This window comes from Balaenoptera musculus, chromosome 6 (genome assembly GCF_009873245.2).
Source record: "Balaenoptera musculus isolate JJ_BM4_2016_0621 chromosome 6, mBalMus1.pri.v3, whole genome shotgun sequence".
Classification (NCBI taxonomy): domain Eukaryota; kingdom Metazoa; phylum Chordata; class Mammalia; order Artiodactyla; family Balaenopteridae; genus Balaenoptera; species Balaenoptera musculus.
The window spans coordinates 115,649,112-116,138,887 of NC_045790.1; the positions used below are offsets into that span (position 1 = coordinate 115,649,112).

General features: G+C 59.9%; 38 protein-coding genes and 1 long non-coding RNA gene across 121 annotated transcripts in view; 16 read left to right on the forward strand and 23 right to left on the reverse strand.

Moving 5' to 3' along the window:
- Positions 1 to 20,331, reverse strand: part of ABCA2 (ATP binding cassette subfamily A member 2) — a 21,020-nt gene extending 689 nt beyond the window's left edge. Inside the window, exons 1-49 of one of the 2 annotated variants that reach the window (XM_036854454.1) lie at positions 20,219 to 20,331; positions 16,482 to 16,575; positions 16,159 to 16,161; positions 15,322 to 15,433; positions 15,078 to 15,241; positions 14,656 to 14,783; positions 14,415 to 14,525; positions 13,875 to 14,093; positions 13,131 to 13,501; positions 12,746 to 12,905; positions 11,764 to 11,892; positions 11,507 to 11,674; positions 11,338 to 11,434; positions 11,017 to 11,190; positions 10,843 to 10,945; positions 10,648 to 10,762; positions 10,007 to 10,197; positions 9,757 to 9,907; positions 9,476 to 9,680; positions 9,198 to 9,362; positions 8,928 to 9,108; positions 8,617 to 8,829; positions 8,333 to 8,529; positions 8,063 to 8,245; positions 7,723 to 7,907; positions 7,077 to 7,197; positions 6,564 to 6,800; positions 6,279 to 6,485; positions 5,924 to 6,026; positions 5,503 to 5,822; positions 5,217 to 5,430; positions 5,021 to 5,126; positions 4,811 to 4,922; positions 4,673 to 4,733; positions 4,417 to 4,591; positions 4,166 to 4,281; positions 3,934 to 4,081; positions 3,645 to 3,768; positions 3,389 to 3,521; positions 3,132 to 3,249; positions 2,838 to 3,016; positions 2,625 to 2,766; positions 2,421 to 2,555; positions 1,743 to 1,846; positions 1,573 to 1,665; positions 1,370 to 1,472; positions 758 to 895; positions 477 to 683; positions 1 to 56 (exon numbers count right to left, since the gene is read on the reverse strand). The exon at positions 1 to 56 is cut by the window's left edge and continues 689 nt beyond it. In XM_036854454.1, the coding sequence (XP_036710349.1) occupies positions 21 to 56; positions 477 to 683; positions 758 to 895; positions 1,370 to 1,472; positions 1,573 to 1,665; positions 1,743 to 1,846; positions 2,421 to 2,555; positions 2,625 to 2,766; positions 2,838 to 3,016; positions 3,132 to 3,249; positions 3,389 to 3,521; positions 3,645 to 3,768; positions 3,934 to 4,081; positions 4,166 to 4,281; positions 4,417 to 4,591; positions 4,673 to 4,733; positions 4,811 to 4,922; positions 5,021 to 5,126; positions 5,217 to 5,430; positions 5,503 to 5,822; positions 5,924 to 6,026; positions 6,279 to 6,485; positions 6,564 to 6,800; positions 7,077 to 7,197; positions 7,723 to 7,907; positions 8,063 to 8,245; positions 8,333 to 8,529; positions 8,617 to 8,829; positions 8,928 to 9,108; positions 9,198 to 9,362; positions 9,476 to 9,680; positions 9,757 to 9,907; positions 10,007 to 10,197; positions 10,648 to 10,762; positions 10,843 to 10,945; positions 11,017 to 11,190; positions 11,338 to 11,434; positions 11,507 to 11,674; positions 11,764 to 11,892; positions 12,746 to 12,905; positions 13,131 to 13,501; positions 13,875 to 14,093; positions 14,415 to 14,525; positions 14,656 to 14,783; positions 15,078 to 15,241; positions 15,322 to 15,433; positions 16,159 to 16,161; positions 16,482 to 16,575; positions 20,219 to 20,284 (7,317 nt within the window). In that variant the 5' untranslated portion in view covers positions 20,285 to 20,331 and the 3' untranslated portion in view covers positions 1 to 20. The remainder of the gene's footprint in view (positions 57 to 476; positions 684 to 757; positions 896 to 1,369; positions 1,473 to 1,572; positions 1,666 to 1,742; positions 1,847 to 2,420; positions 2,556 to 2,624; positions 2,767 to 2,837; positions 3,017 to 3,131; positions 3,250 to 3,388; positions 3,522 to 3,644; positions 3,769 to 3,933; positions 4,082 to 4,165; positions 4,282 to 4,416; positions 4,592 to 4,672; positions 4,734 to 4,810; positions 4,923 to 5,020; positions 5,127 to 5,216; positions 5,431 to 5,502; positions 5,823 to 5,923; positions 6,027 to 6,278; positions 6,486 to 6,563; positions 6,801 to 7,076; positions 7,198 to 7,722; positions 7,908 to 8,062; positions 8,246 to 8,332; positions 8,530 to 8,616; positions 8,830 to 8,927; positions 9,109 to 9,197; positions 9,363 to 9,475; positions 9,681 to 9,756; positions 9,908 to 10,006; positions 10,198 to 10,647; positions 10,763 to 10,842; positions 10,946 to 11,016; positions 11,191 to 11,337; positions 11,435 to 11,506; positions 11,675 to 11,763; positions 11,893 to 12,745; positions 12,906 to 13,130; positions 13,502 to 13,874; positions 14,094 to 14,414; positions 14,526 to 14,655; positions 14,784 to 15,077; positions 15,242 to 15,321; positions 15,434 to 16,158; positions 16,162 to 16,481; positions 16,576 to 20,218) is intronic. The other variant, XM_036854455.1, reaches the window with a different exon arrangement.
- Positions 20,332 to 22,359: 2,028 nt separating this feature from the next.
- FUT7 (fucosyltransferase 7) lies at positions 22,360 to 24,194 on the reverse strand. The gene is made up of 2 exons (XM_036856012.1): positions 23,980 to 24,194; positions 22,360 to 23,887 (listed from the first exon to the last, which is right to left on the reverse strand). The coding sequence occupies exons 1-2, from the start codon at positions 23,990 to 23,992 to the stop codon at positions 22,872 to 22,874; spliced, it is 1,029 nt and encodes a 342-aa protein (XP_036711907.1). The 5' UTR covers positions 23,993 to 24,194; the 3' UTR covers positions 22,360 to 22,871.
- A 4,964-nt stretch (positions 24,195 to 29,158) lies between these two features.
- Positions 29,159 to 35,230, reverse strand: NPDC1 (neural proliferation, differentiation and control 1). 2 transcript variants are annotated; one of them, XM_036856343.1, is made up of 9 exons: positions 34,874 to 35,230; positions 31,873 to 32,019; positions 30,574 to 30,708; positions 30,315 to 30,485; positions 30,178 to 30,244; positions 30,000 to 30,084; positions 29,815 to 29,894; positions 29,598 to 29,694; positions 29,159 to 29,529 (listed from the first exon to the last, which is right to left on the reverse strand). In XM_036856343.1, exons 1-9 carry the CDS (start codon positions 34,983 to 34,985, stop codon positions 29,461 to 29,463), a joined length of 963 nt encoding a protein of 320 aa, XP_036712238.1. In that variant the 5' UTR covers positions 34,986 to 35,230; the 3' UTR covers positions 29,159 to 29,460. The 2 variants fall into 2 exon arrangements, with proteins under 2 accessions (XP_036712238.1, XP_036712237.1); XM_036856342.1 differs by having other exon boundaries at positions 29,815 to 29,897; positions 34,874 to 35,229.
- A 1,877-nt stretch (positions 35,231 to 37,107) lies between these two features.
- On the reverse strand, positions 37,108 to 42,952 carry ENTPD2 (ectonucleoside triphosphate diphosphohydrolase 2). Of its 7 annotated transcripts, none has more exons than XM_036856338.1 (9): positions 42,739 to 42,952; positions 41,188 to 41,251; positions 40,450 to 40,600; positions 40,109 to 40,298; positions 39,803 to 40,030; positions 39,091 to 39,345; positions 38,881 to 39,000; positions 37,816 to 37,998; positions 37,108 to 37,714 (listed from the first exon to the last, which is right to left on the reverse strand). In XM_036856338.1, the coding sequence occupies exons 1-9, from the start codon at positions 42,853 to 42,855 to the stop codon at positions 37,511 to 37,513; spliced, it is 1,512 nt and encodes a 503-aa protein (XP_036712233.1). In that variant the 5' UTR covers positions 42,856 to 42,952; the 3' UTR covers positions 37,108 to 37,510. The 7 variants fall into 7 exon arrangements, with proteins under 7 accessions (XP_036712233.1, XP_036712236.1, XP_036712235.1 ...); XM_036856341.1 differs by lacking the exon at positions 40,109 to 40,298 and having other exon boundaries at positions 39,091 to 39,139; positions 39,226 to 39,345; positions 39,803 to 39,952; positions 41,188 to 41,305; XM_036856340.1 differs by lacking the exon at positions 40,109 to 40,298 and having other exon boundaries at positions 39,091 to 39,139; positions 39,226 to 39,345; positions 41,188 to 41,305.
- Positions 42,953 to 51,935: 8,983 nt separating this feature from the next.
- On the reverse strand, positions 51,936 to 59,898 carry SAPCD2 (suppressor APC domain containing 2). 2 transcript variants are annotated; one of them, XM_036854096.1, is made up of 6 exons: positions 58,933 to 59,898; positions 56,424 to 56,536; positions 55,681 to 55,827; positions 55,265 to 55,372; positions 55,047 to 55,169; positions 51,936 to 54,974 (listed from the first exon to the last, which is right to left on the reverse strand). In XM_036854096.1, the coding sequence occupies exons 1-6, from the start codon at positions 59,516 to 59,518 to the stop codon at positions 54,846 to 54,848; spliced, it is 1,206 nt and encodes a 401-aa protein (XP_036709991.1). In that variant the 5' UTR covers positions 59,519 to 59,898; the 3' UTR covers positions 51,936 to 54,845. The 2 variants fall into 2 exon arrangements, with proteins under 2 accessions (XP_036709991.1, XP_036709992.1); XM_036854097.1 differs by having other exon boundaries at positions 54,835 to 54,974; positions 55,047 to 55,147.
- A 3,756-nt stretch (positions 59,899 to 63,654) lies between these two features.
- On the forward strand, positions 63,655 to 76,515 carry UAP1L1 (UDP-N-acetylglucosamine pyrophosphorylase 1 like 1). 8 transcript variants are annotated; one of them, XR_005020255.1, is made up of 10 exons: positions 63,659 to 64,120; positions 64,787 to 64,991; positions 65,220 to 65,395; positions 65,713 to 65,885; positions 66,183 to 66,376; positions 66,833 to 66,973; positions 67,555 to 67,740; positions 68,321 to 68,387; positions 68,841 to 69,042; positions 69,457 to 69,587. XR_005020255.1 is itself a non-coding variant. In XM_036854897.1 (9 exons), the coding sequence occupies exons 1-9, from the start codon at positions 63,832 to 63,834 to the stop codon at positions 69,924 to 69,926; spliced, it is 2,010 nt and encodes a 669-aa protein (XP_036710792.1). In that variant the 5' UTR covers positions 63,655 to 63,831; the 3' UTR covers positions 69,927 to 72,099. The 8 variants fall into 8 exon arrangements, 6 of the variants coding, with proteins under 6 accessions (XP_036710792.1, XP_036710791.1, XP_036710793.1 ...); XR_005020254.1 differs by having other exon boundaries at positions 69,417 to 69,549; XM_036854897.1 differs by lacking the exon at positions 68,321 to 68,387 and having other exon boundaries at positions 63,655 to 64,120; positions 66,249 to 66,376; positions 69,417 to 72,099.
- On the reverse strand, positions 70,366 to 75,416 carry LOC118896703. The gene is made up of 2 exons (XR_005020256.1): positions 73,953 to 75,416; positions 70,366 to 71,222 (listed from the first exon to the last, which is right to left on the reverse strand). It is a non-coding gene; the product is annotated as an uncharacterized LOC118896703 (long non-coding RNA).
- Positions 76,516 to 76,546: 31 nt separating the features above from the next.
- Positions 76,547 to 88,803, forward strand: MAN1B1 (mannosidase alpha class 1B member 1). 2 transcript variants are annotated; one of them, XM_036854902.1, is made up of 13 exons: positions 76,547 to 77,144; positions 77,547 to 77,655; positions 78,361 to 78,476; positions 79,549 to 79,703; positions 79,989 to 80,098; positions 81,101 to 81,286; positions 82,009 to 82,157; positions 82,530 to 82,718; positions 84,860 to 85,050; positions 85,805 to 85,925; positions 86,394 to 86,591; positions 86,676 to 86,807; positions 87,569 to 88,803. In XM_036854902.1, exons 1-13 carry the CDS (start codon positions 77,034 to 77,036, stop codon positions 87,770 to 87,772), a joined length of 1,971 nt encoding a protein of 656 aa, XP_036710797.1. In that variant the 5' UTR covers positions 76,547 to 77,033; the 3' UTR covers positions 87,773 to 88,803. The 2 variants fall into 2 exon arrangements, with proteins under 2 accessions (XP_036710797.1, XP_036710798.1); XM_036854903.1 differs by having other exon boundaries at positions 76,899 to 77,144; positions 82,578 to 82,718.
- Positions 88,804 to 89,845: 1,042 nt separating this feature from the next.
- Positions 89,846 to 93,603, reverse strand: DPP7 (dipeptidyl peptidase 7). 3 transcript variants are annotated; one of them, XM_036855997.1, is made up of 13 exons: positions 93,466 to 93,603; positions 93,282 to 93,395; positions 93,057 to 93,196; positions 92,811 to 92,974; positions 92,450 to 92,585; positions 92,290 to 92,371; positions 92,028 to 92,194; positions 91,781 to 91,841; positions 91,244 to 91,392; positions 90,992 to 91,148; positions 90,765 to 90,829; positions 90,365 to 90,435; positions 89,846 to 90,240 (listed from the first exon to the last, which is right to left on the reverse strand). In XM_036855997.1, the coding sequence occupies exons 1-13, from the start codon at positions 93,545 to 93,547 to the stop codon at positions 90,060 to 90,062; spliced, it is 1,569 nt and encodes a 522-aa protein (XP_036711892.1). In that variant the 5' UTR covers positions 93,548 to 93,603; the 3' UTR covers positions 89,846 to 90,059. The 3 variants fall into 3 exon arrangements, with proteins under 3 accessions (XP_036711892.1, XP_036711894.1, XP_036711895.1); XM_036855999.1 differs by having other exon boundaries at positions 91,244 to 91,362; positions 93,466 to 93,582; XM_036856000.1 differs by lacking the exon at positions 90,765 to 90,829.
- A 3,332-nt stretch (positions 93,604 to 96,935) lies between these two features.
- Positions 96,936 to 105,194, reverse strand: LOC118897125 (endoplasmic reticulum mannosyl-oligosaccharide 1,2-alpha-mannosidase-like). Its single transcript, XM_036856001.1, has 7 exons — positions 105,093 to 105,194; positions 103,498 to 103,688; positions 102,623 to 102,743; positions 101,967 to 102,164; positions 101,751 to 101,882; positions 100,850 to 101,003; positions 96,936 to 97,532 (listed from the first exon to the last, which is right to left on the reverse strand). The coding sequence occupies exons 2-7, from the start codon at positions 103,620 to 103,622 to the stop codon at positions 97,477 to 97,479; spliced, it is 786 nt and encodes a 261-aa protein (XP_036711896.1). The 5' UTR covers positions 103,623 to 103,688; positions 105,093 to 105,194; the 3' UTR covers positions 96,936 to 97,476.
- Positions 105,195 to 123,959: 18,765 nt separating this feature from the next.
- GRIN1 (glutamate ionotropic receptor NMDA type subunit 1) lies at positions 123,960 to 146,701 on the forward strand. Of its 9 annotated transcripts, none has more exons than XR_005020393.1 (22): positions 123,960 to 124,625; positions 126,798 to 126,932; positions 129,483 to 129,611; positions 131,817 to 131,879; positions 132,633 to 132,733; positions 135,715 to 135,836; positions 135,907 to 136,081; positions 137,487 to 137,631; positions 137,729 to 137,812; positions 140,227 to 140,368; positions 140,461 to 140,588; positions 140,832 to 140,996; positions 141,072 to 141,190; positions 141,314 to 141,426; positions 141,510 to 141,658; positions 141,764 to 141,921; positions 142,144 to 142,305; positions 142,493 to 142,602; positions 142,709 to 142,854; positions 144,066 to 144,176; positions 146,244 to 146,460; positions 146,610 to 146,701. XR_005020393.1 is itself a non-coding variant. In XM_036856325.1 (21 exons), exons 1-21 carry the CDS (start codon positions 124,368 to 124,370, stop codon positions 146,676 to 146,678), a joined length of 2,832 nt encoding a protein of 943 aa, XP_036712220.1. In that variant the 5' UTR covers positions 123,962 to 124,367; the 3' UTR covers positions 146,679 to 146,696. The 9 variants fall into 9 exon arrangements, 4 of the variants coding, with proteins under 4 accessions (XP_036712220.1, XP_036712221.1, XP_036712223.1 ...); XR_005020392.1 differs by having other exon boundaries at positions 123,961 to 124,625; positions 129,435 to 129,611; XR_005020395.1 differs by lacking the exon at positions 144,066 to 144,176 and having other exon boundaries at positions 123,962 to 124,625; positions 129,435 to 129,611.
- Positions 146,702 to 147,542: 841 nt separating this feature from the next.
- Positions 147,543 to 148,954, reverse strand: LRRC26 (leucine rich repeat containing 26). The gene is made up of 2 exons (XM_036854207.1): positions 147,988 to 148,954; positions 147,543 to 147,913 (listed from the first exon to the last, which is right to left on the reverse strand). Exons 1-2 carry the CDS (start codon positions 148,952 to 148,954, stop codon positions 147,612 to 147,614), a joined length of 1,269 nt encoding a protein of 422 aa, XP_036710102.1. The 3' UTR covers positions 147,543 to 147,611.
- A 589-nt stretch (positions 148,955 to 149,543) lies between these two features.
- TMEM210 (transmembrane protein 210) lies at positions 149,544 to 151,374 on the reverse strand. The gene is made up of 4 exons (XM_036856330.1): positions 150,552 to 151,374; positions 150,253 to 150,388; positions 150,021 to 150,050; positions 149,544 to 149,854 (listed from the first exon to the last, which is right to left on the reverse strand). Exons 1-4 carry the CDS (start codon positions 150,637 to 150,639, stop codon positions 149,668 to 149,670), a joined length of 441 nt encoding a protein of 146 aa, XP_036712225.1. The 5' UTR covers positions 150,640 to 151,374; the 3' UTR covers positions 149,544 to 149,667.
- A 649-nt stretch (positions 151,375 to 152,023) lies between these two features.
- Positions 152,024 to 164,045, reverse strand: ANAPC2 (anaphase promoting complex subunit 2). 3 transcript variants are annotated; one of them, XM_036855513.1, is made up of 13 exons: positions 163,891 to 164,022; positions 162,978 to 163,615; positions 161,885 to 162,011; positions 160,717 to 160,891; positions 160,428 to 160,547; positions 159,983 to 160,100; positions 159,123 to 159,304; positions 158,631 to 158,772; positions 158,192 to 158,267; positions 157,906 to 158,109; positions 154,298 to 154,427; positions 153,793 to 154,028; positions 152,024 to 153,704 (listed from the first exon to the last, which is right to left on the reverse strand). In XM_036855513.1, the coding sequence occupies exons 1-13, from the start codon at positions 163,999 to 164,001 to the stop codon at positions 153,492 to 153,494; spliced, it is 2,472 nt and encodes an 823-aa protein (XP_036711408.1). In that variant the 5' UTR covers positions 164,002 to 164,022; the 3' UTR covers positions 152,024 to 153,491. The 3 variants fall into 3 exon arrangements, with proteins under 3 accessions (XP_036711408.1, XP_036711409.1, XP_036711410.1); XM_036855514.1 differs by having other exon boundaries at positions 152,026 to 153,704; positions 161,885 to 162,017; positions 162,978 to 163,600; positions 163,891 to 164,045; XM_036855515.1 differs by lacking the exons at positions 152,024 to 153,704; positions 153,793 to 154,028 and adding an exon at positions 154,049 to 154,153 and having other exon boundaries at positions 161,885 to 162,017.
- Positions 164,046 to 164,075: 30 nt separating this feature from the next.
- SSNA1 (SS nuclear autoantigen 1) lies at positions 164,076 to 165,790 on the forward strand. The gene is made up of 3 exons (XM_036855529.1): positions 164,076 to 164,221; positions 164,698 to 164,897; positions 165,241 to 165,790. The coding sequence occupies exons 1-3, from the start codon at positions 164,170 to 164,172 to the stop codon at positions 165,346 to 165,348; spliced, it is 360 nt and encodes a 119-aa protein (XP_036711424.1). The 5' UTR covers positions 164,076 to 164,169; the 3' UTR covers positions 165,349 to 165,790.
- Positions 165,791 to 167,081: 1,291 nt separating this feature from the next.
- Positions 167,082 to 175,456, reverse strand: TPRN (taperin). The gene is made up of 4 exons (XM_036855516.1): positions 173,586 to 175,456; positions 167,842 to 168,100; positions 167,639 to 167,745; positions 167,082 to 167,531 (listed from the first exon to the last, which is right to left on the reverse strand). The coding sequence occupies exons 1-4, from the start codon at positions 175,401 to 175,403 to the stop codon at positions 167,469 to 167,471; spliced, it is 2,247 nt and encodes a 748-aa protein (XP_036711411.1). The 5' UTR covers positions 175,404 to 175,456; the 3' UTR covers positions 167,082 to 167,468.
- Positions 175,457 to 177,766: 2,310 nt separating this feature from the next.
- TMEM203 (transmembrane protein 203) lies at positions 177,767 to 179,316 on the reverse strand. Its single transcript, XM_036855528.1, has one exon. It carries the CDS (start codon positions 179,059 to 179,061, stop codon positions 178,651 to 178,653), a length of 411 nt encoding a protein of 136 aa, XP_036711423.1. The 5' UTR covers positions 179,062 to 179,316; the 3' UTR covers positions 177,767 to 178,650.
- A 21-nt stretch (positions 179,317 to 179,337) lies between these two features.
- On the forward strand, positions 179,338 to 187,581 carry NDOR1 (NADPH dependent diflavin oxidoreductase 1). 9 transcript variants are annotated; one of them, XM_036855519.1, is made up of 14 exons: positions 179,338 to 179,569; positions 179,907 to 179,984; positions 183,620 to 183,717; positions 184,760 to 184,858; positions 184,938 to 185,039; positions 185,158 to 185,367; positions 185,586 to 185,707; positions 185,827 to 186,047; positions 186,124 to 186,231; positions 186,399 to 186,513; positions 186,640 to 186,786; positions 186,872 to 186,990; positions 187,056 to 187,150; positions 187,235 to 187,581. In XM_036855519.1, the coding sequence occupies exons 1-14, from the start codon at positions 179,408 to 179,410 to the stop codon at positions 187,377 to 187,379; spliced, it is 1,821 nt and encodes a 606-aa protein (XP_036711414.1). In that variant the 5' UTR covers positions 179,338 to 179,407; the 3' UTR covers positions 187,380 to 187,581. The 9 variants fall into 9 exon arrangements, with proteins under 9 accessions (XP_036711414.1, XP_036711413.1, XP_036711417.1 ...); XM_036855518.1 differs by having other exon boundaries at positions 179,342 to 179,569; positions 185,565 to 185,707; XM_036855522.1 differs by having other exon boundaries at positions 179,369 to 179,569; positions 179,956 to 179,984; positions 185,556 to 185,707.
- On the forward strand, positions 187,532 to 190,060 carry LOC118896895. The gene is made up of 2 exons (XM_036855527.1): positions 187,532 to 188,173; positions 188,358 to 190,060. Exons 1-2 carry the CDS (start codon positions 187,557 to 187,559, stop codon positions 189,085 to 189,087), a joined length of 1,347 nt encoding a protein of 448 aa, XP_036711422.1. The 5' UTR covers positions 187,532 to 187,556; the 3' UTR covers positions 189,088 to 190,060.
- A 379-nt stretch (positions 190,061 to 190,439) lies between these two features.
- RNF208 (ring finger protein 208) lies at positions 190,440 to 191,656 on the reverse strand. Its single transcript, XM_036855953.1, has one exon. The coding sequence runs from the start codon at positions 191,609 to 191,611 to the stop codon at positions 190,808 to 190,810; it is 804 nt and encodes a 267-aa protein (XP_036711848.1). The 5' UTR covers positions 191,612 to 191,656; the 3' UTR covers positions 190,440 to 190,807.
- A 247-nt stretch (positions 191,657 to 191,903) lies between these two features.
- LOC118896441 (wiskott-Aldrich syndrome protein-like) lies at positions 191,904 to 194,531 on the reverse strand. The gene is made up of 3 exons (XM_036854208.1): positions 194,492 to 194,531; positions 192,406 to 192,632; positions 191,904 to 192,158 (listed from the first exon to the last, which is right to left on the reverse strand). Exons 1-3 carry the CDS (start codon positions 194,529 to 194,531, stop codon positions 191,904 to 191,906), a joined length of 522 nt encoding a protein of 173 aa, XP_036710103.1.
- On the forward strand, positions 192,081 to 196,215 carry CYSRT1 (cysteine rich tail 1). 10 transcript variants are annotated; one of them, XM_036855962.1, is made up of 6 exons: positions 192,081 to 192,164; positions 193,112 to 193,169; positions 193,470 to 193,524; positions 194,878 to 194,939; positions 195,392 to 195,483; positions 195,772 to 196,215. In XM_036855962.1, exon 6 carries the CDS (start codon positions 195,780 to 195,782, stop codon positions 196,179 to 196,181), a length of 402 nt encoding a protein of 133 aa, XP_036711857.1. In that variant the 5' UTR covers positions 192,081 to 192,164; positions 193,112 to 193,169; positions 193,470 to 193,524; positions 194,878 to 194,939; positions 195,392 to 195,483; positions 195,772 to 195,779; the 3' UTR covers positions 196,182 to 196,215. The 10 variants fall into 10 exon arrangements, with proteins under 10 accessions (XP_036711857.1, XP_036711856.1, XP_036711859.1 ...); XM_036855963.1 differs by lacking the exon at positions 192,081 to 192,164 and adding an exon at positions 192,588 to 192,609; XM_036855961.1 differs by having other exon boundaries at positions 193,470 to 194,939.
- A 1,092-nt stretch (positions 196,216 to 197,307) lies between these two features.
- RNF224 (ring finger protein 224) lies at positions 197,308 to 199,095 on the forward strand. 3 transcript variants are annotated; one of them, XM_036855954.1, is made up of 2 exons: positions 197,308 to 197,435; positions 198,611 to 199,095. In XM_036855954.1, exons 1-2 carry the CDS (start codon positions 197,341 to 197,343, stop codon positions 199,080 to 199,082), a joined length of 567 nt encoding a protein of 188 aa, XP_036711849.1. In that variant the 5' UTR covers positions 197,308 to 197,340; the 3' UTR covers positions 199,083 to 199,095. The 3 variants fall into 3 exon arrangements, with proteins under 3 accessions (XP_036711849.1, XP_036711851.1, XP_036711850.1); XM_036855956.1 differs by lacking the exon at positions 197,308 to 197,435 and adding an exon at positions 197,740 to 197,869; XM_036855955.1 differs by lacking the exon at positions 197,308 to 197,435 and adding an exon at positions 198,185 to 198,323.
- An 892-nt stretch (positions 199,096 to 199,987) lies between these two features.
- SLC34A3 (solute carrier family 34 member 3) lies at positions 199,988 to 206,069 on the forward strand. Of its 3 annotated transcripts, none has more exons than XM_036855949.1 (14): positions 199,988 to 200,122; positions 200,671 to 200,740; positions 201,430 to 201,553; positions 201,830 to 201,919; positions 202,309 to 202,437; positions 202,519 to 202,662; positions 202,736 to 202,847; positions 202,919 to 203,114; positions 203,312 to 203,401; positions 203,498 to 203,585; positions 203,670 to 203,837; positions 203,910 to 204,026; positions 204,100 to 204,224; positions 205,492 to 206,069. In XM_036855949.1, the coding sequence occupies exons 3-14, from the start codon at positions 201,469 to 201,471 to the stop codon at positions 205,954 to 205,956; spliced, it is 1,809 nt and encodes a 602-aa protein (XP_036711844.1). In that variant the 5' UTR covers positions 199,988 to 200,122; positions 200,671 to 200,740; positions 201,430 to 201,468; the 3' UTR covers positions 205,957 to 206,069. The 3 variants fall into 3 exon arrangements, with proteins under 3 accessions (XP_036711844.1, XP_036711846.1, XP_036711847.1); XM_036855951.1 differs by having other exon boundaries at positions 200,004 to 200,122; positions 200,719 to 200,740; XM_036855952.1 differs by lacking the exons at positions 199,988 to 200,122; positions 200,671 to 200,740 and adding an exon at positions 200,817 to 200,841.
- Positions 206,070 to 210,196: 4,127 nt separating this feature from the next.
- TUBB4B (tubulin beta 4B class IVb) lies at positions 210,197 to 212,697 on the forward strand. The gene is made up of 4 exons (XM_036855718.1): positions 210,197 to 210,360; positions 210,652 to 210,760; positions 210,837 to 210,947; positions 211,480 to 212,697. Exons 1-4 carry the CDS (start codon positions 210,304 to 210,306, stop codon positions 212,538 to 212,540), a joined length of 1,338 nt encoding a protein of 445 aa, XP_036711613.1. The 5' UTR covers positions 210,197 to 210,303; the 3' UTR covers positions 212,541 to 212,697.
- FAM166A (family with sequence similarity 166 member A) lies at positions 212,690 to 216,235 on the reverse strand. The gene is made up of 7 exons (XM_036855719.1): positions 216,180 to 216,235; positions 214,542 to 214,756; positions 214,179 to 214,441; positions 213,956 to 214,082; positions 213,604 to 213,698; positions 213,193 to 213,310; positions 212,690 to 212,778 (listed from the first exon to the last, which is right to left on the reverse strand). The coding sequence occupies exons 1-7, from the start codon at positions 216,233 to 216,235 to the stop codon at positions 212,690 to 212,692; spliced, it is 963 nt and encodes a 320-aa protein (XP_036711614.1).
- A 2,001-nt stretch (positions 216,236 to 218,236) lies between these two features.
- On the forward strand, positions 218,237 to 219,561 carry STPG3 (sperm-tail PG-rich repeat containing 3). The gene is given in 8 exon segments (XM_036854209.1): positions 218,237 to 218,468; positions 218,471 to 218,515; positions 218,620 to 218,736; positions 218,823 to 218,935; positions 219,013 to 219,091; positions 219,142 to 219,306; positions 219,394 to 219,458; positions 219,460 to 219,561. Coding segments are annotated over 8 exon segments (918 nt in total).
- A 1,257-nt stretch (positions 219,562 to 220,818) lies between these two features.
- On the forward strand, positions 220,819 to 231,239 carry NELFB (negative elongation factor complex member B). The gene is made up of 14 exons (XM_036854210.1): positions 220,819 to 220,891; positions 222,117 to 222,514; positions 222,850 to 223,013; positions 223,196 to 223,295; positions 223,644 to 223,874; positions 225,463 to 225,648; positions 226,281 to 226,393; positions 226,973 to 227,075; positions 227,274 to 227,369; positions 227,500 to 227,642; positions 227,716 to 227,822; positions 229,978 to 230,119; positions 230,228 to 230,336; positions 230,467 to 231,239. The coding sequence occupies exons 1-14, from the start codon at positions 220,819 to 220,821 to the stop codon at positions 230,611 to 230,613; spliced, it is 2,112 nt and encodes a 703-aa protein (XP_036710105.1). The 3' UTR covers positions 230,614 to 231,239.
- On the forward strand, positions 230,527 to 237,207 carry TOR4A (torsin family 4 member A). Of its 6 annotated transcripts, XM_036855720.1 has the most exons (3): positions 231,364 to 231,631; positions 232,610 to 233,094; positions 235,026 to 237,207. In XM_036855720.1, exon 3 carries the CDS (start codon positions 235,063 to 235,065, stop codon positions 236,311 to 236,313), a length of 1,251 nt encoding a protein of 416 aa, XP_036711615.1. In that variant the 5' UTR covers positions 231,364 to 231,631; positions 232,610 to 233,094; positions 235,026 to 235,062; the 3' UTR covers positions 236,314 to 237,207. The 6 variants fall into 6 exon arrangements, with proteins under 6 accessions (XP_036711617.1, XP_036711615.1, XP_036711620.1 ...); XM_036855722.1 differs by lacking the exons at positions 231,364 to 231,631; positions 232,610 to 233,094 and adding an exon at positions 230,527 to 230,657; XM_036855725.1 differs by lacking the exon at positions 232,610 to 233,094.
- A 13,087-nt stretch (positions 237,208 to 250,294) lies between these two features.
- On the reverse strand, positions 250,295 to 250,642 carry LOC118897230 (60S ribosomal protein L30-like). The gene has a single exon (XM_036856231.1). The coding sequence runs from the start codon at positions 250,640 to 250,642 to the stop codon at positions 250,295 to 250,297; it is 348 nt and encodes a 115-aa protein (XP_036712126.1).
- A 10,645-nt stretch (positions 250,643 to 261,287) lies between these two features.
- On the reverse strand, positions 261,288 to 263,546 carry LOC118896314 (NOTCH regulated ankyrin repeat protein). The gene has a single exon (XM_036854091.1). The coding sequence runs from the start codon at positions 263,403 to 263,405 to the stop codon at positions 263,061 to 263,063; it is 345 nt and encodes a 114-aa protein (XP_036709986.1). The 5' UTR covers positions 263,406 to 263,546; the 3' UTR covers positions 261,288 to 263,060.
- A 2,453-nt stretch (positions 263,547 to 265,999) lies between these two features.
- Positions 266,000 to 345,768, reverse strand: EXD3 (exonuclease 3'-5' domain containing 3). Of its 8 annotated transcripts, none has more exons than XM_036854734.1 (23): positions 345,062 to 345,768; positions 329,510 to 329,623; positions 320,596 to 320,660; positions 317,103 to 317,276; positions 316,598 to 316,765; positions 311,647 to 311,700; positions 310,440 to 310,579; positions 304,798 to 304,895; positions 299,059 to 299,132; positions 298,915 to 298,953; positions 297,127 to 297,284; positions 296,603 to 296,726; positions 296,110 to 296,320; positions 295,887 to 295,996; positions 295,567 to 295,716; positions 295,219 to 295,381; positions 294,973 to 295,139; positions 294,291 to 294,446; positions 285,039 to 285,092; positions 284,692 to 284,823; positions 271,217 to 271,310; positions 269,449 to 269,487; positions 266,000 to 267,427 (listed from the first exon to the last, which is right to left on the reverse strand). In XM_036854734.1, the coding sequence occupies exons 1-23, from the start codon at positions 345,738 to 345,740 to the stop codon at positions 267,039 to 267,041; spliced, it is 3,552 nt and encodes a 1,183-aa protein (XP_036710629.1). In that variant the 5' UTR covers positions 345,741 to 345,768; the 3' UTR covers positions 266,000 to 267,038. The 8 variants fall into 8 exon arrangements, 6 of the variants coding, with proteins under 6 accessions (XP_036710629.1, XP_036710631.1, XP_036710634.1 ...); XM_036854735.1 differs by lacking the exon at positions 266,000 to 267,427 and adding an exon at positions 268,784 to 269,171; XR_005020228.1 differs by lacking the exons at positions 266,000 to 267,427; positions 269,449 to 269,487 and adding exons at positions 270,446 to 270,515; positions 270,716 to 270,949.
- On the forward strand, positions 345,724 to 355,654 carry NOXA1 (NADPH oxidase activator 1). Of its 4 annotated transcripts, none has more exons than XM_036854747.1 (15): positions 345,724 to 345,915; positions 347,791 to 347,873; positions 348,138 to 348,200; positions 348,736 to 348,844; positions 349,963 to 350,097; positions 350,937 to 351,044; positions 351,992 to 352,051; positions 352,297 to 352,340; positions 352,845 to 352,977; positions 354,258 to 354,297; positions 354,521 to 354,579; positions 354,821 to 354,960; positions 355,085 to 355,210; positions 355,301 to 355,415; positions 355,513 to 355,654. In XM_036854747.1, exons 1-15 carry the CDS (start codon positions 345,739 to 345,741, stop codon positions 355,639 to 355,641), a joined length of 1,521 nt encoding a protein of 506 aa, XP_036710642.1. In that variant the 5' UTR covers positions 345,724 to 345,738; the 3' UTR covers positions 355,642 to 355,654. The 4 variants fall into 4 exon arrangements, with proteins under 4 accessions (XP_036710642.1, XP_036710643.1, XP_036710644.1 ...); XM_036854748.1 differs by having other exon boundaries at positions 355,099 to 355,210; XM_036854749.1 differs by lacking the exon at positions 351,992 to 352,051.
- A 232-nt stretch (positions 355,655 to 355,886) lies between these two features.
- On the reverse strand, positions 355,887 to 360,634 carry ENTPD8 (ectonucleoside triphosphate diphosphohydrolase 8). 6 transcript variants are annotated; one of them, XM_036854743.1, is made up of 10 exons: positions 360,396 to 360,634; positions 358,934 to 359,076; positions 358,733 to 358,850; positions 357,995 to 358,145; positions 357,709 to 357,868; positions 357,390 to 357,447; positions 357,051 to 357,314; positions 356,754 to 356,864; positions 356,411 to 356,545; positions 355,887 to 356,336 (listed from the first exon to the last, which is right to left on the reverse strand). In XM_036854743.1, exons 2-10 carry the CDS (start codon positions 359,057 to 359,059, stop codon positions 355,894 to 355,896), a joined length of 1,566 nt encoding a protein of 521 aa, XP_036710638.1. In that variant the 5' UTR covers positions 359,060 to 359,076; positions 360,396 to 360,634; the 3' UTR covers positions 355,887 to 355,893. The 6 variants fall into 6 exon arrangements, with proteins under 6 accessions (XP_036710638.1, XP_036710636.1, XP_036710635.1 ...); XM_036854741.1 differs by having other exon boundaries at positions 356,754 to 356,814; positions 357,390 to 357,620; XM_036854744.1 differs by having other exon boundaries at positions 356,057 to 356,336; positions 357,390 to 357,620.
- A 14,360-nt stretch (positions 360,635 to 374,994) lies between these two features.
- On the reverse strand, positions 374,995 to 386,653 carry NSMF (NMDA receptor synaptonuclear signaling and neuronal migration factor). 9 transcript variants are annotated; one of them, XM_036856461.1, is made up of 16 exons: positions 386,116 to 386,218; positions 385,921 to 385,982; positions 384,789 to 385,289; positions 383,502 to 383,577; positions 382,673 to 382,678; positions 382,292 to 382,360; positions 381,363 to 381,415; positions 380,899 to 380,988; positions 380,215 to 380,339; positions 380,010 to 380,093; positions 379,885 to 379,918; positions 379,742 to 379,812; positions 379,515 to 379,594; positions 379,271 to 379,373; positions 378,975 to 379,050; positions 374,995 to 375,183 (listed from the first exon to the last, which is right to left on the reverse strand). In XM_036856461.1, exons 1-16 carry the CDS (start codon positions 386,211 to 386,213, stop codon positions 375,137 to 375,139), a joined length of 1,575 nt encoding a protein of 524 aa, XP_036712356.1. In that variant the 5' UTR covers positions 386,214 to 386,218; the 3' UTR covers positions 374,995 to 375,136. The 9 variants fall into 9 exon arrangements, with proteins under 9 accessions (XP_036712356.1, XP_036712354.1, XP_036712357.1 ...); XM_036856459.1 differs by lacking the exons at positions 374,995 to 375,183; positions 386,116 to 386,218 and adding exons at positions 377,736 to 378,888; positions 386,397 to 386,653; XM_036856462.1 differs by lacking the exon at positions 374,995 to 375,183 and adding an exon at positions 377,736 to 378,489.
- A 55,784-nt stretch (positions 386,654 to 442,437) lies between these two features.
- Positions 442,438 to 443,106, forward strand: MRPL41 (mitochondrial ribosomal protein L41). The gene has a single exon (XM_036855627.1). The coding sequence runs from the start codon at positions 442,556 to 442,558 to the stop codon at positions 442,961 to 442,963; it is 408 nt and encodes a 135-aa protein (XP_036711522.1). The 5' UTR covers positions 442,438 to 442,555; the 3' UTR covers positions 442,964 to 443,106.
- A 1,260-nt stretch (positions 443,107 to 444,366) lies between these two features.
- DPH7 (diphthamide biosynthesis 7) lies at positions 444,367 to 458,357 on the reverse strand. 5 transcript variants are annotated; one of them, XM_036855688.1, is made up of 10 exons: positions 457,400 to 458,029; positions 457,159 to 457,292; positions 456,526 to 456,613; positions 455,003 to 455,094; positions 454,452 to 454,651; positions 451,614 to 451,667; positions 450,770 to 450,839; positions 450,585 to 450,650; positions 450,180 to 450,352; positions 444,367 to 444,906 (listed from the first exon to the last, which is right to left on the reverse strand). In XM_036855688.1, exons 2-10 carry the CDS (start codon positions 457,164 to 457,166, stop codon positions 444,455 to 444,457), a joined length of 1,203 nt encoding a protein of 400 aa, XP_036711583.1. In that variant the 5' UTR covers positions 457,167 to 457,292; positions 457,400 to 458,029; the 3' UTR covers positions 444,367 to 444,454. The 5 variants fall into 5 exon arrangements, with proteins under 5 accessions (XP_036711583.1, XP_036711584.1, XP_036711586.1 ...); XM_036855689.1 differs by having other exon boundaries at positions 444,370 to 444,906; positions 454,452 to 454,624; positions 455,003 to 455,097; positions 457,400 to 458,027; XM_036855690.1 differs by having other exon boundaries at positions 444,372 to 444,906; positions 454,452 to 454,624; positions 457,400 to 458,026.
- Positions 458,358 to 461,378: 3,021 nt separating this feature from the next.
- ZMYND19 (zinc finger MYND-type containing 19) lies at positions 461,379 to 469,832 on the reverse strand. Its single transcript, XM_036855694.1, has 6 exons — positions 469,613 to 469,832; positions 468,189 to 468,248; positions 467,388 to 467,494; positions 466,646 to 466,786; positions 462,078 to 462,258; positions 461,379 to 461,868 (listed from the first exon to the last, which is right to left on the reverse strand). Exons 1-6 carry the CDS (start codon positions 469,661 to 469,663, stop codon positions 461,725 to 461,727), a joined length of 684 nt encoding a protein of 227 aa, XP_036711589.1. The 5' UTR covers positions 469,664 to 469,832; the 3' UTR covers positions 461,379 to 461,724.
- Positions 469,833 to 479,598: 9,766 nt separating this feature from the next.
- Positions 479,599 to 486,805, forward strand: ARRDC1 (arrestin domain containing 1). The gene is made up of 8 exons (XM_036854515.1): positions 479,599 to 479,784; positions 484,453 to 484,563; positions 485,002 to 485,052; positions 485,154 to 485,308; positions 485,481 to 485,663; positions 485,759 to 485,935; positions 486,008 to 486,425; positions 486,499 to 486,805. The coding sequence occupies exons 1-8, from the start codon at positions 479,667 to 479,669 to the stop codon at positions 486,561 to 486,563; spliced, it is 1,278 nt and encodes a 425-aa protein (XP_036710410.1). The 5' UTR covers positions 479,599 to 479,666; the 3' UTR covers positions 486,564 to 486,805.
- The last annotated feature ends 2,971 nt before the right edge of the window (positions 486,806 to 489,776 follow it).

A 489,776-nucleotide genomic window follows, 5' to 3' on the forward strand; every position in this document is an offset into this window, starting at 1 on the left:
CCTCGACCCAGCTCCGGCGGTCAGCAGAGCGTGTCCGTGTTGAAGGAGAGCTGGGCCTGGGGGACGGGGACAGGCCTGGCTCGGGCGTCTGGCCCCACACCTGCCCCAGGCCGGCCCGCACGCAGGCTCTCCCACCTCTGCCTGCCCTGAGCTTCCTCTCGGTGGTCAGCTCCCCGTGCGGCCTGTCTCTGCCAGGCCGGTGGCTACTGCCCCCAGGCTCTGCTCCCCCCACCTCCGCTCTGCCTGTCTCTGAAATGCCCTCCGTTTCCAAGCTGTTCTGGGGTCTGTGTGGGTCTGTCTCCTCTTCCTGTGCCCAGGCCTCCTGCGTCCGCTATAGTCCTGAGCATCAGGCGGGTCCCTCTGTTCCCGTGAGCTCAGGACAGCAGGGGTCCCGGGGCCACCCCCCGGCCCCACCCGCATCCAGAGCCTGGGCTCTCTGGCCGGCTTGGCTGCCCTGACGCTAGGACCCCGCTCACCCTCTCCTCCTCGAAGCTGATGAGGCCCTCGTCCTCCGTGTCCAGGTCCTCGGGCTCGTCGGCCACAAGTGCCCGCAGCTCAGTGGTGGGGGGCCGAGGCCGGAACAGGCTGAGCAGGCGGCCCAGCGGGGACTGCAGCGCCGAGGGCGGCTCCGTCTCCTGCTGTTCCAGGTTGTCGCTCTGCTTCTTGGCGAAGTTCACGAACACCTGGTGGGCAGGGACGAGAGGGTGGGTGGGGGCCAGCCCAGGTGGGCCCGGCGGCCCCGGCCCAGAGCACTCACGTTGTCCAGGGTGGTCTGGCTGACCGAGTAGTCCTCGAGGCCCAGCACGCCCACCACCTGCTCCATCTTGCTGAACACCTGCGCCAGCGAGATGTGCTCCGACTTGAGCTGGTACTGCACCTTCGTGTGGTGCCGCTCCTGGGGGGGGGCAGAGGTCAGAGGCTGCTCAGGCAGTGCCGCGCCGCGCTGCGCCGCCCCGCCCCGCCCCGCCCCTGCCCCTGCCCCTGCCCCTAACCCCTGCCCCGCCCCTGCCCCTGCCCCTGCCCCGGGGCCCCGCCCCTCCCCTGCCCCTCGCCCCGGGGCCCCGCCCCTCCCCTGCCCCTCGCCCCGGGGCCCCGCCCTGCCCCTGCCCCTCGCCCCCGGGGCCCCGCCCCTCCCCTGCCCCTCGCCCCGGGGCCCCGCCCTGCCCCTGCCCCTCGCCCCCGGGGCCCCGCCCCTCCCCTGCCCCTCGCCCCGGGGCCCCGCCCCTCCCCTGCCCCGCGCCCCGGGGCCCCGCCCTGCCCCTGCCCCTGCCCCGGGGCCCCGCCCCTCCCCTGCCCCCCGCCCCGGGGCCCCGCCCTGCCCCTGCCCCTCGCCCCCGGGGCCCCGCCCCAGCCCCTCGGCCCCGCCCACCTTGAGCACAGCCTCCGGGAAGTTCCTGTTGAAGAACCGCACCACGTCCTTCACGTTCTGGCTGCTCTTGGTCCGCACCGTGATCATGTAGCCATCCCCGAACCTGTGGGACAGGCCCTTGGCCCCAGCCCGGCCGCCAGGGGAGCCCAGCCTCCGCCTGCCGCGGCCCACAGCCCACCGTCCCTGCCGCCCCCGCTGCTCACCGGTTCTTCAGGTGCTGGATGCTGCCCAGACAGCGCAGGCGCCCGTTCACCATGATGGCCAGCCGCGTGCACAGCGCCTCGCACTCCTCCATGCTGAGGGCGAGACGCGCAGGCTGGCACGGGAAGGGGGAGGGCCCGATGTGCGGGGGCGGGGGCGGGGGGGGGCGGACCTGTGCGAAGTCAGCACCACCGAGCGCCCTGTCTTGATGAGGTCCAAAATGAGGTTCCAGAGGAAGCGCCGAGCCTTAGGGTCCATGCCTGTGGTAGGCTCGTCCTGGGGGTGGTGCCAGGCTCAGCTGCTGTACCCGTTCACCCCAGCCTGCCCCACCAGCTGCTTCCTGCCCGGCCCCCCAGGAAAACAAAAGGGGGGGGCACCTGACCCCCATCCCACCCCCGGATGCCCCAGAAAGACAAAGGCAGGGCACTTGACCCCCATCCCACCCCCGGGCTCACCAGGAAGACGTAGGCAGGGCCCTGACCCCCATCCCACCCCCGGACGCCCCAGAAAGACAAAGGCAGGGCACTTGACCCCCATCCCACCCCCGGGCTCACCAGGAAGACGTAGGCGGGGCCCTGACCCCCATCCCACCCCCGGACGCCCCAGAAAGACAAAGGCAGGGCACTTGACCCCCATCCCACCCCCGGGCTCACCAGGAAGACGAAGGCGGAGCCCTGACCCCCATCCCGCCCCGGGGCTCACCAGGAAGATGAAGGCGGGGCCCTGACCCCCATCCCATCCCGCGGCTCACCAAGAAGATGAAGGCGGGGCCCTGACCCCCAATCCCACCCCCGGGCTCACCAGGAAGATGAAGGCGGGGCCCTGACCCCCATCCCACCCCAGGGCTCACCAGGAAGATGAAGGCGGGGTACCCGATGAGGGCGATGGCTGTCGACAGCTTCCGCTTGTTGCCTCCGCTGTAGGTGCCGGCGGGCTTGTCAGCGTACTTGGTCAGCTCCAGCTTCTCCAGGGCCCACCTCACCACCTGGGAGGGAGAGCGATGTCAGGGGCCCACGCTACACACCAGCCCCCTCCCCCGCCGGGCGACCCTCACCCGGGCCTCATCCTTCCAGGGGATGCCGCGGAGCCGCGTGTACAGCTGCAGGTGCTCCCGGGCCGTGAGCTCATCGAACAGGGCGTCGAACTGTGGGCAGTAGCCCAGGCTCTGCTGCACCTGGAGCAGCTCCTTGAGCACGCTGGGGACACAGCGCCGTCAGCACCGGTCACTGCCGTCGCCCCACCCACCCAGACACCCGCCCGCCCACACCTGTGCCCGTTGACAAAGGCCTCGCCCCCCGTCGTGCTCTCGTCGCCCGTCAGCATCTTGAAGGTGCTGGTCTTGCCCGCGCCATTGACGCCCAGGAGGCCAAAGCACTCGCCAGGACGCACGCCCAGGCACAGGCGGTCCACGGCCAGGATGCGTCCGATCTTCCGCGACTTGTACACCTGGCAGAGGTGAGGGGGCGGCCCACTCAGCGGGGCAGGCGGGCCGGCCACCAGGCCGGACTCCACCTGGGCCCCACCCTACCCCGAGCCCCGCCCCCACCCGCCCACGGCCCACCTTGGTCAGGTTCTCGATTTTGACCATGTCGTTGTCAGCGTCCCCCCGCAGCACCCGCTGCCGCTCACTGGCCACGTCCACGTCGTCCTCCACGGGCTTTGTCGACACGGGTATGCGCCTGGGAGGACAGGGAGGGCAGTGCCCGGCCGGGACCCCCGCCAGCACCCAGCGCTCCCCCACACCGCAGCCACGGCGGGAAAGAGGGTAGCGCCCAGCCCGGCCCCCCACCGTGCGTTGCCCGGCGCACCCCCACTCACTGCGGCTGCCGCAGGAAGTTGTACTGGCACATGATGGTGAGAAGGAAGCCCACGAAGCCCTCAACCGTCATGGCCACCAGGCCCCTGGTGACAATGTCCCACTCGAACGGGGACTTCATCTTGTCAAACTGGCCTGTGGGGCAGCTGGTTCAGGGCTGGGCCTGGGGCCTCAGGAGCCCCCGTTCTCAGGAGCCTGGAAGCCCCCTCAGCCTCCCCGCCCAGGGGCGCACGCTGTCCCCCCCCCGGCCGGCCTCACCGATCTTGGCGTAGTACTCGTTGATGTACTCGTTGTAGGCCATCTCCATGAGTCCGTGGCCCAGGTTGTAGTTGGGGAAGATGAGGAAGCAGCTTTTCAGGTAACTGTTGACAACCTTCAGGTCCTGGAGGGTCACGGGGGTCAGGGCACAGCCTCAGCCCCGCCGCCCCGCCATCCCAGCACCCCACCATCCCATCACCCCGCCGCCCCGCCATCCCATCACCCCGCCGCCCCGCCATCCCCTCACCCCGCCGCCCCGCCATCCCCTCACCCCGCCGCCCCGCCCCACCTTGTCACGCTCAAAGAGCTGCAGTAGGAAGGTGGCCACGGTGGCCGTGATGCCGATGAAAAGGTTGATGACGATGAGAAACACGTAGGCCGAGCTGGGCACCTCGAACCAGAAGGAGGCCGGGTACATGATGGGGGTGATGGACCACCTGCGGGTGGCAGGCGGGCGGAGGTCACTGGGCGGCCCGAGCCTGCCCTGCGCCCACTCCCCCCGCCCGCCCACTCCCCCTTACCCGTAGAGCAGGAAGAGGGAGAGCACGGCGGGGAAGTTGGTGGGTGACGTGTAGGCCGGCAAGTCAAACACAAATAGGATGATGACACAGCAGGTGGCTGGGACCAGGTAGTTGAGCTACCAGAGCAGGGGTGGCAAGTGAGGGGCCAGGGAGGGGGTGAGGCCCCGGGGCGGGGGTGGGGGGCCCGGGGGCAGAACCGGGGGCCCAGCAGGGGACGGGGGGACGGGACAGCCAGGGGTCTGGGGGCACACCATGTCCCACACGTAGTTAGCCAGCCAGTAGATGACAGGGTTGCAGCCGCTGACAAACTGCAGGTGCTTGGCCTTGGTGGACTTCTCGGCCACCAGAAAGACCACGAAGCTGGCCGGCACGAAGGACATGGCCACGATGATGAAGATGGCGATGACCACATCCGTGCCCTGCAGCCTGGGGGCGAGGCGGCCCTCAGCCCTGCCCGGCACGCAGTCCCGCAGCGGCGCCCCCGCCCCCGCCCACCCCCGCACCTACAGGTAATCCAGGGAGAGGCTAGCACTCGTCTTGTTCATGGGGTGGTTGGTGACGGTGATGCCTGTGGCACAGGGGAGGGCAGCCTCAGGGGCCTGCTCTGCGCCCAGCCCGGCCCGCCCCCCGCCCCGGCTCACCCACCATAGGCCGCAGGGCTGCCCTTGCTCTTGGGCAGGTTGGCACGCAGGATGGCATTGTTGAGGCTGTTGAGGTAGGTGGGCATGCTGTGGTAGCCCTTGTTGTTGTAGAAAACCTGCGGGGAGTACAGAGAGACCCCGAGAGCCACGTCGGCCCCTGCAGACCTCGGGCGAGGGCCGGAAGGGGCGGGGCCCGGGGCCGAGCGGCGCTCACCTGGGCTGCCCGCCGCACCGCGATCCTCCGCACCATGGCCGGGGCCCGGGCGCCGAACGAGGCTGGGATGGACTTCTGGACGTTGCCGAAGGTGATGGCCCCGTACCTGGGCGGCAAGCCGAGGACCGGTGAGCCAGGCGGGAGACAGGTGTCTCCTCCTCGCCCACGGCCGGCGCGCCCCTCCCGCCTGGCTCACCGGTGCAGCCGGAAGCGGTCGGAGGTGAAGAGCAGGTACTCAGAGACATTGTGGCCGGTGATGTCGGTCAGGATGTCACCCGTGACCACCCGCATCTGGGGCGGGTGCCCACCCACACTGCCGGGGCAGGAGAAGCCGGTGCCCTGCCCAGAGCAGGTGCAGCGGACGGGCTCCCGCACCAGGCGTGGCAGGGAGGGTGCCGACGTCCAGTTCTCTGTGGGCGCAGCGGGCAGAGTCAGCCCAGCCCGTGCTGCCCCGAGCCCCAGGCGTCCCCACCAGCCAGTACCTGGCGAGTAGGTGGGCGGCAGGGAGGTGTTCCAGGCCTGCGGCGGGTCCTCGTCCAGGGACACGGGGGAGTCAGACGGGGCAGGCGAGGGTGGGGGCGGCACGAAGTTGGACAGCGGCAGCCCCTGCGTGAAGGACTCTAGGCACATGCTGTCGAAGAACCGCGTGGCCAGCAGGCGCGACTCACCGCTGCTCAGGTTCAGCGTGGGCCCCAGTGAGCCGTTAGCCGGAGACTTGAGCACACATGTGGCGCCCACGCCTGATGGCAGCCGGAAAGTGCTCACCAGCTGCTGGGGGCCGGCGTCGGGGGACAGCCGCAATCTGGGAAAGCACAGAGCCAGTCTGGGTTCAGGGACGGGACCACCCCTCCCAGCTCTCGCACCGGCCCCCGCCCTGCAGGGCGGCCCGTCCCACGGCCTCACCGGTACTCCCGGCGCTCCTCGTTGGCGTAGGGGATGAAGTTGCCGCGGGGCTGGGTGTAGTTGTGGTACTGGGAGGGGGACAGGACCAGCGGGGGCAGGTCGCCTGGCGGGGTGCATGGGGAAGCCTGAGCAGGTTCCTATGGCCTGCCAGCATCCCCCAGGCCCGGGTCCCCTCTTCCCAGTACCCACAGGGCCCAAGCTTGGGGCCTGGACCCCAAGGAGGCAGGAATCCCAGATGAGCCTAGGTGCATGCCCGCCAGCCTCAGGCGCAGTGCCCAGGCCCAGAGCAAGTGTGGGTTCCCCACGTGGCTCCCGAGCAGGGCGGACATCCTGATGCCTGGCCGGGCGGCCATACCGATCTCTGGGACGGAGAGTGCCACCGTCATAGCCACGCAGACAAAGAAGGCAGGGAGCAGGATCTGCGAGGACAGCGCCTTGGAGTTGCGTCGAGCACAGTGGAAGCGCTTCACCAAGAGTCCGTGGAACTGGCGCACCTTCAGCCACCAGCCCTCCAGCTTGCGGCTGCCCTGGCCGACCCGCAAGAGGGTCTCCGCCTCGGCCTCTGCACGGGAGGGGTTGCTGAGCAGGGGGCCCTCACCACCCTCCAGGGACCCTGCAGCCCCACCCGGACGCCTCCCACCTTGCAAGCTGACGTTGTCAGGGTCCTGCAAGTTGTCGCAGAGGGAGCGGTAGTCGCCGTAGACGTCGGTGTAGCCGGCCCCCTCGTCACCACGGGCAGAGCCCACCGAGGACGCAGACTGCAGCGACGCCTGGGACTGTGCCAGCTCTGCGCACCGGGCCAGGTTGCCAGCGTGACGCTCCCCCGACAACGAGTCCACGGCCCCAGGCAGCACATCTTTCCTGGACTCTTTCACGTCTGCAGCAGCAGAGAAGCCAGGGAAGGGGATATGGGGCTCAAGGCTGCCTGCCACCTGCAGGCCTGTCCGGGACCCCAGCCTCCACACTCACCCACCCACCCACGGCCCCAGACCCAGTCTGACCCTGGGGAGATCTGGATCCTTATTCCCACCTAAGACCCTTGGCCCCCACAGACAGAGGAAACGTGAGCAGCCCCAGGCCCAAGTTCGGACCTGGTGGAGTAGGGTGGTGGGGGCAGGGGCAGAGCTGGGTCAGTAGCTGTGGAGCCTCTCACCTGCCTCGCTGTTCTCCAGCGACTGGTCCTCCTCCGATACCTTAAGGAACACCTCCTCCAGTGTCGTGTCCATCAGCCCAAAGCTGCTCAGGTGCAGTGCATCCAGACTGCGCTCCAGGTGCTGTGAAAGAGCTGGGTGAGGCCCACCTCAGGGTGGGAGGGGGGACCCCACAGGGAGGGTTGGGCCCACCTCCCCTTCAGCCCCGCCTCCTCCACTGGCCCCACCCCTGAGCCCAGCCCCGCCTCCTCCAGCAGTCCCACCTCCCCTTCAGCCCCGCCTCCTCCACTGGCCCCACCCCTGAGCCCAGCCCCGCCTCCTCCAGCAGTCCCACCTCCCCTTCAGCCACACCTCCTCCACTGGCCCCACCCCTGAGCCCAGCCCCACCTCCTCCAGCAGTCCCACCTCCCCTTCAGCCCCGCCTCCTCCACTGGCCCCACCCCTGAGCCCAGCCCCGCCTCCTCCAGCAGTCCCACCTCACCCTGTAGCCCCACCTCTGCTGGCCCTGCCCCCGAGCCCTAACCCGGCTCCGCCTCCTCTACCAGCCCCACCTCCTCTGCTGAACACACCTCCTGGGCAGCTCCACCTCCTACACTGACCTCTCCCCTGAGCCCCACCCCCTCCACCAGCCCAGCCCCACCCCCACACCTGAAAGAGGCGCTCAAAGGCTCCCTTCTTGGCGGCCTCGCTGGGCAGGATGTAAGAGAGCTCGGTGCTGGTGTCCGAGACCAGCAGGCAGGAGGCCACATGTTTGCGGATGAACTGGGAAACCTGGGGCTCAGAGCAGCTGCTCAGCTGGGCCCGACCTGGGGGGCTGGCTGTCAGCCCTGGCTCTGGGAGGGTAGGGAGGGCTTCACTCAGCGGCTGGCGGAGAGTGTGAGCCAGGCCCAACCAGCACCCTGGGCCCACTGGGGCAATGGTGAGGGCCCAGCCCCTCAACCTCATTGGTCTTGGGAAGGGGTCCAGGGCAGGCAGCCTCAGCACAGACCTTGGGGGTCCCCGGGCTCGGCAGGCCGCTTGACCAGCGTGAGGCGGTAGCCATCCCCGTAAGCACCCTTGAGAAAGAGCGGGGAGCCACAGCACTTGAGCTTCCCGTGGGAGATGATGGCAATGCGATCCCCAAGCAGGTCGGCCTCATCCATGTGGTGGGTGGAGAGGAGGATGGTGCGGCCTGCGGGAGGTCAAGATGGGGGTCGGGGGGGGGCGGCCGGGCAGGGCTGGGCAGGGGCTGCTCACAACCACCCCGCGCCCCGCGCACCTGGCTTGTACTTCAGGATGAGGTCCCAGATGGCGCGGCGTGCGTAGGGGTCCACGCCGGCCGTGGGCTCATCCAGGATGATGGCGCGGGAGCCGCCCACGAAGGCGATGGCCACGGAGAGCTTGCGTTTCATGCCGCCGGACAGCGTCTGCACCAGCGAGTGCCGCTTGTTGGAGAGCTCCAGGTCCTCGATCATCCTGAGGGCAGGACGGGAGGGTGGGACCAGCCCTCGGGGAGCCGGTGCCTCTGCCTGCAGCCTCGCCTCCCACCCGAGCCCCACCCACTTGTCCATCTCCTTGCGGATCTCCTCCTGGGCCATGCTCTTGAGCCTCGAGTAGAACCAGAGGTGCTCCTCCACCGTAAGCCGGTCGAAGAGCACGTTGTGCTGGGGGCACATGCCCAGGTTCTTGCGGATCTCGTCCATCTCCGTGCGGATGTCGTGCCCGTAGATGGTGGCCGAACCCGATGTCGGCGGGAACAGGCCGGTGAGGATAGACCTGGGCGGGGAGGCGGGGTCACGGCCCCCACCTCCTGCAGGGAGCCCTCCCTGCCGCCCGCTCCGCCAGGAGCTCCGGGCCGACCCCCACACGCTCACATGGTAGTGGTCTTGCCGGCCCCGTTGTGGCCCAGGAAGGACACCACCTGGTTCTCGTAGAGGTTCAGGCTCAGCCTGTTCAAGGCCGGCTTCCTGTCGCTCTTGTAGACCTTGGTGAGCTTGTCCACGCGGAGCACCAGCGGCAGGTGGGTGGGCTCCTCTTCCATGCCCCGCATCTCCTCTGCACCAGGGCCGAGGGTCAGCGCCAGGGGTGCCTCCGGCCCCTGAAGCTCAGCCACTGCCCCTGTCCCCGCCTTGGTGCCCGCTCACCCAAGCGCCGGCTCTCCATGGCGCAGGCCTGGTCCTCCTCCATGACGCTGAGGCGGGGGGCGCGAGCCCACGGCCAGCTCCACTCCCACGCTTCCGTCCGCCCGCTGCCCAGCCAGTAGGACTTCTGCAGTGGGAAGTACCAGGGCCGGGGCAGCCCGTACATGCCTACGGGGTAGAGGGGAGGCTGACCCAGGGTCTGGGGTCACTGTCTGCCCCAGGCCACGGGTCCCCCTGGACACAGCCTCCTCCCCTCCCCCACCCCGCCAAAGGGCTGGTACCTGGATGCACGGCCTCGATGTACCACGTGAGCACACCGTAGACGACCGCGTCTACCATCAGCATGGTGACAGCCAGGAGCAGGTTGAAGTCGTCCCCTTCCACGGGCGACTGGCTGAACGTGTGCCACTGGATGCCCACGCCCGCCACCTCGTACAGGGCGAAGTACTTGGAGCCCAGGCCAAAGGCTGTCGTGGACATCAGGGACTGAGGAGACGGCGGTGTCAGTGGGGGAGAGGAGGCTGGACACCCCCAAGCCTGGCCCACCCCCCGTGACCCTCACCGCGATGCACTTCTCGAAGGCGGTGATCTTGTCGTGGGCCACCTCCTCACGGATCGCCACGTACATGTAGGGCACGTAGCTCAGGAAGTAGATGATGCCGCCGCAGGCCGAGGCCAGCTTGGCCTTGGAGTACAGCACGGACACCAGGAAACTGGGGGCACGCAGGGCCACGGGCTGTCAGCCACGCCTGAACCGCGGAGCCACACTCGAGGCCCGCCCTCCAGCCCGCTGCCTGCCACACAGCGCTCACCAGAACATGATGGTGGCCACGGCGTAGACGGCCAGGAAGAGCCAGATGATGACCACGTGGCTGTGTGTGAGGACCTGGCCGTACTTGAGGATGGCAGTCAGTGCCGTCACCGAGATGGAGAGCTGCACGAAGCCCGTGATGAACCAGGCCACCCAGTGTACGGCGTTGTTCAGGCCCATGGTCTTCATCACCTGGTGGGACCAGGTGGGGGGCCACGAGGCCTTGGGCAGGGCACCCGGAAGGAACAACCTGCCCTGCTTGCAAGCCAGGTCCGGGGATCGGAGGGAGGGCTCTGCCCACAGCTACCCCCTCACCTGTAGTCCTCCCCCTTCTCTAACCTCTATCTTTACGCCCCCATTCCCACCTACCTCCCCCCTCTTCTCCCTCCCCATCCCCCCTCCATCCCCCCCTCCTCCCCTCCCCCCTCCATCCCCCCTCATCCCCCCCCCCCCCTCCCCATCTCCCCCCCATCCCCCGACCCCCCTCCATCCCTCCCCCTTATTCTCCCCTCCCCCATTTTCTCCCCCTCCTTCCCTCCCACATCTCCCATCCAGTCCCTCCCCTCTCTCCCCTCCCCCATCTCCCCCTCCTTCCATTCCTCTCTTCTCCCTCTCTTCATCTCTTCCGCTCCAGCCCCCCACCTCCTTCAGCCGATGCTCCTTCTCCGCCACAATGTGCTGGATGGTCATGGCCACAGAGTAGACCCAGGAAATCACCATGCAGAGCGGCATCATGTGCTCGATGACAAACAGAAAGCTGGGGGGGGAGGGGAGGGGAGGGGCGTGAGGGTGGGGCTCCGCGCTGGCCCCGGGCACCCAGCACGCGTCCACACTCACTCGTCCCGTGTGTAGCAGGGGTAGGGGAACATCTGCACGTAGTTGCCCGGCTCCACCACGTCGTGGCCCACGAAGGTGTCGATGATGGCGCGCTCCATCATGTCTGCGGTGGGGGGCAGCGGTCAGTGGAGGAGGCCGCGTCCCGCCCCCCGTGGACCCAGGGCCGGCCCTCACCCTGGATCCAGACGAAGCCATACAGGAAGTAGAAGCGGCCGCCGGTGTTGGGCCCCGGCCGCCAGTAGGCCCGGCGGATCTCATTGGTTTTCTCGGTGAAGCTGGAGTTCTGACGGATCTTGTAGTGCACGTGGGGCGGCAGGGAGCCGTCCTTGCGGGTCTGGAAGATCACGCCTGGGACGGGACGAGGGGCGGGGCCGAGGAGGGGGACGGGTGAGGGGCTGGCCGAGGACCGGCGTCAAGGGGTGTGGGGCGGGGAGGGACTAGGGGAGGGAGAGGCGGAGGAGCAGGGGCCGGGACCTGCCCAGGGGACTGGCTCACTGGCGAACACGGTGACGTTGTCCTGGTAAGCCTGGTTGAGGGTGTAGTTGACGATGCTCTCCTCGTCAGGAAAACCCTTGAAGATGTCCACACTCACCTGCGGGGTGGGGGGGGGGGTGTCCTCAGAGCCGACCCCAGGCACCAGCGGACCCGGGGCTCGCCCACCCACCTTGGACATGAACTGGATCCAGCCACAGGCCGCGTTGTCGATGGTGTCCAGCTGCCGCAGGAGGACCGAGCCATTGGGCAGGGAGAAGTTGTCCTGGCGCAGGGCAGGCGGCAGCTCCTCTGGTGACAGGCTCAGTGCCTCCGGGTGCAGCCGCAGCTCTGCCACATACTGGGGGGTGAGGGAGGCCAGCTCAGAGGGTGGCCTGAGGACAGAGCGGGCTCCGTGCCACCCCCACCCCAGCCCAGCACCCCCAGCACCTGCTGCAGCCAGCGCAGGTGTTGCTGCAGCCGGCCCTGCTCCAGGTAGCTGCGGATCTCAGCTGAGATGTTGAGCCAGACCTGGGCGTAGTGAGTCACGTTGCCTACAAGGGCGAAGGTCTCGTTGGCCTGCAGAGTGAGGGCAGAACATGGGGCTCATAAAAGGACCCCGGCCAGCAAGGGGGTTCTCACTCCTTGCCTCCCCCCATGGCTGGGGGCCAGCCACTGGCCAGTCCCCACCAACCACTAATCTTGGTCTGGCCAGATTCTACCTGGAAGCTCCAAGCCCTCCCCCTCCAGGCCTCTCTTCAGCACCTCCCCTGAAAGCCCCTCTGCCCAGCTACCAGGAAAGCACGGCCTCCGGTTCCCCCCACACACACCTTCCCTGCTCCTTTGGGGGACCCCCTCCACGCATCTCTTGGGTAGCCCTGACACTTGGTCCTCATCTTCCCCCATGGTCATCCTAGGGACCCCCCTCCACAGCCTCTCCCTTTCCTGAGCCATTTCCAGCCCTGGTTTCTACTTCTTCCAGACAGGACTTCTACCCTGGGATGGCCACAGACATCGTGCCCTCAGCTGGCCCCAAACCACCCAGCTGCGCCGCCCAGATCTCACCCACTGGCTGCTGCTCTGGACGGGTTCTGCACGCGGCCCCTCCTCTGTCCTCACCAGCACTGCCTGGCCCCAGCCGTGTCCAGCCAGGCCCGGACCCTGCACCACACCAGCCATCCAGTGTCTCCCCAAGGCAGCCTCCAAAACGTCCCTGCACCTTGAACCTGCCTCCAGGTCCCCTCAACCCACAGAGCCAAGCCGGAGCTGGAGAGCCAGGGCTGCACCCCTCCCATGCCAATTCTACGAACCACACCACCTGCCCCCGTCTGCTCAGGGGTCCCCGGCCTGCAGAACCCTCTGCCCAACTCCTCCGGTTCCTGTTGCAGACGACACGTGCAGGCCGAGCACACCACACGGCGGACGCGCGCACCTTGAGGATGACGCGGTCTGCCTCGGAGCCCGCCGGCGCGTACAAGATCTTGGGGTTGCTGCTCACGAGGTGCACGAGGAGGCCCAGGTTCCGCTGCTCCTTGCTCGTGAAGCCCAGGGAGCTCATGTTGCCCCTCCGCAGCGCCTCGGGCTCGATGGTGCTGGGGCGGCAGCGGGCGAGACCTCAGGGTGGCGTGGGGCGTTGGCGGGGAGGGGCGTGGGGCGGGGTGTGGGGCGGGGCTTCAGGGCAGGTGCCAGTGTCAATTGATGGAGGTGGAGTGGGGGCAGTGGACCGAGCCCAGGGAGGAGGCGTCAGAAGCAGGCCTGGGGTCGGGCCCTGCCCCCACCTGTCTTCCTCACCCCCCCTTCTCCTGCCACCCACCTACCGGTTGTTGCCACACAGGATGGGCTGCAGGCCCGCCCAGAGCTGCACAAAGGCTGAGCACTGGCCCTGCAGCACGTCCGAGGAGGAGGCCGGGGCTGCAGCGGATGGGGCACCCTCCTCGGACGTGGTGTTGGAGCCCAGGCCTGCCCCAGCCCCGGTGCCGTTGGCTGCCCCGCCAGGGCCGCTGGCTGGGGGCCCAGGAGGCCGGCCCGTGCAGGCACCCTGAGGCAGCAGCAGGGCCAGGGCCGAGAGGAGGTCCACATCCTGCAGAACCTTCTGGGCGTCTAACAGGTCTTCCAGCAGCGCCTGCAGCCGCTGGGGAGGGGCTGGCTGCGGCTGGGGGGCGGAGCCGTTGGGGGCATCCAGGCCCAGCTGAGGGGAAACGGGGCAAGTGGGGAAACGCAGGCCCAGGGAAGGGAACAGCGTCTGGGGGCTGATCTGCAGGTGGGTGACTGAGGTCAGGGTAGACTGAGGAGGACACCCTCAGGGGACACGAGCTGGGAGGAGGGGAGCAGCCTGGGGGTCAGGGGAGCACTGGCCAGGGGCCAGGAGACAGACCAGGGCGAAGGCCTGGAGCAGGGCAGGGGGCACAAGGCACAGCATTCGTAGGGCCACAGGACACCCAACCGCAGGCACACCCAAGCACAGCCTCAGGCCCAGGAGTGCCCTGTGACGCTGAGGGGCCCTGGCACCTCCTCCAGCCCAGGCAGCAGATCTGTGGGCCAGCTGGCAGGCAGGGCCTCACCTGCTGGGCGATCTTGGCCACATCCAGTTGGTTCCGGAGCTCAGCGGCCAGCCCAGAAAAGCGCTGGGCACGCACTGCATCCTGACCTCTGCAGATGGCGTCCCGGTAGCCCTGCAGCGCTGTCTCCTGACCCTGGGGCACCGTGAGGATCCGGCCCAACTCCCTGGAGCCTGGCGTGCACGTGAGCTGCTCCAGGAGGGCAGGGGTCAACAGCAGCTCCTGGGGCAGGGTGCAGGGGAACAGCTGAGAAGGAGCCCCAACCAAGAGAAAACCAAGGGCCTGGCCCAAGATGGGGACCTTGCCCCACCCACTGTGCCAGGTCTGAGACCACCCAGGTTTTGCAACAACAGGCTGGGGGGGAGGGGGGGCGGGTGGGTAGGGATGGAGACACATCACCATCCTGCCCCCTCCCTGTGCCAACCACAAACTCCTGGGGACTCTCCCTCACCCCCAAGGGGGCCCCTATCTTACCCACCCAAGCAGAGACACCCACCCAGAAGCAGGCAACATGTCTCCCATCCCACTAAAAGCCCCCCTCACCTCCATCCGGAAGAGGGGATTGCTGCCCCGGCGGCTCCAGGGCTCCTGATCCCTGGGGATGCCTGACCCCGCATCCAGGGCAGGTGAAGAGCCAAAAAGCAGACGATACACCTAGAGCGTGCGGGGGTCATGGCTCAGGCTGGGGGCTCAGGCTGGGGGCCCTGCATTCCCCACCAGAAACCAGGAGAGGGCAGAGTGGAGCGACCAGGGCTGGGAGCTTCCCCAGGAGCAGACACCTCACCTCGGGCAGGTCCACCTGGGCGGCCAGGAGAGCCTGGGCTGTGCCATCAGGCAGCGACAGGTTCTGTGTCAGGAAACGCCAGAGCTCCCGTGGGTCCCTGACCACCGAGTCCAGAGAGAAGGAGGACACTGGACAGGTAGAAGGATGGGGCTGAAGGCCAGCCCTGCCCGGGGCCGAGGTGCCCCAGACAGCCTCAGAGCTGAGCTCCCGGCATCACAGCTTGGGCACAGTGGCGGGCGGCTCGCCAGGCCCCAAGCACGTGCACCCGGAGAACTCAGAGCCAGGGTGTAGGTAGCAGGGCCCGAGGCACACGCAGGCCCAGGGCAGGAAGTGAACGAGCTGGGCTTCAAACCCAGCTGACACTAGAGCTCGGGGCTTGGCCACCCCCAGCACACGCACTGCTCCACCCACCCTGGGCGCACCTGCAGGTCGGTCCAGGTGGCTCTCCCAGGTGTCCAGGCCGGATCTGAGGGCCTCCAGGTGCTGGCGCAGCACCTCGAGCTCCAAGCCCAGGCTGGGCCTCGCGGGGTCAAACAGGTTGCCCTCCTCCACCACGCGGTTGAGACGCTCCAGCAGCTGCGTGACCCTGCACCACCACCACTGGACGTCATCCGCAGGTCACCAGGCCTGGGACGGGGGACAGCTGGGGTCCGAGGGGGCACTCACGTGGAGTTGGCGTACTGAAGGAAGCCGAACTCGTCCCGCTGGCCATCCGGGCACAGCGACTGCATGACGGGCAGGATGCCGGCAGAGGTGAGGGGTGCTGCTGTGTAGAAGGCTGGGGGGGCCGGGCAGGTGAGAGGGCCCAGGACGGGGCGGGGAGGGGGAGAGAGGGAGGAATCAAGAAGGGGGAGGAAGACAGAGGCCGAGAAAAGAGATTTAGAGAAAGTCAGAAAGGAAAAGCAGCTTCAGGCAGCAGACAAGAAACAGAGGGCCAAGAGTTCTAGTGCAAATGACCCAGCAGGTCAGAGGTCAAAGGGCATCTCACCGTCCCTTCCGGACAACTCCCAGAGCGCCCCCCTTCCCTCAGCCAGTCAAGGCCAAAACGCTCTGACACCTTCCCCGAGAATTTGGATGCGGCACTGCCCACAGGGCCCAGGGGAGCACGGGGGCCCCTACTGGGCAGCGACCTCTGACCTCTCTGGCCAGCTGGTTAGCAGAGTGAATGCAGGAGCCCGCAAGGGTCTGAGTGGAGAGTGGCCAGGCGCCCCGGCCCAGCGAGGCGGGGCCAGGCAACCCCACAGACAGAGGGTTGACCCCGAGGAGCTTGACCTGGGAGCCACTGTGGTCCCGGTGCCTCCACCCTTGACCTCCCCCCACCCCCACCCACCGAGCGCCGGCTGCTCCTGACAGCGGGCAGGGGGCCCTGCAGGACCCAGCTGGCCAGGAGGGGCTGTTAATGCAAGCGAGCGGGTGGGGAGGGCTCAAGCCGCACCAGGAGGCCCCGCAGGGCTCCCGTGGCTGCTGCCCGGGCCGGCCGGGAGGCAGCGGCCACGCACTTACAGACTGCATGCAGGCCCGGGAGGAGGACACAGACCGTGCGGGGGAGGGGCGGAACAGAACAGAGGAGAACAGTGAGAACTGGGCGCCTCGGCCACTCACAGCCGCGTGGCCAGCCACGTCCTCCCGCCCGGCCAGGAGGCAGGGCCAGGGCCCGCGCGGGGGGACGGGCACTCAGACTGCACCGGGACGAGCTGCGGGAGCCGGCTGACGCGCGTGTGGTCGCGTGCACACGGGACATGCGTGTGTGCTGCAGTGAGGGCCTGCCCTCCCCGCCCACCCGGCTGTGCCCCGGACCCCCGCCCCGCCCCCCCGAGGACCCTCACCTTCCTTCACAGAGATGGTTGGCTTCTTCTGCCGAAGCCCCAGCAGGATGAAGAAGAGGACCAGAGGGATGAAAATCTCGAAGGCCAAGACCCACTGGAAAGGGCAGGCGGAGTGAGGCCACCTGCCCAGAGCTGGACAGGACAAAGCCAAACCCTCCTCTCCCTACCAGACAGACACCACCCTCCCCGCAGGGCCAGCCCAGCCCAGCCCCGACCCTCCATGCTCCCCCAGGGGCCACAGAAGGTCAAGCCAGGCCCCCCAGGGCCACAGAGATCACAGCCCCTTCTTCCCAGGACCTCTTTGAAGAGTGAGAGGGTCAGTGTCATCCGGCTCAAGCAAATCAGGTCTCCCACCCCCAGCCTAGATTCTGCTTGTCACACTGAAGACCAGCAGACACAAATCAGCCAGCTTGTGGTCCACTCTGACCCATGTGTCTGCCCAGCTCATCTTCTCCCCCATCTGCAGGGGCGCCTGGGCAAGATCTCGGAAACAGTCTCTGGACTGGCCTGCAGCTCCCACACTCCCCCAGGGTCAGCCCTCCTTCCCGCCACTGTGGTGCCATCACACCCCCACGCAAGGGCCTAGGGGCGTGAGGCCTGGCGGCAGGGGAGGCCTGGCTGTAGCCCAGGACCCTGAGCCTCCCGGAGGACCTGGTCAGGGGTCTGACAGCCCCCAGTCCCTGAGACACAGGTCCCTCCTTCTGCCCTGGCCCCTCTCCCTCACCCCAGGTGGCTCAGGAGGGCGCGGCGGCCCTGCCTGCCGGGGGCATCAGCTCAGGGTTCGCAGGGCAGCTCTTGCCGCTCCGGGCTGGGTACCAAGGTGAGCCCTGCCGGGATCTGCTCGGAGTGGGAAAGAAGTACCAGGGGCCCAGGGGCCCAGACTTCTCTCTGTCTCACCTGGAAAACGGAAGGACTTCGCCATTCTCACCTCCACCTCTCCTGGCTCGGGCAGGGAGGAGTGCAAGGGGGAGGAGGACCTCGGGCCGGCTGCTCTTTGGGGGACCACCCCCCCGACCCAACCCTTCCCAGAGGCACTAGGGTTGCTTCACCCTCACCCCCCACCCCAAACAGACTTCAGAGCCCCCAGTCAGTGGCGCTCCCTCTGGCCCAGGGCCCGAGCCCCAGTGCCCCGGGGTGGGGGCAGCTGCTGCCCTGTTTACTGGGCTTTGACAATAGAGCTCTGTGGTCTGGAACACCCCGCTGTGTGTCTGCGCCCCACGCCCGCGCCAGCCCGCGCCAGCCTCCACCCCCACCCGGAGTCAGGATCCAGCCCAGGGCCAGCCAAGGAGGCACTGTGGACTGGGACGGGCGCCTGCCACACGCACACAGCGCGAGGGTGGCTGTGTGCAAGCGGCACACGGGAGGCCAGGGTCATGGCCGCGGGACCGGCCCCAGCCGCACCCGCCCGGCCACCGGCCACCCGGCACCTCCACCAGTAACTGCAGCAACGGGCCTCGCTGCCTCCTCGTTGCTATAGCAACGGCCGCTCATGCGCTGCTGGGAGGAGGGAGGCCTGCTGGGCGGGCGGGAGGCCAGAAGGGCGTCTGGTTACGGCAGGCGGTACAGGTTCAGCCCCACCTGGGCGCCCCACCCAGCGGCCTGCAAGGTGGTCAAACCTCTGTTCCTGGAGACCAGCCTGCTACCCCATGCTGTCCCACTCTGGGCCCCCTCCTCCTGCGTCAAGGGGAGAATAGGTGAGGCCTGAGAATGGAGATGCTGCCCCCCACTCCAGGGACTTGGTGACAGTGACCTGGTCCCCCCACCAGGAGTAGCCTATGGCCCCAGGGTAGAACGATGTCCAGCTAAGAGGGCACAGGCCACACTGACAGATGGAGAAACCGAGGCACAGAGCTTAGGAAGAGGGAGCAAGCAGGGCACAGAGATCCTTGGTTCCTACTCTCCAGACCAAGTTTTCCACAGAATACACCCCCCCCCAAGCAAGGCACACAGCACACAGGGTAAAACCTCTGCCAGCCAAGCCCAGAGGTCCAAGTGTGAAGCCCAAGACCCTCCCAGAAAAGTGGAGGACTGTGCCCGACATCTAGCCAGCCCCAGCCCATGGCGTGGGCCCAGCAAGGCCTCAGCCACCCTGGAGGAGGAATTTCTGGTTTGCTGTGGCCACAAACCGAGAACCTCCAGACGCCTAACCATGCCCTGGGAGTGCTGCGGGGCAGGGGCAAGGAAGGTTCTGGGGGAGGTCCAACCTGGCATGCGGGGGCTACTCCTACTCCTGTAGGTCAGTGGGCACCTCCCACCTGCTTGCCAGGTACCCAACGAGCCACTGCTCCCTTCCCTGAGCCTTGGGGTCCCCAATGGATGCTGGGGCCATCATTGGAGCCTCTGCTCCCAGCCCCTGGGGGTCCTTCCTGCCAAGAACTCTGGGGCTGATACTAATGCATGCCCATGTCCCAATTCCCCTTCATCCCCGGCTCCCCGCCCTGCTGTCCCCAGTGACCCAAAACCTGAGGTGAAGGAAGCTGCGCCAGAGGCTGCCCGAGGCTGCAGGTCTGATCCATGGAACCCAGTGCCAGCCAGCCCCAGGCGCCCTGGGCAGGGAGTGTACACAACCCTGGCTCCCTGCCAGGGCCAGGTGCCCAGGGGAATCCTGCCAGGCCATGGTGATGATGGCCACTCTACCCATCTGCAGGCCTGGGTTTCCCACGGTGCACTTTGAAACCCCTCTCGAGGAGGGACCCAGGCAGGAGCTGGTCAGCCCAAGGGGTCCCGGGGCCAGGAGCCTCCCAGACCCCAGACGGGCAAGAGGATGCCTCCGCCCCAGGCTCCATCTCCAGACCCTGACCTGCTCTGGGCCCCATCCTGGAAAATCCCCGGGGCCCAGCCAGGAACCCGAGCTGCCCAGGCCTCTCTGGTGTGTGGCTGCTGCCAGTTGGGCAGGCCAGCAGGAGACGCCCCTGTCCTTCCCAGGGCCAGAGCAGTGACGGTCAGCATGATGACATCCATACCACCCCAGCGCCGCTCCTCACCAGGGCTTCTGCCCGACAGCTGCTGTGCCCTGCAACCTCAGGCACAGGGCAGAGAGCTGGCGTGGTCACAGCTCCAAACAGCAGGACCCAGTCCCCAGAGGAGGTTGGGTGGGGGAGATCAGAGAGTGGATCAGCTTCAGGGAGGATGGCCCCAAAGGACAAAAGGATGCAGGGACTCGGGCTGGCTGAGGCTGGCACAGCAAGGACACTGCCGGTGGTGAGAAAGCAGGAGCAAGGGCTAGTGGATGTGGGCGGGGGGGGGGGGGGGGGAGGAGAGGTGCCTGCCCAAGGACACAGGGCTGCTGCACGGAGGGGAGGGACAGGGTCCCTGCAGGGGCGCCAGGGGCTGGGCCCAGAGACCACAGAGCCTCTGAGCTGGATCCATACCCCCAGCCAGCCTTCTGCCCCGGGAAGCGGGGCCTCTCAAGACCCCAGGGTCCCAGGGCCACCTCCCACCCCCGAAGCTGGCCCCGGAGAGCGCGTTGTGGAGGGCGCCCGCCCCGTGACTCAGCCGAGCACCACGAATGTCAGTGGACGCGGGCGGCGGGCCGGGCACTGCCGAGCCCCCTCCCCGGAGACCGGAGCGCGGGCAGGGGCGGGGGCGGGTGAGGGGTCTCCGGCCCTCCGCCCCGCCTGCCTGGGGTCTGCGCGTGCCCGGCCGGGCCGCCGCACGTGCTCGCGGGGAGCGCGCCGCTGGCCCCGGTGCGCGCAGCCTCCCGCTCCCGCAGGCCCGCGGCGCGCGGGGTCGCTCACCGGGCTCCGGCGCTTCAGCGTCACGTTCTTCCAGAGCAGCAGCTGCAGCTGGTGCAGGAAGCCCATGGCGGGGCCGCGCTCCGGCCGCCTCCGCGCCGCGGCCCGCTCCTCTGCGCGCCCCGCCGCCCGCCACCCGCCGCGCCGCTCGGCATCGCCCGCGCGGGGCGGCGTCTCGGGCGTCCGGGACCGGCTCGGCGCTGGCTCCGCCCCGGCGGCCGCGGCGACAGCCGCTCGCGCCCGCCCCCCCCGCCCGCGCCGCCCCCGCTTAAAGGGGCCGCCCGGTGCCCGCCGCTCGGGCCCCCCCCGCCCGCCCCCGTCCGGGCCGTTCCTGGAGCTCTGACCCGTCAAGAGTGGCTTTCTGGTCGCCCCCCATCTCTCTAGGCGTTGAAGTGACGCGCCCAAGAGCCCACATCTAAACCGAGACCCCCGACTCACTCCCTTCCAGGGCGCTCTTCTCCCAGGGGCGCCAGGCCTGCGCGCAGCGCCCCACCCCCTTGAAATCCTCCTCCCACAGAGGCACCCCAAGGTCATCACTGGCCCTGGCCGAGGGCGCCCTGAGGGGATGCTGAGAGCGGTCGTCCCCCACCAGGTCCCCACCTCCGCCTTGTCCTCGCCGCAGAAGGGCTGATGGCAGGAATTTCATCTGGACCTAAAAGACAGGTCCCAGTGCCCAGGGCACCTGGGGCCTGGAGGGAGGCAGCCGCCCACACTTGGGGAGGGGAGCTCAGCCTTGCATGCAGATCCCACCTATGCACAGGGCGGCCCCTGCTCTCACCGCTTCAAGACTCAGCTTTCCTGCCCCACTGGGTGCAGCCCCGACCTGCACCCCTTACGAGAGGGTGGGGCTGGTGAGAGGGGCTGCAGGTGGGCTGCCCTTCCCCTGTAAGAGTTTCCTGCGTTCCTTGTGAATGAGCCGCTTGGTGACCAGGTGGCAGGACTGACCTGGCTGGGCTCGGCCAGGGCTGCAGCTCCCTGGGCCCAGCGAGGAAGGGAAGGGACCCAGAGAGAGAACTGCTCCCTGCAGGCGGGGTAGGCCGGAGCTCGGGGAGACTGAGGCTGCTCCCTCTGTGAGTGGCTCATTTTTCTCCCTATATGAGAGGGTGAGTCTGACCTCTGCACAGGGAGTCTGGGGTCCAGTGAATTCCGCAGAGGTGGTTTGGTGCCTGCCGGAGCCAAGCGGCTGGACAGACGGAGGCCGGGTCTGAGCCGGGTGGGGCGGTCCATTCCCGGGGAGGCCAGCAGAGGGCAGTGGAGGACAGGCCGGCCCCTGCGGGGAACGGAGGCCTGGTGGTTGGTTCTGATGGCTCCTCCCAGCCTCAGTTTCCCAACTTGTGAACGGGAGGGGCAAACGGAGTGGCGTCCAGTGTCTGGGCTGCACAAAGAAGACGCACCCTAAACTGAGTGGCAGATCTGGGGGAACGCACCTCCCCACCCCCTCCCAGCTCCTTCCGTACGGTGCGAGGCGAAGCAGTCCCGGGAGGAGGGGCAGAGCACAAGCCCCCAACCACCCCACGCTGCAGCCTGAGGACACTTCCTTCTCCTCGGCCAGTACCGGGGCTAGGGCAGGGCAGGAAGTCACCGGTGGGCCTTTCCCACAAGCCACTGCCAAGGGGGCGGGCAGCTTCCTGCCTCCACCTGCTGCCCACCCCACCTGGGGCAGGGGCGAATGAGCTCCTGGGGCCCTGTCAGCACCACCCAGAGGCTCACCGTCAGCCTCCCCTCCCCCCGCACAACCTGCCACAAGGGCTCCCTTGGCTGCCGCAGTAACCTTGGTGCCTCCTCGATGCCCGTGCTGCCACCAGCCACCAGTCAGAGGGAACCCCACATCAAAAACCAGACCTCGTCACACCCCGGACACCCTGCAGCCTGAGAATGAAATCCCAAGGCCTTCGAGATGGGGCACCTTCCCCTGCCCCAGCCGCGTTTCTGTCCTTGGCCGCTGCTCTCCGCCCCTCGGCCTTTGGGGGGTCAGGGAAGGCTCTCTGCTGCGGTGCCATTCAGTGTGGCTGAAGGAAGCTGGGAGGACAGAGGCCTGGGATGGAGAGGGCGGGATCTGGCCAGGACAAAGGCCCGTGTGGCCAGGGTGGCAAGGGGAAGCAGACTCGACACGTGCCATTCTTGTCCTTTGTTTCTTTATTGATTGGTGTCCCCCGAGGGGACTGACTGCAGGCTGCCAAAAGCCCAAGAAGCTGGCTGGCTGTCTCGGGTCCGGGCCACACAGGTCTGTACGCGGGGCTCCAGCCTGCACATCCCGGACGAGGGGACCGCGGCTACAGAGGTCTGGGGCCCAGGTTTTGCCCCCACAGACCTCAGGAGGACAGGCTTGACCGGCTCAAGGTATGATCAAGGTGGGGAGGGAGGGCCTCTGTAGCCTCTTATCTCTGATGGGCCCCAGCAACATGCACCCGCATTGCTCCCTCCCTGCTCACACCTCTGCCCCCAAATAGTGGCTCCAGTGCCCACCCGCCTCCACCTCCGGGCAGCCTGCCAAGGCTACCCCTGCTTCCTGGCCTCCGTCCCCAGCCCCCAAGTCAGCCTGTGGGTTGCCCATGGGGGTTGGTCGGATGCCGGAGGGTTGGATTTCAACACCCAGGCCTCCACCCACACCTCCGGCTCCCAGCCACCCTCCCCTGCCTCCTCCAGCCGGCGGAGTTCAGGCCTGGAACCAGCCCTCGAGGTCCTGGTAGACCTGGCCACGGGGCAGGTGGGGGTAGCGGGCGCAGATGGCGCAGAAGCGTTCCCGCCAGTCGCCGAACAGCCGCACTCGGAACCGGTCTCGCCAGGCGAAGTAGCGCTGATAGCGGCTCTCGTTCATGCCAGCGAGGAAGGCGGCCAGCTCGTGGGCCGAGCCGAAGTCGTCCACGTGCACAAAGGCATCAGGTGGGGCGAAGGCCTCGTAGGTGACCCTCGAGGGGCCCAGGACCACGGGCACCGCGCCGGCCAGCAGCGCGTTGCGCCAGAACTTCTCGGTGATGTAGTCTCGGTGCTGGGAGTTCTCGAAGGACAGGTAGAAGAGGTACCGGGCCACGGTGGGCAGCAGGCAGTCGGCGCACAGGGGCTGCTTGCTGGCGCGGCCGAACACGTCCACCTGCAGGTGGGGCGCCAGCTGCCGGTACAGCTGCACGCGCCGCTGCCTCTCCTGGAAGTTGCTGACCACCCAGGCGGCCACCCCGCTCTTGGCTGGCAGCGGCGGCGCAGGCCCCTCACGGGGCTCCAGGCGGCCGTAGGGCACAAAGATGTCTGAGTCACGCCGGTAGCTCAGCACCCAGTTGAAGACCCCACGGAGGCGGCCGAGGCCGCGGGTGTGGCTGGGCGACTCCATGGAGGCCCACACCCAGGGCTGCCCTTGCGGCCGCTCGGCCAGGGGCAGGCGGGCCTGCCGGGTCTGCAGCTCTCGGTGGTGGAAGACCACGGCGTTGGCGCTGGCCAGCAGGCTGCGGTCGGTGGTCAGGCGGCAGTGGGCCACACCGTAGCTGGTGCAGGTATTGCTGGGCAGCTCTGGGGGCTGGCTGGCGAAGGGCCAGTGCCAGATGAGGATGGTGATCGTGGGCTGGGGTGCCGGAGCTCCCCCAGGGGCCGACCTGAGAAGCCACAGGAGCCAGAGGGCCGAGAGAAGAGCCGCTACCGCCAGGGCCCCCAAAGCCCGAAGCCTCGGAGCGGGGCTGACCCCTGCACAGGACACAGGAAGAGAGGCTGTCTCCTCGGGCTCGCCCCAGGCCCCATCCTCCCAGCCCAAGCTTCCCCGAAGACCAGACACTCACCGGCATTATGCATTGGCGGCTCCCAGATTAATTACTCGAGAAGCCGGAGGTTCTCAAATCACAGCCGCGGCTGCACGGGGATGCCCCGAAATCACGGCTGCGCCCCTGCACCCAGCGCCACCTGGAAACGCTGTCCTTTCATCTGCTCAGGAGGAGGCAACCAGGGTACCTTCCCGCTCCTGTCCCGCCCTCGCCCCCGCCCTGAGGTGACCTTTGGCATCACCGCCATCCTCACCCCGTCTCCCCCTCTAGTCCTCTAGCTGCTGAGGGGAGGCGGCTACAGGAAGGGTGCCCAGCCAGGGTCCAGGACCGTGTCCCCCACCCCTGCTGGCCTCTGGAAAGGCCTGGAGGTGACGCACGGGGCAGGCACGGGAGGCAGGAGGAGGAGAGGGCCCGCGTGACCTCAGGGAAAGGGAGGCCATCCTGAGAGGAGGTGGCCCCCGCCCCAGAAGGGTGGCCCAGCCATTGAGCACCCAGCTATTGCCTGCTGCCCAGGCCTGGGGTGCCCGTGGAAAGCAGGCATGCTTCCCTCGGAGGCCACCCGAGCCCAGACCAGCACCGCCTCCCCCAGTGCTGTGTCATCACCCACTTCCCCTGCTCACCGCCCGCTCAACTCCGCCGTGGGCTCCCAGACCCTCTCGCTGCAGATGTGCTGCACTCAGCTGTTTGCCAGGAGGCTGAGGTCTTTCCTATTCTTTGCTTCTAATTGGGCCACTCCACCCCACCCCACCCCACCCCTGCTGCCTCTAGGACACCTTTGTCCTGGAACCCAGATTCCCAGAGAGGGGTTCCGTCCAGGGGTCCTAGGAGAGTCTGCCCACACAAGGCCCCAGCACATGCCCACGGTGGGCAGGTGCCAGGCTGGGCCTGGCCCCGGGGTGGGCTGTGAGGCTGCCACACCTTCTTTCCCCTCCCAAGGACCCGTGTCTGTGGAAGCCCCGGCTGCGGGGCCCCAGGTTCTGGCCAGGCTGGGAAGAGCTGCAGGAACCTGGGGTGGGAGGCCTGCCCTTGGGGGCTCCAGGTCTCTTCTTCCAGGTCCCACAGCCCAGGGTGGGAGTGGGGGCAGGGAGGGGGCTTTCCAGGCTGGAAAAGGAAGGAGTCGCTGTGTCCCTGACGTGGGCAGGGGGCTGGCACCCGCTCCAGGAAAAGGAAGGCTGAAGTCCAGAGTCCCTCTCCTCCCCCGCCGTCCGGCCAGCCCTGGAGGCCCAGGCATGGAGGTCCAGTTCCTTCCCCTTTTGCCCTGGTTCCTCGGAGCTGGACAGCCCTGGCTCCGGCCTGCACCCCACGCTCAGCCATCAGCTTCCTTCAACCTGCCTGGACATGGCTGGGCAAGGCCCAGCCCTCACGCTAGTGTCCTAAAGGCCTCAGGCCAGTCCGGTTCTTGGAGGCTGCGGGCTGGGTGTCGTGGAGGGAACAGCAACCAGGAACCGTTGGTCGGATCTGCCACCCACGCCATCCTGGGGGCCTCCCATCACCCCGAAGTCCCTGTCCTGCTCCACTCTTGGGCTCCCAGGGCTGCTGGCCTCCCCCAACTCCTGCCCTCCAGTGAGGACCAGTCTGCCCTCAGGGCAGGAACTGGGGAGCTGGCAGCAGACCCATGGAGGGGGACAGAAGGGGGGCAGTTTGGCCCCTCTGCGGCTCCCCACCCCCTGCATAACCTCTGAGCTGCGGTGGGGCCTTGTGCAACATCGGCGGGGGGGCGGGGCGGGGGCTGCAGGATCTGTCGGAAACCATCTGGTGGCCCAAGGTGTGGATGCAGCCGCCAGGCCTGGCTCCCATGGGCCAGCGTCAGGCCCTGACCGGAGCGGACAGCTGCTGTCACCCCTGCCCTTCCGGCACCCAGCATTTAGGGAGAGGACCACAGTGGCACTGGGCCTTTGGTCCCACCCGGGCGTCTCTTCCCTGGCACGGGGGCCCCGGAGGAGACCACCCCCTCTCCCTGTGGCAGGCGCCCCTCGGGCAGTGGGGGAGAGCAGGAAGGAGCTGATCCCGCCACAGCCTGCCAGTGACCTGGCTCCTGGCTGCCAGAGCCTCTGCCCTTCCTGTTTGCACTGCCAGGCTGGCTGGGGCCCTGCCACCGGCCTCACCCACACCCGCAGCCCGCTCCCTTCCTGGGTGGACTTGAAGGAACCTCCCCCACCCTTACACGAGGTCTGCTGCTCCTAGGGGCCCCTGGCACGCCTGCCAGCTCAGGGTGGCCGCCGGGGCGCCCCCGTCCGTGAGAACCTGCTGGCGGGGAAATGGGACTCCAAGGTTGGCCCAGAGATGGGTCAGAACGAGAGGTTCTCAGAGGAAGAAGAAAAAGATGAGAGAGTCTGAGTCAAAGGGAAAGTGGGGCCTCCTCCTGCCAGCTCAGCCCTGGGCCTCGGAGTCACTGGGATGCAGGTGGGCACCCACCTCCAGCTTGGCAGCCCGTGAGCATCTGGGACCCGGGAACACAGGGTCACTCCCACAGCCGGGCACAGGGCTGCTCCAGGGCCAACCTCCTGGAGGGCACCGATCGGAGGGCCCCCAACCTGTCCCCAGGGTCCCTGCTTCCCACTGCCCAGGGCCCAAGGGAAGAGGATCCCCCTTCCGGTGGCCTCCGCAATGAGAGAGGGGCCAGCGGACTGGGTCAGGGAAGGGAGGGCAGGGGCTTGGGGTCCCCCAGGGAGGAGGGCCTCCCTCAGCCCACTCACCAGGCGCAAGGCCCCGAGCAGTTCCATGCCCGCTCCCCATCTGGCTTTTTTGACTTCCACTGGCCCCAGGCGAGCTCACACAGAGCCGGCCCCTGCTCTTGGTCAAATCCTCGACCACCCTTCCTTTCACAGGCCCTGGGGTGCAGGGGGCTGCCCTGGGGCTGGAGCTGCCGTCCCCAGCCCAGGTGCCCCGTCCACGAGCACTTTTCCTGGTCACCCCACCAGGAGCCCTGAGCCCACCTGGGACTCTCACAGGCCCCGCCTCTGGCAGCCCTCACCCACCCCCACCCGGTTCTCACTAGAGGGCGTGGGGGGGGCGGGGCCGGTAATGCATGTGTGCCTCCGCTCGTCAGGAAGCTTCCCCGGCCTGGTGTCCTCCCGAGTGTAGGTGCCAGAGGGTGACACCGCCACAGCCCAGCAAAGACTCTGGGGCTAAGACGGTGCTTGGCACAGACCGCGGGGTGGGGTGGCCCCCTAGCCAAGAGCCTAGGCAGTGGGAACCTCCCCAGCTGCAGACCCCAGGAGGAGATGTCCTCCTGCCAGCCTGGGTGGCTGGGCTGCTCCGGGGTTCCGAGTCCCCATCCTGCACCCCCCCCGGGGCCCTGGAGGAGCCCCCCAGCAGGTCCTGGAGCTCCCCCTGGACAGGAGGTAGCCGTGCTCCCCAGCCTGGGCAGGGAGGGAAGGAGGGCTTGGGGGGCTGGGGGCCTCCAGGTGGTCCACCGGGAGGCCGAAGGCTGCCGCCTGCTGTGACCGCCCTCCGGCACTGCCCTCGTGCTGCTCCCTCAGCTGCACCCCCAACCTGGGGCGCCCTTGGCCACCTGCCAGCCTGGGCACCCACCTTCCCAAAGGCACCCCCTGAGCCCCTGCCTCACCCTCTCCCTGGCAGTAAAGGGCGCGCGGGCTCCCTCTGCTGCCTTCAGCCCGCTCCTGCAAGAGCCGGCGGCTGGGAGCATGGCCACCAGGGGGCGTTCTGGGCACGTGTCCGGACTTGGCTCTGCTCAGGCCCACCCTTGGGGCAGACAGCTGGGCAGCCAGGCTCTGGCCCTCTCTCCCTGAGGCGTCCCTCGGGCTGGGGCTGCGTGCGCCCCACTCCTGCTGCCTAGGTGCTGTTGTCTGGAAAGCGACAGTGGTCAGCACATGGGGTGGCCGCTCTCTGCCCAGGTCAGGCCAGCACGAGGTGGGAAAGGCAAGTGCCAGGAGCCCAGGGACTGACCCCAGGGCTCCAGGGGAACCTCCGGCCCTGGGTCTGCAGGGTCCAGCTGGCGAGACAGACTGGCCTGGGCCAGAGCAGCCTGGGTGCCTTGCCCTTGAGTGAGAACTTAATCTCTCTGCCCCCCGTTTTCTTCGTGGCTATTTCCCCTCATGATACAGATTAAATGACAGTGGACAGCAGTCCTCGTCGCCCTGCCTGCATCCCACCCTACCCTCATTCCCAGCTCCCTGTACCCGGCCCCTTTCATCTCCCACACCAGTGCGTCAAAGGAAAACTGAGGCTTCCTGCTAAGGGCCAGCCCAAGGCCACGGCCCAGGAGTCAAGGGGTGGGCTCTAGCCCCAGAAACATACCGCTTTAGGACAAGCCATTAGCTCTAAGCAGAGCCAACCCCATTTCCCCGGCCCAGCCCCACCTCAGGGACCTGACTGTCCCAAATTGGCTTTGTCCTCCCCATTCACGGCTGCCCCCGTCCATCTAGGAGCCAGAGGTCCAGCATTCTCTGGACGCCCCACCCTAGGAATCACTAAGGGACTTCTGAACCCAACCCATCCCTCATCCCCAGCCTTGGTGAGGCAGACAGGTCTGATACCCCCACACTGTCTGCACCAGGCCCCCGCTGCTCCTGGACCCCAGAAACCCCTCTGCCAGGCCCAGTCTTGGCACTTTTGACCACGAAGTTCGGCCACCACTCTGGGCCTTCAGCTGGAGGTCACCCTCCCCCTCCACTGGCCTCCTTGCTCCTTGGTGGGGGACTGGGGTGGACCAAGACCCAGCTCCTGACACTCAGGGCCCCTGCCACCTCTGTCCCCTAACCTGGCCCACCCACCTGTGTGCAGCCTGTGTCCCTCTGCCTGGCATGCCCCTCCACATAGGCTGCAGGGGCCCATCGTCAAGTCCTGCATGCCGTCCCTCCCCGCCCTCCAGACCACGTGGACACGAGGCAGGAAGCGGAGGCCTGGGGTGCCCGCTCCCAGCCCTTTTTATCACACAGAGAACGGGGTCTTGAAGGAGGGGCACCAACTTCAGACTGGCCTGGCCCTGCGCCGCACTCCTCCCCTCCCCGGCTCTGGGGCACAAGTGTTGGTGGGGGGAGGCCTGGAGGAGAAAGAGGTTAGGGTGGTCCTCTGCCTAGGAAAAATAAAGCCTCTCTTCCCCAGCGGGCGGTGACAGGGTCTTCCCACGAAGGGCACAGAGATCCCGCCTCTCTAGGGGCGTGGAAGGAAGCCTGAGGCCCCGCTCCCGGGGTTTGGGGGGGAGGAGGGAGGTCAGTCTCCAGCACACCCAGCCGAAGTTTTGAAATGTACTTTAATTGGCTTGTCTCCGGGATTCCCAATCCATGCCTTGCCTCTCGGGCTGTCTTCCTCCCCTCGACTGGGGGGGTCCAGATGTGAGGGGCAGGTGCAAGGAGCAGAGAAGGCCCCTGGCAGCAGGGGGAGTCTCCCCGGCAAGGCGTTCCCGGCCGCCCCGGGGCCCCAGCCACAAGCACACGAGCGCGTCAGGACACAGTCTCTGTAATGGGAAAGGCTGGGCCCTGCCCCTCCCCACCCGTGGGCAGCGCGTCCACGAGAGGGTGGGCACCAGCCTTCGGGTCACTGCAGCGGGGGCGCGGACAGCGAGGCGTGGTCGAACAGTGGGTTCCGCACCTCCATCTCTCCAGTCTGCGAACGCTGGCGTTAGGTGGGTCCAGGGCAGGGGAGGGACACCCACCGCCCACCCCCGCACTCACCGGGGCCAGGCCGGGGCACTCGTACACCGTGAAGTCGCCGTCTTCGTTCTCCTCGTCAGAGGAGGCAGAGTCCAACTCCTTGGGGGGCTCCTTATGCCTGGGTGGGGGCAGGATCGTCGGGTCCTCCCTCACCCTCCAGGTGCCAGTGGCTGGGAGCAGCGGGCCGGGGTAGGGGTGGCTGGGCCCGGGGTGGGGCGGGTCCGGTGGGGCTTCTCACCGCTCCAAGCACCGCATCTGCTGCCTCTGGTGCTGGTAGTGGTACATCTCCGCGCTGTGCGCCAGCCGCTGGTCCCCGGGCTGCTGCGGGAGTGGGGAGACAGGGTCAGGCCGAGGCAGAGGGGCGGAGCGGGACGGGGCGAGCGGGGCAGGGCGAGCGGGGCAGGGCCGGGCGCGGCCACGCACCGAGATCCTGGGCGTGGCTGGGGAGCTGGGCGCCTGCGGGGCCGCGTAGTCGGCCTTCTGGGTCAGGCGAACGTCTCGCTGCAGCCTGCGGGGAGTGGAGACACCCAGCACACCTGAGACCGGCGGGGTCACCGCCTGCCCGCCCGCCCACCCGCCCCCAGCCCGGCCCCATGCTCACCGACACCAGCAGAGAACGGCCACGGCAAGGATGGCCGCGCCGGCCACGGAGCACGCCACGATCAGCACTGCAGGGAGGGGGCGCAGTGAGGGCAGCCTTTCGGGCAGGACCCGGCCTCCCCGCCCGGCCAGACTTACGGAGGGCAAGGCTGTCACCGCGCCCGCCCCGCGGCTCCAGCGGGGACATGTGCACAGGCCCAGATGACACAGTGGAGCGCAGGGAGAAGGTGCGGGGCGTGGGCGCCCCCCGCGTGGAGGGGAGGCCCAGGTTGGGGCCCCGGCCACGCTCTGAGAGCCCCAGGGTGGATGCTGCAAAGGGAAGGCAAGTTAAACGGCAAGACCAGGCTGGGGTCAAGGGGGGCGCGGAGTTGGACAGGGGAAGGGGGCGGGGTCTCACCAGCCTCCAGGAGCCGCTGTCGCCCCTCAGGCTGGGGTGGGGCCGTGAGCCTGGAGTGCCCCGCCTCCTGCCGGGCTAGCTCCTGGGCCAGGAAGTCGATCTCATCTTCCAGTCTGGGCTGGGGCAAGCCCTCCCCTGGGGAGGGTGAAGGGCCATCAGGTGGAGAGGCCCCCAGCCCCTCCCTGGCAACACCAGCTACAGGTGGCCTTCCCAGAGGGGGACAGGGAGAGGCCCATCTGGGAGCCAGTCCCCAGGCCAAGGCCTCTTTCTCCCTACAGGCTCCTCCCCGCCACCTGTAGCCAGGGGACCAGGTACCAGCCTGCCTGCTCCTGGCCATCCCGGTTGCCATGGTGAGAACTGAGGGAGCTCTGTGTGAGCACCAGCGTTCCCAGGAAAGCGGGCAGGGGGTGGAGGTGCTATGGGAACGTGCAGAGGCCAGGAGGAGAAGGGCAGGGGTGCTGCCCCACACCCCACCCATTACCCACAAAGCGGTGGGAGGAGCGCGGGGACAATGCGTCACCCGGCCCACTGCCTCCGCTGCCAAGACGAGCAGGACCCCCCAAGGAATGCGGAGAAGCCCCATTCTGTACCCCCGCCCCCACCAGGTCATCAGGAGGAAGGGAGGGCAGCTGCTGGGGCGGGGCCGTGGCTGGGTCCCCCTCGTCCCTGCTGTGGGCACCAGAGTCCGGACAGAGGCTCCAAGTAGACACCGCGGCTGAGCGCGCAGAGCACGCGCCTTCTGCAGCAGGCCCCCGCCCCACTCACTGCCAGGAGCATGCTCCTTCGGGAAGCCCCTCCCAGCCCACCCGACTCTTCAGCCCCCAGAGCACCCTCCGCAATGCCCCGTCACACCTGGAGTCACTCTGGCTGCCACCATCCCGACAGACTCTGGGCTCAGGCCGGCGGGCAGGGCACCGCCAGCGCAATCAAGCAGACAGGACGGGTGAGTGACGGAGAGAGAGGGGTCGCTGGGCAAGGAGCAGGGGCGGCCCAGCGGGTGGAGGAGTGGGTGCCTGAGGGGTTTGGGACCAACCCTGCAGAGACCCAAGCCTGGGGAACTGTGACCCTGCCTCTCCCAGGATCACCCCAGCACTTCACACTGGATACCTCTTGCCCTGGGAGGGGCTAGCTGCCCCAGGCCTCAGCCCACCACCCAGCTCTGGGCTGGTGCCATCTGGAAAGGATCACCAGGCCACTTGGAGGGTGACTTGAGAGTCCCTGGCACCCCACAAAGCGCAGGAGACCTGAGAGCTGAGGCTGGGGTCAAATGCACCAGGTGGGGTTGGGAGGAAGCCATACCCAGAGGCTGGCGCATCCTGGGCACACAGAGCCCCTGCTGGTCCTCCTGGAAGGGCTGAAGGCAGGGCCCACAGACACGTGCACCCGGGGGGCACCGGGCCCGCCTCTTCAGGGCACAGTCCAGACTCCCAGGACAGACGGCTGCATCTGAGAAGGAAGCAGAGACAGAACGGGGTCACGGCCAGCCTGACTCAGGCCCTGCACAGTAAGCAGGACGGTCCTGGCCACCCCAACTCCTCCCTACAGAGCTGGCCAAGCCTGGCTCCGGCCATTGTTCCGGGCAGGCCCTTCCCCCCCAGCACCAGGGCTCAGAACCAGGAAGACAAACAGTCCTAACACTTATCGGAACTCTCTTGCCTCACCCACTCCCCAGAGTCCACTTCCCAGGCCTGAGCCAGCTCTCCGCACAGGAACTGTCCCCTACCGTCCAGAGAACACCGAGCTCTCCGGGTTAGGGCCGTGCAGCGCTCCAAGTCCCACCTCCAGTCTCAACCTGTCCTAGAGCGAGTCTCTCAGCCCTGCCCAACCTGGGAGCCCCAGAGGGCGGGGCCCAGGTCGCTCCCTCCCACCACCTCGGGGCTGTCTCCTATTTCAGGGCTGCCTCCCCCCCACCCCACCGCAAACCTCATCATGACATCCTACAGCCCTAGAGGGCCAAGCTGGGAGACCGCACGGGTCGGGTCACTGCCCCCACATCTAACCTCTGGCTTGTCGCCAGGGCACAGCCAGCCGCTGGGGCTGGGGATACTTGGGATGGAGTCTGCCAGTCTCACTTGCTTCGGAAACAGAAACCAGGCCGGGGTCACTCCTGCAGCCACCACTGCCAGGGACTGGGGAGGGCCTGGGACTACAGGCCAGGCCATTTCTAATTTGGGGCCCAGACCTCAGTGTCCTGTACACGTGACCAAGGCTCCCAGCCTGATGCTGGGGGGTGGAGGGCGATGGCCCTCTCTGCCTCAGTTTCCTCTCTGGATGCAGAAGGTGAGTTGCCTCAAAGCTGGGGAATGTCTCAAGACCTGGGACACTAGCCCCAGTCACGGGACAGCAGAGCCAGTGGAGCCAGGGGGAGACCCAGCAGAACCGTCAGTGGTGTCTGGGGAGGTGGGGGTGAGCGCATCTCGGAGAACCAGGACCAGTCCCCGCTGCAGGAGGGTGACATGGGGCATCCGGGAATGCCGGCTCTGTCCTTCTCCAGACTTCGGCTGGCCTGGCTTGGTTTCCTTGGTAACCTGACACCCACAGCCTCTTGCCTGTATGCATCCCTTCAAGGAAGTTCCAGCAGCTCCTACAGCAGGTGGGCAAGTGGGCTGAGGTTCCCATCCCAGGGATCCCCCCTCCAGCACAACCCGGGTCGGCAGGCGCCCGTATCAGCGAGCTGGGCCCAGGGCTTGGGCTAGTTAAACATTAAGCCTGTGCCAGCTGGGCCGTCTGGACCCCACCCACCAGCTGGGCACCTGGGGAGCCAGGCAGTCCCGGCCCCTAGTGCAGAGAACCCAGAGTGTGCCAGAGCAAGGGTAGGGGCCTGAGTTCCAGAGCTGGCTCTGGGTTCTGGGTCCCAGGGGCCTCCCTCCACTCCCAGCCCCCCACCCCAGGAGGATGTGGCTGCTGCCCATTTAGCCCTGGGAAGGCCCCTGCTCCAGACTCACGGTGAGGGAGGAGGGCCCAGGAACAACAGCAGCTGGAGAGTGGCTGGCACCCTGCCCCGCATCTGGGCGCGCACCAAGCCGATGAGCAGCTGGGGCGGCACCTGCTCACCCCAGAGGCCCAGTACTGGCACTACAACCCATCTCCTCAGGAGGCCCCGCCCTGTATGCCCTGGAGCCGGGCCATCAGCAGGCAGCCTCCAACATCCCTGGCCAGCCATGCTCTGGCCCTCAGGCCTCCTTGGGAGCCTCCCCTGGTGGTGCCAGGCCTCTGTCCAGGGGTGCTGTGCCCAGGAGGAAGCCTGCCCTGCTCTGGCCTCTTGAGACCACACATGCAGACCACACGCACTGCCCAGGTTAGCATCCTAGCAGCATCATATAGTGGTCACTTCTCTGTACCTCAGTTTCCTCATCTGTAAAATGGGCTAAGAACAACACTTCTCCTATGGGGCCGCCAGAAAAAATGAGTGAAGTCATGGGTACGAAGTCTCCCAATTCTGCCACCTGGCAGAGTGCATTTGGGGTTCTGGGTTCCTGCAGACCTTTGGAACCTCAGTGCCCATCTGGGGAGCCAGGAGTGTCTGCCAGGACCCTGGGCTCATCCCTCTCTGCCTCAGTCTACCTTGGGGGGTGCCCTCCAACCCCAAGCACAGAAGACAAAATGGAGGGACCCTGCAGGGCAGAGGGTGAGTGTGGAAGCAGAGACTGTAAGCTCCTTCTGTCCCCACTGAAGCCAGAGCAAAATGCTAAACCTGGGACAAGCTGTTAGATGCCCAAGGAAACTTCAGACCCCACCATGGCAGCAAAGCAAGGGGCATGTCCACCACCCGAGGCATAGGGACCGACCAGCACTGCAACTCCGACTCCAGGACGGACACCGGCAGTAAGGCCGGCAGGCACCCAGGGCCGGGCCGCACCCGCGGTGCCCAAAACGCGCACAGACAGAAACGCCCACGGGACAGACTCCAGGCCGCGGGGCCACGCAGAGAGAGCCCTCCTGAGACACCAACCGACCAGGCTCACGGACCCAGACAAAGACAAGAAGCGAATCAACTTCAGGTTCGCCTCCAAGAAGCCGGGAGAAGCCCCATCCAGAGGAGCCCCTCGGCGGTCCGGTGCCGCGCCCTCCCCGCCAGGCCTGTTTACCCGACTCGGGAAAGGCGGGGCCGGCGCGGTGGCTCGCGGGCTGGGCCTGTGGGGCCCGCGGGGCCTGCGAGGCCTGCGGGCCCTGGCGAGGGCGGCGGCGGGGAGGATGACTGCGGCGCCGCGCGGCCCGACCCCCGCCCGGCGACCCCCGCCCGGCGATCCCCGGCCCCGGGGCGCCCCGCGCGCGGCCTGCGCCCAGTGCATTCGCTCACCCGGGCGGCGGGCGGCCGCACCGCGCAAGGCCGCGCCGAGGACGAGGCCAGACAGCAGCAGCCGCAGCAGCCGCAGGTGCCGCGGGGAGGGCGGAGGGACAGGCGTCGCCATCCTTCAGCGCCGCCGCCGGGGCAGCATGGCACCGCGCGGCCCGGGGCTGGGCACGGGCTCCGGGCGCCGCGTCGGCGGGGGAGGCGGCGGCGGCGGCGGCGGCGGAGGAGGAGGGGGCGGAGGAGGAAGAGGAGGCAGAGGCCGAGGAGGCGGAGGATGAGGAAAAGAGGCGGCGGCGGCGGCGGCGCTGACGTTGCGGCAAAGGATCCGGGACAGAGGCTAGGCAGCGAGAGGCGCGCGTGCCGGGAGTGCGCCTGCGCGCTCCACTTGCGGGGGCGGGACGGCGCCGTGAGGCTGCGCCCCCTCCCCCTCCCACCAATTCTGCTCCCCCTTCCACCCAGCCAGCCAGCCAATCCTCCGGGTGCCTCAACCTCTGCAGCCTGTGCTGCCGGGGATCTTCTCTAGGCTAGGGACTGGTTGGGGATGGGTTTCCCCGGGATGCGCTTCCCCGGGGCCCCGTCCCTCTCGGGCTGCTAACTCCCACCCCACCCCCACCCTCCTGGAGCGGAGGACCTGCCTGGACCCGGAAGGACACCAGGCGCACACAGCTGGACAGGTGCACAGAGATGCCCAGGTGTGCGCAAAGACCCACCGGGCATTCAGACACACTGTGAAGGCAAACACACACGCACAGAACTAGGTCGGTGCCGGTGGCCACTGTGGTTGCAGTGGGACGGCCGCTCTCAGGGAGGCCACCAGGGGGCAAGAGTGACCTGGAGCTACTGACGATAGCCAGCTGAGAGCTGTCCGCGGTGCCCAGGTGACAGCCTTTTAGCTCCGGGGTGCCCCACGACAGCAAGCACTGTGATGCGCCCTCTCACCCCCCACCGGCTGCCTCCTGCGAGCACCCGCACCCCATCCCACCTGGAAACCTCCCAGGCTCACGTTACTGAGAGAACAAGTGCGGGCCCCCCAGCGCGGTGCTTCCTTTCAGCCCTTTGTGTTTCAGAACTTCGAAGATGGGGCTGGCTGCCCTCGTGTTTGTGAAGTGGCTGAGAAACCAGCAGAAGTGGACGTGGTGCGTGCGCTGGGCAGGGGGGTGACGAGCAGGACAAGGACCGCCACCCTCCCACACAAGGCACTGACCAGACAGAAATAGTGTCTGAGCTCACTTCCCAGAACAGGGGAGGCGGCGGGGAGATGCAGCCAAGACCACGCGTTCCCACGCTGGAGAAAACAGTGCTTAGGGCAGGGGGGCTGCAGGAGCGGCAGGTGGGGGTGGCTGATGTCTCTTGAGGATGCGGAAAACAGCACCTGGGCAGCAGGGACGCGACGTCTGGTGTGATTGCACGGCTTGGCGCCAGAGCCAGGCTCTTGGCAAGGGTCATCCTTCTTAGCAATGGGCCCTTCGTCCCTCTTGGCCCTGATCTCCACATCCCCCGACACCACCTCCTGTTGAGGGTTTGCCCCCTCACCCCAGCTCGTGAGCACTGCCTGCACCCAAGGCAGCTGCCTTGCCCACTCACTCTCCTGCCTGCCATCCGCACCCACACCCCAGGCCAGCTCGAGGCCGGGGCCCAGACTCCAGTCTGGCCTAGGTCACTGCTGCAGATCTGCCATTGCTGGAGGGGCTCTGCTGGCCAGAGAAGACTCAAGGGACTCAGGGACTCTTTTAGGCCAGCCAACTGGCAGCTACTCCAGGCCACAACCGTGGAGCAAGAGACCAGGGTCAGTCAACACCACCCCAGGTCTGGGCCCAGAGAGGAAGGAAGTAGAAACAACCGGGGTCCTCCCTCGGGACCAGGAGGGGGCCTGTGCAGCCAACACAACTGTGGAGAGGGCTTCCCTGGTGGCGCAGTGGTTAAGAATCTGCCTGCCAGTGCAGGGGACACGGGTTTGAGCCCTGGTCCGGGAAGATCCCACATGCCACGGAGCAACTAAGCCCGCGTGCCACAACTACTGAACCCCGCGCACCTAGAGCCCGTGCTCCGCAACAAGAGAAGCCACCACAGTGAGAAGCCCACGCACCGCAACGAAGAGTAGCCCCCGCTCACCGCAACTAGAGAAAGCCCGTGCGCAGCAACGAAGACCCAACGCAGCCAAACAATTTTTTTAGAAACTGTGGAGAGGCAGGGCAGGCAACGGCAGAGACGCCCCACCCCACGAACACTCTCTCCACTGCTCTGTGAAAAACTTTTTACTACAAAATTTTTACAAGTAGGCGCTGGGCTGGCTCCCAGCTTGTGGGCTCTGACCCTCCCCCTACAACCCAAGACTGGGGGTGGGAGGGGACTCTCAGGACTCCATTCCCTGGAGACCCAACCCTGGATTCACAGGCTGAGGGCTGCGGGGTGTCTGAATCCCCACCCCCAGGAAGAGGAGGAGGCGCGCTAGGCCTTGAGATGAAGCCGAGGCTGGAGTGGGCAGGAGGGGGCTGGATTCGGTTCCCTTCACCTCTCCGGGCCAAACGTGGGCGTGGGCGCTAGAGTCTTGCTCCCGGGCTTCATTAGGGACAGAGATGTGGAAAGTAGGGTGGGGTGAGGCATGGGGGACTTGGGGCTGGGGCAGCTGCCCCCAACCCGCCCCTAGATGGCGCTCGGCGACTTGGCAGAGCGCGCCCGGTGCAGCAGAAGGACGAACGCAGCCAGGGGCATGGCGGCGAAGAGCAGGAGGAGGACGACCCAAGAGCTGAAGTCTGTGCCCTTGCGCAGCCCGGGCGGGTCGGCGGGGATCAGGTTGGTCAGGTTCAGCATGTAGCCAAGCGCCCAGCCGACCGCGGTGTCCCCGGCCTACGGGCGGGAGGCGCGGCCTCAGCCTCGGCGCAGCCTGGGAGGACCCGCCCCTCCGCGCTCGGCCCCGCCCCGCTGCGCGCGGGCCCACCGGCTCCCACCTTCTTCTGGAAGGTCACGCCTCCGAAGGCGCGCTCGTCGAAGCCGTAGCCGCGGCGCAGCAGCTGCTGCACGAATGTGGCCCCAGCGCAGTAGTCGGGCAGGCGGGCCCGCTCCCCCGGCGCCCGAGCCTGCAGCTGGAATGCAGGTGGGAGACTGTAGGGCCAGCGGCCACCGGGAGGTCTCTGCCCCACCAGACACAGAAAGGCAATGCAGGGCTGGAGACCCCACCGCAGGTCCCAGAAAGAACGAGGCTGAGGGGGCCACCCCCAGGCAGAGCTCTTTCCTCAGGGAAGAACAGCGTGACCTCTGGATGGCAGCAAGCACCTGTGCCTGGGAGGGGGACCTCCAGGGGACAGCGGTGATGGCCGGGCAGAGGGCCGCAGCAAACTTGGCGATGGTCGGGGGAGCAGGAGAAGCGCTAGGCTTGACCCCAGGCCCCTGGGCTTGCCTCCCGATCCCCACTTTCCCAGCACCCCCAAGTCTGTCTGAGACTAGCCACAAAGAGGACAGGATGGGGCCTCTGTCACCACTGAGCCCCACAGACACTCCAGTGCCTCTCCCGGAGTCACCTCTTCCTCTGCATGCCCGAACCCCTCCATCCTTCACCTGGAGCCAGTGTCCGGTCCATGGTGGCAGCCAGAAACCTGGGAGTTTCTCGCTCCCCCACCCCCAGTTCTATCTGCTAAGTCTCCCCTGAGTCCTCTGCTTCTCCCCTGTTTGGCTGTTCTCCCCTACACTCTCCCAGCTACACTCCTCCCCACCCTGTCCACTCCATGCTCCCTGCTGCCCCAGGGCCTTTGCACTGGCTGTTCCCTCTGCCCTCCTGATCTTGGTTCTAGGGTCAGGCCTCAGGGAGGCTTCTGCAACCTCATCTGGCTCCCGGCCTCCTTGCCGTAGCCTGGCCACTTTTCAAGTCTGATTAACAGTGTACCCCCCACTGCAGTGGGCACTCTGAGAGGCCTAAGACCCCCTCTACTGGTAGAGCAAATGCATGATCGGGACGCGTGACGCTGGCTGGCTGAGCCCCCTGCACAGCCCTGGAGGAGGGGGGGAGCAGGCCTCACCTCACTCCACGTCTGGTTGCAGATGGTGACCACGGCCGCCTCTAGTTGCTGCAGGGTTGCCACGGGCAACCCCATCACAGTTCTCAGGAAGTCCACCGTGTAGAAGAAAGCAGAGAAGGCCTGCGAGGGGGGGACAGTCACACCGTGACCAGACCCCAAGCACTTCAGGGCACACCCCCGTCCCCCCCACCCCCAGTCCTCTGGACTCACAATGAACTTTCCAGCCAGAGGGGGCTGGAAGATGCCGTTGAAGGAGCATCTAGAGAAGCGGCAGGAGGAGAAGTTAAAGAGCTCAGAGATGAGGCCACGGCACAGGGCAGGGTCGCTGCTCCCCGACAGGCTGACCTTGGTGCTTCTGTTGAAGGTCTGGGGCCGCTGGGCTGCAGTGCACGGCGACTCATACACATCCTGGAGCAGCACGTGAGTGGAGTAGCCCTTCGGCCAGCAGGGGTGGAAGCCGTGGGTCTGGGCAGATGTCAAGGGTGTGTGTGGCAACACCGCCACTCCAAGCACTGCCCACCATCCCCACCCTAAGACCGTAGGAGGGCCTCCCCAGAGGACCAGCTGATAAATCTCCCACAAGTTCCACTTTGGCAACATCACTTCTGAGCTCAGGAGCAATCCATGGCTCCGCCTTCTTGCTGGACAAAAAGCAACCCCCTTAGTCAGGCAGCCCAGGTCCTCTGAGATCTGGCCCTGGCCTTCCTTCCTCCCCAGCCAGCCACTCACCAGGCTCACCTCCAGCCCCTGGGCCTTTGCCCGTGCTGGATCCCTGCCCACCTGTCCTTACAGCTGATGAAAGCCCGACTTTGGTTCCTGGAGGAGCCCCCCCTCAGTATGGCTGCTGTGCAGGCTCTGCTCTGGGCCCTTGGCCCCCACTCCCCCTGGCTCCCTACCTCCAGAAGGACTCAGTGGAGGGTACCTGGAGTGCACTGGCCAGCAGCCTCCGGAGGACCTGGTCACGGCCATAGCAGAGGAAGCTGTGGGTGTAGACGCGGTAGTGCTGGCCGTAGAGCCGCAGCTGGACCTCACTGGCCGGATCCTCAGCTGGGCTGGCCGTCTCGAAGGTGATCTGTGTGGAGGCGCCCCCCAGGTCCATGGCCCCCAGCGTCCCCTTCTTTGGCCGGAACCACTGGCCCACCCAGCCGTACTGTGGGAAGTGGAGGTTGAGGTCAGGCGGTGGGTGGGTGCCCACGCCCCCGGCTCATCGGGCGGCCACCGGGCCCACCTTGATAAAGTTCTCCAGCAGGTAGTTTGCGGTCACCCAGCCAAACACCCCCTCATCCTGGGCCGAGAGGATGTGGGCACCACGGAAGTCAAAGGGATACTGGGTCAGCGTCTGCGTCGCGGCCGCGAGCACGTTGGCCGAAGCCTCTGGACTGGTTAGGCTGTGACACAGGGAGGACCCTGAGGGGCATCTTCCCCAGGTGGCCGTGATACTGCTGCTGGGGTGCACAGCCAGCTGAGGGGGCCCCAGCCCAGGGCTACTGCTGGGGACATGCGGGGCCCCCCCTGTGCTGAGGCTGTTGCGGTCCCCGGGGCCAGGAGGTCAGGGGATGGCGCACTCACTTGAGCAGGCGCATGCCCGCCGTGGCTCCCAGGTAGAGGGGCGTGCCCGCGTGTCGCTCCTTGGGCACATCCCGAAGCGCCTGGTTCAGGCATTCCACAAGACTCTGCCCAGCCCTGGAAGGGCTGTCAGCATAGCTAGAGATGCCCCCACCTAGAGGGAGGCAGCAAGATGGGCCTAAGCCTGGTGGGCAGCCTCTAGGTGGACCATAGGCCAGCAGGGCGGGGGCGGGGGAGGAGGGGCTTGTGCTCCTAAACCACGTGGCAGCTTAGACCAGTTCAGAGACCAAAGGGCCCGCCCGTGTGCCACCCACAGTCTCTGAGCTGCCACCTGCCCAGTGGATGTGCACACAGGTGCCAGGACAAAGCACTGGCTATTGTCAACCCAGCCTAGCCTGCCCAGGGGCCTGCCTGGGTGTGCCCACTAGCTCCTCGGAACCCCTCCTGCCCCACCTGGGATGTAGAGGCCAGTCTTGGGCCAGGGAGGGCCCAAACCTTCCAACTGTTTCCTGGGGCTTCTTTTCTAGGAAGAGAAGGGGACCCAACCTTTTCTAAGAAAAGAAGGGGACCCAGCCTTTTCTAGGAAAAGAAGGGACCCAGCCTGTCTTTGGGGGAGCTCCTGCAGCTCCTGCCTGGATTGGGCCCCACCTGGCATAAAGCACAGGGTTCTGATGGCTGGTGTCTGCAAAGGCTAAGTGGGTATCCAGGCCAGGGGGCACCTAGTGCTCAGGGGACCCTTACCACGCACGTCACAGGAGCTGTGCTGGCCCACGATGCCTGTGTCGTTCTCTTTGTCTGCTGGCCACTTGTAGATGAACATGGATGTGTGGGAAGAGCCAGCGTCCAGGACGATGCCATACTGGGGGTGGGGGGAAGGTCAGCCTCAGGAGGGGGGCGGGGGCCTGAAGCCATGCCCTTTGACTCTCTCAGCTCTCCAGCCCACCCCACCCCACCCTGTGTCAAGGGTGGAAGCTTCAGAATGAAGTTCTGAGGCTCAGAGAAGGCCAGGGACAATCGCTGTGACACAGCTTGGTTGGGGGGAGAATGGGAGTGGAGGTGGATGGCCCTCTGACACAGGAGCCTTCCTGGCAAGGGCAAACTGAGGGGCGGGGTCAGAGTCAGGGGTCCCGGGACCAGCCTTGGAACCTTGCCCGGGGGGGCATGAGGTCCCCAGGCTGCAGGAGAAAAGCTAGCTTCAGGAAGCGCCCTTTCGGGCCTGCTCTTCCTTCCTCCCCTCTGTGCCTATCTCTCTGACCTCAGCCCAACCTGAGGATGTGGAAGTGAGGGCCTCAGGGGGAAGGCTGGACTGAGGCTGAGCTTGGGCCTGCGATAAGCAGACACCCCCTCCCTGGGCCTCAAAGGCAGGGCCAGAGAGAGCTGCCCCGGCACGGCACGGGCCTTCCAGGCAGGTCGGGCGGGTGACCGTCAGCACCCAGATTGCAAGAGCCACTTTCCAGCACCTGCCCCCAGGGGCCTGGATTCCAATAGGAGGAGCCGGGCTGGAGAGCATGTCCTCCTGAGCCGGGAAAGGGGCCGCTCTGGTCCTCCCCCTGACACAGGGAACTCCAGCAGCAGCAGGCCAAGTGGCCCGCCCCACCGCACCCCTACCGGGTGGTCGCCCTTGGCTACAGGGCACCCACCCCAGCGATCTCCATCCTGGGCTCCTGGGCCTTAGAGCACCCACCATCCACCCACGCACCAAGCCGGCCCACAAGCCCAATAGAGGGTTAGGGAGGGCGGGCTCCTGGAGGCTGAGTCTGGCGGGGATGCGTGGGGGGGATGAGGCCTAGCCCGCTCCGACCCCTTCAGGACCAGCCAGGGCTGCCCCCGCACTGTGGGAGCCACCGGAGAGGCTGGGGACGAGTCCCTGGGCCCCAGCGCCTGTCGCACCCCATCTGGGCCAAACCCCGAGGCGATGCCTCCCTGGACGCCCAACGTGTTGGGGGCGCGGGCGGGGCCGCGGCCTGGGGCGCCCCGGGGGTGCGGAGAGACGCCCCTCGGCCGCGCCGCGAAAGGCTCCGCGGCGGGTGCGGCGAGCGGAGAGCTCCCGGGACTTCGGCCTCCCGCACCGCGTCCCCCGGAAGCGCCGCTGCCGCGCCCTGGACCGGGACCCGGAGCGCTGGTGAGGGGCCTGGGACCTCATCCCGCCGGGCCGGGAGCGGAGCGCGCGGGGTCCCGGCTGCCACGCGGGCGCAGCCTGGCCCTGCTCGGTCAGAGCCTCCCCGCCCGGCGCCCCGGCCCAGCCAGCAGCTCCCGGACTGCGCCGGGTTGCCAGGGCGCTCCAGCGTGCACCTTGAGGGCGGGCGGCTCCCGGATGTCGCGGGTGGGGACACACAGCAGCAGGAGGCCGGCGAGGCCCGCCGCGGCCAGCAGCAGCGGCGGCAGCAGCGACAGCGCCTTCCCGGCCATGGGGGCGCGGGGCGGACCAGGCGTTGACGGCGCGGCGGCGGGGAGCCGGGAAGCGGAGGTCCCGGGACCGCGGGGTAGGCGCCTGGGGCGGGGCGCGGACCGGTCCACGGCTGCCACGCCCACTGGCGGGCCGCCCCGCCCACCTCCCGCTTGGCTCCGGAGCACAGGTGAGAGACGCGGCGGCTGAGTCACTCGCGCTGCCCCTCCCGGCGCCCTGGTCTCAGCCCAGGCGCTCTGAGGCTATGTCCCACCTTCCTCCTTCCTGTCCGCTCAGCCCCAAAGATTCATCCCTTCTGACCTGTCCCCCTGACCTGTAAGTGCCTGCCGACGACGCTCTGCCTCTGGGCACTCCTCTCCAGCAGGACCTAGAGAACCCCCAGCCCCTCCGGCCTTAGGGCACGGCGGCAGAAGGCCTGGCCTGGGGATGGGCTGGGCTGCCTCCCAGGCCGGCACGTTCCAAGGGTCATGCCGCTGCAGAGCCGGCTTTCCCCCGGCCGGGTCCTGAAGGAAGGAGACACCGCCAGCCACAGGAACCACGTGGGCTCCTGGCTGGGTCCCTGCCATGCCCTCCCCGCAAGAAAGGGCTGGCCAGCCTGCGATGCTGACCCAGTCCTGGGCTGCATGGCAGGGCACCGCCCTGGTCACCCCCCAGGACACTGAGCTGACCCAGGCTGAGCCTGCCCTGGCGGTGCTGGGACCTCAGAGCTGAGTGCCAAGCAGGGTGAAGCCAGACCTACCCCACACAGTTCCAAGGTGACAGATGAGGGCACAGGCAGAGACGGAGAGGATGGCCACAGCACACCATGCCCAGAAACGAGGGAACCCACGCTCAGGCTGGCCCACCCCCTATCCCGGTGGCCCCCTCTGCCTGGGGGGCCCAGAAGCCTGGACTGGGGAGGCCAGAGGCTTCCCAAGGGGGGAGGCGGAGCCTCTGCACACAAAGCCTCATCCTGCGGACCAGGGAGAGGGTCCCCCAGGCCGGGCTTGTCAGCACCCAGGTCCCTGCACACTGGGGTGAGCAAGTGCTCAGCTGGTCGCAGGACCCAGCTCTGCCCTTCCACCCCATGAAATGCCTGGCCGCTATGCTTGGAATCCCCATGGGCCCTGTGTGCCACCCTGGCCAAGCATCACCCCTTTCTCTGGCCAGGGGCCACCCTCATTTCGTGCAAAATGGGAATTCCAGCAGCAGGGAGCCACGGCAAGACCACCCAGGAGAGCCAGCAAATGGGGGCGGGGGCGGGGGTGGGGTTAGGGGACCAAAAGGAGAGCCTTTGATGCGCACAGGGTCTGGGCAATGGCCCGGCCGGCTGGAACCGGCAGGGACAATTGGGATCGCTGGGACGGCTGCCCAGGCTGAGGGTCTGGTGTCTCAGGCCCAGCAAAGGAGCCTTTCTTCCAGCTCAGGACCCCAGTGGGAAGGGTGGGAGACCCGGGACGTTGCTGGGCCTCCCCAGCCCCGCCGGGCTGGGCCCCAGCAGAGAGTCACTGGGTGCGGCAGGCCAGCACAGGGCTCCAGGCCCCGTTTTCCTGCCAGCTCTCCTCCCCCTCCCACAGGCCCTTTCTTCCACCCCAGAAAGTTCAGAGGAGCCAGAGGCCTGCAGTTTAGGCTGAAACGTAAGAGACAAAGGCGGCCCAGAGAGAGGCCAGCACATGAAAGGGCAGCAGACACTGGTGCTGCTGGCCGGCCCCTGCCCCCTCCTCACCCCTCCAGGCCCAAGGGAGCCCCGCCAGGCCTGAGAGGAGGGGCCCTGGGGAACAGAGAACTGGACCCTGCCCTGGTGCTCATGGCGGGGGCCCAGACTAGCCTGGGGAGAGAAGAAGGGAAGAAGGCAGGGGACGTGGGACAGCCACGGCGAAGACTGGGAGTCAGTTCTCAGCCAGGGAGACCAGGGCGGGAATGCCCCTCTTGGCCCAGAGACTTCCTTCGACCGGACCCTGGAAAGTGGGCTGGGGGACAGGCGACAGGGAGACCCTGGCAGGAGCCCACCAGCAGGAGGGGGCTCTGGCGGGGCAGCCCCAGGCCTCGGGCCTCCGGGAACCTCAGCAGGGGTGGGGCTCCAGATGCGCTGCACATGGCTTGGCCCTGGCTCCAAGCAGAGGCATGTGGCTGCAGAGAGGTGCCAGGAGAGGGGTCCTCAGAACCGTCCTCCCCCCGACAGGATCCAGACCTCCCAGGGAGGCCGGTTAAGGTCTTGGCTGCCCCTGGCTCAGTCTCTCCATCGGAAGCCACAGTGTCTTGTGGCTGAAACATCTCCTTCACTCACTGCGCCCTTTCTACACGTGCTCATCAAGTCATTCAACAGACGTTTGCCGAGCACCTCCTCTGGGGCCAGAGGCATACCAGGCTCCGTGCACGCACAGTGAGCGAGGGATGCTCACGGCCTCCATGGTATGTGGGGGGACCCACCACCGGTCCAGGGGAGAGTAGGCTTGTCAAAGGCTCCCTGGGTCAGGGGAGGCCCGTGCTGCCTCGTGAGATGCAGCAGACAGACAGGAGAGCAAGTGCGGCACACACGTCCTGTGGAAAGAATCACAGTCCAGGAACAGGCATATCAGAGAGCCTTCAGTGGTCCTGACCAGAGGTGTCTACTCTCTTGACTTTTGTACTTGCTACTCTCTTGCTTTTCTTTATAGTTTTCCATCTCTCTAAATAATATATTGTGCTGTTTCTCCTGGGTTTTTTTTTTTTTAGAATTTTATCTTTTATTTATTTTTGGCTGCGTTGGATCTTCGTTGCTGCGCGCGGGCTTTTCTCTAGTTGCGGAGAGCGGGGGCTACTCTTTGTTGTGGTGTGCGAGCTTCTCATTGCGGTGGCTTCTCTTGTTGCGGAGCACGGGCTCTAGGCACGGGCTTCAGTAGTTGCGGCACACGGGCTCAGTAGTTGTGGCGTGCAGGCTCAGTAGCTTTGCGGCATGTGGGATCCTCCCGGACCAGGGCTCGAACCTGTGTCCCCTGCATTGGCATGCGGATTCTTAACCACTGCGCCACCAGGGAAGTGCCTTTTCTTCTTCTTTTTTTTTTTTTTTTTAATACTGGAATACTGTTCTGGAATTTGCTTCTTTCACTCCCATTGTATTTTTGAGATTCAGCACGCTGACTTGTGAAGCTGTAGATGGTCCACCCTGTTGCTGCATTGTCCTCTGCTGTGAGTGTTGCAAAGCTCACATCTCAGCTGTGAGTGTGTCGGGGGTCCTGGCTTCAGGCTGTTTTCACTAAGATTGCTCCTGTGCACATTTGCACACGGGCAAGCCTTTCCCTGGATAATAGCCTAGGAGCTGGTGACCAGAGCAGACGTGTGTGTTCAGGTTCACCTGCAAATAACTGTATTGTTTTCAGGATGGTGGCGCCACCTGGCGATCTCAAGAGCACACACCACCATTTTGGTTGGTATTGTGCAACTCTTGGATTTTGGAGAAGCTGGTGAAAAAGAAATCTCTTTGAGCTTTTTTTTTTTTTTTGGCTGCGTTGGGTCTTTGATGCTGCACGCGGGCTTTCTCTAGTTTCGATGAGCAGGGGCTACTCTTCGTTGTGGTGCACAGGCTTCTCATTGCAGTGGCTTCTCTTTTTGCAGAGCACGGTCTTTAGGGCATGTGGGCTTCAGTAGTTGTGGTCTGCGGGCTTCAGTAGTTGTGGCTCACGGGCCCTGGAGCACAGGCTCAGTAGTTGTGGCGCACGGGCTTAGTTGCTCCGCGGCATGTGGGATCTTCCCGGACCAGGGCTTAAACCCGTGTCCCCTGCACTGGCAGGTGGATTCTTAACCACTGTGCCACCAGGGAAATCCTCTCTTTGAGCTTTTAATGTCATTTCCTTGATTACTAAAGAAATGGAGTCTTTCCTGTCTTCCATGAGGCATCTTTTCAAATCTTTGTTCATTCTCTAGGGATTGTTTATCTTTTCCTTATAGATTTGCAGGAATTCTTTATGTATACTGGGGACATGAGTCCTTTGCAGTGAAATCATGGAAGTGCTTGTTTAGTCCAGATGTATCCGTTTTCTGCTCTATCATTTGCTCCTTTTCAGTCCTGCGTAATCTACATAATCTATGCGTAATCTACCATGAGGTATTTATCCACCGCTAATGGATTGGCATAATCTTGTTTAAAATATCCTGTTAGTGGGAATTCCCCAGTGGTCCAGTGGTTAGGACTCCATGCTTCCACTGCAGGGGGCACGGGTTCAGTCTCTGGTCGGGGAACCAAGATACCGCATACTGTGCAGCAGGGCAAAAAAAAAAAAAAAAAATCCTATTAGCATCTGCGTAATTTCTGCAGCATATGTTGTTATTTTTTTTAATTGCTAACATCATTTTATTTCTGCCTTATCTCTTTTATTCTTCACTAATCCAGGCAGATGTTTCTGCACTTTGTTAGTTTTCTCAATCAAGTTTTTGCCTTTATGGATGTTTTCTATAGCATGTTTGTTTTCTATTTCACTAATTTCTGCTCTAACCTTTATTATTCTTACTCAAATATAACTTTATGTGAGCAGGAGTTTTCGTGTCTCTTTTGTTCGGATGTTCCCCAGCATCAAGAAAAGTGTCAGGGAATTCCCTGGTGGCCCAGTGGTTAGGACTCCACACTTTCACTGCCAAGGGCCCGCATTCGATCCCTGGTGGGGAAACTAGGATCCCAAAGCCACGTGGCATGGCCAAAAAAAAAAAAAAATTTTAAGGCTTCCCTGGTGGCGCAGTGGTTGGGAATCTGCCTGCCAATGCAGGGGACACGGGTTTGAGCCCTGGTCTGGGAGGATCCCACATGCCGCAGAGCAACTAGACCCGTGAGCCACAACTGCTGAGCCTGCGCGTCTGGAGCCTGTGCTCCACAACAAGAGAGGCCACAACAGTGAGAGGCCCGCGCACCACGATGAAGAGTGGCCCCCGCTTGCCTCAACTAGAGAAAGCCCTCGCACAGAAACGAAGACCCAACACAGCCATAAATAAATAAATATTTAAAAAAAAAAAGTTTTAAATAAAGTGTCAGGTACATATATATACTCAATAAAAATATTTTAATATAATGTGTTATAATTTCTTTCTTCTATATTCTTTGTATTTATTTCTGCTATTTCTTTTTCCAACTTCTGAAGTTCAATGCTTAATTCATTATTTACAAGGCTTTCTTCTTTCCTAATGTATCTAAGTGTCTATATAAATTTCCCTCTGGTCTCTGCTTTTGATGCACACTCTTTTTATTTTCATTTAGATAATTTTTTTTCATTTTCATTGTGATTTTTATTTGACATATGAATTGTTTAGATGTGGGTGTGGGTTTTTTCCTTTTTTTTAATTTATTTTTTCCTGTTTTTTGTTTTTTATTTTTTGTGCGTTTTTTCTTTTTTTCCCCCTTTTGTTTTTTGTTGTTTCTTTTTGCTTTTGTTTCTTTTGGTTTTGGTTTTTGGTTTTTGGTTTTTGGGGGGAGGTGTGTGTGCTTTAATATCCAAAAGTCTGGGCTTTTTTCTAAGGTACCTGCATCGTGGTTACATCATGTAGTCTGCATGAGAGCAATCTTCTGATATTTGTTGGGTTGCCTTTTGGGCCCAGCATGTGGTCATAAATAGTTATAGATGCTCCCCGTGTGCTTGAGGAGAATGTGTATTCTCCAATTAGTGAGTGTCTTGGTCTGGATTTGTCCATTAGATCAACATTACCAATAATGTTCAAATCTACTATATCCTATGAATTATCAAGAGATATATGTTAAAATTTCTCATTGTGATGGTGAGTTTGTCAATTTTTCTTTATAGTTCTGATAAGTCTTGCCGTATATATATATATATATATTTTTTTTTTAACATATCGTACAATAGCAAAACCAAGAAATTGACATTGGTACAACCTAAGGGGCTTACTTCTATTTCACTGGTTTTACTTGCACTCATTTGTGTGTGTAGCTCTCTGCAATTTTACCACACATGTAGCCTTATGGAACCACCACGACAACCAAGAAATTCAATTGAACTAGCCCCACGAGACCCCTCGCACCACCCCTTTAGCCAACCCACACCCTCCATCTCCATAATCATGTTATTTCCCAGTTGGTACGTGAATGGGTCACACATAATGTATCCTTTTGAGATTGGCTCTCACCACCCAGCATAATTTCCCTGAGGTACATCCATGTTGTTGTGTTATCAATAGATCCTTCCTTTTCATTGCTGATTTGCATCCCGTGGTGTGGATGGACCATAGTTTGTTCAAACAGTCAGCCATAGAAGGAAGGACATTTGAGCAGTGTCTAGTTGGGAGCTACTACCAGTGAAGCTGCTATGAACAATCATGTACACGTTCCTGTGTGAAAATAAGTCTTCGTTTCTCTGGGATAAATGCCTAAGAATGCAATCGCTGTGTGTATGATGTGTTAGGGTACTCCAGAGAAAGGAAAGAGAACCAACAGGAATATATATATGGGGGTGGCAGGGAGGAGAGAGGGAGAGAAACAGATTTATTTTAAGGAATTGGCTCATGCGGTTGTAGGAGCTGGCAAGTCTGAAGTCTGCAAAGCAGGTCAGCAGGTTGGAACTCAGGAAAGAGTGAATGTAGCAGTCTTGAGCGCAAAAGCAGTCTGCAGGCCGACTACCTTCCTCTTGGGGGATCTTAGTCTTTTCTCTTAAGGCCTTCAACTGATTGGATGAGGCCCACCCACACTATGGAGAACAATCTGCTTTACCCAAAGCCCACTGATGTAAACGTCAATCATATCTAAAACATACCTTCACAGCAACTTCTGTGTTTGACCAAAGGATTGGGCACCATATCCTAGCCAAGCTGACATATGAAGTTAACCATCACATGTGGTAAGTCAATTTTATTTTATTTTATTGGTTTTTTAAAATAAATTTATTTTTGGCTGCATTGGGTCTTCATTGCTGCGTGCAGGCTTTCTCTAGTTGTGGCGCGTGGGGGCTCCTCTTTGTTGCGGTGTGCTTCTCGTTGCGGTGGCTTCTCTTGCTGCAGAGCACAGGCTCTAGGTGGGCGGGCTTCAGTAGTTGCAGCATGCAGGCTCAGTAGTTGTGGCTTGTGGGCTCTAGAGCTCAGGCTCAGCAGTTGTGGCGCACGGGCTTAGTTGTTCCGCGGCATGTGGGATCCTCCCAGACCAGGGCTTGAACCCGTGTCCCCTGCATTGCAGGCGGATTCTTAACCACTGTGCCACCAGGGAAGTCCCTTATGTGTTTTCTGATTTTTTTCTTTTTTATTGTAGAGTTGAACTTCTTTTCCCTTTTCTCCCCCATTTCGCTGTCCCTCCCTTCTTTGGAAGGTATACACCAAATAGCTGTTATTTTATCTGGTTCTCCCAGTTATTGTAACCTACATATTTAATGAAATAAAATATAAAGTTAATATCTTTTCCCTCCTTATGATCAATTATACTTTATTTTTTTAACACTTGATGAATTTTTAAAATTTACTAATTAATTAATTAATTTGGTTGCACTGGGTCTTAGTTGTGGCGGGTGGGCTCCTTAGTTGCGGCATGCATGTGGGATCTAGTTCTCTGATCAGGAATCAAACCTGGGCCCCCTGCATTGGGAGCGCAGGGTCTTAGCCACTAGACCACCAGGCAAGTCCCTGAACAATTATACTTTAGAATTGTTTATCTCCGATCAGTCCTCCCTATTTTTATGCCATTATTGACGTTATTTGGGTCCTGTCCTGCTCTCCTACAAATCATCATCATCATAATTATTGTTACAACGGAGACAAGAAACGGCGGTGTTTTGCCGACAGCCGTGTGGATGTGCTGTCTTGGAAGTGGGTCCTCCCTGTCAGTCAGCATCAGGGGAGACTGCAGCCCCGGCAGATAATCTTCACCGCAGCCTCACATGATTCCAGGCCAGAGCCACCCAGCTCCTAACCCACAGAAACGGCAAGAAAATATGTTGCCTTAAGCCACTAAGTTTTAAGTTGCCTCGTTCTGCAGCCACAGATAACTAACTCATCCCGGTCTACAATTCCTTCTTGAATTTTACCTTCTCTCTGAAATCCTTCTCTGGAATTTCCTTTAGTCAAGTGCTGTTGGTGGTAAACTCTCAACTTTGTTTGAACATGTTTTTATTTTGCCCTCACCCTCAAAAGACAGTTTCTCGGGACGTGGGCTTCTAGGTTAATTATTATGTATATAATCTCAGCCATTGAAGGCATTTCACTCTCTCTGGCCTCTGATGTCACTGTGGCAGCTCTTTTGTAGGAAATTGTTTTTCTGTTTCTGGATTCTTTAACAATTTTTTTTTCTGCTTATTTTTATTTTCTATGTTTTCTATAACAAACATCTATAAGCTACATAAAACACACATATGCAACCCAACTAAAATCCTTCCATAGCTCTCTCTAACAGAGCTCAGGAAAAAGTACAAACTCCATCCATAGGCCATCATGCCCTAGCTCTACGCCTACTGAACTCTTCCTCTTCCAAACCTCTCCATTCCTGGAATGGCCCATGTGCTCCCTTGCCTCTATCTTACTCATCATCTGAGGCTTGGTTCAGGTATCCATTCACTTTTCAACTTGTCCAGAAGAGGTTTTCCCTGAACTGTCTCTTCACCCCTCCCCCAATAACCACACCTGCCCCCAACCCCACAGTAAAGGTTAGAGGTGTCTCCCTCAATGTCTTTAACAATCTTTTAAGAGAAAATGTCACTTATTTTTATTCATCCTGGCTGGGATCCACTGGGATTCCTGGATCTGAGAATTGATATTTTTAGCCAATTCTGGAAAAATTTAAGCCAGTTTAACTTCATATATTGTCCCTCCTTCCCTAGCCTTTCAGGAAATCCAATCAGACAAGCAGCCCTCTCCCCCTTATCTTTCAAGATCCTCCTCTCATCCATATTTCCCAACTCTGTCTCTATGGGCCGTGTTCTGGACCATTTCCTAAGCTCTATCTTTCAATTCACTAAGTCTCCCTTCAGCTATGCTGAAATTTTCCATCTGAGTTTTAAATTTTTATATATATTTTAAATTCCTGGTTCTATTAGATTCTTTTTCATGTTATCAGTCACCTTTATAGAATAAAAGATTACACTTTTTTTTAAACAGAATAAGAAACTGTAAAGACTATTTCTTGTTCATATTTTCAAGGATCTCTTTTATTTCTTCAGGCATACAAAACATAGCCATTTTATGTTCTCTGATTACTGAATATCTGAAATGGCTACAGAATCTGCTGTTTCTGCTGGCTCTCGTGGTAGATTCTTTCCTTGTGGTGTTTGTGAAAAGTGTTTTAAGTTGGAGACGCTCATTTTCCTTGGAACTTGGTCCATAGGAAATCCTTGAGGCCTGGTGGAGTTCCATTGCTGTAGAGCAGAGATGCTCAGCTAAGGGCAACTTTGCCCCCTGGGCACTGGCAATGTCCAGAGACATTTTGGTCATCACAACTGAGTGTGTGTGTGTGTTGCTGGCATCTAGTGGGTAGAGGCCAGGGATGGTGCTAAACATCCTACGGTGCACGGACGGCTCCCCCAAGACTTAGTGCGGCCCCAAACATCCCCCGTGCATGGCTAAGAAACACTCACTGCTCTAGCGAGAATGTTTTGCTTCCGCCAGCCGCCTGGGCCCCGCCAACCGGGGGCCACTTACAATTCTCCCCTTGGGGTCTCTAGGGCCACACAGGCAGCCTGATTTCAGACTGCAAATGAAGAGGATGCACTTTGCGCCCTGTGTGTAAAGCCAGCGCCACGAGGCCTCTCCCTGAGTCGCGGGTTTCTTCCACACTCACCCTGCGGCTGAAGGGTCCGCCTTCTGTGGGCAGTACCCCTGGGGCAGACACTGGGTTCTGGTCCTGCCTCCCAAGTTCCGTGAAGACCCCAGGGGGAAAGCAGACACCCTCAGGGCAAAGGCTACCTCCTTTGCCATTTCAGCCTCTGCAGGTTCGTTCCCTCTGTATCCAAGGTGCAGGGCTGGGCAGGAGCCAGTCAGGTGAAGCAGGAAGTGGGTGTTCCCAGGGATGGAACAGCATTTGCAAAGCCCAGAGACGGGAGAGCCCGGCGGCCGGCAGGGCTGGGGGCGGGGGATGTGGAGGCTGAATCCCGCTCGGGGCCTGGGTCTGCCCTGCGTCATGAGGAGGTGCAGGAAGGGCTAGGAGCAGGGGAGGCGCAGTTTTCCGTTCTGGAATTGTCCAGGGCTGTTTGGAGGGTCTGCGAGCAGAGGGGCTCCTAGTGAGGGTGGGCTCAGGGCCTGGCCAGGTAGGGGGGACTGGTCACGGGATTGCAGTGGGCAACGGGAGGGGGACCAGGAAAGGGGCGGCTTGGGGAGGTCCTGGTGGGCGGGCCCCTGCCTGATGGCCGGAAGGATGCCTCCTCGGCGGGCGCTGGTCCAGTCACCACACCACAGGTAGGCTTCGGTGCTGGAGGCCCGATCTGGCCCTTCAGGACCAGCTCCCCTTCCATCTCAGGGAACCTGCCCAGGAGGTCTAAGTCCAGGGGCGCTTGGGCCCGCAGGAGAACCCACCCCCATCCTCTGAGGGCAGCTTGTGTGCTGGGCGGATTGGGGTCTGACCTGGGACAACCGCGCACCCAGAGCCCCGCGCCCACTGGCCCCGAGTGTGGTGTGGGGAGGGGCTCCGGCCAGGTCGCTGCCGGTGTAGCGGAGCTGGGCCCGGCGGGGAGTGGCCGCCTGCACCTTGGACCCCTCCTCTGTGGTCAGGCCATGCCCCAACCCCGGGGCTGTGGGAAGCTGTGCACACAAGCCCTCCAGGCCGCAGGTCCCATGCTCCATACATACACGCGTACACCGTGTCCAGGGCCCCTGACCGCTCAGCCTGCCTGTAATGCCCGTGTACGCTCAGCTGGGGGTCGGTGGGGGACGGCAGCGGGGAGCATGGAGCCCGTCTCGGGGTGATCACAGGCCCAGCTGAGCAGGAGGTCTCCCTTAGAGCAGGAAAGGACCCCTGATGGGACCCACTGCCGGCCTCTTCCTAAGTCCTGTGGGACCCCCTTCCTGTGATCCAGACCCAGGGCCAAGCTGGGGTGGGGGGATAGAGGGTGTGCAGGTCCCCATACCGGGGGAAACTTGAATCTGGTGAAGGGCCTGGCAAGGCTGCTGGACCTACAAGGCCCCTTGGGGCATGTCTGGGAGGCCCAGGCTGACCCCCTTCCTGGGGACAGGGCCCTCCCCAGGGAGGGGCACACTTAAGCCACCCTGGTGACCACAGCCCTGGCCAGGTCACCTGGCAGGCCCAAGGCTCTGGGCCTGGGTCACAGGTTGCTTGGTGGAGTCTGGGCAAGGAGGGATGAAGGCCAACCCGTTTGTTTAGCATCTAAGGTCTGTGGGGAGGACCAAGCAGGCCAGCTTTGGCCCAGGCATGAATGCAGTGAATCCCCAACACCATGCCCTCGGGGCTCCCCTGGAACTGGACACAAGCAGACCCCCCTTCTTAGAGGCCACCCTCCATCTGCTCCTGGCTGACAGACAGCCGCCTAACCTTGGGGGGGGGAAGACGCCCTTGGACCCCCGGGGCCAATCACCCACTGGACCTGCAGGTGTCCCAGCCCGCCCGAGGTTCCCCTACTCCAGGCCCCATGTGAGACACCACAGTGGGGCCTCCAAGGCCGCAGTCATCAGTGCATGTGGCGCCCTCTGCTGGCCACTCTTGGGAACGCAGCCTTGTGTGATCAGTGCCTTCCACTGGAGACCCCAGGTGAGAGGGGAGACACACCAGCTGCAAACACAGGGGCAGGCCTGCCCAGGGCTGCCCAGATCTGGTGAACACGAGGGGGTGTCCCCCGCTGTCCACTGACAGTGGCAGGAGCAGCTTCAGGTTGTGTGTTGGCATGATGGAGTCCCACCCCAGGTCAGGCTCCCGAGACCAAGATGGAGTCAACGTCTGGGGTCTCAGAACATCCTGGGGTTAGGGGAGCCCGGACTGGAAGGGAGGAAGGAGGGCAGTGCTCGGGTTGGCCAGGGTGCCTTCAGCCTCCGAGGTGGGGCTCAAGGAAGTGCCCGCCCGCCCAGGGCTGACTGCCAGGCCGCGAGGCCCCATGGCAGTGCCTGGGGCTGGCTAGATGAAGGTGGAGTCCAGGGGCCCAGCGTCCTGCTGGCTGAGGGCACGGGCCTCAAACAGCTGCTTGATGAGGGCGGACTTCTCCTGCTCCAGCTGTGTGATACGCTCGCTCTTGTCGGTCACCTCCTGGGCGGCAGGAGGGCAGTCAGGGCCTGCCCAGCCTCCAGCCCCCGGCCACGCACCCGACCCGCAGCTCACCTGGGTAAGGAGCCGGTTCTGCTCCTTCAGCATGAGAATGGTCTGCCGCTGCCAGCCGGGGACCGAGGGCGAGGCGGGGGCCAGGGCGGGGCCCAGGGGCCCTGAGGAGGACGAGGGCAGAGCCTACAGGAGGGCACGGTCAGGCAGGCCTGGCAGCCCTGCCACAGCCTCTAGGACAAGGGTGAGGGTGGCACCGAGCTGGTCTGGGGAGCACTCACCCTCCCGGCGCAGGCCGCGGCCAGCAGTTCCCCCAGGCACCGGGCCACCTCCTGCACCTTGGGCAGCAGCTGCCCCAGCAGGCGGGGGCTCCCCTCAGCCCCGAAGCCCTGGGAGGAGAGTGGGGGTGGTGGTCAGAGAGCAGGGCCGGCCGGGGCCAGCCCCAATGCCTCGAGGGGGGTCCCCACGGGTGGGGGGAAGTCACTGCTCAGAACTGAGGGAGCCCAGGGGTGTCGCAGGTGGGGAATATCACGGGGGGGGGGGGCGGCGGGGGCCTGGCCCAGCACTCTGGGTGGAGGGTCAGCCGCTGTGCCCAGCTGGGGGTGCCCGGGTTTGGGTGGGCGATCACTGTGTGTGTTGGGGGAGGGCCACTCTGCCTGGGGTGGGGGGCAGCCTAGCCCTGGGCAACATCACTCACGGCACTGGCCCTGCTCTGGCCCAGGCGGCGCTGGCGCTCCTGCACGCGCTGCAGCTGCTGCTGGTACCACTCCCGGCCCCGTGCCATCATCTCCAGGCCCTGCAGCAGCACCTCCTGCTCCTGTTCCAGCTCCTTCATCTGCTTCAGCTGCGACACACGGGCACGCACCATGCCAACGGTGTGACACCGGGTGCCGCCTGCACCTGCCCCCGTCCGCAACTCACAACCAGCCCGCACAGGAACGGACCCACCGGCCCGTGTGCACGCGCCCGTACTCGCATGAGCCCTCCTGCGCTGGGAAGCACAGCCCCCCTCCTCCTCCGGGGGGCTCCTCCTCCGGGGGGCTCCTCCTCCGGGGGGGCCTGGCCTTCCTCAGGCCCTCCACGCAGCCCTCCCCAGGGGAACCTTCCCCTCTCTTTACGGCGAGTGGTAGGCCCCCGGCTGGTGGGCCGGCCTACCATAGCAGGGAAGCGGGCAGGGGCCAGCGCAGTGCTGGGGAGGGGGCCAAACGTTCCCCCTAAAGGACTTGCTGACCTGGCCGTGGGCCGTCCCGCAAGGGGATTCAAAGCAGGATGGGGAGAGAGGTTTAGAACTGCTGACGTTCCTGCCACAGAATCCCCCAGAACCCGAAACCAGGTGCTCCCTCCTGGGCAGCGGGGTGGTCCAGGAGGCCACATCTGGGGGCCAAGGCCAAACCCAGGCAAGACGGAGAGCCCCCCCGAGCCCCCCGGGCCCTTACTCACCAGGTCGCAGTCCACACCGTTGGTGATGGTGTGTCTCCGACGTTCCCCTCGGGCACGGGGACCCCACCGGGCGTCCCCCACGCCCAGCTCCCGGGCCCTGTAGGCCACTGCATCTGCAGCAGAGGCGAGGGCCTGGCTCACTTCCAGGCCTGCCAAGTCAAGCTCGAGTCCCCCAGCCCCGCAAAGACCCATCCCGGACCCCCTGCCAACCAACTCCAGCCATGCAGAGCCAGGTGTGCCGGCCTGCATGCGTTGGGATTCCTCCCCCCGCCGGTGCCAGGCTGGGGTCTGGTCCTCACTCGACCTCCACGAGCTCCCCTCACACCTGCCTTGGGGACAGCCGTGTGGCCGCTGAGGCTGCATGTTTGCACACACACCACGCACGCCTCAGGCGTGAGCTCCCTGAGGGCAGGGGCTCCATCTGGCGCATCTGTGCACACCCAGGACCCACACCTCCCAGGCTCAAAGGCTGCTAGGTGCGGAGCCAGCGAGGCCGCCTCTGGATTCCACTCCTCTCTCCTTGCCCGCCCGGGCCCTTTAAGGGTGGCTGGAGTTCACGCAGGAGAAACGTGGGGCGCGGGTGGTGGAGACCTGACTTCTCCCGGGAAGGTGACTGCAGCATAAAGTTAGTTCCCTGCATGTGTGCACCAGCCGTGCCCTCAGCAGGCAACTCCTACAGCAAACGTGGCCAGCTGCAGTCGGCTTGGGGCCGGAAGGCCAGGTACTTCCCTGGGAGAGCCTCCTGGAGGGCCAGCAGGCTTTCCTGGGGGATGGGGGAGTATGTGCAGGGCTGCCCAGGAGGGGAGGAGTGGGGTGCAGGTGAGGAGGGCACCCTCCACTGGCTCCCTAGCCCTATGCCCCACCCGGCACAGGGGTAGGTGGGTGGTGCAAGAAGGGGGCACAGGTATGCCTGCTAGGGACACGTCCAGAGGGCTGGCACCAGGTGGCCACGCAGGCCACCAGCCAGCCCTGGCAGACAGGCTCCAAGCAGGCCGAGTTCACGTTCTAACCTGCCGGGCTGCCCGGCAAGCAGAGAAGGCACAGCGGGGGGAGGGGGACAGGACCCCCCGGAACACCTGGGCTGGTCTGCAGAGCAGCCCCGGGACCCCCAGATGACGGCACGCTGGACGCCCAGCGGCTGACCAGCAGGCAGAGACATCACCACCCGTGTCTGGGCCTGATAGAGCAGCTTGTACTTAGGGAGCTCAGGCCGGCCTGCACTCTGAGCCCCAAGAGGGAACGGCAAGCAGGACCTGGACCTCTGAGAGGGCTTGGGAAGCTGTGAACACGGAGGGCTTTCTCTTCCTGGGGTGCTAGGGGGCTCTTGGAGCTCAAGGTTTGGCACCCAAAGAGTATGTCACACGCCCTGGCTGGGCCTCTGCCTGTAAAAGGTGACAGCGAGAGCCCTGGCCTGAAGCCTAGAGAGGGACTGGTGTGAACACTGCCCCGTGGTGGGCAACAGCCATGTGCCCGACTCCGGACCTGGACCTCAGAGGGCTGCAGTAAGGGACCCCATGTCACACAGGGCACCAGGGCAAAGCCGGGTGGGACGACAGGCCTGAGGCCTCCAAACCCCAACCCCACGGCTGACTTCCAACTGTGTGCAGCCGCGTGGATTGCACCAGCCCTGAACTCAGGCCAACCACACCCAGAAGCCCACTCCCCCTGCACACACCTTGGGCACAGGGAGGAACCTGCGTGCGGGAACCCGCAGCCTCGGGGGGGGGGCCGCTGGATTAGCTCACCAGGGAGGCTAGGGGGTCACCGCAGCTCCCACTGGCAGTCTTGGGCTGGGGAATATGTCCGAGCCTGGGCGGGGGGGTCCAGCGAAGCTGGCAGAGCGGTGGGCAGCACAGAAAGGGCTGGCAGCTGCCCGGGTGGAAGGCCTGCACCTGCACGGGCTGAATGGGCCGAGGGGCCCAGCCCCCGCCCACAGCCATAAAGCAGGTCTTGTTCCCAGGGCAGACTCTGGGGGACAAACAGGGGACCATTCAGCCATCTCCTGTCCCTGCCAAGTGGACCGGACGCCAGGCCATCCCCAGGGGCTGTGGTCGGTCCCTCCCAGGTGTCAGAGGTGCCACGGCTCCAGGCCTGGAAAACTGGGCTGGAGACCACCCACCCCTCTGCCTTTCCTGGCAGCTACGCCAGGTCCTCCTGCACCACCCGTCTGCTCGCAAAGGCCCAGGTGTCCCCAGGTGTGGGCAGTTACTGGAGGTGGAGAGCCCCCTCATACTGGACAGGTTCCCTGGTGCCCCGCTAGGATTTGGTACAGAGTGGGTTCCTGGTGGGGTTTGCTGAGTCACCCACCAGCCCCTTGGCCAGGGTCCCTGAGCACACCGGGATGGGGACGAAGCTTCTTCCCCTCCAGGCCGCCAGGTGTGTTCCAGGCTCAGAAGCCGACGAAGAGCTGCCCGCTCTCGTCCCCCGCTGGGAGATGCTCAGGCAGCACCTCTCCGGTGCGCCGGCGAAGGGAGCTACGAGGCGGGGCCGGGCGCCGCCCCGCACTCACCAGCGTCCGTGTTCGGGCTCCGCTCCAGCGCCGCGCCCTGGGGCCGTTCGGGCTCCTGCGGGCCGGGCGCCGCCTCCGCCGGGCTGCACAGCTTCTCTAGGCTCCGGGCCGCGCCGCCCGGGCCGGCCGGCGGGGGGCGCGCGCCCAGGGGCAGGGGCTTCCTCTCCAGGACCGTCCGTGGCTCGTCGGCCGGCGCGAACACCAGGCGCTGCGGCGGCGGCGGCTGCCCCCCGGGCCGCGCCGGGCAGCCTCCCCGGGCCGGGGCGCGCGCCGGGGCCCGCGTGCCGCCGTCGGCGCTCAGCAGTGAGGTGCGCAGGCCGGCCACGAAGCGCTCGAAGGTCAGGTAGCCGCTGGCCGGGGCCACCTGGCGCAGGCCCTCGAGCACGCCGCGGGGCAGCTCGCGCGCGTCGGCGCCCTGCCAGCGGGACTCGATCTCGCGCAGGTGCACGATGCCGCGCCGCCGGTCGTCCAGGATGTCGAAGAGGGTGCGCAGGCTCTGCAGGAAGGCGCGCGGCAGACCCTCCGTGCCGGGCGCGGGCGCGAAAGGCGGCCCGCGGCCGGGCTCGGCCATTGCGGCTCCGGCCATGGGCGCCCGCCGGCAGGCCTCGGTCCTCGGCCCGCCCCGGGCTGGTCCCCGCGTGGCCCAGGGTCCGTCCCCGGGCGGCCCGACGGCGGGCCCGGCGGCACGCAACCCGCCGCGACAATAGCTGCGACTTTTTGAATGGGCTTCTTCGCGGCGTCAGCGCTCATTAGCATTCGCGGCGGCCATTGGCCGAGGCTGGCCCATCTCCTCTCCGATTGGCTGAGAGGCCGGCAGCCCGGTTTGATTTTCGAGCGGAGGGGTCGGCGACTCGCGCGCTCCCGCCTTGCCGGGAGGGACCGGGGGCGCGCGGAGGCCCCCGGCTAGTAGAGGGAGGGGTCCCCGAACTCTGCCTCCCTCCCGACCTCGCGGGTTGGGGAGGGACCCCTGAGCGGCCCCTTTATACTTCCCAACCCCCACCACACCAGCCCTCCCGCCGCGGTTCCGCCCTTGCCGGGTTTGGCCGCCCAACCCACCTCTCCGAAGGGCGGGGCCAGGCGCCCTGCAGAAAACCTGTCCCCAGGTGGCCTCCTGGGATAAGGATGGGGAGCACAGCCCTCCAGACACCCACCTTCCCCCTCTAGCTCCCCTGGGCGCTCTTCGCTGAGGGTCCCCCGTCGCAACCCTGGGGCTCCTTTCTCTTGCGCCAGGCGGGCCCCAAGAGGACTGTGGGCTCCAGCCAGCTGGGCGCTTCCCCTCACAGAGGCCTCTCTGTCCCCACGGCTGCTAGCTTCTCCTCTGGCCCCTGGGGATAGCCTGGCCTTTCCTGTCGGCTGCAGGACAAAGCCACGTTTCCCGTGTCCCCAGATTCCCGTCTGCTCGCAAGACCCTCTGCTCTGGCCCCTTACTCTGGCTGGTCACTTCCTCCAGCTGCTCCTAGGGCTCTCATGGCCTCCTCAGGCCAGCTAGGCAGCCGTGTGTACCGCCGCCACCACCGCCCCTGCTTCATTTCCAGCTGGGATGTGGTCACTCCGTCTGGTCAGTCTGGGAGGGGCCAGGGCTTAGCCTGCAGTCCAGCTCTGGGAGGCCATCTCAGGACCAACCGGTGGAACCCCTCCCCCAAACCAGGGAAGTACCCAAGATGCTGTCTGCCTGGGACCCCTGCCTTCGCCACAGCCTGTCCTCAGACCCTGCCCTGCTCCCTCCCCTCCCCTGACAGTTTTCTACACGCAGCTGGCACCTTGCCACTGAACACTGCACAGGTGTTACTTGCTGCTTTAGAAGCAGACTGTCCACCTTCAGGGGTAAAACAGCAAAGAGTCGCCAAACACCTCCTCCAGACAGGCTGCTGGCACAGGGCTCGGCTCCACCCTCTGGCTGGCTGCCTACCTGGGTCTCTGTGTCCTTGGGCCCCAGGCACTGGTCTGTGTCTCAGGCTGTAAGGGCAGCTGCCCTGACCAGGGAGTGTCCTGGGTCCATTTCTCCCCTGGGGTTACCCCTCAAAGTGAGGACTCTTGTGGTAAGGAATCTGGGGGGTACCTAGAAAGCTGTGAGCCTGGAGTCACCCCATGGAGACTGGTCCGTCCCTGCCTTCCCAAAGTGGACCAGCCAAAGTCCCAGGGGGCATTCAAGCCATTTGTCCTGCAGTTCATCTCCCCGCTCCTTCTCTGCTTCCAGCAACACCCACCCCCCACCCCAATCCCCTATCCTTAGGGTACCGGCATTCCCTCACCTCTGGGCCTTTGCACTTGGTGGCTTTCCTACCAGGAACACCCTTCCTGTTTGCTCCTGGCTGAGCCCTGTGCTCTTTGGAAGCAGGGCCTGGTCCACAGTGGTGCTCAGTGGAAACCGTCCTGGAGGTTGCAGCAGAAAGAGCATCTTTGTGTGGGATGCCAAGCCAGGGGGAGGCCTGTGTGAGGGGGAGGCCTGGGGACAGCTCTGTGGGGATCAGTGTGGGTGTGGAGGCCGGCGGCCTGCGAGCGGTGCTGCTGCCTCTCAGGGCCACGTGACCAGCGGGACCCAGGCTAGACTGGGGCCCTTGTGAGCCTGCGCCCGCTGTGTCGCGGAAGCAAAGGCCTCTCAGGGCACCTAGGGCTGTGGGGAAGGTGGCCCCCGCTGGCCCTTGGTCTGTGGGCTTTCCGTGGCCCCTGGCTAGGCGCTGGAGGAAGGCAGGGAAGCAAGTGGAGTCAGTGCCAGCTCTGGGCGTGGGACTAAGGCGTGGCCCCTGTGTCCTTCTTATCCTGAAGTCTGATCATTTCCTCCTTCCAAGCTGCTTTCCAGCCTGGCCCACTTTCCCACCGGCAGCTTTCCGATTTGCTGTCACCTGGGGCGGTTTCCCAGAGCCCCGGGCGAGGCAGGTCCTCTGCGGCCCTTAAACTTTCTGAGGTAGCCACCTTAGTTGTACCTTTCACCGTGCCAGCCTGGAGCTCCTTGGAGTGGGCAGGGGCCCTGGGGCCCTCTGTCCCCACCCAGCGCGGGGTGTGGGAGGAGGGACGGGCACCTGCCTCCAGTCCGGAGCGGACCCCAGGGCTCTCTGGCCTCCACTCCCACAATGACAACCAGGAACCTTGTTGGCCTTGGGGTCCTGCTCCCCCGAACCCTTTGGACTAGGCCCTAGGACAAAGGGAAGGTGGCTTCACGGCCACAAGCGTGCCCCTGGCAGGGGTCCGGGAAGTCGCCGCCGGCCTCTCCCTCCTTGCTACTCCCGCGTGTCTGCGCCCCCGGCTGCCCGGGTGGGTCAGCTCCCGTGCTCTTGGCCCTGCAGGTGCCTCTGGCTCCCCAGTGCCGATCGCCCCAACCCTGCTGATCTCAGTTTCACCCACGCCTTGAGGTGGGATTTAGGGGCTACCCTGACCAACATGGACCCCAAGTTGATGTTCTGACACCTGCCTTCCAGGGCACGTGTGCAGGGGCAGTGAGAGCTGGGTGGACTCTGGCCTGGGCTGTAGAGCCTGCTCTGCTCCCTGCTTCCCTGCCTTCCACGTCCAGCTCCAGCCTCTGCCCCGGGCTGCCCTTCACTGCCACAGGCTACAGGAGCAGACCATCCACTCATTCAGCACGTGCTCCCGAACAGTTGTGTGGCCCAGTCGCTGCGCTAGGCTTGGGGTCCAACACGTTCGTTCCGTTAACAAACACTGACTGAGTGTCCACTGTGTGCCGGGCGTGGATCTAAAGTGAGGGACAGAGCAGTGAACCAGACAGCATCCGGCTCTCATGGGGTTTACTTCTCATGGGGAAGTCAGGCAGGGGAGAATGTAGAAAGGCACGAAGGAACAGAAAAGGATGGGAAGGTCTCCCCAGCTGTGACTTGTGAGGAGAGATCTGGCAAAGTGGGGCAGGAAGTCACGTGACTTTCTGAGGAAGAGCCATTCAGGTGCAAAAGCCCTGAGGCAGGCTGAGTTCTTTCAGGTCCAGGAGAAGGTACAGAGGGCCCCAGGAGGCTGTGAAGCGCCACCTCCTAACTCAGGAAGGGTAGTGGAAGGGGTGGGGCTCTATGGACAGAACCTGCCTGCCAGGACAGGCAACGGCCTTAACAGAGGTTCCCTGGGACAGGCTGGGGGAGATCTTACTTTTCATTTTGAGTCCTAAAGCACCATTTGAACTTGTTTTAACCATGGGCATGTATTACTTTCAGACTTAATAAAACTAGTTTCTAAAAGAAAGTTTTGTCTTCAAGTGGCTGAAGCTACTCTTTCATATTTTTCACAAGGGAGTTTGTAAACAGCAAGATGTTTAAAACCAGATAGTTAAGTAACAAGGCAGGGCGAGGGGCAGCTCCTGCGCGGTTCCGGTCACATGGCAAGGGGAAGGAGGAGGGATGTGAAGAAGGGAGCCCCCAAGGAGGCAGGGTGGCCTTCTGGGGGGCCTTGGTGACATCCAGACACCCGGCCCCTCTGGTGATCTGGCTCTGTCCTCCCCAGCCCAGCCGTGAGTCGGCTGGCCTCTTCACTGAGCCCCGGACTGTTGTCCCCAGCGCCAGGCGTCTTGGTAAATGCAAACAGGTCCACGGGCAGGGACAGACCCTAGCCTCTCCCTCAGGTGCCCCCCCCCCCCCAAGGCTGTGGGCAGGGAGATGAATTAGAACTGAAGTCAGTCCTCCTGAGCCTGAGTGGGCAGGGGCGGGGCTCGGCGTGGCTTCCGGGGCCGAAGAGAGGCGGGGCGGATCGGGGGCGGGACCGGGTCGGGATCGGGGCCGAAGAGAGGCGGGGCGGGCGGGGGTCCGCGACCCGGCCGGGCTGGGCCTGGGCGGGGTCAAGGCGGGGCACCTCGGGCCCGCCCAGCTGGGGTCGGCACCGCCCGCCGAGTCCCGTGACGCTGGTCCGAGAGCGCGGGTCACGAGTGCCAGCGTGGCCGACGGCGGTGGCGGCGGCGGCGACGACATGGCTTCGGAGCTGGACGTGCGCGCCCGGCTGCAGCGCGCCGGCCAGGAGCACCTCCTGCGCTTCTGCGCCGAGCTGGCGCCGGGGCCGCGTGCCGCGCTGCTGGCCCAATTGGAGCCCCTGGAGCCCGAGGCGCTGCGCGAGCACTGCCGGCGCGCGGCCGCCGCCTGCGCGCGCCCCCCGGCCCCCGCGCCTGACCTGGCCGCGCGCCTGCGGCCCCTGCCTCCCGAGCGCGTGGGCAGCGCGAGCGGGGTCGCCCCCCAGACGCGGCGGCTCTGGGAGGAGGAAGGTAGGCGGGGCGGGGGTCCAGGCGGCGGGTGCTCCCGGCCTCCGGAAGGCGGCCTCGCCCGCAGAGCGGGGCGACAGGGGAGGGGGTACTTGGAGTTAAGTTTGCCTTCTTCGTGAAATCGACGCTCTCACACGCACCAGCTCGGGGCTGGGGTTTGGAGCCCCCGAACGCTGCCGTGCTGGCAGCCGCCCCTAGGCCTCACTCCCCGCGGAGAGTGCTTTGTTCTGGGCACGCCTGGATGGCCAGCTGCCCAGCCCACGTATTGACAGCAAGGGCCCCCTTAGACACTTGCACACGCTCCTTTTCACACCAGCGCCGGCGCAGCTGCGCTCTTTGCCTCTTGGCCTGGAGGTGAGGCAATCGCTCCTGCAGGGGAGGCTGCCCAAGGCCCCTGCTGGACAACTCCGGCCGGGCCCACCCGGTGTTTCCTCTGAAGGACCTAGGTTGGGAATGAACCCAGGAGGATATCGTCAGTACCTTGGCGGGGTCGGGGCAAGGTTAGGTTTGGGTGAGGCCCAGGCCCAAATCAGAATGTTATCTGGATAGTTCTGTTCTGCGGCTATCAGATGGCTCACCGTCCCAGGCACAAGTTTGGTTTGCTCTAAAATGAAAGGGTGGTTGTGTGACGGGTTCCAGGCATCCCCTCATGGCGCCCCATGCCCCCAGGTTTCCACCAGATCGCCCTGAACAAGGTGGCCGTGCTGCTGCTGGCTGGTGGGCAGGGCACTCGCCTGGGCGTGACCTACCCCAAGGGCATGTATCAGGTGGGGCTGCCCAGCCAGAAGACCCTGTATCAGCTGCAGGCAGAACGGATTCGGCGGGTGGAGCAGCTGGCTGGCGAGCGCTATGGGACCCGCTGCACCGTGCCCTGGTGTGCCCTCCTGCGTTACCTTGGCCCCAGAGTGATCCCCCCCGTGTGGCCCTAGTCCTGCTCCACACCAAGACTTGAACCCCAACCCCAGCACAGCCCCGGACAGAGCCCAGCACCCACCCAGGCGGAGGCCTGACCACTGCCCTAAGGCTGCACCCTGATGTCAGCCCATCTACCAGAGGGGCCAGGCCCTCCGAAAGCCTGGCTCAGGCTTGCCTCCCCTTGCAGGTACATCATGACCAGTGAGTTCACGCTGGGGCCCACAGCCAAGTTCTTCAAGGAGCATGACTTCTTTCACTTGGACCCCAACAACGTGGTCATGTTTGAACAGCGCATGCTGCCTGCTGTGACCTTCGATGGCAGGGCCATCCTGGAGCGGAAAGACAAGGTTGCCATGGCGCCAGGTACACCCCATCCCTGAGGCAGGGAGGGTCCGCCTGGCCTAGAATGTGGAGCTAGCTAGGGGTCAGGATGCCTGGGACAGACGCCAAAATATGCTGCCCAGAGGCCGCATGGTCCTGAGCCAGTGGCCTTCCCTCTCTGGGCCTTGATTCCCATGTGTCATGTGGAACAGCCACAGGGCTATTTGGATGGCGACAGAGATTGGCCTCAGGCACAAGGTCCAGCCCCGGGGGATCTCGCCTGCCTCTAGCGCGCCCTCAACTAGCTGGCTGAGGCCGGCAGGAGCCCTTCCAAGACCCTTTGCTTTCTCCCTCTGCAGATGGCAACGGGGGCCTGTACTGCGCGCTGGCGGACCACCAGGTCTTAGAGGACATGGAGCGGCGCGGAGTAGAGTTTGTGCACGTGTACTGTGTGGACAACATCCTGGTGCGACTGGCCGACCCGGTCTTCATCGGATTCTGCGTGCTGCGGGGTGCCGACTGTGGAGCCAAGGTGAGCCTGCCGCCCCCTCGCGTCGCCCCGCCCCTCGCGTCGCCCCCGCTCCCTCGCATCGCCCCGCCCCGCCCCTCGCGTCGCCCCCGCTCCTCGCATCGCCCCGCCCCGCCCCTCGCGTCGCCCCCGCTCCTGGCATCGCCCCGCCCCGCCCCGCCCCTCGCGTCGCCCTCGCCTCTCCTTTCGGCCTGCCCTCCACGCCCCGCCCTCCTCCCAGCCCCTGGCCCCGCCTCCTCCTTCCCTCACGCCGGGCCCCGCCCCAGTCAGCCGTCCCCGCCCGTCCGGTCGTGGCCGCAGGTGGTGGAAAAGGCGTCCCCCGAGGAGCCGGTGGGCGTGGTGTGCCAGGTAGACGGCGTCCCGCAGGTGGTGGAGTACAGCGAGATCAGCCCCGAGACGGCCCGGCTGCGTGCGCCCGGAGGGGGCCTGCTCTACAACGCGGGCAACATCTGCAACCACTTCTTCACGCGAGACTTTCTCCAGATGGTCACCAGGTGTGCAGGGCGACCAGCCGGGCCACAGGGACTGGGGGCAGACCTGAGCTGGGTGGGGCTGTGGGGTGCGGTACGGAAAGGGTCTTGCGCTCAAACAAGCTGGAAGCAGCAGAGCGCTCCAGTATCTGGTACAAGGCTCTGCGGCCGAGTGGGCGTGGCCCTGCTCCGGGGGCGGGGGGCCGTTGCCCGCAGGCACCACGTCCACCCCGTGGCTTGCCAGTCGCCACGGGGCTTGGGCAGGGATGTGGCCGATGGGGCCCAGCTCTCAGGCTGGGGTGCATGAGGATGCCTGGCCCTCCAGAGACAGGGCTCAGCCCCCACCGCCCTGTGCCTGCTGTGTCCATCTGTCCATCTGCCCACCTGCCCCGGCTGGCCGGGCATGGGGGAGGTGGGCTGGGGCTCCAAGATGTCCTGTCTGAACTGTGTCTTTCCTCTCTTTGGCCTCCTGTCCTCCAGGGAGTTCGAGCCCTTGCTGAAGCCACACGTGGCTGTGAAGAAGGTCCCCTACGTGGACGAGGAGGGGAATCCAGTAAAGCCACTCGAGCCCAACGGGATAAAGATGGAGAAGTTCGTGTTTGATGTGCTCCCGTTTGCCAAGTTAGTGGAGAAGTCATTCGTTTTTTCCTCTTTCCCTTCCCTGACTTGGTGGTGGTTCTGAGGCCCAGCCAGGCAGGGAAGTGGAGGCTGGGGGCTTCCCAGTGGGAGTGCCCTTTCGCAGGGGGGAGCTGGGGGGCTGCAGGCGGGTCTCAGGGCAAGAAGGCCAGAGGAAGCAGCCCCTGGGGTGGGAGCACAGGGAGCGTCTGGGGCAGTTGGAGCCCTTGGGGTTGTGGACTTTGGGGGACACCCATGTTCTCTCCTGAGCCCTCCATCTGCCCCTGGCTGGGAGCTAGGAAGCTGTTTCCAGGCGAGGTTGCTGGGGACTCCCAGGGTATGTGGCGCTCACCCTGGGGGGTGGGGTTGGTGGGAAGGGGAGGGAAGGGAGGACTAAGGGCAGCTCCGGGATCTCAGAAACAATCAGAAACAAAGACTCACGTGGTGCCCGGGGGGCCCTCCGCAGCCTGCGGCCTGCAGACCAGACCCCCATGTAGTCCTGTCACCCGGCCTGGCCTTCACCTGCCCAGGACCAGGGCGTCTGGGCTGGGAGGTTGGGTCCCCAGCTGTCGTCCCCGCCTCCCCAGGAACTTCGTGGCCTTCCAAGTGCTGCGGGGGGAGGAGTTCTCCCCTCTAAAGAACGCTGACTCGGCTGAGAGAGACAACCCCTCCACGGCGCGGCGGGCCCTGCTCGCTCAGCACCACCGGTGGGCCCTGCAGGCGGGAGCCCACTTCCTGGACGCACATGGGGCCCGGCTCCCCGAGCAGCCCAGGTGAGTGTGGGCTGCAGGGTGCGACCCGAAGGACAGGATGTCAGGGTGTCGCGGCCCAAGTGCCAGCCCCAGGGCCCTGCTGGCTGTGCTGTGGTCTGAGCTGGGGTGGGCGCTTCCGCTCTGGCCCCACACCGAAGGCAGGTGGCTGTGTGCCCAGCCCTCAAGCTCTGCTTAGAGCCCCACGGGACATGGGGGTCACACCTTCCCTGCTCATCAGAAGCTCTGAAGCCAAGACCCAGGCGTGACATCCAGAAAGCGGCAGGCAGGTCATTTTTCGGGGTGTGGAAAGAATAAGACTTTAGGTGTCTCCTTCTGTGATTGTCAACGGCCGCCCCCTAAGCCTGGTTGCCTGGGCTCTGTGTGAGATGCCTGCGAGGGGCGAGGAGGGTTTTCCAGCCCAAGTCAGAGCCTGCCGCTCGGGTGGGGCGGTGCCCGGGGCCTAGCTGTCCGCGAGGAGGGTGGCGGGTGTGGTGGACAGCCTGGCCGGGCGGGGACTGGGCCAGCCAGCGTGGTGGGTGGTGCAGGGGAGGGCCCCGGGGTACGCACCCCCCGAGCAGATGGTGACAAGTGCACCCCCCAGCCCACCCGGCAGTGGAGAGCCTCCGGCCATCTGCGAGATCTCGCCCTTGGTGTCATACTCCGGAGAGGTGAGAGCCGCCAGGCCCATCTGGGGCTCTTCTGGGGTCGGGCTTGTGTGGTTGGAGGACGGGGGCGAGGTGGGAGCTTCGTGGGAAGTCACAGCTCTGCCTCAGTCGACCAGCGGGGTAAATGGTCCCTTAGTTGCAGAGGACTTTCCGAGACGTGGGCTGCGGTGAGGTGTCGAGAGGCCTCGGGGGGTCAGGGAGGACAAGCCAGGTTCATCGGAGCCTGGGGTTTGGGCCAGTGGGAGCTTCGCTGGGGCAGGAGACCTGGCTCTCCTTTCTCTGGAGAGTTCTGGCCTGCACTGTGGGAGGGCTTGCCCTGACCTGAGGTCTCAGGACATCCAAGCCTTGTTCCTAGAAGCCTCTCTATCCTGCCCCTCGCTGATTCCAGGCTGACTTGGCATCTCACCTGGAGCCCAGGGGCTGGATACCTGGTCATCATGACCTGCTTGTTTCCAGGGACTGGAGGTGTACCTGCAAGGCCGGGAGTTCGAGTCCCCGCTCATCCTGGACGTGGACACGGCCAGGACACTGCAGGCCTGACTCCCTCCTAGACCTGCCAGCTCCGGGGTCCCCAAGGCTGAGGATGCAGCCCCGGCCTGGGCTCCAAGGAGGAAAGCAGGCTGCTCTGAGTTCTGGCTGCAGAACATGGACCACAGAAGTAAGCATGCTGGTTCACTCCACGAGGGTGGGAACTGTCCTGCCACCCGGTCCCCTGGACCCAAGTGACCCCAGGCCTGCTGTGGGCCCACTCAGCCTCTCTGGCTTTGCTCCTGCTGTGGGGTCCGGACCGCAGGCAGAGGGACTCAGGACCTTGCGCAGCGGGGCTCAGAGGAGGCTGATGGGGGGCCCGAGGGAGGTGTGGCGGCATCGGCTGAGAGCCGCACCGGCCTGTCTGAGCTGAGACCTGACGGGGCAGGACGGGGCAGGACGGCGTGGTGGCTCCTCGGCCCCAGGCGAACCCGCGTGGTGAGGAGGAGCAGCAGCCGCCCCGCGCTTTTCTGCGGAGATGAGGACGGTGTCCTCCCCTCACAGGGCGGCAGGTGTGCAGCGTCTGCCCCTCCCTCCCTGGCAGCTGAACCTGGGGGCCGCAGCCCAGCCCCCTTCCGCGCCCGGCTGAGACCGACAGCAGGTCGGGATGGCTCTCCGGAAGCTTGGCCTGCACGCCTGGCACTGAGTTCTCTGGAGTTCCGCCCGAGGCCTCAGCCTTCAGGAGCCAGTGGGACCGGTGCCGATGCTGGAGGCTCCCGTGGTGGTCGATTAGTCTGGAGTTTAACCAGGAGGGGCGCGCCGTCCCCGCCCAGCCTGCCGGTGGCTTCTGACAGATCCCGGGGCTCACGCTCCGCCCCTGCTCTGTGGGGAGGGGTGGGGGGCGCAGCCTCCGTATTTGGGGCCATGGCCCCCTTGCTGCACCCCCGCAGCCTGGCCGAGGCAGGGAGAAACCAGCTGGCTCTGGTCTCTTGCCCCTGGCGTGGCTGCTCGGGGCCCCAGTGCCCACTTCCCCGTCTGGAGGGCAGCACAGCGGCACCTGCCTCTTCCTGCTGATGTGAAGAGCATCCTGAAACGCGGCCCGCTGCTTAGCCGAGGCCGCCTGCCCCCTTGCCGCCCCGCAGTCCGCGCGCGGCCATGCTTTCCCCGGGAAGGCTGCTGTCCGGCGGCGGGTCCAGAGGCGGTGATCCCTCCAGCGACTTGGAGTGGACGGGGGCTGCGTCCACGCCTCCCGGCCTGGGTGTGATGGCGGGGTCAGGGCCACGCCCAAGGCCCGCAGGACGACTTTGCATCCATCCAGGCTCTGCCGCGCTTTTAAAGCCTCAGAATCGAACCTTGTGCCTTAGTTTCCTTCTCCCCGCTGCTCCACAGGCAAGCAGAGGGCCTGGGGCAGAGGAGGGTCGCCAAGGGGGAGGCCGAGGTTGAGGCTCCCGCCACGGCCCAGGGGCTCCTCACTGCCACACCAGGACACCCAGCAACCTTTTTTCTACACAAGTAGAGCTAGTTGGGTAAACTGTTGAAGCAGCTCGCTTTCGAAAAACCTTTTTTTTTTCACGTGAAGTTTCACACATGGCACAGAGGGGTCCGGGGTACCCTGCACCGAGTTTCCTGCAATGCTTGCATCTTCCGTGATGCTAGGACACTGTGACCAGGAGACCCTGCTTGTGCTGAGTCCTTTCTCACAGGTGAGGCTCCCTGTGCCCGCTTTGCACTCAGGGGGCAGCCCGGTCGGTGGGTCCCTTCGCCACAAGGGCCTCCCTCCTGCTCCCTTGAGGGCCACACGCCCCCACCATCTCTAACCCAGACGGCCGCTAGCGAAGCAATTGAGTTGGAAGACGGCAAACCCTCGATTTTCCACGGAATGTGGGGATTTCCAATAAACACGAGGTGCTGTGATGCAGCCCGGCCTGGTGACCGCGGTTTCTGACCAACACGTGTGGGAGCAGCACCGGCTGTTCTGAGGGCTGCGTCCACCCAGGGGCTGCAGCCCGCTGGGCCCTGTGGGAACAAGAGCCCACAGGCTGTGCTGACCCCGCTCTGGACTAGCCAGGAATCTCCCCCATGCTCCGTCTAGCTCTTTCCCAGGGTCTCAGGGGAGCCCGAGGTGACCTGGTGGGTCTGGCACCCTGGGGGCGGGCCCAGAACATGCCATTTGAACCAGGCCTCGGGGGTGGGGGGCTCCTGTGCCCTCAGGTTTGACAGCCTGTGACTCACCTTCCTGCACATGCATCCTCCAGATACCACCGTTTCCCTGGTAACTCATTGCGCAGGGTGGGGTGCATGAGGACGTCGCTGGAACTGCCAGCAGAGCTGTGTGTGGGAGAAGACCCGAAGAGACCCCAGGGATGACCCCTAGAAGGGAAGGGGCAGGATGGGAGGAAGATCTTTCTGGAGCAGGTTCAGACAAGCCTAGGTGCTGAGCAGTAGGTGCGCGTGCGGGGGAGCCTCCTGAGGCCCAGAACTGTCACAGCTGAGAAGGCAGGAAGCAGTGGGCTCCCCACGGAGGGAGTGGGCAGCCAGGCCTGCAAAGCACCAGGGAGGGGCCCTGAGCTGAGGGAGGCCTGAAGGGGGAGCTTGCTTGACCCTGGGCCCCCCACTCATCCCTGAACAGGAGGAAGGCGACAGCCCAGCCAAGGAGACTTGTCACCACCCTGAACTCTGTTTCCTCCCATGGACTTTCCCACAAGTGAAACGTCCCATTTTCTTCCGCAAAGTAATGGTCCTGTGCTTCTCTGCACTTGGCTGTGGTTAGCCATAGTTTGCACGTCCTGAATTCTAATTCCTCTGCTATTCCCAGATAAACTCATTTTGCTGGTAAAATAACTAGCTGCTTTACTTGTAAAGTGGACATTACTTGGTGTCCAAAGGTGGGGTCTGAAGGAGGCAAACCCTGGGGGCTGACAGCCCTGCCGCCACATGCCCTTGGCCAGTCTCCTCTGGTATTCAGGCCCTCCTTCTCGTTGAGCTCTCTGGCTTTATTTGGGATCTATCTGTTCTGTTTTTTTGCATTTGGGGAAGGCTCTGTCCTTTTGCTGAATACTTGTTCGTTCTCCTTATTGGAAATGTGCTGGAATTTTCCTAAAACTCCTTTGGGGTCGTGTTATTTAGGATCTTCTCTTTTGCTCTCGAGAAAACCTCTGAGAAATGCGGTCCCAGTCATCTCAATGCCGTAAGTGCAGCCCCTCTTCAGGAACCTCCGCTGGTTTCATGTTTAAAAACTATGGCCCCTTAACCAGAAATAATTCAGAATACTAGTGGCCATTGTGGGGAACTTTGGTTTTCCCCAAACTTGTTTGTCTCAGAAATCAACTCAAAGCCATGGCTCTGAAACTAAACAGACTGAGTGGGATGGTTTTTTTTTTTTTTTTCCCCAGCCTGTGGGATCTTAGTTCCTCAGCCCAGGGATTGAACCCATGCTCCCTGCAGTGGAAGCACAGAGCCCTGACCACTGGACTGCCAGGGAATTTCTGGGATGCTTATTTTAATTTGTACCTTGAGGCTTCCAAACATATCCAGGACTCTAAAATTGCCTCTTTACAAAATAGCACTTCTAAACTAACTAATGGAGGCGAGCAAACACTTGAAAGAACACGAAATGGCTTCTGAGGCCTTTCCCCTCCCCTCCTTGTGCCCCCAGCCCCGGCTTCCCTTCACCCTCTGCCATCCTCGCCTCCTCTGGGCCTCCCACCCCCTCCTCTTAACCCTCTTGCTGAACTCCCCTTTTTCTCAAAACCTCTCCCCACTTCCCCCTCCCCTGAACTTTATTAAAGTTAAACCTTCTGGGGGTCCAAATGCTAAATCCCTCGTTTTTTATGTTCCCCGAACTAAGTAAAGTTGAATTGTTAGCCATCCATAGTCAAAGATTTTCTGAAAGTAACTGAGAACACCCATAGGTTTGCTGAAGAATTTAACATTAGTGATTCAAACTTGTCAACCTGGCTTCTCAGATATGTATCAATTAGTCCACAGGCTTATTAGTGAAGGTCAGGCCCCATACTGAATGAAACCAAATGGGAATCTGGAAGGGATTTGGAAAAACAGACCCTGACTGTTGACAGGCCTGAGGACTTGCTGGAGATCTTTACTGAACATTTCAAAAGCTTTTCCTAAGCTTGTTGATGGGAACAAAATTCAAGCTGGCAGGCAACGACCTGATAAACGTGTTCACAACTATTATAGCTGACTTCAGGTTGTCCTTAAAGAAAATTCTGGTCTTCCTCTGGAGACTGAATCTGTAACCGAGCAGGACTCTGGGGTCTTCCCAGAACAGCCCCTCTCCCCCACCATGTCCTCTACCTGCCTCTTGTCTGTAGAAAACCTTTAGTCTCCCAGGCCTTCCCCGAGTTCCAAGAGTACATTTAATCAGAGAAGTGAGAAAATGCAGAAGAAAGGAAAACAAGCAATACCAAAAAACAATAGTTTAGCCATTAAACAAAGCCAAGGACCTTTAGTTCCTCCTCAAGGGCTACAGATAATATTCTGAGCCATGTTCGTGAGCTGTGTTGAAGATACTGAAAAGCCCACCAGGTGGAAGAAGTTAACTGTATGCTGTCGCTCCAGCATGCAGACCCCAGACTGGTTGGAACCAGAAGGTTGATGATGCTGACTCCCAATAACCTCACCACCAACCGATCAGAAGAATGTCCAAACCTCCCTCGTGGCGCAGTGGTTAAGAATCCGCCTGCTGATGCAGCGGACATAGGTTTGAGCCCTGGTCTGGGAAGATCCCATGTGCCACGGAGCAACTAAGCCCGTGTGCCACAACTACTGAGCCCGCGTACCACAACTACTGAGCCCGCGTGCCACAACTACTGAGCCCGCGTGCCACAACTACTGAGCCCGCGTGCCTAGAGCCCATGCTCTGCAACAAAGATGAGCCACTGCAATGAGAAGCCCGAGCACTGCATCGAAGAGTAGCCCCCGCTCGCCGCAACTAGAGGAAGACCGCACGCAGCAATGAAGACCCAATGTGGCCAAAAACATTTTTTTTAAAATCAGTAAAGTTATTTAAAAAAAAATGTCCACGAGCTGGTCACACACCCCACAACCCTCCTCCCTCACCCTGTCTTTAAAAACCTTTACCTGAAAGACTTCAGGGAGTTCGGGCCTTTTGAGCACCAGCTGCGTGGACTCCTTGCTTGGCGCCTGCAATAAACGCCGCCCTTTCCTTCATCACACACTGGTGTCAGGAGATCGGCTTTACTCCATGGACGATCAGACCCAAGTTTGCTTTGGTAACAAATCCACTCAGGTAGCCTTTAACTCTGTGTTCATTAGCAGGCGTAACTGGGATCCTTCCCTTCTAGATGAAAGGACCAGGGTTGAACCGGAAACCGCGTCCACTCCAGATTTAGCTAATTTAGCCACCAACTCATCTGCACTCTATTCAACTGAAAGGAAGTCCACTCAAACCCTTAACCTTCAACTCCAGCAAATGAAGGTCCCTAAACAAAACCCAAATCCTCCTAATTCCTGCTATTATTGCAAAAAGCCAGGACTTTGGGAAAAAGATTGTCACAAGTATAAGTGCCTCAAGTGCCTTCAGCCCTCTAACCAGCCTTTCCAACGCCCTCCTGACCACCACCAACGGGCCTCTGAGGAACCACAGGGGTTCTTCCCAACCCTCCCTCTTCATCAGCTCAGAAAAACAACTCTCCAGATTGGGAATGAATCTCTTTTGGCACCAGAGCCACACTCTCAGTTCAACTGTGGTAAAGCAGCCCCTGCCTCGGAGCACGAAAGTGATCCAAATAGTGGGGGTCTCTGAGGAACCTCAACAGGGTCCTGTCTCTGAACCTGTTCCTTTTCGTTTAGGCCCCTGAGAGATACCCACACTTCCCTCCTTAGTCTCTCCGCCCCTATTCATTTATTGGGCCAAGACGGCTCAGCAAATATGCTGGAATTTCTTTCTCCTAAAATGGGAAATAATTCTAGAATTTCACAGTAACAGTCAAAATAGCCAACCAGGTGAATTAAGTGACCCTTCGCTGTCTTTGCTTTGCTTTGTCTCTGACGGTCCTGGAGCTGATTCGGGAGACGTTGATCATTTGTCCCTACTGAGTCAGCTACCATCCTCCTTATGGGCAAAATCTCCAACTGATATTGGCAAAATTCACAGTACTCTTCCCATTAAGACTCAAATAGGCCCCTCGAAACCTCTCCCCAGAACTAATCAATAACCTATGAGTAAAGAAGCCCTTCAAGGTATAAAGCCCATAAGAGGATTCCAAGGCTCAGAGCCTCACTAGCCCTTGTGCTAGTCTCTGTAATACTATTAAATATAACCTGTGAGAAAGCCCAATGGCTGAGGATGGAGGTCTGTCCAGGACCTGCAGGCAATAATCAACGTTGCTGCCCCTCGACACCCTGTTGTTCTTAACCCCCATACTCTACTAGCATCCATTCCTACTGAAAGCAAATTTTTTCACTGTAATTAATCTATGCTGTGCATGCTTTGGACAGGCACACCTCAGAGAGATTGCGGGTTTGGTTCTAGACCATTACAAAAAAGCGAGTATCACAATAAAGCAAGTCACATGAATATTTTGGTCCCAGTGCATATAAAAGTTATGTTCATACTCTTCTGCAGTTTATTAAATGTGCAATAGCATTGTGTCTAAAAAACAATATACATACCTTAATCTAAAAATACTTTATTCCAAAAAATGCTAACCATCATCTGAGCCTTCAGCAAGTTTTAATATTTTGCAATAGTAACATCAAAGATCACTGACCACAGATCACCATAACAAATATAATAGTAATGAAAATGTTTGAAAAATTCCAAGAATTACCAAAATGTGACACAGAGACAGGAAGTGAACAAATGCTGTTGGAAAAATGGCGCCCACAGACTTGCTGGATGTAGGGTTGCCACAAACCTTAAATTTGAAAAAAACACAATATCTGCAAAGTGCAATAAACCAAAGTACAATAAAACGAGGTGTGCCTGAATTCCAGCTGATAAGGCTAGCTGAGACCTTTTCAGCCTTCACTTGGGAAGGACAATACATCTGGACATTAATGCCCCAAGGTTTCACTGAAATTCCTTCTTACTTTTCACAAGGCTAAAAGGCTGATTTGGATGATATGTTTCCTGCAGGCTCTACTTTATTACAACATGTGGATGATTAGCTGCTCTGCTCGCCTCCTCAAACCTCTTCACAGGAAGACATCATCCAACTGCTAAAACTTTTAGTTTCAAAGGAGCATTAAAGCCTCCAAGGAAAAACTGCAGTTGCTCAAACTCAGGATCGCTATTTAGGGCACCAGATCTCGGAACAAGGACGCATTAGGATCCAGGTAGGCTTCATGGCATTCTTAACTTCCCCAAACCTAACACTAAGCCCCACCTAAAATGGACTTTCATACACAGCAGCCCTTCCCAACTTACCTTTTTTCTCTGCAAAGTACTATTCCTTTCCCTGGTCTCGACATGGCTATTACAGGCTATATTTGCACACCCTTAACTGCAATTCCTCTGCCATTCCTGAATAAACTCATTTTGCTGATAAAATAGCCAGCTATTTTTAAGGTTGATAGGTCAATGGATGAAAACTCCCAGAGCCTCTGACTCTGCAACGGGCCCCCCCGTCCTCTCGCTGACCCCGGCCCCCCCAGGCCCCAGCCCCTCCGGGTCAAATCCACCTGGTGGGGGAGGGCGGGGTCGAGACCTGGGGTCCGGGGCGCAGAGGCACCCCGCTGACATGGCGGAGCGGTGGCACACCTGCCCGGTGTCAGCGCCAGCCCGAGAAGGCCCGGCCCATCCCACGGCCCACAGGCCCTGCGGAAGCCGCGCGGGGCCGCAATGACGGGGAAATCCCAGGGGAATCGGCTCCAGCAAAAACCCCTCCGGCTGCGCAGCCACACCAGCGGGATGGGAGCAGGAGGGAGCAGTGTGGGCGTGACGTCAACGCGAACGCACGGAGGCGCGCCGTGGGACGTAAGCCCGCACGCAGGAGCAGCGACGGCGGGCGCAGGCGCAGTGGGACTCCGAGGGCGCGGCAAAGGCGCATTGGCTCAGAGCGATGGGCGGGGAGTCGCCGGCGCCGCGATGGCCGCCTACCGGCGTCGGACCTGTCGGCCTCACGGCCCAGCTCGGAGCCGGGCCTCCTGACGACGCCGGAGGGCGAGGCTCCCCGGCCCGCTGCCGCTGCCGCTGTCATGTATCCGCCGCCGCCGCTGCCGCCGCGTCGGGACTTCATCTCGGTGACGCTGAGCCCCGGCCGGAGCTACGACGGCGTCCAGGGCCTGAGGCGGCGCTCGTTCTGGCGGGTGAGGGACGGCCTGGGGGCCTCCCCAGGGCGAGCACACGAACGGGGCCGGCCCCGCGGCTCCCGGGGTCCCCGGCTGCAGGGCCGAGGCGAGGCTGGCGGAGCCTGAGCCAGCACACGCGGGCTGCCGGTCTTTCCCCGCTGCCCACCTGTGAGCCAGAAACGGTCTCCGCGTGGGTTTGCCTTCTCCTCGATCGCGGGCCCGTGCGGTGTGTCGTCTGCAGCAGTATCATCCCAGCCTGCGGCCCCTGCCGAGAGGCAACTTCCTCCAGTTCAAAAGCAGCAGATCCCAGGCTGGGCCTCCGGAATTCCTCGTCGTCCCCACGGAGTGTGTCACAGTGGGAGAGATTTCCAGCTGTGCTCTTTTCAGTAAACAGTGTCACTGTCTGTCTGTCTGTCTCAGAAATGGAAGCAGCTGTCGAGGTTACAGCGGAACGTGGTCCTCTTCCTGCTGGCGTTCCTGATGCTCTGCGGCCTCCTGTCCTACATCAGTGTGGCCGACGAGTGGAAAGGTACCAGCTCCACGATTCCGCAGTGATCCGTGGGGGTCCCTGAGGGCGGGCTAAGCGGCAGCAGCGCGATCTCGCAGCTGCAGGAGGCGTAGACGTCAACACATTGGCAGGAAGTGGAAATACAGAGAAGCCTAGAGTGTTCCAACGCCCCGGCTGGGAGGTGGCTGTTGATTTGAGGTTGTGTGACTGTTTCCCAAATGTCTGCTGTGAGGACCGGCATCTCACCCTCTCTGTCTCACAGTGAGATTCAGGTCCTGAGGCTGAATGCTGAGTCTGAACGCGTTGCGTGAATTTCTTAACACGCGCTACCGGGGGCTGGGCAGGGCCAGGCAGGGTGCCAGCGAGGAGGTGCGGGGTCCCTTCTGAATTGCTCTAGGATGGCTTCTTTGAGGAGGAAAGTTAAAGAGTCGCTGTAGGTTTGCTCCAGTAAATGGCCCGTGTGCCACCTTGCGCCCTTCCCGAAACGGAAAACATAAAGGCAGAGTAACGGGCACGTGGGTGGGGATAAGGGCAGAAACTGCCAGGTGCTTTGGAAAAGGTGTGATTCCCTGTGGCCGTTCTGGAACTGCTTGAACTGCCCTCTTCGGAGGTCCCACCGCGTCCTTTTACACGGAGTCAAAGCTGTGTGCATGCTGTCTCGAGTGCACGTTGAATGTCCTCCAGGCCTTGTGGCGAATTTGAGATAAAGTAGATTCTCTTGTTTAGCCGTGGGCAGCAGGTCGGCAGAAGGGCCGAAGATGAGACCCGCAAATCCACCCGTCTTGCCAGCTCCTCGGAGAGCAGCTGAGAACCCGGAAACCTTCGCGGGGGCGTCCCCTCAGGTACTTTGAATAAACTCTCCGTGGAGTTGTAACCCGGGCCCGTGCCAGAAGCACTTCGGAACAGTATGTGCTGTTTCAGACAGACTGGGAAGGGTCCTGTTTCTTCCCATTTGTTTGAGGTTCTAACCTCACACTCCTTACTCTGGGCTGGTTGGATGAAGGAGACGGGGGAAAGGAGGAGGGCCATTCTGTCCTTCATCTTCTTTGCGCATCTGCTGTGCCGGATCCTTGGTAGGTGTGAACGAGACCCATCCCTTTCCTGTGGGAGCTACTGACGGGGGACGCTCAGGCGGGCGCTCCGCTTTGGACCTGCCCAGACCGAGTTGCTGGGGGCCTGAGCGTCAGTCGGGGCCTGGGGGAGAGGGTTGGGAGTACGCAGGGGGGGGGGGAGGGGCGAGGCCTCGTCCTGGGGCGCTTCCGGGGGCGGGGAGAGGACGTGGAAACTAGAGGGCAGTCTGGGCAGCCAGAGAGCCAGGGAAAGTCCCCTGCAAAGGGCGGTGGCTCCAGGGGGCACGGCCTTGGAGAACCCGGGGCGCGTGCCGCGAGTCAGCGTCCTCACGTCCTGGAGGAGTTGCCAGCCACGCGCACTGTTGAGGGCTGGCTGGGAGCCAGGAGGGGCGCCGCCCTGCCCGCAGCGCTCTGTCACTGACCGGCCACCTCTGCCACACCCTTCCGAGGAGGGAGCTGGGGAGTCCGGGCGCGGGCCTGCGACAGTGCCGTCTGCGGCTCCGTCCGTGGGGCCGTGCTGGCTCTCACCCTGCCGGCCCTGCTACCCTTAGGGTCTGACAGCCGGAAACGTCCCTGCCAGGGGCTTAACCTGCTGTCCAGGGCGACACTCGCCCGTTGGCAGAGCCTCCATCCGGGTGGTCAGGGCCAGGAGCTGGCGAGTAAGGGGCTCCTCCCAGAGCTGCCTGTCGTAGGAAAAATGAAAATAATTTCCTGTGGGAATTGCAGCCGCTCCGCGAGTCCACAGCGCTCCCTGCGCGGGGCCGCGTCAGACGGGGGGCAGCGTCCCAGATGGACGATGGAATCATTTCACAAGTGACTCTTGTCTCTTCTTGTCTCTGCCCAGAAGCCTCCAAGGCATTTCCGACGGGGACCCCCCAACCTGCAGATTAGAGCCCCCGATGGAGACGCCAAGGACAGGAGGCAGGAAGAGGCCCAGAGGAGGGCAGAGGCGGTGGGCGAGGCTCCCCGGGAAGACGAGGCGCAGGGAAGCCGCGTCAGGTACCGGCAGCAGCAGAGGCGGGCTGAATGGGGGCGCAGAGGCCGCCAGGGGGTCTCTGTGGTGTTTCTTTCCCTGAACAACAAAGAGAACCAGCCTGACGCCTAATGGCCTTCTCGTTCCTGTTCCTCGCAGACAGCGTGTGCCCCGTCGGGGGTGGGAGGGCGGGGCAGGGCCCCCCGCGTGGAGGCCGAGTCTGAGCCCAGCTCGGCTGTGACCTCGACCTCGACCTCGGGGCGTCAGCACCTCTGCCCGGGGTCTGAGCGCTCTCCCTCCTCCCGCTCCAGCCGGAGGGGCACAGGGCCCGAACCGGAGCGGGGCACCCAGCTGCCTCTGAGAAAGGCAGAGGCCCCCGCCAGGCCTTCCCCGCAGGCCCTCAGGACGAGGAACAGTCCAGGTGAGGTCCCGCCTGCGCCCTCTCGGGCCTGCCCCGGGCACTCTGAGGAGGGGGCGTGTGGACACGCACAGGAGCGGCGGGGCGGTGGGGGGTTCCTGCCGTCCCTCCGAGCGCCGCTCAGCCTTGGACACCCAGGTGCAGGGCGCGCGGGTCTCGGGGTCAGGCACCCCTTGGAGCTCTGGTGAGGACGTGGGGCTCCTTGGCGGCTGTCGTCCCGTGTCCGGCGCTGCAGCCGCACAGGAACGTGTGTGCGGGAGGCTCGTTTCCCGCCTGTGTCCGGGCAGCCAGGGGCCTCGGGGCTGTGGTCCTCATGTTGCCCCTTGAGGGGTCAGTCTGTCCTGTTCCCATTCCACGGACAGGAGAACTGAGTCTGGGTCGCCGCCGGGACCCTCTGCTCTCGGTGCTGGAGCCCCCAGGGAAGCCAAGAGAGCCCGGAGTGGGGACACGGGGTGACCGTGTGGGGTTAGAAATGGACGGCAGAGCCATGGGTGTCGACACTGACGGGACGTGTGGTGAAGCCGTGGACACACGTGTTCCCCTGCGCGGTAGCCCCGTGTGTGCGCATGGTCCCCCCGCATGTGGCGGGAAGCTGTCTCTGGACGCGCCCCGAGGGCGCCCTGGGGAGTGTCTGAGCGGCCTTGGCGGTGTCTGCTCCCCGTTTTGTCCCCTTTGGAAGTGCCCGCAGCTGATCGGGCAGGACGCGGCACCGCCAGACGAGGTATTCTTGTCCGGGTCACCAGCGCCTGTCACGTTTGATGTCCCCAAACCAGACTGCACGTCGCAGCCGTAGTGGTCCTGCGACCTCTGATCTTTTGCGAGTGGCCACTGCCCCCCGGAGGGTGGTCCCCACTGGGCCCTGGTGGAGGCGGATGGGCCCGGGCCAGGCAGCGGGTCCTGCGCAGACCTTCACTACAGCCCACGGTACCCCACGTCAGCCTCACTCGCCGTGGGGCCGCAGGACGGCTCTGTCCGGGCGCCCACGCCCCGCTTCCCTCCTCGCAGCCTCGCAGAATGAGCGCCAGAAGGCCGTGGTCGCCGCCTTCCGCCACGCGTGGGCCGGATACCGCAAGTTCGCCTGGGGCCACGACGAGCTGAAGCCCGTGTCCAAGTCCTTCAGCGAGTGGTTCGGCCTCGGCCTCACGCTGATCGACGCCCTGGACACCATGTGGATTTTGGGTCTGAAGAAAGGTATCTGCTCATCCCTAGCACGGGGGCCGAGCTCTCGTGTGTTACCCTCGGGCCCGAGCAGGCCTGGCCCGGGAGGTGTCCACGCGCCATGTCCCGCTGGGCTGCGCCTCCCCTCGTCCTGGGTGCCAGGGTGGCCGTGCTGGCCGTGGGCAGTTCCTTTGTCCCCTCGTCCAGGCGCCCAGGGGATGCTCAGGACAGGCGTCCCCTGCGCCCCCTGCCGAGAGCTGAGTGAGGCTGTAGGTGGGCTTCCAGGGGCGTTCCCAGCCCGTGTTTCTGTTGCAGTCAGGCGGGGCCCGGTGGTGGGAGGTGACACGTGATCCGACGGAGCCGCCAGCGCCCCAAATCTCTCTCTAATGTCCTCCTGTGCCGCGCAGATGGGGCTAAGTTGGGATGGTGTGTCTCTAGGTGTTTCTAAACTGGCATTTTAAACATCTGCTTTAAGTCTTCTGATTGGGCTGAAGACTGCCTGCCACTCACTCACCCTCGTGGTCCTCTGTAGCGTGGCTGTGATTGTCGAGCACTTGACCTCGTGCTGCATGGCCTTCCCCCAGCTGCACACTGGCTCGATTTTTTTTGCGGGATTGGAAGCCTTCAGGGTCCCCTCTTGCACTAGGAAGTGACGTTGAAACCCTGCAGGGGATGCATGTGGCCCCAGAGGGAGCAGTCAGGGAAATGCTTGGACTGTTCATTTGTTCCTGTATCTCTACTGTTTCACATGATAGAATTTGAAGAAGCCAGGAAGTGGGTGTCCCAGAGGTTATTGTTTCAGAAAAATGTGGACGTCAACCTGTTTGAGAGCACCATCCGGATCCTGGGGGGTCTTCTGAGCGCCTTCCACTTGTCCGGGGATGTCCTCTTTCTGAAAAAGGCTGTGAGTGTCCCGGCACCAGGTCGGCTCACGTCCTGGGGGTACTGGGGTCTTGAGTGCTGCATGGTCGGTCCTTTACTCGTGGGATCGGGGTGGGGAGGCGTTTGTTTGCAGTCTGCTCTCCCCTCCACGCACTCGAGTCTGTTTCCGTGCACGTGCGTGGCTGAAGCGGCCCTGCCGCCTGCAGGCATCGTCATTCAGAGCTGGTTGAGTCCAGCTCGGCTTTTGCAGCTCTTCAAGGGTGGGGCCACGTGAAGCCAGCAAACTCATCTCTCCACTGGATTAGATGGAAACGGGTGACGGGTTAGTGTCATGCCATGGAGACAGGCCGCTCTGGGACAGGAATCATTGACTCATCGCTGTGTTGTGTATCAGGAGGATTTTGGAAATCGGTTAATGCCTGCGTTCCAAACACCCTCTAAGATTCCGTACTCCGACGTAAACATCGGCACTGGAGTTGCCCACCCACCGCGTTGGACCTCTGACAGCACGGTGGCCGAGGTGACAAGCATTCAGCTGGAGTTCCGAGAGCTCTCTCGTCTCACAGGAGTTAAGAAATTTCAGGTACGGGGGGGCTGTGCTTCCAGCTGGAGCGGGTGTGCAGCGGGCTGTCTCTGGTTCAGTGGGGCAGGTGCAGGTCTGTGCGGTCATTGATCCTGGGCCATGAGACCAGTGTCTTTTTCGGTTTTGTCCCATGTTTTTCCTGGTGAATCCCGTTATCTCGTGATATCAGAGGTGCAGGCATGAAAGGCACTGACTGGAGGGTGAGTCCTCTGCCCGGCCCCACCCCCGTGCAGTCCCGTGTCCTTAGGGTCCTGGCAGTGGACGTCTTGTCGTGCGGCGCTCTGTGTGGCCCCGGGTCCACCTGCTGTTGTCCGGGGCTCTCCTGAGCCAGTGAGGGCGGCCGGCTCCATCGTGGCTGCTGCCGTGGGATGTGTGGAGTCACCGGCTTGTGTAGCCAGTTCAGTGCAGATGACATTGGGGTCACCCCAGCTGTGGCACCTGGACTGTGCCCATGCACGTGTCTGTCCTGGGTGGGCGGCTGGAGCGGTGTTGCTGGCGTGGCTGCTGCTGTGTGGCGGGACCAGCTGGTGCACGTGGAACGGAGGGCTGACGCTGACGCGTGTTTTTTGTTCTTGGCTCTCCATACGTTATTGCCTCCAGCAGTGTCTGCTCGCCCGCCTTAGGCAGGGCCCCGCCTGTGCACGATGTCTCTGCTTGTGGGCCTTCCTCTCAGGTTGATTCTATTTCTTCAGCTTTTTTTCTCCCTCTCCTTTTTTTTTTTTTTTTTAAAGATTTATTTATTGATTGATTGCTATGTTGGGTCTTCGTTTCTGTGCGAGGGCTTTCTCTAGTTGCGGCGAGTGGGGGCCACTCTTCATCGCAGTGCGCGGGCCTCTCACTATCGCGGCCTCTCTTGTTGCGGAGCACAGGCTCCAGACGCGCAGGCTCAGTAGTTGTGGCTCACGGGTCCAGTTGCTCTGCGGCATGTGGGATCTTCCCAGACCAGGGCTCGAAGCCGTGTCCCCTGCATTAGCAGGCAGATTCTCAACCACTGCGCCACCAGGGAAGCCCCCTTTTTTTTTAAAGATGGCATTTTATTTTTATTTATTTTTAAATTAATTAATTATTTTTGGCTGCATTGGGTCTTCGTAGCAGTGCGTGGGCTTCTCATTGTGGTGGCTTCTCTTGTTGCAGAGCACGGGCTCTAGGTGTGCAGGCTTCAGTAGTTGTGGCACACGGGCTCAGTAGTTGTGGCTCGCGGGCTCTAGAGCCCAGACTCAGTAGGTGTGGCGCACGGGCTCAGTTGCTCCGCGGCATGTGGGATCTTCCCAGACCAGGGCTCAAACCCGTGTCCCCTGCATTGGTAGGTGGATTCTTAACCACTGTGCCACCAGAGATGCCCTCCCTTTTGTTTTTAATTGAGATTTAGTTTATATATCGAGAAATCCTGTCTTCTTCCGTGTACATTGCATGTACTCACATGTTTGTGACCGTCATCATTATGTAATTCCAGAACAATTCCCTCACCCAGATTGAACCCAGCACTGTTTGCCGACCCCCCTTGGCAGCCTCACAGGGCTGGGCTCTGGCACGGGCCCCATTCTGGACAGTTCTTGTCCTTCCTGCAGTGGCTGCAGTCTGGGCGTTGAGTGAGCGTTCAGTCCTCAAGGTTGCAGGACTGGTCAGAATCCTTCCTTTCCGAGTGCAGACAGGCTTTATCGTGTGGGTTGACCGCGTGTCTAGACGGTCACCTGCTGAGCTTTGGCCTGTGTCCCACTGGGGATCTTGACAACACGGCTCCTGTCGGGTCCCATCCTACACAGACGTCCTCGTGTGTTGTCCAGCCATACTTGTACCTCTTAGTGGGTGTGTGATTGTGTCTTGCTCGATTGATTTTTCTGACAGTCAGTGGTTCGTCTTCTGAGTTTGCGTGTTGGGGTGCTGTGTATCTTCTGTGTATAAGTGCGTCGTCAGGTCCTTTGCCCATCAGTGGACTGAAGGGGTTGTGTGCACGTTGTCAGGACGCATACATGCGCTATGGTGGCCACTTGCTCCTAAGATGTCCCCCAAGGGTGGGGGCTGAGAACCGTGGCGAGGGCGGGTTCAGCCCTGTGGTCGGGCCCGTCGGGGCGGCAGCGTCCAAGGAGCGCAGCCCTCTGTGCAGCCCGCCCTGCTCACTGCCCTGCCCTCCTCTGCCCCAGGAGGCCGTGGAGGAGGTGACCAGGCGCGTGCACTCCCTGCGCGGGAAGAAGGACGGGCTGGTGCCCATGTTCATCAACACCAACAGCGGGCTCTTCACCCACCTGGGCGTGTTCACCCTGGGCGCCAGGGCCGACAGCTACTACGAGTACCTGCTGAAGCAGTGGATCCAGGGTGGGAAGAAGGAGACACAGTGAGGCCCGTTTCTCTGCCCTCGGGGCGGGCCCCAGCTCTCGGGGTGGGGGGAACAGGCAGCCTCACCAGCCAGGGCTGGGCCCCTCCGCGGGGCGGGTTTCTCCTCATAGCCTGTGTGCAGAGCCAGGGCCCGGCTGGCCGCCGGGGTCCACGGCTCGCCAGTGCCGGGCAGCCGGGGTCTTCCTCGGGCCTGTGGCCGCCCCTCTGCCCGTCCGCTCCCGCAGCCGGCAGCCAGGGCCGCCTGGGCCTCCTCGAGCTCAGTGCCCTGACCCTGAAAACGCACGCTTTCCCGGGGAGCGGCGCTAGCTCCTCGTCCAGCTTAGAAAATAGAGATGAACCCTCACGAGGGTGCTGGGATCGCCTCAAGTCTCAGGCCAGGGGTGACGGTGACCCAGAATCAGGGGCAGGGGCAGCTCCAGGCCATCACCCATGGGTGAGACGAGGGTGTCACCAACTGGGGAGCCCGCGGGCTGGTTCAGAGAACCGGGGTGGGCGCGTCGGGGCCAGGGGCTCGGCAGAGACTGGTCTCTGGTGGCCCCTTGGGGCTGGTGGGGAGGCACGGGCCCTGGTGAGGGGCGGGGGCAGAAGCCCACGGGGCTGGCACGGGCCTCCACGCGGAGACTGGCGGGGCGCCACCCCAGACAGGGCAGCCGCGAGAATGGGGACGGGAGCTCAGGGTCGTGCCCTTTCCCGGAACACGGGGGCTGTGCACCCGCCTGGCCCGAGCACATGGGCCCCGCTGGTCTGCACAGGCTGCTGGAAGACTACCTCGAAGCCGTGGAGGGAATCAAAAAGCACCTGCTGCACAGATCTGAACCCGGCAAGCTGACCTTCGTGGGGGAACTCGCGCACGGCCGCTTCAGCGCCAAGATGGTGAGCACGAGCGTGGTCTGACGCGGCCTAGCGTCAGACGCGGAGTCTTGGGGCTCCACCCTTTGTCCTTGACATCTGATGGCTCGTGACGGGGGGAGCTGAGGTCTCTGTGGTGCCGGGGCCCCTCCCCTGCTCCAAGCCCCGCCTTCCATGCTCAGGGGGAGCCCCGCCCCCAGCTCCCCCTCCCCCTGTCCTCCTGCAGCTGGTGCTCCGTCGGCCGTCTGGGGCAGGAGGTGAGGGAGACCCGAGTCAGCATGTGCTCCCCGGGAGGTGGCGGTCCTTCTAGCAGCTTCTGCCCCGCGCGCGTGGGGCCCCCGGCATGTGGCCTGCAGTTCAGTCCCCTGTTGGAGCCCTGCCGGCACTCAGGCCTGTTGGCTCCTGGGAACATGGGAGGCCTGATAACGCTGGACCCGTGTGGAACCCGTGAGGCCGCAGGTCCACGGTGGTGAGGTGACCCTCTGATTCCAGGACCACCTGGTGTGCTTCCTGCCAGGGACGCTAGCTCTGGGCGCCCACCACGGCCTGCCTGCCGACCACATGGAGCTGGCCCGGGCGCTCATGGACACCTGCTACCAGATGAACCGTCAGATGGAGACGGGGCTGAGCCCCGAAATCGTGCACTTCAACCTGCACCCCCAGAAGTCCCGTAAGGACGTGCAGGTCAAGGTGAGCCATGCTGGGGCCTTGGGGCCCGGCGGCGCCAGGGCAGGGGCGTGGCAAGGCTAATCCTGAGCCCGCGTTCCTCCCCAGGCGGCCGACAGACACAACCTGCTGCGGCCCGAGACGGTGGAGAGCTTGTTCTATCTGTACCGCCTCACGGGCGACCGCAAGTACCAGGACTGGGGCTGGGAGCTCCTGCGAAGCTTCAACACGTACACGAGGGTGAGGGCCCGCCCGCCGCCTGGTCCTTGTCCCCAGCTCCTCACCGTCACCTGCCAAGTGGCTGGATGGGGGAGGCCCCACCCTGGCCGCGAGCGCCCAGCTACCCAGCACTGCCCTCGAGGTGTATATGACCCGGGGGCCAGAGCATCCCTCCTTCCTCTCTCAGGGGGGCCAGCCTGTGTGGGGAGGGTCCCTGCCGTGGCCCGAGGTGCACAGAGCGTGTCCCTCCTGGGTTGTCCATGTGGCCTGGGCAGCACTTTCCCACCCGGAGGTGACTTCTGGGCCGCTACTCCCCAGGACGGGTGCCGTGACCACCACCACCCCCGCTGTGCTCAGGCCCAGCCGCCCATCGTACAGCCGGGGCCATGGCTCAGAGAAGGTCCTGCCCTGCCCAGGGCCCACTGCCCACCCCAGCAGAGCGGAGACTTGATCTTTGCCCTGTGGCACGTGAGGTGCTGGGTTGTACACCCCTCGGGTGACCTCAGGGCTTTTGCAAGACCTGTACAGGTTCTGGAGGTCGCACTTTCCATCTGGTCACTTGCAGGCTGCTGGCATCGCCCAGGGGGTCCCTGGAGGAACCACGGCTGACCTCCAGGGCGGCCAGTCCTCTTGTGGGCCTTGGGGTCCTCACCGCCCCAGACCCTGCCCTGGGGGTCCGTGTGTGCTGCGGTGGGGCAGGGTCTCGGGAGGGTGCCTCTAGCCTGCAGCCCTTGAAAGGGCTGAGCCTGCATCGTGACGCTGTGGCCTTGGCTCTCGTGCAGGTCCCCTCTGGCGGCTATTCTTCCATCAGCAACGTCCAGGACCCCCGCAATCCCCAGCCCAGGGACAAGATGGAGAGCTTCTTTCTGGGGGAGACGCTCAAGTACCTGTATCTGCTCTTCTCCGATGACCCAGACCTGCTCAGCTTGGACACTTACGTGTTCAACACGGAGGCTCACCCCCTGCCCATCTGGGCCCCCTCCTAGGGCGGGACGGCTCCCAAGTGGGTGCTGCCCGGGGGACTGATGAGTCCTGTCATCGAGGGTGCCTGTCAGCAAGACCCTGGCCCTGACCTTGGCTGTGTGGTGTCCACCCAGCCGGCTGGACGTGCTCCAGGCCGGGCTGATGACAGACGCAGTGGCAACTGGGCCAGGACGTTTCAGGGCCTCATAGCTGCTTGGGGTGGCCGCTGGGCTTCTGGTGCTCTGCCACTGGTTCTGGGCTCCTTGCCTGGTTCTCATCAGGGCACCGTTAGGAACAAGTAGGAATAAATCAGCGCTGTGATTCAGGGAGGTCCCGTCCACCCGGGGAGCCTCTTCCTTCTTCCTGAGAAAATCAAATCGTGACTACATTCCTGAAACCTAAATGCCCTCCTGCTGGCCGTGCAGGGCTTCCTAGGGGTCCTGGGCCCTCTGGTCACCCTGGGCCACACTGGGTCCCCAGAGCCCATGATGAGATCAGAGACAGGTGCTGCGGGGACAGCCTGGGTACAGCTCAGCCTCGGGGCCTCACAGCCTGTGAACACACCCCAACCCGGGGGTCTCGGCATCTGTGGCCTCATGGGGATCCGGGCCCCTGGCTGGCTGTGGTGGTTACACGTTGGATTCAGGGATCCTCCCCTTGCCCTTGCCGGGGCTGGATGGGCAAGTTCACCGGCTCCCAGGCCAGCCCTGATTGATGGACTTTTCAGTGGCGATAAAAGTACATTTGTTCTAACTGGCACCCGCTGTGTCTTTGTTTCCGGAGTCACAACTGTGAAACGGGGAGGGTCGGCGGGGGCAGTGTTTGTTTGGGTCAGGTCTGACATGTGTCCAGAGGTCAGCTTTGCCCCTGCCCCTGGGGGGGAGATTTGGGAGTGTCAGCTCCACCGGGCAGGTGCTGGCCACAGTGGCGCCCAGGGTGAGAGTATGCCTGTGACGGTTGCTGGTGCCAGTGAGCATGGTGGGCCCCACCTGCTCTGCCCGCTTCTCTGGTGTGTGGGGTGTCCGCACCTGGGGTTCCTTCTCAGGGTGCCTGCTCACCCTATCTCATTCCTTTTTTAAAAAATAAATTTATTTTATTTAATTTTGGTTGCATTGGGTCTTCGTTGCGGTGCGCGGGCTTCTCACCGCGGTGGTTTCTCTTGTTGCAGAGCAGGGGCTCTAGGTGCACGGGCTCAGTAGTTGTGGCTCATGGGCTCTAGAGCACAGGCTCAGTAGTTGTGGCGCAAGGGCTTAGTTGCTCCGCAGCATGTGGGATCTTCCCGGACCAGGGCTCGAACCCATGTCCCCTGCCTTGGCAGGCGAATTCCTAACCACCACACCACCAGGGAAGCCCTCATTCCTTGTCTTTAGCCGGCAGCGCCCATGCCTTAGGGCTGACCCCCAGGGTGGTTTTCCAGAGAGGAGCCAGGATCCTGGGCCTCAGCTGGGCCTAGCTCCCAGGCCCTGGTGACCTTGTAGAACAGGCCAGCCCTTTCTCCGTGTTAAATGTGAGGAGACATCGTTACTCCTAGAAGCCTCTACACAGGCGCTGGACCCGGGGTCAGGCAGGGCCTGGCCTGCTGCCGTGGCCCCGCCTCCACTCGCACCTTCTGTGCTCACCCTCAGGGCTGCCGCCCTCCACTTGCCCACGGGCCCTGCAGGTTCCGTGCCCGGCAGGTGTGCGGGGCCTGTGTCTCAGCCGGCCTCTTGCCCTGCCTCTCACGGTCGGTCTGCCTGCCCGGCAGGACCTCCCCAGCTAGAGGGCGCGCTGTGCTCCATCGCTGCCCCGCCCCCCGCCCCCCGCCCCCCACACCCCAGTGCAGGAGCCTCTTGGGCGGCAGGGCTCCCACACAGTGGGGCCTGAGTCTGCTGAGTGACGCAGACCGTCCCCCCGCCCCCGCCCAGGCCTGGCCCCAAGCAGGGGGACTTGGGGGCCGCAGGGCTCCCCAGACAGACACTGCAGTAGTTGGGGACGAAGAGGATGAAGAGGACAGCTGAGAAGGGAGGGGGAGACTCACTGGGGTGGCCTCTCGTGGTGTGTGTGGACTGGCCAGCCGCAGGCAAGGCTGGCATCCCCCGTCACCCAAAACACAGACGGGAACTGAGGGCTGCTTTATTTATCAGCAGAGTTTAGAAGGTGGTGTAAGCGTGTTCACTGCGTCCAGGGCCTCAAGACAGGACAGGACATGGGACAGGACATGGGACAGGACACCAGTGTTTGTCCGGCCTCTCCCTCGGGCAAGGCCCTGCCCACCCTGGCCGAGCTCCAGGTTCAGGAGGTTGGGCCGGGGCTCCTCCCCCCTGACTCGCCTCAGGCTCCCAGCAAGTCCTCTCTGGTCCTGCTAGGGGTGCACCCCTCAGCCTCTGGGCCCCCGTGCTGTGCCAGCCGCAGCCGTCGCTCATGCCTGGCTGCCTCGACCCACTTGCCGATGAGGGTGGCCTCTAGCCTGCGCGCCTCCACGACAGATGCGGGGTCTTCTGGGTGGGACGCTCTGAGGAGCGGGCGTGGGGGGGACTCAGCAGGGCTGGCAGGCCCCGGGCCTCACACCACCCTAGCCCACGTCCACCCATCGGCCCAGGCCAGGTATTGCACGCCCTCCCCAGGCGGGACTGCACCTGAGGTCCAGGTGATGCGCTGCCCCGTGGATGGTGATGGCGAGGACTGACGTGCTCAGGTTGCTCTGAATCTGTATCATTGAAGGAGCCTCCGTGTCAGGGCTGCAGACTGTGCTCTGGGCCTCAGCCTCGCAGCACAACCTGCTGGGAGGCTGCATGTCCCAGCTTGTGGGGTGCAGTTAAAGCAGTAGTTTGAGGTGACTGCACAGACCTGAACCGTCCCATTACAAATGAAAGGTGAAGATTAATGAGCCAAAAGTCAGGTCGCCGTAAGAAGTCAGGAATAGAACCAACAAAGGGAGAGGAGGGAACAATGAAGACTGCAACAAAAATCAAGGAGGTACAGAGCCAAGAGCGCTGGGACCCACACAGGGGCAGGGACTTCCTGGCACTGACTCACCCCTCCCCCTGCCCAGGAGTCCAGGTCACCGTTGGAGAAGATGATGTTGCTGGCAGCTGTGAGGTCTGAAAAGGACAGAGCAAGCAGTGGTGGGGACGGGGTGGGGCCCCCCAAATTTGTGACCCAGGGGCTGGATCAAACTCCAGCTATATCCAGGGAGTGTGGGAAACAGAGGCAGCTCAGTGCATGGGGAAGGATGCCGCCCCCACCCCTGCCTTGAGCCTCACCGCCTCCCCCAAAGCTGGTCTGCAGCCAGTCCTGCCGGGGCCACACGCCCCACGTGTCCAGGCAGTACTGCTGGCGCAGGGCTTCAGTGAAGGGCAGGTCAGGGAAGATGTCTGACACGTTGTTGCTGGAAAACGTCAGGTTGATCTCAGTGCAGGCCTGCGGGACACCCGCACCACCATCAGGCCAGGGGGCCAGGACACCACGTGTAGCACCCCATACCTGGCAGTCCCAGGCCCCCAGCTCCCCCATACCTGGTAGTCCCAGGCCTTGGCATCAGGGCCCAAGCCGCAGCCTGTGGGGTCGGCACAGACCTGGTACTGCAGGTAGATGTCATAGCAGGGCTCCGTGCCCGAGGAGTTGTACACCAGGCCTGGGGGAGAGGGGTGCTGGGGCTGGGTGCCTGGACACCCACCCTGCCCCCTTAGACGGGTCCAGCAGGTGTCAGGGGCTCTGGGGTGCTGTGAGCCCAGTGAGGAGTGGAGTGGTTGGGGTCTGTACTGTCAGCTCCTGTCCTGGCTGCTGAGGGCAGCTGGCCAGCCCACCTTGCTGTTCCCCCTCCCAGCAGGGTGGGCTGAGGTGGGGTGTGCTGCCCTTTGCGCTGGGGACCTCCCAGAGGGCCCCTGGGTCCGCGCTCTCCAGGCTGGGCCACAGCGGGGATGGCCAACCTCCTGCCCCAGGGGCCAAGTGGAAGCTTCTGTGCTGCCCGCCCGCTCCTCAGCCCTCCTGCTCCCATGCCAACACTGGGCCCCTCACGCTCGACACCAGCCCAGGCAGGTGGGCAGACGCACCGGCCAACGATCGGAGCCCCTTGATCCTCTGGCTCTCACTCAGCAGCCGGTCGCAGCCAACCTGTGGGTGCCAGCAGAGCCCCTCAGCCGGCCACCCCCCTCGAGACCTTCCCTAGTCCCAGGTCCCAGAGTGGGTGCAAGGTCCTGGGGCTGGCCAGCTCTGACCACCCCAGGGCAGCCGAGCCCTTCCCTGTCCACAGGACACTGCCCTCCCCGGGTTCCCGCCAGCCAGGGGTGGGTGCCTCGCCTTGACGGGGTTGGCAGGAAGGTGTCCCACGAAGTCGACAGGGTACGGGTAGTCCATCATGGCCAGCAGGGTGAAGGCATTCCGGGCAAACCCGAAGAGTTGGGTCAGGTCCCCCGGGCCAGAGAGTGGCCAGCAGGTGCCGAACTCCTGGCTGACCGCGTCATAGGCTGCCAGGAGGAGCGGGACAAGGGCCTTTGGAGTCTTCAAGCATACGTGGGGGAGGGGGAATGGGGGGCAGGGAGGCAGGGGGCGGCCTCCTCACCTCCCTGTAGGAACAAGTCTTTGATCTGCCGGAAGGCGTCCCGCACGGCCTGGGCACACTCGGGACTCTGGCCCTCAAAGTCCTGGAGGAAAGAAGGGTGTGGCTGCACCCACCGCCTGGCCTGCCTGGGGGAGGGTCCGGGGCCGGAGGCTTCACTTACTGCCGAGACGTCCCGGAAGAACTGGTAGGGGTCACCGAGGCCTGCCACCGCGACGACAGGTGCGCTGGCCGCCAGTGCCCCCGCCACGAGGTGCGGGTACTTTATCCTCATGTAGGCGCTGAGCATCCCCCCATAGCTGGGCAGGGGCGCAGGGTTAGCTGGGTGGCTCCGCACGCCACCCCTGCAGCACCCCGCCCCCGCCGGCCCCGGTGCGCCTCCGCGACGACACCTGCCTCCTCTCTCCTTTCTCAGAGACCCCACCCCATGCCCCCAAAGGACCCCAAACTTCTAAGACCCAAAGATATTCTGGCCGGGGCCAGGCTTGCATTTGTTCCGGGAGAGAAAGGAAACAAGGACGCACCTCCCGCCAAAGGCGATGGCGGGGGCGTCCCGGGCCCCAAGTTCCTGCCGAAGCGCCCGGAGCAGCCCCGCGTAGTCGGCCAGGGCCTGCTCCACCGTCAGCAGCTCCGTGTACCCGCGGCATCTGGACTGCTCACCGAACGGGAGAGACTTTCCGTAGTACCGCTGTGGGCAGGCGAACAGGGGTCACTGACCCCGCGCCCCGGTCTGGCCCCCACTCCCACCCCCAGCCCCAGCCGGTACCCACGTGCTCGGCAAAGACGACCAGGGCCCCCTGCTGCGCCGCCAGCTCCAGGATGAACCCTGAGTTGTTGGCGAAGGACCACACGTCCCCCTCGTTGCCCGTGTAGAAGAATATTGGCCCCTCGCCCCTCTTCCAGAACTTCTCTGTCGGGTGGAGGCGAGGGGGCGGGTGAGGCGTGGGGTGCCCGTCCTCATCCGACAGCAGGAACTGTCCCCAGGGCGACCTCACCTGACAGCAGGAACCGCTGGCGGAAGGTCTTGTTCCCAAACCTCTCGAAGTTGAAATGGTCCAGGAGCTGCTCGAAGTAGGCCTCCTGAAAGTCAGGGTCCGTGGCTCTGTGGGCTGGAGGGCACAGCGCTCAGCGGGGCGGACCTGGGGGTGCCGGGTGGGGGGCCCGCGGGCCGGCACTCACCCCCGGCCTCTAGGCTGCGCAGCTGCAGGGCCAGCAGCAGGGCCAGGGCCCAGCACAGCGCCGGCTGGGGCGGGAAGCTCATGTTCACTTTGCCCGCCAGCTTCGGGTCAGGTGGGCGGGGTCACGTGACCCGCAGGAAGCCCTCACGTGACGGCCTGGGCGGGGCTGTGAGCAGCTCCGCCCGCTCCCCCAGCGGCCAGCTTCCGGGTCCTCAAGCTTCCGGCACTCGTGTGTCACCGTGAAGATGGTCGCTATGGGGGCACAGGAAGTGGGCTGAGGGCTCGAGGGCCCGGTGCTGGGGCGGGGGACGTACCTGCCCAGTCACCCGTCCTCTAGCGGCCACTGCTGAGGGCCGGGCGCCGTGCCACACACGCACCGGGCGGGAAGTGACTGCCCCCCTGCCCAGCCCCCTGCTGGCCACACGGCGTTGTCCTGGTCGGGCCCCCAGCGGGCAGGCCCAGGGGAGGGGCACTCTCAAGGGCAGGGCTGGGGAAGGCCGCCTCCTGAGCAGCTGCTCAGAACGACCCCTGAGAGGGAGGGAGCCTTAGGAGGATGGGGTGGGGGCTCCGTCGAAGAGGGTCGGCCGCCCTGAAAAAAGAACCTGTTCTGTCCGAGCAACAGTGAGGGCCCGTGTGGCTGGGCAGGGGGCGGGCGAGCGGGGGCCTCGGAGCCCCGGCAGGAGTTTGGGCAGCTCGTGGGGGTGGAGAAGGCTAGGAGGCCAAGCCTGGGATCTGGGACCCTCTCCCCTCCCGCTCCGACCAGCCCCCTCACTGGCTCCGCAGTACCCAGAGGACGGAAGGGCCACCTCTCCCCTGTGCCAGTCCAGGGCCTGGTGAGTGGCCAGACAGGCCAAGCTGGGTGGCCCGCTCAGCACAGGTGGGACCGCGCTGACTACAGTCCTGCCGGGGGCGTGGGCAGTGAGCCAGGCCCAGAGCAGGTGGGGAAGGCGGCCCCGCCCCGGGCAGCAGCGGGGAGGGGAGCCACCCATTCCCACTCCCAAGACTGTCCCCAGCCAGCTCGACCCCCCGGCTCTGCCCAGGCCTGGACTGTCTGGTGCTGGGACGGCCCAGGCTGGGCTGGAGTCCTGGGCTCTGGCCACAGCCAGGAAACCAGGAAACCGGACCACCTGGCCCTTTGGCTTCCCCTCACACAGTCCCAGGACTGTCGCTGTGGCAGTCAGCATGGTGACAATGACTGTCCATCACGTGACACCACCCTATGGGTGTAGTCACCCTGAGGTCACCCAGTGCCACACCACAATCATCCCACAGTCCCTGTCCCCATCCCTATGTCCCTGTGTCCCCATCCCCATGTCCTCGTGTCCCTCATGTCTCCGTGTCCCCATGTCCCCACCTCCCTGTGTCCCCGTCCCCATGTCCCTATCCCTGTGTTCCTCACGTTCCCGTGTCCCCGTGTTCCCATGTCCCTATGTCCCCATCCCTGTGTGCCCACCCCCGTGCCCCCGTCCTTGTGTCCCCATGCCCCCTTTTCCCCATCCCTGTGTCCCGGTTTCCCCATCCTCATGTCTCTGTGTGCCCAGGTTCCCATGTTCCCGTGTCCCTGTTCCTGGGTCCCCATCCCCGCACCTAGGGATGCCTGTCCTGTGTTGAGAGAGCTACACTTGAAGGCCCCCCACGGCCTCTTCAGGGTGGGGGCCAGGACAAGACACAAGGACTCACAGCCCCTTCCCCTGGATGGCAGCCCCTCCCCAGGCTGCTCCCACTTGCATCTCTTCCTCTATCAGCTCAGGGGCCTGATCCCAACACCCCCACCGCAGACCCACCACGTTCCCCCCTCCCAACCCTCTAGGCAGCTCCTCCATGCCTGGGGTGGTACTGAAAAGGCCCAGAGAGGTGCATTCTGATTCCCTCTGAGACTGTCCTGCCACACCTGGTGACCCTGAACACTCGGGTGTGTCTGGGGGTCCAGGGCCCTTCCCCCAACTGCCCGGGGCCACTGACTTTGGGGACAAAGCTGGGGCCTTATTCCCCCTCCACAGCCCACAGATTTGGGGAGCCAGGCCCAGTCCCTCATCACAACCTACTCTGCCCTTTTCAGACCTCAAAGCTGCCAGGAACCCAGGGTGGGGAGGGGGAATGGATGGGAGGTACCAAAGTAGGTCCCAGGGCTCTCAGCTCTGGCCCATGCAGCACCTGCAGTTATGGCCATATTCGTGTGTGTGTGTGTGTGTGTGTGTGTGTGTGTGTGTGTTATACACTTTCAACCACGTTTAAATGCATTGGCTTTCTTTTCCCCCCAAACACAAATATTCTTTTACTTACTTACTTATTTATTTATTTGGCTGCGCTGGGTCTTAGTTGCAGCCTATGAGATCTTTAGTTGCGGCATGCGGGATCTAGTTCTCTGACTAGGGATAGAACCTGGGCCCCCTGCATTGGGAGCGCAGGGTCTTAACCACTGGACCACTAGGGAAAGTCACTAAATGCATTGGCTTTAATGCATCATCATTATTTCTAAAACTAGTTCATTTTCCCAAACAGAAACCATTCACTCATTAAACAACAACTCCCAATTCCCCCTCCCCCAGCCGGGGGTGACCTCTATTGTCTGGTCTCTATGAATTTGCCTATTCTAGATACCTCATGTAAGTGGAGTCATACAGAATTTGTCTTTTTGCGTCTGGCTTATTTCACCGAGCATAACGTCTTCAAGGCTTATCTGCATCACAGCATGTGTCAGGATTTCCTTCCTTTTTGAAGGTAAATAATATTTCATTGTATGGATGGACCACATTATGCATATCCATTCATCCATCAGGGGACACCTGGGTTGTTTCCAACTCTTGACTATTGTTTAAAATGCTGCTGTGAACCTGGGTATACAAATATCTCTTCAAGACCTTGCTTTCAATTTTGGGGGGGTATACCCAGAAGTGGGATTGCAGGATCATATGGTAATTCTATGTTTCAATTTTGAGGAACCTCCGTACTGTTTTCCACAGCATCTGCATCGTTTTACATTTCAACCAGCAGTGCACAAGGGTTCCGATTTCTCCACATCCTCGCCAGCACTTGTTTTCTGTTTAATAGTAGCATCCCATGAGTGTGAGTGGTCTCTCATTGAGATTTTGATTTGCATTTTCCTGATTAGTGACATTGAGTATCTTTTCATGTACTTACTGAACATTTATAAATCTTCTTTGGAGAAATGTCTTGAATGGGCAAGGGGTGTCCCCAAGCAGGTCCCAGTGCTCTCAGCTCTGACCCACGCGGCACCTGCAGTTATGCCCACATTCGTGTGTGTGTGTGTGTTAAATTACACATAACATATAATGTACCCTTTTGACATTATAAAAGTTGTTTTCATTCTTCATTTTGAGTTTTAGTTTTTTGTTAATTTGGGTTTTTGTTTTTGAGGTTTTGTTGTTTGTTGTTGAGTTTCAAGAGTTTTTGTTTTTGTTGTTGAGTTGTAGAAGTTTTAAAAAGTATATTCTGGTTATTAAACCCTTATCAGATTTGTAGTTTGAAAATATTTTCTCCCATTCTGTGGGTTGCCTTTGTACTCTTGATAGTGTCCTTTGGTGCACAAAAATTTTTACTTTGATGATGTCCAACATGTGTCTTTTGCTGCTTGTGCTTTTGGAGTTTTATCTAAGAATCCATTGTCAAACCCAAGGTTATGAAGATTAACCTGTATGTTTTTTAATAGGGGTTTTGTGGTTTTAGCTCTTATATTTAGGTCATTGATTCATTTTGAGTTAACTTTTTGTATATGGTGTGAGGTAGGGGTCCAACTTCATGTGGAAATCTAATTTTCTCAGAATCGTTTGCTGAAGGCAAATCATTTCCCCCATTAAATAGACTTACTACCCTTGCAAAAATCAATTGGCCATAGATATATGAGTTTATTTCTAGAGCCTTACTTGTGTTCCATTGGTCTATATGTCTATCCTTATGACAACACCACACTGTTTTGAACACTGTGCGTAGGAAGTTTTGAAATTGGGAAATGTGCGTCATCTAACGTTGTTCTTTTCCAAGATTATTTTGGCTATTCAGGGACCCCCTTGCAATTCCATATGAATTTGAGGATTGACATTTTAATTTCTGCAAAAAAAAAAAGAACAGAAAAAAGAAACACTGTTGGAATTTTGATAGGGATTGCATTGAACCTGTACATCACTTTGGGTAGTACTGACATCTTACAATTAAGTCTTCCTGGGACTTTCCTGGTGGTCCAGTGGTCAGGACTCGGTGCTTTCACTGCTGGGGCTGTAGTTCAATCCCTGGTCAGGGAACTAAGATCATATAAGCCGCGTGGTGCAGCCAAAAAAATAAAAAATCTTTCTACCCATGAACAAAGGACATCTTTCCACTTAATTTAGGTTTTCTTTATGTTAACAATGTTTTATGGTTTTCAGTGTACAATTAAATCACCCCCTTGGTTAAATTTATTTCTAATTATTTTATTATTTTAGATGCTATTTTAAATGGAATTGCTTTCTTAATTTCTTTTTGAATTGTTCATTGCAGATGCGTAGAAACATAACTGATTTTGTTTGTTGATCTAGTACCCTGCAACTTTCCTGAATTTATTATCTCTAGTAGCTTTCTTGTGGATTTTTTTGTGTATATCTTCTAGATATTTCCTTTGCTTACCAGGGAGATTGCACTTAACATCCTAAATTTATAACAGTGTACTTCAGGTGGACAACTTCACTCAATCACATAAACTATGCTTCTAAACAGTTCCATCTGCTTTATGTTGTCATTGCAAATTACATGTTTGTACACTGTGTGCACAATTACATGAATTTGTAATTATTGTTTATGCATTTGTCTTCCAAATCATGTAGTAAATAAAAAGTGGAGTCATACCCGAAAATACAGTAATACTGGTTTTTATACGTGCCCATGGTTTTGCCTTTACCACAGATCTTTATTTCTCCCTATGGCTTTGAGGTACTAATGTCCTTCCATCTAAACCTGAAGGACTGCCTTGAGCATTTCTCGTAGGCCAGGTCTGGTGGCAACAAACTCCCTCAGCTATTGTTTATCTGGGAATGCCTTAAATTCTCCCACATTTTTGAAGGTCAGTTTTGCTGGATATAGAATTCTTGGTTGACAGTTTTTCCCCCATCACTTTATTTTTAAAATTTATTTATTTTATTTACTTTTGGCCGCGTTGGGTCTTTGTTGCTGCGCGCGGGCTTTCTCTAGTTGCGGCGAGCGGGAGCTACTCTTCGTTGCGGTCCGCAGGCTTCTCTTGTTGTGGAGCAGGGCTCTAGGCGCACAGGCTTAGGTGCTCCGCGGCATGTGAGATTCTCCCAGAGCAGGGCTTGAACCCGTGTCCCCTGCGCTGGCATGCAGATTCTTAACCACTGCACCACCAGGGAAGTCCCCCCACCACTTTAAATATACCACTGCCTTCTGGTCTCTATGGTTTTCTGATGAGAAAGTATCTTAATCTTACTGAAGACTGCTTGTACATAACAAGGCATTTCATGCTATTTTCAAGATTTTCTCTTTGTCGTTCAACAATTTGATTATTAAAGTGTCTTGGTGTGAGTCTCTATGATTTGATCCTTGGAGTTCATTGAACTTCTTGGAGTTGTAGGTTCATATGTTTCATCAAATTTGGTAAGTTTTTAACAATAGTTTTTCAAATATTCATTTTGCCCTTCCCTCTCTTCGAGACTACTATAATGCACACGTGGGGCCCACTTAGGATGGGATCCCAGAGGTCCCTTGGTCTCTGTTCACTGTTCTTCATTCTATTCTCTTTCTTCTCGTCACACTAGTTTCAATAATCCTACCCCAACTTCACTTTCTTTCTCTTCCCTGCTCAAACCTGCTATTGAACCCTCTAATGAATTTTTCATTTTAATGTACTTTTCAGTATGAGACTTGGCTTGCTTTTAATAGTTTCTCCTTATTGATATTCTCATTTTGTTCATACATTATTTTTTGGATTTCCTTTACTTCCATGTGCATGTTTTCCTTAAGCTCTTTTAGCATTTTTAAGACAATTCTCTTAAAGTCTTTTTTTAATAATTCTGATGTCTGAAGTTCTTCAGGGATGGTTTCTATCAACTAATTTTGTTCCTTTGAATGGAGCATACTTTCCTGCTTTTAAAATTTTCCTTGTGATTTTGTTATTGCTGTTGTTGAAAGCTGGCTGTGATGGTTCTGATTCTGTGTGTGTGTGTGCGGATGTTTCTGTTGGGGGAATGAGAGCATGGCGCTGCCGACTCTGCCATGCGGCTGACAACCTACCCTCTTCTTTGGCTTCACTGATCTTTTCCATTACACCTAAGTTCTGTGTTTCATTAACTTTTGTTCCCATCATCAATTGCTACACCCCTTTGCTGTTAGTTTTTGGGGTAAGCTAAGATGGCAACTACTTATTCCCAAAACAGAATATGTACCTGACATGATACCAGAAAAGTTGCAGGTGTAATAAACTCAAGGACTGAGGACAGCAGGATTGTCCTGGGTGGAAACATGACTATCAGTGGATGGAATGTGGAGGTGGGACCCAGAAAACTGGGGTCTCTCAATCTACACCCAGATGTTTCACAGTAACAGAGATCTGCTTACCCACAGGGGAAACCTCACAGTTAGAGCAAACGTGCTTCTATCCCGACTGAAAAGTCCATCAATCAGAGCTGGCCTGGGAGCCGGTGAACTTGCCCGCCCAGCCCCGCCCAGCCCCTGCAAGGGCAAGGGGAGGATCCCTGAGTCCAACGTGTAAACACCACAGCCAGCCAGGGGCCCGGATCCCCATGAGGTCACGGATGCCCCCTGAGAGCCCAGGTTGGGGCGTGTTCACAGGTTGTGAGGCCCCGAGGCTGAGCTGTACCCAGGCTGTCCCCGCAGCACCTGTCTCTGATCTCATCATGGGCTCTGGGGACCCAGTGTGGCCCAGGGTGACCAGAGGGCCCAGGACCCCTAGGAAGCCCTGCACGGCCAGCAGGAGGGCATTTAGGTTTCAGGAATGTAGTCACGATTTGATTTTCTCAGGAAGAAGAGGCTCCCCGGGTGGACGGTACCTCCCTAAATCACAGCGCTGATTTATTCCTACTTTTTCCTAATGGTGCCCCGATGAGAACCAGGCAAGGAGCCCAGAACCAGTAGCAGAGCACCAGAAGCCCAGCGGCCACCCCAAGCAGCTATGAGGCCCTGAAACGTCCTGGCCCAGTTGCCGCTGGCCTCTGTCATCAGCCCGGCCTGGAGCACGTCCAGCTGGCTGGGTGGACACCACACAGCCAAGGTCAGGGCCAGGGTCTTGCCGACAGGCACCCTCGATGACAGGACTCATCAGTCCCCCAGGCAGCACCCACTCGGGAGCCGTCCCGACCTAGGAGGGGGCCCAGATGGGCAGGGGGTGAGCCTCCGTGTTGAACACATAAGTTAAGGCTTACGTGTTCCCAGGCTGAGCAGGTCTGGGTCGTCGGAGAAGAGCAGATACAGGTACTTGAGCGTCTCCCTCAGAAAGAAGCTCTCCATCTTGTCCCTGGGCTGGGGATTGCGGGGGTCCTGGACGTTGCTGATGGAAGAATAGCCGCCGGAGGGGACCTGCACGAGAGCCAAGGCCACAGCGTCACGATGCAGGCTCAGCCCTTTCAAGGGCTGCAGGCTAGAGGCACCCTCCCGAGACCCTGCCCCACCGCAGCACACACGGCCCCCCAGGGCAGGGTCTGGGGCGGTGAGGACCCCAAGGCCCACAAGAGGACTGGCCGCCCTGGTTCCTCCAGGGACCCCCTGGGCGATGCCAGCAGCCTGCAAGTGACCAGATGGAAAGTGCGACCTCCAGAACCTGTACAGGTCTTGCAAAAGCCCTGAGGTCACCCGAGGGGTGTACAACCCAGCACCTCACGTGCCACAGGGCAAAGATCAAGTCTCCGCTCTGCTGGGGTGGGCAGTGGGCCCTGGGCAGGGCAGGACCTTCTCTGAGCCATGGCCCCGGCTGTACGATGGGCGGCTGGGCCTGAGCACAGCGGGGGTGGTGGTGGTCATGGCACCCGTCCTGGGGAGCAGTGGCCCAGAAGTCACCTCTGGGTGGGAAAGTGCTGCCCTGGCCACACAGACAACCCAGGAGGGACACGCTCTGTGCACCTCGGGCCACGGCAGGGACCCTCCCCACACAGGCTGGCCCCCCGAGAGAGGAAGGAGGGATGCCCTGGCCCCCTGGTCATATACACGTCGAGGGCAGTGCTGGGCAGCTGGGCGCTCGCGGCCAGGGTGGGGCCTCCCCCATCCAGCCACTTGGCAGGTGACGGTGAGGAGCTGGGGACGAGGACCAGGCGGCGGGCGGGCCCTCACCCTCGTGTACGTGTTGAAGCTTCGCAGGAGCTCCCAGCCCCAGTCCTGGTACTTGCGGTCGTCCGTGAGGCGGTACAGGTAGAACAAGCTCTCCACTGTCTCAGGTCGCAGCAGGTTGTGTCTGTCGGCCGCCTGGGGAGGAACGCGGGCTCAGGATTAGCCTTGCCACGCCCCTGCCCTGGCGCCGCCGGGCCCCAAGGCCCCAGCATGGCTCACCTTGACCTGCACGTCCTTACGGGACTTCTGGGGGTGCAGGTTGAAGTGCACGATTTCGGGGCTCAGCCCCGTCTCCATCTGACGGTTCATCTGGTAGCAGGTGTCCATGAGCGCCCGGGCCAGCTCCATGTGGTCGGCAGGCAGGCCGTGGTGGGCGCCCAGAGCTAGCGTCCCTGGCAGGAAGCACACCAGGTGGTCCTGGAATCAGAGGGTCACCTCACCACCGTGGACCTGCGGCCTCACGGGTTCCACACGGGTCCAGCGTTATCAGGCCTCCCATGTTCCCAGGAGCCAACAGGCCTGAGTGCCGGCACGGCTCCAACAGGGGACTGAACTGCAGGCCACACACCGGGGGCCCCACGCGTGCAGGGCAGAAGCTGCTAGAAGGACCGCCACCTCCTGGGGAGCACATGCTGACCCGGGTCTCCCTCACCTCCTGCCCCAGAGGGCCGACAGAGCACCAGCTGCAGGAGGACAGGGGGAGGCGGAGCTGGAGGCGGGGCTCCCCCGAGCATGGAAGGCGGGGCTTGGAGCAGGGGAGGGGCCCCGGCACCACACAGACCTCAGCTCCCCCCGTCACGAGCCATCAGATGTCAAGGACAAAGGGTGGAGCCCCAAGACCCCGCTAGGCCGCGTCAGACCACGCTCGTGCTCACCATCTTGGCGCTGAAGCAGCCGTGCGCGAGTTCCCCCACGAAGGTCAGCTTGCCGGGTTCAGATCTGTGCAGCAGGTGCTTTTTGATTCCCTCCACGGCTTCGAGGTAGTCTTCCAGCAGCCTGTGCAGACCAGCGGGGCCCATGTGCTCGGGCCAGGCGGGCGCACAGCCCCAGTGTTCCGGGAAAGGGCACGACCCTGAGCTCCCGTCCCCATTCTCGCGGCTGCCCTGTCTGGGGTGGCGCCCCGCCAGTCTCCGCGTGGAGGCCCGTGCCAGCCCCGTGGGCTTCTGCCCCCGCCCCTCACCAGGGCCCGTGCCTCCCCACCAGCCCCAAGGGGCCACCAGAGACCAGTCTCTGCCGAGCCCCTGGCCCCGACGCGCCCACCCCGGTTCTCTGAACCAGCCCGCGGGCTCCCCAGTTGGTGACACCCTCGTCTCACCCGTGGGTGATGGCCCGGAGCTGCCCCTGCCCCTGATTCTGGGTCACTGTCACCCCTGGCCTGAGACTTGAGGCGATCCCAGCATCCTCGTGAGAGTTCATCTCTATTTTCTAAGCTGGACGAGGAGCTAGTGCCGCTCCCCGGGAAAGCGTGCTTTTTCAGGGTCAGGGCACTGAGCTCGAGGAGGCCCAGGCGGCCCTGGCTGCCGGCTGCGGGAGCGGACGGGCAGAGGGGCGGCCACAGGCCCGAGGAAGACCCCGGCTGCCCGGCACTGGCGAGCTGTGGACCCCGGCGGCCGGCCGGGCCCTGGCTCTGCACACAGGCTGTGAGGAGAAACCCGCCCCGCGGAGGGGCCCAGCCCTGGCTGGTGAGGCTGCCTGTTCCCCCCACCCCGAGAGCTGGGGCCCGCCCCGAGGGCAGAGAAACGGGCCTCACTGTGTCTCCTTCTTCCCACCCTGGATCCACTGCTTCAGCAGGTACTCATAGTAGCTGTCGGCCCTGGCGCCCAGGGTGAACACGCCCAGGTGGGTGAAGAGCCCGCTGTTGGTGTTGACGAACATGGGCACCAGCCCGTCCTTCTTCCCGCGCAGGGAGTGCACGTGCCTGGTCACCTCCTCCACGGCCTCCTGGGGCAGAGGAGGGCAGGACAATGAGCAGGGCGGGCTGCGCTCCTTGGACGCTGCCGCCCCGACGGGCCCGACCACAGGGCTGAACCCGCCCTCGCCACGGTTCTCAGCCCCCTCCTGGGGACAGTGTCTGAAGGCCACAGCTGTGGCCCTGGACCACCTGCCCAGGATGGCTGTGCGCTCCCGCTTCCTGCAGGGGGGCCAGGCACGTCTGCTTCCGAGCCCGCGGTTGCTGCTGATGGTAACAGCTGCCCCCAGGTCCTCAGCCACCTAGAGAAACTCCTATACACTCCTCACGACCCAACCATCCTGGGCTCCCCTGAGCTCACCTGTCCGGCCCGGGCGGCACATGTGTCTGTGTCCCCACAGCTCGGTGCACATTTTCTCAAAGCCCTCAGGACCCAACACACACACTCGTGTCAATTCATACACTTCCCTGGGGTAAGCTGCTTGATTCCTCTTTGGTCTCTTGCAACTGCCAAGACACGGCAACATGGGTGCCTGGCAAGTGACTCTTACGAGCCAGGGGCTCATTTCAGGCAGAAGTGCAGAACCGCCCTCATGTGTGCGGGAACCTCACATGAATGGTGCGTGTCCCCTTCCATCGCTGACGCGCGCTTGCTGTCCTAGGGCGGCGCCTCAGAGGCCGCAGCTCAGCACAGGGACTGGAATTCAACAGAATGCAGCCCACGCCCCACCTGCTCAGGTGCCCTCTGTTCTCTCTGCTCAGATGGCAGCGTCCCCGGAACATTCAAGGGAGGCACTTGGGCACCAAAGAAGGCTTTGGTGAACAGAATTCACAACCAGAGGCGGCTTCCCGCCACACGCCGGGGGACCACGCGCACACACGGGGCTACCGCGCAGGGGAACACGTGTGTCCACGGCTTCACCACACGTCCCGTCAGTGTCGACACCCACGGCTCTGCCGTCCATTTCTAACCCCACACGGCCGCCCCGTGTCCCCACTCCGGGCTCTCCTGTCCTCCCTGGGGGCTCCAGCACCGAGAGCAGAGGGTCCCGGCGGCGACCCAGACTCAGTTCTCCTGTCCGTGGAATGGGAACAGGACAGACTGACCCCTCAAGGGGCAACATGAGGACCGCAGCCCCCAGGCCCCTGGCTGCCCGGACACAGGCGGGAAACGAGCCTCCCGCACACACGTTCCTGTGCAGCTGCAGCGCCAGACACGGGACAACAGCCGCCAAGGAGCCCCACGTCGTCACCAGAGCTCCAAGGGGTGCCTGACCCCGAGACCCGCGCGTCCCTGCACCTGGGTGTCCAAGGCTGAGCGGCGCTCGGAGGGACGGCAGGAACCCCCCACCGCCCCGCCGCTCCTGTGCGTGTCCACACGCCCCCTCCCTCAGAGTGCCCGGGGCAGGCCCGAGAGGGCGCAGGCGGGACCTCACCTGGACTGTTCCTCGTCCTGAGGGCCTGCGGGGAAGGCCTGGCGGGGGCCTCTGCCTTTCTCAGAGGCAGCTGGGTGCCCCGCTCCGGTTCGGGCCCTGTGCCCCTCCGGCTGGAGCGGGAGGAGGGAGAGCGCTCAGACCCCGGGCAGAGGTGCTGACGCCCCGAGGTCGAGGTCACAGCCGAGCTGGGCTCAGACTTGGCCTCCACGCGGGGGGCCCTGCCCCGCCCTCCCACCCCCCACGGGGCACACGCTGTCTGCGAGGAACAGGAACGAGAAGGCCATTAGGCGTCAGGCTGGTTCTCTTTGTTGTTCAGGGAAAGAAACACCACAGAGACCCCCTGGCGGCCTCTGCGCCCCCATTCAGCCCGCCTCTGCTGCTGCCGGTACCTGACGCGGCTTCCCTGCGCCTCGTCTTCCCGGGGAGCCTCGCCCACCGCCTCTGCCCTCCTCTGGGCCTCTTCCTGCCTCCTGTCCTTGGCGTCTCCATCGGGGGCTCTAATCTGCAGGTTGGGGGGTCCCCGTCGGAAATGCCTTGGAGGCTTCTGGGCAGAGACAAGAAGAGACAAGAGTCACTCGTGAAATGATTCCATCGTCCATCTGGGACGCTGCCCCCCGTCTGATGCGGCCCCGCGCAGGGAGCGCTGTGGACTCGCGGAGCGGCTGCAATTCCCACAGGAAATTATTTTCATTTTTCCTACGACAGGCAGCTCTGGGAGGAGCCCCTTACTCGCCAGCTCCTGGCCCTGACCACCCGGATGGAGGCTCTGCCAACGGGCGAGTGTCGCCCTGGACAGCGGGTTAAGCCCCTGGCAGGGACGTTTCCGGGTGTCAGACCCTAAGGGTAGCAGGGCCGGCAGGGTGAGAGCCAGCACGGCCCCACGGACGGAGCCGCAGACGGCACTGTCGCAGGCCCGCGCCCGGACTCCCCAGCTCCCTCCTCGGAAGGGTGTGGCAGAGGTGGCCGGTCAGTGACAGAGCGCTGCGGGCAGGGCGGCGCCCCTCCTGGCTCCCAGCCAGCCCTCAACAGTGTGCGTGGCTGGCAACTCCTCCAGGACGTGAGGACGCTGACTTGTGAATGGAAAAGTCTCTGCTTTTCAGCATCCGTGGAAACCTTGCTGGAGGATCCCGGAAGACATTCTCCTTCCAAGGATTCAAACCCCACCAAGCTGCGCCCCCCGGGTCAAGAGCGCAGGTCTGGCCGAAACAAAGCTGCATCGCTCAAACAGGTCCTGGGGACGAGTGCTGGCGTCTGAGCGGAAGAGAAGGTCCGAGCGGCCTTCAGGTGCACAGCGGCCCCAGGACTTGTGCCAGAGGAGACACGGGTGTTCAGCCCCTCACGTCCAGCCCCTCCTAGACACCAGAGACGGGGTCGTGGACGCTGAGGTGTGGGAAGGTGTCTCTCAGTGGGGAATGTGCCGCGTTCTGCTTTCACAGGACTCTGAAGGTCAACAGGCAAAAGAGCAGCCACAGAAGTGGAAGAAAGGATGCTCACGGCTCCAAAGGGAGAAATTCCCTCTTTTACCCACAGACCCTCCAGTAAGACACGGGGAGAACGGCCGCCTGTCTCTCCCGGGGCAGCCCTGCAGGGGTGTGAGGCCGGCACCTGTCCCAGGATCCTCTCCCTGGGGGGCCCTCGGCGCATATGGACGGACACCCCAACCCGCAGTGGAGGGTGTCCCCAGGTGCAGAGCGCCCTGGGTTCTCCAAGGCCGTGCCCCCTGGAGCCACCGCCCTTTGCAGGGGACTTTCCCTGGCTCTCTGGCTGCCCAGACTGCCCTCTAGTCTCCACGTCCTCCCCCCGCCCCCGGAAGCGCCGCAGGACGAGGCCTCGCCCCTCCCTCCCCCTCTCTGCGTACTCCCAACCCTCTCCCCCAGGCCCCGACTGACACTCAGGCCCCCAGCAACTCGGTCTGGGCAGGTCCAGAGCGGAGCGCCCGCCTGAGCGTCCCCCGTCAGTAGCTCCCACAGAAAAGGGATGGGTCTCGTTCACACCTACCAAGGATCCGGCACAGCAGATGTGCAAAGATGAAGGACAGAATGGCCCTCCTCCTTTCCCCTGTCTCCTTCATCCAACCAGCCCAGAGTAAGGAGTGTGAGGTTAGAACCTCAAACAAATGGGAAGAAACAGGACCCTTCCCAGTCTGTCTGAAACAGCACGTACTGTTCCGAAGTGCTTCTGGCACGGGCCCGGGTTACAACTCCACGGAGAGTTTATTCAAAGTACCTGAGGGGACGCCCCCGCGAAGGTTTCCGGGTTCTCAGCTGCTCTCCGAGGAGCTGGCAAGACGGGTGGATTTGCGGGTCTCATCTTCGGCCCTTCTGCCGAACTGCTGCCCACGGCTAAACAAGAGAATCTACTTCATCTCAAATTCGCCACAAGGCCTGGAGGACATTCAACGTGCACTCGAGACGGCATGCACACAGCTTTGACTCCGTGTAAAAGGACGCGGTGGGCCCTCCCAAGAGGGCAGTTCAAGCAGTTCCAGAACGGCCACAGGGAATCACACCTTTTCCAAAGCACCTGGCAGTTTCTGCCCTTATCCCCACCCACGTGCCCGTTACTCTGCCTTTATGTTTTCCGTTTCGGGAAGGGCACAAGGTGGCACACGGGCCATTTACTGGAGCAAACCTACAGCGACTCTTTAACTTTCCTCCTCAAAGAAGCCATCCTAGAGCAATTCAGAAGGGACCCTGCACCTCCTCACTGGCACCCTGCCCGGCCCTGCCCAGCCCCCGGTAGCGCGTGCTAGGAAATTCACGCAACGCGTTCAGACTCAGCATTCAGCCTCAGGACCTGAATCTCACTGTGAGACAGAGAGGGTGAGATGCCGGTCCTCACAGCAGACATTTGGGAAACAGTCACACAACCTCAAATCAACAGCCACCTCCCAGCCGGGGCGTTGGAACACTCTAGGCTTCTCTGTATTTCCACTTCCTGCCAATGTGTTGACGTCTATGCCTCCTGCAGCTGCGAGATCGCGCTGCTGCCGCTTAGCCCGCCCTCAGGGACCCCCACGGATCACTGCGGAATCGTGGAGCTGGTACCTTTCCACTCGTCGGCCACACTGATGTAGGACAGGAAGCCGCAGAGCATCAGGAACACCAGCAGGAAGAGGACTACGTTCCGCTGTAACCTCGACAGCTGCTTCCATTTCTGAGACAGACAGACAGACAGTGACACTGTTTACTGAAAAGAGCACAGCTGGAAATCTCTCCCACTGTGACACACTCCGTGGGGACGACGAGGAATTCCGGAGGCCCAGCCTGGGATATGCTGCTTTTGAACTGGAGGAAGTTGCCTCTCGGCAGGGGCCGCAGGCTGGGATGATACTGCTGCAGACGACACACCGCACGGGCCCGCGATCGAGGAGAATGCAAACCCACGCGGAGACCGTTTCTGGCTCACAGGTGGGCAGCGGGGAAAGACCGGCAGCCCGCGTGTGCTGGCTCAGGCTCCGCCAGCCTCGCCTCGGCCCTGCAGCCGGGGACCCCGGGAGCCGCGGGGCCAGCTGCGCTCATGCCTTCCGCCCCTCCATATGTACAAGTTCCTTGGGTGGCATTAAAGAACTCCTGAAAAAAAAAAAATGTCCAACTGAGAATTTCCTGGCAGTCCAGTGGTTAGGACTCCACGCTTCCAGTGCAGGGGGCATAGGTTCGATCCCTGGTCATGGAAGTAAGATCCTGCATGCTGCCTGGTTCGGCCAAAAAAAAAAAAAAAAAGAAAAAAAAAGACCTCCTGAAAGGCAGGTTCACAACAAACTGAAGAGGACAAACTGACTGTGGTAGTTGCCCCGGGATGCTCCTGACCCACCAGGCCTTGTAATATGACCACAGTGACCGCAGCAGGCACATTTAGAATTTTTTCTTTTTTTAAAATTTATTTCATTTATTTATTTTTGGCTGCGTTGGGTGTTCGTTGCTGCGCGCGGTCTTTCTCTAGTTGTGGCGAGTGGGGGTTACTCTTCATTGCGGTGCGCGGGCTTCTCGTTGCGGTGGCTTCTCTTGTTGCGGAGCACAGGCTCTAGGCGCGTAGATTTCAGTAATTGTGGCACGCGGGCTTCAGTAGTTGTGGCTCGCGGGCTCTAGAGCACAGACTCAGTAGTTGTGGCGCACGGGCTTAGTTGCTTCGCGGCATGTGGGATCTTCCCGGACCAGGGCTCGAACCCGTGTCCCCTGCACTGGCAGGCAGATTCTTAACCACTGAGCCACCAGGGAAGCCCCCAGCAGGCACATTTATTGAAGTGAGGTCAAGTTCAATGTTCACAACTTAAGTTCGGCATCAGTGATGTGAAAGAAACTTAAGAACAAGAAGGGACCTGTTGCAGGGTCTGTCTGGGGAAAAGGCATAAGAGTTTTGTTTTTCCTTAATTTTTATGAGACCACGAGAGTCAGAAATTACAGAATGAAGGTAAGGAAGATCATATTAATTGTTTTGGGTTTTTTTTCCCCTCCTTTGGTCTCCTATCAGTAGCTGGACAAAAACCTCCTGATTCTAGGCAGAAGTAAAAGAAAAGCAGCATTTGGGACATACACTCGAATCAGAGGAAGAAGTCCTTAAAAGTTTTAAATGGTGACGGGGGCAAAGTTTATCCAAAGGAAATGGGTTTGAGAAGAAACCTTCTGAATGTCTTAGCTCAAGAGGCCAGCTTGAGGAAGGACAGACGACTGAAGACATGAGAAAGCAGACAGGCAGACAAAGCATTAGGTAGCTGATGTCAGTGGCCAGAAAAAAAAATTCCACCTAATGAAAATACAAATCTAATCAGATAACCAAAACCCCACTGAGGGAGTTATTCCTAGAAACCCACACACACACTCAATGCTGAGGATGTCAATGAAATACCAGAGTTCAGTTCAGCGTGAACTTACTTCCCATTCAAGGGCAGGTGGCCCCTCGGACAGACAGAGGCACAGCGGGTCTCGGATGGGCCCACCGTTACCGAGCCCAGGGTCCCAGTCCAAGGTCCTTGTGCCAAACACAGACAACTGTGGTTAACAAGGTGGAGTCATTACTCCAGGCACCGCGGGGACTTGGCGGGGGGGGGCTCGGGAGGAGGATGCCAAGAAGATACCGTTAGGGGAGCGGAGCTCTGGTCGGGGGTCTGGGGAGGGTCTTGCTCTAGACCGGACGCCGGCGGAGGGTGGCGGCGAGCCTGACTGGGGTCCTGCGCGGTGCCAGAGCGGCCTCTGCGCTCAGCGGGAGTGGGGGCGCCCCGCCTCGTCTCCTCTCCTCACGGTCTCAGATGCCCGTGTCCGAGGCTGGGTCCCGGGCGTCCCGTCCCGGGGAGGCTGTCGCGGCCCGGCTGTCACACGCCAAGACTCGGGCCCGGCGCCGCCGGACGCTCACCCGCCAGCAGCAGCATTGCCACCAGCCGCCGCCGTCCGGGCTCCGGCCCGGGCTCAGAGTCAGCGCCAAGGCGCCCCCAGGCGGGGCGGGCCGCGGACACGTGAATGCGAGCGGGCGCTGGCGGCGTCAGGAGGCCGGGCTCCCGCAGATGCAGAGCGCTCGGCGGGCCTGACGCCCCCACGCGTCTATCGCGCAGCAGTCAACGACCAACCTTCGCGGGCGCAGCGCGCATGCGCAGAAACGGGACCTGCGGCGTCTGGCGGCGGCGCCCTTCTGCGCATGCGCCGGCCGTTTCCTAGCTGGGCGGTGGCCAAGGCAACAGGAGGAGCTGGCTTCCGGTCGAGCAGGTCTCGCTGGGATCCGCGGCTTTGCGTCCAGTTGCGCCCCGGTCCGGCTCCCCCAGGGCCTGTGAGCGGTGGGGGTCGGCCACGCCTTCTCGGTTGGCTCTAACCCTGAGCAGGTGTCCCAACGTTCCGCCACGTCGGCGGGGAGCTCCTGTGCCCTGAACCCCAGGTCTCGACCCGGGGGCCTGGAGGGGCTGGGGCCTGGGGGGCCGGGCTCAGCGAGGACGGAGGGCCCGCCGTAGGGTCAGCGGCAGGCGGGCTCTTGGGGTCTTCATCCATTGGACCTGTGAAAAGTAATAAAGGGAACCCTCACTAAACTGCAGTCAGGAGGCCAGAAGGGGGAGCTCTCACACCCTACCGCGCAGCCTTAATTGCAGACCCAACAGGAAGGTTACTACTTACTACCCAGTACGAGGAAGGAAGATTTTGCCCCCAGCAACAGCCCAGCCAATGAGAGACCATCACAGTGCAGCCAATGAAAAGCCACCACACTTCCAACTCCCAGTTTCTTCCAATGGATTCTTTGTTTAGAACAGCCCCTCGCAACTCCCACTTCTCCTCTATAAAAGAGTCTCCTCTCCTTTGTTGTCTGCACGTGCTTGTGCTTCACCTTAGATTGCTTGTTCTGTTTCCCAATTCTTTACTGTTCCTGAATAAACCCATGTTGCTGGTAAAATAATTGGCTGTTATCTTGCTCCAGGTCAACAGTCAATTATGAACTACAACAGAAGAATCATAACAGGGAAGAATCGTCTATCACAGGCCCCAACAGGAAAAGATGTACATTGCATCTTGTACAAGAAATCAACTACCTCAGCAACTTAGCCAATGAGAAACCATCCTCACCCTGAACTCTCACTTTTTTCCAAAGGGCTTTCATAAAAAATAAACAAACCAAAAAACAACAACAGCAAGAAAAAACAAAACCCACACAAACCTCTCAATTTCCTCATTTTTCTCTGTAAAATAACCATTCCTCTCCTTTGTTTGTTGGACTTACCTATGGCTTTTGCTATAGCCTGATTGTCCCAAATCGCAATTCCTCTGATGTTCCCAAATAAATCCACTTTTGCTCATTCTTAAGGTCAACAAACTCGATAGTCTTCAGGATGTACTAAAGATCACTGCACTGGGACTTCCCTGGTGGTCCAGTGGTTAAGACTCCTCGCTCCCAGTGCAGGGGGCCGGGTTCGATCCCTGGTCAGGGAACTAGATGCTGCATGCATGCTGCAACTAACAGCCTGCATGCCACAACTAAAAGATCCTGCAAGCTGCAAAGAAGATCCCATGTGCAGCAACTAAGAGCTGGCACAGCCAAATAAATAAATAAATATATATATTTTTTAAATAAGAAGAAAAGACTTAAAAAAATAAAGATCACTGCACTTTGCTGTGAGCATATTTCCCCTCAATAAACAAGGCAAAGCAGTTCTGCACTGCCCAGGATTGCTCAGCTCACGGCCCTACCCAGTGTTCTCTGCTGGCGAACCTCAAACATGGCCCCTCCCTAGGGCTTTCCAGGCCCCAACTGCCCACTCCCTCCGTGGGGAGCCCACTGCTTCCTGCCTTCTCAACTGTGACATTTCTGGGCCTCAGGAGGCTCCCCAGCACACGCACCTACTGCTCAGCACCTAGGCTTGTCTGAACCCGCTCCAGAAAGATCTTCCTCCCATCCTGCCCCTTCCCTTCTAGGGGTCATCCCTGGGGTCTCTTTGGGTCTTCTCCCACACACAGCTCTGCTGGCAGTTCCAGCGATGTCCTCATGCACCCCTCCCTGCGCAATGAGTTACCAGGGAAACGGTGGCATCTGGAGGATGCATGTGCAGGAAGGTGAGTCACAGGCTGTCAAACCTGAGGGCGCAGGAGCCCCCCACCCCCGAGACCTGGTTCAAAGGGCATGTTCTGGGCCCATCCCCAGGGTGCCAGACCCACTAGGTCATCTCGGGCTCCCCTGAGACCCTGGGAAAGAGCTAGACGGAGCATGGGGGAGATTCCTGGCTAGTCCAGAGCGGGGTCAGCACAGCCTGTGGGCTCTTGTTCCCACAGGGCCCAGCGGGCTGCAGCCCCTGGGTGGACGCAGCCCTCAGAACAGCCGGTGCTGCTCCCACACGTGTTGGTCAGAAACCGCGGTCACCAGGCCGGGCTGCATCACAGCACCTCGTGTTTATTGGAAATCCCCACATTCTGTGGAAAATCAAGGGTTTGCCGTCTTCCAACTCAATTGCTTCGCTAGCGGCCGTCTGGGTTAGAGATGGTGGGGGCGTGTGGCCCTCAAGGGAGCAGGAGGGAGGCCCTTGTGGCGAAGGGACCCACCGACCGGGCTGCCCCCTGAGTGCAAAGCGGGCACAGGGAGCCTCACCTGTGAGAAAGGACTCGGCACAAGCAGGGTCTCCTGGTCACAGTGTCCTAGCATCACGGAAGATGCGAGCATTGCAGGAAACTCGGTGCAGGGTACCCCGGACCCCTCTGTGCTATGTGTGAAACTTCACGTGAAAATAAAAAGGTTTTTCGAAAGCGAGCTGCTTCAACAGTTTACCCAACTAACTCTACCTGCGTAGAAAAAAGGTTGCTGGGTGTCCTGGTGTGGCAGTGAGGAGCCCCTGGGCCGTGGCGGGAGCCTCAACCTCGGCCTCCCCCTTGGCGACCCTCCTCTGCCCCAGGCCCTCTGCTTGCCTGTGGAGCAGCGGGGAGAAGGGAACTAAGGCACAAGGTTCGATTCTGAGGCTTGAAAAGCGCGGCAGAGCCTGGATGGATGCAAAGTCGTCCTGCGGGCCTTGGGCGTGGCCCTGACCCCGCCATCACACCCAGGCCGGGAGGCGTGGACGCAGCCCCCGTCCACTCCAAGTCGCTGGAGGGATCACCGCCTCTGGACCCACCGCCGGACAGCAGCCTTCCCGGGGAAAGCATGGCCGCGCGCGGACTGCGGGGCGGCAAGGGGGCAGGCGGCCTCGGCTAAGCAGCGGGCCGCGTTTCAGGATGCGCTTCACGTCAGCAGGAAGAGGCAGGTGCCGCTGTGCTGCCCTCCAGACGGGGAAGTGGGCACTGGGACCCCGAGCAGCCACGCCAGGGGCAAGAGACCAGAGCCAGCTGGTTTCTCCCTGCCTCGGCCAGGCTGCGGGGGTGCAGCAAGGGGGCCATGGCCCCAAATACGGAGGCTGCGCCCCCCACCCCTCCCCAGAGAGCAGGGGCGGAGCGTGAGCCCCGGCATCTGTCAGAAGCCACCGGCAGGCTGGGCGGGGACGGCGCGCCCCTCCTGGTTAAACTCCAGACTAATCGACCACCACGGGAGCCTCCAGCATCGGCACCGGTCCCACTGGCTCCTGGGGGCTGAGGCCTCGGGCGGAACTCCAGAGAACTCAGTGCCAGGCGTGCAGGCCAAGCTTCCGGAGAGCCATCCCGACCTGCTGTCGGTCTCAGCCGGGCGCGGAAGGGGGCTGGGCTGCGGCCCCCAGGTTCAGCTGCCAGGGAGGGAGGGGCAGACGCTGCACACCTGCCGCCCTGTGAGGGGAGGACACCGTCCTCATCTCCGCAGAAAAGCGCGGGGCGGCTGCTGCTCCTCCTCACCACGCGGGTTCGCCTGGGGCCGAGGAGCCACCACGCCGTCCTGCCCCGTCCTGCCCCGTCAGGTCTCAGCTCAGACAGGCCGGTGCGGCTCTCAGCCGATGCCGCCACACCTCCCTCGGGCCCCCCATCAGCCTCCTCTGAGCCCCGCTGCGCAAGGTCCTGAGTCCCTCTGCCTGCGGTCCGGACCCCACAGCAGGAGCAAAGCCAGAGAGGCCGAGTGGGCCCACAGCAGGCCTGGGGTCACTTGGGTCCAGGGGACCGGGTGGCGGGACAGTTCCCACCCTCGTGGAGTGAACCAGCATGCTTACTTCTGTGGTCCATGTTCTGCAGCCAGAACTCAGAGCAGCCTGCTTTCCTCCTTGGAGCCCAGGCCGGGGCTGCGTCCTCAGCCTTGGGGACCCCGGAGCTGGCAGGTCTAGGAGGGAGTCAGGCCTGCAGTGTCCTGGCCGTGTCCACGTCCAGGATGAGCGGGGACCCGAACTCTTGCCCTCTGGTGGCAGCCACGCCAGTGCCCATGGAGTAGTGTGACCTGGTGGACAGTCATTGTTACTATGCTGATTGCCACAGTGACAGCCCTGGGACAGTGTGAGGGCCTCCAGAGGGCTTCCAAAATGGTTAGCCTTCCCCACTCAACCCTAGCCTGGCCTGGGACCTTGGGTTTCCTGGCTGCAGCCAGATTCCAGGACCCCAGCCCAGCCTGGGCCATCCCAGCACCAGACAGGCCAGGCCTGGGCAGACACTGAGGGTCATGCTCACAAGGGACAGTCTTTTTTTTTTTTAAAGCCAGGACTAGGTTTTGTTTTTTTGTTGTTTTTTAAATGAATTTGTTTATTTATTTTTTGCTGTGTTGGGTCTTTGTTGCTGCGTGCGGGCTTTCTCTAGGTGCGGTGAGCGGGGGCTACTCTTTGTTGTGGTGCGCGGGCTTCTAATTGCGGTGGCTTCTCTTGTTGCGGAGCACAGGTTCTAGGTGCTTGGGCTCAGTAGTTGTGGCTCGCGGGCTCTAGAACGCAGGCTCAGTAGTTGTGGTGCACGAGCTTAGTTGCTCCACAGCATGTGGCATCTTCCCGGACCAGGGCTCGAACTGGCGTTCCCTGCATTGACAGGCAGATTCTTAACCACTAGGCCACCAGGGAAGTCCCAAGGGACAGTCTTCGGAGTGCAGTGGGTGACTCCCCTTCCCCCTGTTGCCTGCGATGGGCACTGGCTCTGCTGCTCTGGCCCCTCACCATGCCCTGGAGTGTACACTGGGGAAAAGGTGGCCCTTCTGTCCTCTGGTACTGGCACCCTTGGAGCCCCTCTCTCTCCATGAGGAACCAGTGAAGGGACTGGCCTGAGGGAGAGGAGAGGGGGTCCCAGTTGAGACTGTATGCTGTGCCATAAAACAAGTCTACATAAATTTAAAATGTTTGAAGTCATGCAACGTATTTTTTTTAACCACAATTGAGCTAAATTAGAAATAAAAAGAAGAAAGATTTTGGAAATCCAAAAATACTAGAGAAATTAAAACAGCACACTTCTAAATAAACCAAGGTTCAAAGAAGAAATCAAAAAGAAAATTGGAAAATATTTTGAACTGAATGAAAACAAAAAATAAAAATTTATAGGATGTAGTTAAAGCAGAGCTTAGGGGGAAATGTATAACTGTAAACATTTATATTAGAATAGATAACAGATCTCAACATTTAAAACCTAAGTTGGGACTTCCCTTGTGGTCCAGTGGTTAAGAATCCACCTTCCAATTCAGGGGACATGGGTTTGATCCCTGGTCAGGGAACTAAGATCCCATGTGCTGCGGGGCAACTAAGCCAGCGCGCCTCAACTAGAGACCACATGTACCACAACGAAGACCCAACGCAGCCAAATAAATAAATAAATATTTTTTTAAAAAACCCTAAATTTCTACATTAAGGAGCTAGGGAAAAAAGGATCAAACTAAATCGAAAGCAAGCAAAAAATAAAACTTAGCGAAATCAGTGAAATAGAAAGCAGAAATTTAACAGAGAAAATCAATTAAACAGTAAGTTGTTTCTTTGGGAAGATCAACAAACATTTAGCTAGACTGATCAAGAAAAAATAAAATCAGGAGTAAAAGAAGGGACACCGCAACTGACCTTACAGAAATCAAAGGGATTATCAGGGAATATTATGAACGACTTTATGTCAATAACTCAAAGTTTAGAAAAAATGGAAAAATTCCTAAAAAGATACAGGTTACCAAAACTGATGCAAGAAGAAATAGGAAATATGAATATACCATAAGGAAATTGGACTAGTAATTTTAAACCCTCCCCCCTCCAAAAAGAAGCCCAAGCCCAGGTGGTTTTGCTGGTGAATTCTACCAAACATTTAAAGAAGAATTAACACCAATCCTTCACAAACTCTTCCTGAAAATAGGAGAGGAGTAAACACTTCCCACCTCATTCTATGAGGCCAATATTAACCTAAAACCAAAACTAGACAGAGGCATCACAAGAAAACTACAGACCAATATCCTCCATTAATATAAATGCAAAAATTCTCTACAAAATATTAGCAAACAAAATTCAGCAACATATGGAAAGGACTGTACATTATGATCATTTATTTCAGAAATATGAGTTTAACATCCAAAAATTTGTTAGTGTTATACACCATATTAACTTAATAAAGAACCAAGGGACTTCCCTGGAGGTCCAGTGGCTAAGACTCCACACTTCCAATGCGGGGGGCCCAGGTTCGATCCCTGGTCAGGGAACTAGATCCCACATGCCGCAACTAAGAGTTCGCATGCTGCAACAAAGATCCCGCACGCAGCAGCTAAGACCTGGCACAGACAAATAAATAAATAAATAATTTTTAAAAAGCACCCAAACCACATGATTATTTCAATAAATGTAGAAAAAAAGCATTTGAAAAAATCCAGTACCTATTCACAATAAATATTCTCAACAAATTAGGGATAGAAGAGAATTTCCTCAGCCTGCTAAGGGTACCTATGAAACCCTATAGCTATCATCGTACTTGGTAGTGAAGACCAAATGCTTTCCCTCTGAGGTTGGGAACGAGGCACAGATGGCTGCTCTTACCATTTCAATCTTGGGACTAGAGGTTCTATCTAGTTCACTCACCCAAGAAAAGAAACCAAAGGCATCCAGACTGGGAAAGAAGGGAAACTGTCTACTAACAGACAACATGATCTTCTACAAAATGCTCAGGAGTCAACAACAAGCAAAAAACCTACTAGAACTAATAAGGTACAAGATCAATACTCAAAAGTCAAATTTATTTCTACATATTACTGACGAACAGGCCAAAAATAAAATTAAGAAAGCAATTTCATTCAAAATTGCAGACAAAAGAATAAAATACTTGGGAATAAATTTAACGAAATAAGTGCAAGCTTATGTACATTAAAATCCACGAAACATTGCTGATGGTAAAGATGATCTAAATAAATGGATTGAAAGACTCAATTTTGTTAAGACTGAAGTTGTCTTTTTTTTAAATAAATTGATTGATTGATTGATTTGATTTTTGGCTGTGTTGGGTCTTCGTTGCTGCGCGCAGGTTTTCTCTAGTTGTGGCGAGCAGGGGCTACTCTTTGCTGCGGTGTGCAGACTTCTCATTGCGGTGGCTTCTCTTGTTGTGGAGCATGGGCTCTAGGTGCGCGGGCTCAGTAGCTGTGGCTCGCGGGCTCAGTAGTTGTGGCTCATGGGCTCTAGAGCGCAGGCTCAGTAGCTGTGGCACACGGGCTTAGTTGCTCTGTGGCATGTGGGATCTTCCCGGACCAGAGATCAAACCCGCATCCCCTGTGTTGGCAGGCAGATTCTTAGCCACTGCGCCACCAGGAAAGTCCCAAGACTGCAGTTGTCTTAATAATTGATCTATGAATTCATTGCAATCTCTATCAAATCTTAGCAGAAATTGACAAGTTGATCCTAAAATGTATATGTAATTACAAAGGACCCAGAAGAGCCAAAACAATCTTGAAAAAGAACGAAGTTGGAGGAGTAACACTAGTTGATTTCAAAACGTAATGCAAAGCTACAGTAACCAGGACAGTGTGGTCCTGGCATAACAACAGACATATAGATCAATGGAACAGAATTCAGATTCTAAAAACAAACGCTTATGCTTGTGGTCAACTGATGTTCTACAAAGGTAGAAAGAAAATTCAATGGGAAAGGATAGCTTTTTTTTCAACAAATGGTGCTGGATCAATTGGATACCTAGATACAAATGAATGAATTTACACCTTGCCTCATACCATATAAAAAATTAACTCAAAATGGATCATAGACCTAAATGCGAGAACCAAAACTACAAAACTCTTGGAAGAAAACATAAAATAAAATCTTTGCGGCTTTAGGTTAGGCAAAGATGTTTTAGATATACCAGAGCACGATCAACAACAAAAAATCTGATAATTGGACTTCATCAAAATTTAAAACTCTTGCACTTTAAAGACAACATTAAGAAAATGAAAAAACATGTCACAGACTTGGAGAAAATATTTACAAAACATATATCTGATAATATGGTTAATATGGGCAACAGATTTGAATAGACATTTCTCCAAAGAAAGTATACAAAAGGCCAATAAGCACATGAAAAGATGTTAAACCTAATCAGTCATTAAGGGAAATGCTCATTAAAACCACAATGAGGGGAGCTTCTCTGGTGGCTCAGTGGTTAAGAATCCGCAGGGGACACAGGTTTGAGCCCTGGTCCAGGAAGATCCCACATGCCGTGAAGCAACTAAGCCCGTGCGCCACAACTACTGAGCCTGCGCCCTAGAGCCCGCGAGCCACAACTACCGAAGCCCACACGCCTAGAGCCCGTGCTCTGCAACAAGAGAAGCCACAGCAATGAGAAGCCTGCGCACCGCAACGAAGAGTAGCCCCCGCTCGCCGCAACTAGAGAAAGCCCACGCACAGCAACGAAAACCCAACGCAGCCAAAAATGTATAAAATAATTAATTAATTTTAAAAAACCACAATGAGAAACATTTACATTTATTAAAACACTACACCCAAAACAGAAAAATACACAATTTCCTCTAGTGCTCATAGAATATTCACCAAGAAAAACCATATTATGGACCATAAAATAAGTCTCTGACCATATTGAAGTTAAAGTAAAAATCAATAGCAGAAATACAAGCAGAAAATCTCCAAATATTTGAAAATTAAACAACAGGCTTCTAAATAACCCATAAATCAGAGAAGAAATTACAAGGAAAATTAGAAAAAATATGTAACTGAACAAAAACAAAAACACAACGTATCAAAATTTGCAGGGTTAAAAGCTTAGTGGGAACTTTATAAGAAAATAAAAGTTTTGATTCCTTGATTCCTCCTGGACCCCACCTTCCCATTCTCAGTGGTGGTACTGCCATTCCCTCAGTTGCTCTGGAGTTATTCGTGACTCCTCACTTTCTCGTCCCACGTCTTGTCACCTCTACACCTCCTGCCTGGCACACGAATTATCCCAGTAACTTCCTGGTTGGTCACACTCCTCCTCCCTTGTTACCCACATAGCAGTTGGGTGGTCCTTTCTAAAAGGTCAATTGAACAGTGTCACTCTCCCGGTCTAATCCCTCCAATCTCATTAGAATAAAGCTGGGGCCCTCTACACAGTCAGCCCCGTCCCACAGGACCTGGCCCATGTCCCCTCTGGCCTCCTTCCTGTCTCCCCCTCCCTCCCTCTGCTCCATGCCCTTGCACCCCCCTCCCTGGAACACCCTTTCCTCAGATATTTGCATGGCTTGCTCTCTCATTTCATTCAGAAAAAAAGCAACCTGAATTGATTACTTAGTCATCTATTGATTCACATAACCATAAACATTCAGTATCTCTCACAGTTTCCACGGTCAGGAATTTGGAGCAGCTTGACAGGGTGGCTCAGGCTTGGGGTCTCTCATGAGGTGACAGTCAAGACATCAGCCAGGGCTGTCATCCCTTGAAGGCTCGAAGGGGGCCGGAGGGCCCCTGGAGTTTCCAGGGTGGTTCACTCCCATAGCTGGCAAGTTGGTGCTGGCCACTGGCAGGGGGCCATTGACAAAGAGTTCCTCTCCACACTGGCCTCCCCCAGAGCAGGTGACTCAGGAAGGACAGTGCCAGAGGGAAGCTGTTCCTTCTAGGCCTCACCTCAGAAGTCACACACTGCCACTTCCGCCACGTTCCACTCAGTAGAAGAGTCATTCGGTCCATCCACATTCAAGGAGAGAGGAACTGGGCTCCCCTTTGAAGGGATGCATGTTAAAGAAATTGCAGACATGTTGAAATCACCACACAGTCCCATCAAGCTCTACCCTCGTATTCTGCTTTCTTTTTCCTTGGAGTACATAACGCGGCATGAAATGGTCTAAGGTGCTTATTTCTGCCACATGCTCAGTCGGGGATCTAACTTTTCCACTGCTGTACCCCAATCATTTAGAGGAGTGCCTGCCACACAGTGGGAGCTTGGTAAATGTCTATAAGTGAATTAAATGTCAAAGTCCAGCCTTGCATATGGTGGGATCCGTGGGGAGTTTGTGATGTTGGGAAGATGGGCTTCCAGGAAAGGTGGGATTTGGAAAGTCAGAGAGGGTGGGGATGGGAGAGGAGGAATTGTGTGGGGAGGCAGGTAGTAGAACCATGTGCATGAAGGTGTGCGAGTGGAAATCAACTTGAGGGCAAGCAAGATGGCACCACAGGTGTCTGCAGCTGTGGTCTGTGAGGGTCCTTGGGCTCCCCCAGATCAAGGATAGAGTCCTGGTGGCCAGACCTGCTGACAGCCAGCCCCATCTCCCCAGTCCTGGGCTGGAGGCGGGCCCTTGCAGTGGGTGGACACCAGGCAAAGGCCCATCCTCTGCCCACTTGGCCGGCCACAGGCAAGGTGTCTGCACATAGGGCCTGCGTAATGGCTCCTCTCTGTCTGTCAGCTTCCTCCTGAGAGAAATGTGTCCACAGGTGGCTCAATTCTCAGAGATGCACTTCCAGAGAAGATGCAGAGATGGGTTCGTGTCGCAGTTTCTGATCTAGCCAAAATCTTAGGGAAAAGCAGACCCTGAGTGGTCTGCTTGGGTCATGTGACTACCTCTCGGCCAACAGACCAAGGCCAAGGAGGGGCTGTATCTATGATTGACAGCCCTTGCTAGAGCCCCTGGGTTGGAGTCGGGGAGGAGGTGAAGCAGTTCCCTCCACATGGGGCTGCAGTTCCCAGAGGAAGGAACGGGTTGGGAAGAATGAGTGAGCACTGAGGCAGCCCCCTCCCCATGGGGCAGACAGGGCCTCGCTCCCACCGAGGCCAGATGCAGCAACCCAGGTCTCCTTGGTCCTCACCACAGAGTTTGATACACCAGGATGCAGAGGGGTCCAAGTCCCGGTGGTATCTTTTTGTGTGTGTGTGTGCCTCACAGGTACGTTTATTCATGCATGAGGGCAGCGGCACTGCTGCAAGTCAACACGATGTCCCACGTTCCCACAACACAGCCAGACTGACGTCCCATCTGGTTAATGATGACCATGAGAAGGTGCAGGACTGGAGGCTTTCAAGGCTTTACTTCTTTTATCAGCACTCCTGATTTTATAAACGATGAAGCCCATCAACCGCATTCCTACCCAAATCTCCTGGTATTCTTGGGTATAGTAAGGCTTCATGGGGATCCAAACGTTCTTATTAAGGTTTCAAGAATCTCAGCGCAGGACCGGGGCCTCAGGCAGCCCCAACCCACGGCAGTATCTTTCACAGCAAGACAAAGCAAGGTCGAGGCCTTCTGCAACCGCACCCCCTTTGCTGGGGGCGTGGAAGAAGCCTACACGGTGAAAGGGAGTGCAGAGTCCAGGAGAGATTCAAGCACGGGAGGGGCTGAGGCCTGGGACACGCAAGGGCCTCTGGACAGAAGCTTGAGCACCTCCAGCCTGGGGAAGGCGGTGGTGTGCTGGTAAACTGGCCTCTAAAGGGAAAAAAGAGGCCTGATTTGCAGGGTTTGGCAGTTTCCGTGGTATAAGTACTCCGACCGTGGCCAAGTTCAAGCTCCCAGCTGTGTAATAGCCAGCCCTCAGGTTTCTGACTATTTGGAAGTTCTTTTTCCGGGACCAGTAGGAGCTTCTCCAGCACCCCCGACTGGGGGATTGGGGTGGATGGAAGGGGCCTGAACCTCTGGCGGCAGCCCCCTGCTGAATCCCTCCCTCCCTGCAACGTCCTGGAGCTGTCTGGGCCACACCAGAGCTGGCAGCTGGTGGCTCCCCTTTCCCAGGCACGCATGCAGCCTCCAAGCTCTGAGCTATGAGAGGCCGCAGACCCTGTGGAGACAGGGCCCACTCTGGGCCCCTGAGCACACCCCATATGCCCTCCTGAGACTCCACAGGAGGAATTGTGTCCCCAGGACTGGTGCTCCTTCCACTATAGACCTCAATCCCAGAACAGAGAGAGTTGTGGGGCTGCAGTCGGATGCAGGCAGACTAACCTCCAAGCAACGATTTTCTTGCATCGGGAGAGACGGGGACAAGAAAGGGAGCAGGCCAAGCACTGCAGCCCCTGCCTCAGAGCCAGGGGGTCCCGCAGGGTCTGTTTTGGGCTGAGTGTGGGGAGGTAAGCCTAGTGGTGAGAGCTGCAGGGGGTGTGACCCTGTTGGGAGGGACATGGCTCCTCCCCTCTCCACTGCTTCGGACATCACTTAGGTGTGGGGACGACCCTGCTTTGTCCCCATTGGGGGCTTTTGCTGTTGGGTCTGCAGAATCCTCAGTTGCTATTGGAAACGGTGATGTCACTGGCAGCAGGCGGAGCTTCAGCCATCCTTTGAATTAGGGAGAAGGAAGCACACTGGGTGGGGGGGGGGGGGCGGTGAGGACAAAGAATTGGGATCACAAGGACCAGAAGGGTAAGGAGCTTCTGGAAAGGGGCAGGAGGGGGTGCTGGGAGTGAATTAGGAGAGGCGCTGCCAAGGGGAGGAGAGTGGAAACAGGGGATATGTATGGGATGTCTATCCTGGCATCAGCGAGTGCTTCCTGATGTCTAACCTTAGTCCCATCTGCTGCAGAGACGACTCCCTCTGGCCGTGGTCTCTCCACAGCTGGTTTGGTCCAGACCCTCAGACTCTCCTGGAAGATCCAGCTCAACAAGGGGCGGCCACTGTCACCCCTTCTATTCTTCTTAACCCTCTGGGGGGAGTCCAAGCCACATGGCCAGGCAGATGAGGTCTCTACCCCGTTCTTGAGCGTTCTGGAGAAGAGGTCGCCACCGTCCCTCTCCCAGAGGCATGGTTTAGGGCCTCTCCACACGCCTTGGTTTCCAGCCAGCAGAGTCAGGCCCCGAAATATCACTGACTGTGGGTGAGGACTCGTGCATGCGCGTGTGCGCACACACACAAACTGGCACGACACATTCGGTCATGTTAAAGGACACGCAAGGCTGCACGCAGTGACGCGAACCCCTCTAACCTCTCCAAACTCGGCTCCCTGCAGGTTCGAGACAGCCCGGGTCACTGTCTCAGCGACCCCTGCACACACGCGCGCACACACGCCCGCACACACGCGCACACAGGCGTCCCCCGCTCGCGCGCGCTCTGAAAAATGCTGGCACGAACGCAGGCGCACACTCTGGCGCGGGAGGCGCCCCCGCTCCGGCTCCGTGTTGGGAAGCGGGGGCGGCGGGAGGGGTAGGAGACGTTGGTCCCGCTCGGCGCTCCGCAGTCGCCGCAGCCGCTGCAGCGTCGGGACCGGGACAAGCGAAGCCCGCAGAGGAGCTGCCGCCGCCGGGTCCTTTCGGCGCGGGGCACCCGGAGCGGCGCCGAGACCCGCTTCAGCACCGCGGACAGAGCCAGCCGCCTGGAACAGAGCGCCCGGAACCCACGCGCACCCGGGACCGCCCGGCCGGCCGAAGGCTCGGTGCCACCTGCTCGGTGCAGACATCCCAGGACTAAGGCTCCCGGGGAAGACGTGGCGCCCTCAGCCCGCGGGATCGGGCGCGCGCAGGACGGCCGGGGCGTCCCTCTGGGGATGCGCCGAGGGCCCCGCGTTCGCGCTGCCCAGAGCCAGGGCGCTGCCCGGAGCCCATGAGCACCATGCGCCTGCTGACACTCGCCCTGCTTTTCTCCTGCTCCTTCGCCCGTGCCGCCTGCGACCCCAAGATCGTCAACATCGGCGCGGTGCTGAGCACGCGGAAGCACGAGCAGATGTTCCGCGAGGCTGTGAACCAGGCCAACAAGCGGCATGGCTCCTGGAAGATCCAGCTCAATGCCACCTCCGTCACCCACAAGCCCAACGCCATCCAGATGGCCTTGTCGGTGTGCGAAGACCTCATCTCCAGCCAGGTGCCAGCACCCCCAGGGCTCACGCTGTGCCAGCTCCTGCCCCTCCCCCACCGCCTCCCCACCATCCTCCCTCCTTCACCCGCCATCCCTCCCCCTGTCCCAGTTTCATTCCATCCTTTCCTAGCCCTCTCCCTCCCCTTGAGAGAGGACCCAGGGGGCTGGTCTCACTAGCAGCTAAACACCAGTGTTGGCCGGTTCCCCATCTTAGCCCCAGATCAGTCACCTGCCACCGGGGCTTGTCCTCACAGGGTTTCCAGGTCTCGAGGTCCAGACTGGTGTGTGCAGACATGTGGCCGTTTGTCTGGTCACTGTGTGTCAGGGTGGGGGCGGGCATTCCGGGCCTGCCTGAGAGGTGCCTGTCCCAGCCACAGGCAGGACTGCAGGGCTTTGAACTGGATGGGGCCTGGGGCCATCTTTGTTCCTGCTTGCAGGTCTCCTTCCCTTCCTCCCTCCCCTTCCCCCATCCACAGGTCTGCCTGAGATGGGAAATGGCCCAGGTGTTGAAGCAGGCTGTTCTCCAGGGTGGGAACGGGGACTGCGGATGTGAGAGGTATCAGGGCAGAGCGTGGCAGCCACTGGCAGCCAGCGCTGCGGGGGAGGACACGACTCCCGGGTTTCGCCTGTCAGAGCTGTCCGCCCCCGGGCTGCGCTGCCTGCTGAATCCCAATGAGGCCTCGGGATCACTGCAATGCAGCCTTTTATGTAACGGGCGGGACCGACACCGGTCCAAGTGCTGCTCACACACACTCACCTGACAGGCACGCCACACCCATGGACACACACACTCACGTGTGCACACACATTCATCCATGTTTGTGCACAGAGATGCATAGACTTAAACTAGCACCCCTTCATGCACGTCATCATTGCACAGTCAATTGCACACGCGCATTCACACACAGGCCGACCCCCCATGCATATCCATGAGCACACACATTCCTGTGCCACACATGCAAACACGCGTGCTCACACAAGCTCAGTCATACATACACATACAGACATGTTGGGACATGCAGCATACACACACATACCCAGCACACACTTGTGAGCACCTGTACGGTTACACGCTTGCACACACATGCTCAGGCAAACACTGACCAGGCCCCTCTGGGTGCAGACGGTGGGGGGCAAAGGAGGGAGAACAGGTATGGCCCTTTCTGGGGATCCCTCCTCCAACTTACAGTTTTGCTGTCTTGGGCACTGTTCTCCCAGGGAATAGCCAGTGCCAGGAGCAAAGGTGACAGCAGCAGCTGTCACTCACTGTCACACGCCGTGGGCCAGGTGCCAGCACGGCAGCCATCGCCCCCACCACATGGGCCAGCGCACCCCCGCCCCATTTGCAAAAGCAGGTGGTCCTGTAGCTCAGAGATGGGCAGGCAGAATTGGGACTGACAGGTCCTTCTAATGTGAGGGCAGCACGGAACTGCCTAGCCATCTGCCTCGTCTTCCTGCCTCGGGGGCTGAGCCACTGGTCCAGGCAGGAAGGCCAGGTTTCCTTGAGGATGTGGTCAGTGCCCAAGTCAGAACTGGGTCTTGTTCAAACCGAGCAGGGCTCAGCCTGCGCCTGGAAGACACCAGCAAGGGGCCCCGGGCCTCTAGGCGGCTCCTTGCCCAGCTTCTCCCTCTAATGCTCAGTCTGCGATGTTCGATGCAGACCTTCTGGAGCTGCCCTCCATCTCTGGAGTGTTGGCCTCCGTCCATCTCTGACCCAGGATGAGGGTCAAGTGGGGGGCTTGGTGTGGTTCTCCCCAGCCCACGCTGGGGCAGCATGTACGGTCCCAGGACATGCCAAGGACTGGCCTTCACCCTGCCTCTCAGGGTCTCCCCACACAGCTCAGGGCAGCCCCCCAGGGTGAGGGGCGAGAGGGGAGGCCCTGGACAGGGGGTGGGGGGGAGGGGTCTGTCATCTCCCTGTGTGTCTTCTTGGTCCCAGGAGTCTTGCTCTGCCTCTGCCTCATCCCTATGACTCACTTACACTCAGAAGGTGGGGCTGGGGTCTGGTCCCCCTGCTGGGTGGCCTGCACTCCTGGGGCTGTGTGAGCACAGGCGGTGTCCCCCCGACACTACCCGCCCCCCGCCTTCTGTGTTTAGCCTCTGCTGCTGCTGGACAGCCAGCTCCAGGGCAGTGTCCCCGCTCCCCACTCGAGCTGACCCTGTCCCCTGTGTCCACAGGTCTACGCCATCCTGGTTAGCCACCCACCTACCCCCAACGACCACTTCACTCCCACCCCCGTCTCCTACACAGCCGGCTTCTACCGCATCCCCGTCCTGGGGCTGACCACCCGCATGTCCATCTACTCAGACAAGGTAAGCCTGACCGCTGGACGGGGACCCAGCTGGCTCTGCTCCCGTGTTCAGACCCGGTGGCTCGCTCTGGCAGCCCAGGGCCGCCAGCAGCTGCTGGGGGAGAGACTGGGGGGCAGGTGCTTTGCCAGGATGGGGGGGCACAGGCAGAGGGGCTCAGACCATGGGCTCTGGGCTCCAGGTGCAACAGGGTGATACACTGAGGCACGCTCACAACTCACGCCGGTACACACTCACAGTCTCACAGAGACACACAAACTCGCCCACACACAGGCACACCAGTACACACTCACAGCACACAAACTCACAGTCACACAGACTCACAGATGCTAACAAATCCATACACTCACACCTACACACACACAGTCACACACATTCACAGGGACACTCACATGCTCTTACGTACACACTGACGTTCACACGCATACTCACACCATCACCCACTCAAACATTCATGCTCATGTGCACGCTCACATAACTAACATGTTCACTCCCCCACACTCACGCTCCATCACATTCAGACAGGCCCACACTCACACACTGACACACATGCCCACGCACACTCGGGCACACGGCCCACTGACAGGTGACAGGTGCCAAGAGCAAGCCCCAGGAAGCAGCAGAGGCCGTCGTGGACCAGAAGAAGGGACAGACAGGGCAGCTTCCTGGACAGCGGGACGGGGCACTTTGGAGGAAGGGGCGCCAGGAGGAGGAAAAGCCTAGAAGTGGCTGGGACACCAGGTGGCAGTGAGGGTGTAGTTACCGGCACCTCCCGCTAGAGGGCACAGCTGGAAGAGGATTCCAGGTGAACAGAGGAGGCAGCTCGTGGCTGGGGGGGCCGGCCAGGGGGTTTCGGGCCTCAGGGCTGTATCATGGCCCATGGGCTGGGGGTCTGGTTGGAGTCGCCCAGTCGTGGAGCATCAGCTTGGAGAGTCGAGAGGTCACCAAGTAGGTTTGGCGGGAAACTCACCCCCATAGCAGCGGGGACCTTGCACTAGTTTGCCCAGCCCTCCCGCAGTGTCTGCCCACAGCTCTGGGAGGACTGGTCAGCTGGGGGGGCAGCCTGCTCCACATCTCCCTCCAGGCCTGGTGCCACCTGCAGACAGGCCCGGAGGGGTTGCTCGGCAGGGGACTCCAGCTTGGTGCCTTAGCTGAGGGGCCAGAGGGCTGGGCTGTTGGGGGCTTCCCAGCTCTCCCCGTCTTCTCCAAATCCATCCTGCCGGGAGCCCCGAGTCCTGGATAACGCTGCCTAAGGCACGGAGGTCATCTCAGCCGGGCCCAGGGTGTCTGGGGAGGTCAGGAAGGGGTCCTCCTGGAGGCGATAGGAAAGCGAGGCCAGAGTGAGGGGTCCTCTGGGACGGCCCACAGGGAGGAGGCCAGTGGAGGCCAGGACGGCCACCTGTTCCTGAGGCTCTGGAAACCCCAGCACACAGCACAGGCACCCAAGCTGCTCAGAGGCACTTAACCCTCAGCCGTGAGAAGTGGAGGGCTCCTCCTAGGCCTTCCAGCCTCCTTCACCTCTCTGGGCACCAGGCCCCTCACATGCAAAGGGGAGCACAATGCCTCCACAGAGGAGAGCAGGCGGTGGAGCACAGGAGGGGCTGGGGTGGGGGGAGCCCTCTCCCAGAACAGGACGCCAGCCCATCACGTGCCCCCGCCCCAGATCCAGATTGAAGCCCAGCATGAGGGCAAACCTGCGACCAAATCTTAGAGCTCCACCTTGACCCCACTCCTGGTACAACCCACAGACCATCTGTGCCCAACACGTGGACCAGAAGGGCCTGGTCAGAGCCAGTCCAGGACCCCAACCACAACTCCCTTGCAGCCATGTCACCTGCTAGATGACAGAGGCAAAGGGGCATTCTTGCACTCTGATTCCAAGGCACAAAGAGGGAGCAGGTGAAAGAAGGATCTGGAGGGCTCAGAGGACCCCAGGATCAGTGTGGGTCCCCAGGAACACTGCTCCCTGGGCAGACCCAAAGGCCCTGTGCTGAGGCGGGAGGATCCTTCTCCATCCCCTCCCTGGCAGTTGGTGCACTCAGAGAAGCAAGGCGGGGTCAGCAAGCAACAACCCCTGGACTTGGTGAAGAGATGAAGTATTTCACCCCAAGAGTGAAGACTTCCTCTAAACACTAGTTATGTAAATTTGGGAAGGACCCAGTGGGGATCTTTGAGATGCTGCACGCCAGCGAGAAGTTTCTGATCTCAAGTAGCTCAGCAGCGGGTGGCTGCAGGGGAGGAGGGGAACCACCCCAGGAACAATTCCACAGACCGCCCCCCCCCCAGCCCGTCTCAGTCAGGGTGCTGCTGGGCAAACCGAGCCTCCGGTTCTCAGATTAGATGATGTGGGGTGGGAAGAGAAGCCAGCGGTGGGACGGGAGGAGTGAGGGAAGCGGGGCCCCCGGGGTCCGGGGTCTGGAAGCCGCGAGGGGAGCGTCCGGCCCGCGCGCGCGCGCCCCCTGGCGGAGGCCCCGCCCGCGTCCTCAGCCACCCCGCGTCCCGCAGAGCATCCACCTGAGCTTCCTGCGCACCGTGCCGCCCTACTCCCACCAGTCGAGCGTCTGGTTCGAGATGATGCGCGTCTACAGCTGGAACCACATCATCCTCCTGGTCAGCGACGACCACGAGGGCCGGGCGGCGCAGAAGCGCCTGGAGACACTGCTGGAGGAGCGCGAGTCCAAGGTGAGGCCCGGGCCGGGGCGTCTCGAGCAGAGCAGGAGCCGGCGAGCCGCCGCTGTGTCTGTGGCCCGTGTGAACACCCTTCTCTTTCCATCGTGCATGGTCAGCACCACCACGTCTGGCGAGCGCCCGCCCCAGCCTGTCCTCGGCTCATTTCACTCGCTTTTGCCATTAGTCGAAATCTCCTTCGTGTCAGTCCCTGCGGGGCGAGGGCAGGACCACCTGGAGCTCCGCAAACACCCCGCCCCGCCCCCGCTCCCCTCCCCCCTCCCCTCCCCCCCTCCCCTCCTGGTCCGCAGCGCGCTTCCCAGCCCACACAGGCCCTAGGCTCAAAACTCCCTAGGGCGCTGCCTCTGCCCCCCACACCGCCCCCTCCCAGCGGCCTCCCCTAGGGTGCCCCCTCAGTGCGGTGGCACCACTCACCGTGTCCCCCCCACAAAGGACCCGGTTCCTTCTCTGCTGTGACCCGTGCCCTGTCCTCGTGCCGGCCTCACCTCCGCCGCAGCCCTTCACCTCACAGCTGCCCATCACCCTCCCCAAAGCCCCACCCACGGACATCTGCCGCCCCAAAGCCCAGCCTGGGCCCTGCCCCTCTTCGTGCCCCCCGCTCTCCCCACGGAACCCCACGCCCTTCCCCTCCTCACCCCCCCCCACCATGGGGGCTGGGCTCTGGACTCCTGGGGATCAAGTAGACACCTGGCTCCAACTGACCATTCTACCCAAGCCCGGCGCCCATGTGTGGGCTGTGGAGGGACCAGAGTGGCGTTTCTGGGGGTCCAGGCGACCCCCACCCCCCGCCACCCATCCCCACTGCCAGCCTGAGGAGCTGGTGCTCAGCAGAGGAGGCCTGGGGTCCCGCCTTCACCCAGCCTGGAGCCCTGGGTGTGCAGCACCCAGGCCAAGGCCCCCGGGGTTGGGTGGAGGCCAAGCTGGGCAGAGAGGGAGGGAGGCCCAGGCTGGGGAGGGCCCTGGGAGGCCAGACCAAGGGGCGGTGGGGAGCATGTGCTGTCTGCGAAGTCAGAGTTGGCTTCAATAAGCTGAGTGCCAACCCGGGTCCCCCAGGGTGCCATAGGCCCCGAAGGGAAGAGAGAGCACCAGCTGGGGGTGAACCAGAGGGCAGACCCAGAGGGTCCTGGGGTCCTGCTGCGGGGGACTGGCTGAGTCTGGGAGGGAGGGCTGGCTACGAGGACCGCAGGCCCCACCCCTCCTGAGACAGCACCCAGCGCCAGGCAAGCAGGTCACCTCCTGGCGTGCCCACCTGCGGCTGCACTCACGCCCAGTGCACACTCACGCACACCCCTGCACGCCCAGCCACACATGCTCCCTCTCACAGGCACACGCGGCTGTTCCCACGACAATCCACTCACACGCTGCTCCTCCTGCCACAGACTCGCAGGGACCCTCCACACCTCCGCGGCCCGGGGGCTCGCACACGCGCACGCGCACACACGTACGCTCAGACGGCACTGGCCCTCACTCCCACCCACCACAGACTAACGTGGGCTGATGCTGCCATGCAGACGCCCACAGACGCACACGTGCTCACGAGCCCCTGTCACACCTGCTCTCCAGCGCACACGTGCTCACGAGCCCCTGTCACACCTGCTCTCCAGCGCACACGTGCTCACGAGTCCCTGTCACACCTGCTCTCCAGCGCACACGTGCTCACGAGCCCCTGTCACACCTGCTCTCCAGCGCACACGTGGGCTGACAGGCGCGCCCATCACACACCAGTCAGTGAGGGCAGAGCAGCTGGCCCTCTAAGAGAGGCAGAGGGGGCGCTGGGAGGGGTGGGGGATAGGGGGCAGGGCTGGGGGAGGGGACATCACCCCGTTCAGGACTGACGGGGCTGGGGTGGGTGCTGCTGGCACACCACATAGCAGGTGCCTGGCGGGGGGCGGGCGGATGGGACCCCAAAGGGACGCGTTTGGCTTGGACGCAGACAGGGCCTCCCTTTCTCCCGAACGTGACCGCTTCCAAGAGCGCAGCTCCGTGGCAGGGAGCCTCGGTAGCCCCCACGCCCCCTCATCCCCCAGCACCTCCCCGGCCCCCAGCCCCACCCCGGGCCTAGGTGTTTGCGAGCTCCAGGTACGTGCCCGTCTGCAGACGTGCCGAGGAGGTGGTGTGATTGCTTTAGCGCCGTCATTTTCAACCGTTTATAATCTTCTTCTGTGTCTGCATATTTTCTCTGTGCACATTATTCATCAGAGTAAAAAAAGGAACTATGAAAACCTCGACCAACTGTCCTATGACAACAAGCGCGGACCCAAGGTATATATGCATGGACGTGCACGCCACCCACCGACTAGGGAGCCCCGGCCTCCGGCGCCTCGGCCGCGAGGGCTACTGTGGGCCCAGCCGCGCCGCGCCGCAGGCCCGAGCAATGAGGAGAGCGAGGTCGAGAGCAGGCAGCGTAGGCAGGAGAGGGCAGGTGCCGGCCGCCGGGTCCCCGCAGCCCGCCCGCCGGGCCAAGGGGCAGGCGCGGCCTCAGGAGAAGCTGCTCTCTGGGAAGTGCATGCGAGTCTCCGGGCGCCCCAGGGCTTCCTCGTGGAACCCAGGAGGGAGCCCGCCTGCCCGCCTGCCCTGCCTGCGGTCCGGGCTGCTCCTGCAGGGCCTGCGGACCAGGCCCCAGAGGACCTCCCGCGGTTTTGGAAAAGGCGGCCCAGTCTCCGCTCCCGATTGCGTTCCAAAACTCTTTTCTGTTTCCTGTCCGCTGCACGCCTCTTTCTGAGTCTCGGTCCACTTCAGCTTGCATGCTCAGTGCAAAAGTGAGGCCAGGAGTGAGAGGTGGAGAGAGACGCGGAGAGCAGAGAGCGAGCAGGCTGAAGAAAGGACGAGCGAGGCCAGCCCGGCCGGCCGGGCGAGGAGCCTGGAAGGCAGGTGGCAGTGCAGGTGGCCGGCGCAGGCCGAGGCGGCCCTAGCGGAGCTGCCTCGGGGTTCCTAGCGGCTGCGGCTCGACTCTGGCCCCTGAGGCGCTGCATCCCCCGCCCCGGCCACCTGCTAACCCTCCCGCTCACACCGCAGGCCGAGAAAGTGCTGCAGTTCGACCCGGGGACCAAGAACGTGACGGCCCTGCTGATGGAGGCGCGGGAACTGGAGGCTCGGGTCATCGTCCTCTCTGCCAGGTGCGGCCAGGCTGGTCTTGGGCTTTGGCGTCCTTGCCAAGGACGGTCCCCTCGCACATGTACACTGGGCCTCGGGGATGGGAGAGGGATAAGGCCCTGCCCTTAGGGAGGCAAACGCGGCCCAGGTGATAGATGGGGTGACACGGGGCTCTGGGAGCTGGGTCAGGGAGAGGGCCTGGGGAAGTGACGTGGGGTCTGCGTGTGAGCCTGCGGGGGGAGGACCACAGCAGGGAGAGGGCCGGGGTCCTAGGGCTGAAGGGTTGGAGCAGTTGGACTGAGCAGCACGAGAGGGGAACCACTTAGGGTGACCCGAAAATCAGGCGCTGCTGGATGGGCCTGGTCCCCACCATAACCTTGGGGCTGAGCCCCCAGTAAAAATCTCCCTTTTTGCAAATGGCTGTGTCCTCCTGGGAAGGGAAAGGCCAGGCCACCAGGAATAGGAAAAGGAAGAGCCCTGCCTCATGGGACATACGTGGGAGAGCCTGGGGAGACCCGCCCCACTGTCTGCCTGTCCCAGAAGCTCTGCAGGCTCCAGCAGAGTGGAGAAAAACAGCAGGGGTCACCCTGCAGCCGGCCAGCGGGAGCCAGCAATACCCTGAGTGGCAGGGCAGGTGTCCGTTTGCACATTCAGGCAACAAACCTTTGGCACAGAGCCAGGTGCACCCCGTCCTTGGGCAGAGGGCAGGGTGGGACCAGCTAGGGCTCCTCGGGCTGGAAGGCAGTTAGCAGGCACTGACGCCCACCGCCCTCCACTCATGCACACACAGCACAGGCACTCACACGCATACACACGAACACGCATCACCCGCATACTGTCTACACGTGCACATGCCATATACACACATGTGCACGCAACATGCTTCCATGCCCTCCAGCACACATGCATGTGCCATATACACACCATACACATGTGCACACAGGCCATTCATATGCATACATGGGCACGCTGCTACATATAACACACACAGACATATGCTCACCTAGATACGTGTGCAGACACACCACACATGTGCATGCTCCGCACCGACACACATCGTGCACACTGCTCTCATGCAGAGGTACATACGCCACATACACACCACGTACTACACACATGCGCAAACCCCACACATGCAGCAATACTTACTGTTCACAAAGGCACAGCACTTGTCAGCCACATGCCCACCTCTTGAATCCACGCAAGGCCTCCGGATTGTCAGGCGGGAAGGGACCCCTCCCCTCACACCCGGGGCTCCTCGGACAAAAGAGGCCAGAGTCCCACCACAGCGGGAGACCCGCCTGCCCAGCGTGCCCAGCTCCCAGAGCCTGGGGAAGCCGGCGGTCCCCTGGGCAGGGCAGACGCAGGTCTTCTTCACCCTGGCCCCCCAACCTGACACATGCTGGCTCCCCTCACGAGGGCTGTTGAGAGCGTTTTGCGGAGAGACCCCATTAAGCCAATCTTAATTTTTGACCAGTTTTCTACAGAGTGCTTCAGAGTTTCTAATTTATTTCCAAAACTTTTGTTTTTTAAATAATCCTCCTGAAGTCATCTTTACTGGGATCAGTTATTTCCATAAAACAGTTTGACGGGCCGATCAGGCTTTTGTCTGCAACTGCTTTACTGAAGATATCAATTTACACGGACACGAGCATAGGTGTGTGCTCAATCCCACCAAGTCCAACGTCACAGACCTGGATGGTGTCAAGCCGACAGGCCTCTCCGCCAGGCTTTGTGGGCACCCCTGACAGGGGCACAGCATGCCCTGACACGCACGAATTGGTGTTGCTGGCGATTTTGGCTGGATGTTGCCTGGAGCACTTCTATTTTGTGTTGCTTTCATCCAACAGTAGCGTTCTCATTTAGAGCAAACACTGAAGATTTGCATTTCTTCCTTGAGAAAATTGGGGGCAGACCCCTTAGGGAACCTAGGGCCATCTTAGTTTTCAGGCTCAGCCATTGGGAAAATAACCCAGCACTCGGACAATCTCCCCAACCTCCTTGTACCCCAATGCCCATGCATTAGAGAAGCAAAGTGCCTGTCGTGGTCCAGGCCCATCTGGGACCAAGTTCGGCCCAACAGGGGACAGAAGGTGGGAGTGCCACCAGGCCCAGGGTCCTTGTCCTGACCAGAGAGAGCCCAGCCCTAGGGGACCAGGTCCACAGAGGCTCACTTGTAAGGACACGCCAAAAACTCAGGACCACGTGTGCCTGCGAGGCGAGGCCTGTGCTGTGTCCTGCCAGTGGCCCCAGCCCTGGGTGGCAGAGAGAACACAGCTGCTTGTGCAGACTCCAAAAGGGAGAGCAGGTGCCCTCATCTCTCTCCGGTGGCTTCTGCTGTGTTGCTCAGGGCAGCTCCCTGGCTCTCAGTCCCGGAAGCATCTGACCAACCAGAAAGCCCCCAGCCCCTCAGGTCACAAGTTCAGGCATGGAGCACCAGAGGGGTATGGCTTGTCCGGGAAGTTGCAGGAGTACGGGCTCAGGGGTGGACAGTCCTGGCACAGACCCGACTCTGTCACTTACCACTTGTGTGCCCGGGGTGCCACAGTTTCCCCTCCTGACACAGGGGTAGTACTTCTGCCCGTCTCACAGGGAGGTTGTGAGAATTAAATAAGATGGTCCATGAAAAGCATTCAGAATAGTGCTTGGTACCTGGTGAGCGACTTATCAACCAGTAAGGATCCATCACCATCCCATGTCACCCAAACCCTGCCCACCAAGGGCAGCGGGCCAGCAAGAGATGTCTGGGAAGCTCAGGGGGTCTGGGCCCACCGCTCGCTTCTGTGGGGATCTCCTGGCCCAGGTGCAGTGCAGGCTTGGGGTGGCGGCCGCACCCCATCTCTGCCGTGTCTCCAGACCTCCCTTGGGGGGGGGGCAGGGTTGGGGAAGAGGCCACGTGGGTAGGCCACGCTGCGGAGGAGGACCTGGGAATGTGGAGCAGCCGCTGCCGGCCGCGGGTGGGGAGGGCTGGAATCCTGGCCCGTCACCCCGCTCTGCCCCACAGCGAGGACGACGCTGCCACCGTGTACCGCGCAGCCGCAATGCTGAACATGACCGGCTCGGGGTACGTGTGGCTGGTGGGGGAGCGCGAGATCTCGGGGAACGCCCTGCGCTACGCCCCAGACGGTGAGTGCTGGGCTCCAGGGTCCCGGTGGGCAGGGGTCCCCCACGGGCTCTAAGCCAACGCTTGCCCCAGGCATCATCGGGCTGCAGCTCATCAACGGCAAGAACGAGTCGGCCCACATCAGCGATGCCGTCGGGGTGGTGGCCCAGGCCGTGCACGAGCTTCTCGAGAAGGAGAACATCACCGACCCGCCGCGGGGCTGCGTGGGCAACACCAACATCTGGAAGACCGGGCCGCTCTTCAAGAGGTGGGCGGGGCCGCTCGTCTAAGATGGGCGTGGCCACTCGTCTGAGGTGGGCGGGCTGATCTCCTAAAGTGGGCGGGCCACCGTTCCGGCGTTGGGAACAGTCGCTCTTCACAGGGCGGTCCAGCCCAGCCTGCTGTATCCTATAGATACCGCCATCTTCCCCAGTTTTTTTTTTTTTTTTTTTTTTTTTTTTTTAAAGGATATTTCTTTTTTCTTTTTTTTTTTTTTTTTATAGCTACTTACTTTATTTATTTATTTATTTTTGGCTGTGTTGGGTCCTCGGTTCGTGCGAGGGCTTTCTCCAGTTGCGGCAAGTGGGGGCCACTCCTCATCGCGGTGCGGGGACCGCTCTTCATCGCGGTGCGCGGGCCTCTCACTGTCGCGGCCTCTCTTGTTGCGGAGCACAGGCTCCAGACGCGCAGGCTCAGTAGTTGTGGCTCACGGGCTTAGTTGCTCCGCGGCATGTGGGATCTTCCCAGACCAGGGCTCGAACCCGTGTCCCCTGCATTGGCAGGCAGACCCTCAACCACTGCGCCACCAGGGAAGCCCCCTTCCCCAGTTTTGTCCTCTATTCCCCCCCCTCCACCCTCACCTCCATCTCCACGATGATAATCATCTGCCCCATTTCCAACACTCGGATGTCACTGAAGTCACGGCTGCTTCCATTTCTCCTGCCCCCGCCTTTTAACACTGCTGCCCACCCTGAGACCCCAGCCCACTCCCCAGGATGGCTAACAGCCCTGGGGAGGAGGATCTTGCTTCAGGTGGGGACTGGGAGAGTCCATGGGCCCAGGAGGTCAGACAAGGAATCCAGGTATGGCACCCAAGCCTGTAGAGAGCCAAGGTTGGCCGGTGACCCAAGCGGATGGCCACAGCAGGGCAGGAGTTAACTCAGAGAACCCTGGACACCATAGCACTAGTGTGGGGAGGCCCAGCCCATCACCAACACCGCCACCCCCAAGTAGCATGTGCAGAGCCATGGTCCATGGGGCCCACGACAGGAGCACACACACAACTGCAGATACAGGCAGCATATGTGCACACGTGCACATGCGTGTGTACACAGGTTCAGAGAGGCACATGGCACATCACACATGTGCCACAAGTACATGCACAGGGTTGCACCCCACACAAAGATCTTGTGTGCACACATATATGGCCCAGTAGACGCACCGCACACACACACACACACACACACACACAGGCGTGCACACTCGGGAAGACAAGACCCCAACCCTTCTTCCCCACTGGCTGGTGAACAGCCCACCAACCCACAGAAAGCCCTCAAAACAGGGTCTAGAGGCCAGGAGTTGCTCGGCTGACGTAGCTGTGCTGTGCACCTGACTCACAGTGGGCGGGGCTAACTGCATCCCTGATCATTCTAACCCACACTGCCCCCCTCCAGAGTGCTCATGTCTTCCAAGTACGCAGACGGCGTGACCGGCCGCGTGGAATTCAACGAGGATGGGGACCGGAAGTTTGCCAACTACAGCATCATGAACCTGCAGAACCGCAAGCTGGTACAAGTGGGCATCTACAATGGCACCCATGTAGGTGGGGGTCATGAGGGGGTGGGGGCTGGGGCCTTAGGGTCCTGGGGCCAAGACCCCTGCGTGGCCACCCTCCATCTCATACTCCCACCCCCAGGTCATTCCCAACGACAGGAAAATCATCTGGCCAGGTGGAGAGACAGAGAAGCCCCGAGGTTACCAGATGTCCACCAGGCTGAAGGTGGGGGACCTGCCACCCTGCCCTAGTCTCCACACCCGGTATACTCCATCCTGCCCCTCCGGTGCAGAGGAGGGGACAGTGAGGCCGATGAAAGTGACTAAAGGAAGCGGGGACGGGACCAGCCCCTGCTGCCATTGCACACACCTGGCACTGCAGAGGCAGCAGGGAGAGTGGGTGGAGGGAGGAGAGGGAGCCGCCGGCCCCCCGTCTCATGGGCTCTCCCCAGCACCCCTTCTGACCCAACTCCACCTAAATCTGGGGAAGTCATGTGGGCCAGGACTCCCCTGGGGATGAGCTGATCGGGGACAGGGGAGCAGATGGGTGGACTTCAGCTCCAGTGCTCTCTGCCCTGAGTCCTGGAGATGATCGCCCCATGCTCTTCATCACACCTCCAAGTGGTCCTAGCCAACCCCCCACGCTTAGCCTTCCTGGCCTCCTGCCGTGACTCGGTCTCACTGTCCTTCTGAGCCCGGCCTCCCTACAGCATTCCCTGTGGCCGGCCGTCCCCTCCGTGATTCCCTGGGCCTCTGGGAGCTCCCTTCCCCGGTTGGCCTCATCCCTCACAGCTTCTCTTCCTTGGCCTGACTCTTCCATGCTCCTCTGGGCTCATCCCAGGGTGCCCTCCCCAGAGCCCCTCCCACACTGACCCACACCAGCACCGGGCTGGTACCTGAGCTCACCAAAGGCAAGGACCCTCAAGCACTGTGCTTCTCCCAGTGTCCCCCACAAGGTCCTCAAGTGTCTTTCAACCTTGTCTGCTTTCTGAGCTAGCTCCCCCATGGCCTCTCACCTGGACCCCTTTGTCCGCACCTGCCCACAGGTCACCACCCCCTCAAGGGGCAGAGTGGACTTTCCCAAAGCCAACGCTCAGGAAAGACACCTGGTATTGAAAAGTCTGAGTGTAAAACAGCCAAAACAGTCAGCCAGATGGTCCCACACAGGCTTCGAGAGCCAGATGGCTTTTTACAACTTTTTTTTTGTCTCACTGATTTTTTTGACACTACATTGTTTATTTTTTAATTAATTTATATTGGAGGATAGTTGATTTACAATGTTGTGTTAGTTTCTTCTGTACAGCAAAGTGAATCAGTTATACATATACACATATCCACTCTTTTTTAGATTCTATTCCCATATACAGGTCATTACAGGTTATTGAGTAGATTTCCCTGTGCTATACAGTAGGTTCTTATTAGTTATCTATTTTATATATAGTAGTGTGTATATGTCAATCCCAGTCTCCCAATTTATCCCTCCCGTCTCACTGATTTTTTTTTTTAATATTTATTTATTTATTTGGCTGCGCCAGGTCTTAGTTGCGGCACGAGGGATCTTCATTGCAGCATGCGGAATCTTTAGTTGCAGCATGTGGGATTTTTTTTTTCTTTTTAGTTGCAGCATGCAGGATCTTCGTTGTGGTGTGCGGAATCTTTAGTTGCGGCATGCAAACTCTTAGTTGCAGCATGTGGGATCTAGTTCCCTGACCAGGGATCGAACCCGGGCCCCCTGCATTGGGAGTGTGGAGTCTTAGCCACTGGACCACCAGGGAAGTCCCCTCACTGATTTTTTAAAAGCATGAGCATGTTACTTGCATAATAGAAAACCATGAGGAGAGTTTTAAAGGCAAATAAGCTCCTTCAGGGGTTCCCAATCTCCTGCCCTCTAGGCTGAGGCCGGGGGCTGCCCGCCCTGGAGGAGAAGGGTCCTCTCACACCAACCCCACGTCCCCTGGGACCCCTCGTCACATGCCGTGCTCGGTTCAGCCCCCTTTGCCTGTATCTGTCCTCCGCAACCCCAGGCTTCAGGCCCCTGAAGGACAGGGAGGAGAGAGCTCCCCAGCATGAGCCCCAAGGAGCCCCTGGATTGAAGAGGCCTCGGCAGAGAGGGCGGCATCAGCGGGGAAGAGGAAGGGAGGAAGGATAGATGATCAGACAAAGACCTGCCGCAGGGGAGGCTGAGGCCAGGAGAGGCCGGAACACCAGACAAGGGCAATCCCTGCGGGTCCCCGGACCTGTGCAGGCTCTGAGTGCACATGCCCCTGTCCTCATGGCAGGGGTGGGGGCAGGGGGCAGGCTCTGGGCTGGGACAGGTGTTTTCTCAGCCCTGAGAAGTCAGAGAAGGGGCCCAGGGCAGACTTTAGTGATGTGCAAGCCAAGACCCAAAGGAAAGTGGCCAAGAGCAGGCACGGTGTTTCAGGAGGCCAGGCGCCTTCTGAACGCTGAGGTGGCCTGGGCACGACTGGGGAGTCTGGGGCCCGACCTACTTCCTCAAGCTCCAGAGGGGGCAGTGTGGGGCATTTGCAGGGGGCGGGGCGGGGGGGCGGTGTCCAGGGGAGTCTGGATGCTGAGAAGAGGACAGCACCCCAGGGCAGCCCAGGGCTGGTGGTCCAGGCTGGGTGTCCCCCTCCCCTCCAGATCGTGACGATCCACCAGGAGCCCTTCGTGTACGTCAAGCCCACGCTGAGCGACGGCACGTGCAAGGAGGAGTTCACCGTGAACGGGGATCCGGTGAAGAAGGTGATCTGCACCGGGCCCAACGACACGTCGCCGGGCAGCCGTGAGTGCGGGGCTGGGGCGGGCGTGGGCCGCGGAGGGGGCGGGACGGCGCACCTGCGAGCCCCTCACTTACCGCCCCTCCCCTCCGCCCAGCACGCCACACCGTGCCTCAGTGCTGCTACGGCTTCTGCATCGACCTACTCATCAAACTGGCGCGGACCATGAACTTCACTTATGAGGTGCACCTAGTGGCGGACGGCAAGTTCGGCACGCAGGAGCGGGTACGCGTGGGTCTCTGGGAGCGGGCGCGGGACCCAGTCCAGGTGGACCCGGTCTGGCTAGGGCCAGGGTCTCGGGTGGGCGGGGTCTGCAGGCTGGGTGGAGCCTGGGTGGGCGGGGCCTTCGAGCCAGGGCGGGGTCTGGAGTGGGAGACGCCGAGATGGGTCAGGGCGGGAGCCTGTCCGGTCCGGGGAGCAAGGCCCGCCCGCGGTGGCCGCGTCCCCAGCGGCTGTGTCGCCCCACAGGTGAACAACAGCAATAAGAAGGAGTGGAACGGGATGATGGGCGAGCTGCTCAGCGGGCAGGCGGACATGATCGTGGCGCCGCTGACCATCAACAACGAGCGCGCACAGTACATCGAGTTCTCCAAGCCCTTCAAGTACCAGGGCCTGACCATTCTGGTCAAGAAGGTGGGCAGGGGCCCAGCAGGGCGGGGTGGGGTCCTGGGAGGGCCTGGGCGGCGCTGACGGCCCGTCCTCCCGCAGGAGATCCCCCGGAGCACGCTGGACTCGTTCATGCAGCCCTTCCAGAGCACGCTCTGGCTGCTGGTGGGGCTGTCAGTGCACGTGGTGGCCGTGATGCTGTACCTGCTGGACCGCTTCAGGTGAGCGCGGCCCGGGGGCCGGACACCTCCACCTGCGGGGCGGGCGGGGTGGGCGGGGCGGGCGAGGGGCGGGGCAGGGCTGCCTCTCCCGCCCTCTCCCGCCCGCCCTCTGCGCCCCCGCAGCCCCTTTGGCCGGTTCAAAGTGAACAGCGAGGAGGAGGAGGAGGACGCGCTGACCCTGTCCTCGGCCATGTGGTTCTCCTGGGGCGTCCTGCTCAACTCGGGCATCGGGGAAGGTGAGGCCACGCCCGGCCCGGGCCCCACCCTGCTCCGCAGCCCTCACCCCCCACGCCGGGAGCTGACCGTCCTCTGCCCGCAGGCGCCCCCAGGAGCTTCTCGGCGCGCATCCTGGGCATGGTGTGGGCCGGCTTCGCCATGATCATCGTGGCCTCCTACACTGCCAACCTGGCGGCCTTCCTGGTGCTGGACCGGCCCGAGGAGCGCATCACCGGCATCAACGACCCCCGAGTGAGGCCCGGCCCGGCTGGGGGAGGGGGCGTGAGGTCAGCGGCTGCCTGGGGTGGGGCCGGGGAGCAGCCGCGAGCCGGGCCCTCTGACCCTCTGACCCTGCAGCTGAGGAATCCTTCGGACAAGTTCATCTACGCGACGGTGAAGCAGAGCTCCGTGGACATCTACTTCCGGCGGCAGGTGGAGCTGAGCACCATGTACCGGCACATGGAGAAGCACAACTACGAGAGCGCGGCCGAGGCCATCCAGGCCGTGCGGGACAAGTGAGGGGGCGGGGCGGGGCGGGGCGGGGCGGGGCGGGAGGAGTGAGAGGCTGGCGGGACAAGTGGGGGCGTCCATCTTTCCAGTCAAAGGCAGAGTGTCCAGGCTGGATGGGAGCTACAGGAAGGGGATAGACAGGAGGTTGCCAGGCTGGCGGGAGGGATTGCAAGGGAGCCAGGGCGGCCCGAATGTGTGGGCCCCTGTGACCCTGCCCCTGCCCGCAGCAAGCTGCATGCCTTCATCTGGGACTCGGCGGTGCTGGAGTTCGAGGCCTCGCAGAAGTGCGACCTGGTGACCACCGGCGAGCTGTTCTTCCGCTCAGGCTTTGGCATCGGCATGCGCAAGGACAGTCCCTGGAAGCAGAACGTCTCCCTGTCCATCCTCAAGTGAGTCGGCCCCACTCCGCCCCCCTCCAAGAGCCCCACCCGAGGCACACCACCTCCCCCCACCAGCGCAGCCCCCAGACGCACCCCGCCTGCCGTGCCCCGCCCCCTGCCGTGCCCCGCCCCGCCCCGCCCCGCCCCGCCCCGCCTGTGCCGGCCCAGCGTCGGCTCACATGCCCCGCCCGCCCAGGTCCCACGAGAACGGCTTCATGGAAGACCTGGACAAGACGTGGGTGCGGTACCAGGAGTGTGATTCGCGCAGCAACGCCCCTGCTACCCTCACCTTCGAGAACATGGCAGGTGGGCCCCCATGGCCCCTCGACACCACTGCTGACACTGCGTAGACTCCCCAGGGGGCCGGCTGCCTGGCCCGCCCACAGCTGAGGCACTGGCTCTTGGCCCACAGGGGTCTTCATGCTGGTGGCCGGGGGCATCGTGGCTGGGATCTTCCTGATCTTCATCGAGATCGCCTACAAGCGGCACAAGGATGCCCGCCGGAAGCAGATGCAGCTAGCCTTCGCAGCGGTGAATGTGTGGAGAAAGAACTTGCAGGTAGGGCAGGCCACCCTCCGAGGCCTGGTGCCCACGGCCCGGCCTGGCCCCGGCCCTCCTCCATCCCCGCAGGCCGAAGCGCTGGCTCTGGCTCCCAGGAGCCCGCGTGGCAAGGACTGGAGCTGGGAGCCACAGCCAAGGCCGCGCTGCTGGGGGCCACCCGCAGGGGGCCGCCTCTGCAAAGCCGGGCTTCAAGCGTCCGCCTGGCCCCTCTGTCTCCAGAGTCGCCCACCGGCGCCCATTCCATAGGAAGGCAAACTGAGGCAGGGTAAGACAGGGACCCACCTGGGTGTAGCATGTGAGTCCAAGACGCATCCTGCCCTCGCCGCCCCGCGCCCCTCCTTGGCACCCTCTGGGGACCCCCTTCCCCGCTGCCCTGGTGTGTCCTGTGCTCCATATAACTCCAGTCTTAATTGGCCGGCTGCTCCTGCCTGGCACCCCAGGCTGTGTCTGTGGGAAGTTGCCGCCAGCAGAGGACAGGCTGCACGTGGGGTGGCCACAGCCCACCTGGGACGGGCTCGTGCCCCACAGTCCAGCCCCAGTCTGCCCCATCTCTTCTCTTTCTCTGGGTACCTCCCCGGAGCCTGTGCCCTGGGAGGAAGCTGGTGTTGCAGGGAGGGAGGGCCGGGGCGATGGGGTTGCTGGGACCCCACACCTCTCATCTGCCCACTCTTGCTCTTGGGACCTGGCCGCTGCTCTCACTGGCGGGCACAGGGCCCATCCTGACCATCAGACCCGAGGCCAGGGTCCCAGGAGCTGCCTCCGTCTCTCTGTCACTCCGGTGCATCTCGCCACCTGCCTTCGGCCCCTCAGCCCATTCCTGAATCTTGGCGCGCTTCCTCGGGGGTCAGAGTGGCCGGTGGGGCCTGTGGGGCAACTCCCCCCGTGCTCGGAGGGCTCCTCCTCCTCGGGACGCCCCTAAACCAGGGGCACCTCGGAGCCAGGGAGCCAGGCGGACCTCCCAGGAAGAGAGCCAGATGGGACCCCCCGAGCCCAGCCCCAGCATGAGCGAGGTCAGGCCCGAGAGCCGGGCAGGAGCAGAGGCCGCCTGCAAGTGTCCGACCATCGGTCGGTCCATCCAGCACAGGGAGGCAGGCCGGAGTGAGGGCCCGAGTGGCCAGCCAGGCCGGGCAGCAGCCCCCAAGGAGCAGGCGAGGGCAGGTGTGGCCGCCACCCTTAGCCGTCTAATCACTTATACATATTCATTTTAGGATAGAAAGAGTGGTAGAGCAGAGCCTGACCCTAAAAAGAAAGCCACATTTAGGGCTATCACCTCCACCCTGGCTTCCAGCTTCAAGAGACGTAGGTCCTCCAAAGACACGGTAAGGGGAAGAGCGCCCAGTTCCACGTCTCCGACTCTTATCTCGCCCCTCCGTGTCTGTGTCCCGTGCATCAGGCGTGCCCTCCCCCCTCCCTCACCATCCCACCCGCTCCCACCTCTGACTGCCGTGGCCTTTCTGCCCTCACCTCTACTCGCCCAGCACACTAGGTCTTCTCTCTCTGACTCTCTAGATCTTTCTCTCTTGGTCCTTTCTCCCGCTGGCCCTCACCGGGTCCTCGTCCCCCTGTGTCTCTGCGTTAGTCTGCCCCCCACCCATGCCATGACGCCATGCGCCATCTTGAAGCCGTGTCATGTTGTCGGTCAGTCAGTCAGCCTCACTGCCGCGGGGCTGTGCCCAGGGCCCCGGGAGCCCGGATCACCCTGTCCCGGGCTCCTCACCTGTCAGGAGGCCGCACCACCTCTCTGTTACGTCCGCTTCTCCAGCCTCTCCCACAGAGGCCCACCGCCCTCTCTCCCTCCCTGCGACGTCCGTGGAGGGATGGCTGTGATGTCCCATCCGCCCATCTGTCTGGCCGCCAGCCCTGCCACGCAGACACCTGTCTCACGTGTCTCACCAGAGCCATGCCTGTTGCATTCCCTCCATGTGGTCTCTGTGTGGGCCGGGGCTGGGGGCCGGGCCTGGCTCCATCTGGGTGGACGGCTGGGGCCTGGAGTTGGTACAGGCCCCTGGCCACAGGGGACGTCAGGTGGGGAATGGGTGGGACCAAAGGAGGCGGCTCCCACCCCAGGCCGAGCAGGGGCCCTGCAGGAGGCGTGCCGGCAGCACCCAGGGATCTGAGAACGGATGGAGGTGGCCCTGAAAGCCGTGGCCTCCAAGCCGTGGGCACTGAGGCTCCTAGACAGAGGCTCAGGAAGGGGAGGCCTCTACGGAGACCAGTGCCTCAGCGCCTGACCCCCCACCCCTTCAGAGCCAGGCCTTGCACCTGAGCCAGGGATTCCCTGCCCTTCTGCCTTGGGCAGCCTGTCACTGGCCCAGATGTGCGCGCTCAAACCAAAGGCCCCCCCAGGCTGACCCAGCCTTGCTAGGGGCATCCCCAGGTGAGGAGGGGGCCGCGCAGAGCCAGCGCAGCCCTCAGCCCAGCGGCCTCCCTGCAGCCAGGGCTGGCTTGGCCTCCAGTCCGCAGGAAGCCCCTAACACCTGGGCAGCGTCACCCACAGAGTCTTCTGCTCCAGGGTGGAAGGAAGCAGGATTTGCAGCCGTCACCCCCAGTGCATGGGAAGAGGGGCAGACACAGGACACAGGGCTCCGCACAGAGCCATCTGAGCCCCGGGTGAAGCCACCAGCACGCCCCAAGAGGGGCCTGTGAGGCCTGGCTGCTCCACTCCCCAGAGCTCAGCACAGACAGGGTGGGGGGGGCAGGGAGGGTCTGTGGGGCTGGGAGCACAGGCCTGGGGCTGTCAGGCCCGGGAAGTGGGTGGAGCCGGAGCCAGGGGACCCACCAGGGGGTGCAGGAAGAGGAGGATCAGACAGGAGCAGGGGTGGGGCAGTCGGGGGGCGGGGGGAGAAGGTACCCAGCAGACAGCGCTTTGGGGGCCCGCAGCTGAAAGGAGGAGCACGAGAGTCACGCAGGCAATGGGCCATTTTCTGAGGGCATCACTGAGTCCCACCCACCGTCCCGGCCTGGAGCAGAAATGCAGGCCCCTTAGCTGGTCCAGGTGCAGCTCAGAGACCCTCACGGTGCCTTTCCAGGGACACGCTCCCAGCAGACTCCTTGCCCGAGCCTCCCCAGGGACCATCCTCCAGGCCAGCTCTGGTGCCACGTGGCATCTGGGGCTGGCCTGCCCTGCAGGGGTGACTGGGGACACTGCAAGCTGGGGACTGGGCGGGGGAGGGCAGCCTAGCTCCCACCGTTTCAGGCTGGGCGCCTGCTCGGAGGGAGGCCTGGGTGGGGGGCTCTGTCGGGAGGGGTGGGGTCAGTCCGGCTGCTGAGATCCTCTGCCCCTGTCCCGTGGCTGGTCTGGGCCAGGGCGGCACTGGGCGCTCAGGGCTGGGGTCCCTGGCGGCCGGCGGGGCCAGCGGGTATTGATTGTTGGTTCTTATTTATAGAGCACCGGGGGTGGACGCGGCGCTTTGCAAAACCAAAAAGACACAGTGCTGCCGCGACGCGCTATTGAGAGGGAGGAGGGCCAGCTGCAGATGTGTGCCCGTCATAGGGAGAGCTGAGACGCCCTGCCCGCCCTCCTCTGCCCCCCTCCCCCGCAGACAGACAGACAGACGGACGGGACAGCGGCCCGGCCCACGCAGAGTCCCGGAGCACGACGGGGTCAGGGGGAGGAGCACCCCCCAGCCTCCCCCAGGCCGCGCCCGCCTGCCTGCCGGTCGGCCGGCCGGCCGGTCCCCCCGTCCCGGCCCCGCGCGTGCCCCCGAGTGTCGGGCTAACGGGCACCTTGTCTGTGTATTTCTATTTTGCAGCAGTACCATCCCACTGATATCACGGGCCCGCTCAACCTCTCAGATCCCTCGGTCAGCACCGTGGTGTGAGGCCCCCGGAGGCGCCCACCTGCCCAGTTAGCCCGGCCAAGGACACTGAGGGGTCCTGCTGCTCGGGAAGGCCTGAGGGAAGCCCACCTGCCAGAGACTGCCCACCCTGGGCCTCCCGTCCGTCCGTCTGCCCTGCTGCCTGGCGGGCAGCCCCTGCTGGACTGAGGCTTGGGCCAGAGCTGCTGAGGACGGGTCAGAGCTGAGCTGGCTGGGCAGGGCCGCAGGGCGCTCCGGCAGAGGCAGGGCCCTGGGGTCTCTGAGCAGTGGGGAGAGGGGCTGACTTGGCCCCGGGCAGAGGGGCTTGGAGCAGAGACTGAAGCCCCATCCTTCCCCAGCCACCACCAGAGCCACCATGGGGGCCCTTGGCCCTGGCTGGCTGGGTCCCCCGCTCCCGCAGCGCCGGCACCTCACAGCCTTGTCCCACCTCTCCCTTCTTGCCCACATCCCTTCTCCGCTTGACCCCATCCTCTGAGCTGGCCCTGCCCTTCCCGGACTGCAGACCCTGACCCCCCAGCTGGCAGCCGCCTCCCAGGGGCGCGCTCGGGCTCCCCACTGCCTCCCCCTTCTCCGGACTCCGTGAGGGCTGAGCCTTCTCTTCGCCTCCTCTGGCCCGCAGCCCAGGATACGCTTCCCCGGACGCTGGCTCGGGACTGTCCTCAGCCCCGCGCGCCACCTTGTACAGGCCCAGCCCTTCCCGCGTCCAGGCGTGTGCCTTCCCCCGCTGCGGCCCGAGCGCCGCCGAGCGCTGCCCCTCCGCCCCAGGGGCCCGGCGCGCACCGCCCTCCCCCCGCCACCCCACCCACCCGGTATGTGCAGTGGTGATGCCGAAAGGAATGTCAAGAAAACTTCGATCTGTGTCGCTTGTTGACGCCTGCAGGGAGTGTGAAGGAGGGCAGGGGATAGGGGGAAGGTTCGAGGGCGGCCGCGGCCCGCTCAGGCTTGGGCGGCGGCGACTGCCGCAGGCGAGGCCATGCCGGCACCGGGATCCGGCAGACTCCTCGGCGGGCGGCGGGCGGCGGCGCGGCGGCGGCGCGTGCGGCAGGCGGTGAGCACGGAGCCCAGCGCCAGGCAGGCGGCCAGGCTAGCGAGGAAGGAGACGGGCCCGAGCGCGTAGACCACGGCCAGTTCCCGCGCGGCAAGGGGCCGCGCGCAGTGGCTGAAGGCGGCGTCGGGGAAGGCGGTCAAGGGGCTGAGCGTCAGGCGCCCCGGCGACACGCAGATCAGCGTCTCGGCCTCTGCGGGACACGGGAGCGGCGTCAGGCGAAGGCGGCGGCAGTGGCCCGCCCCGCCCGCGCCCCCGAGGGCTCACCTGGCGCGGGCAGCGGGTGCCTGCGCAGCCAGGTGCAGAGTGGGCGCAGCGCGCAGCCGCAGTCCCAGGGGTTGCCGCGCAGCCGCAGCGTGTTGAGAGCGGGCAGGCCCGCCAGGAGCGCGGGCGCGAGGGCGGGCAGCTCGTTGTCCTGCAGGCTGAGCGTGCGCAGCAGCGGGAGCGGGCCCAGCACCGCGGGCTCTAGACGCGCCAGCCGGTTGCCGGCCAGCGAGAGGACGCAAAGCGCGCGCAGTGGAGCGAAGGTGCCGGGCACCAGCGCCTCCAGCTGGTTGGCGCTGAGGTCGAGCAGCTTCAGCGCGTCCAGGCCCCAGAAGGCCCGCGCGTGCACCCAGCGCAGTCCGTTCTCGCGCAGGTCCAGGCGTAGCAGCGCCCCAGCGCCCACGAAGGCGCCGGGCGGCAGCGCACGCACGCGGTTGTGGTCCAGCAGCAGCGCGCGCACGCGCTGGCTCAGGCCCCCTGGCACGGCGGGCAGCGCGCGCCCGGAGCAGTTGGCCTGGCCCTCTGGCGCGCACGCGCACGCCTCGGGGCAGTCCGGGGCGCCCGCGGTTGCTGAGGCGGGGGTTGCCGAGGGGGCGGCTGCGGGGGGCGCCTGGATCCAGACTGGCCACGGCGACAGCAGCAGTAGGAACAGCGGCGGCAGCCGCCGCGAGAGAAAGGAGGGGCTCCGCATGGGGGCAACGGTAGGAGGCCAGCTGCCCAGGCGTCCCGGGAGCCCGTCCGTCCCACGGCTGGCCCCGCGCCTAGGGCGGAGGCTGGGCACATAGCCAGCGCCCGCCACTGCCAGCCACCTGTCCTGAAGCCCTGAGCTCCTCTTGGCTCCGCGCCAGCAGCAGCACTGACAAGACGCTACCCCCTCCTCACCTGCGTGGTCCACCGCCCCGCACCCGGGTGCGGCCTGGGCAACTGGACCACACTGTCGCCCCCGCAGCCTCACCCCCACTGAACTCATGGCTGCGACACACGGAACAGGACCCAGTGAGCCCTGCTCCTCCCCCGAGTCTCCACCCGCCTCCTCTCAGCAGAGTGACCCTAGAGCACATATACAGGAGCCCCCACCTAGGGATGGTCCCATCCCCATGGGGCACACGCACATGATGGGGGCCTGAACCCAGGGAACAGGCAGTGAGGTAGAGGGAGGGCTGCACACCTGAGGAAGGGGAGGCCACCACATCTGCCCCACCCTGCCCACCAAGGACTCTGCCGGAACTTCAAGGACACAGTGTGGGTGGAGCAGGGGCACCAGCCCAAGTCCTCCTGTCACGTGCTGCTCCCTCTGGACTCACCAGAGTTGCAGGTCCTGTCCCGGCATTTTCCTGGGGTGGGGGTGGGGGTGGGATGGGCAGGGGCTCACGGGGGGCGGGGGGTGGCTGCCTGCTTCATGGGACAGAGCGGCAGGAAGATGCAGGGAGGAGCTGGGCTGGGGCCACGATGGCAGGAAGTGGAAACCCCAGGGGTGTGCCCCCTGCCCTGCAGGGTGGACAGCGGGAGCCCAGCATGGGCACTGGGCACCCCACTGAAGAGACAGGAGGCGACGCAGGTAGGTACAGACCCCTCCCCCACCCCAAGATGCATCTGCAGAAGGGCTCGAGGGGGGCCAGCAGGGAGGACAACGCAGACCCGCTAACTACTGTTTAATTCCCCTTCCCCCAGCTGCCCGAAGCCCTACTCAGGCGGCGGGGGTTGGGGGGGCAGCTCCGCTAGGGTCGAGTCCACAGTGATGGTCGTGAGGCCATGATCTTCCAGGGGCGGCGTCATGGAGATCTCCATTTCAGGGGCCATGAGGTGGGACTCCACGTGCACCGCGTGCAGGTCCATGTGATCTTCCTGAGCTCCGAAGTGCCCCACCAACCTGCACAGCGTGGTCCAGGTCAGGCCAGCTGCAGGCGGCCATCAGCACGGGCTCATGAGGCCTCAACCAGCCAGGGCTCCTGCCGTGTCTGTGAACCACACCTCCCGGGGGGCTCGGGGAGCAGGGGCACAGCTCGCCCTGGGGGTCCTCCCCTGGGGTCACTCACCTGTTGTCCATGTGTCCGGGGCATGTTTCACTGAGGGGCGGGGGGGAACAAAGGTAAGGCGTGAGTCTGGCCTCCAGGAGCCCAGCGGTGCTCCCCACACCTCTCTCCATCCCATCCTGGGAGACTCCATTCCCAAGTCCCTGGTGACCTCGCCCATCGAGGCCAAGGGCCCAGGGGGACGGCCTGGCCCCGCAGCCCTCACCCGCCCGCCCTGGCCCTGGGGCTCACGCACCCCTTGGCTCGAATGATGCCAACTGCCACGATGATGAGAGCGCAGAAGCAGCTGGCGCCAATGCCCGCCAGCACCACCAGCAGGGCAATGAGGGCCTCGCGGCTGAGGCCAAGGCTACACTCGCAGTAGGTTCCAGCTGCAGACACAGGGCCAAGGGGCTGTTGTCACCTCCCTGTGGGTGACCCCCAAGCCCACCCTCCCACCCCCAGCAGCCACCAGAAGGACACGAGTGCGCCTGGCCTGCCTGGACCAGGGAGGGGCCCTGGCTGGGGACAGGGTTGGGGAACAGGAGGTGGCACCTGCAGCAGGGATGAGCAAAAGGGACAAACAGATCAGGCCGAGGGGGCTGCCAACCAGGCAGGAGTCAGGCTGGGGACAGGGGGCCATGTCCACGCCTCTGGACAGAACCCTTCGGAAGGTGCTGACCTCACAATGGAGCTGTGAGGCAGGGCGGGTGGGGGCAGGGCCTCACCTTGGGCTTCACCACCCTCGGGCGCTGGGCTTTGAGGAGCCCTGGGCAGGCAGCCCCAGGGTAGGGCAGGTAGGGCGGCCGGGGCCTGGGAGTCACTCCAGAGTGCCCTGGCTAGATCTGAGGCAGGGGCAGCGGTGGGGCTGCCGCGGCCTTGGAAGGAGAGCGCTTCACGGCAAAGGGGCAGCGGCTGCACTTGGGCCCCTGGGGTCGCAGAGGCAGCGGCCTGGAAACCCAGAGAGGTCCACAGTGGGCAAGCCCGGGCCTCAGTTTCTCTGTTAGGATAAGGGCTGCTGCAGCTTAGGTGGGGCCTGGGCTCCAGCTGACTCATGTCACCACCCTCCCCCCAGGACTGGAACAAGCAGGGACCAAGGGAGGCCCGGGGGTGCACACGCACCCGCCCCACACGGGCCCCGGCAGTGTCTTGCAGGACACCCTCGAGGCCCAGGTGGCTGTGAAATGGCTGCAGGCGGCGCCCGGGGCTCTGGCGTAAGTGTGTCATCACAGTTGGCGCACGGCCACCGCCGCAGCCTGTCCCCTGTGCAGCCTCTCGCAGACCAGGCGAGCGCTGTCCACAGGAGGCTGGCGCGGCTGGGGTTAACCTCAGCCTCCTCCCCTAAGGACCTGCCGAGCAAACCCAGGCAGCAGGAGCAAATACCTGCCCCCAGCCACGGCTAACCCCACAGGGCACTGGGGGTGGGGAGCGCCCCGCTGGGCCGCAGTCAACCCCTGGTCACTGGGGACCTCCCTGACCCTCACACAGGTGCCCCCTCCTGGTGGCAGCTCCTGGCACACACCTACACCTGTTGAGTGATCCTATGACCTGAGACGCTGGGTTTTACCACACTCATCCACAAACTGAGTCCAAAGGGACTCAGAGCAGGTGTGTCCAGGCCCAGCGGCTGGCACTGCCACCCTGCCAGGCCAGTCCAGCAGGTCTGCATCCTGGTTAGGATGACGAAGGCATGCCCAGCCCAGTGCCAGGCAGGAAGTCCCTCTTCTTTTTTTCTTTAAGTGTCTTTATTACTTATTTTATTTATTTCTGGCTGCGTTGGGTCTTTGCCACCGTGCGCAGGCTTTCCCTAGTTCCAGTGAGCCGGGGCCACTCTTCGTCGCAGTGCGGGGCCTTCTCATTTCGGCGGCTTCTCTTGTTGTGGCGCACAGGCTCTAGGCGCGCGGGCTTCAGTAGTTGTGGCTTGTGGGCCCTAGAGCACAGGCTCAGTAGTTGTGGCGCATGGGCTTAGTTGCTGCGTGGCATGTGGGATCTTCCCAGACCAGGGCTTGAACCCGTGTCCCCCGCATTGGCAGGCGTATTCTTAACCACTGCGCCACCAGGGAAGTCCCAAGCCCCTCTTGTGACCACAGTGCAGCCCGCCTTGGAGGGGCCAAGCAGGTGGAGCCCAAGGGGGGGACCCACTGGCCTGTCACTCCTCAAACTGCTAAGGCTATGCAGCTCATCTCTCCAAACCCCACAGCAAACACCACTCCGTGGAGCAAGAAGGAAAAGCCCTAGAGGGAGTTCCCGGGCAGTCTAGGGGTTAGGATTGCGGGCTTTCACTACTGTGGCCTGGGTTCAGTCCCTGGGTGGGGAACTGAGACCCCAGAAACTGCACGGCACAGCCAAGAAACAAAAAAAAGCAAAGCCCCAGAGCAGGACGGACACTAGGGCCCTCGAGCAGAACAGGCCAAAGAGAGGAGCGGGGGCACTGGGTGCAGACTGGTGAGGAGCCGCAGCGTGTGTGGGGGCAGCGGGCACGGCTCCAGGCCTGGGAATGCACCGCAGGGAGGAGCAGGGCAGTGGAGACGTTCGTTCCAAAGGGCCTTTGTTGCCGTGGGGACGGCGCCACCGGGCTCGATCAGTTCCCGCTGGACAAGTGAAGGTCTGGGCCACGGAGGCTGCAGCACCGAGCGCAGCTTTGAAGGCCTCGGGCCTGGCAGAGCTAACAGCCTCCCCGCCTCCTGGGACCTGGGAGCAAGGGCAGTGCGGGGCCCCCAGTGCTGGCCTCGGACAGGACCCTGTGCTCCGGACACAACAGCCCTGTGCCGCAGCTCTGGGGATGGCTGGACTCACTGGGCCCGGCATCTTGTGCTAGGAACATCGAGGCCCCCAGGCGCTCCTGACCACACGCCTCGGGGCACGGAAAGAACTGGCCTTTCTGAAAGCACTCTTCCTTGGAAGCCCCCAGCACAGCAGCTGCCCGAGCCTAGGCGTGTCCCAGGCAGCACGTCATGCTGGAGACGCAAGAAGTTCTTGGCTTCACAGGGGCTGCCTGGCCACCCGCCCACCTCACGCATTCTGATGGAGCCCCCCGGGCCCCAGCAGCAGCCCTGGGGCTCTCAGCCCAGCATTTGGACGCCAGACCCTCACGCCAGCAGAGAGAGGGGGACCCGAGGGCTTCTTTCAAAGGCCAGAGGGGTGAGGCTGGAGCTGGAGGTCCCTCAGGAGGGCGGCCCAGGAGGGCCCATCTCCCAGACAGCCCACCCCCGGTGAGCTCCTGCCCAAGCCACGAGTGACGGGGGCCTCTGTCAGCCACGGTGGCCCAGAGACACCACGTGCCAGGACTCCCGGCCTGGAGCCCAAACCCAGGTGTGCAGCTCCCCGCCGACTCCCGGGAGCCGGGCTCTGCCAGGCTCTGTTGGAGGCCGGTCTGGAGGGAGAGCCTGACCGCGTGTCCACGAAGCCCACAGAGCCAGCAGGACAGGGAGGGAGGGAGAACCGTCTGCTTTACTCTCATTCGGGGGCTGGGCGGGGGCAGGGCCTGGCAGCGGCTCAGCCGCAGCTCTTGGGCAGGCGGTAGACGCCAGCGGAGTAGACGAGCTGCTGGTCGCGCACCTTCCTCTGCAGGAAGCCCTGGAGCTCCTGCAGGTCGATCTCGGCCAGCGCGGGGCCGGTGACCACGAACATGCGCAGCATGCTGTAGATGCGCTCCAGCGACAGGCTCTCCAGGTTGGTCAGCATGGCCTGGATGTACGTCCAGAAGAGCTGGGGGCACAGCGGCCGGGGGCCGGCGGTCAGGCCCCGCTCTGGGCGGCCCCCCCCCCCCGCCCCACCTGCCAGGCCCCGGGCGCACCAGCAGCTCCTCCTCCTTCTGGTCGGCCTGCGAGGCCATGCCCGAGTCGCTCTCGTCGTCGCTGTCGACAAGCACCATGCTGTCCCGGTCCTGGGGCCGCTCCTCCTCCACCACCGAGAAGGTGCCGGCCGGCTCCTCTCGCAGCACACCCTGCTGCAGCCACACCGACACGCGCCGCCGCAACAGCGCCACGGGCATCTTCACCACCTTGCTCAGCTCCTCCAGGGTCCAGCTGGCTGTGGGCAGGGCGGCCGAGCACACGGCATGCTGGGCGGGGCTGTGCCCCCGCAGCTCGTCGGCCCAGCTCAGCAGGACGGGCAGGACCCTCACGGCACAGCCAGGCCCCAGCGGGGGGACGGGGCTGGGGGGGGGCAGGTGGGAAGGGCCTACTGCCCGCATGGCTCTGGGCCACCGGGGTCCTGCCCACCCTCCACCCACCCTCCACCGGGGACAGAATGGTGCCCTCCCGGGAGGTGTGGCCAGAGCAGGGCAGCTGGGGGCTCACCTTGGTCCTGGAAGTACAGCAGGACCACCGCCTGCACAGGGGTCACCGCCACAGACAGGGTTCGGTCGGCCAGCTCCACATCCATGGTCACCAGGCCCAAGGTGTGCTTCCAGCTGAGCGTCCGCATGGCCTGGGGAGGGCTGGGGTCAGCACAGGCCGCCCGGCGGGTCCGGCTGGACAAGGCTTTGCTACCTGGGACCGGGTGAGGAAGGGCTCCCTGACCTGCCCCCACCCTGGCGGGCAGCGACGGGACCAGCACACGGCGGGACTCCAGTCCCCTCCCCCTCAACCGGCACCCCCTAACAGCGAGGGCCCCTGTGCCTCTGAGAGAAACGTCCACGTCCTGGCCTCAGGACCGCAGAAAGTGACCTGACTTGGAAACCAGGCCTTTGCAGATGTCGTTAGGGAAGAAGAGGTCGTGCTGGAGCCCCGTGAACCCTAATCTAACTCAATCAGGGTCCTCACGGGAGGGCAGACGGTGTTCGAGGCTTCAGCGACACAGGCCCCCCTGGAGGCTGGAAGAGGCAGGAAGGACTCGCCCGCAGCCTCCAGAAGGCCCACACCTCCATCTCACACCCTGGCCTCCAGAGCCAAGAGAAGTTCCTGTTTCAGCACCTGGCGTGCGGTACTCTGCTACAGCCACCGTGGGACAGCGATACAGACTTCAGCCGGAGGGGAAGGTGCTGCCGTAGCAAATACTTTTTTAGAACACGTGGATGTGGCTGTGGTGTTGGGGGATGGGGGGGGGGCTGGGAAAGTTTTGAGCTGCATGCTCATAAAATCCTGGGTTGCCCTGGAGAGACTATTGGCAGAAACACAGACAGGAAAGGCCATTCCAGTGAGGCCTGCTGAAGCAAGGAACACATCACCGGAGATGGGAGGAAAGGCGACCCGTCACGCGGCGGCAGAGACGTGCTCTGCTGGGTGGAAAGCAGAACTCGCGAGGGAGGAACCTAGACGTTAGGTTGAGATTTCCAAGCAAAGTATGGAAGGTGCAGCCTGCTTTCTCCTCACCGCTTGTAGTGACTTGAGAGGGAAAACCGAGGAAGGGCCTGGTGAGCAGAAAGGAGCCAGCAGCACTCGGGGGTTTGCACACCTGGCCGTGGGCTCTGCAGACAGAGCCCGTATGGCCCTAGAGGTGACCTGTGTCAAGATGGCACCAACCAGCAGTGCCCAGGAGCCAGGACAGAGAGGGTCCAGGAGAGGTGTGAGAGCCCCCAGGCCCACGGACTGGACGCCGAGAACTGCATGCAGGCCAACAAGGTTCCTGAGAATTTAATAGCAGTGGAACCGAGGCCAGCCTGGGTGGAAAGGGAGGGACGGCCAAAGGAGAGCATGACTCTTGAGGGCAGGGCCGTGATGCAGAGGCCTGGCCTGGCAGGGTGGGGCTGCCCCCCAGGGCAGAGAAGACTGGCATCCAGCCAAATGGAGGAGAACTTCCTCCAGTGGATTTCAGACTTGCTTAGGGCCTGGGAACTCTCCCTTCCTTCCAGTATCTCCCTTTTGGAGGGCAGGTGTCTGCCCAACGCCTGTCCCACCACTGGACTTTGGAAGCAGAGAGATATTTATTCACAGGTTTACAGCTGAAGGAGGATCGTGCCCCAGCTCTCACCCTGACCTGACTTAGAGATCTGGGACTTTGAGTTGGTGCCAGAATGGTTAAGACTTTGGGGACGGTAGACGTGGCTAAATGTATCTTGCACGTGAGAAGAACGTGAATTTGGGGGGCCAGAGAGTAGACTCTCACAGGTTGAACTGTGACCTCCACAAATGATGTTAAAGTCCTCACCCCCAGTGCCTCAGAATGTAACCCTATTTGCCAGTCGGGTCACTACAGATGCAGCTAGTTAAGATGAGGTCACACTGGCGTGGGGGGCCCTAAATCCAGTATGACTGGTATCCCCATAAGAGGAGAATTTGGACACAGAGACACCGGGAGAGGCTGTGGGGCACGGTGCACGGGTCAGAGTGACGCCTCTACAAGCCAAGCAACATCTGGAGCCCCAGCAGCTGGAAGAGGCAAGAGGATCCTCCCCTGGAGCCTTTGGAGGGAGCGCGGCCCTGCCCATACCTTGGCTTTGAACTTCTGGCTGCCAGAACTGAGACAATAAGTTTCCGGTGCATCGATGGTCCCTGTCTGGAGTACTTTGTTAGGGCCGCCCCGGGGGACACTGGTCACTCTCAGCTAAGCGCTGCTCTAAGTCCTTCTTCACGCCCCCAGCTCTGAAGGGGGGGCGACAGCTAACCTCTCTACACCTGGCAGCTGGCCAAGCTCATAACCACGCACTCTGGCTCCCAGGCCGTGACCTTTACCACCACTCCAGCCTGCAGCGGGCACACGCGAGGCCCAGCAGCAGATGGCACAGGCACGGCCACCCCCACGTGTCCAGCGCAGTCCTCGGGCCAGGAGCCCGGCTGGCGGGAGGCAGAGGCACCGTGGCCACGGGCCTGACCTCTTGGCACAGACCGGGGGCCTGCCCGGCCGCTCCAGCGCCGTCACGCCGGGTACACGGGCCTGAGAAGGAGGACATGCCTGAGCCACCCCCAGGCCCCGGGGGGGACTCCGGAGGAAGCCGGCGGGGCCTCTCCAGGCAGGCGAGCTGCGGCGCAGAGGCCAGCAGGGCAGCCAGAGCGGCAGGGGAGGGCGCCGAGCACACGGGCAGTCCACGTGGATGTCCTCCACCGGGGAGGGCCCCACAGAGCAAGCGCCAGCCCCCACGCAGGGGCAGGAAGGGTCCCGGCTGGGCCCCGCCTGCCGCCCTCCTGGGGCTCTGTCCTGAGGGCTCCCACCTCCAGGGGTGTCCCAGGTCCCTCCAGGGCTCAGGGTCTGCACCCTGGACACCTGCGGCCCTGTCCTCTGCTTGGGTGCCTGGCGTCTCCTCCAGCCGGTGGCCTCTCAGGCCCCACACCCCACTCATCAGACTCAACGCCCCAGAACCCACTTCTCCACCTGTCCCCTGAAACCTGGGACAGGTGTCCCAACTCCCTCCTCTCTCCCAACACGGCTCCTCTGAACCATCACCTGGAAGAAGGGTCCTCCGTGCCACGGACCCTTGCCCACGCCAGGCTCCACCTGCCCACACCTCTCACCTGGACTCCCAACGCCAGGACTGGAGGGGACAAGCGATAAACTCTGCCAATCGGCCACTCCTGGCCCCCGGCCTCCTGACCAGCCCACACACCCGCTTCTCCTTGCCGAGCCCTGTGGCCCCAGGGACCTGACAGCAGACAGCATGGTCTGGGTCCTCCAGACAGCAGCTTCCAGGGAAACAAGCCAGGGAGGGGCAGGATGGCGGAAGATCATAGAGGTCAAACACCTCAAAAGCAACCTGGAGACTCCCTAGAGACGCGCATGGAGGAGACACAGCCCCCGACTCCCCCTGGGGCGATCACTGCAGCCCAGCCGCTGGTTCTGAGGCCAAGAGGGTGGACGGTGGAAGAGGCAGCCCAGGGGCACGCCCACTCCCAGCGCCTTGGGGGCACAGGAGGGCGTGCAGAGAGTGTGCACACCTGCACAGCCAGGCTGCCAGGAGGGGAGGGGAGGGCGCTGAGCGCAGGGCACAGACGCGGAGGGACTCGTCCGAGGCGCCCCGGCGGCGCGGCCATACCTTCAGCTTCTCGTACTTCCTGCAGTAGACCTCCAGGGCCTCCCTGACGTCCTCGGGAACCTCCAGCTTCTCATCCTTGAAGGGCGGCCAGAACTCGCTGGAGAGGATGACGGCGTAGACCCCAAACGGCGGCTGCTCCTCTGCGGGCCGCTTCTCGTCCTCCTCGCGGATGTTGGCATTGATGCGGCGCGAGTCTGCCATGTCCTGCGGGGGAGACGGGGCCTCCTGAAGGTCCGCACTGGCAGGGGTAGGGGCCAGGCGGTGGCGGGGAGCCCCAGGCACCTACCTTGAGCATGACCTCGCAGAAGTGCATCGGGGCCTCGCCAAAGCGCAGCTTCAGCAGCTCCACGTTGCGGATCTCCCTGGAAGGACGCATCTCTGAGGGCTGTGGTGTGCCCCCGCCCCAACTGGAACCTGCAGAGCGACACTGCCCCCCCAACCCCCTCCCCGGAGCAGGGACGCCCCCAGTCCAGGAGGAGAGGTGGGAGCCCTGTGCCCACTCCACCCCAGGAGGCCCGGAAGCCCTGGGACCTACCGCCCCAGGCTCCTTGGCTGCCCCCAGGCCCCCTCTCCCCCGGGGGGCAGAGGCCAAGCACAGGTCAGTCCCCACCCAGCCTCAGGGACCCAGCGCATCCCCGACGCGCATCAGGGCTAATGGAGAGCAGCCACTGCGAGTGAAGGCCACGCCTCCCTGGGGACCCGGAGTGGCACCTCACACGCCTCACCGCTCGGGGCTGAAGCTGAACTGGTGCAGCAGGCGGTCGGCCAGCAGCGAGCGGTACTCGTTGATGAAGAGGTCCTTGCTGCCGTAGATGCTGACCAGCAGGCTGATGATGTCCGAGGAGCGCCGCTTAGAGCTGGACTTCCCTGCACGGCACGGGCACCACCGGCGCCTCTCAGACACGGAGGCGGCACAGACGGTGCCAGGCGGCTCCTGCCCGGCCAAGCCCATGAGGTGGGGATGCCGAAAACCCATTCCTTCTCCAGCTGAAGCAGCAGAAGCAGGTGGGGCAGGCAGGGCACCCCCCACGGGTCTGGACGGGGACGCCACCCAAGCCAGGTGAAGAACCCTGGGGAACCAGGCGGGGTTACACTCTGACCATGGATCCCCTCGAGCTCCAGAGCCCACATGGCAACAAACTGGAGACCAGAGCGCCTGCCCGACCGGACCACCCCCCGAAATCCAGAGGCTGGCAGCAGGGCCGGCAGGCGCTGACCTGGATCCGCGTCCACAGGGTCGGGGACCCAGTCCTCTGGCTCGCCCGAGTCATCCTCGCTGTCCTGGCCAGTCTCCAGGCTTGCCGGGTCCGTCTTGGACAGCTCAACAGCCAAGTCCCCCGTCCCATCCGAGTCCCCGGTCAGCCCTGCCACGATCTGCCGCACCGTGTCCTCCCGCGTCCTGCCAGGCAAGAGCCCCTCACCGCCTGTCCCACCTGAACACGGGACCCCACCTGACCCGTGCAGCCAGGGCCGTCAGTCACGTGCTAAAGACAAGCCCATGAGACTCCCTCCCCCGCCCCGCCACCCCTAAAACTAAAAAGCTATCATTTTCTAGGAGTAGAGCTGAGATGACGAGACAGACCCAAGGCCAGGCCACGCATGGCCAGGAGGCAGCAGGCCTGAGTTAGGGCAGCTCCAGACGCTGCCCGGCCCCATGCCCGAGCCTCCACTGTGCCCTTCGGCATTTCTGGGTGGCTGTGCGTGGCGCCTGCTCAAACACATTCCCCGGGAGACAGCCCGAGAGGCTCTGCTCCTCGTGGTAGAAGGCCAGCGACACAAGGCCCGACCCTTTCCGCCAGCCCTGGGGCCAGGCTGGCACGAGGCAAAGCTGAGCAGGGGCGCCTGTCCGTGCTGGTGTGGGCCCCCGGCCTGCACACGGGCCTGGTGACCCTGGGCTACAGGCGTGGGAAGCAGCACTGTCAGAAGGAAGGAGCCCAGCCCGGGAGGGGAGATAGAGCATCCCCGGCTCCCCAAGGACCACACCCCTCCGGCTCCAGCAAGACCCACGGGGAGTGCAGCTGCACGAGTGGGGCCAGGAGCTCTGAGCAGCTTCCTGGAGTCGGCCCCTGGTGCTCACCTCAGGTAGCGGCGAATGGGCTCACAGGCCACCTCCAGGACAACCATGGAGGGATCCAGCACACGCAGCGCCTTGATGGCGGAGATGTACAGGGTGATGATGTCGCACGTATTCACGCCTACGGCCGGGATGGGAGAGCTCTGTCCCAGAAGGGCCCAGGCAACACAGGGCCGCGCAGGCAGCCACCCGAGTCAGGTGACCTGCAGGTCCCACCTCACCCCCAGGAGACCCGCGTGATCTGCAGAGAGCTGTTTCCTCCCCTACCCCTGCGCTCACTTGCTTTCTCCCCTTGCAAAGTGGGGTCTGTTCTAAAGGGACCGGGCGCTGCCCCTGCCCCCGAAGAACCACACAAAACTGCCTCTTAGCCCACTCCCTCCACAGGCCCCAGGCCTGGGCTTCCAGATCCGGGCCCTGAGGGTGAATGGCGGGTGGGCCTCGGCAGCACCTGGGTGGAGGAGTCGTGTCTCCAGGGCAGCCTTGAGGGACACAAGAAGCTGCGGCCTCTGGTCGGTCCTCTCCAGGCAGTACTTGAGGTCTTCCACGGCCGGCCGGGAGTCCGGGAAGTCTGCAGGGAGAGGCCGGTCCTGGCACGTGCACACGTGGCGAGCACACACTGTGTGCGAGAGGCCTGGCTCTGCTCGAGACACCGCGGTCCCAGATGTGCCCGCCGCCCCACCCTCAATGAGCTGAAGGGCAGAGGCATAGGAAGATGGCTCCCTGGCAGGTGGGCCAACCTCGGATGATGCTGAAGAGCTCCTCGATGCGCAGGCTGGCGTAGATGCGATAGAAGAACCTCTGCACGTGGCAGCGCCACCGGCGCAGGCTGCTCCCGGCCTCTGGGGACGCAGGCCTGCTGGGGCCGTCCTGCAGGAACACCTTGCCCAGCCAGCCGACCACCCTCTCAATCCACTGTCGGGAGGACACAGGTGTGGGACTCTGGGGGCCACGCCCAGAGCAGAGACGAGGAGAAGCCACACAGCTGCCCGCCCCGCTGGCTGGGCCCTGGGAGCCCCCAAGGCCACCTACTCTGGAGACCAGGAGCACATTAAATTCAGCAGGACGAGGGACCCAAAGGAGGCCTCCCAGGGCCTCCATCAACACACACCCAGGCCCCTTCCACACACACCAGCACCCGTGCTCATCCCCAGCAACAGTGGCTCTGACACAGGGCGCTACGTCTGAGCGGATGGACACACCCTGGGGGTCCCATGCACAACGAGACCTCCCCCCAAGCACAACCCACAGCACCTAGCGGGAACACTTCCGAGCCCGTGCACGTTAAATCCACAGGACACCCCACCACATGGACCCGAGCGCGTACATGTCTTCCCACCGCCGCCCAGCCACCGGCAAGACCACCTGGACGATGTGCCGCCTAGGGACGGCACAGCTACCCGCCAGACCTCCAGCTTCACGCCACCCCCCCCCGTGGCAGGGACGCTTGCTTTGAACACCACCCCTCACCCGCACAGCTTACCTGCATCCTCAGGAGATAGATAGCAGGAGCAGTGGAGGGGAACAGGCGGGAAGTGGGAGCAGGCTGAGGCCCCCCGTGGTTGGGCGCGGCTCTTCCTCAACTCTGTGCAGCCCAGAGCAGATCCCAGACCATGTCCCAATAGTGTGGATGCCCCCGACGCCCCCCACTGGGACACCCCAGACCTTGGCGTGGCCTCCAGCCACGTGACCCTGCGCAGACCTCGCTAAGCCTGTCACAGGCTCTTCCTTGCTATCACCAGGATGGGCCCAGAACGACTGGCCTCCACCCAGCACCAAGACGACTTCAATCACCAGCAACGTCCTGATGCACCCGGCTCTCCACGCTCTGGCTGTTTCTAAAGCCGAGGTGTCAGTTTTGCCAGAAACCTCTAGTCCACAAGGACACAACCCGTGGGGGGTCCTCACCTTGTGGAACTCACGCAGAAAGGAGCGCTCGTACTCGCCCCGGCAGCGGTCCTCCATCCTCTCCCGGGTCACTTGGTGCAGGGTGGTGGTCACAGCCTCGGCACTGACCCGCTCCAGCAGACTAAGCCTGTGTCTGGAGAAGAGCCCTGCCCGTGGAGAACGCAGAGCACACGCACGCGTGCCCAACCCCACCCCAGCACGTGCCTCCCACAGCTCTCCCGTCGGGGGCACAACTGCACCAGAGGCTTCGAGGAAAAGCTGCCGCGAAAACAAGCACTGGCCAGTGACCACCCGCCCTCTCCAGCTGGCCTCTCTGCCCAGGCCGGGACACTGGTCTTCCCCACGTGATCAACGTGTCTGGCTACTGGGGCCAAGACTCATCTCCCAGAAATGACCCTGAGACAACAGCTACATACGTCACTACCCTGGTCCCACAAACACAGATACAGCTGTCTGTGCTCCTTGGTGCAGATGCCGATCTATAAGGACAAAGGCTCCTGAGAGAACGAAGCTTCTGTGAATCAGGCCACACCCTCAGTCCAGCTAAGAGACTCTCTAACAGCTACACTGCTACCACTTCACTCAAAGTGACAAAGTCATCATAAGTAGCCACAGAGAGTGGAGGAACCACATGACAGGACCTGGCTCTAACAACAAGATCCTTCCCTCCTCGAGAGACCAGAAGGGCAATCAGTTTGCCCAGCACGTTGGTCTAACCTCTGACTTGTTCTAGAGAGAAAAAAAAATAGTCGCACCTTTTGCAACCATAGGATAAACATCGTTCCTCTCCTGAGAACCTACAAACAGCACAGCAAAATTCTGCACAGCCCAGGAAGTTCAGAATCACGTGGAATCTTAGCATAAGCAAAGCGTGAAATCCTGAGCTAGGGCGAATGACAGGTGCACCTGTGTCCAGGGCGAAAGGTATAAACTCACAACACACGGATCCTGGGGACCCTCTCTTTGGCTACCAGGACAGGTGGCAGAGACCCCCAGCCAGCTCAGCAGCTCTCTGCAGGGGCCAGCTGGACCCAGAGGGGCAAGCAGGAGCCAGGAGGAACAGGGGCACGGCCACGCAGGCACGAGTACTCACAGGACTTGGCTGAGCTGGTGGAACTGCTCCAGCGCCTGGCGGCACCAGCACTGCTGCTTGTCACTGCCACATCCCGCACAGAGTGGGCTCTGCAGAAGGCGGTAGTACCGGCGGCGGGCGTATCTGCTGTCCAATTCCCCCTCCAGTTCGGGGTCGGTTCCTCCTTCTCCTTTTCTCTTACTCTGCATGTAAACTCTCAAGAAGCGCCCATAGAGGCGCTGGATCATCTCCTGAAAAGTTCTGGGAGTGGAAAAGAACAAGACGCCCCGCAACGTGGTATGAACCTTTTCCCGAAGCCCCTGAGCTCCGGTGCCCATAAGCAAGCCCAGGCGAGTCCATTTCTCCAGGAGCTCTAGACTACGCAGGTAGGGATCCAGGCGGCTCTCCAGGAGCCCGAAAGCATCGAGGAGCAGCAGAAGGCACTGGGGCTCGTCTGCACAGTTCTCACGTTGGGAGACGGCATTCCAGAACTCGAGGGATATGTTAGCCTGCAGGTCGTTCTGCAGCACCTCTGCGAACCACTCCTCCAGGACCGAGTGCAGACCGTGGCCCCTGAGAACCTCCACCGCCGCCCGGAGCTCCTCCTCCTTTGGAGGGACCGCACCGCTGGTCCGGGAGGATGCCTGGAGTACAGAAAACTGTAAGAAGAGAACACAGCGCAAAGGTGGAGAGAGCGGTGACAAACGTAGAGAGACAAGAAAGGGACAAAGCGCAGGGGAGCCTACGGAAACCCCGCTGCCCTTCGTCGCACGGATGCAGGGCCCACGCTTAGGGACAGGCTGTGGAACAAGAAAGGACTCTGGGGGAAACAGGCTGGACAGAAGCGGGCGGAGGGATCCGTATGAACCCGAGAGTGGACGCGCAGGGTCCCGGGAACCCCGCACGGGCCCGCCGCCCTCTTCTCGGGCCTCACCAGTCCCAGAGCAGCCGGCGGCACCAGTCCGGTGCTCACGGTATTCCAGGCCACCAGCAGCTCTTGGGCAGGTCCGGGGTCATTGTGCGCCGCCGCTTCCGCCGCCGCCATCTGCACCCACCAGCTCCTAGAGCCGCCGGCGCGGCGCGCGGCGATGACGCAAACGAGAGGCGCGCGGCGGTGACGTGCGCCGTGGACACGCCGTCTGTAGGCAGTACGCAGGCGCGGGCCCCGATGCGGTAACGGCGGTTGGAGAGGCCGGGACCCCGGGCGGCGACCATGACCCAGCAGGGCGCGGCGCTGCAGAACTACAACAACGAGCTGGTCAAATGTGAGCGGCCGAGCGGTGGGGCCCGCCGGGCAGGCTGGGAGGGCGTGGGTCTCGCCGGCCTGCGGTCGCGGGCAGTAGCTGGCCCGCAGCGCGCGGCCGAGCGTGTTGTACGGTCCGTGCGCGGCTTTCCGGGCCGGGGCGGCGCGGACGCCGTGCGGACCTGCCCAGCGCACAGCCGCGGTGTGGCTCGCCCCGAGGGCTAGGTATCTGTGGAGTGAGCAGAGGACGATGGGCTTGAGTACGCACGGCCTCCCGGCCTCATGCCTCGAGCCTCGCGCGGTGCTTTCTTTAACTCTGAGACTCCTCGGACGCAGGACATTGGCCTGGCTCGGGCGAAAGGTGGCCCATCCGGCACCCGGGTCCTCCACTATCCACTAGCCTTCTCTCCTCCAGAGCAGGGGGCTCCAGAGCTGGAGGGGCGGTGCTGTCCTTCCTGCCCCGGGCCCACCGCGCCTGTCTCTCTCGGCCCACCCTAGGCATCGAGGAGCTGTGTCAGAAGCGGGAAGAGTTGTGCCGGCAGATCCAGCAGGAAGAGGAGGAGAAGCAGCGGCTGCAGAATGAGGTGAGGCAGCTGACAGAGAAGCTGGCCCGAGTCAACGAGAACCTGGCTCGCAAGATAGCCTCTCGGAATGAGTTCGATCGGACCATCGCGGAGACGGAGGCTGCCTACCTCAAGGTGGGGCTCGGGGGCCCGCGTGCTGGGCCGAGCCCTCCAAGGCTTTCTGGCCCAGGGGTGCCTAGACAGGCTGTAGGCCCCCCGTGGAGTGACAATACGGCGCTCAGAGTGACCTGGGTCCTGTTGTTGGCACCATGCTCATCACCGCATAGCGGGTTCCGGACTGTGAGCGGCAGAGCAGCGGCAGGAGCCAGAGCCGACCTCGGCCTGGCTTCCCCGGGTGCGAGGAAGGGGCTTTGGGCCAGACTCAGGGGAGAAGGGCCCTGGCCCGGGAGGGGGGCTGGGCTGTGGGAGCTTTCCAACAGGAGGAGCAGTGCTAACCGGCTGGTGTCTCTGTTCGCAGATCTTGGAGAGCTCGCAGACTCTGCTTAGTGTCCTGAAGAGGGAAGCGGGGAACCTGACCAAGGCCGCAGCCCCCGAGCAGAGGAGCAGCGGAGGCAAGGACAGCTGACGAGGCCACAGGCGGAGGGCCTGCCTCCACTGCGCCCCCTCTAAGGCTCAGTCCCCGGCAAGTCTGTCTTCAAAGCATCTTTATCCTTCACGGCAGCAGCTTTTTCCTCTTGTTGTCTTTGGTGCCGAGAGAGGCAACTGCCAACCTTCACTGGCTCTGGGTGACAGGAAAGACCTGAGCGTAGCCCACCAGGTGGGGTTCCTGGCTCTGAGCTCACGCAGGCGCTGGGGAGGGCAGCTCTACTCAGGGCCCCACTGAGGCCTCCACACCAGCCTGGGGCTGCGGGGAAGGCCCGCTTCTGGTCTCAGCACCTTGGGAGTCCTGTCACCCCTCCCTTGCCCCGCAGGTGCCCAGGCAAGTGGGGCAGGGGCTGGGCCCCTCTTTCACCTCAGAGCTTGCCTGGGGCCTGTGACTGTCAGTAAAGACTGTTTTTGTAAAGATCCACGTCAGCCTGCTGCCTGTGTCAGGAGTGTTCGGCTGCCGGGCCCCCCTAGAGTCAAAATACGAATCCTTGCCCAGTTGTAATACGGCTCCTCCGTGAAGGGATGGCTTTCCCTGTGACCGGCCTTGCGTTCAGAGCTAAGGGTGCTCCTAAGCATTTCGTGTGACCCCCGTCACCCACCTCTCCCATCAGGGCCACTGGTCCTGGTTTCTAGCATAAGGCCTGGCCCAAGGAGTTGCTCTTCCTGTGCTCAGGTCCCCTGGGAACGGCTGCACCCCAGCTCAGTGATTCCAGATTCTGCCAGACAGCAGCACCCCTGCTCCCAGTCTCTGGTCACAGGCCAGTCTCCCATGCAGCCCAGGGCCCTGCCTTCCATCCCGAGTCCTCCTTGGGTACATCTGTCTTGGCCTGTCAGCCCCCGTGGGGTCCCTGCAATTGCTGTCCGTGGGGGATGGGGGGTTGGGAAGCATGTGTTGATTGAGAAGGTCTGCAGAAACCTGGGCCCACCATTCCCAAGAAAACGCCTTCCTCCCTCCCAAGCCTGGCCAGGTGGCATTTCCCGTGGGCTTGATGCTCCAAGAGGAAAAGACTTGCATCTGATGCCAGGATTGTGAACGGCCTGTCTCGGCACAGGCAGTCAGCCCAGCCGGGAGCTGCTCCCTAGTGGGCAGCTCTGTCTTCTGTCACCTTTCCAGATCCATCAGCTCTCCCTGCTGACATTACCCCAGGGGAGTGGTCTGCCTGCCACAGCCTTCCTGCAGGCCCCTGTGGGTCAGGGAACCTTCCAATCCAAACAGGAGGCAAGATCCCTGAGGCTCTGCCCACCACCTGCCCTGCACTTCGTCCACCCCCAGGCTCTGGCCCTTCAGGGAAACCACTTCAGACCTGATAGCTGCAGCAACCCCCCGGGCCCACAGAGTTCCAGACCCCAGAGAGCTTACCTGTCCCACCTCCCACCATAGCTCCCACTGAGCCGCTTCTGGGAGGCAAGCGGAGCCCCAGAGACTGGGGGTGCTCACAGGGTAGGCACAGGGAAGACCCTCTCCCAGCCAAGGGGGTGGCTGGGGGGAGAAGCAGGGCAACTAGGGCCACAGGGGTGGGGAAAGAGCCTGGGGCACCAGGGCTGTGCAGTGTGGGCTGTTACCCTGGACCGCCTCCCCCGGGCACAGAAACCCACGCTGGGCCTGCATCACACCCTGGGTGGGTGGCCGCCTCCCCGCTGCCAGTGCCTCAGCATAGCCCTGCAGACCCCAGCCCCGCTCCCCCTTTCTCCAGCCGAGGACCACGCAAGGAAGGTAGAGGCGGCCTCATCCAGGGCTGTTTATTGAGTCCATCATCAGAGGCGGGAAAAGACTTGCTGTTCATCAGAAACGGAGTGGCTGACATGGGGAGCGTGGGCTGGGGGTGGTGTCAGGGTCCTGTCAGCCCCCACCCCAGACGCACCCGACAGCCGCTGGGCATGGCGTATAGCAGGACACCACCCCTCCCCCACAGGCAGTGCCCCCGAGCCGGGGTCGAGTGAGTCCCGGGTGCCCCAGGCTCAGGCCTCGAGTACCGGCCTACTTGGGAGGCCCCAGGGAGGGAGAGCGGGATGTGGGAGGGCAGGCCTGGTGGGGCAGAAGGGGTGCAGCTCCCGGGCACCTGGGGCTCAGCCTTCGCTGTCCTGGTAGGGCGGGGCTCAGAAGTAGAGGGCTGGCTCGCTTCGGAAGTCCGCGAGGTCATTCTGACCGGCAGGGGTGAGCTGAGAGAGGGGCACAGAGGCGATGGATGGGGCTTGTCCAGGCGTTAGAGCACCCCCCGTCGTGCCCCCCTTCCCTGAGCGTCCGCCCGCCTACCCCACCTGCTCACCATGACCTCCTTGGACGGGGGCTCCTCCGTGCTCGGCGTGCGCTCCAGCGCCCGCTCCTGCCACTTGCTGAAGGCCACGGAGTGCTTCGGAGTGTAGCTGGACAGGCCTGCGGGCCGACAGGCACACCGGTGGATGTGCGGCTGCATGACCACGTGGCCCGGGCCGCCCTCTGGGCTGCCCATCCCCACAGGCGGGCACTCACCGGAGCTGCCGTCCGGCAGCCGAGGGCTCTCGGGGCCCACGCTGTTCACGAACGTGGCTCGGGGCAGGAAGAGCACAAAGGGCTTCTCCGCTGCCGTGTCTGAGCCGGACTCCTCCCCCTCCTCCTCCTCCTCCCCCTCTTCGTTCTCCTCCTCTTCCTCTCTCCCCTTCTCGGCCTCTGCCTCTTCCTCCTGCAGGGAGCTCTCGGGGGGGTACTCAAACGTAGTCTGCAGGCTCTTGTCGTTGAAGGAGATCTTCATCTAGGGCAGGAGGCACGTCAGTGAAAGTGCTGTTCCCAGCCACAGGGCTCCTCCAGCTGGACCGAGCGGGTACCGTGCGGGTGTCAGACCAGAGCAAGAGCCGAACACTCTGTCGGTCCTTCAAAGGTTCTGAGAAGTGGGGGGCTGCCCCTCATCAGAGAAGTCCCCTCCGCCTGGACCCTGCAGGCTCAGGGTGTCCAGCACCTGCAGCCCAGGTCTCACCCATCCCCTCCCCACCCCAGGCTCACCGCATCCCAAGTGACCCACCCCTCCCAAGGGCCAGACCCCAGCCAGCACCAGGAGCCCAAAGCCTCAGGGTCTCCAGAAGCCTCTAAGGCAGTTCCCAGGGTTGCAGGTCTGCCTTCTCAGGGGAGCAGGGCACCAGCCACATCTCCCAGCCAGAGGCTCCCCGGCAGGAGCAAGGTCCAGGTGAGGCTGCACCTGGGGAGCCCACATCTACGCTTCCAGCAGCGCCTCCTGTTGGCTGGTGCCTCTCGCCAGGGCTGAGTTCACATCCCAGCTCGCCAGGCACCCGGATGATCCTGCCCGCCCAGCTCGGCACGGACGACCACTGTTGGCCAAGGGCCCGGCACGCCCAAAGCCAGGCCCCCAAGGGCCCGCATGGAAGCTGGGCGGCTGCCACGTGCCAGCCCCGGGAAAGTGGCACCAAGTGCTAGCACCCACTTTGCAGACTGAGTCAGAGGTAGCCTGAGGCTGCACTGAGTGGGGGTCAGTGACCCTTTCTTCCCACTCAGACTGCCCACATGCCCCGTGTCCACCCTGCCCACTCTGCAGGCTCCAGAATTTCATGCGTGGCAAATCTCCTGTCCCAGAGGCCTCCGAGGCCAGACTAGGCTGCCGGTTCTGAGGGGCTATGGGGACAGGCGCTGGCAGAAGCACTTGGGCACTGGGGGTCAGGATCCTCACCCTCCGAGACCGGGACTACGCTCCCCACAAGAGTCGCGTGTCCCCCAAGGCCTGCTCGGCAGGGCTCGGCCGGGCCCGGCAGGGCGGTAATGAATACGAGAGCTGCCCGCCTGCAGCAGATGGGAGCAGCCCTGCTGGAGCTCGAAATATTAAACTCCAGGGCACAGGACACCGCAGCCAGCTCAAGTTCCTCCTCTTCCCCTGGAAAGAGCCAGGGGCGGGAGTCGGGGCCCCCAGGCAGAGAACCTTGGGGCCTGGGGACAGCAGGACGGGGAGGGGCCTCGCAGAAGGGCCGGGCTTGCAGCCCTGGGCAGCAGAGGGACCCCGGCCTCGGAGTAACCTGCAGGGCCGGCCAGGAGTGGGAGGCACTGCCCTGCCGAGCCAGTGTCCAGAGAGGAGGGCAATGCGCTCCTGCCACCGCCCCACGGGCACACACAGCCCCGCACAGCCGTGGGCATCCCCGCCCGCCCCCCGAGCTCCTGGATTTGCCCGTCTCAGCACGGCCCACACAGGCACTTGCTGGGCAGGTCCCGAGCCCTGTCGCTGCTGCCCTCGCCCCGGCCGTCCACACAGACAAGCAGTCAGGGACGCAAGCGGACGGGCAGACGACCACCAAAAACGGATCAAACCAGGATACAGATGTTCGTGACTGTCCCCGCATGGGCCCCACCCGGACCTCCAGCTGCCCCCGCCCCCGGAGGCCAAACAGAGCAGAGGCCTGGCACGGGGTAATCACCAGAGCCCACAGGTGCCCGCCCACTGCCCAGGGACCACTGGGGCAGGCCTGGACCCTCCTCCACTCAGCTTCCCCACTGGCAGGGGGCCTGCCCTGGGCTGGGGGCTGCCCTTGACTCAGGGCGTCCCACCTGGGCAGCTGTGTGGGGTGATCCTGTGGCCCCTATGGGGATGGAGTCACCTGGGTCCCCCAGGACTGGCTCCCTGAGACCTGGGGCCAGAGACCCCAGGAGGAGCCCAAGGCAGAATGGGGCTGCCAGCACAGGGGCCCAATCCTGGGCCCCGCAGCGAACGGTGCTCCTTGGTACGCGGCATTGTCCCTGATGACCCTGAGCCCTCTGGGCCCATCCCCCGCCACTGGAGACGGAAGGGCCAGTTGCCAGGGCCCAGCGGATGAGCACGCCCTCATTAGTCCGCATGACCAACTCTGAGTGGGGAGACCGAGGGGGCTGGGTGCAAGCAGGCCCCGAGCCTGGCACAGCCCAGCCAGGCAGAGGCGGGGCTCACAGGCCTGTCGGCGCCCAGCTGGGGCCCGGGGCTCTGGTCACGTCCCACCTCGCCTTCGGTCTCCAGGCTCCTCGTGAGTGCGGGTCTGTGGGTCACAGGACACCCCGTGACTCATACTGCCCGGGCAGCGGGGGCAGCCTCCAGACCCCGGGCAGACGGAAGCGGCGGGGGGCACAGCCAGGGGCTGGCACTTGCACACACCGGGTCACCGGGCTCAGGGACTTTGCCCGCCGCACCGTGCAGCCAGCAGGTGGGTCCTGGCTCGGCCCACTTCCTGCCGCTCTTGGGGAGAGAGCCCTTCGTCCCCTCCCCCCACCCTGCCCGGCACACCCAGCTCGGGTTACTGAAGGGTGTCCACCCTGCACTCTGGACTGGGAGCTGGGCTCCACCCGCCCCACGCCACACTCCCCAGCACGCGCCATCCCCCTCTCAGCCCGAGCTCCGGGGGCCACACACGGCCCCCAGGAAGTTCCCACAGCTGCCCAAGTGGGACGCCCTGAGTCAAAGACAGCCACCCCCCCGCCCCCACCAGTGGGGAAGCTGAGTGGAGGAGGGTCCAGGCCTGTTCCAGTGGCCCCCGGGGTCCAAAAAGACCACCGGGGGCGGCGCCTGCAGGGAGAGCGGATGAAAGGAGAGGCCGCGCCCGCCAGCGGAGGAGCGGGTGGAGGGGCAGGCCCCCAGGGCAGCGGTCGGGTGAGGGTGGCGGCCACGCTGCAGGCGAGGGTGAGGCCGTGGGGACGTGGCACGCTCGGGCTGGGCAGGGGATCGGCGGGTTAGAAAGTGAGGGGGGCAGAGGGGAGGGGAAGGAGCTGCCAGACAGGCAGGAGCCCAGCCAGCTGGCACCTCACAAAGGGGAGAGGCCCACAGCGTCGACCCCCTGGGAGGCAGGTGTGCGGAGCTGCAGGCCGGCCCCACCCACTGGGACAGCCTGGGGGCGGGGGCGGGGGCGGGGGCGAGAGGGGGTGTGGCCGCGACGACCTGCAGCGCCCCGGCTGGGCCAACAAGGGACGGAGAGAGAGGGCATCTGTGATTCCACCAAGAGATAACTAAGTGGGGACGTGTGCCCGGCCGGCTGGGCGCCCCCACTACCCAGGGCAGGGCTGCCGCCCTCCAAGGCCAGGTGAGAGCGCAACACCCTGCACCGGAGAGGTGGCAACCCCGGGGCAGGCGCCACGCCGTCAAGAGCTGCACCTCACCTGGCCCCTGGAAAAGGCACCAGGACCCCTTCCCTGGGAGGTCCCCAAGGTCCTGCTGGCCTCCAGGCCACCACGTCCCTGGAACGCGGGGCGGGGGGAGCAGGACAGTGATAGAACCACAGGCTGGCTGGAGTGGGCTGGGCGAGGACAAGGCCCAGGGGCAGCAGGCAAGTGGGACGACAGGGGGTGGATAAAGCCAGGGGTAGCCCAAGGTCATCCTGAAGGGCTGGGCAGCCCCATGCCTCTGTCTCACCCTACAGGCGTTCTGGCTCTTCCTGGACAGGGCGGCTAGTGCATGCCCAGGCAGAAGATCACCCCCAGCAGGTCATGCTGCTCTGGCACGGCCCCAGCCAGGCCACTCGGCTATGCCAGGAACCATCCATCTGGACCCCCAACCTCTCAGGCTGGCACGGAGACGGGGGCCAGGCTGGCCCGAGCGCCAGGCCGGGCCAGGGCCCGCTTCCCTCCCATCACTTGTTCCTGCCTCGAGAGGCCCTCAGGCCCCCACCCTGCCCTTCTCACTCCAACCAAGCCCCAAGTGACCCCCACGGCTCTGCCCCCAGCTGGGGACAGAATGACCAGGCTCCGGGCTGCAGCCAGGCTCCCAGTATAAGGGCAGCCGGGTTAGGACAGGGGCTCTAACAGCATGCCACACTTGGTTCCCGCCCCACGAGCTCCGTGACCTCCACCGGCCTCAGTATCCTCTGTCTACAAAGCAGGGTGCTTCTGTCACCTCCACCGCCCCAGGCTAGCGTGGGAAAGGATGCCTCCCAGAGCAGCTGGGGTCAAGGGTCAGGAAGTAGGAGAAGGAGCAGACAAGGTGGAGAGGGCAAGCATGGGGGTTGGACTGGTGACCATGGCTACTGGATGACCACAGCGCTGAGCAGAGGGTGAGGCAAGGTCAGACGAGCAGGACAGGCGGGGGCTGCGGGCGCACCAGAAGCGCTGCAGGCCACGGGAGTGGATGCCTGGCCCGGCAGATGGAGCTGGCAGGAGGGCCGATGCCCTCACTCGAGAAGAAGAGGACGATGCAGGGAGGAAGGACAGTGCCAAGGCAGGAAGTCAAAGGAAGCAAACAAACAGAGAGGAGATGCCACATCTAATTAGACAGTGCCAGCGGGACAGTGGGTAAGGGGGCTCCAGTGACGCAAGGCACATCACCGTCCCCCATGGCCCCAAGGAAACTGAGGCTGGGGCAGAGGTGGCCTCAGGGATGAGCCAAGACACCAGCAGCCAAAGGAGAAGCCTGCCAGACACCATCGCGGTTCCGGGGGAGGGTGCGTCTGCCCAGCGCCCTGCTGATCGGAGTCACGTGGGGATGGCCTTGGAATTTGCCCCAGGGCCAGACACAGGTGCTCGGTGCTAGAATGACCAGGAAGAGTCTGAGGAACGTCTCCTCGTGCCCAGAGGGTTCCAGGCCACCAAGCAGCCCTGCCGGGAGAGTGACGCTCCAAGAGGCTCCTGGCCCTGCACCTGGGTCTCTCTCCATCCTCGGTCTCTCCTCCCCAGTGAGGGGAGCGTCTTTGTCGCTCCCCAGGATCACACCCCAGGCTCAGCCCAGGCCTGCCACACACTAAGAGCTCAACAAACACTCACGCGAAGCCAAGTCCTGCTAAGCTCCAGGCCAGAATGCCTTCTGGAGAGCTGACAGTAGGTATCCGACCCCACCCAAATCAAAGGTCTCCTGCTCCTTTCCACTTCCATCCTGGCACCTGCTACGTGCATAAGCCAGGACTCCAGAAGAACATGCCAGGCCACCCTTCAAAGCCAGGCTGGGGTGGAGCCAACAGCGGGACCTACAAAGGGACAGTCCTGCCCAGCCAATTCCAGATAGAGCCACGAGAACCAACAAGCAGACGAAGCCCTGGCTGGACTGACCCTCCCCCCCAGCCTTTCAAGGTACAGGGCAGGCAAGCCGTCCCCGCAGCCCCAGGGTCATTAGGGTTCCGCTGGAACCCAGGCCAGGGATTCCCCCCCAGCTTGACCTCTCCTGGAGCTTACACGGCTACCCAGCTCCAGCTCTCCTCTGGTCCACGTAGAAGCCGTCCCACACCCAGGCCAGGTGTCCTGGGAACAAGACACATGCTATACCCACAGCTCCGTGACTTGCCACCACTGACCTTTTTTCTTGAAGAGCCGGCCTTGGTGAGACAGGACTTCTGCAGGGCCAGGTAGCCGCCAATCACCTCAATCTCATGCACAGTGGGGTAGCGCTTCTTCACTGAGGTCCCCAAGGCAGCAGGGGGCTCCGAAAGGCTGCCCGGTCCCTCTTCCTCAGCCTCCCTAGGCCTGGCCTCCCCGTTGGCCTGCAGGGCCCCTGGCTTCCTCTTGGGCACCACCGTGAAGGTGTTGCCACCTCGGTGCTGGAGCTCTGACAGGTGCCCAGGCCCGGTGGGATGCGGGTGGTACTGGGGAGGCGCAGCAGCCCTGGGGCAGGGCAGTTTGGCTTCTTGGGGAACCTCGTCCTCCGAGTCCACCTCATCAATGAAGGTGACGGGCAGCCCTGGCCTCCCAGGCTCCCTGCCATTCTTGGTCAAGCCAGGAACCCCAAAGCCCTGGGCAGGCTCAGCTTCAGTGGCGACCAGTGGGGACGGGGGTGGTGAGGACAGCCTCTGCCACCGAACGGTCCAGTCCACGAGGGCAGTGGCTGGCATGGGGCAGCCTCCCTCCTCGACCCCCGAGGGGCTCCTCCCACCGGCAAATACACCATCTGCTCCAGGCACCTGCTGGGCTTCACGCTCCTGGTGCTGGGAGGCCCAGCCAACTTCTCCCTCTGGAGGCCCCACGGACTGCCTCCCTTCCGCAGGAGGGGCCCGGGAAGTCTTGCGCTTGGGGATGAACACGAAAGAGTTTCGAGAGTTCATGCGAAGGCTGGCCAGAGCCCGGGCCTGGAGGTCCCCGGCAGGGATCGTGTCCATGTCTGGCTTGGAGGCCGGCAGTATCTCGAAGGAGTCGTTGGCGCTGGTGGCCGCGGAGACCCACTGGCGCTGGCTGGGAGTGGCACTGGCAGGGCTGAGCGTGGGCAATGCCGGGGGCGCGGCTGGAGTGGCACTGGGGGTTCCGGGGCTGGGGGGAGGGTGGGCGGGGGCCTCCCCCGACTCCACCTTTGGCTTCCACTCGCCCGGCCCAGACGCGGAGCCCGTGAGGCCGTTGGCAGCGCCGGCCCGGCGCTCAGGGGCCGCGGGCCCGTTGGGGAGTGGGCGAGTGCCCGCGCTGCGGCGCAGGCCCCGTGGATGGACAGTAAAGGAGTTGCTGCCGGTCTTGTGCAGGAAGTCGCTGCGCCGGGGCCCGGGGCCGGGGCCTGCGCCGCAGCGCTCGTGCTCGGGCTGGAAGCAGGCGGCGCGCTCGCCCACGCGCGGGACCAGGGCCGGACCCGGGGAGGGCGGCGGCACGGGGCGGCCGCGCTCCGGGCTCCCGCGGCGGCACGGCGCGGGCGGCGGGTCGAACTTCTGGAGCAGGCGGCTAACGCGGCCGGGAGGCGGCGGCGCCTCGTACACGAGCACCTCGGCGGCGCGGATGCGGGCGGCCGGGGCCGGCCCGGGGCCGGGACCGGGAGCGGAAGGGAAGCCGGGCGCCGACTCGATAATGAGGATGTTGTCGGCGCGGATGGTGCGCACGCCGGGCACGCAGCGGTACAGCTCCAGCAGCTGTTGCGCGGGCCGCGCCCCCGGCCCCGCCGCGCCGGCGCCCCCGCCGCGCCGCGCCCCGTGCCGCCGCTCCGACTCGAGCCGCATGAACGGGTTCTCGCGCAGCGGGCCCAGGCTCTCGGCCAGCACCAGCGGCTCGGCCGCCGGCCCCGCGGGCTCCTCCGCGCCCGCGCCCGGCGCCGCGCCCCCGCCAAAGGCCGCCAGCTTGGCCCGCTTCCGCTCCAGGATCTCTCGCTTCCAGGCGGGCATCGTGGCGCGGGGCCCGGGGCCCGGCCGCCCCAGGCCTGCCATGCTGCGGAGCGGCCGCCGGATCCGCCGCCGGAGCCAGCGCGCGCCGGGAACTGCGGCCGCCGCCCGCCGCCGGCCTTCGCGCCGCGGCCACGCCCCCCTGACCGCCGCCCATTGGGGGAGGCCTGTTCAGACCCGCCCCTCGCCCGGCGGCCTCACCTATGGGAGGGAGGATGGCCTGCCGTGCTGATTGGAGAGCGCTCACCCCGACCCCGCCTTCCCGCGGGCCTCAGTGGAGCAGCGCCCATCGCGGGAGCCGGTCCCCATTGGGGAGGCCTCCTTGGACACGCCCGCGACGCCTCACGCCGCTCCGTGGAGGCCCCCACTTCCGCCTCTGCTCCCTTGGCCCGCCGCGCCCGCGGGGCGGAGCCCGGAGGGAGTGGGTCCTCGCCGGTGGGCGGGCCGGAGCCCTGGGCCCCAGGTCGCGTGTGACCTTGGCCGGGTTTGGTCTTTCCTCATCGTGCCAGCACTCTGCCTGCCTGTTACCCCCGCGGAAAGCGCGGTGGAGGAAGGGCCAACCCGGGGCCGGAAGGCCGTCCCGCTCCCGTGGGCGGTGTGCCGGCTGCACGCCAGCCTCTTGCCTCCCGGTCCAGGACCCTCCGGGTCCAGGGACTGCCCACCTGCGGTCCTCGGTCCCCTACGGGCCTTAACGGAGATGCCAATGCTGGAGCCCCAACCAGTGCTGAGGAACCGGTTTCTCAGGAATCCCAACTTTTGCCGGCCCCCAGAATCCACTCTGTGGCTCAGACAGGGGGTGGAAACTCTCTACCCGCACTTTGTCATCCAGGGCCCAGCAAACACGGACTGGAGTGCGGAAGCCGTGAGCAGGCACAGAGGCAGGGGACTCTCTCCTCGCACACAAGCAGGCCCACAACTCTCCAACGCAGACAGAGCCACAAAAGCCAAAGCGTGTATTCCATTCACCCACTGAACCGGCCCCATCCCAAGGCTAACCCTGAGGGCACAGCTTCTCTGCCTACTTGCCGTGAGAAAGTTCACTCTCCGTGGAGGGCTGCACAGTGCCCACCACAATCTTTCAGGCCTGTGGGAGCCAAGGAGAGAAGGGGAAATTGGTGGGCACGGGCAAGGACAAATGTTACCTGCCTTTCCATCACCCGCCCTACAGTCAGCAGATGTTCAAAAATGGCACTACTGCGTCCCACACCACTAATCTGTCAGGGACCAGGCTGCAAGAGCGCCTGGGGCTCTGCAGAGACCAGGGGCGGGTTTCAACCCAGGGCCCTTCTCAGCTTCTGGATCCCATGGCAGTCTGCAGCTACCACTACGTTAACAGTACTTTAACAGTCCTGTTTATTCAGCTGGAGAAAAGAAACTGGATTTCAGCCTTCCAGAGGTCAAGTGTTCCTTCAGGACTCTGCTCAAATCCTTTCCGAAAGAAGCTGAGCCTTCTCATGCTCATCACTTCTATGCCGACGCGATTACCTAATCCTGAACTACCAGAACACAACAGGGGAGCAACAAAACACACAAACTAAGAATAACGTGAAAAGGAAACCCGCTCCCAATGGTCAGCTTGTATCTGGCTTTGACACAAGTTATGCCAATCCTGGGTAGGAGACATTTTTGTAGCTGTGCCACAAACTACACCAGCCTCCAACTCAAGCATTATCGATGGTTCAGGTCATGCAGCATCTATCCCAGGACAGGAGTCATGAAGCTGCTTCACTAGAACAAGGGTCCAAAGACATGTTCTGTAAAGGGCCATACAGTAAATATTTTAGCCCAGTGGTTCTTACCAGGGACAGCTTTGTCCTCCAGGAGACTTGGCAATGTCTGGAGACACTTGTGGTTGTCACAAGTGAGGGGTGCTATTGGCATCTAGTGAGTGGAGGCCAGGGATGCCGCTAAACACTCTACAGTGCTCAGAACGGCTTCTCCCTCTGCACACACAGCAATGATCCGACCCAGAAGGCCAACTGTGGCAAGATTGAGAGACCCTGTACACTGCAGGCCACATTCGCTTTCTGTCACGTTCTTGTTTTTACAACCCTTTGAAAATGGAAGTTATTCTTAGCTGATGGGCAGCACAAAAACAGACCCCAGGCCACAGACTGCTGACCCCTGCTCTGCAGATCAGCAAGGCCCACAAAGACTCTGACGTCACACAAACTGCTTGGTAGGTCCTCAACACTGGTCCACCTGGGTTGTCTTCACCTTGGCTCCCTAGGCAGGAAGCAGGGATTCTCCGAGGGAACTGGCCCCAATCCACCCAGCACGCTCTAGCCAATTTCCAGCACCCCCCCCACCCTTACAACCTCAGCTCTGTAACCAGCTACACCACACAGCAGGGAGCGTCTCAGCATTCATCTCATTTCACCCTCAAAAGGTCAGGCAACCACTGTGCATTTCAGCAAAACATTCTCTTTTATTTTTATCTCAGCAAATGTTCTCATTTGGCACCTGACTGGCATCAAACCAAAGCCCTTAGGCCAACAGACATAGCCTGAGACCATCTGCAAACTTCCCATGTGTAGGTCTCAATGGCTATGCGCGTCAGAGCACCTGTTCCTCTCTCTGGTCCCTTAGGACGGCCTAAAGGTCTCAGGTGCACTAACAGTGCCGGCCATGAGGTGGTGGAAAAGTCGTGACACTACAATCTGCTGGGATAGGAAGCCAAGCAGCGCGTTGAAAGCAAGTTCTTTTCTCAGGCGACAGATATCCAGATAGGGTCCCGATCATGCTTATTCAACATACTCCTGTCTGCCTGGGCTGGAATGAAGAAAGAGCCATCCTCCCCAGTGCAGCTGGGGAGGAGACACAAGCTGGTTTACACTTTTTAGAGCTCAAGCATCTAAGGAAGTCTTGTCCGGGGGGATGGGGCAGTAAGCTCTCAGGTCAGCACTGCTGGCCAGGGGAGACCCCGAGTCCAGCTTTGCAGCCTTTGCACAGTGGGTACTTTCCCAGGATCCATGAAAATACTCAGAGCCCATCAGGACATTTTACTTATATGCAGTTTCCAACTGTCAGAGGAGTTCAGGACTGTCTGGCCTTCTCAGGATCTCAATGCAAGATTAGCTATTCAAAGCATGAAATAAGAGGGAATACATTTTAAGAATCAAGGCTGCTCTTTTTAGCCCTGCTGAGGGAACAATTTCAGACATGACTGATAGAGAGGAAGCTGGGCACCCAGCAGGGCACAAGCTGGCTTTCAGACCCAGACTTGTCCTCTGGTGCGGCAGAAGTGGGAGCTCAGCCTGGGGTCCCGCATTCTAGCTTATCTTCTGCGAGGCTAGTTGACCCGGCAGGCACGGATCATGAGCAGCTGCAGAAGAATGAAGACCGGAGACGTGATCAGGCCGAACCAGAGCTCCCGAGTCTGCTCCACCAGCTTCTGGCACAACAACATCTCGAAGACGAACTTCAGGCTAAGAACCGTGAGGACCCAGAAAAGGCGGAGCACGGCCAGCCGCTTCTCTCCATCCTGGAAGAGGCGCACGGAGACGATAGTGGTGAAGTAGGTGCTGAGCCCGTCAGCGGCGAAGAAGGGCACGAACACGTTCCACCAGGAGAGGCCGGGAGCCAGGCCGTCCACACGCAGGGCCAGCAGCACGGAGAACACCAACAGCGCCAAAAGGTGCACGAAGATCTCGAAGGTAGCGAAGCCCAGCCACTGCACCAGCTCCCGGAGCGAGAAAAGCATCGCGCCGGTTGAGCGCGGGCCAGGGCCCGGCCGATGGTCCCACCCGCCAGGCTGCGCCGCCGCTCCCCACGGGCCTCGCTGGCGCCTGCCGCCGTCGCCGCCACAGCCAGCGAGAGGCAGAAAGCGGACCCGCCTGCCCCGGCCGTCGGCCCCGGTACGCAGCCGATCCCCCGGCCCCCGCCCGGGACCCAGCACTGACCGCCAGCCGACGACCACCTTGCTCGGACGCCATGCCCCGCTGGGCGCGCCCCAAGGGCGTCACTTCCGGCCGACGCCGGAAGTCGGAAGTCCGAGCCGATCCCGGCCGCCAGGGCCAGCGGGAGCTGCCTGCCGGTCCAGTTTCTGAATGCAGGGGTCCCCGGGGCGCACCCCGATGCCGAACACGCGGCTTCTGGTGCTCTTCGGCAGCCAGACGGGCACAGCCCAAGATGTGTCGGAGAGGCTGAGCCGCGAGGCCTGGCGCAGGGAGCTCGGCTGCCGGGTGCAGGCCCTGGACTCCTACCCCGTGGTGAGGGCTCCCTGGGCCTCGGCGGGGAGACCCAGCAGGCTTGGGGTGCCGGCCCCCAGAGCCCTCGACCCTAGGGCGCCGCGTTTTGTCTGAGAGCGGGCCCTTCCGTTACGGCAGATTTAGGGGCCGAGAAAGCTCGGGAACAGCGGCCAGCTTAGCACCTGGAGGAGGCGGTGAGGTAGGAGGGTGGAGCCTGAAAGAGAGAAGGCAGGCCAGCCGTTCGCGGGTGCTAAGTACCTTTGCCCCATCTCTCTGAGTGAAGGAGACGGAGCCAGGCTGCTGGGAGGATGCCTGGTCATTACAGCCCGAGGCCTTACATGTGTGTCTTTTTGTTGAGGTGAATCTGATAAATGAGCCCCTGGTGATATTTGTTTGTGCAACTACAGGCCAAGGAGAGCCCCCGGACAACATGAAGGTAAGGCTGACCTGAAGTGGCTTACTGTGCTTAGGAGCTCAGATCCCTGCCTTCGGCCCTCACCCCATTTTCATTGCCTGGAAAGTCTTGAGAAGCACAATAAATAGTTGCCCTACTATATCTGCTGCACGTCAGCCGTGGATTTGGGAGGAGATCTTTAGGTGGAGCTGGGGGCTCTGGTTGTCCTCCTTAGTAAACTCTTCATAGGCTACCACTTTAGCTTTTCGTGTTTTTCCAGGACTATATATAAATCTGTTATGGGTCTTGTGTGTATTTCAAAACTGACCTTCAGGGAACATTCTTTGGTTCTTTGACTGCTGTTGAGCACACACTGTATTCCAAGCATAATCTAGTGCTGGGAATCTAGCTATGACCCCAGTAGTCACATTTCTACCCTTTAGGAGCTCAAAATATAGCAAAAGCAAAAGAGTTGAATGGGTAGTTACAATGCCAGGAAGTGCATGCTTCCAGGGAAAGTGCCAAATGTTATGGGAGCATTAATAAGGGCTATCTAGTTCATTCTGGGAGTTCAGGGAGAGCTTTCTGGAGGAAAGGAGTATAGGCTAAGTCCTAAAGGATAAGTGAGGGCTAGCCAGGCCCCAGGAAAGAGGGAGCAGCCTCTGCAGAGGAGAAAAACAGCCCAGCCTCTGGGATGAGCAGAAAGCAGCTCAGGATGGTCGAGGTTGGAGAGGAGAAAGGGGCAGGCAGCCAGGTCGGATCCCAAGAAGCCCAGCAGTCACAGGGAGGCAGATGGACTTGAAACAAAGGGCCATGGAACCCATGGGATGACGTGGTCACGTTCATATTCTAGCAAAACTAGCACTTGTCTGCAGGGGGAACAGTCTGCAGGAGAGCAGGGACCATGGTGGGGGAGCAGAGCGCAGCCAAGAGCCTGGTGGCTTGAGCCAGGATGGTGGCAGAGTAGAGGAAAGTGGACCCACTCCAGAGATGTTAAGGTAGAGTTGATCGAATGTGTAATCATATCTCAAAGATGAGAAAGAAGATGGAATCAAGACAGGAATTTGGGCTCAGGTAGTAGGATGGATGGTGGTTCCAGGCACAGAAGCAAGAGAATAGGGAGGGTGAGGTGCCTGGACATCATCCAAGTGGAGACGCGCAGCTGGTCTGGAGCTCTGGTGAGGATCCTGGGTGGAGGTGGATGTCACAATGACCAAAACGTGGAGGCGAGAGGGAGGGAGCACCTCCCTCCCCCAGGGCAGCTGCCCTAAGCACGAAGGGCGTGGAAGGTGGAGAAGAGCCTGTGAGGGGCGGGAAAGTGGCCCCAGCAGCAAGAAGAGGGAGCACACCGTCTCCAAGGTCAAGGGCAGAGAGTTGACTGTTTCCAGAGGATGGTCTCCGGCACTCAAAGCTGCAGGGAAATGAAGTAGGATAAGGCCTGAGAGGCATTGCTGGGGTTTGTCAGCAAGGGGACTGCTGGTGATCTTGGGGAGAGAAGCTTTGAAGAACGTCTGTACACTAAACAATTCAAAAGAGCTTACTGCCGTGAGTGGGGCTAAGGGATTAGAAAGAGGATACTCGTGAGATGGAGAAACCCAGGCCTGTTTAAATGTTGGTGGGGGAAAGGAGGCAGAAGGTGGAAGAACTGGGTTGGAGTGGGGTTGCTGTGGGAGGGCCCACACAGGAGCACGCACGGGAGAGGAGGCAAGTCTGGGAGATCAAAGGCAGGAGGATGGTGGATGCCAGAGACGCAGGGTGGGGCGGGGGAGGCCATGAAGACCTCCATCAGGTCAGCTGGCAGAGGTGCAGACTTCACGTCGGAATCCAACAGCCTGAAGGTGGTGACAGTCACACGGGGATGAGGGTGGATAAAGGAGGGCAGAGTGCCGGAATGGACACCCTACGGAAGTGGTCAGAATGGGGCCCTCCCAACATAGCACGGACTGGAGGCTTCTTTGAGCGGCTCAGACCAGGGGCCCGGGGACCGGCTGCGCACTAAACAGGAAGACCCCAGCCTCCTTGTCACGGTCCTCTGAGGACACTGGCCAGGTGTGCCCTCCCAGGCAGCCAGGGCCTTGCCCCACTGGTGACAGGCGCGAACTTGGGGTTTTCTATCAGCTTTTTTTTTTTTTTTAATAAATTTATTTATTTGTTTGTTTATTTTTTGGCTGCATTGGGTCTCCGTTGCTGCGCGCGGGCTTTCTCTAGTTGTGTCGAGCAGGGGCTACTCTTCATTGCGGTGCGCGGGCTTCTCCTTGCGGTGGCTCCTCTTGTTGCGGAGCACGGGCTTCAGTAGTTGTGGCTCGCGGGCTTCAGTAGTGGTGGCACGCGGGCTCTAGAGTGCAGGCTCAGTAGTTGTGGCGCACGGGCTTCATCGCTCCGCGGCATGTGGGATCTTCCCGGACCAGGGCTTGACCCGTGTCCCCTGCATTGGCAGGCGGATTCTCAACCACTGTGCCACCAGGGAAGCCCTGGCAGGTGGATTCTTAACCATTGCGCCACCAGGGAAGCCCCCTCTATCAGATTCTTAAGTACACATAGAGCAGAAAGAATGACCACGCGCTCGAGGAAAGACCCCCGTGAAGGACAGTGGCCAAGAGAAGCACAAGCAGAGCCCGGAGGAGCCGAGGCAGAGCAGCCAGGGTTCCGTCTGCGAGAAGGGCGAGCTTGGCACCCTTGGGACAGAAACGCAAAACCGGGGCAGAGCTACGGATGAGGAAACACTGCTTAAAATGATACCAGATCAGAAGATAACATTGAGAAATTCTCCGAGAGAATATAACAAGAAGATAGGAAACAAGAAAGATAATATTAGAATTCCGAGATTATGCCAGTAGCCTCGAAACGGGAAGAGTGGTGAGGGAATTACCAAGGAAAGCAACAAGACTGAAGGACGAGTCTCCAGCCCGCGAGCCCGCCATGTGCCCAGGAAGGGCCCGTGGGGTGTGAACAGGGCTCCCACTGACACACGTCTCATGTGGGTTTCAGCTGTTGGGCGCAGAGTGCCCAGGTGTCTGGCGGGGGACAGATCAGGGCACAGAGGGGCGCTGGCTTCTCAGCAGCGATCGCCCAGTTGGACCAGCTCAGAGCAAAGCTTCAGGCTCTTGGGGAAGATGATTTCATCTAAAGTGTGCCCTGTTGTCTACCAGTCAGTGTGAGGGGGAGGCCAGGCATTTTCAGACATAAGCCGTGGGAATTGCATCTTCTCTGGACCCATTCTCAGGAAGCGCCCTGGGGGGCTCCACAGCCTGCCTGAGACAAGGTCTAAGCAGGAATGAGCAGGGGCTCTCAGGAGGCAGAGCAGGCGTGGTCCCCAGCGGTGGCCCATGCAGGAAAGTCTTGAGAAGTTCAGGGAGCGGTCCAGGGCCAGTAGGCAGAATTGTGCCCCGACAGGCCCAGGACCTCTCCACCCCAGGGGGCCTCTGTCTGGCCAGGTACAAAGCAGAAGGGAGGTGGGCTGTGAGGCGAAGCCTGGACCGTACCCAGAGGGCAGTGTCTCAGGGCTCAGGTCACCAGTGGCCAAAGGTGAAGGGGAGCTTTGTTTAAAGCACTTCTGTCAGCCTGCAGGGAGGCCAGGGCAGGGCGTGGGACGGGATGTGCTCCTGCACGGGCTGCCCAGTGGGTGACCCTGTGATCAGGGAAGGAGAGGGACTTGGGCTCGGTCTCTCCTGCTGTAGAACTTCTGGAGGTTCATCTTCCGGAGGAACCTGCCATCGACGTCCCTCTGTCAGATGGACTTTGCTGTCCTGGGCCTTGGGGACTCATCTTACGCCAAGTGAGTAAGGGCGGGCAGGCTGCTGGCCCACAGGGACTGTCTTTGGGGTCAAGCACAAGGTGTCCTGGCAGAGGGCTGGGTGACCCAGCCCCCAGGGCTCCCACTTTGGGACGTGGCCCTGGCCATGCGTCCTCGTCCCACAGATACTCCCTGACGGGCACGTCCTCCGTGGCCAGAGACCCCAGGGCTCGGAGGGCAGGCAAGACCCACGCAGGAAGCGGGCCGGGCGGCAAGGTGGGGGCCGGGCTGGGGCCACGCCCAGGGCGCCTTCCAGGGCAGGAGGTGATGTGTGGAGCCGGACGTCCAAGGTCTGAGCCAGCGCCATCTGTCACCGTGTGACGCAGGGCAACAAAGGCCTACCTGGCTCTTCCCCCACTTTTACAAAAAGCCTTTCGTGAGACATTTGGGCTTACGAAGAGCACACAGAACAGTGAGCTGCAGACAGGTGGCGGGCACAAAAGTCCCCAGCCCCTGGGAGCCGCCCTGAAGCCAGCACTTCCCTGGACGTGGCCATGTGACTGCCTGCCTCTGCTTTTTTTTCTTTCAACGTTTTCACAACGTAGCCGTGTCCTAAGCAGAGAACGCTGTTGCTTTGCGTTATTTCTTGGGGAAGTACAGAGGGCTTTGTGTTCAAGGGTATGCATGGCGTCAGGTTCCCGCAATGTTAAAACCGGTAACTGTGCAGCACAGGAACTGAGGGCAGGGTCACCGGGTACAGACACCTCCGGAGCCGGACGCAGCGTGAGGCCTGCCTGTCGCGGTGAAAAGGACAGGAAATGGGCGGCATAGTTGTCCCCGCCTACGGGGGCTCGGGGGTTTTGTTCAGTGCGTCACGTAGACATCGGTGCCTGCTCGTGGGCACGCCCACAGGAGGGGTGAGAGACCCTTCCGTTGACAGTGGCCCCGCGAGGAGCTGCCCTTCAGGGAGCAGCGAAGTGACCCCAGGAAGACTTGGGACCCTCCGCCCTGCGCAGCCAGCTGGGCGCTTCCCTCCTGCCCCCGCCTGGGGCCCGGGTCAGCGCCAGCCTCCGTCTCTCCGTAGGTTCAACTTTGTGGCCAAGAAGCTGCACCGACGGCTGCTGCAGCTCGGGGGCAGCGCCCTCCTGCCCGTGTGCCTGGGCGATGACCAGCACGAGCTGGGGTGAGTTGCGGGGGGGGACCCTCCTGCAGGCCCAGCCGGGAGCAGGGTCCCCAGGCCAGCATGTACGTGCTCTCTGCAGGCCCGACGCCACCATCGACCCCTGGCTGCACGACCTGTGGGAGAAGGTGCTGGGGCCGCACCCTTTGCCCCTTGACCTCAGCCTGACCCCGCCCGGAGTCCCGTAAGTGTGGCCTTGGGGCGGTGCCTGCAGGTGCAGCAGGCCTGGCCTGGCCACAGGCCTCCCTTGGCCGCTCATCCAGGCTGGCCAGTGGTCCAACAAATGTCTTCCCCCTTCACAGTTGGCCCTCCAAGTTCACCCTGAAGTTCCTCCAGGAGGTCCCCAGCACATGCTCTGAGGAGCTGTGTGTGACCGGGACAGACCCTCAGGGACCCCCTTCAGAGCTACAGCCCTTCCTGGCACCCATGGTCACCAATCAGAGGGTCACCGGCCCCTCACACTTCCAGGATGTTCGGCTGATTGAGTTCGACATCACGGGCTCTGGGGTCAGGTGAGGGTTGATCCTGGGGACCCGTGGAGGGCGCGGCCGCAGCAGGGGGGACCGTGGTCTGGGGTTCAGCAGGTCCTCTTCCAAAGCGGGCACTCAGCGGGGCAGAGAAGAGAGACGGCGGCCAGGGAGGGGGGACCAAGGACGCCCCCAGCCCTCCCTGGCCGCTTGCTTCCTTCCTTCCTCTGAAGTTTCCCCAGAGCCCTGGGTGTCCCCCACAGCTTTGTGGCCGGCGACGTGGTGCTGATCCAGCCCGAGAACACGGCCAGCCACGTCCAGCAGTTCTGCCAGGTGCTGGGCCTGGACCCTGACCAGCACTTCACGCTGCAGCCCCGGGAGCTGGGTAAGCCCCAGCCGCCGCTGCTGCCACCTGTGCGCTGTGCCCTCTTCTGTGTCCCCAGCCCCCGGGATGCCCCCACCCCGCGTCACCAGCCACCCCCAGCCTCCCGTTCCCCACTGCAGGTGTCCTCTGCCCCGCGCGGCTGCCCCAGCCCTGCTCCATTCAGCGCCTCGTGTCCCAGTACCTGGACATCGCCAGCGTCCCCCGCCGCTCCTTCTTCGAGCTCTTGGCCTGCCTCTCCTGCCATGAGCTGGAGCGGGAGAAGCTGCTGGAGCTCAGCTCGGCCCAGGGCCAGGAGGATCTGTGCGAGTACTGCACCCGGCCCCGCAGGACGGTCCTGGAGGTGCGGGCAGGGGCGGGTGGGCGGGCGGGCGGTTGTGGCCGTCCAGCCGCAGCCCTCCTGAGGCTGTCTCTGCCAGGTGCTGTGCGACTTCCCACACACGGCTGGCGCCATCCCCCCGGACTACCTGTTGGACCTCATTCCCCTGATCCGGCCGCGGGCCTTCTCCATTGCCTCTTCTCTGCTGGTGAGGGGCCGGCCTCGGGATAGCCGGGCCTGGGGCCACCAGGGTGGGCAGCGGGGCCCTGCGTGAGGGCTCTGGGCCTCCTCCAACCCTCACCGGCCACCGGGACCAGCCGGGGGAAGTGGCTGGAGCCTGAAGCAGGGCAGGGTACCCACTGTCCCCTCCCCCAGGCTCACCCCTCCAGGCTGCAGATTCTCGTGGCAGTGGTGCAGTACCAGACACGCCTCAAGGAGCCCCGCCGGGGCCTCTGCTCCAACTGGCTGGCGTCTCTGGACCCCGGGCAAGGTGACCCTGGCTCTCTGGGGCGGGGGGCTGTGCGCAGGGCCCCGTTCCCCCGCGTGCACCACAGCCAGTCCTGGGCTAGGGCCCTGGGCCTCCGAGCTGCTTCACGCCGCCTGCCTCCCGCGATAGGACCTGTTCGGGTGCCCCTGTGGGTGCGGCCTGGGGGCCTGACGTTCCCAAAGACACCAGACACGCCTGTGATCGTGGTGGGGCCGGGCACTGGCGTGGCCCCCTTCCGAGCAGCCATCCAGGAGCGAGTGGCCCAGGGCGAGGCCGGTGAGCACAGGGTCTCGGGTGGGGCGGCGGCTGGGCTGCACCTCGAGGGCCCGAGTCCTGGCTCAAGGCCCCCGCGCTTCCCCAGGGAACGTCTTGTTCTTCGGCTGCCGCCAGCGGGACCAGGACTTCTACTGGGAGGCCGAGTGGACGGAGCTGCAGACACGGGGCTGCCTGACTCTCGTCACGGCCTTCTCCCGGGAGCAGGTGGGTGTTGGGGGGCGGGGAGGGACGCGGGGGGCGCAGACTCACCGCCTCGCCCTGCCCTGCAGGAGCAGAAGGTGTACGTGCAGCACCGGCTCCGGGAGCTCGGGCCGCTGGTGTGGGGGCTGCTGGATCTCCGGGGCGCTCACTTCTACCTGGCGGGGTGAGCCCGGGCGCAGGTCGTGGCGGGGGGCCAGCCCCCTGGGGACTCCGCCCGTGCTGAGCCCTAGCCTGCCTCTCCCTCCAGCAACGCCAAGTACATGCCGGCTGATGTGTCGGACGCCCTGACGTCCATCTTCCAGGAGGAGGGCGGGCTCTCCGGCCCTGCCGCGGCCGCCTACCTCGCCAGGCTCCAGCGGACCCTGCGTTTCCAGACTGAGACGTGGGCCTGAGGAGCCGTCCCGCCGTTGGCCGCAGCCACTCTGACTGCTGCTCTCTGGAGGCCACTGTTACCTCTCTCCCTGTCCAGTCCCAGCTGGGAGGACAGTCCGCTCTCCTTCCTGCACAGTCCCCAAGCAGCAGGAGGAGACCCCCAGGCAGCCCCCACCTTACAGCCTGAGCAATAAAGGATGGGCTCTGGGTGGCCGCTTCTTACCTGCTCTTCCTTGTGCCGTGGTGCTTCTCAGGTGGTGGGTGGGCCCACAGCTCGTCCCGATGGAATAGCCCGCCCTGCTGGGCACGAGGGCACCGTTGCTCAGCCCCACACCTCGGTGCCCGATTCTCACGCGGTGGGTGCCCGCTGTTTGCCCACCTTGTACAAGCTCTGCCCTGGCCCTGACGGCCCGGTAGGGGGAGGCCTGGAGAGTCACCCGGCAAGGCTGGCATCGACCATCCCCTCCCAGCCCAGGGCAGAGCAGCCCAGGGCCCTGGGAGGGAGGGGGCGCGGCCTCGGGCGGGAGGGGAGGGGCGTGGCCCAGGCCGGTGGGGGAGGGACGTGTATGTGGTGTCCCCGCCCCGGGAGTGGAATTCCTGCTGGAGGAGTTAGGCTGGCCTGCCCACAGCGCCGCCGCCTAGATTACAGCTGGCTGACACAGGGATCGCTGCGGCTGGGCCTGGCAGACCCTCTTGGGGACGGGACGGCACGCTGGGCCCAGGAGCTGCCCGGAGCTGGCACGGCTATTGGGGCCCGAGTGAAGTTTACTCTGAGTAGGGCCTGGAGCCACGAGGAGGTGACAGTTGCTGCCAGGTCAGTGCCAGGCCGTGCCCCAGCCCCAGAGGGCCACACTGACCTTCACAGCCCCAGCCTCCCCCGTCGCCGCCCTGGGGTCCCCACCCACCCGTCCCGACCCCTGCCCTGGAGTCACCGCCCCTGAACTGTGCCCTGGGGCCCCCACTTATGGCCCTGCTGACCTCAGCTCTCGGCTCACCAGTCCGCCTTTGGCCTCCCTGGGCCCTGAGCGCCTGGACCCACTGCGCCAAGTGCTGGTAGATGATGGGTCGGACAGCGGGGCCCTTGGGAGCCCCCAGGGTCCCAGGACTCCGGACAGTGAAGCCCTGCTGGGGGCCGCAGCCACGGCCCGCCCCTGGGCCGGGCCCACAGAGGACGAGGAGGAGGAGCGGGAGGAGGAGGAGTGCCCCATCTGCACAGAGCCCTACGGGCCCGGGGAGCACCGCCTCGCCCTGCTGAACTGCGGCCACGGCCTGTGTGCGGGCTGCCTGCACCGGCTGCTGGGTGCAACCCCCAGTGCTGACCTGGGCCGGGTGTGCTGCCCTCTGTGTCGCCAGAAAACACCCATGCTCGAGTGGGCGATCTGCCGGCTGCAGGAGGAGCTGCTACAGGCCGATGGGCCCCAGCGCCCTGCGCCCGCTGCCCTCCCCGTGCCCCCCCGCCGGGGCTCCGGGCCCTGGGCCTCCCTAGAGCACCGCTACCAGCTGCGCTTCCTGCCGGGGCCTGTGGGCAGCCGAGGCTGCCTGCCCTTCCTGCCCTGCCCGCCCTGCCTGGGCTCCCGGCTCTGGGCCCTGCGGGAACGGGGGCCCTGCGCCCGCCGCCTGGCGCTGCTGGGCCTGCTGGCCCTCGAGTTGCTGGGCCTGCTGCTCATCTTCGCACCGCTCATGCTGCTGGGGCTGCTCTTCGTGCTGCTGGACAGCTCCCGCCGCTAAGCAGAGCCCGTCACGTCTGCCACCAGCACGGCCCGGGTCTGGGACAGCCATGGCCGCCAGCGGACAGGAGGCCCAGGCTGGCCCAAGCCTTGGTGCCATGGGGCCTTGGGAGCACCTTGCCCTGAGGCCCGATGACCAGGCTGAAGAAGGACCCAAGGTTGACCGGGGTACTAGCCTTCAACCAAGACCCAGGACCCAGGCAGGGCCACCCAGGAGCCTGTGTTCAGCATCTGACCCAGCCAGAGACTCCAGACTGCCCTGCTGCCCGGACATGAGCCACTGGTGCCCAGGACAGCACTGGAGGAGGTCTGTGACCAGGGCCCCAAGTGCCCCTTGATGGACAGAGAGGCCCCACACTGCTGCTGGGCTGTCTCCGCCCTCCCGCCTGGCCTGCCTGCAGGAGGGGGACGGGACGGGTGCAATGGACACGAAAGTGAACAGAGGCCTGAGTCCTTGGAGTGGGCGGAGCCCTGGGCTGGGGCTGCAGGCCCCCCACCTGCCCACGTTCCAGATAAGGGCCAGCGTGTGTTCCCTGAAGGTCAGGGTAACCGAGGGGAGGGCCCCTGCCGCACAGGCCCAGCCCACAAAGGGCCTGCTCACCTGGCCAGTCAGGATCCGAGTGGCGGCCCTGAGCAGCCCGAGGGTCAGCACATGCCCCTCAGCTTCAAGGGACGTGGGCCCAGCCAGGTCCTGGAGACACAGAGCACCAAGCTGGGCCCCAGTTCTGCCCCTGCCTCCTCTGTGACCTCCCATCGTGGAGCTGGGGCCTTTATCTGAAGGACAGGCGCCGTCACAGCACCACCTCCTGGGCTCGTTGGTGACATGCTGAGCCCTGTGCCCAGCGCGCGAGGTGGCTCTCGGTAATAAACGGTAGCTGCTGCTGATACTGTTGTTGCTACATCGCTGTCATCTTTACCCTGCCTTCACCAACCAGGCGACAAAGTTCCTTCTCCAAATCCAGGTCGTCCCACTGCCAGACAGGAGGCCCTCCGGTCCTCATACCTGATCGTGACTGCGGCCAGCCTTTGTCCCAACCCCAGCCCAGGCTGGCCCCAAGGCCATTCTCACACAACCTCAGAGGGTCAGGTAGGCACCAGGGGCCAGCTGGACTGACTTGTCCCCCCGTTGGCTGCACTCACATCCAGTGGCCAGTGCAGAGGAAGCGTCCTCCCTTTGCCCAGCTGGGCCTGCTTTGCACACCTGCCCCCACAGTCCTGCCTGGCACATACAGGAGGCTGGCTCCACACAGAGGTATGAGGCGTTCACACGCGTGCGCACACACACACACACACACACACACACACACACACACACACACACACACACACACACACACACACACACACACACACACACACACACAGTCAGGCCCAGCCCTCCTGAGCAGCGTGCCTGGACCAGACTGGCCCCCAGCGAGCAGACCAGGCTGACCCCAAACAGCGCTGGGCCTCCCTCTGGCTGCTCCAGCCTGGACCCTGTCGGGGCTGCAGCCCTGGGTGCCCACCCTGGCCCAGGCCTGTGCGCAGGCCTAGGCTTCAGTCCAGGGAACGAGGTGCAGACTTTGGCAGAGTTTTAATGGCAAAGTTGGCTGCAGCGACAGTGCCACGTGGGTGGGGGCCAGAAGCTGTGGTGGGCAAGGGGTCAGTGGGCAACAGGGCAGGGCCAGATCCCTGAAGAAGCAGCGAGCGAGGACTGGTGGGCGGTGGCGGGCGGGCGGGCGCTACATGATGGAGCAGGCAGACAGCGGGTTCCGCACGTGGCAGGTGCACGCGGCCCCGCAGTACTGCCGGAAGGTCTGGTAGCAGCTGCCCTCAGGCTCGCCCCCCCACTGGCCACCGGACGGAGCGGTCAGTGCCTCGGGTGGCAGGCGGCTCAAGATGGACGTGTTGACGGCCAGCGCAGCCAGGCCGTAGTCAGTGAAGAGCACAGTCTCGCGGCGGCACGTGGGACAGGAGATGAACTTGTACTTGGGGCAAGACTCGTAGAGAATCTGCAAGCACTGCTCACACACAGAGTGCAGGCAGGACAGCACGCGGGGCCGCCGCTGCGTGACGTTGTACGTGTGCCCGCAGGTGGGGCACTCCAGAGGCTCTCCTGCAGCCGCTGCCGCTGCCGCTGCCGCGGAGGCCCCTGAGGCCGCAGGGCCAGGCCGAATCACGTACTGATTCACGATGACCTCGTCCGCCGGCGCCACTCGGGGGAAGCCCAGCTCCGCGCTGCCCTTGCGGGGCCGACGTGGCAGTGGCGGGGTGCAGGGCGCCCCTTCCAAGGCAGGCATGTCCCCCCCACAGGCCTGGTTGACGATGATCTCTGTGTCTGAGGGCCAGGCTCTCTTGGGTGCCAGAGCGGGGGTGGGCCGGGGTGCAGGTGGGAAGCAGGGGGCGGCCACCTGCAGCTCGGGGAACTTCTCAGGGTGGACCATCTTCATGGCCTCCATCTTGAGGATGACATGGGGGCCCTTCAGGCAGGACATGAGGAAGCCCGGCCAGCCACTGCCCACCTCGGGCCCAGGGTCAGCCGGCATCCGGCTGTCTCCAGTCAGACTGGGTGTTCGGGTGGGTGGGGGAGTTGGGTGGGGCCGGGGGGGAGGGGAGGGGGCAGCATCCTGGTCCCGCCAGGCCTGGTGGGGACCCTGGATGCCCTGTGGACTCCTGGGGGAGGCTGGCAAGAGCTTGGGGGGAAGGGCCCCCCCCAGTGGCCACAGTGGCTTCTCAGGTCCAGTCCGAGGAGGAGGAGGAAGGAGCGGGGGAGGAGGAGAGGAACAGGGGCAGGGGGGTGTGGGAGACTGCCCTGGGCTGGAGGTCGGGCCCAGGGGCTCACCCAGGGTCTCTGGCTGCTGAGGCTGGCGAGGGGGCGTTGGGGGGTGTCCCCCTGCAGCCGAGATCAGCCGTCCCGGGGCCGGGACATCCGGGCAGGCAGGGGCTAGGTGGGCCCCATGGCTCCAGGACAGGGCGCCCAGGGAAGGCAGCTAGCCTGAGCCCTGGCTGCGGAAGGAACCGGGCTGCAAGCTCGGCGGCGGCGGCGGCGGCGGCAGCGGCGGGAGCAGAGGAGAGGCCTGCACCGGGCCCGAGCTGCAGGTGAGAGACAGCGTGAGGGCAGCGCCCGGGCCCACCCTCACCCTCACCCTCACCCTCACCCTCACCCTCACCCTCACCCTCACCCTGCACAAAAGACAGGGCGCCCGACCTCTGACCCTTACCCTCGCCAGACTCGGAACCCAGCCCCCTCCCCAGTCCCCGTTCCCGAGGCCCGATCTCTGCCTAGGAGTGGAGGCCGGCGAGCGGCGACCCCGCGCTGTCCCGCCCCGCCCGCACTCACCTGCCCCAGCCTGGCGTCCCCGGCCGGGCCGCGCGCCGCCGCCGCAGAGGTTGTCTCAAAGGCAGGCCTGGATGCGGCGCCCGCGCCTTGGCCCGGCGGCTCCGGCGGCTCTGGCGGCGACCTCGGGCGATGGCCGGGCCGCGGCGGCTCCCGGGGGCGTGGGGCGCGGGGCTCGGCTCGGCGCGGCGGCGGCGGCGGCGGCAGGTGCGTGCCGAGCGTGGCGCGCTCTGCGGCGGAGGCGCGGGGACCGCAGTGCGCGCGGCGCCCGCCCGCGCCCGCAGCGCCACCCCCTCGTCTGGGGACCCGCGCGGGGTCCGCGGGGCGGGGCCAGTCTCTCTGCCGCCCCTCGAGCCAACGCGGGCCTGGCGCCCGCTCTCGGGGTCGCCCTCCTCCTCCCCCCCGCGGGCCGCGTGGGGGTCAGGATCCCCGCGGCGTGCCCCCTCCCGCCTCCCCTTTCCCCGTCCCCGTCTGGCTGAGCCTGGGTCCTAGTCAAGCCCCCCGCCTCAATTCTGGAAGGGAAAGCCTGCTTTGAGCTCTCACAATGCCAGAGGGAGGAAGGGGAGGAGAGAGCCCGGGGTTGGTCATGAAAGCTGGTTCCCAGGACCCCACCGTGGGACCGCCTTGTGTCCCCACCAGAGTCAGGGTCTCTGCTTGTCCTTCCACTGGGCCCCCAGTGGGAATGCCTCCAGGGTTTTCTGGATCACAGGTGCAGCAGGCTGTTTCCAGCGCTGGCAGGCTCACAGACCGCGATGTGACAGAAGAGGGTGAGCAGGGGCGGGCAAGCGACGACCAGAGGAGTGAAGGGAGGGAGGAACGGTAGTTGGGAGAATGCTCCAAGGACAGGACAGTTGGACAGATGGGTGGTGTGAGGGGTAGGTGGAAGGTCAAACAGACAACTGGACAGGCCGCCATGGGACAGCTCAGGGAGGACACGCACCTACACAGGGTGGGGTGGCCCTTTCCGGCATCCCAGCAGGTCAGCACGTGTCCCGTTGTCACAGAGTTGTGTGCTAACCTGACCGCACCCAGCACAGAGGCCCCATTCCTTTCTGCTTCTTCCTCAGGCCAGGCTTCCCTGCCCCCCCTGTGATACGCCCTCTGCCTGTGAGGAGCTCTCAGGTGAGAGGGAGGACAGAGGACATGCTAACAAATACAGGGCAAGGGACCAGGGCTGCATGGGCCTCCAGAGAGCCTTTCCCTAACCTGCCAGGGCCACCACGTGGCATGCCGGCACTCCTTTGATCAGCACTGGGCCATGCACCTAACCCTGGACAGTCCCAGCCCCTTCTGGCCACAGCTCCTCTGCTCTGTACAGGCCAGACTGCACCTGGCTATAGACCTAGCCCCAAGTCCTGCAGGCAGCAGAGCCCGGAAAGGTCGCCGTTCCTGATAAAGGGCCCCACGCGGGCAAAACAGGCTGGAGAGGCATCCGTGGCCCATAGGCCTTGACTTTGCCGCTCTTTGCGATCTCAGGCTAGCGCCTGCGCCTCAGTGTCCTCCACCATTCAGCGAGAGCATGTGTGCTAGTGAGCAGGTGCCCCGTGGGAGGGGCAGCGGGGTGCTTATGGGGTCCTGGTGCGAAGGCAGGGTAACTGCGGCAGCCCCGGCCAGGGGAGGACTGGGCGTCCAGCCTCGGCAAGGGCTTTGCTCATCTCCCCACCACCTCCCGAGGCGCGTACCCAAGGTGGTACCGGCCACTAGGTCCCACCCCCTACCCGAGGCCCCGCCCCTAGAGCTGAAGTCTACCCAGTGCAAGGCTCCCGCCCAGAGCCCGCCCAAACCCACGCCTCCCGAGCCGGGCGGCTCAGAGCTGGTGCAGCCCAAGCCGGGTCCTGGACAGATGAGGCCAGCTGACCCCGAACCTGGTGTTTAGGAAAACCCTTGAGCGCAGAGGCTTCTGGGAAATATAGTTCCCACCGGGCGCACCTCCACCCCTGCCCTGTCAGTCCTGTTTTGCGCATGCGCCAGCCTCCTCTCAGCAAGGGGCAGAATCTGTAGGGGCTGTGGGCGGGGCTTCTGGCGCCTGCGCACTGGACCTCTGTTGTCCGCCTCCCAACTCCCGGTCTTTGGGCCTAATTCTCCCCACGTCTGGTGCCGCATCGGTACTCCTCATGTCCACTCCTCATGTCCGGACCGGTCTGACCGGCCCCATGCAGGCCACTCTGGTCAGCTGGCCTCTGGGCCGTGTCTGATTTGATCCCGCCCTTCCTGGGGGTTCCCCCCGAGCGCCAAGGACTAGGGGTGCGTGTCCAGGCCACACCCTACTGTCCCGGTTGCCCCAAGCGGAGCTCACCGTGCCAGGCCCAAACCCAAGACCCCAGTGCTCACATCCACCCCCCACATACAGCGACCCTGTATGGCAGGTGCTATGTGCCACCTCACAGATGGAGGGGATGCGAGGGCCAAGGATGGGGACGCTGAGGGATCGGGGGCTTGTGGCCCACGAGGCCACCAACCAGAGGGAAACTGTAGTTTCAGAAATGAGCTAGAAACGTCACTTGTGTATGAAGCCCACGTCGCCAATCGTAAGATAAGTAAGTTTTATCGGCAAAGGTGTGTAAACCAAGCATTTCTTATCAGTTAAAAAAAACAGCAAACCTCCAAGCCGTGTGTTCGCAAACATCTTGGTCTCTGCCTGCGGGGTGGAGGCTTGGGTCACAGTGAGGACCTCTGCCCTCTGCTTCAAAGCAGAGGCTTTGAGATGTGTGAGTAATGGCTGGGCCCCCAGACCACCTGCAGGCCTGACCCCAGACTCGCCTCCTGTCCTGCGTTCCGGTGAGCTGCAGGTCCCTGGAGGGCCAGGACATGCCCCAGATGCATTGAGGCTGAATCACCCAGGCTGGCAATGTCCCTGGGAGGCCAGGCCGCAGTCAACGCCCATCCAAAAAAGGAAGGGTGGGTGGCCGCTGTGCTCCAGGAGCTGGGGCCTCCTGGGATCCTGGGAACCCCATCTTTGAGCCCCGCCCACAGCCCCACCCCTCCCCAGGAGGGAAAAGGCAGCTGCCAGTCGCTCAGCTCACAGGCACTGGGACCCGGCCCAGGGAACAAGAGGACAGCTTGCTGCCGTCACCACTTCAGGTGGGTCCTGGGCTGAGGGGCTTCCGCACCCCCTGTAGGACCAGGTTAGCTGCATCTCCCAGGCCCCCACCCGACTCCCAGCTCCATCACAGGGCACTGTCTCTCAGGGAGGGCGGGGGACACCTGGGGGCAGCTAGGAGACGCTGGCCCTCACTCTCTCTACACTCCGCTACCTTGCACACGCACTGACACATAGGCCTCACACACACTCAGGCGCTTCCACAGCCTGGCTTTTCTTGGGTTCCCCTCCACTGAGCTGATTTTGTCTCCTCTGCCCACCCCTGCCAGGCCAAGCCATGGACCCCCCTGAGATGCTCATCAAGGACCCGTATGCCCACGTCAGCATCCCGAGGGCTCACCTGCGGCCCGAGCTGGGGCAGCAGCTGGAGGCGGCTCCATCCTCCTCGGAGTCGCAGCCTCTGCCCGTGGGGTCCTGCACCCTGGAGCCTACCGAGGAGGCCCCAGGGCCCAAGGGCGCCGAGGGGGCTGCCTCCATCCGGGGCCAGCAGGCCTGGCAGCAGCCCTGCACCCCCGATGGCAGTGGGCAGCAGCAGCAGGCAGGACTGCCCTACGCTGGCCTGCCGCCGGTGGGGCGCGGCGACGCCATTGCCCATCACTGCTGGTGCTGTCCCTGCTGCTCCTGCTGCCACTGCCCCCGCTTCTGCCGCTGCCACAGCTGCTGCTGTGTCATTTCCTAGCCTGGCCCCTGGGCCGCAGGGCCTGCTGCGGGACGGCCCCACATGGCAAGCCTGGGCCTCTGCTCAGGTGGCCACAGCAGTGCCCGGACAGTTGGAACAGCCACTGGCCTGTTGTCATGGGTGTTGGCCGCTCCCCACCCTGGACAGCAGCACCTACCCACCGAGAAGGCTGACAGCTCAGCCCCTGCCCCTGAAAACAGAGCCCTGGGCACTGGCCATGATGGCAGCCCTGGGGACACCCTTGACCACCTCTTCAAGGCCCAGGGCCAGGCAATAAAGCAGAGCGAGCTTCGTCCCGGCCACTCTTCTCCTTTGCTGCTACCCGCTTCGGGAGGGTCCCAGGCTAGACGCCACCACAGGCTGCCAGCCTCTGTGGGACATTCCGGGGTCGGGCAGCCTCATGACAACCTAACCTGCACTGCACTCTCAGGTTGGCCCAGAGGCTGTACAGGATGGCTGGTCAGGCCTGGGTTTGAGCTGCCCTGCATTCCCTGGGGCTGAGGGTGAGCCTGGGAGACAGGAGAGTCTGCGGGTCAGGCAGCAGGAGCTTGCTGTGCCTGGAACCAGGAGTAGAGCCCGAGAGCGGCCTCCAGGAGGAGGACCGCGTTGGCAGCACAGTGGTGGGTGGGCCCAGCGCGGGCACGTTTCCAGGAGCGGGAGCCCAGGTGGCCAGCACCAAGCCCTGCCCGCCCGTGAGTCACTGCCCTGCCTCGGCCGGGGTGTTTTTCTGGTTTCCCACAGAACACCCAATTCCTGAACACCTGCTGTGTGCTGCTTCCCGCCGTCCTGCTTCTGGGGCCTGGGCTTCGTGGAGGTGGGCAGAGAAGGCGCCGGGCCAGACCCATCTCCCCCCGTCCGAGCAGCACAGCGCACCCGCGTCGGGGGCATGTGAGGAGCTGAGCCATTTGGCACGGGGGTGAGGCCGGGATGTCGGTGTGAAGACTGAGCAGCGAGGCCAGTACCAGGCACACTGATGTTTCCGGGACCGGGCAGAGAGAGCCGGAGGAGGAGGCCAAGCTGGCCCCGCAGGATGGACGGGTCCTGGTGCCAGCCCTCCCCCGACCCCCGGTGACTGGCCACACGGCAGGACTGGCCCCTGGGCGTGGGCAGGCGTGTCACCGGCCTGACTCCATGGGGCTCAGGCTCCCGGCCCTGCCCCATGACTGGCCCGCACAGGAAGATGACCCCACCCGGGCCAGCCACCAAAACCCGTCTGACCAGTCCAGGAGGCGGGGGCCTGCCAGGATGGCAGGAGTAAGGAGGGGACCCTTTGGGCCTGGCTTCCTCTAGCGGGACGGAGAGGGTTCTGGGGTCCTGACCTCAACCCGACCCTTCCCAACACACCCCATTCTGCTATGTCACTGGGCTGGCCCCAAGGCTTTGACCAGGCAGATGCCAGGGGGAGATGGCCTCTGAGAAGGGCATCCGGAGCTGCCCATGGTGCCCTGCACCTCAGAGAGTTTCTGGGTGGTCTCTGTGTGAGTGCGGATCTCCACTCCTGTGCTTGAGGGCCTCCTTGGAGCCTTATGGGGCTGGCTTGTGATGGGAACATGACAGGCCCAACCCAGACAGGGACAAAGGCAATGGGACAAATCAACATGGACACACACACTGTGCTCGAGCCACAGAGCAGAAGGACCCCGCAGAGCTCTGAGCTGGTGGGGGTCCTGGCAGGCTTCCTGGAGAAGGTGACGCTTGAACTAAGAGCTGAAGTACAGGCATCACCCAGGTCAAAGCCAAAAAGCTTTCCCATCATGAGGTGGGGGTGGAGTATGAGAGTGCGGGTGGGGTGGGGCAGGTCTGGGTGGACGAGGCAGGAAGATGGGCAAAGTTGAGTGGCAAAGCCAGGCCTGGGTGAGGGGTTAGTGGAGCCGGGTCTGCGCATGAAGGGGGCGGAGCAGGCAGAGTGGGGGGGGCCCTTATCTCCTCATGAGTTGGTGGTGCTGGTGGATCCAGTTGCAAGCTCTTTGTGGCTGAAAGGGGAGCCCACGCCTGCCCACAGCCACCACCTGCCTCCCTGCTGCCTGGTCCGTGGTAGGCCAGTAACGCGAGCCCCAAGGAGGGAGCCGCAGGGCGCCCTGGGTCCCCCCTACCCCCAGCCACCCTCTGGCTGGACATAGCCACCCAGCAGAGCAGATGCAGGTAAGAGAGGCCTGGGGCTCAGGCAGGCTGGGGTGGGTTTGGGCCTGGGATGGCACACGAGGGCCACAGAGAGAGACCAGACAGCTGCCACAGGGACCCAGGCTGTGCCCAGAGCCTGGTGTCCACCAGCCCACTGGCCACCACCCACCCTCCCGCGTCTGCAGAGGCCTGGGCTCCTGGGCTCCTGTCCTCCGGGGGGGCTTCTGGTGCTGAGGCCCCAACCATGCAGGACAAGCATGGGCAGCCTGGGATGGGTAGGCTGCAGCCCCCCTGCATGCCTCCCCCAGGATGCTGCCGCCAGAGGGTCCCCGGGCCTCCGAAGAGGGCACAGCCGCTGGGACCCAGCGAGGCGACTGCGTCATCTGCTACTCGGCCTATGACCTCACTGGGCACCTACCCCGCCGCCTCTACTGCGGCCACACCTTCTGCCAGGCGTGCGTGCGGCGGCTGGACACGCCAGCCCACGAGCAGCGCTGGATCCCCTGCCCGCAGTGCCGCCAGAGCACACCCACGCCCCGCGGAGGGGTGGCCATGCTGGACCTCGACCTGGCCGCCTTCCTGGCCGTCAGGGCTGAGCGGGAGCTGCCTCGCACAGAACCCCAGCCCCCCACGCCCCTCAAAGGCAGCACCGCCATCACTCAGCAGCCAGCCAGGCTTTGCCCCGCCTTGGGCCCCCAGCCCCACTTCCCCCAGCCCAGATGCTGCTGCTGGGGCTGCAGCAGCCTCTGCTGGGACCCCCCGGGCAGCCCCGAGGCCTGAGCTCCGGCCGGTCTGCAGCACGCCTGCCCAGAACCTCTGGCACGCCTGCCCAGAACAGCCTGGCGGCAGAGTGTCCCGGGTGCCACTCTGCGTGTTCACCCCAGGGCCACAACCTAAGGTCGGAAGCTGTGTCCACAGTACCATAAGCCCCTGTAGGAGCTGGAATCCCAGCCAGGATTCCCAGGCCCCGCGCTGGTCTGTGTGCAGGGGAGGGGTGCTGCTGTCAGAGTCGCCTGCAAGCCCAGCCCAGGTCCAGACCCAGCTCAGAGGGTGGCTCCTGAAAGGGTCTGGGGCCCAGACCCCAGGGACTGGGCTGCAGGCCGGAGCGGCAGGGCCCGGCAGAAGCTGTTCCCGGTCCTGCGGGAGCAGGTCTCCCCTCCTCTACAGAACGGCTCAGAAGCGTGAGCCCGGAGGGAGGGAGGGCCTCTCCCTTCACCCCTGGCCTGTGAGGCAGCCCTGCGATGTTCGGGAGCTGTTTGGGGAGGGTCCCCCGCAGGCACAGTCCTGCTGCCACAGGTGTCCGAGGAGGTCCAGGCCCGGGGTGGGGGGACCTGCCTGAGGGGCTGCTCAGGACAGCCGCTCCCATGCCAGGCCCTCAGCTTCCTTCTGCCTCCCGGTGGCCACCAGACAGACCCTTCGGAGGGACCAGAGCACGTGCTGGAGACAATGGACGCAGACCCCACCAATTGGGCTGCAGCATCCCCGCCCCCGCACAGGAAGGAGCCCCTGGGAGGGACCGCGGGGCCCGCCCCGGGCAGCGGGCGGCAGGGGCGGACAAGAGAATGTGCTGAGAGGACACTCAGAACCCTCCTCCTTCCCGGGGACAAAGTCCCCCTGCACCAGCGACCGGTGGGCAGCAAGCAGGGGGCCGGGAAGACCAGGCCTGACGGGGAGGGGCCGGCCCCAGCTGGGCAGCTCTTCCTCCCCACATCCCAGGCGCAGGAAGGGGACTGACCCCAATAAGAGGCACTCCACGAGCAAAGGGGCCGGTCAGGGCTCAGCTGGAGAGAGAACGGGATGGGCCGAGTCTCCTGGTCCAGGTGAGCCTGGGCAGTGGGCTGCGCAGCAATGTGGCCTGGGGGAGGAGCCTCGCCCACCCTCCCCCTTGCAGATGAAGGCATGACACCCGTGACCGTGACCATTGCTGGCCACCACTGGGGCTGAGCCCGCTGGGAGCTCTGCCAGGCCCAGCCCTGCCCCAAGCCCAGACCTGAACTGGATGACCTCAGGGGCTGTTGCCTTCCCCGCCTACCTGGTGCAAAGGGCTTCCCTCTGGCCATCTGACCGGGGTAGGAAAACCACAGTGAGGTCTGTAGAGCTCAGGGCAGACTTCCCAAGGGGTCCCCAGGCTGGCCAGCCAGAGCCCCAGCCTTGGGCAGGCAGCATGCAGCATCCGGTAGTGTCACTGAGACATCCATTCATGGAAGTCCAGCACTAAGGGCCACCTGCCCAGCCCCGCCACACCCCTGGGTGACAGTGGGGCCTGGACAAGGCAGGTACTGGGGCTGCAATGGTACCCCTCGGGGGCCTCGGCTCCTGGGTAAACATTAATGGGGCTCAGTACACAGCAGGTCATGTGTGCGCCCAGCGGATCTTTGACCTGCAGCTGCTCCTGGCCTGTGTCTCCTCCCCGAAGGTGCCCCTCACTACCCACACAGGTAGGAGCTTCTAGAACCAGGTGGGGACCCAGGACACTGGGGTCAGGGCTGGGTGACCTCCAGGCCCAGGGCTTAGGCGCCCCCCCCCCCAGGAGCTGAGGGTGAGAGAGCAGCTTGGGGGCAGCAGGAGGGAGGGGGGCAGCAGGCTTCCCAGCTCCCGGGCCTTGGGCACTGGGAGCCGAGGTAGGGGGCTCGATGGGGGCTCCAGACCCAGCAGGCTGAGGAGGGAGCCTTGGGGTGGGGTGGGGGCGACCCAGCCCCCCGTCCTGCTCCCCGTCACTGGAGGTGGGGCCCTTACCAAGCGGAGATGTTGCCGTTTGGTACCAAATGCCAAAATCTAAGCCGCGACTGGCTGCAGTGGTCTCTGTGACACCTGATAGGAGAGGTCCCCGAGTCCCCGGCTCCCGACCACTTCCGGCCACCCCCCAGCACCCTAGGCCACCCACCAGGCCTTCTTCCAGCAACGGAGCCAGGGCTCCCTCAACTCTGTCCCCCCAAACTGGACTGGGCTCACGTGACAGCCACTTGAGGTCACTGTAGCCATCCCCCTGCGGACGGAGGAAGGGGAAGGTCACCAAGGCCAACAGCGGGTGGGAAGGGAGGACAGCGGTGAGGTCTCAGGCCTGGGGACCCCAAGACCTGGCGGACAGGGGGAGGAGCTGTGTCTGAACTGCCCTTCCCCCAAGCAGATCTAGACTTGGGCCTGGGCCTGTCCCTGCCCAAAATCCATGCCGAATTCCCTCACCTGCGCCCAGGCCCCTCCTGCCACTCTGGACACAGTTGGCCTGGTGGACCAGAGGCTGGGAAATGCAGGTACCAGGAGCCCCGGGGTCCCGGAGCCTCAGCCTGCCTCCCTGCCCACCCACCTGGCCCCTGACCCATTGCTCTGGGGAAGCTGGGAGAGGGGCTCCAGCCCATCCGTCCCCAGGAGAGCCCAGGGGCCAGAACAGTGAGGGTCCCCCCTCCTTCCCACTCTTGTCCCTCACCCCAAGCCCCTGTGCCGCAGTCCCCCCACCCCCTTTTGCCGCCACCTAAAGGTGTCCAGGAAACAGCTAGGTTCCTGGCCCTACCTGACCCTGACCCCTGCAGGGACCTCCGGTTCTTCCCCCATCTTGGAAGACGGGGATGTGGACCCCTGGGCCCTCCCTCAGCTGAAGGACGCTGGCCAGTCCTGGAAAGGTAGGTCTGGAGAGGCTGGGTAACCGGACAAACGAGGCTCCGACTCGCCAGGGCGTGAGCGTGAGAGGCTTCTTGGGGAGAGAGAGCAAGGAGGGGGTTTGCCCCAACGGGCCCCACGGAAACCCGCCACGCAGACCACCGCCAGGGCGCCCTGGTCCCTCGGCTCAACGGCCTGCCCGCCCACCTGCTCCCCCTCCTCCCTGCCGCGGGCAGTGAGGCTCCCCGGAGGCCCGAAGGGGCTGTCTGCTTGGCCATTCTGCAAAGGAACAGAGGAGCGGGACCCTGGCCCTGTCCTGGGAGCGGGGAGAAGAGGAAGGGGCCTGGAAGGGGAGCCGGGGGGGGGGCAGGGTGGGGGCTGGCTGAGGACGGCCCTGCCCCTCTGTCCTCAGAGCTCAGCACGGCCGCCAGGGCGCTCCGGGTGGTTGCTGGCTTCCTCAAGGGCTGTGGGCTCCTGGGCAGCCTCTACCTCTTCATCTGCTCCCTGGACACCCTCAGCTCTGCCTTCCAGCTGCTGGGCAGTGAGTGACCGGCCAGGTGGCTGGGGGTGGGGCAGCCAGCCAACCCTCCCCAGCCTCAGGGCACCTGTCTCCCGGGCGTAGGCAAAGTAGCTGGAGACATCTTCAAGGACAACGTGGTGCTGTCCAACCCCGTGGCTGGACTGGTCATCGGCGTGCTGGTCACGGTCCTCGTGCAGAGCTCCAGCACGTCCTCCTCCATCGTGGTCAGCATGGTGGCCTCCAAGCGTGAGTGCCCCTCCCCCCCCCGGGATGGTGGTGGCGGGGCGAGGGGCGAGAGGCTGATGCAGCGCCCCTACAGTGCTGACCGTCCGGGCATCTGTGCCCGTCATCATGGGCGTCAACGTGGGCACATCCATCACCAGCACCCTGGTCTCGATGGCGCAGTCGGGGGACCGGGACGAGTTTCGGAGGTGAGTGAGGTGCGGGGGAGGGCAGGGGCTGAGGCTGAGGCTTCCGACCACCCAACTCCGTGTGGCCTCAGGGCCTTCGGCGGCTCAGCCGTGCACGGAGTCTTCAACTGGCTCACGGCGCTGATCCTGCTGCCGCTGGAGAGTGCCGCGGCCCCCCTGGAGAGGCTCAGCGCCCTGGCCCTGGGCGCTGCCAGCCTGCAGCCCGGGGGGCACGCGCCTGACATCCTCAAGGTGCTGACACGGCCGCTCACACGCCTCATCGTGCAGGTGAGGCCAGCCGCTGCTTCCGGCAGGACCCACATGCCAGGCCTGGCGGGAGGGGTTTCTTGGGGAGGTGGCGACAGCCGAGGCAGATCTGGGCAGGGCGTCGTCGGTTGGGGGAAGAGAGAGCGCGGTGGGCCGGGCTGCGGTCCTCGGAGCCCCCGGGGAGTCCAACACCAGACCCAGACTCCTCTGTCCCCCAGCTGGACGCTGATGTCATTACGGGCAGCGGCAGGGGCAACGCTACCAACAGCAGCCTCATTAAGCGATGGTGTGGCACCAACGGGCAGACGGTGAGGTGCCTTTGACCCCTGACCTCCGACCCACTGAATTACCCGGTCCTGGCTACCCTGAGCCTGTCCTGAGCCCAACCCGCCTTGCCTCCCCAGACTGCAGGGAACCGCAGCAACTGTGGAGCGGCCGCTGGGGGCCCCTGCCCTGAGAGGGACAGCCCTGCCGCCGAGGAGCCGCTGCCCTGTGAGGCCCGGTGCCCACCCCTGCCCCGCCCCCCCCCCCCCCCGCACGCTGGCTGCCGCTCACCCACCCCTGCCCTGCCGCCAGGCCGCCACCTGTTCGAGGGCACAGCGCTCGCGGACCTGGCCGTGGGCTTCATCCTGCTGGCCGCCTCCCTGCTCGTGCTCTGCACCTGCCTCGTCCTCATCGTCAAGCTGCTCAACTCCACTCTGCGAGGCCGCATCGCCCAGGCCGTGAGGACCGTCATCAACGCCGGTGGGCCTCGAGGAGGCGGGGAGGGTGGGGGCGAGGAGGCCCGGCTGGGGCTGACCGGCTCCGCCTCCGCAGACTTCCCGTTCCCCCTGGGCTGGCTCAGCGGCTACCTGGCCATCCTCGCGGGCGCCGGCCTGACCTTCGTGCTGCAGAGCAGCAGCGTCTTCACCGCAGCCATTGTGCCGCTCATGGGTGAGCGCGCCAGGGGGCACCTGACCGAGGGGGCGGGGGCTCCGGGGCCCGTGACGACCCCCGGCTCCCCCAGGGGTCCGGGTGATCAGCCTGGAGCGGGCGTACCCCCTCTTCCTGGGCTCCAACATTGGCACCACCACCACGGCCCTGCTGGCTGCCCTGGCCAGCCCTTCGGATATGCTGATCAGCGCCGTCCAGGTACCGCCCTCCCGCACCCCTCCCCTGCCCCCAAGCCCCTCCCACTCCCAGCACAGGCCTGGGGCTTGCGCTCAGGCTCAGTCCCCTCCTGTCCAGCCCCGTGGGCCGGAGGTGGGAGGCCTGCCCTGGGGCCTCAGGCTCGAGCTCTCCTGGGCCCCACCTCTGACTGCCTGCTCAAACCTGCGGCCTCCTCATCTCCTGGGACCCCAGGGGCCCTGTGGGCATTTCTCAGGATCCCAGGCCTTCTCCTCTTCCCCTGCAACCTTATCATTTCCAGGATCCTGTAGTCCCAAGGTGCCTTCTCCTCCTTTCCAGCTGGCAGCTCCCCCCCCAACCTCTCCCGAGGGACCACTGCATACTGCTGGCTGTGTCCCTTTGAGGCCTCCCGGCCCTCGGGGGGCCTCAAGCCCCTCTCTGCCAACACCTCTAGGATGTCCCCCACCCCCAGGCACCTAAACCCCACAGGTCTCTACATGGACGACTCACCGTCTTCCTCCGTGCACCCTTGCCCGGTCACAATTCTGCCTCCGGGATGCCTCCCCCAGCTGCGTACCCCACGCCCAGTCCCATTCAGTCCTGCGGATTCTCTCCAGATCATCCCCTGTGCTCCACTGCTTCTGTCCCAGCACCCTAACAGGTGCAGCTCCTGAAAGCCTGGATCTTGCTGGGCTGCTGCCCACAAGAAGAGATGAACCCCAGCCTTCCCCGACTCCCACCTGCTCTCTTGCCTTGGCTCTTTGTCCACTTAGAACCTCCCAGTGCAGGGCCCTGATCCACCCCCTCCAGGAAGCCCTCCGGACTGCGCCCACCACACCGACTCCTCGACTTCTTCAGCAACCCCTGGAGGGAGTTGTGTTCCCTCCACGTGTGGCCCTGCAACTCCTCCTCACAGGAGCCAGGCCAGAGCCCAGGGCTGGGTGGCCAAACCCGCTCAGGGATGACATGAGCGGGGTCACCGTGGACGACGCGTTGGCAAGCTAAGCCAGCTCAGGGGAAGGTCGAATCCACGGGGTCATCATAGATGCAGCTACCACATGGGGATGCCGTACTAGGGTCCCAACCCTCAAAGTGTTGGGGGGTGCAGGAAGAGCGGGCCCAACACAGCTGGCCAGAATTTGCCCTCCCAGGCGGCTGTCTCGGCTAACAAGCAGGACCGCTTAGTGCCCTTTCTGCCAAGAAAGGGAGGGGCAGGCGTCCTGGGGAGCCTAGGGGACCCCGTACCACAGAGCCCAGGCTCCTGAACCCTGCCTGCCCTCCCTCCCTCCAGGTTGCCCTCATCCACTTCTTCTTCAACCTGGCTGGCATCCTGTTGTGGTACGTGGTGCCCGTCCTCCGGCTGCCCATCCCACTGGCCAAGCGCTTTGGGGACCTGACTGCCCGCTACCGCTGGGTGGCCATCGCCTACCTGCTGCTCAGCTTCTTGCTGCTGCCGCTGGCCGCCTTCGGGCTCTCCCTGGCGGGGAGTACAGCGCTGGCTGCAGTTGGGGGGCCCCTGGTTGTGCTGGTGCTACTCACCATCCTGGTCGCCATCCTGCAGCGGCACCGGCCAGCCTGGCTGCCCCGCCGCCTGCGCTCCTGGGCCTGGCTGCCCCTGTGGCTCCGTTCTCTGGAGCCCTGGGACCGCCTGGTGAGCCACTGCTGCCCCTGCAAGGCCTGCAGCCCCCCTCAGGCTGCGGCCAAGGAGGCCCACTGCTACGAGAACCCCGAGGTCCTGGCCTCCCAGCAGTTGTGAAGGGCGGACGCCCCCAACCCCGTTGACCTCTGGGTGCCCTGAGGGATCCTAGTGGCTGCGGACATCTGCGTCACCTGGATCACCTTCTTCGCAAATAAACAAGCCTGTACCCAGGTGTGGGTGGTCTTCTCTCCCCAACCCCGGGCTGCATGGGCAGCGCCGTTGCTGCCCCCCAGCGGACACCCGGGGCCCGCGTTGAGCCCTCGTGGGAGCTGGCCTTCCCCGGAGGTGCGGCTACACAGCTGATCCCCGAGGCCCAAGCTGTGACTCTGTTTCTCTCCGCGGCCACCGGGGACAGAAGGCCCTAAGTAGTGGCCAATCCAGAGCGTGGAGACTTCCCGCAGCAAGAGGCTCAGGGTCCAGGGAGGCTGGAAGCGGCCGGGGCCTTCCCTGTGGGTGCAGGAGGGAAAGGGCGACCGGCTCCCACGCACCGCCGCCGCGGAGGACGCGCGCGGGCAGCTCCTGCGCCGTCCAGCCCCCCTGTCGGCGGTCGGGCTGGAGGACGTCACGTGGCCGCGGCAGGGCCCCGAGTTCCGCAGCTGCGTCGGGGAGTGGGGAGGGGACAGGTAGGACCGGGTGGCCCCAAGACCCCCTACTCCTCTCCGTCCCCGTTCTGCCTCTCTCTTTCCGCAGAGCGCGGCACAGCGCTGCAGAGCACGGGGCTGCGGGGTGGCGCGTGGCCGGAGCGGGGGGGCGGGGGGGGAAGGCCCTGCGGGGAGGGGAGTGGGCGGGCGCGGGGCTGCGGGCGGCGGGGGCCGGGGGCCGGGGCCGGGGGCGGGCGCGGGGCAGGAGAGCCAGTGCGCGGTTTCCCGGGTCCGCCGGCCTACAGTTGGCCGGCCGCCAGGGGCGCCACCCCGCCGGCCTGGGCAAAGGGGGTGCTCAGTGCCCCCCACCCCAGGAAGTGGGTCCTGCCCGCGACGCCCGGCGCCGCTCGCACCTGGAGGCCCCCACCTACGCGAAACACCTCGGCCGCGAGGCGGTCGAAGGCCTCTGGGCCAGGTGCCCACCTGGGGGTGGAGCGTGCGGGAGGTGGCCGCTCCCCGCCCGCCCCTGCTCCTCCCCGCAGCGCAGCGGGTTTCCACACAGGACCGCTTTTGTCTGGCGGCCGGGCGGTAACCGGACACCCCTGCAGCCCAGGGCTGCCCACAACCCCAGCCCGACCTCACGCCTCCGCCATGAGAGGAGGGCATTGGCGGATCACGTCTCCCCGCATAAGTCGCGCACGGAGAGGGGTGCGCACGCGCAGACCTGCGGGCCGCTCGGGGTCTGGTTTGCCTCGTTAGCTGCTGCGGCCAGTCGCCGCCTCCCGGTCCGGGGATGCTGCCCTGACGGGGGCCACCTTCCTTCCCTGGCCCCCAGGTTTACCTAGCCAGACCCGGGGGGGACAGGTGTGAATCGCCAGGAAGATGAGACCAGGGGACCCTAGGACCAATTATTGTCCATGATCATGTCCTTTCACTTCTTCTCAGGTCCCTCCGCCCCCCTCCGTGTCCCCTAGTCCCTCTCAGCCCCTCCAGGTCTCCTGTCCCCCACAACACGCTCCTAGGTCTCCTGAGCCTGGGGCTCACCCTGGCCTCGGAAGGAGCTAGCCACACGTTCTGAGAGCCACAGGGGCCTCATGGGAACAAGACCCCTGGGGCAGGCTCATTACCCCCTTTTGGCTTCCCCCCCACTTTTTTAACCTCAGGACACACTTGTGGTTCTGACATCAACCTCACTCCCAGGGAAGTCCCCTGAGGAGGGACTGGGCCTGGCTGCTTCCCTGGGGACATGGAGGGGGCAGCTCCCCCTCCCCATGGTGGGAAGGCAAGTGAGAGGGGAAGAAAGTACCCCATGCACCTCTCCTTCCGGGGGCGGGTGAGGCCGCCCACAAAGGCTGACTGCTGGGTCCTTTGAGGCCGTGAGGACTGTCTGCCTGCTGCTCCTGCCCGGCGGTAACGCACCCTCCCGCTGGGACCATGGCCACCGGTAAACAGAGCCGTCGTTGTGGATGCCTCGGACAGCTGCAGGCTGGGGCAGGAGGGCCAGGCGCCTAGCACTCCCACAGCCCCTGCCCACTCTGCCCTGCGTCCCGCTGGGCCACAGATCTGCACTGGGCCCAGACCGGCCCCCCAGCCCAACCTCTCCACCCTGCAGCAGGAACACCCTTGGCTGAGGGTGGGGACCTGCAGGGCTTCCCCCCGCCAGCCCTGGGCAGCAGTGGCAACTGTGGTCCTTGGCCGAGGGCCACGGGGAGCTTCCTGCTGTCTTGTTCCCAGCCAGTGTTCACTTTGGGAGGGCAAGGTGGACAACCTGGTGCCACGGGGGGCTCTGGGGCTCACACCTGGGTGGGAGACACAACCTCTATTTTGTTACCTGTAAAGTAGGGGTGTCACGCTGAACTCCCAGCCCTGTGGGCACTAGTCACAGGAAACAGGGACCTTTGCCAGTGGGGATCTCAGCCAAGGGTGGGGGGCAAGGAGAGAAGGCTTTGACAAACATCTCGAAGAGCACCGCTCACTGGCTCACTTGGAGGAAAATCTGAGCTTCTCCCTTTCTCACCAATTTGTGGGTTTGTGACAACTCAATGCTACCAGGCCCCAGAGCCTCCCTGCTGCAAGGCCAGGGCCTTGCAGACTGCTGCTTGGGCAGCTAAGCTACTTTGCAGGGCACCGTGAGAACCCCAGATGCCAGGCAGTGACCCTGCACACCCCACATGCCACTGCCTGTGGCCAGCAGAAGCCGGGCCCACCTTCCTGGACTGGCGTGGAGGAGGGGACTGACCAGCACTTTGACATGCTGACTCACCCTCCAGGTCAGGACTGCAGCTGCAGACCACTCTCAGGAGATGGAAAGGCTAATCTCTATGCCAGCATGCTGCTTGCCCCAACAATTCCATCCACAGGTTAAGTATAGCATGACGTGTCCTAACGCTGCAGTATGCCATGATACCGTAGTGTCATGTATTACATAGTGAAGAGGGCAGCGCATTCTCTTTAGGTAGAAATAACCAGGTATTGCCCCCAACACCGTTGGGTTGGTGAGCAAAGGTGGGTAAGAACCGCACTGAGAAAATCAGAATCTAGAGAGGACCCAGTGGCCACGGCAATGGAGGCTGTCCAGGGCAGACGCAAGGGCGTAATTCCTGGTTTCTTAAATGTTACGAAAATATAATGCAAGTGTACTGTTTTTAAAAGGATTGATTAAAGGTGTGACCACGTGTAATTTAACTGTTTTTCCTTCATAAATTTTTCTTCCCCCCAAACAAAAATCAAGGACGAGTAAAAACATTTGTCCACCCAGGTGTACTGGTCCGTGGTTGCCCAGAGGCCTGGGCGCTGCCCTCGTCTCCACGCAGCTCCGTTTTCTCCTGGGGCCAAGGCCTCAAGGCGACAGGCGCAGGGCCAGCGCAGTCTCCACAACAAGCCGCTGCCAGGCAGGGCCCCCTCCCGCCCTGCCCTGCCCTGCCCTGCCCTGCCCTGCTCTCCCCTCCCCGCCCCACCGGGCCCACCTCTCCCCTCCTCTGTCCCCTCTCCCCGGCCCGGCGCAGCGGCCCCACGTGCTCCCCCACCTGCTCGCGACGCGTGTGGACCAAGGAGGGGAGCAGGGAGCCACAAGGCCTCCGCCGCTCTGGGGGGAGGGCCCGACTCCACCGACACACCCGCCCGGCCTCCGCCTCCGCCGCCGCCGCCCCTTGGCCCCTGAGCCCCGTATGTCTCTGTTATGAACGGCCCCGCGCCGCTCCTCGGCTCGGAGACCCCGCAACCTGCGCTCGGCCGCCCTCGGGAGGGCGCAAGGTAGGCCCGGGCTTGTGCGCTCGCCCACGGGGCGCGCCCCGCCCGCCTTCCCCGGGCCTCGGGCCGGCCCTCCCCCGCCCTCCCCCCTTGGCCCCTCCCGAGCCCGCGCCCCCGCCCGCGTGGGTCCCCGCGGCACTGCGGCGGTTACCAGGACGCTGGCCCAGCGCAGCCAATAGCGCCGGCCTGTCGGCGTGCTCTCCGGAGCCAACCAATGAAAGGACAAATCAATCATTTGAAACACCCAATGGACAGAGCACCGCAGAGCGAGGGGGGTATTTTGATAGGGAGAGCAGAGGCCGCGGCGGACCAATAAAGGGCCAGAGGCGTTGGGAAGGCGGGCGTTAGGTGGATCGATTGACGGAGCTGCAGCCAATCAAATGAGGACGCTTGCCAGCCTCGCTCTGGAAGCCCAATACGAGGCTGGCGGGGGCGGGTGCGGCGGGTATATAAGCACCGGCGGCGAGTCAGTTGTAGCACTCTGCGCGCCAGCTCTTCGGTTCTCGCTCTTGATCTGCCACTGCAGCCGCCCCCCGTCGCCGCCGCCGCCGCCGCCGCCGCCGCCGCCGCCGCCATGAGGGAGATTGTGCACCTGCAGGCCGGCCAGTGCGGCAACCAGATCGGCGCCAAGGTGAGCGGGGGCGTCGGGGCCGGCGCAGGTCTTCCGGGCGGGGGGAGCGGGCGGCGGGAAAAATGGCGGCAGCGGGCGGGCGGCGGCGGCCCCGCATTGCGGCCCCGCGCGGCGCCCGAACCGGAGCCGGGGCGGGGGCGGCAGCGAGGGCCCTTGGGGACGGCCCGGCGGCGGCGGCGGCGGCGGCGGCGGCGGCGGGGGAGGGGAGGGCCGCGCCGTCCGGGGTGGGGCCGGCTCCGGGCACCTCAGGCGTGACTCAGCCCCGGCCCGGCCCGCCCGCGTCTCCCGCAGTTTTGGGAGGTGATCAGCGATGAGCATGGCATCGATCCTACTGGCACCTACCACGGGGACAGCGACCTGCAGCTGGAGCGGATCAACGTATACTACAACGAGGCCACGGGTGAGACCCCGCGCCCTTTCCCCACCCCCCTGCCGCCCCGCGGCCCTCCCCTCGCTGACGCTCTCCCGCCCCCCAGGTGGCAAGTACGTGCCCCGCGCCGTGCTCGTGGACCTGGAGCCGGGCACCATGGACTCCGTGCGCTCGGGGCCCTTCGGGCAGATATTCAGGCCGGACAACTTCGTCTTCGGTGAGCCGCAGATCGGGCTGGCGGGTGGCTTGATAGCCAGGGCGGCTCAAAGGTCAAGGGGTGCCCAAGGTCACCAGCTTTAGAACCGTAGAGCCGAGGTCCTGATTCATTCTGCACTCCCAGTAGAAGCGGGGTTCAAGGACACTCTCCTTCCCTCCCGAGTCACTCAATCCCCTCTCCTAAAGCGGCTTTGAGGGGAAGGCCCAGCTGTCCGCACGCGCGGAAGGAGCAGGCAGATGTAATCTGCCAGCCGTGCAGGCTGAGTCAGAGGCAGTGGCAGTTTATCTGCCCTTGGGAATTGGCGGAGGCTGCCCGTGGGAGCAGCTGGCTTGTTGTTCAACTACTTTAGCTTGAACTTTTGATTTTTAATCGGGTACGTCGTTACCTTATCAGTTTGGGGGTCCACCTGCTGTTCCTGCGGTGGGGGGGGGTTGTGTGTCACCTCACGCCGTGTCATTTGGCCTTTCTGGCACGGGTGACCAGTGGTGACCACATGCCTGGCCGAAGAGTGACTGGCTGGTCTCTTTTGCAGGTCAGAGCGGTGCTGGGAACAACTGGGCCAAGGGGCACTACACAGAAGGTGCGGAGCTGGTGGACTCGGTGCTGGATGTTGTGCGGAAGGAGGCGGAGAGCTGTGACTGCCTGCAGGGCTTCCAGCTGACCCACTCGCTGGGGGGCGGCACCGGCTCCGGGATGGGCACCCTCCTCATCAGCAAGATCCGCGAGGAGTACCCCGACCGCATCATGAACACCTTCAGCGTGGTGCCCTCGCCCAAGGTGTCGGACACTGTGGTGGAGCCCTACAACGCCACCCTCTCCGTCCACCAGCTCGTAGAAAACACAGACGAGACCTACTGCATTGATAACGAGGCTCTCTATGACATCTGCTTCCGCACCTTGAAGCTGACCACGCCCACCTATGGTGACCTGAACCACCTAGTGTCGGCCACCATGAGTGGGGTCACCACCTGCCTGCGCTTCCCAGGCCAGCTCAATGCTGACCTGCGAAAGCTGGCTGTCAATATGGTCCCCTTCCCCCGTCTGCACTTCTTCATGCCCGGCTTCGCCCCACTGACCAGCCGGGGCAGCCAGCAGTACCGGGCGCTGACAGTGCCCGAGCTCACCCAGCAGATGTTTGATGCCAAGAACATGATGGCGGCCTGCGACCCCCGCCACGGGCGCTACCTGACCGTGGCCGCCGTGTTCCGGGGCCGCATGTCCATGAAGGAGGTGGACGAGCAGATGCTCAACGTCCAGAACAAGAACAGCAGCTACTTCGTGGAGTGGATCCCCAACAACGTGAAGACGGCCGTGTGCGACATCCCACCCCGGGGGCTAAAAATGTCTGCCACCTTCATCGGCAACAGCACGGCCATCCAGGAGCTGTTCAAGCGCATCTCGGAGCAGTTCACAGCCATGTTCCGCCGCAAGGCCTTCCTGCACTGGTACACGGGCGAGGGCATGGACGAGATGGAGTTCACCGAGGCCGAGAGCAACATGAACGACCTGGTGTCCGAGTACCAGCAGTACCAGGACGCCACGGCCGAGGAGGAGGGGGAGTTTGAGGAGGAGGCAGAGGAGGAGGTGGCCTAGGGCTGTGCGGTACCGGGTAAAGCGTGGAAGCCGTGGGAACTCTTTATTCACTCACAGCCTGTTCTCTGATAGCCCCGTCTTACTGTGCGTGTATTTGTTCTTCTTGTCTCGACATCACATGCTGTACAGGTACCACCATTAAAGCGTTTTCATAGTGTCTGGCTGCGCCTCTCCAGTTCCTTCTGATAGGCCTTGCGGGTGCTGTTGCCGAACGTCAGTGCGTAGTTGTCCTGCGTGGCTGCGAGGGGCACCACTGCAGCTGAGCCCTTGGGCTCGCCACGTGCGCAGGGTGAGCGCGCGAGTGACTGCTGGAGGGGTCAGCTCGGCCTGCGAACACGCAGACTCTTGGGAGCTTGGGGCTGCCCTGGGCACCTGCCTCCTGAAGGCGGGTCCGGCCTGTGCACAGGAAACCTCTAGAAAGCCAGTGTGGAGGCAGCTGGCCTCTGACTTTTAGTGTCAGGGCTGTGAAACCCTTCTACACTGGGGAAGAGGGGACATTGGGTAGTCCTGCCCCAAGGGAAACTTGTGGTCACACAGCTGGCCTTCTGCCTGAGGTTCAGCACAGGTAATGGGGCCCAGCCCTGGACTCCTCCCCACTGACCTGTCACCATGACCTTGTCTGGGATGGGGGCCGGGAGCCTACTGCACTCACATGGTATGAACCCCATGTAGAAAGGTATCAGGCCTTGGCTTCTGTAGATGGTGTTGCTAGGCCACTGCGCTCTGGGCAGCCTCTCGCCCGGGGCACGGATGGGATTTCTGAGCAGGAACTGCGGAAACAGGCAGGCGCTGCCATGTGCTGCCACCCCCAACTGGTAACCAGTGAGCAGAATGTCCCGGTGGGTGCAAGGCTGACGTTCTCCTGGGAATGAGTGGCTCGGGGTCTTTCCCCGTCTGTCCACAACACTCCGGAGCAGGGAACCAAGACCTAGTCAGAAAGACGTTTGGGGGGTGGGGGCGGGCGGAGGGGGAGCAGCCTCTTTGGGCCAGGCAGAGCCCCCTCCCTCCAGGGAAGCCAGAGCATGGAGACCGCCGTGCTCGCCCAGGGATGGTGTCCGCATACCTGGCTCTTGTCAAACTCATCCGCGGCCTGTGCGACCCCATCGCGAAAATTCATCCCTATCACCCAGGCAAACCGAGGGACAAAGCCAGCATAACCTGGGGAAGGAGGAGCCAGGGTCCCGCTCCCAATCATGTCCATCTTCCCCTCGCCCGGGCATTTGCACCTGCTCCCAGGGGGGTTAGGGAAGTGTGTCTGGACTCCTCTCTCTCCCTAAACAGACAGGAATGGGCCAGCAGGAGCTCCCAGACTTTGGAAGGGCCCATGGGCAGCCTCCTCACTTGCTCTCCCCAGGTCCTGCCTGGGCCCTTGGATCCTTGCGGGGGCGTGTCGTGCCCCGGCCCCAGGCACCCACCTGAGATGGCCTTGCGCTGGATCAGGTTGGGGTGGTCCAGCTGGGGCAGCCTGTGGAAGCTGCCCACATGTAGTGTCTCCTGCTGGTGCACTGGGGGCGGGCACTCTTCCCTCCTGCAGGGGCACAGCTGGAATGGGGAGGGGCAAGTCAGCTCCCCAGCCCCCGCCCGGCTCTGGCTGGGGTGAGGCTTGATCGCAGTGCTCACGACGTGTCTCTCAATTACCTGGTACCGCGTGGGGGCCTCACGGGCAGGGGTGGCGCTCTTCCAGGCCTCTTCCCCTAATGCCAACCGCAGGCCCGGGTGTCCAAGGTCCCTGGAGTCCCCCTTCCTGCCCGATGGGCAAGGGGAGTAGGGGGGGTAGGGCATGAAGCCTGCAGGCAGTGGGACTTGCCTGGATAGATTCTCTCCTCCCAGCGGCCCCTGGGCATCCACCTCCTGGGGTGGGAACTGGCCCAGGATCTCAGAGTTCTTGTAGGGCTTCAGACCTGTATGGACAGGGCAGCCTTGAGCCACAGCGGGCACGGGGCGTCCCCGGGGCTGCAGGGCCGGTGGGCCTGCAGGGCCGGTGGGCGGGCGGCGGCTTACTGGTGTACTGGGAGACATAGGGCTCTGTCAGTTCACGGCAGGGCGTAAAAGGCGGCTTGGACTTGCTGAAGTCCTCGATGAACTTGGGCTTGGCTATGGGGGACAGCACGGAGCACGGGCTCTTCTGCACGCTGGCGTCCGTGAGCAGCTGCGCCGTGGTGCGCCCATAGGTGTTCCCCACCTGGTAGCGCAGCTGCGGGTAGAAGCCGGCATAGCTGTGGAGGAGAGAGGAGCAGGTGTGGATCCAGCCTACCGGCCACAGGCAAGATCCTCAACCCCGCCTACAGAATGGGGTCACAGCAGCACCTGCCGTCCGGGGCTCTTGGGGCTTGAATGGGCAGCACAGGCCAAGCACTGAGAACAGGGCTGGGCCACGGGAGGGGAGCTCTGTCATCACCACCATCGGGGTGCCATCCACCCAGCCATCTTCCAACAACAAGGATCTTAAAGATGAGGGAACGGGGAGCTCTGCCTGCCGCAAAGCATTGCAGGGGTGGTGACAGGGTCTGGGCCTCGGGCTGAGGCACAGGGGAGCCCACTATACACGAGTCGGTCCCGCCAGGAAGGTATGGTGGGCATTGGGCCCAGATGGTGGCCACCCGGGAGACTGGCGGTTGAGCCGAGCGTCATTGAGGCCTGTGGGGAAGTGGTGTGGGCACCATGGCTAAGCCCTGAGGGGCAGCTGGTGTCCAGTGCTGCCCGGGGGCCTGTGTAACATCCAAAGGGTGTGCGTTGCTTTCCTCTTAAAAACTGCTCAAGAGAATGCAGGTTTGTCAGTCAACAAGCTGAGCGAGGCTGGGGCTGAAGGTGAGAGCCTCTTCAGTGTCACCAGAGTTGGGTCTGGTTCTTCCCAGCCTTTTCCTTGTACGTGGTCTGAGTGTGTGTTGGTGCGCACACACACTCTGGAGGCCTGTTTCTATTCTTATTTATTAGGTTGTGCCGCACAGCATGCAGGATCTTAGTTCCCTGACCAGGGATCCAACCCGTGGCCCTTGCAGTGGAAGCTCAGAGTCTTAAACGCTGGATTGCCAGGGAAGTCCCCCGTTTCTGTTGTTGACATGCGGGACACCTAGCAAGGTGGCCTGGCATCGGTGCCCATCAGTTTACTCCGGATGCTCCTCTCCTCTTTATGTTTTTAATTTTTTTTTTTTTGGCCGTGCAGCATGCAGGAACTTAGTTCCCCAACCAGGGATGGAACCTGTGCCCCCTGCAGTGGAAGTGCAGAGTCCTAACCACTGGACCGCCAGGGAAGTCCCCAGCTCATCTCCTCTTTAAAGCGCGGAGTGCTCTATGGAAGGAGAGGCCAGCCTCCCCAGCTGTCGCACCGTCCCCAGTTTCTGCTCTCGACAGACGTGCTGGCCACCTGGGACGGCTGCACCAGCAGGGCAGGTTGGCCGGGCCCTCTCGAACTCGCCCCAGCCCTCCTGCCCGGCCCCTCCGGCCCTCGGCCTCACTCCCATTTCCCTGGCCTTCCGGGTCCCCAGGCTCCTGCTTAAGGGCCCCACCCTCTGGCCTCAGCTTCCCGGAGACCCAGCTCTGGGACTCCCCTCACAGCCGAGCAACCTTCAGCCGTTAGGCCCCGGCCCTGCTCCCCCATCCTCGGGAACCCCAGCCTCCCCCCAGGGCTCTGGCACTTACCCAGGGATGTAGTGAGGTTCCGGCGAGAAGAGGTTGTGCTTCTGAGTAGCTGTCATCGCGCCTCAGCTCTGCCTGGGCTGCCCTCAGCCCCTCGCACGCCTGCAGCTGGCTCCTTCCAGAGAGGAGTCCTTGTTGCCTGGCAACCTTTGTGAAGAGGCCCAGCATTGGCATTGTTGGGCAGCACCTGGGCCAGGCCCCTTTCCACACCCTGTGAGTACTCCCGTTTTATGGGAGGCCCGGGGAGGCGTCTCACTGAGGACAGACCTAGAGCTTGGAAAATGGGGACTGTAATTGCAGCTGAGTCGGTCCTGCTAGGTAGTGAGAGGCAGGGTTGGGTTTGAACGCTTGCTACCCACAGGAGGCCTACGTAGCCAACTGAAGGACAGCCTCCCAGGGTGAGGCTAAGGGAGCCCCACCCCGAGCCCCCTCCTCAGATGCAAGGCCCTGGACGCTTTGGAGGCATTGCCACAAGGTTCCTGAACCGGGGAGCTGCTGGGACTCTGTCCTGGAGGGTCTTTCCTCTGGAGCTGGGCACTATTTTCCATTTTAAAGAAATCCTGATCTGTGTGTGTGTGTAGGGAGGACTTTCTAACCGTAAAAACGAAGAAAAATGTCATAAAGGGAACGATTAGCAGGTTCGAGTACGTGTCAAAAAAACAGTATAAACAATACTAAAAGGCAGATGACCAACTGGGGAAAAAGTTTGCAACAAGTGTTATGTGCAGATGTGATATCAGTGGAAACAACCTTACAAAACAAACCTATGAAAAATTAACACCCCAATAGAAAAATACATGTGAAATGTGCCCATAGTCAATGAGGGCAGAGCCTCAGTCAAACAAATGCTGATGAAACGCTGATGCTGGCAGTTTCTGACGCTCCTTGCCAGCATGAGGACCACCTCTAATTTGGGGACACAAAGACTGCACAGGCTTTGACCCACCGCTTCCACTCGGTGCGTCTATCCTGAGGAAATGATCCATGTTTAGCTGAAGACAGGTGTGCATGTCATCTGCCGTGGCGGATGGCAGTATTTGTTACAGGGAGAACTCCCAGCTACTCACGCCCAGTGACAAGGGCTCTGACAAGCTATACCTGCATCTGTGGGTGATTATGCCCTCAGAGAACACCATGCACCACGGGAAGGGCCCCGGAGCACAGGCTGGGAGCCCCCCGCCCTGATGAAAGGTGTGTTTCCTCCAGAAGTCTCTATCGGTCTGCCTGTCTATCTGGAGCACCTCCCGAGGCCAGGCAGGGTCAGCGTCAGATGGGAGGGCTCTGGAGAGGAAGAGACCGGGGTTGCGGAGGAGGAGACATTCTTGGCCGGGCCCTGCCTGGATGAGGCCAAGGCCAGGGCTGGGCTGGTTGGCTGGTCAGCTCTGGAGGGCACCGCAGGGCCCGGTGCGCAGATGGACTCTCTCGCTCACCCAGCCTCGTCATTGTCATTCCTTTGTGTTTCAGCCTCAGCAGCCCCAGCCGTTTGTGATACCCTCCAGCCTCTGTGCCCCCAAGAAGACAGGCCTCCCCACCTCGGCCCCACCTGCGCCGCCAGGCCCGCCTCTGGGGTGGGCACGGTCCGCTCAGAGCCCACCACCGTTGCTCCACTTTTCCGAGGGCCGGGTTTTCCGCGGGGGCTCTTCTGCTCTAGGGTGTCTCCCTGGACCCTGCACCCTACCCCCACGCCTCCTTCCGCTGGCCCTGCACAGCTAGGCGCCCCCTGGCCCCTGCCCCCTTCTCCACCCTCTGCCAGGGCCTCAGTCCTCCCCAAAGCCCTACTAGAGTGGACCCCAGCCCCCCAAGAGACCACAAAGTCCAGGAGAGGGGAAGTGTTGGGGCAAGAAAGCGGGGAAGGGAGGAAAGGTGGCCGAGCCAGGAGTCACGGGGGCGGGGCGTCTGGGGGCCTCCTGGCCACGGCTGATCCCTGGCAGGTCAGGGCAGGGGCACCTCCAGGGCTGCTTCCCCAGGGAGTCCCCGGCAACGGGGGGGGGGCCATGACCAGCCAGTGAGGTCACAGAGCCCCACGATGTCCCTGGGGGAGGGAGCCAGAGACCCTGACAATGAATTTTGACCAGAAGGCGGTGAAATTCCTGGCAAATTTTCACATCATTGGAGGCGAACACTGGACCCATGGCCCCCTGAAGCAGAAGCCACTTGTGACTTCCCAGTAACTTCCCAGGGCTCTGGGCGGGCTGGGGGGCGGGCAGCTGGCGTAGGGTGGCTATCGGCTGGGGGCATGCTGGCCTCCAGGGGTGCAAGAGCTCCAGGCGGGCCTCAGGATGCAAACGGGCCCCTCCAGGAAGCCCCGCCCACCTGCGCCCACAACCTGAGGGAGCTGTGTGAGTGAGGGCTCTGGACCCCCAGCCCGGGCTGGTCTGGGGAGCCAGGCCGGTTGGTGGAGGCCCGCCTGGAGGACCCAGGCCCAGAGCTTGCTTCCCGCCAGGGCTGGAGCGACGCCCTCCCGTCGTGACCAATCTGGGCGTCCCCGGCCCCACCAGGTACCAGACGCCAGCTGCTTCGGCGCAAGAGTCCTCCCCACAGCCCCACTTCACCATCGGCTCGCAGGCACCCCACCCGTGGTGTGCGCCCCCCCCGAAAGCCCCCACTGTCCGCCCTCACCCCCGGAGTGGGACCCCGGCCACCAGCGCCCCCATGACGCTGCCCCCACCGCAGAGGGTGGCGGCTGCCGGGCGTGGCAGACCATGTGGTTCCCGAGCGAAAGCCCCTTCACCCAGAACGCCGACTTCAACCGAGAGCAGGTTTGCCCGGCGGGTCCTGGGGTGCGGGCGGGGGCGGGGCCCCCGAGGGAGGGGCCTGCGGCGGCTTCGACCCGCAGTGGCCCTCGCCCGCCGCATACCAGCCGCCCAGCCTGGCCGCCTGCCCGGCCTTCAGCTTCGGGGGCCGCCTTGCTCCAGGCCCCCCGAGGCCTGAGCCCACTTGGGGATGCTGCAGGCCCGGGGTTCAGGGCCCCGGGCCCAGCCCCTCCTGCAGGCCCCTCTGCCGACGGGGGACGAGACCGGCCCTGGCTCCATCGCCTACGACATCCTCCCCGGGTGCCGCCTGCCGGGCCCCTGCCTGCCCGCTCTCTCCACGAGCCACTGGCCCCTGCTGGCCTCCTGGGTGGGCTCCTGTAAGGAGGTGGGCGGGGGCGGGGGGGGGAGGTGGGGACCGGGCAGAGGGGGCAGGCGCGGCAACTGCACCCACCTTCCCTCTGCAGCCTGCACCCCGGGCCCGGCCGCCTATGACGTGGAGGACTGCTACAACTCGCGCTTCCCCTCGGCACACGGGGGTGGTCATCCAAGGCGTGCGGAGACCCAAGTGCCACGACACTGGCCCCTTCTGCGCGCTCTCGAGCCCAGTGGGTGCAGCTGGCCCGCTGAGTTAGCACATGAAACCCTGGCCTTCCGGGCCTGGGGACCTTCCCGGGCCTCCCTCTGGAACTCAGTGCCCCCAGCCTGGCCTTCTGACCCTCTGGGCACCCCTGATCCACCCTCCCGGCCGGCCGACCCCTCTGACCTGTGGACCCAGCCTGGAGCCCAGCCTGGAGCCTCACCTGCCCACCCCCGTGTTATATAGAGATGCTGTTGGTTCTTCTGAATTCTGTGCTGTGCTTGGCGGCCTTGCCTGGTGAGCTGCCCTGCAGATGTGGCCTGCAGCTAACCTGTCATGTCCGGCTTTTCCTGGCCAGGGATCCCCCTTCACTTCCCCTTCAGTGCTGCCTCCTCTAGGGTGGGGTGGCAGCCTGAGCCTTCCTGGCCTGGCACAGGATGGGAGGGGGCCCTGTGGGCAGTGTGGGACACCCCCACCTAGTCGTGCCATCCAGGAGAGGGTCTGGCTGCCAGTCTACCCAAGGCTCAGGCTGCTTGCCGAGCCGAGGAACCGGCCGTTGCAGTGGAGGCGGGGGGCAGTCTTGAGGTAAGGTCAGCCTGCCCGGCCACCAGGTAGGGCCCAGAGGACCAGGTCGTTAGGGCCTGGCCCCCCTTCTTCCCGCACCTGCCCAAAGACCCTGTGAACTCACACGGGGCCGTGCAGGACAAGCTGCAGCCGATAGACTCCCCAGGCTTCACTGTGAGGGCCAGGCCCCTGCCCACAGCAGCAGCCTGGCCACTGGACTCCTCATCGCCATGGACCCGCCTTCCTACCCAGGGGTCGGCCCCAAGACTGCCTCCCTGCAGGGGCCTCACCTGCAGCTTGTGGTGGCTCCTGTGTCTGCACCAATTTCCCCAGGGGTCCTCCCTGTGTCACCCAAGCCCTGGGCCAGGCCCCCTTCTCTGTTTCCTCTGTCTAAGCTCAACCCCTTCAAACAGGCACCGCAAGAGCTTCTCCCATGGTGTTAGCGTCATCCCTTTCCGCAGGGAAGCCAAGTACAAGGGAGTCTGAGTGTCGTGCACCTGTGACCTCCTCCAGGACTGAACCGGCTGCGGGTCTAGCCCCAGCACCCGCAGGAATCAGAGCAGTGGGACTGCAGACTGTTGGCACTGAGCCCTGGGCTGACCAACTCAGCCAGCAGGCAACAGAGACAGACCTGTGGCACTCTGGCCTTGGGAGTCTGGCCCAGGGTGGGAGGACCAGGAGCCCTCCTCTCAGCTGCACCAGCAGCAATCCCTAGGTCTCAAAGCCAGGAGTGGGACCAGCAGGAAGGATGCAGCAATCCCCTCCAGCTGGGCTGAGGAGGGAGGGCTTTCCGGAGGAGGCTTTCAAGGATGAGTTTGCTGGTCAGCAGGAAGGGAATTTCTGGCAGAACAAACCTCAGAAGCCAAGGCACATGAAAAGGGAGAGGGTGTGATGTTTGGTGTGGCCAAGCTTGGGAGGACCCCGGGCTGGTGGGACAGAAGGAGGTGAGCTGGAGGGATGGAGAAGATGCAGAAGCCTGCATGCTGGGTCCAGGGGCTTGCATGCTTAGCAATGGGGAGCCCACGGAGGGTGCAGGGCAGGCAGTGACTGCTGCAGGCACTGTATGAGCATCTTGCACTGCAAGAGATGAGGGACACCATGGAATCCAGGGCTCACATTTGCAGCGAGTTGGGCTGGACCTCAGCCTGAGGGCCTAACACTTTTGGTTAGCAAGGGGGTTAGATGCTCAAGGTGACAAGAGGACAGCCATCCTTTGTCACCCTGTCACTGCGTGCCCAGGTCTCTGCTAGGCACTCCCTATCTGAGGCAAACTTAGTTTTGTTTTCTGGGTTTTTTTTAAAATAAATTTATTTATTTACTTTTGGTTGCGTTGGGTCTTGGTTGCTGCGCACGGGTTTTCTCTAGTTGCCGTGAGCGGTGGGGGGGGGAGCTACTCTTTGTTGCGGTGCGCGGGCTTCTCATTGCGGTGGCTTCTCTTGTTGCAGAGCACGGGCTCTAGGCGTGCGCATGGGCTTCGTTGCTCCGCAGCATGTGGGATCTACCCGGACCAGGGCTCGAACCCGTGTCCCCTGCATTGGCAGGCGGATTCTTAACCATTGCGCCACCAGGTAAGTCCCCACACTTAGATTTTGGTCTTTGTGACAACACTACGGTGTGAGCTTCGCCGGGTTGGACAAGGAAGAAACCAAGTTCCAGGATGAGAGAGGGTCGTGCACCTAGTGGGCGCTGTGAGGTCAGCAACAGGATTTTTCATGATTATTAAAACGCTCTTGGCTAAAATATCAGCTCTGAATCTCCTGAAGCAGGCCGCGGCACCCCGCCCCCTGTGCTCCATCCCCCTCCTCCGGTGCCCCCCCCCCCCACGACCAGGCGCGCCGCAGCACTCCGCCCTCCCTCCGCGCCAACCCCATTCTCCTTTGCCTGCAAACGGCTGTTAGCGCCGCGAGGCTGGGCGGGGTCGCGCAGGAGGGCGGGGCCCTGGGGGACGGGGCCCTGGGGGGCGGGGCGGGCCCGGGGAGCGGGGCGGGGCGTCTTCGACGCCCTGTGCGTCGTCCTGGCACCGCCTTCGCGCTCCGTCTCCGCCAGGCGCGGGCCGCGGCGCAGTTCCCGGGAACCTCTGCGGGGCGGCGGCGGCGTTTCCGGGGAGCCGGTTGGCGGGCGGACCCGGCTCCTGTGCGGGGCGGAAGTGGGCGGCTGCGGTCCGAGGGGAGCCGCGCTGCGGGCGGAATCTGGCCGAGCTGGAGGGCGCCGGGGAGCGGAGCTCGGGCGGCCCCCGAGGCCCGGGCGAGCGGACAGCTGCGGGGCCTGCGGCGAGCGCGGCGGTGCCCGGGGAGCGCGGAGGGGATGGGGCGCCGAGCCGGGTTGGGGCCGGGGCCTCGGCCATGTTCGCGGGGCTGCAGGACCTGGGCGTGGCCAACGGCGAGGACCTGAAGGAGACGCTGACCAACTGCACCGAGCCGCTCAAAGCCATCGAGCAGTTCCAGGTGGAGCCGGGTGGGGGGGCCGGGTGGAGAGGCCGAGCGTCTGGGTGTGAGTCCGGCGGGGGGGGCGAGGTCGCGTGGGAAAGTGGGCAGATTTCTCTCCCTCCCGATCGCTGCGTCTGTTCCCCGGGATGGAGGAACCAAGTGTCCTGAGTTGGGACTACGGCGAGGGACATCTGAGTGGTTTCCAATTTTTGCAGTTACAGCCAGCGCGGCTGGGAACATCCTTGTCCCTGCCACCTTGTGTACTCAGGGTATCCGGAGTGCCTGGCCAGACGGGGCTGTGGCTGAGGTTTCTCTTGTCGCCCCAAGAGTCAAATCGAGCTCTGCTTCTTTAGACAGAAAATGGCGTGCTGCTCCCCTCCCTGCAGTCGGCCTTGCCCTTCTTGGACCTGCATGGGACGCCCCGACTGGAATTCCACCAGTCAGTGTTTGATGAGCTTCGGGACAAGCTGCTGGAGCGCGTGTCAGCCATTGCCACGGAGGGGAAGGCCGAGGAGAGGTAAGTGGGCGGTGAGATGGGCAGCCCCCTCCTCAGCCCGGGAACTGAATGTGCTTCGGTGGCTACACATCCCTACTGAAAAAGGGGCCGCCTGTGCACATCACCCACCGGTCTGGGGATAGGCAGAGAGCTGCTTCCGACTTGGTCCTGGGCTGCTCCCTCAGTGCTGCGAGTCTTTCCAGGTACAAGAAACTCGAGGATCTTCTGGAGAAGAGCTTTTCTCTGGTGAAGATGCCATCTCTGCAGCCAGTGGTGATGTGCGTCATGAAACACTTGCCCAAGGTAACAGCCGCAGGGCCAGCTTGCCCTGGGGAGGTTTCCTGAGCTGCCTGCCTCAGGAACGGCAGCTCTGGAGCACGTTCCCCACGCTGGCTTCTCCCTGAGCCGAGCCGCGCATTGACCAAAGCTTGGCACAAGCTCTGGAGCGTGGCGCACTTTGTGAAAAAGCTGTTTGTGGGCAGCACGACTCCTGCCCCGTCCGAGCCCGGGGTTTCAGTCCCAGGTGCCCCTGTCACTTGGGGCTGGGCTGGATGTGGCCTCTGCTGTTGGGGGCTGAGGCCTGTTGGCTTGTCTTGAGGGAGACCCCTGGGGCACAGGCGCTGCTCACACGTGGCCTCTGGGGTCATGTAGGTTCCTGAGAAGAAGCTGAAGCTCGTGATGGCCGACAAGGAGCTGTACCGGGCCTGCGCCGTGGAGGTGAAGCGGCAGATCTGGCAGGACAACCAGGCGCTCTTTGGCGACGAGGTCTCCCCACTGCTGAAACAGTACATCGTGGAAAAGGAGAGCGCGCTCTTCAGCACGGAGCTCTCCGTCCTGCACAACTTCTTTAGCCCTTCCCCCAAGACCAGGCGCCAGGGCGAGGTGAGGCGGGGCGGGGATGTGTGCAGGGCCGCCCCCGTGAAGCCCGGCTTGTCTGCTTCTAGAAGGCTGGGCTCGGATGTGGGGCTGGCAAGGGGCATTGCAGCGCTGCGCCTGGGTGTGGGTCTATTTGGTCTTTTCTACGTACTTTGAGCTCGGCAGCTTGGCCGGCCTCTTCAGCTAAGCTCTCTGTGTCTTCTTTCAGCCCTGGGAGTTCTCCTCTGTTTCTGTGGAAACAGAGTGTTTGATTCATTCCTTGCTTCAACAAATGCTTTTTGGGGGCTGACTCACTCACTGCCCTGGCCCCTGGCCCCTTCAGTGACCCCTGGGGTACTGAGGCACCTGCCTGGAATACTGCAGGCTCGTGTGGGGCAGACCCTATGCAGTAGATGTCACATTTCGGTCCCTGAGAGCTCCGGGGGTAGAGGAGGGCTGTGGAGACGGGAGGCCGCAGAGCGATGCGGGGGGGGGGGGGGGGGGGTGGCTGGAGGCCATCGTGGACACTTTGACCTTTCCTGGTGAGGTGGGGGTCCCTGGCCTGGTTCCAGGATGACCCCTCAACCTGGGAGGGAGGTGATGGTAAGAGGCCACACGTCGGCCGAGGAGCGTTTGATGTCTCGCCGTGTTCTCTCACCGCCAGCCTTCTCACCTGGGGTTTCCCGTGTGTGGCGTGAGGTAGGGCCTCACCTCATGTTTCCTCTCAGATGTCAGGCCGGGGCTCGCAGCACCACTTCCCGGACAGGCCGCTGAGTGTGTCAGAGCCCTGCCTGCGTTGCCTCCCCTTTCTTTTGGGGGAGCCTGGCCTTGGGCCGTGGTCCTGCCCCTTCTTCACTCTCCCCTCCAAGCCAGGGGTCCGCCTTGGAGTCCTGCCAGCATAAAGGGAGAGCGCGGTGGCAGGTGACACGTTGCCCCGCCGTCCTCGGGTGGGTTGGGCCTTGGGGCTGTGGTTCTGTGCCCAGCAGGCCAGGCCATGGTCAGGCTGGAGTGCGCGCCTGTCTCCGTGTCACAGGTGCCGGTACGTCGGTGCCGAGACTCGGGTGTTGCTCTGTGCCTGCCCCACTTGTCGGGGTACCAAGGCCTGCTGGAGGGTCCTCGGCAGGGGCCCTAAGGTGGGCTGCCGTCCCTGCTGACCTCCCCACTCGCTGCAGGCAGCCTGTTGGGCTGGCTTGGTGTCTGTCACCGCAGGTGGCCCCGTGCATCCTTACGGCCGGTGTGCCCCAAGCGGGGCCCCCTCCTGTTGGCTGCCGCCTTGGCAGGCGCCTCCCAGATAGGGGCAGGGTGCGGAGGGGGTGGCGGCCGCCGGGAGAAGGCGGGAGTGGGGCGGCTGCAGCAGGGCCTCGAGCAGACGCTGAGCGTGGCGGTGCCGCACGTCCTCATCTGGGCCCGAGTCCCCCACGCCGCCGGCTGCCCCGCCGGCTCTGGTGGAGTCTGGGACCCGGGCTGACGGCCTCTCAGGAGCCGCAGGGCCTGATGGGTTCGCTTCCTTAAAGACGAGAAACGTCGCCACCCAGCACCAGTTGACGTTTTGTGAGAGAGGAGGCTTAGCCCCCAGGGTTGTGGGGTGTGCGAGGCCGGCCTGGTGTCCCGGCAGGTGGTGCAGAGGCTGACGCGGATGGTGGGCCGCAACGTGAAGCTGTACGACATGGTGCTGCAGTTCCTGCGCACGCTCTTCCTGCGCACCCGCAACGTGCACTACTGCACGCTGCGTGCAGAGCTGCTCATGTCCCTGCACGAGCTGGACGTCGGCGACGTCTGCTCCGTGGACCCCTGCCACAAGGTGGGCGCCCGCCCCGCCCTCGCTGCTCTCCCCTACCCTTGGATGCGGCGGTCCAGGCACGTGGGCTCTGCCCTAGCCCCTGTGCCACCTCTGCCCCCCCGGCTGGGGGGCCGTGATGTCCCCCAGACGCCTGACCCATGCCAGCTGCGCCGTGTCTCCCTTGCTCGGCCTGCCGGCTCTCCCTCCACGCCCACCGGCCCTGCCCGCTCCGGCCTTTCCGGGGCCTCTGGGGCTGCTCACCGGCGAGCTCTGTGTTCAGGAGCAGGGCTTTCTGCACTGCCCGTGTCCTGGCATAGGTGCCGGGCGGCCCCAGACGGCGTCCCTTCTCAGGGGCTTCGCAGCGTCACGCTCTGAGCCTGCACTGTCCCCCGCACAGTGGGGGCCCTGGAGGGGCCCATTTCAGAACAGAACACCCATTTTGCCTCTTTCTTGCACCACCTGGCCTGTGGGGATGCGGGAACTGGGGCCTATTTTCCTTCGCGCTGTCCCATTTCTGGGGACGAGCTGTGTCTCAGCGACTCGAGGTGGGGGTCCCGATGTTCACCCAAGGCTCAAGAAGCCTCAGGCAGCGGTGAGTGCCGCCTGGAGGCTGCGGTCTCTGGCCGAGTCCTGACCACGCCTCCTCCCCACAGTTCACATGGTGCCTGGACGCTTGCATCCGAGAGCGGTTCGTGGACAGCAAGAGGGCCCGGGAGCTGCAGGGCTTCCTCGACGGAGTGAAGAAGGGGCAGGAGCAGGTCCTGGGGTGAGGGTCGGCCTTGTGCCTGGTCCCGTCCACGGGCGTCCGGACGCGCGTGCTGTGGCCGCAGTCGGGAGCAGGTGTTTCTTCCAGTACATTTTAGGAGGATTGGTTGGCGCCCGTGCCCACGGCTGAGAGGCTGGGGTGAGGCCGTCGCCGTCCCAGGCGAGCTGGGCGCCCGGGCTGGGGCTCCGGTGTCTGCAGCCACGTGGGGCCTGCCTGTGAGCTGAGAGGCCCGTCGCACCCTGAGGTGGTGGGATCTGGCTCCCGGCAGGGCCCTCTCTGGGCGGGCTCCGCCTGACCTCCTGTCTCAGCTCCTTGTTCCTGGAATTGTCTCTGTGGGAACCTGATTGAATTTATGGAGTCTGGGTCAGGTTCTCAACCAGGATTGGACCTTAATTCTTTAAAAAACTATTTGATTCTTCAGTTTGTTAAGTAAGTTAAGGGCAAGTTACGAACCACAAGCTTTTGGAAAGCGGTCCTGAGCGGGGTGGGCTTTGTCCATGTGGAAGGGCCATCTCCTCGGGTCAGGGGCTTGGTGGGCCGGGAGCGTCCCTCACTGACGCCGCGGGCACGTCCTCACAGGGACCTGTCCATGATCCTGTGTGATCCCTTTGCCATCAACACCTTGTCACTGAGCACCGTCAGGCACCTGCAGGAGCTGGTGGGCCAGGAGCTGCTGCCCAGGGTGAGTGCACCTGGCTGGCCGCATGCTGCCTTCTGGGGGACGTGTGGGTGTGGACCCCTGGCACCCGGGTCCAAGCCGGCCCTGGGGAGAGCACACACGCCCGCCAGGTTGAGGGCACCTGCAGCCAGACCCCCTGGGTGAGTGCGGTCCGGGCGGGAAGCTCGGGTGAGCACGGCCGAGGCCTGCGTTTCCCCGCAGGACAGCCCGGACCTCCTCCTGCTGCTCCGGCTGCTGGCGCTGGGCCAGGGGGCGTGGGACATGATCGACAGCCAGGTCTTCAAGGAACCCAAGATGGTAACAGGGTCGGGCGGGCTCCTTCCCACTGCCTTCTCAGGGGGCTGTGGGGTGGGGTCTGGGGAGGTGGCGAGGAGGACGGGCCGAGGGGCCGGGCCGGCGCAGGACAGCTCTCGGGCCTCTGCCCCAGGAGGTGGAGCTGGTCACCAGGTTCCTGCCCACGCTCATGTCCTTCGTGGTGGACGACCACACCTTCAACGTGGATCAGAAACTCCCAGGCGAGGAGAAGGCCCCGGTCGCGTACCCGAGCACGCTGCCAGAGAGTTTCACCAAGTACGGGCTGCGGGCGCTGGGCGGGAGGGCCTCCCCCTCGGGCTCGCCCGGGGCTGACGGCGCTCGGGCGCAGGTTCCTGCAGGAGCAGCGCATGGCCTGCGAGGTGGGGCTGTACTACGTGCTGCACATCACCAAACAGAGGAACAAGAACGCGCTCCTGCGCCTGCTCCCGGGGCTCGGTGAGTCACGTGGGCGGCGGGCTCAGCCGTGTCCTCTGACAGACGCCCTCGGCTCTCGCCACAGCCCACGTTTGCGAAGAGCCACCTTAATCTTTTCCTAAGGGGCGAGAGGTGTGGAGCCCCTCAAGTCCTCAGACCATTGAGAGAGCCCCCCCCTCCGCGGTGGTGAAGAGGCCGCTTCCCCCCGGGAGCCTTGCTCTGCCTGGGGTGCGGGGTGCAAGCCAGGAAGACGAGGGAGGGATCTGAGTGGACCCCTTCAAGGGTAAGGGAGCGCCCGGCCGGCCCGCCGCAGGACAGGCCCGGGGCCTCTGCTGGCCCGGGTCCCGTCTGGGGCATTGCGGCTTCCTGGGGAGGATCTCACGCTTCACTGTCTTGACAGTGGTGCGTGCTGTTGCCCGACTTTTCCACATGGAGGAAGCGGCCCATTGTGGGTATTAGTTTCTACCCATCCACCACCTAACCGATCAACAGGAACTTATTCTTACGGTTCTGGGGGTCAGAAGTCTGCAGTGAGTCTTCCAGAGCTAAAGTCAGGTGGGGGCAGGGCCGGCTCCTCCTGGGGCTCCAGGGAGAAGCCCCTTCTTGTCTCCTCCAGCTTCCAGGAGCCGCGTCCTTGGCTCCTGGCCCCTTCACAGTTCATCTGTCCGGCTTCTCCCGTCCTCCTGTCTCTGGCTTTGACTCCTGCCTCCCGCCTTCCTCTTCTAAGGACCCGTGATCACCGTGGGCCCTCCCGGGGCATGCAGGACCATCTTCCGTCTCGGGGCCCAGTACCACTCAGGTGGAGCGTTCACAGGCTCCCGGATCAGCATGTGGAGATCTCAGGGGCGGCAGCTTGTCTGTCTGTTTCGGGGGCTTCCAGGAGCTCAGTCATAAGGAACTTGGATTTGCCTCATTCTTTCTACTCACTTTTGAACTTCTCTGTCTCTCCTGTTTAATCGTGTCTGTAGACACAGGATGTCCTGCGAGGCGGGAGCGTCGGTGTCTCCCAGCCACGAGCTGCCGCCTGGGGGATGGGGTGCAGGTCTTCAGTCACGTTCAGGGAGAGCAATCTCGTGCTTTGGTGTTACTAGTAGGTTCTAGTAAGAAAGGATGTTGGTTTTTTAAAATTCTTTACTTTTAAACTTTTTTTTGGTGGGAGCTTTTGATGAAACCCAAGTAAAGAGCACAGGATAGTGAAGGCCAGTGCCCATCGCCCACCTGCGCGGGGGTCCGCGTGCGGCTGCCGTCTCGTCCGCTCAGCGGTCTGTACGTAAACCCGGCAGACTAGCTTGGCACGATGCAGCAGGTGTCTCTACAGGAGACAGACTCTTAGAAACCACGACCTTGGCACGTGGTTGGTTGGGGTCCAGGTCCTGACGGTGGCCGCGTTTCCCCAGTTGTCATATAATGTTTTTGTGCGGATGGTCTGTTCAAGTCAGGAGTCAAACAAGGGCCTCCCTTCACCTGGCTTCTCCGGCTGCCTCTCAGGTCTAGTGGTCTGTAGGGCTACGTGGGGTTTGCTGGGGGAACCAGGGCATTTGTTCCCCGGTCGGGACTTTGCAGGCAGCGTCTCTTGGTGCAGTGATCATGTGCCCCCCCCGAGTGTCCTGTAAACCGGCCGTGAGGCCAGCTGAGCCCCCGGTCAGCTGTGCAGCAGGAGCACACCTCGGGCGCGTCCGGTGGGGTCACGTCTCCCGCTGCGTTAGGGGCTCGGTGGCTGGGGTGGCTTCGGCGTTTCTGTCTCAGCTGCTGTGCCTGCCTGCGTGCGCTCAGCGCTGTTGCCAGTGATCGCTGCAATCGGTTGGTAGTTACTCTCGCCATCTCTCTCTTCTGAGGTTTGACGACCGTGGCTTCAAAAAAAGAAGGCCTGTTTGCTCCGTTCTCTCTCCTCTAGAGCCCGTGGTCTGGTAGACCTGCCGGGCCGGCCCTCGGCACTTCTGTGTCTCCTCTCGCTACCGGCCCGTTCAGCTTTCCCTTTGCTGGAGTCCACTTCATCCTGAGCCCCTTGGCTGCTGGGCAGAGCCACCCGTGACGGGCTCTCGTCCCCTCCCCACCCTTGCCCTGGAGCCCCGCCCCCCCAGTCTGCTTCCCCCGTCCAGGCCCATGTTCTGGCCCTCAGGCCCGGGTCGGGGAGGTGGGTGTCGGGTGAGCTGGGCGACGCCTGCTGTGCTTGCAGTGGAGACCTTCAGCGATCTGGCGTTCGGCGACATCTTCCTGCACCTGCTCACGGGCAACCTGGCGCTGCTGGCGGACGAGTTTGCCCTGGAGGACTTCTGCAGCAGCCTCTTCGACGGCTTTCTCCTCACCGCCTCCCCGAGGTGCCCTTCCTCTCGGTCCACATCTCGGTCGGGGGCGCCGGGCACAGCTGGGGAGGGGGTGGGAGGGCGGCTCCGCAGCCGCCTGCAGCGCAGCGTGGCCTCTTCCAGGAAGGAGAACGTGCAGCGGCATGTGCTGCGGCTACTCCTCCACCTGCACCACCGCGTGGCCCCGTCCAAGCTGGAGGCCCTGCAGAAGGCGCTGGAGCCCACGGGCCAGGTGCGTGCCCTCCCCCGCCCCACCCTCCCGCGCCCCGCCCCGCCCCGCCCCGCCCGCAGCCCCAGGCTGGCTGGCGATCCCTGCGCACACGCCCTGGGCCTGCCCCGAAGCCTCGCGCTTCCCCTTGCAGAGCGGAGAGGCGGTGAAGGAGCTGTATTCCCAGCTCGGTGAGAAGCTGGAGCAGCTGGACCGCAGGAAGCCCAGCCCGGCCCAGGCCGCAGAGACCCCAGCCCTGGAGCTGCCCCTCCCCACCGTGCCCGCCCCGGCTGTACTCTGAGGCTCCCCTGTGCCTGTGAGAGCAGGAGCCCCTCTCTCCCGGAGGTGGGCCGTCGGTTCCTGGGACTGGGGGTGGGCTGAGCGGAGACCCCGGGGACCGTCCTGTGGGCGGGGCACCCGTGCTCTGCACCTCAGCCTCCCCTGGAACTTGGTCCTGGGAGGTGTGTGCCTGCTGCGTGAATGGGGCCCGTGGCCCCCGGCCGGCTCCAGGTCTGCTGCGCCCCGCCCGGCCCCTCGTGCTCCCACTCCGTGGAAGGCTGCTTGCTTGTTCCTCCTCGCGTTGTGGTTTCCACCGCTGTCGGGCAGACAGGCAGTAGTTGGGATTAGGGAAAGGACACCTGTTTTCCAAGGGGCGGGGGGCAGGGTCCGAGGCCTGAGGGGAAGAGGGCGGGCCGGCAGGGTTGGCGCCCGATTGGTGGAGTTTGCTGGGGGCGGGGGTCTGCAGGTGGAGCCCGGCTCTCCAGGGAGCTCCTCCCCTGTTGACAGCCCCGGGCGGCAGGTGGGGGAGGAAAGCCCAGGCTCCCCGCGGCCTCGATTTGCCCGCAGTGCGCTCGGCCCGCTGAGGGTCTGCTCCTGCTCGCAGGGAGACTTTCACTTTTGTAAATAAACGGCGTTTTGGTAAACCCAGCGGATGAGCTCTTTCTGCGCACGCCCAGGCTTGGTTGCTGTGCGGGCTGGCGCGCGCTGTCCTGGCGCCTTTCTCCGTGGGCACAGTCTGGATGCCCAGCCCCGTCCGGGACAGCGGCTGTGGATGGTGAGGCCCGGGCCTGGCTGCGCTCGGGGCCAAAAGACTCGACACGATCGGCCGTGGGTGGGCCTCAGTGCCCATCACCAGTGCTGACATGTTGCCGAGGGGCAGGCTGTGTGGAGGTCTCTGTGACCTTGACAGGGGCGGCTCTGCAGGTGTTGGGGAGGAACTGGTAGAGATGGTGACTAAGGAAAGCAAGGACCTGGGGGTGTGGGCGTCGGCAGTCGGGAGGAGCCCGGCGTTTGTGCGCTGATGTGACAAGGAATGAAAAGTGAGTGGGGCGTTGGGGGACGGCTGGGGTGTCACTGAGTGGGGGAGGGGGCAGCGCCAGGCCCACGTGGGCCCCGCGGGAGCGGGCGCGTTCCCGGGGAGGAGGCGGGGACCCCCTTCCAGCTGCCGCTTTTCCTCCAGGAGCCAGGGGGCCGGGTCCTGGGCTGGCAGGCAGGATGGGGCAGAGGTGGGGCCCGAGGAGAGGATGAGGAAGGAGCTGGGCCGGGGGAGGAGCAAGTGCCCGCACGGGGCCCGCGTGACCCCCCTGAGGCTCACGGTCCAGGGGGACAGAGACCAGCCGGCGAGGCCAAGCTTCTCCAGCCCGAGGGGACGGGGGACCAGAGGCCCCGGTGGGCGGGGCTCGTCAGGTGGAGGGCGTGAGCTGCAAGGACAGACGGGGCGGGGGTGAGGGCTGCAGCGACGGAGAGCCCCAGGTGGGCCGGTGGGAGGGGCAGCTGAGCTCAGGGACCCGCTGGGGCTGCGAGGGAGGCGGGAATCCTGAGGCCGGACAGGGCAGGGCTGCGGGGAGGCTGGGGGGCGGGAGGTCTGGTGAGAGGAAGGGAGCGTCCACACGGGAACTCGGGGAGGAGGGAGCATGTGTGTGGTGCGGGCCCTGCCCACCTCCAGGCCAGCAGTTTGGGAACCTCAGAGCCCACACTGGGCAGATGGAGGGGTCGGGGGTGGGCAGCGAGGTGAGGGGTCTGCAGAGACCAGGTTGAAGATGTGGACCTGAATTTGGGGCTGGGGACAGGGCTGGACGGGGCACTGGCTGGAGGGAGGGGTGGGAGGGCATCGTACGGGCGTGGTGGGCTCGGTCCTGAAGGGTAGGGACAGGTGGGGCCCCCTTCAGCCCTGGAGATGGGGGAGAAAGTACAGAGGAGGCAGGCTTTAGTGCAGGGCTCAGGCTTACCCTTGACCCCGCTGGGGGCAGGCCCTCTGAGGCATGACTTTCTTGACTCCTGCCACACCCCACGTACAGGCCCCCTCCTCACCCAGTGATGGGGCTCTGGACCCCAGCAGGTTTGGGACCAGAAGCTGGCAGAAGCAGCTGCCAGCCAGCGCCCCCGCCCCACCCCTGTGCACCTTTTCCCGCGTCTGCCTGTCAGGGTCTCCTGGGGTTCTCTGTGTCAGAAGAAGCTGGGAGACTGTAGAAAGCCTGAAGACCCCAAAGGACCCCACCCTCATACCGGGGCCGTGGGGCACCAGCAGAGACCTGGACAGATATCCTTCCGTCCTGGTTCCAGGAAGGCCTGGGCAGGGGTCACATGGTGGGTGACGCCCGAGGGGTCCCTGAGCACCTGGCCCAGCACAGAGAGGGGCAGCGGGTCTCAGGGAGCCAGGCCCGCAGCTGGAGAGGAGGAAGCAGAGAAGCAGCAGTTTCTCAGTGATTCCGCCGGAGGGCATCGGACACACATGGACAGGCAGGAGCCCCATATTCTGGGGAGGACGGGAGCCCCCAAGCCCGTGAGTGACTTCTCCCTGACGCAGGTTGGGCAGGGAGGTGGAGGGAAGCTAGGAAGTGGGGAGGGATGGCATGCTTGGCAGAGGGACCCGTGTGGGCAGAAGTGTGGAGGATGAGGGACGAGGAGGCTGGAGGGTGGGGGCTCAGGACTGCCAGCGCCTGCGGGACCCAGTTGAGCTCGGGGCCAGGACTGGTCTGGGGGCATTACTGCTGGTTAGCAGATCCGCTCCGGAGAAGCGAGTCATCCAGGCAGGCCAGTGTGCACAGAGATGGGAACGGGGGTGGGGGCAGGGCCACATGAAGCTGGTGGCCGGGGAAGGGTCCAGAGTCTCCATCTGCCAACTCTTGGCCCAAGTTCTTTCTAAATTTGCCCTCCGACCAGGGCCCTGAGTCATGCGTGGGTTTTTTTCCCCCATTCTAGAACTTCCTGCCCTGTCCTGGGGTGGGGGCACTAGGCCGGGGTACAGGGGAAGACAAAGGGGGAGGCAGAGGGGGGAGCGCTGTGGAGCCCGGGACCTGGTAGAAGAGGGTCAGGAAAAGGAAACAAGCCCTACTCTGTGGGCACCCAGATTGGGCTTGGGCAGGGGGAAGAGGGGAGAGGGTTGGAGGACCCCAGCTGGGAGAGAACCCTGCCCGCCCCCTCCGCCTCTGCTAACCAGCAGCCTGGACACGCCTATCCCCCTCGCTGTGGGCCCTGCGGGGGGCGGGGGGTGGTCAGGCGCAGATGTCCCTGGGGAGGTGGGGGTCCTGTGGAGGGCAGGCTGAGGAGCAAAGGCATGTGGGACCCCAGGGGAGGCAATGCCCTCGGCCTCACCGGGTGTCCTGGGCCTGGGCTGAGTCAGGAGTGCTGGGAGGGCTTTAGGGTAGGTGACCAGCCGGCCGGGGTACCTGGGCGAGTCAGCCAGGCCTCCCCCTCTGGTGCCTCCGTCCAGCCTGAGTCCCGCCCGCGCCACACCCCTGACTCACTTCCTTTGCAAAGAAGCGGAAACCTCACCAGAGCTTTCTCCGCTCCGGGGGAGGTGTCGCAGCCCCTCTGAGCCTGAGCTGACCCAGTGAGGCCCCGGACCCCACCCCGACCCCCGCCAGGAAGCCAGCACATTCTGCTTCCTGCGTCGCAGACCCCAGCCTGTGGCGTGGGCGGGGGGCCGCCCTGGGGGGCTGGGGGCGGGCCAGCGAGAGCCTGAGCTGACGCAGGTGCAGGTACTGGGGAGGGCCGGGGGCATCCACCCCAACTGTCTCCAGCTGTCCCCTCAGTGGCTTCATCTCTCCTTCTCCGGGTCTCGCCTTTCTGTCCCTCTTTTCACCCCACCCCCACCCGCCTCTAGGGGGCTCCCTTTCCCCAACTCCATTAGTGTGCCCACTAGAGCGATGCTGGGAGGCCTGGGCTCAGCTTGGGGACAGGGGCCCATTCTGGAAAGCAGAAGTTCCGGCCAGACCGCCCCCCCACCCCCACCAAGTGTTCGTGGGAAAGGGGCATCTCTGAACTCTGGGGATGCTTGGGCCTCTGCTTCCCACGCCCCCCTCTAGGGACGGGGGGCCCCCGGCGCCCGGCAGTCGAGCTGCGTCAGGGGCGGGGTCCGGCCTTGACCCTGCTCCACCCCTAATTGGCGCCAGGTCGGCACCGACTCCGACTCCTCCTCCAGGAAGCCCGGGCGGCGGCTGCCCGATAAAATGCGCCCCCGCCCCCCCACCCCCCCGCAGCCACTTCCTCAAGGCCCGAGGCTGTTTATGCGAGGATCCGAGAGATTTGCATTGGGGCCCCGAGGGGAGCCGCTTCCTGGTCAGAGGGGCGAGGCCGGTACCAGGCCCTGGCCTCGGGGCAGCGGGCCGCACTCCGGGGGGCCTCGCGGGGTGGGGGGGGGCTGAGATCTCGGGGGAGGGTCCCCGTAGGCCGGGCGGAAGTCTGGAGACCCTCCCCGTCTTCCTGTTGCAGGGAGGGTGACCTGCATGCCAAGCGCCGCCCCTGCGCCATGGACCGCGGCCAGCCCAGCCCGGAGCCCGCGGCAGCGGACCCCGTCGCCCCCCGCCCGAGCGTGATCGCGCCCGTGCGCGCCGTGGTCTGCCTGCGCCGCCGCGTGCGCCTCCTGCGCAAGCGGTGCCTCCCGCCTCCGGCCGTGAGGGTGGACTCCGAGCCCCGGGCGCCGCGAGCGGACCCGGACCAGCCGCAGTTTTTCACCTTCGACGGCCCGGCGGAGCTGCCTTCGAGGCGGCCGCGAAAGAAGCGCCGGCGCAGCCGCGTGGTGCTCTACCCCGAGACGTCGCGCAAGTACCGGCCGCGCGCGGAGCGCCGGAGCCGCGCGCAGCGTTGCCTGTTGCTGCTTGTGGCCATCGTGGGCTTCCAGGTGCTCAACGCCATCGAGAACCTGGACGACAACGCGCAGCGCTATGACCTTGACGGGCTGGAGAAGGCGCTGCAGCGGGCCGTGTTCGGCCAGCCGGCGGCCGTGCGGCGCGTCGTGGCGCTGCTGCGGGACTACCTGGCCACGCACGTGCACAGCCGCCCGCTGCTCCTGGCGCTGCATGGGCCCAGCGGCGTGGGCAAGAGCCATGTGGGCCGCCTGCTGGCGCGCCACTTCCGCGCGGTGCTCGAGGACGGCGCGCTCGTGCTGCAGTACCACGCGCGGCACCACTGCCCCGAGCCGCGCGCCGCGGAGGACTGCCGCCAGGAGCTGGCGCGGCGTGTGGCCGACGTGGTGGCGCGGGCCGAGGCGGAGGAGAAGACCCCGCTCCTGGTGCTGGACGACGTGGAGCTCCTGCCGCCGGCGCTGCTGGACGAGCTGCACGGCTTCCTGCAGCCGCAGCGCTCGCACCACTTCCACAACGCCATCTACGTGCTTCTCAGCGGCAACGGCGGCGAGGAGGTCACGCGCTTCGTGCTGCAGAACGCGTCCCGCACGCTGGCCCTGTGCCCAGACGGCGCCCACGGGGCCGGGGCCGCGGCGGTGGCGGCACAGGCCGAGGAGGAGCTGCGCGCCAGCCTGAGGGCGCTCCTGGTGCGCGACCACCCGCTGTGGCAGGCCGCGGCCATCGTGCCCTTCCTGCTGCTGGACAAGGGGGATGTGGTCAACTGCTTCCGGGACGAGATGGCCGGGGAGGGCTTCTTCCCGGAGCAGGCCCGCGCCGAGCTCCTGGCCGCGCAGCTCAGCTACTACCGCGTGGCTGGCCGCGAGTTCGCCGTCACTGGCTGCAAGCAGGTGGTGGCCACGGTGAACCTCTTGTAGCGCGGGCGCCGCCGGACGCAGTGGACGCCCACGGGCACGACGGGACGTTGGTGTGATAGTGGCAGTTGGAGGGAGGGGACCCTGTGGATTTGCCCCAGGCCTCTAAGCCCCGAATAAATATGTCCATGGCCCTCCGCCGGTTCACACTGGGACCTGGGGGGACCGTTGGGGCTGGGTCAGCTCTGAGCTCCTCTGCCAATTCCAACCCCCCTCAGAGCCCCAATCTGCCACCTGCTGGTCCTTAATTCAGCCTGCATTCTTCAGCGCCAGTATGTCCCACAGGGCTGGCTCCTCAGGAGTGGGTAGGTCTGTCCCCGTGGGACAGAGGATAGATGACGGCAGAGCGGGTGAGCAGACCCCAGGGACACATAGCTGGTCCCCTGCAGAGTCGGATATGACCACGACTCGTTCGGGTGCCTGCAGCAGCCGAACACAAACTTGCTCACCCCGGGGGCCTAAAGTCCTGGATGCTTCTCCACTGCAAGAATCCCGTGGGTCTGCATGGATTTCTCATGGCATCTTGGGCCCAGGAGCTCCCCGGGAGGCAAAGGGATGGGTGGGGGGCTCCACCCAATGAGCTGGTCCAGTGGAATCCCCTAAATGTTCCGGAAGGGGGACTCTCTCAGGGTGACAGCAGTAGGAGGTGGGTCCAAGTCGGGGTCCCTGACCTCCTGGATCCCCCTGCGCTGCCCACCAACCTGCTCCAGGGTGCTGAACTCGGGGGAGGCCTGTGAGTCGGGATGCCTCAGACCGCAGAGGTCCACTGCTTCCCAGGCCTGGGGTGGGGCCTCATGCTTGCCATCCTGGCTTCTCCCCAACCCTGGCTCTGCAGGCTCATGTCTCCCCGAGCAGGACTGCAGGAGCCATGCTGGCTGCCTGGGGCGGGTGAGCGCCAAGCCTTGGGGCACCTCCTGGGCTGGGCTCCCAAGGGGGGCGAGGTGGGTTCAGTGCTGTCGCTTGGTGGGCACGCGGGTCAGCATGGCCCCACCCACCCGGGAGGAGGGCGCAGCCTGGGAGGTGGGGGGACAGGAGCACAACTGGGGGGCAACAACATGTCCCGAGAAGAGGGGCCGAGGGGAGGGCGGGTCAGGGTGGAGGCACCGCCAGCGTGGACTGTGCCGGGAGCTCCAGGCCCCCACCGCCGAGCTCAGCCCAACCCCTGTCCTCCCAGAACCTCAAGGACCACGGGGGCTGGTGTCTCTAGAGACCCTGGCAGACCCCCCCCCCATCCCTGAGGGTCCCGCACGATCAGAGCCGCCTCGCCGCCATCCATTCTCTTCGTGGTGGTCGTGGTGGTCGGCTGCAGACCTGGATGGGCTGAGGTCTGTCAGGGAGAGGAGCCTATCCCGGCACAGGGAAGCGGCTGACCTGCCGAGCCAGCACGCGGTCCCTGGGCCCCGACGGGAAGGGTGGGGAGGGGGCACGTCCTGCCCGGAAAGGCTGGCTTCCTCCCAGCTCCAGGGCTCCCTGGGGGCTGCGAGGGATGGCCAGTTTGCACGATGGTTCTAAACCAGGAGCCAGACCTGCATGTATCCAGCTGAATACACCGAAAAGACAGCAGGTTGTCCGGTGATATTGCTCTAACCAATGCGCTCGCTCTTTAGTTTTATGTCATTGGGTCTCTACTTCCCCAGAGGCATTTAACCACTTGCAGCAAGAGGGGTTTGCTACTGCAGACACTTCCTTGCTCAGCAAGTAGGTAATCGCAGGCTCGTGGTTACCCGAAACCACCTTGGCCGATGAGTTAAGTGACCGTCACTGAGCTGAAACTGCTTTGGCTCCGGAGTTGGCTCACTCGCCTAGTGTCAGGGAGATATTCCTCATCATACATTCATTGGTGCTCACTCCCCTCCGTGGGAGGAAAGCTCTCCCTACGGAGGCAAAGGCAGAATCTCTTAGGCCTGCTGGAAGTTCTTGCTTAAGGCAGTTACAGAGGTTTAATGGGACGGAGCAACGTGAGGCTTCTGTTCACTTATGTCAGGAGAACAGGACAGTGAATACAGCAGAGCACGCCGTCCTGTGTTCTCCAGCCATCAAGACAATGGGCTGCCCAAGCATAAAGGCCATCCCCCAAACTTCCACATATGAAGGTGAAACCAGGGGGCGCACATAAAGCCTCCACATGAGTGATGGAATCTATGGGTTCCTTCATTGGCTCAGAGGCACTGGCATTACTTAGCCAAGGCTCGGAAATTTTGTTGTTACCCAACCGGAAGTTACCTAGATGTACAGATAAGTCAGCAAGTTTACAGATGACTCAACTTGCATTGCCAGCTCCGTTGAACTTTTCATGCAGATATTCAAAAGATCGTGTTTTCCTATCCCAGGGTTGGGTCAAATTGAAGCAAGGAATAAATTTAGGTGAGCTTAGCTCCCTAACTCTATAAAATGGGCCTGCAGAACAATTTGGACAGACAGCAGCGTCTGGAACCCCAGTGAAATTACTTATAGGCTGAACCAAAGGGCCATTGCTATGCTGGGCCAGCTGAGGATTCCAGTGGCAAATCGAGCAATCAGAGAGGTTTCCCCCTTTCTTCAGGGACTGGGAAATACGAATGAGGGTGTTGTCCTTCCATAGAAGGGAGGGAGGAACAAGGTGAGGGACTGTATTGAAATAAAGGTATACAGGCCTGGTCCAGACGTTTTGGGAAAGCTGTTGGCCTCAGATGTCCTCTGCTTCAGGTCCTAATGGGCGTTATCTTCAGGTCGCCAGAGAGTGTGCAGGTCCAGTTGGGATTTGGTGCCTCCTTTAGATGTGACACTGAACCCAGGAGTCCCCTCTCTGGAGTTTGGTGGCACAAGGGTTAGTCAACAGGACTTGATGGGGCCCTTCCGGCGAGGCTGGAGAGAGTCCTTTTGGAGGTGCCTTTTCCAGTACCCAGAATCTCCGGGCTGTGGGCTGTGGTGTTCGGGGTCTTGGTCTTCCGGGAGTGCGCTGCAAAAGGAGTGCTCTGCCAGAGCCTGGTGATTTTCTTTCTTTCTTTTTTAGTTTTGTTTTTTAATTTAATTGAAGTATACTTGATTTACAATGTTGTGTTAGTTTCAGGTGGACAGCAAAGTGATTCGTTACACACACACACACGTTCTTTTCCAGATTCTTTTCCCTTATAGGTTATTATAAAATATTGAGTTGGTTATCTATTTTATGTATAGTAGTGTGTATACGTTAATCCTAACTAGTTATTTTCTTAAACTTTTTTTTTTTTTGGCCACACCATGTGGCTTGCACGATCTTAGCTCCCCCACCAGGGATCGAACCTGGGCGCTTGGCAGTGAGAGCACGGAGTCCTAACCACTGGACCGCCAGGGAATTGCCCAACTGGTTATTTTCAGTAGAAGCAATGAGGCCTTTACAATGCAGAAGTATTTCTCCCTTTCTCAGCTCGGATCAAAGAAGCAGGAGCCACGTGCTTTGCGTGTCCTGTTCAGGGACAACAGACTCCATTGAACGTGTGCACATACGTCCACTGTCATGAAAAACAAAAATATTTAATAAGAGTTTCAGAACTCTTGAGGGACCAGGAGAAAATGTAAGTGCTTCAACCTTTGATGCCAAGATACACTTTACCAAATTGTTTTAAGTTATAGACAGCTTAAAGGAGAGGAGAAAAGGAAAACAAAACATTAAAGCAATTGGTTTTCCATTAGAGTTTTAGAAATTCTTACACAGTTCAGTTGTATGATCTTAGAGTTATAAGAAAGAAAACTGTGTTTCAGAGTACCCGTCAGAGTCCTTTCCATGAATCTCTTTAAAGAGGAACATTTGCAAAAGCATCAGAGTAAAGCAGTAACTATAATGACAGAAAGACTTGAAAATGCCCATTATTAAAAATCTGATGAGAATTCGTTATAATGGGAGTGGCAAGGGGATCAGCTTATCTCTATGACATATGTTTAAAGTGGTGAGCGGTTGGAAATTCCCTGGTGGTCCAGTGGTTAGGGCTTGGCACTTTCACTGCTGGAGCCCGGGTAACTAAGATCCTGCAAGCCATGCAGCATGACCAAAAAAACCAAAAAACAAAAACAAACCAAAAATCATGACCAATAACATTATATCAGGACATCTCAGAATTTAGCAATTTCATATGATTTTTGAGCACATGCTAATATGTACTTATTCAACTATAAGGTTAAAAGATTCTGTATTCCTTCTTATTTAGAAGCCTATTACAAGCTTCCCATGTAATCTAGCTCATCAAATAAGCCTGATTAGTTAAGCATTTTACCAGGTGAGGGACAAATCCTTTGAGATTCTCCAGGGGCCCTCTGGAAGAGCCCAGTTAGTGCAAGGTCAGCAAGACTTCATTTAGAACTTGATTTGGGGGAAGTTTGTCAAAAGTAACAAAAGGTTTTGGACATTTGACCAAACAGGACCACAGATCATTATGAAATGATACTTAATTATCGGTCTGACCAAAGTAACAATAAAAGATTTCAAAGGCAAATACAAGAGGTTACATAGTCGTAAGCAAAACTTAGATCTTTTAATATTGAGAAGAGGACTTCCCTGGTGGCGCAGTGGTTAAGAATCCGCCTGCCAATGCAGGGGACACGCGTTCGAGCCCTGGTCTGGGAAGATTCCCACATGCCGTGGAGCAACTAAGCCCGTGAGCCACAACTACTGAAACCCGCGAGCCTAGAGCCCGTGCTCTGCAACGAGAGAAGCCACTGCAATGAGAAGCCTGCGCACCACAAAGAAGAGTAGTCCCCGCTCAAGGCAACTAGAGAAAGCCCGTGCACAGCAATGAAGACCCAACCCAGCCAAAAATAAATAAATAAATAAATTTAAAAAAAAATATTGAGAAGACTCAGTTTTCTTTAGTAATGAAAGGCCTGAATAAGACAACGTAAGCACAGGAAATAATTTTGTTAAAACACAAATCTTTGCTTTCTAAGCAGATTACTTTTAAAAAAGGTAAAGAAAAATCCTTCATAATCTCCCATGAGAAGCAGACCAATATTCCAAGAAAACCTTGTCCTTTTAGTAAATGAAAGAAAATTGTTTTAGTTTTACCTAAGTACACTACTGATTTTTAGTTTTTATAAATTTATTTTAATTTATTTATTTTGGATGCATTGGGTCTTCGTTGCAGTGCACAGGCTTCTCATTGTGGTGGCTTCTCGTTGCGGAGTCTTCTCGTTGCGGAGCACAGGCTCTAGGCGCATGGGCTTCAGTAGTTGTGGCGCATGGGCTTAGTTGCTCCGTGGCATGTGGGATCTTCCCGGACCAGGGCTCAAACCCGTGTCCCCTGCATTGACAGGCGGATTCTTAGCCACTGTGCCACCAGGGGAGTCCTGCTCCAGTTAACTTAAAATCTATAATTAGGAAAAAAAAAAAAAAAAAAAAAATCTATAATTAGGAGTTAAGCACTTGGACCCTAAGAGGGTTCAATTTTATTTTATTTTTTATTAAAGATTTTGTTTTTGATGTGAACCATTTTGAAGTCTTAATTGAATTTGTTACAATATTGCTTCTGTTTTATGTTTTGGTTTTTTCGTCCCGAGGCATGTGGGATCTTAGCTACCTGCCCACGTATTGAACCTGCACCCCCTGCATTGGAAGGTGAAGCCTCAACCACTGGACCGCCAGAGAAGTCCCCCTGAGGGTCCGATTTTAAAGGGGCAGGTTTTCACAGGGGAGGGGAGAGGAAGAAACAAAGGGGGCGGAGTCTGAGACAAAGGGGGCGGAAAAGACACACAAGATGGTGCCAGAGACAAAGAAGTTGGGGGGGCTTCCCTAGTGGCGCAGTGGTTGAGAGTCTGCCTTCCGGTGCAGGAGACATGGGTTCGGGCCCTGGTCTGGGAGGATCCCACATGCCGCGGAGCCCGTGAGCCACAATCACTGAGCCTGCGCGTCTGGAGCCTGTGCTCCGCAACAAGAGAGGCCGCGACAGTGAGAGGCCCGCGCACCGCGATGAAGAGCGGCCCCCACTTGCCGCAACTAGAGAAAAGCCCTCGCACAGAAACGAAGACCCAACACAGCCATAAATAAATAAATAAATAATTAAAAAAAAAAAGAAGTTGGGGGAGGGGAACTCAAGGAACACAAGGCTTCAGAAACTGTTTTGTTCTTTTCAAGTCTTTCAGTTGTTTTGGCCAATTTAGAAATGGTATCTTGCAAAGAGGAAATTTTAGACTTTCGTGCACATTTGGAAGCTTCCAGGTACCAATGAAAATAAATATCCCATTCTTCTTGTTTAATTTTAGAACCACATGGAACTTCCCTGGTGGCGAAGGGGTTAAAAATCCGCTGGCCAATGCAGGGGACACGGGTTTGATCCCTGGTCCGGGAAGATCGCACATGCCGTGGAGCAACTAAGCCAGCGGGCCACAACTACTGAGCCTGCACTCTAGAGCCCACGAGCCACAACTACTGAGCCCACATGCCACAACTGCTGAAGCCCGTGCGCCTAGAGCCCGTGCTCCACAACAAGAGAAACCACCACAATGAGAAGCCTGTGCACTGCAACGAAGAGTAGCCCCCCTCGCCATAACTAGAGAAAGCCCGCACAGCAATGGAGACCCAATGCAGCCAAAAATAAATAAATTAATTTAAAAAATAATAAATTAAATAAAATAAAATTTTAGAACCACAGTTCTCCAATTTAATCTTAAGAAAAACAAGTTTGGGAAGATTGAAAGTTCCCTGTAATGGCCATGATAATTCTGGATTACTTTTAGTTGGTTCAGCCCACTTAGTTAAAAATGAGCATGTCAGGGGAAAGAGAAATGAGCATGTCAGGGTCCATAGCTTCCAAACATGAACCTGCCAGAGTCCCTGAGGGAGGGCTGCCCTCAGAGCATTTAGATGACCAGGATCCCTTTTCCTTACGTTCTCCTGGAAACCCAAGAAAGTTGCTGGAGTCCTAGCCCAGATTCCAAAAGGAATAAAGCAAATTATTGGATTCCAGTTAGCTCGATCCCCTTCACTCTTGCACACTCCAGAAAACAACTGAGTACTCACCAAGGGCGAAACCTTGAACCAGAAAGGATGAAACCTCTCCCCTGAAAGGACAAAGCCTTTCCAGATCCCAAAAAAAGCCAGAGAACTCAAAACGCAAAAAGAGCAGTTTGGAATCCAAGAAGAGACTCAGGGAAATGATGAGCATGTAGGGCTCACAGTGTGGGTACCTCGCTCCATTCCAGGGCCCGTCATCTCTTGGGGTTCGCCTCCTTCAGATCCCACTTCTGACACCCTATAAATATATCAACTTTAATAAATGGTAGCCAGTTATTTTATCAGCGAAAGCGAGTTTATTCGGGAATAGCAGAGGAATTGCAATTTGGGACATGGAAACTATGGCAGACAAAAAAGCCAAATCCAGAGAACAAGGAGGGGGAACTTGCTTTTATAGGGAAAAGGGGGAGTAGGGAGGGGTTGTGATAACCAAAGATTCCATTGGAGGAGCTGGGGGTTCAATGGAGGCTTCCCATTGACTGAGCCCCTGCAGTCTCTGATTGGCTGGTCTGTCGGGGGTGGAGGGAAGTTTCCTTCCTCCTGCCTGATGGTAAGTAGAGGCACCTTCCTGTCCAAGATGTAGGCGGAGATCTCTTCCTGTTTGGGGTAACTGACATGCATATTCGTGGAGAGAGCTCCCTACAGACCCGTCCTGACTCCAACTTTAACTGAGCGTTCTGTAATTAATTCTACAACTTAAACTTCTTTTTGTGACTTTATTTTGTGCCTTTTAGTTGTCCAGTTTTTTCTATGCTTCTTTTTTCTTATTTCTCACTTCTTTTTGTAGTGGTACCCTCCAATGCCCAGTGTTCCATTTTTCTCCTTAATTGGTTGGCAGTTATACCACGAACACCTAATCTAACTCATCTTATATCCTCACTGGAGCAGTGAAGGGACTTTCCATCACATGGGCTCCCATTTAGCCCTCTCCAACCTAAGGGCTATTCTTGTCCAAGTACTTTAACTCTGTCCCTTTGTTTCAACCCTGCATATCAGATATTATTATTATATTTCATTTGTATTGATTTTGATATTTTATTTTATTGATTTATTTATGAACTAGTTCCTTCTTTTTCAGATGCTCTATAATCAGTGTTCCAGGTTGTGTATGTGCCTGTGGACTGTTCTGGGCTCTCTATTGCCTTTTGTGGATCAGTTTGTTTTCCCTGGGCCAAGATCATGCTGTCCTGATAGTTACAGCTTTATAAGTCTGCAGAAGCCATAATAGCTAGCGGGATATCATTATTCTTGAAGAGTCATGTGGCTCTTCTTGGGCTTGTTTTTAATTTGATTTTGTCAAATTCTTTGAAAAACCTTTTAGGATTTGATCAGAATTGCATTGACTCTACAAATCAGTTTGGGGAATAATGATCCCTTTGCACTACCGTACACTTATTAAGGGCTGATTTAATGTTTTTCAGTAAAGTTTGTAATTTGCTGCAGACAGGTCCTGCTCGTTTTTGTTAGATTTATTCCCGGAAACAATACGTTTTTTGGTTGGTATTGTAAAGGGTTACTATTGTGTAATATAACATATGTCAAGAAACGTGTATAAAACAAAATATATATTTAAAGTTTTATGGGAATTCTCTGGCCGTCCAGCGCACTCGGTGTTTTCACTGCCGTGGCCCAGGTTCAATCCCTGGTAGGGGAACTAAGATCCTGCAAGCCATGTGGTATGGCAAAAAATATATATAAATAAATACATAAATAAAATTAAAAAGTTTTACTGTAAAGCAAGCACTCATGTGCTCACCATCCAGGTCAAGAAACAGGACGTGGTCAGTCTCCTAGGAGCCCCCTAGCCTCCCCTCTACTCACTGCCTCCCACCCCCACCCCTCCCTGGTGCCTCTCCCCCATCCCACTCGATAACCACCCAAATTTCAAGATAATTACCACCTTGGTGTTTTTTGTTTTTTGTTTTTAATATTTATTTATTTGGTTGCACTGGGTCTTCGTTGCGGTACTCGGGATCTTCATTGTGGCATGCGGGATTTTTAGTTGTGGCATGTGGGATCTAGTTCCCTGAGCAGGGATCGAGCCCAGGCCCCCTGCATTGGGAGCACGGAGTCTTAACCAGTGGACCACCAGGGAAGTCCCTACCACCTTGTATTCTTCATACTTCAACCACCTAAATTTATAACCCTAAACAGTCTGGTTTAGTTTGTTTTTTATTTTGTAGCTTTCTTGTTTGTTTGTTTATTTTTAAAAAAACAGCTTGATTGAGGTATCACTTCCATACCACAAAATATACTCGTTTTAAGTGGACAATTTATTTTTATTTTTTAAAAATTATTTATTTATTTATTTATTTTTGGCTGGGTTGGGTCTTCATTGCTGTGCGCGGGCTTTCTCTAGTTGCCTTGAGCGGGGACTACTCTTACTCGTGGTGCGCAGGCTTCTCATTGCAGTGGCTTCTCTCGTTGCAGAGCACGGGCTCTAGGCGGGAGGGCTTCAGTAGTTGCGGCGCAGTGGCTTTGTTGCTCTGCAGCATGTGGGATCTTCCCGGACCAGGGCTCGAACGCGTGTCCCCTGCATTGGCAGGCGGATTCTTAACCAGTGTACCACCAGGGAAGTCCCGATAATTTATTGATTTTTAGTAAATTTGCAGAACTGTGCAAATATCACCACAATTCAGGTTTAGAATATTTCCATCATCCAGAAAGATCCATCCTGCTAATTTTCCATGAACCCCTGTTTCTACCCGTTTCTCAGACAACCACTAATCCTCTTTCTGCCTCTATAGGTTTGCCTTTTTAAGAAAGAATTTCAGGGGACTTCCCTGGTGGTCCAGAGGTCAAGACTTTGCCTTCCAATGCAAGGGGTGAGGGTTTGATCCCTGGCTGGGGAGCTAAGAACCCACATGCCTCGCGGCCGAAAATCAAAAAAAAACATAAAACAGAAGCAATATTGTAACAAATTCAATAAAGACTTTAAAAATGGTCCACATCCAAAAAAAAAATCTTAAATAAAAAATAAAAAAGCATTTCATACAAATGGAATCTTTTGTAGCTTTTTGCATCTGACTTCTTTCACTTAGCACGTTTTTGAGGTTCACCCATGCCCTAGGACATATCGGCAGTTGGTGTCTTTCTTTCTATTGCTAAATAGTACTCCATTAAATGGATCAAAGACATTTCGTTTACTCATTTACCAGTTAATGGACATTTGGATTGTTTCCATTTTTTGGCTCTTATGCATAAATGGTGCAAGGAACATTTGCCAAAAATTTCTTTGTATGGACATGTGTTTTTATTTATCCTGAATCAATACCAAGGAGTGGAATTGCTGAGTCATATAAAAAATTTTTTTTAATTTAATTTTTAAAGAAACTGCCAAACTGCTTTCCAAAGTGGCTGCACCATTTTTCATTCCACCAGCAGTGTATGAGGGTCACAGTTTCTTCACATCCCTGCCAAAACTTGTTACTGACAGTCTTTTTTATTACAGCGATACTAATGTGTGGTTTTACTTTGCATTTCCCTAATAACTAACGGTGCTGGGCATTTTTCCATGTGCTTATCAGCCATTTCTATTATTCGAGTTGTTTGTCTTATTATTGAGTTGATCTTTATATATTTGGGCTATAAGTCTTTTATCAATATACAATATGCAAATATATATTTTCTCCCAGTCTATAGGTTGTTTTTAATTTTCATGATTTAAAAATATATTTTTTGTTTTTAAAATATTTTTATTGAAATATAGTTGATTTACAATGTTACATTAGTTTCAGATGTACAAAAAAGTGATTCAATTATATATATATGTGTGTGTGTGTATATATGTATATATATTCTTTTTTTACATTCTCTTCCACTATGGGTGATTACAAGATAGTGAGTATAGTTCCCTTAAAAAACGTCTTTTGAAGTGCAAAAGTTTTTTTTTTTTTTTTAGTTTTTAATTTTTATGAAGTCAAATTTCTTTTTTCTGGAATGGATCATGCCCTTGATATATCTAAGAACTCTGCTTAATCCAGGATCATAAAGGTTTTTCTATGTTTTTTTTTTTAAATAATTGTATTTATTTATATATTTATTTTTGGCTGAATTGGGTCTTTGTTGCTGCATGTGGGGTTTCTCTAGTTGCAGTGAGTGGGGGCTACTCTTTGTTGCGGTGTGCAGGCTTCTCATTGTGGTGGCTTCTCTTGTTGCGGAGTACGGGCTTTAGGTGCCCGGCTCAGTAGTTGTGGCTCGTGGGCTCCAGAGCACGGGTTTAGTAGTTGTGGCGCACGAGCTTAATTGCTCCGCAGCATGTGGGATCTTCCCAGACCAGGGCTCGAACCTGTGTCCCTGCATTGGCAGGCGGATTCTTAAGCACTGCACCACCCGGGAAGTCCTATTCTATGTTTTATTCTAAATGGTTTTATGTTTTTAGCTCTTATATTTAGGTCTATGAACCATTTTTGTACTAATTTTTGTACATGCTGTGAGATGAGGGTCTAAATTAATCTTTTTACACGTCAATATCCAATTGTCCCAGCACCATTTTTTGAAAAGACTATCCTTTCCTCATTGACTTGCCTTGACCCCTGTGTCAGTTAGGGTCCGACCAGAGAAAAAAAATCAGTGAGAGATATATTTTAAGGAATTTCTAGAAATCTGTTTACAAGACTGTAGGGGCTAACTAGGCAAGTTAAAAAAATCTTAGGGCCGGAGTTGGAAATGGCAGGCTGAACCTCTGTCATGAGTTATCCATAGATAGAGTTTCTTCTTCAGGGAAGTTTCAGCTGTGCTCTTAAGGCCTTTCAGTGGATTGAATTAGGCCCACCTAGGTCATGTAGGATATTTTCCTTTACCTAAAGTCAAATGATTATGGACTTCATCTACAAAATGCCTCCACAGAAACACCTAGGTCAGGTTTTGCTTGAATAACATTTTAAACTGTCTGTCATAACACCTCTGTAAAAAATTAACAGATTTGTACAGATTTGTTTCTGGACTTTCAATTCTGTTCCATTGATCTATATGTTTGTCCTTATGCCAGGACCACATTCTTTTGATTTATGGTCAGCTTTATGGTCAGTTTTGCAATTGGGAAATGTGTGTCTTTCAACTTTGTTCTTAGTTTTCAAGATTTTTGTTGTTGTTGTTGTTGTTCTGGGTCCTTTGCCTTTCTATATAATTTTTAAGATCAGCTTGTCAATTTCTGGGGAAAAAAAAAAGATTTCCTGGTCTTGATGGAAATTGCATTGACTCTATAGATCAAGGTGCAGAGAACTGCCATCTTAACAATATTTAATCACACTTAGAATTGCTTTTCAATTATTTAGGTCTTCTTTAGTTTCTCTTAGCAATGTTTGTAGTTTTCAGGGTGCAAGTCTTGCACTTCTTTTCTTCAATGTATTCCTGAGTACTTTATTCTTTTTGATGCTCTTGCAAGTGAAATTGCTTTGCTAATGTCATTTTCAGGTTGTTCATTGCTCGTATGTAGAAATAAAATTGAATTTTGTATATTAATCTTGGATCCTGTGACCCGTGGAACTCATTTATTAGTCCTAGTGATTTTGTGTGAATTCCTTAGGATTTTAAACATGTAGGATCATGTTTCTGTGAATAGAGTTTCATTTCTTCCTTTCCAGTCTCTATGCCTTTTATTTCTTTTTGCTGCCTGATTGTACTGGCTAGAACTTTCAGTACAATGTTGAGTAGAAGTGGTGTTCCTGATCTTAGGAGCAAAGCACTGAGTCTTTGACCATTTAAGTAGGATGTTAGCTGTAGATTTTCTTGTAGATGCTCTTCATCAGTTTGGAAAACTTACCTTATATTTTTTGAGTATTCAGAGTTTTTATCATGAATAAGGGTTGGATTTTGTCAGATATTTTTACTTCATATATTGAGAGGATCATGTGGTTTATGTTCTTTATTTATTAATATGATGTATTACATCAATTGATTTTCAGATGTTGAACCAACCTTGCATTCTAGGATTAAATTCCATTTGGTCATGGAGCATAATCCTTTTTATACGTTGCTTATTCAGTTTGTTAATATTTTGTTGAGGACTTTTGCATCTATATTTAGGAGGGATATTGGTCTAAATTTTTGTTTTCTTATGATGTCTTCGTCTGGCCTTGGTATCAGGATAATTGTACTAGTTTTCTATTAATGCCATAACAAATTACCACAAACTTAGTGGCTTAAAACAACACACATTTATCATCTTACAGTTCTGTGGGTCAGAAGTCCAAATTGGGTCAAAGTAGCTGAAATCAAGGTATCAGCAGTGTTGGGGTTCCTTCTCGAGGCTTTGGGGAGAGTTTGTTTCCTTGTCTTTTCCAGCTTCTAGAGGCTGCCTGCCTTCCTTGGCTCATGGTCCCCTTTCTCCTTTTCAAAGCCAACAACATGTATCCCTCTGACCCCTCTACTGTCATCACATCTCTCTCTGACCACAGCCAAGAAAATTTCTCTTATTTTAAGTGGTCATTTGCTAGATTGGCTCCACCTGGATAATTCAGGATACTCTCTCTATCTCAAGGTCCATATCCTTAATTACGTCTGCAAAGCCCCTGAGTTAGTTTTAGTAATTTGTGTCTTTCTATAAATTTCTAAGAATTTATCCAGTTCATGTAAGTTGTCTAATTTATTGAGATAAAGTTTTTATAGTAAACCCTTATAATCTTTGTAGAAAAAATTGTTTCAATTTGTTTTTATGTTGCACCTAGTATAGCCTTCTAGATGTACGGTCAGATTCTAGCCTTTCATAGTTGAGCTATCTTAGGAATCTTTGTAAATTGACACATGTACAAATTCTGTACTTTCTATTTCTGCAAAAAAGACTGTTGGTAAGTTTGATTCATGTAACTTGATTATATTGAATCTGTAGGTTACTTTTAGGGTATACTGACATCTTAACAATATCAAGTCTTCTAATCCATGAATGCAGGATTTATTTCCATTTATGTAGGTCTTCTTTAGTTTCTATCAGCATGTTTTTTATTTTTTTATAAATATTTTTTGGGTTTTTTGTTTCTTTTTTTTTTCCTGGGCCAGTTTTATTAAAGAAAAATTGTTCATGATTTACTCTTCACCAGTCTGTTCTGGCGTGCTTCTAATGATATCAGAATCACCTGGATCAATGACAGCCAGTGTGCATACTCTGTAGTATTTTCCACACGCCGTGTCCAATTCAATATTATTGCCACTGTAGTGATGGACACCAGTTTTGGCCAACATGGCATAACACTCTATATCAGATTTCCTCAAGGCTCGGCAGTTGTTGGCGAGGATGACCAGTTTTGCTCTGCCTTGTCTGATCATTTTCAGAGTCTGCTTGTACCCCAGCAGGTACTTTCCACTTTTCATAATGATTTGGAGCCTAGAGTTGATCGACCCCAGCGACTTTTTCGTCTTCTTCGTGGCCAGCATCTTGCCTTAGGAGCAGGACTCCCCCAGCCCAGAGCAGCCACCAGGATGGCTGGGGAGCAAGACAACTTCGGCTTATTTTAAAATCACGTGGTTTGTTCTCTTGTTGTTGAGGTTTTTGTTTTTTGTTTTTTTAATATTTATTTATTTTGGCTGCACTGGGTCTTAGTTGTGGCACATGGGATCTTCGTTGCGGCATGCGGACTCTTAGTTGTGGCATGCATGCGAGATCTATTTCCCCGACTAGGGATTGAACCCGGGCCCCCTGCACTGGGAATGCAGAGTCTTACCCACTGGGCCACCAGGGAAGTCCCTCTTGTTGTTGAGTTTTAACAGATCTTTGTTTGTTTTGGATAACTGTTCTTTATCAGATATGTCTTTTGCCAATATTTTCTCAGTTTGTATCTTGTCTTTTTATTCTCTTGACAGTGCCTTTCCCAGAGCAGAAGTTATTAATTTTAATGAAGTCCAGCTTATCAATTATTTCTTTCATGGATCGTGCCTTTGGTTTTGTATCTCAAAAGTCATCGCCCACCCAAAGGTCATCTAGATTTCCTGCTATGTTATCTTGCAGAAGTTTTATAGTTTTGCATTTTATATTGAGGTCTGATCCATTTTCAGTTAATTTTTATGAAGGGTGTAAGGTTTGTGTCTAGATTAATTTTTTATTAGTTTTTATTGGTGTATAGTTGCTTTATAATGTTGTGTTAGTTTCTTGCTGTACAACAAAGTGAATCAGTCATACATATACATATATCCCCTTTTTTTTAGATTTCCTTCCCATTTAGGTCACCACAGAGCATTGAGTAGACTTCCCTGTGCTATACAGTAGGTTCTCACTAGTTATCTATTTTATACATAGTAGTGTATATATGTCAGTCCCAATCTCCCAATTCATCCCACTCCCCCAGATTAATTTTTTGCACGTGGATGTCCAGTTGCTCTAGGACCAGAATCTTGTGGATTTTTTATTTCATTTGTTGAGCTTTTTTTTAATATAAATTTATTTATTTATTTTATTTTTGGCTGCGTTGGGTCTTCGTTGCTGCGCGCGGGCTTTCTCTAGTTGCGGCGAGCAGGGGCAACTCTACATTGAGGTGCACGGGCATCTCATCACGGTGGCTTCTTTTGTTGCGGAGCACAGGCTCTAGGTGCGCGGGCTTCAGTAGTTGTGGCGCGCGGGCTTAGTTGCTACGTGGCACGTGGGATCTTCCCAGACCAGGGCTCGAACCTGTGTCCCCTGAATTGACAGGCAGATTCTTAACGACTGCGCCACCAGGGAAGCCCTGTTGTGCTTTTTAACTCCAGATTTTTCCATTTGGTTATTTTTTGTCTTGCAATTCTTTATTACAAAAAGCCATTATTTTCAGTCTTGAAAGTTTTAGAACCTAAGCATCTTCTCTTTCTGAAGAATTGAAATATTTGCAGACAAATATTTGTAGAAAGTGATGGAAGTCTACAAAAATATTTTGAAGATCCAAAGGAAAAGCCTCAGACTTGCCTCTGGAAACACCGGTGGCTGAGATGAAGGATTGCACAGCAAAGTTTTCTGTAGAATGCCAGACTTGGGGCCAGCTCTTGCTGCACTATCAGAATGGATGCATCTTATTACATGATACAAGAATCAATCGAAGCCAAAATGACAGAGATTGAAGTGGAACCTATGACATATCTTGATCTTCCCACAAAAGTTCTTCACACAGATCCTGACTACCATAAAAGCTTACAGAACCAGAGGAAGGTCTTGGATTGTATGGCAATGGTTATAGAAGAACTGCAATTATCAGTGGGGCAGCTGCAGGCCTTTATGGGCAAAAGTACTCAGTGCTTCCAGAAGGGGTCAGTACAGCTTGGGAAGAGAAGCACCCAACAGCCAGATCCCTCACCGGCTTCAAACTTCCGGAGCTTCAGCTGCAAGCCCGCCCACCACATGTTGCTCTGGGTCTTGTCAGTGACCTTCTGCAGCTTTTCTGTTACAAGATGCTCAAGAGGAGAGGAATGGCAGACTTCCCAGTGCCTGGTGACTGCCTGGCGTCTGAGCTGGGATTCTCCACCCTCTCGCCTTTGGAGGTGACTGGGTGGCTATAGGGTTCCTTAATTTTTTTCTAGAAGTGATGGGAACTGTCGACTTAAAAAAATGCACAACGTGAGAGTTGCGAGTTAAGTTTTATTTGGGGCAAAATGCGGACTGCAGCCCGGGAGACAGTGTCCCAGATCGCTCTGAGAAACTGCTCCACAGAGGCAGGGGGGAGGTCAGTATAGATGTGATTTGGGTGAAGGGGGAGTACATGCAATCACGCACACATTTTTTACAGAAGGTTTCTGCTAGTCTCGTGCAGGTCACTGCCAGTCATGCGGAGCAGACGTCGCCATGAAGGATTTTAGCGCTTGTCTAGATATGAGGAGATACAAGAATTGGGCTCATAAAATTGTCTCCTGAAAATATCCATCTATCGGAAGACCTGTTCTGCCAGTTTTACCCAGAGCCCAGAGGGCCTCAGTTCAGCTCTCCACCTAAGCTCCTTCCAGGGGGTGTTGAAAGTCAGCAGCTGCGGCAACACATGACTGAATCCTTGTAGAGGTAGATGGCAAGTGCCAATGGTGAGTGCCAATTTGTACTTGACAGAACGTTGTAGGAACACTTTTCCCAGGAATGTACAAAATGCTTGGAACTTTTTTCAGAATTAACCTCAGACCCAGTGGCCCATTCTTTTGAATATCCTTCATGGTCAGAAGTCATCATCCTGTGAAGAAGTTTTGCAGGTTTTGAAATAATCCAAAGTCACTCAGGACAAGTCTGATAACACATTTGGGCATTTCAAGTTGTAAAGTTATGGGACTAACATTCCAGTGTGTCTCAAAGGTGGCTCCAGGTAGAAGAGTTTTGCATCACTGGGGTATATGCGTCACTCCACAAGATGTCCAAATTGTGGAAACGCCGTATGCTCCGTGCCCTGATGTCCACTGTGTGCTGTAGCTTTTAGTTCCAAGTTGACATTCTCAGTCCCAGATCCATGACAGGAAGGGACCAAGTGCCCTTTTTAACTCTTCTCTGTATTTGTTAATAATCTGCATTACAAATTGCAGAGTATAACTACATAGTTATAAAAACCTATTTTTATTTTAAAGAGCTTTCAAAAATTGAGATATAATTCACATACCATACAGTGTGCACAACTCAGTGGTTTTTAGTATATTCACAAAGTTGTGCAACCATCTCTATAATCTAATTTTGGAACATTTTTGTCACATCAAAAAGAAACCCTGTGCTTCCCCATTATTCTTACCAACCCCACCCCCAGCCCTAGGCAGTTCATAACAGGATCATACAATATTTGTCCTTTTGTTTGTGTCTGGTAGCTTTTACTTAACATAATATTTTCAAGGTTAATTTTCAAGTACATATCAGTATTTCATTCCTTTTTATGGCTGAATAATATTCTATTGCATATATATCCCATATTTTGTTTATATCTTCATCAGCTGATGGACATTTCGGTTGTTACTACTTTCTGGCTATTATGAATAATGTTGCTATGAACTTTTGCATGCAACTTTTTTTTTTTTTGGCCTCACTGTGCAGCATGCAGGATCTTAGTTCCCTGACCAGGGATGGAACCCACGCCTCCTCCAGTGGAAAGCGAAGTCTTAACCACTGGACCGCCAGGGAAGTCCCTGCATGCAGTTTTTTGTGTGGATGTATTTTTTTTTAATATCTATTTAGTTTGGCTGCGCTGGGTCTTAGTTGCAGCACGTGGGATCTTCGTTGCAGCATGTTAAGTTGTGGCATGAGGAATCTTTAGTTGCGGTATGCATGTGGGATTTAGTTCCCCAACCAGGGATAGAACCCAGGCCCCTTGCACTGAACCACTAGGGAAGTCCCTGGATGTATGTTTTAATATCTCTTGGGTGTACACCTAAGCTTGGAAAAGAGTAATACACGTGCTGGGTTATGTGGAAATTCTATTTTTTCTTTTCCTATAAATTTATTTATTTATTTATTTATTTTTGGCTGTGTTGGGTCTCCGTTGCTGCACATGGGCTTTAGTTGCGGCGAGCGGGGGCTAGTCTTCGTGCGGTGCGCGGCCTTCTCACTACAGCGGCTTCTCTTGTGGTGGAGCATGGGCTCTAGGCACACGGGCTTCAGTAGTTGTGGCGCATGGGCTTCAGTAGTTGTGGCACGCAGGCTCAGTAGTTGTGGCTTGCGGGCTCTAGAGCGCAGGCTCAGTAGTTGTGGCGCATGGGCTTAGTTGCTCCGCGGCATGTGGGATCTTCCCGGACCAGGGCTCGAACCCATGTCCCCTGCATTGGCAGGCGGATTCTTAACCACTGCGCCACCAGGGAAGTCCCTAAAGTTTCATTTTCTAAACGTTAATTTGATAAGATGATTTTCTAAAGACACTGTGGGGTCAGAGTCCCAGTTCTTAAGGATCAGTGCCCAGGAGAAGGGAATGGAGTGTTTTGAAAATGTAAGGGGTGGGCCTGTGCCCCCTTTCCCCTGGGCTCTCTGAGGTACCCTGTGCTGCCAGCACATTTACTGAGGATAATTCTGTCGACTGAAAAACTACCAGTGGAAACTATCCTGTGTTTTGTGTGGTATCAGCCAGATTTTTCTAATGGGGAAAAAAAAAAACAGAAAAAAAAAGACCTCCCCCTCCCCCCCAAAGTTACTGCAACAACATGGGTGAGTCTGGCACTGAGGGCCAGAAAGCCAGGAAGTACAAACCACACCAGTCCTTTTATAGATAATCCTATGACCCGTGGTGATAGAAGTGGTCGGCGGTGACCCGGGACTCGGGGGCGAGGGGAGCCAGCTGAGTCGGGGTGCGGAAGAACTTTGGGGGCTGATGGAAATGTATACTTTGGTTATGGTGTAGGTTCTGTGGGCATACATACCAGTCCCTACTCATCACACTCTAAATGGCTGCATTTTATTGTATATAAATTATACTGCAGTAAAGTTGATTTTTAGGAATGTGAATGATAAACCTAATGATTTTCTTTCGACCTTGATTAAAACGAAAAGAAGCCATGCCCCAAAAGACATCTTGGGACACTTGAGAAGGAGAACTTTATTGACAAAATAACCTTGAGAATTCCAAGTCCTGGTTACTTATTACTTTGCTCCGAGATAAGGGAGAGGGAGGTTGGAGAAGCGGGAACGGGGAGCAGAGGGGCAAAGGCTGCCTCTCCTCCGTGCCCAGTCCTGCTCTCGCCTCGCGCAGGGAGCAGCGGTGTCCCAAGTGCTTCCTGGGCCTTCCGTTTCCTGACGGCCACACAGCAGTGCCTTGTTCACCTAACCTGCAGCATCGTTTCCCGTGGAGAATGGCTCTGGGGCTCCTAGGGCACAGCAGCATGTCTGCTGGACCCATCACTACACAGACGGGCTGTGCTCCCCCCGTCGTGTTTCTCGTGGGGCTGTGCACGTATAATCGGTCAGGACTGGGAGGTGTAAATCTCAGCGCAAACAAGCACCCAGGAGTGCTTCCGCTTTTCATTCTGTTCAGTCCATTGCTGGACAGTTTTAATTCTTAGAAAGTTCTTCAGCACAAACCTCCAAAGTTAGAGTGTAGAGTGTATTCCCGTCAGGGAAAACAAGGCAGAGCATAAGACACAGACAACTCTGCCTGACCACATGGCCTGGATGCTGCTGTCACCTGGGCAGGAACAGACCACCTCCAAATCTGCAGCTCTTCTTCCTCTATGGCCCCATTTTAAGCTAGGCACATCACTGAATAAAGACTATATTTCCCAGCCTCCCTTGCAATGAGGTTGGGCATGTGGCTATGTTTTAGATAATGGGATGTGAGCAGATTTGGCAAAAACAGACTTCTAGGAAGTGTCCTGGAAGGAGGGGGCCCAGGCCCTAGTTCACCTCTTCCTCCTCACTGTTGGCTGGAATGTAGACTTGATGGCTGGACATGGGCTGCCATTTTGAGCCATGTGAATGGAAGGTCCACCCAGCAGAATAACAGCCTGTATCTTAATGCCACATACCAGCCCCGGACCACCTATTCTAACTTCAGTGATGAGAAATACATTCCATCTTATTTACATGGCTGCTGTTCTGCATATTGTCATATCTCTTTGGAAAGTTTATGGGACAATTTGGGTTGGGCTCCCTTGGGGGTTCTTGTCCATAGGGTACCAACGAGGAGGCCCACAGACAGGCAGAGGTGGATTTTATCCACCGGGGGGACACGTACTGGGGGTAAACCTGGTCTCCAGGCCCCATCTCTGAGCCAGGCAAGAGTTCAGACAGAGAGAGAATTCTTTTCCTTGCTCATGCCCAACACAGACACTTGCTGTGGAATGGGGGACGGGGTGGGGAGACGGCTGGCAGACTCTGCAATTCCAATGCCAGCCTCACCTGACCATCAGAGCCTTGCCCGCCACCCTCTGCTGAGGCTCCAGGCTCTGCAGGGTGATCTGGAAGCACCCCACTGCTGGTCCTGATGGTTCTGACGGATGTGGTCTGTGTCTTGAAGTGAGTCACGTGGTGGCCATGTCCACAGGGCTGTGACACATCCTGTGTCCTGCTGACCATCCACTCTTTGTGACTCCGGGGCCCTGAAATGTCCCCCCTTCCCCTTTTGACCAAATGGGAGAATACTGCGTCACGGCCAATCGCTCCATGAGCACCGTGATGGGGTCACTTCCCAGGCCCTGGTTTGGTTCACCTTCCGGGGCCTGCAGAAGCCAGGAGCCACTATGGGTTGTAAAACCAAGAATGTGGCCCGCTGGCCAGCTCTACAAAGATCAAGTCATTGGCCACTGCAGTCGCTGACCGACAGTGTACCCTGAAAGGGATTCAGGAGCAAAGACAGGATGAGGCACTTTGTGATTTGGGAAAACAGGCTAAAACAGGCCCCTGAGAGAGTTAGATATATTTCAGGAAAAAATTTTAATGAACCCGGATTCTTGCATCTTTCCATACCTTCTACCGAGATGTGTGCTTGGCTGCACACACCCCCTGGCCCAGACCACACAGATCCTGGCCGCTCCCCCACCTCTTCAGAGCAGCCCCTCAGAGCTACTGAGACGCTGTCTCCCAGGCTACAGTCCTCGGTAAGATCCGGAATAAAACTCAGCTCACGGCTCCTACGTTGTGCATGTTTAATGTCGGTCAACAGGTTCAACACAGCTGCCCCTTCCAGGGACACGCCCACCCTGCTCCAGGGCCCTCCCTGCCGGGCAGCGGGCCTCTGTGGCCGCCCTTCCGCAAGGTGACCCCAGTTCTGGCCCTGCCCCCTCCCCCAAGCCCCACAGATTGCCGGTGTTGTCACTGTAGCCACGACCGACCAGGGTCTGCTGGACATTTTCTCCCGTGGTCGCCCGAGCGAGACCTGGGCCCACCTGACTTGCTCTCAGCCTTTCCGGCTCTTTCCTCTGCGCAGCGCGCACCTTCGCCCCGCCTCGCTCGGGACGGCCACCGCGTGGAGCGGACCCGGCTTCTCAGCCCGAGCTGGGCCCGAGCGCCCCCATCCGAAGCGGCTTCGGCTCCCTAACCCTAACCCCTCGCGCCCGACCCCCCACGGGCCCCGGCCACCTTTCAGGAGACGAGGTCGCGGGCTCCAGACACGCGAGGGTGCTGCGGGGCGGCGCGACCAGTAGGCCCGGGTCCGCAGCCGGCGGCGGCGCGGGTGGGCGGTGCGGGCGCCTGCGCTCAGCGAAGGGCCGGCGGGGGGTCTCGCCGCCCGGGCCCCAGGGCCCCAGGGCGCAGTGCCCGCTGCATCCGCAGGGTGGCAGCACAGCCCGCACGGCGCGGTTCAGGGCCGGCGTCCTCGCCCGGGTCCGAACCCTGCCATCGGGCGCTGCTCGCCGTGCCCGTTCGTGGGAGTCCCGCCCCAGGCGGGGGGCGTCCCGGGCTCCGAGAGCCACGTTTCGGGGGTCCTCGTCCTCATCCCTCGTCGCGCCTAGGACGCCGGGTGGGCGGCGGTCGGGGTCCCCGTGTCCAGCTCGGGCCGCCTCCGCCCCTCCCCCGTCTCGCCTCCGCCCGGGGTCCTCGGGCGCCGCCTCCGGGAGGGGGGCAGCCCGCGCCCGCCCCAGCGTCCAACCACCCAGGCCGGGGGGCGGCGGGGGTGTCCGGCCCTCCGTCTCCGGCTCAGACCCCCGCCCGCGCGGGGCGCACCCAAGCCCCACGCGCAGCGGCGTCTGGTGGGCGGGGGGGTGGGCGGCCTCCGGAACGAGCCGCCCTCCAGGCCGCGACCCCAGAACAGAGATGACAGCTGGTCTCTACTCCTCGCACCCCTCGCTCGGCGAGTGGGTGCGCGGGGCGGGGGCGGCGCCCTTTCCCAGCGCCCGCGAGTGGCCCCCGCCGGTTCTGAATGCAGAGATCGGGCCTCTGTGAGCGCCCGTCCCTCCCCTCTCTCGGCCGGGCCCTCACTGCCGAGCCCCCGGCCTCCCAACGCTGGTTTCCCCCTGCGGGTGCCCCCACCTCGTCCCCCCCTCCCCCGCCGATCCCCCGCCGCCCCCCACCCCCTTCTCATTAGCATAGCAGCTGCTCGCCGAGCGGAACCCGCTCGCAGGAAAGGGCAGAGGCCTGGAGGATGAATGGGGCCCGCGGCTTCGGAGGGGGCGAGAGAAGAAAGACCGACAGACGGCCGCGCCGAGGGACAGTCCGACGTACAGCCAAGCAGAAGAATGCGCCGGGCAGAGGGAGGGGCGTGTTGGCGGCGAGCGGGGAGCCCAGGCCCGCCGAGGCGGAGTGGTGGGGGAGGGCGGCCTCCCTGAGACCCCGGAGCCCCGGGAGGGGCTGCGCTGGAGGCCTCGGGAGGAGAGGAGTCGTCGGTGATTCCCAGACTTCCCAGGGCCTGCACCCGTAGGCTCCGCGGCCTCAGGCTTTGTTTCCCAGTTGCACGCAGCGCCGGGCCTCCTTTCCTGTCCTCAAGGCCCGGGTGGACGCCGGCCTCCTCTCCGCAGGCTCCACTGCGACGTCCGGAGGCACTCGGCCTTCCGAGGGTCAGAGCTGCAGGGCCGCGTCCCTGTGCCTGTGTGCGACCGGGGCTGTGCCTCCCTGTGCTGAGCCAGGGCCTTTGAGGGACAGAGCCCAGAGGGCAGCCCCTTCCCTCTCCTCCTCCTAACCCGTCTCTTTGGCCCTTCGTTCTGGCCGCTCTGTCCTGGCTCCCACGCCTGCTGGCTTTGGACATCACTCTTTCTGGCTGACCATTTTCCTGCATTTCCTGGTCTCTCTCTGGCATCCCTTCCAACAGTAAACACTTCCTGCGTCCGGCCGGGGTCAGGTCAGAGAGACGGACAGTTGGACAGGAGCTGCCAACACTCCTGGCCGCGGGGTGGGAGGTGGGGGGGAGTGGGGCGGGCCCTGCCCTTGCCCATTTGGTCTGTCCGCTTTCTCCATGGCAGCCACTCCAGGGGTTCCCAGAGGCCCAGCCCCAGAGAGGGTCAGCTGCACCTTCTTTCTCACCCTGGCCACAAAGCGGGAGCACCCTCTGCTCATTTGTTTACGGCTTTGACCCCCTCTCCTGCGCGAGTGTCTGGGGTGGGAAGTGGAGGTGAGGTTTGGCCCACCTGGGGTCCAGGTAGTGCCCAGGCCTGATGCCCCAACAGCGTCCAAGTTCTAGCACCTCCTCCTTTGGGGCCAGGCACCCCCAGCACCCTCAGCCACTCCCCCTGAAGGCTCAGGTCAGGCCTTCCCCTGGGGGCTCATTTGCATCAAATATTCCACTCACCTCTGTGACATCTAACCAAAGGGAGCTGGTCCATCTAGTGGGCCAGCTGGGGGTCAGTAAATGCTTGTGTAACCAACTGAAAATTCACTCGGAAAATCCTCAGGGCAGAACACAGTTGGAGATGCAAAGTAGGAACAGGGTAAGGGCAATGCATCTGTCTTCAGGTCTTGGGACAAAATGTAGCTGCACCCCCCTGAGGGGAAGCTTATACCCTCAGGCTTCTCACAGGGGCGTCTGGAAGCTTTACAGGAGAAAGTTATCTTGTAACTCTCGAGTCCCAGTAAAGTTAAAACTTCCTTGGCCCACTGGCTCTCCCAGTCTCCTCTGGGCAGGCTACTCTTGCCCCGGCTGGATGTCCTCCCCTGCACCCTCTCCCATGCAAGCTTCCGGGGTGGACCCAGAGTCGAACTCGGGGTCTGTGCTCTGGGGGAGTGGCTGCCTCATCTCCCAGGCACCACCAGGGACCGGAGCAGAGGAAGCCTTTTTACTCATCAGAAGTTCCCCCAAATTTAAAAGATACCCTTTCTGTGCAGCAGGTGGTCCAGCAAAAACCCACGGTAGCAGGGAGCGGGGAGACAAGAGGGGCCTGATCCCTCCTAAGACCCTTGGCATCTCAGGCTGGCTTTGGGAGGGGGGAGGGCGGGAAGAGCTTCAAGTAGAACTTTCCACGTGGAGGCCTTTGCCAGGGAGTGGAGGAAGCGGTTCTGGGCGCCCTCAGGTGCCCCACTCCCATGGCTGGAAGAAGGCAGGCGGGCCCTCACAAGCCCTGTGCGTGGCCACTGCGGTGCCTTTGAGCTGAGCCAAGAGGCAGCTTACCAGGCTCTGTCTTCAGGTGGAAACAAGCCAAGCGCTGCACAGCCGTCACCCGCAAACAGCATGTTGCAGCCTGACCCTCATCCCGGTGCCAAGCCCAAGAAGAACCAACAAACTTTTTTTAATATAAAAAGATCAATGAAAAATTTATTTATAAATTTTTCACGCTGGGCTACAAGTCTATATCGTACACTCAGGAATGTGCTGCAGACTTCATCCAGTTAAAAGTGATCACACCGGGACCCATACACAGCTTCCATGTAAGCCTAGAATGTCTTAACATTAATTAACATAATTAAAAAAGGTATTTGCATCTAGAAAAAATATACAGAAAAACTCCTTTTGGAGTAATCTGTGCCTCAGTTTCAATGTCTGCTTGTTTCACTGACATTATCAATATATTCTTCTCACACAAAGTTTTATAAAAAGCCACAGATGACTGCCCAAATCTGACCAGCCACGCACAAAGGGCCTCCACCCACCTGTGTCCTCAAGTGCTCCCCATTTTTGCACGAAGGGTCAGCAGCACTTCTACCCAGGGGAAGCCTCATTTAAATTTGAATAATTCAGCCTCCCTTTTATTTCTCAGGATCAAAACAACAAGGGGTGTGGGGTTGCATAGAAAATTGGAACCTCTGAGACCAGGAAGGGCGCCTTTCGGGACAGAAAGTGACGCAGAAGCACCGCCTCCGTCCTAGGTCCTCGCGCGGCCCCTCCCGGCGGCCCCTCCCCCGTGGCAGGATTTTCGGATTCGAATCGGGTCCTTGAAGCTCCGGGAGGCTGAAGAGGGGCAAAGCGGCCCTTCAGCTCACTCAGCAATTAGCACAAGAGATTCACAGTCTTATAGGCATTTTATAAAAATATAAATATGGGTACAGTTGCCTTCACAACGCTGGATACAACGCCCTTTAAAATTGGGTCTATAACCAAGATTCAAAAAATACACCTAAAACTTGGCTTAAAATATGTTAATATTTTATATTGTCATAAATGTTATGACATTTAATCGTGGCAAATCCATTTACTTTTTTTAAAAAAGTGTGCAATCGACTGTTAACTATAATAGAACTCACTAGAAAAGGCTTGATCCCCCCCCCCCCCCCCATCACCGCCACACCCGAGCACCCAGGCTCCCGCGGAAGCTTTGCAAACCGGCAGGCTTGGGGGATGGCGGCCTCTCACCGGACAAGGCGGAGGGAGGCCTGGGGCTTCCAAAACTCACGCGGAATTGTGTGTGTGAGTGTGAGAGAGAGGAGGGAGGGGAGGGCGGGGAGGAGGGGAGAGAGGTGAGGGAGAGAAGCCGGAGGGAGACGGAGCAGCATGGGGAAACCATCAGGCTGGGCGGTATTTCAGTGCAACCAAGAAATGACAGACTCAAGTTTTTAGTTTTAAGACTAGAAAAAAAAAATGCATCTTCCCCCCCCATAACCACATTGACCACGCGAAATATTTTCCAAACAAAAAAATCAGGCGCACAAACATCACCCACAAATATGCACACACGTGATAAATAGTTTAGAACCCCGGGAAGAGCAGAGCGTCGTCTCCGTCGCGCGTCGGCCACGGGTCCTTCCACCTTCAGGAGAACATTTTGAGCGGAGGATCCGGTGTCTCGGGATTCCGAACTTGCTGGTAGCGAGACTCAAATTTCAAAGGGGCTGGAGCCCGCGCCCTGCCCCCACCCGCGCGGCGGCGGGCGGGGCCGTGGGAAGCGCTCCGGCCGGTCCCCGGCGGCCGCGGGGGGCGCCGACCCCGGGCCGCGGGCGGGCGGGCGCGGCTCCCGTGGGCACCGACTTGCGCGCCGGACTTGTGGTGGCCGCGGGCGCCGAGGGCCGGGCGCACACCGAGGTAGTTGGAGGGAAGGTACAGCAGGGTGGACACGCGCGGGGCCCGCGCACGGGTCGGGGTCCGGGCCGGCATCACCGGCCGCTGCCCGCGTACTTGGCCTTGGTGATGAGATAGAGCACGATGTCCTGGTGGCCGCCGAACGCGGCGATGTGCAGCGCGCTCCAGCCGTCCCGGTTGGCCAGGCGGATGTCGGCGCCGAACTTGACCAGCAGCTTCACGAGCTCCAGGTTGCCGTCGATGACCGACTGGTGCAGCGCCGTCTGGCCCTCGGGCCCGAACGAGTTCACGTTGAACTCGCAGTTGGTCATGTTCTGCAGCAGCGACTGCAGCTCCTGCGTGTTGCCCTTGCGCACGGCCTCCTGGAAGATGCGCTGCGTCTGCGGCGCCGAGCAGGTGGACAGCTCGGCCTGGCTCATGCTGCCGCCGGGCGCTGGCCGCAGGCCGGGCCGGGCCTCAGCGCGGGCGGCGGCTTCGGCGCGGGCCCCCGGCTGCCTCGGGGCGCGCCGCGGCGCATGGAGGGCGCGGCGCCCCCGGGCCCCGCACGCCGCCCCTAGGCGCTCCGGGCAATGGGGGCCAGGGGCCGCCGCCGCGGGACCCCCGCCACATCCAGCCGCGCCCGGCGGGCGGGCGACGGGGGCGGGCGCTGCGCTCGCGGTGCCGGCCGGGCCGGGGCGGCGGCGCCGCGCGCTCCCGGTCCTCGCTCGCTCCGGCTGCGGCTCCCACGCGGCCCCCACGCGCCTCCCCACGCGCCGCTGCACTCACCCGCCCGCTCGCCGCGCCTGGGCGACTTTTACCTCCTTTATATTTGCATAACAATAGGGCGGCCGTGACGCGCGCGCCGGCGGCCCGCCGATTGGGCGGCGCCCGCGTGGGGGCGGTGCCGGGGCGGGGCGTGTCGGGGGCGTGTCGGGGGGTGTGCAGCGCGGCAGGGGGCGCTGGTCGCCGGTCGCACGGGGCCAGGAGCCAGGTGGCTGTGTGTGTGTGTGTGGGGGGGGGGGTGTGTGGTGGGGGGGGCGGGGGGGAGTCCGAGTCTCTACCGTCGTCCCGCCCACTCTCCCTCCGGCCACCCGGGGAATTCCAAGCTCCCTGTGAGGACAGACCAGGCCCGGCCCAGGGCCGAGCGCGACCCCGAGGGGACCCGAGGGCGGCCTCCCCTGGGTGGGTCTTCGCGGGCATTTCAGACTCGGGGGGCCTGGGTAGAGACCCCGGGTCTCGCTCTGCTCTCCTGGAGCGCTGGCCACGGACCCTCAGCGTTCCCAGCACCCCGGGCGCTCGCGGTGACGAGACCCGCCAAGCCCGGCCCGCGGGACGCATTTCCACGAGGCTGACACCCCCGCGAGGAGCTCGGGCGTGCGACCTCAGCCACGCGGGGCCCTCCCGCTCGAGGACGGCTCCCCTGGCGGCCCGGGTCACCCCGAGTTTGCTCCCTAACTTGACTGGCATGAGGAGCCAGGCAGGGCCTGGTTTCCGCCCTGCCCGGAGAAGAAGCGGGCCTGTGGGTGAGGAGGCACGGGGCTGGGGGCGGTTTGGCAGTGGGGCTCCTCAGCGGGGGCCTGCCTCGCTCTCCTGGGCCACCCCCATCAGCGCGAACCGGACCGGTAAGGCCTGGCCAGGTGGGCAGCCCCAGGGAAGGTGCCAAGGCTGCTCTGAAATGACTCATTTCCAAACAGTAAACCCATCTTTTATTGACACTCTAACACTGCGGCCACATTTCCTCGTTAGGATTTAACAGTCTGTAGCTCTGCTGTGGTCGTTGGCAATTAAGGAGGAATGACTCTCGGAGCGGTAGGCCTGGGGCAGGCACCGGAATTCTTTCCGAGGCTGCTGGCAATTCCCGGGGAGGCAGCTCAGGGCCTCAGCTGCGGAGACCACCCTGTTAGGCCTTGTTTGGGGACGAGCTCGGTGGGTGTCTGCCCCGTGCCCCCCAGGCCTCGAGACTCACATGGGTGAGCCCTCACCTTGCTCCGTGACCTGGGAGGAGTTGCAGCCAAACCGAAGGAAACGCGGGGCAAGACCTCAGGCCTCTGACCCTGGCTGACTCCCCTGGGGTCCTTCCAGCGGCCAGGGAGGGCCGCCCGGGCCCCTTGCTCAGGTCTTCCTGAGGCTGGTCCCTGCTCAGACCTGCCCCCCCTTCCCCCGCCCCCAGGAGCTCTCCACTACGCAGGTGGGGAAGCCCGGGGCTGTGCTTGGCCTGGCTGTGGGTGTGACTGGGGTGCTGCTGCCGTTGGGAGCCCCTCCTTTGCCCCGCTCATCCTGTGGGGGCGTGTCCCTGGGCGCGGTAAGGGGGCCTGGATTAGTGGCTGCTGAACTGACCACCTTGCGGGTGGGGTCCCGGACCACCTCCCCAGCACCAGAGTCAAGGCATGGCTCAGAGGGAGGCCCAGCCGAGGCTGTCCTGGGCTCTGTGCACCCAGGCCCACGTTCACCTCCGGGCAGGGACCCTTGGAGTGGGGAGGTGTGACCCTGTGCAAGGCCATGACCTGCTGGGCAACCCGCCCCCGCCTGCCGCTCCCTGGAACAGCGTGGAGGGGAGGGAGCTCTGAGGACATGTCTGGGGCAGGACCTCCTTCCGGTCACGTCTGTGGTTTTTGTGTATCTGCCAGGGCCTGGCTGTGCCCAGGGCTGTCCCCAGAAGGTGTTAGGTTCACAGAGAAGCCCCAGCCCAGGTGGGCTGAGGCCCCCTGGCCTGGAGAAGAGCATCTGGAGACCCCGCTGGGTCTGGGAGCAGAGCCTGGGAGAAAAGTCCCATTGACACCCCTGGCGGGCGTCAGACAAAGGGCCCCTGTGAGCTCAGTGTGGGAACGCGAGGCCGCCACCTCGAGCCATGAAATCGTCGGCTCGGTGCCCCTGGCAGGGACGGTGTGGCTGGAGTGGCCACAGGAGCGTAGCCTGAGGTCGCTGCCCGCCCCACCCTTGCTCCGGAGCATGGGTCAGACAGGTATAGCCCCGGCTACCACCTGAGCCTCCCCCTCAACCCGCTGTGCATTTGTGGGGCTGGGGTGATGGCCACTCTGTCCATGGGGAGCCGATGGAAGGCCCGTGGCTCCTGCTGCACCGTGGCTGAGGGTGATTTTGCTCGGGGTCGCTCTGGTCCACACCCCATGTGCCAGGAGCTGCCCTGTTCAAGGACAGGACAGGGAGAGGGACATGTGGGGCACGGGCTCCAGGAAGCACTTGCTCATGTTTGCTGAAGGACATGTCCAAAAGGAGGGCGTTTGTTCCAAATGCCTTGCGGGGGGAGGGGGGGGAGGAGGCTCATCCCTGCCAGACCCAGTCCAGGGGCTCAGAGAAGCCCCCTCCCATGTGCGTGGCATTCCTTGGTGATGTGGTCACTTCCACAAACAGGCAAGGGCTTCACTGGCTCTGAAGGAGAAGCCCTCAACCTGGATCTGGGGGGACAGACCCAACCCTGACTACAAGGCTGGACCCCTGTCCTCCTGGGAGCTGGCCCAGGGGTGCCACCCTGGAAGGCCATGGTGGGATGGAGTCCAGGGCTGGAGAGGGCTCCCTCCTCCCTCTGGGGACCCCTTTCCTTTAGAGGCTCAGAGCAGTGGGCGGTGGGACACACCCAGGGACCCAGGCTGGGAAGGTCTGGGAGGGGCGGCCGGGAGAGGACAGTGTGGAAGGGGCGATGGCCAGAGCTGGGCCGAGGCCTGTGGCCACCTTAAAGCGCTCGGCAGGGGTGGGCGGGTGAGCGGGCAGGCGGGCAGTGGGGGCGGGGCTTCCAGCTAATTCATTAAAATGTGTCGGGGAGCGTGGGAAAGAGGAGAGTGTTTCTTCCCAGCAGCCCAGACACCTGGTAGAAGGGCCGAGAGGATAGAGATCAAATAACAAACACTCAGCCCCGGGCCAGCGGCGGCCTGAGCGGAGGAAGGACGCCCGGGGCAGGAACTGCAGCAGACAATCGCTGCAGCGGCAGGCCTGGCACCGGGGCCACAGCCCACCCTGTCGGCCTGGCGTCTGACCCCTAGCCCAGAAAGGGGCCTGAAGCGGTCACGGGGCAAGGAAGGCACTTCCCAATGGGCCAGGACCAGGGTGGGGGCTGGGGCCTAGGATGGGCTGGCAGTGAGCGAGTGAGCCCGGAGGGTCCCCGGACAGACGCAGCTAGTCTGGGCAGCAGAGGGGTGGGGAGGCGGGAAGCCCAGCTGGATGGGGCGGGCGTGGCGTGAGGACCAGGTCCCGGTCAGCTGTCCTCTCCTCTCCCTAGAGGGCTGCGCAGGGGGGAAGGGCAGAGTGGAGCTGGGGCCGGACCTGCCTGGCGGGCCTGGAAGGACACGGGCCTCGTCTCCCTGAGCCTGTGGTCCTGGCCTCTCCCTGGCTCCGGCCTCTGTCTGTCCAGGGCCGGCTGCGACACCAGGGCCTCGGGTCACAGAAGAGTCTCCAGGATGCAGCTGGGCTGGGGAGCGGGGCCGGCACCCCCGGCTGCTTCCTCTTAACCCTACGGGGGGAAGGAGTGTGGACGGGGCTGCCGTCCCAGGACAGGACGTGCGGCCGGAGGTCCCGCTCTTGGAAGCAGCACCCCAGCCGCAGAGGGTCCCCGCCCCGGTGGGGGCCCGCTCACCCTGGCACCCCTGCCCGACCCTTTGGCTCAGTGGCCTCAGGGTGGAGGAAGGCTGGGGTGGCAGAGCTGGCCCTCGCACGCAGCCCACGTCCCTGGGCTGGCCTTCCTCTCTCCATCTGTGGGGCGACGCCCTGGCCCAGCAGGCCCCTGGGTTGCTGGGGAGCTGAGTGGGTCAATGCCTGGCACCCAGCGGGGGGCTGCACCCTTGGGGGCTCAGAGGCATTGGCCACCCTCATGTGGTCAGGAACAGAGGGACGGGGCAGAGGCCGGCATGGCACCGCCCATGCCCCCCGGGCCTGCAGATGTGCCCCGCCCTGGGGAGAGGCGGCACCCTCCCCGGCCCCCAGGCCCCGCCACCCCGAGGCTTCCGCCTGGCTCCTCAGCAAATCTGAGCTGGTTTCCGCCCCGGGGCAGGAAGGACAGGAAAGGGATGTGAGCCGGGGTGGGTGCGCATTCCTGGGGGTGAGCCAGGAGGAGGCAGGCGAGGGCAAGACGGGTCTGTGCCCAGGCCCTCTGCTCGCAGGAGCCCCGACCCGGCTCCACCGCCCGGCCCTGTGGGCCCTCTGGGTGTTGGCACTGGCTCTGAGCCTTAGTTTCCCTTGGTGGGGGGGGCGGCAGCAGCTACTTCCTGCCGTTGGGAGGATGGAGGCTCAAACGCACATGTGCTCGGGGCCCTCCAACACAGTGCCGACTGCTGGTCTCTCTCACGCGAGGAGGCCACCCAGCCCTGAGCCTGCGTGAAGGAAAGAGGCCCTGTGGGGACATGGCCCAGCTGGGGCCTGTTCCCTAGGAAGGCCCCCCAGGACCCCCATCCGCGCTCACTGAAGTCTGAAGTGCCAGGAGGGTCTTGAGGGCAGCCCGCCTGGGCCCTGGGCCCGCTGCGGGGAGTGAGTGGTGCAGGGGCCGGCACATACCGCCACAGCAAAGTGGGTGGACCACGCAGCACATGGGGCCCAGCCACCTGTCCTGCACCCCTCCAGCCCCGCTGAGCACCAGCAGACTTGGGGACCCCCCCCGGTGTGGCCCTCGGGCCTTTGCCCAGGCCGTTTCCTCCTCCAGGCGTGCCTCCCGAATGCCTCCTTGCTGAGCGCTGGGCAGTTCTTGGCTCAGGGTCCAAGCCTCCTGACCGCGAGGAAAGCTCCGTCTTCCCGGGACGGCTGTGAGGGGCTGAGCGCGCTCGGGGGTGTGGTGTGAAACGGTAACCAGCCGAAGGAGTCCTGGCCACCACCCGTGCAGCGTTTCCACTTTATTGCCGGCTGCCTCGGCCCCCAGGGGTGACGCAGGCCATGGGGCCAGGGGCCCAGTCCTCAGGAGGGGCTGCCGGCCGGGCTGGGGGCTCGGCTCGGCTCGCGGGAGCCGGGGACACCTTCCAGAACCTCTCGGAAGTTCTCGGCGACTCGGCCCAGGTGGGAGCCCTCCCAGAAGACTTTGCCGCAGCCCGTGCAGCAGTAGAAATGCCGCAGCCCCGGCCTCCGCAGCACGCCTGCCGGGACCCCCGACAGCTGCAGTCGGGTGCCGTTGCCCAGTCTGGCTGGCACGCGGCTCTGCAGGTCCTCCTCCTCCAGCCAGCGGCAAGAGGGGTCGTAGGCGCAGCCCCCAGGGGCCTCCTCTGGGGCTGAGCCTGGACAGGCGGAGCAGCCACCCTGAGCCCCCGCCCCACTCTCTCCAGCGGCCCCTCCTTCCGTTTCCCTAGCCACCCCACCCCCTGCCTCTCCTACCCAGGGACCTCTGGGTCACAGGTGACTGACCCCTCTCTCTTCCCAGCTCTCCCTGACACTGCCCCCCAACTCCCCAGGGCACAGGGACCATCCCCTCAGAGTGGTCCCCTCTGCCCCATCCTGGGGTGGGTCCAGATGCCAGGGCCCCTTGTGTCCTCGGTGGGTGGTCCCAGGGCTCACCTGTCTCCCGTTCATCCTCGATTTGGGTGGCCTCGTCACCTGTCAATCAAGGATGTCAGGGTCTGTTCTAAGGATGCACTGGCAGCCCCAGCGCCCACAGGGCACCTTGAAGTGCCCAGCCTTTCCCCCACCCCCAGCAGAGAGGGCAAAGGGCAGGGGGCCAAGAAGCTCTGGCGCCAGCCCAGTCCCCTCCCATGGGAACTCACACCTTGGGAGGTTCGTGGGGCTCAAAGGTCCCTGGGAACCATGTTCTGGGCGTAAGATCGGCCGATTAGGGCACTTGGGGGCCTGAGAACCGGCGGGCAGGGTGGGGTGGGGGCGGCCCGTCGGTGGCGATGAGCAGATAAGCCCACTGCCAAGGAGGGAGTTTCGCAACCAGCCAGCACCAGGTCGGTGGGCGGGCCGGGGCCCAAGGGACCGCTGGAGCTCAGGGTGTGGGAGAGACCCTGGGAGGCGGCCTCCTCCTGACCCTGCAAGAGGGCCCCACCCGCACTGAGGGCACGGTGTGACGGCCAGGGACATGGCCAGGCCGGCAGCAGCCAAGGGGCCAGTGCGGGATGGAGGCGGCGATGGCCGAGGAGCCCTGGCCAGCAGGTGGGAGAAGCGTCCCCCAGGCCCGTTGACCCTCGTAATTTGCTTGGCAAACATTTCTTTGCAGATGGTTCCAGATTAACTGCAGCCAGATCTGAATGGATGAGGCGCCCACACCAGCCCTGCCGCCCCCGTGGAGCCCAGCGAGGCCATGACCTCCGTCTGGCCTCCCTGCTTTGCCACAGCCTGTCTGGCCCCAGCCCTTACCTGCCAGCTCGTGACGGTGCTGCCCAGGGCAAGTGTGAGCCTCCGGGTAGGGTGTCGGGGGCTCGGCGGGGCTGGAGCCCGGGGGGGGCCCCTGTGGGGGGCACTGCTCATGCCCTGCCCCTCCCCCCAGCCTCCAGCACATCCTGGCCATGCTGTGGAGAGCTGAGAGCTGCACAGGGCCGGACGCAGGCCGTCATGACAGCTCAACCACTACGTGGGTGGCCCCAAATCTCCGAGGGAGGCGGGAAGGACAGTGAGAAGACAGCACCCTGGAGGAGCACCAGCTGTGCACAGGGGCCCGGAGGCACCCTGGCCTCAGGCTCACCCCTTCGGCTGTCCCAAGATGCCCTTCGTAGCCACCCCATCCCGCCCTCCACGGAGGGAAACTGAGGCCGGGCCCCTGAATAGGACCTGCCCTGGTGGGGGCGGACAGCGGGGCTCGCCCTCCTTCCTGTGCACCCAGGCTCACCTACGTTCAGACCGCTACTTGGCGAGGCCAGTGATGCAGCTGTACGCAGGTGAACGTGTGTGCTCTGCCCGTGTGTGTTCATCTGTGTGCGCACGTGACCGAGTGTGCACGGGCACGTGTGTGAGAGCGCATGTGCCAGTGAGCGTGTGTGTGTGTCTTCACGTGCAAGATACACGTATGCGTCCATGTGCGGGTGCGCTCCACGTATGGGGCAGGGTGATTAAGCAGGGCCCACTGCAGAGAAAGTGGGGGACACTATCCCGGGGGCCCTGAGTGCTGGAGCTTCCCGGTCTCCTGGACCAGAGGCCTGCACACCACACAGAGGGGAGCAGAGGCCACAGCCCTCATCCCGGCCCTGAACACTGTCTGTCCACCCCCACACCCCCACCCTGGCACCGGCACCTCCCTGGCCGTCCCCGGAGGTTAGCCCTGGGAGCACCCAGCAGCTGGGCCACTGCCCACAGACTCCACGGAGCCCTCTCCTGAGCGAGGCACACTCACCTGTGCCGCTAGGGCCTTCTGGGTGGCCGCTGAGCCACACAAGCTGCTTCATTACATCCTTGGAGACCTTCAGGTACTGGTGACAGTTGCAAGCCTAGGGACGGAGGAGGTGCTGAGGCTGCGGAGGTGCTCTCTCCAGCCCCAGCCCTGTGTTCCTTGCAGCTCTGGGTCTGCCCAGGGGGTTCACAGAGACGCACGACACCTCCCTTCCTCTTCTTGCAAGACCATGGGGCGCACCACCTCCTGGGAGCCCTCCCTGACTGCACGGGCTCCAAGTGGGCCCTGGGCAGCCTCTTCTAATTCCAAAGATGCTAGAGGTCTCTGCCATCACCCAGCTGTCCTCCCCAAATACAGAGCCAAGCCTGGGCCCCCTGGGATGGCTCAACATTGGTGGGGGATGCAGGCCCAGCATCAAAGTGTCAGGGTGGGCGGCCCTAGAGCTGCTCTGACCCCTCAGCCCATTTTGGGGCATGCCAGGGCCATTTCAGTGTCCACGCTTCCTAATGACGCCTGCTGCCTGCCCTGCGCCAGGGGCTGGCATGGTCTGGAGGCTACTGGGCACCAAGTGCGTGAGGGGCAGAGGAGCAAAGCCATTTCCGCTTCCACGCAGAGTCCGGGTCGAGGACACGTAGCGGGCTCAGCCCCACCGACCTTACTGTCCCCGAGGGTGGGGGTGGGGCTTGTGGGGCCCATCCTGCCCTCACAATGTGGCCACCCTGGGGCTGCTCCAAGACAACCACTGCCTGGCAGGGTGTCACGTCTGGACATAGGATTCCCAGAGCGAGGCAAGGAGATGGGGTGGGGGGCCCGGGCGCCCGCTGAAACCCAGCTCCCAGGCGGGTACATGCAGGTATCCTGTCACGGGAGGGGGGGGTGAGCCTGTCCACGGGGAGGAGGGGCCGTGATGGGTGCTCAAGCGACGGCTCCGGGCCCCCTCCTCACCTGGTGAGCCCTGTCAGTGCCCTGGATGACAGAGCGCCTGGGGTGGGTAGGAGGCGGTGGCCACGGGCTCCTGGAGCCACAGGCTTGGGGCGGGGAGAGGGCTCCTGCCCTGCCCCCCCACACCCTCTTCCCACGGCCTTTCATCACGGAGCCTGCTTTACCTGTGGCCTCACTGCTCGGCCTCCAGCATCACAACCCGGGGTGGCAGGGGGGTGGGCAGGCGCCAGAGGGCAGGGCCGCCTCTGCTGGGAGGCTGGGGGGGCGAGGTTGATCCTCATGCAGGACCCTCCCCTGGGTCTCTCTGGGGGGCCTCCCCACACCGACCCCGGCCAGACTCTGGGCTGGCCTCCGGCACAGGGAGACCACTGTGGGCTTTGCCCTCCTGGTTGCAGGTCCAGGGGCTCTTGGGGCAGGAGTGAGGGCAGAGCCCCGGCTGCAGGTCAGGCCCGTGGTCACTCCAGGTCCAGCTGGGGAAGAAGCTGAGAAAAGGCGGGCTGTCTAGCCTCCGGCCCCTGCCCTGGGCTGCCTGCCACAGAGGCCCAGGCTCTCCCTGTCCAGGCCACCCGAGGGGACAGCACCAGCAGGTGTGGGAGGGACGGCTCAGCGGGAGGAGGGTGGGGTGGGGTCCTCTGCAAGGGGTCCGCCAGCCTTCCCAGGACCGGCGGTGTGCACGCCTGGGCGGGGCCGCCAGCTCACGCTGAGTCACTGCGCGCAGACAAACGCCCGGTGCTGTTGTCCGCGAGGGCCGGCCCCACCCTCGGGAAGCACCGGTGCTAGTTTTCCCACGGCCACTGCCCACTGTCGGGTCTTGCTGTCACCCTGGCCCCCACCCCCACTCCCGGCTGGAAAAGCCGGTTCTGGGCCACCTGCCCACCCCCTGTCCTGTGGTCCCCATCTGTAGGAGGGCCTGGCACCCAGGGCCCCCCTGTCCACCCCACGGCCCAGCAACCCTTGCCTGACCACCTGCTGTGGGTGGCTGCGGGCCTGCCCTTGTGGGGCTCGGAGCTGAGCACACGCCCATCACCCTCCCCACGCAGAGGGGGACGGAGCCTCTGACCTCCCACTGTGGAGAAGGGGCCTCCGAGGGGCTGAGTAGCCTGCTCACGGTCACACTTGGCTGGCCAGGACCCCACACCTGGCAGGGTCCTTACCCCGCCAGCCCCCAGCCGAGGGGATGCGTGCAGGTGGTGTCTGAGCCAGGTCCACTTCCTGCGGGGGGTGTGCAGACCCCAGCCTCGGATGCCAGCAGATCTGGGCAGACACCAGTGGGGGGCGGTGGGCGCCCTGGACGGGCGGACAGTGTGGTCTTGTTGGTCCCGCCCAGTCTCCTTGCCCCCATCCAGCCTGGGAGCCTGGCGGCAGGGCGGGCCTCCACCCCCAGAGCCTGGCTGGGTGGGAGGGGCCAGGTGAGTCGGGCAGGAGGGGCTGGGAAGGTTCCTGCCTCCCCTGTCCCAGGGGTCCACCTGCATGCCTGGTTGCCACAGCTCCCAAGGGTGCTTGGGGCCAACGTCCACCGTGCCGCCCAACCCCAGGGCGTGAGGCTGCCTCTCCGGGGCTGGGATGCCAGCCGGGACTGGCCCAGGGGCCTGGTGGTCCGCCCTCTACGGCCTGTTCCCTTCCCCCAGGCCCGAGGAGGGCAGGAAAGGCCACTTCCCTGGGAGGCGCCCCCAGCCCTTCGCTGGGCTTGGCGGGTGTGCGAGCTGGCACCCTCCGTTCCCCTAAGACTGGGACTTGGGGAGGGGGAAGCTGGAGGGCTGAGGGGTCGGTTCCCAGGTGCTGGGAGCCATGCCCATGAGCAGGCCAGCTCTCAGCTCTGAGCCCAGGAATTCCACCCCCACCCATCACTCCCCCTGGGGAGTGACTGCCACCAGCGCGGCCAGAGCTGAGCAGAGGCGAGGTCACGGGGTCTGTCCTTAACTGTGTGTCCCCAGGCACGTCTGCTCCCACCAGCCGTGGACGCACACTTGCCGTGGTCCGTGGTGTCTGCTGTGCCACCAGGTAGTGGACGGCTGGTGCACCGATGTCGGGAGTGGGGAGAGGGCTGTCACAGGCAGGCCGGACTGGGCCACAGAGTGCGGTGGGAGGGGCCTTGCACACGCTCCTGCCCAGAGCCCACCAGCCCCTCCTAGGGCTGAGAGCAGCACCATGCTAACTGCTTATAAACACCCTTGGACCCCCATCAGCCCTGGGCCTCCCCGAGTGGGGGGCTGAGGGGGGGCGCGGTGGGAGATGGGCCACACCGGGGGCTGCCAGGGCACAGAGCGTGAGAGAGGACCAGTGGTCCCTAGGGGACAGGGCGGCAGGAAGTGGCCTTTCCAGGCTGGGAGCCTAGTGGAGGGCCCCGATGCTGAGGAGGACCTGGCCAGCAGCCGGCCTGACCATGCTCCCTGGTAGGCCAGCTGCTCTCCCTGCCCTCAGGCCCACCACCCAGTGGGATGTGAGGTACGGTCCGCCTGGCACCCAGGCCCCAGGAGACCCCACAGGCAGGCAGGAAGGAGGCTTGGGCTGAGAAGCTGTGACACGCTCTAGAGTAGTGGCCCATTTCTTGCTCATTTAGAGCAAATTTACAGCAAAGCATAAAAGAGCAGAAGAAAATAAACATCATCCCCGTACGACCACTGGGCGAGAAAAGCCAGCATGGGGTGGCGGGGTCTCCGGCACCTTCCCGTACACACCTACACTCGGCAAGTGTCTCCTACTCGTGCCAGAGGAGCTGCAGGGCACCAGTGTCAGTTCCCAGGGCCCTATGGCCCATTTGGTCCCTGCCAGGCGCCACCCCCCTGCCCCACCCCTCCCCGGCCTTGCCTGAGGTCCTGAGACCGGTGGGTCCAGAGGCCTCCCTGGGCTGGCTTGTGCACCGTGACCCCCCAGAGCTGCCCCAACAAATGGTGCAGGGACAGGGACAAAGGGCTGGTATGAAAGACCCCCGGCCTGGGGGCGGGCCTGACACCTCGCTACAGGCAGACAGAGGCCATGGAGGAAGCAATTAGGCGCCGCCCTGGGTCCGCTCCACACCTCACTCTCCCACGCTGTCTGGCAGCGCTTTGAGGGGTCCTGGGCCAGCTGCCCCCCAAGTGCCCGGGGGGTGGGGCTGTGAGCCTCCTTCAAGACAGGCTGGCCTGGCCCAGGAAGGCCCTGCTGGCCCTGGCACTGGGCTGGGGGCTGGGAGCACTGTGGCCCCTCCCGTCACAGCTGAGATCCCAGGCACTTACAGGGTTCAACCCCCCACCTGCCAGCCACGGGCACATGCTGGGGCAGCAGGACCAGGCCCCAGGCCCCCGGGGAGGTGTGTGGTTGAGATGGGGCCTGCCTGGGAAGGTTTAAAATCCCAGCCAGTGCTCTTCTGACCTGTGAAGCAGGCTTGCGGCCCTCTGTCCCCACTGCTGGAGACCTAGGATGGCAGCCCTGCGGGGGCCCTGCTCTGTGCCCGCCCTGCCCCCAGGCCCAGGAAGGTCAGTTCCCACAGGCCCGGCCCCTCCCCCACCAGGCCATGGTCCATCCCCTTTGTGGGGCCCGGACAATGTCTCCGCAGACAGAGCGGGGGATGGGCCTCTGGCGCTGTCGGCCCCCTGGGGGGTCAGGGGCCACGGGTGCTGGGGCCTGCGGTGTGTGAGAGACCCTGACAGCGCCAGGTCTGGGCACACGCGTCTGCATTGGCACTCCGCAGGCGTGTGTCTCGGAAGCACCCAGGTCCTCGGGGTGCAAGAGCACCAGCTTTGGAGCAGCTGAGTGTGTCCACGTGTGGGCGTGAGTCAGGCGTGTGAACACGGAGCCTGTGTGACCCGGCATGTCACGTGAGGACACAGGGCCTGCGTGAGTGGATGTGCCTTTGAGTGCTCGCCCAGCAGCCTGCAGTGCCCCACACGTACGGTGTGGGGGGGGGGGGTCCGGAGGTGTGTTCCTGGGGTGGGAGGAGTCCTGACGGGGAGAGTCCACCTCTCCAAGCAGATGGGGAGGGGACAGGGGCATCTGGGACAATGGGAGGAAAGCCACGTGCCCCGGACAGAAAGATAAGCATGGTGTCCAAGACGCAGTCTGGACAACACAAGGCCTGACTGAGGGGCACTGCCCGGCCACGGTCACCCCGGTTAGGGACACAGGGGAGGGTCTGAGCCCCTCCCTCAGGCTCTCTGGGGCCGGCAGGCCTACAGCCCGGGAATCGGTCACTCCCTGCCCTGTGTGCCTTGATCCTCTCAAGCCTTCACCCCCTTTTTCTTCCAATTGTGCCAGCCACAGCCCAGGGCCCACTTAGAACCTGGACGTGCAGACCTCACTGCATGGCGACAGCCGGACTGACAGCCCAGCTTAGGCCATCTAAGGCCTATCAGAATGAGACCCCACGTCCAGCTCACTCGGATGGGTCGGGGCCAATGTCCACCGAGGCAGACAGAAGGGTGTGAGCCACTGGGCCTGGACAGGTGGCCAAGTCCTCCCCTCCTCCTCGCATCCTGGACTCTGACACAGGACAGTCACGGCCCCCCTCCAGGGGGACCAGGGAGAACGCGGACCAATATGTGAATTTCAGATAAAACATGGGATTCTGCTCTGAAGTTCGCACTTATCAGGGGTCTGTCCTGGAATTTCCCAAGTCCGGCCCCCAGCCCTCCCAGGCTCTTAGAAGGAACAGAGGCAGTGAGAGAGCTGCAGGGAGGCCCCGGACCTGCTCCCACGGCAGGGAGACCCCGACGAGGGGCAGTGCTCACCATCCCCAGGCAGGCATGGCCAGCACCCCCTAGCTCTCTCCGTGAGGTGAGGGTGGGTGGGTGGCCACATGCCCTGGGTTAAGTCAAACAGAATCTGGGCCAGAGAATGCCCTCTGGACCCAGGCCCTGGGGTGGCTCCCCATCCCCTTTGGCCCCTCAGCACCTCCCCCTAGGCAGCACATCCCCCTTGACGCCCATCCCTGGCAAGACGCTGGGCAGCACACACCCCCTCTCCGTGGCCCCCCAGTTAGCTGGTTTTCCCCCTCCCCCCGCCATCCACACCGCCACAGCCCCAGCACCCTCCTAGGCGGCACGTACACCTCCCCTGTGGCCCCTGAGCACCCCGCTGCGAGCACATAGCACCCCTCCCTCGAGCACACCCCCAGGCGGCACACAGCCCCCGCCCAGTGGTCCCGAAGCCCCCCCCCAGGTGGCCATACCCCTCCACCGTCCCCGATGAGCCCGGGAGGCGTCCCCTTCCCGGGGCTCCCGGGCACCCCCAGCGCGGCAGGCGCGAGCCGTTCCCAGACGGGGGAGGGGCGCGGGCCGTGAGAACCGCCGGCGGCGGGCGCGTGGGAAAGCGGGAGGAGGGGCGGCGCGGAGGGCGGGGCGCGCCTGGGAACGGCCCCCGCCCCCGCCGGCCTTTGAAAGGGCCACTCAGGGCGCCCGGCCCAGATTCAAAAGCAAACGGCCGCCCGCCCGCCAGCCTTCCCGCGCCGGCGGGGGCGGGGGCGGAGGACCTCGGCTGCCCAGGGCCGTGTGGGAGGGGGCGGGCGCCAGCCGGCGGAGAGAGGGGTGGCAGGCTGGGGAAGTCGGGGAGGGGCCGATGCGGTACGGGCTGGGGGCAGCCCTGGTTGTCCCCATCCCACCGACAAGTGGAGCTGAGCCCTCAAACAGCAGGTGGCAGCCCTGCAGCCTGGGGTCTGTCACCCACTCACATCAGGCCTGCACAGGGGGCCAGGGGACAGTTCCTGCCCCCGTGCTCTCAGCCCAAGGAGAGGGGGGCTCCAAAGTACTTCTCCAAAGGGTGGTGGTATTCCCGGGATTGGGCTGGGGGCCTGGAGGACTTCTTGGAGGAAGTGACATCTAAACTGGGGCTTGGCAGGCCTGGGGGAGAGAGTGGGTGCTCAGGTGCTGCAGGAGCTGGGGTGTGATGTGGGGTCCGGTGAGGTCAAGAGGGGCCGGTGTGGACAGCAGGCTGGAATGAGTCGGGGCGCTGGCAGTGTGGAGGGGTGGGCGCGGGGCTGAGCCCAGGGGCGGGCGTCCCCGGCCCTTCCCCCTTCCTGCACCTTCCAGGGCCACTGAGTCAGGCCAAGCAGGAGAGGGCCCCCTCTTCTACTGCCACCTGCGCCTGGCGCAGTGCGTCTGCCGAGATGGGGGGAGGAAGAAGCAGTCCCAGCCCAGCCCCCCACTTCCCGGGGGCCCCCGCAATGCACTCTCCCCCGCCACTCCCCCAGCTCCAGGGAGGAGAGCACCGTTCCTTCTCCCGAGGCCCTGCCCTACCCCTGGCTGGCTGGGGGCACACCTAGGCCCCCACCTGCCCAGGTATCCACCGGCCATGCTGCTCCCCTGTGGAGACCCCGTATCCCTGTGGAGACCTTCCGGGTCTGTGCTGGTCCCAGACGTACCCGACAATGGGCTCTCAGCAGAGCTCCACCCACAGGGGCCCTGCTCAGGGTGGCGGGTGGGCGGAGAGCGGGGCTGCCTGGGAGGGGCTGGGAAGGGGGTGCCCCCACACCCCAGCCGGTCTGACTCCGTGCGGCTGGGGAGGGGCAGGTGGCCGGGTGGGAGTGGCGGTGACACAGGCCCGCTCCTGCTGCTTGCCCACCCACAGGGCACCCGCTGCGCTGGCCATCGATCCAAAGGCCCCTGCCCTGTTCGGACACAGATGGAGTAGTCACTGCCTGGCAGGCCCTACTCTGTCACCCTGAGGACCCTCCCCAGACCCAATCCACGGCTACCTGGGGCCTCCTCCATCTGCAGCCCTGACCCCAAGGCTGGTGAGCCTGTCCCGCCTGCTGCACCCAGGGCTGAGGGGACAGTGGGTCTGCAGAAGCGAGGCCTGCTCTCCTGGGCCAGGCCCCCTGGCTTTGGAGCTGGCAGGTACTCAAAAGGAAGAAGAGGCCACCTCCCCTGCTAGATGCCAGCCTGGCCCCTGGGCCCGGTCATCCCTGCCACCGACCCCAGCAGCAGGGCGGGGGCGGGGGCTTTCCTGGAAGGGCTGCTTGGTTTCTGCGAAAGCAGCTGTGGGCAGTGTGCGAAAGAACACTCAGGCGGGGCTGCTGCCAACAAAACCTTATCTACGGACCCTGAAGTCTGCATTTCATGTGATCTAGCTCGTGGGCTGTGATGTCTGACATCTGGGGGACGGTGCGCCTCCGGCCCTTCCGCCAGCCCCAGCCCCGGCCACGGCCACGGGACCCTCGGACTGAGATGGGTGCCCTCCCCCACCCACCCCACGGGCCTGGCTGGCATCGCCTGCCCCTCGCCCGGAAGGCAGGTCATCTGCGCCCCGCCCTCCCTCCCCTTTCTTTCGAGCCCACTGAGCGGCGGGTATAGAGCTGGCCTTTGACACCTCTGGCCAGTGGCTCCTGCTGGCTCCGTGGCTGGGGCTCAGAGAGTGGCACTGACGTGGGCCAGGGGGGCACAGAGCAGAGGGATGGGAGACCCCAGACTTTGTGTTTTGGGTGTCCTCTTGCTGCCCAAGGTGTCTTACTGACCTTGGGCCTGAGAGGACAGAGCCGAGGGTGCCCACACGGTCTTTGCCCCTCCCTCCAGCTCCAAGAGGCCTGTCCTCTTTGGCCTGCACCGGCTCCCCCCGAGGCGTCACGCCGGCCTGGCTTGGGGCCAGCGTCTTGGCCGTGGCTGTGGCCTGTTCCCTCCGTCCCGTGTATCTGTGCACCAGTGTGCCCGCCGTCCCACCCTGCACTGTGACCTGTCCTCTGTCAGGCGAGTCTGCGCCCTCTGAGTTCTGACTTGAAGCATCTCGGCCCTTTTAAAAAGTGAACATCCATCAACATCCAGGAGGTACGTCCTGGGTGGGGGGGCCCCAGACCGCACATGGGAGCACCTCTTAGAAGCACACGGTGAGGACCAGGGTCCAGAGGGGAGTGGCCCTGACCGCCGGGCCCCAGGGCACCTTCCCCACAGACAGACACAAAAGGAGCAAGGAGCTGGGTGCCTGGATGGGCGCCTGGCGTGAGCTGGGCTGGGGGCTCAACACACCCGACCTCCCCGGGCGCTGACCAGCAGGTCCCCTGGCCCAGGCTGTTCCCAGGGCCTCATCACACATCTCGGACCACATGGGGGCCCCTGGTAGCCCTGCGGGAGGATGAGAGTCCCACGTGGGGCAGGCATGGTGGCAGACTACCAGACAGCTGGTGCCCAGGCAGCCCTGCGTCCGTGCGCGGGTGTGGGTACGGCTGTCACACCAGCCCAGGATCCTTCCTAAAGAAGTGGGCCACCGGGAGCAGGGGTCCCCAGGCCAGTGCGGTCCAGGTCCTCAGTTTCCCCAAGAGCCATCTGGTGGGAACCAAGGCTGGGCTCTGGATGAGACCCAGAGGGGAGGGGTGGGACCGAGAGGAAGGCCCTGCAGGCTGTGGGGAGGGCCTCCTGGGGTGATCAGCTGGGCCCACCCTGCTGTCACCTCCGGGGAGCTAGGCCGAGCTTGCCGATGGGGCTGACACCCCGGCTGGCATCCTGAGTCTGGAGGCATGCTGGGCCCCAACCCCTGATGAAACCTGTCTGGTAGCTCCCGCCACCCTCGAGGCCTGTGACAGGCCCCGCCTACGGCTGCGGGAGCCAGCGGCCCAGGGTCTCTGCCTGTGCAGGGTGGGGGCCGCTCCTTCTGCAGCCTCTGTGCCTGTGTGACCCTGGGGGCACCGAGTGTGGGAACGGGGCTGGGGGCCACGGAGCACAAAGGCCGGGGAGGGGCGGGGTCAGTGACCGCTGCGCCTCTTCCTGTCTGTTCCTACGTCTGCAGTTGGCCATCAGGGTATAGGGAGGGTCTCCATGCTCGGGGACAGGCTGGGCATGGGCGCCCCGGCCGGCCCCTGGGTCTGGGAGGGCTCCGGGGCCCCCACCACTGCAGGCCCCCAAGTTGTGGGTGTGTGCGCTGGGGGGCCGCTGGCCAGGGGTCCCCCTCGCATGCCCAGGCCCCAAGAGCCCTCGGCCCACACCCGTTCCCGTGCCAGAAATCAGCCTGGGCGCCCTCCTCCTCCCTCTCAGGGCCCCTGCCCAGCCCTGGGGTCTCCCGGGGGGGTCTGTAAGCCTGTCCCCGAGGCCCAGCCTCCCGTAACTGCAGGCTCCTCCCCCCATCACCCTCCCCTTCCTGGGGACCCCTGAGCTGGCTCTGCTGAGAGCTCCCTGAGGTGGGGTGACTGTCATCCTGCAGTGGCCTCCCCTCCCGGGGCCCACTTCTAAGGGCCGACGTCACTGGGGCCACGGCCCAATCCCCACCACAGCAGAGGGGGCCGGAGGGACAGAAAAATAGACGTTATGCCCGGCCACGCCTGGGCTCCTGCTTAGGGTTTTTTTTAAACTCAAATTTCTTTGATAAGATCCTTTCCCATGGTGGACAGCGCTGGGAATGTCCTCTTGGCGGACGTTCCCGATGGACAATCCCAGGCCCAAGTCGCCAACTTCGTGGGCCATGACCCTGCCCTCTACGAGAGACCCACTGCCCCTCGCCCACTGGGCCCCGGGGTGGGCGGGCGGGCCACCTCCCTGCGACAGGGGCCTCCCCCACGTGGCCGGGCACACAGTCCCTGCAGCCTCACTTGCTCTGGCCTCGCACCCCGACGAGCAGCCCCGAGAGCGGCCCGGCAGGCTCTGGGAACGCTTCGTGTGTCAAGTGGGTTTTCCCTCTGGGAACGGCACCAAAATAGCAGAAGGAAGGAAAAGAAAATGGAAACTCAGCCTGGCGGCGGGAGCTCTCCAGGGAGGCGCCCAGCTCTGGCCTGGGCAGGGGCAGCAGAGGCTCTGAGCCAGCGCCCAGGGTGCTCGGGCCCTCGGGGGCGCAGGACGGGACCCTGCCGGCCGAGCACGGCGCGGAGGCGCTCTCTGGGCCAGCGCTAAGGGTGCTGCTCCCTGCTGGCCGCTGGCCAGCGCCCTTCGATGTCCCGATGGGCTTAGGAGCCACCCTGGCCCTGGCCGTGGCCTCTCAGGGCAGAGCAGGGTCTGCAGCTGCACGGAGCTGCTGGTCACTGGGCCTCAGGCCATCACCTGGGGGCATCTGTGCAGCCCCTTTTCTGGGCTTCTTGGGGTCCACCTGCGAGAGGGCCACTGGTTCCCCTGGGCCGCCCCGAGGACAGCACCGCTCCGGCGCCGGACGGCGAGTAGGCGTAGCCAGCGTGCAGGGCCGGGCGGGCAGCCGTTCCCGGCCGCTGCTCAGGCTGAGCTCCTGAGGGGAGGCCGCGAGCACCGTGGCCGAGGGGCTCTGGGGGCAGGCGGGGGGAGCACGGCCTGAGGGGCCCAGCCCTGGCGCAGACGCCGCTGCACGTCGGCAGTGGGACTCCTCTACTCACCGTGACCAGCTGCACGGCCTGAGGACCACGGTGGGAACCAGTCCACGAACCCACAGCCAGCTGGGTCCCCCCACCCCGCCCCGGAGGCTTCTGCGGTGCGCGAGGCTGGGCTCAAATTCAGAAACCCTGGCTTCTCAGGGGCCCCTTTCCTGCCCGCCTGGCCCTGCCATGCCGGCCTTTTGGGGTCCCTGGGCACAGATGTAGATGGCTCCAAACAGCTGTCTGGCCCCCAGGGAGGGTCCTGCCCTGGGCACACCCAACCTGCCTCGCTCTGGAGCTGGGCCCCGTTGGAGGCTGCCGGACAGTCACGGGCCTCAGAGGCTCCCCGGCCCTGGGACCCCGTTCCCGACTAAAAGGCCCACTGGGCGCTGCTGCCCAGCCTCACACCCGGGCTCCCACCTGCCGCCCGCGTGGCCGCACACGCAGGTCTCTGCCTGGCGCCCCGCCCCGCTCCCGGCAGCCCCGCGTGGCCGCTGGTGTGGCCGCTTCTGCTTCTGGGCCCCGAGCCGGGGGCCCTGTCTCTGCCCTCCTCGCCAGCTGGGCACGTGTGGAACGCACATCTACCACAGAAGGACAGCGCTGGGCAGGGCCCCAGCTGGGCAGTGAGCCCCTTCCCCCCGCCCCAAGAGCTTGGTGTACCCCGGCGCACCCTCCCGATCAGATTCCCGAGAGCCCAGACCCAGCACCTGCCGGGCCGCCGGCCAGGGGCTCAGCCTAAAACCTAGGATCCCAGCCACGCCCTTGAATCGTATCCTGGATCCTCTGCGCCTCGCCTTCGCCCCCCCCAACAAGCTGCCGCCACCCCTTACCTGGGCAGGTACACCACCTGCTCCAGGTCTCCTGCCTCCCCGCCCTGCGGTTAGAATGCTGCAAATCTGTCCCGCCCGCTGCGGGCAGCGGCGGGGCACACGTGGGGTGAGGGCAGCGGGGCACACGTGGGGTGAGGGCAGCGGGGCCCCGGATGCTCTTCCCGCCAAGGGCAGCAACCGCCCCCTGCACCTGGCCCCCGCAGGTCCGAAGGCTCAGGCTGCTCCCCAGTGGCTTGCCGCGGCGCGAGTGGGCTTTTCCTCCTGGCTACCCAATTTCCGTTTTCTCAAGAAGGCACCAGCAGAGGCTCTGAAAAGCTCAGGAAAATGCCCCCACAGGCCCCGCCTGATGTCCTGGGGTCTTTACAACACTTGCAGCCTTGAGCAGGGACCCGGTACCGTCCTCCCGAGCTCCAGCCCAAGGGAAAGCACTTCCCGCCACCCGGCTTGGCCACCGTCCGTCCTGGCAGGCCAGGGGCCCAGCTTCTGCACAGACTGCACCCCAGGCCAGGCGGTGGGGGTCCAAGGACCTGAAAACAGGGGCTTCCCTCCCTCCTCCCTCCCTCCTCCCTCCCTCCCACTCTGCTGGGCGCCGGCCTGGGGGGCTGTGCAGAAGTGTGGGGCCTGGCCGGCCTCCACGTGTACCCGGATGGGGGAAGCCAGGCTGAGCTGCCACCAAACAGCTGGGCTTGGGGAGCTGCTCCCAATGCAACATCGTCATGGCCTGAACTCCAGAATATTCTGGGAATAGCCAGCACTCTGCACGGGGACCGGCCCTGGCCCTCCCTGCCCGCCGCACCCGCGCAGACCCCAACGCCGAGGGCAGCCATGCCCCAGCCTGGCAGGGCCGGGCCCAAAGGCCGCATCACCTCCCCTCAGCCGCACAGCTCAGGACAGGGCACCCAGGCCAGCAGGGGAGGGGAGGGGTGCCCCCTCCCTGGCTCCCAGGCCCCAGATTCCTCACGGATCTTAACCTTGGGTATGGCTGCCCCGACCTGGGGATTTCCTCAGCCAGACCTTTCTAGCCGTCAGGGTGGACCCAGCAGCAATCCGTGGCTCTGGACCTTGCCCTTGGAAAACGGGATCCGCCCCAGACAGAGGCACTTTGGTGGGTTCCCTGTATTCCCTCCAGAAGCCCCGTGGGAGGCCAGCCCTGGGCCAGGAGGACATTCCCAACCCTGAGCGGACACCCGCCCTGAGCTGCCCTTTCAGTCTCGGCTGCCCACCTTGGCCACGCGGGCCCCGATGCTCTGCCACCTCTTGGCCACAGACTGCAGTGACCGCCCCCTCCCCCCCCGCCGCCAAGCTCCCCCGTGCCGTGGGCATGGGCGTCTGGGGATGGCGGAGAGGAGAAAACACACAGACCAGGCAGTGGCCACTGCTCACATGAGCAGAAACGCCAAGGCCGTCCCGCCACCGCCAGGGCCTCGTGGGCCTCACCTGTCAGAGCCTGGGCTTCCACACTGGCCCAGGGCCGGCAAGGGGCACGCAGCACCCACCTGGCAGCGGCTGAAGATGTCCGAGTGGGTGACACGCACGTTGAAATGCCTGATCACGGCCGTGGCTTGCTGCCGGGCCTTGAGGGAGCAGTCCACCGAGAGGCAGCGCCCAGCCCCAACCTGGGCCCGGAGCTGTGGACACGTGCAGCCGTCGAGCGGTGGGCCAGAACCCAGAGCCCACCCAGGCCCCGCCTTCCCAGCTCCAGGCCGAGAGCCTCCACTCTGCCCAGGGTGGGGCAGTGGTGCCGCTCAGCCCCCCTCCCACCGGCCCCACGGCAAGCAGACCCTGAGGTGTGGGCGGCTCAGGAAGTCAAGGCTCAGATGTGAGTCGTCTGTGGGGTCCTCACCTTGTGGTACGGCAGCCCTGAGGTCAGGATGATCCTTCCCTCCCGCCTGGCAACCTGTGCAGGAGGAAAAACTGGCAGGTGAGGGTGTCAGGCCAGCTCCTGGGGCTGGGGCTGCTTTTGCCCCCCTTTCGCCAGCCCCCCCCCCCCCCCCCCCATGCCCCAGAGCTGTCTCCGCCTGGCACCTGAGTGGCCACCAGATTCCCGCAGCCTGAGGCCGGGCATCGCCTCCTGTTATAGATTTGGTCTCAGAATCATGCAGACACTTCACAGAATTGCAAACAAAATTAAATTTAAAAAGTAATCTCTAAAAACCCAAAGATGAAACAAGTGAATCACAAAGAGAGAAACATTCCAGATGACATGAAGCCACAGTGAATCGACCATGTATCTCTAGGGCTACAGACCCAAAATGAAAAATAACCGGCAGTAATACTATTGTTGGTGATAATAACATCAACATTGTTATTCTGAAATATCTGTGTGTGAATTGTAACATAAAACAGATGGGTAATGCTGGTGTGGTGAGTATTAGGATTTTCAGCTGAGAGGAAGGAGATTTGGATTAAAATTAAGGAGATCACACAATAAACCCCAGATCTGAATGGAAAGCTTCAGATGTATGTTATATATATATTTGATGTATGATATATATTTAAAGGTATTTCATTACTCTGCCTACCGCAAAGGCCTAGAAACAAGAACCAACCCTGCAGCCACGGGCACCCTCACCCAGACTGATTTCTAGACAGGGTCCATGCTAAAGGGAACCAGGCCTTTTTGGAGAAATAGCTGATTCTAGATCTGAGGAGCTGGAGCATCTCCTTAGATCAGAAAGCAAAGAAATTATCAAAAAGTCTACAAGCGTCATGTCAAAAGGACTCAGGATGGAAGCCCCCATATGCCACGGCGGGGTACAGGATATATCAATGAGGTGACAACTGTGACGTGTCGAGCATGGTTCCTTAAAATTCATTAGTTATCTTTGGATAGTGTGAGGGGCCAACTCACCAACCTGAGAGCTGAACAGTGAAACTCGAAAGGAAATGTAGGGGAAAGTCATGACGTATTTGGAAATGATTTCTTGGCAATGGCACCAAAAGCAAAGACAACACAATTAAAAATAGATAAATTGGACTTTGTGAAAATTAAAAACTTTTGTACATCATAGGATACTATCAAGGAAGTGAAGAGATAACCCACAGAATCGTCAAAAATATCTGCAAATCATATATCTGATCAGGGATTAACATCCAGAAAATATAAAGAACTCCTACACCTCAAAAGGAGAAAGAGCAAATAATCCACTTAAAAAATGGGCAAGGAAGGGACCTGAAAAGACATTTCTCCAAAGACACACAAATGGCCAATATGCACATGTAAAGATGCTCAACATCATCAGTCATCAGGGAAATGTGAGGCAAACCACAATGAGATACCACTTCACATCCATTAGGATGGCTTTTATTTTATTTTTATAAAGGAGATTAAGTGTTGATGAGGATGTACAGCGATTGGGAGCCCTCATGAGTTGTTGGTGGGAATGTAAAATGGCGTGGCTGCTGTGTGAAACAGTGTTGCAGTTTCTCAAAAAATTAAACACAGAATTACCATATGATCCAGCAATTCCACTTCTGGGTATAGATCCAAAAGAATTGAAAGCAGAAACCTGAACAGATACTTGTACATCAAGGTACACAGTAGTAGCACTATTCACAATAGCCAAAAAGGTGGAAACAACCCAAGTGTCCATCATCAGATGACAAAAACACACACACACACACACACACATATATGTACAATAGAATTTATTCAACTTCAAAAAGGAAGTAAGTTCTGACACATGCTACAGCATGGATGGACTTTGAGGATATTATGCTCAGTGAAATAAGCCAGACACAAAACGACAAACATTATGTGATTCCACTTATATGAGGTCCCTAGAGGAGTCAAATTCATAGAGACAGAAAGTAAAACAGTAGTTACCAGGGGCTGTGGGAGGGGGGAAAGGAGAATGGTTGTTTAAATGCATATAGAGTTTTTGTTTGAGATGATGAAAAAGTTCTGGATATAGATAGTGGTGATGGTTGCATACATTGTGAATGCACTTAATGCCACTGAATTGTACACTTAAATATGGTGAAAATGATCAATTTTATGTTACGTATATTTTACCACAATTAAAAAAAAAGCAATAAGCAAGTGGTCACTTTGTAGTGGTAACAAATATATATCTATGTGATGAATAAAAAACAAAATTAAAAACAAACACACACAACTGAAGTAAATATGAGGAAAGACCCAAACAAAAGGGCAGTCAAGAGTAAAACCAGGAGTGACAAGAACGGAAGGCAGACGTCCCAACAGCAATGACAGGTGCAAGAGACAGTGGACTCTTATCAGAGTTCTGTCAAGCTATAGCTATAAACCCTGCAACATTCTTTTTCAGAAGAGAGAGGAAACAGAGTTTTCAGGGAAAAATGGCCCCAGTGAAAGGTCATAGCAAAGGAAGTTCTTTTAGTGAAAATGAGCCTGCTTTTTCTTGGAGTGCATGTGCATGTCCATACATCATAAACTCCAAAAGGGACAGAATACATAAAACAGATATAATGATGTCTAATTTTTAGAACTAAGAAAAACCACAATGTGTTAAAAATACTGGAAAATAATAGCAGGTAAAATGGAAAGCAGGCAAGAAAGCTAAATTGACCTAAAATCCCTGAATTAATTTTAACTTTAGACATTGTTAACTCAGAAATAAATGTTAAAATTTCTAGGCCAATCACTAAAAGAACAGAAATAGAATTTATAACTTTCAAACTAATAGAGGAAAAAATAGAAACAAGGGTGAAAAAGACAAAAAAATATAAGAAATAAAGGGAAAAAATATCAGAAGAAGTAGGAGAAATAGAAAGCACAAATTAGTATAGTACAACTAAACACAAATTATATCAGTCATTACAATAAATGTAAATGGATTAAACTAATTGGTTGAAAAGCAAAGACTGTCAGACTAGATTTTTAAAAATCCAGCTAGAAGCAGTTTATAAGTACAGTAATACACCTAATAAGAGCAAAGAAAGGTTGAAAGCAAAAGGGTGAGAAAAGGATATACAAATACTAACCAAAGAATGCTGGAGAAATGGTATTAATATTAGTTCAAATAGACTTTACTGCAAAGAGCAGTACTAGAGCCAAAGAGGTTCACCTCATAATTGTAAAAGATTTCACTCAACAGGAAGATATAAGAATTCTAAAACTTGTATGCATGTGCACCTAATAACAACTTTAAAACATATTGAGCAAATATTGACATGACTGCAAGGGGAACTTGGTGAACCCACTGTCGAGGTCTTTGACAGAAGCAGGCAGAAAAACAACCAAACAAGATACACAAGATTTGAGCAAACATTAAGTAAGCTTGACCTACTGAGCGTGTGAGAGCAAGAGAGGGAAATGAACATGGCTGGAGGAGACTGTGTCCTTTTAAAGTCCACATGGAACATTTATAAAAAGGATCATCTGCTTGACTACAAAGCAAGTCTTCACAAATATCTAAATCAGCAGTATACAGACTACAATTCAGTTAGGTTAGAAACTGATTTTTAAAAGATAACTAAAAAGCTCCCAAACCCCAAGCTTTCTGAAACTGAAAAACAGCCTTTTAAAGAACTCAAGTCAAATAAGTAGTTATAACAGACGCTCAAAAATTATTAGAACTAAAAAGTAATGAAAATACTACATATCAAAACGGGTGGAATGCAGTGAAAATGTACTTCAAGAAAAATTTATTGCCTTGAATGTTTACATCATAAAATTTAAAAGGCTGAAAATTAAAGAGCTGAACACTCCGCTTGGAAATAACCCCAAGCAAGCAAAAGGAAGGAAACTATAAAGATAAGAAGAGAAATTAATGAGACAAAAAACACAAGAATGCAATAGAAAGGATCAACAAAGCCAAATACTAGTTATTTGAAAAGACTTAGTAAACTGACAAACCTCTGTGAGATCAGGAAAGAGGGGGAGCACAAGTGAGCAACAATCAGAATGAAGCTGACCACCTGCAGGTACCGCGGAGCTTTCACAGAGGAGCTGGACTCCACCACGTACGTGAAACAGTCTGTGAAATGGGCACATCCAGAAAAAGGTACGGACTACCAAGGGACTCAAGAAGATGCAGACAACTAAGTAGTCCTAAAACTATCAAATAAGAAAGAATCAGAGACTCCTGGAAACGCCTCCCCCCCGAAACACCAGGCTGAGGAGGCCTTGCAGGAAGTCAGCCAACATTTGAGGGGATAATCCAAATGTTACTCAAAGCAGCAGAAAGCACAGAGGAGGAAAAACTCCCCAGCTTGTTTATGAGGTGGAAGAGAAGATGGTGAGGAAGAGAAGTTCCGTGTCAGACACGGTCCTGGAGGCAGACCCAGCCAAGTGACATGCTGGTTAGCCTGGGTCCAGACTGAAGAGGTTCGTCACGTGCACAGGTCACAGGGACGCTCTCAATGGCTGCAGAGAAAGCATCAGGTAGAATTCAGCTTCTTTCATGACGAAACGTGCAGCAGATATGGAGCCCGGAGAGCCTCCCCGGCCTGGTGTGGGGGCCTGGCAACCACCGTGGTTCATGGAGAAACATTCCCTGTCAAGTCGGAACTGAGACAGACGGCCACGGTCACCACCGGGTCAACCCCACCTTGGAGACCTCGACCACTGGGACAGGATAAGGGAAAGAAAGAAGACCCATACAGACTGGAGAGGAAGGAATGAAACCATCCTGTTTGCAGAAGGTATGTCCGCCAAGAGAACCCCAAGAACTGGCAGTCAATTCAGTAGAATTTAGGAGACTTTTGCAAGGTTTCCAGATGTAAGATCAATGCTCAGGCAACTAAGAACTAAAGGTCCACTGCGGTTCTGTGTACCCGCAGAAGAGAAAGCAGCACCACACGTCGTGGCGACAAAGCAGAAGGTCCCTGGGGTGAAACCTCATAGACGTGGCAGGGCTTCGTGGAGAGCTTACGACACGTGCGTGCAACCCTCGGAGAAGAGCGAGACCAACACTCACGCACAGAGGACTCGACGTGACGACACGTCGCTGTCCCCACCCTGGCTCACAGCGTCAACGAGCTCCAAGCAAAGCCCACGGAGGGGCTGTTTCCAGACCATCGCAGGAAGGCGGAGGCGGAGGGGGAGCGAGGCGGGGCTCCCCCGCAGATGCCAAGATGAACGGTGAGGCCAGAGGGAGGAGGACGGAGCGGCAGCAGGGTCCCCACACCGTCCCCAGGTCCGGGCACTCGCTGGCAGGACTCAGCACACAAGCAGGGAAGGACAGAAAACAGAACCAGCTTACGGAAAGCACCTGGGCGAAGCGCAGGGAAACCACTCAAGCCCCGGAGCCTGCCTGGTGGAGTCGGCCTGTGCTGAGTGCCCCCTGCGCCGGCCACCGCAACACGCGTCACCGGGCAGATGCATGAGTGACTCAGCACCCGTGGTGTGCGCTGCGGTTCAGTCACCCAGGCACCCTCTGCAACCCGGAAGGGAAGCAGGCGTCCACGCAGACCACACTGTCTGGACAGCTGGGGCACAATGAGCCCCTCCCACCATGCGGGGAAAGTTTTCCATCAGCTGTTTACCGGCCGGACCAACTGTGCCAGCGGGCCTTCCCAGGCCAGGGTCAGGCCTGCTGCTTTCTGCCCGGGGCACCTCACAAGACAGGGGCACAAGCAGCGAACGAGCGCGTGGAAGGATGCTCAGCTTCACGGATATTCGGAGGAAGGCGAGCGAAAGTGCAGCGAGATGTGACTTCCTGCCGACAAGACTGGCAAAATGGACGGTGAAGCAGCGACCGCGAGTGTAACCTGTGTTGTCATCCAGCGGCGCACGGGATGGAGCCCCGGGTGTGGTTCTGAGCTGCCTCAGCACCGCGGCCCCAGGACTGAGGGGCTTCCTCCTGGGCCCTCCTGGCCACTGGCCAGCCCCTCGGGCTCTCCTTCTGCAGGGCCTCCACGGGGAACCCCAGCCATGTTCCGGGGAGCTTGGCCACATCACACCATGGCCCACCAGTGACCTCTTTACCCCTGGAGACGGGTCCTCAGTGCCCTAAATCTATCAGATTAGCAGATCGGCCCCAGAAACCCCGGAACCACTCAGACCACTTCCTGGAGACTCTTCTGGATGCACTTCTCTCCCCACATCTGTAACCGTCGGGGTCCCCAGAGCAGCAGAACCGCCCAGAGGCACATAGAGATGTACTGCAAGGAGCCAGCCGAGGACGAAGGCGGCGGCGGGGGGACCGTCGGGGCAGACTCTGCGCCACTGTCCGCCATGGACTTGCTTCTCACTCTGGCTCCTGCCAGGGCGGCTGCCCGGCCTGGCCACGTGCCCCCCAGCTTCTGCGCAGGCCACGCCCGGGGAAGCCACCACTGGACGCTGGCCTCTTCCTCCATCCGGACGGGCTGAGAACCTCCCCAGACATCACGCCCCGGCTGCTCTTTGCCAGACGGCTCTTCGCTCAGCGGACTCCGTCCCCTCACACTTGACCCCAAGCAGCAGGAGGACCAGGGCGCACCTCAGCGCGGCTTGGCTGGCGCCCCGGCTCATCCTTGAAAGGTCTACTCCCCGCCAGCGTGGACACAGCGCCCGGGCCTCTGCCCCGCGTGGCAGGACCCTCCCCCCTTCCCTCACCAGCAGTGCTGCCTTTCTTTAAAAAGTGTTTATGAGTGTTAACAGCGCTCATCAGAGAAGACAAAACCCACAGTCTAGCCCTTCTATACGAAACAGCCAGTTCATCTACTCGGGGGTCTGTATGGGGAAACGCATGATTGGGAAAGATCCAGGGAAGAGAAAATGTAAACGGCCAAAGGGACACAGCAGCTCCCACGGCTAGAGACGTCCTCTCCAGAAAATGCCCTCAGGGCTCCAGCCGCGCCCCAGACCATCACGGGTGTGAGATGTGCGCACAGTCGCCCCATGGCCCAGAATGCTGCACCACTCGCGGGTGACAGTAAACCGTCCCAGCCCCGCAGGGCGGGCACTGAGGACGAGGCCCTGGGAGCTCCGACCACAAGGCTGAGGGGACAAGTTAAAAGCCTCACGGGAGATGTGGGTAAAGTCAGTCTGTAACGCAGGGGCTCGGCTGCAGCTCCATCCCCAGGAATAAGCACCTCGGTCCCCCTCCCATACCCCCTGGGAGGGCCCTGGGCCTGTGGCCTCAAGGGCTGCGATGTTCCGGGTTCCGAGGTCCGAACCCCCGGCTGCAGCCCACCCCCTGCCCGGCTTCTCCCTCCGGTCCGGGCCGTCGCGACCCCAGCACTTCCCCAGCCTCTCCGGCTGCTCCACCTCCGGCGGCTGAGGCGTCATTCCAGCAGCACTGAACTCCTGGCTCCCAAATCTACTGATTTTCTAACGTGGCCACAGCCACTTAAGCATGAACTCACACCCAGCTCTGTGGGGTGGGAGTGGGCGGGCCCCAGGGGCTCACGCCCAGGACCCCCGGTGCTCCGGGGCCAGCGGCCCGGCTCTGGTGACGGACCCGCTTCCAGGCGCCTTCGGTGCCGCAGGATCCATTGCCGGGGGCTGCTGGATGGAGGTCCGTCTCCTTGCCCTGCGGCCCACACCGAATCCTTCCTGTGCTCTGAGTCTGATGATTGCCTTCCGTTTCTGCTGTCAAGGGCTCACGTGATGACACTAGCTCCACCCGTATAATCCAAAGTCCTCCCTCCGGGGCGGGCCCCTTTGAGGTCAGCTGACAAGTAAATCACACCTGCAACTCCCTTGGGCCGCGTCACGTAAAACTTCAGAGGGTAACGTGGGAGTGCGGGTGCAGACTAGGGGCCAAACCCTGCCTTCCGTCTGCTGGAGACCGGGGCACTCTCGGGGCCGGTTGGGAAGGCCCCTCCTCCCTGGGTCCCGTGACCACTGACGCCTGGTCTTCGGTCCTCGAGATGCCAGGCTGGCCCTCCTAGTCTTAGCCCCCGTAAGCTAGAAACAACCCTGGCTGGGGACAGAGGGGTTTCCGACAGGGACGGCGTCCAGAGCCACCCTAGGCACGACCGCATCCTCCTCCCCTGGGCACCAGGACCAGGCGTCCGGAAGAGACGGCTGTGAGGGGCCAGGGCTGGGGAGAGTGGACATCATCGCACGGACGTGGGGGCCGGCACGGGAGGCTCACGGCTTCCCCCTGCAGCCCCGGGCAGATCCCCTCTGCTCCTCCGGCCCCAGCTTCCTCATTACTGGGGGTGGGGGCCGCCGGGAGGACCCGGCTGGCAGTGCGGAGTGTGGAGGGAAGGGCCACTGCTGACGACACCCCATGGCTCTACAGTCCCAGGGCCCCCGGCCAGCTTTGTGCTTTGTGCCCTGGCCACCCACCTGGTGAGCCTGGGGACCCCTTCCAGAAGAATGTGTTCGAATTCATAAAAGAAACCACATATTAACAGTCCAAGTTATGACCTGGCCACCTCTATGCTCTTTCACAGCCGCATGAGTCACAGCAGACGAGAGTGGAGACAGCCCGAGCGTCTATCAGCAGCCGGGTGGATGGATCCACCGCGGTCCATCTGATGGAACGTTATTTGGTAGTAAAAAGGAGTCAAGCGCTGACAGATGCTACAACATAGCTGAGCCCGGAAAACACCACGCTTGTGAAAGGCCACGTGCACGAGTCCATTGACGTGCAGTGTCCGCAACAGGCAGCTCCCCGGAGGCAGAAGCCAGGCTGCCAGGCGCTGGGGAGGGGGCGCGGGGGACAACTTCACGGGTGATGAAAGTGGTTTAAAATTGACTGTGGTGATGGCTGCACAACTCTGGGAATGTACAATTGTACACTGTAAATTGTGTGGTGCGTAAATCACATCTCAGGAAACCTGGTAAAAAACGCTCACCAGCCACGTTCTAACCCCTGGATTCTGAGAGCCCTGCTGGGGTCTCTGCAGGGCCCTGGGGGTTCGTGCCTCCAGCGGTGGCGTGAGCATCTGCTTCTTGGAGGAGGGGAGGGCCTCACGGGCACACAGCGTTGCCAGGGGCCAACAGACAGCAAGGGGGCCAGGACTACCCTGAGCCCACCTGTGTCAGGCCCCCCCCAGAGGCTCCTCAAGGGCTCCAGGCCCGCAGACCACAGGTGCCGGAGCCGTAAACGTCTCCACCCCGGCGACCAGGGGGGCCCTGCCCTCTGCCCCAGTGGCGCGGGGGTCCACGCCGCTGGGGCCCTGCGGCCACCCCAGACACTGCCCCCTCTGCCAGCGGCGCGGGAGGCCCGCTCACCTCGGCGGCCCTGCGGTGGTCCTCGCCGGTGGCCAGCACCAGCACGTCAATGCCCAGACAGCGGAGTCTCCGCGCCAGCCCCTGCAGCATGCTGTCACACACCACGCGGAAGGCCCTGGCCGGGACCTCGGGGGCTGCGTCCTCACCCGCGGGCACCTGCGACACAGCCCCGCTCAGCAGCCGTGGCCCGTCTGGCCCACCCTGGACCCGGTGGGGAGCGAGGGTCCCGAGGGCCGTGAGGTCAGCTCGTCCTGAGCAATGTGTACTCAGTGCAGAAAACAGCAGAAAAGCAGCAAACATGATACCAGGTCACCCACACTGGGCCCCAAGGGGGGCCGGCACACGTCTCCTGGGGGGGTGGTCGTGTGCACGCTGGAGCAGGGCCTGGGTCCCTGGGGCACACGGGGACACGGCCAGAGGCTGCCCTAGACCTTGGCAGGGGGCACGCCAGACCTGGTGTCAGGAGACCGTTGAGACCCCTCCTCCTTTAGGAAGCGAACCCACGGCTCTGCTCTCCTTCCTTCCCGGAGGAGGGTCCAGCGTGCGGGACGCAAGCCCTCTGGACGGCTCTCCCCAACACCCCACACCCACCCCGGTCTCCAACCCTGTAAGGTCCCAGTTCTAAGGACAGGGATCTCCCCATAGGAATCGTGATAAAGGAGCCCTGGGGGGCTTCGCCTACCTGCTGGGGCGAGGCCGAGGCCTTCTGCAGGGGCGGCAGCTCCCCAGCCCCCGCTCTCTCACCGCGTCCCAGCCTCAGGCTCCTGGCCAGGTCCCCCGACAGGTGGAAGCGGGCAGGCTCTCTGCACAGAGCCCAGTACACCTCCAGCAGGCAGTAGGCGTCAGCGGCTGGGACGGGCAAGGTCAGCCTCAGCCTCCAGCGCGGGGACGATCGGGGGTGCGGGGCAGGGGTGCGGGGGGCGCCCACCTGCGTAGACCAGCTGCCCCTCGCCCAGCGGCCGCCGGTCCCAGTTAGAAAGCTGCTGCATCTTGTCCAGGGGCTTGCCCAGCACCTGCCGCACCAGGAGGCTGAGGCCCCGCGGCCCTGCGGCCCCGTCCACGCCTGGGGCTGGCCTGTCTGCCGCCCGCATCTGCATAACAGCACCCCCGTGGGGGTGAGGGGCCTGCCCCACAGGGAGGACGCCACCGCACGCGCCTTGGCCGCCCCACGAGGAGCCCTGGGGCAGGCCCTGCGTCCTCCATGGCGGACAGCGCCGCAGGAGGAGAGCGCTGGCAGCCAAGGCAGGCTGTGTCAGGGTCTCAGGGCCGTGGTTACCTGCCCACTGGTCAGCTCTGAGGCCAATGCCTTAAGCCCCAAGGGTGTGTGCTGAGAGCTCCTGGGGTGGGGGTTGGTAGGCAGAGCCGGGCTCGTTCTGGGGAAGCGTGGGGACGTGTGGTGACACGCCCTTCCTGGGTCCCTGGTGACCTGTGGCCAGGGAGCAGGGCCGGGGCCAGCCCAGAAGGCACAGAGAGGCCGAGGACAAGTCCCGGCCCACAGATACCCCGCCAGCCTGAGGTGAGACCCCTGCCCCGGTATCGCTGTGCAGGCGGCTCAGCACAGCAGGGAACACCCCCCAGCATCCCCCCAGCGCTGACCTGCCTGTGCACCTGCAGCAGGTCCACGCTGCCCTGCAGCTGCTTCTCGGCCTGGGCCAGGGCCGGGCAGGAGGCACCCAAGCTCCGCAGGTCCCCCGCCATCCCATAACCTGTGGGCGGGGGCCGTCGCTGTGACGCGCACCCAAGGAAGGGGCCCTGGCCTCACCCTGACACCCTCCCCTGGGCAGGCAGGGCTGTGGCGCGGGGCCGGGTCTGTGCTCACCCAGCTTGGTGATGGAGGGGTCCGCGAGCAGCCGGGACACCAGCCGGGAGAAGGCCTGGGGTGCCTGCCCTCCTGCCGGACTTGAGAGCCGGGGCAGGTCCAGCAGGAACACGCGGCCCTCCACGGCCACCTGCATGAGCGACGCCCGGGGCCGGCCCCCGGCGCCGAACGAGGGCCTCCACTCCAGGTCCACGCTGACCACCCGGCCGGGCTGCAGACAGAGGGGCCGGCGTGAGCGGCACAGCCAAAGACAGGGAGGAGGACACGCCAACCTGCCTGGCCGCCTGAGGGCTGAGGTCCAGGGGAGGCGGCCTCTGTGGGGAGAGCTGGACCGGCCCTGCGAGCGCCCACACACAAGGGGTCGAGTGCCACTCCGATGCTCAGGCCTCAGGCCCGGAGTCCTTAAGCCAGGGGGCCCGGTGTGGACAGAGCCCCAGGAGGCCTTGGTGAGCAGCCCCCGGAGCCGGCTGCCCCACGGGAGTCAGGCACCCACCTGCAGGAGCTCCTCCTGGTGCCTGGCCAGGTCCTCCCACGAGGCCAGGAAGTGGAGGTGCTCCCTGGAGATGGGCAGCTGGTAGTAATCGTCCTTCCCGTCCTCCAGAGGGGCCTCGGCCGTCCTGGAGAGGGGCAGAGCTGCAGCACCCCGCCCCACCAGGGCACCCCACAGCACTGCCCGGCCTGGCCCCGGGGGCAGGGGAGTGCTCAGGGCCCGCGCGTGGGCCGGGGTCTACGCGGTCTGGTCCCCACGCCTCTGCCCTCGCAGACTGCAGGCGGCTGGGTCCTCAGGCCGCTGGGAGTATCTGGCCGGACGAGGGATCTGGCCACGGGGTCTCGCTAGCACCCAAGGGGCAGGCCCGCCTGCCTCCTGCTGTGTGCCTGCATTCTGCCTGCGCCCCTGCTCGGCTCTCCCGCGCTTCTAATTCCCAAACCACCAGCACGTACGCCTCGTGGTCACTTTCGAGGGCGGGGGCCCAAGGGCGTCCTCCTTGTGGGCCCTCCGAGCCTGGGGACGCTCACCTCTCCGGGACCCTGAGTTGGCGGAGCTCTGCGGCCACCGAGGCCGGGAGTCGCTGCTCGGGCAGCAGGAGGCCCAGGGCAGGCGGGGCGGCCGGGGCCGCGTCGTCGTGAGACGCCAGCAGCTGCTCCTGTAGCCCCTGGTCCTGCCCCACCAGGCCCTGGGGGACGGATATGGGCTGCGCGCCTGGTCTGCCCCAAGGGGGTGGGCCCATCCAGGCAGCCCCCAGACCCAGATCTGCCCCTCGGACTGGCCCTGCATCCCCCCTCGGCCCCGGCCCTGACCCCGACCCAGACCTCGCCCTGACCTCCCCCCTCGGCCCCGGCCCTGACCCCGACCCAGACCTCGCCCTGACCTCCCCCCTCGGCCCCGGCCCTGACCCCGACCCAGACCTCGCCCCAGACCTCGCCCTGACCTCCCCCCTCGGCCCCGGCCCTGACCCCGACCCAGACCTCGCCCTGACCTCCCCCCTCGGCCCCGGCCCTGACCCCGACCCCGACCTCGCCCTGACCTCCCCCCTCGGCCCCGGCCCTGAGCCCTGCGTAAGGAGGCGGCTGCCCTCTGAAGACCAGCAGGTCCTATGCCTGAGGCTCCGCGGTGACTGAGCTGCTTGAACCAAGATGCTGAGGGGCCTGGACGTGTCAGAGTGAAGGGTCGCCACCCTGAGCCCACGGCCCGTCCTGCTACCCAGCCCGCCCAGCACCGCGGCTCTGCCCGCTGGCCTGCTCCCGGGCCTGGGACCCGCACTGCCTCCCTGCGCACGGCCTGCCCCGGCCCTCACCACCAGCATCTCTCCTGCCCCTCCTCACCCCTGCCCCTGGGCGGCCGCTGTGCCGGGGAGGGTGAGGGCACGGAACACCCCTGCACCCACTGTGCCCTCGGGGAGGCAAGGCCCGGTGCGGGAGCAAGAGGCCCACGAGGCCCACAGGGGTCCCGATGGGGGTGGGGTGCCCGCGTCCGCGAGGTCACGGGTCGCTGTGGGCCCCACCCTCCTGGGGAGCCCCTTCTGGCCGGCAGGCGGGGCCACCTCCCCACACGGCTCTGTCCCCAGCAGCCTCAGGCCGTCCGTTTCCCGCAGGCCGCGGGTTCCCACGTGGACAATACGTGGAAGCCCCTCACATTCTTCAGGATGTCCGCTGCCCTTCCGGACGGCTCGGCCTTGGCACCCAGGAGGGACCGGCCTTCCGGTCCTTGCCTGGGGGTCCGCGTTCCTCTCCGGTGACTCACCACCCACTGCCCGGTCACTCCGGGGGCGGCTCAGCACTGCCCTCCACTGGCTGCCGCGCAGGCACCAGGCCCTGCGCGTGCGCTCAGGAGGGAGGGGACCCCCCCCCCATTCCACTGATCACTGCAGAGCTCCTGTGCGCACGGCACCCGGGACCCCCAGGAGCCCACCTTCCCCCCAGGCCGATTCACCTGGGGCTGGGGACCAGCTCTACCCCTGCGATGACCCCCGCTCCAGCTCTGGCCTGAGGACAGAGGCTGCAGGACGACACCGTCCTCGCCACTATCCTCATGGGGTCGCAGTCCGGCCCAACGCGTCCCCACATCACCCCAAGGGGCGCCTGCCTCTTTCTCGGGTCTTCAGGCTCACCAGGCCTCGGGGCCCAGAGGCGTGACAAGCAGGGCGCCTGAGGATGGTCTAGAATGTCCTCTTGGTGAGCCTCTCCTCATCCAGCGCCTGAGAGCTCTGTTCACAGGCGGTGGAGGAGTGTCCTGGACCCCCGGCCGCTCCGACCCTGCCCCACGGCGGGGGGGGGTCCTCGCGCACTGGGACCCTCTGAACTCACCTGCACATGCTCGGCCCAGCTCTCCCGAGGTACGCTTCTCTGCAAAAGTGGACGCCAGCACAAGCCTTTCTAGCGGCAGCCCCAGGAGCACAACAGTGGGCCTTGCTCAGAGCCCCTCTCCTCCCCGGGCCCCAGTCCACACACCTCTACCAGCCGCTTGTAGCACAGATACCGCAGGGCGGCCAGGCGCTGCTGGGTGACGACGTTGGGACACAGGGCTGAAAGAGAGGGCGGGCTCTGGGCAGGGCTGGGACGGAGTGAGTACGGGATGGGGCAGGGGTGGGGGCTCATGCGGCTCTGCCTGTCTTCCTCCTCCCCGCTGACCCCCACCTGCCCCACGGGCGGCCTCCATTCCACCCGCATCAGAGCGGCCCTCCCAGCCCTGAAGGAGGGTGCCCCGCCCCCGTGCAGCACCCCGGAGCCCTCCGTGCGCCCTCCGCCCGCACCTGCTGGGCTACCATCCTCCCTCTGGGTCGCCCGGACGCCCACCTCTCAGGGTCTTCCTGCCTTGTCTCCAGGCAGCTGGTGCCTTTGCTTCCTGGCCCCCCGAGGACGTGAATTTCCCGAGGAAGGGGCGGTCTTGCTCATGTGTTCACCAACTATGCTTACCTGTTGGCCTCACCTTCATGTCCTGTTCAGAGCCCAAGGGGGCCTGCGAAGGGCACCCCCTGCCCACCCACTTGGCTGCTGCTCCTCCCCCCTGGGGCCAGCTGTCCTTGCAGCCTGGCGGTCCGGGGGGATGCTGACCACAGAGCCTGCCCACCTGCACCTCCCAGCGGGGGCCCGGCCATCCCCAGACCCCGGCCAGGACCCCACGCTCTCGGCCAGGACCACACAGCCAGCACAGGGAGCACCCTTGCTACAAGGACGCCGTCCGAGCACACAGAGGTCAGGGCTGCCCAGAGGCCGCCCCTCAGCCTTCCCTCCCGCTTCCTGCCGAGGCAGGGACGCGAGACGAGAAGGCTCAGACCCATGGACGTGCCCCACAGGCCGCTCGGGAGCCTGGACGAGACTGCAGCAGGGAGGCAGGGACGGATGAACGAGTTACTCAGGGCAGGAGGGGACGCTCAGGACAGAGACAAAGGTGCCGAAGCTGCTGCAGAAGCAAGTCTCACTCGGATGGAGACAGACAGAAACCAGCTTTCCTGACATTTCTACAATGCTATGCATCATTTTGCCGATGAGATACTTCGTCAAAAGCCTGTGGATACAGTATCGCATTGACAGAAGGCATTCAGGCCGCAGTCTGCACTGATGGTTCATCCAAACCCAAACATAAAGGCAAAGGCGCAGGTGGGTCAGGCCCAGCCGCCTGCCCGAGGCTGCAAGCTGGAAACGCAACCCGAACGTGCCCTGCTGACTCCGCCCAGACACTGGGGGCTCCACCGGGACCCAGGCCTGGGGAGGGCGGGCTGGGGGAGCTCAGGGCTGAGGGGGGAGCGGGCCCCACCCTGCATCGTGTCTGACTCTGTCCTCCCAAGGAGGGCATGGGGTCAGTCCACGTGGAGGCCCACGCCGCAATGGCGGATGCCCAGCGAGGACCACGGGGGGTGTTGGTGCCCCTCCCTCTGGGGGGGCAGTTTTTAGGGCGCTGGAAACGCTGGCCTGTGTTGTCTGAAATTAGGAACTGCCAGGTCTACTGAGAAGAGGCAGTCCTGCCACCGTGAGGCCTCCTGGCTGGGACAGGCCCCCGGAGCCAGCTGGGGGGCTACAGAAGGGGCCTGGCAGCGCATACACCCGGGAGGGGGCCGGGTAGCACCTACCTCCCCAGCAGGGCTGCCGGCCGAGGCCCCCACGGAAAGAACCTGCCGCTGCCCTCCTGTCCGCACTCCTGGCCCTCCGCAGGATCAGCAGGGAAGGCCCCACCTGCCCCGCGGGCTCCGGGCACTCACCTGCTCCAGCCTCGGGCCTGGCCGAGACCTGTGGGGTGGGATGGACCCTCCCCAGGCGGGCACGCCCTGTCCTGGGAGGCACCCAGCTTAGGCCAGCCTGAGGCCGCCAAAGGCTGCTCTGGCGCCAGGCCTGGCCCACCATGGCCATGACGCGGCCCCTGAAGTCAAAGAAAGGTGTGACAGGGCTGCTGGATGGTGGGCTGCCCCGCACACAGCCCGCCCACCGTGCCTGGTTCTGTGGGCCTCCTGCCCACCTCCCTGCCCGGCCCTCGAGGCTCTGGTCCTGGTCCCGGGTGGGCGGGGCCCTGCCTCAACCGACCACCACCAGCCTAGCGGGAGGCCCTGGCAGCCGGGGCCTGGTTGTCCCCACCTCACGTTCCCACCGGGCAACGCTCCCAGAGCTCCCTGACTGGGTGCCCAGGGCAAGTGTGCAGGTGAGCCTGGAGGCCCCTGTGCCTGGGTCGGGGGTCCCTCCGGCCCAGTCCCTTGGCTTCAGCTCAGGGCCAGGTCCCCAGCTGCAGGGCGGTGGCACTGCACTCCAGTCTTCCTGGCCCCTCAGAGCCCAGCACCCCCCAGCGGTCTCTGTCGCTGGGACCTTCCTTGGAGCTCCTGGGTCTAGAACTCACCCTCTGGGTTTTAATCAGCAGCCTGAGGGGGGCTGGCTCCTTGCTGCCCAGCCAGGCCTCTGAGGTGGGCTCCTGTGCCTCGGGTGGAGTGCCACCCCCCCCACCACCACACTGCCAGCGCAGCCCGTGGCCCTGGCTCCCAGGGCCCTGATGCACCTGCGCCACTGGCCTGGGTGGTCCCACCCCTCCTGCTTCTCCCTTCCGCGCACGTGGTGCCTCCAGAGGGGCTGAATCAAAACCTCTCAGTGGGGACTTCCCTGGTGGCGCAGTGGTTAAGAATCCACCTGCCAATGCAGGGGACACGGGTTCAAGCCCTGATCCGGGACGATCCCACATGCCACGGAGCAACTAAGCCCGTGCGCCACAGCTACTGAGCCTGCGCTCTAGAACCCGTGTGCCACAACTACTGAAGCCTGCGCGTCACAACTACTGAAGCCCGCGCACCTAGAGCCTGTGCTCCACAACAAGAGAAGCCACCGCAAGAAGCCCACGCACTGCAATGAAGAGTAGCCCCCGCTCGCTGCAACTAGAGAAAGCCTGCGCGCAGCAACGAAGACCCAATGCGGCCAAAAATAAATAAATACATAAATTCCTTTCTGGAGGCAGAAAGCTTCATCAGATGATTTCTCAAGGTTGGCAGGTGCAAAGTTAGCCTGCAAGTAAGTGAGGCAGACAAACCAGATGAGGACCAGAGACAGTGCTGAAGTTTAGATACAGACCGTAACACAGCCAGAGCACGGTACTCAGAGACAGAAAAGACAAAATCAGAAATGTCTTCAGGCAACGGGAAGCCATACAAAGGGAAACAGCAGATCTGAAAAAGAACCAAACTATAAATTCTAGGGCTGAAAACACAACAATCGAAATAGAAATAGTGGATGGATTTCATAGTACGTTGGATACAGATAAAGAGAGAACTAGTAAAGTGAAAAGGACAGCAGAAGAATTACCAGGATTAGACAACACGGAAGAAAAGGGATGAAAAGTATGTAAGAAAGGTAAAACACATGGAAGATACGGGGACCCAATATACATTCAGAGTCCCAGGAAGAGAACAGAGAGAAGACAGGGGAAGGAGGCAATATCCGAAAGAGATAATGGCCGAAAAAATTCCAGAGCAGATTGAAGACACCGATCCATAGATTCAAAAGCCCAATAAATCCCAAGCAAGACAAATAAAAAGAAATCTATAACTAGGCTCCTCACAGTGAAACCGCAGAACACCAAAGACAAAGAGAAGAGCCTAAAGGTATCCAGAGAAAAAGAGAGATTGCTTTCAAAGGGGAGAAGTTAGATCTCTTCCCAACAACACATTTCAACCCAATCAAAGGACTGACATCATACCAAGCATGGCCCCTGATCACAATGAGATTAACAGACCACACCAGAAAGATAACCAAAAATGTCATAGCTTGGGAATTAAAAACACGCTTCTAGGGACTTCCCTGGTGGTGCAGTGGTTAAGACTCCTCACTCCCAACGCAGGGGGCCTGGGTTCGATCCCTGGTCAGGGAACTAGATCCCACATGCACGCCGCAACTAAGAGTTTGCATGCCACAACTAAGGAGCTCTCGAGCCTCAACTAAGGAGCCCATATGCAGCAACTAAGGAGCCAGCACAACCAAAAAAAAAAAAAGAAACGAAACACACTTCTAGTTAGTTCATGGGTAAAAGAAAAAAATTATAATAGAAATTTAAAGTGTCTTGAGCTGGACAATAATAAAAATAATACATATTGAAACTTGGGGAATATATTCAAGAAGAAAGAAGGCTTAAGATTCAGTTTAGTGGGCTGAGCAGGGCATACAACAGACAGGAACAAAAAAACCAAAAGCAGGGCAATGAAAGCAAAAATCAACATATGTGCTACATCAAACAAAACCTTCTGCACAGCAAGGGAACAATCAACAAAATGAAAGGGCAACCTTCGAAGTGGGAGAAAATGTTTCCAAACCATGTACAGAGAAGGGGTTAATATCCAAATATGTAAAGAACTCATAAAACTTAGTAGCAAAACCCCCCAAATAATCTGAATTAAAAAATAGGCAGGGGAACTGAAGAGATGTTTTCCCAAGGAGGACACACAGATGGCCAACAGGCACATGAAAAGATGCTCAACATCACTAATCAGGGAAATGCAAATCAAAACCGCAATGAGACATCACCTCACACCTGTCAGAATGGCCGTCATCCAAAAACCAACAAATAACAAATGCTGGCGAGGGTGTGGAGAAAAGGGAACCTTAGTACATTGTTGGTGGGAACGTAAATCACTGTAGCCACTCTGGAAAACACTGTAGAGGTTCCTCAAAAAATTAAAAATGGAACTACCATACGATCCAGCAATTCCACTTCTGGGTATTTGTTCCAAGGCTATGAAATCACTCCCTCAAGGAGATACCTGCACCCCTACATTCACTGCAGCAGCGTCCACAACAGCCCAGACACGGAAACAGCCTGAGTGTCCATCGACAGACGAGTGGACAAAGAAGCTGAGGTGTAAATGTAAAATGGAACATTACTCAGCCATAAAAAAGAAGGGGTCTTAGGAATACCTTATGACAGTACATTTTGAACCGTAAGTGAAATAGACAAACTCCCTGAAAAAAACCCACAGCTGACGAATCAATAGTCATGTTTCCACAATGAAAAGCAATCCAGGTTCACAGGCCATTTCCCCTGAACTTCTCAGGAAGAAAGAATTCCAATCTTAGACAAACACCCTCAGTGAAAAGAAAGGACAGGTCGTCATCCACTGCGTGTTCAGAGGCCAGCTTAACCTCGTACACAAAGCCAGAAACAGACATTTCAGGAAGGCGAAGTCTGAATCCAGCTTCAGTTGGCAAACGGGACCTAGCAGTCTACGTAAGTGGCAACACAACCCGGCAGAGACGGGGCCGTGGCAGGGATCCAGGATTCGTTTAATGTTATATAGTCGATCAACCTAATCCACGCCACGAACAGACCAAAGGGGGAAAAGCTCAGCATCATCCCAACAGGTGCAAAAAGGGTATTTGATAAAATTCCACATCCGTTCCTGACCAACACTCGCACAGACCAGGAAGTGAGAAGAATTTCCACAATCTCATAACGTGACGCTATAAAACACTGTTAAGACTGCTCCTCTGAGAGGGTGCCCGCGATCGCCGAGGGGGAGGGGGCAGGGAGCACGGTGTAGGCGCGGCCTCGGTGGTCCTCACCCACGGGGCCCAGACTCCCAGGGGCACCCCAGGTGGGCAGATGCTGAGGGGAAGCAGGGAGGAGACGGGAAGGGAGCTGGGGGTCGGTAGACCCTGGTCCGCCTGAACCCCCGGCGGCACCAGCCCGGCACCCGCCCCAGCGCAGGGCGTGGGGGCCCCACTCACCAGGGTCCAGGCCGTGCCGCTCCAGCAGCCGCAGGACCTGCCGACCCAGCGCTCTGGGGCTCAGCCTCTCCAGCCTCAAGGTCGTCTGCGGGTACCTTCTGCAGGAGAGAGACACGGCTCGTGCCCAGCACCGCTTTCTCTCGGTTAACGCATCTCAAGATTTTAACTTTCATCAATGTCATACGCGTGCACAGTTCACAAGCCAAGTCTTCCTGCAAGGCTCAGAGAAAGGCAGCACGTCAGCACGCCCCTCCTGCCGCCGGTCACCCACACGACAATTCTGAGGTGGTCTACACTTGCCCCACGTTTCCAAGAACCGCCTTGTATTGCGGCCTCTCGATGATTCAGTTTCAGGTGTTTTGTACGATGTCTCACCACAGAAGGCGCCTCTCCCCCGACAACAGCATCCACGGTTCCAGTTAATTGGGCACAAGCTGCTTTTACGATATTACGACGGAGCAAGTATGACTGGCGGCTAAGCCACAGCCTCCTCTTCTCTGCGGGTTAATCCTTGCTGGTCTGATTGCCTCCTTAGCCTCCTGTCCTGCGGACAGAGCCCACGGCACCCTGCGCCCCTCTCCCCGCCTCTGGCTGCTCCCAGGCCCCTGTCCATCGCCCTCCCGGTGGCCCTGCACCTCTCCTGCCCCTAGGCCAGGGCAAAGCGGCTCTGCAGGCGCCTCCCAGGGGCGAGGCGTGGACCTGGAGATGGTGCCCTAGGCCTCACACGGGACTGGGTCTGGCTGGGCTGAAGCCTGCGCCGGCACTGCTCCTGGAACCGGTCTGATTCCTGTTCTTTCTGAGGGTTTAGGGTCCTGGTCCTCAGTGTGGGTCTCTCTCCATCCACCCAGGACTGGGTCTGGAGTGAATTCCTCCATGCTTTCCCTTCTTTCTTTCTGGAATTCTCATTATTTGGATGTTGGGTCTTCTTGACAGAATCTGCCATTTTTAAAAAAAAAAACCTTCCTCTCTGCTTTTCCTTCTTTGTTAATTTATTTTGTATGACGTTGGGAAGATATCTTCAAGTTTATCTTCCAAACCTTTTATTAAGACTTTCATTCTGCCATCACGTTTTTAACTGACAAGTCTGTTCTGTATTCCAAAGGCGCCCTCTGTATAGCTCTGGCGTTTATTTCAGACACAGAAACTCTCTACAGGCCTCAATTACAGCTTTCGTGTTTGTTTTTAAGTGCTTTTCAGCTTCCTCTAAGCTCCAGATAGGCTGGCCAGAGGTCTCAGAGCCCTGGCTGTGTTCCCCTGCTCAGGGGGCTTTTTTGGGGGATAGAAATTGACAAACTGATTCTAAAATTCATATACAAATGCAAAGGGTCCAGAATAATAAAAACAACTTTGACACAGAAGAACAGCATTGGAGGGCTAACCCTGTCTGACTCAGGACTCACCATAAGGCTATGGTAGTCAAAACATGTGTCACAAACAGAGCAGTAGAAGAGGACAGAGAGACCCACACATATATGGACACCTGACAGAGGCACAAAGGCAACTCTGTGGGAAAGGACAGTCTTTCTTTTACAACAAATGCTGCTAGAACAATTAGACATCAGCTGTTAAAAAAAAAAAAAAGAACTTCAATCCACACCTAGCACCCCATATGAAAATTATCCAAAAATGGGCCATAGATGGAAATGTAACACCTAAAGTTATAAAACTTCTAGAAGTAAACAGGAGAAAATGTTTGTGCCCTTGAGTTAGGCAAAGAAGATTTCTTAGCTATGATACTAAGAGCATGATGCAAAATTTTTTTTATTTTATAAACTGGACTTCAACAAATTAAGAACTTTTGTTCTTTGAAAGATCATTAAAAGAATGAGAAGATGCACCACAGGGTGAAACGTCTGCAAATAACATGTCTGATAAGGGCCTTTAACCCAGATTATATTTCTAAATCTCTCAAAACTCAGTAATGAGACAGTCAACCTAATTAAAAAATGTGTAGGGACTTCCCTGGTGGTGCAGTGGTTAAACTGTGAGCTCCCAATGCAGGGGGCCTGGGTTCGATTCCTGGTCAGGGATCTAGATCCCACGTGCATGCCGCAACTACTAAGAGTTTGCATGCCACAACTAAGGAGCCCGCCTGCCACAAATAAGACCAGTGCAACCAAATTAAATAAATAAATAAAATATTACAAGAAAAAAAGAAGTGTAAAAGATGGAGCAGCTAATTCACCAAAGAAGACACACAGATGGCAAATAAGCAAATGAAAACACACTTTACATCCTTAGCCATTAGGGACTGCAAATGAAAAGCACAAGAAGATAGCACTCCACGCCCATTAGAACCGCGGACATTGCAGGCTGACCAGGCCGCGGGCCAGCGAGGATGCGGGGCTGGCGATTCTCGCCTGCTGCTGGAGGGAACGGGAAACGTGCAGCCGCCCTGGAAAACGGTTTGACGGTTTCTCAAAAAATTAATCCACACGCATCACATGACCCAGGCACCACACTCCAGGGTGTTCACCCAAGAGAAATGAAGGCACACGTCCACGCAAAGCCTTGGGCACGAATGTTCACAGCAGTGGTGTGCGTAACAGACAAAACCTGGAAACACCCAAATATCCGTCGATGAGTGAATGGATAAGCAAAGCATGGTGCAGCTACACACGGCAACACCACTCAGCACGAAGAAATGAAATAATGTGGATGAATCTCAGAATAATTGTGCTGGGGGACAGAAACCATATGACGTAACTCCACTTACATAATGTACCAGAAAACGAGAAGGAATCTACAGTAACACAAAGCAGACCAGCGGTCCTCAGGGGATGGCGGGGGGATGTGCTCAGTACCTGGATTGTGGTGATGGTTTCGTGGACACACACACACATCAAAAGTTACAGAATTACACACTCCGAACACAGAGTTCATTATATAGTAATCATACTTTAAGAAAACGTAGAGAAAAAATGATGCTTGCTGTAGTTTTCTTTTTATTTTCAGTACTATCCTTTAACAGATGAAGGAAGTTTCCTTATATTTGTAGTTTGCTGGGAGTTTTTATCATAAATAAGGTTTGAATTTTTTAATCTTTATATACATTGAGATGCTTACATAGTTTTGTTATCCAATCCGTTGACAGGGTGAATGACGATGGATTTTTAAATGTTTTACCAACCTCGCGTTCCTTAAATAAATCCCACTAGATCATGGTGTATTAACTTTTGAAAGAATAGATTTTACTTTTTTTAGGGCAGTTTTAGGTTCACAGCAAAGCCGAGCAGAGCACGGAGGTTCCCCGTGTGGGGACACACCACACACACTGCCAGCATCCCCACCAGATGGTCCACTTGTCACAGTGATCAACCCACCTGGACACGTCATCCTCACCCACAGTCCATGGTTTGCCTTGGGCTCACTCTTGGTGTCGTACATTCTGTGCGTTTTGACAAGTGCCTAGGTACCCACGATTACAGTGAAATACAGAGTAGTTTCACTGCCCTAAGAATCCTCAGTGCTCTCCTATTTGTTCCTCCCTCTCCATGATCCCTGATCCTTTTATTGTCTCTATAGCTTGGCCTTTTCCAGAATGTCATGTAGCTGGAATCTCACAGCAGTAGCCTTTTCAGATTGGTTTCTCTCACTTTGTAATTTGCATCTAAGTTTCCTCCCTGTCTTTTCATGGCTCACGTCTTTCTAGCTCTGAATAATATTCCATTGTCTGGAGGGACCACAGTTTATTTATCCATCCAACTACTGGAGGACATCTTGGTTCCTTCCAAGTTTTGGCAACTATAAATAGAGTTGCTATAAACACTCAAGTGCAGGTTTTTGTGTGGACAGAGGTTTTCAATGTCTTTGGGTAAATACCAAGGAGCGCGATGGCTTGGTCATATGGCAAGAATGTGTTTAGTTTTGTAAGAAAGCACTGAACGGTCCTTCAAAGTGGCTGCACCATTTTGCATTCCCACCAGCAGTGATGAGAGTTCTTGTTGCTTTACATCCTCGCCAGCATTTGGCGATGTCAGTGTTCTGGATTCTGTCCATTCTAATAGGGGCGTCATGATATCTCATTGTTTTAATTTGCATTTCCCCGAGGACATATGATGTAGAGCATCTTTTCATGTGCTTATTTGTCATCTGTGTATCTTCTCTGGTGAGGTATCTGGATCTTTGGTCCATTTTCAAAATCAGGTTGTTGGTTTTCTTTCTTTTTTTAAAAACTTTATTTATTTAATTTATTTATTTTTCGCTGTGTTGGGTCTTCGTTACTGCTCACGGGCTTTCTCCAGTTGCCGGGAGCGGGGGCTACTCTTTGTTGTGGTGTGCGGGCTTCTCACTGGGGTGGCTTCTCTTGCTGCGGAGCGCAGGCTCTAGGTGTGCGACTTCAGTAGTTGTGGCACGCGGGCTCAGTAGTTGTGGCTCGCGGGCTCTAGAGCGCAGGCTCAGTAGTCGTGGTGCTCCGCGGCACGTGGGGTCTTCCCGGACCAGGGCTCGAACCCGTGTCCCCTGCATTGGCAGGTGGATTCTTAACCACTGCGCCACCAGGGAAGCCCCACAGACTCATGCATTTTTAGAAATCCAAGGTCTTAGGCTCTGTTACCAATGCTTTTACGCTCTATTATTGTTTTCATTCTCAGTCTACTCCCCAAGGAGCCTTTGTTCCTTTTAGTGGAGAATGGTATCTAGAAACCAAGATCTGGTTGCTAGGCGTGCTCACTGCTAGGGGATGTCATTGCTTCTGAGCCCTTTCAGAGCATAGCACGAGGACATTTAAAAAAATCATTAAATATGATTTAAAAAATCATTAAATATCCACAGTTAAATCTAACTCACGGGACCCTCCCACTCTCCACCCGTGTGTCTCCCCACTTCCCCGTCCGTACACACTCTTGTTTGCTCCACCTACATTTCTCTCTCCTTTTTAATACATAATAAAAGCAATGGCAGCAACACAACGTGTGCCTGGCCTGCTGCTTTGTCCACTTCATAGGGTGTGAAGTCACAACAGCCCTTTGAGACAGAATTAGTCCCATTTTAGGGACGAGGAAACACCCAGCTCCAGGGGAGGGAGGGTCCAGGGAGGCCTGCCGCCAGAGTCCAAGGCCTGACTCTCAAGTGAGATGGTCCCGGCTGCAGGGCGCATGGACAGAGCACCCAGCCCCGCTGCCTGCTGAGGGACAGGTGGACAGGTGCCCAAGGAGCCTTGGCAGTCCCAGCGCACTCCCCCTCAGCCACCCCAGGGAGGTGGGAGGAAGCCCTTCTCCTTCCAGATGCCCATGCTCAGGGGACGCCCTGGTGCCACACGCACACGCACACACGTGGGCTCCCTGTTGGCATGCTGCCTCTTCTCTGTAACTGCTGGGATAGGGTTCACAGCAGGCGCTCCGCAAAGATTTATTACATGAAGGCAGAAACGAAGGAACCAGTGAATGGATAAGAGATATGACTTCCAGGACTGCGTAAGGAAGGAGTCCCCGTGGAGAATTATTTGTGTTCATCTCAGAGCATTAAACTCTCTCACCCGGTGCATGCCAGCCCAGCCTCTTGGCTCCCGAAGCAGGCCCCTTGCCGACCTGGCCGGGGCTCACCTGGCGAGGCGGTGTGGGGTGTGGGGTGACTTTCCCACGTGCCTGCTGCCCCTGCCAAGTCCCTGCCCCCACCCCACCCTGGGCCCCCATGGGGCTCACCTGGCGACGACTCTGATGTCAAAGCCGGGCTGGCACCAGGAGTCCAGGAGGGCCAGCAGCCTCCGCTGGAGGTCGGGAAAGCCATCCACGTAGCGCTCCACAAGGTCTGCCTTGTCCTGGAGGAGCAGGGGAATGCACGTCTGCGGGGAAACACACCTTCAGGCCGCAGGTCCACCGCACCCAAGACGCCAGACTCACCTCCAACCCAGTGCAGGCAGTGGCCGGAGCATCAGAACCAAGGGACCTGGAGGCTGGTCCATGCGACCCGCCTCCCCCGGGGAGCCTGGGGGCCCAACCGAGTGTCTGAGGACCTCGCGAAGCCCCACGCCCGGCTCACGGCCTGCGCCCCATGCTCGGGCCCCTGCACAGACACACAGGCCCCGCTGCTCCCTGGGCCCCGTCGCTGGGGGGGCTCTGTGGTCACCCCATCCCCATCGGGAAGGATGAGAGGCTCCAAGAGACAAGGGGGTTCCTGGAGGGGCCCCATCGTCCGCTTGTCTTCACCGAGCGGGGTGGGGTGGGCAGGATGGAGACCAACTACCGGCCATGGCCCTGCTGGCCCAGAAATGCCCGTCATGGGCAAGATGGCACCAGCACGTGGCCTGGCGCAAGCTTACAAGACCCCCAAGCTGCCTGAGCCCTCAGGGAGGCCCCAAGGGAGCCCCTGGCCGTGGTGTTGGGCACTGGGACATACTGGCCATTCCCCTTGAAAGAACCAGGTCTCGACAAAGCCCCCTCCCAGTGGCCCCTGCAGAAGACTCCTCCTCACCTGCCTTTCCCTCCCGCACGTGGTCGCATAGGTCAGGCTGTCTGGAGCCCAGATTGGACGGAGGCCCATCTGCCAAACCAGGGCTCCAGGTGGGCGGTCCTTATGGGAACCCCCATTCCTGAGCACCCTTCCAGCCACCCCAGAGCAGAGAAGGAACGCTTGGTCGGCTCCTGGTGATCAGGCACTTTCTGAGCACTTTACACTAATGCCTGCTGACCACGCACAGGCCCCTGCTGGTCCCTCCCTTCCCCTACTCCTGGACCCTCCTCACATGATCAGGTGGTCACGTGTGACCCCTGCCCTCCAGCGCCCTGGCCCCGCCGTGTGGGGAGCAAAGCTCAGGGCTCAGTGGGAGGGACCCTCCCTACACCATGTTTCTGGAGGCCTGGACCTTACTCGAGCTGGAAGCTATGCAGTTTGCATGAGAACGACCCTTACCTTCTCAACATCAAGATCTGCCTGCAGCCGCAGCTTTGTCCCCAGCACGATGGCCTGGGAAACACAGAGGGACCGGATGACACTGGGCCTGGGGGGACAGGCGGTGCCACAGGTGGCGGGCTCCCACCCTTCTGCAGCCCCCACTCCCACCCCGTCACCGTCACCGCCCAGTAGCTGCAGGCACAGCCACGGGGCCGGTCCAGTTCCAGCCATGTGGCCCCGGGCCAAGCGGCCGGAAATCAGGCAGCGCTCCAGCCCACAAGCCCCCTGTGCTGAGCCAGGCCCCGCACGCGGTGGGGCGGGTGGAACGAGCCCTGTGCCCTCCAGACTGGGGTGCGGCCTGGTTGGGGCCGCAAAGTGCGTGCTGAGCCAGGTGGCCTGGGTCCTGGCTTGCCGATGAGAGGGTGGAGGACGCGGGGGGGGGGGCAGAAGCCCCCATCCCCTGGCCACGGGGCCTGCACACGGCGCACGCCGCTCTCCCCACGCCTGCCGGGAGTATCCCCTCCCACCATTCACGGGGCCCACAGCGAGGGCGGGTGCGACTCTGTGCGCCCGGGAGGCCCGAAGGACCGCGGCGGCTCTGACACGCGGGGCTCCTTCAGGCCTCCGAACCCTTTCCACAAGCCACACCGCGTGCCCCAGTGACTAGGAGTCGTCGGACGGGGCAGGCTCGCTCCAGGTCCATGGCAGCGGGACCGGCGTGGTCGTGCATTGGGGGCACGCAGAGAGCTGCCCCAGGAGCCACAGAGCTCCTGGCTCTGAACCCCCCCACCCTCCCAAGCAGCCCCTCAGATGGGGCAGTGGGCACGCTGAGCGGCCTGCCCTGCGCGGGGCGCGTGACCACCCCCCCCCCCGACTCAGCAGAGGAAACGGTGCGGCCCTGGGCGCCCGCACGTAGCGCAGGCCGCTCTGCTATTAATAATTTCCATACATCGTGCTCCCATTATGAGCAAAAATAACTAGCCGGGCAGCCCGGCCCCGCCCCCTGCAGCTCACAGAAGGCCCAAAATAGCGGCCTGGGAAAGGCTGCTCCGGTGCAGGCCTGGACCGCGCGGCGGGGGCGCGGGGCTGGGGGCCTCTCCCTGCGCGGCGCTGACCCGGCGCCCCGCGGCCTGGCCGGTGTCCAGGAGCTCAGCCTCGGCCAGGCCCCAGGGGGCCCAGGGCCAGGGGAAGGGGGGGTGCAGGGCTTGGGCAAGGGGGATAAAGCAGAAATGGGGGAGGGGCTGGGGCGGGGCCAGGGAGGGAGCCAGGGTTGAGGAGAGGGTGCAGGGCTTGGGGGAGGGGCCCAGCGCTGTGGGCAGGGTGCAGGTGCCACCACGTGGGGACCTTCCTGGCCACCACTCCAGCCTCACAGGATGGCTCTGACCTCTTCTGGACGGGAAACCCCCGAGAAGTTGAGGGAGATCTGGACCCTCATGCAAGAAGGCCAGAGTGCACACACTGGCGGCCTCACACACTTTATTCAGAAACTGGGGTGGTCAGAACCCCGTCCCCAGTGTCCTGCATCTGCTGGACCCTTGCCTGGCTTCCAGGCTCCTGAAGGGCCAACATCTGGACCTGGGCTTGCTCGGGCCATGCCACGGTTGGAGAAGAGGCCGTGGGAGGGACGACTGGGGGCCTGGGACCCTCCCACCCTCCAGATCAGGCCCTGGGCAGTGACCTGGGAGAGGGGAGGGGGGGCAGCGAGGTGAGCCCCTGCTTCTCACCACTCTGCTGGGCTGTCGGCCTCCATCGTCTGAGGATCCAGCTCCTCAACAGGCCGCCCGCTGCGCCCCCTCCCCCCCCCGTGAGGGGTGCACAGCCCTGGTCACAGGACGATGCTGTCAGAGGGTTTGGGTCCCCTTCCCTTCTGCCTGCTTCCTCCAGGGCAGCCAGCCTCTATCCAGGCCAGCCTGGAGCCTCTGTGCACCCAGGCTGCCCTCTTTTGGCCAGGCAGCCCGCGTGGACACTGAGGGGTGTGGCCAGCGCATCCAGGGTTGGAAGGCCATGGACGCCCCCAGGGACAGTCTGGGAAGTGTCCTCATCCTGCCCCTGCAGCCCTGGGGGGCTCTGTGGCCTGGAGGCTGGGGGTGCAGAAGAAGAGGGGGCGGACCGTCTGGCCTCACCCGGCCACGGGAGGGCGCCCTGACTCCATCGGGGGTGGCCACGGTTACCTGGCAGCAGAACCTCCTCCTCTAGGAAGCCCCCGGCCTGGACTCCACCTTGGATCTACTGGCCCGGCTGAGAACTGGACTCTGGTCACTTCTCTGCTGAGGGGCCAGCAGGCCAGGCTGCCCACGGCTCACCACCGGCCTCGCGGCCACGTGGGGGGGCCCCGCGGGTGCAGGAAGATCGCCTGCTGGCCCAGGTCCCTGCAACTGGCTCCAGACCCAGGCCGGGGAGCAGGCCCAGTGGGAGGAGGGTAGTGGCTGGGACCTGCGGATGGACACTGCCCAGGGCCGGGCCCACCTGGCACCTCGCGGGCCTCCCTGACCTCCGCCCAGGAGGCTGAGAGCCAGCCACTGAGAAGAGGGCTGCGCTGCGGCCGGTCCAGGGCGGGGCTGCAGGGACCTCTGACCAGACGGACCCCAGAGCTGCCGCTTTGGGGGAAAGTAACTAAGAAGACCAGAGGGGCTGGGGCGGTGACAGCGGGAAGAGCCCTGCACTGACGCCCGACTGCCCGCTCGGCAGCAGGGGGGCCGGGCAGGTGCCCAGACCCGGCGGCCGGGCCCCGGGACGGCCGACGGGCCTTCCATCCTCGGCGGCTCAGCGCGGGCCTGGAGCCAAGGGGCCTTTTTTTTTTTTTTTAAAGCAAAGCTATCTTTTTACCTTGATAAGCTGTTTAAAAAATGTAAATAAAATAATGCAGCAGACAGAAGCAGGCACTGACGCGGCCGGGGCCAGCCGCCGCCCCCGACATGCAATATCGCAGCGCATTAAGTCGTGAGTCCCCGCTAATCCGAGCGGACAGGCCTGAAGGCGGCCCCTCGGCGGCGCGGCGGTGGGCACTGGAGCGTGTACTGCCTGCCGGGCCGCCCCGCTCGGGGACAATGGCCTTTCTTCGCACGAGGGGCCTGTGCGGGACAAGAGCCCCCTTTGTGTGCAAGTCTTGCCTCAGAGCGCGAGGGAGGCGCATTCGGCCGCCCAGACGCTCTTTGAAAGGCCTGAGCGTAACAGGAGACGCGACACACCAGCCCGCCTTCTGCCTCGGCGCCCGTTCAGCCCCGGCCGAGCCCCGAGCAGCCGGGCGCCCGGTCCCTGCGCTGCCACCGTGGCCGCGCGGCACGTCCTCCACCTGGGCCTGGGCCGCACACCTCTGTCCCGACGGGCCTCCTCGCCGGGAAGAGGGCCCCGGCCTGGGTGCCGGCCGCACCCCACACCTGTTGGCACCCTGGCGCCACAATCTTTGGGCCCCACGAGGCAGCGGGGGAGGTGAGCCCGGAGCGAGCCTCTGGTCCCTGGGCGCTGGACTCATCACCCAGGGGGAGGGCACCTCTGAGCCAGGCGCCCGGGGCTGCCCCACCTCCCCTGCCCTGCGAGGTCATCGCGAATCTCGCATCTCGGGGCGCGAGGAGCCCCGGGCCCCCTGCGCCTGCAGCACAGCTCAGAGCTGCACTGACAGCGCCTCCTCACTGCTCACGCGTGGGCCCCGCCGCGCCCGACCACACCCACAGACGGTTCACCCCCGGTGAACCCGGCCAGGCCCGGGGACACTGGGCCGTGACCTCAGAGCTCCCTCTTCGTCTCAGAACCTTCTGGGCTTAAATGAGAACCAGTGCTGCTCACAAAGGAGACTCAGCAAACCCACCGAGCTTCCAAAAGCCCCCAAATTCCCACCCAGAGACCTGCAGCCACTAAGCCCCACGTTCGCCCTCCTGGCCCAGCCCTTGCCACGACAAGGGAGCAAAACGCCCTCCCCCTCGGGCGGCCCCCAACCCACACGCGTCGCACAGACTGGGGACTCCTGACTGACGCGGCTGAGAATCTGCGCCCCAAGCCGGCACGATGCCCCACAACTGATCTTCTGAAAACCACAGGTGTGCCGGGGCCGGTCCCCGGGGTGGGAGCCAGCAGGGCCCTCGGGATGCAGACCCTCACGGGGTCACCACCACTGGCCCGACCCAGTCCGAGGGACCCAGCGAACAGGCAGGGGTGGGCACCACCCAGAGCGCAGCCCCCAGCTCTGGGGCAGGGCCGCACGACAGGTCCGGGAGGCCGAGGGCAGCCTACAGATGCCCGGACAGGTGCTTTGTTACCGACCAGGACTAGAGCACAGTGGCCAGTCCCCTGGCCTGGCGTGGTTGTGGCTTCAGGGCCCCCCACGCAGGGAGGGTCTGTCCTCATGGAGCGGCAGCTGGGCCCCAAGGGGCCTCGGCTCCCCGCCCCCAGGCCAGGCCAACACGGGACCAAGTGACCTTGGGGGGAGTCTGGGCAGGGGCGGGAGAAGAGAGGAGCGGGCCCCGGGTCCGATCTGGGCCCGGGGCACAGAGACTGCGGCTAGCTTCTCCCGCACCCGCACTCCTCAGCCCCCCGAGAGCAATTCTGGGAGTTAACAAAGGAAGCTGGGCCACAGCCACGCGGGCTTCTGGGCCAGAGTTGGGCGTCCCCACGCCACTGACCGAGGGGGAGAGGCCGGCGGGCACCTGGGGAGGAAGGGCCCTGAGCGCGTGGTGCAGACCAGGCAGGGTGTGGGGGGCTGTACCCAGCCTCTTTCTCAGTCGGGCAGCGTGAGGGGCTCCCAGGGCCTCCACGCCAGGCACGAACCTGACATGGTCCCCAGGGCGGCTGGTCCCCGAAACCCTGCACACCAGACCTGAGGCCCCCTGCAAGGCCCCCCACGCTGGAGGGCGGAGGGGACACTTCTGGGCTAGGCGCCTCGAGCCCCAGCCTGGCTCCCGCCCACCGCGCTGACCCACGTGGAGGCTCGGCCCGTGGACGAGAGGCCCAGAGCCACAGGGAGGGTCTCACTCACTTCGTTGAACTTGCCCTCCTGGTGCAGCCGGTGGACGTGAGCCAGCAGGGGGCTCCGGTCTGCGTCCTGCAGCTGGAAGATGCTGACCAGCGGCTCCACGAGGCCGGGGGGGCTCTCGGCGAGGAGCTTGACCGCACGGGCCTGCAGCTGCTTCAGCCCTGGGCTGCCCTGGAGGCCCCAGACCCAGCTTCAGTGGAGGCGGCAGCCGGAGTCACGGGGCCTGACGCGGGCAGGGGGTTGGTGCTTGGGCAGGCCTGCTGCGGCCAGCACCCGCAGCTCAGAGCCAGTGGGTGGACGCTGTGGGTGGGCAGGGGCTGGCGGGCAGGGGCACAGGCAAGGAAGCTGAGGTCGGCCCGGCGTGTGGCTCTCGGGAGGCCGAGAGCCCCCGACCACCGTGGGCGACCTCCACAGGCCGCAGGGGCCCGGCCAGGTGCGCGTGGGAACCCCGTGCCGAAGCCTGGACGGGCTGGGAAGGGGCAGGCTGTGGGCCGCGGGCAGGGCTCACCCGGGCCGGCCCCGGGCACGGCTGTGCCTGCAAGCAGCGCTTCAGCTCGCGGGCGACCCAGGCCTCCAGGGAGGGGCCCTTCCCCCGCCAGCCCCGGCTGCCGTCCAGCATGTCCAGGAGGGCAGCGAGCGGGTCCTCCAGGGCGGCGAACCCCCTCTGGGCTTCCTCCCGGAGCTGTGGAGACACAAGGCCTCGCTGTGGTGGGTCCTCCTGCCGGCCTCCCCCATCCGCACGGAGCCGCCCACACCTTCCTGGTCCGCTGCACCCAGGCCGGGCACAGGGACCGTCCAGGCCAATGGTCCCGCAAAGGCTGGGGCTTGCTCCCTAGGCCAGACCCTGGGCGGAGCTCCTCTGTGCCCTGACCACCCGCGTGGCACGCATGGGACATGGCGCTGGCCCTTCAGAGACGGTGACAGGTCAGCAGGGCCCAGCAAGCAACAGGAAATGGAAAAAAGGAAAAAACCCCAACTGAAAAATGCCTTTTGTTTACTTTTCTACCTCCCGTGCTGGGAAGCTCTGGGAGACACGTAAAAGCCGAAAGACAGAGACAAGAACAGGTGTGCTCCCCAACACCCACGTCCAGGGGGACAACGTGCATTTCACCACCGTCTCTAGAGCAGCCGGGCGTCCTCTGCGTGACCAGCGGGGCCCTGTGCACGGCCAGCCCGCCACGCCCTGCCCGCTCCAGTGGTTCAGGTCACTGCAGCTCCCTTGACCGAGGACCTGCTGGGGTCCGGCGCAGGGTGGAGCTGCAGGCGTCAGGTGTGAGCTCAGGGGGCCGAAGCCCTCGCACCCAAGGGGAAGGGGCTCTGGAAGGGGCTGCCCTCGCTGTGGCTGTTGGAACTCACCTGAGATGGCCTCAAACAGACCCTGAGGACAGCTGTCACCCTCCAGGACGGATGGGGAAGGCCACACACACCTCTCAGGGGTCTGAAGGGCACCAGCAGGGGGCCGCGGTTCCCACAGAGCCTGGGGGCCACCATCCAGCATTGCCCGAGGAGGGGGTGGGGTCTCCATCAGCACCACACCCCTTGCTTGGGAAAAGGAAAGGTCTAGAAGGACCCAGCTCTGGCCTTTGGATTTGGATTTACTTCCACGTGTGCTCAGGAGGTTGGTCCTGGGGACGCCCCTGGGGACCTGGCCCTCAGCCACCAGAGGGAAAAAGCTGCACTAAGGTGAGCTCGCAATGAAAAACGACAGGACACACAAGGAACAAGTCACCATGAGTGAAGACCACAAGCAGGGCGATTAAAAGCTCTAAGAAAAAAGAATAATAAGATATCGGTTTGGGAATGAAAATAGAATATAAATATGTCTAAAATTATAAAAGAAAAGAATAATCAAAACTAAGTAAAGAATAAGACGCAAGTGGCCCTGAGTGGTAGCTGCAGCCCTGGGGTGGACCTCACGCACCAGGGTTGGGCCCCAGGGGTTTACGTCTGGCCCCGTGCTACCCCTGCCCTTGGCGGGGTGGGCTCAGCGTCCATGTCGACGATCCTCCGGACCCCCGGCTCTGAGACCCTGGCTGACCTCCTCTCTCCCTCCCTCCCGCCCTCTGGCCTCCCCTCCGTCTCCAGATTCCCTGTCCTGTCCGGTCCCCGAAAGCTCCACGTGCTCTGCTGGGCTCCAGCTGTTCTCACGCGGCCGCCCCCTGGGTCCCTCCGCTGCTCCCTTGGCCCCCAGGACACCCTGGCTCATCTGCACCCTCGTCCTCAGGGCTCGAGCCACCGCATCTCCAGCTGCTGGGCCCTTGGTTATCACACATGTCCGAGCTTGGACACTGGGCAGCGTGGTGCCGGCGGATCACAGGAACCCAGGACAAGCTCTGGTGAGCAAACGTGTGTCCCCTCCAGGCGGGAGCTTTCGCCAAGTAGGGAACTCAGAGCATTTACATAACTAACCACAAAACAAGCCTGTCCTGTGCAAAAATCAAAACAGATGGACCGGGCTCCTTCACAGCCAGAAGCAAACAGCTAACCGACAACAAGACACAGCCCTGTGTTTCTTTGGAAATGAACAACAGGTTAGTTGAAGGAGACACAGTGAAAATCAGAAAACAAGAAGGACGATGGACTCCTACACATCAAACCGGTGATGAACAGAACTCGGGGGGAAGGTGCGGCGTTAAATGCAGCATCGGAAACCAAGACTCCTGGAAACCGATGACTTGGGCGTCCGGCTACCTGAAGGCTGAGATCAGCCCCAGGAAAGAGGCACAAGGCCGGGGGAGGGGCAGCGCTGCTGGGAGACTCGGGGGTCAGGAACCGGGAGGGACCTCCGGCCGAAACCGTGGTGACGTGGAGGAAGCGGACGCTTCCCAGAGAAATAAATCCAGAGACAGACACTCTGCCCAGGCACAACCGTTAGGGAGACCGCCCCCAGGCTTCATTTGCAGGTCCCCCCTCTCCCCGCACCACCCGTGCCCTGCTGCCCCCGGGGCAGTGCCCGGCTCATCTTCAGGCTCTGCGGGCCGCTGGCTCCTGCCTTCAGTGAACAGGGGTGGAGGGTCCTCTCCAGCCCAGCTCACAAGCCGGCTCACCGTGACACCAGGGCAGAGAATACAACCTCACAACGAGCCCGCTCCCAACAGGAAGGCTGAACAGCACCACAGCCCTGTTTCCTGAGTCTCACCCTCAAGCCACAGGGCACGAAACTGGAAAATCAAAAAACGTCTGGCTTTTGCAAAAACTCTGGATTCTCCAGCTGACGGCTAGAGATGGCCGCTCGCAGGCCTAAGCGCAGGCCGTGGACGGGCCGCTGACTGCCCAAGGCCCCGCAGCTCAGCCGTGCGGGGAGCCCAGGCCCGTCCAGAGAGAAGGCCGGCTGCCGGCCCTCCTCCACCACGAAGCGCTGTGCAAGCCTGGAGCTTACCTGCTCCGGACGCCCGCCCGACCAGCCTGCCCCAGGTCTGGGCGCTCCGCCCACCCTCGGCGGGCAGCTGGAGGCCAGGCTGGCACGAGAGGGTGGGGCCCTCTCCCTCCAGCCGCACGTGCTCCCCGCGGCCCGTCCTCCCCAGGAGCCAGGGCAGCCTCCCTCGCCCTTTCGCTGCCTCAAGGGAGCAAAGTGCAGGGAAGGAGCGGCCGAGGGCCAGTAACTGCACCACCTCCGGGGGCCACGAGGCAGAGTTGCCCTCCTGGCACAGGCCACGGCGGGGCACGGTCTGGGCAGTGGCGGCTGCCACTGCAGGACCCCCAAGTGGCCGTGGAAGACCCTGGCAGCCTCCCCGCCAGAGCTCCTCCCGCCGGACCACACGCATCCCCCCCGCTGTCCAGACGGGCTGTCCTGTTGCCCCTCTGGGAGAGGGGGCGGCAGGCGAGGCCTGGCAGGTGCCCCGCGCTGCCCGGAAGCTGATAGTGGGCACAGGCCCTCCCTGCCTGCTCTGAGCGTCCAGCAGCCCTCGTCCCACGGCTCCAATCCCAGGCATTCCCCAGAACATTCGGACACGGCAGCCTGCCGAGGCTGGCGGCCAGGTGCCCACACCCCGAGTGCTCACCTGTCCCAGCTCCCGAGTGGACCACAGCGTCTGCAGGGTCTGCAGGAACAGGAGCGGGTCCCGGCCTGAGGGGACAAGACAAGGGCCGAGGAGGGGCTGAGAGGCAGGCGGGGGCCAAGGCCTGGAGGCTCCCGCAGACGCCGCCCAGCGCCCACGGCCCCTTGTGCCCTCTCTGCCCCTTCCTCAGGACTGTGGCCCGGCCACCCAGCAGGGCTGCTTCCCGCAGTGCCCACCGGGGTGGGCTCTCCCCGACAGCTCAGGGAGCCTGGCCTCAGACTTAAGCCGCGGTGGGTTCAGAGTGGTCGTGTGAGCGGGGAAGGGGCGTCGGCTGCCGGGGCTAAGTCGGCAGTACTGACCTGGCCCCCCACGGGCAAGGCCCGCCCAGCAGGGTACGCCGCCCACACACCCGTCCACTGCCCACCATGTCTGGCCTCTGGCCCCTGCCGAGGCCCCAAAGGGGTTCTGGCCTCTGTCGCCCCCGTCTCCCCTCCACCCTGTCCCGGCCCCGGGTGAGCCCCACGCAGGCTGGCCGCTCCCCAAAGCTCCCCCACCCCTATGGCCGCTGCTCCCTGAAGCCGCTGTCCCTGCTGCAGAACGGGGCGTGGAGCCATGTCACAGGTGCCACTCAGCCCAGTGCTGGCCGGGACAGGGGAGGTTGGGGTCACCCTCCTGCTGGAAAAGGGTCGGCGCCCTCAAGCCAGATCCAAGGTCAGTGCCAAGGAGAGCTGGCTGGCCTGGAAAGGTCGCTGCTGCCAGCTCTTGGCTTGGGAAAGAAAGCTGCTTCTGAGGCCAGGGGACCGGGGACCCAGCTCCGAGGTGCCCATGGCCACCAGCGCCCCCTGGCTGCGGGCCCGCCCCTGGGCCTCACGCTCCCTGCACTCCAGGCGGGGCTCCGGCCTCCCCAGCGCCTCACTGCAGCCCTGCCAGCCTCAGCGGCACCTCCCCGGCCTAACCCACTCCCCCACCCCCGCTCCCGCTCCCTGGCAGCCCGAGCCTTGAGGCCCAGCCCCTCCTTGCCTTGCGAGTTCTGCTTCAAAGGCCCGGGCGCTGTAACCTTTCCAGCCCCGCTGAGAAATTACAGACAAACCTTCTGGTTCTTTTTTTTTTTAAACTGAATGACCACACTGTATGTATGTATGTATTTATTTACCTGGCTGCGCCGGTCTTAGTTGCGGCATGCATGCGGGATCTAGTTCCCTGACCAGGGATCGAACCTGGGCCCCCTGCATTGGGAGCGTGGAGTCTTAGCCTTCTGGTGCTTTTGTTCAGAACCGGCAGGCGCCAAGGCCCAGAGCCCAGGGAGGACGGGAAGGAAAGCAGCCAAGGGGGGTCTGGGCTCCTGGCGTGCCCCCGACCCCAGCCCAGGAGGTGGGAGAAGCCCCTGGCACTTAGCCAGGACCTCGGCCACACCTCGCACATGGTGGGGGTCAGGGTCAGGGGTCAGGACCCCAGCCATGCCCTCACATGGTGTGGGTCGGGGTCAGGGGTCAGAGTCAGGACCTGATCATCAGTGCACACACTGGGGCAGGGGAGGCCACTAACAGACTCTCCCGGCCAAATCTGGGGGATCAGGAGCCCAGGTGGCTTCACCTGCGAATCTACCCAAGAATCAGGGAGACGACGGCAACCTGCTGGCTCCGTGTAGGAGGCGGGACGGAGGGAAAGGCTGGGGGCCTGAGCCACACCCTGGAGGACAGCCCCCGAGGACACGGGCTCAGGGACCCGGACAAGACACCCGTGTACACCACAGGAGGGTCCGTCCCAGAAAGCAAGGCTGGTTGGACAACTGAAGGTCCATCAGCCTGGTTTGCTAGTGAAATAAAGGACGAAAGTCACGTGATGCTCTCAATAGATGCAGAACAAGCATCTCTTAAGGGAGAGTTCTAGTTATAATTTAAGAAATAACTCTGGGGCTTCCCTGGTGGCGCAGTGGTTAAGAATCCGCCTGCCAATGCAGGGGACACGGGTTCGAGCCCTGGTCTGGGAAGATCCCACATGCCGCGGAGCAACTAGGCCCGTGAGCCACAATTACTGAGCCTGCGCGTCTGGAGCCTGTGCTCCGCAACAAGAGAGGCCGCGATAGTGAGAGGCCCGCGCACCGCGATGAAGAGTGGCCCCCGCTTGCCGCAGCTAGAGAAAGCCCTCGCACAGAAACGAAGACCCAACACAGCCATAAATAAACAAATAAGTAAATAAATAATTAAAAAAAAAAAAAAAAAAAAGAAATAACTCAGCAAACTAGAAGAGAAGGAACTTCCTTAACCAGACAAAAGGCGTCTATTAAAAATCCCTCAGCGAACACAGAACTCAATGCTGAAAGCTTTCCCCTAAGACGGAAACCCCAGGAGGATGCCCACGGTGCATTCGACGCCAGTGCAGAGCAGCAAGGAGGAAAAATTCAGGCCATAGGACTTAGAAAGGAAAAAATAAAAGCATCAGCACTCCGATCAACAAACTCTGCTCCCTCCAGACAATGGACTATCATTCAGCGCTAGAAAGACATGAGCCATCAAACCATGAAAAGACAGGGAGGAAACGTAGATGCAAACTACGAAGTGAGAGAAGCCAGTCTGAGAAGGCTGCAGACCACGTACGTAGTGTGATTCCAACTCTACGACGTTCTGGAAAAGGCAGACCTACGGAGTCAGTATAAAGATCCGGAGTTGCCCGGGGCGGGGGGGAGGGAGGATGAACAGGAGAGCACAGGGGGTTTTAGGGCAGTGAGACTACTCTACGAACCTTCAATAGTAGAAAACATGTCACTCTGCATTGTCCAGACCCACAGAACGTACAGCACCAAGAGTGAGCCCCAAGGTAGACGACGGACTTCGGGTGATGGTGGCGTGTCCAGGCAGGTCCCTCACTTGTCACAAGTGTCCCATCTGGTGGGGATGGTGATAACGGGGGAGGTGGTGCGTGTGGGAGGGGCAGGGGTAGGTGGGAAATCTCCACATTCTTCTCCACTTTGCTGTGAACCGAAAACTGCTCTAAAAAATAAAGTCTTTAAAAATAAAAACAATACCCAAAAACGTCGTTACACACTGAACAAATGATTCATTTTTTAGAACGCAATGAAGAATCTAAAGACAGGTATTAGAATTAATCAATGGACTTATTTCAGCACGGATGGTGAACACAAGGCCAGTATTAAGAAATCTATTGTCGGGACTTCCCTGGCGGTCCAGTGGTTAGGGCTCCGCGCTTCCATTGCAGGGGGCCCGGGTTCAATCCCTGGTTGGGGAACTAGGATCCCTCAAGCCACCTGGTGCGGCCAAAAAAAAAAAAAAAAGAAGTCCACTGTTCCCTCCATACTAGTGACAGACAGAAATGAACATTTAAAAAATACAGTAAGTACAGTAACATAAAAAATTTCAAATTTCTTGGGATAAACGTAACAGAAGAAGTTCATGCAAAAAATATAAAATGTCACTGAGAGGGGCTTCCCTGGTGGCGCAGTGGTTAAGAATCCGCCTTCTAGTGCAGGGGACACGGGTTCGAGCCCTGGTCTGGGAAGATCCCACATGCCGCGGAGCAGCTAAGCCCGTGCGCCACAACTACTGAGCCTGCGCTCTGGAGCCTGCGAGCCACAACTGCTGAGCCCGCGTGCTACAACTACTGAAGCCCACGCGCCTAGAGCCCATGCTCTGCAACAAGAGAAGCCACTGCAATGAGAAGCCCGCGCACCGCAACAAAGAGTAGCCCCCGCTCGCCGCAACTAGAGAAACCCTGGGCACAGCAACAAAGACCCAACGCAGCCAAAAATAAAATAAATTTAAAAAAAAAATGTCACTGAGAAAAAAATTAAAAGACCTGATTAAGGAAGGGCTATACCATATAATCAGTAATGCAAAGTTGTCAATTCTCCCCAAATTAATCAGTAGATTCTATATTCTAATCCAAACAGTAGCAGTGTGAGTGGGTGCAGGGGGCCTGTCTTAACAACCGCAGGGAAACCAGAGGACCGCCCCACCCAGGCCGGAGCCACAGGGGTTAAGGCTGAGCGTGTGGCCCAGGGAGGGGGAACTTGGAGCCGGAACTGGCCTGCATGAGCCAGGGTGTGCGGCCAGTGTGGGAAACTGCATAACCTTATTGAAAACACTGGGATGTCACCCCCATCTCACACCTACAGAAAACCCACCAGGGGCTGTAGGTCTCACTGTGAAGACAGATCAACAGAGCCTCCGCAGGGCACCTGCACAATACCTTGATGACCTTGGGACACGGTTAAGTCAAGAATTCCTACCAATAGAAAGGGCCCAGCAGGCGCCAGCCAGAGGTCTCCGTCTTCCCCACTGGGCCCTGCAGACCACGCCCAGCGCGAGGAAAGTCTTACAGGGTCAGGCTGGGCCAGGCTGCTCTCCGTTCACGGCTCCCCCAGGCCCAGTGCCCTTTTGGGTCAAAGCCACAGGCCAGGCTGCACCCTCGGTCACTCACACCCTCGGCTTTCAAGCTGCTGCCGAAGCACCGCTGACCCGCCGGCCTGGCCCCCTCGCCTGACACTGCACGTGGGATGCGGGTTTGCTGTCTGTCCCCTCCCGATGCTGCCAGCTCCCGGCGGTGACCATGTCGGCCCTGTTCAAGGCCGTGGCCCAGGCCTTGAGGGACACTCTATAGTGACTGCTGGACGGTGCCAAGGCCAGACTCGCACGTGCAGACAAGGTCACCAGCTTCCGTGGCCGTGGGCAGACACCCGGGAAGCCCAAGGTGGAGCTGGAGGGGCCCCGGGGCCGGTGTGAATGTGGGCCCAGGCTGAGTGCAGCAGGCACCAAAGGCCGGCACAAGGAGGACTCAATGAGCACGGCGTGCCCGGCCCGGGGCCACCTGCCAGCCGAGCGTGGGCCAGTCCCGCTCCCCCGACTCAGGGATGCACCACAGGAGGCCGGGCTGAGCTAGGAGGGCGGGCACGGGGGCCTTCTGTCCACAGGGTGGACATCAGCCGTGGCCGCAGCCTGGCCACCGCTGCCACCTCCCCACCCTGGGCCCGGGACTGGGCCACCCTGATATCCTGGACCTGCTGGCCAGGGGTGGCCAGACGGCAGGTCAGGGGCGGCAGGGCAGGTGGCCTCTGGCCTGGTACCTGCCCCCTGACACCACCCCAGGAGCACGTGGGTGAGGGCAGGCGGGCAGCAGTGCGTCCAGAGGACACTAAAACTCAAGCTCAAGAATCAAACTTTGGGGCTTCCCTGGTGGTACAGTGGTTAAGAATCCGCCTGCCAATGCAGGGAACACGGGTTCGAGCCCTGGTCTGGGAAGATCCCACATGCCGCGGAGCAACTAAGCCCGTGCACCACAACTACTGAGCCTGCAAGCCACAACTACTGAGCCCGCATACTGCAACTACTGAAGCCCGCATGCCTAGAGCCTGTGCTCCGCAACAAGAGAAGCCACCACAATGAGAAGCCCATGCACCACAGCGAAGAGTAACTCCCGCTCGCCGCATCTAGAGAAAGCCCACACGTGGCAACGAAGACCCAGCACAGCCAAAGATACATAAAAAAAAAAAAAAAGCACTGCTGAAGACAGAAGAATAGAGAGAAAGGCAACGGGCCCCAGACAAGCGGTTCATCTCTCAGGATCCCAGATTCTGTGGGTCAGGAGTTTAGACGGGCTCCTCCCCAGGGCCTCAGGCACACACCTGAGCCTGGCTCCCAGGGCAAGGCCTCGGGAAGCGCCCCTCCAGGGCGGAAGCAGACCCCACCTTGTGGGAGGGCGTTGCGAGCCCACAGCCCTGCCTGACACTGGGGTGAGATGGCGTCAGATGCCTCTTTGTCCAACCATAAATGTAACGAAATCCAGTAAAAACAGCAATCGATTTCTGTAGAAGCAAACAAATTATTCTGACGTCTATATGGAAAATAAATAAGACACGAGAGAAAAGCAACGAGAGGTTTAGTCCTGCCGGGTGCAGCAGGTCATAAAACCACCGCCATCAAACAGCGTGACGCAGGCAGGCGAACGGAGCAGAAAGCCGGGGAGACTCCAAACACGGGGAACTCAGTGTTGCTGGGTGTCCAAATGGTCCTCTAGGATGGAATGGACCCACTCGTCATCTCTCACGGCAAAATAAATTCCACTGGATCAAAGACTCAAAAGGATCACAGCTAATGCCTCCACAGCACACATGCCAGCAGTCTCTCATTCACAGGTGGAGCTAAGTATAGGGCGACAACTATTTTTCTCAGGTAAGGAAACAGAGAGGTATGTAACTTGCCCATGGTCACACAGCCAGGAAGCTGGGTGCTGTGTTGCCTGTTTTCACAGCCTCCCTCAGGTCACAGCCCAAGGATGGTTCCACAGCTCCCAGGGGCTGGGGGGCCCCCACCCCAGCCCTAACACAGGGAGGGCCAGGCCTGGAGGTTCCAGGTACTGCACGAGCCTGTGAGGGGCGGTGGGGCGGGGACCGGGCTTCCTGGAGGGTCGCGCCTGCCCCTCCCTCCATGCTGAGAAGTGATTCAGCTCTGTCTGCCTGACTTTCGAATTCCCCAAGGAAGGGGGATCCACTGCTGCCCGAGATCCTGGGACCTGCTGGACTTCAGCACGCAGCTTTTCTGATTCAGCTACACTTGCTCACCCAAAGGCCACGATTTCAGGAGAAAAACAATTTTTGACCCCAGCTGACTTCTCAGTTGGGCAATGTTTTCTTGTTCCCAGGGGAGGGGAGGACGGGAGGGAAGGGCCGCAGGTGTTCAACGGCCTGTCCCTTCCCCTCTCGCCCCCAGCATCAGGACAGGCGGGGGAGGGTGGCACCCAGATGGCCCAGGACAGGCCCAGGACCTGGGGTGTCAGAGTCCGGGGGCTACAGAGAGGAGGGTCCTGCTCTTGGCAAAACCAGCAGAGGCGCCAGAAGCATCCTGGGGGAGGTACCCAGACCCTGGTAGAGAGATGCCCACCGAAGAGGGCTTCCCTGGCCTGAGGTCACTCACAGCAGAAGGCCAGGGGCTGTGCCTGATGGGGGGCTGTGCCTGATGGGGGGCTGTGCCTGATGGGGGGCTGTGCCTGATGCGGGGCTGTGTCTGATGCGGGGCTGTGCCTGATGGGGGGCTGTGTCTGATGGGGGGCTGTGCCTGATGGGGGGCTGTGTCTGATGGGGGGCTGTGTCTGATGCGGGGCTGTGTCTGATGGGGGGCTGTGCCTGATGGGGGGCTGTGCCTGATGGGGGGCTGTGCCTGATGCGGGGCTGTGCCTGATGGGGGGCTGTGCCTGATGGGGGGCTGTGCCTGATGGGGGGCTGTGCCTGATGCGGGGCTGTGTCTGATGGGGGGCTGTGTCTGATGGGGGGCTGTGTCTGATGCGGGGCTGTGCCTGATGCGGGGCTGTGTCTGATGGGGGGCTGTGTCTGATGGGGGGCTGTGTCTGATGCAGGGCTGTGTCTGATGGGGGGCTGTGTCTGATGCGGGGCTGTGTCTGATGGGGGGCTGTGCCTGATGGGGGGCTGTGTCTGATGCGGGGCTGTGTCTGATGGGGGGCTGTGCCTGATGGGGGGCTGTGTCTGATGCGGGGCTGTGTCTGATGGGGCTGTGTCTGATGGGGGGCTGTGTCTGATGCGGGGCTGTGTCTGATGGGGGGCTGTGTCTGATGGGGGGCTGTGTCTGATGCGGGGCTGTGTCTGATGGGGGGCTGTGTCTGATGGGGGGCTGTGTCTGATGGGGGACTGTGTCTGATCCCCAGTCACAGCAGGGTGGTGTCAGGGCCTGAAGACTCTGCACATTGGGGACAGGTGGGGAAAAGCACGGTCTGAAGGTCTGGGGAATTTTGAGCAGAAAACGAGTCCATTGTGGGCGGCTGAGTGTGCCTGGGCGCCCCCCTGGAGACTCTGCTTGGAGCAGGCTGTGTGCACCTGCGGAGGACCCCACAGGAGATGGGGGGCCGACTCCACGAGCCTCTCAGGACCCTGGGGTGGGTGAGCAGAGGTTGGGAAGAGGCCCCAGGTTCCCCATCACCTGCAAGAAGGGGCAGCGCTTTGCTTACTTGCTGGGGGCTCTCCCTCCCACCCCTGTGCCCACCAGAGGACCCCAGCCCGGCACTGGGACGGCCCCCCTGGATGCCAGGGGCCAGCAGGGACGGGTGCCCCACTCTCCAACCGGACACCCGATCCAGGCCTGGGAGGAGCCCCTCCGCCTCCAGCCTTGGTCTCCTCTTCCACGTCACCACCTGTCCTTGGCGGGGCAAGATCAGGCTTCACGTGGCCCTGTGTCTGCCCTGCCCACAACACTCACCGAACACAGGAGACACTCAGAAAGAAAGCCTCCCGGAGCCCACAGACACCACCGCGAGGAGTTCGGGGCTCCCGGAGGAGAAACGGAGGCCAGGGCCTCAGCTCTCTTGGGGCCAGGGACCACGTGGGATCCCGGGGCTCCCAAGCTGAAAGTGCCAGTCTGGGGGCCCTCACTCTTCAGACACCTCCCAGCCCCCTCGTCCCCTCTCCTTCTTGGCAGGACCGATAAGATGCCGTGTGTCCACACTTAGTGTGGGGCGCAGGGCCAGGCTCCAGAGAGAACCCCGCCGTTCCCACCAGCCCCCTGCACCCAGCTTCACCCACACTTCAGTGTGGGCTCCCTGAAGTGTCCGTCCAGTCATGGCCAACCCTCGGTGTCAGACATCAAGCAAGTGGCCAGCAGGTGGTCCACTGCAGGACCACGAGGCCACATTTCCCAGGGCCAAGGGAGGTGCCCGCCCGCGGCCCTCAGGACAGGAAGGCCGTGATAGCAGCCACGTGCCTGCTCCCGTCCACAACTGAGGCCGCTCCACACGTCCCAGGCCCCCAGAAAGCCACATCGCCTGGACGCCTCCCACCTGGGGTCCCTGCCCGGTGCACATGCATGCACCTGTACACAGACCCCCCCACACCCACCCCATGCCCAGCGCTGACAAGGGCGGTCAGGCTGGACCTGGGCAGTGAGGGGTGCAGACTCACCCATGGGGACACACTCGCCACTGGCTGGGTCACCAGCAGTGTCACCGGCAGCAGGCTCTCCGGCGGGGTCTCCGGCGGGGTCTCCAGGGTCCATCCTCAGGGAAAGGCAGGGAGCTGCTCAAGGGACCAGCGGAGAGGGACAGTTAGGCTGCAGGCTCCACACAGAAGGGAACGGGCCCTGACAGGCAGCCCCGCAGGGCCCACTTGTGTGCTTGCGGTGGGGGGGGGCGGTCAGGCGGCCTCGGCTTCCCCGGCTGGACCCGGGACACTTAGCACTAACCTCAGGGGTGGACCCACCGTGAGGACCCCTGAGCCAGCCCACACGGGCACACCCAGCTCTAAATCATCCAGGCTGGCAACAAAGTGGTACCATTCCCAGGCGGCCAACAGGCTCCTGCCAATGTGTATTTTATACAAGACACTTTTCCACGTTTACGGAGATGGTCTAGTTTTCCCTCATTTGCGGTGTGATTTATGTCACGGTGACACACGGCACCTGCGTAAACCTGAGTCCTGACACAGGCCTGGAGGGGAGAGCCCTTGGAGCCTTCTCCTCCCCAACTCCCACAGGCTTTTAGCTATTCTTTCGGACGTTTACATTCACATTTCTCACTAACACGCTGATACGGTTGTTTCCTGAGTGTCCAGTCTTACACCTGACTGACCAAGCTCAAGGGGAGAATTCACTGTCATGCCCCAGCCCCCCAAACCCCGAAAGCCCCTGAAACAGCTCTCCGAGCGTCTTCTGCTGACACACTATTTACAGGAGACAGGAGCATAGCAGGGCTCAGCTGTGGTGAACTCTGGATACTTTCCTGCCTTGTTCAGTTTGCTCCAAACCCGTGCTCCGGCCATGCAGACTGACTGGTGTCGGGCCGGCCCTCCCACTGCAGACAACGTCCACCAGACATGCTTTAGGCGGCCGACTTTTGGACAATAGGCTGTGCACGACGGGTGATGCCCAGGGTGGGCGGGCCCAGGGATGGGCTGGCTCCCAGCTGGGGGCGACCTCCCAGCTAGGACCATGACCCAGAACCTGGTGAGCAGGGCACCCCTCCAGTGGAGGAGGAGGCCGTGCATCTGCGGGCCAGGGCACCAGCTGGAGGGGTCATTCGGGGCCAGAAGTGCAGGTGAGCGATGCAGGATCCCCAGGCCTCCCAGAGGCAGCTGTCCCCAGGCCGAGAGTTCGACAGGGGCACTAACAGTCAAGCAATGCTGCACACTCTGGGCTCCAGCCCAGCGACCCTGGCAAGCGAGCCCCGCCCTAGACCAACTCTGCCAAAATCTAAAACCAAGCCCCAATAAAATCCATGGAACAGGGCTTCCCTGGTGGCACAGTGGTTAAGAATCTGCCTGCCAATGCAGGGAGCACGGGTTCAAGCCCTGGTCTGGGAAGATCCCACATGCCGCGGAGCAGCTAAGCCCGTGTGCCACAACTACTGAGCCCGCGCGCCACAACTACTGAGCCCACGTGCCACAACTACTGAAACCTGCGCGCCTAGAGCCCGTGCTCCGCAACAAGAGAAGCCACCGCGACGAGAAGCCCGCGCACTGCAAGGAAGAGTAGCCCCTGCTCACCGTAACTAGAGAAAGCCCGCGCGCAGCAACGAAGACCCCAGCAGCCAAAAAAAAAAAAAAGAAATAAAAAAATCCATGGAACACTTTGTACGTTGAGTCCCACCAAGATAAAGATCCACCCTAACAAAATGTCAAGCCATGCCCCCCCAGTTCAAGGTAATCAGCTAGAAATTAACTGTTTACTAGAACAAAGTTCAACATTCTTCAGTGGAAGGTAACAATCCAGAGTCTCTACAATGTACCATTTACAATGTTCAGTACATAATATAAAAATCACAAGGCCTGCAAATAAGAGGAAAATATGACCCACACTCAAGGGGAAAAAAATACGGAAAAGCACATAATGGAAAGCAACTCCAAGGCGGCTCAGAGGTTGAATTTAGCAAAGACTTTAACACAACTATTGTAACCGTTCAAAGAATGAGTGAAAAACATGTTCAAAAAGTTAAAGAAAAATATGCTCTTAAATGAGTAAACAGAGAGGTACAAATGGAAATTCCATGAAACTACATAAGAGAACCAAATGGCAGTTCTCCAATAAAAAGTATAACTGAAATGCAAAATCCACTGATGGGGCTTGACCGCAGATTGGAGATGGCAGATTACAGAGTCAGTGACTCTGAAGACAGATCAACAGAAATTATCCTACCTAAAGAACAGGGGGAAGATTAAAGAAAAAATAACACGACTTATTCCCTGCTTGGTTTCCTGCAAGGCCATCATTAACAGGACTCTGACAGCATCATAACACCGCCCCAGGACGTTCGGACAAGCCTGTGAGTCTGTCACTTGTTCCCAGAGACGTCCCTTCTCGAGCCTCTGCCCTCCTGCCTCGATCTGCATGGCTGCTCTCTAGCCCGGCGGCACAGCTGCTGCCCTAGGGCTCCCTCCCCGCCTTCTCTCCTGGTGCATCCTGCATTTCCTGATTTCTAAGCCTTCATCTTTCTCAGTTTTCCTCCTGGTTCTAGAGGAACACATTCTCCACGAGCTTCCTGAGAAGAACTGCAAGGGAGGGACATTTAACCGGTCTTTGGTTGTCTGGAAATGTCTTCACTGGGCACTAAGCCTTGGCTGGAAGGCTGGCTGTGCACGGGCTGCAGGTGAGAGGCCGTCCCCAGGTGTGTGATGGTGACGGTCCTTCCAGCTCCTGACGTTGGTGCGGAGAGCTCTGAACCACCTGACTCCCGACCGTAGGTAGGACGCTGCTCTTCTCCTTCTGGGGGACCTTCCCCTGACAGCATCCAGGGTGCCAGCAGGACGGACGGACGGGGCAGGATCCACTAGGCATGCTCACGTCCTTCAGTCCTGGGAAACGTCCTCATGTCTTCCTGGATTATGTCCTGGCCTCCCTGTTGTCCATTCTCTCCTCCTGGAATTCCTCTGACTTGGATGCTAGGCTTCCTGTAAGAACCTCTAATTTTCTTATCTTTCCTCTTCTCTGCCTCTGGGGGAGATTTCCTGAACTTTATTTTACAACCCTTTCATTAATTATTCATTTCCACTATCAAAATTTTAATAATAGCCAAGAGTCCTTTCCCCTGAGGACCTGGCGGCTTCCAGACGTCTCGTTTGTCGGCACCGACGCCCCCCCTCTGTTCACGGCCCCCTTTTCCTCCGGAGTCTGGGGGTTGCTGCTCCCACTGGAGAGGAGGCCCTGGACGGCTGCTTGGGAACCTGGGGCGGGCGGCACCTGGGAGGAGCCTCGCTGTGGGTAACAGGGGCCTGGAAGACCAGTCTGTCTGTCTGTCGGGAAGGAATCCTCCCTTCCCCACCTGGGGTCTCAGCCCCCACCCCACGCAGACCTCCACAAGGCCCTGTTTCCAGCCTGGAGCCGCCCCAGCTCTGCAGCCAGGCTCGGCCGGCCCTCAGCCGTGGGCTCTGCTTTCCCAGCCTGCAAGGCCCCTCTTCCCTCCTCTCTGCCCTCAAGCACGTTTGCTTTTCTAATGTCTTTACTGTCATTATAATGGACCTCGAGTGGGGCAGGTTATCCGGCCCCTGTGCACAGCCACCCCGCCCCTTGCCGGGACCTAACCCCAGACGCTCCTTCCCACCTCCCACCCCAAGTCTGACCCAACCCCGGGGGGCCTGCCACTCCAGGAGGCTGGGGTCTCTAAACAGAGACCCATCCCCACCGCACACCCTCTTTGGGTGGCCGGGGGGCGCCCCGTCCTCCCAGCTGCCGAGTTGCCGCCAGGGAAGGGAGTGCGGCGCCCCGAGCTGGTCTCTGGGCCCCGCTGCTGGCGGTGCTGTCCCAGGGCGCGTGACCGCAGCTGTCCCGTCCACACCGAGGCCCCAGCCAGGGTGCTCCGCAGGGAGGAGCGCCTTGTTTGCGCGCCTGTCCCGCACGTAGCGGAGGTGCCGCTCACGCCCCTCACGGCCACTGCCCCGTGAAGCCCGCCCGGTCACGGTCTCTGACGGGTCCAATGTCTGTCCCTCTTCTGCAGGCCCTTTCCTGGGGGTCCCGGAGCAGCAGTGGGCGCTGAGGGGTGGTCCAAATCCACGGCCCGCTGACGGGCCTCGTGACCACCCCCCGCATCTCCGGGGCCCATCTGGCCGGGGCGGGGGGTGACCCTTGGGCCGGCCAGAGGGTCCCCAGCAGGGGGAGCTGGAAATGGCCCAGGCCCCGTGGGCCCCTCCCCGGGGAGGCGCCGGGGGCCCGGCCTGTTTCTTCCCCTGTCTTCCCGTCCTTCAGCCCAACAGTCAGGCCTCACCCAGGCCCAGTCCCCGTGGGGTCAGCTCACAGCATCACTGCGGCCTCAGCAAGGCTGAGCGCTCGTCCGGCTGGGCTGGCTCCACGGGGTCAACACCGTTGCTGGCCGTCTCTGGAGCCCCTGACCATTCACAGCACACAGCCGTGTCCAGAACCATCCAACCACCACCCAGCCCGCCAAACAAGCAGCAAACCCCGGGGCAGCGAGCTCCTGGCGGGGCTGGGGCCTGCATCCCTGCGCGAGGCCGGGGTAGGGCCAGGGCTCTCCCGGGTGCAGCGTTCTGTCGGCACCCTTTCCCGTCTCCCGCCCGAGAACACGGGGCCAAGCACCCACCTCCCACGCAAGGGGTTAAGAGCAATTGGGTTGTTTAAATAAACCCCTAACGGGCGCCGGGGGCTTCTGAAAGGGTCTCCTGCCCACAGCCCTCCTCGTTCCTCCCAGCACAGAGCGGCCCGAGGGACATTCCTCCTTGAGAAGGCGGAGCCTTTATTTCGGCACAAAGACCGGCAGCAGCGCGGGGGTGAACGTCCTGCCCACCCCGCTGCGTCAGGCCCCGCAGGGGGAGCCCCAGCCCAGCAGTGAGCCCACTCCCTGGCGGTCAGGCTCTTTCCCCCCCGAGCCGGTCGGGTTGCCGTCCCTGAGCTCACCGCCCTGATGGCCTCCTTCCCGCTGCAGCCGTCCACTTTGCTGGTCAGCCCAGACCCGGTGGCTCTTTTATGGGAGGGTGTTTTTTTCTAATCCTCTCAATTAGGGGAAATCCCTACAATCTCAAGATCTGCTGCAGGCGTATTTCCACCTCCCTGCTGGCACCACTTTCCCCCTTTCTCTCAGGGGCACAGTGGCCAGCGCCTGGCCACTCGGAAGCAGGTGATTGGCTGGGGTCTCAGGCCGGCCCCAGGCCAGGCGGACAGAGCCAGACCCTCCTTGGGAAAGGACTGAGGCCATAAAGCTCAGCTCTGGGCCGTCCCTGAGCCCTGGGATCTGAAACCAGTCGCCAACGAGCGGCAGCAACTAAGCCCAGTGTGCTTCTGAGGCTGAAAACTGCTGACAATGACCAGGTTCAAGTTCACCCCACTGCAGACTTTAAAAATTGACCTCACTTTAAAATGAAAAAAGTCTGCCTGGAGTCCAAATGGTCTTTAGCTGGAATCGTGGTGCCGGGTCTGCAGCGCATGCCGAGGCGAACAGGCCTTCCCAGGGACAGGAGTTCCCGGAGGCCCCGCGGTGAGCACCACCTGGCAGTTTTCGAACTTTCTTTAAATCAGAGTCACCAAATACAACTCGTTTAGCGTTGTGACTTTTGCTGAAAGGGGCTAAGCTGAGCCAAATCCCTTCAAGGAGCCCTGGCACACGACCAGATCTCCACTCACCCCAGAGGCTCCTGCTTCCCCGGCTCCACTCCCTACCTGAGCGGGGAGCCCCCAGCCCAGCAGCAAACCCACCTAGAAACAGACTCAAACCCAAGGAAGGGCGCAGGGGAGTTTCCAGAGAGACACACCTTGCAGGTCAGATTGCTTCCTCCTGAGAGCTGGGACCTACCTGGGAGCCTCCCCGGGCGTCTACCTAAAAGCCTACCTGTAAACCTACCTGGGCGTCTACCTGAGAGCTACCTGGGCATCTACCTGAAAGCTACCTGGGAACCTACCTGGGAGCTACCTGGGACCCTACCTGAGAGCTACCTGGGCGCCTACCTGAGAGCTACCTGGGACCCTACCTGAGAGCTACTTAGGAACCTACCTGAGAGCTACCTGGGAGATGGCCTGGCCTGCTACAGGTTCTGGGGCGATCAGGGTCCCCAGATGTGCCTGCCCCATGTCCACCAGCCTCCTGCTTGGCACACTGACCAACCTGGCCCAAGGCAGATGCCTCCTGGATGCCCCCCTCAGCCAGGCCCAAGGGGCCCAGTAGGGGAAAGAGGACACCTCAGCAGGGCCACCCTCCCAGGGATGCTGCCGCCTCCAGACAGAGTGCCCCCCACGCCCACCACAGCCCGGCCCCCCCGAGAAGTGGAAGGGGAGTACAGAGCGGGTGCTCGTGGGCACGTCCCCCCACCCGGCCCGACTGTGCCCAGAGACCCCTCATGTCCAAAGGAGGCCAAGCCAGGCAGGAGGCCAGCTTGCTCACGAGCCGGGCTGGGGGCACGTTCTTCAGGCCGGTCGCCCCTTCTCAAAGCAGCTGTGTGAGCGGCGGGGCAGGGGCAGCGAAGCCTGAGACCCCGCGGGAGCCCAGAGGACGTGGGAAGGGCAGTGAGGAGCGGACGATTCACTGTTCCTGACCCGAAGCTGCCCTTCAGACAGCCCAGAAAGGAGAGCTGAAGGACCCCACAAAGAATCACATTGCTGGCCCAGGCCCGTGCCTCCCGTCCATCTGTCCCTCTGCCCACCTGGCGCAGGAGAGCACAGAACACGATGCATTCTCTCCGCACCTCGGGGAGTGACGGAGCGACCTTTAGAGAGGTCAGCACAGCATTCTGGTTTGGGCGCCAGATCGTGCTTCCTCTGTCATTTTTCTGTGTCGTTTTCCACAACTATGGGGGCGCTGGCTGCGTGTCCCCCCAGGTATTCCCTCTGCCCTCCATCGCGGGGCAGGTGGGGTGGTGGAGGGTGATAAGGGCGGCCTCCCGGCCCCATTTCCCCACCTGCTGTAAGCGCAGAACGCACACAGGGTGATAGCAGAAAGGGTCTCGTACTGACTTCTGTGTATCCAGTACGTGTCGGAACAGTAACATGTTGCGTATGCCAGGGTTAAATAAAATATATCACTAAAGTTAATTTCGCCTCTTTCTTTCTATAGAAAATTTAAAACCACACGTGTGGCTCACGGATTTCTGCTGGACACACTGGTCTTGACTGAGAAAAGCAGCTGACCACATAGGAGAGCGGCCCTGCAGGCGGCCGGACGCCTCCCCACTGCAATCCCGGGCCCTCGGGGCAGGACGAGGGGACGCCGGACCCCCAGCCGCCACTCCCCGCAACAGCTACGGGGAGACTTACCCTGCTGCCCCCAATCCCAAATGCAGAGCCACCCAGGATCCCCAGAGACATGGGGGTGCAAAGCCTGGGCCCTGCAGATGTGGCCACTCAGGCCGCTTCAGTTAAATAACAGCGCTAACTTAAAAGCCATTCAAACTGAATTAAACTTTTGTGCGTACATCTCAGTGACTTTTTAAAGCTTTATTGAGGTGTAATTCACATACCATGGAATTGACCCTTTTAAAGTATACAATTCAGTGTTTCTAGTATATTCAGGCACGTGCAACCATCACCCCTAATCCAGAGCCTGTCATCACCCCAAAAGATTGCCCGTCCCCGCCAGCAGTCACCCGCCCTGGCCCCCCGACCTCCTGCACCCATGACCCTGCTCCTGTCCCTGTGGCTTTGCCTGTTCAGGACACTTCGTGCACATGGAGCCATAATATACGTCCTTTCTTGTCTGGCTCCTTCCACTCAGCATGATGTTTCCGAGGTTCATCCACACTGCGGCATCTCAGCTGGGTAACGTGCCACGGTGTGGACCCGGCCGCGGGCACGTCTGTGGGCAGGAAGCGCCGGGTCGGACGTGGCTGGTGTTTAACTCTCGGGGAACCCGCGCACTCTTCCAGGGCAGCTGCCTCGGGAAACTACTCCCCACCCCCCCGAGTTCTCGCCAACACTGGTCGATCTCTCTTCTTAGTCCCTCCAACCCAGAGGTGTGATTTTTAACTTACTGATTTGACTTAACGATTGTTCCTTTAAAAATTAAGGTCGCCAACTTTAAACACCAAGGGTCACTGCGATGGTGTCACACTGAATCGAGTTTCTCCTGCAGCACAAAGGAACCAGCCCTGGGAGTCTCGGCCAGAAGGCTCTTCGGGACCCTTTCTCACCGGATGCCAGACTGCAGTGGGGGCAGGGGGTAGAGGTCAGGGGTCACCGGCCCCACCATTCGGGTGGGCTTTCCTGCTTCCTGCCTGCTGTGACTGAGGGCCTCCTGACGACCAAAAACGAGGTAGAAATCGGAGGAATGACAAATGGCTACTTAAAAACCACATTTTACATTAAATATTTAATGTAACGGGGACAAGTCCTCCCAGTGTGTCACGAAGCTGTGTGTCACCAAAGTGGCCGTGTCGGAACAAAGGCCCGTGGGCCTCAACCCACTTGGCACCGGGGGGCACCCGCCAGTCCTCTGGGTTTTCTCTTTTACTTTTTGTGTTTTCTAAATATTATAAAATGAACACGCTCCGCTTTGTATTCACGAAAAAAAGGAAATCAAGCCACAGATGTTATTCTTAAAAGTTAAAATAGAGCTTCCCTGGTGGCGCAGTGGTTGAGAGTCTGCCTGCCAGTGCAGGGGACACGGGTTCGAGCCCTGGTCTGGGAGGATCCCACGTGCCGCGGAGCAACTGGGCCCGTGAGCCACAACTACTGAGCCTGCGCGTCTGGAGCCTGTGCTCCGCAACAAGAGAGGCCGCGATGGTGAGAGGCCCGCGCACCGCGATGAGGAGTGGTCCCCACTTGCCGCAACTAGAGAAAGCCCTCGCACAGAAATGAAGACTCAACACAGTCATAAATAAATAAATAAATAAATAAAAGAACGTGAATTTCTTTAAAAAAAAAAAAAAGCAAACTGGGCTATTCATTTCAAAAAAAAAAAAATGTTAAAATAAACTACGATGGAATCTTAGCTTTACAGGGGATGCCAGCCGCCCGCCCGCCCAGATGCCCGGCGGTCTGAGCTGCAGAGCCGGCCGCTTGTGTCGCTGGCTGTCCGTGACCACCACACACACCTGCTGTCTCAAGCGGCGGCCAGTGGTCCTGACTCAGGTTCCTGGGGCTGCAGCCAGGACTGGTGCGGAGCCCGGGGGCCCACGTCCCAGACGGCAGGAACTTCTGAGCCCACCTGCTCTCTGCTCATTGCCTGCTCCAGTCTCCTGCTTCCCCCAGGCCCGTTCTGATAGGAGGCCTCGATTTCTTGAGGAGGTTTTCACATTTATTACCATAACATCAGGGCGTTCGGTGTAAACTTGTTTACGTGTGTGGTTCTCGCCTTTCATGAATGTTCAGCAAGTTTTTACTTCTCTTTTGTTTTCCCTTAATTAGTCTTATCAAAAGTTTATTTCATTGGTATTTTCAAAGAACTAGATTTTGGGGAATTCCCTGGCGGTCCAGTGGTTAGGATTCGTTGCTTTCAATGCCGAGGGCCTGGGATGGATCCCTGGTCAGGGAACTAAGATCGCACAAGCTGCTCGGTGTGGCCAAAAACAAAAACAAAAACACAAAGAACTGGTTTTTGGTTTTGTACCTCCTGATTTAATTATTTAATTAAGCTTTCTTTTTTTTGAGTTATACATATATTTTTTCAGATTCTTTTCTATTACAGGTTATTATAAGATACTGAATATAGTTCCCTGTGCTATACAGTAGGGCCTTGTTGGTTATCTATTTTAAATACAGTCGTGTGTACATGTTAATCCGAAACCCCTAACATATCCCTCCCCCCCACCTCTCCCCTTTGGTAAACACAAGTTTGTTTTCTGTGTCTGTGAGTCTGTTTCTGTTTTGTAAATGAGTTCATTTGCATCCTTCAGATTCCACAGGTAAGTGAGACCATATGATATTTGTCTTTCTGCCTGACTTACTTCATTTAGCGTGATCATCTCTAGGTCCATCCATGTTGCTGCAAATGGCATGATTTCCTTCTAAGCTTTTCTCTTTATTAACTCCCTCTACTTCCTTTTGTTTCTTGGTTTTGACTTTGGGGGCACGGTTTCCTTCCCCACTGGAGACAACTGCCTTCTGGTTAAACGCAGGCTTCTTGGACCTGCCTTTCTGTCGTGATAGCCCAGACGTCCCTCTTCCCTCCGGCTGGCCCTCCTTCCTTGGGAGGTGGAAGCCCCCCCGACTGGCCCTTCACCCCTGGAATTCGGGAGCCGCAGCGCTCGCTGGCTCCTGCGATTACTCCACACGACGAGCTCTCCTTCCCAAGCTCTGGTTCTGTGTTACAGGCTCATTGCTGCCGGTTTGCTCGAAGCTTCTAGCGTTCTGGCTTCTCCTTGCTCGGGGACAGGCCCTGGCCTGCAGAGTAGCCGTCCCGGGGCAGGACGCCGGTGGCTGTGCGGGGCGCCTGCGAGTGGACATTAGCTCAGGGACCAGCAGCGCAGTCTCTGCTCTGAAACTGCGGGGGGTCTCCGTCCGCCAAAGCAGAGACGGGTGACCAGCTGCTTCCAGGTCCAATGCACCCAGACACCCAGCCCCCCGTAGGATGCAGCCCTTCGCCACGGGATCCTACAGGACAGAACTGAACGTCTCCTGTTTTACATTCTCCTTTCGACTCTGACCCTCCGAGGAGATTCATCTGGAGCCACTTGCTGTGTGCGTGGCTTCCCTGGAGTGCGGGGTGCCCTGGCGGCAGGGGCCCCTGCTCTTGTCCGAATGCCGCCCTTCCTTGTCACTCGTGCTTTTCTTCTTTAAGCCCTCTTGGCGGGGGCGGGGGCAGGGTCCTCGGCGAACGTGTTCAGGTCGGCAGCCTGTGAACACCTGACGCGGTGGGTCTGATGACCCACCCAGTGCCCCGGCTGAGCCCCGGGGAGAAGCGTGGTCACCGAGCTGAGTTGGGAGGCTCTCCATGGCCTTGTGCAATGGACACAGCCCAGGGGGACCCAGACCCACACGGCTGGCCTCGGACACCAAGTGCCCCTATCACATCCGAGCCTGTTTTTATTTCCTGAGAGAAAAATCTTATGTGGCATTTTGTTTTTTCTTGGAAGTGCCCATTGTTTAAAAAGAAAAAAAAATTCTTTGTACTGGGAGAAAATCAATTCCAAAGTACCCAATTCCTGCCCATTTGATTGACATCTGTGCTCCAGAACCAACCAGTTACTGAACTCTTCTGGAAGTAAGTTGCAGCGCCAAGCTGGCCACTGAGTCTTGCCCTCACTCAGGACACGGCCCCTGCGCCGGCCTCTACTGACTTAGGAATCGCGGGATCCGACCAATCTCAGCAGCCCCGCCCCCGCGGAGGAGCCGCCTGGGAAGTTCTCACCGGCGGCGGCAGCGCCGAACAGCGTCCTGACCAAGGCCGGCTCGGGGCTCTCAGGGCCACAGCCGCTCCAGGCACCTCCACAGCTACTGGGCAATAGAGTTTATTCATTTATTTTATTTTTGGCCGCGTGGGGTCCTCCTTGTGGCACGCAGGCTTCTCTCTAGTTGTGGTCCGTGGACTCTGTAGTTGCAGCCGCACAAGCTCAGTAGTTATGGCTCGCGGGCTCTAGAGCGCAGGCTCAGTAGTTGTGGTGCACGGGCTTAGTTGCTCCGCAGCACGTGGGATCTTAGTTCCCCCACCAGGGCTCGAACCCATGTCCCCTGTATTGGAAGGCAGATTCTTTACCACTGGACCACCGGGGAAGTCCCCTGGGAAATAGATTTTAGCTCAGATACAAGGAAGTTTTTCTGAACAACCTCTAAAGTATTGAATTTTAGAGCTGGAAGAATCTTAGAGGTCATTTAATCACTCCAATTTTCAGGCTATCTGTAAAATAGAAAAACTTGTAATTGAAATCTTCTTAAAGATTTAAAAAAATTAAACATTTTATTTTGAGATAACTGTAGATATACATATACTTGTAAGAAATACTAATAGATGTCCCATATACCCATACACATATACCCCAAATCACAACCAGGACCTTGTGTTGATTCAGTCGAGAACCAGAACGCTCCAGCCCCATGGAGCCCTCCTGTTGCCCTTTCCTGCTGCCCCAAGTCGTTGATCTGTTAGTGACCCATCTGTCAGTGACTCCTGACAATGCTGCTCTGATCTCCATTCACGTCATTTGTCATTTGAAGCAAGTTGCATAGATGGAACCACACAGTCTGGCCTTTCGGGGTCTGTGTTCACTCGGCACACTCCCTTGAGATGCACACAAGTCGCCGTGTGTGCCCAGCGCTCATCCTTTTTGCTGAGTGGCCTCCCTAGGTGTGGACGCACAGTCTGTTTGACCAGCACCCCCTGAAGGGCATCTAGGCTGTTTCCAGTCTCGGGCTATTAGGAGCAGAGCCGCAATAGTAATCCGTGTACACTGGCAGGCACAGGGATGGTACTTTTTTCATCTTTTTATTATGGAAATAGAAAAGTTGAAAAGTAGTGGGCACAGAGAACAGCCAGAGAGTAATTCAAACAACGGGACCCCGGGTGGTGAGTGCACAGAGGCAGGGCCCCAGGACAGAGCCAGAGGAGGTGGAAGAGGCGGCCGGGCTGGGGGTGGAGCACAGGAGACCCGGAGAAGGTGTGTCCCAGAGGCCAGGCACCGACGGGCGGACGAGCCACAAGGAGGCCACCAGAAACCCTGACAAGTGCTTGGGTGGAACCCTGGTGGGAAGGCCGCCTGGAGCAGGATTAAGAGTAAAAAGCACGATGGGAAAACAGTCAAAAAGCTACACACAGTGACCACCTGACCCAGCTCCCAAGAGAATGGAAAACACACGGCCACACAAACACCTGCACACAAGTGTGATTCACAAGAGCCAAACAGTGGAAGCAACCCGAATGCCCATCAGGGATCCACGAAATCGGTCCATCCACACAACAGCATGTAACTCAGCCTTAAAAGGGATGAAGAGCTGACACACACTACAACATGGACGATCCTCAAAACCAGGATGCTGAGGAGAGAAGCCAGACACCCATCTACACGCTTCACGATTCCACTCACACGAATTGTCCAAAAGACGCGAATCCACAGAGGCTGCACCACCAGGTGCCCGGGGCTGGGGGAGGCGTGACAGGGAGTGACTGCAAGGGGGGATGAGTTAGTGGTGATGGCTGCACAACTCTGTCAATGTGACAAAAACACTGAACCGTACACTTTAAAAATGAACTTTATGATATGTGAATCATACCTTAGTTTCTAAAAAGCACCCAGCAAAGGTAACAAAGACGCTGAGTACTGGCAATTCTTTCAAGGAGTCTTGCTGCAAAGGGGAACAAAGAAATGGTGTGGGCGCAGGAGGGGAGTGTTTTGTTCAAGGTGCGAAGACAAACATCTGTTTCGAGGGGGGAAATGATACCTAGAGGGAGCACCCCAGGGAGATATGTGGGGATGAGGAGGGGGCAGCGCCAGGCCCACGTGGGCCCCGCAGGAGCCGGCGCGTTCCCAGGGAGGAGGTGGGGACCCCCTTCCAGCTGCCGCTTTTCCTCCGGGAGCCAGGGGGCCGGGTCCTGGGCTGGGAGGCAGGATGGGGCAGAGGTGGGGCCCGAGGAGAGGATGAGGAAGGAGCTGGGCCGGGGGAGGAGCAAGTGCCCGCACGGGGCCCGCGTGACCCCCCTGAGGCTCACGGTCCAGGGGGACAGAGACCAGCCGGCGAGGCCAAGCTCCTCCAGCCCGAGGGGACCGGGGACCAGAGGCCCCGGTGGGCGGGGCTCGTCAGGTGGAGGGCGTGAGCTGCAAGGACAGACGGGGCGGGGGTGAGGGCTGCAGCGACGGAGAGCCCCAGGTGGGCCGGTGGGAGGGGGCAGCTGAGCTCAGGGACCCGCTGGGGCTGCGAGGGAGGCGGGAATCCTGAGGCCGGACAGGGCAGGGCTGCGGGGAGGCTGGGGGGCGGGAGGTCTGGTGAGAGGAAGGGAGCGTCCACACGGGAACTCGGGGAGGAGGGAGCATGTGTGTGGTGCGGGCCATGCCCACCTCCAGGCCAGCAGTTTGGGAACCTCAGAGCCCACACCGGTGAGGAAGCAGGGTCCTCGGGGGCACAGCGGCCCAGGACACCTTTTGAGCACTTCTCAAGCATCATGGCAGGCCCTTCTCACAGCAGCCCTGCTGGGTCGTCCTCATCGTCCCTGGTCCTCAGGTAAGGCACAGGGAGCTGGCCCAGGGCCACACAGGGAGGAGACTCAGCCATAACTGAGCAGAGTCACAGGCCCAACTGAGGAAGGAGGAGTCCAGCGTCAGAGGCAGCTGGGTCTCTGTGTTAACCGCTGGGCTCCGGGCTCTGACACCTCCCGAGACACAAGCCTCCCCTGGACCCTGGAGGGTGCTCTCCTGAGTACGGAAAAGGGCAGAGCCCATCTACGGGAGTGTTTCTAGGGTTGGGTGCTGTGACGGTTAATTTTATGTGTCAACGTGACAAAGCCATGGTGCCCAGATATTTGGTCAAATACAGTCACATGTTGCTGTGAAAGTATTTTTCAGATGAAATTAACCTTTAAAACACTAGACAAAACAACACTGGTAAAGCAGAGACTCTCCACGATGTGGGTGGGCCTTGTCCAATCAGCTGAAGGCCTTAAGAGAAAAGACTGAGGTCCCCTGAGGAACAGGGATGTCTGCTTCGAGACTCGAGCAGCAGCGTCAACTCTTCCCTGGGTCTCCGGCCTGTCACCGCCCCCGCCCCCCCGGGCTGAGGACCTTCTGGTGTTCACGGTGTGAAACTGAATGAAGGGAACCTCATTAAAATGGAGTCGGGAAGGCTGGAAGGGGGAGCTCTCACACACCACCACTCCTCGTGTCTGCAGACCCCAAACAGGCAGAGACGTACTTCACATCGACCCAGAGGAAAAGGCAGGTTTTCTCCCCGCTGGCAGCAGCCCAGCCAATGGGAAGCATCGCCACCCTGAACCCCGTTTCCTCCAATGGGCTCTCCTTGCAAGCGGCCCCTCCCAACTTCCTCCTTTTTCTCTATCGAGTAACGTTCCTCTCCTTTATTAGCTGGTCTTGCCTATAGTTTTCGCTGTAGCCCGCTTGTCCTGAGTTGCAATTCTCTGCTGTTCCTGAATAAACCCATTTTGCTGATAAAATAGCTGGCTGTTTTATCTTTAAGGTCAACCAGAGACTTGAGGGGGGCGGGGTACACAGCAGCTCTATGCTTGGCGTCCAGGGTCTCCCGGGCCGCACCACGTGGGGCCCACCTGCCCACACAGGGGCAGCGCCAGCCACGGGAGGTGGGGGCTGGATCAGTCCTGCCGGCTGAGGGAACGACGGAGAGGGGAAGGGGCTCCCTGGGCGAAAGGACGCCCTGACGGACGTCCCCAGAGGGTCGCTGGGGAGGACCACCACTTGCTTCCTCACGTGAGCCTCGGGCCTCCCCTCCGGCTCCGACCCGGGGTCCTAGACTGGCTGTGCCCAGCCAGGGTGACCCGCCCCCGGGGCCTTCCCAGCTGTGCCCATGTCCAGCACCGGCCGCGGGCGCGGGAGGCCCCAGGGGCACCAACTGTGGCCAGTGCCCGGCCCAGGACGTGCTCCACGGCCCCCGCCCCTCGCACGCTCGGCCCGCGCCCCGAGGTCGCTTACCTGAGTCGGCGGGGTCCGCCCGGAACCTTGGCCCGGCCGCGGCCACGGCCTCAGCAGCGGGCCCGGACGGCTTTCCGCAGCGCACCGAGGCCGACGAGGCCTGGCGAGCTGTGGGCGGCGAGCCGGGAAGCGCGAGCTGGCGGACCTCCAGGCGGAAGTCCAGAGGGGCGGGGTTGACTCGGGGGGAGGAGCCGGGCCTCTGCTTGGGGGCGTGGTTAGTCCGGAGGGGCGGGGCTGGGTCCGGGGAGGAGCCGGGAGGCTGGCTAGGGTCTTGGTCAGGGCGGTGGGGCGGGGCCGGCTTGGGAGGGCCTCCAGGCCGCTGTTTGGGGGCGTCGTCATTCCGGGGGCGGGGCTGACGGGGGTGGGGCCGCTCTGCCGCCAGGGGGCGCCGTGGGCCGCAGGAGGCCTGGTTCACCTGGCGCACCCCGGCCCGCCCCGCCCCGCCCCTCACCAAGTACCTGGCGCCGGTATCGGTCCCCGACCCTCCCGTCCTCCTCGGAGGGCCCCCGCAGCTCCACGCCGGTCTCCGGATCCCGGGGCCCCTGCTCCGCGGTCCTCGGCCCCCAGCCACCCCACCGGACCCGTGCGGGACTCCCAACGCCGCCGGCCGCGCCCGCCGCGCTCCGGCCAGGAATCTCCGACTTCCGCCGTGGGGCCGGGCAGGTGTCCACCTCGTCATGCCCTCGCTCGGGGACCTGGTGCGCGACTGGCACCGGGGCGCGCAGGCTGTGGCGCGTGGGGACTGGGACTGCGCCCTGCGCCTCTTCTCGAGCGTCCCGGAGCCGCCCGCCAGGATGAGCTTCAACGTGGGCTGCGTGCACCTGCTAGCCGGGGACCCGGAGGCTGCGCTGCGGGTGAGCCAGGGGCCCGACAGCCTGCGCCCCCAGGATTGGTCGCAGAGACCCCACCCCTGGGGGACGCTGCTCTCTGGCCCTGGGGGGGGGGTCGATGAGGGGTGGGATAAAGTCCCAGCTGCAGGGGTGAGCCCAGGACCCCTGCCCTTCCTCCCTGATGGCCACCTGAGGATGTCTCCCCAGGTCCGCCTCAGTGAACACCTAAGCAGGGGAGGCCTATGTGGGCAGGGGACCCCAGCGGAGCTGAGTCAGGGCCGGGATGGGGGTGCAGGGCTCTGGCACTGCTTCCACTGTGTGGTGACCATGTGCCAGGCTCTGTAGTTTTGGGGAACGGCCGGGATGAACACTGGCTCAGGTGCTCTTGGCCGAGGTGCTAATGTACCTGCAAACAGGCTCGAAGCTGGATGGGGCTGGGAAGGGGCACCCAGGGTGTAGGGTTTGGGCTGGGCCTTCTGCAGACACCTGCGGTGATGGCCAGGAGACAGGGTCTCTGGTTGCTGCCCAAACCCCAGATCTGAGCGCTCACCCGTCTCCCACCCACTCCCCAAAGCAGAACCAAGATCTGGGGGTACACATGGGCGCACACACACACGTGCCTCCGCCAAGCGGCCAGCAAGGCCACCTCTGCCCTTCAAGCCCCCAGGTTTATCACGGTGGTGCACGTTCCACGGGTGACAACAAAAGGCCAGCAGCACCCCGAATCCCCCTCAGAAAGAGCCAGGTTCCCGCGTTGTTCAGGCCATCAGTGACAGCTACCGAAAACGTGTTCAAGGGACCTGCCCTGTCATTCTTCACATCTGTGTATGAATCTACAGTTATCTCAGCAGCAATGTCAGTGTTAAAATGTTATCCAACAAAGGGGTGCGATCACTGAACACCATGGAATCAGCGGTGTAAGGCCAATCCAGTCACCACTTCCTCTAAACCGTGATTTAACCAGAGAGAGGGGACAAAAGTTCTGTGCAGAGGGGTGTGAGTGTTAAATTCTCCTCCACCCTAACCGGAGACGGAGTAGCAGAGGCATGTTTGTTGGAAATTTTTTAAAAAGCAGATGGAACGGCTACAGTTAATAAAACTGGTTGTCTCTGAGGACCTGGACAGGGTGAGAAGGGCGTAGCTGGGAATGCAATCTGTTGGTAGGAGCCCTACGGAAGCTTCGGTTTGGCTGCTCTGTGTGGCAGGACAACAAACGGGTTTCCCTAGTGCTGAGTGGCCACATCAATACTGTGTGCGGACCCTCAGCCTCGGGTCAAACTCAGTTCAACAAGCCCCCCACTTGGCCATGACACCAATCCAGTTACCTGTATTTAACTTGATAGCTGCTGTACGCCCTCCTCTTGCTTGTGTTTAACTGGTGGCTGCTGTCCTCCTTAGGAACAGATGATGTCGTTTCTGAGTCTAGTTTCAGGAAGAGCTGTGTTTTACACACATATTAAGAGTTTTGTGTTGTTGTTCTTTCTGATTCTAATAGATGAGAATTGTGTCAATTTGTACGAACTACCAAAACTAGGATTTAAAAAAGACAAAAATCTTGCATAACTCTCTCCCCCGAAGGTAACTATGATTAACACGATGGAGTGTTTCCTTGTCCTCATGGTAAACAAGTTGGTTTGTGCTGCCACCGAACTGCCCCTGAGCGCGTCGCAGGGCACCTCGGGAGCCCAGGCAGGTTTGGGTTGTGGCTGTGACGCGTGCGCCCAGCCTCGGACTCAGAGGCCCCCCGGGTGGGCGCGGGAGACCTTCTCCTGCAGGTGGCCATGATGGGGGCCAACAGGATTCCTTGACCCATTGCTGGGCGTCCGCCTGGACCGCATCTGTGACACAGGAGTGACGGGGTTACAGACCTGGGGGTTCCATGGGCAGTTTTGTCCCCAGGCATTTGACCAGGCAGTGACCAAGGATGCCTGCATGGCTGTTGGCTTCTTCCAGCGAGGAGTGGCCAACTTCCAGCTGGAGAGGTGAGCACAGAAGTGCCCTGTTCTTCCTCTGATGGCCCTTTGGCTCTGCAGAGCCCTTTCCTGTGTTCCTCTCTGCCCACGGGTCACCTCCTCTCACCGACCCCTCCTGGGCGGCCCCAGGGGAGCCCAGGAACAGGATGCTGTGGTCGTGCGGCGGCGGAAGCAGGGTAGGGCTGCACCTTGACCCTTGGCTCTTTGCGGGGTTCGGGGGATCAGAGTGCTTGTGCTGGCTTCCCCTCCTTTGCTCCTACATCCCTGCTGTAGACGGGACAGCGCGATTATACCCATTCTGCCAACGTGGAAACCGAGGGCAGGGCTGGAGGAGTGGTGCGTCCCAGGACATGGAGGTGATGGGGGTCCTCCCTAGCCACCTGGCCCTCGGCTCCGGGCCCTTCCCAGAGAAGGGATCCGGGCTGCAGGACAGGCCCGACCCCCACAGAAGGTCCCACTGGGGGCAGGTGGGCTCTGGGGGCGACCTCCTCTTCTCATCGACCCAGGAGCCTTCCTGGGGGCGATGGGGATTCTGGTGGGGGCTGGGGAGCTTCCAGCGGGGCTCTGCATGGGGAGGCCCGTGGGGCGGGGCCCGAGAAGCAGGCAGGACACGCCCAGGGCACTCTGCACACCGAGGTTCGGGAGAGGGTCTGGGGTACGGGCAGGGGAGCGAGGCGCCCAGAGGACAGAGCTGGAGCCCCACGTGCTGCTCAGCCCGTCTGTGTGTGGACCCCCTGTGTTGAGACCTGGGTGACCACCACGGCCTCCACCACTGCAGCAGGAGCTGGGGCAGCGTGGGGCTGGGCGAAGCTCCACCCCTTGCCCTCTGGCCGCTGAGGGCCTCCACGCCAGGCTCCCCTGCCGCCCACAGGTTCCGGGAGGCCCTGTCCGACTTCCAGCGGACCCTGGCACAGCTGAGGGACAACGCCGCCATCGACTACACCCAGCTGGGCCTGCGGTTCAAGCTGCAGTCCTGGGAGGTGGGCGTGCGGGGAGCGGGACGCGGCTGGGCACTGGGGTGCTGTCTGCGGGCAGGCGGCCCAGGTGGTCCTTCCAGGCCGCTCGTCCTGAAGACCCCATCCTCTGGGTCCCGCTGTCTTGTCACTGTCACAGCTGGGGCCGTGTTGACTCAGGTGCTCCCTCTGGCCAGAGGGGCCCCCAAATCCCACCGGGGGGCGCAGGGGAGGGTGAGAGGTCAGCGAGAGGTGACAGGCGGGGGGGGCTGGGCCGAAGCAGGCCTGGCTGTGGGCCCCTGGCGTCCCCGCCCTGGGGTCCTCGCTTGGCGCCGTTCCTGGCCTCCTGGGGCGGGGTGGGCACTGACGGAGGGGCTTGGGAGGAGCGCCCATGCTCCTAGCGCTCCCGGACACGTGCTGCCTCAGAGCCCCTGGGAACCACCCGCGTCCCAGTAAGCCAGCCGCGGGGCAAGTCCCGCCGGGGTGGCCCTGGCCCAGGGCACTGTGTGCAAGGCGGGCTGTGGGAGTCAGCCGGCCGTGGCCCCAGCAGGCCATGTGACAGCAGCTCTGGGAGCGCGGTGTCCCTGCAGACTGCGGGGACAGAGGCTGCCGTGGGCGAGCACTCCCCATCCTCCACGCTCGGCTCCCGGGAGCCCTGGGCGACTTCGCTGCTGTTTCCCAGCACATCCGGCCCAAAGCGTCCTTCCACACGGGGGGAGGGGCGGGGCGGAGAGAGGCCTTCCTCAGACAGCACCCCAGACTCTTGGGGGTTCAGTAAGCAGGGCAGCACGGGGAGGAGGGGGTCAGGCCAAATGCAGGACGGGGCCGCAAAGGCCGAGAGGCTGCTTCCAGAGATGGGAGGTCCGCCTGACCTTCAGAGCAGAGAAGCAGGGAGGGCTGATCCGCTCCGGCTGGGGGTCTGGAGAATGAGGCCTGCCGGGCAGAGCCGGCCCAGGGGCAGAGCCAGGCGGGCTCCACGTCTGCTGGGCACCCGGAAGAGCCCTGGGCAACTGTGTCTGGGAAGCGCAGTGGCTGGACCAGGGGCAGGGCCAGGTGTGGGACCAGGCGGTGGGGCTGAGGGCAGAGCTGGTGGGGGTGGGGCTGGGGGGGTCCTGGGCCTGCCGTCACCCCCGCCTCACTCTCAGGTGCTCTTCAGCGTGGCTGCAGTACAGAGCCAGCTGGGGCTCTGGGCGGAGGCCACCCGCAGCCTAGAGGAAGCCATCGCCAAGGGGCCGAAAGGGGCCCGCGATGACCTGGACATCGCCCTGGGCCAAGTGCAGGTGAGGGGCAGGTGAGGGGCAGGTGAGGGGAGGTGAGGGGGCAGGTGAGGGGAGGTGAGGGGGCAGGTGAGGGGGCAGGTGAGGGGGCAGGTGAGGGGCAGGTGGGGGGCAGGTGAGGGGAGGTGAGGGGAGGTGAGGGGCAGGTGAGGGGGCAGGTGAGGGGGCAGGTGGAGGGACAGGTGAGGGGCAGGTGAGGGGGCAGGTGAGGGGGCAGGTGGGGGGACAGGTGAGGGGCAGATGAGGGGGCAGGTGAGGGGCAGGTGAGGGCAGGTGGGGGGCAGGTGGGTGGCAGGTGAGGGGCAGGTGAGGGGGCAGGTGAGGGGGCAGGTGAGGGGGCAGGTGAGGGGAGGTGAGGGGCAGGTGAGGGCAGGTGAGGGGCAGGTGAGGGGGAAGGTGGGGGGCAGGTGGGGGGCAGGTGGGGGGCAGGTGGGGGGCAGGTGAGGGGAGGTGAGGGGCAGGTGAGGGGGCAGGTGGGGGGCAGGTGAGGGGAGGTGAGGGGCAGGTGAGGGCAGGTGAGGGGGCAGGTGAGGGGGAAGGTGGGGGGCAGGTGAGGGCAGGTGAGGGCAGGTGAGCAGAGCCAGACTGCTAAGCTGACTCAGGTGGCTTGCCAGGCCCATAGCCTGCAGTTTGGGGCTCACATCTGTCCCACCCCTAAGACTGACTCTATGAGCTGAAGAAACTTCTGGAGGGAGGCGGCCTGTGTGCCCAGGTGTGGGCTGGGCTTCCCGTGGGCTATGGGAAGTAGGTGACGGGGCCAAGCCGTCCCTTCTGCTGTGAGGTTCCTGCAGCCGCAGGCCTGGCCCAGTGCTCAGGTCTGCATTGTCCGGATCCCCCTCCAGAAACAGGTCCCCCTGCAGCCTCGGCAGGTCCCCAGGGGTGAGGTCTTCCGGCCGCACAGGCGGCACCTGGCGCACCTGGAGCCCGTGGATTTCCTGGGCAAGGCCAAGGTAAGGGAGGGGCAGCTTCTCGCTTCTCAGGCCCCAGGGGCTCAGGGGCCAGCAGCACCCAGCAGGCCGCAGAGCGGCGGGCAGCCAGGCCCCTGCTGAGCTCACACCGTGTCCCAAGCTTCCGGGATGAGCTCACAGGGACACCCGGGGTCATCAAGGCCTTGGTGGGTGGACAGAGGACACAAGGCTCCCGGGGTGGGCAGCAGTGTCTCCAAATGGGGCCACAGATCTGGGTCTTGGAACCTGGCGGCGGAGCCCACCAGAAGCTGCTGAGGACCCCCAAGGTGGTGCGGCCCTGCCTGCCTCCGCCCTCGACTCGCTCTTCTGGCCTCAGCGTCTCCTGGGTTCTGTGTTTCTGTGTCCTCCCTGCATCTCTGCCTCAGAGAGCAAGACCCTGGGGAGGACCGAGGCAGGCTGGCCTGGGCCACCTCTGCCCACCCTGGGTCAGGGCAGAGCAGCAGCAAGATCGCAGGATAATGGGGAGCAGCTCACCCCAAAGGTGGGGCGGTAACCGGGGAAATGAGGACTCCCTGTGCACAAAGGAAGATCCACTCTGGTTTCCAGCTGGTGGCCTTCAGCCAGGCCTGACACCCCCCGGTCACCCGAGGGCTAGGTGCTGCGTGTCTTTGCTGGAGGGCTGCGTGGAGGAGGGGGCTCTGAGCTGCATTAATCCATCGACTTGGAGTCCTGTTATCACAGGAGATGACTGCTTCTAAGAAACAAGAATATTTTAAAAGTTGTATGAAAAATAAGTTAAAATGATCAGCACAGATGTTTTCCTTCTTCAAACATATTTTTCCCACCTCCCTGCCCCCACCACGGTGGTCCAACGTCTTTGGGCCGGGCTTGGGCAGCCCCCCCGGGCAGATGGGAGACTTCGGGGTTCAGAATGGGCAGCGAGCGCTGGGCACCCCTGACTCGGCCAGCCCCTTGCTGTCCCTCCCCAGGTGGTGGCCTCCGCCGTCCCTGACGGCCCGCACGGGGACGCCCGGCCTCAGCAGCCACAGGTGGGTGGTCAGACTTCCAGCCGCCTGACTTCTCCTCTGACGTTTTGCAGGTGGGGCCTTCCAGACCCATTACTCTTAAGGATGCCTTAAAGCCTCCCCGCAGGCTTCTCAAGTCCTTCTGATCTAAACGTGGGGGGGCGTCCCATCCCGGGAGAGAGCCAGTGAAAACTGTGCAGCCTTGCCCCCCAGCCCCCGACGCTCCATGGGGTCTGCATCCTGAGGAGGGGGTCACTGTGTGCCCACAGGCTCTCTACGCGCGTGGTGAAGCCAGGCCTGGGGCTGCCGAACGGTAGGAAGGGGCTGTGGCCCCCCACTCCTCCCCTGTCGGCAGAGGCCCTGCGAGGCCTGCCTTCCGGCCCGAGGCTAGAGCCCCTTTGCAGACCCAGTGTGGCCGCTCCGGGCCAGGGCCCAGGGGGGCTGTGTCCCCTTTCTGGACTGGCTGGAGCCCCGGTGTAGGGAGGGGGGGCCCGCCTTGCTCAGCCCTCCCTGTGCCCGCATTTGTCCTGAGCCTGTTCTGCTCCGGGGGAAAGAGCCTGCCTGCCCCTCACTGAAGCTCTGCTCAGGCCTGGGGGTGGGCACCAGCGGCGCCGGGGTGGGGTGCAGGCTGGGCTGCAGGCCGACGGGAGCAGCCCTGCCGTCCCCGCCAGATGCAGCCTCACAGGTGGCGGTCCAACTGGGGAGCTCCTCGTTTCCAGCTCAGGGCTCTCCTAGGCCCACCTTTCACGGGGGACCTCGACCTCTGTGCTGGCTGGGTGGGGCCTGAGAACGAGGACCCCCTCCCCCTTCCCTCCAGGGCCCGTGACACAGGCCCCTCCGGACCTGGTACCCGCTGTGGCCCCAGGACGCCCCTTGATGCGGAGATGGGGGTCAGCTCTGGCCAGGCTGGGCGGGCTGACCGTGGCACACTGGTCACCAATGATGAGCAGGTGGGTGAGCCCGGGCAGGGCAGGCAGGGGCCACAGTATTTGGAGGACCCCCGCCCCAGGCTGAGCTTCGGGACCAGCCACAGCTGGGCCCTGCAAGGGTCTCAGGGCAGGGCAGGTGGCCTCATCACCTGCTGGGGGATAGAGAGTTGGCTTCCTCAGGCAGGCCAGGGACTTGGCGGGAGCCGGCCCCAGTGACCGGACGCCATGGGTCAGGGACACACTGCTGCTCACGTGTGCATAGACAGGAGCCCGGGTGTCTGCTCCCCACCCTGGGCCCGGGAGGGGCCTGCAGCCCGTGCGTCATAGCCGTGAGGCTCCCACCCCTCAGCTGGGGCCCCCGGCCTTCCTTCTTGGACACGGGACTCCCCGCGATGCCCCAGGCACTGGGTGAGGCTGAGGAAGGGAGGCGCACAGGATTCTCCTGGGCAGGTGTGCTGGGCAGGTGTGCCGGCAGGGGTGTGCAGCCGGCACCAGGAGCCGGGAGGCCGCCCAGCACAGAGAAGGTGGTTAAATTTCACATTCCGTTTATCAAAGGACTCAGTTTAAAATGAGACGGTCACTCCACTTCCTCTTTCACTGATGTCCAGCTAACTCGGTGGACAGATCGATGCCCTTGAAAGCCATCCATCACAGCTGTACTTGATGAAACCCCGTGGCCCTAAGTTCACATGCTGGGTGTTCGAGCACTTGCCCTCCAATGGGCAGCAGCTTTCTAATTGCTTTAAACAGCTGACAAATCTGATAAAAATCTAAACACTCCGTTTACAAACTTAGTCCAACTTTCAGATCCCACCTGAAATCAGGGCCTGAGTCAGCTGGTCGGTGTGGCCAGGACTGGGGCCCTCTGGGGTTTCTGCTGCCCCTCAGCACACCCACTGCTTAGGGTCCCAACACAGGGTGAAGTCCAGCGGGTCCCTGGCTTCGGTCCCCAGCCCCCGGGGTCACCGGGAACCCCAGCTGGAGCTGCCACCTCCTGGTGGGCCAGGGGAAAACGGGTTGGAGCCCACAGTGCCAGGCGGCCTGTCTGTAGTCTCCAGGCCTATAGGGACCTGGTTCATGCCCCAAATTCACCTCCAACGCCGTTCGATTTGTGGCTTCCTGCCTGGCCAGGCTGTCTTGCAGGCCATGCCCCTCACCACTGGCTCTGCTTGGACAGTGTCTGGGCACTGCCCGCGACGAGCTCCAGGCCCAGGGGAAGCTACCTCCACCCTCAGGGCCCCACCCCGGCCCCCAACCCCACCCTGGCCCGGCAGAGCCCCAGCCTGTGGCTTTCCTTGCAGAGGCCCCACGTGGAGCAAGTTGGCCAGCAGGTCCCTCCAGGTGAGGCCCCCTGAGCAGCTGGTGGTGGGAGGGAGGGTACTTTGTGGAGGGAGCACCAGGCAGGTATCAGGGCGGGGCTGGGAGCAGCCTCTTTGTCCTCCAGGGAGGAAGCTGGTGGCCTTGGGGCTCCCGGTGGGCACGTGGTGCCAGCATCTCTACTCCAACATGTTCTACTTTGGGGGTCGGTAGCCACCTGAGTCCCTGACTCCTCCCCGTCCCGCAGGGCTGCTGGTGGCTGGGGGGCCGGGCCCTGGCTCCTCTGAGGATCCTGCAGGTGCTGGGGTAAGAGGCACTGGCTCTCATGTCACCCTCCACCCCCCAGGGATGTGGGGCTCCAAGGCCAGACCCCATCCTCCGAATGCCTCTAGGGACCCCAGCTAAAGAAGCCTCACAAGTCCAGAGCCCCAGCCCCCTCCCACCCTCTCAGTCCCTGCCCTGCCCCCTGGCCCGAAGGCCACCCTGGCAGTCCTGGGCACTCAGATCTGGGGCCTTGGAGACCAACCACCTTTCTGCCTGGACCCAAGGCGTGGCTGCGGGAGGCCCCGAGTCCTTGGTGACCTTCACAGCGCAGTGCACCTTCACCCTGGCCCTGAGGGCCCCAAGAGGAGCCGACCTGTCCAGCCTGCGGGCCCTGCTGAGCCAGGCCCAGAGTGGGCAGCTCAGGTGAGCTGGAAAGCCAGTGTGAGGGCTCCAAGCTGGGCACCTATTAGTCCCGGCCCTGGGAGGGCTTTTGAGGTCAGAGGTCAGCGCCCTCCCTAAAGCCCCTGCCCGCGCTGCCCACTCTGAGGCATCTCTTTGCAGTTACCGAGACCCTAGTGACAGCGGGGGCTGGGTGCCCCTCACCGGGGAGGAGGCACTGCAGAGGGCCTGGCAGAGGGCTGCCGGCCCTGGGGAGCTGCGGCTACAGTGCCAGGTGAGCCGGGGCGGGGGGCGGCCCAGGGCGGGGGTGTCCGGCCCCTCTCCCCGTGCCGAGCTTACCCTACAGCCCTCCCCCCTGCCGCAGGGAGTGGGCGGCCGGCCTGTCCTCTACCAGGTGGTGGCCCGGCACGGCTACTCCGCCCAGGGGCCCGAGGACCTGGCCCTGCAGCCGGGAGACACCGTGGACGTCCTGTGCGAAGGTAGAGCTGGCACTGCCCCCCCATCGCCCTGCCGGGGGCCCCGGGGCAAACGCGGTGTCTGCGAGCAGATGTGGTGATGCCCTGACGCCCCCTGCAGTGGACCAGGCGTGGCTGGAGGGCCACTGTGACGGCCGCATCGGTATTTTCCCCAAGTGCTTCGTGGTCCCGGCCATCCGGCGCACATGAGGAGCTTGGCGCTAAGAAGTCCGTGGCAAGGAGGGTTTAATAAAGGCGATCTGCCCCCACCAAGGTGTGGTCCGTGTTCTGGGCTTGGCCACTGAGAGGGCCTGACCGAGGCTTCTGAGGCTGTGGGGTGGCCGCTCCGGGAAAAGCCCGCAGAGCCTGGACATTGGCCCTGCCAGCTCCTGGAGAGGCCAGGGCCCGCTGCCCGCCCCTCCCAAAGAGCCGGGCCCCCTCTACCTCCAGCAGTCACCCCCGCTCCCAGGCTCGGCCTGGCCCTGCACCCGTAGGTCTGCAGTCACACAGCCCTGAGGGCTGCAGGGGTCGCGATGGCCCAGCCTTCGTGCAACATGGGAAACACGCTGGGGCGCTGGGACCGGAAGGCCACGGTCGGGGCCACGGCACAGCCTCCGTGGCCAGAATGACCCCAAGGGCAAAGGGGGGCCATGTGACCATGGGGCCAGAGCCCGCAGGGCAAGCCTTGGGGGTCGGGGTTCAGGAAGGCTCCGGCCAGCTCAGGCCTCTGCCGTCCAGCACCAGCTGGCAGCCGGCCTAGTCCCGGCGCCAGAGCTGCACCGCAGTGGCCCCGAGAATGGCCGTGAGGGTCAGCACCAAAAAGACGACTCCGGCCACCCAGACGCCATAGCTCTGTGCCCGCCACTGGGCGGGCGCCTCGACTGGGATCAAGCTGGTCAGGTTCAGCATGTAGCCGAGCGTCCAGCCGATGTCGGTGCCACCGGCCTGCGGGCCACATGGCTGGTCAGTCTGCGGGCGGCGGCCCGAAACCCCAAGCCCCTCTCGCCCTGAGCCATCACCTGCTTGCGGAACTCGATGCCGCCCCAGGTCTCCTGGCTGAACCCGTAGCCCTCCAGCAGGAGCGTGAGGACGTACAGGCCGGAGGCACAGTAGTCGCGCAGCCGGCGGCCCTGCCCGGGCGAGCTCGCCTCCACCTGGGGGCCCGGGAGGCCAGGAGCCCCGTGAGGCCTCACCTCCTGGGTCCCCACGGCTGGTCCCCCTCGGAGACGTGACCCTGAGTCTCCTGCCTGGAGCCCCCCAGCGCCCCGGCCGCACTGCCCGGGACGGGGTCCCTGCTTGGTGGAGTCTGCAGCCCGGGGAGCTGGGGCCCGGCTGGGGGGCGGGCGGCCCACATCCACCCACCAGCTTCCAGGGCCTCTGGCAGAACTCCCAGACAGTGGCGTTGGCCGTGGCCAGCGGCGGCCTGGAGGTGAGGTTCAGGAAGTGGAACGTGTGGTAGAAGTTGGAGAAGGCCTGGGGGAGGGGGGTGAATTGCCCGGGCAGGGCGCAAGGCAGGGGGGCCCAGGATGAGCCGGGTCCCGCCCCTCCCCACCCCACCCCACCCCACCTGGGGTCCCAGGCTCCCCAAGGGCCCCCTGGGGTCGGGCCCTGGGGCCCCGAGGGGAAGCTGGGCCCCGAGGGCAGGCTGCGGGGGCTCACGTAGAAATGGCCCCGCACGGGGGGCTGGTAGACCCCGTCGAAGGCGCAGTCTCCTCGGCCGTCGCAGCTGGAGAAGTTGAAGAGACCCCGGATGGCGGCGACACAGGCCCCGGGGTTCCCCGTCCCCTCCACAGTGAGGTTCTGGCCGAGGTCTCGGGGGGCTGCGGCCTGGACGCAGGGCGACCCGTACAGGGCGGCCAGGGCCAGCGTGCCCCGGTAGCCGCTGTGGTAGCAGGGGTGACGCACCAGGAGGCCCGGGCTGCTCTGTGGGGAGGGTGGGGGCATCTCTGAGCACCCGCCTGGCAGGGTGCCCCGCCCCCCTCCCGCAGAGCAGCCCACCTGCACCAGCCCGGCCAGGAGCCGGTTCAGCATCTGGTCGCGCCCGAAGCAGAGGTAGCTGTGGGTGTAGACACTGTGTTCTGTGCCATAGAGGCGGAAGGTGGCCTGGGTGGTCTTGTCCAGGATGGGGCCTCCAGGCACAAAGGTGATCTGGGTGGAGGCGCCACCCATGTCCAGGGCGCCCACCAACGTCCCTTCCAGAGGCCGGATCCATTCTCCGGAGAAGGAGTACTGGCCACAGACAGGGGGCACTGAGTCCTGGGGCCGGCCATGATGCCCCCCCCCCGCCCCCCTCCCACTCTGGGGCCGTCTGTGGCACCTTCACCAGCAGGCCCAGGACGTAGTTGATGGTGACCCAACCTAAGGCCCCTTCGTCCTGCCCAGCCAGGAGCTCAGCGCCCCAGAAGTCCACGGGAGACCGGCTCAGGACCCGGTTGACTGCTGCGAAGACGTCCTCCGCCTGAGAGCTGTTCTTCTGGCTGCACGGAGAGGACAGGGACGCTGGAGCTGGCAGGAGCCACCCCTCCTCCGTCCCGCCTGAGCAGGGACCACAGCTCTCACACTGCACCCCAGGGACGTGTGCGGGCCCATGCCAGCCCCCGCACCTGAGCAGCCTCATGCCAGCCGTGGCCCCCAGGAACATGGGCGTTTGCTGATGCTTGGCCTTTGGGATCAGTGCCAGCGCCTCCTCCAGGCAGCCCTGCAGGCTCTCGCCAGCCTGTGCAGGGTCGGAGGCGTAGGAAGAGATGCCAGGCCCTGAAACACAACACTACAGGACGAGGCTCCAGGCCCCGAAGGAAGCTGAGCTGTAAGGGCCTGTGGGAGGTTGAAAAGTAGCCCCAAAGATGCGTCCACATCCTCACCCTCGGAGCCTGCAAATGGGACCGTATTTGGAAAAAGGGTCTTTGCAGATGTCATTAAGTTAGGGATCTTAAGATGAGATCATCTGGATTTCCCAGGTGGGCCCTAAAACCAACGACTGGCATCCTTACAAGAGACAGAAGAGGGAGATTTGAGACACACAGGGGAGAGGCCACGTGAAGTCCGAGGGAGAGGTTGGAGGGATGCCACGTCTGGAGCCCCAGGAGCTGGAAGAGTTTGTTTTGGATCTCTGCAGGCTCAGGCAGGACAGATCCCAAGCCCTGGCCCAGCTCCCACTGACCAGCTGGGCCCCCTGGGGCAACTCACTGAACCTCTCTGAGCCCCTTTCCTTTAGGTTGATTTGCTACTGCCCAGCTCCAGCCTGTGCCACTTCCCAAATCTCCATCCAGCTGGAAAGCCCAGCCGGGCAGCGGCCGGCAGCTCCCAACACCCACCCACCGTTGATGGAACTGCCCACTGACCTTTCGCCTGGCAGGCCAGGGCCTGGCTGACCACACCTGTGTCATTCTCCTTGTTTGCCAGCCACTGATACACGAAGAGTGATGTGTGGGAGGACCCAGCGTCGAACACGATCCCGAACTGGGAGTGACACCAGGGTCAGGAGGGCGTCAGGGCCGTGACGGCCCAGCCCAGCCTCCCCTGGGTGGGGTCTGGGGGCGCACCTTGGTGTCTGCGGGCAGGAGGACGTTGGTGGCCTCCACCAGGAAGAGAATGAGCGTGGTGAGGCCTGAGACCGCTGCAGCCCCCAGCAGGGCTGTGAAGACCCGTTCCTTCCATGTCAGCCCCATGGGGGCGGGACTGGCACCTGTGGGGTGGGCAGCATTGAGCACCCAGACTCTGCTGGCTGCAGGTGCCGCTGCCCTGGAGAGGCCCTCGGTCCCCCCCGGGGCTCAGACAGCCCATGCCGGCTGGGTCGATGGGCAGGACTAAAGACCACGCCGGAGAGCCGGGCTACGCATGGTGTCACGGCGTCACAGGGGCCGGCAGGGGCCGGGCACCGGGACGCCCTGTCTGGCGACAGGCTAGGCTGCAACACACAGCAATGAGGAGGTCCCGGAGACCCCCTTTCCAGTGCCACACCGGGGCCCAGCGGAGCTACCCGCGTGTGCTCTGGCAGCCCCACTCCCCGCACCCTCCCAGGACCCCAGCTCCCCTCCCGTCCCCCGCAGGATAAGGAGCCCCAGCTCCACAGTGAACTCTGGGAACCCAGGGCCCCACCTCTCCCATCTACCTGGCTCCTCCTGCAGCCCTCACCCCAGGCCTCTCCCAGGACAGTTTTCTAAGAGCCCTGAGGTCGGGCCTGAACCCCGTGGGGACAGGTGACCGACTGCCTGGGTGTCTAATCGTTGCCAAGCAGGTCAGCGGGGGCCCGGGAAGCACGGTTTCTCTACCGAAGGACCTGAAGGCCAAGGGGTTCTGAACAGATTCATCTGGTTTCTGTTTAAAAACCCAGCCTCGGGCTTCTCTGATCTGAAACTTTTCACTTGGCCCCATGACGGTCCCTCGCAGCCGGCCCGGGCTGACCCGGGAAGGTGGTTTGCACGGGGCCGCGGCACCGGCTCAGTGGCTGGGGCCTCTGCGGGGCCCTCTCCAGCCCCCAGACGTCCCTGAGCAGGGCCCACGCACACGAGGTCAGCAGGGCCTCGGCCAGCTGCCACCACCGTCCAAAGGAAATGGTCTGAGGTCTGCAGAGCTTTGAGGCTCATGGACTTTGTGCGGCATCAGTATCCCCGCGGGAATGCGGCTGTTCCCAGGGGGCGTCCGCCTCCCAGGGCGAATGCAGGGCCCTGGGCTCCAGGCGGCCTGTCTGCGTCCTGATCCCATTTTAAGGAGGGAAGAGCGAGGCTCAGAGAGGACGGGCCACCTGCTCGAGCCGCCGTCAGGCCGGACGGGACCCAGCCTGTGTCCCCAAACGCACCCTGGCCACAGGCCGCCTCACAGAGACAGGCAAGTTACAGGCAGGGCCAGGGACACCGGTACCCCACCTCACACCCCCTCCCGGGCGTGTAGCACCCTGAGCCCCCTGCCTGAGCCCCCAGTGGGCGGGCAGAGAGGCTGGGTAGACTCCACACAGAGCACGCCCCCAGGGCCGGTCGGCACCCCAAGACCAACACGGCCCCTCACCTGGGCTGGTGGGTGAACGGCCGCAGCGACGTGGAAGCCGGCCCGGCTGTCGACTCTCAGGCACCGGCCAGGTGCCGGCCCGCCTCTGCCCGCCCCCCGCCGCCGGTCACCGCTCCCCTGAGCCCGGGTCTGCTGTCAGGCAGGCGACAGCCGCTGCTGCCTGCCTCCTCCTGGGGTCACCAGCCCCGCCCAGGGTGGTCCCCTCCGGGGGCTGCTCAGACTTTGCCCTCCGACCCCGCCCTTCCCCAGCGGGAGGACGGTGCCCGCGCTCAGGCGAAGGGCAGGTCAGCGGAGTCAGGTGACTGGAAAGGGCCCAAGGCCGAGGGCTCGGCCAGAGCAAAGGCCCGGAGTCAGGGCCAGCTGTGGTCCCACGAGGAGGGCGAGAGTCAGCCCCAGTCGAGTGGTTTGGTGGTTTGCAGGCGTGCGGTGAAATTGCCCCTTTTTGTGCACACGGGTCTATTTGTGTGACCCCGGCCACCACAACCAGAACCGCCCAGCCCGGCCCCGCCCCCCCACCCCACTGGCTCTCCTCGCTGAGGTTTTGTCCTCGGGAGGGGGTCTCAGAGATGGATTGAGCCTGGCTTCTTCCCCCCAGCTTGAGGCCTGAGGCCCGGCGTCTCCCCCGTGCCCACGCGGAGACCGGCTGCTCTGATGAACCGTTTGCTGGAGGCATCAGGGTTCCCGCTCTCCAACTGTGAAAAGCTGCCGTGGACGTTCAGGCACGAGGCTTCGCTGGACCTGTGCTTTCGCTCCCACCCCGGAGACAGACTGCTGGGTTTAACTCGATGCAAAACTGCGCAGATGTTCTCTAGCGTGAGAGAGCCGGTCTCTCTGCGTCCTTTCCAGTGTCCGCGTCACAACTTTTCATTTCAGCCGATCTGACCGATGCACAGTCCAGCCTCACTGTGGCTTCAGTTTGCACCAAGGGCTGAGGACGCTGAGCGTCTCCCCACGCGCTTTTTGCACACGTGTATCCTCTCTGGTCAAGCGTCACATCTTTTGGTTGGATCGTTTGACTTCTTCCTGCTGAGTTTGGAGAATTCTTTATATATTCTAGGTGCAGCCCCTTCTCCTGTATGAGGTTTGCAAATATTTTCTCTCAGTCCATATCTTATCTGAACAGTGTATTTCACAGAGCAAATTTTAAAATTCTTGATGAAGTCAAATTTATCAGTGTTCTTTTGTGGATGGTTTTTTTGTGTTGTTACTAAGAACTTTTTGCCTAACCCCTGGTCATGAAGAATTCTTTCTCCTCAAGTCTCCTAGTTTCATGATGTAACTTGATCTATGACCCATTTTGAATTATTCTTTGTAAGATGTGTGGCTTGGTCAAGTCCACCTCCTCTGCATGTGGACGGCCGAGACACCGGCACCGGGTGTTGAAAAGACCATCCTTTCTAAAGAAGATGTGGTCCATGTATACAATGGAATATGACGCAGCCATCAAAAAAGAAGGAAATAATGCCATTGGCAGCAACGTGGACGGATCTAGAGATGATCATACTGAGCGAAGTAAGTCAGAAAGAGAAAGACACATACCGTATGATATCACTTACATGTGGAATCTAAAATATGATACAAACCAACCTATCTATGAAACAGAAACTGACTCACAGACATAGAGAACAGACTTGCGGTTGCCAAGGGGGAGGGGGAGTAGGGAAGTGAAGGAATGGGAGTTTGGGGTTAGCAGATGCAAACTATTGTATACAGGATGGATAAACAACAAGGTCCTACTGCATAACACAAGGAACTATATTCAATATCCTGTGATAAACCATAATGGAAAAGAATATGAAAGAGAATATATATATATGTGTGTGTGTGTGTGTGTGTGTGTGTGTGTGTGTGTATAAAAATAACTGAGTCACTTTGCTGTGCAGGAGAAATTAACACAACATCGTAAATCAACTATACTTCAATAAAATTAAAAAAAAAAAAGGACGGGGGCTTCCCTGGTGGCCCAGTGGTTAAGAAGCTGCCTGCCAATGCAGGGGACATGGGTTCGAGCCCTGGTCCGGGAGGATCCCACATGCCTCGGAGCAACTAAGCCCGCGAGCCACAATTACTGAGCCCGCGTGCCACACTACTGAAGCCTGTGCGCCTAGAGCCCGTGCTCCACAACAAGCGAAGCCACTGCAATGAGAAGCCCGCGCACTGCAACGAAGAGTAGCCCCCGCTCGCCACAACTAGAGAAAAGCCTGTACGCAGCAATGAAGACCCAGTGCAGCCAAAAAATAAATTAATTAATTAAATTTAAAAAAAATAAAAAAAAAGAAAGGACCATCCTTTCTCCGTGGACCCCTCTGCACCTCTGTATGATTGGCCATATTTGTGAGGGCCCATTTCTGGACGTTCTATTGTGTCTCTCGTCCCCAATTCTGTCTTAATTATGCAGCCACATAGTAAGTCTTTTTTTTTTTTTAAAGATGTGGGTATTTTAAAATAAATTTATTTATTTACTTATTTCGTTTTGGCTGTGTTGGGTCTTCGTTGCTGTGCGCGGGCTTTCTCTAGTTGCGGTGAGCGGGGGCTACTCTTCATTGTGGTGCGTGGGCTTCTCATTGCGGTGGCTTCTCTTGTTGCCGAGCACGGGCTCTAGAGCGCAGGCTCAGCAGTTGTGGAGAACGGCCTTAGTTGCTCTGTGGCATGTGGGCTCTTCCCGGACCAGGGCTCAAACCCGTGTCTCCTGCATTGGCAGGCGGATTCCTAACTACTGCACCGCCAGGGAAGTCCCCACATAGTAAATCTTAATATTGTGCAGTATGAGTCCTCCAACTTCAATCTTCTTTTTCAAAATTGTTTTAGCTATTCTAGTTCCTATGCCCTTCCATATAAATTTTATAGTCAGCCCCTCTTTATGTACAAAAAAATTCTCCTGAAACTTTTATTGGCGTTATATAATCACTTTGTGGAGAATTGATATCTTTACAATTTTGAGTCTTCCAATCCATGAACACAATTTCTCTTCTCTCTAGTTAGTGTTTAGGTCTTAAAATTTTTTTCGTCAGCATTTTTCTAGTGTTCAGAACAATGATCCAGTACATGTTTTGTTAGATTTATACCTACGTATTTCATTTTTGCGGGGAGCTATTGTAAATGGTACTTTTGAAAATTCAGTTCTCAATTGTTCATTGGCGGTAAGTAGATGCAACTGGTCTTTGTGGTTGACCTTGTACCCACCACCGTGCGAAGCCCACCTATTAGCCCCAGGAGTTTGTGTAGATTCCCTGGAGTTTCTGACGCAGACAGTCGTGTGGTCTCTAAACACGACAGCGGCATCTCCTCCTCTCGTGTGTGCCTCTTCTTCCTCTTTCTCACCTACTGCCCTGGCCAAGACTCCCAGGTGCACGAAGTAGGGTGATGACCGCACACCCGAGCCTTGTTCCCAGCCTGAATTGTCGTCCCCCATGAAGCACGGTGTCTGTTTGTTAGTTGTTGGTGTTACGTGGATGCCCTTTGTCAGGGTGCGGAAGTTCCCTTCTAGTTTGCTAGAGTTTTCGTCACGAATGAGCGCTGTATTTCGTCACGTGCTTTGTCTTCATCCATTAATATGTTCATGTGATTTTTCTTCTTTGGACACTCAGTGTGGTGATATACACTGATTGATTTTCCTGAATACTGAACCAGCCATACATTCTCAGGATAAACTTCCCTTGGTTGTGGTGCATTGTTTTCTTTATATATCACTGGATTTTATTTGTTGACACAGTCAGGTCTCATTATTTGTGGATTTTGTATTTGCAATTTTGCCTACTAACCTCACAAGTTTTTTGTAATCCCCAAATCAATACTTGCAGCGCTTCCGTGGTCATCTGTGGACATGAACAGAGCAGCAAAAAGTTTGAGTGACTTGATGTGCATGTCCTCAGCTGAGGTTGAACAAGGCGACACTGCCTTCTTGTTTCAGCTCTTGCTGTAAACAAGCGTCCTTTTCACGGTCTGTTTCGTGCCATGTTTTTTGTGCTTTTGTGCTTTCAGGAACCTGAGCCTCTATCTCCCCTGGGGAGCAGTGGTTCGGTGTTGGCTAACTTGGAGTTTGCAGTGACTTCATAGAACAGAACTACTTCAGAGAATAAGAATAATTGTATCTGTTGAGGGTTTTTGCAGCTATGTTCACAAGGGTTTGTTGTTTTCTTTTTAGTGCTGGTTTCAGTACTGGGGTGATGCTGGACTGGTAAACAAGTTGGGAAGTTGTCCTTCCCCTTTTATTTCCTGGAAGGGATTTGTAGACTTTGTATCTCTTCTTTAAATGTTTAGTATAATTTGCCAGTGAAACTATGAGACTTTCTTTTTCAGAAGATATTTAACTATAGATTTAATTTCTTTAGTAGTGATAGGGCTATTCAAGCTATCTAGTTCATGCTGAGTGAGTTTTGGTAGCTTGTGGCTTTTGAGGACTTGGTCCATGTCACTCCAGCTATTGAATTTATGTCAACAGAGTTATTCAGAGCATTCCTTTCCTATCCTTTTGGGATGTCTGTAGTGACAGACCTCTTTCGTTCCTGATACTGGTAATTTGTGTCTGCACTTTTTTTTTTTTCCCAGTGTTGCTAGAGGTTTATCAATTTTATTGATCATTCCAAAGAATCAGCTTTTTCACAATTTTTTTTCTTTTGTTTTTTGGTTTCCACATTCTTTTGATTTTTGCTCTTATATTTATTTCCCTTCTTCTGCATGACTTGGGTCTATATTGCTCATCATTTTCTAATTTCTTGAGATGGAAGCTTAGATTATTGACTTGAGACCTTTCTTCTTTTCTAATGTAAGCATTTGTACTATAAATTTCCCTCTAAGCACTGCTTTAGCTGCATCTCTCAATTTTCTTACATGCTGTATTTTAATTTCATTCAGTTCAAAATATTTTAAGTTTCCCTTAAGACTTCCTCTTTGATCCATGGATTATTTAGGATTGTTGTGTTTAATTCCCAAGTGATTAAAGATTTTCCTGACATTTTTCTCTTATTGATTTCTACTCTAATTCTATTATAGTCAGAGGACATGCTTTGTATGTTTTCGATAATCTTAAATTTGCTAAGGTTTGTTTTTTTAAATCAAGCTATGCTTTATTTTGGTGAATGTTCCATGTGCACTTGAGAAGAATATACATTCTGTTGCTGTTGTGTGGAGTGTGCTGTAAATGTCATTATGTCCAGTTGGTTGATAGTATTGTTCACTTATTTTATATCCTTGCTGATCTTCTGTCTACTAGTTTTATCTATTAATGAGAGAGAAGTACTGCTGACTCCAACTGTAATTGTGGATTTGTCTATTTCTACTTTCAGTTGTCAATTTTTGCTTCAAAATTTTTTTTCTATTAAAGCTCTGTTTTCAGGTGCCTACCTTTAGAATTGCTATGGCTTCTTGAAGAATTGTCCCTTTTCTCAATATGTAATGTCCCTCTTTATCCCGGGTAATTCGCTTTGCTCTGAAGTTTACGTTGTGTGATATTAACAAAACCACTCACTCCTGTCTTCTTTTGATTAGTATTTGCATAGTATATCATCTTTCATCCTTTTACTTTAATCTACTTTATCATTATATTTGAAGTAAGTTTCTTGTAAATAGATTTAGATATTGTGATTTATAATGAGAAATATATATTTGGTCTTCATCTGTCTCTGGTTCTCAGTTCCTAAAACCCTTGCACTTTCCTAGGCTATGAGAGAAATCCGTTTACACCTAGTGTAATATGGATAATTTGAATTTGGTAAGTCAATTGGTATTTGGCAATTCAATTTAAAACGGTAATTTGAATTTAGGTCTAGCATTTTATTATTTTGGTGTGTTTTTTTTTTTCATTCCTCCTTTCCCCTTTCCTGCCTTCTTTTGTGTTATTTGAATATTTTTTTTTCATATGCCATTAAAATTTTTCTCTTATGATTTTGACTATATCTGTTTTGTATAAAATCTTACTGGTTTTTCTAGGGAATTCAAAATACATACATCACTTTTTACAGTCTGTTTGTAATCAGTATTTACCACTTCAGTTGGAGACCACTTCACACCACGTTGGTCTCTTTTCCCCCGACCTTTCACGTTATAGTTGTCTTATACATCACACTGACATTGAAATCCCCCCTAGACAATGCTGTAACTTTTGCTTTCATTGTCCAACATATTTTAGAGAACTTGAGAGGAGAATAGTCTATGATATGCATCACTTCTGTTGCTCTTCCTTAATCCTGGTGTTCCAAGTTTCCTTCTGGTATCATTTGATGTCTGTCTGAAGAATCTCCCTTAATTGTCCCGTTAGAGTTGGTCTGCTGCCTACAGATTCTCTTAGTTTTCCTTCATCTGAGACTGTCTTTACTTCACCAGCACAGCTCAGCCAGTGAAAAGTCACCATACTTCCAACTCCCAGTTTCCTCCAATGGACTCTTTGTTTAGAACAGCCCCTCCCAACTCCTCCTTCTCCTCTATAAAAGAAAGTTCCTCTCCTTTGTTCTCCGAACTTACCTGTGGTACACCATAGATTGCGTACCTTGAATTGCAATTCTATGCTGTTCTCAAATGAACCATTTTTGCTGGTAATATAACTGATGGTTTCATTGATTTGGGTCAACATTACTTGGTGTCAGAAGAGGGATCCAGAGAAGACCCCTGATAACTCCAAGGCAGTGAGCAAACAGGTGTGGACTTGCAGAGCCTATTGAGCTCACTACTTTCTTGCTGACCCTGGAGTTTGAGGGTAAGTTTTCTCCAGGATTCAAACCCCACTCTTTTTGTGTTTTGAAGCTCTCCAGGCTGTATTTGAGATCTGCTTTTTTGGGAAGACTTCATCCTTTCTTTAAAGGCTTTGTCCTTTCTGGGAGTACTTGTTTGGCACTTTGGCCTGTCTCTTGAAATAAGGCTGTTCCTACTGAAACTGCACTGCTAAGCCTTTGGTCCAATTCCTTTGGAACTGGGTTATTTCTATAGGAACTGTGCTGTTTAAAAATGTATTTCCTTTGCTCTAGAGAAAAACCTCTAAGAAAAGGGATCTCAGCAATCTAAATGTTTTGACAGTGCCCCCTCCACCCCCTTCAGCCAGTTTTATGTTTAAAAACTGTGGTCCTTCCTCAGGCACATTTCTTTTTTGTCTGTTTGTGGTTTTGGGGGTTTTTTTTTTGGCCGTGCCATGTGTGGCTTGTGGGATTTTAGTTCCCTGACCAGGGATTGAACCCAGGCCCTTGGCAGTGAGAGCACAGAGTCCTAACCACTGGACTACCAGAGGATTCCATCTCATGCACATTTCTAATTAAATGGACCAACTTAACCCAAAGTAATTTATAACACTGATGGTCATTATGGGGAACTTTTAAATTTTCCAAGCTTTTCTTTTTTTTTTTTTTTTTTAGAAATTCACGTTCTTTTATTTATTTATTTATTTATTTATGGCTGTGTTGAGTCTTCGTTTCTGTGCAAGGGCTTTCTCTAGTTGCGGCAAGTGGGGACCACTCTTCATCACGGTGCGCGGGCCTCTCACCATCGCGGCCTCTCTTGTTGCGGAGCACAGGCTCTAGACGCGCAGGCTCAGTAATTGTGGCTCACGGGCCCAGTTGCTCCGTGGCATGTGGGATCTTCCCAGACCAGGGCTCGAACCCGTGTCCCCTGCATTGGCAGGCAGATTCTCAACCACTGCGCCACCAGGGAAGCCCCCAAGCTTTTCTTAAAGATGAATTGGACAGCCATGGCTCTACAAATTTTCAAAACTAAATGGGATTCCTATTTTGATTGGTATTTTGAGGCTTCTAAACATTATCAAGATTCTGAAATTGCCTCTTAGAAAAATAAAATTTTTAAATTAACTGAGGCAAACAAACAATTGAAGGAAAAATGGCTTCTGAGGACTCTCCCCCTGGCCCCCATCTCCTGTCTCTGGACAAAGCAGCCCCTGTGCTCAGCACCACCCCCCACCCCCGTGCTATCTTCCTCTTTCCTTCTGCCCTCCGCTGTCTCATTCTAATTCTCTCACTGCGCTTCCCTAAACCTCTCCCAACTTCCTCCTCTGAACCTGTTAGAATCTGCCTCTGTATTTATTCTTTAAAATTTTATTTTATATTGGAGCATAGTTGATTAACAATGTTGTGTTAGTTTCAGGTGTACAGCAAAGTGATTCAGTTATACATATATATGTATCTATTCATTTTCAAATTCTTTTCCCATTTCAGTTATTACAGAACATTGAGCAGAGTTCCCTGTGCTATACAGTAGGTCCTCGTTGGTTATCTATTTTAAATATAGCAGTGTGTACATGTCAATCCCAAACTCCCAATCTATCCTTCTTCCCCATCCTTCCCCCCGGTAACCATTAATTCAGGACCTGCCCCTTTAAACTTAAGTCTTCTGAGGATCCCAACAAACCCCAAGTTTATGTTCCCTAGACTAAGGCTAAATTGAGAGCCCTAAAAGAGTATCCTAAAGTCAGTGAGGAACCCCACAAGTTTGCTGAAGAATTTAACATCATTATCCAAACATACCAGCCTGGTTTCCCCAGATCTATATGCTTGTGGATGGGGGTCAAGCCAAACATTGGATGAAACTTGCCTGATGGGAACATCCTGAAAGGGATTTAGAGAAACAACCCCCAACTTTCGGCAAGAGGCGAGCACACCTGCTGGAGGATCCCGCCAAGCAATCATAGTAGCCTGTCCTCAGCCTGTTGTTGGGAACAAAATTCAGGCTTGCGCACAAAAATCGGATGAACTGCTCATGACTATTACAATCAACTTCAGATAGTTTAAAAAAAAAAAATTCTGGTCTTCCTTCAGATGCTGAGTCCATTAGGGTAGCCTTTAACTCTGTTTATTAATGGGCTGAATGAAGATCTTTCCTTTTAGTTAAAAGGAGCAGGATGGAATGGGAAACTATGTCCACTCCGTATTCAGTTAATCTTGCAGATCAGCTCACTCACACCCTAGATGAGTCACTTAAAAGATTAATTTCAAAAAAAAAAAAAGATTAATTTCAACTCCAGCAAATGAAGGTCCCTAAACAAAACCCAAACCCTCTTAGTTCCTGCTATTATCGCAAAAAGCCAGGACTTTGGGAAAAAGACTGTCACAAGTGTAAGTGCTTCAAGTGCCTTCAGCCCTCTAACCAGCCTTTCCAGCGCCCTCCTCACCCCCAACGATGGGGCTCCAAGGAACCACAGGGCTTCTTCCCAACCCTCCCTCTTCATCAGCTCAGAAAAACAACTCTCCAGATTGGGAATGAATCTCTTTTGGCACCAGAGCCACACTCTCAGTTCAACTGCGGTAAAGCAGCCCCTGCCTCGGAGCATGAAAGTGATCCAAATAGTGGGGGTCTCTGAGGAACCTCAACAGGGTCCTGTCTCTGAACCTGTTCCTTTTCGTTTAGGCCCCTGAGAGATACCCACACTTCCCTCCTTAGTCTCTCCGCCCCTATTCATTTATTAAGCTGAGACGGCTCAGAAAATATCATGCTGGAATTTCTTTCTCCCGAAAGGAGAAATAATTCTAGAATTTCACAGTAACAGTCAAAATAGCCAACCAGGTGAATTAAGTGACCCTTCACTGTCTTTGCTTTGCTTTGTCTCTGATGGTCCTGGAGCTGATTCGGGAGACGCTGATCATTTGTCCCTACTGAGTCAGCTACCATCCTCCTTATGGGCAAAATCTCCAACTGATATTGGCAAAATCCACAGTGCTCTTCCTGTCAAGACTCAAATAGGTCCCTCGAAACCTCTCCCCAGAACTAATCAATACCCTATGAGTAAAGAAGCCCTTCAAGGTATAAAGCCCATAAGAGGATTCCAAGGCTCAGGGCCTCACCACCCCTTGCGCTAGTCTCTGTACTACTATTAAATATAACCTGTGAGAAAGCCCAATGGCTGAGGATGGAGGTCTGTCCAGGACCTGCAGGCAATAATCAACGTTGCTGCCCCTTGACACCCTGTTGTTCTTAACCCCCATACTCTACTAGCATCCGTTCCTACTGAAAGCAAAAATTTCACCATAAGTGAATCTACGCAGTGCATGCTTCAGCATTCAGCTGACAAAGCCAGTCAGTACCTTTTTGCCTTCACCTGAGAAGGATAACAATATACCTGGACAGTAATGCCCCAAATTTTACAAAAATCCCTCTTACTTTCCACAAATCTTGAAAGCTGACTTGGATGACAAAGTTTTTTGCAGGCTTGACTTTGCTACAATATACAGTTGACCTTTGAACAACATGGGTTAGAACTGAGCAGGTCCATTTATACACATTTTTTTCCAATAAATACTACAGTACTGCTGTACTGTGCAACTTGCAGTTGGTTGATTCCATGGATACAGAAACGCAGATGCAGAGGGCTGACTGTAAAGTTACGCGTGGATTTTCAACTGTACAGGGGTGGATGCCCCAAACCCCCGCGTTTCTCAAGGGCCAATTACACAGATGATAAGCTGCTCTGCTCGCTTCCTCAAACCTCTTCACAGGAAGACAGCATCCACCTGTTAAAACTTTTGACCTTAAAGGGACATAAAGTCTCCAATGAAAAATTGAGTTGCTCAAACTCAGGATCGATATTTAGGGCACATGATCTCAGAACAAGGGTGACACTTGGATTTGTGTACTCTTTGTGGCATCCTGAATGTCCCCAAATCTAAAACTAATCCCCAATTATGAGGTTTTTCTTGGGTTAGCTGGCTACAGTCGAAATTGGATTCCAAATTTCTCCCTTATGGCCCAGCCCCTATATGCTCTTTTTTTTTTTTTTGGTTGCACTGGGTCTTAGTTGTGGCAGGTGGACTCCTTAGTTGTGGCATGTGAACTCTTACTTGCGGCATGAATGTGGGATCTAGTTCCCTGACCAGGGATCAAACCCGGGCCCCCTGCATTGGGAGCATGGAGTCTTATCCACTGCACCACCAGGAAAGTCCCTATATGCTCCATTAAAAAAGATCAAAACTGACCCTATTATTTGGGAAGATCAAGATGCCACAGTCTTTGAGACCTTGAAGAAAAGCTTAACAAGACCACCTGCCCTTGACGTCCTAATTATCAGCTTCCCTTTTCCCTCTTTGTATGTGAGAAGGAAGGGAACGTCCTTGGAGTACTTGCCCCAAAACATGGGGACTGTCATTGACCCATTGAGTATTACAGCCAACAGCTGGACTTGTGGCACAGGGATACCCCCTTGTCTCAGAGCCACTCCTGCCACTGCCCTTCCAGTCAAGGCCACCAGAGGAAGAGTCATCACCAGAGAAAGAGTTTTCACCATCTTTGCACCCCACGCGGCAGAAGCCCTCCCAAATTCTCACACACTCAACGCTTTCCAGTTAGTCACGCCACCTCCCAGGAAATCCTGCTGACAGGTCCTCACACAGCTCTCCCCGTTGTAGCAACCTCGCCACTGCTGTTCTGCTGTCTCCCTCTCTGCCAACCTCATGACTGCCTCACACTGACGATCACCTGCTGATGCCCCACGACGCTTTACAGGGGGCTCCTCTAACCAGGGCGGATTTCCCGTGGTTTACTGACGCTTCCTGTTGAAAATGACAATGGTAAACACTGTGCTGGGTGTGCTGTCACATCCCCCGCTGAAGTCACCAAGGCAGCACCTTTACTTTTTGGCTACTTTGGCCCAACAGGCTGAACTATATGCTCTCACTCGGCTTGTACTTCAGCCAAGGGCAAAACCACCATATTTACACCGTCAGTATGTCTTTGGGGCAGCCCAAGACCTTGGGATGCTGATGGAAACAACTAGGTTCCTTACCTCTAATGGGGAAAAGATTAAAAATGGCTCCTATGTCCAAATCTAACAGATACCATACTCTCGCAGCCGCCTTGACGATTATTAAGATCCCTGGGCATTCCAGACTCGACTCCCTAGAGGCTAAAGGAAACCACCTCCCAGACATTTCCTCCAAAATCACTGCTCTCAAAGGAACCAATGGCCAAACTTCTGTCACGGTCCAAAGACATCCTCCCCAAGATGACAATCTGGAAAAATTGACTAGAAATGCATAACAATTGGCCCCAGAAAAGGAAAAACAATATTGGAAAGCTAGTGACTGTTTTTTTGTTTGTTTGTTTTTTTAAATTAATTAATTAATTTATTTTTGGCTGTGTTGGGTCTTCGTTCCTGTGCGAGGGCTTTCTCTAGTTGCGGCAAGTGGGGGCCACTCTTCATCGCGGTGCGCGGGCCTTTCACTGTCGCGGCCTCTCTTGTTGCGGAGCATAGGCTCCAGACACGCAGGCTCAGTAGTTGTGGCTCACGGGGCCTAGTTGCTCTGCGGCATGTGGGATCTTCCCAGACCAGGGCTCGAACCCGTGTCCCCTGCATTGGCAGGCAGATTCTCAACCACTGTGCCACCAAGGAAGCCCCCAGAAAACTAGTGACTGTTGGTTCGATAAAAAGAACTCTAGCTTGGGCCAAATAACAATCCAGCCTCCACCAGAAATTCTAAGGTTCTCACTCCTCACCATTGGACATGCATTAAACCATAGGTCCACTGACAAAATGAGAGCCTTCATGAACCAACATTGGTGGGGAAACATTCATAAGGCTGCAGAAAGTGTCCACCTGGCTCGTCCCACCTGTCTCACCTGTCCAAATACAATCCAGGCAGGGACTTCCCTGGCGGTCTGGTGGTTAGGACTCCGCGTTTCCAGTGCAGGGGGTGCGGGTTCGATTCCTGGTTGGGGAGCTAAGATCCCATGTGCCACACGGTGGGGCCAAAAACACCTCCACGAGAAACAAAACACGATCCAGGGAAACCCGTTCGCACTGCTCCCTGACACTGAACTGCCTCACGGACCGCTGGAGGTTCGGCAGATGGATTTCATACAGCTTCCCCACCTCACGGTACAAACATGTTTCGTCATGAGCTGTATGTTTTCTCACTGGACCAAAGTTTTTCCCTGTAGACAGGCCTCTGCTTCTTCCAAGGCTGACATGTTGTTAGAAAAGATTATCCTTCCCTGGGTAATCCCTAATCCCCTTCCCTGGGTAGTACTTCACAGTGACCGGGGAACCCATTTTACTGGTCCGGTACTGTGACTAGTCTGTACTGTTTGGCCGGTTTTACACTCTCACTGTCTTACCATTCCCAACCCACAGGGTTACTCGAATGCACTAATGGCACTATTAAAACCCGACTGGCAAAACTTACAGAGACTCTCCAACTACCATGGCCAAAAGCATTGCTGTTTATCCTTCTAAATCTCAGACCACTCCCTTTGGAACTCATAAACTCTCACCCTTGAGACAGTCACCAGACCTCGGATGCACCTGAGACCTGCCTCTTTTGGTCCACTGCTGATAAAGGGAGATATACTTCAATATTATAGAGGCCTGATTGCTTCTGTTGAAAATAATCATGCTCTGGAAGAGCGACCTTTTCACAGCACGCTCCCGGGAGGTGAAGAGCTTAACCATCACACCTGCAACCCAGAGACTTTGTTGGAAAAGACCCCTGAGTAAGGACCCCCTTCACCCTCACTGGAAAGGCCCGAATCAGGCACTGCTAACCCACGCTTGGGCTGTCAAACTCCAAGGAATAGACCCCTGGATTCAGGTGACTCATGCCTGAATGAAGCTGCACGCCGACTGGGGACCTGAAAGTAAAGATTTCCCCGAATTGAAGAAGACAACATCTGACCAGATGTCAGAACCAGGCCTGTTAGGTTTCAAATTCACACAAGTCTCTCTCTTTCATCTGGACTATTAAGTGACTCCGGATTCTTATCCAAATTCATGGTCTAAATTTGTAACCTACAGGCTGTATTATTGACAAACACTTAGTTTCAGATGAATAAGTCTTTGATAAACCAACATTGTCAATCTATACTTCAATTTTCATAAATAAATAAAATAAAAAGTCCTTGAAGTTTTGCTGTTTGGGGGAAAATTTATCAGCTATGGCTTCATGTTTATTCCTGCACTGTGCCTTCTCAAAGTGCTTATTTCTTTCTGTGTTGACTGTTCCTTTGCTGTTTTCACTATTCCAAGACACAGACTTTAGATGGGAAATTCCTGAGAGATCTCCCTCCTACTCCTCCTTGTTACTTGAATGTGACCTCAAGAGGTTTCCAATCTGTGCACTCTCCCTTCCACGAGGGACAAGGTACCCAGGAAAGGTCCTCCCTGGCATTGATGGACAAAAAGTCACTGAATCCATAAAAAACTGATTTTTGATAAGCAATGCTTTCAGAGAAAAATCTTGATCAAAGAGGAGAAATGTGAAAATTAATAAACAGAAACCTTATTTAACAGGAGGCCAGAAGGGGGAGCGCCCACGGCCTACCGTGCAGCCTCAATTGCAGGCCCAACAGGAAGGTTACTACTTACTACCCAGCAGGAGGAAGATTTTCTCCCTGCCCAGCAACAGCCCAGCCAATGAGAGACCATCATAGTTCAGCCAATGAAAAGCCACCACACTGCAAACTCCCAGTTTCCTCCAACGGACACTTTGTTTAGAACAGCCCCTCCCAACTCCCCCTTCTCTTCTATAAAAGAGTTTCTGCTCCCTTGTTCTCTGCACTTGCTTGTGGGTCACCTTAGACTGCTTGTCCTGAATTCCAGTTCTTTACTGTTCCCGAATAAACCCATGTTGCTGGTAAAATAACTGGTTGTTTTATTATTTTAGATCAACAGCTCATGTGAGCATCTTTCCAACAGCTCTACCAAGTCTTTGTCAGATAATTTCAGCACCTGTGTCTTCTCATCCTTGGTACCTGCTGGTGGCCTGTACCTGCTGGTCAAGATCTTCATGGTTCTTCAAGTGCCATAATTCTTCTGGTTTCTAGTATTTTGAATACCACTCCGTGAGACTGGGGTCTTGCCTCCATCCTATGGAGAATGCTGGGGTTTTAGCTGCACCCCCAGTGGTGGGTCTGGGAATGGGCTGGTCCACTGTTGAGGGCGCTGGTTGGCTCAGGTCCACACAGGCCTGGGAGCAGGTCCAGGGGCTCATAAACACCTTTGCAGGTGGTTTTCCTGACCTTTCCAGATCCCTAGCTCCCAGACCCCTCCAGGGTCTCCCTTCCTGGCCCTTGAGCCATGTCCAATGAATACGGCATGTCTAGTCCATGACTGCCTTCCTGGGGTCCCCAGAAAGACCCTGGCCCTGTCTGGGTGACAGCTGCGTGGGGTGGGACCAGCAGGAGGGTGCCTCCACAGTGGCTTTGATGATCTCCCTCCTAATCCTGGTTTCTGGAGACCCCTCCCTGGCAATTCAAGTGCAACTCTCTTCCCCCCACACAGACCTACTAAAGGAGCTGTAGGCACGTGTCCCTTCCGGAAGTAGGGCAAACGGAAGGTTCTAGACAAGGCAGATGTGCCCTGAGTCTGTCCTCCCCAGGGTGGGGTCTGTCCCTCTAGGGCACACATCCAGGGCAGGGGGTATCAGGGGGTGGCTGTTTGTTTGGGGTTGAGGGGGTGAGCCTGGCCATGTAGGCTGGGGCATGCACACTGCAAGGCTTGGAGAGAGCAGTACAGGTAGACAGGGCAGGCCGGGGCCACCTCTGTCCATGCTGTCACCAGGAGGTGAGGACTGGACATCAGACATTATAAAGGCTTATGTGTCACAGTGGGTGAGCGGAACACACCTCATCAATGTGAGCTTGACCTCATCAGTTTAAACAGAATATTCGGGCCTCTTGCAGGCCCAACCATACTTCTCCCTCAACAACAAGCCTTCTGAACAATCTGCTTCTTCCAGGATAGCCGTCCACATGATCTGGCCTTGCCGCAGTTAATGGCATGAACTGTGGGACATGGACATCCATGCAGAAGGCCCCAGTGGGAGGCGCTGGCTCAGTGTTTACCAGTTATATTTTAAGAGCTATTGCCAGACTGTTTTCCAATAAGGCTATAGCAATTCACATGCTCTCCTCCCCACACAGTCACCAGCATAGGGTGACTCATACCCTTCAAATTTTTGCCAAACAAACAGGCAGCAAGCACCTCTTTCCCTTCACTGGCTTTTCATCGGCCATTTGATTGCCTCCTCTGTGAGCTGTCAGTTCAGCCCTTTACTCACTCTTCTCTGCTGGCTTTTGTCTCCTTCTTGTCAACACATAAAAGCTCCTCGTATGCTACGGACCTTAATCCTTTTCCTCGCACACGAGTTGCCAGTAGTTCTCCCCCAGCCCTCGCCGGTTGCTGCTGCGGTCTCCCAGCTGGCTGGGTGGACGGGGAAGGCCGCAGAGCCCTGAGCTTGCCCCGGCCCCGACCCCGCCCAGCCTGCCTCCGGGTCTGCCACCCCTCCCCTCGGTTTTGTTCCTTTCCCAAAACGCCTTCCTCGTTTGTACTGGGTTTCATGTTTTTTCTCCATCACACTGCTTGGTGGTTATGGGGTGTGAGGGAAGGAACCGTGTGAACCAGATGCAAGACGACCTCGAGCCTCCCGCGGGCGGACCTCGCCAGCCCTTACCCACAGCGGCTGACCCAAAGGACTGCGGGGCAAGCCCACTTGCTTCCACAGCCCCAGTCCCTCGACTACAGGGTGCCCCGTCAGAGTCTGGGGGAGGGGCAGGGGCACGCGACAAAGCTTCTGGCAGTCCCGGGGTCAGGCCTGCAGGTCACACGGTAACCGTGCCTTCGAAGCACACGGTGAGGGCAGATGGGTCAGGCCGGAGAGCTATCCTCGTGGCCTGCGTGGGCTTTCTTCCGGACATGAATTCTCCTGGCAGCAGCCCCCGACGCCACGCTGCCAGCCTCCAGGCCCCCAGAACCCCAGGCCTCCCAGCCTTCACCCAGGCCATCCCCTGGCAGCCCCCCGCCCTCCCCAGCCCTTGGTGGCCCTGGATGCACCCATCTGGCACCTGCTGATCTGCCCACAGGCAACTGGACCAGGGGCCGCCAGGGTAGCCAAGCCTGGCTGGACCCAAAAGCACCCTGGCCACTGGAGAGGAGGGTGGCGGCAATGGGCACAGCTGGGGATGACTAAGGCTAGTGATGGCCAGCTGGTCCTGTGGTCACCTCCCGGCCTCCCACTGTGGCCACACTGCTGACACACGCAGAGAATGGCCCGAGGGAAGGAACGGCCCTCCGCTCTGTGCCCGGGGGCGGGGCAGAGGCTACAGGAGGGGGTGCTGCCTCTGCTCTCGTCTCCCGACCTCACTTGGCTCCGCTGCAGGACCGCATCCTGCAGCCGCGTCCAGGACCCGCTCTTTTCCCAGACACTTCCTCGGAGCCCCGGGAGCCCCGGGAGCCCCATCCCCAGACCTCTCGCAGAGTGTGCCCTTGACAGGGCAGGCCTAGCGGCTCCAGCCCCCTCGGCCCAAGCCAGGATGTGCAGGCGGCCACCACATCAACAACCTCAGACCAGCGGGCCCAGAATCTTCCGGGCCCAGGGAGGTAGTGGACGTTGGGTGCTGAGAGAGGAGACCCACGCGGCGGCCGCAGCAGAGGATCAGATTTAATGGTCACTCTAAGGGAGGTCGTACATTTTTCAGAGCCCGGCACAAGCCCCCGCCCCCCCCCTTGGCTGGGGACACAGCCAGGTGTCTCAGACCAGGCTCTGCAAAGGGGGGCCAGCCCCCGAGCCCCAGCTATGTACAAGAGAGCTCACCCACTGGGCCGCGGGCCCGGCTTCGAGCCCACAGCACACCGGCCGCCCAGCTCTCGGGCTCCGGCTGCAGGGTCCAGGCCCCCACGTGGAGTGCAGCAGGATTCTCACCCACCAGGACCCAGCCCCGGCAGGCCCCGCCAAGACCCCAGGCCTCTGCACTAGCAGAGGCCTTCAGAGCTCGGCCGCCAAAAGCTGAGCTCGACAGCAGCAGGGAGCTGGGCGGGCCTGGAGGCCGGGGAGCAGGCAGGGCCTGGCTCGACCCAGCGCCCGCTCTGAGAGCAAGGAAGCTGTGCCCCCCAGCTGCTGCCCAGGCACCCCTGCCGAGCCGGCGCAGCCGAAGTCAGGTAAGCAGGGGTGGCGAGAGCAGTGCAAGCACAGACGATCATGGACTCGGCCAGGGACGGAGGCAGGCCGGGCAGGCGGGCCGCCCTGGTGCTGGTGATCAGATACGGCGGGGCTGGGGCGCTGGGGCAGACAAGGTCCTGAACACACGTTGAGCCGGGTGATCTACGCCATGACTAGTAGCGGAGCACTTAACTAGTTAACTAGTAACGCTGCTTCCCTTTGAGTCGTCTCAGGGGCTGTAGAAAATTGCACTTATTTCTATGAAGCTGCCCAGGCGCCGCCCCAGAGCTGCAGCCTCCGGGCGAGGCCTAGACCCGGTCAACGTCCACCGGCCGCGGTGGCTCCTCCCGGCGTGGGGGCTGTGACCTCTTTGACCCGTGATGCCTTGAGGACCAGACCCCTGGAAGGGAACCTGAGCGACGTCTGAGGGTGCCCTGAAGTGGCCGTGAAGACCAGAACCCACGCGGTACCGGGCAGCACACAGCGGCCCAGCCCCAGTCGCCGGGCCGAGGAAGCGGCCGGGTGGTGACCCGCCCCTCACAGAACGTCCTCGAAGGCCAGCAGCTTCGAGTGCTGGCGGCTTTTCCACAGGCGGTACAGCCGGAAGTCAAAGTAGGTCTCGATCATCTGCTTCCCTGAGGCAGGAGGGGTGAGGCCGGGGCTCAGGCCGCCGCCCCCCCGGAACCCACCCCACAACTGGAGACCAGCCCGGCAGACTCACCTTGGGCTGACAGCTCCAGGGGGGACTCGAAGGTGACCCTGTAAGGGGTCATGAGAGTCCTGAGGTTCTGGAACAGCTGAAAAGAGGGGGTGGGCCGTGAGCTCCGGGCAGGGGAAGGGAGAGGGATGAGGAGAATGGGGGGTTGGGGAACAGGACCCCCCCAGCTGGTTAGGCCCAGGCATGGGGGTTTCTCCGGGAGAATGAGAAGGGAAAGGGAATCTGGAGAGAAATGGGGGTTGTATCAACCCTTCACACGTCTGGGATCTGCGGCCTGGTGTGGAGTCTGGGCCCCATACCTTCTCCCCGTTGGGGTTCCCCAGGACGTAGCAGCCCATGACGTGGATGACGTTCGGCTCCGGGTTCACTTTGCTCATCAAGCGGCTCAACCGTTTCCAGAAGCTGGCGGGGGAGGGGTGGTCACAGGTGGCCCCCAGTCCGACCCCCAGGTGTGAGGGGGCATCACAGGAGGCACTGCGGGGACACGGTGCCCCAGCAGATGCTGCCTCCAGCCCCCCAGCCTCCCAGGCCCCCCCTGCTCACTGGATCATGTCCTCTTCCTTCTCCACTTTGGCAAAGGTGGCCACCTTGTTCTTGAGCAAGTACAGGTGTCCTGGGCCGCCCTGTGAGAGGCTGCAGTTAGCCGACGGGGCCGCGCACCGGAGGTGTCCAACCACCGCTGCCCCCAACACGTGCAGATGCAAACGTGCATGCCCAGGGAGGCGGCACCCTCCACCCCTGACCCCTGGGCAGGAAGGGCTGAGCCCTACCTGGCAGAAAATCAGCATCTTCCAGATTTTGGCCCCCTTGTGGTAGACGTTCAGCTTCTTCTCTATCTCCTCTGCGGAGGCAGAGGTGTGAGTGCCGCCCCCAGCAGCCCCAAGACCAGAGGGCAGGGGGGCGGAGTACTCACCCAGAATGTCCTCGAAGGTGGCGTGCTCGTGGTCCTGGGACAGACGGAAGCCAGCCCCACGTCAGAGCCCTTCTCAGGCAGCACCCCCCACCCGACACCGCGACGGGGGCTGGGCAGGCACTCACGTAGAGGATGGGAATGATGGAGGGGTCGTCCCTGCGGAGGATGGTGGGGATGTACTCAGCTTTGGGCACTTTAGAGGAGATGAGCTGGGGACAACAGGGGGGCCACTCAGCGCCCTGGCCGCCTCGGAGCCAGTGGGCAGCAGGAGCCCCCCGAGACCCCCCTCCCCACTGCTGAGCAGCCTGCAACAGCTGTGTGGGGCCTCACCATGACCTTGGGTGGCACGAAGCCCTCAGTGTCACAGGCTACAGCCTCCAGGCCCCTCTCCGTCTCCCAGTCCAGGTCCTCAAAGGCCTCGCCCAAGGTGCAGTGTGAGCTCTGCAGGTCACTACCTGTAGGGCAGGATGTGCCACCGGGCCTGAGGATCACCTGTGGCGCCTCCTGTCCCGGCTGCAACCCCCAGAGAAGGGTGGAGGCCAGAGCCGGCAAGCCATGTCCCGGAGGGTCCTCCAGGTCAGCGAGACACCCAGGGTGGGTGAGAGCGCCAAGCTGAGGAGCCCAGCAGCCCGGCAAGACTGGCGCCTGCCACCAGCCCGACTGCGAAGGCGGTGGACCCTGGTGCAAGGCCAGTGGGAGCCGGAGGGCAAGGGTCAGCTCCAGCCAGGCGTGCCTGGCGCCCGGGCCAAGGAGAAGTCTGGCACTGCTCCTCAGGCTTCGGGCATGAGGGCGGCACCAGGCCAGGGCCGCCAGCGAGCCGCAGCCTTTAGCTACCCCTGCCCAGAAGATGGGAGGTGCCGGAGCGCCCCCCCGCCCCCCCCCCCGTCAGTCTGGTAAACTGAGGTTCAGCAAAGGCGCAGAAGCCTAGCTGCCACCCCGGGGTGGGAGCGCAGGACTGGGGGCCTAGGGGAGCCTCTGGGAGAGGTGTGCGGGCCTGCGCCGCCGGGCACCTACTGTCTCGGGAGTCGTGGGAGGTGTCGGCTTTCATGGGGGTGGGGTCGCTCCAGGACCGGCTGAAGCTCCGCTCGCGCCGCTCGGCGAACGCTGCAGCGAAAGCAGAACCCGTTAGGGGCCGGGCCTGCAGCCGCACGAGGTGGACCGGGGCAGGGGCTGGCGGGGGAGGACGTGGGGACCGTGAGGGGGTCCGGGGAGTGGAAGACGCCACTGCGGCGGGAGAGGCGGGAGTGGGGAGTGCGGATGGGCGACAGCGGACAAGGACCGTGCTGGGTGCACATGAGCGGAGCCTGGGTGCAGGGGCGGGGCCCTGTCCTGGGGCGGAGCCTGGGAGTGGGAAGGTGCCCGCGGGGCCACAGCGGGGCAGCAGCGCGGCCTTCGGGGCGCGGAGAGCAGCACGCGAAGCCCCAGCGGCCAAGAACAGCGCGCCCCCGCCCGCCCGCGCCGCCGCTCCCGGGCCTTACTCTGGGCCTTCACCCGCCGGCTGCCGACCATGCGCAGGTGTTTGCGGAAGTTCCTGGGGGCGGAAGCACCGGGGGCTGGTGAGGGCCGCGAGGGGGGCGCCCCGTCCCACGAGCTCCCCTCCCCACGGCTTGCTGGCCACCGTCCCAACATCGCCCTTTGCCGTGAGGGATGCCCTCCCGGCGCCCCCAGCTCTCCCCCAGGCAAATCCCACCCCGTCCCTCTCCTCCTGAGACTCCTCCCGGGCTCCCCCTTTGCTGCCAGTACAAAGGCACGGTAAGCAAGCCTCCTCCTGCAGCCCCGCCCCCTCCCAGGACAGCTCCCCCGGCGACCCTGTGCACTCGGCTCTCCCGCCTCCGCTGCCCACGCTTCCCTTCTCTCCTTGTGCCCAGGCACTCTGAACCCCGGGAGCCTCCCTCCCCACGTGGTCAAGGGCTCCTGCTTCCTGCACACGGTGGGCAGGGCAGCACAACTGTCCCCAAGCGTGAGGTGGGTTTGGGTCTGGCAGATGCCCCCTCCCCTGCCGCTGTGTCCCTGGGCCACCTCAGAAGGTCTCCTTCACCCCAAACTTTGTGCCCTGCCAAAGCCCAACTTCCAAGATGGACAGACAAGCTTCCTGGACACATCTCTGAGGTGGGCGGGGATTAGGGAGGGTAAGCCTGGCTGCGGACCCCACTGCTCTGGGCTTCAAGGGCCAGAAAAAGGCGCAGGGGAGCCAGCTGGCTGCAGCTCAGCTGTCAGTGTACCCCCAAAACACAGGCCTAGGGGCTCAGGCCACATGACCTTTCCTGCCTGCCGCGTCCCCAGAGCAGGGCCAGGCCAGTGTTCGCCACCGCCCTTCCCCCATCAGGTCTGCTGGGCTGGGTGGGCCCAGGCTAGACCAGCACAGACAAGAGACGGACCCTGGTGGCGAGTGGCTGGCAGGCCCTACCTCTGGATTACAGACGCGGAATCATTCTCCCGTTTCCGGCGCTTCCTCTCCGCGTAGCCCCTGAACACCCTGGGAAACCACCACGAGTCAGCACTGCCCTTGGCCGCAGGCGAGAGGGACAGAGACGTGGGGACAGAGGCTCGAGCACAGGGCCCAGCGGGGCATCCAGGGCGCTGGGCCAGGCAGAAGGTCCCGGCCGGCCTCGCCCTGTCCTCGGCCCAGTTCCCGCAGGCCCTGCTGTAGCCTTGGCGCTCGCTGGGACCCAGCACGCCCTCATGGTCAAGGCCCAGGTCCCTGGCCTGCCCCAACCTACTTGGGGGTGGGAGAGTCCCCCAGGGACAACCGCCATGCTCTCAGGCTCGAGGTCCACACGGTACTTACGAGATGCTAGAGTCGAGGCGGGAAGGGGCAGCATGAGAGAGAAGACACAGTGAGCAGAGACCCTCAGACCCCCAACCGCCCTTCAGTTCGTTCCTTTCTTGTCATTGACCTGGAGGGTCCCTCACAGGCATCCCAGGCACCAGCAGGGTGCCGGCTATGCCGCAGGCCAGCCCTGGAAAGGGCAGCAGACGCGGAAGTCCCCGTGGCCCAGGCCGCCAGATGCTGTGACCCTGTCAGGCCGCACAGAGGCCTGACTGTGCCCTGCTGGCCCTGGGTCCAGCAGCGAAGGTAGCGGCCCCCATCCAGCCCAAGGGCGGTGGTGCGCTCCCCAGGGTAGCATATGCAGGAGGCAGCTTCTTCGGTATCGGGGACACCGCAGCAGAGTCCCTCCCTGGAAGGAAGCCCTGACAGAACACCCAGCTGTGCGAAGGTCAAGAGCACGCCCCCCAGGGGACTAAGTTGTGATCACTTGCAGCGCACACGAAACACAAGTAGGCTGCTGTTTGGGGCGTGCGTGAAGGCGGAGCTGGGTGACGCGGGGCAGCGAACCATCTCTGCTGGTGACTGCGTCAGCTGCAGCCCCCAGCCAAGTCCCCGCAGGACAGGATGGACGGACTGGGGGACTGTGAGGGGCGGGGCAGTGGGGAAGGGATGGGGCGGGGGCGGGGCAGTGGGCGCTAACAGCAGCCAGGCCTGCCTTCCTTCAGACTGCACGCTCGGAGCAGCCACGCAGGGGGGCTCAGAGGACAGGAGAGGGTCCGGCAGCAATTCCTGAGCACCAGGAAGAGGGCGCCCGGCCTGGGCCCAGCACACATCAGACGTGACTCACGCTTGCATAGTTGTGGTTGCTGTCTGGAAACTGAAGAGGTTTTCCTTGGGGAACCAGGTACGGATGGGGATGTCATCTGGAAGAGACCGAAGAAGGCGCAGTGACTAGGCCGGCTCAGGGGTCCTGAGGTCTTTACCCCCACCTGTCGGGGAAGGGGATGCTTCCGCCACAGACGGTGGAGAAGCACCAGGGCTCCCCAGCCCCATCCCCGGTCGGGAGGCCGGCGCGGGGCCAGCAGGCTCGGGTGTTGCTCAGCTGTTCAAGGCACGACAGCTCAGCGGCTTGGTGACGCTTGTCTTTGCTTAGCTCTCCCTCTGCTACCCACAGCTGACGAGTGTTCTTTTGAGAGCACAGCCTGCCGCCAGGGTGCCCAGGAAAAGGATTGACTTTGGCTCCGTTTAAGCAGGAGGGGAAGGGCAGGGACAATGGCTGCGGCCTCTCCTTCAGGTCTCCAGGGCCTTCTCTGCGGCCCACTCTGGCGCCCACTTGGTTGGACCTCCCCTCCCCCAAACCCTTCTCGGAGGGCGAGGTGGAGGCCCTCACCGGGCGTGGAGACCGCCCCTTCCCAGGGCCCCTATAGCCACTGGACAGAGTGGGTGAAGGTCACTCTACCCTCTTCCCTGACCCCTGTCCCAGCCCCTGGCCTGGGTGCATCAGAGGAGCATGAGGTCGTGGAGGTGAACTGCCCACACCCCAGGCCTGTGCCCTGAGGCCCAGCTGGGTTGCTGATTTGGAGGCCCAAGAGGTGCCCTGAGAGGATGTGCCAGGTCCACTAGGTAGAATTCTGCTCTCAGGACATGACAACCTCAGAGCCAGGAAGCGTGGGGCCACTCGAATGTCCCAGGGAGGCCTCTCACCGACAGCAGGCCTCCGGGGCTCCGCAGCCACCGGCACAGCTCGACCATCCTGGGGAGGGCCCCACTAGCTGGCTGCGCCCCAGGCGATCACGCGCCTCCCTCGGTGGGTGGGCCCCAGGGCAGGGACTGTTCCCCAGGACTCCCTGGAGGCAGCCTGATCTTTCCGTTCAGCCAGGTTTTCTGCCTGCTCAACCCTTAAGACCCTCCCAGGCCCCCTCCTCGGGGAAGCACTCCTGCGATGATTTGGTGCTGGCAAGGCTAAAGCCAACCGTGAGGCCTGAGATGGGGCACGGGATGTGGCGGCAGGTCGCCACCTGCAGGCCGTGACCTGGGCCGCCTGCTCCGCCCGAGCCTCACGGTGCCCGCTGCGGGCCGACGCCAGCACCAGCACCCTGCCTGAAGCTGCCCAGGCCCCCAGCGAGCCCCTCACCGGACACGCGGTCGACGCTGTGCATCCTCTCCAGCTTCTTGCGGCGGCTGGTGGCCTCAGGCAGGGGCGGTTGGTCCAGCCCAAAGGCCTGAGGGGAAGGACTGGGGGCGAGCTGGGCACATCCGGGACATTCCTTGGAGCCCTGGCGGCTGCCCGCCCAGCTGTGGCAGGGTCTGCTGACGTCCTCACGACTGCCGCCCGGGCTGGCGCGCAGGGGCTGGCTGTGGTGGCGGGGGTGCCGCTCCCGCTGCTGCCGCCCCTTCACCACAGCCAGCTCGATGGCCTCGGCCTCGGGGCCGGGCAGCAGGGCCGGCTCCCCAGAGATGGTATACACACGGGGCTGGGGGCCCTCACCGGCCGGCTTCCCACTGACGGCCTCCTCCGGGAGGCTGCCCTCATAGCGGCCGTTGGAGATGAGGGAGAGGCGGCGCTTGTTCTGGGGGGCAGGCTGCATCTCGGGGGACCCGTCGTGGCCAGAGTAGGCGTCAGCCAGCAGGTGGTCTGGGGGAGAGGCACCAGGTGAGCTTGCAGCCTGCTGGCCCTGCCCTCCCAGTCTCCGGGTGTTCTGAAGGCAGGGAATGAATACCCCAGCGTGTACCTGGCCCACTGACCGAACCCCGGGCCCTGACGACTTCAGAAAAGGTATTTCTGAGCTGCGCACTCCCCCTAGAGGTTAACGTCTCACGCCTATTGGGGCCCCAAGCCCCTCTTACGTGCGTGTGGGCGACAGGCTGTGCTACCTGTGGGTGATGGGGGGGGGCAGAAACAAGCAGGCCACCTCCCAGCCTGCCACCACGCCCGTGTGCCCAGTGCCAACTTCTCCCCTCCCCCCCACCAGCTGGCCCCCAGAGACAGTGGTGCCAGTCCTGGGGGTGCCAGGAGGCCTGTTGCCATGCCAACGGCCCAAGCTGGGTGGGTGCCATGGTGATGAGTGAATAGGAGCTCCTCCTGGGGCTCTGGGCCAGGCGGGGCAGGGGGCGTGAGGAAGCCAGCCCAGCAGGGCACTAGCTGCCTGCTCACACCCCACAGTGCGCAGGGGCTGGGCCTGACCTGGACAGGGGACAGCATCCCCTCGCCTAGGATGGGGGGCTGTGGGTGGACCCCGTCCCGGCACTGCCTCACGTGCCCTTACCTGCACCGTTTCGGTTCTCGGGGTGACTCTGGGACAGGTACTCGCCAAACGCTCGGGCTGCTCTGAGGGGTGGACAGCGGCGTGCGTCGTCAGTGCACACCACCCACCCTGGCGTCCCCACCCCACCCCACCCAGGCCCTCGGCGCCAGCAAGGCAGGGCTCAGGGATCACCCCCAGCAAGCACTCCCATCCCACCTCAGAATGCCCAGGGCTGGCAGGTCGCAGTTCGGGGACCCTTGGGTGCCGGTGCACCTTGGCCGGACCTGCAGGCGGGACCCAGGTCTGCTTGCCATCCAGCCCCTGCCACCCAGTGTGTGTGAGGGTCGTGAGGTCGTGCAGCTCGCCCACCGCAGCCTCAGGGAAGGGAGCCGCACGGAGGTGGGGGCGGGGCGCCGGCTGCGAGCACGCTGCGGGGACGGGGGCGGGGGCGGGGGCGGGGGCGGCGCTGGCCCCGGCAGTCTGCCCGCCGCACTCACCGCACTTTGGCCGCCACCGAGGACATGGCCTCGCTCCGCAGCGCCCTCCTCCGGGAGGCGACGGCGCCCATGGTCGAGGCGGCGGCGCATCCCCAGGCCTCAGAGCGCGCCCCGCGCCCGTCGCCTCCGTCGGGGGAGCCGCGCCGCGCCGAAGATCGGGCTCGGGTTCGGGCTCCGACTCGGGACCCGCATGGCCGCACCGATCCCTCCGCGCGCTCCGCCGCACCGAACAGCACTGCCAGGCCCGGGGGTGGCGCTCCGCCCACCGCGACGTCAGGGCCGGGGCGGGGCTCGGCGGGGCCGCCCCCGTTACGTCAGGGCTGGGGTCGGACCGTCCACAGCCACGGCAGGACGAGGAAGGCTCCGCCCACCGTAACGTCAGAACCGGGCGGGGCCCAGAAGGGACTAGGCTGAAGCCCCGCCCACCACGCCGGCAGTAGGTGGGGGGGCGGGGGGGGCCCGGCGTCCCGGGGTCCGGGTTGGGCGGCAGGGGGCGGGACCAACCGTCTCTCCGCCCTCTCAGCGCTGCCTCTGGAGCTGGGAAACTGAGGCCTGCGGTCCCCTGACCACAGGGTCCTGGGCCCTCCAGTCAAGGGTCTCCCTGCTCTCGCAGACCCACGTGCCCTGCTCCGAGACCTGCAGGGATCGTGGACTCCAAAGTCATAGAGCTGACAGGTCTCCTTTTTTGTACAAAAGGACCCCCCTGGCGCTATTTAATGATCTGAGAAGTACAGTGTGGGCATCATCTTAGGGAAGACTCCCGTGTGTACAGAATGGAAACAATGCCTGAGAGCTCGGGAGGGCCTCATCCTTGGTTTGGGGGGATCCCAGCTGCACCCCAGACCTTGGGTGTCCCGCCTGCCTGGCTTGGGGTTCTGGGGTCCCCACATGGTGACCACGCCCCCCCTGCAGCCTCAGGACTGTGCGGCTGCCCATCTTGGTGCTGCCCCCTGCCCCGGGGACCTCGGCACAAGGACCACATGTCCCACACGATCAGATCTACCTTTATTGACAGGCTAAGCAGAAACATCAGGGGCTCTGATATCTCAGAGGCCTCAGGGGGCCCACAGGGGCCGACACAGCCCCCCCAGGACTGCTGTGTGTGCAGGGGACGCCAGGACCCAGTGCCCCACCAGGAGCGGCCAGTGCAGAGAGGCCCCAGCCACTCCAACACCGGCCGGCAGGGCCCTGGGCCCCAGCAGGGTCTCCCTGGCAGGCTGGGGAAGAGCTGCAGGAGCTGCGCGAGCTGGTTCTCTGAAACGCACACACGGGAGATGCTGGCTTCAGGGCACATCAGAGCAGAGACCTCTGCCCGTCTTGGTCAGAGAGCCAGGGGGGATGAGGAGTCCTGGGATGGTTCGGGGGAAGCCAGACGTGAGTGCCGATGTCGAAGCGAGGGCTCGTCCTCCTGGAAGCAAACCGCACACGGTCAAGGTCCAGGTGGGGGCAAGCCAGGAGGGCAGCAGGGAGGGAGCAGCTGGCCTGCTCGGGAGCCCTCAGAGCTGGCAGCTCAGCTGAGGCACACAGGGTGCCCGGGCAGCTCACCGAGTCGGAGCCCAGGCCGGCTGGGGCACTCCGGAAGTCCTTGGGGCCGCCCAGCAGCACCTCCTCGTATTCAGTCTGGTCGTCAGACTCATCTGGGCAGAGAGCAGGGCCATGCAGGTATCCTCTTGAGAGCAGGGGCAGGGGCCGGCATGGGTCCCCATATGCAGCCTACCGGGTCCAGGGGCTGCTAGAGGGAGCCTGGTGGCCAGGGAGGCTTATTGAGAGTGTCGAGGGTCAGGAGAGGGCATTGCCACTACCATCCTCAGCTGTGTGGGCATATGGCCCGGGGTCCAACGCACCGTCCGCGGCAGCCACCTTGGCAGGCTCGATACATGATACAATCTCAGCAAGGTCCGTGAAGGAGGCGTTGGGGCAGGTGAGCACGTGGGGGGCAGAGGCGAAGGAGACATCTGGCCAAGCCCCTGACCGCAGCCGGCCCCACCCTCTCTATGACCCTCTGTGGTCCTAGCCCTAGACTGCGGGTGGGGCACGGATGACAGGCAGAGTCCTGAGCAGCCCCCAACCCACAGCGACATCCTCTCCCACGGGAGCACTTCAAGGGTGGAGAGTCAAAGGGGGGCAGAGGCCAAGAGACAGCCCCCCAGGGCCGCTGCCCTTGCCCTTGTCTTCTGGCCCCTGGGGCGGGGCAGGGGAACCTGCAGGCCTGAGCAGTTGAGAGGGTGTGCCAACGTGCTGCTGCCTGCAGGGAGCCCTGGCTCTTTTTTGGATTGGGCAGCAGAGGACGGGTCACAGGAGTGGGAGAGGAAGGAGGGGCGCCAGCTCAGGCACTCACGTTGCACGCCTTCACCTTGCTCGTCCCCTGCCGATCCTGCAGCATCTTCTCCAGCACGCCACTGCGACCCCAGATGTCAAACACTGTCCGGCCGTGCTGGTACCCCACCTCCTGCACACACACCGGGAACCCCGTGACCGGGGCGCTAGAGCAGGGAGGCCTGGGACGGGCAGCCGGCCTGGACACTCACGCAGACCTCGTGGAACTTGCCGAAGTCCAGGGTGCCGTAGCCGTCGATGGGGGGGCGCAGGTACACGCAGTAGTCGCTGCTCTTCACCGTCTCCAGCTGCCGGACGCAGCACACGTAGGCCAGGCGCGTCTAGATCTCCGCCATGTTCAACACCTGCCGTGTCACAGCCCCTGAGCGTGGCTCTCCTGTCCCCGTGTGGCCCCTGGCCTCCATCTGGGCACAGCCACTGAGTCTCCTGCCCTGGCCCTTCCTTCCCCTCCCCTCCCCCCCAAGGGGAGGCTATTTCTGCTAGGCCTGGGGGGAGGCTGGGCACCCAGCCAGGGGTCCTGGGGTGGGGGGGGCCTTTAGGCCTGGCTCCTTTCCCAGAGCTGGTCCCAGGCGGGCAGGGATGGTGAGTGAGTGACCACCACCCTCCTGGACCCAGAGCCTGGAGGGTGCACCCCCCCTCCCTGCCCATCTCAGGGTTTCAGGGACACAGGCGCCAGATGTGGGGAGGAGCAGCTGGGGTAGGCAGGGCTGGGCCCCCACCTTGACCTTCATGGCCGAGGGGTTCCAGCGCTTCCACAGCAGCCACCACCCGGAGAGCACAGCCCCGTAGTGGTGAGGTCTGTCTCATCCCGGCCGCCCGCGTCGACGGCCGTCACCACCTTTGCCCCCATTGACCTGGCCACATCCGCTGGGGAGGAGGTGGCCTGGTCACCAATGGGGACAGGTATGCAGAGCCCCAGGTGGGAGCATGGCTGGGGTGATGGGTCAGAGCTGGGGGAAGTGGGGGTGGAGCCAGGGCTGGGGGCAGAGCCTGCCCGAGAGGCGCTGAGAGTGGGGGGATGGGGGTGAGGGTCTCCTCTCCACCCTCACACCTGGGCCTGCGGAGGGGGTCGGCCGAGCGCACCGAGCTGTCCAACAGGTGACAGGTGTGCCCCAGGAGGGGCCTTGCCCACAGCAGACCCGACACGTGCAGGCTGTTGGTTCTGACTGTGGGCACAGACGGGCCCTAACTGCGGCCGGCCCCTCTACCTGGCCTGGTTCTGAGCGCCGCGGAGCCGACAGATAGAACCATCTGCTGGGAGCACGCGGTGCCGAGCGTGCGCACGTGTGCGCTACCCCCGGCGCGCGGGAGCAGCGGGGCTGAGGCAGGGCCGGGCGGCCCCTCCCCGCCCGCCACGGTACCCGGGAGGTCGCTGATGTAGCCCCCGTCCATCAGCAGGCGTCCATCTTTGGGGTCGCGGAGCGGGGGCACGTAGCCCGACAGGGACATGCTGGCACGCACGTACCTCCACAGGGAGCCTGGGAGGGAGTCCAGAGGGATCGGGGGAGAGGAAAGGAGCCTTTCACTGCCCAAGGTGAGCTCCTGCCCTGGACCCTCGGCTCAGAGCCTCGCCGACGTGGGTCCTGAGCCCTGCACATCTGGCCTCCGGCGGAGAGCACCAGGCCCGGGCAGATGACACCCTTCCTGGACATCCTCCTCCTCGGACGGAGCCCATGGGGGCCGGGCTGGCTCTGGGCCTCCCCACATCTCCCCTTGCCGTGACCTTCTGCCAGCCCTGCCACCCCACTCACTTCTAAGCAGACACGTTTCCAGGGGCTCCCAAAACACTCTGGCCTGGAGAAGGGCCTCAGCCGCCCACCCACAGGTGGGCTCTCTCCTCGGCGTGCTGCTCCGACCCACACGCAGCTGTGACCCACGTGGGCCCTCACTCTGCCCCGTCCCATCTCTCCCTCTCCCTGTGCACCCTCAGCCTTCAGGCCCAGAGCAGGGTCATCTCTGTTCACATCTCCCCGAGCCTCTTGCCTCCTCTGGGGGATCCTGGGGCTTCCCTGGGCCTGGCCGGGAACTGGCCCCTTAACGCCCCTCCCCTGAAGCTACTCTGCCCCCGCTGGGGAGCCCGCACCCCGGGAGGAGGTGCTCACCGTCTGTGTGGACCCGCATGGCAGAGGCTGTGACGTCGGTGGTGACGGTGAAGTAGGGGATCCACAGGTCCTGTGAGGGGAACGGGACTCAGAGGGACCACCCCCGGCTGCCAGCCCTCGACCCTGTGGGCCCAGGGCGTCCAGACCCAGGCAGGCTGAGGCCGTGGGCTCTGCTGGGGCTCCCCAGGTGGTCCCTGCCAGGGGGTGCACCTCGATCTGCCTGTCCTTGAAGACGCTGCAGATGCTTCTGTTGAAGCCAGCCCCCGAGAACACGGAGGTGATGGGGTAGGTCAGGTCCAGCATGGTCTTTACCATCGACGTCACATCCTGGGGGGTGGCACATGGGGGCACGTGTGAGGCCCCTGCAGAGGAGAAGGGGCTCACCCCCCGCCGCCCCCCCCAGGCACCGGCAGCAGGCGACCCCAAGGGACCACCAGGAGCCTGCGTCAGGAGAAGGGAGCAGGGACCTGGGCACACACGTGCGCCTTCTGCGAACAGAAGCCTGTGGGGAGCAAACACTGTGGCCTGAATGGCAGGGCCTGGAGGTCCCAGGGGAACGCCCGCTGACCCCTGGCAGGCCCGGCCAGCTGGGCCCTCACCGCCCGCTCAGCGGGGACGGCTCAAGGCTCATTGGGACAAGGTCCGTCCAGGACCAGGGCCAGCTGAGTGTCCACCACTGCCCCTCCGGGCTGGCCCGGGCTTGGCCTTCACACTCCACCGTGGCAGACGCTCCATCCCTCTGATCCTGGGAAGCAGCAGCCCTACCAAGGGCCCTCACTGCCAAAGCCCTGTGATCTCTGGCAGGACCGAGGCCCATCCTTCCTCAGCGAGGATGGGGGCCGGTGAGACCTGCGAGCACAGGACACAGGACCAAGAATGCCTGACTCCTCAGGGCTCAGGGATGGAGAGAAAGGGCCCTCCTTGCCTCTGTGTGGACAGACGCTGGGACGGGCTATAAGGGAGGGGGGGGCAGGCCCCCAGCGGGGGTGAGTCACGCGCCCCCCCCCCGGCTGCTCACACTGAGACTCGTGGACGAGCAGGAGGAACACACGTGCCCCTGGAGGACAGGGAGCCCGGACGGCCTGGGACATCCCCGGTGTCCTCCGCGGTCAGCAAGGCCCTCACTCCCGAGGAGGCCCTTGCCCAGCACCACAGCCACCCCACCGTGCCCCCTCCACGTGCCAACAGGTGGGACGGCAGAGCAGCCCGGGGGGTCCGTCCCGCACGCGCCACAGAGTGGCTGCCCGGGGGCCCCCTTGGCCCAGCGCAGACTCAGGGCGGCAGGACATGACGCCCAAGGCTCCCTGGCTGTTCCCGCACCCGCACCGGACCAGCAGGGCTGAGGGAGGGAGAGGTCTGCCCGACCTGCACGCGGACCCTCGCTGAGGCTGGAGCACCGTCCCCCGCGGCCACTGCCCTCGGAGGCTGTCCTTAGTGACCGGAGCTGAGCAGCCCGCAGCCCCCAGGGAAACTGGGCGCCTTGGGGATGTGTGGATTGGGCAGATGGCCTGCTCTGAGAGCTTCTGCTCAGAGGAGGCCCATCTTTTCTTTTAAAAATGAGAGTGCCAACACTTCTGAGCCCACTCTTGGTTTCAGCCAGGGCTCCATTCTGCTCCACAAAAAACCAGCAGAGCCCTGAGAAGGGCAGACTGCAGCCCGCCCCTCCTTTGCCCACAGCCCCCTGCCCCGGGTGGGTCCCCAGATCCTGGATTGTCCCCTGGCGTCCATTCACTGCAGGGCCAACTGTACCAACAATGTATATTTCTTACTTTCTGTGTCCCTGATGCTCTGGCATTTGGGGTCCCGCACACCCGGGGAGAGAGACAGACCCGGGCTCACCCAGCCCTTCCAGAGCCCACACCCGACCACCTCTGTCTAACCCACACCCCAAGCCTGAATCACCCAGGGCCAGGTGCCAGGCAACTATGCCCAGAAACCCACCGGAATTATTCGAACGGGCAGATCTTAAGCTGTGTGCCCTGCCCTGCCTTGCCCTTCCCACAGAAACCCCAATAAGGGCCCCGACCTAGGCCTTGCCCCCTGCCTGCCTACCGGCACTGGTGCCCATGGCCTGTGGGGTGGGCGTGGAAATGAGGGGAACTGTGGGTGCCCTAACCTCTCCTCAGCCACCTTTACAACTTAAGACCAGGCACGAACCGGAGCCCATCCCACAACACTGACGCCCTTGCTTCTGTGTGCCCTCCCTCCCCCAACAAGCCACGCTCTGAGGCCAGAGCCCTGAAGAGCCACGTCCGTTCTCAGTGCCCTCCTGCCGTCCCCGGCCCCGCAGGGCCCTCACCTCAGCCCACTGCTTGGCCCGGATCCGTATCTGGCCGTAGTTCCGCTTCTCAGAGTACAGGGCGCCCATGAAGGCCCCGATGGACGTCCCTCTGACCGTGTCCACAGGGGTGCCGCACTCCGTCAGGGCCCGGGTGATGCCGACCTGGGCACAGCCTCTACGCCAGCAGGAGGATGGAGCAGGAAGTCAGCGCCGCCGGGCCGCCAGGACCCCAGGGACAGCCGTCCCGTTCCACCCCACCCCTCAGTGCCCGAGTCCTGCACGTGCCACGGAGAGAGGGGCAAAGATGCCAACTCAGAGAGGGAGTGGGACGTTCCCGAGAGGCAGCCAGCACTCGGCCTCCTCCACCCGCTGGCGTCTGGGAGGCTGTGAAGCTGAAACAACAGGCTTTGAACAGACTCGGGCGGGTGGGGAGGCAGGGGAGGCCCCCAGCGCAGCCCCCAGGGCCGGACGAGCCCCCACCGGAAAGCAGCTCCAGCTGAGACCACTGTGGCCACTGCTCGCGTGTGACGTCCACCACACAACCAGGAACAGCGTGTGTGAGGAGAAGAGAGCGTGTGGCTGTGGCCAGGAGGAGGGACAGACGGTGGAAGTGGACAGAAGCAACACCCAAGTTCTAGAGCTCATGACTGACATTGAGCCTCAGGTTCAAGGAGCATTCTAAATGCTGAGCATAAATCAAAAAAAAAAAAAAATCCTACATTGTTGAAAACCCAAGATGAATAAAACTTTAGACCAGGCTGAGAACAAAAAGGCATGTTGCCTCCAAAGGGTCAGCACACACAGAGCTGACCTCCCCTGCCCCATGCTGGCTGCAGAGGTCACGGACTTACCATCTGGCCCTTCACAGACAATGTCTGCTGGCCCGTAAGTTAGGAAAGGAAGAACAGTTTAAATCAAAGAGAGTAAAATTAAGGAAACAATAAAGAGCAGAAATTAATGAGCCAGAAGACAAACACATTATAGAAAGGGTCCTCAAAGGTAAAAGCTGGTGCTTTGAAAGGACTAATTCAGGTAAGGCTGGTAAGACTGATCCACAAAGGTAAAAAGCAGGGGATAGAGAGAGGCGGACAGGGTCGGGGAGTGGAGGGGGAGGGAGAAAGAGACAGAGACAGAGAGACAGAGATGGAGAGAGAGAAAGAGGGAGGAGGAGGGAGACAGAAGGTCTTAATAACCAATATCAGGACTGAGAAAAGGAACATCTGTGCAGATGCTCCAATTAAAAAGGTAAGAAGCTAGTGTGAGCTTCATGCCTTAAGTAGGAAAAATCAGATAAAACGGACACATCCCTAGACCAACATAACTTACCAGACCTGACACTAGAAGTAGAAAACCTGAAGAGTCCAATAACAATCAAAACAACTGAATCTTTAATTTTCAAATCCTCACAAAATCTCATGTCCGGATGGTTTTACTAGTGAACTGTACTAAACATGTAAGGAAAAACAACACAAACCACCTGAAACCTTCCAGAGAACAGGGAAAGCGGCAGCACCTTCCAATTCAGTTTTGAAGGCAGCAAACAAACCTGCCTACATTTCAAGAAAGGACAAGCATGGCCCACCTTGCTCAGACCCAAGGGGTCAGGTGACACAAACGGGGCCACATGCCACAGGCCAATGAGTCCATCCCAAGGAGGTGACGTTTGATGTTACTTTAAAATCACTCAATGTGATTCACCATATTAACAGAATAAAGGAGCAGAATCACACAATCCTGACAGACCCATAAAAACAACCACCCGTGATAAAAACTCGGCAAACTAAGAATAGAAGGAAACTTCCTCAGTCTGATAAAGGGCATCTACAAAACCCAACAGCCGAGATGGCAGAGATGGCACTTAACGCTTAAAGGGAATGCTTTCCCCAACACTCACCACCTCTGCTCAGCTCTGTGCTGGAAGCTCTAACCAGTGCAACAGGCAAGAAAAAGAAACAAAGGCATTTATGTATTTTGGGAAGAAAGAGGAAATACTGTCTTTATTCTCAGAAGAATAAAGTGCAAAAAAACTACAAAAAAAGGTACTGGAAGAAGTGAATTTCGCAAGGTTGTAAGTCATGACATCAATTTACAAATATCATTTGCATTTCTACATACTGGCAACAAACAATTTAAAATGAAATTTAAAACATACCATTTAGGGCTTCCCTGGTGGCGCAGAGGTTAAGAATCCGCCTGCCAATGCAGGGGACACGGGTTCGAGCCCTGGTCCGGGAAGATCCCACATGCTGCGGAGCAACTAAGCCCATGAGCCACAACTACTGAGCCTGCGCTCTAGAGCCCACGAGCCACAACTACTGAGCCCACAGTCCACAACTACTGAGCCTGCACTCTAGAGCCCGCGAGCCACAACTACTGAGCCCACAATCCACAACTACTGAGCCCGCGTGCCGCAGCTACTGAAGCCCCCGCACCTAGAGCCCGTGCTCCGCAACAAGAGAAGGCACCGCAATGAGAAGCCCGCGCACCGCAACAAAGAATAGCCCCCGCTCGCTGCAACTGGAGAAAGCCCGCGCGCAGCAACGAAGACCCAACGCAGCCAAAAATTAAATTAATTAATTAATTAAAAAAAAGAAAGTTAAAAAAAAGACTTGTATTCAGACTATATAAATAACTCCTCTAGCTAAATAGCAGAGGGCAAGCCACCTGTGAGAGAGGCGCGGCCTCCCACCAGGGGCGCGGCCTCCCACCAGGGGCGTGGCCACAACTTACACCCCGGACCGTACCAAGGGTGACAGAGATGTGGGCAGCCCGAGCTCTCAAAACCGCCAGTGGGGGTGTAAAACTGTTCAGCTACCCCGTAGGCAGGTAATTCCACTCCTAGGTATTAGCCCGAGAGAAGAGCACATGTGTCCACGGGAAAGGTCTGTACAAGGACGCCTGTAGCCGTTCTGTGCTCAGTAACCAAACCCAGAAAACAACGCAAATGCCTGTTGACAGGAGGAGGACGGCACAGCCCGGAGCCCACAGCGTCCCACGCGGCGACGCCACAGGCACGGTCGGGGCACACAGACAACCTCGGAGACGTGGAGTCCACGCGACCAAGCCGACACAGGCCGGCCTGGAACGGAAAGCTAAGCAAGCAAGCGTTATTATTCTCAGAGAAATTCAAACTGCACTACTAGGACACACAGAAAAAAACTGAAAAAAGCACTCAAACATTAGAAACATCTTAGCAAAAAAAGATCAATCAGAAGATACATTTGAGAAAAATCACCCAGAAAGTAGAACAAAAAGACAAAGATGGAAAACTTGGGAGAGAAAAGAAAAGGTAGGAGCATGAGAGGATGAGGGGTCATCTGGATCGTGACCCAGAAGAGAGAGCAGGGAGCGGGGGGTGTGGGCCTTACCCAACACTCCCAGGGTTGAAGTTGATGAATTTCCGAATCTGAAAGGGCCCACGGGGAGTCTGCCCGGCCCGGCCTAATGCGGATAAAGAATGACACCCAGGCACATCATCAAGTACTTCCAGAAACACAAGAGTGAAGAGAGTCTCCTACAAGATCCAGAAAGAACAGGCTTCGTGAATAATACGACACTGAACTTCAGAACAGCAATACTGGAAGCTAAAAAGATGATGGAACCACACCTTAAAATTCTCAGGGAAAATTATTTCCATCCAGAATTCCATGACCAAACTGTCATGCAAGTGTGAGAGCAGAATGAGGATACTTTCTGCTAAGCATGGTGTTGAAACTTTTCCCTCCCATGCATCTTCTCTTAAGGAAATTTCTAGAGTATGAACTCCACCAAAATCAGGAATGTATCAAGAAAGAGGAAGACCTGGTATCCAGAAGTGGAGTTGGACACAGGAGAGAGACAAAGGCAGTTCCCAGGATCACGGTGAAGGGAAACTCCAAGGCAACATCCCAGCAGCATGACCGGGGAGCAACCAGCAGAGCTGAGAGGCCGCTCCAGCGTGAGTTCAGCAGAGATGACTTGGTGGTCTGAGCACACTGAGGGGGGCTGCGTCTCCAGCAGCATCTGGGGTGGAGCACTGAGCAAACGGCAACTGCCGCAATTATTACTCGGAGGAGGGAGACGCAGCCGTATATGCAGTAGGATAAGGCTTAGCTCCAAAGAAGACCCACCTTGCTGTAAGGCAAACAGTGAGCCCTGGCTGACTAGGGAGGGGACCACACCGGGGTCCTGCGCTGAGGAGGAGGACAGACGGAGGATACATGACAGAGGCGGACAAACAGACTTTGATCCTGTGCATATGTGGGGGCGGTGAGGAACTTAATCATCTAAAACTGAAAAAAATGAAGAAACAGATAAACAACAGGGTCCTACTGCATAGCACAGGGCACTATATTCAATACCCTGTAATGATCCATAATGGGAAAGAATATGAAAAACAACATATGTATACAATATACATATATATATACATACACACACACACATATATATAAAACTGAATCACTTTCCCGTGCACCTAAAACCAATACAACATTGTAAATCAACTATAATTCAATAAAAAAAAAAAGAAACGTCAATGAGGAAACAGTTGAAGAAAAGTTGGAAGTGACTGTCTATGGGATATTGTCTGTGGGATATCTCTGGATTTGTTGGTGGGACAGGTTGGGCAGAGGACTGCTGTGTGTTACACAAATACCGTATGGCCTTACAGAATGGCCACATGGCTTTTAAACTAAGTATTACTTCAACTAAATTTTCATTAAAAATGCTGCTGCAAACCAGGTCCAAGTCCGGGCCAGCTGCTCCAGGGGACCTCACTGCAGAAAGCAGCCGGAGTCCCCCATCCTGGCAACTTTGGGTAAATCACCTGATTTTCTAGGCCCACTGGCTCGGCTTTCAGGTAAAAACATGGCACTACATGATGCCCCCAAATCACCCGAAATAAACGAGCAGAGTACTCATTACGTCACCACCCAGGCCAGGCCGCACTCAGGGTGCCAGGGTCAACACGTGCAGGGCGCTCCACCCCGGCCCGCTGCCGACAGACCGTGGGATCCCTCCCCTGCAGCCCAGCCCTCGGAGAGAGGCCACAACGTGCGCTGTGAAGGAAGAGGAGGCCAGTGAAGAGGCTGGGGCTGAGGAGGCGGGGTCTCCAGGAAGGGCAGGCCCTCCCGTGTCCACCCCGCTTTTCCGGCTGTAAGGGTCTCAGGCCAGAACTTCGAGCCTCAGAGTCTGCAGTGGTGGGGAAGCGAGCAGCGTGCCTCCAGCTAGACAAGCAGTTCTGAGGCTCGTCTGCGTCGCTTCCCTGACCCTCTCCAGCTACAATGAGCCGAGGAGCAGCGGGGCCGGGCACGAGCACAGCCCCGACTCTGCGGGGTGCACGCACACAGTGACTGCAGCTCACTCCGGAAGGGACATCCTCGGGCCAAGGGCGTGGTGACCCAGACTCCTCCCTCAGGCTCTGGGGAGAGGTGGCCAGCACGGTAAGCAGGGCTGGCACCCAGCCCTGGCACTCGGGGAGCCTCGCTGCAGTGCCGGGGAAGCGGCACAGGCCCGCCAGCCCAGCGACTGGCCTGGCGTCCTCCGAGGCCAGGGGTGTGAGGGGCTCCACCCCACAGGGCACCCCTGGCCCTGGGACCTGGCCCTCAGAGGGGCGGGGGTCCAGCACGGATGCTGCAGGAGGTGCTGCCTTGCCCCTCCTCGCGCCGACCGGTTCACCCGGGGGCCTTGGCCTGTCACACCCTCACCACACACCTGCCCCTCCGTTTCTGCCCCACGTGTATTTTTCTCTTTAACCAAGGTCAGGAGAAGAGCAGCAAGCGTCAGGACAGCTTGGGGTACGAGTGGCTTGGGTTAAAAGTCCTTAAAGGAACCCACCAGCCCAAGAAACTAAAGGCTGCTTCACGAGGGTCGTGAGCAGAGCAGATCATTGTTCCATAAAGTGTGCATTAAAATGGAAAGAAACTCGCCCGCAGCCCAATGGAAAGACTGGCAAAGGATCAGAACAGAGTTTTCAGAAGAGGAGACAATCAGAACGAGAAATACATTCTCTTCCACTGTCTTCGTGGAAGGAGGGGACACCTGCCCGTGGGAAACACTGCCGGGCACGTGCGCCAGCCCAGCCTGGGGAGGATGGGCGCACGCGCACACGTACCCACGCGTGGCCCGTGGGAAGGGGCGGGACTCACCTCGCTCCCCCTCCCCCGAGTACCAAGGCGATGGCGTTGCCGGTCAGCACCCGCGCCAGGCGGGAGAAGTCCGAGTGCCGGTCCGGGGGCCTCTGGCAGACCCGCTCGTACAGCTCCACCTGCGAGAGCGGCCGGCAGACGCGGAGGGCTGGGTCGAGTTCCCACACCCGACGTGACCTGGCTGTTCTCCCCCACTCCTGACCCAGAGCTCCTCCTGGAGCGGCCGGTGGGTCTGATCCCGACCCTGTCGTCACCTCGGCGCCCGGGCTCACCTGGGAGGGCTCTTGGGGTGGGGCGGGCAGTGCGGGCAGCTGGGCCACATACCGACGGGCCCAGCCGAAGCCCACCAGCCCCGAGGTGGAGACAGACGCCGCCGGCAGGGTGCCTCCACCAAGCTGCGGGGCTGGGCGGGCCGTGGCGAGCCGGCGGCCCCTGCGCTCCCACCACGGCCCGCGCCCAGCCGCCAGGGCTGAGGACCCCTGAGGAGGAGGTGCCTCAGGATTTGTGTGCTTTCTGTCCAAAGGAGGAAGCAGTGCCAACCTGAGGCCACCGGGCTCTCTGAGGCCTCAGCTGAATGTGAGAGCCTCAGGCCCACCACTCTGGGGTTCTGGCCCCCCGTAGGGGCTCCCCCATCTGGGGGGCATGTCACCCTGTGGCCACGGGAATCTGAAGACCAAGCTCAAGCAGATGTGAGTGCACAGGAGTGGGTGAGCTCCTGGAGAGCAAGCGCCCTCATCAGGGCCAGCGGGCTCAGAGCGGAGTCAGAGGGAAACGGCCCGAAGCAGGTCGCCGGGGCCCCCAGCCGCCCCGGGCCTCACCAGCTTGGGCAGGCCCCTCCTGGAGAAGACACGGCGAGGGCAGCAGAGGTGCAGGTGGCCGGAGCACCAGCCCCGCATGTTGAGCCACTCCACAGTGCGGGCCAGCGCAGGCCCGTCCTCCCGGTGCAGCAGGACCAGCTGCTTCTGGGCGCGCGCAGCGAGGGCTCCAGCATCCGCTCCAGCTGGGGGAGAGCGGAGCCCCGCGTCAGGCAGCCCAGCAGAGGCCACAGGCTGGAGCAGGACAGGGCCGAAGGCCAGCACAGGGCTGTCCAGAGAGGTCCCACGCTGGATGCCGCTTCCCCCCCCGCCCAACACAGGTCTTGGCCTTGGCGGGTGGTACCCTGGTTCTGAAGACCGAGCCGGCTGTGGTGTGCTTGGCCCTTCCTCTGTGAAGCTGTGACCCAGGGGGTGCGGGGCTGGGTGCGGGGGCATGAGGGAGCTCCGGGGGCCTGCAGGAAGGGGGGCGGCGCACACGCCACACCTTCTTCTGCAAACACTCCCCCACAAGGGAGCATCACTCGTGGTAAGAACAGGAACCCACATCGGAGATGACGAGTCTGTAGCTGTCCCAGGACCGGGGTGGAAGCGTGAAATGAGAACAGACGACGGGGCAGAGGAAGGAGGTGGGGAACACGAAGCAAAGGGACAACGAGACTCCACTTCGCACCCAGGAAGCTGGGAACACAGGGGGCTGACAGTGCAGGGCAGGGGGCCCCAGGCCTCGCCCACATCCCACGCACAACAGGAGTGCGGTCTGGCAGCTCTCTGAACCTGAAGACACACAGCCTCTGCCGCCCGGCAGCAATTCCAGGTGGTGCCCTGAAGACACCCCTGCACACGCATGTAGTGAAGTAACTTCACAGTCCGTTGGCTGAGAAGAGACAGATGGTGGGGCATTCACAAATAGAAACTAAACAGCCATAAGACGAGTGAAACAATATGGATAAAATTCAAAAGTGTAAGTGTTGAGGAAAAAGGAAATTTCAAGATGGTATAAACTAGAACACTATTTATATATAAAAAAAAACCGTGCCATATACACACATAGTAAAAATCTGAAACACGGACAGAGGCTCTGACTTTACACGAGCCTCTGCCTCGTAAAGTGGCCACTGGCCACTTCGGGGTACCTGCCTGCCTCTGCTAAAACAACCGTCACAGGTAGACACGGCAGAATGTTTCCAAAATGTGTAGAGCAAATACCTGGGTGAATGCTCTTATTATCCATCCCTTCCTGAGTTGTTGAAATACTTCATTCAGAGGAAAAGAGAGAAACAAGGGGTCTGAGAAGAGAGTGGGGCCCCCCTCCCGCCAAGACCTGCCCAGCCTGTAGCCCTCTGACCACGCCCACTGCCTGGCCCAACCCAGCAGCCGGCCCAGCCCGCCCCCCCCCCCCAAGCCCTGGCCATGGACCCCACCTGCTGAGGCCCCACCGCCCACTGCCCCACTCCCGCAGGCCGGCTCACCTCGCCCACCGTGGGCTCTTGCTCGCCCAGGCCCACGATAAGGATGCAGTCGGCCTGCTGGATACAGCGCTGGGTCCAGGGTGTGAGCGTGTTGTCCGCCTGGTAGAGCACGATCCGGTGGATGTCCTCCTGCTGCCCCAGCCAGCTGGACAGCCGGTACTCGTGGATACTGGGAGGCACGGACAGAGGGCTGCAGACGCCAGGGCGCATTTCGAGGCCGGGCTGGGACCCACTGAGGGCAGGAAGCCAGGCTCGGCCAGGCTGCTCCGACGTGGAGGCCGGCGTGCCTGTCCACAGCAGCAGAGCCAAGGCGCTGTTTTATGTTGGCGCCGGTCAGCAGCAGGGCAGGGCCTGAAAGCACAACCACCAAATACAGAAAACTGTGCTGGCAGCTCACACTGGAGGACAAGCAAGGCCCTGCCTTCTCCTGGAGTTTGCTCTTCTGGAAAGCAATGAGCCTTTCAGCACTCAGGAGGAAGTGCCTGTGGCCCTGAAGGAGACCCTCTGGGCAGGCGAGGCTGCAGGGGTGCCGGTGGAAGGGCTGCACCCAGTACAGGGAGGGGCGGCCTCTCTGACCTCAGTCTCCTCCTCTACACACGAAGGGGCTGGATCTCTGCAGCACCGAGACTGTGTGTGCACGGGGGCAGGGAAGCACGAGCTTGTGAAGTGCGAGATTAGACAGCTTCCCGAACCCAAGGCAGCCCGGCTGGCTGGGCTCCAGTCAGGTGCGGCTCACCAGTGTCCAGATGCACACGTTTCCACGTTTCGTGTCTCTGGGATCAGCGTGCTTCCTCCAGCTACAGAGTCTCAGAGCTGCCGTCCACACAGACACAGTTGCTCTCAGCCAGGAGGGCCAGCGCCAGAATATGCGAGAGGGCCGCCAGGGGCAGGGACAAAAGCTGAGAGGCCAGCGGCCCTCAGTGCCAGGAAGGCTGCTGGACCGCCCCGAGGATGCGGAAGTCCCGCTGCTGCAGGAGAAGCCGGGGCCTTCCCCATGGCTTCCTTCTTACACCCGCACTTACACCTGAGCTTCCCTGAGGGCTTGTAATCAGAAGGCGAGAGACAAGAAATCACCGCCTTGTGTTTAATTGGCAGCATCTGCTTTCCTGGAGGCACAAGCATAAGGGTGCGTCTCACAGGGTGGTGCCCTGTGATGCGGCGGCTGGACTGACCTGTGCGTCTGTGCAGCTCTGACTCAAATGGCAGAAGCCGGTCGATGCGGGAAAGCATCTCCTCTGGGGGCTCGGGGCAAAGGGCGCTGGTCCCCCGGGGGCTGCAGTCCTGCTCTGGGGGTCAGGCCAGGTCGGGCCAGGCCGGGAAGAGCTTCAAGCTCGAGTTGGTCACCCCGCATGGGTCTGACAGAGAGAGGGAGTCCTCTCGGGGCTGGTGCCTCACGTGCCTGCGAGGGCGGGCACTCCTGGGCACTGCAGTGGCTCACCCCGTCCACCTCTTGGACATCTAGGACGAGGCGGGACGGGCAGGCCATGTCTGGCTGCAGGAACACTGAGGAGCCCAGCCTGAGGTCCTCAGGGGACCCCAGGCTGGGCTCTATCTGGCCCTCAGTGCACGTCTCCTGCTCTGGGCCCGCCTGCCTGGACTCGGAGGGTTCTGAGGAGGCCCTCGGGAAAGTGTGGAGCCCCCCAGAGGCGGTGCTCTGGGCTCTCAAGGTGCGGGCTGCAGCCCCGGCCAGTCAGGAAGGTGGTGACCAACCCCATCCCTGGGAGGGTCTGCTTAGGGCCCAGGTCACGGGCGGGTCCAGGGCAGCGTGTGGGCACGGGGCGACTCCTAGGCACTTATGTGTCGGCTCTGCTGGGCACGGCTGCTGCTCCAGGACAGATCTGGCCTGGACGGTCACTGCCAGCCTGGCTGTCACACGGCCTCTCTCCCAAACTCTGGAAGCCAGAGGAAGTGGACACCTTCACAGCTGGAAGAAAAGGACCACTGGCCTAGATCCTCACTCTAAAAACACCCTCCACAAATGTGGTCACCTGGCTGTCAGCAAAAGAGCACCGCGGGGCAGAGTCCAGTCCTTCTAAGTGAGGGCTCTGGGTCAGCTGAAGAGCCTACAGAAAAATGAATCCCGATTCTACCTCATATCATCACCAAAATCAATCTCCAATGAATTGTGAACTTGAAAGGTAAAACCATAAAGTTTTTAGAAGAACCTCTTCATGATTTGGGGGCAGGATGAAATTTCTTCAATAAAACACAAAAAGCAGTAACAATATGGGAAAAAATTGATAAATAAATTGGTCTATATTAGAATTAACAACTTACGTTTGTCAAAAGATATCATTAAAAGAATAAAAAAAACAAGCCACAGAGGGAAAGATATCTGCAACACTTTCATCCAATAAAGCGACTGTATCCAGATTGCCCATCAACAAGGAAAAGATAACAAACCAATAAAAAGGGTGGGCAACTTGACAGGCACTTGCAAAAGAAGGTATCTCAATGGCCAGTAAACAAACAAACTTCTTAGTTGTTGGGAAATGCAAATTCAGGCCCAAACAAGATACCACTGCACACTCACCAAAATGTACAAAGAGGAAAGGCCACCCGCCCAGCTGTAGAACATACACTCTTCCCTTTCTCCAGGACAGACTATATGTTAGGCCACAAGACAAGTCCTAAAGAACTTTAAAGACTGGATTTACAGGGACTTTCCTGGTGGTCCAGCGGTTAAGACTTCTCCTTCCAATGCAGGGGATGCGGGTTCAATCCCTGGTCAGGGAGACGAGATCCCACATGTCTCGGGGCCAAAAAACCAAAACCATAAAACAGAAGCAATATTGTAACAACTTCAATAAAGACTTAAAAAAAACCAAAAGGACTGGATTTACAGATGTAGAGAACAAACATATGGATACCAAGGCGGCGTTGAGGGGGTGGGATGAATTGGGAGATTGGGATTGATATATATACACTATTGATACTGTGTATAAAATAGATAACTGGGACTTCCTTGATGGCGCAGTGGTTAGATTCTGTGGTTAAGACTCCGCACTCCCAATGCAGGGGGCCTGGGTTCAATCCCTGGTCAGGAAACTAGATCTCACATGCACGCCACAACTAAGGAGCCCTTGAGCCGCAACTAAGGAGCCCGCCTGCCACAACTAAGATCCGGCGCAACCAAATTAAAATATAATTAATTTAAAAAAAAAATGAGAGAAAATGGAATCTTTCTTAAAAAAATAAAATAAAATAAAATAGATAACTAATGAGAACCTACTGCATAGCACAGGGAACTCCATTCAGTGCTCTGTGGTGACCTAAATGGGAAGGAAATCCAAAAAAGAGGGGATATATGTATATGTAAAGCTGATTCACTTTGCTGTACGGTAGAAACTAAAACACAACATTGTAAAGCACTATGCTCCAATAAAAATTTTTTTAAAAATTGGATTTACACAAAGCATTTTTTCTGATCACAATGGTATGAAACTGGAAAATTCAAAAATATATGGAAATTAAACAACACATGCATAAACAACCAATGGGTCAAAGAAATCACAAGAGAAATGAGAAAATATCTTGAGAGAAATGAAAACAGAAATAACAACATTCCCGGATGTACTGGACACAGCGAAAGCATAGCTAGGAGGGAAGTTTACAGCTACACATGCCTCCTTTGAGGAAGAAGAAAGATCTCTGATCAACAACCGGCTTTCTACCTTAAGTAACTGGAAAAAGAATCTCAAACTAAACACAGAGCTAGCAAAAGTAAGGAAATAATAAAGATCAGAACAGAGATAAATAAAATAGGAAAACAGAAAATCAATGAAACCAATAGTTGGTTCTTTGAAAGAATCAATAAAATTGGCAAACCTTTAGCTAGAGGAATAAAGAAAAAAAGAGAAAAGACTCAAATTACTAAACGCAGAAATGACATTGGGACATGAGCTATTTTACAGAAATAAAAAGCAATACAAGAGAGTGCAGTGAGCAATTGCATACTAACAAACTGGGTCATCTGGATGAAATGGACAAATTCCTAGAAACCCACAACCTACCATGACTGAAGCATGAAGAAACAGGAAATCTGAAGACCTATAACCAGTAAGAAAACTGGACCAGTTTAAAAAAAAAAAAAAAAAAAAAAGCCCTGCATGAGGTGGCTTCACTAGGGAATTTTACCAAATATTTAAAGAAAAATTAACACCAATCCTCCTCGAACTCTTCCAAAAATATTGACTCGGAGGGAACACTTCCTAACTCATTCCATGGGGCCAGCACCGCCCCGCCCCACCAGTACCGAAGTCTCCGTGGGACCAAGATGCCAGGAGAAACTACCGAAGAGCCTTTGACAATGCAAAATCCTCAGGAAAGAGGAGCTGACCAAACTCAGCAGGGTATTAAGAGGATTACATACCACACCAAGTGGGATTTATTCCTGGAATGCAAGAATGACTCAGCATATGAATATCAATCAATGTAATAAATCAGATTAACAGAACAAAAGGGGGGAAGTATGATCATCTCAATTGATGCAGAAAAAGCATTGACAAAATTCAACATCTTTTTATGATATAAACACTCAACAAATTATGAATAGAAAGAAACCTCCTCAACATATTGAAGGCCATACATGAAGAACTGACCGCTAACATCCTACTTGAAGGCGAAGGACGGAAAGCTTCCCCCGAAGATCAGGAACGCGGCAGGGTGCCTGCTTTCACTTAACATTGCTAGGATGTCAGTGCCACCCAAAGCCACCAACAGTTCAGTGCAATCCCTGTCAAGATCCCCAGTTCCTCGAAGAAATAGAAATGCGCACGGACACATGTGAGTGTCACATCAGCGCACCGCACAGACGCTAACTCCCTGGTCTGGGGCAGCGAGTGGTGTGCGGCTCTCGCTTCACTATGTTTACAACTTCCTGTGAATCTGTCATTATTTCAAAATAAAAGGTTTTTTTTTTTTTTTTTTAAAAAAAAGGGAATAAGCTTTTATGAATCAACACATCTCCACTGTGCAACTGCAGATCTTTTGGGTGTGCCCTGGACAGTCTGACCAACGTCACTGAAAAATGTATGATGTTTTCTACATCCAGAATATTTGTTATAAAACAAAGACCAAGACTAATGGAAATTAATGCTTTCTGTGATTTAAATTTTCCCTTGGAGAATAACTTTTACATATTAAATATTTATAGTAGTATCTTCAATTTTATAAATCACTTTCATTTGGCATTTATTTAACACCTTCTGTTATCAAGTGTCTGTTTCAGGTAGAGCACGTTTTCGCCATAATAAGATACATACTCTTGTCACAATGTATTGTTCCATGATAGTAATGTAACATTCACTGCACCTATTGTTGTATCATTTTTGAAGACACCCCTGAAAGCTTTAGGATAGCCCTATCTCAGAAAATTGACTTATTGTCTCTTACTATGGTCGCTCACAATTATATAAAAACATATACATAAAGTGTTAAGAATATGGAATACTTTATGATTTGGGGAATTCCTAAGAGTTCTCAGGAATTTCAGTTTCTTGTTCTTGAGCCCCCAAACTTAACAGCCGTGCAACTTGGAAACATGACCGAAGCTGCCTGACCCCAGCTGTGGGTGTTCTCCACGTGGTCAGTCAGCTCCCCCAGCCACTGCGGTGTTCCCTCCGAGTAGTGCAGCAGCTGCATGCACCCACCCCAGGCTCACACCCCAGGATGGGCTCCCGCTGGCGGGGGGCGGTGCAGGGGTCTCTGTGCCCCTGGAGGCCCCAGAGTTCAGCTGGGAGGAGCAGTGCGGTGTGACTCACACCAGCTCCTGTGAGATAGGGTTTGCCCATCAAGACTGTCCAGAGGCGCCCGTCTCACTGACAGTCCTCTCCCCACCACTGCACCCCTCTCCACCCCCTGCCCAGGGTTTAGCCTTGCGGGCAACACTAAGTGCTCTTTCAGGAGAACCTGGAAGGATGAGAGGCAGGAGGAGGAGGGGGTCCAGCCGGACCTCAGGTGCCTTTGGGCAGGGCTTACCGATGGCGCTGAGGGCGTGCTTGAGCTCCAGGGTGAAGGCGGTGAGGGGCACATCCTCTGACACGGGCATGACGGCCACCGTGGAGAGGTTGCTGGCAGGGTTCCCCGAGTCCCACTTGCTGCCTACAGCCTGTAGCCCAAACTGGTGACCTGCAGAGCACAGGGGCGTGCGTTGGCCTGAGGAATCGGGCTGCCACTGGCACAGTCTCAGTGTCCCTGGATGTTTCGAGGTGACACCACGGCACACGAGGCCTGGGCAGGAGGAACAGGCACGAGGGTCTGCCCCTAGTCTCCACAACCAGAGCCCCGCCTTTCCTGCTGAAATTATCAACCACACTGTGGCGCCCTTGCGTTTCATCACACCAGGACTGGGCCCACTGAAGGGGACACAGACGCACAGATGCAGAGAAGGCCGTGAGGCCCAGAGAAAACGCGAAGAGTTGAAAGGATTGGCCAGGGGAGGGCCCATCCTCTGACCTGCCCCCCTTCCTGGAGTTCTCCACTGACCGCTCCAGAGACAGTAAACAGCCTGAGGTTTAGGAGATCGACATCCTTCTACCACCTCGTCTGCGTGGGGTTTCCAGACCCCGGGGTGAGGCACAAAACAACCCAGGGTTGGTCAGGGCTGGGTCCTGGGGTGCCTGTCCCCGAGGCCACAGGCTTCCCCTTCTCTAGACGAGGCCAGGAAGCCCACAGCAGCAGGATGGAGGCAGCGGGCACGTGGGCCCACGAGCTCATCAGCCTCCGTCCGAGCGTCCCCGGCTGAAGTTCATTCCCAACACAAAGTTACTGCTTGGCAAGTGGCACCTCCTGTTTTCATGGAGGTGGCTGAAGGGGCAGCCTCACCCCTCCTGCTGCCCACGTCCCAGCCAGACGCCCGTCTTCTGGGGCCCCAACACATCGAAGGCTCTCTTCCTGGCTCCCCTGGCCGGCCGCTGTGCCAGCCCAGCTCCTGCACAGACCCTCCCGACCGGGAAGGGCACGGCCAGGTGCCAGGTGCAGGCACTGGCCATGCAGGAAGGTCCAGCTCCACCAAAAGGGCATCCATTTCTGACTCTGCTGGTCTCGTCCCCGGGGAGGAGCGGTGGGTCCTGAGGCATGGAGCGTGGGTCCCTGCAAGGCCTGACCCAGAAGCCAGAGCGGGGGCTGCAGAAGGCAGAGAGAGGGGCCCCTAAGAGCTAACCTGGGGGCAGGGAAAGAAAGTGAGGGCTCTGAGCCAGCTGGCAGCTGCATGCGAGGCACCAGGGGGCCCCTTTTCACCGGTTTTCTGGCAGCTTCTCTGTGGGGAATCCCCTTCCTCTCGCTCTTTCCCAGTGACCTCTGACGTTAGAACCCTCCGTCTGAGGTAGAACCAGAGGGGAATTCTACTGCCAGCTTCTGATAGTTTTCTTTTAGCCTTTAAGAAAGGCACGTGGGGGCTTCCCTGGTGGCGCAGTGGTTGAGAATCTGCCTGCTAATGCACGGAACACGGGTTCGAGCCCTGCTCTGGGAAGATCCCACATGCCGTGGAGCAACTGGGCCCGTGAGCCACAACTACTGAGCCTGCGCGTCTGGAGCCTGTGCTCCGCAACAAGAGAGGCCGCGATAGTGAGCGGCCCGCGCACCGCAATGAAGAGTGGTCCCCGCTCCCCACAACTAGAGAAAGCCCTCGCACAGAAACGAAGACCCAACACAGCTAAAAATAAATAAATAAATAAATAAATTTATAAAAAAAAAAAAAAAAAAAAAAAAAGAAAGGCACGTGGGAGGTTCTGGTTCTGACCAAGAAGGAGGTGGAGCCGGCATATCGCACCTAACCGCTGCCACCAGTTACAAGGAGGCTCTGGACACAGTTCTCAGGAGACCCAGAGGGGCGTGGAGAGGAGGGCAGACGAGCTAGGACCTCAACTTGTGGGAAGACCATTCTACTAATGCCTCAAGGGTAGACGTGCCACTGCCCTGCCCACCTACAGCCAAGCAGGGTCCATCCCTCCCCCTCTGCACTGGGTGCTGCCTCCAGGGAGGCTTTCCAGGGCCCCAAGTTCCTGCATGGGGCTATAGACACAGTGGGGTGGAGCCCCCAACTCTCCATCCCCTGCACTAGAGAGGGGAGATGGAGAAGGGAGTCCTCTAGATCTAGTATGAAGTCCTGGCTTCACCCCCAAGCAGCCCATGCATGAAACTGGCCAGGATCGCACAGCAGAGGCTCTGAGAACAGAATCCAGTGTGGCATACCAGCCAGGCTTTACACTGGCTCTGGGTAGCACACAAGCACAGCAGACCAGAGCAATACTGCAAAGGCCTTGAGAATTAAGTTAACATTCAAACACAGCCCAGGGAAGAGGGCCAGGACATGCTCTGTGAAGGCAAGGATGTCCTCTCTCACAACTCCTTTTCAACATTATACTGGAAGTCCTAGCTAATGTTATGATAAGACAAGAAAAGGAAATAAAAAGCATAAGGATTGGTAAGGAAGAAATAAAACTGTCTTTGTTCATGGATGACATGATCGTCTACAGAGAAAAATCCAAAAGGATCAACAACAACAAAAAATTCTTAGAACCAATAAGCAATGTTAGCAAGGTTACAGGATGCAAGGTTAATATACAAAAGTCAATTGTTTTCCCATATACCAGCAATGAATAAGTGGCATTTGAGATTAGAAACACAATAACATTTATATTAGCACCCCTCAAAATGAAACACTTAAGTATAAACCTAACGAAATATGTACACGATCTCTATGAAGAAAACTATAAAACTCTGATGAAAGAAGTCAAAGAATAACTAAATTATTGGAGAAATATTCCATGTTTATAGGATAGGAAGACTCAATATTGTCATGATGTCAGTTCCTCCCAACTTGATCTATAGATTCAATGCCATCTCAATCAAAATTGCAGCAAGTTATTTTGTGGATATTGACAAACTGATTGTAAGGTTTATATGGAGAGGCAAAAGGCCCAGAATAGCCAACACAATACCAAAGGAGAACAAAGTCGGAGGACTGACACTACCCAACTACAAGACTTACTATAAAGCTACAGTTATCAAGACTGTGGGGGTATTGGAGAAATACTGACAAAGAGGTCAATGGAACAAAATACAGAACCCCTAAATAGATCCGCCAGTGTAGTCAACTGATCTTTGATACAGGAAGTAGTGTAGTCAACTGATCTTTGATAAGTAAGTGTAGTCAACTGATCTTTGATACAGGAAGGAAGGCAATAATTAAATGGAGAAAAGAAAGCCTTGTCGGGGCTTCCCTGGTGGCGCAGTGGTTGAGAATCTGCCTGCCAATGCAGGGGACACGGGTTTGAGTCCTGGTCTGGGAGGATCCCACATGCCGCGGAGCAACTAGGCCCGTGAGCCACAATTACTGAGCCTGCGCGTCTGGAGCCTGTGCTCCGCAACAAGAGAGGCCGCGATGATGAGAGGCCCGTGCACCGTGATGAAGAGTGGCCCCCACTTGCCACAACTAGAGAAAGCCCTCGCCCAGAAACGAAGACCCAACACAGCCATAAATAAATAAATAAATAAATAAATAAACCCAAAGTTTAAAAAAAAAAAAAGAAAGCCTTGTCAACAAGTGGTATTGGAACAATTGGACATACACATGCAAAAAATTAATCCAGACACAGACCTTATACCCTTCAAAAAAATTAACTCAAAAAGGATCGCAGGGCTTCCCTGGTGGCACAGTGGTTAAGAATCTGCCTGCCAATGCAGGGAACACGGGTTCGAGCCCTGGTCCGGGAAGATCCCACGTGCCGCGGAGCAACAAAGCCCATGCGCCACAACTACTGAGCCTGCGCTCTAGAGCCCAAGAGCCACAACTACTGAGCCCATGTGCTGCAACTACTGGGTCTTTATTGCCATGCATGGGCTTTCTCTAGTTGTGGTGAGCGGGGGCTACTCTTTGTTGCAGTGCGCGTGCTTCTCATCGCAGTGGCTTCTCTTGTTGTGGAGCATGGGCTCTAGGCGCACAGGCTCAGTAGTTGTGGCTCACGGGCCTAGTTGCTCCGCGGCATGTGGGATCTTCCCAGACCAGGGCTCAAACCCGTGTCCCCTGCATTGGCAGGCAGATTCTAAACCACTGCGCCACCAGGGAAGCCCCTCGCAGCTTTATTCTTAATTGCCAAAATCTGGAAGGAACCAAGATGCTCTCCAGTAGGTGAATGGATAAATAAGCTCTGCTCCCTCCAGACAATGGAATATTATTCAGCACTAAAAAGACATGAGCCATCAAACTATGAAAAGACAGGGAGGAAACGTAAATGCAAACTACTAAGTGAGAGAAGCCAGTCTGAGAAGGCTGCAGACTACGTACACGGTATGATTCCAACTCTATGACGTTCTGGAAAAGGCAGAACTATGGAGTCAGTATAAAGATCAGGAGTTAAAAAAAAAAAAAAAAAAAGATCAGATGTTGCCGGGGGCAGGGGGGAGGGAGGATGAACAGGAGAGCACAGGGGGTTTTAGGGCAGTGAGACTACTCTACGAAACTTCAATAGTAGATAACATGTCACTCTGCATTGTCCAAACCCACAGAACGTACAGCACCAAGAGTGAGCCCCAAGGTAGACGACGGACTTCGGGTGATGATGGCGTGTCCAGGCAGGTCCCTCACTTGTCACAAGTGTCCCATCTGGTGGGGATGGTGATAACGGGGGAGGTGGTGCGTGTGGGAGGGGCAGGGGTAGATGGGAAATCTCCACATTCTTCTCCATTTTGCTGTGAGCCGAAAACTGCTCTAAAAAATAAAGTCTTTAAAAAAATTTTTTTAAATAGTGGGAAAAAAAATATTTCATGATACAGTTGAGGAAACGTGAACACTGGCTGGGTGGATTATGTCGTGAGGCCTTTTCAACACTTGAATTGTGAGAATGATATTGTGGTTCTGCTTTGAAACAGGGCCCTTAACCTTTAGAGAAGGATGATGTGCAATGATACAGTGTTTGAAATTTTTCAGACAGAAAATAATTGGAGGACGGGTTAGGAGTACAGTTGTAAAAAGACCAGCCGTGAGTGGATGATTATTGGCTGGGTGATAATAATGGGGGTTTGTAATGCTATTACCACTACCTTTTTACATGTTTAAAGCTTCACATAATGAATAAGAAGAGAAAAAATAGATAAATTCTTGATGAACCAATTATTGAATACAAAAAATAAAATAATAAAAATAAGTTTAAGATTATTAAAATGGGACTGAGAAAATGTCAACTAAAATAATCTGAAAATTTTATTGATGGATGAAATATAATATTATAAATAAAATTTTATGCATAACAGGAATTCTGAAGTCCAGCTTTGGGGCATCTGGTTGGCCCAGACTTCCGGCAAAAGCAAAGAGAAATCCTTTCTGTAGGAAGATAACGTCATCTTAGGTCTCATGTAATTTCTACAAATAAGCACTACATACAGCACACAGTTACCAAGGAAAACCAGGTCCAGCAAGAGACGAGACACCACAAGCAAGGACCAGAGGGAACAAAGGAAACAAAGGGACTCCAAGGCAGGGACCTGACACAGGAACGCGGGTGCACACTGGCAAGGCACATGAAAGCCAGGCTCGCGGCAGCAGATTGAAGAAGCAGGCACGCTAGAATGATTAAGTAGGAGAACCAAACTCAAGAATTCAATCCCACGTTTAACGGCAGACTAGACGCTGTTAAAAGAATTAGTGAGCTTAAATAAAGACATGGATATTTCTATTTCTTTCAAGTGTAGAAAGACTTTTCTAATGGAAAATGAAGAAGAAACGGTTAGACTCGTAACGGATAAATGAGAACATATGCTCATTTGAGTCTCTGAAGAAGAGACGAAATGGACAGAGGCAATGTTTGAAGAGATAATGCCGATAATTTTCCAAAAGGGATTCAGAGACACAGACTGAAGAAGCCCACAGAGTCCCGTGCAAGATAAATAAAAGGAAACCCATGCCCAGTTCTGTCAAAGTGAAGCTGCAGGAATCCAAGAGAGCCTATCTTGACAGCAAAAAGAAGAGTTATGTTCGAAGGAGGGAAGACGAGCACGCCCCGTCTCAGCGGCGACCCTGGGGCCGGAGGTGGCGTACTGGCGCCCACAGGCAACCTGGAACTCAGCCCAGTGGGCTGGAGCCGTCCCGCAGGAGGAAGGCAAGCGGGGGAGGGGTCAGCGCGCCAGCCTCCGCCTCTCTGTGCGAAAAGCAGCGGCGGCACCTGCCAGCTGGCTCGCGGCAGCATCAGGACCGCTGCGCTGCGGCCGGAGGTGTGTGTAGCCCCCAGCGTTGGCCCGAAGGCTGACCCAGTCGGGATGTTCTGTTGTGCCGCGTGTGCAGACGACGAAACCTTCATGAAACCCCCCACTTCCTGCCCAGGGGGCCAGGAAAGGAGGATCCCACGAGCTGGGGGACCTGGGTGGCACGCCTCCGACCCCTGTCCTCTAGGGCCCTAGCAGGGCAACCCCAGCTGCAGAGCTTCGGCTGCCCTGCGCGGGTGCCGAAAGTAACGCGAGAAACAGAGCCGAGGACCCAGATAGGCCAGGCTTCTGACAGAGACAGAGCGGACCGGGGGGAAAGCTCGGACCTCCCAGTAACGATTCTGAGCCAGCCAGGTCCTCATGAGCAAAAATATATATAATCCAAGTCCTTCCCTGCATCCGGCACAAAAATTAATTCCATCTGCATTAAAACCTAAGAAAGGTGAAGCAATAAAACTTTTAGACAACAATATAGAAAAAAATATTTATGAAGTCAAAAGTAAGGAAATGTTTCTTAAACAAGGCACAAAAAGCACTAACCATAAAAGACAAGACTGATGTTTACTGCGTTACAATTACAAACTTCTGTCCTGCAAAAAGACCATTCCGGAGGCAAAGAAGGCAAATCCTAGAGCAGATGGTTGTGTTCAAGCCCCACACAGCACAGGACTTTCATTCAGAAAGTATAAAGAAACCCTGCAAGTCTAAAGGGGAAAGACAGAAACGGGCGGAAGGCTCGAAGCGCCTCCCCCACCGAGGCCAAGCCAGTAAGATGTGAAAGAGACTCAGCCCCACTAACAGCCGAGGAAATCAAATTAAAACCAAAGGCACGCCCACACCCCCATGCTCATCAAACATGGAAAAGCCCCAAAATTCGGACTGCTGGCACGGATGTGGGAGCACAGGAGCCCTCACCCACCAATCTGGAGAGGTTACAATGTGGGCGCCCGCAGGGACGCAGGGACGCAGGCCCACGGGTGGGCTGGCGTGGGCGGAGCCTGCGGCCCAGGCAGCGCGTGGGCGTGAACGCAGAAGACACACAGGACGCGCCCCTCCTACACAGCGCACGGTCAGGTGCAGGGCGGCAGTGCGCTGGGAGCGAAAGGGGTTGTGGCGCGGAGCTGCTAACGGTCTAGTCCAGGACAAGGTGGCTTCACGCTCTTCTGTCTAGAAGGCATGTCTAGCAGGGCACTTTTAACCTTTCATTAGCATCCTGAGTGGTGTCCCACATCTGCAGAACACTCCCCTGTCCCCTGTGGCCACCTGGAGGAGGGCGAGGACCCCAGACCGCTGTGGGGAGAGGGTCTGTAGAGCACCAGCATTAGGATGCCGTCCTGAGCCCTGCCCGGGGCCCTGCCCGGCGGGCGCCGTGGCCACCCCTACCCTGGGACCCGCTGCGTGAAGGAAGCAGGTCTTGCGAGGACAAGGGTCTCGGCGCAGTCAGACGCCTCCCGCCACCCGCCTCAGCTCAGCCAGGGAAGAGGCAGGAGGGGCCACGCACGTCCAGCTTCATCAGCGTGAGCAGGTCCTTCTTGGCGGCTCTGAGGATGGCGTCTGTCTTCTTGCTGGCAACAGCCTCAGCCGCGTTACCGTCCGAGTGGAGGAGGACGGCCGGCGGGGTCTCTGCACCCACCAAGCTCTTCTTGGGCTTGAGAAGAGCACAGGCAGCGTGATCCGGAGCATGCGGGCGGCGCGGGCGGTCTGGCCAGCCTGGGACCCGACCCCACGCGGCCCAGCAGAGAACGCTAGCGCGAGGGGCGGGGGCGGCCGAGCGAAGGCCGGGGTCGGGGTGCTGCCTACCTCGCTGGCCACGGTGCCCCCGGGGCGCTCCCCTGCGTGCTGCGGGACCTGGGCGCCGTCACAGGCCATCCTCAGGTCTGAGGTGGCACCTGCTGTGCCCCCTAAAAATGCAGGGGAGACTCAGGACACCATGCTGGCCGCCTGGGCACGCTGGGCCCTGTGCACACACCAGGGCAGGGCTGGCTGAGCACACAGACCTGGTAGGTGACACTGGAGACAGACCAGCCTCGGGCACTCACAGAAAGCTGCTGTCACAACCACACAGACGTGCAAAGGATGGGAAGGCCTAGTTCCAGGCAAAAGCAGAGAGGAGTGAGGCGGGGCACTTCCCACAGGGCCAGCTGGAACCTGGGAGGCAGGAAGTCCAGACTATGGGTCTGCCTGTCGTTGGAGAGCGACTCTGCCTCATTACCGCCCTTCACGTGGCAAAAGAATGCAGTTTGTGCTCATGAAAAAGTAGAAGATGGGTTATTAACAGGAACTACAAAGACCAATCTCCACTAATTTTTTAAAGGTTATGTCTCAGAGGAAAATACTTAAATCTGTATAGCTATTTTCTTATCATATTAATAAGATTTTGAAATGTTTAAAACAACGTAGCAGTTAACAATAACTATTTTTGTCCATCCTGAGAAACTGTGTATTCATAGTACTTTATTATAATATTATGCATATACACATTAATATGCTATATATATTATTATATTACCATATTATTATTTTATTATTTATTACTAATAAGCCAAAGTATTATGATACCAACATCTATTTGAAAAATAAAACCCAACTACACTCCCTGTGATAAACACATGCATACGTTAAAAGTTGTACATTTCTGTATTATGCTGCTGTTATAATCATACAGTCTATAAAACTTAAAATGTTGAGTATAATTAGCTGGTTTATTGAATTTGACCTGCGTTTGGTTGAACATGTGGATATGGAACCTGAGGACCCATTCAAGGGGCCGTCTGACTGTACTACACCCTTTTACACAAGGTACTTGAGTGTCTGTGGGTTTTGGTACCCACTAGAGGTTCTGGAACCAATCCCCCATGGATGCTGAGGGACGACTGAGTGTATCTCTGACTTTTGCCAAAACCATGTCCTGTAAGAGTGTATTATCTGTACAGACCAGAGGAAAGGTAAATCTGTCCCTGTATGAATGTTAACTGGATATATTCATGGAATTGGATAATTCATATTCAAATTTTGTTATATGTGGATTGCTACTATTTTCAGTTATCTGTTACTTATTTTATTTGAAAAAATTCAAATTTTATTTTATTTGAAAAATAAACATATTTTTTAACATGGTGGGTCAAATGGTTAGCCACACAGAAGAAATATATTTCGACCCTACTCAATTCAGACAAAAGATTCAATTCTAGACGAGTATGAAAGGTAAAACGTTAAATCTTACAGGCAGATTTCCTAAACACGACACAAAATGTATTAACCACAAAAAAAAAATTTGATCAATTAGACTCTATTAGATTTAAAAATTTCTATTCATCAAAAGACACCATTAAGAGAGTGAAAAGTGAGCACAAAATATTTTTAATACATACATCCAACAAAGGACTCATATAGAGAATATCTAAAGAACTCCTATTAATCAATAAGAAAATGAAAGATAACCTAAGAGAAAAATGGCCAAAAGACAATGCATTCCTATCCCAGTGGAGATGGAAGAGTCTCAGGTTCACGAGTTGTCAGGAAGATGGGTAACAGCCACAGCAAGGCACAGGGCACAGAGGGGCCAAATGAAAATGATGGACAATTGTACAGGCTGGGGAGCAAGACTTCCTGTGAATGGTGTGGCCTCTAAGCTTCATGGTCCATAAGCGGTGTGGCCTGTGAGTGGCATGGCCTCTAAGTGGTGCGGCCCGTGAGTGGTGCAGCCTGTGAGTGGCATGGCCTCTAAGTGGTGCGGCCTGTGAGTGGCATGGCCTCTAAGTGGTGCGGCCTGTGAGTGGCATGGCCTCTAAGTGGTGCGGCCTGTGAGTGGCATGGCCTCTAAGTGGTGCGGCCTGTGAGCTGACTGTCTGACACATGAAGTCAGTGAGCACCTGAGTGGGGCTGAGAATCAAACTGTTAAAATTTAAATACAAACAACCACAAGCGGCAGGTGGCTCCACACTGGACTGCAGACTGGGGGGACCACTCAGTCCTATGAGGCTGATGACGGTATAGATCGGGACAGGCACGTGCAGAACCACCGGCAGCATCTCCCAGGCTAAACGCACATGCCCTCCGTCAACTCAGCAGTTCCAACAGGAACATATCCATCCATGTGCGTCCAAGAGACACACGAACACAGTTTGTTCACAGGAAAACAATGAACACTGGGCTTCCCTGGTGGCTCAGTGGTTAAGAATCCGCCTGCCAGTGCAGGGGACACGGGTTCGAGCCCTGGTCCAGGAAGACCCCACACGCCGCAGAGCAACGAAGCCCGTGCGCCACAACTACTGAGCCTGCGCTCTAGAGCCCGCGAGCCACAACTACTGAGCCCACGAGCCACAAGTACTGAGCCCGCAAGCCACAGCTACTGAGCCCGCATGCCACAACTACTGAAGCCCGTGCGCCTAGAGCCCGTGCTCTGCAACAAGAGAAGTCACCGCAATGAGAAGCCCGCGCACCGCAACGAAGAGTAGCCCCGCTCTCGCCACAACTAGAGAAAGCCTGCGCACAGCAACGAAGACCCAATGCAGCCAAAAATAAATATATTAATTAGTTAATTAATTATTTAAAAAAAAGAAAACAATGTACAGCAGTGAGAATGGTGAGTGTTGCCCAGCCGGCAATTTGGAGGCCACAATACCAGGCTGAGCAGAAGCCAGACTCAAACCCAGGCTAATGGGTCAGAGGTCAGGGGAGCAGGGCAGTGCCAGGGGCACAGGGTTACAACCCGTATCCCTGCTGACGGGAACTGCAGGGCCACCATCCAGGCTTTCTTTGTCTGGGTGCTGGTCTCACAGATGAGCTTAGTTTATGAAAATTCATCAAATGTCCCCCTTGGGCTTTTACATTCTATAAGTAGATTATACAACCATAAGCATTTAATGAAAATAAAAAATAACTTGCTATTAGTGAAGAAACAGGTAAATACACCAACAGAACACAAAGATTCCTAAAAAGTAGCTCCAAGTAATGAAACACCCAGAACAGGCAGATCCACAGACAAAAGCAGGTTGGTAGTAGCCAGGGGTTGGGGAGTGACGGCTGATGGGTCTGGGGTTTCTTTACTGGGTGATGAAAACGTGCTGGAATTAGACAGGGGGGCTGATGCACAATTCTGTGAATATACTAAAAACCACTGAATTGTATACTTTAAAAGGGTGAACTTTGGGACTTCCCTGGCGGTCCACTGGTTAAGACTCTGTGCTTCCACTGCAGGGGGCACAGGTTTGTCCCCGATTGGGGAACTAAGATCCTGCAAGCCGCATGGCACGGCCAAAAATAAAAATAAAAGGGTGAATTTTATGGTATGTTAATTATATCTCAAAAAAGTTGTTACTAAAACAAATCCACGTAGATGCAGAAACTTGATACCTAATGAAGATGGCACCAGAAAAAGCAACAGGGAAGTGAAAGACTGTTTCCTGAATGGTGTTGGGTAAATTACCACTAGATAGAGTAAGAAAAAGCTGAATTTCTTACCTCGAATACAAGGCAAGAGGGAACCATGATGAAAGACAGACTTCCATGTGGAAGTAAAACTGAAAAGCTACCAGACAAGAACCCAGAAGAATGTGTTTACGTCTGGGAAGAAGGAGGGAAAAAGTGAAGACCCAGAACACAAACCGCAGGGCAACAACTGGTTTTCAGAAACGAACAACAAGGGTCTCTGTTCCCGGATGGGCCCCATGGGTATGTTCTTCCACAGACGGAAGCCGGGAGAAGGTATCTGAACATTCATACTGATGAAGGATCTCTATCTGGAGCATATAGAGAATTAATGCAAATCAACAAAACAAATCCAGGAAACCCTGCAGAAAATGCGCGAAGAATATAAACAGGCAATTCTTAAAGAGGGAGCCCGAACAGCTCTTGAACACACCAGGAGATGATGAAACCTGCCAGCAACCCATGAAACGCAGGTGAAGACAAGACGGACTTTCTTTTTTTTTTTTTTTTTTTTTTTTTTTTTTAATTTTATTTATTTATTTATTTATTTTTGGCTCTGTTGGGTCTTTGTTTCTGTGCGAGGGCTTTCTCTGGTTGCGGCAAGTGGGGGCCACTCTTCATCGCGGTGCGCGGGCCTCTCACTATCGTGGCCTCTCTTGTTGCGGAGCACAGGCTCCAGGCGCGCAGGCTCAGTAGTTGTGGCGCACGGGTCTAGTTGCTCCGTGGCATGTGGGATCTTCCCAAACCAGGGCTTGAACCTATGTCCCCTGCATTGGCAGGCAGATTCTCAACCACTGCGCCACCAGGGAAGCCCAAGACGGACTTTCTAAGGAACGTGAGAGCAAAAGGAGGAAGGGGACAAGGAGTGAGCAAGCCTCTGGGGGGGCCAACAACGCCCCCCCGCTGGGGCGTGCCGGGGAGCCGTCACACTGCAGCACTCACAGGCAAGCTGAGGTCACAGCAAGGAAAGGGGAAGAGGGCTGACTGCTGACCAAAGGCCGAAAGGAGCTCTCTCTGCAGCTGAGAGCCGACAAGAAGACAAAGCAGACAGCAGAGAGGGGCAGGTGCGGACACCTCCTGGGGAGGAAAGCCTGGGCGATGGCTGGGGGACAGAGGGGACAGTAGAGGCCATAGCCTGTTAGCACAGCCCAGCACAGGGGAGAAGGGAGGGCGCCGAGGTAGCCACTCCAGCGGTTACGAGGGGGGCGCAGGGTCCAGCCCAGGGACGCTCCACGGACATGGGTGCTGCAGGGTGGTGTGCAGAGCAGCCTGCAGGGCGTTCAGGCAACAAGACGCCCGCCACTGCTTCACACCGGGAGGCAGGGCACAGGCGCAGGGTCCTCTGGGCCCAGGGCTTGCCCGCCGTCTGGAGTGGGACAGAGGGTCCCTCACCTGGCGGAGCTGAAGCAGCCTGGTCACCTGCCTGGGCCTGGCTGAGCTTGTCCACGATCTCTCCGTGGACAGAAGGCAGCGGGCAGGGCGCTCCTCTTCGGCAGAGGCCCAGGGGCTGCTGCACGGCTGCCGCCACCATCTGCTGGGAGGGGCTGGCGTGAGGCAAGGCCTCCGTTCCCACAGCAGCGCACAGACCCCGACGGCGTGTCTGGAGGCCTGGGGACAGCCCTCTGCCGGCCCCGCCCCCTGCCCCTCAGGCCGCGTCCTCGGCACCTGCACCTGCCTGGCCCATCACCTGTGCCCACCTGCCCAGGCAAGTGGCAAGCGAATGCCAGCCCCCTCCGCAGGTCCTGTTCGGCCACACTCCCAGGTCTGCGGCCGAGCGCCCCGAAGGCAAACTCCTGCCCAGCTCTGAGCGCACCCCCCAAAAGAGCCCCAGCCAGCGGCAGGGCTCCCCAGCTCCCCAGGTGAGTGGATCCAGAACAACCTTCCAGGAAGCCCCCTGAGCAACGCAGCTTAGTTGAACTTCATGACCAAACAGGTGACACGTCCACATCTGTAGTGTGCCTGTGTGTTACAGTCACCCTGGAGGTGACTTCTGGCAGAGAAGCCTCGATGAATGATTTCTTTCCCCAAGTCTAGGCCCCTCCTGAGAGCTCAGAGCAGTGCAGTCAGAGGGCGAAGCTGGGAACCCACCCCCGACTGGTTTTCTCCTGGGTGGGGGCGGCGGGGGGAACAGCTGGTGACCCGAGGGTGGGAGGTTGGCCCCGGGGGAGCAGTACCTGGGTCGCAGGGCTCCTGGGGCCGCGGGGGCCTCTCCAGCCGCTCCTCGAGGCTGCAGCACATCGGCCTCTTGGCCCTCCCAGCAGCCACGCTGGCTACAGACACAAGCGGGATGGCCTGGCTCTCCTGAGACATGAGAGAAGTGGGGCTGCCCCAGCAGCACTCCTAGTGAGCGAGCGCCCTGGGAACGACTGCAAAACCCTCGGGGAGAGGCCACGTTTCGGGGACTGCAGGAGGCAGTGATCAAGTAGGATGCCGGCGATGTAGAAAGGAAGGGTTTTAAGGCAAGAAAGGCCCAGCTTGCTTTTATCTTGGCAATTCTATCAGTTTAAATAATGGTCAAAATTGTCAGAAACCTCCATACTCTTCATTAAGATGAAACATAATGTAGAAAACGCCCTAAAATATCAGCACGGGAAGATGACAGTACCTAAAATATCAGGAGAACCAGGGAGAACATCCAAGTGCAGTGTGAACGCTGACAACGAACGTCTGCTCAGCCTTGAGGGGCCGCCAGCCCGTCCGAGGGCTGAGCCTGCGGCCCACGCAGTTCTGGGCCCTGCTCCGACATCAGGGTTACTTCTCACCAGAGTCAACGGGGTGGAGCAGCTTCTCCCACCTCATGGCCGACAGCTCAACCCACTGGCCTCGAAAGAGGGATGGTCGAGGGCAGGGCACACCGCCCCGAGTGCCCACAGGAGGGCCGCAGGGCCTGGCAGGACAGCCTCCGCTGGACACGTGGCAGGGGAGGAGCTGGGAGGGGCAGGCGCGCTCACGGAGCAAGGGCATCAGAGGAGCTAATTCGGGCCAAACCCCAGACCCTCCTGGAAGGGAACCGCAGACTCACGACCAGGAGGCTGGCCAACAGGCACACGTCTCCAGGAAGGCCCCCGAGACCTGACTGATGGGACAGGCGCTCAGCACTAGGCCCCAGGCGCACCCCACCCTGGCGCGTCCGCTGGCCACAGCTGTGAGGTAGAAAACTCGTTCTGTCGTCACCTCTCAAAGCCCCGGGTCCTGAGGACCCACAGTTAGGACGCCGAGCACACTCACAGGGTTGAAGAGCTCCGTGGTCAGGCCCAGGTAGTTGTGCAGAGCCAGGAAGGTGACCCTCTGCAGCCGCACCATGATCATCTGGAGAGAGACGGGCCAACTGTGTCTCCACGTGCTGAGCCTGCCTCGGCCTCGCGGGCGGGGAAGCCCCTGGTGTAGACAACTCACCCTCGTCACGCAAGGTGTTAGTGCTAGGGGCATAAGGAAACTCTGCATTGTTTTTACAAGTTTTCTGTAAGAGTAAAATGACTGCAAATCAAGAAGTTTAATAATAACAAAAAGAGCTCTTCGGGGGCATGGTGGGAGATCTGAATACCCCTTTGAGGTTATCAATACTAATTTTTACAGCAAAATATGTATTACAAAATTTTTTAAAAACCATCTTACTTCTTCCTACACCCCCCCCGCCAGAACCCCACATCACCAGCACTCAGTCCTGCCAGTGAAGTTGATTCCACTATTGCGGACACGTCCTCATGGCCACGTGACTCAGTAAACCGATGGTGAGACACTCAGGGTGCTGGCCCCGCACCCTCCACCGAGATGGCCGCAGCACCGCAGAGAAGCGACCCACCTGCACCACCCTCACCAGGGTTTCAGGATATTTCTCAAAAACTCCTTGGAAAGCCACAGCTGGAAGCCGGAGGACGGTGGACGGGACAGCAGCGCGGGCAGACACGGTTTTGTACGGCGTGGTGTGGCCTTGTAACGACAGCCCCAGTTGGTCTGCTCTGGCCTGTCCTAAGACCTCGGAGCCTGGCTCCCCAAGCCCCCACTCCGGTCTCAAGCATCACAGCACTCAGTACCCCGCTCTCCTAGGCCTACTGCAAGGCCTCGTGGAGGCAGGATCACCCGCCCAGCAACCCCCGCTGAGCCCTGCCCCGCCACCGACGGAGCTCCACACGGCCAAGGACCTGGTGGGCAGCATGTGGTTTCTCTCTTCTGGGAACTGGCTGGTGCTCGAGAGAAAAGATGACTTTTTCAGTCGCAGAATCACCCCCAGGCAGTGACCTTGGCCCTTTCTGGTGCGCAGCTCTGAGTCCTGCCACCTCCTCTCCCCCAACTGCCATTTGCAGGCAACCACCAGCTCTTTTCTGAACTGATGGTTTTCCTTCATCAAAGTACCACATAAATGGAATCACACAAGGCTTGGGCCCGTCCACTGAGATTACGCACTTCAGGGTCATCATGCTGTTCATGTACCAGTAGTTTGTGCTGTTTATTGATGAGAACTAGTCTATTTTATGGATGCATCACAGTTTCTTTATCCATCTAGCAGGTGAAGGATATCTGGGGTGTTTCCAGTATGGGCAATTATAGATAAAACTAATGTAAATATTTCCATACAGGGTTCTGCGTGAACAGAGTTTTTGTTTCTCTTGCTAAGTATTGTGGAATTACTTACCAAAACCTCAGCTAAAGTTGGAGTGGGGACCAGCCTGTAGGGGGAGGTCTCATGCCTGCCATGCATGTCAATTACCCCAAAAAGGAAGAGATCTCCGCCTACATCTTGGACAGGAAGGTGCCTCTACTTACCATCAGGCAGGAGGAAGGAAACTTCCCTCTGCCCCCGACAGCCCAGCCAATCAGAGACAGCAGGGGTCCAGCCAGTGGGAAGCCTCCATTGGACCCCCAGCTCCTCCAATGGAAACTTTGGTTATCACAGCCCCTCCCAACTCCCCCTTCTCCCTATAAAAGCTAGCTCCCCCTCCTTGTTCTCTGGATTTGGCTTTTGTCTGCCAAGGTTTCCATATTCTGAATTGCCATTCCTCTGCTCTTCCTGAATAAACTCGCTTTTGCTGATAAAATAACTGGCTACCGTTTATTAAAGTTGATATATTTATAGGGTGTCAGAAGTGGGATCTGAAGGAGGCGAACCCCAAGAGATGACGGGCCCGGGAATTGAGCGAGGTACCCACACTGTGAGCCCCTCATGCTCGTCACTTCCCTGAGTCTCATCTTGGATTCCAAACTCTGCTCTTTTTGCATTTTGAGTTCTCTGACTTTATTTGGGATCTGGAACAGCTTTGTCCTTTCAGGGGAAAGGTTTCATCCTTTCTGGTTCGAGGCTTCATCCTTGGTGAGTACTCAGTTGTTTTCTGGAGTGCGCAATAGTGATGTTCTTTTGGAAGATAGAGCTAACTGGAATCCAGTAATTTGTTTTATTCCTTTTGGAATCTGGGCCAGGACTCTGGCAACTTTCTTGGGCTTCCAGGAGAACTTAGGGAACGTTAGCTGATTCCAGAGCCAACAGTTTCAGCTCAGTGATGGTCGCTTAACTCATCTGCCAAGGTGGTTTCGGATAACCACGAGACTGCGATTACCTACTTGCTGAGCAAGGAGGTGTCTGCAGTAGCAAACCCCTCTTGCTGCAAGTGGTTAAATGCCTCTGGGGAAGTAGAGACCCAATGACATAAAACTAAAGAGCAAGCACATTGGTTAGAGCAATATCACTGGACAACCCGCTGTCTTTTCGGTGTATTCAGCTGGATACCTGCAGGTCTGGCTCTTGGTTTAGAACCATCGTGCAAACTGGCCATCCCTCGCAGCCCCCAGGGAGCCCTGGAGCTGGGAGGAAGCCAGCCTTTCCCGGCAGGACGTGCCCCCTCCCCACCCCTGCCTCTGATCAAAAATCTGATCTTTTTTTCTATGAATTTATTTGTTTGTTTTTGAAGTATAACTGACCTACAACAGGATGTGAGATCCTGATGCACAACACAGTGATCTGATATTTCCATACATTACAAAATGATCTCCACTGTATGATTTCAAGTCCTTGAAATTTATTACCATTTGTTTTATGGCCCAGAATATAGTATGTCTTGTGAGTGTCCCATGTTCATGTGAAAAGAATGTGTTTTGCTGTTGTTGGGACCAGTGTTCAATAAATGTTCACTTAATTAATCAAGGTGGTTGATGGTGTTGTTTAGATTTTTCTACATCTTTGCAGACTTTCTACTTGTTCTGTCGATTACTGAGAGAGAAGTGAAGTCACCAACTGTAAGTATGGATCCGTTTCTCCTTTTGCCTCTGTAAGTTTCTGTTCCACTTTTGAAATTCCGCCATTAGGAGGATACACATTTGGGATTGTTGTATCCTCTTGACTAGTGCTGTTCCTCACCCCTGGAAACACTCTGTGGTCGCAAGTCTACTTTGTCTACGTTAATGTAGCCCTTCAGTTTTCTTGTGAGTTTTCATGGTATAGCTTTTCACATTCTTTTATTTTTAATCTACCTAAGTCTTTATATTTAAAGTGGGTTTCATGAAGTCAGCATATAGCTAGATGTTGGTATTTCCATCCAATCTGATCACCATTTAACTGGTACATTCAATGTTATTATTGATGTGGCTAGGTTTAGGCTCCAATTTTCTGGGGAATGTTGACTTTTTTAGCAGGTCATCAAGCTGGCTGGGTTCAGACCACAAGTTCTGTCTTACTCCCCCCGACCCACCCTCCGTGGGGCTGGGTGCCAGTGTCTCTGATTTGGGGGCGATGCCTCGCATGCTTGGCTCCTGCTGGCACAGGTATCCCTCAGGGGTTAGGCTGAGACCTGGGCTGAGGCTGAATCTTAGTCCCGTTCTTTCTCACGGTCTGTGCTGTGCTGCTCTCCGTCTGCGCTGACACTTGCAGGATCCACCCACACTCTCTCCCACACTGAGAAAGTCCGTGACTGGTTTGCCCCAAGGCAAAGCAGTGAGACAGCAGAGGAAACCCAGGGAACTCACCATTCCTGGGCTGCTTTTCCTGTTTCAATTCCCACCCACAGTCTACCCACTTTTATTTTCAGATTCCTGGGTAATTGTTTCTTGCGTTTTGCTGGAGTTTTTGTTGTAATCAGCAGGAGAGAGAGGTTGTGGTGGCATCACCCTGCCACAGCAGAACTGGAATTCTATTTCACTTTTATTAAAAATAAAATCTCAATTTCCTTCTTCTTTTAAAGCCAGAATGAAGAAGCCTAATGAATTGCTGTAGACAGCAGCTCACCTGTGTGGTGAGGCTCACTGTTGCTGCTGTTAGAGAGAACCCTGCTTTAACTTCGTATGTGAGGCCCTGAAAACGAGACCTCAAACAAGGTGAAACCTAGTGGACGGCCAGGCTCCTGGCCTGACTGTCCTCTGAAATAAACCTGGCAAATCCCCCTTCCTCTGAAGAGCCCTGCGTGTCGGGAACACTGGGCATCTGGCTCAAGGTGTCCTCAGTGAGCTCTGGGACTCAATGACATTACTTCTGCCTTGGAGTCCTTTCTGCTTACTTCAAATCCTTTATAAAGAGAAGGCTGGCCCCGTATATATGGAGAAAACCACAATTCAAAAAGATACATACACCCCAATGTGCATAGCAGCACTATTCACAATAGCCAAGACATGGAATAAACCTAAATGTCCATCAACGATGAATGGACAAAGAAGATGTGGTACATTTATACAATGGTATACTACTCAGCCATAAAAAAGAATGAAATTATGCCATTTGCAGCAACATGGATGGACCTAGAAATTATCATACTAAATGAAGTAAGTCAGACAGAGAATGACAAATATCATATGATATCACTTATATGTGGAATCGTTTAAAAAATGATACAAATGAACTTATTTACAAAACAGAAATAGATTCACAGTAAACAAACAGACATAGACAACAAACTTATGGTTACCAAAGGGGAAACGGGGGGAGCAATAAAGTAGGAGTTTGAGATTAACATGTACACACTCCTATGTATAAAACAGATAAAAACAACATCCTACTGTATAGCACAGGGAACACTACTCAATATTTTGTAATAAGCTATACGGGAAAAGAATGTGAAAAAGAAAAGGGATATATACATATAAGTATAACTGAATCACTTTGCTGCACACCTGAAACTAACACAACATTGTAAATCAACTACTTCAATTAAAAAAAAAAACCACACAAAAACCTAACTTCTGAGTTCAAAACAATAAAAAAAAGAAAAAGAGACAGAGAGAGGTTGTCCCGCAAGAGACCCACAACCACACACAAGAAACAGGAGCCCAGAGCAGCACGGAGCTGCCACCTGCCAGGCGTCCGACACAGAAACGGGAGGCCAGCTCCAGATTCCCTGTGAGGCCGGCGAGTCCAGCCCGGCCCCTCAGTATTTATGCACCACTGGGCTGCTCTGTGGGGAGCGGGCGCCCTCTTCAGCGGGCTCACGGGGTGAGGGTCTATCTCGGGCACGACCTCACCCCGTTTCCAGGCCATCTCTACAAGACCCGTACCGGCAGCATGTCCTCCACTCGCCAGCAAGCCAAGCTGCCAGGAGACCCCGGGAGAAGCACGGGAGGGACATCGCCACAAACCCCATCAGACAGCAATTCTCATCTGTTCCAGAATCAGGGAGAAAAGCGTCTGTGTGCCTGTGTCTGTGAACATGTGTCTGTGTGTTTGGGGAGAGGGTGGAAAGAGAAAATGACAATTTAACATCTAATGCTAGAAACAGCTCAAATGGACTTGTTTACTTAGAAAAACAATGCCCTCAACCTCTCCACGAAACTTGAAAAGCACAGGAGAGGCTGCTGCTGGGGTGTGCACAGGCCTGGTACACACCTGCAAGTACCTACAGGTGTTCTCTGCAGTACCAGCCACTATAGGAAACAATCATAGCCACCTGAATGTCAGTCAACAACGGGTAGATCAACGGGTACTGAGCAGACAACTGAACTAGAACAACACGCCCACGTGGAGGGACGTGTGGCAACAATCCTCGCGAAGCAAGGGGGCTGCAGAACCGTGTGGAGCATGGCGCCACTGAGGAGCCCGTCGGGAACAACCACACCACGCTTTGCAGAACGCCAGAGAAAACTCAGAAGAGCAGCTGCCTCTGAGGAAAGGGTAGGGGGGAGCTGAATGGTACTGACAGCTTACAGCTAACCTGAGTTACAGGGCCATCACTGTCTCACCCGGCTGACAGCCGACGTGTCTGCTTCCTGCATTGTGCTTTTTGGTACATCTGAAATATTTCATAACAAATTTGTAAAAATTAAAACCATGAGGGGGTGGAATTGGAGGAAGGTGCTCAAAAGGTACAAACTTCCAGTTACAAGATAAACAAGCACTACACGTCTACACGGCTCATCTGCACTGGCTGTGTAGCCAGGTCAGATGTGGATTTCCCTCTCACATAACTGGACTGTTGGGAACAGGATAGGCCCAGATCTTAAGGACAGAAGCAAATAAACAGAGACGAGGTGATACAGGGGGCAAAAAAAAATCTCATCTTACTTCATCCACAAAAAAAATATTCAGAGAGGAAAAAAAGCTCTTGAAATAAAAAACATGATGACAGGAGAAAAGGGAACCCTCCTACACCATTGGTGGGAATGTAAATGTGCAGCCACTATGGAGAACAGTATGGAGGTTCCTTAAAAAACTAAAAATAGACCCACCAGAGGATCCATCAATTCCGCTCCTGGGCATAGATCTGCAGAAAACTCTAATTGGAAAAGATACATGCACCCCAATGTGCATAGCAGCACTATTCACAATAGCCAAGACATGGAAGCAACCTAAGTGTCCATCAACAGAGGAATGGATAAAGAAGATGTGGTATATATATACAGTGGGATACTATTCAGCCATAAAAAAGAATGAAATTTTGCCATTTGCAGCAACATGGAGGGACCTAAAGATTATCATACTAAATGAACTAAGTCAGACAGAGAAAGACAAATATTATATGATATCACTTATACGTGGAATCTAAAAAGAGGATACAAATGAACTTATTTACAAAACAGAAATAGACTCACAGACATAGAGAACAAACTAATGTACCAAAGGGGAAAGGGGAGGAGGGATAAATTAGGAGTTTGGGATTAACAAATACACACTACTATATTTAAAATAGATAACCAACAAGGACCTACTGTATAGCACAGGGAACTACATTCAATATCCTGTAATAAACCATAATGGAAAAGAATCTGAAAAAGAATATATATATATAGTCTTTGCTGTACACTTTGCTGTACACCTGAAACAAACACAACATTGTAAATCAACTAGACTTCAATTAAAAAAAAATGACAGAAATTAAAAATTCAATGGAAGATTTGGAAAATAAAGTTGAAGAAACCTCCTAAGAAGTAAAATAGAAAGATAAAGGGAGTGCAAAACAAAGACAATTCTAGATCTATAAGGTTTCAAAACTCTATCTCCCTTGGGCTTCCCTGGTGGCGCAGTGGTTGAGAATCTGCCTGCCAATGCAGGGGACACGGGTTCGAGCCCTGGTCTGGGAAGACCCCACATGCCACAGAGCAACTAAGTCCGTGTGCCACAACTACTGAGCCTGCGCTCTAGAGCCCATGCGCCACAACTGCTGAAGCCCGTGCGCCACAACTACTGAAGTCCGCGCGCCTAGAGCCCGTGCTCCACAACAAGAGAAGCCACTGCAATGAGAAGCCCGCGCACCGCAATGAAGAGTAGCCCCCACTTGCCACAACTAGAGAAAGCCGCGTGCAGCAACGAAGACCTAACGCAGCCATAATTTAAAAAGAAACAAAAAAACCTCTATCTCCCTTGCACCCTTCTCAGCAAGCAGATAAGAGTATTTGCTCCACCCAAACAAGCAAGCAGACCAGGAGAGGAGGTGAGAGCCCTGCCCAGGAAGAAAGAAAGGGCCCCAGGGGGGCTGGACTGTGTGGCCCAGAAGGTCGGACGGAGACGGAGGATGGGGACCCGGGGGTTTCTCCCCAGTTCATGGAGCGCTGGGCCAGGGCAGTGGTGCACACAACGCACAGAAAACTAAGCAACCAAAAAATGAGGCAACTGTTAACTCCAGGGAAAACAGAAAGGAACCTCACCCCCAGGCTCCACAAGCTCGGCTGCTGACAATGTCCACAAAGGTGGGACGAGAGGAATAGGATGGTGAGGCAAGCAGGGCATTTTCTACAGTGGGAAGTCGACACAAAATTAAGACGAAGAATTACAAAACAAGAGCAGCTGGTTTTACGGAGGAGACTGAAAGAGCTGGAAGTGGCCTTTCTGGGGAGGGGGTGATGGAACAGACAACTGCAGTTCACAAAACATCAAATATGTTTTTAGAATTTGTTCAGGTTATTCTGATAAAAATAAATTAAAAAAATTTTAAACCACAAACACAAATGTTTGGTGAGGCAAAAATGATGTCCTTCCAAATAATCATTTAACCCAATATAGAATTATTTTCTCCTAAACATCCCCCACATTCTCCCTCCAGCCACTCAAGGCAGCAGGACTCCTGCCCCAGGCAGGGGCACTCTGCTGACACTGACGCCGGCGCAAGGTGACCGCAGCAGGCTGCGTAGCCCCGACCCTGCTCACAGCACACAGCCCACGACGCTGCCACGAACGGCACTCAGCCCAAAAGTTACAACGAGATCAGGGTCAGCAGCGGACCAAGAAATAAGAGAAGGGCCTCCACTGCCCTTCTCTCGTTCTTATTTAGGAGCCCCTAATAATTTACCTGCGTGTAGATGGACAGCCCGTCTAGACCTCCCAGCCTCTCAGGCCCACAGCACGAGTTACGGACTCGGACGCACACCAGCCGGAGCCCCACAGAGCCAGCCTGCTCCAGCCGCAAGTGCCAGCCTGGATGCCCTCCCCCATCCCCTCCAGATGGCCCCTGGCCAGCCTTGCTAGTAGGAGGCGGTGTCCCTCTCAGGCCCGGCCAAGCGTCTGATGAAGACATCCCAGGTCCTGGGGGCAGACAAAGACCACAGAGTCCTGTGCACGCCTCCGCCCCAGGCCCCAAACAGCTCGAAGCACACGTGTGCGGTCTGACAGGGGCAAGGTGAGCACACTGGACACGCCCAAAGTCTCCGTTTGGAGCCTGCCACCCCCTTGTCGTGCACAAGAACTTAGGGCTCGCTCAGAGGACACCCATGAGGGGTGCCTCCATGGTGAGCGTCACACATGCTCCTAGCCTCCTGGCCCTGCGCAGACACATCGCTGCCAAGGTGCTGCTGAATTGTTCTGGAGACCTCTCCATGCAGTGTCTGGAGAAACTGAGGTACAAGTTGCCTCAGTACACAGACAAAAATAAAAGCAAGAGGTATAACTTCCAAGGATAAGATTAAAATCAAATACACCTTCTGAGTGACAGAGGTGTATGCATTTATCAAAACAGCTACACACACTTCAGATTTGTTTTATTGTAAGTAGATTTTGCTCAGAAGAAAAAGAAGATTAAACAAATACTAAATTCTAGTTAATCAGGAAGAAATGAGGCACACTGAGCTGAGCCTTTTGCAACTGGTGATGGAAATAAATTGATTTTACTATTCTGTCTACTTCTGAACATGTTTAAAATATTCCATGATAAAAAGTTTGAAAGTCATAACATGAGAGGCTAGTGTTTAAGCTATTGGACTAGCAAAGATCAGATATGAACTGGCTCACTAGTGGATGAGGCTGAAGAAACAGGTGCCCTCACACATGTCCCGCGGTTCGGCCTCTGTGTGGGGTGTGAGGTGTGTCCCTTGGATCCAGCGCGTCTCCTGGGGATTTGCCCTACAGACTGGCCTTCAAACACAGGAAGCAATGTCCACACAAGACCATTCCCTGCAATGATGAACAGCAAGAGCTGGGGAACGACTGAAGGACACACATTAGCACAAAAGATCCAGAGAGGGTCCCTCCTGGGAAGGGGACTCAGGGCCTGAAGGCGGGAGAAATCACTCTCATCCAGCGATGTTTTAGGCACCTGAAGCTTGGAGCCCATGCATGTGTTACTCAGTCCAAAGAATGATCATTTAAGAAACGGCCAAATCCCATAAGCCAACACCCAGCTCCCCTTAGACACCTGGTCAGAGCTGCTCTCGGGCACACCCCTGACCTACTAGGGGTCCCCCGGACCTAGACCAGCCCCTTGTCACTGGAGAGCTGGCCTCGGTGCTGAGGGACCTGCTGTCCAGGCGAGTCTGGGCAGGCCTGGGGGCGTGGGGCACTCACAGTGGTGACGTCCAGGACGCTGAGGAGACTGTGGACGCTGTCTCCAGCCAGAACCTCTTTGACCGCCACCTCAGTGCCATCCTGCGCTTGGGAAGCAGAGCAGAGTCACCCGCTGTGGAGGCCAGGCCGGCTGGGCAAACGACCTCCACCACCACTGGTCATGTGGGGCAGGGGCTGCACCCCAGCCGACGTGTGGGAATGAGGAGGACAGGAAAATGACGGCGACTAGGAGGAAAGAAGGGGCCCAGCCCAGCCTTTCTGCCCCGTGTCTTGTCAGCACCAGGAGGCTTTGCCTACGTGAGTTTGCTGGCCTAACTAAAAGGGCTGTGAGAACCAAATGCAGTTATTCGAACCAGTATAAATAATAGCATTTTGACATATCTTTCCACTGGATTAAAAGAAAAAGAAAACGATGCGACGCTGGTGATTTAGTACAGGAGCTTCATCTCAGTGTGACCCAGGAAAACCCCTGTGAACTTGTTCAAACCTGGCACTGGCCACTGCCCAGGAGCCCTTCCGTCTGGCCCGAAGGCTCTGGCTCTCTTGGTGAAGGCCTGCCACGTGGATGACGTGCAGGCCCCGCCGGAGGAGACTGGACGAAAGCCACGCCTTTTCTAATTGCCCCACCAGGTCACCCGTAGACAAAGCGACACTGTGGTCTAGGAGCCCGAAGACCATGCAGGAGCTGTCCTAGGTCAGGGCCCACCCAGGGCCCGGCAGGCGGGAACTTCACGTGGCTGGGGTGGGGCGACCTCATGCGGTCCAGGGTTCGCTAAGTGTCTGCGGTGGGAGCCTGCGTCACCCACCAGCAGGCAAATAAACCGACAAGCCCTCAGGAGTCTTGGTCTATAGGTCCCCCCTGGCAATTGTGACTTAAGCATATAAGTCAACAGAGGCAGGAAACAAAGAGTTAGCTTCCACGTGAATTAATATCTTAATTATTTTCTTAGACTTAAAATTATTTACAGCCTGAAACCCGAAAATAAGGCAAGGGTGCTACTGATCATCATAGATCAATACCCAACCACTGAGGGGTTCCAAGGCAGTGGGAGAGACATGGCAAAATGCCTGTGATGTGGACTTCCCTGGTGGTGCAGTGGTTAAGAATCCGCCTGCCAACGCAGGGGACACGGGTTCGAGCCCTGGTCCGGGAAGATCCCACATGCCGCGGAGCAACTAAGCCCGTGAGCCACAGCTACTGAGCCTGCACTCTAAAGCCCGCGAGCCACAACTACTAAGCCCGTGCACCACAACTACTGAAGCCCGCGCACCTAGAGCCCGTGCTCTGCAACAAGAGAAGCCACAGCAATGAGAAGCCCGCGCACTGCAACGAAGAGTAGCCCCTGCTCGCTGCAACTAGAGAAAGCCTGCGCGCAGCAACGAAGATCCAACAGAGCCAAAAATAAATAAATAAATTAATTAATTTTTAAAAAGTGCTTGCAACGTGTCTGGGGAAATGCAGAGGTGAGCCACCATGCGCAGCCCCTGTGCAGCGGAAGCTGACACACCTGCGTCAAGGGCAGCTGTGGTCCAATGTGCCTTTTCCTCCAAAGAACAAAACATTTAAATTTTGCACTCCGAAGGCCCATAGTTTGGCTCACCACGTTCCTCTCCGCGGCGTGCTGGCCCACACAGGTGCCCTCGCCGCTCAGTGGGGAAGACATGTAAGGAAATTTGCATAAGACAGTGGTGCAAAATGGAGCTGGAGGAGCCTTATCTGTGCACAGAGATACTCCTGAGAATAACCCAGATACTCCACTTGATTTCACACTGGAAAAGTACAAGAGGATAGAGGCAACTGTAAAAAAAACTACCCAGAAGGGCATAAAGCAGCAGCTGTACTTCCAGTCCTGGATTTAGCCCAAAGGCAGAATGGATGGCTGCCCATCTCTGCTATGAACAAGGTTGCAGAAAGTTACAAGTACCTCCAATGAGAATATATGAAGAAGCAGCTTTTTATACAATGTATAATCGAAAACCAGTTGGAAAGAATCATATTCAAGTTTGCACTACTATGCTTTGCATGCTTGAAACTCTGACAGCATACTGGAGGCCACTCAGAAAAAGCTTGGAATAAAGGTCAGGGAGACTACACTTGACAAACTTTTCACTCTTATAGAAATGGAATATTTAGGGGCCTGTGTCAACGCACCAATGGTTCAAATAAATGACAACTACTATGAGGATGTGACACCTAAGGATACTGAAGAAATTATTGATGAACTCAAGGCTGGCAAAGCCCCAAAACCTGGGTCAAGGAGTGGACGCTGCTCATGTGAGCCAGCCAGAGGTCTTACCTCTCTGACTGAACCACCTAAAGAACCTGGCTTTGGTGTGCAAGCAGGCCTTTAATTTATATTCAACTGTAAATATGCCACTGGAGAAATAAAATATGAATCTCCTATCTACATAAAATAAAATATAATAAAATAAAAATTGGTACTAACTTTTCAATGGAAAACTTAACAAATGTTAAAGAGGGCAGACCTCTAAGTGAAAACACAACAGACCCCCCAGCCCTGCCCCACCCGAGGGCTCTCACCGAATCCTGGATGCAGACCTCCAGCTGCCCGTCCTGCACCACGTAGATGCTGGTGTCTGGCTCCCCTGGCCGGAAGACATACTCCCCTTCCAGAAGCTGCACAAACACCATGTGTTTGCAAAGTTCCAGGAACAGTGGCTTCTCAAAGTGACCCAGGACCCTACAAGAAACAGTGCACGTGGGACACCTACAGGAAGGAGGGGAGGAGGAACACAGGCCACCGTCCCTGCCGGCCAGACCACAGAGCGAGCTTTCCAGGGCTGCAGAGCCCATGGCACAAGCACCAGCAGGACAGAGGCTTAAGCTTCAGGAATTTCCATCAGCTACTGTTCCATGAGCTCAGAGAGCTCTCAGGCCGTGACCATGAATTTGAACCAGATGCATAAACAAGGGCAGGTAGTGAAGCGCTTGAAAGAGGAGTCGGGGCTTCCAGGGAGAAATGCGGAACCAGACTTTCAATTTTCCATCCAGCCACACACTTCCCATACTCGCTCCACGTTGCCCTGAAGGTGAACACTCTGATAAGCAGACAGACACACGAAAGAACCGGCGAGGAGGTTCCACTCGCCACTGGGAGGGCAGCGATGGCAAGAAGCCTTCCCAACTGATGAAAGCAATGTTCACATGTTGGGGTCTGGGGAGGTCACTCTGGCTTACACATGAGTTAACTCCCACTTCGTGCTCACTAGATAGAATAGCCTGTTGTGGCTGATCAAACACACATTGTACGTCTGCTTAATTATTAAAGGGCACATTGACCAGAAGTAAAGAACGTCCATGTTGGGACTTCCCTTGTGGCACAGTGGTTAAGAATCCGCCTGCCAATGCAGGGGACACGGGTTAGAGCCCTGGTCCGGGAAAATCCCACATGCCGCGGAGCAACGAAACCCGTGCGCCACAACTACTGAGCCTGCGCTCTAGAGTCCGCGAGCCACAACTACTGAGCCTGTGTGCCACAACTACTGAAGCCCGTGCGCCTAGAGCCTGTGCTCCGCAACAAGAGAAGCCACTGCAATGAGAAGCCCGCGCACCGCAATGAAGAGTAGCCCCCGCTCGCCGCAACTAGAGAAAGCCCGCGCACAGCAACGAAGACCCAACGCAGCCAAAAATAAATAAATTAAATAAATAAATATTAAACAACAACAAGAACAACAAAACGTCCAAGTGAAAATAAAGATTAAATGCCTCCCTTTCTAGGATGCCAATGCTGGTTCTCCTTCAATGATAAGACTCCCTTCCCAGGTGCCGAGGCCATACTGACTCACCATGTACCTGCTGATCTGTTTTTTTTGAAACCTTGAAGGAATGTATCCCTGACTAGCTTAATGTTCTTTGTTCTGACAAGACATAAAACTGCTAAAAACTATGCTTCTCTGGGGAAGTTCCTCAGAGTTATCTGAGAGGTTGTCTTCCAGGCTATAGTCCTCAGTTTGGCTCAAATAAAACTCTTTTTATTCCTATTATAGATTGTTTATTCATTATTTTTGTCGACACAACCAACGGTGGCCACAGGGAAAGGACACCTCGAAGGCCAGGCGACAGCCAGTCCCCAGGGTACATGGCGGGCCTCCCGTGTCCACTTCTCTCTTACCGAACATTTTTCAGCATGTACAAAACTTCCGATGGCAGGTGAGAATTCTTCACATCGAACTCCGTGAGGTCGGCCTCCAGCAGGGAGGGCGGGGGCTCCTTTGGCTGCAGGGTCGGGTATTCCTTCTTGAAACGCAGGATCCTACAAAGCAAAGAGACATGCACCTGGAGCAGAAGCCCAAAGGGGCTCAAAAGCAGACGGTGTTTGCGCTGTGAACCCCATGGCAGGGAAGCCACGGGCGGCGCGAGGGCCGCAGGCTCCCCAGCGCCCACGGGGGAGGGCAGCTGAGACGTGGCTAGTCTGAAGGGCACCCCCAGTACCTCTTGGCCAAAGACAGCACCTTGGTCCTCTTCCTCACCCGCTGCCGGGGGGCAGCTGTGTTCCCCACAAGCGCGTGGGGGAGCGTGGTCACCTGCAGAGTGGAAGGGGGAGGCCACGTCTGGACCCTGCAGCCGGTGGATCCAGCTCTCAGCCTCAGGGTCGGTCCCAGCCCTCAGGACCTGGCCTGCCTGAAGCCTGACACCAGCATCCCGGTCCGGCCCCACCCTGCTCACCTGCCCAGGACACAGGGAACCATCCTTGGTGCTGATGACAGCGATACCACATGGCCACGTCCCCAGACAGCCCATGCTCTGAGAGCTCTGAGTCCTCAGCCCTGCGTCCCCCCTGCCTAGAAGGCTGACGCTCTCCACCCCACACCTGTCATGCTGGCACACACGACAACCCGAGTGCCTGCCCAGTCCTCCCGGTCTGGAGGCTCTTCACCCTCCCCCACAGTCGAGGCCCACTGGACTGCCCCAAACAGCGGTGCCGAGGAGTGCAGAGGGCCCGGCTCCTAGCCGGGCACCGGCCAGCCTCCTCGGGCAGCCACTGCCCCCTGCTGGCCCTCAGCTCCCGAGCTGCATCTGCCCCACGGTGTCAGCTGTGGCTGTCAGTGGGCGGTCAGCACAACTCCTCCTTCCCTCCCAGGTGTCCTGGCCTCACTGGACCACGTTCCTGTCCTTAGCCCAGGGCCAGCTTGCCGCTGCCCAGTCCTCAGCAGGACCACCAGCGGACAGCCCCGCACCCAACCACACACGCATGGGTGTCTCTGAGACCTGCCGGGAGCCATTCCACGTGGCCCTGCGCGCCAGCCCGCCCGCCAGAGCAGCCCCAGCCGACCCGCCCTCTCACAGCGCCTGACACTGAGGAGGAAGAGCCACGTGAGGGCGCCCACGTGACCCCCGAGCGGCAGTTCAAGTGTTTCCACGAAGACACGAATCAATTGTGTAACTCGAGAAAAGTAACAAAGAGAAGATATTTTTAAACATCAGCAAAGGCTTCAAGTGTGCATCTGAAGCACAGCCTCCGGCAGTGTGCCGAGGCCTCCTGCCCTCGCGGGGAGCAGGGGGCGGGGCTGGGCGCGGATGCCGCTCCCCAGGGGGGGTCTTGACACCGGCAAGTGAGGCCTTGCAGTTTCCCCCTCGCGGGGCCTGGCCCCAAATCCTGGGCGGACCACCAATCTCAGCACCGGAGCCAGGACCCTCTGCCCCCCACACTCCAGGGACGCTCCAGGGAGGGGCTTCTGTCCTCCTTTCCAGTTCACGTCCAGTTCACGTCCACCTCACGCGGTGACGGGGCCTCCTCCCCAAATGCCTCCGCCCAGCTGTGCCCTCCCCAGACCTTCCCCGAGCCCCAGAGCCCCTGCGCAGCGCCCAGGCGCAGGCCGGCTGGTGCCCACACCTCTGAGGGGCAGGAGGCCTGGGCCTGCAGCGCGAGTCACCTTCCTCGTGATCTTCCTGCAGGAGAACATCACTTTGTCTCTCTTCTGGAACCTGTACTGAGGAGTGGGCTGCACTTGTCCTGCAAGGGGAGCCAAGGGGCTGCCTGAGCACGGCTGGGACCCGCGAGGCAGCCCCGTGTACACACTGAGCTCGTCCTGCCCCCGCCCCGCCCCCAGTCACACAGCACCTCGTCCCAGGGCTGCGACAGACCCTTGCAGAGGAAGCGGGACTTCACTCTTCTTGGAAACGTGAGCCAAGGAAGGTCAGAACAGACTCGAATTCCATGGATCCGACGAGCTCAGCCTCACGGACAGGCCAGCAGTTTCCAACAAAAGCCACCGCGGGCTTGAGAGCTGCTCCCAGGAGCTCAAAACACCCGCGCCTCCCCCACCCTTTCTAGCCCTCCTCCCCGTCCCCCTAGGGCCAAAGTCTGAAGCAAGATACTCACGGAATCGGTTAACCCTTCTAGACACAAAAAAGATGGTCATGCCAATGAGGGCCAGGGCCAGGAGGATTCCAGCTGCAACACCCATCAGCTGGGCGAGGTCACAGATAGAGCACCCGTCAGCAAGGCGCCATGAGGCCCCTCCCAAGCCCAAACACAGGGTGGACACAAAGGACCCAGGGCAGCCAAGGGTGCAATAGGCCACTGATTCCGGGGCCTGCCCGTTAGCCGGGGGCAGTGAGGTGGTTACCAAGGTGGACTGAGAACGCTGCTCCGTCAGCTGCAGACCCCAGGACCGAAGGGTGGCCAGGCAGAAGCCCGCCTAGGGGAGAAGGCTGCAGTCAGGAAGGGCCAGGATGGGCACGGCCCTGGCTCCCCAGGAGTGACAACAGAGCTGTGGGTCAGGGACAAGTCGGCAGCCCTGGAGACCTCCAGAAAGAAGCGACCTTCCAGGATGCTGAGGTCCCCTGAGCCCACCTGCTCTGGAGCAGGGCCACCCACAGCATGGCTGGGCAGGGCCAGCAGCTGTGCTGTGTTGACAACAAATGCTCCAGGCATCGCTAACGCATCTGAATCCGAAATCCTCAGCTTTCCTGCTCCTCAGGATGCAAGCCCGGCTGGCCACAGTGGGTACAAAGGCCACCTCGCAGTGCCCTCTCATCACCAACAGAACCACGTGCTGCTGGCCTCGGGGCAGACAGAAGCCCACACAGCAGCAGTGCTGGGAAACCCTAAGGAGCCAACTGGATTTTGAGAACATTAAATACCAGCTCACAGCAGAGAAGGGCTCCCAGGGAGGGAGCTACCAAGGGGCTGCAGAAGCCCAGAACCCAGGGAGAGAGAAAGGAAGGTAAGAGAGAACAGTGAGGGACTTCCCTGGTGGTACAGTGGTTAAGAATCCGCCTGCCAGTGCAGGGGACACGGGTTTGAGACCCGGTCCGGGAAGATCCCACATGCTGCAGAGCAACTAAGCCCGTGCACCACACCTACTGAGCCTGCACTCTAAAGCCCGCGAGCCACAACTACTAAGCCCATGCGCCACAACTACTGAAGCCCGCGCGCCTAGAGCCCGTGCTCCACAACAAGAGAAGCCACCGCAATGAGAATCCTGTGCATCGCAACGAAGAGTAGCCCCCGCTCGCTGCAACTAGAGAAAGCCCGGGCACAGCAATGAAGACCCAATGCAGCCAAAAATAAATAAATAAATTTATTAAAAAAACGAGAGAACAGTGAGTGTGGAATGGTGAGTGGGCAGACAGCTGGGGCCGCCCATACACAGGATGCTGGCAGATTCCCCCCAAAGCTGAAGAAACCAGCCAAACAAGTAGCTACACTCCATTCCTCCCGGTACCCACATACCTCCTTCCAAGCAGCCAGGAACAGGATGGGTTTGGGGGAGTGGTGGGGGGACTTGTTAATCCTTTCAAGTTTCTACACAAGTGCCAAGGACTAAAGCAGCTTGCCTGGTCCTTCAGAGCCAGGATCACACACAGCTTCGATGCCAGAAAACCCAAGGAAATCAATGCACTCAGAAAAGCATTTCAAAAGCAGAATGTTGCATCAAGACAGGATAAGGAAGTGATTCAGAAAACTCAACCCTTTGAACTCAGCTCAGGAGGCGGGTGGAAGCAGTGGGAGCTTCTGCTTCGCAGTGAGGCGTCTGGGCCCTGCTGGCCCACGTCCACCAGGAGGACGAGCACCCTCCTCCTAGGCGTGTCCCTCCGAGCTCAGCCACCCCGGGGGGCAGCCAGGGCTGCGCACGGCAAGGGTCACGGGGATGCCCCAGGCCTATTGTACAGTCTCTGGGGGTTAGGCATCTCAGACTTCCCAGCTTTTCACTGTTGTTTTAATGCATCTAAATTTCTGGTTTAGAGATAAAGGCCCTTGTAATGTGGCTATATATGTTCCACGGGTAGAAGGCCCTAAGTCAAAGCAAGCAGACTTCCTAAGGGGAAGCAGGAACTCAGAAGAGTGACCTTGGGGAAGAGGAGGGAGGGCCTCAGCCCTGACAAGGGGAAAACAGGCCCCACACACCACCCCACATGCAGCAGGCTTCAAGGAGTTGCTGCGGGGCAGATGTTAAAAGGACCCTTTCTCCTTGTCCAGAAGCGGCCATAACTGGGAATTTTAAGGCTCTGATTCCTCACTGGAATCCTCAGGTTCTGTACCTCTGGGCCGGCGTCCTCCTCTTGCTCCATGGCTACAAGTGAAACAAAAGAAGAGGCACTGGTTCCAAGGAGGGCACACGTTCCACCACCTCAAGCTCACGTGCAACGCAGCGCCTCCCAGCCCTTCCCCAGGTTCCTGTACACGTTAAATTACGTTTCTATTGACAGGAAAACCCTGATGAAAAACTGTGTTCTCCATGGCGAGAAGCTCTTTTCACAAGCAATCGGAGCCCCTTCCCTCTCTGTAAACAGCCCTCGTGTGGCTGCCCAGGAACCTAGAACTGCAGCCAAGTCCCGGGCTCCTCTCCCAGCCAGTCGAGGGCAAGTGTGGGCAGCTGGGCAAAGGCCTAGTGCAGCAGGGATTTCCAGCACCCTGGGGAGGGGTGTGTGGCCACGGCAGGCTGTGAGCCAGACCCTCCCTAGTGGCCTGTGCACAGGATTTCCCCCGCAGTGTGGCTGAGCCCTGGAGGTGGCTGTGCTGGTCTGGGGTGTGGTGAACTTGAGGACCAGCCCTGCGCACCTGGCCTCTGTGCCGCAGGGAGGAGCCCCGTCTACGGCCTTCACCCTGTGGCTCCCAGGTCCCTTAGAAGAGCAACAGTAAGAGAGGGTTGTCTCTTCCGAAATCCCACCGGGAGAGGCAGGCGCAGGGTCACCTGCATCTGCTCACTGGTCAAAGGTCCCTGCTGGCCCCGTGGGAAACCCTTTCTTCTCAGATGTCTCCTCAAGGACCAGCAGCGCCGTGACCCCAGCTCTGCGGCGCAGCCCTGACCAGGGCGGTCTCCCCACGCCCCCCAGGCTTTCAGGCGACAGAGCTCAAGCCCCCGGCACCTGCCACACAACCGAACCGCCTTCAGCTGCTGCACATGCTACACAGCGCAGGGGGCGGGAGGGAAGGAGACAGAGCGCAGGGGAACTGGGGGGCCGGGGGCGGCGCGGTTGCGGGCATCGAGGTTAGGAAGATGGTTAGGGGGGCGTGGAGGTTAGGGTGCAGGGCTGGAGAGCAGTGATTATGGGGCCGTCGGGTTGAGGGCAGTCAGGTTGGGGGGCGTCCAGCTGCAGGGGAGTCGGGTTGAGGGGCATCGGGGTCGGGGGCAGTCGGGGTTGGGGGCAGTAGGGTTGGGAGGCGTCGGGTTGGGGGCAGTCGGGGTTGGGGGCAGTTGGGTTGAGGTGCGTCGCCGGCGACAGCCCTGTGGGGCAGTGTACGTCCCGGCGATGGCTGGGGGAGGGGATGGCTACCTCTGCTCACAGAACCGGACCCCCAGGCCTACCACTTCGGGGCGCTCGGCGGCGACTCACCGGGATCGCGCGCTCCCGACGCCCGCGCTCCCGCCACTCCACCCTGACGCCCCGCCCCCGACACTCGGCACTCCCGTCACTCCTCCCGAAGCCCCGCCCCTAACGTCCGCACTCACGGCCACCGGCACTTCGCCTCGAAGCTCCGCCCCACACGGCCGCGCTCCCGACGCCCCGCCCGGACGCGGGATCTCCCCGAGCATTGGCCAGGCCCCCACAGGTCCCGCCCCCCCGCAGGGCCAAGGCTGCACATTGGACGCGCCGCAGCCAATCGGAGCTGCTCTTGCTCTGGCGCGGGGGCCAGGCGGTGTCGGAAGCTGCCGTGGGCGCCGGAAGCGGAGCACTGCGGTGCTGGGGGCCGCGTGGCTGTGCCCGGGAGTCGGAGAGCGTTCGCGTCGTTCGGGCCCCGGCATGGGCCTCCTGAGCGGGGCGGCTCGCGCCCTGGTGCGGGGCGCCGACCGAATGAGCAAGTGGACCAGCAAGCGGGGCCCGCGCACCTTCTACAAGAGCCGCGGCGCCAAGGGCATCGGCTTCCACGGCCGCGACGGCAGGTTCGTGCAGGTCAAGGAAATGGTCCCGGAGCTGGTGGTCCCCGATCTGGCCGGCTTCAGGCTCAAGCCGTACGTGAACTACCGCGCCCCGGAGGGCACAGAAGCTCCCCTGACGGCCAAGCAGCTCTTTCTGGAGACAGCGGCACCTGCTATCGAGAAGGACTTCAAGGCCGGGACTTTCGACCCTGAGCGCCTGGACAAGTACGGCTTTGAGCCCACGCAGGAAGGCAAGCTCTTCCAGCTGTACCCCAAGAACTTCCCGCGCTAGGAGCAGTCGGCGGCGGCGGCGGCGGCGGCCGGGTGTGCCTGCGACTGAGGACTTCCACCTATCCTCGCCGAGCCTAGTTCCCGGGTGGCGGGTGGGGAGGCGTTGCCCTCGTTTCGCTTCTATTAAAGACCTTGGCTACCCTACAGTGTTGTTCGGGGCAACTGGGCATTTTGAAAAGGGAAGTGTGCTATGTAACAGGCTAGGGCGTAGTGACCGAGGCGAAGTTCTCAGGTTCCAGCCAAACCAGAACCCCAACCAACAGGTTCTGGGAAGTAGGCAAGAACATGTGGCTTAGCTTGCAGGAGAAAGAGAATTCACAAGGCAGATCCAGCCACATGACAGCACTGGTTAATTCATCCCCCACAATTCACCCCAAGGAACCACCAATGAGAATATTTATGGGTTCCAAAGCAGCTTATTTTGGGGAGTCAGGTGAGACAGCCCCCCTTGGGGTAAACCTAAAGATAAGACCACACAGGAAGTTGATGCCAAACTCGTATTTCCCTAGTAATCTATAGTCTCCTTCCTCCTTGTGTTTTCCTGTTTCAGTGCATAATCCCTCAGATTCTAATTCTGTTTCATATTTAACTGACCCTTAAGTGAAATATCCCAAAATAAACTCTGGAGGAAGGTTCAACATTAACACATTCTGACCTGTACTGGCACACAGTGTTGTACCATCAGACAATAAGAAAGCAAAGGATAGAGGTGTGTGTTTTCTGACGCAGAACACCTATCTATTGTATTTATTAGTGGATGCTGAGGAGTGACAGATTCCACAGTGGCCTATACTTCAACATCTGCTCCTTCCAGAGAGGCAAGGCGGAACTGATCTATGGGAGTCAGATCAGTCACAAACCCAGTTATGTTCCTGGAGTTAAACCGTGTCCAGGTTTGGAAGCTACTTGGTTTACTGAAGCCACAGTGAGGAAGTATCACTAATTCAGCATATGACAACATATTTCAAGTTCATGACATGCTAAAGCAACTCAGAACGTGTATACACTTCTTTTTGCTTATCTGCACAGGAGGCTATACAAGCACTTCTGGTGCCATGACATGAGCTTTTTTAATGTTCATATAAAACTACTTCTGGTGTTGTAAAGTAGCTTAAAAAAAAAAAGCCACTCCTTTTAGTTAATATAAATAGTTGCTTAAGTAAGTATGAAGAACTGAACGTCAGAAACGCAGGAAACTGACAAGACGGAGCTGGGAACCATACCCCACTCACACCCTGCCCCCTGCTGCCACCGAATCACCATTTTGAAGGGCCCCAGCAGATAAGCTTTATTTAAGAGGCCAGCAGCTTTTCTGACTGCCTACCTGGAGATTCCATAAGATGCACTGAGCCCTATACAGAAAAACTGCATGCAACCAGAATCTCAGTGAGATGGTCTGAGGACACTTCATTCTCAGAAAAGATAAAGACATACTCTTGGTTTTATTGGTGGAAATGGTCTTTATGATGTCAAACCAAGTAACTGCCCTAGCTCAGCTGTTCTCCCACTTCCAGAGGTGAAGAACATGATCATAAAAGGAGCAAGTGGCTACAAGGCTGACGTCAGAGTCAGCTGCCTCCAGAGAGTGGCCACGCTCACAGATCTGGACCCCTGAGGCACGCAGCCGGCCGCCGTCCTTGTCCTCTGCAAAGGGCTGGAGAGGAGTCTTCAGCTTGCCTCCACTCTGGTGTTTGGTACCACCCTCTCCATCAGCATCAGCTAAACGCTCAAAACAGGGTGCTGGCGACTGGGCCACATCCTTCAGGGAACAGACTGGGTCTGCTGTTTTGCCTCCTGGGTCGCTGCCAGGAGAGGACCCCAAGCAGAATGACGGATGGGTCTGCGGCAAGCGGCGGAAGTACAGCCAGGACCAGTCGACTCCATACACCAGCGAGTTGGGCAAGGTGTAGGACAGAGTGACTGGGAGCACTTCCTGATTCTCCTCTGGAGAGAGACAGGAGGACACGGGAAACTTACCCAAGGTTGATCTCATCAGCCCCACCCATGGCCCTACCCACCCTCAAAGCGAAACAGTGTGCCAAGAGCAACCACTGTGTGTCACGCAGAGGACTGTCAATATGCGGACAGACAGGCAGAGAAGCACAGACCATTATCCTGCAGGGAATGCACTCTGTGTTCCTGAGAGAGGAGTCAGCCTGCACTACAGAGCTAACCCTAACGCGTACCCTAACCTGTACCCTAACCCTAACCCATAACCTAACCTGTACCCTAACCCTACCCTGTACCACAACCCTACAGAGCTAACCCTAACCCTAACCTGTACCCTAACCCTACAGAGCTAACCCTAACCCTAACCCTACAGAGCTAACCCTAACCCTAAACCCTAACCCTAACCCTACAGAGCTAACCCTAACCCTAAACCCTAACCCTAACCCTACAGAGCTAACCCTAACCCTAAACCCTAACCCTAACCCTACAGAGCTAACCCTAACCCGAACCCGAACCTGAACCCTTAGGACTTGGCACAAGCTTCTTGTTAAGACTTAAAAGCAAAGGAAAAACGAGTGACCCAAATGGAGGGAAAGGGGTGTATGAGAAATGAAGGGAACAGCACGTGTAAAGCACAGAGGTGGAAAGACCCCGGCGTGTGTGAGGAACCACACATGAGTGCACGTGGCTGAGGTGTCATTAGGAACTAGCGACACGTCAGAAGGCTCCTGTCATGCAGAGCTCGGCGTGCTGCATTAGAGAGTTTGGACTTGAGTTGGAAAGGGAGTAACTCACTGAAGAGTTGAAGCATGAGCAGCTTTCCTTATGGTGAGTTGCTATGGCAACTCTGAAGACGGAGGGCAGGACGGGCAAAGGCCCGGCCTTATTCTGGACAGAACACAGCTGAGAAAGTAATATGCGACCAGAAAAAGAAATGAGGTGTCACCAAACCTGAGGTGGTCAAGGGTCCAGGGCAAGGCCGAGGCTGGCAAGAGCAGCCTCAGAAAACGAGTGGCCAGTGAGCTGGGGATGCGTGCTTAGAAAACTGTCACCAGCCGGCAGGCCCAGTGGCCGGCCATTCAGTCTTCAGTTAGCCTGGATGCCACTGCCGCCTCCCAAGTGCAGGATCAATGCCACTGCACTCTGAAATGTGATCAGAATCTGAACCACGACCAGAAAAAGCAGTGATGCGGACCGGCTGCAGCTGGCATCAGGAAACACACCAAGGATACAACCAGGGCCCTGGAGATCCTCCTCCGTAACCCAGGGCTTCGCCTGAGCAGAGGCAGCTCCAGAGAGGAGCTGGACACCAAGCTTCCCCTGAGAGCAGAGAGGCGCCCTGGCACCACCGCCGAAGGAAGCTCCCAGGAGCCCTCCCTGCTCCATGCGGTGCACGCTGGGGTACCGGGAGGCGGGGGTCGCTGGGACAATAAAGGCGCATTGTAGCCGTACATCCAACCAGTGGCAGCACCCGCTCGCGGCCCAGGTGGACACAGCAGCCTTCCCACCACCCAGTAACAGCACATCCACTACTCAGGTGCATGTGCAGCATGAACTGAACAACCACGCTGGGCAACAAGAAGTCGCAAAGTTCCATAAAGTAGAAACAGGACAAGCAACACTGATCACAATGCAATAAAACAAAATTAATAATGTGGTCAAAATACGAAAAATTGCTTCCACCTAGAAATTTTAGAACCTTCTACTAAACCACACTTGGGTAAAAGGGGAAATACAAACTCAAATCATAGAATTTCTTCATAAAAATGAAAATGAAATTACTACATATCAGAACCTAAAAGTGTGCTTAAATCGGAGAAAAATTCAGACATAAAAACACTTAATACAAAGTAATAAAGGTAAGTGCATTGTATTCCCAACTCAAAATGCTAGAAAAAAAACAAAGGAGGCACATGGAGAGAAACAACAAAGATAAAAGGAGAGGTTGATGAGGTGGAGAACAGAAACCACATGCCTATAATAAAAAATTAAAACCCTGCTTCTTTAAAAGAAATGAAATATACACACTACTAACTAACCTAATTAAGGAAAAAGACATAAAAAATATTGTACACTTGCGTAAGTATACAAAGTAAAAAATGATAAAAGGGAAATAACTATTAGAGAAAAAAAATTTTTTTTTTTTATATCAAAGTGACTTTACACATCTTTGGGCAAATAAATTTCAAAATGTAGATGAAATGAATAGCTGCCTAGGAAAATACGATTCACCAAAATTGACCCCAGGCCTTCCCTGGTGGTCCAGTGGTTAAGACTTCACACTTCCACTGCAGGGGGCGCGGAGGATCCCGTATGCCGCCTGGCGTGGCCAAAAAAAAAAAGAAGAAAGAAAAAGGAAAACAAAATTGACCCCAGTAGAGACATAAAGCATAAACAAACCAACTTCCATAGAAAAATATAGAGAAAGTTAACACGGAACCATCATTCAAAAATATATCAGGCCCAGATAGTCTCACAGGAGATTTTTTTTTTTTACCAAATCTTGAATGAAAAGATAATCCAAACGGCATATAAATTTTTCAAGAGAAAATGAAGAAAAATTTTCACACTTTTGGTTTTGATTCTCACATGAACCAAACATAATGCTGCTAAATAGCACAAAAGAAAGTTTGTGTCTCCTTTGAACATTAATGAAAGTCCCAAATAAAGTATTACCAGAGTCCAATACCACGCTAAAAAAAAAATAACATACCTTCCAAAGACACACAGATGGCCGAAAGGCACATGAAAAGACGCTCAACATGGTCAACCATCAGAGAAATGCAAATAAAAACCACAATGAGGTATAACCTCACACCTGTCTGAATGGCCATCATCAAAAAGACCACAAATAACAAATGTTAGTGAGGATATGGAGAAAAGGGAACCCTCCTACACTGTTGGTGGGAATGTAAATTGGTGCAGCCACTGTGGAAAACAGTATGGAGGTTCCTCAAAAAACTGAAAATAGAACTAACTACTGTATGATCTGGCAATTCTAAATGAAAAAATTCAAAAAGATATATGCACCCCAATGTTCATAGCAGCATTATTTACAATTGCCAAGATATGGAAGCAACCTAAGAGTCCATCAACAAATGAATGGATAAATAAGATGTGGTGTATATATACAGTGGAATATTACTCAGCCATAGAAAAGAATGAAATTTTGCCATCTGCAACATGGATGGACCTGAAAGGTATTATGCTTAGTGAAATAAGTCAAAGAAAGACAAATACTATATGATATCACTTATATGTAGAATCTAAACTATAAAACAACTAGTGAATATAACAAAAAAGAAACAGATGTAGAGAACAAACTAGTGGTTACCAGTAAGGGGAGGGAAGGGGGAGGGGCAAGATAGAGGTAGGGGATTAAAAGGTACAAACTATTATGTATAAAATAAATACACTACAAGGATATATTGTACAGGGACTTCCCCGGCAGTCCAGTGGGTAGGACTCTGCGCTTCCACTGCAGGGGGCATGGGTTCGATCCCTGATGAGGAACTAAGATCCCACATGCCGTGGCCAAAAACAAAAACAAAAACAAGAAAAGGATATATTGTATAGCACTGGGAATATAACCAATATTTTATAATAACTATAAATAGAATATAACTTTTAAAAACTGTTAACCAGTATATTGTATACCTAAAACATAATACTGTAAATCAACTATACCTCAAAAAAGCTTTTTGACAACTAAAACAAAACAAAACCATAACCAAGTGGGATTTACTCCAGGAATATATTCCATATTAGGAAATCCATAAACAAACTTTACCATATTAATATATCTAAGGAGAAAAATAATACAGTTCAATGGATATTATAAAAGCATCTGACAAAAAAATCAACAATTCCTGATTTTAAAAAATACTCATGAAAACATGGATTGATGAATACTAAGCACACACATTAGTCCTTATACATCATCAACCAAGTGGGAACCAGCAGGGACCCTATCAAGGTCAGGAATAGGGCTTCCCTGGTGGCGCAGTGGTTGGGAATCCAGTCTGCCAGTGCAGGGGACACAGGTGCGAGTCCTGGTCCGGGAAGATCCCACATGCCATGGAGCAGCTAAGCCCATGTGCCACAACTACTGAGCCTGTGCTCTTGAGCCCGTGCACCACAACTACTGAGCCCATGCATCCTAGGGCCCACGTGCCACAAATACTGAGCCCGCGTGCTGCAACTACTGAAGCCTGCATGCCTAGAGCCTGTGCTCCGCAACAAGAGAAGCCACCGCAATGAGAAGCCCACGCACCGCAATGAAGAGTAGCCCCCGCTTGCCGCAACTAGAGAAAGCCCGCACGCAGCAACAAAGACCCAATGCAGCCAAAAATAAGAATAAAAAAAAAAAACAAAAACAAACAAGCAAAAGAAGCACCGTATGGGATGCAGTGAAAGCAGAGCTTGGAGGGCAACTGATCGCTGTAAATCCTATGCTAAAAAAGAAAAAAGCTTGCGAATTGTTTTACAGCAAGAACTATCAGAGCACATTCACGTGGTAAACAGAAATGATGCAGTAGACGGAGGACTGAAGATTCAGAAGACGAAGCCCTTGAGAACAGCCAGTACGGGGAGGAGACTGACCTTGGAACCACCATGGGAGGTGCCTGTGATCCCCTGTTTGTACAGAGGAGGGGGACGGGAGATCACGAGGGATGCATGAGGCGGGGAGAGCAGGGGGTGGGGGTTTAAGAAAAGAAAACGTGGAACAGTCCTGACAGTGAAGAATCACTGGCTACAGAAAGGTCAAGGTTGGCCTGGCAAGGGACCCACAGTAGCATAAACTTGAAGTGAGATCACGCAGGGTGGCTGTTTCCCTCCAGCCACGTTCTGTGGCTCAGGCATAAGCAGACTGGGGTTTACCAGTGCTGGATTCTGCCCAGAGGGTATGAGGGAGGAGCAAGGGGAAGAGTTTAACGATGTCTGGAACATAAGGCCATGGAGCCTACACGGTCCGCAAGCAGGAAGACTTGGCAAAAGGTGGGACAAGGATGGTTATGCAAGCGACCAGTGGTTAACACCTCTGGAGGAGAGGTCCCAATGGGGCCAGCAGACTGCTGAATGCAGAAGGTACCGAAATAATTGAGATGGTCAGGGAAGAACCACGGTTGGAGAGCAGCGTGCTTGAAACTGAGATTCTGAAGTCGGCAGAGTTACAAATCATGGCAAGGCCTAGGGGGCGACCCTGGGAACGTGTGGAGGGTGCAGGAAGAGCTTGGTGGAGCCCCCGCCCCAGGACCCCCACTCACCTATTGCCTTTTGGCAGTCGAAGATTGTAAAGCCACCATGCATACACGCTGCCAGGAGCAGGTGGTGGTGGAAAGGGTGCCACTTGAGCCTCCACACCCCGCCCTGCATGGGCACGTCCGCCAACGGCTGCTTCACGCTCCGAGTGTCCCAGAGAAGAACGTGCTCGTCGTAGCTAAAACCCATCGACCGCGGAGGGCGTGCAGGAAAGCCAGGCCCCGGGGCAGCAGGGGTCACCTCCCGGAAGACCCGGCCCACTTCCCCTCCAGGACACGGCTGCTTTCCCAAACCCTGACGCCCGCACTCTGGGGGGAGAGTCGGCCCAGTCAAGCACCACAATGGTCAACAGGAGGAAAGGAAGCGACGGTGCAGGAGGAACCCGTGTGCACGGACCCTAGGGGACTCACCTTCCCGTGGCCAAGACGTTCTCGCAATGGGGGCTACTCTGGACGCTGCACACGCCCATGGAGTGTCTGAGAGCGAAGGGTGAGCCTGAGCAAGCGCCCGGCAGCCCTGCTCCTCCCGCGGAAGGCCGCGGCGGGGCACGGAGGGCTGGCCCCCCACGCCGAGCACTGGCCCCTCGGTGACTTACCTCCTGCTTGTGAACACGGGTGTGCCAGGGGTCCTGGTGTCCCAGCCTTTCAGAAGGCCATCGTCCCCACCTGCACGGAAACAGAAACACCCACTGATGAGGAAGGGCAATGACAACAGGACCTGGCCGTTTCTCAGGGAGTGGGTTTATGTCTGTGAGGAAATTCCCATGGGTGGCTTTTCTCGGGTTTCAGGCTGCCACAGGCAGGGGAGCCCCAGAAACAGTCACCCCTGTGCTGTAACCGTGTCTTCAGACACCTGCAGGGAAGAAGGGAAAGACAGAGGCTACACTCCCGTAGGAAAAGGGCAGACCTTTTATGGGGGCAGAATGACCAGGTCACACAAGACTCAACCCTTCGGGCTCCTGACGCCAGGAACCAGAGCGGCCCCGTCGAAGGGCTCTGAACAGACCCGCGTGCAGGAGGCAGCAGACGGGGAGGCTTTGTAAGGTTCTGGAACCTCTGACACACCGCCATGTGTTTTAAAGAGAAATGCCCTTTGTAACCTTACAGTAAAAGAGCCCTGTGCTTGTTTGGGGGAAACTGAAAGGATAGAAAGAACAAGGGAGCTGGTGCCCTGACCCACAACCAGTCTTTGAAGAAAAGCAACATCAAGATAGAATGTCATGGTATCTCAGGGGAAGGGAAGAAACACTGAAGAGGAAGACCTACAGAGAGGACAAAAAGGAGCAAAAAGACAACCACGTCAGCCTGAAACTCCATCCGTCCATCATCTACCACCCACCCACCCACCCATCCATCCATTCACCCATCCATCCATCCATCCATCCACCATCCATAAGCCATCCATCCACCCCCCCCACTCAGCCACCCACAGGTACTTACTGAGCACACCACAGATCCCCGTATCAGACACGACGGATGGGGGATGAACGTGGTCTGTGACAAAGCGGATCACAGAGTCGGTCCATCCGGGCACTGAGCCTGCGTGTGAGCCTCAAACACAAGCTGCCGTTCTGTGGCAAATCTGTGAAGAGAACTGGTGTGGCTTCTTTACACACCAGTCTCTCCTCTTTCTCTCACACTCCACATTTGCTCCACCAGGAAATCCTACTGACTGACCTTCACACAAAGCAGTCTTCCTACTTCTCCTCCTCTCCACGGCTCCCACCTTAGCCTGAGTCATTCTCATACCTCACCTGCACGGCAGGTCTCCAGCCTATACCCTCACCCCCTTGCAGTCTACACTCAACATATTAGCTGAAGGGATCCTCTTAAGTTTTCTTTTTAATTTATTTTTAAAATTTATTTATTATTATTATTTTTTGGCTGCGTTGGGTCTTCGTTGCTGTGTGCAGGCTTTCTCTAGTTGCGGCGAGCGGGGGCTACTCTTCATTGCGGTGTGCAGGCTTCTCATTGTGGTGGCCTCTCTTTGTTGCGGAGCACAGGCTCTAGGCGCACGGGCTCAGTAGTTGTGGCTCGCAGGCTCTAGAACACGGGCTCAGTAGTTGTGGCGCATGGGCTTAGTTGCTCCGCGGCATGTGGGATCTTCCCGGACCAGGGCTCGAACCCATGTCCCCTGCATTGGCAGGCGGATTCTTAACCAGGGAAGTCCCGGATCCTCTTAAATTTTAAAATGTAAGTCGGGAAATGTCATTCCTCTGTTCAGTATCCTACAATGGCTTCATTCCACTCCGAGCAAAAGCCCAAGTCCCCCCGTGTGGCCTGCAAGGCCCCGTGCCCTGTCCCTGTGACTCCTGATCTTGCCTTCTCTATTCTACTGCTCACTCATGTCATTCTGGCCAGACTGGCCACTCGCTACTCTGAACACACCGGGCTCTGTGATGGCACAGTCTGCACCTGCTTGCAGCACCTGATGCCCTCGGCCTGTTCTAGCTTTCTCCTTTCCAAAGCACCTGTCACCTACGGTGCATATTACGCTTAGCGTTCACTGTTTATCTCCCTGCAAGCGACGGAAGTGCAATGAAGGCAGGGACTGCTGTCTCTTGCTCACGGATGCCTCCTGAACCCCTAGGACAGTGCTTGGCACGCAGGAGGTGCTCAACAGATGTTTGTTGGATGAATGAATTGGTGTTGAATTATTAAATCACTGTCCTACTACACCCTTGCTCTGAATTAGCTAAGCCTCAAGGCAGAAGAACTAATCTACAAATGAGAGCTCAAAAAATTAAATCTTTATCGTTCCCCCTGAGTCTGTTCAAGGGTGTGACAGCAAAAACTCCAGAAAGGATCCTCTCTCAGGGGAAAAGAAGCATTAAACACAAAATCATAATCAGGATGAGCGGGACTTCCCAGGCGGCCCAGTAGTTAAGAATCCACGCTTCCAATGCAGTGGGCTCGGGTTCGATCCCTGGTCAGGGAATTAAGATCCCGTAGGCCACACAGCGCGGCCTAAAACATTAATCAATTGATTGATTAATTTTTAAAAAGAAGAAGAGAAAACCAACAAGACACAGACTCACGGGAGTGGCGAGCAGACAGAGATGTGTGATTTGGGTGAGCAGACCCTGTCCCGGGGCCGGGACATCAGGGAGGCGCGGGTGTGTGGCAGGGCAGCACGGGGCGCATGGGGCTCAGCCGGAGCCCCGCGGAGTGAGGCGCTGGGAGCAGCCCTGCACGAGCGCTGCGGTGCTGGCGAGACAACGCAGAAACGCTCAGGAAACAAGGTCTGGTTAAACCACCGAAACACAGTGTTTGTGGAAGACACACAGTAAGTGAGTCAGGAGAGCAGCAATGCGGAGCGAGAGGAGGATCCAGACAGAGGTCAGAGGACGGCGAACACTGTGGTCAGAGGGAAAGGAGCCCAAAAGCAGAAGGGAGAGGAGCCAGAGGAAGAAGGGGCAAGTCCAGATGGCATGGCGTTGATGACCCAGGGAAAAGAACGTGCGGGAGCGAGGGGTCGGGCACGCGAACACCGCGGAGAGGCCAAGACGAGGCCGATGTGCGCCCTGGACTGGGCGCCCGCTGTCCCTCAGCAGGGGCTTCTGGGGGCCCAGGGAGATCGTGCAGCACCCTGACAGGCCAGCAGAACAGCCCTGCAGCCCTGGCCTCCCCGTCTCGCCCTGGAGCTCAGAACACTACCAGCAACTGGACACAGAAAGGGATACGGGCACAGACGGCTTCTTGCCTCTGCAAATTCGGCAGCTCCTCTTCTGTCTTCTCTCAGAGACCCATGCCCCGGCCTGCCGTGCGCGTGAAAGGAGCTGACCCGAACTACCCCATTCCCACAGCAGCACCTCGCTCCACACACACCACTCTCAATACCAGGAAGTCAGCCCTCTCTCTCCCTCACGCTTCCCTTTCCCCAGGAAGATAAGCTACTCCAAAAGGGAACAGACAAGCCTGAAATGCATGACAAGTCAATACTGGACCCAAGGCACCAGGTGGAAAGCAAGGAGTTCCCACTGGATTTCCGAGCGTGAGAAGAAGCATCCAACACTCAGAGCAATGGCGGGGGGCAGCGGCTCCCAAGGGGGCTGCTCTAACACCGGGGGCACTGCCACCCAAGACCCTGCAGTGCCTGCAGCAAACTGCACTTCACTCTCTGAGGAGCAGCTAAGTGAACACAAACTACAGCTTCTGCCCCAGAAAACAGACTCTCCGAAAAGGTCTTTGAGATCCCAACGTGGCCAGAATGACGCCCTTGGCCCGTGCCTCCTCAGCAAGTCTTCAGAGACGGGCGCCCAGCGGAGGAGTACCAACCTGAATACACGACTTCCGTCTGCCAGTAATCGAAAGCAGCAGCCCAGGCCTCAAAGTGATGGGCCTGCCACGTGCCCACGGCCTGCATTCCTGGCCCTGCCTGGTACGCCTGCAGGAGATGGAGCTGCCCACTGGAGTCGCTGCTAATGATCTTCAAGGGCTGGTCACCGGCCCTAGACACAGGGAAGCAGTGGGGAAATCTGGCTGAAATATATCCACTGACCCAAACTCACCGCCTCTTCTGGCTCCCAACCAGTGACCCTTTATGCCCCCAAGACCTGTCACAGAGAGGCTCTCCAGGACCTAGTACAGGGACACGCCTCTTAAGAGGCTTGCCTGGGCAGAGACCAAAGCTACCAGTAGCTTGTCAAAATAAACCAGGGTCAGCTTCTCCTGATGAAAACACCCTTTTCAGATGAGGACTGGCAGTGATACGGCCAGGCTTGGGGAGCCACAGTCAAGGCTAGCACGAGGTGGCTTTCCTTCTCTCTTGCATGAAAATAGGAAGGGACCCTCAGAGGAAAGACAGGCCCGTCACCGCTGGCCCTCACCTTCCGGCTTTCCCAGTGGACCAGTCCAAGGACAAGGCCAGACACTGCTTTTCCAGGGCAAAGCAGGAGAACGGCTGTAGTGTGTAAGAGTTCTGCTGGAGAGAAAAGAACGCCATCAAAGGGGAACAGCCCCGGAACCCTGAGAAGACTATTCCCCTGGTTTGGGTATGCCATGCTTTCCTCATCTACTTGGTGAACAAAGTGTGTCAGTCACTCACTCACAGCAGAACCTGAGGACAGGGACTTCCCTGGTGGCACAGTGGTTAAGAATCCGCCTGCCAATGCAAGGGACACGGGTTTGAGCCCTGGTTCGGGAAGATCCCATGTGTCGTGGAGCAACTAAGCCCGTGCGCCACAACTACTGAGCCTGCGCACCTAGAGCCTGTGCTCTGCAACAAAGACAAGCCACCACAACGAGAAGCGCGCTCGCGGCGACGAAGACCCAATGCAGCCAAAAAATAAATTAAAAAAAAAAAAGAACCTGAGGACACTGCAGACGGCCCAGGCCCTCCAGGAGCGCTCATACCTGAAGGAGGACTTTCCCACACATGTGACCCCAGGGGAAGCAGGTCTCTGCTTCTCAGACCTGTCGTTGTCCAAGCCCTCCTGGAGACTACTGCAGGCTCCAGGGAGCACCGCTGGTGCGGGTTCCCCACTGCCTCCAGGGACAGAGACAAGGAGAACTTTCCTCTGATTCTCTTTCAGAAGCCACAGCTAGCCATTAAAATGCTGTTTCTCTTTTCTGAGGTCCAAGTTTTACTATCTAAGCAACCTAGACAGCGCTCAGCTCCATCAACAGGGTTCCAGCAGCTGCATCCTCTCTTGGGTTTACCTGTTCCTGCCTCCAGCTCTGGTTCTAGATATCCTCCCAGATATTTCTTCCCTCTTTCCTAAGACAGGGCTGCTGCTCTCCGCTGGCCTGAAGCAAGGACCTTGCTATACAAGCCCTCAGGTGCTGTGAATCCAAGGCCAGCTGGACCTCTGCTCCAATCCCACTTGCAGCACCTACATTAGAGTGGGTCCCCCCACAGACAGGGCACGGTCTTGTGGGCTGTTTCCTTCAACCCACTATATGCCTTCCCTGTCCCCTCCCTCCCCCAACATGTGGTCATTTTACAAATGCACGGTACAGGATCACTGTCAGATGCTTGGGAAAATACACGTAGGAATCACGTGCTCTCCTAATTATCAATGAGAAACGCCACTTTCACCCAGTAAATGCGCTGCTCTTCTCAGCCCCAGCATCATCAACCCAAGATGCTGGCCCAGGCTTTCCTTACAGGACTTTCAGGTCCAGTGAAAGCCCCTCTGCTGATGACACACAAGGTGTCCTCCCCTTGGAGTTAGATACAGAACCCAATAACTCAAAATTGACCCTGTGCTACCTTAGAATGTTTTATGGTAAAGTTCACCGTTGAACAGAAACTGTCCTAGAAAAATGTTTGTATCAGCACAGCCTCCCTCCCAAACCCCCTCCATCCAGGTTCCTTCCACCCTCCACTAAGCCTGCCCCAGTCACTCACCTCGGATCGCACCAAGCGGAGTAGCTCTATGGACCCAGCAGCCTGTGCCACTCCCAAGAGCGCATGGCCGGCCACAGCAATGTGGCACCTGAGGAGAGAACACACATGCCGGTCACAACACAGGATGTGCCAGAGTACAGGAGAACACTATGCGCCCCAGTAACTCATTGTTTAAATTTCAGCTCCAGGGAAGTCCCTGGCGGTCCAGTGGTTAGAACTCTGCGCTTTCACTGCCGAGGGCCCAGATTCGATCCCTGTTCGGGGAACTAAGATCCAACAAGCCGCGCAGCACGGCCATAAATAAATAAATATATTTACTTCAGCTCCAAAACCAGGTTGGAGCTTACAGTTCTGTTCCAACAAGATCACCCAGCTTAGGAAGCAGAAAACTAGCCTCACTTCCCAGACTGACAGTACCTGTAGGGCTTGGAAACTGAAAAGGGAAACGAGCCCCGAGTCTACAGCATCCTCCAAGTGCCAACAGGCAGGCAGGACAGCACAGTGAAGAAATGAACCCAAACTTCAGACACTTCCCCGTCCTGTTGAATGCTGTCAGGCATCAAGCTCCTCTGACTAAACAATTAGGTACTCATGACAAATTCCAAACAAGGGGAACGGTTATCAAACTTGTACCATTTCATGTCCAGGATCGCCGAAGTATCTCTTCTTTGGACCTCAACCAGGGGGCAAGAAGAGCTGTCCTCATTGAAACTATACAGGTAGAGACGACCAAAACGAATTTGAGGCTCATCAACATCCAGTCCACTCTACAAAAAATGCAAATGTGTTCTCTGATTACCTTAATAAGTACTGAGGAACCCAAGGGATGGGAAAAGGGACTGAGGGAAAGAAGAGGTTTGCCAAGACTCCGGACCTCTGCCTGGAAGCAGCACCGATGATTTTCCGAGCTGGAGAAACGTCTCTTCTCTTGTATGTGATTAATGAGTAGGTGGATAAACCCTGCTGGGCCCAGGATGGGAGGCTCCTTCTAAATGGGCCAATAGGGAGGAGCTACAGTTAGGGTCCCCACAGGGCACAGTTTGCCTGAGAGAGTCCTGGCTTAGGCCTGTTGCTCCGGTGCCATTTTTCACTCTTAAAAGTGTCCTGGTTTGGATCCGCATAGCTACATGCCTTCAAGAGATTACGTACAGCTCCTATGAAATCCCATTTTCTTTTTGCTCTAGACTTCATCCATAACCTTGACGACGCCTGCAGAGAGACGACATCCCGCTTTCAGGATGCCCTGTCTCTAACCTACATTCTGGCCACAAGGCCAAGGTCGCATCCACACCTCCTGAACGACTCCACACAAGACTTTTCCCTTTCAGCCTCCCCCGCAGCAGATCACAGAGGTCTCAAAGCCTGTGGTCGGCTCTGCCTCTCACGAGCCTTTTCTCGCCCTTCTTGAGAGAGGAGTTCGAGTCTGGGGCTTTAGGTGCTCGGGAAATGCCACCTGAGATCGCAGACCTGCAAACCTACGGTGAAGACCTCCCTAGGCCAGGATGGCCCCGCGCACCTTGCTCTCCGGGTCGGCGGGCTGGTCCTCCGGCTTCCGCAGCTGGTAGGTGCCGCACGCCAGCAAGTGCCTGCAGCCCTCCAGCGGGCACCACTCCACCGAGTCCACGGTGTGCTCCGTGTCCACCGCCTGCAACAGCCGGACGCGACTGCCGGCCGCCCAGCATTCGGAGAAGGACGCGGCGGCGACCGGGGTGGCGGACAGCGGGTGGCGGAGAAGTGAGGAAGCCAGGCTGACAGCAGAGTGCCCGCGCCCGCGGCGCCAAGAAGGTGCACAGCCCAAGGGGCGGTACTTCTCCCACTTCCGCCGTCGTCCTCATGACGCCTTCCGGGGAGGGACTTCCGGCCCCCTTGGACGCCAGCGTGAGGCCGAGATCTCACGCCCCCTGCCGGCCGGGGGACCTCGACTGGACCCACGTGCCACGGCACGGCGCGCCCACTGCCGTGGCGGCGAGACGCGGGCCTGGGAGGGGACAGCCAAGCGTCCAGCACAGAGTCACGGGCGAGCTGGGCTCTGAAGGGGGAGCAGAGGAAAGCAGGGCATGGAGGTGGGGTGTGCAAGGGGCCTGGGCGTCCAGGGAGCAGAGTTCAGGGTCTGACCCAAAAGGGCTGGGCCTGGGCTGCCCTCCCTCTCCCTGGTCATGTCCACCCCAAGGAGCTGCCCATAGGGCAGTAAGCGCGGCGCATCGGTGGGCGCACATCTGCCTGCCAGGACAGCAGAGAAAGGAGACAGGGTCGGCCACAGGGCCCCAAGCACGGGTGGTGGACGGGAAGGTGGACAGAGGGCATGGAGAAGAGCCAGCGTCTGAACCCCAGGGGCAGGGGTCTGTGCGCCAGTTAGATTTAGGATGAAGGGGAGGACACCCAGCACAGCCACGATCTGATTTAGTAAACCAAGTATGTGCCGACAGCATTCAATAAAGTCAGTGAACTCTACAGAACAGGTTTGGGGAAGGCAATTGTCTGATATTGTTATGGATTGAATTGTGTCCCCGAAAAAGAAAAAGATGTTTAAGTCTTATCTCCAGTACCACAGAATGTGACCTTTGGAAACAGGGTCTTTACAGAGGTACTCCAGTTAAAATGAGGTCATTAGGGTGGCCCTAATCCAATATGACTGGCATCCTTAGGAAGGGGAGATGTGGTCTGTTAGACACCAACGGAAGACAATGTAAAGACTGGTAGGTCTCTAAGAGGCAAGCACTGCCTGAGGCTGCTGGAAGCTGGGAGAGCCTGGAACAAACCTTCCCTAGAGCCTTCAGAGGGAGCATGGCCCTGCCCACACCTTGATTTGAGAATTCTGGCTTCTAGGACCTAGACCATACATTGTTTTCAGCCACCAGCTTGAGATAATTTGTCATGGCGGCTCCAGGAAATGGGACAAGACTGAAATCCACATGGATACCTGGGTAGTTAGCCTGTGGTTTTTAAAGTGGTTTCTATCGCTAGAAATACAGATACCAGTCAGCAGCTCAGACGGCAGCTGAAGCAGAGAAGCAGAAAAGGTTGGTCAGGAAGCAACAGGACACCCTGAAATGGCTGAGCCACACATCTTGATTTGATCTGGTACAAAAGGCAGTCAGGCCAAGCAGCCCCCTACACCTCGCTCCAAACAGGTAAGAAACATGGCCCACGTTTTAACCATGAATGAATGTTGAACTTGCAGACGCTCTCAGATGTGTGGCTACAAAAATCAAGAGGTTCGGGGCCTTCAGAAGAGAAAAGAAACCAGGGGCTGGGTATCAAATAAAGAACAAGGGAAGCAAAGGGGAATAAAAACACTGGCAGCTTCACGAGGGCATCCACTCCAGGAGCCTTGATATGAGCAAACCCTAGGCCCCCATGGCCTCCACCCTCTTAGCTCCAGCCCAGACTCAGAGTCTCTAACAAGTAGCACAAGACACAGCACCATGAGGAGGGGACAGCCACCAGCTACAGCACCAGCTCCTGCAGCCACGTTGGACAGCGATCCCCAGGTCAAGGCTATTCCAGATGAGCCATGAGCCACGGCAGCAAGCACCCGGGATCAGGACCCAGCGTGGCATCCTATGGGTCGGCCGACACTCTGGCACTTCCCTTTCAATGTAATTTTCCGAGGAACAGCTGACCACAGGACAGTCCTGGTCAGGGAACGTAAACAGGCTGGAGGGCCGACCTGGCCACTCCCCAAAGGACACAGGCAAGACACACAGCCTGTAGCCCAGGGCCTCCTCATCCCAGGAGCCTGTTTTTAAAAGCAGACTGAGCACACTCAGGGCCCCATGCCTGGAAGACTACCCAAACCTCAACACGCTGCTCTACACCGGATTCCCCACCCCCATGGGCCTGGCCAGAGCTGGCCTCTGAATTGGGAGTTATCCCGGCCCTGGGAACGTCCCGAGGGCTCGGGCCAGCTGTGGTCGGTAGGACAGTCTCTCAGGACCACACAGCCTCTTCTCTGACAGCTTTCTGAGCCCCCACTGCTGCTCAACCTGGGGTCTCGGGGAACCCGGAGCAAAAAACCCCAACCTGGAAGAGGCACCACAGCTGACCTGCACGGTAGCAAGGTCTTCTCAGCAAAAACCCACGTGGGCACGTGGAGTCCCTTCACCTGCAGAAAACCCCTCCCTCGGGGTTGGAACTGAGCCTTCCCGCCTGCTCCCCGCATGTTGCTATCACCCATTTCCCCAGTCCTGTTCTCCAGGACGCACTGCCCAGGAGGCCTCCAAGTTCTGCAAAGGAAGCTACGGAAAGCTCAGCTCAGTTCACAGACCAAAGGCCACAAAGGGGCTAGCCCCAGCCAGGGAAGCAGAGCACACACAGGGCGTCCTGGGAGACTGCAGAAACGCTGCAGAAAGGAGGGCATGGCAGGAGCCTGCAGGACCAACGTGGGGCCAGGGATGACCCAAGACGGACGCCAGCCTTCACTCTCCCTGGAGACCAGCAAGTTCCCAGCCACACCACCCAGCTCGTGGCCCCCAGGTGGCTTGGCCAGGTGTACAAGACGCTGCCCAGCCCTGAGATCTGCGGCTCCCAGAAGGAGCACAGGAAAGCAGTTCTCACCCCTCGGGCTGCTCCAAGTCGCAGGCGGACCTCAGCAGTCCTGCTGGGAGAAGCCCCCCGCCCCGCCCCGAGCTCCCAGGCGCCCAGTGCATGAGTTCAAAGGGGCCGAGAACAGGGGCCAAGCAACTAACCACCCTCAGCAGCTCCTGCCACAGGACAAGGACAGGTCTGGGTCTCCCTCACGCTCCCATGCAGCCTGGGGGTGGGGAGGGCAGCCCGCGCACCCGCACCCGCACCCACACCCACACCCACACCACGGATGCCGGCCAAGGCGGAGAGCAGACAGCAGCCAGGACGCCGGGCGGTCCCACCCTTTACTTTGCCCCAGCCCGGGCGGGCCGCCGTCCTCGGCTCAGCCGCCCGGAAAGTGAGTGTTACAGCAAATGACCCTATTTGTACTTTCTAACCCTCCCGCTGCCTCCCCCCCCAAAAAAACTGTACATGAGTTTACAAACATATTAACATATAAATAATGAGAAGCGTCCCGGGGGGCCTCCCAGCTGTCTCTGCTCTGCGGCGTGCGGGGGGGGGCCTCCGGTGGCGGAGCAGGGGCAGGGGCAGGTGCAGCCCCCCTGGTGGCCCCGGTCCAGCCGCCAGCCGCGCCCGCAGCCTGGGGAGATGAGAAGCCACTTGACCGGCCGGTCATCGCTCCGGCTCAAGCTCGTGCTGCAAGGGGCGCCTCTTCTCCCGGCAGTGCTTCTTGTGGGCTGGCCAGTCCTTCTGCTGGCACTGGGAGCCGCAGTAGCGCGCCACCTGGCAGCGCCCGCAGATGTTGAACTCCCGGAGCTGAAAGGACACAGAAGAGCGGCGCTCTGGTCACACGGCAGACCTGTGAGGACCTGGCCACCCGTGCGCCGAGGCCGGAGGGTCTGGGACCCGGTCAGGCAGTGACAAAGGAACGGCCACCGCAGGGGAGAAGCCGCGAGAGGGCAGTCCTAGGGGAGGCGCGGGGCTCCGCAGGGTCGAGCCTCCGGCCCGGCTCCCCCACCGCGCACCTGCTTCTCGATCATCGTGCAGGGCGGGTAATGGCACTCGTAGTAGGTGCAGGACGTCTCCTCCTCCTCCACCACGTCCCCGTTGGCGTTGTAGTACCGGGTCACGTTCAGGACGGGGAACTGCTCCTCTATGGGGTCCGTGGGCAGCTGCTGAATCGCCAGCCAGTATAAGCTTTGCTCCCTTAAAGAGAGAAGCAGGCGCTTCAGGATGCCTTGGCCAGGAAGGGTCAAGGTATGGAGGTGACGATGAGTGACCCCAGGGTGGACCAGCTGCTTCCTCTTCTCAGGCTGCCCCGCCCCCAGTTTTGCAGCTTGACTCTCCTTTGGCCCATCCCACTGCCTGGGCTCACCTCTCCGTAACATCCAGTATGTAGCCTGTTTCATCTTCCCACTAAAAGGCACAGGGCAGGGCTTTGTCTGCCTTGCTCGTCAATCTCCCCAACGCCTGGGACGGCTGCACACAAGACAGGCACGGAGATCACGTGCTCGCGGCCCCAGAGGCGCCCACATCTGCCCCTGGTTGGTCTGCCTGCCCGACTGCTGTGAGCTGCTCTACACCCCCCTGAACACTTCTCTTGCTGGACGGGGCCAGAAGCTTGTAAGTGCCCGCACCTGCCCCACAAGAGGCACAGGCGGTGGGGTGAGCACAGGCCCGCCCTGGGGCTGGCCCCCAAAGGAGGCACCTCCCGCACTCCGAGAGTAAACGGATGGGTGGACCAGCCCCTTCCACCCACCCACCCTCTCTGGGGACCAGGCCGGGAGGGACTTGGATAAAAAAGGGAAGGGTCTGGCACAGCACTGTAAATCAACTATACTTCCAAAAAAGAAAAAAGAAAAAGGGAAGGGTCACCCTCTTCTAAAGTGACAGACAAAAATTAACTCAAAATGGATCAAGGACCTAAATGTAAGACCCCAAACAATAAAACTCTCAGAGAAAACATAGGACAAAAGCTTCACAACATCGGATTTGGCAATAATCCTGGATATGACACCAAAGGCACAGTAAGAAGAGAAGAAATAGGCAAATTGGACTCCATGAAAATTCAATTATTTTGTGCATCAAAAGAGACAATCAGGGACTTCCCTGGTGGTGCAGTGGTTAAGAATCCGCCTGCCAATGCAGGGGACACAGGTTCGAGCCCTGGTCCAGGAAGATCCCACGTGCCGCGGAGCAACTAAGCCTGTGCGCCACAACTACTGAGCCTGCGCTCTAGAGCCCGAGAGCCACAACTACTGAGCCCACATGCCGCAACTACTGAAGCCCACACACCTAGAGCCCATGCTCTGCAACAAGAGAAGCCACCACAGTGAGAAGCCCGCGCACAGCAATAAAGAGTACCCCCTGCTCACCGCAACTAGAGAAAGCCTGCGCACAGCAACGAAGACCCAATGCAGCCTAAATAAATAAATAAATAAAAACTTTAAAAAAAAAGAGACAATCAATAGAATGAAAAGGCAACCTATAGAATGGTAGAAAATATTTGCAAACCATATATCTGATAAGGGATTTGTACCCAGAATATATAAAGAACTCTACAAGTCAACCAAAAAAAAAACGACCCAATTTAAAAATGGGTAAAGCATCTGAATAGATATTTCTCCAAAGAAGACATACAAATGGCCAAAAAGCACATGAAAAGATGCTTAACATCACTGATCATCAGGAAAATGCAACTCAAAACCGCAATGAGACCACCTCACACTCCTGGGATGGCTACTATCAAACAAACAGAAAACAAGTGTTGGTGAAGGTATGGAGACACTGGGACCTCTGTGCACTGCTGGGGGGAAGGTAAAATGGCGCAGATGCTTTGGACAACGGTGTGGAGCTTCCTCAAAAAGTAACCAGAATTATCCTATGATCCTGCAATTCCACTTCGGGGTACACACTCTGAAGAATCAAAAGCAGGGACTCGAAGAGCTCTTTGTACAACTGTGTTCACAGCAGCATCATTCACGACAGACAAGGGGTGGAGGCAACCCAAGTGCCCACTGATGGATGATGGATAAACCAAATGTGCCATACACACACACACACACACACACACACACACACGCAATGGGGTATTACTGAACCTTAAAAACGAAGGAAATTCTGACACATGCTATGACATGGATGAGCCTCAAAGACATAAATGAGGCGAAGTGAAATAAGCCAGACACAAAAAGACAAATGCCATGTTAATCCACTCAGATAAGGTCCAAGGACCTGTCAATTCACAGAACAGTAGGTACCAGGGGCTGGCGGAGGAGATGGGTGGGGAATTAGTGTTTAATGGGGACAGAGCTTCGGTTTGGGAAGGTGAGAGTTCTGGAGACAATGGCAGGGTGATACACGACAATCTGAATTTGCTTAATGCTACGGAACCATGCACTTAAAAGTGGTTAAAACAATAAATGTTATCTGTATTTTGCCACAATAAAAAGATTTTTTTAAAGAAGAAAAGGGTGAAAGTCAGGATGTGGGAGAAAACTGGCTACTTTCTGAGCCCTCCAATGAAGTCCTGGAAGACAGAGGTGAGTTTCAGTCCCAGCTGGCTTTCGAAGGCAGAAAGGGAGGAAAATGCACCTTTGCAAAGAGCACCTTCCACGCGGCTGGGCCACCCTCATGGCCCCACTGAAGTGACGCCAGGAAAGCAGAGCAGAAGGTACACGCCTGGCAGGAGCTGTGCTGCCGAACCGCCCGCCTCACATATGGGGTGATTCCTACGAAGAGCCGCCGTGCGGAGGCCACTGAGTGAGACGGAAGGACGGACACGTGACGCCGGGCCAGCGGGGAGTTCAGGCCACCCTTGGGCTGGCTCTGCCCCGACAGGTGGAGGACTGCTGACGGGCTGACCCCAGGCCTGCAAACTAAGGCCAACCCCAGCCCGTCTGCTCCTGGGACGACCAGCAGGGAGAGGTCCCTGGGGTGGTCCTGGGCCTCCTGAGAGTGGTCTGAAGGAGAATGGGGCAGCTGGGCCATGGCCTGGGGGAGACCACCGGTGGGGCAGCCCTGGGTGTAGCAGACCCTTTTCCAAACAGGTCTTCTTAACTGTGGTCGCCTCATCTCACAACAATACATGGTGCTCAGATGGACAAATGCTGAGATCCCAGAAAGACAGACCCATCGCTGGGTGACACGGTGGGCAGTGTCCCTCCAGTGTCTGCGATGGGCAGCAGCAGACCTGCATGGAGCCAGGGAGGGTGAGCCCCAGGCCTGCCCTGAACCCATGTGAGCACTGGACAACTTGGGGGAAATCCACGGAGGCTGGTGTTCCGCTCAGCCGCCCTTACACTTGTCCTGATGACACAAGCTTCCTTCTGTTGATGAAAGAACCCTCCTGCCCCCAGCATGGAGACAAAAGTGACTCAAAACAAGCTGACTCCCCCACGCCGCCAGACACTGCTGAGGAAAGCGAGTGTGCAGCCCTGGCAGCCGCTCCTGAGACCTGGAGGTGGCTTTGTGGCTTTCCACATCTCAGCAGGGGAGCCATTAAGTGTCCTATCTTTGCTTCAGCCAAGTTGGGCTTAGTTTCTGTCACTTGCAACCAAAAGTCTAGACTCACATAACCTCCAGGAAGATGAAAATCCTAACCCAGCTATCACAAGAGGATCAGCCTCTAACAACAGAGCAGAGACCCCCAACGCCTGGAGACCCACCCCCTCCTCTCGTAGAGTTATGGACACTCCTCCAGAGCTGCAGCAGCATCGGATTGGATGTGGCCTTCTTACACCTGGGGACCATCCCCCACCAGCAAGCCCAGCTGGCCGGGCAATCCCGCCATTTCCTACCTCCAGTGCATGGGGCCCACCGAGACCCCAGTGGTGACCACTGCAAAGGTTCCACCCAGTCTCCGTCCTAAGAAACACTGACACCCCCGCACCGACCTCACCGACTTCTGCCTGTAGGGGAAGTCAGCACCTGTACCGCCAAAGTCAGGAAAAGCTGCCCAGGGGCCCGAGGAGATGCACAGAAGCCCTAGGGAGCCCCTAAATGATGCACACGTGGCCAGGGACACCCTGGCTCATTCTGGCTCCCATCCTGCGGGTCCCCCAGCTCTTCCTAAGGGCTCCATGAAGTCACAGAGGGGCTTGTTCCTGGGGCCATGGGAACTGCCCTCGGAGCATCCCCTCCGCCCAAGTCCTCAGGACCAAAGAAAGGCGGAGGCCGAGTGGCCAACCCCCGAACCACACTGTCCTGCTTCCTTTAAACCACTGACCAGACAAGCTGTTTACAAAAGAGCATGACAGCAAGACCCATCTGTGTGCACAGGGGCACCCCTGAGATGGAGACGGCTCCTACATCTCAAGGGCGTCCTGCCCACCTACAGGGGACTGGCCCACATAACCCCTCTCCCCGCGAGAGCCAATTCAGAAGACCAGCCCAGAAAGATAAGCATCCAAGCGGTCTCCTCCCCCAGTGAAGAAAAAGAGGACCCCCGCACCTTGAGGGAAAACAGCCAAGGTCACCAAACCCACAGAAGCCTCAGAGCACAGAGTAGACGCGGGCCCCTCTCGGCAGTGAGCTTGGAGGGGCCGCCCTCAGGGGCATCTCAGCCACATCACCGGGCCCCAGGAAGACCCACCTCTGCTTGCTGGAGGTCTCCTCGGCTCTGGGCCGCCAGCCCCACGGCACCAGCTGCAGGTTGTCCAGGCGATTGTCCACAGTGACAGCGTTGAGGTGCACCACCTGAAACCCGGGGGCGATGCCCCCCCTGTGCCGCTCCCTAGGAAACAGACAGTGCTCCAGGTGGGCTCCCAACCCTCCTGAACGCCTCAGCCGCGTGCCCTGAACTGGTCCCTTCTCACACCGACGGGACCCATCAGGAGCAAGGCTGCAGAGAGGAACCCAGGTAAGTGAGTCTGTGGCCCAAACAGGACAGGCCACGTGGACAGCCCAGCCCCTGGATTTAAGAGCTAGGCTGCAGGAAGCCAAGGAGGGAACCCGAAACCATCTCACACACAGCCTGGAGAACACCCCACTTGCGTGGTCCCAAGTACTTCGGAACCTCGCGGTTCACACAGAAGAGAGGAAGGTCCTTCCCCAACCCGGAGGAGGGGCCAGACCCCACCCACCCCCAGAGGAGGCTGCGTCCCAAACACACCGAGCAGAAAGGGCGCTCAGCCTGCAGACTCTCTGGCTGCCCTGCCAGTGCCACAGGTCGCAAAGCAGCCACCCCTCCGGGATAGTGACAACGACACAGAATTAACTGGGAGACCCAGGGAAGGCACCGTCTGTCAACAAGGGGTCTGCTGGCTCCACGAGCCCCGTGCACCTCAGGGCTTGCGCAAACCCGACAGGGGAAACAAGCAGCTTGGAACACCCACCACAGCAGCTCATGAAGGAGCCTTCCCGACCCCCTTCCTCGGTTCTTGTCAAAGGCGTATGCAAATATCTTAGCACCATTTCCATCTGCGTCTACTTCCATCCGGGCCTGAGAAGAAACAAGAAAAAGCTCTGTTAAAAAGCCTCTGATTATCAACAACATTCCATATTAAAAAACAAGCCAGAGGGACAATCCCAGGCCTATTCCCGGGACCCTGGGGGTCTCTGGAGTCTCCCAGACACGTGGCCCCAAGAAGCACTCTCCTCTTGTGGAGGCAAGACACGGTCACGAAGCACTCTTTGCAAAACATTGTGGACACAGAGAAATCAATCTTCCTACCCTTAAAAAAGAAAAAGCCCCCACCCAGTAAAAAATAGATAAGCCCTAGACCAAGTAAGTGTAAAAGGGTGACATCTGAGGTAAGAGCGGGTCCACAGACTTGTGGAAGGAGGAGTGGGAGGGGGAGGACTGGAGCCCGGACAGCTTCGTCAGGTAGGAACAGCAGAGGGCCAGAGACGGGGGGCAGCCCTGGAGAGTCTCCCAGGGCACAGAAGCTTGTCCAACTGAACTCAATCACAAACATGACACAATGTGTCTCCTTTTCAGGAAGAGCCTGCAACCAGGCGGAAGTGGGGGAAGACCAGCATCGCAGAGGCGGTAGGGGGCTCCACGGGGCAGTGACAGACAGCTTGAGAGGCTCGCGTACCAGGTCTTGCCCTCGCATCACAGGGAAGAAAGCCCACCCCTTGTGACCCTCCCGGGCATGACTAAGGGCATGCCAGCAAAGGAACGGCGTCCTTACCTCAAAGGAGTAGCCCTCCACCAGCGGGATGTCCTGCTCATCTATCAGTGTGTACTTGGTCTGGAAATTAACGTTTCAAGACGTTACATTTGGAATCAGTACGAGGTACCGATAATAAGCAGGAGCGGCCCCTTGAGACTAAGCGAGGTCAGCAGGCGAGGGGCCATCTATTCTGAAAGCAGGTAGAGGTGCCAAAGCCTGGTCCTTCCCCGCTCACGACCGCGCAGAGTCGCGGCATCAGGCTTCACTTCCCATCTGCTCGTGAAGAACCAAAAGAAGTGCCACAGGACTGGCCAGGTACTAAGCTGTGCATTTTAATGTGCTGATAAACCTAGTCCAAGAGTATGACGTCACTGGAGTAGAGGGAGGGGGCCGGGATTGAGGCAGAATATCCAGGTTTCAGTTAACATTTATTTTATTTATTAAGCCAGGCGGTCCTCACACAGATGCTCACTGAATCGTCCTTCCTACCTCTTTGTCTAAAATGTTCCAAATAAAAGTTTTAAGGGATGACATTAGTGCAATCAGTCACTGAGTTAGAAGGGACCTCAGAGCTGATGGGGAGCCCACCCTTCCCTAGTTAGAAAGCCACGTCCCCTTGCAGGAAGGGCAGGAAACGGTCCCCAAAACGGACCAGTGTCATTCTCGCTTGGAAAGCTTTTTTCTAGCATCTGAATCGGTTTTACCTTCATCTGACTGCCTCTGCTCCTCTCTCCCACCAGAAGCTTCCGCCGCTGGTGATGGGAACAGGGTTCCCATCCAGGGTAAGGTCCGTGGCTGGTGCAGCTGCACGGCCGGCCGGCTCCTGGAAACAGCCAAGCCTCAATGCCCACAGGTGCCAGGAAGCCCCAGCCTCGAACACGCGGAAGGCGGGGCCAGGTAAGGGAGAGAAGCAGAGGGAGGCCCTGCTCTGGCGAGGCCCACTGAGGCTCAGCCAGACGGGGCCGCCGCTGGCAGCACGAACCCTGCCCGAAGCTCACTACGGACCGGCAGGCACCGGCGGCGCGCACACGCAGGTCTCGGTGAGGAGCGAGCGCGCCTCCTCGGAAGGGCCTGCGCTCCCCGCAGCCGCAGGCGCAGCCACAGCCCCCTGCTCCCCCGGCCACGGCGCACGGTCGGAGCCCCGGTCCGCAACCGGAGGAGGGCTGCCCCGGGAGCCAGGCCGCCGGCCCGCCGCCCGCAAACCGCCCGGCCCTTGCCCGTGCCCCCGCCCGGATCGGGCCTCCGATCCAGCCCCCAGCCCCGCGCCCCCGACCCCCAGCCTCGCACCCACGACTCCGAATCCCAGACCCCGCCCGCCACCCCCAGCTCCGGTCCGGCCCCCTGCCTCGCACCCCGGCCCCCTACTCCCAGCGCCGGCCCGGCCGCCGGCCCAGCGCCCCACTCCCCCGGCCCGACCTTAGCCCCAGCCCCGCGCCGCTCACCTTCCCGGCCACCCGGCCGAGCCGCACGATGCCCAATTTGAAGTCGGTCATGGCCGGGCCTGCGCTCGGCCGGCGGCGCCTCTCCCTCAGGAGGTGCCGGGGCCGGGGCGGGGCCACGGCGAGCCGGGCGGGCCAGTCGGATGAGTCGGGGTCAGGATCGGGGCCGGGCGGGCGGGCGGGCGGGACGAGGCTGGGCCGGGGTCGGGCCGCCGCCTCCTGGCGCCCGCCGGACCTGCCACGCGCCGCCGCCGCCACCGCCGCGCGCACCTCAGCGAGCGGGGCCAGGGGCGGAGCGCGACGCGGACACACCCCCGCGCGCCGCCGCCCGACCAATGGTGGGGCGCGCAGTGCGCCGGCCGGCGCGCGCCGCCACGACGCAGCCAATGGCAGGAGGGCGAGTGCGCCGGCGCGCTGAGGACCTGGGCCAGCGCGGGGGAGGGGCGCGGTCGGGGGCGGTGCCTGCGCGGCCGCCCCGCGCGACGTCAGTTTCGCGGGAAGCTTTGTGCTGGATGCTGACCTATAGGCTCCCGGCCCCGACCCCCTACCCCGACACCGACCCGGCCCCCGCCCTCGCCCCCGCGACCCCGACGCGGCCCCCGCCCCTCGAGGAGGGCGGCCTGGCTCCGCGCCCCGGGCCGTCCGGGCTCTGCAGGTCGGGGTCCCTGCGGGACTGGCTGCGGCTGCCCGTAAACCGTCCCCCGTCCTCGGACAGCGGGCAGGAGGCCGGAGTGGGGACAGGGACCCGGAGCCCAGGGGCCACTGTGGCGTAGGGTCTGGGTCCATTGCCGACAGGCCCGCCCTCCTTCTCCCTGGCCACCTCCACACAGGGGCCCGGATCAGGACCCTGTAGCCCAGGGGTTCCCCAACCCCCAGTCTGTGGACCGGTACCAGTCCGCGGCCTGGGTGCACAGCAGGAGGTGAGCAGTGGGCGAGAGAGCGAAGCTTCATCTGCCGCTCCCTATCGCTCGCATTACCGCCTGAACACGCCCCCCGCCCTCGGTCTGTGGAAAAACTGTCTTCCACGAAACTGGTCCCTGGTGCCAAAAAGGTTGGGGACCGCCGCTATAGCCCATCCTCGGGCTACCCCAGGCTTCCCTGGGCTTCGAGCCGGTGCGCTGAACAGCCTGGGCCAGGTCCTTCCTGAACAGGAACTCCAAGGGCTGAGGACTTTGGCGGGGCTTTACCTGTCTCCTGGCAGCCACTCCAGCGGGCTCTCACCCCCAGCGCCCGATGAAACCACTCTACACCGGTGCACCCAACAAATTGAAAACCCCTGTTATAGCAAGGGAGGCAGAAAAGGCTAGTGACCTGTGAGTTATATGCCATGTTAAAAAGTGATCAGTGCTGTGGGGAAACAAGTAGATCAGCATTAGGGAGTTGGGGATCCAGGAAAGGTGGTGGGTGGGGTAGGCCTCATTGCCAAGTAATTTGAACAAACTGGGAGGAGGAGGAGGAGTGAGCCATGTGGGCTCTAGGGGAAGAGCATCTCCAGCAGAGGGAAGAGACAGTGCCAAGGCCATAAACTGGGAACACATTTGGTGTGTCTGAAAAGTGGAGGTGGCCACCGTGAGCAAAGGAGTGCATGAGAACAACAGGGGACAAGGCCAGAGAGGTGGAGGACGGGAAGGGGGTCACGTAGGCTCTCGTGAGGACTTTGACTTTTACACTCAGAAAAGTGAGCCACTGGAGGACTGGAGCAGAGGAATAGCTATTCAGTGCATCACACTGGCTGATGGAGACAATGCCGGAAAGAGTGGAAGCAGGCAGGCTGTTTAGGAAACTAATGCAAGCACCCAGCCAAGAAACGATGATGTTGGGACACCTGTGGTGGCAGTGTTCTGTAGCAGTCAGGATAGCCCTGGTTATGCTGCAGTAACAAACATCCCTCAATTCTCAGCAGCTTAGCAAAATAAAAATGTATTTCTTCCTCAGGCTGCACGTTAAGGTTATAAGGCAGTTGAATACGTGAATATGGCATTCAGGGAGGTGTCCAGCCTGAGGTACAGATTTGGCGTTCATTAGCATATTTGTTGTATTTAAAGCCACACAGCTGGATGAGCTCACCATGGGAGGAAATGCAAATAGAGAAAAAGAGAGGAAAAAGATTGAGCCCTGGGTACTCTCATACTAAAGGGAGAAGGAGGTTGAAAAGAGAAGGAGCTGGTAAAGAGAATGAGGACGTCAGGTATGAGGGAAACCAGGAGAGGGCAGTGGGCCAGGAGCCAAGTGAAGACAGTGCTAGGGTGAGCGGGAGGGATCAGCCTTGTGTGATGCTGCTGAGAGGTCCCAGTCAGTGGGCACTGGGAATTAGTCAATAGAGCACGCAGCACGAGGGCACTGGGCACCTTGACAAGTAAGTGATGGAGGAATAAGCCCAACTGAACGGGCTAAGGGGGAGTGGAAGGAAAGGCTTGGAAACCTTGAGACTGACAACTCTTCTGGGGTGTTCTGGCTGAAAAGGAGCAGAGAAACGGCCAAAGCAAGAAAGAAAAGGCAAGTCCAGAGAGAGTGTTGGTTTTATAGTGGGAAAGGAAGCAGCATGTTGTCCACCAGTGGGAATGAGCCCATGGAGGAGAAAGAGGTGAGGCAATCGCCTGAGAGGGGAGGGCGGGGGCTGGCCTCTGACAGGAGCCTGGGTGGTTCAGCTCAGCCACAGCTTGAAGAGGAGTCGGAGAGGTGAGTGGATGTGGATGTAGGAATCTGGGGAGTTCTCTTCTGATGAGAACGAGGCCATCAGTTGAAGGTGAGAAGGGAGTGTGGTCCAAGGAGAGAGGACCAGGAGGACCAGGAGGGAACTAGGAAAAGACAGTAGGGTGGCCCGGCAGTGTCAAGGGGACCAGTCCGTGTGACTGTGTGTTTTTCTCCAGCCTATTTAGGCTGCTCCTGAGAAGGCAAGGAGAAAGAGTTGGATTCAGCCAAGACTGTGGTTATGCTGGGCGAGTGCAGTGAGGTGAGGGGGAGAGAGCGAGCTGTCTAAGAGAGGGATGCTTGCCCGGGGCATCTGAGCTCAGCAAGTGAAGAAGAGAGGACACCAGAGGGGCAGATCCGAGGGTTGGAGGTCCCAGTGGGTTCAAAGGATCGCTGATAGAGGGAGTGAGCGAGGACGGGAAGTGCTTCAGAGACTTTTGCAAGGGGCTGCAGGTGCTGGGGATGATCGTGTCTCAGTTACCTGCTGGCCTGTGACAACCCCACCCCCTCAAACTTCATGGCTTAAAAGCACATCAACTTATTATTTTGCACAATTCTGTGACTGACTGGGCATCTTCTGTTCCACACTGTGTCAGCCGGATACCTCCTTCGGTTGGACTCAGCTGGGAATTCGCCTGGAGCACCTCATTTTCTTCCATGTGACCCTGGGTGTGGTGTACCGTTATCCAGGCAGGAGAGCTGGACTGCTTACCATGTGGAGGCTCTGCTCTAAGTGACAGGTCCCAGTGGGCCTCTGCTTGAATCACACCTGCCGGTATCCCGCTGGCCAAAGCAAGTCACGCAGGCGAGCTTGGAGTCCGTGTGGGAGGGATATGCACAAGAGCATGAGTCCTGAAAGTGTGGCGCGTTGTGGGGGCTACCAGTGGAACAGCCTGCCCCCCCACCCGTCCACCCTCTGACCCCTAATGATTCATGCTTCTCCCACGTGAAGACCCTAGAACCACCACCTCACCGTGGCTCTTGGCTTATGATGTGCAACAAGGCGAGAGGCAAGTTGTTTGCCCCCCAAGACCCAACATTCCAAGGGGAAGCACAGGATAAGTGAACAGACACCCGGTTCAAAAAGGAAAAGGGGGCGTGCCCCCTGCAGCCACGGGCGCACAGCAGTGTTGAAATCCAGCAGACAGCTGTCACAGTGCTCCTTTAAGGGCTTGTCTGCTCCCGGCAAGTGGTTCCCTCACCCATCCCCCCTTTTCTATGGATCCCGACGGCTTCTCTCTCTGCCTCTTGGCCCTGCGTGCTCGCTTGTCCTCCCTTTGCCATGGGAAATGGGCCCTGTTTGCTGCTGAGTAGTCTTCTCAGCCTGCTTCTTGCCTGGAGACAGTTGAGAGCCCAGAGGCCTCTTTTATTTCGAACTTCGTCCATTGTAGTTCAAGCAAATACAACCCCTAAAAAAAACTTTGTGGATTTTCTAGGTGTCAAATTATAACACATTTCAGTAGACAGAAGCTACACTGCAAATATCTTTGAGCGGCTCCTTTCTGCTTTGGACGTCGAGCCATGTGCTGTGGCACAAAGACCTCAAGACGCCTGGAGGCGCTTCTGTATGGCTGACAGCATCTATGAGGGTCCCGTCCCCTGGGAATCTTTCAGAGGTCTTAACAAGGGGTCATACGCCATGCCCTTGCATTTCTTTTAACCCTGAGGTCGTGTTTTGCTGCAGTGCCCTGGATTTGATCTTCCCCACGATGCCATTTCTTACCTTGAGAACCTTTGCTGCCTGGAAAGGCTGAGATTGAGAAATAGTTTTTATTTTCCGGCTGCAGGACCTGGCTTGAAATACTTCCTCCAACTCCTGCTGGAACATGGAACATTACTTCTTTAGTTCATTTCTCTTTTCTTTATTTCACTTTAGCATAAATGACTGAAAGAAGCCGGTTGGCCCTTTAAGCTTTCTGCCAGGAAAATCAGATCCTTAGATATATTTTCTGTCTTCCCCGTTACCACAGGCAATGGTGTCCCACTTTTCTGCCAATACCTGACTGGGCTCCGCCCTTCTCGGGCCTCCACCAGCAATGTCCTCACTGCCTGCCAGGTCCTCCTGCTGCCTGGTTCCAAAGTCAGGGCCACATTTCAGAATTTTGTGATGGCAGCATCTCACTTTTTTTGTTGTTGAATTTTTGAATTTTATTTTTTATACAGTAGGTTCTTATTAATTATCTATTTTATACATATTAGCGTATATATGTCAATCCCAATCTCCCAATTCATCCCATCACCACCACCACCCCCCGTCACTTTGCCCTCTTTTTGTCCACACGTTTGTCCTCTACATCTGTGTCTCGTATTTCTGCCCTGCAAACCGGTTCATCTGTACCATTTTTCTAGGTTCCACATCTATGCGTTAATATACTATATTTGTTTTTCTCTTTCTAACTTACTTCACTCTGTATGACAGACTCTAGGTCCATCTATCTCACTACAGATAACTCAGTTTCGTTTCTTTTTATGGCTGAGTAATAGTCCATTGTATATATGTGCCACATCTTTATCCATCCGTCTGTCATCGGACATTTAGGTTGCTTCCATGTCCTGGCTATTGTAAATAGTGCTGCAATGAACATTGGGGTGCATGTGTCTTTTTGAATTATGGTTTTCTCTGGGTATATGCCCAGTAGTGGCATTGCTGGGTCATATGGTAATTCTATTTTTAGTTTTTTAAGGAACTTCCATACTGTTCTCCATAGTGGCTGTATCAATTTACATTCCCACCAACAGTGCAAGAGGGTTCCCTTTTCTCCACACCGTCTCCAGCATTTGTTGTTTGTAGATTTTCTGAGGCAGCATCTCACTTTGAAGTGTCAGTGTCTGTTCCAGGTATGTGCTGCTGCGTAATAATGGCTTAAAACAGCTGTTGGGGCTTCCCTGGTGGCGCAGTGGTTGAGAATCTGCCTGCCAGTGCAGGGGACACGGGTTCGAGCCCTGGTCTGGGAAGATCCCACATGCCGCGGAGCAACTAGGCCCGTGAGCCACAACTACTGAGCCTGCCTATCTGGAGCCTGTGCCCCGCAACAAGACAGGCTGTGACAGTGAAAGGCCCGCGCACCACGATGAAGAGTGGCCCCCACTTGCCACAACTAGAGAAAGTCCTCGCATAGAAACGAAGACCCAGCACAGCCAAAAAAATAAAATAAAATAAATAAATAGGTCAGGAGCTCTTAAAAAAAAAAAAAAGCTGTTGATTTTCTAATTATTCCGTGATGAGATTGGGCTCAGCTGGTTGACTCTTCTGCTATTGGCTGGTGGGTAGTTTGTCTCAAATTCTCACCATCAATTCCTTCCCTCCCTGTCAGGTGTGATGCTCCATCCTCACTCGTCCTGTGACTGTTTCTGGGGGTTTTTTTTGGCCACACTTCGCAGCTTGTGGGATCTTAGTTCCCTGACCAGTGATTGAACCTGGCCCACGGCAGTGAGAGCACTGAGTCCTAACCACTGGACTGCCAGGAATCTCCCTCCTGTGACTGTTTTTTAAAAAAAATTTTATTAATTTAATTTATTTATTTTTGGCTGCATTGGGTCTTCATTGCTGTGCGCAGGCTTTCTCTACTTGTGGCGAGTGGGGGCTACTCTTCATTGCAGTGCGCGGGCTTCTCATTGCAGTGGCTTCTCTTGTTGCGGAGCACGGGCTCCAGACGTGCGGGCTTCAGTAGTTGTGGCATGCAGTCTCAATAGTTGTAGCTCACAGGCTCTAGAGTGCAGGCTCAGTAGTTGTGGCGCATGGGCTTAGTTGCTCCAAGGCATGTGGGATCTTCCTGGACCAGGGCTCGAGCCCATGTCCCCCGCCTTGGCAGGCGGATTCTTAACCACTGTGCCACCAGGGAAGCCCCCTGTGACTGTTTTGATGCACTTAATCTGGTAGAAAGTTCTGGGACTTCCAAGCCCAGGCCAGAGGACTGGCAGCTTTACCTTCCTCCCTCTTGGGGGCCTGCTCACAGGTAATCAGTCTTACTACCTGGAGACCCTCATGCTGTGCGGAACCCCAAGCAAACCATGTGGAGAGGCCTCAGGGAACGGATACTTGACCAGCCCCCAGCTGCCCCAGCCACCCGAGTCAAGGTGTCAGACACCAGCAAAAAGGACATCTTGGCCATTCTAACCCAGGCAGATACCACACAGAGTAGAAGAGCCTCCCAGCTGAATGCAACCTAGTTTTCAGAGTAAGTAATAAATTTGGGTGGTTTGTTATGCGACAATAGACAGCTGAAACAGCCAGGGTCCTTCACGGAGCTGCAGTCAGGATGTGTGAGTGAGGCGAGAAGTCTGAGACTCTTACGTGCAGGCTTTCCCTTTCTCTCTAGGTGATCTCTCCAGAGCAGTAGCCAGATATTGTCACATGGCAGCTCAGGACTGTCAGGGAATGAAAACAAAAGCTGCCAGCCCTTCTTAGAGCCTGAAACTGGCATGGCATCTCTCTCTCTGGCAGTTCAAGCAAGTCAAGGGGCCAGCCCCATTCAGTGGGACGGGTAGAACCCACCTGCTGATGGGAGTAACAGCATGAGTGGAAAGGGGTGAGAGAAGTTGTTGGGTGATGTTGTTCAGACAAACCTAAAGCCACAGGAGGGGCTGCTGAAGCCAGCTGGGGAAGGTTCTCAGAGGACAGGAGTCAAGGGAATGAGCACTGCTTTGATCATGTTTTTTATTTTCTAGATCTTTGATGCTTTGACATCTTGAGGGCCTTGCTGGCTGGGGAGAGACTGCCCTTCCCAGGCTGGCTAATTCCTAGAGACAGCAAACGACTCACCCGCCAACACACCTTTCACATGCAAACCAACCGATCCAGAGCCCACACCCCAACCACCTCCTGTAACCAGCACACCAGGCCAGTATTTCCCCGCCTAAATCACCCAGGGCCAGGTACTGGACAACTAGAGACCACTGAAATTATTCAAACTATCCAATCCTGAACTTGCTCAAACTTGCGTACCCTGCCTCCTTCCCACTGAAAACACAGTAAAGGCTCTGGCTGAGCTCTCCTCTCCCTCCTGCTCCTGACGACACTGGTGCTTCCCCATGTGGCCCTGCACGGTGTGGCATGCCCCACTTGGGAACTGTAAGTTCTAAACTCTTCTTTCACGGCAGTTGGCTTTGTGTCTGTCACCTTACCATAGCTGATTAAAACAAATCCTGGTTCATGTTAAGATAGAGGCCAGGAGGTTGAGGTTGGAAGGAAACCTATGTGGATTCTGAAGTCAGAATTCCTGCACAGGTGGTACTGGAGAGAATGACAGTGAGTGAGTCAGGAGCTGAAATCACCAAAGAATAAGGGGGGCGGGCCTCAGCTTTGAAGGTAACAGCAAGAGTGGAGGGGGGAATGAATTCTTATCCTGAGAAGATGAGAGTTAAGGCTGGCAGCTATTAGGGCAAAGGGGAAAATGGTCTGGAAGTGGTCATAAGGAGTCAGGAGAGCATCCACCCTACCTGCAGGCCCAGTGGTACAGGGGTTGTACGAAAATAAACATTTACACTTTAGAGCCTCCAGGGGAAGCCCGGGCTCCATGAGAGCATGAGGAAAGGAATGTTTAGAGAAAAGCGAAGTCAGGGTGGTGATGATGGTGGACATGAGAGCACAGCAGCAGAGCTTCTAGACCAGGGGGATGGGTGGGAGAGGGGGTCAGAGGAAAGCATGTGCAGAGCCCTATAGGGTGCGACTGTGGGAAACAGGTGTGACCTGGGGTAAGGTCACCCATTTTCTGCCCCCATCTCCTCCATCTCAGCAGCAGCCAACACAGCGTCTCTCCCTGCCTCCGCAAACACTTCCTTTTTTTTTTTTTTATAAATTTATTTAGTTATCCATTTATTTTTGGCTATATTGGGTCTTTGTTGTTGCGTGCGGGACTTCCTCCAATTGCGTCGAGCGGGGGCCACTCTTCGCTGCAGTGCGCGGGCTTCTCACTGTGGTGGCCTCTCCTGTTGCAGAGCACAGGCTCTAGGCGCATGGACCTCAGCAGCTGTGGCACGTGGGCTCAGTAGTTGTGGCTCCCGGGCTCCAGAGAGCAGGCTCAGCAGTTGTGGTGCTCGGGCTTAATTGCTCCAGGGCATGTGAGATCTTCCCAGACCAGGGATCGAACCTGTGTCCCCTGCCTTGGCAGGCAGACTCTGAACCACTGAGCCACCAGGGAAGCCCAACACTTCCTTTTTGATTTCTGCCATGGACACTTGTTTTTTTGGGGCTGCCCACCATCCTCCCCCATCCCGTGGGTACCCCAAACTCCTTGTTCAGGGAGTTTGCACAGTCCTGACGGGAAAGTGTCAAGCTGGCCAGTCAGACCCTCCCTCCTGAAGCATCAGAATCCCGGGTAAACCGGGCGGACCTGGCGCCTGCTGCATACCCCTGGCCCTCAGGGCCTCCCTGGCTGCTCCGTTTCCTCAGCCTGGCCCAGTGGACCCCTCAGTCTGTAAGGCCCCTCTCCTTTTGCTGGAGGGCTAGATGAGGTTTCTGTGGCTTTCACCCCGACTTCTGATGTCATCAGCGTCCTGAATAGAGTCACCATCTACAAACAAGGGTCTAACAAATCGTTCGTCCTTTGTCTCCCGCAGACTCATGCCTAGAAGTGCCAGTTCACTTGGGTGCCTAACAGGCACCTCTGACTCTGCCAGTCACCATTTCTCCCCTTCCCCACCCCCCAAACAACTTGTATCTAGGCCGGTCGTCTCCATCAAAAAAATGCCACCCCATTCGCCCAGCTGTTCTGGACAAAAACCTGGCCCCACCTTGACGCCCTCCTTCAAGCAACCCCACATTTAACCTGCCAGTAGGCGCCCAGCACCTTCTCTAAGCCAAGCACGGCCTTCTCTCTCCTAGACTCCCGGATTTGCCCTCGAATCCGCCCCTGGGTATCGAGCCCCACCCCTCACCTGTCCCTCCCGCTGCCGCAGGCCAAGCGCTCCCCGTCCCGACACAGGCCCAGCCTGGAGACTTCCCTCAGTGTGGAGACGCGGCACGTTGGCGACCCCGGGGCGGAGCCTGGGAGGGGGCGTCGGCCCGGCCCGCCCCCTCCACAGGTGAGGCAGCAGGGGGCGCAGGTGCGCCGGGTTCCCGCGGGCTGAGCCCGAGCTCCACCCTGCGGGCCGGGGCGGGGCGAGGAAGGGCGGGCTGGGGGGACGGACCGAGGCGGGGCTGGGGGGCGGGCAGGAGCCAGCGTCGGGAGCTGGGGGGCCGAGGGGGGCGGGAAGGGGCGGGGACAGGAGCGGAGAGGGAGGGGGGGCGGGGGGGGCAGGGGGCCGGGCGAGGCGGGGGGGGGGGGGGGGCGGGGGCGGGGCAGCGAGGGCGGGGCTGGGCGCGCGGCGGCAGTGGCGGCGGCAGCGGCGGGGGTGGCAGCGCGCGGCCGCCCCGCAGGGCCGCGGCATGGGACGGGTGCAGCTCTTCGAGGTCCGCCTGAGCCACGGCCGCGTCGTCTACAGCCCGGGGGAGCCGCTGGCGGGGGCCGTGCGCGTGCGCCTGGCGGCGCCGCTGCCCTTCCGGGGTGGGCGCGGGGTCCGGGAAGGGCCGCACCTGCGGCGGGCCGGGCGGGGCTCCGAAGGGGCGCGCGGCCGCTGGGCCCGGGACCCGCGAGGCCGGGGGCGCGCGTCCGGCTGCGGGGAGCGCCGCGGGGCGGCCGGCCGGGCGGCGGACCGCGGGGGTGGGAGGCCGGCGGCGGTCGGGGCGGAGCAGGGAGGCCCGGGTGGCCCAGTCCTTCCGCATCTGCCCTTCCTGTCCTCTCCGCCAAGGGCCGTCCAGACTCGGGGCGCGGGCTTCGAGCCTGTCTACTTCGCCGAAGGCCACTCTGACCTGGACCCGCGACGCCTCTGACCTTCCCTGTCGGGTCTCCGGTCCGCTGCGCCCCGCAGCTGCTGGGCCCTCACCTGGAGCCCGGCCCGCGCTGGGCTTTCTCTCCCATACACCCAGGCAGCCCCGCCGAGTGTGCAGGTCCCCGGGGGGGGGCTGCAGGGCACTGCTTACACCCAGCCCGAGGCTAGTCCCTAAGGGCTGGGAGGATCTTGCTAATCGCTGCGTGCCGTAGGCCCCCGCCGTAGCGGGCATCTGGGAGCCGAACCTGAGCCCTCCTCGCCGGTCCCTCTGCTGGCGCAGACATCTGGGACTTTGAGACCGGGGATCCGGTTGCTGCGGCGCCCCTAGCTAGGGCTCCCTGCCGGCGCTGGCCTCGTCTGCTGCCTGAGGTGTGAACCGGGCCCTGCGGGGGACATCACACCTGGTCCCTCTGGGCCGTGGGCGAACCGCAGCCTGGGCGGGGTCTCTCTCCTGACCCCGGCTCTGAGTGTGAGGTTGTGTGGTGTGTCCGTCCTGGGGCGCTTCTCTACCTTGGGGTGCTTGGCCAGAACCACAGCTGCCGGGCTTCCCTCTGGGCCTTGACCTTCCAGGCCCCCGTGTGGTTGACCGTTCAGCGCTTGGGGTGCCCGCTGAGGATGCAGAGCCGCCGTTCTCTCTGGGCAGCTGCCTCCTCCGTCCCGGACCGGTGACACCGCCCATCTCCGTAACGTGTCGCCTCTTTCCTGTCTCCCCAGTTGGAGTTTGGGGTTGGGTGGGGGTAGGTGTGCTTGTGGCAGGGACATCGGGGGGACAGTGCAGCTCTGCTCTGGGGCACAAGTGAGAGGTGAGTGCGGCTGGCAGGGCACAGGAAGGAGGGGTGGGCCGTGGCTGGAGGACAGACGGACACCAGAGAGATCCCACTCAGAGCTCTCCTCCTGGCTCGCTGCCCTGTCACCCCCTGTGGCTGGGGCTTAGGGCGAACAGGCTGTTGTTGACCACAGTGGAGGGGCGGCCTGAGCTGCGCGTGACTAACCTGGGCTGGTTAGAGCCCTGCAGCCTCCACGTGGTGGGTAGGATGTGGGTAAATGGACAGCTGGGCACCAGGAGGCTGAGGGAGTCCCTGACTGTAAGAGCCCTGAGGCGGGGAGGAGCAGGTCAGGTCACAGGCTGGAGAGTCCAGCAACCACTGGCCTCGCGCCAGAGAGGGTATTATTTTCAGGCTGCCCCCCAGGGGTAGGGGGGATGCTGGTGCTGGGGCCTCTGTAGGCCTCCGGCCCTGCCGGGGTGTGAGAGAGGAAAGACCATGGTTCTTGTTTTTCCTTTCCCTCAAAAGACACTTGTTGAGCTCCTGTTACCAGCCACTGATGCAATAGGGGGGCCCCCAGGAGGACATGGAGGGTGGGGGGCAGCAGGCCTCTAAACACTTGACTGAGTGTCAGTGATGGTCTGCACTCAGCCTTGGGGACGCCGGCTGCCTTGGGAGCTGATGTGGAAGAAAGCTGGAGAAGGAGCTGTTTTCCTGGAGACTGGGTCCAGCCCAGCCGGAGGCTGGGGGTCAGGCGGGGCTGCCGGTCAGGCGGGGCTGCCCTGCGTTCTGCTCTCGAGGTGGGCGACGAGGGAGGGTGGTGCCCGGACGACAGTAGCAGCCAGCTCCCAGCTCTGCCGGCTCCCTGGGCGCTAACCGTGGGCCAGATGCCATCCCCACTTCCCAAGGACCAATCCATCAGTCCTCATAGCAACCCTGGGAGGTGGGCGTTGTCATTCCTCTTGTGTTACAGATTTGGAAACAGGACAGAGGGAAGTGGCTTGCAGGCCAGAGCTGCAGTGAAAGGATGTGGCAGAGGCTGGGCTGACCCAGGTTTGAGGGAGCTGATGGAGGCTGGGACAGACCTTTGGGACCAGAGGGGGAGCAAGCAGAAGTCTTCATGTTCAGACTGCAGGTGGTACATAGGAGGAGGGCTGCTGGACAGGTGAGAGTGCTGGCTCAAGAGGAAAGTTCCAGAAGACACTCTGGCACAGGATCCGCATGATGATTCTCCTTAGAGAACCGGAGCAGCCCCAAACCTCCAATTCCCCCTGCGCCTCCATTATTCCCCTGCGGAGGAGAGATTGGACAGGAATGGGAGTTTGTTTCCAGTCGGTGGTTGGAGGCTGCTCATCCAGGCAGGGTCCCCGAAGGGGGCCTCACAGCATGTGTGCAGAGGGGGCCCTGGCACAGTCGTTGGGAAGTTCACAGAGTTCGAGCCTGCCTGGAACAACCAAGGGCCGGTTTGTTTTTCTGGGGCCAGGTGCCACCCTGACTTGTTCACCTTAATTGTGTGGCTGGGTCCTGGCTGAGTGTGTGCCCGTTTCAGCCGCCCTGCTTTTGGACACGTAGGCTATGCCTAGATTGTTCACTATTAGGAGCAGGGTTGAACAGGGTGAACAGGGTGAGATTCTAAGGGGAACTGCTGGATCCCTGGAACGCGTGTGTAAGATTACAGCAGATCTGCCTGCTCCTTCTCCAGGGCCTCCGTCGTATCAGCCGACAGGTTGATTGCTATAAGCAAGTGTCTGTTTTTCTACTTTCTCTACAACACGTATCAGAATGTTTAATATTTGCCAATCTGATGGGTTAAATGGTAAGTCATATGAGTTTCCGTGAGTTCTAGTGAGGTTAGACAGCTATTCCTTTATCTGCTGCTGTGTGAAAGTCACCTCTAAGTAAACAAATCATGCCTAAACTAAGTTGTTTAAAGCAACCATTTTATTATAACTTGGGCTGTTGTGGGTTAGGATTTTGGGCAGAGCTCGACAGGGTGATTCTTCAGCTCTGTGTCCCATCCACTGGGGTCACTTGACAGTGCTCAGCTGTCACTGGGCCAGTCTGGGGACCATTGCACCCCTTCCAGCACACTCCGTTGTTCCCAGCATTCCCAGGGCAGCCGGATTCAAGGGGGGACGCACCCTCTCCACGAGGAATGTTTCCAGCAGTGTGACGCCTGCAATCCACCAGGACGTCTTCTAGTTACTTTACAGTCAGGCTTCCCCTTCTCTGCTCCTTCCATGCCGTGCCTCTCTTGGGATGTGTTGGTCTGTAGGAGCACTGCTGGTGTCCCAAACCTCCAGGGTGGGAACTGTTCCAGGTCTGGCCCTAGGAGGGGATGACGGGTGGAGCGTGGATTAGAAATTAGGGCCGAGGTCCGGGTGGTGAGGCTGGGCTGGCACGGAGGCTGAGGGCCGGTCACTGGCAGTGCCGATGGGGCGGAGGCCGAGTCACGGGTTCGTGGAGGGCAGCCCAGTGCACTGTGGGACCAACAGGAGGCCTGCATCAGCAAGGTGGGGCCTGCGTGGGGAGACCACAGACAGACCTGGTGTGGCTGCCCCCAGCCCTGGGCACTTGAGACACTGCATTCTTCCTGCCTGATGGCTCTGTCAGGAGGGTGTCAAATTCCGAGTTACCTTCCCTTCACCGGTCCATCAGGTCAGGGGAGGATGGGCAGCTGGGCAGGCAGGCTAAAGTCTTTGGCCTTGACTCAGCCCTGCAGGGAGAGGAAGGAATGGAGGGAGCCACAGGGCTACCTGTCACTGAGCTCCCACCCCCTGCCCTGTTTGGGTCTCCAGCCGTGGTGTCCCCTCTGGTGACCAGCCTCTGCTGGGCCTGGTCCAGCCATGGCCTTCTGACCACAGTGGGCTCTGGACGGAGGAATTTGAGTTCCTGGTCACAGGACGGAAGGCGGCAGCGACCCTGCTGCCTGGTTCCTGGTGTGCGTGCTTCCCCTGGGGAGTGGGGGGAGGACCAAGCCATCTCGATGCAGAAATCAGCGCTCCTGGGCAGTACTGGCCCAGGAAGCCAAGGTGTCCCCACCCTCTGGTGTGCCAGACTGTTGGGTTCCTTATCTGCTCAGGCGGGTCTGACCACATTCCTGCAGCATGAGGGCTAATAGGTAGCTTCCTGGAGCCTGAAGGGGTGCCTCCCAGCCTAACTGACTTGCCTGAGAGGCAGCAGGAAGGTGGGGTCGGAGGTCAGCTGCCCCAAAGGCCTCTGTTCACCTAGGGTTTCCCAAGCATCCCTTGTAGGGAGCTGGGTTTTCACAGGTTTGGTTGGGTGGGGGCTGGGGATGGGGGTTTGCCCAGGGGTCATCTGGGTGACCATCGGGGCCTTCACGTTCTGGACGGCATGACAGGTGGAACTCTGTGCCTCGCCACCCTGGCTCGCTGAGAGCACCTGAAGATGTGGCACGGACAGGAGGTGTCCTCTGAAGGGTAGCAGGCCATGTGCTGGCCTTCCCAGGGCCTAGCTGGGCGGTCCTGGGTGCTGCCGGTCCTGCCTGAATCCCTGTGCTGGGGCTAGGGAGGGGCCCAGGCCAGCCTGGTTGGGGCTCATGCTGTCCCCCCCTTGCAGCTATCCGGGTGACCTGCACGGGGTCCTGCAAGGTCTCCAACAAGGCCAATGACACAGCGTGGGTGGTGGAGGAAGGCTACTTCAACAGCGCTCTGTCCCTGGCCGACAAGGGTGAGTCTGGGAACCCGTCCCTCACCTCATCCCACTGAGAGTGGGGTCTGTCTGTCCACCTGACTTCCCCATCCGCCTCTGGCATCCCCGTGCTAGCCCACCCTGTGCCAGGACTGTGCACCTTGCTGGGTTTCTCTCCCTGGCAGGCACAGGGCATTGCTTGATGGGGGCTGGTTGGCTGAAGAGGGCCAACTTCTCCTGGATTTGGATGGGCTCCGGCCCCCGGAACAGCTCTGCCCCCTCTCCTGTTCAAGCCAAGCTCTCATCCCCCATCCTGTGCCCAGGCCACAGCCCTGTGCTGCTGAGGTGCTGGAGACAGAGGCTGGGAGCCCAGCAGCCAGATGCAGTGTGAGCTGGTTGGCTGCAGGGCCTGCTTCTGTCCTGGGCCTTGTGAGGTCACCTTGTCCCCTCTCCCCTACCTCCCTTCTGTCTCTGCAGGGAGCCTGCCTGCTGGAGAGCACAGCTTCCCCTTCCAGTTCCTGCTTCCTGGTGAGAGCCCAGCCTGGCCAGGCCAGGTGGTGACAGTTGGCGAGGGTGGGTGGGAGGTGGGGTGGGGGGCAGTCGGGTGCCAGTCCCTGCTTTCTCTCCAGCCACAGCTCCCACATCCTTTGAGGGCCCTTTTGGGAAGATTGTGCACCAGGTACGGGCCACCATCGACACACCACGTTTTTCCAAGGATCACCAGTGCAGCCGCGTGTTCTACATCTTGAGCCCCCTGAACCTGAATAGCATCCCAGACATCGAGGTGAGCCTGGGGCAGTGGCCTCCTGGGTGGGCCCACCCTTGCCTGACGCCCTGTCCCCAGCACAGGTGAGGCGGCCAGGGTCTGGAAGAGCAGCGGCCTCTCTGTCCTGAGCTGACCCCGAGGATCCCGCCTGCCCACACTTGCCAAACCCCCTCCCTGTTCTCCTCCCAAGCAACCCAATGTGGCCTCCACCACCAAGAAGTTCTCCTACAAGCTGGTGAAGACAGGCAGCGTAGTCCTCACCGCCAGCACCGACCTCCGAGGCTACGTGGTGGGGCAGGTGCTGCGGCTGCAGGCTGACATTGAGAACCAGTCAGGCAAGGACACCAGCCCTGTGGTGGCCAGTCTGCTGCAGGTCAGAGTCCCCTCGCCTGCTGGGCCCTGTCCCCATGGGGCAGAGGAGGGGTAGGTGGCTGGCCTGCCCAGGCTCACAGGCTGGCCCTTCCCCAGAAAGTGTCCTACAAGGCCAAGCGCTGGATTTATGACGTGCGGACCATCGCCGAGGTGGAGGGGGCCGGCGTCAAGGCCTGGAGGCGGGCTCAGTGGCAAGAGCAGATCCTGGTGCCTGCCCTGCCCCAGTCTGCCCTGCCGGGCTGCAGCCTCATCCACGTGGATTACTACCTGCAGGTGGTAGGGATACAGGGGTGGGGTGGGAGGAGGGGCCGGTGGCCTGGCTCCTCACTCGCACAACCTCCCCAGGTCTCCCTGAAGACGCCGGAAGCCATCGTGACGCTCCCGGTCTTCATCGGCAACATCGCTGTGAACCATGTCCCACTGAGCCCCCAGCCAGGCCAAGGCCTGGTGGTGCCCTCAGCGCCACCCCAGGAGGAGGCGGAGGCTGTGGCTGGTGGCCCCCACTTCTTCTCGGACCCTGTCTCCCTCTCCACCAAGAGCCACTCACAGCAGCAGCAGCCGCCTGCAGCCCTCGGCTCTGTGCCTGGCGCCCCTGAACCCCATCCTCAGGATGGCAGCCCTGCCCCCCACCCGTTGCCCCCTCCCTTGTGCATCTCCACAGGTGCCACCGTGCCCTACTTTGCAGAGGGTTCTGGAGGGCCGGTGCCCACGACCAGTACCTTGATCCTCCCCCCTGAGTATAGCTCGTGGGGCTACCCCTATGGTGAGTGGGGGCCTGGGGCCTGGCAGGGAGGGGGAGACACGGGCCCCATGCAGACCTGGCTTTCTCCCTGCAGAGGCCCCGCCATCCTATGAGCAGAGCTGTGGTGGTGTGGACCCTGGCCTGACCCCAGGGAGCTGACCCCATGTTGCCTTCTCCGGACGGACGGACCTATGCCCTGGGACTAGGCTCCCAGGGCCTCGTGCCTTCGCTCCCGGCCTGGCCCGGCCCACTCAGGACCCGCCGCTGCCCGCCGTTCCTTGCGGCCTCTGCCTCCGGACCAGCCTCTGCCCTGACCAGCCTCTGCAGCCCCCCTGTAGTCGGCCTCTCCCCGGGGGTTGGGGCCTAGAGAGACTTGGTGTAAATAAAACGCTTCATTTGTAGAGCTGGGCACAGTGACCTGTGGGGCGCCCTCCTCTGCCGGTGTGTGCGCGTGTTCCGGTAGTGGGTGTGCCCAGCCCCCGGGCTTCTCCTCAGCCCCTCCCCTCCCTGCGGGGCTCGCCCCTCCCTATAGGGCACACCCCCTCCTCTCCCCGTGGGACACGCCCCTCTTAGCCTAGCCCATCCATGCAGGATACGCCCCCTGCGGAGCACGCCCCGTTCAGCCCCGCCTCTCCTTGGGGGGGGCACGCCCCTCCCCTCGGGACACGCCCCTCTCCTCGGCCCCGCCCCTTGTCGTCGTTTCCCCCCCCCCCCACTTCCGCTCTGGGTCCCTCCTCCTTCCGGGCGTCTTGGGCCGGAAGGTGGGTGGGGGAGCGATCCGGGCAGGGAGCAGAACCGGCTTTGGGAACCGCCCGTGGCGGTTAACCAGGGCCGGGGTAGGCGCTTGGCCTCCCGGTTCTGCTTCAGGATTTGCCCTCGGAGGCGGGCTTGCGTGTCTGGAGCCTCAGCATCAACTTAAGTGGCCTTGTGACAGGGGGAGAAGACCACCGCTGTTCCATTTGGTTAACACACACCTTGGGCTAGCCGTCTGGCACCCACCACTCCGGGCCAGTTTAGACTTCGTGTGCCAGACGAAATCCGGTCGGGGTGAGGGAGCAGGCTTCCCCAGGTCCTTTACCCTTGGCCTCAAGTCTCCTGCCCCTGCCGTCACCACTGCCACGTCTGGCTCTGAGGGATGCTGCTTCTTGATTCCCACCCAAGTGCGAACACACAAGCCGCTCCCGAGGTCTACAATTCAAAGGACTGTTGTCTAGGACACAAGGAACCCAGGAGCAAATAAAAAGGGTACGGGAAAGCAGCGTTTCCCGAAGAGGCATTCCGCAGACGTTCCAGAGGGCCCGTAAACGCCCTGCGGGGCCGGGATCCTGGCGTGCTTTGGGAAACCTTGGAGGTGGCGTTAAGATAAGACTTCGGGTTCAAATTCCGGGTTCAAATTCCAGCCCTGCCGTATGGTGAAGGGTGGACCCTGGCTACGTGTGTCAGTTACCTTAATCTATAATGAGTTCATAGGACTATGAGGAGACGGGTCAAGCGCCCTGTCCCACATGATAGAGGTTTATTTCTTGTACATTTAACAGTCCAGAGGTGGCATAGCTGTAATTCTCAAGTCAATTCGAGGTTTCCACCCCTGGGTCCAGGATGGCTGTTGCAATTTTCACCATCACCCAGGTTACTGGTCTTGAACCTCCAACTTTTTTGGGGACAGGCTGAGAAGTAAATTGTATCACTTTTGCACACATCCCACTGGCCACCCTTTACAGTTGGAAATGTACAGGCAGCCATGTACCCTAAAACTTTACCATTTGTGGGACAAGGAGAGGATGAATATTGGACAAAAACACAAAGCATGCCACAAGCAGGATAACCTGTGAAACATCTACTAGAAGCTGTAGCCTCATGGTTGAGACTCTGCCTGTTTCAAATCCCATCTCTGCCTCCCGACAGTTGTGTGGCCTTGAAGGCACTCCCCTGCTTTGGTTTGCTTACTTACAGAATGTGGATGAAAACGACGTCCACCTCCCAGGACTGACCTGATGGTCACTGAGTCAACACGTAACACGTTATGTGCCGAGAAGAGCACCTAACATCATTGGTCGGCGATAATACCAGCATAGGGTGGGTCGGGCTGATGGTGCAGAATGGGAACATCACCTACTTCTGACAGATTCATTTACAGTCGGTCTTTGCCTAATGAAGGACTTTTTTTCACATCTTAACATCTATTCCTTCAACAAATATTTTGTCTCCTGCATGCCAAACATTGTTCTAGGTACTAGGGCACACAAAACAAAAATCCCTTACCTTTTGGACTTACATTCTAGTGGGGCAGACAGACAACATGGCAACGGGATGCTATGCAGTAAAAGAAAGCAAGGAAGTTTTGGGGTGCAGTATTGTTTTTAAATAGGGGCAAGGGGACATTTCCCTGAAGAGGTGGTATTTAAGACCCAAGGATTGTCAAGAAGTGAGCCACACAGATACCTGAGATAAAAGTGTTTCAGAGAAGGGGCAGACTAGGGCCCAAGGCAGGAGTTGAGAGAGAAAGGATGGTGCCAGAGAAGCAGGTGCGGGTGAAAGCTGGTGGAGCTGTGCAGGCTGTGGAGGAAGACCGCTCCTGAGCCTCCCGAACTGAGGCTCCAGACAGAGCTTGGGGTTCCCGGCCTGTCAGGAGCTGACTCAGGCCGTCCCCCCAAACCTGGGAAGGCTTCCTTGGTACTTAGGATCGTCCACTGCCTCCTCTGCAGCTGAGTGCACCGTCAGTGCACTTACTGGAATTTTCCTGGAGTCTCATGTTCCACGAGATTGAACCCTCACAGGAGTGAGGCCCAGATTAACTTTTGACTCAGGGCCTCCCCAGTTCCTGTTGTGAAGACTGGCCAGAGAACCCCAATTTCAGTCTATGCTTCTTTTCTCAACTGCCAGGGGATGGCAGAAACACGTCTGGCTATGGGGAGTGGGCGGCCTAAGCCAGTCTACGTGGTGCTGTTCAGTGAAGGCTGCTTGATATGCAGGAAAGGTCTCGCCCTGTGCATAACTGGGGGGCTTGCAGGAGGTTGGGGTGACCCAAGAGGCTGCCCAACTGGGGCCACCTCCTAACTGGAGCATCCCACCCCCGGCAAGCCTGGCATCTTCCCTAACCAGAGCGCAGCGCCCCCCCCCCCCACCCCAACAGGGACAATCCTCCGCCTTGGACATTCCCCACCCGACCCACACTTCCCAACCAGGACACTGTCCCCAGCCAGGGCACAGCCTCTTAGCGGGGCAACTTCCCTAATCAGGGCATCCTCCCCGACAGTCCGGACATGCTCCCAGCAGAGCACCCCAGCGTTGGGGCAGTCACTCTAACTGGGGCACCTCCCCCAACTGGAGCACCGCCAACGCAGGCAACCCTCCCCAAAGGGACATCCCCCC

What these genes read in the sequence shown, in the direction of transcription:
- NPDC1 (XM_036856342.1), bottom strand. Translation starts at nt 34,985, where the DNA reads ATGGCGACGCCTGTCCCTCCGCCCTCCCCGCGGCACCTGCGGCTGCTG. An exon ending in ACAGCGGCTCCTGGAGGCTG is followed by an intron (nt 30,486 to 30,573) that starts GTGAGACCCCGC and finishes TTCCCTTTGCAG; the next exon opens with CATCCACCCTGGGGCTCTCA. An exon ending in CAGCCACGCCCAGGATCTCG is followed by an intron (nt 29,898 to 29,999) that starts GTGCGTGGCCGC and finishes CCACTCCCGCAG; the next exon opens with CAGCCCGGGGACCAGCGGCT.
- ENTPD2 (XM_036856334.1), bottom strand. Translation starts at nt 42,855, where the DNA reads ATGGCCGGGAAGGCGCTGTCGCTGCTGCCGCCGCTGCTGCTGGCCGCG. An exon ending in TGCTGGAGAACTTTATCAAG is followed by an intron (nt 40,031 to 40,108) that starts GTGGGCCCGGTG and finishes CACTTCCCACAG; the next exon opens with TACGGCTGGGTGGGCCAGTG. An exon ending in TGCTGGCCAGTGCACTCCAG is followed by an intron (nt 39,346 to 39,802) that starts GTACCCTCCACT and finishes ACATCTGCCCAG; the next exon opens with ACCCACGGCTTCCACCCCTG.
- SAPCD2 (XM_036854096.1), bottom strand. Translation starts at nt 59,518, where the DNA reads ATGGCCGGAGCCGCAATGGCCGAGCCCGGCCGCGGGCCGCCTTTCGCG. An exon ending in GAGCCCGAACACGGACGCTG is followed by an intron (nt 56,537 to 58,932) that starts GTGAGTGCGGGG and finishes CCTCTGCTGCAG; the next exon opens with ATGCAGTGGCCTACAGGGCC. An exon ending in AGAACCGGCTCCTTACCCAG is followed by an intron (nt 54,975 to 55,046) that starts GTGAGCTGCGGG and finishes CCTGCCGCCCAG; the next exon opens with GAGGTGACCGACAAGAGCGA.
- UAP1L1 (XM_036854896.1), top strand. Translation starts at nt 63,832, where the DNA reads ATGGCTTCGGAGCTGGACGTGCGCGCCCGGCTGCAGCGCGCCGGCCAG. An exon ending in TTTCTCCAGATGGTCACCAG is followed by an intron (nt 66,377 to 66,832) that starts GTGTGCAGGGCG and finishes CCTGTCCTCCAG; the next exon opens with GGAGTTCGAGCCCTTGCTGA. An exon ending in GCAGAACATGGACCACAGAA is followed by an intron (nt 69,043 to 69,416) that starts GTAAGCATGCTG and finishes CTCCCCTCACAG; the next exon opens with GGCGGCAGGTGTGCAGCGTC.
- MAN1B1 (XM_036854902.1), top strand. Translation starts at nt 77,034, where the DNA reads ATGTATCCGCCGCCGCCGCTGCCGCCGCGTCGGGACTTCATCTCGGTG. An exon ending in CAGGACGAGGAACAGTCCAG is followed by an intron (nt 80,099 to 81,100) that starts GTGAGGTCCCGC and finishes CCCTCCTCGCAG; the next exon opens with CCTCGCAGAATGAGCGCCAG. An exon ending in GCTTCAACACGTACACGAGG is followed by an intron (nt 86,808 to 87,568) that starts GTGAGGGCCCGC and finishes GCTCTCGTGCAG; the next exon opens with GTCCCCTCTGGCGGCTATTC.
- DPP7 (XM_036855997.1), bottom strand. Translation starts at nt 93,547, where the DNA reads ATGAGCTTCCCGCCCCAGCCGGCGCTGTGCTGGGCCCTGGCCCTGCTG. An exon ending in TTCCTGCCAACCCCGTCAAG is followed by an intron (nt 91,842 to 92,027) that starts GCGAGGCACCCA and finishes TGGCACCCACAG; the next exon opens with GTTGGCTGCGACCGGCTGCT. An exon ending in GACCAGCTTTGGGGGAGGCG is followed by an intron (nt 90,830 to 90,991) that starts GTGAGGCTCAAG and finishes TGTCCTTTTCAG; the next exon opens with ACCTCACAGCTGCCAGCAAC.
- LOC118897125 (XM_036856001.1), bottom strand. Translation starts at nt 103,622, where the DNA reads ATGTTCGTCAACACCAACAGCGGGCTCTTCACCCACCTGGGCGTGTTC. An exon ending in GGTGGGAAGAAGGAGACACA is followed by an intron (nt 102,744 to 103,497) that starts GTGAGGCCCGTT and finishes TGGTCTGCACAG; the next exon opens with GCTGCTGGAAGACTACCTCG. An exon ending in CCTGCTCAGCCTGGGAACAC is followed by an intron (nt 97,533 to 100,849) that starts GTAAGCCTTAAC and finishes TTTTTTTTGCAG; the next exon opens with AAATTAAAATGTCAATCCTC.
- GRIN1 (XM_036856325.1), top strand. Translation starts at nt 124,368, where the DNA reads ATGAGCACCATGCGCCTGCTGACACTCGCCCTGCTTTTCTCCTGCTCC. An exon ending in AGATGTCCACCAGGCTGAAG is followed by an intron (nt 137,813 to 140,226) that starts GTGGGGGACCTG and finishes CCTCCCCTCCAG; the next exon opens with ATCGTGACGATCCACCAGGA. An exon ending in CAACTCGGGCATCGGGGAAG is followed by an intron (nt 141,427 to 141,509) that starts GTGAGGCCACGC and finishes CTCTGCCCGCAG; the next exon opens with GCGCCCCCAGGAGCTTCTCG.
- LRRC26 (XM_036854207.1), bottom strand. Translation starts at nt 148,954, where the DNA reads ATGAGTTCAGTGGGGGTGAGGCTGCGGGGGCGACAGTGTGGTCCAGTT. An exon ending in GCACCCGCTGCCCGCGCCAG is followed by an intron (nt 147,914 to 147,987) that starts GTGAGCCCTCGG and finishes CGTGTCCCGCAG; the next exon opens with AGGCCGAGACGCTGATCTGC.
- TMEM210 (XM_036856330.1), bottom strand. Translation starts at nt 150,639, where the DNA reads ATGGCCCCCTGTCCCCAGCCTGACTCCTGCCTGGTTGGCAGCCCCCTC. An exon ending in TTTGCTCATCCCTGCTGCAG is followed by an intron (nt 150,389 to 150,551) that starts GTGCCACCTCCT and finishes CTGTGTCTGCAG; the next exon opens with CTGGAACCTACTGCGAGTGT. An exon ending in GGCATCATTCGAGCCAAGGG is followed by an intron (nt 150,051 to 150,252) that starts GTGCGTGAGCCC and finishes CCCGCCCCTCAG; the next exon opens with TGAAACATGCCCCGGACACA.
- ANAPC2 (XM_036855513.1), bottom strand. Translation starts at nt 164,001, where the DNA reads ATGGCGGCGGCGGAAGCGGCGGCGCACAATGACCCCGGACCTGCCCAA. An exon ending in GGAAGTACGAGAAGCTGAAG is followed by an intron (nt 154,428 to 157,905) that starts GTATGGCCGCGC and finishes AGCCCTCCCCAG; the next exon opens with GCCATGCGGACGCTCAGCTG. An exon ending in AGAAGGAGGAGGAGCTGCTG is followed by an intron (nt 153,705 to 153,792) that starts GTGCGCCCGGGG and finishes CTGTGCCCCCAG; the next exon opens with CTCTTCTGGACGTACATCCA.
- SSNA1 (XM_036855529.1), top strand. Translation starts at nt 164,170, where the DNA reads ATGACCCAGCAGGGCGCGGCGCTGCAGAACTACAACAACGAGCTGGTC. An exon ending in CAACAACGAGCTGGTCAAAT is followed by an intron (nt 164,222 to 164,697) that starts GTGAGCGGCCGA and finishes GGCCCACCCTAG; the next exon opens with GCATCGAGGAGCTGTGTCAG. An exon ending in CGGAGGCTGCCTACCTCAAG is followed by an intron (nt 164,898 to 165,240) that starts GTGGGGCTCGGG and finishes CTCTGTTCGCAG; the next exon opens with ATCTTGGAGAGCTCGCAGAC.
- TPRN (XM_036855516.1), bottom strand. Translation starts at nt 175,403, where the DNA reads ATGGCAGGCCTGGGGCGGCCGGGCCCCGGGCCCCGCGCCACGATGCCC. An exon ending in GCTGCCGGACGGCAGCTCCG is followed by an intron (nt 167,746 to 167,841) that starts GTGAGTGCCCGC and finishes GTCGGCCCGCAG; the next exon opens with GCCTGTCCAGCTACACTCCG. An exon ending in CCCCGTCCAAGGAGGTCATG is followed by an intron (nt 167,532 to 167,638) that starts GTGAGCAGGTGG and finishes CCCCTCTCTCAG; the next exon opens with CTCACCCCTGCCGGTCAGAA.
- TMEM203 (XM_036855528.1), bottom strand. Translation starts at nt 179,061, where the DNA reads ATGCTTTTCTCGCTCCGGGAGCTGGTGCAGTGGCTGGGCTTCGCTACC.
- NDOR1 (XM_036855517.1), top strand. Translation starts at nt 179,408, where the DNA reads ATGCAGGGGTCCCCGGGGCGCACCCCGATGCCGAACACGCGGCTTCTG. An exon ending in CCCGCAGGACGGTCCTGGAG is followed by an intron (nt 186,048 to 186,123) that starts GTGCGGGCAGGG and finishes TGTCTCTGCCAG; the next exon opens with GTGCTGTGCGACTTCCCACA. An exon ending in AGTGGCCCAGGGCGAGGCCG is followed by an intron (nt 186,787 to 186,871) that starts GTGAGCACAGGG and finishes GCGCTTCCCCAG; the next exon opens with GGAACGTCTTGTTCTTCGGC.
- LOC118896895 (XM_036855527.1), top strand. Translation starts at nt 187,557, where the DNA reads ATGGGCTCTGGGTGGCCGCTTCTTACCTGCTCTTCCTTGTGCCGTGGT. An exon ending in GAGGTGACAGTTGCTGCCAG is followed by an intron (nt 188,174 to 188,357) that starts GTCAGTGCCAGG and finishes TCGGCTCACCAG; the next exon opens with TCCGCCTTTGGCCTCCCTGG.
- RNF208 (XM_036855953.1), bottom strand. Translation starts at nt 191,611, where the DNA reads ATGCCGGCTGACCCTGGGCCCGAGGTGGGCAGTGGCTGGCCGGGCTTC.
- LOC118896441 (XM_036854208.1), bottom strand. Translation starts at nt 194,531, where the DNA reads ATGAGGAGTGGACATGAGGAGTACCGATGCGGCACCAGAC. An exon ending in GTACCGATGCGGCACCAGAC is followed by an intron (nt 192,633 to 194,491) that starts GTGGGGAGAATT and finishes CCTCCGCCGCAG; the next exon opens with AGCGCGCCACGCTCGGCACG. An exon ending in GGGACGCCAGGCTGGGGCAG is followed by an intron (nt 192,159 to 192,405) that starts GTGAGTGCGGGC and finishes TCTCACCTGCAG; the next exon opens with CTCGGGCCCGGTGCAGGCCT.
- CYSRT1 (XM_036855960.1), top strand. Translation starts at nt 195,780, where the DNA reads ATGGACCCCCCTGAGATGCTCATCAAGGACCCGTATGCCCACGTCAGC.
- RNF224 (XM_036855954.1), top strand. Translation starts at nt 197,341, where the DNA reads ATGACTGGCCCGCACAGGAAGATGACCCCACCCGGGCCAGCCACCAAA. An exon ending in GGCCTGCCAGGATGGCAGGA is followed by an intron (nt 197,436 to 198,610) that starts GTAAGGAGGGGA and finishes TGCCTCCCCCAG; the next exon opens with GATGCTGCCGCCAGAGGGTC.
- SLC34A3 (XM_036855949.1), top strand. Translation starts at nt 201,469, where the DNA reads ATGCCGAATTCCCTCACCTGCGCCCAGGCCCCTCCTGCCACTCTGGAC. An exon ending in GACCGGGACGAGTTTCGGAG is followed by an intron (nt 202,848 to 202,918) that starts GTGAGTGAGGTG and finishes GTGTGGCCTCAG; the next exon opens with GGCCTTCGGCGGCTCAGCCG. An exon ending in AGCCATTGTGCCGCTCATGG is followed by an intron (nt 204,027 to 204,099) that starts GTGAGCGCGCCA and finishes CGGCTCCCCCAG; the next exon opens with GGGTCCGGGTGATCAGCCTG.
- TUBB4B (XM_036855718.1), top strand. Translation starts at nt 210,304, where the DNA reads ATGAGGGAGATTGTGCACCTGCAGGCCGGCCAGTGCGGCAACCAGATC. An exon ending in ATACTACAACGAGGCCACGG is followed by an intron (nt 210,761 to 210,836) that starts GTGAGACCCCGC and finishes CCCGCCCCCCAG; the next exon opens with GTGGCAAGTACGTGCCCCGC. An exon ending in GCCGGACAACTTCGTCTTCG is followed by an intron (nt 210,948 to 211,479) that starts GTGAGCCGCAGA and finishes TCTCTTTTGCAG; the next exon opens with GTCAGAGCGGTGCTGGGAAC.
- FAM166A (XM_036855719.1), bottom strand. Translation starts at nt 216,235, where the DNA reads ATGACAGCTACTCAGAAGCACAACCTCTTCTCGCCGGAACCTCACTAC. An exon ending in ATGAGTTTGACAAGAGCCAG is followed by an intron (nt 213,311 to 213,603) that starts GTATGCGGACAC and finishes CTGTTTCCGCAG; the next exon opens with TTCCTGCTCAGAAATCCCAT. An exon ending in CTACATGGGGTTCATACCAT is followed by an intron (nt 212,779 to 213,192) that starts GTGAGTGCAGTA and finishes TGCCCCTCGCAG; the next exon opens with CCACGCAGGACAACTACGCA.
- NELFB (XM_036854210.1), top strand. Translation starts at nt 220,819, where the DNA reads ATGCAGCAATCCCCTCCAGCTGGGCTGAGGAGGGAGGGCTTTCCGGAG. An exon ending in GGGCAGGAGCAGGTCCTGGG is followed by an intron (nt 226,394 to 226,972) that starts GTGAGGGTCGGC and finishes ACGTCCTCACAG; the next exon opens with GGACCTGTCCATGATCCTGT. An exon ending in CTCCTCACCGCCTCCCCGAG is followed by an intron (nt 230,120 to 230,227) that starts GTGCCCTTCCTC and finishes GGCCTCTTCCAG; the next exon opens with GAAGGAGAACGTGCAGCGGC.
- TOR4A (XM_036855722.1), top strand. Translation starts at nt 235,063, where the DNA reads ATGGACCGCGGCCAGCCCAGCCCGGAGCCCGCGGCAGCGGACCCCGTC.
- LOC118897230 (XM_036856231.1), bottom strand. Translation starts at nt 250,642, where the DNA reads ATGCTGGCCACGAAGAAGACGAAAAAGTCGCTGGGGTCGATCAACTCT.
- LOC118896314 (XM_036854091.1), bottom strand. Translation starts at nt 263,405, where the DNA reads ATGAGCCAGGCCGAGCTGTCCACCTGCTCGGCGCCGCAGACGCAGCGC.
- NOXA1 (XM_036854747.1), top strand. Translation starts at nt 345,739, where the DNA reads ATGCCCTCGCTCGGGGACCTGGTGCGCGACTGGCACCGGGGCGCGCAG. An exon ending in TGGCCAGCAGGTCCCTCCAG is followed by an intron (nt 354,298 to 354,520) that starts GTGAGGCCCCCT and finishes CCCGTCCCGCAG; the next exon opens with GGCTGCTGGTGGCTGGGGGG. An exon ending in CGTGGACGTCCTGTGCGAAG is followed by an intron (nt 355,416 to 355,512) that starts GTAGAGCTGGCA and finishes CGCCCCCTGCAG; the next exon opens with TGGACCAGGCGTGGCTGGAG.
- EXD3 (XM_036854734.1), bottom strand. Translation starts at nt 345,740, where the DNA reads ATGACGAGGTGGACACCTGCCCGGCCCCACGGCGGAAGTCGGAGATTC. An exon ending in GCTACAAGCGGCTGGTAGAG is followed by an intron (nt 298,954 to 299,058) that starts GTGTGTGGACTG and finishes CCACTTTTGCAG; the next exon opens with AGAAGCGTACCTCGGGAGAG. An exon ending in CCTCGGCCTCGCCCCAGCAG is followed by an intron (nt 294,447 to 294,972) that starts GTAGGCGAAGCC and finishes GCTGTGTCGCAG; the next exon opens with GTGCCCGCGGGTGAGGACGC.
- ENTPD8 (XM_036854740.1), bottom strand. Translation starts at nt 359,059, where the DNA reads ATGGGGCTGACATGGAAGGAACGGGTCTTCACAGCCCTGCTGGGGGCT. An exon ending in CCTGGCCTGCCAGGCGAAAG is followed by an intron (nt 358,146 to 358,732) that starts GTCAGTGGGCAG and finishes GTTGTGTTTCAG; the next exon opens with GGCCTGGCATCTCTTCCTAC. An exon ending in CCGTGCGGGGCCATTTCTAC is followed by an intron (nt 356,865 to 357,050) that starts GTGAGCCCCCGC and finishes CCCCTCCCCCAG; the next exon opens with GCCTTCTCCAACTTCTACCA.
- NSMF (XM_036856457.1), bottom strand. Translation starts at nt 386,213, where the DNA reads ATGGCAAGCAGACCTGGGTCCCGCCTGCAGGTCCGGCCAAGGTGCACC. An exon ending in CACCTTCGAGGACATTCTGG is followed by an intron (nt 379,813 to 379,884) that starts GTGAGTACTCCG and finishes CTGCCTCCGCAG; the next exon opens with AGGAGATAGAGAAGAAGCTG. An exon ending in AAGGAAGAGGACATGATCCA is followed by an intron (nt 379,374 to 379,514) that starts GTGAGCAGGGGG and finishes CTCCCCCGCCAG; the next exon opens with CTTCTGGAAACGGTTGAGCC.
- MRPL41 (XM_036855627.1), top strand. Translation starts at nt 442,556, where the DNA reads ATGGGCCTCCTGAGCGGGGCGGCTCGCGCCCTGGTGCGGGGCGCCGAC.
- DPH7 (XM_036855688.1), bottom strand. An exon ending in GGGGATCTGTGGTGTGCTCA is followed by an intron (nt 450,840 to 451,613) that starts GTAAGTACCTGT and finishes GTTTCCGTGCAG; the next exon opens with GTGGGGACGATGGCCTTCTG. An exon ending in CGACTGCCAAAAGGCAATAG is followed by an intron (nt 444,907 to 450,179) that starts GTGAGTGGGGGT and finishes GTCTCTCTCCAG; the next exon opens with AGGAGAATCAGGAAGTGCTC.
- ZMYND19 (XM_036855694.1), bottom strand. Translation starts at nt 469,663, where the DNA reads ATGACCGACTTCAAATTGGGCATCGTGCGGCTCGGCCGGGTGGCCGGG. An exon ending in CTCCTTCATGAGCTGCTGTG is followed by an intron (nt 466,787 to 467,387) that starts GTGGGTGTTCCA and finishes TCTGTTTCCTAG; the next exon opens with GGAGCGGCACAGGGGGGGCA. An exon ending in GAGACCTCCAGCAAGCAGAG is followed by an intron (nt 462,259 to 466,645) that starts GTGGGTCTTCCT and finishes TCTCTCTTTAAG; the next exon opens with GGAGCAAAGCTTATACTGGC.
- ARRDC1 (XM_036854515.1), top strand. Translation starts at nt 479,667, where the DNA reads ATGGGACGGGTGCAGCTCTTCGAGGTCCGCCTGAGCCACGGCCGCGTC. An exon ending in CTTCCAGTTCCTGCTTCCTG is followed by an intron (nt 485,053 to 485,153) that starts GTGAGAGCCCAG and finishes CTTTCTCTCCAG; the next exon opens with CCACAGCTCCCACATCCTTT. An exon ending in ATAGCATCCCAGACATCGAG is followed by an intron (nt 485,309 to 485,480) that starts GTGAGCCTGGGG and finishes TCTCCTCCCAAG; the next exon opens with CAACCCAATGTGGCCTCCAC.